At 42.3% G+C, this 484,705-nt stretch overlaps 149 protein-coding genes across 149 annotated transcripts; 79 read left to right on the top strand and 70 right to left on the bottom strand.

Moving 5' to 3' along the window:
* Positions 1-1,346: 1,346 nt before the first annotated feature.
* EAE97_001072 (uncharacterized protein) lies at positions 1,347-2,054 on the bottom strand (the record flags this gene model as incomplete). The annotated part of the gene is made up of 1 exon (XM_038871582.1): positions 1,347-2,054. One exon carries the CDS (start codon positions 2,052-2,054, stop codon positions 1,347-1,349), a length of 708 nt encoding a protein of 235 aa, XP_038737483.1.
* A 371-nt stretch (positions 2,055-2,425) lies between these two features.
* Positions 2,426-8,489, top strand: EAE97_001071 (uncharacterized protein). Its single transcript, XM_038871581.1, has 9 exons — positions 2,426-2,954; positions 3,064-4,120; positions 4,176-4,534; positions 4,850-5,279; positions 5,337-5,950; positions 6,116-6,246; positions 6,351-7,180; positions 7,234-7,488; positions 7,541-8,489. The coding sequence occupies exons 1-9, from the start codon at positions 2,775-2,777 to the stop codon at positions 8,245-8,247; spliced, it is 4,563 nt and encodes a 1,520-aa protein (XP_038737482.1). The 5' UTR covers positions 2,426-2,774; the 3' UTR covers positions 8,248-8,489.
* Positions 8,490-9,230: 741 nt separating this feature from the next.
* On the bottom strand, positions 9,231-10,569 carry EAE97_001070 (uncharacterized protein; the record flags this gene model as incomplete). The annotated part of the gene is made up of 4 exons (XM_038871580.1): positions 9,231-9,407; positions 9,462-10,192; positions 10,374-10,402; positions 10,460-10,569. 4 exons carry the CDS (start codon positions 10,567-10,569, stop codon positions 9,231-9,233), a joined length of 1,047 nt encoding a protein of 348 aa, XP_038737481.1.
* Positions 10,570-11,362: 793 nt separating this feature from the next.
* EAE97_001069 (uncharacterized protein) lies at positions 11,363-12,892 on the bottom strand (the record flags this gene model as incomplete). The annotated part of the gene is made up of 2 exons (XM_038871579.1): positions 11,363-12,734; positions 12,784-12,892. The coding sequence occupies 2 exons, from the start codon at positions 12,890-12,892 to the stop codon at positions 11,848-11,850; spliced, it is 996 nt and encodes a 331-aa protein (XP_038737480.1). The 3' UTR covers positions 11,363-11,847.
* Positions 12,893-13,564: 672 nt separating this feature from the next.
* On the bottom strand, positions 13,565-15,870 carry EAE97_001067 (uncharacterized protein; the record flags this gene model as incomplete). The annotated part of the gene is made up of 2 exons (XM_038871577.1): positions 14,888-15,870; positions 13,565-14,836 (listed from the first exon to the last, which is right to left on the bottom strand). Exons 1-2 carry the CDS (start codon positions 15,260-15,262, stop codon positions 13,565-13,567), a joined length of 1,647 nt encoding a protein of 548 aa, XP_038737478.1. The 5' UTR covers positions 15,263-15,870.
* Positions 15,375-15,819, top strand: EAE97_001068 (uncharacterized protein; the record flags this gene model as incomplete). Its single annotated transcript, XM_038871578.1, is given in 3 exon segments — positions 15,375-15,437; positions 15,482-15,625; positions 15,643-15,819. 3 exon segments carry the CDS (start codon positions 15,375-15,377, stop codon positions 15,817-15,819), a joined length of 384 nt encoding a protein of 127 aa, XP_038737479.1.
* Positions 15,871-19,477: 3,607 nt separating the features above from the next.
* EAE97_001066 (uncharacterized protein) lies at positions 19,478-20,698 on the top strand (the record flags this gene model as incomplete). The annotated part of the gene is made up of 1 exon (XM_038871576.1): positions 19,478-20,698. The coding sequence occupies one exon, from the start codon at positions 19,478-19,480 to the stop codon at positions 20,696-20,698; it is 1,221 nt and encodes a 406-aa protein (XP_038737477.1).
* A 1,918-nt stretch (positions 20,699-22,616) lies between these two features.
* Positions 22,617-25,100, bottom strand: EAE97_001065 (uncharacterized protein; the record flags this gene model as incomplete). Its single annotated transcript, XM_038871575.1, has 3 exons — positions 22,617-23,042; positions 23,114-24,931; positions 24,990-25,100. 3 exons carry the CDS (start codon positions 25,098-25,100, stop codon positions 22,617-22,619), a joined length of 2,355 nt encoding a protein of 784 aa, XP_038737476.1.
* A 592-nt stretch (positions 25,101-25,692) lies between these two features.
* Positions 25,693-29,597, bottom strand: EAE97_001064 (uncharacterized protein). Its single transcript, XM_038871574.1, has 6 exons — positions 29,578-29,597; positions 28,249-29,523; positions 27,748-28,171; positions 27,506-27,697; positions 27,374-27,453; positions 25,693-27,324 (listed from the first exon to the last, which is right to left on the bottom strand). The coding sequence occupies exons 3-6, from the start codon at positions 27,820-27,822 to the stop codon at positions 26,436-26,438; spliced, it is 1,236 nt and encodes a 411-aa protein (XP_038737475.1). The 5' UTR covers positions 27,823-28,171; positions 28,249-29,523; positions 29,578-29,597; the 3' UTR covers positions 25,693-26,435.
* A 13,369-nt stretch (positions 29,598-42,966) lies between these two features.
* Positions 42,967-44,343, bottom strand: EAE97_001063 (uncharacterized protein; the record flags this gene model as incomplete). Its single annotated transcript, XM_038871573.1, has 2 exons — positions 42,967-44,247; positions 44,311-44,343. 2 exons carry the CDS (start codon positions 44,341-44,343, stop codon positions 42,967-42,969), a joined length of 1,314 nt encoding a protein of 437 aa, XP_038737474.1.
* A 618-nt stretch (positions 44,344-44,961) lies between these two features.
* Positions 44,962-45,660, bottom strand: EAE97_001062 (uncharacterized protein; the record flags this gene model as incomplete). Its single annotated transcript, XM_038871572.1, has 1 exon — positions 44,962-45,660. The coding sequence occupies one exon, from the start codon at positions 45,658-45,660 to the stop codon at positions 44,962-44,964; it is 699 nt and encodes a 232-aa protein (XP_038737473.1).
* A 921-nt stretch (positions 45,661-46,581) lies between these two features.
* Positions 46,582-48,291, top strand: EAE97_001061 (uncharacterized protein; the record flags this gene model as incomplete). The annotated part of the gene is made up of 4 exons (XM_038871571.1): positions 46,582-46,760; positions 46,830-47,012; positions 47,069-47,815; positions 47,866-48,291. The coding sequence occupies exons 1-4, from the start codon at positions 46,746-46,748 to the stop codon at positions 48,289-48,291; spliced, it is 1,371 nt and encodes a 456-aa protein (XP_038737472.1). The 5' UTR covers positions 46,582-46,745.
* Positions 48,292-48,416: 125 nt separating this feature from the next.
* On the bottom strand, positions 48,417-48,989 carry EAE97_001060 (uncharacterized protein; the record flags this gene model as incomplete). The annotated part of the gene is made up of 1 exon (XM_038871570.1): positions 48,417-48,989. The coding sequence occupies one exon, from the start codon at positions 48,987-48,989 to the stop codon at positions 48,417-48,419; it is 573 nt and encodes a 190-aa protein (XP_038737471.1).
* A 240-nt stretch (positions 48,990-49,229) lies between these two features.
* On the top strand, positions 49,230-49,661 carry EAE97_001059 (uncharacterized protein; the record flags this gene model as incomplete). The annotated part of the gene is made up of 2 exons (XM_038871569.1): positions 49,230-49,318; positions 49,370-49,661. 2 exons carry the CDS (start codon positions 49,230-49,232, stop codon positions 49,659-49,661), a joined length of 381 nt encoding a protein of 126 aa, XP_038737470.1.
* A 1,297-nt stretch (positions 49,662-50,958) lies between these two features.
* On the top strand, positions 50,959-51,383 carry EAE97_001058 (uncharacterized protein; the record flags this gene model as incomplete). Its single annotated transcript, XM_038871568.1, has 3 exons — positions 50,959-51,133; positions 51,183-51,278; positions 51,328-51,383. 3 exons carry the CDS (start codon positions 50,959-50,961, stop codon positions 51,381-51,383), a joined length of 327 nt encoding a protein of 108 aa, XP_038737469.1.
* A 1,363-nt stretch (positions 51,384-52,746) lies between these two features.
* EAE97_001057 (uncharacterized protein) lies at positions 52,747-54,381 on the bottom strand (the record flags this gene model as incomplete). Its single annotated transcript, XM_038871567.1, has 3 exons — positions 52,747-53,168; positions 53,234-53,762; positions 53,821-54,381. The coding sequence occupies 3 exons, from the start codon at positions 54,379-54,381 to the stop codon at positions 52,747-52,749; spliced, it is 1,512 nt and encodes a 503-aa protein (XP_038737468.1).
* Positions 54,382-55,319: 938 nt separating this feature from the next.
* Positions 55,320-56,485, top strand: EAE97_001056 (uncharacterized protein; the record flags this gene model as incomplete). The annotated part of the gene is made up of 3 exons (XM_038871566.1): positions 55,320-55,541; positions 55,594-55,853; positions 55,906-56,485. The coding sequence occupies 3 exons, from the start codon at positions 55,320-55,322 to the stop codon at positions 56,483-56,485; spliced, it is 1,062 nt and encodes a 353-aa protein (XP_038737467.1).
* Positions 56,486-57,049: 564 nt separating this feature from the next.
* Positions 57,050-59,286, top strand: EAE97_001055 (uncharacterized protein; the record flags this gene model as incomplete). Its single annotated transcript, XM_038871565.1, has 3 exons — positions 57,050-58,284; positions 58,343-59,163; positions 59,222-59,286. The coding sequence occupies 3 exons, from the start codon at positions 57,050-57,052 to the stop codon at positions 59,284-59,286; spliced, it is 2,121 nt and encodes a 706-aa protein (XP_038737466.1).
* A 3,377-nt stretch (positions 59,287-62,663) lies between these two features.
* EAE97_001054 (uncharacterized protein) lies at positions 62,664-64,888 on the top strand (the record flags this gene model as incomplete). The annotated part of the gene is made up of 2 exons (XM_038871564.1): positions 62,664-63,246; positions 63,510-64,888. The coding sequence occupies 2 exons, from the start codon at positions 62,664-62,666 to the stop codon at positions 64,886-64,888; spliced, it is 1,962 nt and encodes a 653-aa protein (XP_038737465.1).
* A 1,740-nt stretch (positions 64,889-66,628) lies between these two features.
* On the top strand, positions 66,629-70,726 carry EAE97_001053 (uncharacterized protein). Its single transcript, XM_038871563.1, has 3 exons — positions 66,629-67,300; positions 67,374-70,046; positions 70,112-70,726. Exons 1-3 carry the CDS (start codon positions 66,980-66,982, stop codon positions 70,208-70,210), a joined length of 3,093 nt encoding a protein of 1,030 aa, XP_038737464.1. The 5' UTR covers positions 66,629-66,979; the 3' UTR covers positions 70,211-70,726.
* Positions 70,727-71,410: 684 nt separating this feature from the next.
* On the bottom strand, positions 71,411-73,108 carry EAE97_001052 (uncharacterized protein; the record flags this gene model as incomplete). The annotated part of the gene is made up of 4 exons (XM_038871562.1): positions 71,411-71,631; positions 71,683-72,601; positions 72,692-73,001; positions 73,065-73,108. The coding sequence occupies 4 exons, from the start codon at positions 73,106-73,108 to the stop codon at positions 71,411-71,413; spliced, it is 1,494 nt and encodes a 497-aa protein (XP_038737463.1).
* Positions 73,109-73,976: 868 nt separating this feature from the next.
* Positions 73,977-76,825, top strand: EAE97_001051 (uncharacterized protein; the record flags this gene model as incomplete). Its single annotated transcript, XM_038871561.1, has 2 exons — positions 73,977-74,410; positions 74,458-76,825. The coding sequence occupies exon 2, from the start codon at positions 75,098-75,100 to the stop codon at positions 76,823-76,825; it is 1,728 nt and encodes a 575-aa protein (XP_038737462.1). The 5' UTR covers positions 73,977-74,410; positions 74,458-75,097.
* A 677-nt stretch (positions 76,826-77,502) lies between these two features.
* On the bottom strand, positions 77,503-82,085 carry EAE97_001050 (uncharacterized protein; the record flags this gene model as incomplete). The annotated part of the gene is made up of 6 exons (XM_038871560.1): positions 77,503-78,627; positions 78,746-79,167; positions 79,233-79,779; positions 79,860-80,309; positions 80,569-81,587; positions 81,638-82,085. The coding sequence occupies 6 exons, from the start codon at positions 82,083-82,085 to the stop codon at positions 77,503-77,505; spliced, it is 4,011 nt and encodes a 1,336-aa protein (XP_038737461.1).
* Positions 82,086-83,099: 1,014 nt separating this feature from the next.
* On the top strand, positions 83,100-85,558 carry EAE97_001049 (uncharacterized protein; the record flags this gene model as incomplete). Its single annotated transcript, XM_038871559.1, has 2 exons — positions 83,100-85,274; positions 85,358-85,558. The coding sequence occupies 2 exons, from the start codon at positions 83,100-83,102 to the stop codon at positions 85,556-85,558; spliced, it is 2,376 nt and encodes a 791-aa protein (XP_038737460.1).
* A 719-nt stretch (positions 85,559-86,277) lies between these two features.
* On the top strand, positions 86,278-87,553 carry EAE97_001048 (uncharacterized protein; the record flags this gene model as incomplete). Its single annotated transcript, XM_038871558.1, has 3 exons — positions 86,278-86,341; positions 86,512-86,811; positions 86,901-87,553. 3 exons carry the CDS (start codon positions 86,278-86,280, stop codon positions 87,551-87,553), a joined length of 1,017 nt encoding a protein of 338 aa, XP_038737459.1.
* Positions 87,554-88,040: 487 nt separating this feature from the next.
* Positions 88,041-89,436, bottom strand: EAE97_001047 (uncharacterized protein; the record flags this gene model as incomplete). Its single annotated transcript, XM_038871557.1, has 2 exons — positions 88,041-88,953; positions 89,279-89,436. 2 exons carry the CDS (start codon positions 89,434-89,436, stop codon positions 88,041-88,043), a joined length of 1,071 nt encoding a protein of 356 aa, XP_038737458.1.
* Positions 89,437-90,112: 676 nt separating this feature from the next.
* On the top strand, positions 90,113-90,989 carry EAE97_001046 (uncharacterized protein; the record flags this gene model as incomplete). Its single annotated transcript, XM_038871556.1, has 4 exons — positions 90,113-90,150; positions 90,230-90,288; positions 90,357-90,467; positions 90,556-90,989. The coding sequence occupies 4 exons, from the start codon at positions 90,113-90,115 to the stop codon at positions 90,741-90,743; spliced, it is 396 nt and encodes a 131-aa protein (XP_038737457.1). The 3' UTR covers positions 90,744-90,989.
* A 1,908-nt stretch (positions 90,990-92,897) lies between these two features.
* On the top strand, positions 92,898-95,319 carry EAE97_001044 (uncharacterized protein; the record flags this gene model as incomplete). Its single annotated transcript, XM_038871554.1, has 7 exons — positions 92,898-93,132; positions 93,182-93,407; positions 93,454-93,656; positions 93,705-93,804; positions 93,873-94,401; positions 94,478-94,550; positions 94,655-95,319. 7 exons carry the CDS (start codon positions 92,898-92,900, stop codon positions 95,212-95,214), a joined length of 1,926 nt encoding a protein of 641 aa, XP_038737455.1. The 3' UTR covers positions 95,215-95,319.
* On the bottom strand, positions 94,599-95,162 carry EAE97_001045 (uncharacterized protein; the record flags this gene model as incomplete). The annotated part of the gene is made up of 1 exon (XM_038871555.1): positions 94,599-95,162. One exon carries the CDS (start codon positions 95,160-95,162, stop codon positions 94,599-94,601), a length of 564 nt encoding a protein of 187 aa, XP_038737456.1.
* Positions 95,320-97,271: 1,952 nt separating the features above from the next.
* EAE97_001043 (uncharacterized protein) lies at positions 97,272-97,862 on the top strand (the record flags this gene model as incomplete). The annotated part of the gene is made up of 1 exon (XM_038871553.1): positions 97,272-97,862. One exon carries the CDS (start codon positions 97,272-97,274, stop codon positions 97,860-97,862), a length of 591 nt encoding a protein of 196 aa, XP_038737454.1.
* An 806-nt stretch (positions 97,863-98,668) lies between these two features.
* Positions 98,669-100,212, bottom strand: EAE97_001042 (uncharacterized protein). Its single transcript, XM_038871552.1, has 4 exons — positions 100,016-100,212; positions 99,379-99,942; positions 99,051-99,183; positions 98,669-98,999 (listed from the first exon to the last, which is right to left on the bottom strand). Exons 2-4 carry the CDS (start codon positions 99,614-99,616, stop codon positions 98,804-98,806), a joined length of 567 nt encoding a protein of 188 aa, XP_038737453.1. The 5' UTR covers positions 99,617-99,942; positions 100,016-100,212; the 3' UTR covers positions 98,669-98,803.
* Positions 100,213-103,319: 3,107 nt separating this feature from the next.
* On the top strand, positions 103,320-105,122 carry EAE97_001041 (uncharacterized protein). The gene is made up of 3 exons (XM_038871551.1): positions 103,320-104,198; positions 104,310-104,573; positions 104,642-105,122. The coding sequence occupies exons 1-3, from the start codon at positions 103,829-103,831 to the stop codon at positions 104,899-104,901; spliced, it is 894 nt and encodes a 297-aa protein (XP_038737452.1). The 5' UTR covers positions 103,320-103,828; the 3' UTR covers positions 104,902-105,122.
* A 747-nt stretch (positions 105,123-105,869) lies between these two features.
* On the bottom strand, positions 105,870-107,943 carry EAE97_001040 (uncharacterized protein; the record flags this gene model as incomplete). The annotated part of the gene is made up of 3 exons (XM_038871550.1): positions 105,870-107,618; positions 107,672-107,828; positions 107,888-107,943. 3 exons carry the CDS (start codon positions 107,941-107,943, stop codon positions 105,870-105,872), a joined length of 1,962 nt encoding a protein of 653 aa, XP_038737451.1.
* A 7,819-nt stretch (positions 107,944-115,762) lies between these two features.
* On the bottom strand, positions 115,763-120,841 carry EAE97_001039 (uncharacterized protein). Its single transcript, XM_038871549.1, has 5 exons — positions 117,801-120,841; positions 117,672-117,728; positions 117,387-117,602; positions 117,000-117,118; positions 115,763-116,937 (listed from the first exon to the last, which is right to left on the bottom strand). The coding sequence occupies exons 1-4, from the start codon at positions 120,686-120,688 to the stop codon at positions 117,022-117,024; spliced, it is 3,258 nt and encodes a 1,085-aa protein (XP_038737450.1). The 5' UTR covers positions 120,689-120,841; the 3' UTR covers positions 115,763-116,937; positions 117,000-117,021.
* Positions 120,842-121,228: 387 nt separating this feature from the next.
* Positions 121,229-123,269, top strand: EAE97_001038 (uncharacterized protein). The gene is made up of 5 exons (XM_038871548.1): positions 121,229-121,620; positions 121,823-121,954; positions 122,008-122,637; positions 122,692-122,901; positions 122,958-123,269. The coding sequence occupies exons 1-5, from the start codon at positions 121,426-121,428 to the stop codon at positions 123,168-123,170; spliced, it is 1,380 nt and encodes a 459-aa protein (XP_038737449.1). The 5' UTR covers positions 121,229-121,425; the 3' UTR covers positions 123,171-123,269.
* EAE97_001037 (uncharacterized protein) lies at positions 123,270-124,861 on the bottom strand (the record flags this gene model as incomplete). The annotated part of the gene is made up of 2 exons (XM_038871547.1): positions 123,270-124,743; positions 124,807-124,861. 2 exons carry the CDS (start codon positions 124,859-124,861, stop codon positions 123,395-123,397), a joined length of 1,404 nt encoding a protein of 467 aa, XP_038737448.1. The 3' UTR covers positions 123,270-123,394.
* A 632-nt stretch (positions 124,862-125,493) lies between these two features.
* Positions 125,494-126,828, top strand: EAE97_001036 (uncharacterized protein; the record flags this gene model as incomplete). Its single annotated transcript, XM_038871546.1, has 1 exon — positions 125,494-126,828. One exon carries the CDS (start codon positions 125,494-125,496, stop codon positions 126,826-126,828), a length of 1,335 nt encoding a protein of 444 aa, XP_038737447.1.
* A 1,449-nt stretch (positions 126,829-128,277) lies between these two features.
* On the top strand, positions 128,278-129,327 carry EAE97_001035 (uncharacterized protein; the record flags this gene model as incomplete). The annotated part of the gene is made up of 1 exon (XM_038871545.1): positions 128,278-129,327. The coding sequence occupies one exon, from the start codon at positions 128,278-128,280 to the stop codon at positions 129,325-129,327; it is 1,050 nt and encodes a 349-aa protein (XP_038737446.1).
* A 154-nt stretch (positions 129,328-129,481) lies between these two features.
* Positions 129,482-130,752, bottom strand: EAE97_001034 (uncharacterized protein; the record flags this gene model as incomplete). Its single annotated transcript, XM_038871544.1, has 6 exons — positions 129,482-129,612; positions 129,663-129,749; positions 129,799-129,888; positions 129,946-130,072; positions 130,161-130,603; positions 130,668-130,752. The coding sequence occupies 6 exons, from the start codon at positions 130,750-130,752 to the stop codon at positions 129,482-129,484; spliced, it is 963 nt and encodes a 320-aa protein (XP_038737445.1).
* A 1,143-nt stretch (positions 130,753-131,895) lies between these two features.
* Positions 131,896-134,518, bottom strand: EAE97_001033 (uncharacterized protein; the record flags this gene model as incomplete). Its single annotated transcript, XM_038871543.1, has 6 exons — positions 131,896-132,743; positions 132,804-132,909; positions 132,961-133,275; positions 133,325-133,486; positions 134,213-134,329; positions 134,405-134,518. The coding sequence occupies 6 exons, from the start codon at positions 134,516-134,518 to the stop codon at positions 131,896-131,898; spliced, it is 1,662 nt and encodes a 553-aa protein (XP_038737444.1).
* Positions 134,519-135,738: 1,220 nt separating this feature from the next.
* Positions 135,739-137,043, top strand: EAE97_001032 (uncharacterized protein; the record flags this gene model as incomplete). Its single annotated transcript, XM_038871542.1, has 3 exons — positions 135,739-135,814; positions 135,878-136,294; positions 136,343-137,043. 3 exons carry the CDS (start codon positions 135,739-135,741, stop codon positions 136,990-136,992), a joined length of 1,143 nt encoding a protein of 380 aa, XP_038737443.1. The 3' UTR covers positions 136,993-137,043.
* Positions 137,044-140,081: 3,038 nt separating this feature from the next.
* Positions 140,082-140,564, bottom strand: EAE97_001031 (uncharacterized protein; the record flags this gene model as incomplete). Its single annotated transcript, XM_038871541.1, has 1 exon — positions 140,082-140,564. One exon carries the CDS (start codon positions 140,562-140,564, stop codon positions 140,082-140,084), a length of 483 nt encoding a protein of 160 aa, XP_038737442.1.
* A 5,901-nt stretch (positions 140,565-146,465) lies between these two features.
* On the top strand, positions 146,466-146,791 carry EAE97_001030 (uncharacterized protein; the record flags this gene model as incomplete). The annotated part of the gene is made up of 2 exons (XM_038871540.1): positions 146,466-146,610; positions 146,634-146,791. 2 exons carry the CDS (start codon positions 146,466-146,468, stop codon positions 146,789-146,791), a joined length of 303 nt encoding a protein of 100 aa, XP_038737441.1.
* Positions 146,792-147,292: 501 nt separating this feature from the next.
* EAE97_001029 (uncharacterized protein) lies at positions 147,293-147,711 on the top strand (the record flags this gene model as incomplete). The annotated part of the gene is made up of 2 exons (XM_038871539.1): positions 147,293-147,326; positions 147,381-147,711. The coding sequence occupies 2 exons, from the start codon at positions 147,293-147,295 to the stop codon at positions 147,545-147,547; spliced, it is 201 nt and encodes a 66-aa protein (XP_038737440.1). The 3' UTR covers positions 147,548-147,711.
* A 2,066-nt stretch (positions 147,712-149,777) lies between these two features.
* On the top strand, positions 149,778-151,073 carry EAE97_001028 (uncharacterized protein; the record flags this gene model as incomplete). Its single annotated transcript, XM_038871538.1, has 1 exon — positions 149,778-151,073. One exon carries the CDS (start codon positions 149,778-149,780, stop codon positions 151,071-151,073), a length of 1,296 nt encoding a protein of 431 aa, XP_038737439.1.
* Positions 151,074-151,338: 265 nt separating this feature from the next.
* On the bottom strand, positions 151,339-152,159 carry EAE97_001027 (uncharacterized protein; the record flags this gene model as incomplete). The annotated part of the gene is made up of 3 exons (XM_038871537.1): positions 151,339-151,722; positions 151,783-152,019; positions 152,070-152,159. The coding sequence occupies 3 exons, from the start codon at positions 152,157-152,159 to the stop codon at positions 151,339-151,341; spliced, it is 711 nt and encodes a 236-aa protein (XP_038737438.1).
* A 433-nt stretch (positions 152,160-152,592) lies between these two features.
* On the top strand, positions 152,593-154,932 carry EAE97_001026 (uncharacterized protein; the record flags this gene model as incomplete). Its single annotated transcript, XM_038871536.1, has 1 exon — positions 152,593-154,932. The coding sequence occupies one exon, from the start codon at positions 152,593-152,595 to the stop codon at positions 154,930-154,932; it is 2,340 nt and encodes a 779-aa protein (XP_038737437.1).
* A 976-nt stretch (positions 154,933-155,908) lies between these two features.
* EAE97_001025 (uncharacterized protein) lies at positions 155,909-158,697 on the top strand (the record flags this gene model as incomplete). Its single annotated transcript, XM_038871535.1, has 4 exons — positions 155,909-156,304; positions 156,399-156,713; positions 156,770-158,508; positions 158,568-158,697. 4 exons carry the CDS (start codon positions 155,909-155,911, stop codon positions 158,695-158,697), a joined length of 2,580 nt encoding a protein of 859 aa, XP_038737436.1.
* Positions 158,698-160,184: 1,487 nt separating this feature from the next.
* EAE97_001024 (uncharacterized protein) lies at positions 160,185-161,483 on the top strand (the record flags this gene model as incomplete). Its single annotated transcript, XM_038871534.1, has 2 exons — positions 160,185-160,481; positions 160,569-161,483. The coding sequence occupies 2 exons, from the start codon at positions 160,185-160,187 to the stop codon at positions 161,481-161,483; spliced, it is 1,212 nt and encodes a 403-aa protein (XP_038737435.1).
* A 4,445-nt stretch (positions 161,484-165,928) lies between these two features.
* Positions 165,929-166,540, top strand: EAE97_001023 (uncharacterized protein; the record flags this gene model as incomplete). Its single annotated transcript, XM_038871533.1, has 1 exon — positions 165,929-166,540. The coding sequence occupies one exon, from the start codon at positions 165,929-165,931 to the stop codon at positions 166,538-166,540; it is 612 nt and encodes a 203-aa protein (XP_038737434.1).
* A 1,794-nt stretch (positions 166,541-168,334) lies between these two features.
* Positions 168,335-169,279, bottom strand: EAE97_001022 (uncharacterized protein; the record flags this gene model as incomplete). Its single annotated transcript, XM_038871532.1, has 1 exon — positions 168,335-169,279. One exon carries the CDS (start codon positions 169,277-169,279, stop codon positions 168,335-168,337), a length of 945 nt encoding a protein of 314 aa, XP_038737433.1.
* Positions 169,280-172,271: 2,992 nt separating this feature from the next.
* EAE97_001021 (uncharacterized protein) lies at positions 172,272-173,819 on the top strand (the record flags this gene model as incomplete). The annotated part of the gene is made up of 2 exons (XM_038871531.1): positions 172,272-172,349; positions 172,593-173,819. 2 exons carry the CDS (start codon positions 172,272-172,274, stop codon positions 173,817-173,819), a joined length of 1,305 nt encoding a protein of 434 aa, XP_038737432.1.
* Positions 173,820-174,209: 390 nt separating this feature from the next.
* EAE97_001020 (uncharacterized protein) lies at positions 174,210-175,076 on the bottom strand (the record flags this gene model as incomplete). Its single annotated transcript, XM_038871530.1, has 2 exons — positions 174,858-175,076; positions 174,210-174,785 (listed from the first exon to the last, which is right to left on the bottom strand). The coding sequence occupies exons 1-2, from the start codon at positions 174,921-174,923 to the stop codon at positions 174,210-174,212; spliced, it is 642 nt and encodes a 213-aa protein (XP_038737431.1). The 5' UTR covers positions 174,924-175,076.
* A 1,626-nt stretch (positions 175,077-176,702) lies between these two features.
* EAE97_001019 (uncharacterized protein) lies at positions 176,703-180,910 on the top strand (the record flags this gene model as incomplete). Its single annotated transcript, XM_038871529.1, has 4 exons — positions 176,703-177,368; positions 177,421-178,941; positions 178,992-179,654; positions 180,299-180,910. The coding sequence occupies 4 exons, from the start codon at positions 176,703-176,705 to the stop codon at positions 180,908-180,910; spliced, it is 3,462 nt and encodes a 1,153-aa protein (XP_038737430.1).
* Positions 180,911-181,884: 974 nt separating this feature from the next.
* On the top strand, positions 181,885-183,640 carry EAE97_001018 (uncharacterized protein; the record flags this gene model as incomplete). Its single annotated transcript, XM_038871528.1, has 2 exons — positions 181,885-182,718; positions 182,777-183,640. The coding sequence occupies 2 exons, from the start codon at positions 181,885-181,887 to the stop codon at positions 183,638-183,640; spliced, it is 1,698 nt and encodes a 565-aa protein (XP_038737429.1).
* A 2,169-nt stretch (positions 183,641-185,809) lies between these two features.
* EAE97_001017 (uncharacterized protein) lies at positions 185,810-188,795 on the top strand (the record flags this gene model as incomplete). Its single annotated transcript, XM_038871527.1, has 2 exons — positions 185,810-186,244; positions 186,321-188,795. 2 exons carry the CDS (start codon positions 185,810-185,812, stop codon positions 188,793-188,795), a joined length of 2,910 nt encoding a protein of 969 aa, XP_038737428.1.
* Positions 188,796-189,503: 708 nt separating this feature from the next.
* EAE97_001016 (uncharacterized protein) lies at positions 189,504-191,496 on the bottom strand (the record flags this gene model as incomplete). The annotated part of the gene is made up of 3 exons (XM_038871526.1): positions 189,504-189,683; positions 189,762-190,465; positions 190,530-191,496. 3 exons carry the CDS (start codon positions 191,494-191,496, stop codon positions 189,504-189,506), a joined length of 1,851 nt encoding a protein of 616 aa, XP_038737427.1.
* A 1,010-nt stretch (positions 191,497-192,506) lies between these two features.
* EAE97_001015 (uncharacterized protein) lies at positions 192,507-193,858 on the bottom strand. Its single transcript, XM_038871525.1, has 2 exons — positions 193,424-193,858; positions 192,507-193,280 (listed from the first exon to the last, which is right to left on the bottom strand). Exons 1-2 carry the CDS (start codon positions 193,747-193,749, stop codon positions 192,917-192,919), a joined length of 690 nt encoding a protein of 229 aa, XP_038737426.1. The 5' UTR covers positions 193,750-193,858; the 3' UTR covers positions 192,507-192,916.
* A 553-nt stretch (positions 193,859-194,411) lies between these two features.
* EAE97_001014 (uncharacterized protein) lies at positions 194,412-195,055 on the top strand (the record flags this gene model as incomplete). Its single annotated transcript, XM_038871524.1, has 2 exons — positions 194,412-194,907; positions 194,961-195,055. The coding sequence occupies 2 exons, from the start codon at positions 194,412-194,414 to the stop codon at positions 195,053-195,055; spliced, it is 591 nt and encodes a 196-aa protein (XP_038737425.1).
* A 1,776-nt stretch (positions 195,056-196,831) lies between these two features.
* EAE97_001013 (uncharacterized protein) lies at positions 196,832-198,832 on the top strand (the record flags this gene model as incomplete). Its single annotated transcript, XM_038871523.1, has 3 exons — positions 196,832-197,003; positions 197,104-197,624; positions 197,684-198,832. 3 exons carry the CDS (start codon positions 196,832-196,834, stop codon positions 198,701-198,703), a joined length of 1,713 nt encoding a protein of 570 aa, XP_038737424.1. The 3' UTR covers positions 198,704-198,832.
* A 605-nt stretch (positions 198,833-199,437) lies between these two features.
* On the top strand, positions 199,438-200,761 carry EAE97_001012 (uncharacterized protein; the record flags this gene model as incomplete). Its single annotated transcript, XM_038871522.1, has 8 exons — positions 199,438-199,451; positions 199,512-199,601; positions 199,673-199,804; positions 199,866-199,910; positions 199,988-200,166; positions 200,233-200,321; positions 200,380-200,484; positions 200,540-200,761. 8 exons carry the CDS (start codon positions 199,438-199,440, stop codon positions 200,759-200,761), a joined length of 876 nt encoding a protein of 291 aa, XP_038737423.1.
* A 141-nt stretch (positions 200,762-200,902) lies between these two features.
* EAE97_001011 (uncharacterized protein) lies at positions 200,903-201,628 on the bottom strand (the record flags this gene model as incomplete). Its single annotated transcript, XM_038871521.1, has 1 exon — positions 200,903-201,628. One exon carries the CDS (start codon positions 201,626-201,628, stop codon positions 200,903-200,905), a length of 726 nt encoding a protein of 241 aa, XP_038737422.1.
* A 405-nt stretch (positions 201,629-202,033) lies between these two features.
* EAE97_001010 (uncharacterized protein) lies at positions 202,034-203,793 on the top strand (the record flags this gene model as incomplete). The annotated part of the gene is made up of 2 exons (XM_038871520.1): positions 202,034-203,044; positions 203,353-203,793. The coding sequence occupies 2 exons, from the start codon at positions 202,034-202,036 to the stop codon at positions 203,791-203,793; spliced, it is 1,452 nt and encodes a 483-aa protein (XP_038737421.1).
* A 1,079-nt stretch (positions 203,794-204,872) lies between these two features.
* Positions 204,873-206,369, top strand: EAE97_001009 (uncharacterized protein; the record flags this gene model as incomplete). The annotated part of the gene is made up of 1 exon (XM_038871519.1): positions 204,873-206,369. The coding sequence occupies one exon, from the start codon at positions 204,873-204,875 to the stop codon at positions 206,367-206,369; it is 1,497 nt and encodes a 498-aa protein (XP_038737420.1).
* Positions 206,370-206,428: 59 nt separating this feature from the next.
* EAE97_001008 (uncharacterized protein) lies at positions 206,429-208,514 on the bottom strand. Its single transcript, XM_038871518.1, has 2 exons — positions 207,017-208,514; positions 206,429-206,960 (listed from the first exon to the last, which is right to left on the bottom strand). The coding sequence occupies exons 1-2, from the start codon at positions 208,136-208,138 to the stop codon at positions 206,538-206,540; spliced, it is 1,545 nt and encodes a 514-aa protein (XP_038737419.1). The 5' UTR covers positions 208,139-208,514; the 3' UTR covers positions 206,429-206,537.
* A 500-nt stretch (positions 208,515-209,014) lies between these two features.
* EAE97_001007 (uncharacterized protein) lies at positions 209,015-210,944 on the top strand (the record flags this gene model as incomplete). The annotated part of the gene is made up of 3 exons (XM_038871517.1): positions 209,015-209,428; positions 209,512-210,059; positions 210,122-210,944. 3 exons carry the CDS (start codon positions 209,015-209,017, stop codon positions 210,942-210,944), a joined length of 1,785 nt encoding a protein of 594 aa, XP_038737418.1.
* Positions 210,945-212,597: 1,653 nt separating this feature from the next.
* EAE97_001006 (uncharacterized protein) lies at positions 212,598-213,990 on the bottom strand. The gene is made up of 3 exons (XM_038871516.1): positions 213,871-213,990; positions 213,602-213,820; positions 212,598-213,547 (listed from the first exon to the last, which is right to left on the bottom strand). The coding sequence occupies exons 1-3, from the start codon at positions 213,902-213,904 to the stop codon at positions 212,682-212,684; spliced, it is 1,119 nt and encodes a 372-aa protein (XP_038737417.1). The 5' UTR covers positions 213,905-213,990; the 3' UTR covers positions 212,598-212,681.
* Positions 213,991-214,563: 573 nt separating this feature from the next.
* Positions 214,564-215,307, top strand: EAE97_001005 (uncharacterized protein; the record flags this gene model as incomplete). The annotated part of the gene is made up of 1 exon (XM_038871515.1): positions 214,564-215,307. The coding sequence occupies one exon, from the start codon at positions 214,564-214,566 to the stop codon at positions 215,305-215,307; it is 744 nt and encodes a 247-aa protein (XP_038737416.1).
* Positions 215,308-215,879: 572 nt separating this feature from the next.
* Positions 215,880-216,576, top strand: EAE97_001004 (uncharacterized protein; the record flags this gene model as incomplete). Its single annotated transcript, XM_038871514.1, has 2 exons — positions 215,880-216,192; positions 216,269-216,576. The coding sequence occupies exons 1-2, from the start codon at positions 216,081-216,083 to the stop codon at positions 216,574-216,576; spliced, it is 420 nt and encodes a 139-aa protein (XP_038737415.1). The 5' UTR covers positions 215,880-216,080.
* A 164-nt stretch (positions 216,577-216,740) lies between these two features.
* Positions 216,741-218,264, top strand: EAE97_001003 (uncharacterized protein; the record flags this gene model as incomplete). The annotated part of the gene is made up of 3 exons (XM_038871513.1): positions 216,741-217,305; positions 217,385-217,620; positions 217,694-218,264. 3 exons carry the CDS (start codon positions 216,741-216,743, stop codon positions 218,231-218,233), a joined length of 1,341 nt encoding a protein of 446 aa, XP_038737414.1. The 3' UTR covers positions 218,234-218,264.
* A 1,070-nt stretch (positions 218,265-219,334) lies between these two features.
* On the top strand, positions 219,335-219,730 carry EAE97_001002 (uncharacterized protein; the record flags this gene model as incomplete). Its single annotated transcript, XM_038871512.1, has 1 exon — positions 219,335-219,730. One exon carries the CDS (start codon positions 219,335-219,337, stop codon positions 219,728-219,730), a length of 396 nt encoding a protein of 131 aa, XP_038737413.1.
* Positions 219,731-220,382: 652 nt separating this feature from the next.
* On the bottom strand, positions 220,383-220,844 carry EAE97_001001 (uncharacterized protein; the record flags this gene model as incomplete). The annotated part of the gene is made up of 1 exon (XM_038871511.1): positions 220,383-220,844. The coding sequence occupies one exon, from the start codon at positions 220,842-220,844 to the stop codon at positions 220,383-220,385; it is 462 nt and encodes a 153-aa protein (XP_038737412.1).
* A 1,723-nt stretch (positions 220,845-222,567) lies between these two features.
* EAE97_001000 (uncharacterized protein) lies at positions 222,568-223,193 on the top strand (the record flags this gene model as incomplete). The annotated part of the gene is made up of 2 exons (XM_038871510.1): positions 222,568-222,741; positions 222,795-223,193. 2 exons carry the CDS (start codon positions 222,568-222,570, stop codon positions 223,191-223,193), a joined length of 573 nt encoding a protein of 190 aa, XP_038737411.1.
* A 2,109-nt stretch (positions 223,194-225,302) lies between these two features.
* EAE97_000999 (uncharacterized protein) lies at positions 225,303-226,295 on the top strand (the record flags this gene model as incomplete). The annotated part of the gene is made up of 1 exon (XM_038871509.1): positions 225,303-226,295. One exon carries the CDS (start codon positions 225,303-225,305, stop codon positions 226,293-226,295), a length of 993 nt encoding a protein of 330 aa, XP_038737410.1.
* A 677-nt stretch (positions 226,296-226,972) lies between these two features.
* On the bottom strand, positions 226,973-228,629 carry EAE97_000998 (uncharacterized protein; the record flags this gene model as incomplete). The annotated part of the gene is made up of 5 exons (XM_038871508.1): positions 226,973-227,025; positions 227,086-228,118; positions 228,171-228,248; positions 228,300-228,425; positions 228,477-228,629. 5 exons carry the CDS (start codon positions 228,627-228,629, stop codon positions 226,973-226,975), a joined length of 1,443 nt encoding a protein of 480 aa, XP_038737409.1.
* Positions 228,630-228,893: 264 nt separating this feature from the next.
* EAE97_000997 (uncharacterized protein) lies at positions 228,894-229,576 on the top strand (the record flags this gene model as incomplete). Its single annotated transcript, XM_038871507.1, has 3 exons — positions 228,894-229,101; positions 229,154-229,171; positions 229,224-229,576. The coding sequence occupies 3 exons, from the start codon at positions 228,894-228,896 to the stop codon at positions 229,574-229,576; spliced, it is 579 nt and encodes a 192-aa protein (XP_038737408.1).
* Positions 229,577-230,637: 1,061 nt separating this feature from the next.
* Positions 230,638-233,167, top strand: EAE97_000995 (uncharacterized protein). The gene is made up of 2 exons (XM_038871505.1): positions 230,638-230,713; positions 230,762-233,167. Exons 1-2 carry the CDS (start codon positions 230,699-230,701, stop codon positions 231,518-231,520), a joined length of 774 nt encoding a protein of 257 aa, XP_038737406.1. The 5' UTR covers positions 230,638-230,698; the 3' UTR covers positions 231,521-233,167.
* On the bottom strand, positions 231,880-232,738 carry EAE97_000996 (uncharacterized protein; the record flags this gene model as incomplete). The annotated part of the gene is made up of 2 exons (XM_038871506.1): positions 231,880-232,419; positions 232,544-232,738. 2 exons carry the CDS (start codon positions 232,736-232,738, stop codon positions 231,880-231,882), a joined length of 735 nt encoding a protein of 244 aa, XP_038737407.1.
* Positions 233,168-234,288: 1,121 nt separating the features above from the next.
* Positions 234,289-234,928, top strand: EAE97_000994 (uncharacterized protein; the record flags this gene model as incomplete). Its single annotated transcript, XM_038871504.1, has 2 exons — positions 234,289-234,810; positions 234,887-234,928. 2 exons carry the CDS (start codon positions 234,289-234,291, stop codon positions 234,926-234,928), a joined length of 564 nt encoding a protein of 187 aa, XP_038737405.1.
* Positions 234,929-235,344: 416 nt separating this feature from the next.
* Positions 235,345-236,253, top strand: EAE97_000993 (uncharacterized protein; the record flags this gene model as incomplete). Its single annotated transcript, XM_038871503.1, has 1 exon — positions 235,345-236,253. One exon carries the CDS (start codon positions 235,345-235,347, stop codon positions 236,251-236,253), a length of 909 nt encoding a protein of 302 aa, XP_038737404.1.
* A 1,221-nt stretch (positions 236,254-237,474) lies between these two features.
* EAE97_000992 (uncharacterized protein) lies at positions 237,475-239,873 on the bottom strand (the record flags this gene model as incomplete). Its single annotated transcript, XM_038871502.1, has 2 exons — positions 237,475-239,360; positions 239,408-239,873. 2 exons carry the CDS (start codon positions 239,871-239,873, stop codon positions 237,475-237,477), a joined length of 2,352 nt encoding a protein of 783 aa, XP_038737403.1.
* Positions 239,874-242,993: 3,120 nt separating this feature from the next.
* On the top strand, positions 242,994-246,501 carry EAE97_000991 (uncharacterized protein; the record flags this gene model as incomplete). The annotated part of the gene is made up of 3 exons (XM_038871501.1): positions 242,994-243,109; positions 243,172-243,365; positions 243,428-246,501. The coding sequence occupies 3 exons, from the start codon at positions 242,994-242,996 to the stop codon at positions 246,499-246,501; spliced, it is 3,384 nt and encodes a 1,127-aa protein (XP_038737402.1).
* A 1,271-nt stretch (positions 246,502-247,772) lies between these two features.
* Positions 247,773-249,686, top strand: EAE97_000990 (uncharacterized protein; the record flags this gene model as incomplete). Its single annotated transcript, XM_038871500.1, has 1 exon — positions 247,773-249,686. One exon carries the CDS (start codon positions 247,773-247,775, stop codon positions 249,684-249,686), a length of 1,914 nt encoding a protein of 637 aa, XP_038737401.1.
* Positions 249,687-251,707: 2,021 nt separating this feature from the next.
* Positions 251,708-252,863, bottom strand: EAE97_000989 (uncharacterized protein; the record flags this gene model as incomplete). Its single annotated transcript, XM_038871499.1, has 3 exons — positions 251,708-252,206; positions 252,261-252,477; positions 252,542-252,863. The coding sequence occupies 3 exons, from the start codon at positions 252,861-252,863 to the stop codon at positions 251,708-251,710; spliced, it is 1,038 nt and encodes a 345-aa protein (XP_038737400.1).
* A 907-nt stretch (positions 252,864-253,770) lies between these two features.
* EAE97_000988 (uncharacterized protein) lies at positions 253,771-255,972 on the top strand. The gene is made up of 3 exons (XM_038871498.1): positions 253,771-254,332; positions 254,494-255,120; positions 255,329-255,972. Exons 1-3 carry the CDS (start codon positions 254,309-254,311, stop codon positions 255,734-255,736), a joined length of 1,059 nt encoding a protein of 352 aa, XP_038737399.1. The 5' UTR covers positions 253,771-254,308; the 3' UTR covers positions 255,737-255,972.
* A 370-nt stretch (positions 255,973-256,342) lies between these two features.
* On the bottom strand, positions 256,343-261,850 carry EAE97_000987 (uncharacterized protein; the record flags this gene model as incomplete). Its single annotated transcript, XM_038871497.1, has 6 exons — positions 256,343-256,850; positions 256,920-257,053; positions 257,120-257,394; positions 257,481-260,774; positions 260,917-261,131; positions 261,206-261,850. The coding sequence occupies 6 exons, from the start codon at positions 261,848-261,850 to the stop codon at positions 256,737-256,739; spliced, it is 4,677 nt and encodes a 1,558-aa protein (XP_038737398.1). The 3' UTR covers positions 256,343-256,736.
* A 1,181-nt stretch (positions 261,851-263,031) lies between these two features.
* Positions 263,032-266,249, top strand: EAE97_000986 (uncharacterized protein; the record flags this gene model as incomplete). The annotated part of the gene is made up of 4 exons (XM_038871496.1): positions 263,032-263,387; positions 263,472-263,591; positions 263,716-264,884; positions 265,091-266,249. Exons 3-4 carry the CDS (start codon positions 264,073-264,075, stop codon positions 266,247-266,249), a joined length of 1,971 nt encoding a protein of 656 aa, XP_038737397.1. The 5' UTR covers positions 263,032-263,387; positions 263,472-263,591; positions 263,716-264,072.
* Positions 266,250-268,363: 2,114 nt separating this feature from the next.
* On the top strand, positions 268,364-271,447 carry EAE97_000985 (uncharacterized protein; the record flags this gene model as incomplete). Its single annotated transcript, XM_038871495.1, has 2 exons — positions 268,364-268,456; positions 268,514-271,447. The coding sequence occupies 2 exons, from the start codon at positions 268,364-268,366 to the stop codon at positions 271,445-271,447; spliced, it is 3,027 nt and encodes a 1,008-aa protein (XP_038737396.1).
* A 1,121-nt stretch (positions 271,448-272,568) lies between these two features.
* EAE97_000984 (uncharacterized protein) lies at positions 272,569-276,409 on the top strand (the record flags this gene model as incomplete). The annotated part of the gene is made up of 4 exons (XM_038871494.1): positions 272,569-272,595; positions 272,847-273,434; positions 273,491-275,504; positions 275,628-276,409. 4 exons carry the CDS (start codon positions 272,569-272,571, stop codon positions 276,407-276,409), a joined length of 3,411 nt encoding a protein of 1,136 aa, XP_038737395.1.
* Positions 276,410-277,033: 624 nt separating this feature from the next.
* On the bottom strand, positions 277,034-278,877 carry EAE97_000983 (uncharacterized protein; the record flags this gene model as incomplete). Its single annotated transcript, XM_038871493.1, has 4 exons — positions 277,034-277,242; positions 277,297-277,622; positions 277,717-278,778; positions 278,831-278,877. The coding sequence occupies 4 exons, from the start codon at positions 278,875-278,877 to the stop codon at positions 277,034-277,036; spliced, it is 1,644 nt and encodes a 547-aa protein (XP_038737394.1).
* A 1,285-nt stretch (positions 278,878-280,162) lies between these two features.
* Positions 280,163-281,784, top strand: EAE97_000982 (uncharacterized protein; the record flags this gene model as incomplete). The annotated part of the gene is made up of 5 exons (XM_038871492.1): positions 280,163-280,248; positions 280,328-280,426; positions 280,667-280,756; positions 280,820-280,897; positions 280,962-281,784. The coding sequence occupies 5 exons, from the start codon at positions 280,163-280,165 to the stop codon at positions 281,782-281,784; spliced, it is 1,176 nt and encodes a 391-aa protein (XP_038737393.1).
* On the bottom strand, positions 281,151-283,727 carry EAE97_000981 (uncharacterized protein; the record flags this gene model as incomplete). The annotated part of the gene is made up of 4 exons (XM_038871491.1): positions 281,151-282,007; positions 282,096-282,325; positions 282,375-283,348; positions 283,403-283,727. 3 exons carry the CDS (start codon positions 283,725-283,727, stop codon positions 282,116-282,118), a joined length of 1,509 nt encoding a protein of 502 aa, XP_038737392.1. The 3' UTR covers positions 281,151-282,007; positions 282,096-282,115.
* Positions 283,728-283,928: 201 nt separating this feature from the next.
* On the top strand, positions 283,929-285,346 carry EAE97_000980 (uncharacterized protein; the record flags this gene model as incomplete). The annotated part of the gene is made up of 2 exons (XM_038871490.1): positions 283,929-284,735; positions 284,789-285,346. The coding sequence occupies 2 exons, from the start codon at positions 283,929-283,931 to the stop codon at positions 285,344-285,346; spliced, it is 1,365 nt and encodes a 454-aa protein (XP_038737391.1).
* Positions 285,347-288,480: 3,134 nt separating this feature from the next.
* Positions 288,481-289,208, bottom strand: EAE97_000979 (uncharacterized protein; the record flags this gene model as incomplete). The annotated part of the gene is made up of 2 exons (XM_038871489.1): positions 288,481-288,930; positions 288,978-289,208. 2 exons carry the CDS (start codon positions 289,206-289,208, stop codon positions 288,481-288,483), a joined length of 681 nt encoding a protein of 226 aa, XP_038737390.1.
* Positions 289,209-291,002: 1,794 nt separating this feature from the next.
* On the bottom strand, positions 291,003-292,045 carry EAE97_000978 (uncharacterized protein; the record flags this gene model as incomplete). The annotated part of the gene is made up of 5 exons (XM_038871488.1): positions 291,003-291,135; positions 291,214-291,602; positions 291,626-291,739; positions 291,789-291,839; positions 291,965-292,045. The coding sequence occupies 5 exons, from the start codon at positions 292,043-292,045 to the stop codon at positions 291,003-291,005; spliced, it is 768 nt and encodes a 255-aa protein (XP_038737389.1).
* A 24-nt stretch (positions 292,046-292,069) lies between these two features.
* On the bottom strand, positions 292,070-293,041 carry EAE97_000977 (uncharacterized protein; the record flags this gene model as incomplete). The annotated part of the gene is made up of 2 exons (XM_038871487.1): positions 292,681-293,041; positions 292,070-292,627 (listed from the first exon to the last, which is right to left on the bottom strand). Exons 1-2 carry the CDS (start codon positions 292,942-292,944, stop codon positions 292,070-292,072), a joined length of 822 nt encoding a protein of 273 aa, XP_038737388.1. The 5' UTR covers positions 292,945-293,041.
* Positions 293,042-294,071: 1,030 nt separating this feature from the next.
* EAE97_000976 (uncharacterized protein) lies at positions 294,072-294,749 on the bottom strand (the record flags this gene model as incomplete). The annotated part of the gene is made up of 1 exon (XM_038871486.1): positions 294,072-294,749. The coding sequence occupies one exon, from the start codon at positions 294,747-294,749 to the stop codon at positions 294,072-294,074; it is 678 nt and encodes a 225-aa protein (XP_038737387.1).
* Positions 294,750-295,592: 843 nt separating this feature from the next.
* Positions 295,593-296,168, bottom strand: EAE97_000975 (uncharacterized protein; the record flags this gene model as incomplete). Its single annotated transcript, XM_038871485.1, has 2 exons — positions 295,593-295,958; positions 296,016-296,168. 2 exons carry the CDS (start codon positions 296,166-296,168, stop codon positions 295,593-295,595), a joined length of 519 nt encoding a protein of 172 aa, XP_038737386.1.
* Positions 296,169-296,911: 743 nt separating this feature from the next.
* Positions 296,912-299,732, bottom strand: EAE97_000974 (uncharacterized protein; the record flags this gene model as incomplete). The annotated part of the gene is made up of 3 exons (XM_038871484.1): positions 296,912-298,998; positions 299,048-299,263; positions 299,312-299,732. 3 exons carry the CDS (start codon positions 299,730-299,732, stop codon positions 296,912-296,914), a joined length of 2,724 nt encoding a protein of 907 aa, XP_038737385.1.
* Positions 299,733-300,640: 908 nt separating this feature from the next.
* EAE97_000973 (uncharacterized protein) lies at positions 300,641-303,420 on the bottom strand (the record flags this gene model as incomplete). Its single annotated transcript, XM_038871483.1, has 3 exons — positions 300,641-302,140; positions 302,344-303,132; positions 303,193-303,420. 3 exons carry the CDS (start codon positions 303,418-303,420, stop codon positions 300,641-300,643), a joined length of 2,517 nt encoding a protein of 838 aa, XP_038737384.1.
* Positions 303,421-304,121: 701 nt separating this feature from the next.
* EAE97_000972 (uncharacterized protein) lies at positions 304,122-304,812 on the top strand (the record flags this gene model as incomplete). The annotated part of the gene is made up of 7 exons (XM_038871482.1): positions 304,122-304,161; positions 304,251-304,273; positions 304,329-304,362; positions 304,439-304,473; positions 304,529-304,555; positions 304,620-304,689; positions 304,748-304,812. 7 exons carry the CDS (start codon positions 304,122-304,124, stop codon positions 304,810-304,812), a joined length of 294 nt encoding a protein of 97 aa, XP_038737383.1.
* A 1,848-nt stretch (positions 304,813-306,660) lies between these two features.
* On the bottom strand, positions 306,661-309,365 carry EAE97_000971 (uncharacterized protein). Its single transcript, XM_038871481.1, has 3 exons — positions 308,808-309,365; positions 308,341-308,648; positions 306,661-308,289 (listed from the first exon to the last, which is right to left on the bottom strand). The coding sequence occupies exons 1-3, from the start codon at positions 308,988-308,990 to the stop codon at positions 306,816-306,818; spliced, it is 1,965 nt and encodes a 654-aa protein (XP_038737382.1). The 5' UTR covers positions 308,991-309,365; the 3' UTR covers positions 306,661-306,815.
* Positions 309,366-324,321: 14,956 nt separating this feature from the next.
* On the top strand, positions 324,322-325,863 carry EAE97_000970 (uncharacterized protein). The gene is made up of 4 exons (XM_038871480.1): positions 324,322-324,733; positions 324,803-324,904; positions 324,969-325,161; positions 325,363-325,863. The coding sequence occupies exons 1-4, from the start codon at positions 324,592-324,594 to the stop codon at positions 325,541-325,543; spliced, it is 618 nt and encodes a 205-aa protein (XP_038737381.1). The 5' UTR covers positions 324,322-324,591; the 3' UTR covers positions 325,544-325,863.
* An 893-nt stretch (positions 325,864-326,756) lies between these two features.
* EAE97_000969 (uncharacterized protein) lies at positions 326,757-327,896 on the top strand (the record flags this gene model as incomplete). Its single annotated transcript, XM_038871479.1, has 2 exons — positions 326,757-327,516; positions 327,613-327,896. 2 exons carry the CDS (start codon positions 326,757-326,759, stop codon positions 327,894-327,896), a joined length of 1,044 nt encoding a protein of 347 aa, XP_038737380.1.
* A 1,867-nt stretch (positions 327,897-329,763) lies between these two features.
* On the top strand, positions 329,764-330,686 carry EAE97_000968 (uncharacterized protein; the record flags this gene model as incomplete). Its single annotated transcript, XM_038871478.1, has 3 exons — positions 329,764-330,388; positions 330,435-330,607; positions 330,657-330,686. The coding sequence occupies 3 exons, from the start codon at positions 329,764-329,766 to the stop codon at positions 330,684-330,686; spliced, it is 828 nt and encodes a 275-aa protein (XP_038737379.1).
* Positions 330,687-331,578: 892 nt separating this feature from the next.
* Positions 331,579-332,244, top strand: EAE97_000967 (uncharacterized protein; the record flags this gene model as incomplete). The annotated part of the gene is made up of 4 exons (XM_038871477.1): positions 331,579-331,621; positions 331,703-331,759; positions 331,847-332,065; positions 332,177-332,244. The coding sequence occupies 4 exons, from the start codon at positions 331,579-331,581 to the stop codon at positions 332,242-332,244; spliced, it is 387 nt and encodes a 128-aa protein (XP_038737378.1).
* Positions 332,245-336,673: 4,429 nt separating this feature from the next.
* EAE97_000966 (uncharacterized protein) lies at positions 336,674-338,930 on the bottom strand (the record flags this gene model as incomplete). The annotated part of the gene is made up of 5 exons (XM_038871476.1): positions 336,674-337,775; positions 337,857-338,101; positions 338,189-338,242; positions 338,324-338,769; positions 338,888-338,930. 5 exons carry the CDS (start codon positions 338,928-338,930, stop codon positions 336,674-336,676), a joined length of 1,890 nt encoding a protein of 629 aa, XP_038737377.1.
* Positions 338,931-342,885: 3,955 nt separating this feature from the next.
* On the bottom strand, positions 342,886-343,074 carry EAE97_000965 (uncharacterized protein; the record flags this gene model as incomplete). Its single annotated transcript, XM_038871475.1, has 1 exon — positions 342,886-343,074. One exon carries the CDS (start codon positions 343,072-343,074, stop codon positions 342,886-342,888), a length of 189 nt encoding a protein of 62 aa, XP_038737376.1.
* Positions 343,075-346,119: 3,045 nt separating this feature from the next.
* Positions 346,120-347,767, bottom strand: EAE97_000964 (uncharacterized protein; the record flags this gene model as incomplete). The annotated part of the gene is made up of 2 exons (XM_038871474.1): positions 346,120-347,120; positions 347,176-347,767. 2 exons carry the CDS (start codon positions 347,765-347,767, stop codon positions 346,120-346,122), a joined length of 1,593 nt encoding a protein of 530 aa, XP_038737375.1.
* A 660-nt stretch (positions 347,768-348,427) lies between these two features.
* Positions 348,428-351,388, top strand: EAE97_000963 (uncharacterized protein; the record flags this gene model as incomplete). The annotated part of the gene is made up of 4 exons (XM_038871473.1): positions 348,428-348,598; positions 348,664-349,134; positions 349,244-350,618; positions 350,682-351,388. 4 exons carry the CDS (start codon positions 348,428-348,430, stop codon positions 351,386-351,388), a joined length of 2,724 nt encoding a protein of 907 aa, XP_038737374.1.
* Positions 351,389-352,876: 1,488 nt separating this feature from the next.
* On the bottom strand, positions 352,877-355,024 carry EAE97_000962 (uncharacterized protein; the record flags this gene model as incomplete). Its single annotated transcript, XM_038871472.1, has 3 exons — positions 352,877-353,484; positions 353,577-354,932; positions 355,018-355,024. The coding sequence occupies 3 exons, from the start codon at positions 355,022-355,024 to the stop codon at positions 352,877-352,879; spliced, it is 1,971 nt and encodes a 656-aa protein (XP_038737373.1).
* An 803-nt stretch (positions 355,025-355,827) lies between these two features.
* On the bottom strand, positions 355,828-358,570 carry EAE97_000961 (uncharacterized protein). The gene is made up of 8 exons (XM_038871471.1): positions 357,970-358,570; positions 357,824-357,833; positions 357,710-357,733; positions 357,497-357,641; positions 357,136-357,441; positions 356,960-357,087; positions 356,624-356,900; positions 355,828-356,467 (listed from the first exon to the last, which is right to left on the bottom strand). Exons 1-8 carry the CDS (start codon positions 358,121-358,123, stop codon positions 356,375-356,377), a joined length of 1,137 nt encoding a protein of 378 aa, XP_038737372.1. The 5' UTR covers positions 358,124-358,570; the 3' UTR covers positions 355,828-356,374.
* A 4,287-nt stretch (positions 358,571-362,857) lies between these two features.
* EAE97_000960 (uncharacterized protein) lies at positions 362,858-365,277 on the top strand. The gene is made up of 5 exons (XM_038871470.1): positions 362,858-363,102; positions 363,153-363,265; positions 363,316-363,396; positions 363,450-363,735; positions 363,783-365,277. The coding sequence occupies exons 1-5, from the start codon at positions 363,025-363,027 to the stop codon at positions 364,767-364,769; spliced, it is 1,545 nt and encodes a 514-aa protein (XP_038737371.1). The 5' UTR covers positions 362,858-363,024; the 3' UTR covers positions 364,770-365,277.
* Positions 365,278-366,278: 1,001 nt separating this feature from the next.
* EAE97_000959 (uncharacterized protein) lies at positions 366,279-368,010 on the top strand (the record flags this gene model as incomplete). Its single annotated transcript, XM_038871469.1, has 2 exons — positions 366,279-366,737; positions 366,874-368,010. 2 exons carry the CDS (start codon positions 366,279-366,281, stop codon positions 368,008-368,010), a joined length of 1,596 nt encoding a protein of 531 aa, XP_038737370.1.
* A 2,481-nt stretch (positions 368,011-370,491) lies between these two features.
* EAE97_000958 (uncharacterized protein) lies at positions 370,492-371,543 on the top strand. The gene is made up of 2 exons (XM_038871468.1): positions 370,492-370,861; positions 370,957-371,543. The coding sequence occupies exons 1-2, from the start codon at positions 370,772-370,774 to the stop codon at positions 371,050-371,052; spliced, it is 186 nt and encodes a 61-aa protein (XP_038737369.1). The 5' UTR covers positions 370,492-370,771; the 3' UTR covers positions 371,053-371,543.
* A 905-nt stretch (positions 371,544-372,448) lies between these two features.
* EAE97_000957 (uncharacterized protein) lies at positions 372,449-372,991 on the top strand (the record flags this gene model as incomplete). The annotated part of the gene is made up of 1 exon (XM_038871467.1): positions 372,449-372,991. One exon carries the CDS (start codon positions 372,449-372,451, stop codon positions 372,989-372,991), a length of 543 nt encoding a protein of 180 aa, XP_038737368.1.
* Positions 372,992-373,238: 247 nt separating this feature from the next.
* Positions 373,239-374,286, bottom strand: EAE97_000956 (uncharacterized protein; the record flags this gene model as incomplete). The annotated part of the gene is made up of 4 exons (XM_038871466.1): positions 373,239-373,395; positions 373,554-373,716; positions 373,808-373,913; positions 374,182-374,286. The coding sequence occupies 4 exons, from the start codon at positions 374,284-374,286 to the stop codon at positions 373,239-373,241; spliced, it is 531 nt and encodes a 176-aa protein (XP_038737367.1).
* Positions 374,287-374,877: 591 nt separating this feature from the next.
* On the top strand, positions 374,878-375,723 carry EAE97_000955 (uncharacterized protein; the record flags this gene model as incomplete). The annotated part of the gene is made up of 1 exon (XM_038871465.1): positions 374,878-375,723. One exon carries the CDS (start codon positions 374,878-374,880, stop codon positions 375,721-375,723), a length of 846 nt encoding a protein of 281 aa, XP_038737366.1.
* An 827-nt stretch (positions 375,724-376,550) lies between these two features.
* Positions 376,551-377,503, top strand: EAE97_000954 (uncharacterized protein). The gene is made up of 3 exons (XM_038871464.1): positions 376,551-376,710; positions 376,769-376,824; positions 376,880-377,503. Exons 1-3 carry the CDS (start codon positions 376,680-376,682, stop codon positions 377,171-377,173), a joined length of 381 nt encoding a protein of 126 aa, XP_038737365.1. The 5' UTR covers positions 376,551-376,679; the 3' UTR covers positions 377,174-377,503.
* Positions 377,504-378,657: 1,154 nt separating this feature from the next.
* Positions 378,658-380,890, top strand: EAE97_000953 (uncharacterized protein; the record flags this gene model as incomplete). Its single annotated transcript, XM_038871463.1, has 4 exons — positions 378,658-378,738; positions 378,799-379,068; positions 379,118-379,271; positions 379,320-380,890. The coding sequence occupies 4 exons, from the start codon at positions 378,658-378,660 to the stop codon at positions 380,888-380,890; spliced, it is 2,076 nt and encodes a 691-aa protein (XP_038737364.1).
* Positions 380,891-381,430: 540 nt separating this feature from the next.
* On the bottom strand, positions 381,431-387,708 carry EAE97_000952 (uncharacterized protein; the record flags this gene model as incomplete). The annotated part of the gene is made up of 6 exons (XM_038871462.1): positions 381,431-381,660; positions 383,191-383,626; positions 383,734-385,019; positions 385,079-386,143; positions 386,610-387,467; positions 387,516-387,708. The coding sequence occupies 6 exons, from the start codon at positions 387,706-387,708 to the stop codon at positions 381,431-381,433; spliced, it is 4,068 nt and encodes a 1,355-aa protein (XP_038737363.1).
* An 892-nt stretch (positions 387,709-388,600) lies between these two features.
* Positions 388,601-394,403, bottom strand: EAE97_000951 (uncharacterized protein). Its single transcript, XM_038871461.1, has 9 exons — positions 394,214-394,403; positions 393,401-394,086; positions 393,217-393,317; positions 392,505-393,126; positions 392,022-392,444; positions 391,529-391,945; positions 390,979-391,419; positions 389,670-390,929; positions 388,601-389,619 (listed from the first exon to the last, which is right to left on the bottom strand). Exons 2-9 carry the CDS (start codon positions 394,028-394,030, stop codon positions 388,999-389,001), a joined length of 4,515 nt encoding a protein of 1,504 aa, XP_038737362.1. The 5' UTR covers positions 394,031-394,086; positions 394,214-394,403; the 3' UTR covers positions 388,601-388,998.
* Positions 394,404-394,696: 293 nt separating this feature from the next.
* EAE97_000950 (uncharacterized protein) lies at positions 394,697-395,573 on the bottom strand. The gene is made up of 2 exons (XM_038871460.1): positions 394,991-395,573; positions 394,697-394,939 (listed from the first exon to the last, which is right to left on the bottom strand). Exons 1-2 carry the CDS (start codon positions 395,507-395,509, stop codon positions 394,847-394,849), a joined length of 612 nt encoding a protein of 203 aa, XP_038737361.1. The 5' UTR covers positions 395,510-395,573; the 3' UTR covers positions 394,697-394,846.
* A 1,238-nt stretch (positions 395,574-396,811) lies between these two features.
* EAE97_000949 (uncharacterized protein) lies at positions 396,812-398,993 on the top strand (the record flags this gene model as incomplete). Its single annotated transcript, XM_038871459.1, has 5 exons — positions 396,812-396,845; positions 396,902-396,970; positions 397,106-397,129; positions 397,180-397,393; positions 397,445-398,993. 5 exons carry the CDS (start codon positions 396,812-396,814, stop codon positions 398,991-398,993), a joined length of 1,890 nt encoding a protein of 629 aa, XP_038737360.1.
* A 5,258-nt stretch (positions 398,994-404,251) lies between these two features.
* On the top strand, positions 404,252-406,184 carry EAE97_000948 (uncharacterized protein; the record flags this gene model as incomplete). The annotated part of the gene is made up of 5 exons (XM_038871458.1): positions 404,252-404,367; positions 404,430-404,705; positions 404,763-405,261; positions 405,312-405,328; positions 405,407-406,184. 5 exons carry the CDS (start codon positions 404,252-404,254, stop codon positions 406,182-406,184), a joined length of 1,686 nt encoding a protein of 561 aa, XP_038737359.1.
* A 781-nt stretch (positions 406,185-406,965) lies between these two features.
* Positions 406,966-409,000, bottom strand: EAE97_000947 (uncharacterized protein; the record flags this gene model as incomplete). Its single annotated transcript, XM_038871457.1, has 3 exons — positions 406,966-407,649; positions 407,746-408,417; positions 408,581-409,000. The coding sequence occupies 3 exons, from the start codon at positions 408,998-409,000 to the stop codon at positions 406,966-406,968; spliced, it is 1,776 nt and encodes a 591-aa protein (XP_038737358.1).
* A 1,361-nt stretch (positions 409,001-410,361) lies between these two features.
* On the top strand, positions 410,362-412,265 carry EAE97_000946 (uncharacterized protein). Its single transcript, XM_038871456.1, has 3 exons — positions 410,362-411,020; positions 411,108-411,404; positions 411,463-412,265. The coding sequence occupies exons 1-3, from the start codon at positions 410,761-410,763 to the stop codon at positions 411,749-411,751; spliced, it is 846 nt and encodes a 281-aa protein (XP_038737357.1). The 5' UTR covers positions 410,362-410,760; the 3' UTR covers positions 411,752-412,265.
* Positions 412,266-414,881: 2,616 nt separating this feature from the next.
* On the bottom strand, positions 414,882-418,030 carry EAE97_000945 (uncharacterized protein; the record flags this gene model as incomplete). Its single annotated transcript, XM_038871455.1, has 5 exons — positions 414,882-415,949; positions 416,023-416,653; positions 416,716-416,875; positions 416,936-417,133; positions 417,188-418,030. 5 exons carry the CDS (start codon positions 418,028-418,030, stop codon positions 415,394-415,396), a joined length of 2,388 nt encoding a protein of 795 aa, XP_038737356.1. The 3' UTR covers positions 414,882-415,393.
* Positions 418,031-425,491: 7,461 nt separating this feature from the next.
* On the top strand, positions 425,492-428,001 carry EAE97_000944 (uncharacterized protein). The gene is made up of 3 exons (XM_038871454.1): positions 425,492-425,959; positions 426,116-426,314; positions 426,374-428,001. The coding sequence occupies exons 1-3, from the start codon at positions 425,694-425,696 to the stop codon at positions 427,637-427,639; spliced, it is 1,731 nt and encodes a 576-aa protein (XP_038737355.1). The 5' UTR covers positions 425,492-425,693; the 3' UTR covers positions 427,640-428,001.
* A 5,346-nt stretch (positions 428,002-433,347) lies between these two features.
* On the top strand, positions 433,348-433,995 carry EAE97_000943 (uncharacterized protein; the record flags this gene model as incomplete). The annotated part of the gene is made up of 1 exon (XM_038871453.1): positions 433,348-433,995. The coding sequence occupies one exon, from the start codon at positions 433,348-433,350 to the stop codon at positions 433,993-433,995; it is 648 nt and encodes a 215-aa protein (XP_038737354.1).
* Positions 433,996-434,503: 508 nt separating this feature from the next.
* EAE97_000942 (uncharacterized protein) lies at positions 434,504-436,324 on the bottom strand (the record flags this gene model as incomplete). Its single annotated transcript, XM_038871452.1, has 5 exons — positions 434,504-435,115; positions 435,178-435,312; positions 435,397-435,604; positions 435,657-435,735; positions 435,787-436,324. The coding sequence occupies 5 exons, from the start codon at positions 436,322-436,324 to the stop codon at positions 434,504-434,506; spliced, it is 1,572 nt and encodes a 523-aa protein (XP_038737353.1).
* Positions 436,325-438,269: 1,945 nt separating this feature from the next.
* Positions 438,270-439,355, bottom strand: EAE97_000941 (uncharacterized protein; the record flags this gene model as incomplete). The annotated part of the gene is made up of 4 exons (XM_038871451.1): positions 438,270-438,616; positions 438,676-438,699; positions 438,817-439,118; positions 439,180-439,355. 4 exons carry the CDS (start codon positions 439,353-439,355, stop codon positions 438,270-438,272), a joined length of 849 nt encoding a protein of 282 aa, XP_038737352.1.
* Positions 439,356-442,444: 3,089 nt separating this feature from the next.
* Positions 442,445-443,298, bottom strand: EAE97_000940 (uncharacterized protein; the record flags this gene model as incomplete). The annotated part of the gene is made up of 2 exons (XM_038871450.1): positions 442,445-442,997; positions 443,060-443,298. The coding sequence occupies 2 exons, from the start codon at positions 443,296-443,298 to the stop codon at positions 442,445-442,447; spliced, it is 792 nt and encodes a 263-aa protein (XP_038737351.1).
* Positions 443,299-444,659: 1,361 nt separating this feature from the next.
* EAE97_000939 (uncharacterized protein) lies at positions 444,660-446,113 on the top strand (the record flags this gene model as incomplete). The annotated part of the gene is made up of 2 exons (XM_038871449.1): positions 444,660-445,215; positions 445,350-446,113. The coding sequence occupies 2 exons, from the start codon at positions 444,660-444,662 to the stop codon at positions 446,111-446,113; spliced, it is 1,320 nt and encodes a 439-aa protein (XP_038737350.1).
* Positions 446,114-446,610: 497 nt separating this feature from the next.
* Positions 446,611-448,350, bottom strand: EAE97_000938 (uncharacterized protein; the record flags this gene model as incomplete). Its single annotated transcript, XM_038871448.1, has 1 exon — positions 446,611-448,350. The coding sequence occupies one exon, from the start codon at positions 448,348-448,350 to the stop codon at positions 446,611-446,613; it is 1,740 nt and encodes a 579-aa protein (XP_038737349.1).
* Positions 448,351-448,638: 288 nt separating this feature from the next.
* On the top strand, positions 448,639-449,895 carry EAE97_000937 (uncharacterized protein; the record flags this gene model as incomplete). Its single annotated transcript, XM_038871447.1, has 1 exon — positions 448,639-449,895. The coding sequence occupies one exon, from the start codon at positions 448,639-448,641 to the stop codon at positions 449,893-449,895; it is 1,257 nt and encodes a 418-aa protein (XP_038737348.1).
* Positions 449,896-450,537: 642 nt separating this feature from the next.
* EAE97_000936 (uncharacterized protein) lies at positions 450,538-451,443 on the bottom strand (the record flags this gene model as incomplete). The annotated part of the gene is made up of 1 exon (XM_038871446.1): positions 450,538-451,443. The coding sequence occupies one exon, from the start codon at positions 451,441-451,443 to the stop codon at positions 450,538-450,540; it is 906 nt and encodes a 301-aa protein (XP_038737347.1).
* A 542-nt stretch (positions 451,444-451,985) lies between these two features.
* On the top strand, positions 451,986-452,357 carry EAE97_000935 (uncharacterized protein; the record flags this gene model as incomplete). Its single annotated transcript, XM_038871445.1, has 1 exon — positions 451,986-452,357. One exon carries the CDS (start codon positions 451,986-451,988, stop codon positions 452,355-452,357), a length of 372 nt encoding a protein of 123 aa, XP_038737346.1.
* A 323-nt stretch (positions 452,358-452,680) lies between these two features.
* On the bottom strand, positions 452,681-453,962 carry EAE97_000934 (uncharacterized protein; the record flags this gene model as incomplete). The annotated part of the gene is made up of 5 exons (XM_038871444.1): positions 452,681-453,015; positions 453,072-453,139; positions 453,187-453,304; positions 453,361-453,739; positions 453,792-453,962. 5 exons carry the CDS (start codon positions 453,960-453,962, stop codon positions 452,681-452,683), a joined length of 1,071 nt encoding a protein of 356 aa, XP_038737345.1.
* A 1,718-nt stretch (positions 453,963-455,680) lies between these two features.
* EAE97_000933 (uncharacterized protein) lies at positions 455,681-457,064 on the bottom strand (the record flags this gene model as incomplete). Its single annotated transcript, XM_038871443.1, has 5 exons — positions 455,681-455,994; positions 456,049-456,488; positions 456,557-456,680; positions 456,732-456,858; positions 456,924-457,064. 5 exons carry the CDS (start codon positions 457,062-457,064, stop codon positions 455,681-455,683), a joined length of 1,146 nt encoding a protein of 381 aa, XP_038737344.1.
* A 1,562-nt stretch (positions 457,065-458,626) lies between these two features.
* On the bottom strand, positions 458,627-459,432 carry EAE97_000932 (uncharacterized protein; the record flags this gene model as incomplete). The annotated part of the gene is made up of 2 exons (XM_038871442.1): positions 459,191-459,432; positions 458,627-459,142 (listed from the first exon to the last, which is right to left on the bottom strand). The coding sequence occupies exons 1-2, from the start codon at positions 459,230-459,232 to the stop codon at positions 458,627-458,629; spliced, it is 558 nt and encodes a 185-aa protein (XP_038737343.1). The 5' UTR covers positions 459,233-459,432.
* A 104-nt stretch (positions 459,433-459,536) lies between these two features.
* Positions 459,537-460,374, top strand: EAE97_000931 (uncharacterized protein; the record flags this gene model as incomplete). The annotated part of the gene is made up of 3 exons (XM_038871441.1): positions 459,537-459,666; positions 459,735-460,000; positions 460,078-460,374. The coding sequence occupies 3 exons, from the start codon at positions 459,537-459,539 to the stop codon at positions 460,372-460,374; spliced, it is 693 nt and encodes a 230-aa protein (XP_038737342.1).
* Positions 460,375-461,491: 1,117 nt separating this feature from the next.
* EAE97_000930 (uncharacterized protein) lies at positions 461,492-461,844 on the bottom strand (the record flags this gene model as incomplete). The annotated part of the gene is made up of 2 exons (XM_038871440.1): positions 461,492-461,530; positions 461,596-461,844. The coding sequence occupies 2 exons, from the start codon at positions 461,842-461,844 to the stop codon at positions 461,492-461,494; spliced, it is 288 nt and encodes a 95-aa protein (XP_038737341.1).
* A 2,730-nt stretch (positions 461,845-464,574) lies between these two features.
* EAE97_000929 (uncharacterized protein) lies at positions 464,575-464,766 on the bottom strand (the record flags this gene model as incomplete). The annotated part of the gene is made up of 1 exon (XM_038871439.1): positions 464,575-464,766. One exon carries the CDS (start codon positions 464,764-464,766, stop codon positions 464,575-464,577), a length of 192 nt encoding a protein of 63 aa, XP_038737340.1.
* A 1,834-nt stretch (positions 464,767-466,600) lies between these two features.
* On the bottom strand, positions 466,601-467,515 carry EAE97_000928 (uncharacterized protein; the record flags this gene model as incomplete). Its single annotated transcript, XM_038871438.1, has 1 exon — positions 466,601-467,515. One exon carries the CDS (start codon positions 467,513-467,515, stop codon positions 466,601-466,603), a length of 915 nt encoding a protein of 304 aa, XP_038737339.1.
* Positions 467,516-468,352: 837 nt separating this feature from the next.
* On the top strand, positions 468,353-470,129 carry EAE97_000927 (uncharacterized protein; the record flags this gene model as incomplete). The annotated part of the gene is made up of 2 exons (XM_038871437.1): positions 468,353-469,477; positions 469,527-470,129. The coding sequence occupies 2 exons, from the start codon at positions 468,353-468,355 to the stop codon at positions 470,127-470,129; spliced, it is 1,728 nt and encodes a 575-aa protein (XP_038737338.1).
* A 1,510-nt stretch (positions 470,130-471,639) lies between these two features.
* Positions 471,640-475,473, bottom strand: EAE97_000926 (uncharacterized protein; the record flags this gene model as incomplete). Its single annotated transcript, XM_038871436.1, has 3 exons — positions 471,640-472,708; positions 473,088-475,128; positions 475,413-475,473. The coding sequence occupies 3 exons, from the start codon at positions 475,471-475,473 to the stop codon at positions 471,640-471,642; spliced, it is 3,171 nt and encodes a 1,056-aa protein (XP_038737337.1).
* A 1,482-nt stretch (positions 475,474-476,955) lies between these two features.
* EAE97_000925 (uncharacterized protein) lies at positions 476,956-478,372 on the bottom strand (the record flags this gene model as incomplete). Its single annotated transcript, XM_038871435.1, has 3 exons — positions 476,956-477,918; positions 477,976-478,187; positions 478,240-478,372. The coding sequence occupies 3 exons, from the start codon at positions 478,370-478,372 to the stop codon at positions 476,956-476,958; spliced, it is 1,308 nt and encodes a 435-aa protein (XP_038737336.1).
* A 3,112-nt stretch (positions 478,373-481,484) lies between these two features.
* On the bottom strand, positions 481,485-482,685 carry EAE97_000924 (uncharacterized protein; the record flags this gene model as incomplete). The annotated part of the gene is made up of 2 exons (XM_038871434.1): positions 481,485-481,882; positions 482,196-482,685. 2 exons carry the CDS (start codon positions 482,683-482,685, stop codon positions 481,485-481,487), a joined length of 888 nt encoding a protein of 295 aa, XP_038737335.1.
* Positions 482,686-484,705: the final 2,020 nt, after the last annotated feature.

Below are 484,705 nucleotides of genomic sequence, written 5' to 3'. Positions count from 1 at the left end.
GTCAGTAGTGTCAAAATGCCGGCGATACATCACGAATCAGTTCACCGAACTCGTCAAATTTTTCTACTTTCAAAGGACATCGTCGTATACAGACCTCAGCTACACTCCTAGACGTTCTTTAATGCATTGCGCCGTAAGGACACTTACAATTCTGATCACTTGTTCTGAGATGAGATGACGCACACATCCATTACCACATCGACTATTTGACTCGGGACCCATAAACGACTAAACGACGTCGTTGTGCAAATGCTTGTTAGTATCCAATTTGAGGTGCCACTATTCGCTCAATCAGTATGGAGAACGAGAAAAACATCAGACGAGAACATATCAAAGAGCCTTGCTGTGCCAAAGAGGCACAGATTGGTATACATTTGCCTTCGCTCCTGCGCGAAATGAACGACCATTTGCTAGATGAGTATGGGATTGGCCAGCTTGAGTGAATCGATTTGTATTGGCTTAGTAACATTGCTTCTTATGGTTTCCAGGTATTCCCGAGATCTCTGACGCGAGTCCCGGCCGCTGGGTTAGTTCAATCTAGAGTTTAAACAATTGCTGACCTCCAATACGTTCTTTCTAATGATTGCAAGTGGGTTGTGCGTACATAATCTATGGGATCAACTATCGGCGTGGGTTGTACAAGTAAGACTATCTAGCGAGATAGTAATCTGGAGGAAAGATCCTCCGGCCTTGCAGGAAGTTTCCCAGCACAGCCGGGCCCTTGCGTCATCCACAACCATTGTATCAACCAATACACCTCCATTTATCGTACACAAAAGAGAAAGAATTCTGAATACTTGAAGTCGGAGGGCAAATTTCACTGACGATGTGGCACCGGGCATATTTAGCGCAATTGCTACAATGGGAGGGGTACGAGGGAGGGAGCACGAGCGAGCTTACGAGGGCTGCGTCCGGGGAATCATGAAATAAGAAACCATGTATGCCGATCCCGTAAAAGAATCGCGAGATCTCCGAGAAACCTTGATCAAGGTTAGCATACAAAAGAATGTCGAGGGAAATCTGTAGCAATTGAGGTATTTCGGCTAAACGCGGACGGGAATGGCGTTAAGTTGACGTCTACGCCGCGAAACTGTAATCTCACGTGGCCCTAGTGCCGACCTCATCCGTGTACACCACCAATCGCAGTTCAAGGATTTTGAGTTGAAATATAACTTCAATATGTTTGGGTTGATCTGCAGCCTTGCGAGTGATATCTTCTAGAAGGCCATGACCTGTGGATGAAGATCCCAGAACTATCACAGCAGAGCCACCTCCTCCTCGTGAATCCATACACAGCCTCTAATATAATCTTACATGAACGACAAGATTGGTGATTTACTCAATGTTTATCTGGCTGCACGTTTCTCCTCTCCTCTCCTCTTTGCTCGAACTTCGGCCTGTCTCCTTTCGCCTCCATCAATCTTGTGGCCTCTACGATCTTCCCACAATCCTTCTTTAACGACAATCTTCGCCGCTTGCCCTCCTTTGGAAGGTTGTACATGAGGTCCAATAATAGTGTGTGCTCCTTTAATACGTAAACCCTGAACTGGCACCATCTGCCCCGCGAGACTATCCTCTGCACTGCTTCCTGTGGGTATATTGACCACTATTTTTTGTTGTCCCGGTGAGGATGTTGCGGTAGCTGTACTATGTCTCGGGTCTGATGACGGCACTTCAACTACACGCAACTGTGCAATTCCATTTTCGATGTGTTGTAGATCTCCACCAATACCATATTGCCCTTTTCTAAATTTCTCGCGCCAGCGTAGGAGGTAGCGTCGACTCCGTGGAGGCTCAACGCCCAGCTCTCGTAGTTGATCAGAGGTCAATGTAAACAATGCTTTCCATGAAGGAATTTTCGATGCATGCTGGCTCAAATTTCGTCCGATGAGTGTGAGAAACGTTTGAGCATCCGGTACAAATGGTGTGGGACGGGGTACAGGCGGTGCCTTCATGCGATAATGTAGGCTTCGTACTTGATTGCAAGTGGTTGCATCCGCAAAAGGGAGAAGAAAGGAAGGAATTGGTCGTAGCTGGTAAGGCTTAAGGATCATGATGGGCAGATTCTATAGAGGAAGTCAATACGGCTATGTTTCGCACAGCAGGACTAATCGTCCAGAAAGTGGAACTGAGGATTCATTGAACGTACAGCAGGAATGATATACCTATATCGAAAAGGATTCCCGCAGGTCAAAGTGTAGATACCGAAGGGTGCATAGATTTGATGTCAACTTATGGCGTCAATGTAAGTCAACTTGTGTCAACCGTTAAAAGGCTGTACCTCTGTAAATGGCCTACCTCACAATTCGATTTTAACCTTGGCGTTTATTCGAAAAATTAAAGATCATGTGATGTGCTCGGATTAAAGTACTCCCGATAGTAGTATGGAGACCGAGAATATGGATGTCGTAGATGGGCGGGTGGCTCGAACATCTTCTCTTATCTGTTATCACAGTGCATGCTCGCGACTGTAAGTGCATACCTCTTACGTTCGTACAGACGGACAGTCTCTCTCGCGCAAGGCAGTCAATCACCAGTCTGTCAACCACTACAGTCACATAAAAGAATTCAACCATCTGTCTTTCATCTTTCATCATCCAACATTCTGTCAGAACAACAAAACAACCATTATTGCCAATCTATCAAACACACCTATCTTTATACCTGTTGAACGCGGTAAAAGTAAACTTTCTCATATGTGCATGGAAGCCTATGTGCGGCCTAGAAGTGTACAGGTCGTTTAGTGTGAAAGCCTGATTCAGAAGTTTGATATAATGGCCCCCAGCAAACCTGAGTGGAAAAAGGGTTTCGCAATCACTCCTGATGACTCCATCATTGCACAGGAATCACAAAGAACGAATGATGCAAAAGATAACGTTCCTTTTGAGAAGGCTCCGTATGTTTTTGTTGCCGATATTGCGGATGCATTGATCAATTATCTTGCCACAGATCAGGTAACTGTTATGGTTTACTATTTGTGTTTCATGGATCACATTCGAATTTCTTGGCAGCAGAACTTTGAAGCTTCTCGTGATTTTTAGAAGTACTAACTCCATGCTATAGAACACGTCAGAGGAACCCCTAAGGAAACGTCAGAAACTAACAACAGAAACGAAATTAGAATCATCGAACGATGATGTTTTTCAGGATTACATCACAGTCAAACAAGCTTCGCTGGAAGTCAGATGTCTTCGATCAAAGTTGTCGTTAGACTTCACCACCTTGAATAGGCAGAAGATTCGTTTTACTAGCCACTGGGGCCGCCCGGGTAGCAACCCCGAGCCATCTAGTATCGTCCTTCGAGATGAAAATCATAACTCTCTGCTTACCATACCATTATCACTTGAAAACACGTCGATGAGCATTCAAAATTCCTTCGATGACGTACTCATTTGTCTGATGGTTGATCGAGACTCCAAAAAGCGTTCTCAACAATCAAGTAAGCTGTGGACAGAGGCCGGAATAAGTGTGTACAAAATGGGTGACTCAGATTATATTCGGATTGATTTCACTATCAAGTGGGAGGTTACAACTAATCGAAAATCGATCCAGCCTAGAAAGACGGATGCTTTGTTGAAGGTATTAAACACTTACTTTCCCAATCCAAATAGCCCAAGCTTGGAACCGCTCTCTGCGCAAGACTTTTATCAATCTGCACACTCACCTGATCCAGATGATGAAATTGCTGCATCGATCGAAACACCGGGATTGGAATCAACCCTCTATCCGTTTCAGAAGCGGGCCGTTCAATGGATGCTTCGTAGGGAAGGTTCTGAGTGGTCTCGCGTGGCTGGATGTATTGAAAGAACTCAGTCCAAGGCAATAGGCCAAATACCGCCTTCGTTCTTCGCCGCAACAGATGTACAAGGGCGTTCTTGTTATGTTAGTCATTTATTTGCAATAGTCACCTTCGATCTTGCTCCATTCTTTTGGATGGATCAAGATATCAAAGGCGGCATTCTTGCAGAAGAGATGGGACTGGGTAAGACTGTAGAAATGATTGCCCTGATAACACTTCACACCCGTCGTGATCAAGACCCGTCTGTTATCGATGCTTCTTCTGGAGACACTTTGCACACAACACATGCCACTCTAATAATATCACCGCCTTCGATTTCAAGTAAGTTTTGAATCAATTTCGAGTGCCAATGATATTATTTATTGATTATGTATAGAACAATGGATCGGTGAGATAAAGGCCCATGCGCCAAGTCTCAAGGTTACGTATTATGAAGGTATCAAGAGCCGGGCACTTGAATATGAAACCACAATGATAGATCTTGCCACCTCTGACATAGTCATTACCACGTACTCTATACTTGCATCAGAGATCCACTTCACCAGTCTCAATCCGGAGAGGACGACGCTGCGCAGCAAGTCAAAATATCAGAGGCCTAAGTCACCTTTAATGAAGTTTTCGTGGTGGCGTGTATGTCTCGATGAAGCGCAAATGGTTGAAAGTGGTGTTAGTAAAGCCGCAACCGTCGCAAGGATGATACCTCGAATCAATGCCTGGGCAATCACAGGCACTCCAGTATGTATTCTGAACCTTTCATATCTTTTTGTCTATTCAAATGTGGAACTTATCCGGACTACTGTCCACAGTTTATTGTTCAGAGTAGTTTGGAGTTTCAAGTGCTATGAAACATTCATTGCATCCTGTTTGGTAAGCAATGTGTGACTTGCTTGATACCTGTATATATACTGCCTTTCCGGTGGATTCATTGTATCGCATTGGCTCTGCATATGACAGAGCTCTTTGATCATGAAGAAATAATGAAGGGTTGTAGTGGAGATTGGAGCACTTCTTATTTATCGACCGAGCTGAAATATATTGACTCCAATTTAGGTCAGGAAAAACATCAATGACTTACTAGGATTACTCATTTTCTTGAAATATGAGCTCTTGGTCCCGGTGTGGCGATCGCTTATATACTCCAAGCAAGATTTTCACAAGCTTTTCGAGGCTATTAGTTTGCGTCACTCAAAGCAAAATGTTCGCGGAGAGCTTGTATTACCCAAACAACACCGCTTCGTAATTACTATTTCTCTCGACCCAATTGAAGAGCAGTTTTACAAAGAGATGTTTGGCAAGATGTGTCAAGAATCTGGACTGGACACCGAGGGCGAGCCTCTCATAGATGGCTGGGACCCAAAAGACTATGCTGAAATTATGAGACGATGGCTTGTACGATTGAGGCAGGCTACGAATGCACTTCCTCCCAAACGAGCCACGAAGCGAAAGAAAATCGGAGATGAACCAATGGTTCAAACTGCGAGTAAGTCGGATCTCCTACTACGAGGTGCTCCATGGCACAGACTAATATCATGATCAGGTAGGGCCCTTGAACTTATGTTTTCCCAAACAGATGCTGCTATTCGAGCAAATTCACGATCACTTCTTCTTTCCCAATTAAAGAGGGGCCAATTATACGAAGACTCCCCTCGTGTTCAGGAAGCTCTGGCTATCTGGAAAGAATGCGTCACGCTCTCTTCCACGTTTGTAGATCAAGCTCGGGATGAACTATCCGCTGAGATATTGTCGGAGAAGGCAAGACTGGCATTTCATTCAGACAGTAGTTCAGATGCGATAATAGCAGAAACTCAAAAGACCACTACTCCGAACAAAGTTCAGAGCATTGAAGGAAATGGTGAGAGATATCTTGAGGGACAAGATGGGTGCGAATCTCTTTCATCGCCCTTGACACGCTCTAACACGCCCTCATACAGATCAGATCCTGCTTCAAGCGTAGTGATGAGTCGAGCACGGCTGAGAGCCGCCTTGGAGCTTCATCACATGGGTTTATTCTTCCTATCGAATGCTTACTATCAAATAAAATCAAACGAGGAAATGACAGTAGTTGATTCCGCCGAGTTTGAGAACCTCGATACGCTTGAGAGGAAGGGTTACGAAGAGGCTAAGGAGTTACGACGCGAGATACTACAAGATGTACGTTCTGTATTGCACTAGTACACACTTTCACTGCTATGAAATATAGCTCTAACTATTTCACACTTTTGATTCCTTGAATCTATCGCGAAGAATGGATTGCACAATTCAGATTAAATGCTTGTTGTCCTACAGCGTGAAGATATCTGGGCTAACACATCATAGGCCTTCAAGAGAACAGATAACATGATGACCGCAATTAGGAAAGATACAGAATCTAGTACAGCTGTCCAGTTGCCTCAGTTTGTGCCTAGTACTCTCAGAGGGGGTCCCGAAAGTCGCCAGATTATGGAAGGGTAAGTTGTGGATTTTTGTATCTCTATTCAATTTATCTTCTCGGATACACTTTCTCATATCTTTACGCCTCATACCTACATATTAACTAACTATCAATGGCTAGATTCGAAAATCTTGGAACTAATTTGGATAGACAAGCACAACAAATTAACGAATGGCGAAACCACCTCATCCAGATCTTGTTGAGTCCATTAGTCGACAACGATGATGAAGGCATTGCCATCAGTGGGGACGAGTATGAAAATTCTATAAAAGTACAGGAAGAAGTCGTGGTATATGTTCAAGCATTGCGGACAATGATTGCCGATAGACAGGCATCGTTGTCCGGCGTCCAAAATTTTCTAATCAACGAAGAAGCTAAAACGGCTTTCCGGGAGGCAAAACATGGCAAAGGTCCTTTCCCAGAAAAGCTACTTGAGCTCGTTAACATAAGGGACCTATTTCTGCACAAGGGCATTAGTGTGAGGGGGATTTTATCTGAGCTCCGGGCGCTTATATCTAAGCTCAAGACAAATAATTCCCAAAATGAACTTTCGATCGTTGAAGCTCAACTGAAATTGGCTCACAACTATCTCATAGATCAAACAAAAGCGGCCGCAAATCTAGAGAAGGAGATCGGGCTGTTCACAAAATGCATGAATCTTCGAGTTGAGTACTACAAACAACTACAAGCAATTTCAAATCAGGTGGCCCCATATACAGGCCCCAATAATGATGGTGTCAACCAATCTTTTCTACGAAAGGAGCATGCACTCACTCAAACTATAGCTTCGCTGAGAGCCAAGAGAAGGTATCTGGTTCATTTGAAAGAGGAGGTCGAAAATCCCAAAGATAAGCGAACGTGTGTCGTTTGCAGAGAGGGATTTGAGCTTGGAGTTTTGACCGTCTGCGGTCATCAATACTGTTCTGATTGCGCCAAAGAATGGTGGAAATGTAAGAACGCAATAATCTCCAAGTGCCGCATACATATTACTGACCTATTGAAGTATCTCATAGATGCCCCATCTGTAAAGAGATGCTAATTTATGAAGAGCTTCACCATATTAGCTACAAGCCACATGAGCCAACACTGACCGCAGAAACTGATGGCATTCGAGAACCGTTGAAGGAACGATCAGTCAACTCGAATTCCCCTCAAAAATCTGCGATCTATTCAGAAGTCAGCAAAGCTACTCTCTCCGCCATCAAAAGCATTAATTTACAAGATAACAACTCATTTGGCACCAAAATCGATACTCTTGGTATGTGAATTTTGATCTCACTGAACGAATGCCACTAACAATCTTCCAAAAGCCCGACACATTCTTTACCTTAGAGAATCAGACCCTGGCTCGAAGTCAATCGTCTTTTCTCAGTTTACCGAATTCCTACCGGTTTTGGCTAGCGCATTTGATGCATTTCGCATTGGTCATTCATCTATTGATAGACCCAATGGGGTTGAAAAATTCAAAAACGATCCTGGCATAGAAGTTTTCCTCTTACATTCTCGAGCACATAGCGCTGGATTGACTTTAGTCAATGCCAATAATATATTCTTTTGCGAACCGTTATTAAACACGGCAATCGCACTCCAAGGAGAGTCTAGAGTTCATAGAATAGGACAAAAGTTTGAGACCAATATTTGGGTAATGGTCATGGGTAACACTGTTGATCAGTCAATCTACGAGCTATCTGTCAAGAGAAGATTGGAGCACTTAGGCCATGCAACCATATCAAAAAAGGGCAAAGGGAGAGCGGTTACTGATGAGGAATTAGTAGCACAGGCTCTGGAAGAGGCCAATAGTCTAGAGATGCAGCAATCAGCGCCCAGGAATCTTCTTTTTAAGGGGCATGATGGTGAAGCCATTTCGGAAAACGATATTTGGACCTGCTTATTTGGCGGGAGAACAAAGCGTAGAACAGTAGATCTTATTAGTGGTGTTCCTACTGATGTTTTGGTGAGTATAGAAAAATTGAATGGGGCTAGTACGATAAATTGTCCGATAGCGAATGATGCATAGCTAGAAAGAAGGAATATTCAGTATAGTACGGTATACACCATGGTGGAAAATTCTTGACATGAATTAGAGATGGATGATTAAGACCAAGTCTAGGGATATGCTTTGAGCTATAACACATGTTTTTATTTTTATTTAGCCACAAAACTCATTACAAGGAAATAGCTATAAATAGCTTGCATGATTCTCGGTCATCGAGTCACTAGTAAAGGAGTATACAGTTAGTGCCAACTACTATCAGCTAAACCGCCTTTAACACCAAAACTCATCATTTAAAATTACAGCTTTTTTTATAATTTATAGTATAATATAAAAATTTCTTTATATCGATTAATTTATTTTTTATAAAGATATAATAAAAATAAAACGAATTATTTTTAAGATTTTTATTGATAAAGTTATATAAATAGAAAGTTCAAGTATTTTTGAAATGATTAAATTTATTAATAAAATAAATGAAAATCAAATAACTTTTTTAATATTTTAATTCAATCTTATAAATTTTGATGTTAGAAATCTTTTAGATTTTTGAAATATTAAAAATATCAATTTTTATTATATAAATTTTATAAAAACAGAATTTCAATAAATTTAAATTATTATTTATAAAGATTTTTGAATTTGAAAAATAGCAAAATGTCGATTTTTGATATGAAAATGAATTTCGGCTGATGGTAGTTGACTAGTACTGTAACAAATAATCACTTAATCTATCGATACCAAGGGTCAAAGAAGCTTGAAAGATTGAAATTAGACAGTCCAACAATTCTAAGAATGTTTTGTTGCAAGTCATGTTACTTGCTCTATCACAAGAAATATGTCACTTATACCATGAGAAATTAAGACACTCCCTATTTTCAGAGCGTCAAATAATACTGGAAATGCAAAAATTCGCTACCCATGATAGAGTAGCAAAGATCCCTCTAAACCAAACGCTGCATTATGACTCCGCTCCTCGATCTATAATGAAAGTGTTCCCCAAGCTTTCATACACCAAATCTCTCTCTATATTCCCCCAAAATCTTCAGTGAAATATTACTTCCTCCACAAACCACAATCACCACATTCTTTCCCTCCATGGTCTCTCCATCTTCCTCCAATATTTTTTTCAGTACGCCATTGATAGCCACTGCTACACTGACACCACACGCACTCTCAACCAACTGCGTCACAATCAGTAAAAGGAACTCAGAAACCCATGAATTAATAAAACTCACAATTCTTTCCTCATCCGCCATCCACACCATACCACTCACACTCTCCGCATCTCCCAAAACTACACTCCTCACGTTCTTTCTATACTTTAGTCCCCACTCCAGAGACTTCGCCGCTACTTGCGTCGCACCCAGCGACGTAGCAATACTATCGATACCGTCTAACCTGACCAATTCTTCCCTCTTCATCGCCGCGTGGAAACTCGCCGTTCCCGTCGTCTCCACACCTATAACTTTCGTTTCACTAGGAGATTCCAATCTTCCTCTATCCTCCAATCCTTTCATGATGCCATTAAATAATCCTCCTCCCCCAATGCTGCAGATCACCGCGTCCAAACTGTGGATGCCTAGTCCCCGAACCTCCTCTTCAATCTCAGTAATCACAGTACTGTGTCCATCCCAGATATCGGGGTGGTCAAACGGTGGCACGTATACACCATTAGCATCGTTGGCTAGTAGTTCTTCGCGTAGATATCTATCGGCTTCGCTCCAGTGGTTTCCGGTCTGGATAACTTCGGCTTTGAGTAGTTTTATCTTGGAGATCATGTGTGAGGATGTGGTTATGGGAACGACGATGGTACAGGGACGGTTGAGAGAGAATGCTGCGTGGGCGCAGGCGAGACCGGCATTGCCGCCTGAGGAACAGTAGAAGTGGACGGGGCTGTGGGGATTGGGGGGGAGGGAACGCATGAGAAGATTCCCTATGCCGCGGGATTTGAAGGAGCCAGATGGTTCTGGACTGTGTTAGTTATTTTGATAGATAAGATTGAGATGTGATGGAATAGCACAGAAATGGTGAACTGTGAAAGGAGAAACATGGTAACAAAGGAGAAAGAAAAGGATCGGAACATGTCGCAAAGGCGAAAGATGAGCTGCGCAACATTCGACAAGGGAAACGAAAGTATGTATACATACGTAAATTCTCAAGTTTAAGCCACACATTACTATCTCCGTATCAGTTTACGCTTCCAACAAAAGCCGAAAACATTCTGGAAACTCACCATCCAGCATGTCTTGACAAGGCAGCCGATCTAACCAATGGTGTCTTAATCCAAGGTTTCGATATATGTCCCTCTCCCATTCCATTTGTGATTGGAGTTGTTGAACCCATTTTGTATAGTATGATATTTATTTCCGTATTCGAATTGTATTTGGAATCTCTTTTTGAACGAATATGTTGGTAGAAGAACTATCTTATCACCTCAAATCTCAAATCTCAAATGTTCCAACCAAATGTTTGTTTGAAGGGAGTGTGCATCGCCAACCCTAAGTACTCACATCAAGAAATCATATCCATGCTAGCTCATTCCTCTCGCATCCAACGCAAACCAATCCATTTCCACGCAAATCTACTCAACCCATCCATCTCGAAGCATCCGCAGAAGCACGGAGATCGCAAAAGATGGAACAGATTTCCTATGTAGGAAGTTTCGTATCAATATCGGGAACTTTCGCTTCCAGCAACAACATACATGTCGAGCCAAAGGCGTGCGTGTGTGCATGCATGCATGATAACCCCAGCACTTGATAACACCCTCCCTCCTCCTTACTGAAACAACCCAGGATCCCTCTGGCTCCTTACGCATGCCTTCGATTCGGCACTGCAGACGATCCAGCCGACGAAAGGGGAATCCGACGATAAGCGGGGATGCGCTATCTCGCTAAGACAAGTTATAGGGTAATGGCCTTTGCTCAGAAAGATACACGTGGATACTTATAGGGTAATCCAGGGGAAGCTATAGGGTAATCATGATACGCGCACGAAGTTATAGGGTAATTGGAATGATAAGGGAAGCTCGGGACGGTATGCGACTTAAAGTTATAGGGTAATGTGGAGATACTTATAGGGTAATGGTTTTATGCAGAGCGCAGGTGTCGCAAATGCGGGGTGAGCTATTTTCGAGCTATTGTCCCTTTTGGTTTGGTGATCTGATATTTTATATTGATGATGTATGTGACGAACGAAGGGTTTTGACATGTTTGGGTGATTGGGAGTGAGGTTTTCTAGGTAGTGGAACCGACTATCCATGGGTTTGGAAATTTGACTTTATCTTTTTATCGCCTGCGGTGATGTTACGGACGAGTCAGGAATGTGGAAAGGAACACGATGATTTTGTTTGGAGGGGTCACAGAAATGTCACTATTGGCATGTGGCACGGTGAATGAATCGCTCACGTCGTGTGATGGAATTTCGGAATGATCATCAGAAGGTGATGTATTCACCACAAGACAATTGTACGTTCATGCAAGCTTCATTCAACAGAAGGGAGCAACTTGGTATATGCTCATCTCAAACAACAACACAAGCGAAAACGAGGCAGACATACGCTCACGCTCTCCGCCCCAACGCCGTTCCATAACCAGTCATTTGTCTCGTCCTATACTCAGTCTATCCCTTCATCTCCTTGAATGAATTTCTCCTCCAATCCCAATAATTCTTTCGAATCTTATCATACTTATCACCCAGTAATTCGAGCGCTTTGTCGGCCTTCTCCCATTCTCCCTTCTCTGCCCAGACATCCGCCAGAAAGTCCAATGCATGACTACTCCTTATATCTTCCCGCTTTCCGTCTGCATCTCCAAGCTTAACAAAATCCCCCGCAAACTCCTCCAAGCTCTCACTCTTCACACCCCCTTTTCTCAAAACCCCCCTCAAATAGTTCCAAGAACTCTGATTCTGCGGTGCTTCATATGTCGCCGATTTCGCATATTCAATTTCTCTATCCACTATCTCCTTTGGGATCTTGCCATCAAACTCATTCGCTTTCAATCCCTTGGTCGAGTATTTGGGGTCCGAGAAAACTAGGAAAAATCGATATGACCAAGCACTATTATTGCGTACATCTCTCTTTATTAGATCCTCTACACTCTTTAGTTCCACCTCGTTAAACATATCCAGTTTCAATACCAAATATTGTCTATAACTCCAAACATGATAATTTTTTGCATCTTCGTCAAACATTTGTGTTAAGAAATCTCGCTCCGAATCTGCAAGCACGTTGAGCGACGAAGGAGAGGATGAAATTGAGGGGTAGAGGTGATCGATGAGAAGTTGTCGATGGTGCCAAATTTGATAATTTTTCTGATTTTCCAGCGCAATTTGGTTTACAAATGCGAGTTCGTCGGCGACAGAGGAAGACAGTGCAAAGAGAGTTGTGGCGCGGTAGAGCCAGACTGTATAATGAGCTGCGTTAAGGGTAATGATGTGTTCAGTAAGTTCGAGAACGCGAGGTGAGTATTCTTTGCTTGCCATTACAGCGCGAAGGTATCCCATTGCTAGACAGATCATGAGTCTTGTAGAAAGAATGAAGGATGGCAATCTTACCCTCTGCGTATTCATCCGTGTATGCAATTTGTGCTAAAGCGCCCTCGCCATCATCTTGTGCTATTGGTACCACATCAGCCCAGATAGGATCCTTCTCGTATATTCCCATTCTGCCGCTTTGGTATCACGAATCGATTGCCAATACCCTCGGTCGTATGTCGTTATTCTGTCGTGGTCTTACGGCTATCCGAATGAAATATCTCTCTTCCTCAAGCACTTGTGCTAATGTGCTTCCTACTTTGAAAACCCGCTTGCGCAAACTTCGCAATACTTAATTTTGCAAAGCCGTTGACCAAATGCAATTCAAATACCTCCGTATTTCATTACACGAGTATCCTATGAGTCTTCGAGAGCTCTGCTTTCGTGAGGGTCACGGTGAAAGGTGTGAACTGGGGGGTCAAATTAAGAGAGGCCTGAAAAGGCCAATGTGAGTTAAATACCTGTGCAGACCCGGAACCTAAAAACTTGAAATGCTAGAGGCTAGAATTGGGTCAAGTAATCCTTGCTCTCACAATATGCTCTTTGTTACGAGGTCGAAAACGAAGACTCAATTGCCCATCTGAAAGGCTTCCAAAAGATGAGCTCGGCTAGCGTCAGCCTTGTGCGGGAAAGGTGTGAGGCTGAAGAAAGAAACGTTAAACAATGTGAGGAACAATGTTTTGATTCTTTTGATCATTATATGTGTTTTCTTTTCATTATTGTCTACCGGTCCGTCGCATTATAGAATAACATGTTAACATAATTTACAGCGAAAAGAAGTAATCGTGCTGTTGCCGGCATTCTAATCTTCAACCCTCCAAAACTTCCATGCTTCCCTATCACCACTTTGTCCATGAACTCCAACCAATTCCTCAACTCCTTCTATACCTTCAGCGTTGAGAAATTTCTCTTGGTCGATTTCATCCCCCCCAAAATCATCATCTTCTCCATTCTTGATCACTGCGGGCCACAAAACACCCACTCCATCACAACCTAATGTAGTCTCAAATTTTTTGTAACCTTCAGTCTTCAATGTTTCCTCCAAGCGTGCCATTCTCTCATGTGTAGTATCCGGCTTTAGCAGTGTAATAGAGCACCCTCCCCCTCCAGCACCGGTAAGCTTAGTCCAGCCAATTCCTTCATGGTCGACAAGTTCCCGGATGCGTTCCAGGCGAGGGTGAGATACTCCCAAAGAAACTAGAAGTCCATGGTTAACTGTCATCAATTTTCCCAGGCTCTCAACGCACTCGAGATTCTCGCTATCATATTCTGGATCTGAAATCATAGCCGCAGCTGATTGACCGACCATATCAATAGCATTCAATATCGAATCTACGATAGCTGGGTGCTTCTGCTTCAACAACCCCACTTTAGCAACCTCATGAGCTGTAGATTTTGCTTGCTGTGTGTCTACAAGCAGTAGAGGGAGTTCTGGGAAATTCCTTAACGGCTTTACAGTAGGTCCATCGGGAAATTTTTGATAGATGACAGCCTTTCCTTGCGTTGAAACTGTATTATCGACCCCAGATGGATTTCCATGTATGCACATTTCTCCCACAAATGCCCAACGGTTGATTCTCTCAAGTTGTAAGCTTGCCTCATTGGATGGTTGATCCGGATGTGGTCCAGATAATGTGCGAATCTGCAACAAAAGTGCGGACGAAAGACAGACAGATATCGAGGCACTACTACCAAGACCTGCACCAATTGGAATTGTTGAGCGAAGTGTATATAAACAGCCCGGAAATGATTGTGAACCGAGTGATAAGAATATGTATAAAAATGACGAGGCAGAGCTCTGGTGTATCTTTCGTATGGCGGGTGATTCCTCAGGGGAAATGTTCTCTAGATGTGGCTTCATCGCTGCAACCAATTCTGGATCTAAAGATGTGACCTCATCATAATAGTGCTTCTTCTTCGACGGATGCGAAAAGGTATCCCACGGCAGGTCATCGATATTCCATGTGTGTGAGAGATTGATGTCGGGAAAACGGAGGGAAATTGTGCGCTTCGATTTTGAGAGGGATGTAACTAGGAGATATGATCGAAGTGAAATTGCAGCAGCAATCGCAGGCTATCTCTAATGTTAGTTTTCAGATCGCATAGCTAGAGCAATGGCACCCACCTTTCCGTGCACGACGGCGTGCTCTCCAAACACAATGACCTTTCCTGGAGCCGATACCATAAACGGTGGCATCATAGGAGAAGACTGTTTCCTAGTCAAAGGAGTCTTCCTTTTTGCAGTACTCGAGCCATTGCTCAAACCATTGATAGTCGCTTTCTCCATATTCTCGCTGATTGTAGCAACTCGGTCGTTCTCGGTGTAGGTGCTGTCGCGCGCAGGTATATGAAAAGTGGGTGAGGTCGAGGGACTTTGAGTGCTTTCAGAACTCGAGGGTGTAATTATAAGAAGTGATTTTGTAGTTGTACTCGAGCTTGATCGCGAATGTTGCTTTGTTTTGACGGGTTCACCGGAGGACTTCTTTGTAGTGCCTGTCATTGCATGAAAATCAGGTCCCACACACAAACACAATCAGGTCCCGGAGGAAATATGTGTTGAATAGGTAATGATGTTTTATTTGAACTGATTCAAGATCAAGATCAAGATCAAGATGCAATGCGGCGCGACAATGATTCACTTGTACAACAATAACAAGGGAAGAGACAAATCAATTGTAAGACTTACCTACATATAATATAATACTATAGTACAGCAAAGTACGAAGGAGAAGATGAAGATGCAGATGAAGATCCAAGTTGGGGGCCAGTCAGCGAAAGGTCCATTATTGAACGGGACCTACTTCTGGATCGATTGAAATCTAAGGCCAAGGTTACTCTTCTACCCATGAGCCAAGCCAGGGAGGTAATTTATTATTCTAGAAAAGAGAGAAACTGATCTGGGGAGGGGACAAAGGAGACATGGGTTCACTTAAGGGTCGCTCGTGTCATTGCGGAATCCAAGCATCGAGAAACTGTACTATCGACAGATTACCAGTACTAAAACGTTGTCAACCAATAGGATTCAATAAGATCCAAACTTCGACCATTATAAGATGATTTCCCCTGAAAAGCTGGAATTGGTGGCTGTGCATATCAATTTAAGTCATTTGCTCCCTTGACCCATAGTATTTGAGCAATTACTCATCAATATCTATCTATCTATCTATCATGGTGTGTTTTTATTAAATGCCGGGCTGAAATTTAAGCGAATTTCTATACCAAAACAATACTTTATTTTATAATCTTATAAATATATAATAATTAGAATAACGTGGTTTAACACCGAGTGCACTATATCACCGAATGCACCACTTTTACCTCAATTTGCATTCTTCAACTTTAATACACAATTTATTAATCATTTATTATACAATCAAATAAAAAAGAAGCTCAAATACTTTTAACTATTAAAACTATTCAAAAAAATAAAAAACTCAGTATTTGAAAAACTATTAAATTATATAATATAATGTATATAACATTTCTTTATAAAATAAATAGTTTACCCCCTTATATAAAAATTCGAGTAAATAGTTATAAAATAACTGATTTAAAAAAAAAGATATTTATTTAATATATAATTAATATAAATAATAAAGGATTTTTATTTAAATTAAATAATATAAAAAATATAGCGAATTATATTTTTCAATTGTAAAGAGCAAAGAAGATTAGAAAGTTCTGGGCTTATTGATTTGTAAAGCATTATATAAGATTAAAGACACATTTTAATCATATTTATAACTTTTAAAAAGCTCTTTGCAAAAATTCTAAGTTTATTGAAAACTGGTTTCATATAATTTCAAATATGTAGACAAAATATAATATTTTCAATTACAATTTCTATAATTTCGATAAAATTAGTTTTATAATGGGCATAATATATCCTAAAATAATTGTAACTAATACTAAACGAAATAACAAAAGAAAAGCAATATAACCAGGCAATCGAGAATAAGCAATAATAATTATATATAACAATAATAAAAGGAATATTATACCTCTATTTCTGATAATTTAAGAATAAATATATTTTTCTAATTAATATATCGAAATTGATTTTCCTATGGATTGAGTTATTAAATTTATATTTAATAAATAAACAAATAATAAAATAAAATTAAAATAATTGAAATACTTCAATAAATATATAAGAAATCGAATTAAAAGCAAATATAGAATATTAGTACTAAATAGGTATAAAAATTACAAATTAATACCATTCCAGAATTATTACAAGAAGAATAATATTAAATATATGTATTTACCATCACATTTAAGTTATTTAATTTAATCTTTTGATATTAAATATTTTAATATCTTAAAACAAGAATATAATATTCAAATTAAGGGGTTTATAAAAGTATATATTTATTATATCTTAAAAATCAAATTCTTTATAATTTTAAAACTATATATCAACAATCAATTACAAATTAGAATATAAGAACTGAATTCTAAAGAATAGGATTAGTTTTATTTAATCCTAAAATTGTATTTTTTAAATTGAATATTTGAATTCATATATTTATTTTCTCTTTTTTTGATTTAGATTTCTGGATTTTTCAAATATCTCAGAATCCTATAAAAATTCTTTTTCAATTAATATTAGTTAAATCTCGAATAATTTATTATTAATCAAGTTCTTTTATACCTATATTCGAGATTATATTAGTTTTAGTTAAAAATACAAAAAGATTAGTTTATAAGAATATACTTTTGAATATAGAAATTTGTATACTTTGAAAAACAAATGAGATATTAACTAAATATTGATGTACAAAAAAAACTTAATTACATTAAAAAGAAATATTTATTAAACAAAAAACTTTTAATGTATTATTTTAATAAAAGATTAATATTCAGATTCAATACAATAAATATTAAAATAAGGGAAATTCTAATAAAAAAGTATTTTTTAATTAATACTATAATAAATATAAAAAACTAGGTTATAATTCAAGAATTTGTTAAAATAATATAATAGATCCTAGATTATTAGATTTTTAATAATTTCAATTAATTGATTTAATTATTATTGAATAATATAAATTAGAAAGCGCAAATTGAGGTAAAAGTGGTGCATTCGGTGATATGGTGCACTCGGTGTTAAACCACGTTATTCATTATAAAAAATTTAAATCTAAAGAAAACATAAAATTTTGATTAATGATTCTTTTTATATAAAAGAAATTAAAATTTGAAATATGTTTACTAATATATTAGAGAAAGGATTTTTACTTCAAAAATAATTATAATTTAATAAGTGTTAAATATTCAATAGAGATTTTAGTTTGATTAGAAGAATTTAGAAGAAATATAAAGTTATAGTTATAAAAATTTATATTAAAATCTATCAATATACAGAATTTTATGTATATAATACTATTAATTAATTTAATATTGAATTTTGAAAATAAATAAGTTTTGGTATAGAAAAGTGCTTTGTATACAAATCTGACATTCAATGAAAACAAGCCCTGATATCTATCGACCTATCTATTTGTCATATCTACCCACCTGTTGTACGCGAAATATATAACTGTATATGTCTCCTATATTCCAATATCGTTTCAAGAACCTCCTTCAAACATCTAGTAGAGGACCGTATTGCTCAGCTACTATATGTTCCAGAGCGAAGCGAAGAAGCCTCCACGGCAGTGGTCAAGCGGAGCGTCATCTATGTTTCATCTAGAGAGTTAGACATGAACATCTACATTTGTATATATATTCGTTCGTTTTTCTATGAATTGGTCAATATTTCATTAGCACTCGTAGATAGTTGATTATGGTGTACACTTAAATTGCTACATGAGATCAAGATGATCATTGCATAGCTCTCTAGCACATGTTCAAAAGTACATATATTCACTATGCTATCTCGTCTATATCGGTAACCACAATCTGAATTTGCCCCTTTATACTTCTCGTCCATCAATAAAAGCGTGTTTATATACGGGAATCTACATCTGGAATAAGTCTGGGACATGAAATCAGAGATACTGTGATTCTTCTATGTCTTGATTACTTCGTAGTCCTTACCTGAATGGTAGGGCCATACCACTTCGTTGATTAGATGAAATGGAAATGTGATGGTTTCATCGCGCCTTCCCCATAAGACGATACAATATCAGGTAACCACCGTCCCTACCTACTTTACTAGTAAGCCATGGTTCTTTCTTTTTCAGTCCGATTATTTGCGGAATTACCAGAAATATTTGCAACCATCTTGTTCGTTTTCCTCCTTGGCCTATTTCTAAATAAACACACTCAATGGGCTGGTCCAATTTTCACTTTCACTATTACTCCAAGCGTCTCGAGTTCATCTTCTACAAAGTCTTTCCATTTCCTGGAGTCGGCAGAATCATCCTCCTTTCATCCTTTACAGGCCTGACAGATAGATTCTACTCCAGCTTTTAACAAAGCCAGTCTATGGCTACCATTGCTTTTGATCTACTCCTTTTGATATTGTCGGCAGTTTCAGGCAGTCGTTTCGACCTGTCTATTTTTGACACCTTACTGACATTCGAATTGTGAGAGCGATTCACTTCTCACAGTTCAATCCTGTGACTTTTTTAACACTAGTCATCGAGATCATTCACTCAAAAAGTTACCCCAGTGTCTTCTTTAAATTATCGTCCAATTAAATTCTATACTTCCGCTACAATTGGGCAACTTAACGAACCGAGCGACTATCAGAATTCCACTGTCAAACATGCCAAACCCCTCAGGTGAGGGACCCAAGCAAAAGGTCTCGAATTCACGCAAAAGGCCAGCTCCCAAAGATCGTGATGAGAATGGTAAAATCATCGGTAGTACGACTTCTAAAGCATCGCGCAAACGTCGCTGTGCCCGAATCACCATGGCATCACTCCAAATTGACGATGAGAATGATGATCTGAGCCAGTTCACACCCAGTTTCGACGCTAATTCTCATTCGTGTAATACTTGGGGTATCCCCTCCTCGGCGATGATTGTAGCCCCCAAGCGCAAGCGTAAATTTGCCACTTCCAAGCAACGACCAGGACTCGGCCGTAATCATGCAGCACGCGGTGCAGGTCTCTTCAACCGCTACCCAGAACTGTGCAGTCGTGAAACTACACCCGAACCAGTGGAAATGAATAGTCCAACTCGCTCTCCATTCCTGCGCTATCCTTTGGAAGTCCGTGAGCGAATCTATGGGTATTTTCTTCGTTCCCCAAACTCGATCCTCGTCAATTATGATTGGGAAGCTGTCGAACGTTGTCCCGATTTTGTAGTCAAAAAGATATTGTTCATATGCAAACAGATCAGTGCAGAGGCTCTCTCATTTCTCTGTAAAAACAATACCTTCCATGCACTGCTCCGAGAGAACTTGTCACGACTACCTTCTTGGAGCATCCCAAGGATTAAAGCCACATATCTAAATTTGGTAAAAAATGTTGTTCTCGAATGTCCGAAAGATAACTGGAATATGCACTGGTTTTACAAGGCAGTTGAAAGCATTGAAACCTTGGTAATGGCGAAGCCAGTACTGAAAACTTTCACCATCGTGTTGACACCGCGGCAGGTTGGCATCACTTCGACAGCTTTGGGATTTGAACATGCTCCTATAACTTTTGCGGATTTTCTATGGGAGGATGGGGAGGTAATGAATGCTATCATGAAGCTGAGCTGCAAGAAATTAAGGATTGTTCTGAAGAAAGGTGATGGGAGGAGACTTACTCTAGAGGTAGATACTCATGGCGGAGTACTTGCGACAGTGAATGATCAGGAGGGTTGGTTTAAGGAAGATAAGGTATACCAGCTATCGAGACTTTCTTTGCAAAATTGTGTGAGAAAAGAACTGGCTGAATTGAAAGATAAGTTTGAGCAGATTTTTCATGACGAGGAGAAAGCTATCGAGAAGGGATGGTGCAGGGTGATGGATTCAGGCGAAAGATTAGTCAACAATTAGCGTGGGCTATTTGAAGGAGCAGTGGGTGACTGGCGCTCTCAACCTCGATTTGACTCCGAAGGTTCTCCTTCATGAAAAACATCCTGATCGCTTACCCTACATCCTTGGAGAGATCTTCCTTACTAGATGCTGCAGGATGGCAGTGCCCAATATTTCTCGAGGAAAGGTAGATCGTTCTTTTTCTTCGACATTCTCATGCAGGTAGGCGCTATCTTCTTCCTGCTTTCATTGCTCGTTCTCCTCTCTATCTTATCATATGATGTTTAATACATGCAGGAAAGTCTTTGGATTATCTATCAAAAATTCAGCAACTCTTCCGTGGAGAGATGGCTGATCCACCATCAACAGTTTATCATTTGCAGCTCGCCTAATTTCATATTTCTACATTTACCGCATTAATCTTCCCAGAGGATAGTTTTTGTTGAGCGATATTAGCTATCGTTTATTTCTCGAACTCACATGCATTTGTTCATCTTCACGCAAAGTATCTTAGTAAACGGAACTTGCAAAGTTTTGCTAGTATCTCGGAATAGCCGAAGAACTGAAGGATTCGGGGTGGTTTCCAGGATCCTGCTGGGGAAGAGGGTTTGTTTATTATTTTTCCCTTTAGTACAGAATTCATATCAATTTTACCGGTATAAGAATGCGTGTATGTTGAATTGTAGAGCTCGATTGTTCTTCCAGGAAAGCAATATTTGATTGGCGACGGTAATATAGTCTGAGGGCGTCAATAATTCGTTTAATATGTGACAAGCATTCACGTCGTAACAGATTGAGAATAATCCTCAACGTCGCAACATCTCTCATATTAAACCACCTGAATTTTGTATATACTTCCATCTCTCAATTTGGTTCTTGCAAAGTGGAGAGAGAGAGAGAGAGCCCAAGCACACTGGGACGAAATCAACAGGAGAACAAAGCTGGATACTCAGTCACACCAAGACCAGAACAGATACGAATACAAAAAGTAGAATCTATAACATCATCATAGATTCTAGGCGATGAGATGAGAATACTTGAAGACGACTATATAGAAATCCACATATAACAATGATTATTATCTAGCTTCCGAAGAAGAAAAGTCTACCCACCAACTTATGAGTAGGTAGGCAATATTGTTGTGATCCAAAGAAGTAATTTAATTTGTATGATAATGATCAAAAACAAAAATTAATAAGAAACCCCAATTGAAAATCTAAAAGATCTCTCTCTACAAATCCAATCAATTCTTTCGCAATCCCAACATTGCATTGCTTGGCTACCTGAGTACTATAACCACGCAGAAATATATTCATCTGCGCTTTCGTAGTCACCTAATCTAATTTAATCTAAGCTAATCTAAGCTAGCTAGCCTTCAATCTTTGATCTAGTCTATGTCTTAAACGTATTAGACCAGGACTGAAAAAAGTATGATGACAAATTTGGTGAGATAGATCGGCTATAATGAGAACATTTGTATGTGAATATCATGGATGACTATTTATACGAATGACGAGCGATAACTATAGGCGGAATGACCAGGGAATGGCATAATTTCAAATTAGCTGCTGTGCTATTGTGTTCTGTTCGTGTGCATTTTGGTCTGGGGATGCGTGGGGATGCAAAACTACAGACTGGGAAAATACTTCAGAGATAGTATTCGGAACATCCGTTCACCCTTTGAGCTACCAAGCCCACATAGTTATACAAATCATCTCAAAATATAAAAAAGGTGAAATTTCTAGCGCTAATGATCACTATCGTAAGGCAGAGACATGATTCCCATTCTCTTTGCCAATAACAAGGCAATAATGCTGTGATCCTCCGGACCATGAGACCACCTCCCATGCTTAATCGTGCAAATAATCGTTACAACACATGAATATGTGTATCCACCACCACCGAAACGCCGTCCCGATGAGTTGAGTGAATCATTCCTTTAATGTGCAAGAGCACCACCACCTGGTGGTCCCTTCGGTCCCTTATCCTCGGGACTTTGGCTTCCGGGAATTGGTGCAAGTGAAGTACCCATACTTTCAGGTACTTTTATGCTTCCCGAAGGAGAAATTGCCCTGCCCACCAATTTCTCTCCCTTAACAACTTTGAAGGCTTCTTCTCTATCTAACGTCTCGTAGTCCACTAAAGCCTTTGCCAAGAGATCCAGTTCTTTACGCTTGGATTCGATGAGCTTGACAGCACGAAGACGAGCCTCCTCAATGACGCGTCTAACTTCAGACTCGACAAGCAGCTTGGTTCCTGCGGAGAGATGCTCGTAGTTTGTCATCAAGTCTACATTACCGAGCTCGGGTGACATTCCAAATCTAGTGACCATATTATATGCGAGGCTTGTGGCGGTTTGGAGATCCTGTTCACAAAATTAGTATTCTTCCGCTTCCTCAGAACCTTTAATATTAGTGACTAGTTGGGAAGACCTACGCTAGAAACTCCACTAGTGACCTTTGTAGGGCCATATTTGATTTCTTCTGCCACTTTACCTCCCATGCAGACGTCAAGCCTGCTCTCATACTCATCCAAAGTCATTGAGTACTTATCCATTGCTGGTAAATGGAAAGTTATACCAAGAGCACTGCCTCGGGGCATAATCGTAACCTTGTGCAAGGGATCTGTTCCGGGGGTAAACATGAGAACGAGGGCATGCCCTGCTTCATGATAGGCTGTCATCTCCTTTTCCTTCTGAGAAATGACCATGCTCCTTTTTTCTGCACCCATCATTATTTTGTCCTTTGCCCATTCGAAATCCAACATAGATACCGCTTTTGCTTTCGCTCTACTGGCATGCACAGCAGCTTGGTTGATGACGTTCTCAAGTTCCGCGCCAGAAAAGCCTGGGGTACCAGAAGCAAGTGTTTCAATGTTGACATCAGGAGAAGCAATGATCTTTTGCATGTGATGCTTCAAGATCGCCAATCGACCACGCACATCTGGTAGCCCAACGACGACATTTCGATCAAATCTTCCAGGTCGTGTAAGAGCCTTATCTAGCAGTTCGGGGAAATTAGTAGCAGCCAAAATGATAACGCCATTGTTTTGTGCAAATCCATCTAGTTCAGTAAGCAGCTGATTGAGTGTTTGCTTGGAGTACGCGGCATCCCGAGCATTTCGTTTGCCTCCTATAGCATCCAGTTCATCAATGAATATGATGGCTGGTGATTTGCCTTTCGCAGCAGTGAAAAGTTCTCGAACTCGCTTTGCACCAACGCCAACATATATCTCGTCGAACTCACTACCAGACATGAAGAAAAATGGAACGCCGGCCTCGCCAGCAACCGCACGGGCCAATAAAGTTTTACCAGTTCCAGGAGGGCCAACGAGCAGAACACCCTTCGGAAGTTTTCCACCGAGCGTGGAGAACTTCTCCGGATTCTTCAAGAAATCTACGAGTTCTTGGAGTTCATCCTTTGCTTCGTCACAACCATGTACATCCGTAAACCTGACGTTTTGGTGTTCAGCCTTGGCCTCGTTATCGGTTTTCGCCCCTCCTGGTCTTCTGGCAACGATCGAATTGAAGCCTTCAATCATCATAGCAACAACGACCAGACTGATGTACGTGAAAAGTGCAAAGTAGAGAGCGAATTTGACCCATTTGAAAATAGTGTTTCCCATCGTTTCATCAACAACAACGTGCATAGGAGAGTTTTTGTCGCCAGAACCAGATGCTTGGCCGCGAGATATAGCAATATTACCTCCTCGAGAAGTAGCAGCGACTGCTTGACCAATAGCCTGTAGTTGCGCGTTGCCGATATTTCCCGCTTGTCCGGAAGGATTTGCCATGCCGCTGTCCATTTGTCCCAACATACCTAGAGCCCTATGATATGCACCTTCACAAGCAGAATTTGATGCGAAATGACCAGTTTGATACCTGTCGGCAATGATGGCTGGCATATTTGCCTTCAATAGCGCTTGGTAGAGAGCGTTCTGAGCCGTGGCACTAGTAGGATTCTTGTTTGCAGTTTCTTCCAAGTGAGAGAGTAAATTGTGTGATGGGCTACCACCGAAGAGAGATCTTCGCTGGAATTCAAAGGGTTTGGTAAATGGCATGGACTGCTCTGGTCGTGGAGACGAAGACGTGGATATTTGACGGCAATGAGCCATGGCAAGAATAGATGAAGATAGGATCGTTGAATTCGCAGTAGAGATACGTTTTGAAGCCGAGATAAATGCATTTCGAAGGCCTGGAGACATTGGGTCCATTCGTGCGCTGGAAGGTAGTACAGGAATCGATCTAGTCGAAAGCTGCGACAGCATTAGTTAGGCCATTTTTGAAAGAGATAAGATTTTTATTCCTACGAACCATTCGCACCGATGGAAGTGTCATCTTCGCAAATTGGGTTTCCGGTGCCTTCCGAACCAGAAGCCTTAAAGATGTAGCCATCGTGGAAAACCCATGAGTTGGTGTTGCCATGACTGGCAGAACCAAATAGAATTAGATTATGAACACCTCCTATCAACCACCACCAAGTGAATCCTTTTAACTATTTCTCCTTGCAAAACTGGTTGACTGTATCAATATTTCGTCTGCGAAGTCTAAGAAATGAAGTTTTGTTGAGCCTCGATCTCGAGGACGTCTTGATTGTTGATGCCAAACTGGAACACTGAAGGCAAACTTGTAAATCACTTCCGGTAGTGCATCATGGAAGAAAGCTGATACCGCCGCTTATTAATTCACTAAGCTTCTTTTGTATTAGCGCTACCTGCTGCCCACCAATCTAGATCTTGTTCCACTACTACCACGTGTTTATCCAAATAGCACCTTCAAACTACCTACCTAGTAGTATGTAACAATTTACTAAGGGGGAGAGGGGGGGGGTCTAGAATATATGTTACGGATACCTATCGCTTACTATCTAGACCTCGCTCCAGGAAATGTATCAGGGACAATGTTCAAGGAAAGTGAGAGTACAAGAAGTTCGAAGTCAAGGACTCATACAACCCGCCGAACATTAACCTACATGAACCTAATAAAGTCCTGAAAGATTTCTCGCCCGGTTCAAATAGTTGCTAGTGGAGTTCCTTGTCTTGGATACACCCGATTCAAGCCTTGTCTTTAATCACCAGCAAGATAGAAGTAAACCGAGTCACGATGTCCAGATGTAGATGATATTATACTATTCATTTAGCTATTCACTACTACTATAAATACACATAAGGCTTTCCATTCCAAATTGAATACCATATCCAATCCGATTCCTATGTCCAAACCCAATAAACATTTAAATAAGTATTGATACAGATGGCAAACCCGGCCTTGATCACCAGCCTCTAGGCTTAAAAAGCACGGTACGCTTCCAGATGCGCGAGTATATAACATAAAGGAAATGACCTCGTTGAACTCGTGGCGCCATAATATCACCTCCTCATTATATACCCTCTCTCCATCTTCCTCCCCTCCCGGCCAATATTAGATCCAGCTTCATCTGTACGCAAAACCGGACGGAAACTACTATAAAACAAGAAAAGTAATGAAACAAAGAAAAAGTATGTGAAAATGCCGCGACAAGCTAATTATTCCGAAAAGGAGGGCTGGAATGTCTGGCTGACGGATGGGATGCATTCGTGAATGTCGTTAATGTACTAGGTATATCGCGGATAGACTCGGAGAAGTGAAAACTTTTTTGTTGGTGAAACGGAACAAACTGCAGTCCTGTGTGCCTCAGTCCTTGGGTATACGACGTCTTATAATGATACAATCGCTAAAGAGAGTTTCGAAACGAGCGTGTGATTTGACTGTACAGTGTTGTTACAAATTCTCAATGCGAGCACTGGGCATTTGTAATGATGGATCATCAAATGTCTCGAGCTTATGCCATGGATCGCTGAAGACAGTGACCTGGGGATACATTGGCACGTGGCTGATCACTTCAGGTTGTTGGTAAGGAGTGCTCTCATACCACTGGCCATGCTCGGGAGGTTGTGGATATTGGTGTTGCAATTGATGCTGCACTTGTGCGACTGGTGATGGAATCGATTGAGGTGTTGGTACGTGCTGCTGGTAATGAATCATTGACTGTGGTTCAGTTGGCGACTGGCCGTGAATAGCGTATGTAGGAACGTGAACCGAATGCTGAGTGTGTGTATAGTAAGGTTCTTGGGAGACTGGGCTGGCGCGGGAGTGAGAAGAGTAACTACCGGGGCTGCTTTGTAGTATCTCCTGAGGGTGTCTCTCCATGGAATGTCGAGGAATATGGTACGTTTGGATTGGAGCAGGATTGGTGTTCAATGTTGCGACTCCTGGGTTGTTCTGCTCGGGAACATAGTAAGAAGCGTGCTGAAGACTAGGCTGTCTTTGCATAACGTGATGGTGCTGATCTGGAATAGGACCGTATGCCTGAGGACCTCCCGACAGGCTGTGTCTGTGGGCATACGCTTGTGGCATGGGGTAACCATCAATCTGTTGATGTTGTCCAAAATCCGCGAATGAGTGCGCTCTATGCATCTGATGTGCATGTGGAACACCTGGGACTGTTAAGTGTTGAGGCCACTGAATCTGACTAGAGTGATGTTGAGGAGTGGTTGGCGATTCTCCGCTATCAGAATCAGATGTCTCGCCGTCATCAAGCTCTGATGAATGGATGCCACGCTGATGCGAACGTCTTTGATGCTTGACCATGGTAGTCTTTCTGCAAAAGCTATTGCATGTTAGTGCTGATCAAACTACAATTTCTCTGTAGCACAAACCTCTTCAAGCAGCCATCGTGTGCGCATTTGTAAGGTCTCTTGCCTGTGTGAATACGTCTATGACGGGCAAGACTAGATGACTATGTAATAACATTAGTAATAGTCTCATCAACCTCTCTTTGCATCTCTTACATCAGAAAATCGTTTGCCACAGCCAATGTGTTGACATTGATGAGGCTTTTCACCAGTATGTGTACGGATGTGTACGGTCAAGGCACTTCTTTGAATGAAGCTTTTCCCGCATCCTGGAGTTACGCATGAGTAAGGTCTCTCATTTGTATGTATGCGATAGTGACGCTGAAGGTCAGATTTTCTGTTAAAGCTCTACGTTGACTGTCAGCTGATGTTGTTTGAATTGCATTGGTAAGTCGTACCTTGGTGCAAGTTTTCCAATCGCATTGAAAGGGGCGTGCGTTTTGCTCGTTTTCGACTAGCTCCATGACGTCCATTATGTATCCCTAGATTCTAACTGTCGAAGCTGGAGTATTAAGTCTCGAGAGAAAGCTGTTCGGTTGTGCGTCCGATATTGTGGAGGCCTGATCGGGTAATGGACTGAGAGTTTGATATTCAAGAAAAGCGGGTGTTGTGATTTGGTTGCTTGATATGCAAGTGATGTCGATTAGGAACCCAATGGGAGAATCTGATAAGATACAGAGCGTCCAGCGCAATAGCGTTGAGCGAGGGTGATAATTGGCGATCTGACTTGGAGAAGGCCCTGGCAAGAAGGTATTATAAAAGGAAAGATACGATGGATCTCGTGAACTGTGTACAAGAATAGCACGAAACTTTCAAGGAGATCTGAGGAAGTCAGAGAATTGAAGACTGGATGAGTTTGAAGAAGTATCAATGTGAGCAGGAGGAGTCCATATACATACTTTTTTTGGATGCGGGATATGGACTGGAGCTTGTTAATCATCCACCCAAACACGGAATGGTGGGGCGCACGAGCAATAGAGGGAAACTGTGAACGTGGTAAGGAGGCTAAGGTTGAGGTTCCTGGATCTAGCTCTAGCCTGTGCTGTGTCGGGTCATGCGAGTGGCTGGACAAGGTGTGAAAAATAAGGGTTCTCGGCAGGTAGACTTGACTAACTGTTGAAAATATGGTCTGGTTGTTTCGACGTCAAAGTGTCTCTGAAGTGGTGTGGATATGTTAAAGTTGCGAAACAAGGACCATTCTTGAAGTAGAATCGTCGGGAAATCAAAGGCGGCCGAGATCGACAGCTTTAGTTTTCTGGGGGAGTTGAGAAGGATGATGGTTGTAAGAGTGAGTCTTGAATGTGGATTCAGAAGAAAGATGCAAGATATGAATATCCAGCTTTTTGTAGTGGGAAGATGCTTGATGGTTCAAAGCTTTTAAGATAGAGAATCTAGAGATAGCATGGTGCCTTGATAAGATATGAGATGCTTTATAGCTCGAAGGCAAGATTCCGTTCAAGATATTAGACTTTTTTTCTGACTCGTACGGCTTGTATCTGCAATACAGTGGACAGTGAATGAATGGAATTCTCGTGAGTAAATACCCTTTTCCCCACGAAGAAGAAAGTGCAAGGTAACGAGGGACCCCAGTAGGATATGCGAGGATGATATTGTATACCAGGTAGGCAGGCAATCAACATTAACCAACAATGAGGTAGGGCAGTCAGGGCCTCCCTCGATTTCCAATTGTCAATGAAGCAATCCAAGGAGGATGGCAATATGGGTACAGTACATATGAATGAATGGATCAATAGGTATGCAAGGAAAGCAGTGGATGCAATATCGATCTCAAGAGACAAGTGAGATTTTCACATCCGAATGAATTATCCTTGACTCTTGAGATGATAGTTGACCCTCTTCCCTCTTTTGTCTAATGATAATCCGATCGGTAGTCGAATGAGTTGGTGATTAATGTGGAATTGGAGAATTTAAGTTATAATAATAAGTTGATGGAAGTGGAGTCCAATCGCCATTTTTGCTTTCTCTCTTATATGATAGTAAATCCTAGAATGAACGGTTTTGTCGTCTTTTTTCCTTTTCTTGTTGCTTTTTTTCTGCTTCCCATTCCTTATGGCTTGTTGTATGTAAACTTCTTCCTTTCTTTCGTTTTTCCTCTTCGTTCGATACAAATCGTCTCCATCTCTCTGAGTAACAGATAGAAAAGTGGAAGTAACCTGCATTCCGTAAGTACCTACGTATTCTAGTCGTGGTGTTTGTTTTGGGCTTACTGATACAGCGAATTGTAAAGGAATTAAAGGCAGACTATTCTCCTTTGAGGCGAAGATTTAGATATTAGCCGTTCACTAGTAAACCATTCCGTCCTGCAGTCTGCAGTCTGCAGCAGGTCTGCATCAGAATCCATACATGTGGCTCTCGAGTAGTATCATATCATTGGACTGATGAAGGACTGGCTGGGACCAGGAGGCTTCTTTTTGAAGTTGGAGATATAGGGAAAAGAACAAGGTTGGTTGTTCGACAAGGATAAATAGTGGGATTTTCAGGTCCCTTTTCCGCTTTTCGCTTTCTGCCGCACTTTCTTCTAGGCCAACTAGTACCTAAGTAGTACAAGTGTCCAAGTAGCTAGTACTCTACAAAGTTATATCAGTCTTTTTATATTACTCTGTGATAACTAGCCTCTGAAGCTGTCGCGTTATACAATTTATATTCTTCGGTTTATTCGCTTCTGTTATACATACAAGGTTAGAGATTTATATATAGTAGTTTACTGTATATGTACCTATCATATACCTGATATCTTAAAAGGAAGTTCAGTTGACGATAACTGGATATCTGGTAGCATTATATCAAGGTTTTAGCGTCGGACAAATTTTCTGGAATGGTATGAGAAAAGAGAGACCTGAGTAGTCAATTAGTTACGCTTTACGATTCATATGTACCTACCTTCTACACCCATACTACCTCGGAGACATTGTCGAATACTCCATAAATATGACATAACTCAATCGAAAATCGGATGTATAACAAGAAGATTTAGGTTATATCATGGAAACTTTAGGAATTACAAATGGATTTCTGAGTCTTGCATGTATCTCAATGTAGCTGTAGTCGATGAGAGAGAAAGATTTTGCTGTGTGTCAACTGGAAGTAGCAGTAGCTATTATGAAGGCTTGCTTGTCAGCTCGTCCATGTAGATAGTTCTAGCCACAGCTTTCTCTGATAGACAAAAATAAGTATTTCGTACTTCGTCTTTTGGAAATTGTTTATGGACGAAGCTCCGAAAGGGGAAGCAGGAGACCTTGTCGGTTGTAGTCACCCATAGTCTTTCCCATGCAAGGATATTTCGCCCAAGATAGCTCATCAACCGCATGCATGGGTTTGACTAGCATAAAGTGTGGTGGAGTCGTCACGTTACAGTGAAAACAAAATTTATCAAGGGGAAACCATGATTCTCCATCATACCGGATCTCGCAACAGCCCAGACTATCCAGTAAGAGGTATTCCAGTGCGCCTCGATATGTCCTGCTAAGCCCCAAGGTAATTTCATGGCTAGATGTCGTTCCACCGATGATGTTGAAATGACTCTCGTTGTATTGTCGAATTCTTGAAAGGATTGCAAATACTTGAATACCGACCGATGTTTGACCGGGCAATTTAGCACTTATCGATTAATGACGCCTATTGACATTAGACTTAGAGGGGATTAACTTCACTCTATTGACTCGAGTCTTTAAAATTCACGTTACTTCGAAACCATGAGACGTCGATGGAAGTCACAGGATTAAGGACACAAACTCCTAATTCCCCGAACAATTCAATTCGGATGCCAGCTTTCTCGGGACAATTTTGTCATACTATCTATCTCCAATAATAATGATGAAATTGGGTTCCCTTTTCGGCCGTGGAAGAGGTATAAGAGAACTGTTATATATCCAAATTCAGACAGAAATATCAATTGATACTACGAAAAGGTACTAGAATCAAATGTTGTTGATAGTTAACATGAGCTAGAACCCAGACACTACCTTGTAATTTCAACGAGATACTCTACTAGCATACCATAGCTGTACGGAGTATTGTCTTTTTGATATTCCTTCCTTGAAGCGAATGCGAATCGTGATTGATGACCTAACCCACGAACAACGATGTAAATAGAGTAGAAGCGTTCGAACAATCCGACTAATTCTTTAACCTCCAAAATTTAAATATACAGACGCACTACATTCAGTGGCATCTAAAGTTTATCGTTGATAAGATTGTAGTGTTGCTCTCAAGAGAAGAAATCCATTCGATAATGAAATCATGACTGATTTGAGTTATTGGAAATTTGCGGTGGCAGATATCCTGGTTGAACTCATTCTTGATTGGGATTTTCGAAGGACATTTTGAACCATTCGGCATCGTTCAATCTCCCTTGTCTCACTGATGCGTGCCGTCCACACGACTTCATAAAACCTTGTTCCCTCGCGATTACAGGGAATAATGTGAGAGGTAGTAAAAATAGTGTCCGGATAATGGACTACGAGTAGAGTTAGCACCAAAAGCTTAGAAAAAACAGTTTAGTTTTCGTTTTAGTTTTGGAAAAAAAATCAAAAATTTATATAAGAGTAGCTAATGAACAATTCGTTTAGGCCTGATATTGTACGAATTACAGAAGGAAGTATAGAGGAGATATAGTCTTGGAACTCCTGAGATGCAGCCAGTAGTAATACAAACATCAAAGATAAGAGTCTGTGGACACAATTATACAATTAGGCGAATGAAATTTCGTTTACCACAAGATATCTAGACAAAGTGAATTTCTAAGTTGCTGCATCTACCTAGGTATTTGAGGAGACAATTCTCCAATTACTGAAATTTATACTTCAATGTCGACCTCTTGACTGAAACCAAGTGAATTGATCACACATATAAATAACATTTGAAAATTCTCCTATTCGCCCAACTCTCTGCGACGCTGCAGGAACGATTGCATTATCCACAATGAAACAAATATAACCACTAGTTGTGACCTTAATATCAATCACCAGCATAAATCACATGCCAGGTGCTCAACTGCTTATTATTTCTTGATGATCTCAAAGGTCATCTCTTGAAACTTTTGGTCTATGGTCCTAATAGAGCTAACTCTGTGATGTACTTGAGCATCTTTCATAAGATTGTTACTTCTTGAGAGTACAAACGAAGGGATGTTAATTCCGACTCATAACTTACTTCACCATACCTCACCGGTAGATTAACAATAGAATTCATAGTATCTACTACCTGGTCATACCATGTACAGAATTCTGAAACATACATTATATATATATATGCTCCGTACAGTGTATATGTTCGTATATGAGCGAATTCATTTTTTCCAAGGCAAATGCGGGGCAAGCACACTCCGTAGATTTACGACCTTTACTAAATCAACCGGCTGGAATGGGATTTTCACAAGCATAACATTCTATATCCTATCTATAGACAACGGTTCTGATACTGGAAATGGATAAGGGGTTTAAGTACAGGGATTCTGCCAGGGCATACATGAAACGACTTTCGAAACCCTCAGACTACCTTACACATCGGCATGTATCCTAATGCGGCATCGCTGTACTAATTTGTATTCCAAATTGAGTCTCTGCGCCCCCAACTATCTTGGAATTGTCATTAAAAAACGTCGTAGTAATGATGCTTCTGGATAGTACCTGAGACGATGAGATTCACGGGAAGCGACGAATCTTCCTGCTCCGCCATGAGGCGACGTGAAATGCTTCATTCCCTGGGAGACGGCTTGTGTTTCCTCGGCGGTATTAAATGTAGACTTGACAGAAGGCATACCTTTCATGTTTCTAAACTCGTGAGCCCTTGTTGGATGTCTTACGAATTTATCCTGACTTCAATCATTTAACAAGATTTACAAACTGATGTACGCTTTCGATTAAGAAAATCTTGGTACCCCCATTCGAAACGAGCGATACAACGTCGTCTTAACCGAAAGCCTCTGGATGTTTGTCTACCTAGGCAGTTGATAAGCAACGGTCATCTGAATGTTCTAGCTTTGAGGCTGTCCGCACCGTCGCTGCAAGTCTGCAAAACCACAGGCCAAGTGTTCATGAAATCAAACGTGGCTTTTTGGTTGATACGGAGAAATCTTCAAACACAGGTCAAACGCCGGTCACAAAATCACATTAGCAGTATCAACTACTTAGGAGGCAACAATTACATCCACAACTAGCTGTGGTAGCAACAATTGCGCTACCTGAAATCAATAAATCACGCTATAATCCTACAATACCTATATAACGTGATGGAATTGTACCGCGGAAATGAACATTATTTTCCTGACTCATTTCATCAACGCTCTAAATGCCTTGGAAGAATGCAAGTATCACCAATTCATTGCATGATTTAGTTTGTATTTCGTAGAGCAACCTCTCGAAGAATCGCGGCATTTACCACTCGCCAGGCACACCGGATGTTGAAAGGCATAATACGCTTGTTAATCACGCCACAATAAATGATCGCGAAGCTGCCAGCTTTATTCGGTAAATCCACTGCCGGATCTGCTCTCTCTTTTGTTTTTTCAATGGAGAGAAATTGCAACTCCATTTCCATTTTCAGACTAACACAACGATGCACTTAATCACATTAAGGATTTGCAAAACAATACTTCGGTAGGTCATACGAGATTTGGGGATCTTCACAAAACACCACACCGATACCTAGTCGATATTTGTTTTAGCCTCAATATTTCAATTCGTTTCTGTTAGCTTTACGGCCAATTTCTAATGCAACTATTAACATTTTCGGCTTAGTCTGAGTTATTCTTCTTCATTCTATGCATACATGGAAACAGAGTGCATCATCTTCAAGTATCCCCGTTATGCACATGCACAAGAACCCAGTTCTTTCATGGCAAAAGGAAGCTCGTACTTATCATATCACTGCGTGAATGATCCATAGGCCATTGAAATCTGAGAAATGCTATGCAGAGTATTACTGCCGTGGTGCAACTACAAAGTACATCCATATGCTGGCATCATTATTAATACAGTGGAGAAGCACATGATAGCTACCGTGTGCTGATCAAGAACGTGCGTAGCATGAGTCCAGTCAACAAAACCCAGGGGGAGTAGGAGACTAATAATGAAATTGGCAATTGAGAGCATGGCGGGGCATGTATCTCCATGAATCTCAATATCATAGTAATGTCTTATAAATACTGTAAGATAGGCCTTGACAATTCTTACATGAGCGATTCGAGTCAATCAATGCTGAGTGACTCTCTCGCTTATGCTTAATATGATTAGCATTGCGAAACAACCACCAAGTGCCGTGACTTAGATCAAATGCCGGACAATACGACCCGAACTAATCCTTCAAATCCTTCCCGCCACGAGATTAGACTTGAAAGTAATAAACAGTCATGATCTCAAATGCCTAATGACTGGTGGGGCAATCAAATTTCCTCAAATCACTCATCACATCTTGTGATACGCTTTGAAGCATCGAGTAATCTCGACTCAATGATGTGTGTAATTTCCTATACTCACAGCTCAATATTATCAAACCGGGAGTCGAGAGGGACATATCCGGGGAAGGCTTATTGTGTGTGACCAAGAGAGAATGAACGGTCACTTACCAAGTTAGTACCTGCGGGGTACCGACTCGTCATTCAACGTATCATTGTCGTTGCTTTTTCCTTAAAGATAAGGGCAAAACGCGGGAAAATTCCGAACAAAAGAAGTATCAAATAATGTTTGCTTTTGCTTCATTATCAAACAGCTGTAGTATTCCTTCGTTTTCGCATCGCCAATACACCAATTCCCCATATGCGTTTGCTCTTTCGCCAATTAGATAGATTCATTATAGGAACCAGACAAACTGGCGGGGTGCGTAATCATCAGCATTAATAGCTGTAAAATCTTCAACTCGAATACTGTAGCTTTTGTATCCACTTTCAGGTTTTCAACCCTTTCAAACCCTTCCTCTCCCTTAGACTGAGCATTTAGCCGACCAACATCTAATCCCATCCCCGAACCCTGTTTTATCTCTGCATCTTTCATCCCACCTTCACAAGTCTGCAGTGCTTTTGGAACGTCTTTGAGTTACAGTATAGTGTCTCCAATTACTGCATTTCGATATCGCGTCTCACACCGCTGAATTATGCCTGTCACTAGTCAATTTCCCATTGAGCATTTTTCAATGATGCCTGATTGTAGCTTCTCTAGTTGGTCGCCCAAGGTCTCTTCAGGCGAAAAGTCTGATGCTGTACACATCCTAATGCATTGACGCCGCAATTACACGGATTGGAGCACATGCATCCTTCCCGTACCTGAGAACCAACCCTCGGTAGCGAATCTTGTACAACACGGCCCGGCACGGGTCAAGAATAAATCGTTTTCCGCTTAATGCGCTTCTCCTTTTATCCATTTGTCTCGTTGCAACAGACCTGGTAGTGAGACATCCTGTCACTCGCATATTGTGCTGATGCAACTGCAAGTAACCCCGCATGCAAAAGGGGTGAATTATGAACAAAGTTCATTTTATCAGATCGCTTGTCAATGCCTCCAATTTCATATAAGTGGATTCACAATCTCGTAACTTGAATTGCATATCAAGATCAACGATTACCTGGGTGGCTATGGCTGGCTGATCAGCCCTTTCTACAACGGGAAGCAAGTGCTTGGACGCTCACAACGTGATTATATTCATCACATGATTATCTGTTAGAAGTATCTTTTCGATATCACAAATGTCTCATAAAGATATCCACTTTTGGTTATCGCCATGTCTTTTCAACAGGCAAGTCCAAGCGTACATGATCGCCTTTACTTGTCAACTCTGTGAACTGTACCTTGCATCTCTCCAATTCTTGTACATCGTCTGTGCCAAGATTTGAGTCTTCATACATATGCAGGCAGATTGCAGTAATCCTCCATTATTGTCTTCCAATATCTTACACAATTCATGCACTTAAGACGTCACAGAGAATGCAATTCAAGCTTCCGTTTTTCTCTTCAATTTTCTACACACACGCGCTTTGTCACTTCACATGAGCAGCTTATAATACGGGTCGTTATGAATCCACTTCCGATATCTTTTCCATCTCTAACCATCTTTGTTGTCAATCATGGATCACAACTGAGAAAAGGTTCTAGCTTCTTAAACTAATCATAAACCCGACCCAGTATAATCACACTTCTAAACATGATATCGCCTCTTCTGCCTTGATTGTGACTAGTCTGACTACCACACTTGGGTATTCATTTTGTCACAATCGTCTAACTGCAAAAAGACTGCAACCTACATTGAACACACAGACGTTTAAGATCTTGTAGACTCTACAAACATCTGGATGTACAGTTCACAGAGGTCCTGGAGAGTGTGAGTGACTCAATATTAGTGCCACTGCACTGACATACGATGAAGTGAGCCGTCCTTCATGTCCCTTTAATTTCCACTACATGTACCTTTTCACACATTACAAGCCTAAAATAGCAATACTCTCACTAATTTAGGTCTTTGACCACGCTGACTATACCAGATATCTGCATAATCATCGGCTTCAATTGCGAAATACGATCATCAGCCACTTCAGAATCCAGGCGCGCCTCGATTCCCAAGCCCCTGGTGTCTCCGCAACGCTGTATTTGTGATGAACCTGTACGCACGTTTTTTTCTTCCCCTTTACGGCGTGAACTGCAGCAACCACGTCTATCAATAGCAGTTTGAAGACCCTGTAACAACTGCCCTGCATTGCATTACATATTACATTGCGTCGATCATACATAGATATCCTCCGAAGATCCGAAAGCGTGGCGGTCATGGAGACATCCCAACGTCGACGGGAAAACATCGTTAGATTGTTGGACAGTGAAATATACCTTGAAACATGGAGTTGATATAAATCGTCAAACTCCAATAACAATCACTCAAGGTATCCTATATTCTATCCTGCTTATTATTTGCTTGTTTAGATGCGAACCCCACAGGAGCTACATGGCCTGTCCCGAGTAACTGGGAAAGTTCGTGGAAAAGTTAATATCAATCCTTAACAATGATCCTCACCCCGCGATCCAGCCAGGGCCAACTTCCGCCACCATGATACGTGGAAAGCGCATTTCATGCGATGCTCTCCTCTACCAGCTATCCATGTTCAATCTTGAGCTCTGAAAGCATCTGTGAAGTTTCTTCGCTTCAAGGTCCGATTGTCAGAGTTTGATTGGTTCAGTTGTGACAGTTTCTCAGTCGTTTGCAAGCTAACTTGCTTGTACTCCGCCACCTCTGTCAAGTTATCAACACAGCATTGGCTCTTAAGCTTTCCGCGTATACTGGTAAGCTTTTCTCGGGAGGGGTCGGACAGATATCCTGAAGCTACTATTGTGCCTCACTAGACATACATCGGATTTAGAGCAGGCTGAAAAAGACTTTTATTCCGTCCTGTCAATGACTCGAACATCAAGGCCTAATTTCCCCTCCACCTTCTCACCTGAGTTACCTTGTGTGTATTGGTGACAGCCACATTACACTCACCAACGCCCTATGTTTTATCATATAATTTCCACGCAAATCATTGAGTCATTAGCGCTAATAGTTTGTATAAATCCTCGGGTGTACGAATCCGCTTCCACCCAACCACTATTCCCGGTTTACAACGATACTGCATAAAGTAAAATATTCCGAAAGCCAAGAGGCAATCCCCCAGGTAAGGTTACCATAACCGTAAAAAGCAATTAAACTTTCCTTAAATTCTACGATTGGCACTCCGCAATCTGTACACAGACATGATTAGTACACACCTGACATTAGATCATTGATTGCCAGCTATCCTCGTGGCCCGAGGCTTTGCCGGATGGAAACTGCCCCGTTTGCTTTCAGCCTTCTTTCCATAGCACCTTCTAAACTGCAGGCTATCACCAATCCGGCACTGGTATCAATTAGATGGAAAGATTGCCACACTCAATTTAACGCTACACGAGGTCGTTCCTGGCTGTCGTTCCAGATCTCTTCTCACGATCATGAAGTCCGCCAATCCTCATCTTACTCTCATCTAACTCCAGTGTAACATTTCAAGCTTCTCGCTACTCAGTGCCAATGACGATGGTGATGACCACCAAAGTTTCAACAAACACCTCTAGCTATTCAATTCTTGTTTATACCCACTCCGAGATCACGATCCACTACTGTTACTAGGTTTCCATTAGTGTGGCATTACCCGGTAAACCCTAGAAGATCACCATATCGATCCCTGTCGCTGATCAATACCTAATCCTTAAGAAAACCATGATCTTTCCAGGCTCGTCTATACCTTACCAGCATCAACTGTTATTCAATCCACACCATACCAATTCCTTGCTAGGTGGGTATTTTTCACTCTCAACCAGAGTGGACGTAGTCAGACTTTCGCCTCTAGTCTGTATACGCACTGTCTGGAAGATCTCGGATTGTTTACTCTCAGAAGTAACTTTACTGTTAATCTTACGATTCGTGCCGCATTCCAGTCACTGGGTTAGAGCGATCCCGAAATATGCAGGCTCTAAGTGATGGACATTATATCCCACTGGCATATAGCTTTCCAAGTTCCAAGCTACAGATGTGCATGCACTCCGTACTGTACGTACAGTAGCGACAGTAAGTAACTTCTAGAATCATGCACTATCGACGAAGCATGAAACTCAAATCTTCACTGGTCAAAACGACATCATTGTATCAACAAACAGGTAAGTCACAAGAGTTTATCGGCATCATCGAAACTCTTTTCGGTTGACGAAACTTCTGTTTTCTGTCAATCGATGCCATGAAGCAAACCCATAGAACATACTAGTCCATATCCTTCTTTGATACGAGTCTAGAATAGCGGAACTAGACGGCTCACTTCCTTCTGTCTTTCCGATTGGGAGATAGCGATTCAACCATTGGATCAGTGACTTCGTACAGGGAGTCGTGTATCTTGTGCGACAGCCAGCCACTGAATGCCACATCTTCCCGAGGCATTGTGCGAAGTGAGGAGAAAGATACCAGGACCTGATACTTGCTTCGATACCTACCCCGGTACGGACATTGCTCTCAATACGATGTTTGCACTTCAAGTTTTGTCATTCGTTGTTCACATCATTTTTTCGCCATTGGGGTATCCATTTTCTTCTGTGCGCGCGGCGAAGCCCAAGGTACAAGCTGAACCGTGACCAGAATACCTTAAATCAAGTCTTGAATTCAAGGTCTGTAAAGATATCAAATTAAAGGGACGGGTCTACTCCACCTATAGCCGGCGATACGTTGTGAGAACTATGTGAGAAATCCGTAGACAGTTTTCGGCCGATTTGCAATTTTTGGCAGAGATTTCCACAGTGGACCCTTAAACACACAGACTGTATGGGCCACGAGGTCATTCGAGTGAGTGCTCGAGTGCCTTTTCGCGGAGATGTTTCCTGTGTGGGAGATGGATATGTTCACGGCAATTTCATATCGATAGCTATCTTCAGTTGTTATTTCTCTATGGATCTCCGGTATGTGCGGAGTTTTTGCCTTCAGAGTTTGCAATCCACATGGCATTCAAATCATCATGTCTCGCTAAGAATTTCCTCTCGTTGACACCATACCAATTTGCCGGCCAAGTATCTTGTCACCGGAGTTTACCTGCAAAAAGAACTAGTCACAATAACTCCGTGAGGCTTATTGACAAGTCTCGGAGACCGAAACTCCGAGCATAAATCCGCTATATTATTTGGAATCTACTTCAAGAGTTTATGTATACTGTTAGTAATGGACGAAATTCACCCACGTAGCTAGGAGCTGCTATCACCAGGTCACCGAGCGACGAGCTATAGAGACTACCAGCAAAAGTTTTCCGAAAGTTTTCCGAAAGCTTGATGCTTTTTTCCCGTGGTTGGACTACTTGATCCTCATGTTACTATCTTTTTCACCCTGATCAGTATTTTTCTTGCACATTTGCGTATTCCTTTACGAAGATGGTAGGAGTATGGTTAGTGCTATACCAAGCCGCTGCCTGTCCCTTACATGGTGTTCCACGCTGCGACTTGCTGGACTATTGTAACTCCAAGATGTCGAACTGTCTCGAAAGGCTCTTGGATGGTGAGTCTCTTTGAATTTATCACATTCACTCTTCGGCAGAGAAGTCTCACACAGTAATCCAATATGGAGCTACTCATTGGATCTTGAAAATTTAAACAATCCCAAATTTGCTTTGAAAAGAAAATACATATGGCTCCGGTACCACGGCCAAGATTGTCTTGGTGTTACGGTACATGCCTATAATATCGGTAGCATCGGTACATATTCCAAGCTGTCGCAAGTCGTGTAACCCGTGTAATCCGTTTGAAAAAGTAAAACATCGTCGTGTTTCTCCGAAACCCCTGCAAAGCTGGATGTTACCTTGTGAGCCGAGAAAAGCCACCGTCACCGTGGCTTCTTTATTATTTCAAGTATTGCTGTATCGCGAATAAATGGGCTGGAACATTGTATCTCGGGGGGTCTGCTGGGAATTTAATTGGTTGTGGTGGTGATTTGCATAGAATAATTTACGACATATCAGAGGAAGACTAGAACGATGATTGGATATCAAACTTCTAACGTCGAGTAGAACATAGTTCTGATACGTAACTATGCATAGCTGCTTGATAATCAATTCGGTCTATCATTAATGATGAATATTGAAGAATTCAATTAGGGATTAACGTCCCGACAAATGTGTGAAGTCGTAAATGTATGAATCAAAAAGTTCCTCGTCTACTACGGCTGAAATGTACATTTAACGGTGACATGAGAATAGAAGACGCAAGATCATCCATCTTCCGACCAGGGTTTCGATCCATTTATGTGATAATGACCACATATCGCCATGAAAAAAAGCCTGCGCATTAACCCCGCGTATTGCACTACAAGCTTACGGCAAAGCCAATTCTAACAAACCACTGGGGTCGTCTTTGAAATTTCCGACCATCTGGACCAACTCTTGCAACTCGTTCGCGGTACATTCGTGGGGGGCCGGAAAAGAAATCTGGCCGTCAGATCGCTATCATTTTTTATTTTTTCATCTCTACATCTGCATCTCCATCTGCATTGGCATCTGCATCTGCAGGCACACGCAGCATCATACGCATAAGTGGGTGCCTTCCTCAAGTAGATAATCTTGCGAGTTTCTCTCCCTCTAAATGCTGACTGCCTTTGCCATTCTCGTCGTGACGCATTGTCAGATAACTTTCTTTTTTCTTCTTTCAAAAGTATCGTTAGGGATTGTACCGGTGGAGCCTGTCAGATGACGGGGGGTGGGTTAGGGGTGTGGTGAGTTGGGTTGCAGGTAATTAATCCTAGAGAGGGAGGGCTTATATCGAACATCACCAATTGTTGGAATTGGAATTTTTTATTTGGTATTTGGAACGCGCTCGAAAGAATTGGTAGGAGTTGAGTTTCATGTTTGTTTATTGGGAGATTTATGATTCTTGAAACTCGAGATATAGATTGCAGTAGGCATTTGAGTATTCAAGTGAATCTCACGAGTGATATTCGTAGTGCTCTCCTCTCCTCGCCCCCGAAAGGTTGTTTCTGGGCATTCTGTGTTGCTGTGTTGATTGGAAAGTTGTATCCCCACCAATCCACAAGAATTTTTGCTTTTTTACAGCAGGGAAGAAATCTTTTTTTCGAGTTGAATATTCTATTATTGTTTTCAATTGCTCAGTCCCATGCATCTTTTTTATTTGACATGGGCTTCCTTTTGGGAATCGTTGCGCTTCTTTTCCTTTCTATTGAGTAAGAAATGAAAGGAAAAGAGAGGGTTGAGTATATAGGAATGGGAATTTTTGTCTTATTATACTGAGGGAATGAATAATAATTACAGCAGTCCTTCGAATCTTTCATCTTTTTTATTCTTCGAATCTCAATGATAATCACAATCGGTGACCACGAAATATCTTTGTATATTCATGTTGAAATTGAATCACGACTACTTGCTACTTGTACTTCCCTTCCCTTTCGATCATGTTCTCATATATCATTGGCATTTTACTACTTTGATTGCAATAGCACTTCCTTAGTTGTGTGTGCTATTCGTGGGACTTTTAGTCTTGTATCATACATTTGTTCAATATCCAGTGTATCATTACAGCAAGAGTAGCTACGGGCTGGGTGAAATGGCATGGAAGGGGTCACTATTGTTTGGTTTATAATATGGATCCCGGGAATATAATTCTATAGTTACCATTTGAAGAGAGATATATATGTTCTGAGGACATTGGATGAGATTGTAATAGTATAAGATATTGTACATCGCAGCTTAAGGGATCTTCATAGAGATGCTGTGAGATGACATGCGATTTAATCTGGATCATTTACACACCAAGGATTGGTCAAATCAAGATCCCAATGGATAATGTCAATCCCGAATACCTATGTACAGGTCAATGAATCGCTTAGAGTACCTATGGAGGTAGAGGTAGGCGATCTTGAAGAGGTCGTTTGTATACCACTAGCAGAGTAACATCAATGATGATAATTCATTATGGCTACCGGGAAACTAAATCATTGAATAACTTGACACCTCGATCTCAAATGGTAGAGTAAAAGCTTCATCGAAGCTTCATCTGCTTCTCTCATGATCAATGATCTGATACCCGCCAAATCAACGATCAAGTATCCTGCAAAATTCAAAATAATTATTAAGAACCTGAAATCATATTTAGCACAGCGGACTTTGCTCTTTTCATCGCCGGACTGTCGTCGTATACCTCCCGACTTCTCTTACCGTTCTTTCCATGCCCTTTCTTAGTCAACTCACCAAAACACTTCTGCTCATACGAAGTACCACTTCGCGCCTCGGTCTCTCCTGAACCCTCATTCTTTATCACAATTTCATGATCACCACCATCCTCAAACTGATCATCTCCACGCGGAAACACTCGCGGATATCCCGTCCCCTCTTCTCCATCATCCCAATAAAACTCACCCAGCGCTTGCCAACTCACCACTTCCCCCACCTCCACTCCCTCCACCAACCCCATCCACGGCGCCTTTCTCCTCCTCCCACCCATTCTCTCCCTCCTCGCCTCATCCACCATCTCTGCTTCCAACCACGTCACCGGATTCGGCGCGTACAAAAACTTCCACTCCTCGGTAAATTGTTCATACTTTGCAAACCTCGCCAGAAAATCATCGACCGTCCATCCCCCCTGTGTTTTGAGCGCTTCACGACCGCTCTGCCAGTAAATCGCACCTACTTGTTCCATGCCCGCGAGAACATACGCCGCCTTTTTGAACATCGGATAGGAAACATGGTTTCGGAAGCGTTGGATAAATGTCTGGAAATAATCTAACAATTTCGTTTCGTGAATTGCATCGAGATATGGATCAGCAAAATCGGTGTGATGAATACTAAAATCCCAAGTCGGAGGTGCGGTGAGGGAAACGCAGGGGGAGCTTGGATCCGGAAGATTGGAAACGAGATGTCGATCGAGAGGAAGTGTTCTCAGAGCTGCTATGTTGTCGGGTCCGAATCGAAGATCGGATATGTATGTTAGGGCTTCTTTGACGGTTTTCTCGTGGGTGAAGGGACCGCGGAAGGTTTTTTCGTCGGGTCCGTCTTTGTTCCAGGAGGGGGAGTGGATCATTTGATAATAGCGTGCAGAGCGATTCATACATTCGATTATGTTGAGACGTTGACGAGAACAGAGCTTATCGCCGTCATTGAAGGAGAGGAGCGGACAGATGTAGAGGGGTTCGACGAGAGTACCGTCCCCGTGTACGTATTGGAGAGAGGCGATGTTGGAGGAATAGATAGCGTAGATAGGTTTTGTGGGGTGACGGGAGGGGACACCGATGAGAATGGAGATGAAGGGCATGGCGAGGAGTGCGCTAGGAGTGATGCGATTAGGGATAGCGTCGAAGGGGGAGGTTAGAATTAGATCTTTGGAGCGAGTTTGCTTGGAAGATGATCTGGGGCGCTAGGGATGCAGGGTTAGTAAATGATGAGATTACCCTGCATTATGGAGGATCGATCTACATACTCTTTCCATGAAGTTATTGCTGCTTGATGCCATTTTATATAGAAACCGATCTGTTTCTAAGATATAGTTGATTCTTGTAAATAGGCCCATTCATGTGTGACTGTAGATCAGGATTTTCAGATGGGAAGACTTGAACTCTTGTAAAAGTAATTAATATTTGCTGTGATTATTGGGAGGCTAATCACTGTAAGTCAGAGCAGTTTTGAGGAGAGAAGAATGTCTCTTAAGGGGCATCATGTGTTGGTACCAAAGTGGATATAAAGGTGAATGGTAAACTTGGATGACATTACGAGATGTTGGGGGTAGACTTGATTGAGGGGGGAAAGAACTGCCTAGATAGGTAGACAAGCATCTGTCGAAGTTTGGATGGTGAATTTAGAAAATAGAGTATAGCAAATGTTGTTTCTGCCGTCTGAGTTCTGTCAAAGATAGAGAAGACATTTCAAGGTTACTTGTGATAAGCAGAGTATATGGTCATTGTCGCAGTACTCGATAAGTACAAGAATTTGGGGGCATTTATAGATGATATGAATATTACTATAGTCTAGTTCAAAATCTATAGTCGTGCAAAAAGTGAACGTTTCCCGGACAATACTCAACTAAAACTCCTTCAACACTAAACATGACCCAGGACCGATTCCTTCTGAAGTTCTATTCCATAAAGGTAACGTGTTTGGTAGATTCATCCCTCGTTGGCCTCAGCCCGTTGGCCCTGAAATCCGGATCTTCGTATCCGATCGATACCGCTACCAAGATCTCTAGATTATCAGTAATCCCGCATTCCCTCCTCACCAACTCTGGATATCCTGTCTGACAAATCTGCACACAAGAGCCCACTCCTCTCTCCGTAAGCGCCAATAACCAACTCTGTAACCACATACCAACACTGACTCTATCTGCATTCGTCAGGGTTTTATCGATACATACTATCGCCCCTACTGGTGCATCAAAGAATCGATAATTGCGGAGGACAGCTGCATTGCGAGCTTTAGAGTCGGATCGTGGAATACCCATCCCTTCGCCATAGAGTTGGCGGCCAACTTCAGAGCGGTAGTGGGTATATCCGACAGGAAGTGGTGGGATATTGGGAGTGGATTCCGATGCAGCAGTGTATAACTTAGTTCTGAGATTCTCCAGCGATTCGCTCGTGAGAACGAAAACGAGATGGGGTTGGATGTTTGAATTTGAGGGGGCGAAGCGAGCGAGGTCGAGAGTGGATTGTAAGATGGATTTTGGGACTGGAGTCGGAAGAAAAGCACGGCTTGAGTGCCGTGCAATGAGGGATTCTCTCAACGTCATCTCAAAGTAGGGTGGGTCTCCATTGGTTTTTGTTTCAATTGCGTGAGGCATGATGATATCTGAATGACTCTGATTGACTAGCCAAGTAGTTTTTGAGCCGAAGTGAACCTTTCTTGACTTCTGATAAGTATGTGTATTATGCTTTTGATGTTCTTATGGAAGATTATCATGATCTCTAAATTCACATATTTGAGTGACCCGCTACCCTTTTATATGTCTTTCTCCCTGTGCTTCCACGGAATTGTCAAAAGCTTCAAATAATCCGACTGCCATCCTATGGCAATGGAACGTTCAATACACCACGAATGCTTAGACATTATGCATACTATGTAGTACAATTACATAGTTTTCTGCATGTCCGCGAAGATTGACCAATGGAAAAGCCGTGACTCACAAATACACACTTGGGTGGCTGCCATCCATCGGCTTCTAAATCTTCTCCTTTGCCGCTGCCTTGAAGCACGAGTTCATGATTGTTCCTGACATCGGTGCTTAGCGGTCAATTATTTTCCGACTCAAAGTAAGGCTATTGAACACAGAAGAGAATATATCGGCCCCTTACTCTGGTTCTTTGCATGGCACGTTGTGTACTTCATCCAAACGCTCTCATGACTATGCTCGAGAACGTCTCCCTCGGGTAATGACGGGAAAGAATGAGATCATATCTTGAAGAGTATTTGGTCGGTGTAATAAAAACATGACCTGAAATTGCATTGGAGCTCTCCATGCAGGTGTTTGAAAGTATAGATTGATTGCTAATAGAGCATATTTGCGGATCAATGAAGATGTTGAATAAATGCTGTATAACGGCGAGAATTTCTGGAATATTTCAAAGCATCACATAACCATGATTAATCAGACTTCTGATATTTGAAAAAATTCATTGAGTGAATTGAATGTATTGATAAAAGACTTGGTAAGATGTTTAGAGTAGGTAGGTCGTTTCGAATGAAACGTTGTCAAAAACAAACAGCAGGTCAGGTGTGAGATGGGAGCCTTAGAAGGCGTTGGTAGTAATCCTTCAATTCTAGCTTCTTAACAACAAGACCACTCTTTTATTTTCACTTAGAGGTATCAACTTACAATCCATTTCCATATTGGACACGTATTCTATTCAATTCAATATTGGTTTAAACATGGATTTCCTTCAGGTAGAACTCTCCCAAATTGTTTTTCAGTTGAAAGTATCTTGATCAAAAATACTAACTATGTCATTCCAGCGCCTTGCGCGTTCCCTCGATAGGCCACTATTCCCATGGAAGAAGCTCATCGTTGGCTTCTCTCTCGCACAATACCTATTCGAAGGGTTTCTCTCTCTCCGTCAATATCAAGTCTTAAAGCAAACACGTCCACCCAAGGTTCTCTCCAATGAAGTCTCGCAAGAAGTTTTCGACAAAAGCCAGGTATGTTATTTTCAGCCTTACCGTCTCCCCACTACCACTCGCTGACTTCCAAAAAGGCATATGGACGCGCAAAAGCACAATTCGGTTTCGTTGCAGGACTCTATGGACAAATTCAAAACACGGCATTCATCTATTTCGACATTCTTCCCAAACTTTGGGACTTCACTGGATCCTGGCTTCTACGACTTGCACCCGCTCGGTTCACCGGCGAGATTTCTCACTCAATCGTTTTCGTCCTTACTTTTATTGTAATTCAACAGTTTATTTCTCTCCCAACTTCAATCTACCAGACCTTTGTGTTGGAGGAGAAGTTTGGTTTCAATAAGCAGACGCCTAAACTCTTCGTTACGGACATGTTAAAGGGACAGATGTTGGCATTTACATTGACTCCACCGATCCTCGCTGGCTTTCTCACGATCATACAAAAAACTGGTCATCAATTCTTCTACTACTTGTGGTTGTTTGGTGCTGGACTCCAGGTTTTCATGATTACAGTCTACCCGATCACGATCTTGCCCTTGTTCAACAAGCTCTCGCCCCTCGAACCTGGAGAATTGAAAGATGGCGTCGAGGCTTTGGCCAAACGCTTGAACTTCCCTCTTCACGAATTGCATGTTATCGACGGCAGCAAGCGCAGTGCTCATAGTAATGCTTATTTCTTCGGTCTACCATGGAAGAAGCATATCGTCATTTATGATACTCTGATCGAGAAGAGCGATACACAAGAGATTGTAGCTGTACTTGCCCATGAACTTGGTCACTGGAGCCGGGGACACACTACAAAGCTCTTTGGAATCTCTCAGGTAAGCTGATTTCTGTTGGTTATTACGGGATTTTCATTAATTATTTACAGGCCCATTTTTTCTACATCTTCTCCCTGTTCTCCGTCTTCATTAACAACCACTCTTTGTACCAATCATTTGGTTTCCATAACGAGTTCCCAATCATAATAGGGTTCATCTTGTTCTCTGATGCACTTGCCCCTATGGACACAGTCATCAAGCTGTTGATGAATATCCTCAGCAGAAAGTACGAGTTTGAAGCAGATGACTTCGCACAAGGACTTGGATACCAGGCTGAGCTAGCTCGTTCGTTGATAAAATTGCAGATCCAGAACTTGAGTACTATGGATGCGGACTGGATGTATGCAAGCTACCATTTCTCCCATCCAATATTGTCGGAGAGATTAGGTGCTTTGGGATGGAAGTCGAGCGGTCCAGTTGCACCAGCGGCTGCAAAGGATGAGAAGACCGCACAGGCTAGTGGCAGAGAATTGTAGATGTACAGCATTCTATATTACGAGGAAACCTCTGAATAGATGTACGGTATAGACTGAATAAAAAGATTTCCGTTAACCTCGCTAAAACGCATCGAAAATTCGTGACTTGTAGTTCGTCGTGCTCATTATGCTGCGGATTGCTTCTTCGCTTCCTTCGCCTTCAGCTCTGCCTTGTGTCTTGCCTTCTTTTCGGCCTTTCGTGTTTCTTTTTCCTTCCTGATCCATGCTTTGGGTTGACTCAATCCTGGAATTGCCTTTGCACTTGGCTCAATCTCAAGATCACTATCAACTTCCGCGTTATTCACCTTTTGGACCCTAGCTCCAACATCTCCCTCCTCGATACTCTGCTCCCTCTCAAATTCTTCCTTATCCTGCCACCCATCTACATCCATCTTGTCGCCCTCGCTTGCATCTTCCAAACCCTGCGCAATCTCAACTGGGTTTTCATCCTCCATTTCTAATGTTGGCGCAAGCCATTCTCCGCGCAGACCAGCTTCAACACGTTGAAGATTGTGGATCGTAACGCTGGAGTGACTGCTCCCGATAGTAGGACCCGTAGGCTCGAGTTTGGCGTTTGGGAGAAGGTATGGTGTGCTGGATGTGAGTGAGAGATAATCTTGAAGGTATTTGAGAGCCATTGTTTGGTTGACAGGGATCGAAGGGATTGACTTGTGGGGTGGAAAGGCCGACGCAGACATGTTGATTGAGTCTTGAATATAATTAGATATGGTCGGAGTTGTAAAGATGAAAAAAATGTACGATAAATGCCAGAGAAATCGATTTTCGAAGTATGCAAACAAGAAGTTTGATGGAAGCCCCGAGATTTTTTGCGACTGAGGCGGAAAAATGTCCGCTAGCGTGGTTTTTTTGATTTTGATAGTGCATGGGGATAACCTCGAATTCTGGTCCGGGTTAAGATATTCACAAATTGTAGCAAAATGTTGTGTCTACGCTGCTCTTATGGTCTTAGGGCTACTCCAATTATAACAAGGGCGCTTTCACAATCCAATGCTATCGTTGCGAAGAGGTAGATATTTGTCAATTCACACAGCCGTGTCTTACACTAACAACTTTGTAGAACATTTACTTCAATCACGCCCCTCCGACCTACGTTATCCCCCTCCGCATTCAAACCTTCAACGTCTGTAGTTATTCCTTCAGAAGCAGCACCTCTAGATCTCCTTCCTAAGATCTCAGCACATCCCGCTTTGAGTACAACACAATTACGCTGTGGGCCAAGAAACACGTTCAGTCCGAGTCACTTTGTTAGGAAGAGGAGACATGGATTTTTGAGTAGAATTAGGACGAGGAAGGGGAGGGCGACGCTGCAGAGGAGGAAGTCGAAGAGACGAAGTACTTTGAGTCATTAGAATAAGGGTGTTGGTGGTTGGAATACCAAGGAATATAGCCAACAATGAGAAAGCGGGGCAATATTAAGGCAGCTGTTTAGGAAGCTAAGGATGATGAGGGCAATGATGATTTGTATGATCGTATCGCGGCAAATTGATGGAGCTAATGCTACTATGGCGGCTGTGCCCCTGGATTCCCACCTACATCAAGTGTAAGATATTGAAGATATGTATGTTTAAATCAGGCTACCTACCAATTGGGCGTGGGGACCTGGTGGCTCAAGTTATGAAAGATTCCTTCGTAAAGCAATGTATGGGATGTTCGAATCGAAAGACGGCAATAATTCGAATGGTGCGGTGAAATCCACAAACATGAAACCTCATAGAAAAGGGATCTTTTGCGCAACTGACATTCAGATGGTATATTTTGCACATTTCAATATGCTGTTTTGGGGTTTGCAAGTGTGGCCTACATTCAACAAAGCCTTTTACATTGACTGTCTGGCTTCCAAACATATTTCTGGAGCCGAGCTTCACCAGCTTGTTCGCGCGTGCCTGCCTAAATTGGGTTGAGGCCGGGAGTTTACGAGCTTCTATGGCGCCTGGTCGAGTAGCCGACGGCCGACCATCTCTGTTTGCCTGTTTAAAATAATGTATTGATGTATGGTACGGTACGGGGAGGTCATGGGCGTCAGCGTGGTTCGCTCACTATGGGCGTTACCTGCAGTTTCTCTGTTATGCCAGATGTTGGGTAATTGTCCATTCTCAGTATGTTGATACTGAGTTGAGAATATCATACGCCCGTAGATTTGAGCTTCTTTACCGATTCTTTCTGAGTTATTGTACTGAGATGTCTTGGGCGAATGTTTAAGATTTCAGTTGTGAAGCTTCGACATGTTGACTATTCGACTTGGCTGTCTTCCGTTGACCCCTCACATTATTCACAATTGCTTTTTGCTGTCAGCCTGAATTTATGAGCCCCGACTTAATATCATTACAACCTCGATATTGCCAAATTGGATCCGCTTTTGGTATGGCTTCGAAAAATCCTGCTGTGGGATTTGGGTCGAGGTGTCACTGGCCTGCCTCTACTATGTCTACTCGGTAATATGGCTCACGATATACCAACAATGCGAGCGACGAGTCTGGCTCAATTGCATATAAATATGGCTTGGTGAGTGCATAGCTTGTAATCTCAATCTCATCAACTTCACTTACATCTTCATCATCCCCATCACTCTATTGATCTTCTTCTACCAAACTCGCACAGAACATCGAATACTGGAATACTGAAATATCGAAATATTCAATTCTAAAAATGTCTTCCACCAACAACAACAACGGCAAAGGCAAAGGCACTTTCCCCAAGGAAGGTTTACCTATCACCTTTAAACAAGGTAGTCATTCACGTAGATCCGCCGATTTAGTGGCAGGCCATCCAAAAACGACGGGCAGCTCTACAAAAACTTCTCAGGCCAGCTCTTCAAAACCTTGTAAGATAGATACTTGATTCCTACTTATACGGTTACTAATGCCAAACAGCGGTTCAGATAAGAGACGACTCCGAATCTAATTCTGATAGGAGGGAGGAAGCCAGAAGGGGTGCTTACAAGGACCTCACAGGGCGTTATCCAAGCAGTAAGACCTACACTTGATTCCTACTTATACACTTACTAACGCCAAACAGGCTCCGATTCTGATAAGAAAGAGAAGGAGAAGGGGAAGGCGAAGGCGAAGAAATAATTGAAGATAGTGAAAGGCGAGCAGAAGGGAATCAATTTCCTGGAGGCGCTGCACTGACGAGAAGGTCGACGGACAGGACGGAGTCAAAGCCGGAGATAGGTAGAGAGCTGGATAATCAGAGAAAAAGAACAAAAAAATGGGTTTGAAAGGAGTCGCTGGCGTTATTTGCATCATTATATAGAATAGGTATCCAATAGACATTCAGGGTTTTCGCTAGTTGTACATTTTCTTGTCGACCTTCCTTGAGGTATTACGTGCTGGCACTGAGACGAACAGAAGTTCAACGCTACATGAAAACCTTGTGTGCTTGCGTGAAATCGAAGGATGTTGTCAAGTGATGATGTGTCCAAACATTATTGCATATCAATCTACCTAAATAGTGGCAAATTTTCTCGCTCTTCCTGCTCTAAATTAACAAATCCATACCCAAAATTTGTTGATCTTCTACATTGAAATTGTCTCTTTTTTCAATCCATGTAGAATTGAATACGCTCAGAATCGTCTGCTTCAAACACTTCCAACTCAATCATCCCTCGTTTCTTCCCAATTGCCCAATTGCCCAATCTCCCCCAAGATTTCAAACACTCAACTCACTCATCACACTCCCAAGCTCTCCCTCAAAACGCCAAAAGTCCTCCTAAGAATACGACAAGACCCCCCATCGCAATGGGCGACATATTTTCACCCGCGTTAACGAAACTGGTTCCCGTAGCGAATCCCCCGGAGTCTGTGATTGTGGGTACCATTCTGGTGCTTGTTGGTGCTCTGCGTGTGCTGGTACTATTGTGACTGTTTTGATCATTAGTTTGATGTTGAAGACATTTGGGAGGAAATATGAGGTGTGAAAGGGGTGGGAAGAAAGTGGAAAAATTACAACGTCCCGTTGGTACGGGCGCTGGTCATTGGACGGCCGGAGGGAGCTTGTGCTTGGACTTGAAGGGACAATATAAGGAGGATAGCGAGGGTAGCGAGTGAGAGGAGTGATTGGTTGGTCCGATGCATCTTCAAGGTGATGTTTGATTTGTTTAATGAAATCAGGCGTGGGTAGATTAGACTGTAAGATGGGTTTACTTTGTCGAAAAAAATCACTCGCAAATTCTAGTTCACTTATTATATACGTGAATTATAAACGTCAGATCACCCCAGACTACCTGCCAAAATTCCATTCTAGGAGCTTTATAAACATTCCTATTTCTAGAGCATCAATAAAGTGCAACGTTATCACTCAAATATGCGGCAAGATATCTTAATGTATTTTGAGGGTAGTTTTACATTCCAATCAAAACACTCCGCGCCAAACCCCAGGATGAAACGTCTGAAGAATCTTCAACAAAATCCACCCAATTTGAAAGAAAATATACTGTCATGCTGGTACACACACAACTTTACACCCATTCGCATTACTTGCTGTCAACTTCCGCTGACCCGCCCAATCTCTTGAATCTCGACTTTCTATTCTCTTGTACAGCTGTGCAAATTTTGCTAGCATATATGACGCCTCTACCAATGCCTTGTTCTGGCCCACACAAGCACGAGGCCCTCCTCCAAAGGGCATGTATTCCCAAGGACTAGGTTTGATAGAGTACCATCTATCTGGATCGAACGATTCAATGTTAGGACCAAACACGGACTCAATACGATGTAGACCGTAGAAATTTGCCCAAAGCTTCGTGCCTTTAGGTACGTAGATCAGGGAGTTGCCATCTTTACCTCCCCCTTTTGGTAGAGTTGTATCTGTCAATGAGATACGAGCAAGTTCTGGGAAAATTGGAAAAAGGCGAAGTGCTACGAATGATTAGTTTGGCCACGCAATGGTATGCCGGTAGTAAAGAAATCTTAGGTTGTCTTACATTCGTTAATGACATTGTGAAGAAAGCTCAAACCGCGTAACTTATCGTACAGATGCTGAGATTCTTCTAGATCCAATGACTGAACTTCATACCGTAGTCTATCATATACTTTTGGGTTACGTGAAAGAAGAAATAGTGTGTTGCTGAGAAGAACAGGAGTTGTGTCCTGAACAGCCATCATCCCCTGTAAAGCATTGTCGCGAATCTCAATGCGATCATCAGTTTCTTTGATTAGACCTTGAAGAAGGCTTCTTGGATTTGATCCATTGAAATGGGAGCCGGAAGCTTCATTTTCTGCACTTATCTCCGTTTCGATGAGCGAGTCAAGATATGATTGAACTTCCTTATACGCCTCGTATTTCATTGACTTTGGGATGAGAAACTGCAAGGGACCCAGCATAAATGAAAGTCCCATACCAATGAAAGATTTTTGGAAAGCTTTCAGAAAAGCAGCCAACTCGTCCGATCTTCCATCGGCGCCGGGTCTAGGAGTCACCCCTAGAATAAACTTCATGGAAGTGCCAACGAACTGAAGCCATAGTCAGAATCTTGCCGTTGCCACACAAGTTTTCATCGTTTGTACCTACGAGACTTGCCAGGGGAGTTTGTAAATCGATTGTTGTATGACCATCTTGTGGAATGGCTTGGAAGAAGGCCTTAGTCAACGCTATGAACGGACTTAAATCTGATATATTCGCTTTACTGAACGTAGGTCGAAGAAGAACTCTAGCTTTTTGCCATTCCTCATCATCGGTGGTGATAAATCCACGTCCACAGAAAGGTCCCATCACAGGAAGCCTGTAAGGTTGGTAACCCCAGTCAGAATTGTTGGTAGACCAAGCATTTTGAAGATTCTCAGAATCAATAGTCCTTATGTCTGAAGTACCCAAGTTGTTCAACCAGATTGTTTTACCGTATTTTATATGAAGATTTGACATAAAAGGAATGCCTTGATATTTTAAAGACTGTCCAATTTCTTGTAGCTTTAGGTCAAGTCCAAAGAACGGATCGATGTGGGGGTAGGTGACAGGATGCTCGCAACCATGCTGATGGTTCAATGTCTTGAATTTATTGGCTCGCCTTATCACAACGACATATAACAGTATGGACAAGAGTCCCGTGAGAATGAGCGAACTAGTCTCGAGCATGCTGAGAAAGAAGTCGTGTGAAGTTTTCAAAGAGTGACAACAGGATATTATTGAGTGAGTGAATGAAGCTTTCGCATGGTACCTGTGGGAAAGGCAAGAAGATATAGAAAATGCAAGTGGAGAAGAAACCAACTGTTCACCAACAGCAATGTAACAGATCTAAAGCATGATAGCTTGGTGTGTCAGAAACAGAGTGATCATATGGTTGATAGTTGGCTCTGGAATATGAAAAGGAGTATTGCTTCATACGTTGCAGTCATCGATACGCCTAGCGAAGAAGAACAATATATCTCTCGCCCAAAGTCTAGTGACACAATCAAGCCGGCCTGGTAAGCACTACAACTAGCTTTTGCCATTATTCCCATGATGTGTAGATTTGCCTCCTAGCGTTGCATTGTATGCAGTGAAATCTCGAACAGGAGGTACTAGCTAGGTAGGTAGCTTTTAGCCGTCCCAAGTTCCGATAATAAAACCTGATAATGCGAAATCAGATTCTGTTTTGGAGATACCGGTGACCTTTATCATATATATGTGAAGGAAACCAAATTTTGGGATACCTACCTAGCTAGGTAGGTATTCGTGAGGAAGCAATATTGCTATTTATTAATTTTACCCAATTGGCCCGAGGGCCCGTACCGAGCGTAAGAGGACTCGTTCGAGACTCGGAAAAGAAACATCGCCGCTACTTCGAGTAGAATTACGAACTATTAATCATTGTACCGGTAACCACCCAGTATCCCCGCAAACTATAAGGATACGTCAGCGTTTAAAGATTCATTTACTTCAACATAGCGAATTCAGACTTCCCACCGAAATTTAAGAAAAGGGCATTTTTTCTCTTGAATCCATACTTCAATATCTAGCTCAAATCCTCATCAATCCCTTGTCATACAGCTTTAGGTTCCATCCACTGTGCTGCATCCCTTCATATATCAAGCATGTCTTCGAGGCATGTCTCGCAGCTCCGGAAATGGATGCTAGCCTCGCCGCCCATCGAATGGGGCATTGATAAGCTGAGAGAGTTACTCATTGGCGCATTGCGACAAGGTCCTATTCCTCAGCATGTGGCATTTGTGATGGATGGGAACAGACGATTTGCGCGAAGTCACAAGATAGAAACAGTTGAGGGGCACAATCTGGGATTTGAGGCTCTAGCAAGGGTTTGTTTTCTAGCAAAAAGTGTTGTTGTGCTCCCGCTAATACGATTTATAGATATTAGAAGTCTGCTATAAGTCCGGAGTGAAAGTGGTAACCGTTTACGCCTTCAGTATAGAGAACTTCAAACGCTCGAAATACGAGGTAGATGCTCTCATGGAAATGGCAAAAGTTAAGCTGGTACAATTGGCGCAACACGGAGACCTTCTGGACAGGTACGGAGCCAGCGTTCGAGTTCTTGGCCAGAGGAATTTGGTCAAAGATGATGTTTTGGAGGCCATCGATAGAGCTGTGGACATGACAAAGAACAACGGAGAGTAAGTTGGGCTATGTCAACGCTGCTGAGTCTAATTTACTAATACCATTTAGTTGCGCACTCAATATTTGCTTTCCATATACATCTCGAGATGAAATCACAACCGCAATCAAGACTACTGTAGAAAACTACTCAAAACCAACACATACGCAACAGCGACCTTTTTCGCAGACTCGAATAACCCAAAAGCTCAAGTCAAGAAATGTCGATTCTACCTCAAAGTCCGCTCTAAGAGCAAGCTCTCCTACTCCGTCAAACATATCCGAACCAGACGAATCTGTATCATCCTCCACAACCCTAAATCCTGAACCGTCACCAATAAGCAGCCCCGAAGCTGGAGTGTTCCCCGATCCCGAATCAATATATATAGACACGCTTGAAGAAAATCTATTCACTGCTGGGGATCCTCCTTTAGATCTCTTGATCCGAACGAGTGGAGTTAATAGATTAAGCGACTTCATGTTATGGCAATGCCATGAGGACACAGAGATAGTTTTCCTGGACTGTTTGTGGCCTGAATTTGATTTGTGGCAGTTTCTACCTGTCTTGGTAGAATGGCAATGGAAACAGAAGCATGTTGAAGAAAAGGCGCAAAGTAAAGGAATCAAGGCATCACATATCAAAAATCGTTAGATATCCATGGAATTTTGGGGCGGGCAATGGCATTATAGAAGGGATTCGGGAGTTGGGATGATATTTTATAGCGATTATTTTACCATGACATTCATCATTTTCAATGTTGGTAGCAAGATGATTGTCGAGCATATCCTTTCGAAAGTAGTGGGATATATCTAGAGGTTCTACAGATTAATAAGGGTATTCAATTGTCTTTTCGTATTATTCACATTACAATGATATCAAAAAATAAATTCACTTGAGCTCGGCAGTTTAAGCTTGAAAGCCTGCAGGCCACCGTAATTAGCTCAATCTGGGCGGTGAATTAATTCTGCCCACACATTTACCCTAGCAAGACCGGAGTGATCACCCACCCAGATCTTCTGCTACTCTACAAAGTTAGCATACGTCTTAACAATCTCAAATGCTGAGACGACTTGCTCGAATCTAATGTCAGTTCCCAATGGGCTTCGAAAGTTAAAAATTACACTCGGAATCTCTTTGAATCCAATTTGCGCGTGTCGCACAACTTCCTCCTCGATTTCCTCATCTTGGCCATAGAAAATTACGTCGATACACACGATGAAATCCACAAAAGCACCTCCTTCGGACCCCTCTTCGAGCCGCAGAGCTCAGCCTCTACGGCAAACACGAAATAATCCACCTAGATCCTCTATCTCTGGCTCTCGTCCTTTGGGATCAAGATGTTCGATTGGCGGCGGTGATGGAGTACCAAATGCGGATCAGACAGTCGAAATATTCCCTGCAATAACCCAGTTCGCAGACGCTATATCTGCATTGCCAAAGGAACTCGTGCGACACTTTACATTACTGAAAGAAGTTGATGCGAAAGTATTTGGGCCAGAAGAAGAGCTTGCAAGACTCGTCGACATTGCGCTCAACACCCCACCACCGACAACACTCAATTATCCTTCCAACTCAAGATCAGCATCTACAAATGGGCTTCGTGGTTCATCCAATTTAAATGGTTCGTTAACAAATGGCAACGGCGGCCCCGCGAACACGTTGACGGAGATGCAAGGGGAATCGTTCGTTCCCGTCAATCCAGCGTATGCTATTTATCATGCTCCTAATATGCCTAGAAGACGGCAATTCCAAGCATGTGCTAGTTATATGCAGAATATGTTGGTTTCTCTTGATGAGAAAAACCATGTCATCTCGACGGCTGGCGAAGCACTTAATAAACAACTCGCGCGTCTGGATCAATGCTTCCCACACATCGAGAACGAAGTGAGCGAAGAAGCACGACACGGCAGTACTACACATTGGGCATATCCCGAGAACAGAACATCTAAGGTGAATCCTGTTGGTAATTCCAGAAGGGATGCCCCTCCCGTCAATAATACGAGTGCTGCGGCCCAACAAGTGGCAGAAGAACACGCTGCGAGGAGTGATTCTAGGAAGCAAGCATTGCTTGCAAGAAAAGGAGCCAAAACTCAGCATGCAGACTCAGATTTTGACGATACTCACGAGGGAAGAAAAGCAGATTCGAACAAAAGACCACACGGGAATAGCAAAGCTCGGAAAGCTGCTACTGCTACTGCCGAGACACCAACGAATGTGGGACTTGGGATAACGAATGGAAATGGTACAAATGGGAATCCTCCGAAAAGGCGAAAGGTTGAGAAAACTGCTAATGCCGGTCCATCAACGGAACGTGCTTTGAATGGCGTTTTTGGTATCAATGGATCTGCTTCAAAGGGCAAGGCAGCGAGTCCCAGAGCAACTCCAGCACCAGATGGAACTAAAAAGCCGGCCAGAGCTAGAGTGGCACCGAATGGACAAGCAAGGAAGAGGTATGTCGCTTGCTCCCAATCGGAGAGCAAAGAATTCCGCTAACCAATGATTAATTAGGAACAATACGACAACTTCTGCAATGTCGCCCTCATTAGCATCCTCCCCAATTCGAACTACATTTCCTGATATTAGACCTCCGGGACGAGCATCCCCTGCTCCTGTAAATGGTGGAAGACCGGCTTCAGCAAGGGCTCGACAGAATTCAGTACAATCACTTGCGGATACAACACGACAAACTCAATCTTCAGCTTCGAACAAGCTAAACGGAAATACGCCTGGCACGCCTGACCTGGCAGCAGCAGCAAGTGTAACCGGGAAAACTGTCCCAGAAGTAAAGGCAACAATGAAAGAGGCCGGTACAAATGGCAAGGGAGAGCATCTCCTTGAGGATGCTCAACCACAAAATCCAGAAGTCTTAGGTGGCATAGTAGTAGGGAACAGCAGAGAGAGTATGAAACGTGAGGAGACTGTAGAATCAAATGGAGATTCTATGCAGGGAATCCAATCAACAACAGTAACAACAAAGAGTGGCAGAGCAAGTAAACCTTCAACGCCGGCAATGCCTTCTTTCGTCGAACCGCCTCGTTCAAGATCATCGCGCAGCATTCCAGACACCACATCTACAGCCAAAAGAAGTCATAAGAAAGGTGCAGGTGCAGCCGCTCAACTTATTGCCCAACAAAATCTGGAGCCTGACGATACGACAAGCAGTGCGCAAGGCGACGACGAAGACATTGAAATAGACGCAGATGAGCCTACCTACTGTTACTGCAATGGTGTTAGTTACGGGGAGATGGTAGCCTGTGATAATGGTAGTTGCCAGAAGGAGTGGTTCCATCTCGAATGTGTGGGCCTCAAAATTGCACCTAGGGGCAATGGTACGTTCTTTCCTCCACACTTGATAGCCCAGAGGAACCAGTCACTAACATGGTATAGCAAAATGGTACTGTGATGATTGTAAAGAAAAAATGAAGAACAAGCGATTCAACAACGGACGATAAGTAACGCCGGTCATATTATAGCAGGACAACGGAGTTTTTAGTACGTTTTTGATACCTGGATGGCTCATTCATTGTAACGTTATGGCGCATAAAGGCCCCTTGGAGTATGGATATATGGGAATTAACCTTGGTCTGGGGGCTATTACATAGAAACGACGTTTGTTTATAATGTATATGATGGGAAACACTGCCATAGATGCAATGAAAGCCCACTACTCTTGTTTAATTTGAGCAAATGGAAGTGTGTTCATCGATTCAAGTTGTGAGGCTCCAGATATCGAGGTATTGGCGAGGCGAATGAAATGTGCAAGCGCCGCCTGACGGACGGCGACTCGATCTCTCACTGTACCAGGTAGTTTAGCGAAAAGGATATTGATTGGTCCACGTGATGGAGAAAAGTATTGAAACATGGCTTCGCATGGAAAGTTCGGATCGAAAGTTATCTGGGTGCGGTCGACTTTTTTGGGGTCAATGTGGAGTGCATTAGGGGGGAAAAAGTGGTAAGGATTTCTGTACATGGTAAGAGCTGCCTGCCGCAAGTAGACTTACCCCGTACTTCTCCCCCCTGTGCTTGTACCACCCGACTATAGAGTAAGTTTAGACTTGCTCGTGCGCCAATGGGATCTTCACCGATTGTCTTTTCTATCCATAGTATATTCGGGTCTAAACCTCAAAGGTTGGACCCCTTTCTTTCGATATACCGTGGTGCGAGTAACGTGGCCAAGAAACTGGGGTGACTCCACTCGTAAAAGGTTAGAGGACCAATATCCATGGGTGTTGTACTCCGTCACTGTACTGCAGCTAGCCGTACTGAGGAGATGGAGGTACTCTGTAGATAGGTAGCTAATAAGTAACAGAATCTGACGCAACGTAATCATCAATTGTAATGTAAGTACCTGCCTAGGTAGTAGATGAACTCGTAACGAAATCTAGACCCGGAGTTTGGTTTGTGTATTAATTTTTTCACCCCCAGATCATTCATTGGATTTGGCATTGATCCATTTGATTTGACTTGCTTTGATTTGATTGATGGTTTGATGGCTTGACTAATTGACTGATTGTCGGATTATCCTTATGTAACCGAATTCGGGCGTTTCTAAGCGATCCATCCAAATCATTGGTATGTAGCTGTTGTCAAGATTCCACTGCTCTATTCATGATGGGTAATGTGAATCAAATCTGTCTGCACATCCCACGCAAAATGACATAGGAAATACGTTATGCTGCACTCCTGCTGCCATCTTCCTAGTTTCATACAGGATGCTCCGTACATGATACATGTCGTTTACTCTCATCGAATACCATCATTCCATTACATTATAAGAACCCCTTCACCAGATATCTTTGAATTCTTCATGGGAGAATTGAATTCTGAAGACGTAATAGTTGCATCCTTGCCAAGCCTCATCATCTCACCTTCTCCGCTGCCAGACCTCTTTCATGCTTTTGTTTCGTAGAATGGAGCGGTTCTTCTGCTCGGATACCAGACTATTGGGAAAATAATACATCACATGTCCCATTCATGGTTTTCAATTCGGAACCAAAACGAGCACACCAGCAGATAATCATACCTGCCTACCTAGTAGGTCTACTACTTTACAAATTACAAGATAAGCTGCGTGCTCGGTGCGTTACGCATTCCTTGACAAAGAAATATTATTCTTAGCGTCTCAGATTGGGATCTTTCATGGATTATTATGCCATATCCCATGCCACTTGCGAGTTAGTTACTACGGGTAGCCTGTAGGTGTGAACAATGAATGAAATATCAAGCAAGGATTATCAACACGTTTCGTCTCCTCTCTCTCTCTCTCCCCCTCTCCATTTTCCTCCGAGAGCTGGCGAAAAAGACCCTCATACTCACGAGTCACAAACCTAATAAAGTGGTGATGATGTAGGTATCCAGCCTCTTAGGATTCTTTTTGTTTGCATTACTCAAGCGATTCATGGATTGGAGAATCACCTGAGCATTGAGAAGTGGCATTGGGCGGCAACTTAGCTACCAGTAGATTTGCATTCCCTTGATCTTGTTGCGGATCTACGGGATAGATGATAGATACGATATTGGTCTGTAGATGTTATACCATGCTATCCATTCTACACCACTCTCTACCTAGATCTATCTATTGCTCATAAGGTTTGGATTCTAAACAGATATTATGATGGGAATGATTCATTCAACTATATGTGCCTCAGGCTGTCATGTCACTGTTTGTTGGATCGATAGTTATCTGATAATATCTGATAATGTCGATATTTGATATATCGTAGGAATACCTGGCATTGAAAGAATTAATAATTCAATCATCACCAACCAACACATTGATTGTTCCACTTCTTCTTCTTCTTCTTCTTCTTCTTCATCTTCTTCTTCTTCCATCTACCCTCACTAGTGACTAGACCATCCTTTTAAGTAAAGTTTTCCCTTCCAAATCACATCAATCAAATCAATGCAAAGCAATAACCGTGCCTACCCAGGTACACAGACATAGACAGCTACCGTACGGATCATCCCTCCTTCATCTTCGCCTTACCAAAGCATAAATTTCCAACCATTCAATCACCAACATGAGACTACTCTACCGGTATCGTTTCGCTGATACCGTATCTCCATCTCCATCTCCATTCTCTTCTACCCTGACGAGCCTGATAAAAGGCTTTAACAACGCCACTCAAAGCACGCACCGACCTAAGCACCTAGGTAACCTTAGCATCTAATAAGCATCTAAGCATCTAAGCACCTAATAAGCATCTAAGCATCTAAGCACCTAAGCATCTAAGCACCTAATAAGCACTTAAGCACCTGCACCTGCACCTGCACCTGCACATATGCAACACACCACCAACCATACACCAATCCAACACCATCCATCCATATAAAAACACAACTCAAAAAAGTCAAGGCAACATTTATTTTTTTGATATTCCTTACAAAATCATCATCCATTTTCTTGTCATTGATTGATTGAACAATCCCTTTCACCTACTGGTAGTCACACTTGAAAAATCTTTCAACGTGTGTCATAAAGAACCCCTCTATTTTCCCCCGCATATTATTAAAATTGTGCTTGGGAATTCTCTTACGAGATAGACAATCCGTGACTAAGAGATTTTCTTCCTCTCACTTTTTTTTCTTCCTTTGATCAACCTCTGTACAGTGCGAGTGCAACCACATTTTTCTTTAATATTTATTAAGAAAAGAAAAAAAAGAAATAGGAAAAAAAGAAAGAATCATAGGACTTGCTGGCTTGTCTATTATTCACCGTCTATTTGTCTCCCTCATTGATCTAATCCCAACCACCTGGATTCAAAATCACATATTCTTGTAAAAGATTCCCCTCACCTCCAGGTCGCGTGCAGCATACATCCCATCCAATATGGCCGTGGCAAATTCAAACGTACCACTGCCAACCAGGCCGATGAAATCAGCTCCTAGTTTAATATCTCGCAAGCATTCAATAACACCTCCAACGTCTGATCGTGGAGACAGGACCAGCTTTTCAAGTGTAAAAGAAAATACTTCGGGAGTTCCTCAATCTTTCACGGATTCCAAGGTTAGCTCTTACCTGAAATACGAAGTCGACAGTAACGAGAACGAAAACGAGAACGAAATCGCCATTGACGATACAAGCAGCGGCGGCTCTAGAACTCCCCCAGAAGCTGTTGAGCCCGAAATGCAAACGTTGTGGTCCACAAACCCTCACAGCACTCTTCATGGACTCGTTTGCCCGTGCGATGGCTTCCGAGGCTGGAAGCAAATTGCAGTACGTGGTAAGATTGCAAGTAAGAGCTACAGTGATTTACGGAACATGAAAATGGGTTGGGGATGGGACAGTGACTATGAGCCAAAGGCCAATCTTGAGCCGGAATTGAAGCCAGAGGCACCGCTGGTTGTGGAAGAAGTCGGAGTCGCTATTTCTGGAAAGTCTCCAATAGAGATGCTACCTGCGGAACTACTTGGTAAGCTACTTCCCTTTGTGATAAATTCCACCAACCGAATTACTGGATATCTATTTACAATACGAATGCGCGTGCTCGCCCAAATCGACTCCAAGGAATCGGCCCTCAGGGTACGGGTGATGATGTAGTCACATGACTCTAGTTCCTCGGGGACATCTGGGAACAGCTTTATCTACAACTCCATCATAATCCTGTGGATTGTCAGGAGCTTGAGGTTCAACGTATGCCTATGATGACTTTGGGTATAGTGCTAACGTCAACAGGCGCTATCATTGATCAGCTTGTTACCGATATTCCTCCAGGCGGAATCACACCACGCAATGTTGACTTGATGTCTCTCCTCCTTACATCGCACGCGATGCATTCGGCGACTCTAGCTTCTCTCTATACAAAGATTACCATCCCACACTCTCGAGTCTTCCGCAAATTCCTGGCTCATATCAGAGAGTACCCGGCTCTAGGCACGATCGTTCGACGATTGGACTTCTCCCACTTCAACCCAACAGGCATTGGTCTCACTGCTAGACAGCGTGCCGAGACATTGAACTTGATTCCTGCAACACTTCTCGAATGCCTGTCCCTAACTCCAAATTTACGGGAATTTTTGAGCCAAGAGCATATCGATGACGACATGGATGCAAAGGTCATTCAAAAACTCCTGTGCGAGTTGCCAAACATTCAAGCATTGGATTTCTGCGCTTGCTCTTCAGCTTCCTTCCGTGACTCCTTTACTACGGTCATCAACACTTGTGAGATTCCTGGAGTTCTGCCCATCACCAGATTGAGTTTCCACGAATGCACAAATTTGCCATCTTCAGTCTTCGAGACACTCATCCCACGGCTTCCGCAATTGACTCACCTTGATGTCGCGCATACTCGCATCACAGACGACATCCTCTTCTCCATTCCGAAGACAGCGAAGCTTACGCATTTGAATATTAGCAAGTGTTCTTACCTCTCAGGAGATAAGGTAGTCGAATTCCTCAGCACACATCCAGCTGTTCAATCGCTAGTCTACCTTAACCTAGGCTCGGATATCAAATCCCACGAAATGTTTAAACGTTCGGAGGTCACAGCTTTACTTCCAATCCTCCCCAAGACTCTTCGATCTTTGAGTCTCAAGGGCAGCGAGATGCATGAATCGCACATTCCACTCTTTCTGCCACTCACAAAGCATCTGGAGGAGCTCGGTTTGGGTCATGGCTTGGTATTGTCTGATATTCGTCGACTATTCGTACCAGACCAAGATGCCAGCATTGAAGAGCAAATTTCCTGGATTCCACACACGCTACACTACATTGATGTTTCAGATCTTTCAAAGTCTCAACTCGATCTAGGCACTTTGTTCGGTTCCAGTTGTCCAATACTCAGAAATGATACTCTACCACTTGAAGTCCTCGAGATTGGTCTAGAATGTTTCAAAGTCATGAATACTAGTTCTCTGGTGAAGCGAGCGGGTTGGTGCTTGAAAGAGGCAGGTCGAAGATACTGGTTGGTTCGAGACGATAAGACTGGGGATGGTGAAAAGGACTGTGGAGGAAGACAGTGGAAGTGGGGAGCTAATTATTGGGGAATGAGAAAAGTGCCAGTTGCTAGAGCAGAAGTGGGTGGCATGTATGGACATTATATGTTCAAGAGATAGATGTCGTCAAGGAAGAATGGTTTCTTGTTGGATCTTATCTTATTGGTCTCATGGTTTCATGTGATTTCTTTGGGCGGTTCAGGATACCATGCTTTTTTGGAGGGAGCTTCTTGGGGCGACGTCTTTTGTGAATCATTTTAGGGGAGTTTTTGTTTAGGTGACGGGCTGGCGGTTGAGCGATGGTTTGGGGTTTATCTACTCTACTCTTTATTTTGGTTTGGCTTCGGATGGTTCGCTTTTCGGAATATGCGCGTTTTAGGAGTATTACGGAACAGGATGGATTGGATATACCTATAACGTACGACAGCAGAAAAGGGCCAAAAGTAGCATTGCGTGGGATAGCATAGCGTTATTTTCGGGAGCAAAAAAATCATGAATATAATTACAATGATATCGCGGGGCTGTCTTCGGGCGATGAAAGGTTTTGGGTGATTAGATTGGATCTTGTATTCTTGTGTGATGATGTGTGACTTGACCCCGTTTTGGAGTCTAATAGACGTGTAGAAAAGTCTTGTAGGGAGCTCATCAGACCTTTTACGACAACTTCGCATACCATGTAGATACTAGCTATAACGGAAATGGTGAAAATGCCTAAAACCAAGACATAGAAATCGATGGTCTTGAAATGTCAGACTAGACATAAGCAGGTAGTACCAACAAACGGTATTACTACCAACAATTCGGTTGAAAATGTTTTCATTTGGCTAGCCAGGCCTTTGGCCTCCCTCGACAAGTGACCGAATTCAGAGTACTTACTTGCACAAGAAGACTTAAATACTACATCCTGTCCTATCTTGCTTCGGATGTGATGAAGATATGAGTATGAATTGGAAGGAGATGGTCGGATGGTCAGATGTAAATTATACGATCCTTCGCGATTCCTTCCCCCTTTTTAAGGATGGGGAGAGAGATCTAGGCATGTCGATTGAGTGATACAGTAATACGATCTCCATACTATATGGCGTAGACACTTGTCTGTACTACGGAAATCTTTCTGATCATCTCCCATCTGGGTCTGAATCAACTTGTCGGAAAATGGCATGGACGTCAAGTCAAGTCGATTCCCATTGCCAGATTTGGTTTACCATCGAGACCCCTAAATCGCGTATCTACCTAGTAGGTACTAGGTAAGCCACAAATCATTTGGTTGGTAGACCGCGTTTTGGAACCGCTTCGCCACGATCTGGAATTGCCTATTTTTGTACTTGGGAAGTGGGAAGATGCTAGGTAGGTACCTAATATGATATGATCAATCAGTCCTGCATACCTATCAGTGGTTTGCTATAAGATCAGGTTGGGTCACTTGGTAGGTACAGCATGGCATGGCCTGATAATTGTAGATGTGAGGGATGAGATTTGATTTTTGTACACCATAATCGAGGGGGTACCCAGTACCAACAAATTACTCATGATTCTTCAACATCCTGCTTCTGCATGGGAGAATCTTTTTCTCGAGAACTTTTACATTATCAATTTCTGATCTCAAGTAAGGATCGATCTTCATCTCCAATTGAGAAACAAGGGTCTTTCGCAAGGAAGAAGGATTATCTAAATAACATTAAGCTTTACAGAGGATAGTGCCCGGATACTTGGCTGATCGCTGAACGCATTAGGACAGTGACAGGGTGGATAAGACATTTTGAGTTTAGTCAGGAACCGAAAAGGGGACGTTGGATTCTTGCTTCCTACCCTATCTTGACACTTTCCTTTGCTCTCCCGTTGTTGTTATTTTTTGAGGTATGCAACGAGCTACGATTTTTTTTTTTGAAGAGACGATTAGTTTTTGATTTTTTTCTTTTCTTTCCCTTTATACCCTTTTGATTATTGGTTTTGGAGGAGAGATAACTACTTTTGGGTTGTCGCATTTCGCAAAGTTTGGTTGTGAAGAATAGAGAGAGAGAGAGAGAGAGAGAGAGAGAGGAATCGGGAACTCGAGAGGTGATAATGCGATAAAGAAGATTGGACGATACAGCTCGATATACCTTTCTCAGAGGGTTTCGCAGACGGAGAGTTCGCGACCACGAAGATTTTGGGGAGATATTGGGAAGGGAGGTTTAATTGTTAGAGGGTCCGAAGATAAGAGAGGGGAGGATGCCTAGTAGAGGGGAGAGAGAACCGCGGAAGCATAGGAGTAGGACGAGTCAGGATTTGGGTTATGGAGGGTATGATGGACAACAGGGAGATGATTATCAGGGGGGATATGGAAATGATTATGGGCAGGAGAGGACGAGGGATAAGGATAGGAAGGAGAATAGAAGATCGAGGGGCTATGATGATGGGCTCGTGAAGGAGAAGAGCGCTGCGGCTGGAAGGAGATATGATGTCCAGGCCCCTGATGCTTCGATTGTTTTGGAAGGTTACAGAGCGGATATTTTGAATGGCTTTGAGGAGCCACAAGCGCGGTACAATCCAGTGAGTTGCATATTGTTGTTGTGCGAATTATTTTCGAGGGGGAATCAGAGACTAATATTTTGTCATGGTATAGGTAAATACGGCGCATCCGCAAAGCTCTATGTTACTCAATATCAACGATCCTATACAAGTACATTTGTTAGTGGAGACAGCGTTATGGGATGCGAGGGAGTATGAAATTCTGTCTCCAGAGGAAGTCGACGACCTGAAGAAACAATGCCAGTCTCTGAACCAACGAATCCAAACCGCGCGACAGAATTTGGTGGTCCACTCGAAATATCGCGATGCGGCTCGTTCTATGACAAAATTATATCCGGACAAGAAGAAGAGTGTGGATTTGAATGATGCCAACAAACAAAAACGTGGTATATTTGGAAATAGGAATAGAAGCAATAGCGATCAGGTTCGGGAGGCTGATATAGAGCGTGCGGCCAGTGAAAAGAAATGTGAGGACTTGGCAGCCGAGTTATGGTCTCTTGAAAAGAGGTTGATTGAGCCGGAGCATCGATTACTGAAGCACACGGCGGGTATTCTTCAGATGACGCATAAAGGCCCCAAGAGAGATGCAGGGGAAGATGTTTCTCGTCAAGGTGGCATACCCCCTGGAAGTCCGGAAAGTATGTACACATATCATAATGCTAGGAACAGTCTTGAAGTGATCGAGGACGAATTTGATGAAAGGAGCTTGTACCGACAATTGGATCCTTTGGATATTTCTTTCGGTGCTTTTGGCATGAATCAGACATTGGAAACGCCGTCTACAGAAAGGTCGAAAGAGCATATGCAACTAATTACAACCACTGAGCAGAAATTGGAGGACCTCAATTCTGCTTTGAGAGAAGTAATTATTAAGGCTAATCCTGACCATGATGCAAGCCATAATCCAGTACCACTTGCCAGAACCAACGCCCAAGGAAAACCAACCCAGCCCGGAGAAACTTTACAAAGTCACCTTGATTACTTGGAGAAGGGTATCGCTACTCTTGATCTAGAGTATACTGCTTCCAAACGACAAGCGGATGAATTAAATGCTTCTATGGAAGATACTTTGGAAGAGCTGAATCGCGAGGTTAGGGGTCTTCTTTCTCCTACGCACCCAGAGTTACAGGAGCCACCAGCAATTACCGGACAACAGACTGGCTTGAGGGAGCAATTGTATTTTTTCCAGGACATTATTGCTTCAGTAGAGGAGGAGCTCACGAAAGCTGCTGAAATAGTTGCCAATCCTCTGGTCAACAAGAGTAAATCTGGAGATAGTGATCAAATGGAAGCCGTGCTCATGGGTTTGTGGGACATCATACAATCTGGAGAGGAAGAGATTCGAAAACAGAAGCAGGAGCGGAGACAAAATCGTGTAGCAAATGGTCGTGTTCCTCAGGATGATTCTGATACTGGTTCTGAGATGGGTGATCCAAATGAGCCATTTACACTTCAATCATTCTCTGCCAAGGTGCAGTGGCTGTATTCTTCGGCCACTAAATTAAAGGAGCATAAGAAGGTTCTTCAGAGACAAATCAAACAACAGCGAGAGCTAAATAACAAGTCCGATGCTCAGAAGGATGCCGAGCTTGTAAGCAAGCAAGAAGAGCTTGACAAAACTGCAGGCCTTCTCGAGAGGACAGAACGTAATGCTGCTGATCTTCAAGAACAACTCAGTAACGTCATGACTGAATTGATGAAAGCTAGGCAAGCAGATAAGATGGATACCGAGGCGCAGGCTAAGGATTCCGCTGCCCTTCGAGAATTACAAGAACGGCTTGCCGAATCCCGTCGTCTACATGAGGATGAGCTTACCAATTCTCATCGTGAAGCTTCGGAGCGAATTGCTAGTCTTACTGATGCGCATCGTGATTCACAAGAACAACTTGCAATCGCGGCTCGTGATTCGCAGGAACGAATTGCTGGCCTGGCAACTACTAATCGAAATCTCGAGGATCAGCTCACTGCTGCCAACAAAAAGATTGATGAATTGGAAAGTGAACTCCAGGAACTTAAGGATGATAACGGTATTAATAGTGCCGATGTGACAAGCAAGTTAAGTGGGCACGAAGCTAGAATTGCGGAGTTGTCAACTGCTGTAGCTGCTGCTGCCACGACTAGAGTTGCTCATGAGAATTCTCTTAGGGAAAAGGATAGGTTACTGGCAGAGAAAGAGAAGGAGGTGGAAGATATCAGTATGAAGGTTGCAGAATTGCAAACGGAAGTTGTTATTGCGAGAGCAGAGCTCGATGGTGCATACGGTTCACGAGCTCAGCGTGCTGCAGAAGTTGCTTCGAATCCAGTCATTCAGAAGGAAATCGATGCTATGACAAGCAAGAATAAGGCGTTGCAAGAACAAATGGATGCACTTCATAATAAAAATTTCATGCTTCAAGGCGAGATTGCGGAGCTCCAGGCAGCCAGGTCTCCGGGCCCAACAGCGAATAGCGCGGAGGCAGAGGCGAAGCTTAAAGAACTCAAAAAAGAGCTTGAAGAGACGATAGAAGAGTATGAAATCATGACCAAAGCGTCGATTGAATGGGAAAAGGAGAGAGAGAAGTTAGAAGCGGATATTGATAAATTGAGGGATGAGAGGGAGAACCTTGAAAGTCAGTTGAGTGATGAGAAGGTTAGGAATTTGGGGATGAGGAGTCCTGGTGATGGAAGCGTGACGCCGACTATGAATAACACGAGCACGACGGTGCTGAAGAATGAGTTCAAGAAGATGATGAGGGATTCGAGGGCGGAGGGGCTGAGGGCTTTGAGGGTGAGTTTTTGGCTTTTGCATTATTTATTGTGATTACTGGGATCGTGCTAATGAATTCATGGTAGGCTGAACAAACGGAAAGAAGAAGAATTGAGGAAGAATTGAGAGCAATCAAAAAGGCGCAGGGTCCGGGTAGATCGCGCTTGAGTCAAAGTGTGACTTGATTATCGCTAGAGGTTTTGGGGTTTGACGATTATGCCTTGGGCTCTTGATCGATTGGAGACTGGGCGAGGAAAAGCATCATGGATTCAGCACGTCAGAGCAGGGTGTAGACAGCGAAAATGGATGGATGAGTTGGCTTCGGTATACGGATTTTGAAATTAATATTGATGATGACATTTTTAGAGGAGATTTCAAGGGCATGCATTGTATTGTTAAAAGCGGATGCACAGGCGGATGGGAAAATGAAGAGGATGAGGATGGGTTGGGTGGGCATGCGTGCATTAGCATTTTTTTCGATAGCGTTAGTTCCAGGTGGTTACAATTACTATTATGCTGTGAGCGGAATGATGCACTCACTGTGTTGTTTGGCTGTATTGGTTGGAACAGTGAGTAGTGAGGATTAGGTATCAGGTAGTAGGTAGTAGGTAGTAGGTAGTAGAATTAGATGAATGGCTCCTCTTTTCTTTTATTTCTTTTTTAAGATGAAAAATAAAATAAAATATGGATATACATTTTAGGACTCGAAATCACAATCCGTATCTTGCTATTTGAGTGCTATGTATGATATCTAGTAATCTAGATGATCTTTCTTTCATATTGGTTGCTGGGTTTGAATTTTGGAAAATCGCTGGAGATAGGTACCTAGGGGGATATGGGTCGATGGTGGTGCTGGGGTTCTCCGAAAATTTAAATTTTCATTTCAAGTATCTATGTAGTCCGCGAGAAGCGAGATATTATGACCCTCCTTTTCTGAGAATGAGTTGGGATGGATGGATGTGTGTGTATATATATATATATATAGATATACATGCGGGTTTGAAATGGATGTACATACCCCCCCATCTATGTAATTTTTTGAGAGGGGGGAGTCTTGAGATAATCCAATTGCTTACCTGTTTTATGGAATCGAGAGTGAGTGCATATTTCGCAGTACCTATGTAGAGTTCAGGAGCGATTGGAATATTATTATATCTAGCTTTTATCTCATCTAGCAAATGATTTATCGTGGTCTCTCTCCCCACGGCTAGATATTTGGTTGATAGTGGATAAGATAAGATGAGACGAGGTGAGTATCTAGTAAGTAGGGTATGTGGGTAGGTAATTGATTCCCAGCTCGTAAAATGCTCTCCCTCTTTTCTACATATGCATGCATATGTTATGTTCTATCTATCTAGGTAGATACCATACCATACCATAGCTACCTACTCAACCGTGATCCTCACTACTTCCGCCTCCAGCGTCTCAGCATCTAGGAGTACGATTTCGCCTGTCTCTTCGAAACTCGGTATGGATATTAGTCTGACGATTTGGCCGTCGGGGCCCTCGATACTGGCTGTGTCGAAAGAGGGTTGGTTGCCGGCGAAGAAGATGTGTGGACACGTGCTGATTATGAAGGGGTCGGCGTCTTGGAATGGGTAGGACCCTTGGGATTGTTAGCGCAAAGCGAAAGAAGGGGGTTTAGGGTGTAACATACAAAGAGTATCTGGTGCAGTGGGAGCACAACACCTCCATCTGCACATAGCCTCCATCATTCTCAAGCGATCTTCACCCTCTACGTATTTGAATACATCATCGACATTTTGTCCACCCGTGCCCAAAACTCTCCATCCTTCTATTTCTCCCTCCCATGGATTCGTCACTGTGTCGAACCATCCAGCCTCCCTCTCTTCTCCGATAACACTCGGCGCACTACCACAGTACGCTCTAGCCTGAGGAAACATAGCCGGATGGATAGGCTGTTGCGGTAGACTTGCATTTGCCGGATCGCTAGGTCCAGGTAATAATGTAATGGGCAAACTTGGCAATAGCTCAGCTAGGAAGTTATCAAAATGTGCGGTGGGAGCGGGATTATAGGCGCTGGCATCGTAGCCGTATTTCTTTTGTGCTTTGCGTGTATTGCCCACGGTGTCGTGTGCTATGCTATCGAGATCCGAGGCAATACTGTTACCAGCTATTACTAGACGACTTATTTTAGAGACGTCGGCTTGGGAAGAGGGATCTAGACTTTCGCCTAGGAGATATTCGGTCAGAAGGGCCTTCTCGAGAGAGTTTTCGGCGCTAGTTCCAGAGAATGAGAGGCCGGAGACGAGGGCGATCTTTTTGCGCCCTGCTTTTTCTGTACCTATATCTATATCCTCTTCTTCTTTCTCCCCGGATATTTCCCATCTTGGTTCCTGCGGTGGTAAATCTGGTACTTTGATATCCACTACTTCGAAATCTCCATTGGCGTTTTCTGTCCCCATTACCGCTACTATACAGCCTGTCACCAGCAGCTCTCTATTTAGTTGTCCTCCAATTAATCGCAGTCGTCCAGATTCATCCTCGAGCATTATATCGTCTTCGCCGTCACTGGAGAGATATTTCTTTCGAGGTGGGGGTGCAGATATCCAATGCTATTCACAGAAAATAGTTAGCACTCCAAGATCATGATTTCATACTTCCCTTCTTCTCCAATTGCTCAAATGAGGAAGGGAATTCCCTACATCTTTACTTATATCTTCCAAAATATTTGGTTTCAATGGCATATTCATATAAATTGTACCTGCCACCCAGCATAATTGCCCTTGTCTAACATCCAGCACTCTCTCTACTTTCCGCACTTCCTCCCCAGAAATCTGGAACCCATCCCAAGCGGCGCTCGCAATTTCTTCAACTGGTTTCTTTAAAGAAGTTAATCTCAAGAAGTACATATCGCCATATTGCTGTTGATATTGTTTTGCTTTGGAGAGTGCAAATGTAGAGAGAGGCTTGTAGGACGAAGGTACTCGAGTCGGTGGTGAGGACTGAGAAGTGCTGTATTGAAGAAAAATTGATTTAGAACTTTACATCAACTGATTTGGTTGAACAATTACTTACGTAGGGCCATGCAGTAAACTGCCATCTTCTACAGGTACCGCCATTTTGTTGTTCTCGATACTGCTACCAATGGAACTTTTGTTTAACTACGAAGTTGGGAAACGCGCAGGGACGCGATCCGCGAATTCTCGTGTAAATTACATGCACGTGATCATAAATTATATTGACTTACAGGGTAGACAGGCAGGTTTATTATTCAAGGGACTTCTTTTCATGTTATATTTGGGAGGTAAGGATTACGCGTAATAACTTCAAGATACAGTGTTCATCCATAGCATAGCCATCAAAGAATGCGATGAGACTATCTTGGGCGACGAGTTCAATAGTTGAACTCGGTTGCGGGATTTGATGATCGAAGTGTTACACTGTGATGATGTACCACCCAATGGCGCAGCGACTGACAAGTAAATATGCTTTACCTACTCAGATTCATCAACGATGGCTTATAAAATCTAAGAACAAATAACTAAAGTTTCTTATCTTGAAAAGAAAGCTTGGTCTTACGACATGAAGAAGTTGTACACTTCCAAAATTCTTCGACATCTCAGCTTCGAACAAATCTCAAAAAGCATGGCAATGAAGTAAAAGTTTGCTGCACTCGAGATGGACTGTAAAAAGGTTGGGCCAGGATTAGTGTTTCGAGACTGAATGGCTCCCATTTCTACCAATTGACGATGGAATTGAGAAATTTTAACACCCCAATTGATTCTGCAGAATATCACGCCCTTATGAAATTCTGGTTGTACGAACAATGACAACCGAGCCTCATTGAGCATTACCAAAATGCGAAAACAATCTTGATGCAAAGACATAAGGCCAAAGCCCCTCAAAAGAAGTCTTCAAATCCATCCGCAGATTCTTGAATTCCTACAAATTCTTCCAATCTTCCAATCTTTGTTATTTTTTCGTGCCATGGCGGACGCCATCGGATTAGGCGCGTCAGTGATTGCTTTTATCGGTCTTGCTGGCCAGCTCGTGCAAGGCTGCGAATATGTCCGTCGAACAATCGATGCAATCAAGGAAGCAGATGGCGATGTCCGAGAACTCCGAAGCGAAGTGAGCTCTTTTGAGCTCATCCTTGACAGCTTTCGCAACGTTCTCCAAGATATGGAAACTTCTGGTGTTCAGTTGACAGCAAGTGGTCGAATGCATGCAGTTCGATCGGTTTTGAATACAGCGCACGAAGCTGTACAAAACCTACTAAAGTTCATTGCGACCAACAAGTTTTCCGGGAGAAAGAGGGATAAACTCAAATTCGTGTTTTTAAGAGAAACCTGCGCGAAGCACGTATCCAGAATCAATAGAGTCAAGCACGACATAGCTATAACGCAGGCTAATATGATATTGTAAGTTCCAATTAATCTACAAGAAGTCCAACTTACTGATCGGCAAGACACCTGGAAAATCAAAGGCTTTCACACGACCAAGTCATCGAGCGGGATCTTAACTCTCTAGCCTCAAATCTCGGCGATTCTTCGAAGATTGTCAGTACGATCCAGCATGGTTGGATGAAGTGCACGTAGCTGCATGCAATACAAAGGAAGCTGTTTCTGTTTTGAAGAGTGATCTTTTTACAAAAATCTATGACCTCTGTAACGTGGTCAACGCAATTTCAACATCGAAATTTACTGCTTCTGCTACAATAGTGTCCGAAACAGCCGGTTATGTCCATGAGGCGGTTCAAAATGCCAGTGCAGCAAACGAATCCATCGAAACGTTAAAAGCCACTTCAGAAGGTTTGAGATTATTGCCAATGGGCATGCCAACATTCGTGAAAAGCATATTCCGCGAAGTCTTGTTGGGGTTCCATCTTGAGACTAAACACAATCGAGATTTTGGGGGGGTTGAGTCTATACAAAGGTTTAAACCTATTCTGGGAACTGGACCTCGACGAGAAGTTGTCCAACAGCGTATCCTAGAAAAGAAATATTCCCGTGCTATTGGTATAGTGACTATGCAGTCTATCATTACAACCTTCAATGAATCAGACACTGGTGCCTCCAACATAGGATCCCTCACTGTCACTCAGACAAATGTGTACCTGTTCCCAAAATCCGGAGTTACTTCAATTAGGTATATATTGCTCTATTGTTGAGCAAGGATTCGCTATTTCGGCATTCACCCCCGAACCTGCGTTACGAGTATACAATAGAATCGACAGCAACGCTCCAATTGTCAACGCTTGCATCTCTGGTAACCTGGCAGAGGTTGGAGAGCTCTTTATAAATGGACATGCCTCACCATATGATCGTCTGTGGGCCGAGAGATCTCTTCTGGACCTAATACTGCGCCAAATTATCGAAATTTTCAAGCATCGATCTATTCCCCCGCAGCGCGGTATCGAAGGACTGCTGTCCGTCTTTGAGGAATTGGTGTACCATGGTCTGGATCCAGGAGTGCCAAGGATAAAAGAGGATAGAGCTGATCAATCGCCGCTCATGACCATAGCTACTTTGTCACCAACTTCAGAGTCAGATACTGAATCGCTGCTGCATTTAGCGCGAATCATAATCAAGAATAGTACCCGCGCTCCACTTCAAGAACATGGCTTGGAGAACTTGGATTGGCAAGTGCAAATTGATGGATCTAAACGTCCCGTTTATGACCTCTTAAAGACCCAGGAATTGTGGCCTCTAGTATGGCCAAGTGCGGATGAAGTTTGGAGTTCGTACCGCACTCATCTCGCCCGTTGCATAAAAAAAGCGGCCGACCGTGATTGTAATATATCTCGATCATGCCCAGGTATATTTAATTACCTCCACGACAATGTTCATTTGAAACAGATAATGAACCAACTGAATCTCTACGAAAACATCTTGTTATTCCAAGACTTAGTTGCCTCGATCGAAAGCTCAGATATGAATACCCAGTTCCATAGAGCTATCTGGGCGGGGTTCCTTGAATACTTTGAGGATTCAGGAGTAGATTTCGACAACCCATCATCATTTTTCACTTCCATTCTACCAGGCCACCTTCACAAGACTCAATATAACGAAAAGGTTTACTTGAATGTAATCTTCCATGCTTTGGTGGATTACGGTTTTGATGAAGATTTTGCTGCGGATTTTGTTGAGACGGATTGTTATTATTCTTTGGCCATACAGCTTCACTTCCTCGAAAAATCACTCTTCGATATTTCCTGGGAATTTTATTCTCAAATTATTTTGCCTAAATTTGAAATGAGACTTTTACAGGATTTAGCTAACGAGCAATGGTTGTCTGGTAACCGCTCAAGTATTGTACGCGCCCTCCATGATGCATATGAGTTTGCCAAAGAGTCTATTGTTGTTTCAAGCTCTTCATACTCTAAAGATGACTCTTCCGACGAATATTACCTCTCAAGTGAGGAGGACGACGAAGAAGAAGAAGAAGAAGAAGAAGAAGAAGGGGCTCCAGATTTTTGGGAAGACAAGGACATGTTTTTGGAGCTTCTCTTCGCCTTAGATAGATCTCCTATCTTATCATCAATACCAACCACAGTGATGGGAGAGGAATGCATATCGCTACTAGGATTAGTCGAAGACTTGGGTATAAATACTACACCATCCCTCACCCAAGATTTATACCACTTCTCCAACGATACAGAAAATGAATCTAAGTCACAATTCACTACTCCAACAACATCTTTACTCAACGCTTCGGACGCCCCTCTACCTCAAACCCCAAATTATAGCAATCCATTAAACGACACGACAACCGAGCTTGTCACAGAAGAGGAAACATGCGGACCACAAGTTGCACACAACTCATTCTTTACTTGACTTCTGTATAACGAAGCTGCCATTTATGTATCAAAGTTCAAGAGCAGGGCTTAAAAGGGCTAGGAATCACATATATATATAAGGCCCTTTTCACAGAATTTGCTTCCTGCAGAAAGCAAAGCGCGGGGGATCTTTGAAGTACCAAGCGGGGCATGTATTATACAAAGAGATTAATGATCATGGGATATAGAATATAGAATAGATGATACGGTATATGGGATATGGGATATGGGATATGGGATATGACTTCCCAGATTATAATAATAAATGATAAATTACAATCTCATCTTTTCGGCGATTCTATATTTGCAAATGATTCCCACGAGATCGTGATACTCTTGGTGGAATAATTTGGAGTGATTAAGGGTACTCTTGTTGCGCCGAGGTCGTTTGGGATTGCAATGATCAAGCTGTAGGTTCTAGTTATGATCCAACGAGATTGAATTGTTTTCCCGTGCATAGTAACTAATACTACAGTTTTCATCAAAATCGCAAGAGTCTGAAGTAATCTTTAACCTGTATGTATTCCTTGTTATATGTATGTCTATCGCCTATCCTTTAACCCGAAATAATGCCCACCTAACTCCGATTCCGCATGCACATATACCCAATTCAATACACCTTGCCCAACCCCTAATGCCTTTTGTATTGCCCTTCAGTATCCCATTTCCCACTCCCTACAAACTAACAGTAACCGTCATACTGTTGCTATGCACCAACAACACTGGCGGTAGGCCCCCGCACAACACCTCCAAATCCCCAAGATACCCCTCACTCGCCTCCCTACTTCCACCCGTTCCTTCAACCGGACTCGGTAAAGTAGTAAAGATAACCGCCGTCTCCTCACTCTGACTCTTAATCAATTGATTCAGAATCAGATGTTGTGCTCTACACGGTAAATCATTGAAACTAAGCGGAATAGATTGCAAAGAGTATGAAGACCGAGTGGGAGAAGGAGGATTGCGGGTAGGATTAGAAGAATTGGATGCTTCGGAAATCCGATCGAAAGAGGGAGAAGAACGATATGCGGATGGCATACGAGAAGCGGATTTTCGAGCGGTTGGTGGCGAGGGTGTTTCGGCGAACATTATGCTAGGGCCGGGGCCGTCTTCTGTGGCCACGCGGGTCATGGGAACTGGTTTTGAAGAAAATTTCGGGGTAGATGCATGTCTAGATATCGGTGGTCTCTTTCCTAGGTTGTGAGGTTGTAGGAGAGATGATGATGCTGATAAATCAGGAGCGGCGGGTGGCTTTTGGGAGTCTTTCAATGATTGCACAGAGCCAGGAAAGTCTAAAACTGGTGATGGCTGAAGACCGAATGGTTGAGGTGAACGTGGTGTTGACACGGGCGCTGAAGCTGTTGGCATCGATACATCTGATGATTTATTGAAAGTATCAATTATCGATTGTCTCGTAGATTGCGAAATCGTAGGAGGAATTGGATCCTCTGCTCCCGCTGCACGCTTGGATATGGGGGGACCACGTAAGCTATCGCCATGGCTTCTTCTTCGTGCAATTGGTTTGATCTCTCCAGCGTGGGTATCGCTGTCTGATTCGAAATCATCAAGATCTCCTTCACTCGCTGCACTTTCGTCATCAGATTCCGGCTCCTCAGTCTGAAGTTCGGAATCACTATCGGAATCTTCGCTAGCACTCCCCTGACTAGCATGTCTGCTCATAACATCGGGCTCTAATCTCTGAGATCGCATACCCATACTAACACCTAAGCCTTTCAGATTGCTCATATTCTGTCGCTTCTTTGATTTTCTTAGCAGCCGCCGGAGTCCAAGAAATCGCTTGGCCTAAGAAAAATTTCAAGATCAGGTCAGTCGTCATCAAAAAAATGAATATACAAGGATAGAAAAACTTGTGAACGATTAAAAGAACAAGAGACAAGAGGTGGATCGAACGAGTGCTTACATGTCTAAACCGTGCACCCTGTTGAAATGATGCGTCCGGCCAAGTTGGGGCAGCATGAAATATGTTCGTTATCTGAGCCAGATCTACCACGGCAGAGGTGGTAGCTCCATGATTCCCACGAAGCTTCTGTATGTCATCCCACCAGTCTTGTCCTTTAAGACATTGTTCGACCTCGTCAACTTGATTGGAGCCAGGAGCTGCACCATTGATGATGATCTCATAAGATGGAATATCTCCTGACGCCAACCAAAATACAAGAATCTCAGCTTCAATGCGCAGATTTTCGAGTAGAGATTTTACCCTGCCTCTTTCCTCTTCCACGTCGTTTTCATATTCGACAAATACAGCTACGCGAAGTTTGTATGCTTTTTTCCAAGCAGGTACAGTGTTTAGGATGACACCAAGTTGGAGTATCAAAGTGTCTATTGCTATGGTTAGCTACCTCAAAGATTTCGAAAGAAGGGAACTAAGAAATTGTGTATCCTACAAGTATCAAAATTGGTGGTCAAAACATTTTGCTTTACATCTCCTTCAGCTGCGATTTCAGCAGACATTTGGATGGGCCAAAGATCAATATACTTCTTGGTGTTCTCAGTATCTGGCAATTCCAGATCTCGAAAACCTTTGGCCACTGCAACGTTGATTTGCAATTTGAAGAGTAGATCTTCTAAGATAGTGACATAGCTTGTTACGCTCATCATGCCTTCGGTCCGGCATAAATCAGTTGGGAGCACTCCTTGCATCTTCTTCTCCCTACTGTTCTGACGCCTATAACGAGGTGGTGTCTTGAATTTCTTGACATTGCCAGATGAAGGCTCGGATGGCTCCGAAATGTCTATCAATGGCTGAGCATTTCTAAGGTCATCTAAATTGTAGAATCCCATAACTGCAATATTCGGCCGCATTCCTCCTAGTCCTGCGTTGAGAATAATATTGCGAGCACCCCATTCAAGAGCCGGAGATATGGCAATATTAACGAATGCTTTGATCTTTGAGAAATCAATATACTTGTTCCACGCTGCTTGCTGGCGACGCTACTCTCACTTATCAGTGAATGTTGCTTAAATAGTATAACTTGTTCTTATGGTATATGAAGCATTGAAGCTCTACTTACAGCTTCTGGCACGGATTGGCTGAAATCATCCGTCACAATAATATGACCAAGGATATACAGACCACCTTTCTTCATGGAGTTGCAAAATTGTATAAGCTTGTATTGTCGGCGTGGGTCATTGACAAGTAAGATAACCTGAGGGCGCCAAAACTTAACATGCTCTTGTTTAAGCTTAAGGAGGTATTTTCGAATTTGATGATAGATCAAACTTTGAGAGACGTCTCCCCAGCTCTTTGGCTCTACGGAATAATGTATAAGGAGGAATAATAGAAGGAGCATGCCCACACATCCTGTTGCATAAAGTCCGTCCACAAAAAACATTGCGACTCCTGACAATATTGCTCCTGCAAAAGCAGTCTGCCAGTTGAAGAAATGGAAACTGGGACGCCAATTAGGTGCAGAACCGATCGAAAGGAGGAAACAGGCTAGGTTCATGACCAGAAAGGTCATCTAACAATGTCAGCTAATGCTACTCATAAAACAATTATTTAGTATAAAAATGAGAGCATGGCTACCGTTGGACTCAAAATATACAAACGAACATTAAACAACTTGAGAAAGTGGGCATAAATGACAGGTGTATACATCAAAATACAACATCACACATCAGGCGAGCGCGATTGTCGATGCAAAATGCAACTGAAATCGGAGACTGAGTGTAGAGAAGGGGGTTTTGTAGTTTCGCATAATTTCGCAAAATCGTACTTACAAGATAAGTCATTGTTACAAAACTGGCGATTTGATTGAGGTCGCCAAGCATTGTTAATTGGGTGACAATGAATGTGAAAATGATGGCAAAAGTAGGTTCATCAGCTTTCTTGGTTCCCTGACTAAATATAGAAAACCCAGGTAGCAAGCTATCTCTTGATATTGCTTGAAGGAGCTTTGCACTGCCAATAATTCCCATCAGCACAGAGAATAAGCTAGTGGACACTTCTCCTGCCAGGATTAATAACCCTGACATGTTTGTCTCTTGAAGCACATTCGTGTTTCTGAGAAAAGATGAGCGAGTCACTGTGGCGGCCATGGCTACTATGACTAGAGTGTACAAGCAGAATGTTGTGATAAGGCCATACACAGTTCCTTTTGGGATGGCTTTGCTCGGAGACTTCAAGTCACCACTCATGCTTGCCCCGGCGAATATGCCACCGGTTGCAGGAAATAAGATCCCAAAAAGGTCCTGAAAAGTCTCTCGGCCATTGATCTGGCTGCCAGCGGCACCTCTAGTAAGCTGAGGTAGAAGATTCCCAGATAGTGTTTGCAGGCTAATGCCCGTATATTCAATACCTAAATTCCGACTTTCGAAAGGGCTAACGACCAATGCAGAAAGTGGGATACTCAATGTGGCGATGAATAGAATAACCAGTAGCCCATTACTGGCTCTCGCAAAGATTCCAGATCCAGCCAAGCATAACAGTGTACACAGAACGAGTACTACGGTAGACCAAAGGTAGCAATACCAGTTTGTTTCAGGCAAGATATGAGCCCAATTACCAGTGTCGGCACCGAAATTTAGCGTGATGCAGTCGATAAGACCCACGGCGTTCATTCCAGTATTGAAAACGAAGCCCAGATAAAAGACGAGTCCAATTGAGCCTCCAAATTCTGGACCCAATGAACGAGATATCAAGTAATATGCACCACCTCCGCGCACTGTCCCATTCGAGGCAATCGCAGAAAGAGAGAAGGTAGTGATAAAATTGATCACGTACGACGCGACAAGCATACCTTGGGGTCCTGTCAATGTTTGCCATGGTCTTGTGCAGTCAGAGACTTACCTAACATGCCCAATAACCCACTTTGTCCTAGAATAAATCCAAATCGCAGGAACATCAAAATGCTCAAAACATTGAGACATGTTGGCACGTACACACCGGAAAACATCCCCAACTTCTCTTGTCCACCAATTGGTCGAGGTCCCAGCCCTGATCTAGGAATCGCTGTACCATTCTTCTTCCGCTCTGCCTCATTATGCATTTGGACAGGCAATGAATTTTCTCCCATAGTACCAGCAGAGTATGGATCCTGACGCTGTTCCTCTTGAGGGTCCGGCGTTTGGTTGTTGTCATTTGCATCGCTAGAAAATGTGTGTAACACTCGATGCGTTAAGGAATTTCCATTGCCAATGTTGAATTTACTAGCAGGAGCTTCACCCTCACACTGGGTTCCATGCTTGCTGGTGCTAGATTCGCCGACGCTGTCAATTCCCTGGCCCGCATTGGGCATTCTCAATGATTGATAGTAAAACCAATGGCAATATCAATACCCCCCTCCAAATCAATGTCTTATTAATTTAAGTGAAGAAATAATGTCAGGTACATAAGTATGTATTTTCATACACTCATTAACAGATACGAGATCTAAGAGATGGTGAAGCCAAGAACAAGGATATTGCCGTTCGACGTCATGTGGCAGGACAAGGAACACAGGTGACAACAGTGAGATGATTGTTCAGGACGAGTTTCGAACAAAGGAGATTCGAGAGAGGGAGGAAGAAGAGGAACAGAGAGGAAGGAAAGAGCTGAATACTTATTAATGTTACCATTTGTACTTGTTGTGTAAGGTTATAAGGTTATAAGGTTATAAAATGGCTCATGTGAAATTCACCCGTCCATACTTTGTCATTAGATATTATTTACTTTTCCTCAGCCCATAGGAATGAGAGATCATTACCCAGATAGAGAGATATCTTGGTATAATACTGTTCCATTACTCGTACTGTTTTATCTATTCAATAGACCAATCGAAATATCATACAAAAAGCATTTCATTCTTGAATTTCAATTGGTTCGTTCTTTTCGAGGTCTTCTTACTCGCTGCACCTCTCCCGATTCGTTGGATGTTGATGTTGGATGTTTGAGATTCTCAGACAAGACAAGGGCCATTTTTTGTATCTTGCAAGATAGCCGGAGACCTTGGTGTGAGCTGAGTATGAGCATGAGATAGGCAGGTGACAACATAATAACATCGTACTCTATCAGAAATTTGTTTTGACATTCATTCTTGGTAAGTGTTCCTACGACAGCACATGAAATATTCACCGGCTCTGTTGGCATATACTGTATATCGAGGCTAACGAAATTCGCCGAAGAAGATTTCCATCTTCCCCATCCTTCATAGGTTGTCTTATACCAGGATTAATACAATACGGCCATTATCATGAGATAAGACCCAGCGAATTGCTGCTCTTCAATCATAATATATCTACAACCTTCTTCACCGACCTCATCTCATATCATCATGTCGACTCCTTCCTCTTCACGACCTCTGCCAGTTCCGATGAGTTCGTCACCATCAGCAGGCTCATTTAGAGGGCGGTCGGGAAGTCCGTCTTCGAGAGATAAATCAACAGCCCGATTAGCTTCACCAGTACCTTCCCATCACGGCACTCCACAGGTTCGACAGATACCTATTCCGAATCAGGCCGCCGCAGATCCATCTGAGAGTGTTACACCTCTCCCTCTGGCTGGCGCAGGTGGTCCAGCATCTTATGCGCCTGGTCCAGGTATCAGCGCGTTGGCTGCTGCGCTGTCGAATTCTATCGGGCAGACTCCTCCTACCTTTGGAACACCTCCCATCCGTTCATTATCACCAGCCGCTGCCGGTAAACAAATACAAAGTACAGGAGCGCATAGTAATTATGGCTCTCTTCCGCGATCGGTACAAGGAGGGCAAGGATGGGCTGGCCCGACAGCCTACGAGGACCCAGAAATTATAAAAAGACATTTAGTACAACAAGGACCTTCGCAGCTAGGGGGTGACGGTGCCGCTGATGGGATCTTTGGTCCAAGCGGACAGTCGCCATCATTCCGTGTGGGCTCTCCGGCCAGTACATCAAAACAGGCAATTGAAACTATAGCGCCTGGGCTAGATGATGATGAATTCTCGAGTCTGCGATTACAAGGTGGTGATGTTACCAGGCCCATATACAGATGGACCGAAGATGCTCACAGAGCAAGCCGATCTCAAAGAAGCAAGAGCTTTCACATCTCGCGACCAGAAGCAGAGAACGAAGTACTTGACATTGGCACAATCAAATTGCCAGGTGGATTCAGACGAAATTATCTACGTCGAGCAGCAGGCAGCCCAACTCCTGATGGCAGAGATGTAGAAGAAGGCGGGGGACTCGCGCAACGACAGCCAAAAATATTTACAAACAATTTCCTCGAGTTTCTAACCATCTACGGCCATTTTGCTGGTGAAGAATTGGAAGAAGACGATGAGGTACTCGGACCTGACGAATACTTTGGATCGGATGCTATCTCTGATGATTATGGTGAAGGTAGTGATGAGGATAGAGAGCCTATGGAGAATAGTGCTCTGCTTACCCCCGGTCGCCGAAAAAGAAAGCGCAAGGAGCGCGCACCACAAGGAAATACCACACCTTTTCAAGCTTCGTTGCTGTTGCTTAAATCTTTTGTGGGTACTGGCGTGTTGTTCCTACCTAAGGCGTATCTCAACGGCGGAATGCTCTTCAGTAACATCATCCTTCTTCTCGTCGCAGCTTTGAGTTATTACTGCTTCGTGTTGCTCGTCAACACGCGACTAAAGGTTGAGGCGTCTTTCGGAGATATGGGAGGTGTTCTCTATGGGAGATGGATGCGAACTGTCATTCTTGCATCGATTGTCATTAGTCAGATGGGATTTGTGGCTGCATATATAGTGTTCACGTCAGAGAACTTGCAAGCTTTCATAGCAGCCGTGACTAATTGCAGAGTTCACTGGGAGGTTTCATGGTTGATCTTGCTACAAATGGCTATTTTCTTGCCATTCTCTCTTTTGCGCGACATCAGCAAGCTTGGGTTTACCGCACTCATAGCAGATGCCTTTATTCTTGTTGGCTTGGTATATCTCTACTATTACGACATCTTCACAATCGTGAAACAAGGTGGTATTTCTGATATCGTCAATTTCAACCAACAAGATTGGACGTTGTTCATTGGCACCGCCATTTTCACATTCGAAGGAATTGGCTTGATCATTCCTATTCAAGAATCAATGAAGAATCCAAAGAAGTTTCCTCCTGTTCTCGGTATAGTTATGATCATCATCAGCGTAGTATTTATCTCTATGGGTGCTCTTTCTTACGCTGCATTTGGATCCCACATAGAGACAGTTGTTCTTCTGAATCTTCCACAGAACGACAAGATGGTCAATGGTGTTCAATTCCTCTATTCGTGCGCCATTCTTTTGTCAACCCCTCTACAGATCTTCCCGGCCATCAGAATCACGGAGAATGAGCTCTTTACCAAAAGTGGAAAATACAACCCTTATATTAAGTGGCAAAAGAATGTTTTCCGCTTCTTCGTCGTTGCCCTGTGCGCATCCATTGCATACGTTGGCTCTAACGATTTAGACAAATTTGTTTCAATTGTGGGAAGTTTTGCTTGTATTCCACTAGTATTCATATATCCGGTATGTCCTCTGAATTCATTGACAAATTCAAATTTAAATCACATACGTTTAGCCCCAGAATCAAGAGACTAACCTTTCATTAGCCAATGCTACATTATCGAGGTGTAGCTAAAACGCGTTTCCGCAAAGGGGCAGATATCATGCTTTGTATCTTTGGCCTGATTGTCATGGTATATACTACGGCCTTGACCATCATCAGCTGGACAAGTGGTGGTGATAAAGTTCCAAACGTTGGATATTGTGATAGAAAAGACAGGGCAGGAGGAGAATTGCCATTGTTCTAAATCGCACACACGGCTCGATCACACAAGTGGTGGGAAGACAAAGGGCTGTGCTTGTATGCATGTATAAACTGAATATATACATACATATGGATGGGGCATTCTTTTGTCATTGTTTATGGTACTAGATCTTTTGAGTTTTTTCGGATGGTATGGCTGGATTGGGTGCATAGCGTAGCATTGCACTGGAAATTGATATCTCTTAGTTTTTCTTTTCGTTCTCTTTTGTTTTTGCTTCACAGTTATAAATGTCAGGATCAGATTGTTATAATATTCAAATTGGCCTCAAGGCTTTCGTAGCATTTGATGATGGAGTGTGCTCCTCGGTTATGGATGTATCATTCACCATAAATCCCCACAAGTGAGCTCGTTTGGTTCGCATAAACAGTTAGCAAATGACTCGCAATCAATTAATTAACCTTCATTCTGATTAGCAGATTCTCAGACTGCGCCTATGGCATACTATCCAGTTGCGGCCTTTACACAAAGAGATGACTTCACAATGTCCTAGTTCTCAAATCCCTTCTCACAAAGGGTAGCGAAGAATATTAAAGGTAGCGTCTTAGGTGCTAAACAAAGGAACGATTGTGCTATGTTCAGATTGTATGTCTCTTGCGTATCCAAGAGATGTCTATGTCTTTCTAGCTCTTACCTATTGCTGTCAAAGTTATACGTATTTCCAAACTAGTTTGAGCTTTTATCTTGAACATACATAAATAGTCATGGCTGGTGCATCTCCTCCTCCTATACCTCCTATACCACTCCCAGGCCCCCCGGCGGGAACGCGTAAGTATACTTGTTCTTTTGACTGCATATCGCTCGGCCCTATTGCCAAAATTATTGCCAAAATCCAACTTTACGTTTCATCTCCCACATCATCCTCACTGACTAGTCTTTTGATTCCACCTTCCCCACAATCCCCCCCTTGAACCCCCAAAACTTACCATCCAATACAGTAATCAACGGCGCTCCAGCCAGTCGAATCACCGCCTCCATGAACACCCTCGCGCTACTCTCCATCCTCCGCAACACAACTCTGCGTCCCAACCGCAACCTGCTCGTCGGACCCCGTCGCATTATAAACGAAGAAGCATGGCTCGCAACCCAAGTCGGCACTCTCCAAGCACGTCCCTGCACTAATTGCAGAAAGGGAAATGGTCCGTTTACCGATTGTGTGGTGGCTGATGGCCATTTCAAAGAGGCGTGTACGAATTGCTATTATGGGGGGCAGGGGAGTAGGTGTTCGTTGAGACATGGTATGTTTCCATTCTTCTCTCTCTCTTTTAAATAGCCACGCAAATTGGAGAGGAAGACTCGAAGTTGAAGCTAATTTGGGAGTAATTAGAGCATCAAAACGCAGTAGCTCATCTGCAAGCAGAAGCCGAAGATGCTCCTGATATTCCGGGCATGGCGCCCGCGAATAATTTCGGTGGCCAGCTGGGTGATTTAGCTGGAGTGGCTATCGGTATTGCTCAGCAGGGTATTGGTGCTATTATTATACCCGCGCAAGGAGTGCCTCCTGCCGCGAATGTTCCCAGTGGGGGAGGAACCGGTGGCCCGAAACGTATTGCGCCGTTGTTGGTGGGACCGGTGGGTATTGGGTTGGCTGGTGCGGCTGCGGGGGCTGCGGCGCTTATAGTGGCCCCGCAAGGCGCTGGCGTATTTGGGGGGACTAACGCTTCTAGAACGCGTGCTGCTAGAGGGTTAAGTGATGCGGAGTTGGAGGCGCATAGGATTAGGTTGAGGGATGAGTTGGCGAGAGCTTCGGCTGAGTTGGATGCTGTTAGGAGAGAGCAAATTAATAGGGAGGCGTTGGGGAATGAACACGAGGAAGAGGAGGAGGAAGATGATGAAGATGAAGATGAAGATGAAGAGGAGGAGGAGGAGGAGGAGGAAGGGGAGGAAGAAGAGAATGAAGATGAAGATGACGATGAAGAAGAAGAAGTCGCCGCGCCGCCAGCCAAGAAACCGAAGCATGGAAAGAAGATTAAGAAATGAAAGAGTAAAATATTTAAGGGTTCAACGACTGAGGTTTAAACAAGAGAGGATTTGGCGTTGTTAACTTGGAGTACGAACCGTTAAGAATGACGATATCAAGTTCCATCTTTCTACCGTCTCATTCTGCTTTTTCATACACTTCCACTTTCCTCGATCTTTCTCTTCACACCCTATCCTAAGCTGCTTACCCCAGAATCTTTTGTCGCACTGTTCTTTCTCAGTTCATGGAATTATTGGAAAGTAATTTTTTTATTGCAGGTAAAAGTTTTTGGTTATATAAGGCAGTATTATTATATCCAGAAAAAACATCAGATATCTGCATCATGAGAACTGATAAATACAAAGCACCACCCTTCGAGAACTATACACTGAAAAGAAATTCGTAAAACTGCATGAGATGAGACCACATACCCAATCTCCGATTAAAATTTGAAGCTTTGATTTAGAAGATCATAGGGCATCCCAAACTTATGATATCCAAAGTGCCTCACAAACGACTTGATCCCTCTCGAATCAATTTCCTCATCCCCTCCCTCACTTCGATTACAATATCACGAGCATCCATGGTCTCTCGAACCAACCCAACGCCACTGCCAGCGTATGTGCACAATCGTCCCTTGTTCCCATAGCCTTCATCTCCTCTTTTCGCCTCGTCTTCATAAAGCTCTTTATTCTGCTCCATACTCATACCGTTCGCTTCATCCCAGTAGCTTTTGTTAACTACTCCTCTTCCATTATATTCTTCAGGCCAGCCTGCTGTTCCCCTCAATCTATCATAAAGGGTTGTTCTCGTGGTTGATACACCACCATCTTCTGCTGCCAATACTGCATTTCGGTAACCCGTCGGTATCACTGCCTCAGAAGAAGCCAAAAATCGTGTACCCATGCATATCCCACTAGCACCCAACATAAATGAAGCTGCTGCTCCACGTGACTCGACTATGCCACCAGCAGCAATGAGAGGTATGTGTGAATATGCGTTTGAACGTAATGCAGATGTGCATTCAGGAAGTAGGGAAACGATCGAGGAAGAATGAGCGAGACCGTGACCACCAGCATCAGAACCTTGAATAACGAGTACATCAGGGTCACAAGAGTGAGCAGCTGTCAGGGCGGAAGAGACGGTGCCGACTTGGATCCAAATCTTAGTAAGATTGCCTGTGAGCTTCCGGATTGAATCTGTCCACTCCTGCAAATCCGAGCTAGTGTGCGGCGCGAACAACCATACCGCTGCAGGGGGGTATGGAAGGGGAGCGAGAATTGACAGGACGTGCTCGAGATCACAACCCCAGACTATAAACCCGATTCCAATAGGAAGAGTATCTCGATAGCTTCCGGGAATAGGATTATCTGAGAGAGAATCTTGTATCTCTCTGATTTCGTCCGAAAGGGTGGTGAGACTGGATGGTTTCTGGTATTAGTTTGGGCATACTTGAATTTGTGCATAACGTAACTCAAAGCGAGATAGAAAAGAGTCCGAGTTGTAATGAATAAGAACATATTGCGATGAACAATCACTGGATAGTGTACTCTCCCAACGCTCGATGGTCAAGTGTCTCAACTGTCTATCAGTGGCATAAAAGTGGAGTATGATAGACACAGTACATGATCCAGATAGCTCTCCTCTAGTGAGCCCATCTCGTCTATACTTATTATGAGATCTTCTCTGGAAAAAGCAGTGATTTGCGCTGAGAAGCGAATATAAAGAAAAAGGAACTAGCTCACTCGTGACCAGCAGCAAGGAAACCGAGACCACCAGCTCTAGATACAGCTAAAGCCAAAGCAGGCTTTGATATTAAGCGCATAGGAGCAGATGATATAAGCGGATAAGTTGTCCATGGGTAGTCCTTACGGAGCGTTTGTTTGTGGTTAGAATGTGACATGATTCGATATGATCCAGATTCCTGTAGCTCGTAGATGCGAAGTAACTGGAATCAATGCAATTTTCGATGTCTGAGGATGATACGAAGAAGCTGGAGAGCCTTGAAGATGGAAAACAGGGGATATCTATTTGGATTCCATGTACAGCGCGATAACAAAATAAGGACTATGCTGAAGGTATCCTTTGAAACGTGTTGTATAATTTTAAAACAAATATGAAGTGATAAAAAACACTCATAAATACTTTATTTTGCAAAAGAAAAGAAAAATGATGCGGTCGGTCGATGGGCTAGATTGTTGACTTCACAAATGAAGAGGAGGCTGAAAGAGGCTGGTGTGAGCCTCGGCCGCTTCTATGATGTCCCGCTATACCCAATTTGTGTTAGCCTTTCGGCAGTCTTGGCATTATCTTTGTCACCAGCTTCACAAGTCTATATCTTCACTGACACTGCCAAACTTACAACAACGCTGCTTCTTACTGGTCCTGTCATAGCTCCTTCCATTCTTTCTTGGATAACGTATCATACCTTACACCAATTGAAATATCAGCTTTAATCTTCAGACGAGCACATTATACTTGAAATACATTGTAAGTTCCTTCCTATTTGTAGCAAAATCCACAATGTCAAAAGAGGCACAAAGAGGAAATGATCAAAAAGAACAATTACTAAAGCAATTATGGCCGCCTTAGGAAACATGTCTAACGCGCCTGAGAGGTATATCTTATCTCACAGCTTTCATAGCTATATGCGCCCCGCGCGACGATGAAGGATGGAAGCTAATCATACACAATAGATTCGAGTTATTCATTCTTGGAGATGGCGAGAAGAAGTGTACTGAGGAAGCTGATACGCGTAAGTTGTAGATTAATTGCGCAAATGGGCTCTTCTACAGCAGATTATGCTAATGAACTATTATCCAGGCACCCCCAACTCCTCGATTTTTACCTTCAATAAAGAAGACCACACTCTCGCCAACATGTTGCGTGCTCATTTATTGAAAGATCCGCATATTATATTTTCTGGTTATAAGAGTATGCCTACCACACTACTAGCCCAGTTCCATTATACCAATGGCTGGCCAGGCTTTTTGGAGATTCTGTACTAATTGGAGGCGCATAGTTCCTCATCCCCTCTTTTCCAAATTCGAACTCCGAATCCAAACTGATGGTGAGATAACTCCCAAGGAGGCTCTTGTCGCCTGTTGCCGTAACTTGGTATCCGAACTTGAGGTTTTCAGCCGCGAATTTACAAAGGAGTTTGAGTTACGAAAGATGGTCAGCGGTGACGTCGCAGCTGCCGACAAATAATTCATTACATAAATGGATCACTATCTGGAATCAGGGATTGAGGCGTTTTCGGCAGAGGAAGGGAGGTAGTATGGCGCAAAATGGTATGGGGTTTTGAGGTTCCATCATGATTTTGGTTGGTTACATGGAGCTACACAGTGGATATCTAATTCCTCAGGGAGGAATCCCCGCCAATTTGTTTGCATTGACATTTAAGTATTTCAGCAATCGCAAGAGATATGTTTCCTACACTGGATCGTCTGTGAGTTAGTAGTCTATGAGGTGAAATAAGTGCGCGCTTCGTGCTTGAAGAGGGAGCCGGTGCGGCGTCGTCAAAGATAACCATTTAAGCTGAAACAGAGAAAAGAGAGGTGATGGATCCGTGGCTCTGCAGGCACACACATATGTGCAGCTTTCCAATACAACTACTGCTGGTCATGGCTAATAGGTGCAACGACAAAGGTCTATCTTCCTGACATAGTCCTTACCTGCTATTCATGAATCTGAGTCAAATATTGAAGGTGGGTACTACTCTATCCGTCAAGTATACTCGCAGACACCAGTGGAAACTCGTCTATCCGATTCAATTCAGTGGACGCATATCTGAGAATTTCGCCTGGAGCTCAATTTCTTTTTGGAACCAAATGGTCTTGGATATAGGAACAAAAATGCGGGAAGGTGCAATCAGGTATAAGTACGAATCCGTTACCACGAGTATCCAGGTATTTTCATACATGCACAAGCACATCTAGGATCTAGGTATCAAAACCGTCAAGAATGATGAGAAAAATTATGTACTACTGAATGGCAATGGCTGTATCGCAAATCATGGAATGTATCTACATTGTGGAATGCACCAATGCACGTAATTATTTCCTTCGAGATATGTTGATACAGTTGCGACGTGATCCAACAGGGGATCTAATTCGAACCTTTCAACATATTTCAAATTGCATTCCATCTAAAAAGGGTAAATATCATTCATGCTGGTTTGTTTCCTCTCTTTCGACATTCGAATCCCCTCGCCCTCAATTAAGAAGACACACGGAAAACGAACTTCCTATTAAGGATTTGCTTCCTCTACAGAGCCTCACACTCAGTTAAGAATGCTGGCAACACACCACTGTTTTGAAGTCAAGGTGGAGGTCGTGGCTGGCTCTGATACTTTTTGATGAAGAAGAAAAGAAAATTGTTGCGCAAAATTCGAATATTTGTAGCCGCAATGGTGATCTGCGCTAATTACTAAGCGAAAAGCAGAGTTAGCTTTCTAGTCTAAGCCCATTTGAGGAAAGTGAGAAGACACAGCACGTGACGACGCGATTATTCCAACAGATTGATCCAGATTTCATTCCACGGATGGGCGGCTACGTAACATATCAAGATTTTCTCTTTGCATTCCGATCTTTGTTTCAGTGCGCCATGAGCAGGAATCTCTTTAATGTGGTCTTTTGTGAGCGGAGGAAGTACAAATTCCATTTCACACCTTACTTGCTCAGACCTCATCTCAACCAGTGTTGAGCACTTGTGCATCCCAGCAAGTCGGTAGACCCTTTAAAGAATTCCTCGACCATAACATCTGTGATTATGATTGTCATGCTAAGCGTTTGGGAAGATGTTTTTCCGTGAAATGGTTGCTATGAGCATGAATTGGTGATTATCATTCCACCTCGCAATAAAGGATATCGAAATAAGGTGTGAATTTTTGGTGGAAAATTTGTTCATTTTCCTGTATTTAGAGAGTTGCGGCTCTCAATTTGGATCATTGCCGATGGGAAGGATATATAAAGACTTCACTTGGAGTGAGCTACCTAGTGAGCGAGGATGCTTCTGGGGTGTTCAGATGCTTCTTAAATCCTTCCTACTTCTACGCCACATTCAAAAGTGATCATTCCTCACTACTGGAAAGGGATTCTGGTCTTATGCATTCTTCTGCGTATATTTCGTATGTGCCATTACTGCACACATGGTACGAAGGGCTTTTTTAAATCACTGCGATATCTTAATTCCGAAGATCAATGTCTTGAGTTGGCTTTCAGATCCTGGTGTTGAACTCAGGTATGAGGCTTTTCAATGCGGGGAATGTCAAGAGCGTGGAACACTTTTAAGAAAATACATATAGCCGAGGACATCGCCACTTTTTGGCGATAAGGCTCTCTTTGAGTTGTAGGTTTAACAATGTTCGCCATGATTACATGGTTGCTTCTTTTGGCAGTGGCGGTAGCGGCCTTCCTTGATGTTGAAGATGATTTCGAAAACAATGCAACTGCCAAAGTCTTACCAAACCGGATGGTTGATGATGGAGTTTTCCAGCTAGGAGTGACTAAAGTTGCGGGAGTTCCAAATGTTCGAAAACGACAATCCAAGTCAAATTTGGCCAACCCTTACATTGGAGATATTTATATGATCACCGGTATGCCATTTCAAGTGTAGCCTCAATGATGCTGTCTAATCATAAGTAGTACAGATTGGATATCCTCCGCAGTCTATAACCCTCAGTATCGATACAGGGAGCAGTGATGTTTGGGTGAATCCACAGTGCGCTACCTCGGGGTGGGCGTCATTTTGCTCCAGTTACCCTCAGTACGATCCTACGAAATCTACCTCTTTCGTACCGTTGAGTCAAGCTTTGAATATAGCATATGGTATCGGTGCAGTCACTGGAGCTTATGCCACAGACAATTTTATGTTGGTAAATATTCCGGTTGCCTAGGTGCTTATTGACAAAATTTAGGATGGGATCAGGTCCGACCCTTAAAAAACTCCAATTTGGTGTTGCATCAGGCAGTAATCGAATGTTTACGGGTATAATGGGTGTATCCTGGGGGCTTGGTCTTGGAACTGGTTATTACAATATTATTGATCAACTTGCCTTGCAAGGTCTGACAAAAACTCGTGCATTTGCTATAGACTTGGGCAATGTCGATACAGCTTCAGGTATGACCTCCAGTTTTCCATGAGTATACTAGCTGACTCATTCTATAGGCTCCATTATCTTTGGCGGTCTCGATACAAAAAAGTACTATGGCTCACTGATAAAAAATCCAATTATACCATTTTATCAAAGTCCTGATGGGTATCCAAGGTAATTGCCTTTTTTTTTAACTTTTGTCCTGCATATTGAATGGTCTTACTGAACAGTATTGAAATTAGATATTGGATCAATATGACGTACTTTGGTATTACATTTCCAGGCCAACTACCAACGAATTTGACATCTCCCGGTTATGCGAAACCCGTCATTATTGACTCCGGAAGTACATTGAGTTATTTACCACCTTCACTTGTCAACGCCATGCTCCCTTATTTTCCAGGATGGGTCAGTAAAGGAGGTGGCCTCTACACTATTCCTTGTAGCTTCAAAAATATCGCAGGGACGATGGATTTTGGATTCGCAGGGCAAATTATTCGGATCCAATTAGCTCAGTTCATATGGTTTAATGGTGCTACATGCTATGGGCCCATTGCCAATGCTGCCGAAAAGACGGATGTGATTTTAGGAGATACCTTCATGAGAGGTGCTTATGTGGTGTTTGATCAGGACAACGCAAATGTTCATATTGCGCAGGCTGCGAGTTGCGGATCAAATGTTATTCCAATTACTTCGGGTACCGATGGAGTTCCTTCAATGACAGGAGGTTGCCCGAGTCCAGCATTTTCTTATGGAACATCATCTTACACGGTCGGTTGCTGTCTCAATCTTTCACAATAATATATTGATATCAAAGCTTTGAATAAAAATGCTAATATGAAAAAAGGTCTATCCAACTCCTTCAGTGGGAATCTTGTCTTCTTCACCCAGATCTTCTTCATCAACTCTTTCTTCAAGAAGTAAGTAATCAATTTGACTTTGCGCTCTCAATCAGGATGGCAGACAGTTTACAATACAGCATTTCCTCCACCTTTATGAGCTAACACTAACTCGAACTTTTCAGGTTCCACAACCTCGTCTGCCTCCCTTCCTGCATTGATAATTACTTCAACGACGTCCCCTCTCGCCACTTCAACAACTAGAACTTCTACAACTTCATCATCTACGTCGACGGTTAGATTATCTACCTCCCCATCCCCCTCTTTATTCTCTACATCAACAGGTAGAGTTTCTACCCTTCCAATTTCCTCTTCATCGAGAACCACTTCAGTCAACTCTTCCCCCACAATATTTACAACGAGATCCTCTACCCTTTTATCCTCTTCTTCGTCTTCTACGTCAACAGCTAGAACTTCCACCGCCCTGTTATTGATAAGCACTTCGACGAGCTCTTCCCTCGCATTAGTAATAACGAAATCTTCGACCCCTTCGACTTCTACATCGACTACTAAATCTTCTTCATCGTCGCGGATACCTGCTCTGATTGGCTCTACGACTTCGTCCACGACATCCACCAGACCTTCTTCGCTTTCTTCCTCTCGAGTTTCATCTTCATCTATATCCTGTGGCATAGGTTGTGGACCGACGACCACTGTTTATATTACCGTTACGAAGTCGGTCTAACAATGAGGCCAGTGTTCAATTTATTTCATTTCAGTTCTGGATTGGATATGTAAGGATGGCCAGGTATAATGCATCATGAATAGATTCGTTGTGATGCGATTGGGCGGGTTGGACTCGGTTTCATTTAGGGGTCTGCATTATGTGGTTTATTGTATGGTGAGACACTGGACAGTCTACAGTATACGAGGGCAGCTGTCCAGGGGAAGATAACTAGCCCGCTTATGCCCAAACGTAATGGAATTTTTGGCGAGTAGATATTCGCTCTAAAGCTAGTGGGTTTGGACCTTTTGATGGTTATAGAGGGCAAAAGAACTTAGAATTATCTTTTCCATCTATGTAATTTTTAGTCTATCAATATCAGTGTGCAATTGTTACTGTTCATCTAATTCGTTGCAGTGAGGTGAGCAACGTTCCATTGTTCCTCGTGAGATTAGTAAACGAAGGGTCTCAGTCCAGCCTCACATTGTCTCGATTATACCGAAGATGAGCTCGAACGCTTCTTGTGATCCGGAAACTCCATGAGATGAAAGAAGACTGAAGAATGTATCCCGATTAGTAGGTAGTCAAGATCGGTTTGTAAGCCTACTTCAATTGCCACAAAGCGGCCACTTCACACAAGAACGAGTATTGATGGTGATTTAGAATCAAAATACGAGTAAGATGCATATTGAGATTCTAGAACAGAATAGGACACAAAAGCCACGCAAGTCCAATACTTCTCTTATTTTGGAATTTCATGTACGCCTGGAATTGGGTGCGTGAAAACGCTGTAAGAATTAACTCTTTTCTGGAATTCCATGACCATGTAACAGCGATAAATGCGATAAATGCGACTACCAACTGTTAATGTTATGCTCACTAAAGCTAACATACATGATTGCATTCGAACAATAGTTGGTACAATCTTCGCTCTCGTGGATAATGACAATAAAAGATACTATCCATTCCGTCACATCTCGTTCCTTCGATGTTGCTGGATGACAACAAATGGTAATGAAGCTTTCGCTAACTACCTAGTACCTATATGGACTTATATCCCCATTATAACAAGTTGAATTTGTAGTATAGCCGCTACCTCCAGTACTTTGTTTCTCAAAATTTTTGCTATTCCAATCTTTTACATTTGGACAATCGCAAGATGGCTGTATGTTCTCAATAAGTTTCTCTATGCATTGATGAAGATATCGATCAATTGTTTTTAGTATCAAATATATCCCAAGTTGAATTTGACAACATTTCATGTGCGTTTGTTCGAATTTAAGTTTGCCACGGGGGTCGTAAGCCTGTGGAGATTACCTTTAAATTAGGCCATGGTCACTATTTGACTACCGAACTTTCCTATCCTATATGTTGCTGCACCCCCAAACGTTTTTCAACTCATTTGGAACTGTGGAAACCTATCAACAGTCAATACTCGACGCAAACTACAATGACATCTCACAAGATCGCCAGCTCTATTTTTGTCCATATCTATTACGCCTCGTCAGGGTTTATCTAATATACAAACTGAGACGTTCACAACCAAATCCATCACTCGGTACCGGTACTTCAACCGTTTTAGCGGTAAAGAAACTGATGAAACGCTGGCTTCAAATTACACCCAATCCATACCATCTCCCTTTAAGGAATCTTGGCAATCGATCAAAGTGGATATCATTTCATGTTCCTGGCTCAGAAAAAAAGCTGATAGCCGTGCTCGCCTTGATAACGAATATCAGAGTGGCTCGGAATGGTTAGATGAAGTGGAGGCTGTGGAGCTAATCGTTGAAAGGGATATAAATTTGGAAGAAGCTTAAGCTTGGATCTCCATATGATGATGAATTGCAATGAAATTGGATCTTAGTGGATCATCATGAATTGGTTCGATTGGTTCTGGACTTTCAAATGTTTAGGACTGAAGATCGGATGAAAAAGACCTTTCCATCCCTTTCTTTGCTTGATTTCAACTGAAGCTTGTTTGGTTGGGTTTGTGTGCTGTTCATCCTATCTTCATTTTCTTCTCTATTGATACAACCACAACTTACCTGACCTGATTCTTTTCCCTCCCTACCTTTCCAATGGTTCACGCACGCACTTTTTCCCGCCAGCTTGGCAGTACGCTCCCTACGCACAACCAACCTCAAATCCCACCTCAAATTATCATCTCCGATTCAGAAGACCCACACAAGCCTATATACTACAAGACTACGCACTGGAAGAACTCCTTTCTAAATTCCGTTCAATCTTCGCACATCAAGACTAGCACCTCTTTCCGAAGTCTTCTGACGAGAATCAAAAAGTTACCTTCCAGATCCAAAATACTACTTGGTCTCGTCTGCCTTCTTTCCTTGGTATCAATTATCGGGGCGCTAGGCGGCGTACGTCTAGATCTTTTGAAGGGAGGAGAGCGATCTCCATATCCGCGGACACATTACGCGACGCATAATAAGGGCCCAAAGTTTGATCACAATAGGGATAAGGGAGTGAAAAGGGAAGAAGCTCCACCAATACCGGTACAAGCTATAGGACTCACGCCGAAAAAGGTGACACCTGTAGTTCATGAAGAGGGAAAGAAAGTTAAGAGGGATGGAATATCAACTACAGGACTTACGCCAAGGAAACTTATGCCCAGGCAATTTGGGATTGCAGCAGATGCAATGTTAATGTGATAGTGCGGCGTTGAACGATGAGCTGTAAGTTATCTTTTGGTCAATAGGGAGAGGGAGGGATTTGAATGCGAAATGAAGCTTGTAGGATTATTGCTAACATCTGAGAAAACAGTGCTGTGACCTATGCCACAAGTGTTTGCCAAATGCTAGTAACTTTGAATCGAAATTTTCGGCAAGCGGATGTGGTAAAGACTGGATGAGGAGTATATCGGAGTTTGAAAGGAAGGAAGTCATATACCAGGATTGAAGGAAATATTAGAAGAAAGAGCCTTTGGATACGAAATAATGATGGAGTAGAATTTAGAGAGTATTTGTCGTCAAGATAGAATTTCAAACAATATAAACCCACTTAGTCTAAGGCTCTCGAAGTTTGACCATATGAATCGTGATTTTTTTATTTCCATTCAACTGGGAAATAGGAGCAAGGATTTAGAGGAATTTCGCGGGAGGATGAAATCTTTCCTACTCGCTGAAAAGTTTCCCATACTGTGTCGTCTAATATCGCTGTTGTATAAACCTCGTTGCCATGCCTTGGGGTCGTCAATCTCGTCTATGCATCATTCGACCTACTATATCTGACGAGATTATGCTAGGATTTGGTGATATTGTATCGTCGTTGCTGGGAATACATATGGGGAATTACTCGATTCGCTTCTATCGAGCCCGGACGAGATCAGGTAAAAGTTGCTGATTCTTAATTCTGACTGACCTCGGAAGCTTGACTTGACGATTCGCTCTTGGATCCAAAGCACGTGAGAGAAAGCATGATGCATTCCAATGCATGTAAAAGTATTATATTAAAATTACGAATCGGCTGATATCGTTTGCCACCATGAATTTAGTTGCATCCCGTCATCCCTCCTATTCTATCTCACAACACCAGCTTCGTTGCCCTTTACGCACACATTGCTGCTTCCTCTAGTCTCATATCCATGCGTCATCTAAGGTCTCTCAACGGCAAGATCATCTCCAACTCCTCCGCCAACCAAGACCATCTGTCTATTCTGTACTCTCCATGAACTTGGAGTTTCATCGAAGGATTTGGTGTCAACGAAATCATCTTCGAATTTGAACCATGCGGAGAAAACATGTGTTTGTGTCCCTTCCGTGTTGGTGTCGAAGTGGTTGAATGTGATGCTGTTGAATTTGTCAGTGGCAAGATACATCAGAAAGAAGGGCAATACATACTAGGTTGTAACGTGAGCCTCGCTACAGTTTGCCTGGTTGATCAAGATAGCACTACTTGTCAACTGATGAACACCATTTGCAACGTGGTCTAAGCCCTTTTTCTCGTTGGTGATAATGTCTTCTCTTCCGATCCCTTTGAATAATTGTTAGCTCTTTTGTCAATTCTTCCTCTGTTCATATGCTTCTATGCCCCCCAAAAATCATGGCTATCTCTTTCTATAATCTTATCTTGTCCACCATGAACAATATTCGATGAGAAGAAAGAAGCCCCAAATTTTGCTTTCGAGGGGATTTGAAAGCTCTGCGTGAAAACAAGAAAATAACATACAAAGTTCGGCTCCTAAACCAGTGAAGTTCGCAATAGCATCTTCCGTGTATACAAATTCTAAGGCAGTCCAGTTCTTCGAATCGAGGATAAAGGTCTCGAAAGCGAGTGTGTAACGGATTTGCTCAATGGGCGAGTAAACGTATTGTGCTGATTTAGGGTTGTACGAGGAAGCGAATGGAGACCAGGACAAGGCTCCTGGGAGGAGAGCGAGGGTGAGAAGAACTGCTGGAATCTGCATGGTGATGGTTTTTGATATTAATTGAAAATTGAGAGGATGTTAATGAAGTGAGTGTTGATGGAATGAATGTTGATGAAGTGAAGAATTGAGATGGAGGTGAGGACGAAGGATTAAGTACCCACGAGATACAAATGCTGAATCCATAATTTCCGGAAAGTTTCCCAAGTATCGAATTCTCGTGAACTGTAGCACAGATGGATGTGCAACTCCTGCACCTTCCCGGGACAATCGAGCTCGTTGGCCATTCAGCTACAAGCCACTATCTAAAATAGACTCGAGAACCTTCCTGCGCCAACTAACGTTAGATGAATTTTGTTTCATCGTGACTATTGCTTTTCGTTCAGCATGCTTTTCCCTGAGCATTCGACTTTGCAGCTCCCGCCTTCGCTTTGAACTCACATCAGCACTTGGTGCATCGGCATTTCGCCTGTACCTGAGTCTAAAGGCCTGTGAGTCGGCTCGTCCCGACTAGTCAAATGTGATAAGCATGACTAGAGCAGCTAAAGAAGCTTATTTGGGGAGATCCGACTTGGCACCAATTCACACCGTACTACGCTAAAGTAAGGAACAATTGACTTCCTTATAAGGTTTCTCCTGGAGCCATCTTCTTTTTGGTCACATGATCTGAAAATTGGGTTGCAAGGTAATGAGAGAGTCCAAGGGAATCTTCATTCGTACTGGTGCATTGGTTTTGGGTTCCGTTCTCTCTCCGACGGAATTCTTCAAGCTTCAAAAAGGACTTTCAAATATTGGCGTGAGTGGAGATGAATTCACACTTGAAGATAAATCGAGTATAGATTTATTCACATTGTTTCAAACCCAAGCGATGCATTGATCAAAGGTCAGAATGCTACACTTGAGCCACACCGTGGACATTACATTTGAGGCTAACGATATTCCAATCTGGCTTCAACACCTAGGCACATTAAAGTTAAATGTTTCCCCTTGTTGCATGTGTTGATTGTCAAGCCTCCGAAAGCTGTTGCTCTACACCGTGGCATGGACAATGCATTTAGTGATTTGGTCTTGGAATGGCTAGCTTGCTTTTGTCAGACATTCATTGCTTTTGATGGACGATCCTATTGACCACTATATTTTCACTCGTAGCCAATCCACGAGTCATTTGCTCGTACCAAAAAAAATCATTTTCTATATGTTTAATTGGGTTCGAATATGACTTACAGGAAGAAAAAGAAAGAGTAATGTCAAATCTCCGACAGCAATAACGTCGATGCAGGCTTAATTAATTGCATCAACTATCATTGCCGCTGCTCTCTTTCTTTTTATAGAATCTAGTGATTCGTAGTATAAGCGCTATCAGTGTCGGTTACCATATCTCGAACTATAGATTTTCTCAAAGTAGGCAGAAGATTGGAAAGTTTCTTGATCGCTTCATTTCCGGAAATTGTTGCATCTTTTGCCAGAGATAGGTTGATGGCTGTGGATTGTTCCATGTCCAGTCAGTCAAAACCGGAGACTTTTCACTGGTGGATGAAACTGTCTGTCTTCTTCACAACATTTGAAATTTCCTGTGCGAAACAAGAGCTTGTGATACAGCAAAGATTTTCCGAGGAAATGCACCAAATTCAAAATCAATAAGGATAGCATGCCTATAAATTCTTACTACCAATATCTTGAACGATGCTGAACCTCTGATATGGTGTTAGTCATGAGTTACTGTAGTCCATTCTATTCGTAAGACTGATACATCAAAACAGAACCAAAGATTACCAAAGCTCCGCCACTGGGTCGAACACAGTGTCATTATTTGCGAAACCTACTCGAGAATCATGCCGTTTTACGAATCTACATGTAAAAATACCAAGCTATACAGTAGCCTAGCATTGATAGAAGAGCCCCGTTGAGAAAAGTGGCTGTCACTCGAGGATAGTGAAGGGCGGTAGTCTACCTCCAGCTTCCAAAGGCGGATCACACTATTGAGAGTCAATCATCTGCCACAATATCAGATTATATGGACGTTACTCACTATTGTGAATTGAAATTGCGATGTATTTTAGTATGTGGGTACCTATCATCGTTGATGTCTGCGACATCTATGATTAAACAAGCGATTGTCTTAGAGAGACAGACGAATTCGCAGAAGCTGAGGACTTGAAAAGTGGAATGCACCGGTTTTGGGATGAGCCAAGGGGTTATGAATTTGATCTCTCTTCAATGAAAGGATGGTAAACTTGGGATACAAAAAATAGGATGAAAGGTAATCATACCATAGGCTGAAGGACAGTGCCTCACTACGCCCCAGACATCATCAGGAGTCTACGCCTATGCAAAAGGCTCAGATGTCACATATGAGTCATATCAATGCTCGTATCATTTCCCTCGTTGACATATGTGTCAAGCGACCTGTATGGAAAGCGTACCAGCGCTTGAGTTTCCCCTCCCCTTCTCTCCCAAACAAAGGAGAAGCAGAATAATGGTTTCTAAAGGCTACATAGAAAGTTTGAAGATTCTTTGAAAGTTGAGAGAATTTAGTCTTTTCGCCTAGGCCATAGGATGGAAAGAGGGGAGGGGGAGAAAGGAATTTTCTTGCGCTTCAGCTTCCGTAAAAGCACATATACAGCAATTCTCCTGCAAAGAATCACCAGTCAGTCTGCACTGGAAACTATAGTACTCACTAGATATTTCTATCCCAATCCCTAATCATGTTAGGTAGGAGCAGTGCCATAGAAGACACTACCCACCTCAAAGACAATGTCATGTACTATATGAATCCTCTTGATGTCAAACATACCGTAGATTTTGCATCTCAGAATGTAAGTGCAAACAATTTAATATTTACGCTAGCAAGCTTCCACAGACCAAGGGAGAATGATTGCTAAGTTTCCTAGTGCATTGGATACAACCACATCGGAAACTTTGGATCTCTGACATGAAATAAGTCCTCGAGGATACTTGACTGCACATTCCTCGCTACCAAAGCTATTGAGAATTGTTGCGGAGACAATAGCGAATGTGAGTATGAGTCAAGTATACTATGTATTGATTCGACTTCATGAACGCTAGTTGTGGGTAGGCAGGATGAGAAATTAGATTCTCCATCTATGAATATCTCGAGGTTATCGATTATCGATATCCAAAGGGAAACGGCATAACCTTGATGCATTTGTAATGTCTGGGCATTCCAGAACGACCTTGTTGTTGTGGAAGTAAATGTTGGAATTACTTTGCTAGCAAATGTGATATTATCCGGAAGAGTCTTCCTACACAAACACGATCTCAAAATCCACCACCATACGCCTCAACAACACTTTCTATCTTCCACCCCCCCCCCCCCCCCCAAAAAAAACACCATCCCGAAATCTTTCCCTCCTCCCATCCACTCTCCAATCCATCATTCCCGCAGCAAACCCAAAATTCTCAGATACCCTATCGTCAGATCAACCCACCCAACAAACTCACAAACAAAAACAAAAACAAAATGGATCCGCAGACCAACTGTTGCAACCTCCACCGTAATATTTTAGTCTGGTACTCTGAAAACGCACTATTGTATTATCGATATGTACGTGCCGCGCACGCTGCTACTTGTATTGTTTGTTGGATAGCTATGCAGAGAAATATGTGGAGTCGTATGATCTGATGGCTACCTACCTAGTTAACGTGTATTTCGTTCGTGTAAAGTTCATGATGAGATTAGGATGCATAGAGATCGAGTTGGATCACGTCTGAGAATCAAAATGTATTTCTGGTATCTTTTGGTGAGGTGTCTATGTAGTACTCAAGACGTAATGTGATGATATGATATCATCATGATAGATAGATGCGGATAGGAGAACATTCAGCTCTTTCGATCACACATACACTCTGTCTCCCCTCTAAATATTCATGTTGGATGCCTCCATTTCCATTCCCACACCCATTCAAACCTACCCATCTATCGCATCAACCACATAAGCTAACCCATCTCCAACCCAAACCATTCCCCCCGTCTCTCTCCAAACAGTTGTTCCCCCTCCACATCAAACCAACTCGATGCCAAAAATCCAACAACCGCACTACTGCTTCATTACACATAGAGACATGAGCGCCGCAAACTGTTCCCTTGCGATATAAAAGCACTGTTCTCAATCTCGTGCACATTATCTTCTCTCTGTAGATTCTCCTTGCCACATTTTTCTTCATCCCTTTCAACCATTCTCCTATATATCCCATCCTTTCCCCTCTCGCCTCTCCACCACACATAACCTCAGCATGACATCCAAAACTACCAGCGGCTATGCCGTCATCACCGGAGTACGTACCTACCAACCCATCAAACACCCCTTCTTCCCCTCACCAACCCCTCCTGCCCTCCACTCCCACCCTCTCCAGGCCGGCGGCAGCATCGGCAAAAACACTTGTATCTCTTTCGCCGAATCCGGCGCCTCCGGTATCCTCCTCGCAGACCTCTCTCTCTCCTCCGCTCAAACCGCCGCGCAAAAATGTAAATCCTACGCGTCCAACCCAGCCTGTCGCATCCTCTCTATACACCTTGACGTGACAGACGAGGAAAGCGTGCAGAAGATGGTTGATACAGCTATCCAGGAATTCGGCCGTATAGATTATTACGTGCACAGCGCTGGTGTATGTCTCATCCTCATTTTCGATTCCATTCCCATTCCCTTCACCCCCATAGAACCCCACTCCCACTCCCCCTCCACACTAACACTAACACCCCCCCTCCCCCCACCAGATCGGCACCAGCACACCCTCCCCCTCTCCGAATTCGACCACATCCTCAACACCAACACGCGCAGCACGCTCCTCTGCAACCGCGCCATCGCTCGCGCCATGCTCCTGCAAGAACCGGTCTCCCACCAAGGCCGCTACACCGAGCGCTCGCTGGGCCGCGGGTGCATCGTGAATCTCGGGTCCGCAAATTCCGTCGTCGCGTTTCCCGGGAAAACAGCCTACACCACTGCGAAACATGCCGTGGTTGGGATCACGAAATCCGGAAGTATGTGAACCTATCTTTACATAAGTCTCAATACATTTCACAACCGAACAAAACTAACCCCCAAACAGCAGTCGACTACGCCCCCCGCGGCATCCGCATCAACGCCATCTGTCCGACCTGGGTAGCCGGCCCCATGAACACGCACGAAGCAGCTCGCAACCCGCACTTCGAGCACATGGTGCAAGCCGTCGTGCCGCTGAAGCGCGTGGCGCAGCCCGACGAGGTAGCCGACGCCATTCATTTTCTGTGCAGTCCCGCTGCGACATATATCACGGGCGCAACGTTGATTATCGATGCGGGGTCGGGCTTGACGGTGCGTTTGTTTTAGTGGCTAGGTGTTTGGATTGATAGATGAGAGTTGTGTGCTCGAGTGTCCATTTGGAGGAGGGCGTCTGCATGTACAGCTGGGTTGGAAGGCTCGGATTGATGAAAATAGATTTTCTTGGTATTTAGGCCGCTAAAGGAGGACAATATGAATGTCGACATGGGACAATTTCGCACAATCAATGAAAGATTGTTTGACATCGTAGCCTAATGAGGGAGATACTGCATCCCATCAGAATCAACAAGAATATCAATCAATGTAGTATAAAAAGAAAAGAAGTACAGCATCTCATCACTATTTTTTTTTAATCAATTGTCTTCTCATTTATCTCCCTACCTATATCGTAATCTCGACTATCTTACTTTTCTACAACCAATTCTTACATTCCCGTCCCTCACCCAACTACGGAAGCTCCAATTTAACTACTTCATCACAAGCCACCCTTTGTTCTCTAAGCACAACCCCTACCTAAAACCGACAAACAAACAAAAAAGACAATCCACCACGCAAAGAATGCCCCCTCCACAAATTCGAAGGGTATTTACAAAGGAATAGAATGCTAACTCTGCCATCCAGTGCCATCTCACATGATCGAAGTCAGAAGTCAAACCTCGCATCATAGATATAAGCAATTTCTGAAAGCCTTTGGAATGAAACAATGGATGGCGGTTGCAGTAAGAATGCATGAATAGAAAATGATAAAATCTTCTCATGGGTAAATAAGTAAAAACGGCCCCCAAAAAACAAAAAAAAACAAAAAAAAGTGTATCACAGAAGAAAAAAAGAAGAAACGCCGTTCCCAAAATATAATGCAATAGGCCATTTTCAAGAAATTTGAGACGAGTTCTGTTCCGCCCACAAGAAAGACATTATCTTTTTTTATAGATTTCCCACAACCAAATACCCGTGTTCGTGAAGTTCATATCCATAGCAATTCATGCTCCAAACCCTTCCCATGAAGGGGGCCAAAGTTATCCTTCATGCTTCGCTCTTTTTTGATCTCCACTTTCTAGGTGTTCATCTTGATCAGGGGTCTTTCGTTTACCGCCCCTTTCACCATTATCGTCTCTTAGAAAACTTGGACCTGTGCCCACAACAGGAGTTGCAAAGTTTAGCGGACTAGGTAATGTGTTCGAGTCACCACCTCTACCGTAATCCCAACTGGGATTCCCAAAGAATGACGAAGGACTAGGGAGGAATTCGTTGTTCATGAATCGCGATGGAAGAGCTGAGACCGGTGTCACGTTTTCTATTATACTGTTGTTCGAGTTGCTGTTATTCCCGCTTGCATTGGATCCTTGAGAAGGTTGTGTAACAGGATGCGGTCTTGCAAAAGGATTAGGTGGCCCCGATGCGCCGGCTGACAATAGAGCCGAGGCGGAAGGCGAAGGTGGTGGTAGTACCATTCCGCCATGATCACCGCCATTGCGACGCGCCTGAGGATTGGCGGCACTCGCAGATCTTGGGGAAGAGAGATCTTCCGCAGTGGCAGATCCACCGTTGTCCGATGCCTCTTCCGGAATCTGCACTTTCAATACAGGCCTCTTACCACCACCAACACTCAACTGAGCACTGTTCGTACGAGATGGTGGCGTGAACCCATCTGGTAAGGATGACATGGATATTTTCCGATTTTTGTTATGCGTTTGTGATCTCTGAGGTGGCGAGGGTGGCTTTATACGATTTACTGTAACATCTACGGATTGGGATCGATCAGTGGGTTCTTCCTTTACGGTATCAGTATTGGAAGTTGAGCTTGCCCAGTGCTGGGACAGGATCGATCGGCTCTCATCAATTGGCGTGAAAATACTTCTAGATTTTCCAGCTAAACGCTTGACCGGGTCTGGCATCTGCGATTGTGATTGTGTTTGCTGCTGTTCTGGTGATGGTTGAGGCGGCTGCGGTTGCGGTGGAGGTTGCGGCATTTGTTGTTGCGGCGGTTGTGGAGGAGAAGTAGTTGCGCGTGAGGATGCAGGCCTTTCCTGTGGTGGGAATGGTGGCGGTCCCGAAGACCTTCTTTGCTCCTCCACGTATAGCTGCTGTACCTGCTGTGGGTGAGGATGTTGAGGCAGTTGCTGTGGATGCTGTTGTGGATGTAGCTGTTGAGGATGCTGTTGAGGATGCTGCTGGGGATGTTGATGGGGATGTTGCTGAGGATGTTGTGGATGCTGTTGCATATGCTGTTGAGGGTGTTGAGAGAGGTGTTGCGGGTGCTGCTGCGGTGCAAAGTGTGTGTATTGTGATCCCGGACTTTGATGTGGATGAGGAATCCCTTGCGGGGGGCCTTGTATGTGCTGCGGAAGCCCATGCGCGTGTGGTGGCAGACCAGGTGTCATTTGGGGGTTGTAAGGTGATGGATTTGGCGCATACACGAACTGTCCGTTGGTAGGAGGGCCATGAGGATGCTGCGGTACAAGGGAGCTTTGTCTTCGTGGAGCATTTCTAGATGATGGACGGGATCCCATTCCAGGTTGTGGCGTATGTTGCCGTTGTTGCTGTTGAAGATGTGGAAAGACACCATTTGGAATTGGAGGCGAGGCAGATGGAGTATGATGGCGGATGTGTTGATATGGTTGGTGTTGAAATTGAGGAGGCATCATTGGTTCAACTGATCCGTGATGGGAAGGCGGAGATCCATCATCGTCATCGTCGTCATCATCCATCCCCTTTCCTTTGCCCGAATAGTCGGCAGGCCCTTTGTGTTCGTTGGCTCCTCCATACTACATTTAATGTCAGTTTGTAACCCTTGCGCCAGACGCGGTAGAACACGTACGTATTGATATCTTGTCATAAACTCTCCAATATCACCACTAGAATATTCGTATAATTTCTTATTGCTGCCAAATATTATAACCGCGACATCGACGTTACAGAGAACGGAAAGCTCATGCGCCTTCTTGAACAAACCCCCTTTGCGCTTCAAAAAGGTCCTGGAAGAAGGGTGTTAGCATTTTGCGCCGCGGATCATATTCGCACAAAGAGAACATACACTGAACGATTCCTATCATCCTTGATAGCCTTGATCTCAATCTTTCTTCTCCCCATTGCGGCAGAGGCGCGCCGTTCTTGTGGTACGAAATTCGATTGCGTGAATTGGTCCAGCTTAAGACGTGTAGTTGAGACGACCTATTCGAAGTAAAACTCGCAGATTGTAAAAGTCGCGTAGGATCGTGGTCATCAATGAATGATATTGAGGGGATAAAGGAAGCGAAATTTAATGTGAATTTTTGAATACAATAGCAGCAAATTGAGCGGCACAAATGAATACAGTAATCGATTGTGTGAATAGCGGCGGAGTAATATGTCTGACGTGGGATGCGTCTTTAGATGTACTTTGGTCGTGGTCGTTAAATGTCGATATATAAAACTGTGACAAAAAAGTAGATGTCGAGCTGATGAAGGGGCTCGTCAATAAGGTTGCGACCGAGTTGTTCCCTTTGACAAGACAGACAGACGTATGTATGTATGTGACGAGAAAAAAGATGCGTTAACAAGTTGATGTGATTTGATATGATTTGATCTGATTTGATGGTAACTTTTCTTGCTTTTGCTCCAGGCAATTGAAGAAGCGCGAAGAAAACTCGAAACACCCGCACGCAAATAGTGATACAGCCCGTGAAGAAAAGACACCTCTTTGAACCAAAAAACTGGACAAGCTTGATTTGAGAGAAAGATATCTTCTTGAAGAGAGGAGGAGTTGGATCAATGATATAGGTCTGGGTCAAGCGTCTTCAAAGAAATGCCCAAGTCAAAGTAGGAGATGAGGTTACTCTTTAATTTTTTTCTCGAGAATCCTTTTGAAGTACAACTGATAGATAGGACTGATAAAGTATATCGCGATGAGATACTAAATATAGATATTTTTGGATCGTGATATAATAAATGATGGAAGGGGGGAGGGGGGGAAGGGGGGAAAGGGAAAAATGTATGAAGGGTGCAGGTGGTAGGTACCAAAAAGATCAAAATCTGAAAGGAGAGAGAAAAGGGAAAAAGGGAATTTTCTTCTTAAACCTTGTCTTTTAATTTTTGGGATTAATGGATTAATGGATAATGGATAATGGATAATGGATGATTCTTTTCATTCTATTGAAAATATTGAGATTTATTGACTAAACTGCAATAGGAAGAATATAATTCATATAATCCATATAATCCATCCGTCTACATAAGTGATCGTATTTTCTTAATACGTATCCGCAGACGTAGAACAGGAGATAGACAAGGGGCTTGGTTGAAGTCATTGTTAGTATTCTTTTCTTTCCTTTCTTGTGTTGCTTTTGATTTTGCTCATCTTGGTAAAGATTGATTCGTCCTTTGACCTATTAGGTAGGTACGATATATCTGTAGTCGAGTAGATTCTGGATAGATAAGGCGGGCTTGGTAGAGTAGATTCTCTGACAGGTAGGTGTTGATCATGATGCCTGCTTGCCCTTTGCGTTGGTTAATCAGCTGGTAGTGGTAGTAGATAATTGAATAAGTAGTTGACCAAGTGGTTGAATGAAAGAATTGATGTCTAATATCTAGTGTCTAATGTCTGATGTATATAGATATAGCTACAGATACAAGTTAGAAAAGAGGACTCGAGATAATCATACTAGAGTCTAAGATGTCAATGTAGGAATGGCATTGCATTCATTGTATTGTATTGATATCTCATTCAGTAAAACCTGCCCACATACATAATCCTGTACCTATCCAAAGTAGACATCTTCGTTGTCATTTCCTGCTACCTCTTCTCTGTACGGTATTACTAGGTAGGTATTACTCGTAGAAGCGTGAGAATTGATTCATCAATGGCCCGCTCACTCATACTAGGTCTCTTGGGAGCTCCCAATTGGTTCTAATTCGTAATGAATTAATGAATCCCCATACATCTGATGCACTACGGTACTCACGCACAACTTACCATCACTCAAACGAGTTACAGGGTGCGATGTTTGGGCGGGCGCGGAAATTACCTCCCGCGGTAGTTGGATTCGAATGAGTTGGGTTGATACACTTGGATGTCGAGATTTGGTTATCAATGCTCAAGACCTTCCCGGTCAATGAGGGGAGGGGTTCGATCTACTCTACATCATTGAGGGTATTGATGATATTTGATGCTTGAAAACTGATAGTTATTACCTACATGTGCATGCGGTACACGTAGGTACCATACACTCACTACTCGCGATCGATAAGCTTCAACTTCTATACCCTTTTCTACCCTCTGTGAACTTCCCAAAACCGTTTTCATGCAAGATTCGGAGATAGTAGGTACCATTCATCTATATCTAGATCTATACCTACATCTATAACACACAATCCAGAGACAGCAGCACACTACGACCGAAGAGGCAATTCATCACGCATTTCCTAGCCGAGTATGTGAATATAATCTTACAATTCAATTCCAATCCGATCCTTGAAACTCATATTACCTATTTACCCAGCACATTCAAAGACAAATCCATCCATCCATACTGCAGTATACTTGGTGACCTTAGATATGAAAAGCCTCATTCAACTTCGAACCGAGATACCGTCTGCTTCCATGTGCAACCATGATGATACCAACGACTGACCCGCAAGGATACTTACTTACCTTTGTAGGCACGGTACTCAACCTCGCAGTCGTTTGTCCTTTCAAGCTAAGCTCAAGCCTCCTTTCACCCTGTCGATATGAATTGTGCACTGTGCAGCAGGAAGATGACCAGGGAGCTCTCGGTCGCCTTTCCATACGTTGCTCTCCTATGATCACTCCTCTCTCAAGTCCTTCCTAAGCGCCCGAGAAGCATGTGTAAAATACGATGTTTCCCAAATTCCAGGCTGGTCATGAGTGGCCGAGCAAGCACAGCTTTGCATCATCTTTAAATCCCGACTGGTTGAACAAGCCCTAAACGATGTCTTGAACCTTGAAGATGTATCCAGGATTCACATGCTGACACATTGGAAACATAAGATCAATCAGCTTTTTCCATGTAAAAAGGGTGCCAAGAGATGAAGGGAAGGTACAACCACAGAGGAGAATGTCCATAAATAGATCCTAATGCAGCTCATTTAATCTCATAAAGAATCTGGGCAAATTAACTTGCTTGAGGGAATATTACTGGCCTTTTTCTTCCCAAAGATAGCCAATCAGGAGCCAGAATGAGAGGAAACCAGCGTGATCACTTGAATACATGCATCTGTTTGCTTGGTGTTGCATCAGGTCGGTGCATTTCAACTGACTACTAGGTACGGAACATTAAGTACCTAGTAATATTGATGTGCCTTCATGTGCCTTGTGAATCTGGTTGTGTTTATGGTAATTGGCTCCCACTTCATCTATTCCCCTTCATGGTGAAAAGCGAAAAGAGAGAAACATCCACAATAACCAATATTATGTGAAGGTCCCGGCATATCAACCATCCACCTGGCATTTGCGTGTCCCGTGCATATCGTAGATACTCCGTACATACATTCGTGCGGAGAACCCTAATCGGGCGGTTTCTATTCTTGTATTCATCTCGGGAACGCAGGTACTGCAGCTTAAGCTTGCGCTGCTTGCTGCTCACTGCTCACTGCTCACTGCTCACTGCTCACTATCTACTACTTGCTACTCGCTACTCGCTACTCGCTTGCATTGTCAGTTGCACGTGTGTAATATTCTATTTGATCCTTCTATTGTCATCGACATGGATGCATGAATGCAACGTTTGTAACATCTTCAAGGCGTGAGTAGTCAGTTCAATCTTCGCTTCACCATAGCTTCAGATTGCTTTGGATCATCAGAACTTCATTCAACAGTTGGCCAATTCAATGATCCTATTCGTAAACTACAAATTGTAAATTGTCACGGCCATCCTACTAGATTGAGGATTTGTACCGATTACCCTTGTCCACTTCCTCCCCCTCTCGCCGTACATTAAAAATATTGAAATGTGGGATCTGTATGGAGACGATAAATCGAACCACCGAATTTCCAGTTTCTTTGATTTGCTTATCGGTCAATCTCCAATGCCTATCATTTTCTAACACCAAAATGACCACCTCAGGCTACCTATCGAGAGCTTCCAAGCGATGTTTGCCGTAGGATGAAGTCTTACGTGCATTTGCCAGTGAGAGATCATCTCTGCAAGGTACCTCATCTCATATCATAACTTCCTTCTCTCGTTCGTCAGAGTCGGTAGATGATTATGGAGACAACCTGTTGTAATCAATGACAATCATCAACGGGAACTACAATTCAAAAATGGGGGACGATCATACCTACCCACCTGACAAGCAACTTCAAAGGAAAGTTTAATCATCAGAAGACAGCGAACGCCATGGCCAGATCCAACATAGGAATATATTAGAGGAATATATTAATCCGTATATTAATCTTTCTCGGGGTCGGAACATACCCATCTCGTAGTACTGCAGATCCTGTTACGTCCAAGCTATTACCTCCATGATCCATCATAACATATCAACACAACTTTGGAAAATCCTGTCATGTCACATTACATCGGTGGAATGGATCATGGAACTCCCCCAGAAAGGTCTCCATTATACATTTCCTGACCGAGAATCCCGGATAACGATGACATTCCATCTCTGTAGGAGGATTAAAATGGCGACCTTTAGATGTAATCCATATAGGAACGGACAATTTCCGTCTCATCTAGTTCGAACAGCTAAGGATCCAACGATAATGATTAGACAGGATTGATTGATCACTGATATCACCACATTACATATAGATGAGGTTGAAGATAAACTTACATATTATGATATTACCTCTTACCTACCTAGTCATTAATATGCATCATATGATTTTCCAAATTTATGGAACATGAACGCAACCTTACGTACCTAACTAGTACACACCACCCACCTACCTAATTATATTGGGACAAATTCCTCAAACGACTATTTCCATATATTCTTTAAATTTCTACTTGCTTCCTTTTTCTTACTATGTCGTTTCATTTTTTATCATCTCACCACTTGAGTACGAGAGACGACCGGGAGATCGAAATTCTGTTCATCTTCAATGGAGAATGGATGCACTGTACTGTACTGCACGGCACGGCAGACGGCTCGTTGTACAAATTGGGGAAATACACAACAAGCCATCCGGTCAGCGAGGGTTAATGCAAGATATTCTAAATATATCACAAACCATGTCCACTTCCAAAAGCCAAAACAATCGATGATTACCTGACCCCAACCACACACAAACATGCGCGCCTATTCTACCCACTGACTGGACCATTGCTTGCTTCCCATCAAAGCTAAGACTCACAACTCAGAAATGGCTGAGTATATCATGTTTTTGGTTCAATATAATGGCAGTGCAAAGATCAAATCAGACATCAATATCTCACAGCCATGTAATGTAGTACAATGTAAGTAAACATGCTGACTGCTATTCTATTTCGACATCCTACTCCGGAAGACTGCACTCGACGAAGCCAGCGTGGTCAGAAAGGGTCAGAAAATAGAACCAAACGGGTCGCACCTCGCGCATATCTGGATCTTCCGCGCGCCAACATACACGGATCACTTACATGTCCGACAACAGCCTTGAATCTGCGGAGCCGCCTCGTCGTCTATTCTTTTCTGTCGATGCTATCACAATCGAGTGGCCGCATGCTGCATACATACGCACGGCGCAAAGTCTAGACCGTGATCGTTCATTAGATTTGCTGGGTCTGAAGAGCTTCAGTCTCGGCATCTACAAAGATCGTATGAACTCAAAAGCTTCTAACCTTATCAAGTACCGTTTGATGGGTAGGTGGAGTTCTTACTATGCGTCTATACATCTATTTTGATCTCGTATTCTCTTGCAAAGTTATCGCTTTGCCTATCTTGTTAGATCAAGATCACATATTGCTATATACTATCTAAACCTCTCATCTGTTCCTCAGGGTGCAACTGGATCTATAGCCAGGGTGATGACACCCGCAAATAGACATCCATGGTCAATCTGTTCAGTTGGCCAGCAACCAGGAAACTCTACTTTAGAATAGCATGTTGTTTCTTGCGCTTGCCCGGTGGCCGAGAAAATGTGTGTCGATGCCTCCATGCATCCCTTTGGCTTCCAATTATCGACTGGGTATTTACATCAATACTGGCGGAGAGTACCACAAAACCGGTGAATAACATTGTATATTTCCTATTTTCCGTTTCTTTTATTGCGCTTAGCTTCTCATGATCAAGGGTCGCGAAACCTTTATCCAGCCATCACTCCATATGAAGTACTGTTATACTTCCCTTTGATTCCTTTGTATCAATCTCGGCAAAAGGAGTTACTATTTGCGATTTTGAAACTCTTGTTCCTTCCTTGCCCACTGCAAGGTGGTAGATATCTCCCCCCTCAAACCAATTTGATACGCCTCTCATGCAGACTACTTCTTCTCCCATCCGGCATCAATTTATGGCCCCTTCCATACTTTCTTACGGGAACTAAAATCTGATGTAAGGGCCCGACCATCTCTATTTTCCTCTTTTGTTTCATGTTTTTGTTTTTCGCAATTTGCACTTCTCTGTTTTCTCATTCGATCATCTCCTACTTCGTTTCGTGTCATGTCCTTTGAGTATTAACGTTTTTGCGAACGAACTCAATCTTACTCCTGAGTTGTTTGATTATGAGACTGATCAGCCCACGCGAAGATGTGGAGTAGCATTTGTGGATCGTCTTGTTGCGCTCAAATTACTGGAGCCTTCAAGTTATACCCTAGATGATACGAGAAGATGTGACAACCTCACTGCCTACCTTTTCAGTGAGGAAGCCCTTATCTCAAGAGCAAAGCATCATCCACACTTTTTATGGCATCTTCTCGAAACCGTGTATTGATATTGGTCTAGTCCATACATTCTTTACCTTCTATCGTCTGAGCTAAGAACTTGACTTTAACTTTGCCTTTTCGTTATTGACTTTGCTCTAGGATAATGTCCGTTTGACGTCGTCAGAATCAACTTTTCCACGCCACATACCGCGTCACTCGGTTTCTGTAGTTCTACCAACATGTAAATTGCATTTGTTTTGATGGGTGTCATCTGGTCTCGTTTGCTCTTCTTGCCGCTAGACCAGTGTATGTCACTGCAGTCTCATCATTTCATGTCTTCAAAGACTTACTCTATTCTTACAAATCGCCTCCAAATATTTTGTACGCAGATTAATCCTTCTCTCCCCCAACCCTATCATCCAACACACCATCCGTCGCTACAAAATGCCCAGAGCCAACCCGCATTCCTTCAACATCATCTTCCTAATAATCGTTCCGTGTTCCAACTAACCTACACCCAATCCCCCTTTGACCACAACCACAACCACGCTCCCGACCCCAACATCTAGACTCCCACCCAACCAATCTTCACATACTATAAGCAACCATCTATTACCTACCCGTGCAATCAACACACAACTAAGTCTAGCACTCCTCTTCCCTCACATTACACATCATACCATCTCACCACACCACCACACCACAACACAACACAACACAACCAAACCCTTCCCCGCCCATCCACTCAAAATTTCCTCTCCTCCTACCTACAAAAGTATCAAACAGCTTATCTTATCTCATAAAAGATACAAAACACACACACACACAGATTTTTTCTTCCTCTTCCTCTTCCTCTTTCTCTTCCTAACGATCCACACATATCCTCGGGATACTGCACCTGCGGCGTGCAAGCGTAGGTAGATATCTACAACATTAGAGCGCAGCACTACCTTTAGATTCTGTAGACTGCAAGCGAGGCTCAACGCAGAAGAGTGAAGAGTGCCGGGCCGGGCAGTCGTGTAATGAGCGGAACGGGCTTGGATACGTGTATAAAGTAGAAGTGTTGCCATCTCAAAAATTATGAATAAAAAAATATATACAAATCTGTAATCATTCCGAGCATTTTTCTCTTCCAACCAACTACATGTGAATACCACGATTTTGTTACGAAAGTTTACACTGACTATCCATGACCTGACACAAATTACAATATTGCATAGGTAGGTAGTTCAAGAATGTACCAAATCGCACGTGGAAACTATAAAGTCACCATCAATTTTTTGAATTCTGGTGGTATCTATCTAAGATAAAGTAGCGTAACCATCTTCCTATTTTAATATGTGCAGCTCTCCCCTGCCTAACATACCATTATGCCCTCATGCCGCGTGAACTACGACCAGAATACTGGCACAAACAGTATCATTCGCAGAATCAAGATGCGTAGGGCAAGTCTCGAGAAAAGCATAAAATTTTGTCCCTCCATCCCTATTAATCGTATAAACCAAATCCTCGTCAAATGTTACCTCCCATGTTGTACCGCGCTATGCAGGCCCGATCCATTTAACCACCATTTTGGAAACTCCATACTCCCTGCCATAACCTAGCCTGAGTAGACGCCAACCATTACCTGTTCGTGAGAGTAAACCACCGATATGTTAAAAGAACCCAACCGATGTTCCTCCTGCGGTTACAAGAAAGAGAAATTCAGTTAGGAAAGAAAGAAAGAAAGAAATATAAAACCACCCTCGGCCTCTAATGCACATCGTATTGTGGATCGTATGCCATCCGGATTTGTACAATTAACCGCCCTCGATCCACCCAACGGTTCCAATAGTCCTATCAAGTAAACTTGGATGTCCCTTGTTGGACGGAGTAAGTTCTGCTAGTTGAGTGGCAGTGGCAACGGCAATGGTGTGAACGGTCTTCGGACCAATATCGTACGAAAAATATCAACAAGAGACTCTATGCCTCGCATTCTCTTCTCTCGCCAAGAAATTCCAGAATCAGCCCAGACTTAGCAACAAGGCTAGATCTTTCTGTCGGATCCTCCACCATGTTTTCCGTTCAAGGTTTTCGAGTGGGTATGTTGAGGTAGAGACCCATTTTCATTTGATCTGTAATCGTCCATGTAATTGTTTCAATTTGTCAAGAGGATCTCTTCGGGTTCCTTCAAAATTTCAAAATCAACCCCAACCCTTGCAATAAGTCGTCAAAGGGAATAATCAGAGTAAACCAATGTAGATGCGGCAAATAGGAAAGCTTGCGCGATGCTCCTCGTGAGAATTTTCCGTATATTGAGGGCCTAAGGTGGTACGATGCGTAAATAGAAAGCGGAGGCGTTGAGAACATCGATCTTCTGCTCACCAACGCAATTTTGTTCCACGAGCTAACCAAAAGCTGGTGGTGCTTGAATAGCACCAAATCCACCATGATTGGGTGCACCGTCTTCGGGTTTCATAGTACCATTCAAAAGGGGACAGAGTCTGAGGGTTAGGAAAAATAATATGTCAGCAAATGATGATATTTCGGTGAAAAGGGCACAAAATTGAGCAAAATAGGAAAAGGAGATGTAAAGGGGTCCTTGGATACTTCCACTCATCTGGGAAACAGAGCGGGAAACGGTTCGTCTCAGTCGGCTCCTTGAGCAAGAAAACAGAGCGGCCTCAGTGTGAGCACTTCCTAACTGGAGCCTGTGATAGAACCTATGTTGGAAAGAGAAAGGGGCTGATTGATTGGCATTGGGGGCAGTACTTTTTGTTCGTCTTGATGTGACCCGTCTGACCACAATTTGCACACTTCCTCGTAGTACCAGTTGGCTTTTCAATGCTGGAAACGGGAGTTCCGGATGGGCCAGGAGAACCAGGGTTAAGAAGCTGTTGGCTAGCCATAGATTGTTTGGACTTCTGCTTTTCGCGGGCGTGGCGACGATCCTTGTTGCGCTCGAGACGGTCGAGTTCCTTTTGGACTCTGTAAATAAATGTTAATTATGGCCTATTGGTATTGATGGAAGTTTCATATGGGCAAGGGAGTACCTACTGCATCTGTGTAGCTCTGTCAAGATCTGCATCACCCGAAGGAGTGATGGCATAAACACTGAAAGCACGCCGTTAGCTATCGTCTTCAAAAAGAAGCGCAAAAGAAATAGAACAGGTTAGTGGGCATTACTCTGAATTGGCAGCCTCCATGACCTTTTTGCGCTTGATATATTCCTTCCAAACGCGCATATCTTTGACCGTTTCGACCCGCTCTTCGGTTTGTCCATAATTGCCCACTTTGACCTTGCGAGTAATACGCATGAATTTCCCCGAGGGATTGTCCGTGTTACTGACTCTGCTGACTTGGCTAAAATTATCATCGCCAGCTGCAGGGGTGGCCATGGAATGTGGAGTGGGTGCCACGCGAAATCGTTCGTCTTCGTCAACTTCTTCCAATTCGTTCGAGATGTGTTCGTTGGTATCTGACAAAGTCGACTTTTGCTTCTCCCAAATATCACGAATAGCGTTGTTGTAGAGCTCTTCTTGCTTCTTGACATTATAGGTATGCCCGCCGTTTGCCTTTCTCTCTGCGGCTATAGCAGCTGCGGATGTCGCATTTGGACCTTGAACGGCGCCAATGTAACCTCCCTTCATGGAGGTTTGTATCATACTGATTGCAAGCCCACATCCAGACGGGTCACCATCACCATGAAGTTCAAGCATTGCCTTGCCTGAAGTTGCGTCCAAGAAAGCTTTACTAGTGTTCCAAGGGGTAAGCTTGAAATCGATAGGTCGGTCGACGAATGCTTCATCGCCTTCCTCTTTTTCTGTCAATTCTGAAAGACCAGCATCTGCGAGATTTCTACATCCAACGTGCATCGCATCAATCATGCAGCAGTCCTCTGGTTTGACCAAGGATCGCAAAGCAGCTTCATCGGGAATGATAGTACCTTCCTCAGGACGCCAAACTTTTTCATTCTTATCATAGACCAGAATCTCCTTCAATTTTGCTCTGTTCTGCATGTCATTTGTATCGGGAATGTGAGCAGTAAGCTCGGCTATTTTCAGAGACTTGGTGTTACTACGTCTGATTTTTCTGAATGCAATCATCTTAACCCGATTCTTGGTGGCATTTGTAACAGTCCTCGAGTGCGGGGTTGGTACTTTGATGGACGGAAATTGTTGGCCTGCAACAAATAGATTATCTATATTGCGAAGGTGCCATGTTGTACCATGAACTCCCGTAGTACTGCGCACACAGAGGAAGTCGGTGTTTTTAGGTTGGTGCTTGAATATTGGAGCGCGATACATTTCATTGTGCAGAGCTCGAACGGTTTCGCCCGGATCCACGAAACCGAAATTTGCGAACGGAGACTTATCCTCTGACAGGAGAATAGTAGTGTCGCCAATCTTGTCCTCTGGAGAGGGTCTATCCTGGTCTTCGGCATCCTTACGTCGGTAATAGTTGATGATTTTGTTACCCATGCCGAAATTTGAAAGAACTATAGGCTGTTCTTCGGAATATTCAATCAAAGTAGCAGTGGAGTAGAAGTCACCTAGTGTAAGGTCTTTTGATTCTTTGAAGACTTCTGCAATAGACATCGTTCTAGCTTCCTTCTTCTTTCGCATGCCTGGTTTGTCGAATGTGACGGGCTGATTGAGCCATTTGTTGAATCTGAGGGTCGGTCGATGTAAGGCTCTGGCCTCCTTGGTGTATAGTTTGACCTTGTAATATGGCCATTGAAGACGTAATGCAGGCAGACTGTGCTCAACGGTAAGGTTTCCAATAGCTGCTCTGACCTTGCTTTGATGATTCTCCTTGAGAGCATCGTAAGCTTCGTCGTTTGAAATATTAAAGCGCTCCCTTAGTTTCGTAGAAATGAAGTTGTTTCCTCCCCTGAAGTTTCCACCTAGACGTTGACGTTTATTAGCCACCGAGGTGAATTTGAGCTCTTCTATAAGGAGGTTCGGATCGTTAAGATCTAAGAAAGGGCGCTTGGCCGATATCGCAACAGCCTTCTGCAGATTGTCGAAAGACGGGACAGCAAATTGAGGGATATTAAAATAGTTCTTCTCTTCTGCCTTTGGCTTGTTCTTGCCTGAATACATGAATTCAAGCCAAGCATCATCGTCTCCCTGGGCAACTGGGGATTTCGGTTGAGCCTCTATAGATATCGCATTTATCTTAGAATCCCAGTCATCACAAATCATCTGAAGATCCGCCCAAGTCACCCCGCCAAGTTTCTCGTCCTCCGCCGGTTCTTCGAAATCGAAAGTTTCCTCATTCTCTGCCTCATCAGCAGATTCTTCAATGATAGCAACAAGCCCTTTAGCTTCCGCTTCGGCCACGCGTTTGCGCTTATCGCCTGTCGCTGTTCCTATATTGCTGCGGAAAGATTTTTCTTGGTCGGGAGCGAGATCTAGGCTAACTTTTGTAGGATTCAAGGGTTTAGGTTGCTTCAGCGGTACTTTTGGGACAAAATGTGCGAGCTTTGGAGGTAAAAGTTCATTGAAGTTCAATATTACGCCAGGTTCGAGACTTGGAAATAACTGCTTGGCCAAATCTGATTCGGATTCTGCAGGAGCCGGAATCGATAGATCTTGGTTGTTCAACCTAGCTTGATTGTAACCTGGAAAATTGAGCTCCAGTAAATCTTCTTCTTCAGCAGGCGCATCAGGCAATTCCTCAACTGTAGTCTCTGCAGCTTGTGATTCTCCATCTTGCATTTCAATATTTTCGTCAAACCCGAAGGGCGAAGAATCTCTTCCTTCTCCAAATAGATCGTCGGTATCATGGCTCGTGCCAGCATCGTCGGTCAAGGCGGGTAAATCGACAGCGCTTCGTAGAGAAGCTTCCTCCTCCTCTGGTAGATCGTCATCGCTGATATCCTCGAAATCCTGCGCATCATCTGCCTTCTCGCCCAGGTCCAAAGGTTCATCGCCAAAATTAATCTCGCCATTCTCACCACTCGCCCTCAACACACTTTCTAGAGCCTTTGCGTCTTGTTCGTCCTGGCGCTTCCAATCTATCTCAGTAAACTGAGTAAACTCCTTGGGTTCGGATTCGGATTCGGCCATCTTTGCGATTTGGCTGATCACTCCCAAGAGTGATGTTGTGCTGGAATGGTCGTGATCATACAAGTATTGTTTGCGCAAAAGGAATCGATGTTGAAAAGGTTATTCCTTAGGTAGCGTGAGAGTTCTGTGAGAAAGGTTGTTGTAAAAAAGTTGTCGAAGCTCACCAAAGTCACTAATTATACAGTAGTTAAGATGGAAATGGATTTCGAATGATATCTCGGAATTGCACAGTTGGCGTGTAAGGTTATCTATAATACAGTACCTATAGATAAGCAGCCAATCACGAGACCATATTCACTCTGCGGGGAAACGAGGCTATAGGTACTAGGCAGGTAGGGGTAGATTTATTATTGATGAAACAACGGTTGAAGGAATTTGGAGTTACAATATAACATAGATATCATCCAAACAATACTTCACGATGCTAGAACATTCTGATTGTGTTATGAAATATCGTATGAAGAGAAGAAGGGATTAATAATAGTACTGATGAATAGATTGATATCTCCGACCCAGGAACTCGACGAAATACATTCTTTATCGTTATGCATGATGCATGGCATCATATCCTATCACCACACAAACTCTCTATCCGCTCATATGCCCCACTACAAACCAAGTGACATCTAAAGAAATGTCTGAATCATAATTCTTTGATAGATGTCTTGACAAGCCATTATAGGACTCGCCATAGTTCTACCTTCTATTCACATCTTTCATTTCTATTCTATTCAATCATGGACTCTACATCTCGCATCCCGTCTGCTTCGAAAGAAGAACTTGTGAAGGAATATGTGGGCAAATCACTACATGATGTACCTTGTCCTGCAGTTGTACTTGATATATCGAAATTGAGGAAGAACTGTACCGATATGCTTGAGACTGTAGACTCCTTAAAGTGCGGTTGGAGAGCCCATATCAAAACCCATAAGGTACAAGTTCTTTCGGGAGTTCTTGCCCCTCATAAACCCCCGTCTTCTTGTCCATCTTATCTTATTTCATATCAGTAGTACTGAGCTTACCTTGAGGGTGGTGTCTGGTTGACATATCTTCCCACTGTTTCGAATACGAAGCAATACATGAACTGGAACTGTTATAATGCTTTGTCAATATTCATACTAACCAATATGCAAGACAACGGAATTGACAAGATTGCAAGTTGGAGATGGACCTGGACCAGCCAACATCGTCGTTTCAACGGTTGTAGAGGCGGAGAATATCGTCCCTCTACTCCTCGAGTACAAAAGTGAGGGAAGGCATGTCAATGTGAGTTGGTCATTGTTTTATCTATAATCGGATTCTATATTTACAAAGACTAGATACTTTATAGCTTTCCCCTTACTTCAGGCGTAGTCGACCGATTATCAAAAGTTTCTACAGCTCTTGGTCCCAATGGTATATCTCTCATGATCGACCACCCATCGCAACTTCGCTCTGTCGCTGCCATCCATGAGAAAACGAACATACCGCCTCTCGTGTTCATTAAAATAGACATGGGAGGCCACCGAGCTGGTGTAATCCCCGGCACAGAAACGTGCTCTCAATTAATTTCCTCTGTCATGAATCTCGCCAAGCGTAATATATGCATTTTTCACGGACTATATTCTCATGCTGGACACTCCTATTCCTCGAACTCGCAAACTGCAGCTCTTGACTATCTTCGCCAAGAATTTGAAGCCCTCCTCATTACATCTGAAGATGTTCATTCGGTAGCTGCTACCAAAATTCCTCTCGTGCTTTCTGTAGGGGCTACTCCAACTTCTAGTGCTATTCGTAATCTTCTCTTATCATCAGCTTCTTCCGAGGAATTAAACGAGATCTCTGCTCTGAAGGCTACCATGGAAGCCATTCGTGATGTGGGCTGTGAGATTGAAATACATGCTGGAGTGTACCCAATGCTCGACATGCAACAGTTAGCTACCCATGCATTGCCAGAAGATGTACTTAGTGTAAGACCATTCCACTCTCAGATATGTTGTTACCATGTACTGACACACACAAAGTGGTCTTCCGTAGCCATCACAATCCTCGCAGAAATCGCTTCACTCTACCCCCCACGGGGCACATCTGATTCCCCCGAAGCCCTTATCACGGCTGGCTCCCTTGCTATTGGTCGTGAACCTTGCAAGGCATATCCTGGCTGGGGCATTCTCTCGCCGTGGAACCGCACTTCTTTTGCCTTGCCAAACACGGGTCCTGAAGGTTATTCTGGTGTAAGTATACCCTTTTCACTAAACAGCAAAGCAGCCGACAACTAAAATGATCATAGTGGCAAGTTTCGCGAATCTCGCAAGAACACGGAATACTTACTAACCCAGGAAAAAACGACTCGGAACTCTCCATTGGCCAAAAAGTTCGCATCTGGCCTAATCACGCATGTATTGCTGGGGCAGGATATGGATGGTATCTAATTGTAGACGAGAGTCGAACGGGAAAAGAAGAAGAGATTATTGATGTTTGGGTAAGATGGCGAGGATGGTAGAGCGAAATTCTGAAGCGCAGTCTTAGAAGAGGAGATTTAGCTTTGTCATGAATCTCATTGTGCACATATTCTAGAATCGAAGGTATTATATCTTAATCTCAGCACGCACTGGAAACTCCTCCAACGCCAGCCCAATTCCCACCTTCCACTTTCATTTCATACCACCATAGATCTAAAGCATAACTTTTGGCTTTCTGCAATAACTGTGGGAATAAGAAGTAAGTTCATTTGCACCTTTTCTCCACAATACTGGCACCAAATTCCTCGTATTCCTTTCTTGAGATCCACATTTGATGGAAGGTTCCCAAACTTCCCAAGATACTACCTCCAATCCACGAACCAAATCTTCTCTCTTGTGTAAGACCTGCAGCTTGTAACTTGATTCTAGCACCCGGGTATAAAAGTGATAATTCGTTATTCAAACGATCTGTGAATCCGTTAAGTAGTGTGCTCCCACCTGTGACGATAATGTTCTGCAACAAATGCGACCGTAGATCCATATCAACCGCTGCAATAGAAGCTTTGATCATCTCGGGGAGGGTTTGGGCTTTTGTGGGAGCAGATTCGTTGTCTACAGGTAGCGCAGCCTTTTCATCCCACATGCCTTCCGTAACATTGAATCGCTCTACACCCCACATCTGATTCGAACCATCTGGCATCTCGAATACCCGGCCCGGTTGCTGTTTCGCATAATCCACGTTTGTGGTTAAAGTTCCGGGTCCGGTAGGAGCATTTAGACGATTTGGTCCGCTCCAAACTTGCACAACCGATTCTTTGAATTCTGTTAAAACACGTTCTTCTTCTAAAGCGCGGAAACTGGGCGTAGGCGGAATTTTGAAGTTGCGGTAGGTAGCCTGGGCTGGGGCACCTGCGTCAACGGGGGTTTTGGATGAGATCATGAAATGCGGAGTGAGCTCGACTTTGGGTTCTACGGTGTTGAACATGGCGCGGATTTGGGAGGATACCCAGTTGCCAGCGAGAGGGGATCTCTGCACTGATTTCTTGAGTACAAGTCCATCGTGTACGGCTATAACTGATGCATTTGATGCTCCAACATCGACCACCAACGCTGTAGCCTTGCCGCCTCCAAACGCTGCGAGAACGCTGTTTCGCGCGAGCCAAAAGGCAGGGCTTCCCCAAGATTCCATAGCTACTTCAATAGCCTTCTCTCGAGATTTGGCTGTATTCCATGCAGTCTCCGTCATTAACAGTGGGTGTTCTTCCAAGGGTTTTTCGTGCGCATCCACATCCATATCAACCTCCATCTCCTCTGGTCGATCATTTAGTCCGTTGGTTCTAGGATCCGCCTGCTTGAAGCTCGTAAGTCGCGAAGTAATAGCATATTTCCATAACTGTTCCGCAGTATCCCAGTCTTCAACAATTCCATCCTTGTTCATTGGATTGCGGATTTCGAGGTTCGCGCTGGGGTTGTGAATCGCATTGTCGCCATAAAATGGTTCTCCATCGCGAACACCATAATGTGAGTTGATGAATGATTTGGGGGTATCTTCTCCTGCAAAGCCGGCGCGTATACTTGAGTATCCCGGGTCAATGACAATGGCTGATACTTCATCTAATTGGTTATGTTAGTAAGATACTCATGGACCTTTGAGGTGGCTGGCAAAAAAGTATTTACCTCCTCCATAAACGTCAGTGGGCTGCATTGATGAATTCATTGTTTGTGATGCCATGACGATAAGAGAATATTGAGAACGGAAGGTTGAGGCAATCGAGTTTCAGATGATAGGAACCAAAATAATAAGTAGGCTGATAAGTTGTCGCGTCGTCGATCTTGTAAATAAATGCGCTCGAATTCGTGAAAGTTACAGTTTAGGACTAGGCAACTTTAAGCGATGAAAGCTTTGGAATACGGAAGGTGGAAGCGATAGGCACCCGGTGAAAATGAGCCTTTTTACACTCCTGACCCGAAGTTTTTAGAGGAGTATCGAAATGAACTGTCAAGATACACTTTTGTTTGAATTCCTTAGACTCTGGCTGATTTCACGACCTTGTCCTTTGCTGTTTAAATTTGTGATGGTGGTACTAATTTATGCCTCTTGCATGTGACTCGGAGCAGGAACAACATAATCCGAAACGCTTGGTGTCAGCATTTGCTTTTCATCAGACTTATCTCACCCCTTTCTTCGTGTCATTTGGAATCCTGTTGTATTTTTAGCCAAGAAGTATGTATTTTCCGTGATTTCAAAGTCTACTTGGGAAGATTTCCAGCCCGCTATCTTTCCACAAACTCTCATCCTCAACACAGTACACACAACACTCGCAATTCTTTCACATACACTTAACTGTGTATCCATCAAGGCCCATGATGCAATCTTTTGATGATCTTAGAGCGGGGAAGTACAAAGGAACAAAACGGTTGAAGTTATCATGTGGTCTCACGGAGTTCCCTCGAGAGATCTTGGACCTCTACGATACGCTCGAGATTCTTGATCTATCTAATAACCCTCTCTCGACACTTCCCAAAGAGATTCACCGACTTCATAAACTCAAGGTTGCTTTCTTTTCCGACTGCAATTTTATCAGTTTCCCCAAAGAATTGGCCCAGTGCCGTTCCCTAGAAATGGTTGCCTTCAAAAACAATGGAATGACTACGATCTCCGAAGAAGTCTTTCCCCGCAAGCTACGGTGGCTGATCCTTACCAATAACAAGATTGAATGTCTACCACATAGTATTGGAAACTGTCATAGACTCCAAAAATGCATGCTGGCGGGAAATAGCTTGACGTCTCTCCCTGACGAGATGTCTCATTGTCGGAAGTTGGGCTTACTGAGACTGTCGGCCAACAAGATCACTCGTTTACCGCCTTGGTTGTTCAGTCTTCCCGAATTATCATTTCTTTCGTTCTCTGGGAACCCTTGCACCCCATCAAATGAAGACAATCCAACGCTAAATGACATTTCGTGGTCAGACTTGAAGATCGATCACCTTTTGGGAGAAGGAGCTTCGGGTATAATTTCAAAAGGCGTGTGGAAATCGTCTACCGCCGAAAAGAATGTTGCTGTCAAGTTATTCAAAGGCGAGGTGACCAGTGATGGCGTACCAGCAGACGAAATGAATGCATGCATCACCGCAGGTCGTCATCCGAATCTCATTGATCCAATAGGCAAGATTAATGGCCATCCAGAAAAAAGAGGATTGGTACTTGAGCTCATTCCTCCTCACTACACAAACTTGGGCCTTCCACCAACTCTTGATAGTTGTACACGCGACGCTTTTCGTCCAGAAACTGTCTTCTCTATCGAGAAATGTCGCGCAATTCTAATCTCGATCGCATCCGCGAGTAAGCATCTCCATGAAAGAGGAATCACCCATGGAGATTTGTATGCGCATAATATTTTGATCGATGACTCCGGTCATGCTCTTCTTGGAGACTTCGGCGCTGCGACAATATACCAAAAGGGTTACAAACATTCAGAGGCAATCGAAAAGATGGAAGTCTTCGCCTTTGGTCATTTAATTGAAGATATGTTAGGTTTGGTGGCGCGAAAAGTCGTTGCTGTGGAAAATCTCAGTCTTTGGGATGAGAAAGAGGGGTGTGTGATTGAGGATTTGAACCAGTTGCATTACAAGTGTACCAACCCTATTGTTATGGATAGACCATTGTTTTCTGAGATTTGTATGGAGTTACGCGCCTGATTAGATATATAGTATGTTGATTATTTGACGACTCTATTTGACTTTCAAAATTATCCATATCTCAGTATTAAGATCAGATAGAAGGATGATAGAATATAGATAGAATAGACAGGAAAGTATGCCCAAGATTTCATATCTTCACATTTCATTTCTGTTTAATCATTGGTCACTTTTCGCTTCTATTTGCCTTTTCACAATTGCACTAGCTGCACAATCTACTTCATTCGCCTAACAAAGATATCTGCAAATATGGCATCACTTCTCGTCAAATGGTGGTATTGACAAAGCGACAATCTAGCTTAGCAGTTAGACACGACAACTCGAGGTGCGCGCGGTATCTTTGTGGGGAGCATTTGATCCCTTCGGAGTCAGGGATACAGCGAAATAGGTCAACAGAGATGTAGCGCGCCTGGTGCACCGGGCGCATGAACTCTTTTGCTAACTAGGATTGTTTCTTTCTCCTAAGGATTTTGCTAAACCTGTCATGGCGCTTCAATGTATGCCGTTGTGTGGGGTACTTGGTCGTTTTGTATAATTTGGCGTCTGAGTATTATCATTTTTTGGATTGCTTTCTTTTGATAGAGTGAGAAAGTGGGTCTTGTGTTCGGACAGAGAAGGCGGTGGGTTCTTACACTCTGTTGTAATCGCAGTGCGGAGTGAATATAGCTTGAGACGAGAATATACTGAGATGTGGTAGCAAGCCTTGGAATTTCTGTCATGCTTCATTCAATGCTTATACAAACTCACTCTTGATATTGGTATGTCGGGTTTCGGTTATGGAAGGGGCTCAAACTATGATTTGTCACAGGTATCAAATATAAGCTGTATTGTGAGGGTACTAAAAAGTCGAAGCGAATAATGTGACAGAAACCGCGGAGGCTACATTTGCGACTGATGACTGCACGTGCCACAATGTCGCTGAAATCGCAAAGAATGGCAGTCTTCTTGTATCAATTCTTTCTCATTACCAGTGGTAGTGAACTCAATCAATTAATCAGAGTTGAGCGGAAGATCTAGACTTCCAACGTTGTTTGGCCGGTGTTAGGAGATAAGATATCGGATCACGACTATTTGGGATCGTATGGTTCCATCCAATCAAATCACCCTACCTACCATGGCAGATGACCCACTCTAGGGAATACGATATGAGGTTAGCTTTCGCCTGACGAATATGAATGAGTACGAAAAGCGATTAGCCTAAATTCTAAACATCCTCAACAAGACGATATAACGGCGAATATCAATGAATGTTAGCTGATGTTGAGCATATTGACATCTCCGTTTCCTTGGATTTCATTAATTCCTTCGGGTTTCAAATTGCGATGACTCCGAACTTCCGAAGTGAGGTAAGTATAAAAGCAAAGATATGGCCTTCTCTTTATCCCACAGTTACATCGTCCTCAGTCAACTATATTCCAGAAAGATCGTTTGAATATCTCTCATATCATAATGTCCTCAATAACAACAAATCCACAGCATCTTGCTGCTATCATTCCTGAGAAAGGTGGTCCTTTTGAATTGGTTCATAGGCCCACCCCAATTCCCGGTCTCAAAGAACTTCTCATAGAGGTCCACTCAATTGCGTGTAACCCGATCGACCATTATATGCGCGATCACGGGTTTTCTTGTGCTACCTACCCCGCAATTCCCGGATCCGATATCTCTGGTATCGTTGTTTCTGCCGACCAATCTGTGCCAGCTGCTGCACCGAAAGTGGGAACACGAGTAACCGCTTTTGCACCCGCATTTTTCACAAAAGGCGATCCAGATCATGGCGCATTTCAGAAGAAAGTTCTTGTGCCAGCTTCAAGTGTATGCCCGTTACCTGACGCAATAAGCTTCAACGAGGGAGCAATTCTTCCAATGGCTGTGCAAACTGCGATGGCTGCTTGGTATTCCGTTGGCTTGGCGCGTGATACGAAATTCACATCTTCAGATAAGAAAGGAGCTTTAGTATGGGGTGGAAGCAGCAGCGTTGGAGGGGCGGGTGTACAGCAAGCCGCGACCATGGGATATGTGGTATATGCAACTGCTAGCCCATACAATCATGAGTATGTCAAGAAACTCGGTGCCTCGAAAGTGTTTGATTACAAAGACACTGCTGTTGTAGAAAACATTGTGAAGTCTGCAAAAGAAGATGGGATCATAATTGATTTAGCATATGATGCTGCTGGTGCATTACAACCCATCTTGGACATCCTGAAAGCTACGAAGGGTGATAATGTGGCCAATTTAGCATCAGCAATACCATTGAGACCCCAGCCACCAACTGTGGAGGGAATAAACATCAAATTTGTTGCTGCGCCAACAGATGATGCCGAAAGAGTTGAATGGTCACAATGGCTCTATTGGACTTGGCTAAAGGAAAAACTGCAGACGGGAAAGTTTGTACCCAGCCCGATCATCAAAGTAGTAGATGGGGGATTGGAGTCCGCAAACAAGGCATTGGATGAGTTGAAAGGAGGGGTCAGTGGCGTGAAATTAGTGTTGGAAGTATAATGATTCTTGTGCTGCAGTTAGGACCGCTCCCATCTTTTGTTGAAATCGACCAACATTGAAAAGCTTCACATGCTTCTTGCTGACTGTTTTCCCTCATTTGCTACTGAATTGTGCTCGTCGACCCTTTCAATCTTCTTCAATAGTGGTGATTTTTCTAGATATCGAATTTTTCTCCGACAAGTTGTTCGCTCAGTTTCCATAGTCTTTCGGCATCTTGTTCGCTAGTTGCGTAGCTCCTAGTCTCTGAATATACTTTTTCGTCAACAATAAATGCCGGAGATAATGCTAGATTTTATAATCAGCAAGTTCGTCGATAATTGAAGACTGAAATGCACCTTTAAATGCAGGATCCAGTGCGGCACGAACGACTGCCCCAGCTGCTTCTTGTCTTGTTGCCATTTTCTGAGGGTGGAAAAGATTGCCTGTTTTCTGATATGAGTTCCTGGAATAGATGCTGGTAAAGCTACTTACCCTCATCCCTCTTTGTGGCGAGCTTGCATGCCTCTGCAAGTAGTTCTTCATCAATGCTAGAGTTTTCGAGAATTTTTGTTTCGAAAGTGACTTCAATGTTATCAATACAGCTTTCTTGCACAACACCCTACACAGTAAGCAACTCACTTCCCGGGTGCACGACTAATGTTGAGACACCTTTATTGGCCAGTCTTTTTCCTAGAGCGATGTTCCAGAGAAGCATCGCAGTCTTCGACTGTCCAAATGCCTTCCAAGCATTGTAAGTTCGCTCTCCCTATGACCGAGGTCCGTTAACCGACGGTTTTCGCAATGGGAAAAGAAATAGGTCGACATGCCTTGAAGTTAAGATCATCAAGGTTCACCTCGCCCAGCTCATACCCCAAACTCCCCACATTAACAATTACTGCATCTTCTTCTTTCGCCGCGATAATCTGATCCATCAACAAGTTGGTCAATAGGAAATGACCCAAGTAATTTGCAGCAAATTGGCCCTCAACACCCTGTTTGGAGGTTGTATAATTTCGTACGCCCATAACTCCAGCATTATTGATGACAACATGTATTCTCTCAATCTCCAGTTTCTGGATAGCATCTGCTGCTGCGCGGATAGATTCATTATCAAGTAAGTTTAATGGGATCCAGACAACATTAATATTGGGGTTCATGCGTCGAATGAGGAACATGACGGAGAGAATTTTTGTTTTTTGGCGACTAGCAAGAATTATCATTGAAGGGTTTGAAGATGATGCAATGGAGAGGGCAATTTCTGCTCCGATCCCTTCTTCACTGGGACCGGTAATGAGAACTATATGGTGTTTTTAGAGTAAAATCAGACATAGGCGAGATTAGGGAAAACGTGAAGTGCATACAGGTTTTGCCATCAGCGTGCTTGGAAAATCGTTTGACCATCTCAACGGCATAAGTGCTCTTGTTCTGGGTTTCGCTTGAAGCCATAATTAAATAGTTAAGGCGATTGTTTAAGTCTTCCTGACAATGTTCGCTTTGGATTTTCAAGCGGGTTTGAAAGTCGAATTTGGGCTGAGAGAAAACGTCGGTGAAGACGATTTTGCTCAAAGGGTGCGAGATCAATATATATAGCCAGCCAATCTTCTGTCATGACGACTGCTTATCGCAACGGTGTGGAAATTACCAAGTACTTCCCCTTGGTCCCAAGCAATGTACTGCGCCCTTCAGTACATTTCCGTCTCGGCCAGCTTGGTATATCGCTCTTTAAATCAGACTACTTTACGGAAAGATAAGCTTCTAAACTAATTCATCACCCCGAGTGGTCGAAATCTACGTAGGACCCTTCAATCTTTCAAATAAGTAAGACCAACCAAGAGCGTATTTCCGCGTTTATAAATTGTGCACTTCTTCACTGTAGTTATGACGAGTCTGACAAGACTTTTAGCTTCTATGACCCGAGAAGCTTCTACCACAATCATCTGAATTGCAATTTGATTCGCTATAATTTATCTTCAGGGTACCGATAAATGCACCGACAACTCAACAAGTGGACAAGTGGACCTTCTGCGAGTTGTGTAAGCCCTACTACTAGCGTAACAGCTGACCGGAAATTCTAGTTTGAATGACTCGAGCCATAAACGGGTTGCAGGATTATAAGATTCCAGTTCAAAGTTTCTATGCTTCTAGGTCGGCCAAGTCCGAGTTCCAAACTGCCGGTAGGGCTAACAGTTATCCGGAACTCGAGCCCTTTGTTAAGTGGTTGAAGGCTGATGTAAAATACATAAATTGGCTATGTCCAATGAGCTGTTGTCAAATTATCCTATATCGCGTGGGGTTCTACTGCGGTCTACATAGCACTGGAACTCGTGGGTCAGAGAAAAGATTTGTGATTTATCTAACTATTTTATATTTGTCTCTCGCGCGAATTTTATCTTCGCATTGAACAAGATATTACATTCTGTCTCCTCCCATATTGAATATCATTGAGTTCACCCACGGACAGATACCCACGGTTTCTCCACCATGATTCCTCCATAGCCCTATCTGGGAGAAATCACAATTCTGGCAGTGCAATATATGCCAAAGGCATTCCAACCACTAAATGCTCTGCTTGCATATTCTTTGCTCCATTTAAGTACGAAGAATCTGCTCTGGTGTCATCTCATCAAGACCAAGCAATTTAAGCCAACTATTCAACTCCTTCATGAGATCATCTTTATCCGTATAAACAGGTATATTCTGAGCCTCCAGGTCTTCCTCGAATGAGTTTCGATGGAATGTAGCAATCCTGGTATTGGGGCCACCCATTTGCCTGGAGTAGTGGACGAGCTGCGAACGCCAATGATAGATAAATTTGCGCATTGTGAGGACGATCTTGCTAACCTTGGATCGTGAGTGTTCTCCAATGTAGGCGATAACTATGAGGAAATGCAGAACTTTGATGCGTTCTTCCGGTAATGGTGCCGGGCATGCAGCTGGATCGATCAGGTAGTAGACGGTGAGAAGAAGTCTCAAGGACCCTTTGTAATCTTGAGTTTTGGTGCGGGAGTCTAGATCAAATTGACCGCTGAATAGACTCATATATGCTCTTCTTAGACCAGGGCAATCGTGGCCGAACCCATAGGTTTTTAGATCAGCAATGATCCTGTGATCGATCGATAGTTGTTCTTTGAGTTTCTCCTTGTCAACTTTAGGCTTGTAATTGTCAACGTGAATTGAAAGCATGCGCTCTCGAAGATCACCTGTCGGTCCTAGATCTCCTCGAATACATAAAGCACACTTGCAATCAAGCTTTTCTTTTCTCATAAAATCAAGACGACGGGCTTCGTAGTCATTCCAAGAACTGAAACGACGGGTAATCTCAGTGTTGGCAGGGATCGCACGATTGGCTTGTAGAATGTATGTCTTTCCATCAAAGTACTCGCGAGTGTTGGCATTGCAATCATTTCTCATGATTGTGATGAACGGCTCGTAGCAATCTAGAAACATGTTTGTTAATATGCCTTTTTCTTTAATACAATAGAATGAGCTTTACTTACAACCACAAGGAATGCTCGTTGGAGAACTGGTGTCCCAATAACTTATATCATGCCTATTGAACTGGCATATGAATGGCTGGTACATCGGAATAATTTGATGAATAGCCTGTTAATGTAATTAGCAATACTGTGTAAAATAATTGAACTTGCAACTTACAAAGCAGAGAATATGGAAGATTGAATCTTCGTGTACGGGTGAATTTGCGAGAAGTTTCATATTGAGACTCAGATTTCTGTAGGAAGTCTCCATGGAAGGCCCAAAGTCATACAAATTCCCTACCGGCGCTGTGAAAAATTCCCTCATTATTTCTTTTGTAAGAAGATTTGCTTTGGCCATACACAAGAAACGGAGAACAAAGCGGAAATCCGTGCGCTCAATGAAGGACTCTGCTAAGGGCTCTTCGGATAAAAAGTCTACGAAATTAATACATTCATGCTTATGATGGTGTTCAAATGCTTCCCTCTGGCATCTCTGTTTTGTGTTAGCTTTTCGAAAATATAACAATAATTGTTAATCTTACCTCGTCACAGTAGTGGTACACCCCACAGCTTCCACATTGGTCGAATGGAATAGCTGTCTCGATATATCTTTCTACAGTACTGACAGTCCCTAATCCACGCTCCACGCTCTGGTATGCAAAGCAGTTATCGCATGTTTTTAATCTCGTGTTGATTTGTTCGACCTATAAGTATTAGTACATTGTTGAAGCATTCCGGTTCAATGGGGTGCTGTGAGGTGAGTGAAGTATTAGGAATGTAGGTATCTAGACTCATAAATTGCTGAGTGAATGAACAACATCCCTCCATTGACTCCTTCAAAGTGATAAAAACCGTTAGAGCTTTTCGTAGAGGAACTCAAAGTCATTGACGCTTTTCTTTCAATGAACTGAGGTACAAGTCTCTCAGTAGATCAATTTATCACTCTGAAAGACAATAAATGGCTATCTAGAGCTATAGGTAAAAGTGTCTTTCCAGATATCAGAAATAAATGTGTGGTGTGGCCCTGAGGTTTTGAAGAAAAGAAACGATCTTCAAGATCATTGAAACCCACAGACAAAAAAACTGGGATTATGTAGATTTAAATGAATGTATTTTGGAAAGCTTTACAACCAGTCGGCAAGTACAAGGTAAATTGACGCTGATCATGCCGTTTGAAGACAGTTAGGTGTCAGACCAGAGATGCCAGAAATTCTTGAAAATATCTGCAGAAATTGGCATGCAGTCAAACATAAGGTGTTTGTTCAATAGCTGGGTAGGTACCAAACTTTGTAACTTGCGGTTTGTGGAATTGTAAGTGGTACAGATATCTGGTTGATCTGATTGAAAATTCGTCTAATTTCAAAGGGAAAATGTACCAAGACACGATTGTGAACGAACGAGGGAGTAAAGAGGAACATGGGACCACCTACAATGGCGAACAAAGGCTTTTCGATTGTAAACAAGATATCTCCAGGAGATACATCCTTATCAATATAAAGACCTTTGTTTTTGGGATCGATGAAAGAGGGGCGGACAGATATTGGAACCTAAGAATTAAATATCAGTTCAATTCAATCAAAATTCAATCTATAGTCCATCATGTAGGCGGAATAAATACTTACGGTACAATTGATACGATCAGGGATGGAAGCTTCAGCAAGAGTGTAAGGGGAAGGTCTAGGTAGACCATCGATAATATCAGGATCAACGACCAGAGAGGATTGTTTTGTAGCCATGATTGTGGTACCTGGTGGTTGTGTGAAAGTTTGTGGAGAAAAGAAGGAGAAAGAAAATAGGTCGTAAGAAGATTTTAAGACTGAGGTAACCAAAGCTGAGGTGAATTTAAACTTCAGTCAATTGAATCATTATGTGCTCTGGCATTTTGACAATTCACTGGGACTTATGTAGGTAAGGGAATTAGGCAAAGGAGGCAGCAAACTGCTACGTGGTAGATGGTCTTCGGGACATAGCAGTATGATATGCGCCTTTTTATTACTTCAAGATTCCAACCTGCATGCATAATGTTTTCTAAATACCTTTGCCGTATAACTGAACCCCATATTTTTCCAAACGCATTATGTGTACTCCAATATATCATCCAGAGAACCTTATTGACACTAGTTCAGAAAGACGCTGACACACAAACATCACGAAGCATACATTCAACCATTTCGTAAGAAAGAGCAAAAATCAACCTTTACTTGGGATAAGTTCAAATGACTTTGCGCGTAATTTTGCACTGGAGCATAACCTATTGTACACTGAAAATCAAGAGTTCAAAGCAGATTCTTTGTGACTCCTATTGAGCCAGCCCCTGGAATAGCCGAAGGCTCACTTGATCACAACTAGGTAATCAAAGACAACAAAGAATATCTAACGCAATGTCGACTATTTAAAAGTTGAAGGCTGAGATTCAAAGAGCTGTATGACATTTTTGATTCTGGAGCGCAGAACTACAGGTGTAATCATCGGTTCAAGTGCTCAAGAGCAGATTTACCAAAATTTAATAGAGTGCAGACAGAGTGTTGAAAAGGCTTTCATTTGTTGATGTGCATCGAGTGGTGACTGATGGAGTGGAGAATTAACAGTGACAGCGATCATTTGATGTCACTGACACTATCCCCAGATTTCGGTTACACCCGAGAGTATAAAATGCGAAAGACAACCAATAGAATATCATTAATAAGAGAGCCCATGTCAATTAGTCAGGAACGTAGATGTGCACAGACAAGCTTGATCTCGTCCGTGCTTTTAATCCCTTGCCTCAATTATCCATTTCAATATGCTCGTTGAAATTTATCAATTACAAAGTTTCCATAAGAAACTCTTCATTCATTGATTTCTTGACGACTCGCTATTCCGAATCCTTCAAGGTTAACTTATTTGGTTCAACATCGATTTCAGTGAAGATTTAGTCGTGATTAAATAATACCTAGGTAGGTAGGAAAAGGACATAATGCGAGTGTCACTTCTCGCGATAATGATGGGCCTTCTATATGGAATTATAGAAGCCTCCCCAGCTCGTAGAGCAGGTAAGTAGATATTGGATGCCTTCTATTTAAATAGGATTTTCATATTGACTTATTCTTCCACAGAATCTGATACAGTAAACTCCAGCGATCATTCCTCAACTGGATCTCCTACTTCCACCGCAATAGATGCATCTGCCACAAACAAAGAAATTCCAGCAGGAGAAACTGCAGCCTCAATTACAGATGAAGAATTGAGCCCATGGGTCACCGTCGATGCCAGTGGAGATGCGTCAACAGTTACACCCATTCTTACGACAATCAATAGTAAAGTCACTACAAGTGATGCTGCTCCAGCACAATTGATTGCTACCAGTACTTCCTCTTTTTCTGAAGCGTCAACGATATCTACATCCAGTGAAGCGTTACCTACACCAACAGGTGGTGGAGCCTTTGAGATCTGCCACAATCTCAAAGGGAAGTTTGCACCGTTTTGTAAGCCAGATAACGGATCTAGTGTATATGTCGACGAGACATATTATGGTTAGTACTTTTATCTTATTCTATCGGATAATTGCTGATATGTGGCAGTCACTTGGGATGCTCGGTACTTCGCTGGGTCGAATGTTTCGGTTTTCATACAGGCGAACTATGTTAATGCTTCAGGCGGAGGGGTACAGGCTTTTCAATCGGTGCCCACAAGTAATAATCTTGGTTTCATTGCTTGGGAGATAGATAAGAGCTGGTTAAAGGGCATGAAGTTCAACAACGTAACTTTATTTGTCACACCCACCCAGAAAACGGATATCATTTCCGTTCAAGGTCCAACAATCATGGTGACTACTTCTCCTGCGCCTGAGCCATATCGTCAATCTCCAAGCAAAGCTCCACATGGCGCTTCTCTCTATATTGCCCTTCCAACAGTCCTCGCTTTTATTGTTCTAGTGATTGGCGGAACGTGGTATTGCAATCGAAAGCATCGCACCATTGGGATGGGTAGTGTAATGGGTCGACGCAAGGAATATGGAACTGGTTCAAGAAGACAAAGAATGGGACTAGGGAAGAAGAAAGATCAAGCAATTATGTTGAGAAACCAGGAGTTAACAGCCGGTGGCCAGTACAGGGATATTCCACCATCAAGAGTAGATGACCCAACTATGCATTATCGCGATGAAACGGGTTGGGATAATGATGAGAGTCTTAAAGATGAGACTAGACGACAAGCTGGATCAAGACTCTAATATTCAGAATAACCCCCAGGTGTGTATGATTACGGAAACAGTCGTGGGACATGGAAGGGAAAATTGTCTATGGCATAGAATTCTCATGGTGATTGACTCTGAAAAGTTCGGGCTTGGAGTTGTTGATAATAAACTAGTAGAATATTAACAATCTTTAGCTTCAGTGTCTAGGTCTTTGGCATTAAATATTCTCTGAAAATCCGAGCTCTTGAATCAATGAAGTTTGTGTGAGCGGCAAGTCAATTCCAATCCTCATTTATGATAAGGGTAAAGAGCATTTGCGGTGATTGGGAGATATACTCAAAAAATATATATCTGAATAATTTTTGGGCGTCTTGAAAGCTTTCAAAACTTAAGCAATCTCGAAAGTTCAAACCCCCTCATTTATAGGACTAGATCTCAGGTTATTTGATATAATAGTCGCGCCGTATTGTTTCATAGGTGTTAGGATCTTGGAAAAGATATTGTGCTTCGGGAATATCTGAAATGAACGTGTTTTTTTCTCTGTTATCCAGAGAGAGGGGCCACCTTTCTTTTCAAAGTACATTTTTGCACCGTGGTCATGAGGAATCTGTTTTCCATACCCTATTCATAGGGCAATCCTTTTTTAGCAGCTGCTGGTAGTCCAGGAACGATCTGGGTAAATTGAACCCATTTCAGATGAGGCAAGGTGGAGAGGAGTTCGTGAGCTGCTTTGTTTTCTAGAGCTTTTTGGTCCTAAGAATTGATATCCAGATGCGAGATTTAGGACGGAAAGTCTTAATCGAATAGCTGTCCAGAATAACCATATCACTACTCTTTCATGTACTTAGTTTATGTTTTCGGAGGTCAGATTACCTGCTTAGAATGAGAGAGGTTATGAATCCTCGTGAAGTTCCCTTGAAAGGGATGATTCGAAAAGATAACAATTGATAGATGTAGTCCAGCGGCACGTCTTATACAGAGTTATTGAGGTTTTTGGTTTTGTAAGGTCTACATCTTCTCCCGACCTACGTAGACTTTTCAACTCGGATGAAAGAAGACAAAAAGACGTGGCGAGGTCTCGCATGTTATTCAGTGGCTCACAAATTCTCAAGTATATCTCTGGCACAGAATCAGTTAAACTCAGTATGATATATCGCAAGTCATCATTTCGATATTCTAAATATTTCCAGACTCCGTCGCACAAGATCATATTACATCCTCTTTCATTCAAACCATCATCACACTCTTGATCCTCATTACATTTCCATCGTCAATAATCCATGCATCCACCTTCCCCATTGACTCACAGTCTACCTGCATCTCCGCAAACCAAACGACAAAAAGCAAGGCTGCGCATGCACCTCATCAATCAATCAACCCACTTCCCTCCCGCATATGGCGTCTGTCCGTCACTCCACTTTCCTCGGAAAGACACATTTGCATATACATGCATGAAATATGTATGCACATCGGTATCCGATATGTGAGCTAATGTGGTGTGGATGCAGTGATACGTATATGTAGCGAAGCTGCTGTTGTGCTTCGTGTTACTGGATATGTGGATGGAAAATTTGTTAAGGGAAGTGGAGGGGTAGGATGAGGAGGGATGTCTGTGTCAGGAGGAGATATTAGGTGCGGAAGATTTTGGAAAGAGAAGAGGGAATGTGGATTTGGTGTGTGTATCTACACTGTGCAGGACTTTTGTGTATGCTAAGGGCTGGGGATGGTATGTTGGTGATGCTATACTCGATCACTGGATGTTGGGGAAGAATGAAGAGGTATTTGATGAGCGCATCTTCAACTTCGATAATAGTAGATAGATAGATATAACAATATGATGATGATGGAATTTCAACTCTCGCCATTATTTCTACGTTTGATACAATTCTATCTTTCCAAATCTATCCGCTTCGCTCCACTACTCCTCCTGCTCTGTTTGTCACTGCACACATATCATAAAACTTCGATCAAATCCAGATTGGATCAGACCAGCATAATACAAATTCTCAATGCAATCTTCTCCATGTGTTCGTTCATTCCACAATACTCCCACAACCCTAGCCATAATCTCCGTCATACCTTCAACTCATGATGCTGCGGTGAGAAGAAATAGATGGGCATCACATGCATCTATCTAGTCTTTCCAACTACGATATTCTACTGTTATGGCATATCATAAACTTTTCACTTAGATCATATATCTTGATCATTGCAGTGTCCTCGTTATTTCGATCTAGTAAACTCTACATCTCATCACAAAAATACGACAACTCTTCATAAATGATGATACTAAATTGTTTGTTGAAGAAAGAATTCTAGTCGATGAATGGTGGGAAAGGCACAAAGATACCAACACTTGTTGTGTGTGACGTAAGGTAAGAGTGATCTACCGGCTGTGGGCCTGTGGCAGTGATGCAACGCTGATGTGAGCTCAGAAAATAAAATGTTGGTAAGATAGCTCGTCTACCTCGTTTACCTCGTACAAGAATAGCAGAATGCTGACGCAACGATACACAACAACGGTACAGTGAGTTCACGTGATGTAGTTATCTGCGTCTTGAATGCATTTTATTTCCGTGCAATGAGATTTCTCAAACTTGTCAGAATTCAGGTTTAGAATTTTTGGGTCGAGGCCCGAACATTATCAATGTATTGAACTTTGAATTGATACCTAAAGTTTTCATGTGGCCGTTACTACCTTGCGATCCTGATTTTCCTTTCCCAAGAATGATGAAACAAACTACGTAGGTAAATGGCCAAATAGGAAAGAAAGCGAGAAAACGAAAATGTGGAATGCATGAAAAGATTTCGTGATTCATGACTCATGACCAATACTCCTTTGGGACGAGAATGATACTTTCCAACAAGTCCTTTGTGCGTGCAAATTTCCATCCCATCGCGTGGTTAATCAAGCCTTCCTCAGTTATCAACCTATGTATTCTCAAATCCCGAACTCGCCGACCAAAATAAACATATCTCATATCTCACATCTCATACTCAATTTCCCAATATCTTAGGCTCATCTGCACGCTCGCAATGATATCACATCAAGCGTGTGATCAAAATTGCCATGATAACCGTGAACCATGACCCTACTCACATCATCCACAATCACAGAACGCCATCTACTCCACCACCTCTTCACTCCAATCACCCAAACCTGCCTCGCCAAAATGAACCGGTCCCAACTTCAAGAAACGCCTTGAACTCATCCCCTTTAGTCCACCCACACTAGAAATTGTGCTATTGCTCGCCTCACTACTCATGCTCTCACTCCTCGCCGCCTTTCCCAATTCCTGCTCAATGCTGCCCAAGTTCTTGGCACGACCATCCTCATCACTGACTCCTTTCTCACCGAGCTCCTCACCCCCAATTGTACCACGCGTCTGATCTCCCAGCTGACGCGGCGTCAAAGCAGCAGAGACTTTGGCCGACTGAGCCACGGGATAACCAGCCGAAGTCTTCGGAGCCAGATACAGAAAAGAATGCGAATCCTGACTCGCCTCCTCAGCGGCGGGAACAAAGTTTTCCTGTCCGCTCATGGCGAGAGCCTGGATTTCAGAAGCAGGCATGGAAGCTCCTGCATTTGTTGGGACTTGGGTGGTCATTTTCTGGGTGCGGATTTGGTAATGTGACTGAATGAGTTTAGATAAATTGAATACGAGAACGTTCCTAGATGCTTGGCTAGGTATGCTATTTCACTTTGCTGTGTCCCGGAAGATTTGTGAGGTAATTTTGGAGGAAGGATTGCGGGAGAAGTTGTATGGAACGTGTGACGGGAAGGATGTTGTACGAGCGAGATGGGGTCGCAGTAGAGGTCTAAGGAAGGAGGTGGATAGGATTTTGGGGTTTGGTGTGGATGAGATGAGATGAACTTTCAAGGGGGAATTGAAAAGATTAAGTTTTGAGAGCAAGAAGAGAAAATATTCTAGAAAAGAATGACAAAATGTCACCTTTCTTTTATGGTGTGATTTCCACTAACTACTGAGCCTTCTGCCGCGGTTGAAACAACTCGAAAGATATCAACGCCGAATAATGCAGGATTAACGCACGTGCAAGAAAGATTGGTCGGCTGATAAATAATGCAGTAATTGCGTAATCAATGGTAAGAAGTATGATTGCAAATCATACTTTGTCTTATTGAAGCAGATTGAAAACATCATCATTCATGCAAATATATGAAGATATATATTGAGAGTGTAGCTACGACGACGACGAAGCTAATTGCCTAAACGGGAAATGGATGTTGTGAAGTCACGAAAACAAATATGCTCTTCCAAGCTCTCTCTTCGCTCAATTTGCGACTGTAGGCTTGTTCACATTCTGTTGATTGGATAAACCCCGCCGTCAAGAATAAAGGTCGGAATGGCAGAAAGAGGGGACCCCACACAACATCAGGGGTATCCGAGCTTGAGATAATGCCGAGGTTAAACCATTGATAATTGTAGATTCGCAACTTTCAATACTTAGGTATGCGAACAAATACACAATAGGACATTCATTCTGAGGTGCAAAGTGGATATGAACTTCATTGGGTACATCCTCAGTGACATGGTCTCCTGAGATCTTCGTGGGCGGGAATAGTAATCACAACGAGCAGGTGGAAGAGGACATAAACCGATGATATCCTTCTACCACGTCTAGTCACTGAACAATCTATGTGCTTGATCTCTAAATCAACCAATCCACAATTGACATGATGTGAAAGAAAGGAACAGATTTGGTTGATGGATGAAATGACAAGGGGTAAAAGACTTGCCATAAAGCTAGGAAAAATTGTGAGGTATTAATGGCGAGCAAGGCGCTCAACAGTCTTCGAAAACTTGCCAATATCACACGCGGCTCGTACAATGCTATAGATGGCTTAACGCTGAGGCTATGATGTGAAAGAGGCGAGTATTCTCCTATCTTTGAAGAGAATGCACAATTGTTCATGGGAAAGTGAAGTGTGACTCCCAAACTGCCAACACGAAAACCAACGATGAACGAGTGTGCCAGTTGAAAATGACTAATTGGAAGTCTCGTAAAACGCAAGAAAAGGAAGGATGCAAGCAGGAATTTGCCTAAACCAATATCTCAATTCCACTTGTTGCCAGACTTCATCCAGAATGCGAGAAGATCTTCTCTCCTTTCTCTGGCGGAGATACGCAGCACCAACAAGAAACCAACAAGGCCCTCTTATTCTCTCCTATGGGCTCAGCCTCAATTACGAGACGTCGGCACATAGTTCATGAAGATGAACCAGCACCAGGAGTTATTGAACCATGGAATTGGAATATATTTAATCACGTGATGTGAAGCTGACCATAGACTGAAGGCAGGCGGGCCTCAATTTGGGCCTCGAGAATTGTGATGGTGTGCTGATTCGATGTGTTGCAAGACTCACTTATGCAAGAGCGGATTACCTTCTATTAATGATGAAACGGCTGAGAAAGCTAAATGCATTGCGGTTTTGCTATACAGTCAGAAGGCATACATGCATGCTTCAATACGACGTATTGTTCATCAGCAGTAGTGTCCATTTTTTTTTTGGACAAACCAATTCTCGGAAAAGTACGAGTAGAGTAATGTTTGATAGCTAGAATTCCCCTGCGTTACCTCTCGCCTCCTCTTGACGATGAATATGATCCGTCTTACTATGCACCACGCCCAGAATGTGATTGTGATTTGATTGTGAACGTTCTAGATGGTGAAGCTCCGCTATGATATCTTTCTTCAAGTTTATGTTATCTCCGTGATTGCAGGGCATAGCATAAACGGGAGTTATGGTGTCCCGGTGGACTTCGGATGTATGCACTCGTGTTACGCGACATGTAGCTATGAGCATATCTCATTCTGAAAGCATCATTATTGGTGGATTCCAAAGGACTATTAAACAGGAATGAAATCATTTTTATTTTCTTTCCCAATGAATATACGATCCGATTCCGAAATCTCATCAGATCCGAAAGGGATCAAGGTTCCTATGGAGCAAACCAGAGAAGAATGTGGATGCCAATGGTGACTAAAGAGATCTTGTCGATCTAAGCCCTTGTGCGAGTTCTTGACTATATCATTAAATCATGCCAGAAAGACGATTGCACATTCTTTTGTCTTTCGTCTTTTGTATTTGTCTCTCCGGTATTCACAGGACTCTCATTTTATGATGTGTAGTAGTGAGTGAGTCGTAGTGGTAGTGACAGTGGTAGGTGCGTTGTCTACTCTCTTGTGGTAGTTTTTCGGAGTTCGGAGGTAAGTGGGACGTTTTAAATCGAATACTATTTAGCCTAGGGTGTGTTAGACAAGGGAACCTAGTTAAAGTAAAGTGTCTACTCCTCTAGTGTCTACGAAGTAGTGTTTTGTCTAGTGTCTAGCAACAATATCAATTGATCAGTATTGGCGTTTCATATTGTCGGTTCTCTTCTCTTCGGCTCCGGAACCCTTCTGAATGTCTCGAGTGGCCCATCTAGGATAGTTGATATTTAGTTAGGCACATTGCAATACGGAAGAAAACCTCCCTCCGTGCCCGTCATTAAGAAGTGACTTCATATTGAAAGAAATTCCTTGCTCAGCTTCTTGTACTACCATCACTTGACGCGGTCTTGCTTACGAGGAAAGTACAAGGATATTGGGCAGTCATTCCCCTTCTTCAATTTCATACTTACCACCCTTGTTTTCCTCAGACGATACATCAGTAATCATTCCACTGGCGTCTATTAATCGCCTCCAATTCGCTGTGCCGCTAACAAACGGACGTCACACATGAGTTCCTGAAAATTTCGAAATTATCCGGTGTCTATCACATTGCTTATCGAAGATGGACACTGGTTGATCAGGTCATCACCCTATAGCTAATGTAATTTCAGCCAGGCAACCTGTAGGTAGCAAGCCAAGGGGAATTTCAAAAATTGGAACTCGAATGGCTCAATCGAGTCAAGATCCTGTATGTCTCCTTTCGCAGAATTAGTCAACCATCTCCCGTATTTGACAGCGGACACGGCTGTGGGTATCCGTCGTCAAAATAACATGACGTCGGAACCCTGCAGAACGAATGGACTTGTGGCCCCTTGTGACTTGACAGAGTATCGCGAGAGGCTAAAGTGCTGTGATGAACCACGCATATTAAGTTTGAAGCCGTTGGAATCCTTTACATCCCCCATTGTGGAGTCAAGAAATGCCTTAGTACAGCTCGGGAGGCCGATGAGCGGGCCGATACCGACTGAAGACTGCGATATGACCTGCTTCAGAATATTGAATATACATTCCTGTTCCTGTAGGTAGATTTGCTTGCATTGACCGAACTCTGGCCCGTAATTTGATGGCCCGTACCTACATACAATCGTTACACAATAGCCATCTTCGAGAAAGCCGAGATCCTTCTTAGATGCGGTGAACTTCTTCAAACATCAATGATAGAAACAATTAGTACTCCAAACCATCGTCATTCATCCATTCATCATCTTTTGGCTGCAGAAAACTCGAGTCCTGCCGGCGATCTGTGTCTGGTGCCCCGGAGCAGGCCGTCCAGAAGATTGCCCAATCCAGTCGCGAAACCTTCCTTCGACAGCTACAAGTGCCGTATTGTGATCAATTTCAGGGATAAGTTTTTAGATGAGAGATGGAAAAGGAGAAGGTAGAGACGTTGCCGCGAAAGTGCATGACATAGTGGCGTTTCTGCCAACAATCGTAGAATTCAATCAATCACGCATGTAAAAGTCCGGCCACCTGCCGATGTGAAATGATTCAGCCGTAGGGCAGAGTTGTACTAATTGAATGAGTACGAACGGCGAGCTGATGAATATGTTGGTGATCAGTCCTCGAGGGGCCAATTGTAACCAAGATCGCGGCAACTCAACGTTGGTGAACGTTGGACTGACCCTAGCGATGCAAGCTAGGGAGGAATAGAAATTATGCATAATTGCGGCTGTTGGGTAGAATGTTAAATTGTAAGAGACGTGTGAGAGAAGAAGAGGATACCGATTAAGATTACTATATAAAGAAAATTGTTTGAATTGTTTGAATTGTTGTAGATTCTGAATTCTTTTTGGACCGCCGAGTCCCCGAGTCTGTCAGCAAACAGGGTCGACGGTTGAAGGTGGACCATAAGAGAAAACAAGGTCCCAGGCGCTCCCGCAATTGAGTTTTCTCTGGGTTTAGAGGTTGGACTTATCACCTAGTACCTTTGTTTAGCTTCATTGGTTGAATACATCTGATGCAATTTGTTAACCCAGCCCTACAGCAAGGTGATCCCTTTGTCGATTCCCGTTGTCGCGAAAAGCGAGAAAAAGCTTCGAGAAGCCTTACGTACTTGAGTACTGTATAAAAGTCTTGCTGTGCCATTTCCTGGATTAATGGAAACTCGTGAACCAAATGCTCTAAGGGTGTGATATATTTCTATTTTGGAACAAGAAAGTTGGGTTGATACGATTTCAAAGGTAGAGAAGCCTCTTTTCACAATGTCCGCTTGACACATCCACATGGCACCCCCGTAGAATATGATTCATCTAAGGGTTCAAAGCGTCTAAAACCGAGAGATCTATAGGTGCTACGTGAGGTACTAAGGTAGTAAAAAGCCTAAGCCTGCCATTAGCATCGTAGTGTATGCTGTGAGCCGCAGTCTCTAATCGGATCTAAGCCGTTTAATTGGAGCATAGTTGTACAAAGACTAATGTTGCGACCCCATGTAGGAAATGGCACTCTTACTGTGGCTTTGGTCTTTTTTTCCTCTTTTGGCGGATAGTCAATTTGGCTTGTAGTTTGTGATTTGACCTGGTCTATAGTTTGGTCTGGTTTTAATTGCCGTGGTCATACTCGAAACAATTTAATCAGGATGATAGTATTTACTAAGTGCTAGATATAATTACTGGTGAATTTTAGTCGAAAATGAAGGGGGAAAAAACGTCAAGCCCCCGTTAAACGACACTACCTAAGCCTAATATAATAGCGAGAGCACTGACTGATGTGATTACATATATGATGAATTGATCTGTCAACTCCAAACCCCCAAATTCGTAAAACCCCCAACTTATCTTATTTTGTTTACTAGATTACTAGATTACAATATCATGCAATGGCATGATTTAGCTCACTAGATGTATTCTTTCTTCCAGTTATCTATCCCCACGCGCAGCTTCATTCAGCCATGATCTAAAATCAAGCGTGTGTATTGTGTAATCACTGTAATGTACCGTACTTGGCTCAAAATAGGTGCAGCAATTATGTTTCTTTTGCCCTTGCCCTCTAGTCTCTGCTCTAGCCTCTAGCCTTTGGCCTCTACTTTCTAGCCTCTAATCAATCTAGTCTCTAGATCTACATTTGCTACTGAAGATGGTTAAGGGTAATTTAGTTGCAGGTCCCATTATTTGGTCCTTGTAACTTTTGCAAACCTTGCAGGTCCTTGCTGCCTCGGGTGGATCATCCATTTTGTAATTTTCAATAATCAGAACGCTTGACTTGTCCGCAACTGCATCGATCCTCCTTTCGCCGTACCTGCAATCTAGGATTGGCCATGTGAGCTTGCGCTTTTAGCTATGGCGCCCTACCGATACCATGTCAGCGATGGAATTGATACCTGCCCGCCCTACCACTACTCTCGCTGTGTTCCTCAAATCCTCTACCCAACCGTTTGCGCGGCGGATGACGGCTATTTTCTTGTTGGTATTCACGGAAAGCCTGGTATGATACCTCTATGGCTACAGCTCGATCTGCCAATTCCAACTACATCAAACCCCTTGCGGAAAGAACTACCAACAAGAAGGCACACCAGCTCGTCGGCAGGCATCCCCCCCCCTCTCAGACTGACTTCGTGTTGACATCCTGCGATGGATGGCAAAGCAAACAACATTTTCCAAATTGAATGACAGGCAGTACCGTTCACTCGGAATGGTACGACGGTGTATAAAGCAAGCTGCCGTCGCCCATGATTTTAGAGGTTCAACAGCTCCATCATCACTTCTAAGTTCACTACCACACAAATAGTCTACCATCTACAATATATTTATCTGCCAGCTTTCCTCATATAAGAAGTTCCTCAGCAAATACATCATCTCACGCACATTCGCCATCGCCCAAGTAAGTACCAAACTTTACTTGTGCTTCACTTTTTTCTTAGGATAAAGAATTTCTAGCACTTATCCTTGCCATTGATATCCAATGCTAATTCCGGTGCGTCTTAATAGGTCAATTCGAAATTTCCATTACAAGCTCACGATACTTTCCCGAACAATCACCGCCAAAATGTGCACTCACTATGTCGTCTACAAAAGCTGCAACAGACACTTCGACACCAAGATAGTCAAATGTGCTGCTTGCAAAGCGAGTGGAAATTGCCCAAGTGGACCAAAAATTGAGACATCCAATGCTGGAGAACCATGTACAAGTGGCTGTCCCTCGTAAGTAAGTGCGACTCCAACATTCCTGCTTAGTCATCTACTGATTAAGATCAGAGAATATGCCTCCTCGAACCTTTAAACCGTATTCGAAGGCGGCACCTCGGAATTCTCCAATCGTCTCCGACGGGACTAGTCGAGTGGAGCTGGATATTTTGTGGGCATCCGTGCAGATGAAGGGGTTTGGAGCTAGAGGCGAATTTAGAACAGGGTCAGAATTCTAAGGTGCAAAGATTGGTCGTGAATCACTGCTGTAATCATACAAGCATACCTGGGAGTTCATGGGACAATATCTCATTGTGTTGTTACTTTTGGGGGGTTTTCGTTCTGCTGTGGTAGATTTTAGTCGACACTTTTTTTCCTAATTACAATCGTCTTTCTTTGAATCATATTGAATGTAGCAACATGCATGTGAAGAGTGCACAAGTGAGGTCAATTTTACCAAACATGTCAGCCAATACAGTTTTGAACAATTCAATTGTTCCACTGCCTCTTCACCAAAGTACGACCTCATATCCAATTCTCTTTTCTTCCGAACTTCTGCCAATCAAACGTGTGGCAAAAAAGATCATGTACGCTAGCGATGGAGTAAAACTTGAGTGAGGTTGAACAATTTGCCGTGCGGCTTTCTTTGTGTAACTACAGGCCCCCTGAGAGAGCGCGACACCCGCCGTCTTCGACTGACTGATAGTCTTATCAGTCGTATTGCGGCTAATATCCCGCAAGTAACGGGCAACGAATGTGACATGGGCAATCACCGATCGATAAGAAAGGGGAAGAAGCGCGGTTGAAATTCCAGGTCCAGGGATGCAAATCCTTGCATTTTACATGCAGCTATATTCAATCATGTGATAAGGCTGGTCAGAAATCAGGCAATTGCCAGTGGAGGCCTAATCCTAGTTTTCTTTTGGACCGGATATTTCCCTTTTTAGTGCTGACAATGCGGAGAGCAACCACATCTGCGATGTCGCTATCAATGGACCTCGAGAAATTGACAGTTATCGGTCGTGTCCTTCCATTCACAGATTAGCAAGTGAAGATAAGTATGTCATAGCGCGTCTACCGCCTAAAACAGAGTGGATTGGTAAAGGAGAATTCTTTTGAGTAGAGATTCTATACCACTCACACCCGTAGTGATGATGGCCAGAACTCAGCTATCAGCCAAGTTGTGGAGCTGTGATACCATCGGGAGCAGAAGAGCGGCACGTACTTACGAGGAACAAAACTCAATATGATAAGAATATAAGGTGTTACATGCGAATTGAGGAAAGTACCCATCTTCCTATATGCAACATCGTGGCATTTTGAGATGACCTTCTCAAGATAGATAGAACATGATGAGTCGAAAATTCGAAATAAGCAGAAGGCCTCCTTGATGCCTAGCCTTCGAGGCCCAGGGGCATCAGACGAAATTTTTACATGTAATATTGTAATGTGATGAATTGTGCAGGGTAAGGTTATCCTTGCTTAAATGTGAGCTCAAGGTATGCCCGCTTATGCCGTCAAAAAGCTTTACAAGGAAAAAAAAAGCGCCGGCTAATTAGACGCAGACTGGCGCGCCAAATAAATCACACGACAGAGAAGCTGAAGATAACTGCATACAAACTAATGCAGGTATATTACTCCATACGTTCTGGTGAAAACCTGATACCAAACCAAGAGTCCATAGACAGATGTCATTCTGAAACTCTTATGTGATAGTTTATTGTCTTGCGTTTCAAGCAACGTCATCCATATGGCATTACAAGTTGGATGCTGGGAGCTGCTGCTGTGAAGGGTTTGCGGACGACCCGGACTGGTTCAAATACTAGTTATTCTGATTTCAGGTTTTGCACCCGAAAGGATTTGGAATTTCAACGATGTACATAGTATTGTGCTGTAACCAGGAACCAGAAACAAGATAAATGATGGAGCTATCTTTTATTAAAATTTCGAGTGATGTAGATCATGACCAGGATTTCCCTTGATCTATTTTCCACCAGCTCGTATATTGATATTTATGGAGTAGTCGAATAATAAAATTATCCGCGGATGCAATAATAAGTGAGAGGAATGAAGCATAGTTAAAAATTCGAAAGATCGAAAGAGGAAGCCGGAAGTGCGGAGTTACTAAGCATTGGTGAGTAGCAACGGATTGCCGCTATAGTAGTCGAATGCTGCTGCTTTAATAGCTTCCCCATCTAGATGTCAATTGCCTGCCAATTATCATCCTCGTCTACAAAGCACAAAATACATGTAGGGCATGAACAACAGTGTCAAATAATACCACTTCAACAAATAGAAGGTAACAATAGTTCTTCTCTTTTCTTTCTTCTCTCCGTCAAATCAGCAAAGGGAATGTCTGTTATTTGAAGCCGACAAAAACATCAATTCAATTGCGTCATCTCCATAATCAACATTGTTGACTGATTGATTGATCGATCATATTGGAAGAAGAAGAAATTTCATTGCCAAATGTCTATCGACCTGAATTGGGAGACATTGACTACCGGGCCAGATGGGATTGCCCTCGCAGAAAGGATCCGAGAATTTGTACATACTAAGTTCCAGACCGTGACTTTGCCCCGCTTCATCAAGGGTGTTAAAGTACACACATTTGAATTTGGCTCAATTGCTCCAGAGGTCGAACTAAAAGATATTTGCGATCCATTACCTGATTTCTACGAAGATATCGATGACGACTATGTAGAAGATGACGAAGACGAAGAGAACTCTGGGAACTCTCAAACTGATGGGGAGAATGAAGTCGCCAAGACTTTGCGAGAAAGAAGGAGGATGGACCGCGTAGAGAGGACGGCAAATGGTTCATCACATACTTCGACCCCTCCTGCATATATTGACACACGATATCCTGGACTGCGATCAATGCAAGCTTCTGGTGACACCGGAAGTCCCTTTTTAGGTGTTAGCACACCTGGTATTCCAGGTGGAACATCAAATTTGAGTTATTTCCATTCTCAATTAGCCAGTGGATTATCTGGTACTCAAACCCCACTAGCCGCGGTTGCCGGTGCACATCTACCTCAAGGATGGCCGGACCGACCTAGCCCATCTCTACACCTATCTGCGCTCCGTAATCAATCTCATACGCCTTTATCTCATACGGCGAGTGAAAGGTCCATGACTCCTCCGCAAATTGCGGATCTGAATCAGCAATCGCTACGCGAGAAGGCCAGTGTATCCACTCTCGCTGCTTCGTCTTCAACAACTAGACCAGCAACTCAAGACGGCGTCCCCGAAGAAACGATACCAGAGGAACACGTTGACGACAACGAAGAGCCAACTTCACCACCACGAAGATTTCGAGAGCCCAAGGTGGAAGATCTTCAGACTGTATTCCGAGTCCGATACTCTGGAAATATCCGACTTTCACTCACGGTAGATATCTTGCTTGACTACCCTATGCCAAGCTTCGTGGGCATTCCCGTGAAATTGAACATCACGGGGCTATCGTTTGACGGGGTTGCTGTTCTAGCATACATCCGCAAGAGAGCTCATTTCTGTTTCCTTTCGCCTGAAGATGCATATGCTGCTATTGGTGCAGATGAGAAAGACGCAGATGCTTCGGCTGGCATGAAAATGGGAGCTCTTTTGCACGAGATCAAGGTTGAGAGCGAAATTGGGCAAAGGGAGAATGGCAAGCAAGTACTCAAGAATGTGGGCAAGGTAGAAAAGTTTGTTCTTGAGCAAGTCAGACGCATCTTCGAGGATGAATTTGTGTACCCTAGTTTCTGGACATTTCTGGTATAACCTTTCAAGGGGAATCAAATGATATTCACCAACAACTTTGCTAATCCAAGATTATCAATCATCAACTCGATCCTCCAAGCAGGTTGGAAATCAGCACAGCTCAATGTGAGAATTTACAAAACCTAAGATTAAATCAAGTCGGCTTGCGAATTATATGATGAGAGGAATCCAGAGCCCCTCGTCCAGTCGAGCCCCTATTCACAAATAGATATCGCTTGGTAATTAGCCTTTACACCGATGACTCCTGTGACAACCTGGCAGACTGCTAAGCTAAGGTCGCCTTGAATCCTTGATATGCCGAATTCATGTCCAATTCCAATTCTCGCGCTTTGTCCTCACTGACCTCCTCCGTTGCTCTCATTTGATTCAAAGCAATGAGCCACTGAACAATCTTCCCCCTGCCCTCAAAGTCTTTGTCCGTAACCTTGTTTACACTTTGTATGACATCTGACAGTAGCGGATGTAGTTGATCCTTCGCCAATAATCCCAATTTCAGTGCATCCAAAAATGTTATGAAATCCTGTGTCGCTTCGAGAATTAACGTTCCGTTAGTACCGCTGTTGTTTGAAGTGGAGGCGTTATGTGATGGTGCAGTAACGGTGCTAGGTAATCCAATTCGGAGTCTTTCCGTGGCTCTTGGGACATCTATCTGTAATGAGTCGCACTCAGTTATCACGTATTGAAAATCGAAGTTCCGGAATATACACACATCCCATTCATTCTTGAAGGTCTCTAAATCCACAAACTCCCTAGCTACACTTTCGTCTGCTAATATAGCTTTGTATTGCTTCAACAATCGGTCGCAAGTCTCAGTGTAATCTGATTCTGGAATCGCATCCTTAAGATAAGCTCTTTCGAGTTGATCTAAAGTGATTATGATACTGAACACTTCTGCAAGTGAGTCTTGAAGGTCGCGCTCTGCTCTAGACTCGGCGAGCTTCACTTCCTAAATTTTGGAATGAGCTGGGGCATTCTCAAACATAGAGAGATATTTACCTCATCCAAATTTATGGTTGCGGATAATGCTGTGTTCGGTATATAACTATGAGGTGTAGGCGCATACGCCGGTTGTCTGTTTTGATACATATTGTTTATGGCGTTCGATTAATGTCTTCGATGAGCTTGGGGGGTATATCGCAGGTTGTTGGTGGGGGAAAGCTTAGGCTGTCGCAATCGCGTCTGCTGTGTAACGAGTAACATTTTGTAGGCATGAAAGCCCTGAATTAATGTATAAGGCAAGTTTCGTATGTGGATGCCCGTCAAGATATTATTATCGACGTTGAATTCTATCAAGAAGCTAATATATCAAAGGGTTCAAGGTATTTTGGATAACTGCTTTGCTGCGAGAAAGATTACCTTGGTTGTAATTGATTAATTGAAGGTTCCTAGTAGAAGCTGTGGAACTCTCACCGCTTTTGATATGCTATATCGGTACTAGCTTATCGCCGTAAAGATTTCCATCTCAAAAAAATCTTAGAATTTATTTTGCAACTTTATTATCAAAAACTCCAATTCAACCATGGCGAAAAGTACTAAAAAGTCCACTCGTAAATTCGAGAAGAATCATCTCAAGGATACATTGGAAAAGCGTAAAGATGGCGCAAAGTATAAGCAAAGACAACAAATGAAAGCAAAGCGAACGGCTCGAAATGCTAAGGATGCCGAATTCTTGGGAGGAAAAGAGGACGGGGAGGAAGGTTCAAAGCCTAAACCATCTGCGAAAGAGGATGCATTCGGAAAGATGAGCGTCGACGATTTCTTTCAAGGTGGTTTTGAAGTTCCAGCCAAGCTTGAGAAAAAGTCGAAAGCAAAGAAGGGAGCAGAGAAGTTAGGAAAGAGGAAGAGGACCGAACCTGAGGAAGAGGAAGAAGAAGAGGAAGAATCATCCGATGATTCAATTGGAGAGGCGCCAGTAATGAGTGACAGTGAAGATGGCGATGATGACAATGACGAAGGAATGACTGGTATGAGCAAGAGTGCCATGGATGCGCTCGCTGAGAAAGACCCGGAATTTTATAAATATCTCAAAGAGAACGACCCAGAAGCCTTGGATTTCGAGGACGATGCAGACTTTGCCGAAGTTGACGAGTTAAGTGGTGAAGAAGATGAACAACCAAAAAAGAAGAAACAAAAGAAGTCGAAAAAGGCAAAGAAAGAGGAGGTCGTAGAGGTAGAGGAGGAGGAAGAGACGCAAGAAGAAGAAGCTGAAGAGGAAGATGCCTCTGAAGTCACTAAAGCAATGGTCACAAAGTGGGCCAAAGCAATGTCTGAACAGAAGTCTCTACGGGCCATGCGACAAGCTGTTCTAGCTTTTAGAGCAGCTGCGCACGTCAATGAAGACGATGGAAAGGAATACAAATACTCGATAACGAATCCTGAAGTCTATCACGAGCTCTTGCTTGCTGCCTTGAAGCAAGTTCCCGAGGTTCTCAATCATCATCTTCCGGTCAAGGAGAGTGCTGCTGGCAAAGTCCGAGTATCAACGGATTCGAAAAAGTTCAAGACGCTATCGCCCCTCTTGCGATCTCACATCACTTCTGTTCAACATCTCCTCGCTTCGCTATCTGATGCCTCTACCCTTAAACTTACACTTTCCTCGGTCATACCACTTCTTCCGTATCTCTTATCTTTCAAAAAGGTTCTCAAGAATGTCGTTAAGACCGTGGTAGACATTTGGTCCGATGCTTCGAGCACAGAAGCAACCCGAATCACTGCTTTCTTGGTTATTCGACGTCTCGCAATAATCGGTGATGCTGGATTACGGGAAGCCGTTATGAAGACAGTATACCAAGGTCTGCTCAAGGGAAGCCGAAATACCACTATTCATACTATTCAGGGTATAAATCTCATGAAGAACTCCGCCGCTGAATTATGGGGAATCGATCAAGGTGTTGGATATACAACCGGTTTCACATTTATCCGTCAACTAGCAATTCATTTGCGAAGCAGCATCACAAACAACCAAAAGGAATCATACAAGCAAGTCTACAATTGGCAATATGTCCATTCTCTTGATTTCTGGTCGACTGTACTGGCTGAGCATTGCAATTCCCTGAAGGAGGCTGAAACAGGAAAAGAGTCTCAACTTCGACCACTCATTTACCCAACTGTTCAAGTCACCCTTGGAGCTATGCGTCTTATTCCAACTTCCACTTATTTCCCACTCCGATTCCACTTAATCCGTTCGTTACTTCGACTCTCTCGAGCCACTGGAACATACATTCCTTTAGCATCTGTATTACTAGAGGTCCTTAACTCCGCAGAAATGAAGAAGCCCCCAAAGCCAAGCACATCTAAATTCTTCGACTTCGCATCCAATTTCAAGGCTCAAAAGTCCTATCTTCGTACACGAGTTTACCAAGATGGTATTGGAGAGCAGGTGGCTGAATTACTTGCCGAGTTTTTTGTCCTCTGGTCTACTAGCATCGCACTTCCAGAACTAACATTACCGGTTGTCGTAATGTTAAAGCGATGGCTCAAAGATGCTTCGAACAAGAGCTCCGGGAACAAGAACAGCAAAGTAAACTCCATGTTTGTACTTCTCATTCAAAAATTGGAAGCAAACTCGAAATGGATCGAGGGAAAGAGAGCTAAGGTTGAGTTCGCACCCAACGATCGAGCCGGAGTAGATGGCTTCTTGAAAGGATTCGAATGGGAAAAGACTCCACTGGGAGCATTTGTTGTTGGACAAAGAAAGCAGAGAGAGGAGAAGGCGAAGATGTTGGAAGAAGGCAGAAGGGAAGAAGACAGAAAGAGAAAGTTGGAACGAGAGCAGGAAAAGGAAATGGGAGGTAGTGACGATGATTCTGAGGTGGATGAAGAAGAAGACTCCGAGGCCGGCTTTGATGATGAAGAGTAAACCTTGGTACTTGTTATTGTTGTTATTTTCGGAAAAGTGTTGGGAATATCTATCTCGGGAGTTTTGGTGGCCAAAGATTGCATACCTCTATGAAGGGTATGTTGTATGACCAGCATTAGATGTGAAGCTATAGCCTAGTCTTGAAATGAATTCGTATTAATGCAACTGGCCATGGCCAACGATTTCTTATCTGCGATCAGTCTATGCAGAGCACTTGGTGATTGAATGTTGTAAGCAATTATGAAGTGTGTCCAGACTACACGAGTAAGTGAGGCCTTGATTGTTGCGTTGATTTGTGCAGGTTTCTGAAACCAATACTGGAATTGCAGGTATCTAGGCACTTTTCCATCTCCATCGCTTAAGATGGATAGCCAATCAACTCTCGCGTGCGAATTTCATGATTTATGATTGGTCAATGCGAGAACAAACACTAAAGCTTCCAACGACCCTTTTAATGCTTTGCTTTTATGCACATGTTTACTTGGTACGGACTACCTCCAATCAATTTTCTAAACATAGGAGTAGGGGATCCAATTCAATTCCCCAAGGTTTTCACTAAACGACCAGATGATCATAGATCATAGTGGAAGCCGTTCAAGTACGAAAATCCCCGGAATCATTGCCTCTTTCACTGAAAGAGGTAGCCTATGAGACGCGGACCCCGAAGGCTATCTTCATACTAACTTAATGGGACCCTTGATGCAATTTGCTATGCAGGAACTTCAGTTTGATAGTCGCCCATGTGGTAGCTCGATAGGTTGATCAGCTTCTTGAGCAACTTGGGTTAAATGGAGCACCGTTATTGCTTCATCGGGTAATGAGGGGTACTGATGCTGATGATCATGGAAGATCGATTATGCGAGATATTTTACATACTCTTACCCCTCATCTTCCTGTTTTCGCTCCTGTTGTCATTATCGATCCTTACTATCAACTACGTACAAGATCTCTTTGCCCAAAGTAATGAGAGACTACCATGGCTTCTCTTACCCTTAACATTTTAAGAGAGCCTCAGAATCAAATCTTCACCACAGTTGTGATTTTATTCTTCTTCATTGCTGTCATTTTCTTCGCAAGAAATGCTTCTCTTTACCCCAAGAACTCGACACAAGATGAAGAAAATCCTAGTGCTTTAAAATCCTTCTTGAAATTTTTCTATGCGTCGTTTCTTAAACCGCATAATGGGGATGGTACCGAAAATGGTCAACAAGATGCACTGGAAAGTTTCTACAAGGCACAGGCGGGAGTGTATGATGCGACAAGGAAGAGGTTGTTGAGGGGGAGAAAAGATATGCTGGCGTTGGTGGCGGCGCAATTGGTCAATAAGGCGAGTAGGGAACGTACTCATGATACGAAACGCATTTGGGTTGATGTAAGTTTTTTCTTAGCTTAGGAAATGCCAAAGATGGTCTTCTTTCAAAACCACGCCCTTGTGAGATATACAAAATGCTAATAATCACGAGTAGATTGGCGGTGGCACTGGATGGAATATCGAAGCGATGTCTGAATATGTCTCGGTTCCAGAGTTCTTCTCTAGCGTTTATCTTGTTGATTTTTCTCCCAGTCTTTGTGAAGTTGCACGGAAAAGATTCAAGCGACTTGGCTGGAAAAATGTCAAGGTTGTATGTCAGGATGCTCGCACATTTCGTCTAGAAGACCATGAAGATATTGATCTTGAAATTACCAATCTCTCGCGGTCGCCTACTTCGAATTATTTCTCGGATTCGAATGCTGTTGGTGGTGCGGATCTCATTACTTTGTCCTACAGCTTATCTATGATAGTGAGTGTTCGATACTTACATTGAGATAGGATTTTCCAGTGGCTAACCGTTTATAGCCTGACTTTTATTCTGTCATCGACTCTCTTGCCAACCTACTCGCTCCCTCGGGAATGGTTGGTGTTGTAGACTTCTACGTCCAATCGATTGTGGACCTTAGCTGTAGAAACTACACTGGCGGCGTGATAAATCGACATGTGAACTGGTTAGGGAGACTTTTCTGGCGAGCATGGTTCGATGTCGATCGTGTGAATCTAGAGGCTGGTCGTAGAGATTACCTCGAATATCGATTTGGAACTGTTCTCAGCGCAGACTCAAGAAACAACTTATTAGGATTTATTCCATACTACATATGGATTGGATGTCAAAAGAAGCCTGCATCCTCAATAGCAGCTCCAAATTACCCACATGAAATGGTTGAACGTCTCGACGCCGCAGTAACAGAATCTCCGTACCTGTCTCCTATCAACCATACAAAAAGGCTATCCCGCACTGTGGATGGATCAACACTACCAGAGATTCGATCTAAAGCGTTCGAAGCAGCCATCGTCAATCTCTCAGCAAATCTGCCACTCCCTTCTTTCTTCTACCAGAATCATCACTGGCGAATTCACTACGATGATCAGCTCAAAAAACACACCCAATTTGGACAAGAATATATCTACGCCTTTACTTGGGAAGATACCCGAGTGGACGAACGTCTCCTCAACATCACTCGCGACGATGTTATCCTAGCAATAACAAGCGCAGGTGACAATATCCTCTCTTACGCCCTCAAATCTCCTCGTCGTATCCATGCTATTGATTTAAACCCCAACCAAAACCATCTTCTCGAATTGAAAGTTGCTTCCTTCGCCGCCCTCCCCTATTCCGATTTTTGGAAACTGTTCGGTCTTGGGAGGCATCCCCAGTTCCGAGAACTACTTCTTACACGTCTCTCGCCTCACATGTCTTCCAGAGCTTTTCAATATTGGTTGACCCATGCTCACGTCTTCACCACCAGCTCTCGCGGTCTCTATGAAACCGGTGGCTCCCGCCATGCCATCCGCATCATCCGTCTCCTATCCCAAACCCTCGGTTTTAGTAACGAAATCAAAACTTTGCTCGCCTCCAAGACCCTCAACGAACAGCGAGAAGTTTGGAACACAAAAATCCGACCTATAATTATGAGCCGGATTTTCTCCTACCTCGTCGTATCTCAAGAAACCTTTCTCTGGAAAGCCCTTGGAGTTCCAAAGAATCAGCTTCATATGTTGGAAGCGGATTACATAGCTTCTGAATCCGTGGCGCGAAATTCTTCGCCTCTAGAACATTCGGAGACTGATTTGAAGAAGAGTAAGGGAAGTGCGGTGTGGGAATACATGATTCAGACTCTAGATCCAGTGATTGAAAATTCGTTGATAGGGGAGGATAATCCATATTACTTGGTTTGTCTTCAAGGTTCTTATACTCAGAGATGTCACCCTGATTATCTACGTCCGAAATCGCATCAAAAGTTATCTCGTCATGATGCATTTGACGGGTTGAGAATTCATACGGATGAAATTGATGAAGTGATTCAAAGAATCACGCCCGGCACGCTTACTATTGCAGTGGTTATGGATAGTATGGATTGGTTTGATCCGGGAGCTGAGGCTGCGGAGAAGCAGATCAGGAAGTTGAACCGGGCACTCAAGATGGGAGGAAGAGTATTATTGAGAAGCGCAGCACTGACGCCATGGTACATTTCCACGTTTGAAAGACTGGGATTCGTAGGCAAGAGAGTAGGTGCCAGGATTGGAGGGGCATGCATTGATCGGTTAGTTTCTCGACTTCGTGTTTCTGATCTTATCTACAATGTGCTAACTCAATCAATAGTGTCAATATGTATGCGTCATGCTACTTGTTGACCAAAGTGGAAGATCTGGAGTCATTGACTCCAGCAGCAAGTCCTTCGAGAATTTCGGGTAGACAAGGGTCCATGGAGTTGGAGAAACTTGAGATCTGACGGCTGGATGCTATCAGATGGCACTTTCCGGCTGCGAAACTTTTGCATGGCAACAGATGGAAGAGGCTTTTTGGTTTGAGGAAGTCTCGAAGTGTTTCCTTTATGTATTGAGATTGACTGCAAAAAGTTTAAGAAGTTCTATTATAGCAAGTTATACCTTTGTTTTCACTTTTAGATGAATATCCCTATAAAGTAATATTTATGAACGCAGATTTTGACAGGCTACATGTGACCTAAAGTCTAGATTGGTTTCGTTTCAAGAACCTTGTTCCGATAATCATTTATATGGAATTGGAACTTCTGTAGGAACAAATGGATATTAGCTCAGTTACTGACAATCCAGCCGTTATATTACAGATTATACAAGATGCATGTGAGAAAATATACTCTACATAACGACCCCCAGACCCGCAAGGTAATAGTCCACCTCTCTGATATACTACCTAGGTAACCATCAAGACCCAGCAGATATTATCCATACCTACCGGAGTACCTCAAGCAATCCGCTAGTGTAATATATACTGGTATATTAAACCCCCTTCAGATCAAAACCAGCCATCTTACCCAAGTACTACTCGAAAGCCTATAACTATATCCATATCCAGTATTTCCAACGCCCAAATTATCTACAAAAAACAAAACAAATACCCAACGGGCAAGTTCCTACGCCCAATGACGTATCCATTCCACTCATCCCAACTCGCGAGCTCCCGTTGCCGAATGATCTAGTGCTCGGATGCAAGACGGGTGGGATATAGTATAGTGCCCGGGGTGGCGGATATTGAAAGCTCACGGGTATTTTAGTTGGATTCCAAATACTTGCGGTATCGGTACTTGGGGTCTGATAGTTGAGAGGATGGATAGATAGATGGATGGATGGACGGAATGATAAAAAAGTAAAGTAAAGTTATTCTTTTGAGTGGTGAGCTAGCTATGTAGTGACTGATCAGTGATTATATCAATTCACGCACGACACGATTCAACAATCGAACATATGGGAAACACAAAAAACGATTGAAATCCCATCTCAGATTGACAAGCCAGTGGCACCGAGTTGAGTTCAACGCTAGGGAGTTGATAGTTTGGAAACTCTAAAGTATAAACACCCAACTAGTAATTTGATACGAGGAGAAAGGCATCTAGCGAGCAATGAATAGCTGGGGAAAAAGAGCTATTCCTCGGGTCGTGCTCACGAATTGCAAATATTCACATTTGCGTTGTCGATCCCATCGCGGGGTTTCTGGGTCTTGCGTGAAAAGGGTTGGGGAAATGGAATTTCGTATACGGGTATTTGTAATAGTGATATCTGGGAAGGGAGCGCTGCTTATGATGGAGGTCAATGTGATATAAGTATCTAGATAGTATATATTCATCCCTATATTCCAATTCTAAGCATCCTCGTCCTATTCTTCTCTTTCTCTATCTCTTCCTTCTATACTCTGTCCTTACAAATCACATAGATTCTTGAGTCCGCAAAATCTCACAGAATGAAACCCCACGCGTCTCTCATTGGTACTTTGTCGTTTCTCGCGGCGACAGCCACGGCAAAAACATGCATCAATGCCACGGTGCCCGTTACGATATCTGCTCGTCAAGCAGTATTCGATATCGAGGTTCCAACAACCAATCTCACTACTCCCGATTTCTTCCTCAATATAACACAGCAGGGAAGAAACTTCACGGATATAGCTTTGTCAGGATATCAGACGACGACTGGGACTTATAATATCAGTACTATGTATTGTAAACCCGATGCGGATAATTCGAGTAATCCAACAATACAGGTATGCTTTCTTTTTCTTGGGTTTCGTTTGATGTATTGTGCATATCAGGTGGGAGCGTGTAGGAATCCAAACTAACTCTCCATATAGGTCCTAACCCACGGTATCGGCTTCGATAAAACCTACTGGGACCTCCCTTACAACAACTTCAACTACTCCTACATCGACATAGCCACCACCAACTACTCCTACCACACTCTATCATTCGACCGTCTCGGTACCGGTGCTTCCTCGCACGGCGAACCCCTCAATGAAATTCAATCCTACATCGAAGTAGCCGCCACCGCGGCCCTCACAACCATGCTTCGCAACGGTACATTTCCATCCGCAATGAACACGTCCTATAGCCGAATCGTGCACATTGGTCATTCATTCGGAAGCGCCCAAACATACGCTTTAGCAAACATGTATCCCAATATCACCGACGGAATCGTATTGACTGGATTCACGATGAACAGTTCCTTCGTATCCTTATTCGCGGCGGGAGGAAACTTCCAACAAGCGCAGGAAAACCAACCGTCTCGATTTTTTAATTTTACTGCCAACATAGGGACTACGGATATCTCATTGTCGTCGCCCGAAGCCGTGCCAGCAGGGTACATGGTTTCATCCAACGCGGCCGCAAACAAATATCTATTCCTCAAGCCCAACTATTACGATCCATCGATCCTCACCTATGCCGAAAGCACAAAGCAGACGGTTACACAAGGAGAACTTCTTACATTGGGATCCTTACCTATGACTAACAATTATGCGGGGCCGGTTATGGTCATAGATGGGGATGCGGATTTACCTTATTGTGGATCGGATTGTTTGGCTACCGGAGGGGTTGCGGATTCTTTGGCTGCGATGGTGAAGGATTGTTTCCCGAATGTTGGCGAGAGTGATTTCGAGGCGTATATACAGCCCAATACTGGACATGGCATTAATTTGCATTATAATGCGACGGGAGCATATGGAGTGTGGTTGGATTGGTTGGGAGAAAAGGGATTGGCGGGTTCGTAAGGGACTATGGTAGGCGGAAGGAAGATATTGAAAGGAGATAATGACTTTGAGAAGGGTGCAATATTTGAGAGCGTTGTAATATAGACGATCGAGATGCCAGGACCAAAGGACTGTTGGAAGTCTTGAGGATGAAAAGCAATCCGGGCATTGAATGCTAGTTAATTCATGAATTACCATAAAGAAAAAAATGGCCATAGAGTATATTTGTGAGTAATTATATTGATTGTGATGTGCAAACAAGCCTTCAGCAAGCAGCACAATGAGGGTTATGGATAGAAAGATACATGTATATTTGCATACTCGCATTGATTTATTGAATTGAAATAGTAGATATCCATCGAAGCTTCAGATCCATTGCTGAATGGCAGTGAAAGCAAGAAACAGTGATGAAAAGAAAAGCAGAGAGTTTCTATTCTACCTCGAAGATGTCCACTTGTCTGAGTACTACGGTCCACAGACTGACAGTGTAGGCAAGCTCTTGGCTATCTGTATCAGGGCGACCTAATCGTCAATTCAAGAACTACAAGATTGCGTTTAGCAGATGGCAAAAACGTGATGCTCTTGGCAAAGAATAAACAGAAAGCATAAGAAGAAGAAAAAAGTATAAATCAATATAGCAACTACCTTTCTCCGAGGCTCTTTCAATTCCGCCACCAACTTATCTTCCCCACGCTGCTATACCCCCATCTTTTCGATTACTTCCTTTTCCTCAACTAAGCTGGAAAAATCATTCTAATTCAAATGATACCACCTGACACTCTTCCAACCCCTCTCGAGAATCAAAAGATCCTCACGTCCATGCACATGACCTAATCCCATTTTCAGAACGCACAGGAGATTTCCACTGGGAATTTTCCGACACACATACAGGGTAGCAAGAGCACTACGGTAGCATATCAAATTAAATCGAGAGATCGAATCCAAAATCGAATCAAGTCAAAAAGGAAAGGAAAGAATCAACAGTCTAAAATTCAAGCTATATTCCAAGAAACTTTTTAGCTGCTGGGAAAAAGGCTTAATGACGCTTGATTGATGGGGGAGCTTGGTACGCGGAATGCCAAGCGTCTATGTCTAGAACAATGGTGGCTTCACGGGCTTTTCTAGACGGTCCGTTCGTCCCTATCTTGGTTTTCTTTTTGAACCTGTGAGGTATTGATCTAGGTAGATAAAATTGAGTATAGCACCCTCGTGGCAAGTGCCGTCGCTAGTAATTTCGATAAGGGGAGTCATGTTAGATGAAGACTAGAAGAAGAGTTTGTTGATCAATTAGATGATTTTTTTTTTCTCGGGTCTAATGATTCGAAGAATTGAACAGCGCATCTGTTGTGATGGGGAGTGCTACAGATACCCAGTATCACGCACAAGCAAACATCGCAATAATATCGGCAACTCCGCGCATCAGCTCGAGATTATTTATTTATTTGTTTGAGTTTGTCTTGGTTCGTTAGGTAACCTGGGTTTGTTCGTCAATTCATATGCGAGAGATAGCGGACGGGAGGATGTGAGAAGAATTGGAAAAGCTAATAGCTTTCTTTCATGCATGATGCATGGAATAGATTTTACGCACAGCACCCCTTCTGAAAAAGGTGACCCCGCGGATTAGATTGTAGAGAGTAGAGAGAGAGAGAGTGGGTGAGGAAGCGAGGGAATTGCTTGGTATATGGTGTTTATGTTCTGATTGGACAATGTCATTCCTGGGAGCTAAACGGGTGAGATAGGAAGGTGGGGATTTGATGGATGAGTATTTGCTATTGGGTGATCGTTGAGTTTTTGCCATCAAGTTGATGTTGGTTCGCGGCGTGGAAGGCTAATTTATTAGTTTGGAGTATGCGTATCGGTGCTTTGTCGATTTTCGGAAGATGGGATATGGGATATGGGAAATGGGTGAGGGATGCAGTTTGTTGAGAGAGATATTGGAAGGATTCAAGAAGGGAAATTTGGGACGTACGATATTTCATAGCTGTTGTCGACGCTCATACAGTACTTCCTGACATAGGTATCTCTTCCCTATCTACTCGGGTCCATATTATCTTCCTGTCTAGTATATGATATGATATGGATATGGTGTGTTTGAGTCTGTGCTTTGGGGCATTGCAGTGCAGATACCCATTATTGTACTCGAGTATTGTGGGCAAAGAAGTATGTAGTCCACCCAGTGAGACTGTCATATGGCCAAATTCATGATTTTTATACGAATAGATATTGTATAGCCACCATGCTACGATATGTACACCACGCGTCAAGACCCAAGATGGCGATAAGAAGATAGAAGTGAATCGGGTGTTAGACACGCCATTAGATCTTGTATTGAAGTGATAAGCACTTTATGCAATACAAACTCGATCGGATAGATTTAATGAAGGGTATAGTGGCGAAGGAGCTAACATCATAGAAAGGCCCTGAGAATATTGCATGTGGCTCTGATGCATTCATCCTATCCAATTCTCTATCTCGTCTCTGATCCTGCATCGGAAGTGATACCAAATTCAATATCTGTACCGGAAGCTTGCTTATATTAGGTATGCACTAGGTGTGTAACGCTGAGGCGTACAGAATAACCTTAACAAGCGCATACGACTCTTATTTTGGGTACGAAGTGTGCAGAGGCATGCCTACCTACCTATCTACGCATAGGTACATACGGGAAAATCCCTCCTCCACGAGAAACCCATCCTGTTGTCATTTGTCTACACTGCAGAAACAAAACGTTCAATAAACTAGTCGTACTCGCAGTCGTACTACTCACCTCGTACATACAAGTAGCAGAACAAGTGGATATGAGATATTGACAGCAGCATCATCGCCATTACCGCAGCGATACTCCTGAGCCGTGATCCTATTATCCCGCAGTAAACCCAATAGTTCTATATGTTGATTGAAGAAGATCAAATCTCAAGCACTATATCGAAATCAAGGGCTCTTCGCATATCGATTTATCAAACGCAACGAGCGTATCTGATTCCTATCCAAGCTTGTCTAGAATGAAGTTAGTGTTCCGCGCTGTGCAAGGATTTATTAGGGGTAAAAGGTGGGTTTTGGCGGGTCTTGGTGCAACTATTTTGCTGAGAAGAGATTAGTTTTCCGGATCCTAGTATCAAAAATCTAGGAACAGGAAGGGATCAGCTGCTCTGAGAGCGAAATTACTTTGAATAGTGAAAAGAAGAGGAAAGTTTGGTGTTTCAATAGACTTGAGAATGGACGAATGAATGGACATCATGACTGAGTATTGACGAGACTACTAGACACTGACTATGAAAATTTGGATTAATTTAGTGAACGAGTAATGCCGGCATGAAGGTCTGAGGAGTGGGAAGTTGGAAGTTGGTGATTAGATGATGTGGGCTTGGAGAACTGATAGACAGACGGGTAGACTGGGTAGCCTGAGTAGACTGGATCGATGGAGCGTGAAGATTGTTTGAACTTTTGGAGTGGAGGAATGAGATAGAGTGGCACTGTGGTACTAGTTATGGATACTAATGGTTAAGCCAAGGTCAGACCAAACCCGACCAGACCAGACCTGACCAGGTTATGAGGAGAAATACCTGTTCATATTCATATTCATACTGCTTTCTTGCTTGCTTGCTTGCTTGCCTGCTACTCCGTACATTAGCCTACCTACTTGCTGGTACCGTACTGGCACTTATTCTTATTATCTTTTTCTTTTCCCCAACTGTCCCTAGTCGATTAGACAATACGTATACGGAGTAGACACTAGCTAGCTACAGTACTAGGTAGTGTAGTCAGTATCTATCGCGCAACCACAAAAAAATACCTTCATTCATATCTAATCCCTCTCCCCTCCTTTTTTATGGCTATTTGACTCGATTCGACTCGACTCTATTCTTTTCATCTTCTTGGATATTTTTAATTCAAAATCCATTCGACCCTTATTACGGTAATTGTTCTTGTTATATACAATTTAAAAAAAAACAAGTATCACTTCGATCCTTAATTGTTTGTTTGTTATCGTCCTCCCTCAATCGGATTCTTCAAAGTTGCTACGACTACTGTACGATTAGGTTCTGAGCAACACCCGAGAGGAATCATACGCCTAAAATCTTCAATCATTCATTCAAATCATCCATCCAACTGAATCATATTTGACAACCAACCTTTTCAAAAGGAATTTGATTGAATCAATTGTCACAGATTCCATACGATAAGAGATTCAAAATCATTTATTGGTCTTGTGTTAGAGAATAAAAGCTTCTTCAAAACAACAATTCGAAGATCTTTCAAAAATAGAAAGTCGGTCGTTCTTACCTCGTTTCGAAAAGAGTACGCTAGCATCACGGATTGGAGCTTCTACGAACCTACCTACTATCTAAAGTAACCTCCCAAGCACCTTTATCAATCATTCCTCTGCTCGAGCATCGATATACCAATATATCTCGAGCCAAAGAACCTTCTTAAATTAAAAGAAAGGACATTAAATCAAACTCATCATGTCCTCTCCTGTGGATGAGAAATCGACTCTTGTCGACACGAACGTTCTTACCATCAATCGACCTACTCCATCCCGCACACAATCCAATCAATCCGTTCTCAGCACAATCGAAGATGTCGACTCTACCCATTCTTTAAGTCCAACTCACACTCGCTACGAGAAAAGCAGTCTGTCTCAAGAAACATCTCCATTCTCTCCATTCTACAACCCAAACCCTACAAGATATTCGCTCGAAGCACAAAAATCCTCGTCGAAGCATAATATAGCGATGTACGATACAGATGTCGAAGCTTGTCTCACACCACAACAAACAACGAAGAGTGGAACATTGTTGACGAAGGCGAAGACGGGTGCGACGCAGGAATGTACGGTATGGCCTGGTCAACAACAAATGAAGAGGAAGAAGAAGGCTATGAAGCAACACAGACTGAGCGCTGGTATCTGCGGTTGCATGGCTGGTTTCGATCGAAAGACGAGAATCTGGATTAAGGTCCTGATTGCTTTGGTGGTCGTTGCTCTTGCCGTCGGTGTTGGAGTCGGTATCTCTAGAGCTGTTGGAGGAGGAGTCTGGAAGAATTCGCAGAGCACGAACACTGCTATTCCCAGCTAATTGGAATGAATTGGCCAATAGATAAGTGTACAAGGTATGTTCGACTCTGTCAAATCGATGCCAATCGATGTCAATCGATGACATATTTGATGCTAATTGTGTCTAGACATGATCTCCGTCTATATCAGCGTACAGCACATCCTCTGCTACTGCATCCTCGACCCACTATACACAAATACCTCGCAGCATGAGACTCGCAGATCTCTTGGCCTTTCAATTCGATTGATCACCCAATCCTAAATTAAGTCGCCTTGTACATACACTATTTCGATGTCGGTCTTTCAATCACATCATCGTTCTTGGGCGTTCGCGGAGCATCTTTTCTCTTAGTTTCTTATTTCTTTCCTAGCGCAGGGTGAAATAAGCATAAAGCACCAACACCTTTTCAACGCTTTGTTTTTTCGTTACGACATATTGCATATGACATAGATACATGATGTGCATATGTTATGTGATCCATGGCGTGGAGACACTCTTTCTCTTTTCTAATCATCGGTCGTGTCTAAAGTTCGAGGGAGGCAGGGCGATGGAAAATTTTGCTCGATTTCTGATTTCTCTTGCTGTGCATAGATGATATGAAGCGACGATTGTGGTGGTAGTGGTATGGGGATGAGAATGTTCATACATTGCATACATACATATCGTACGTGGATAGATGAGGACAAAACCTGTATTTGGAGTATTGGAGCGAAATGGATGAATGGACGGGATGGAGTGAAATATGGGAAATGCTAATGATATGAACACCAACTACTTGATGAACCCTTTACATCTTTCGTGACTGTTGACGTGAAATTGAGTTGATTGATTCCAGTAACTTTGTCTTCAACAAAACGTTCCGTTTCGTATAGCACAAATGCAAGAAGCATGAACAAAGAGAATGAATAAATCAAATGAATAAATAAATAAAACTAATCACATCGAAAATACTACAAGAGAGATGGGCACAGCAGCCGTTTATCAATCAATATATCTCAATCGGAGATGGAAGGAAATATCGGCATCTTGGTAAGCCAGCCCATTTGCACCACACATACACCAAGAATCAAAAGATGCATCTGAGTGGAGTTTTGAGGTCATTTTTTCTCTTCAGAGCGGAATATGGAAATTTGGCGGATTTCCGAATCCGAATGGATGGTTGGTTGGGGTGATGGGTGGGTGATTGGATGGGATGATTGGGTGGATGGATGATTGGGGTTGGGGTGGATTATGTAATGCGAGATTGTGTGCATGGATTGGGATTGGGATTGGGATTGAGGTTGGGAATTGTGAGGGAGGGAGAGAGGAGGAAACTTGGAAGGGGGGGGTATGGGTATCGTGTGGGATGGGGAGAGAGGAGTTTTTGTTTGTTTGCTTGTTTGTTTTGTTTTGGTTTTAGGGTAGGTGAAAGATATATATATATATGTTTTGATTGGGTTGTGAGCTGTGAGTTTGATGATGGATAATAGATGGTAGATGATTAGTTTGTTGGTTGGCTGGGTAGTTTGGAAGTTGGTGGCTGGTTTGGTATTTTTGGAGGTTTGTAATGGAGGGGAAGGGAAGGGAGTAAAGGGGAATTTGATATCTGGGGTTATGGATTTCTGGGTTTCTGGGGGGATTGAGAGTTCATGTTTCTCAATTGCTTTACCTTACGTTAGGATTTTTGATCTACTTTGTAACTTTTTAGAATAGTGACTTGTTATAGTAATGGTATTAAATACTCGATGTATTTGTGGTTGAATAATGGCTGTATTTGTTATTTCATGATATAAAGATCGTTGTTACCCTTCTGACCCCTCCCTCAATGACCTATGTCTAAAGTTCGAAGTCTAGTATCTCTACCTTCTCCTGTTCCTCCTCCTCCTCAACATCATCTTCTACATCCACGATTTCAATCTCAAATTCGAGCTCATACTCGATGCCATCATCATTATCATCATCCACTCCCTCCTCTACAAATTCAATTTCGAATTCAACCTCATACTCAATCTCCTCCTCGATTTCAAACTCAACCTCAAATTCAATCACCTCCTCTTCAATATCTTCCTCTTCCTCTTCCACATGTCCCAATCTCCCCTCCAACTCCTCACACTTATCCCATCCCTCAACAATCCAAACCATTCCTCCATCACTTCTCATCTCTCTCCAGTCCTCTCTACTAACCCCCATCTGCCACGTTCTCAGAATCCCCTCTTCACACGTTCCTAGTCCTCCATTGATTTCCGCATCGCCTCTATTATCCTCACATCCTTCGGCGTGTAGAATCCAGGGTTCCATGATCTCTATTTCCATTTCTTCTTCCGTCTTCTCGTTTTTACCATGACACTTCTTCTTTCGATTCTTCTTCTTGAGTTCCTCGTTTGCATGGCCCGGGGACGCGAAGATGTGTTTTTGTTTATCTTTCTCAATACTGTTAATCTCAACAGGGAAATATACCCAGAATCTTTCACTTCCATCGCCTCCTACACCATCACATCCACACCCGGAACTGAAATCGTACACATATCCCCAGTCATCAACGATATTTGGATGGAGGGCAACGGGCTCATCAATCCCTTCGCAGAAACCGGGGAGTTTTGCAGAAGCGTGCGGTTCGAGGGCACCGGACGTGTAGGGGGTTAGGAAAGTAGCAGAGTAGGAGATGCATTTTTCGGGTGATGTGAGTGGGGCCTGGGAGGGTGAATGTGCGAGGACAGAGACGCGAGGGTGAAGAAGGGCGAGGAGAGGAAGGTAATGGATGAAGTTGGTGAGGGTGTGCATTTTGAATAAGACGGGAGATGTGTGTGGATTATTGTGTATATTTGGATTTGCTTCTAGAACCAGTGACTTAAAGCAGATAACACAAATGGAAGAGACAGAAAAAAGGAACTCGGAGAGAAATAATAAGAAGTCGAGCTTTCCCTTGAAACCAGCTTCAACATTAGCTTTGAAGAAAATGGAGCAGTCAAGGAATGACGCAAATATATGCATTCATTTACCAACAGATCAGCTGTCTGAAACCTTGCCCTGCAAAGGTCTGCCTTGATCTTCGACTCCAATATGAGTCCATACATACACAATAAAGGCCATTTCAGACCGTCTCAGCCATCGTCCTTCGACCAGAAACGGCCACCATATATACTCATAAATAAGTGATCTACAAAGACTTCAAACTTGTGGCGAACGATGGGGTGTCAGTCGTCCTACAGCTAAGCGCTGGACGTATCTCAGGTCGCTTAATCCCTCGATTGAATGTTTGTTGTGCGCTTAGTTTGATTGGCGCCAACATTACGCATACCTTACAACGTACTGGATCCTTCACTTGAATCAATGCATACTCGATCTGTAAATAACTTTTTTCCGCAGAATAGATTACTTTGTGTAAAAGGAATACGCAAGAACGAGAATCGCCTGCGAACAGTCGTTCTCAATTAACCGCTTCCCTGCGTCTCCTCCTCTTCCAAATTCCTCGCATAAAATCAAACGAGGATTAAAGAAAAGTCGTCCTTTAGTTATTGAGACTGGTGTAAGATTACATAATTCTGTAATGCCATGTATACACCTACTACGCTATATGAAAATAATAAGACTGTTTCAAGAGAATTCTCAACTGCGTTCGATTAGAGTGTATATGGACATCCGTGATATTCTGACAGGTGGTCATGTACGGGTGGATCCATTATTCAGGCATGACCCGCGCTCAGAACGTACTTTAGATTCCACACTCTTCAGAATGAAATCACGGAAAGAAACGAACGAAAGTAAATTGAGTCTTTGTAGAAAATCTTGAATATCGACACCCACTCTCCACACGATTTAAGAAGAGTCTACAGTCTGGTTATGAGTTTCACTACTGGGGTAGTTATTGAGCATTGTCGGGGCGGAATGAATTGAGATGCTAGATCTCCAACCTCAAGGCACATTCGGAGCACTTGCTTAATGATGGACCTATCTAGCTCTTCTTGCCCAATATTCGCGACCGAAAATGAAATATGCGTCTAAACAAAAATATTTGAAAATAACCACTAGATATGTTGTTTGGATGTACAGCCGCTAGGTGCCAAAACATACGTTATGATGAGAACAGAAATGGTATGTGCGGCAAGAGTAGACTCAAGTCAAAATTTCTTTTGACAAGAGCGAAACAAATTAAGTGGTAGGTATGTAAGGAAAGTGCAGCAGAGAGTAATAGGGTCGCCTAAGTTATCCTCCTAGTGATCTCTCGGTTCAACTATGGAAAATATTGACTCCTGTTCATAATGGGTTGGTCAGTAAGGTGATTTCTGACGAAACCATGAGCAAACTATACCGATAATGTTAGGAGATTTCAATCAGCAAAGTATTTCGCAAAGAAATGAAATTAGTCGATGGCAGTAACAAGTGCGTAGAAAAAAGCCAGTGCTTTGGAAATTGAAGATTTCAAGAATTCTGGGACACTGCTGCTGACTCCAGAGCGACTTCATGAGACTGACTGCCATGATTTCTGATTCCTGAATCCTGAATCCTGGATGAAAATGGAATACCTACACAATCAAATGATGAAGTCACGCGCTCATTTCTACACGTCATTTTGCCGCCAATTGAGGCTGATAGCTGATACCCACATAGTCATGATGGGGTACAGTGAGTAGTACTGTAACAGCTAAATGGACAAACCGGAAAACCTTGGGATTGGAAAGGGAAAGGGACAAAAAACCCCGAGTTTTGAATCTATCCAGACGAGCCAGACTCCAGAGTGAAAATGTATGACCGAACTTATGGCGACCTGATAGGCTAATTCCTATATATAAACTCTGCATAGCTGCCGGGCTTTTGCAATATTCTCCGTTTGGCTGCGTTACGAAGTACGAAGGTAGACAGGCAGGAGGCAGGGATGACACAGCCCGAGAATAGTCACCCACCAGAAAACTTGCGATATCGATATCGTATATATCGTATATTCGTAACCATCATCGTGCGGCAGGAAGAAGAGAATTGGCAGTCGAGGATCGAGAAGACTTTTTGTTTGAGTTAGCGAAATCAGGTCATACCGAGATCAAAGTTTGGCCTCGAGTAAATTAATTCGCATTCCTATTACAATCTACAAGTGTCAAATTAAAGAATGAATGAATTGTATCCGAGAGGTTTCAGTCACGACATGCATTCATTACTCGAGTAGAGACCCATGTTAGGTAGTAGAAGGGTAGGAGGGTAGGAGGGTAGGAGGGTAGGAGGGTAGGAGGATAGGCTCGTAGGTAATATGGGGGACCCGATTTATATGATGATATAATCTCGATAATCTCCGATTTCCTAAAATACAATATACAATATACAATACCTTCCTAGCGACCTTCCTAGCTATCTACCTAGTACTTTCACACATACATATTAACACCTACCTAGTACTTCGTACATACAAAATCCAGATGAGCGATCCAATTATTTATTCAGCCTCGTACTTGCCGGTCCAATGACCAATGGAATTCCCTAATGTTCACCTCGGTAGTACAAGATAAAATTGACAAGGTTTTGGGGTGGCTCGTGTCGTCTTCACTCATTCATTCATTCATTCCCTACCTAGTACCTACCCATTTCTGGATTCCAGTCTAAACATTTTTATTCCTCTGACCTTTCTCGTACTCGACCTCCCTACCAATACGACGCTTTAAATAGTAACTCATATTTGGTATTGCTAAGAGGCTTCGCACCGCATCTTTCACTCTCGATAGTTACATTTCTCTTCGCTTTCTTGCATTTTGGTGTTTTGTTCAGAGATCTGAAAGAATTGGGCATGATGGATGTGATCCGTCCACGAAGACCACATCACAAGAGTCGAACCGGATGTCTTCAATGCAAATCAAGAAAGGTCAAGGTACGTATGCTTTTCTTGCTTTCGTTTCGAGCGAATTCATTTCCATATATTGCAGGTCTGCATATATCATTGCTGCACCAATAGAACATCCTAGTCTCTGTCATGAAAAGCTCTCTGGTAGACACAATCTTCTCAATGGGGTTCTCGGCGTTGCACCCACATTGCTCATTACATGTTTTTTCTCCAATTTTCCCCAAATTAATTTTTTTTTTTAAGGATTCAGCTGACCGACATATTAAAAAGTGTGATGAGAAAAAACCATCATGTCAGAAATGTCAAAGTTATGGCTCAGGTTCAGAATGCTCTTATTTGCGTACACATCCCATGAAGAGTCTTCATAGTCACGAGATTCAGTGTAGTACGATGATGCGACAAGGCTCAAAGTCAAAATCACCAGCGTCTGATCTCTCACCTTCAAGAGTTGAATTGAGTCCTAGATCGGTTGTTTCGCCTGCTCCATCTCTGCCCGCTTCAAATTATTCCTTTTCTATCCTTGATATGGAACTACTTCATTATTACACCATGTATGGCGTTTCAGATTTCGTCGACTTTGCTACTGGCCAAGAACTCTATAGAACAACTGTTGTCGAACTAGCTTTTCAGTTTCCATTTCTCATGCATGAAATTCTTGCTTTGGCCGCCTTGCAATTATCATATGCTCGGCCCCTCAAAGCTGCTTACTATCACGGAGCATCAACTACTCACCTGACTGCCGCTCTCCAACTATTTCAATCTGCGATTTCGGATCTCACGGCCGAAAACTTTCAAGCATGTTTCGCCTTCACGACCATCATGTTTACATTTGCCTGGACATCACAAGATTCCAATCTGCCCAATCGTCTGTTCTTTGGACCCGATTGTGCCGAAAATGAAAGTACATTCCCTCACTCGCAATGGGTGAAGCTTTACCGAGGTTCCAATTTCATACTCAAGAGTACTTGGGAGAATCTGTCTCGCGGTCCGTTCAAAGTGCTATTCGACCCTTGGATTGATTTTCAACGAGATTATATCCCACCCCTCGACCCAGTCGACGATTCCCATGTCTCTTCGCTAGCAAGCGCGTGGTCTAGTACTTCTGCATGCGACCTTTCGCTCGAAGAGCGACAACATTTGGATCATGGACTCGATATGTTGAAACGAGTTTTTGGACTCCTGAGAGCACCTAATGCACCTTCACCCCTGAGTGTGGTTATGAGTTGGTTTTCTTCCATCACCGATGAGATGGAGGCGATGCTGTCTAGGAGAGTGAAAGAAGCGTTATTAATCGTGGCATGTTATTGTGTGTGTATACATCGTGTATCACATGTATCGTGGATGAGTGGGAAGGGGAAGAATTTGTTGCAGACTACTTTGGATGAGTTGGGGCCTGGATGGGAGCAATGGACGGCGTGGCCTATAGAAGTTGTTTTGGGGAGGGAATGGAGGGGTGGAAAGACGATGAGTGTGGATTTTATCAGTGGCGCATCATGAGGAGTTTTTGGAATTACGTGCATGCATTTGAGAATTGGCGTTGGAGATACCAGTTGGAAGGCTTTTGTTGCATTAATCAGGCGTACTTTGGTAAATCAGCGGGCATGCATGGGTGTGACTAGTTAAGTGTTGATTGGATAGTTTGTGTTTATATCGAATAATACCCCCCATACTTGCTTAAGAATCCGTGGTGTACTCCTCAAACTTTCCTTATTAACGCCGCAGAATAAATATGGAGAATTCCAATGCCGATAAACCCAACAACTCTCGCTACAATCACTGCAACATGATCGTGAAATAACGAAGCTGTGATAGCAACCTTCGCTCTACTTACTTCGAAACCTTCAAATAATATTCATGTGTCCTCCTCCCCTTCCTTATTGACCAACCTCAAGTAGCAGCTTCCTTAACCTCACCCACCTTTTGTGGCGGCTCATCAATAAAACTCGGCACCTCATCTACCATAAAACTCGGTGTCCCCTCCGCCATGCCCCCCAAACCCTCCAGCTCCGCCTCCTCCCCCAGCGCCTCCAACTCCGCATCCAGCTCCGCCTCATCCACCTCCTCAGGTAAATCATAACTCCTACTAATACTCTCCTGAATCTCATTTCCCACCTCCATCAAATCCGCCATCTCATCCTGCATCCTCTCAATCTTATCGATATCAATCTTGCCATATTGTTTTTTCAGGGCCGCATTCGTCGACTTGAGTGTCGACACGGTCGTCATGACGTTTTGCAGATTATCTTGCATCATGGCTGCGCTTTCCATGTTGTAGGATTGCTGCTGAAGTTGGTCGCGCTGGCCTTCGTACATTTTGCGGCGTTGCAAAACTTTGAGTGCTTTCTGTTTGATGGCGGTTTTGCCCGGGCCGTCGCGCATCTTGGAGAGCTTGGTTTGGTACGAGGTGAGTTCGGCGTTTATGGAGGCGAGTTTGACGTCGAGGGAGGAGATGCGTTCGTCGACCTAGTAGAGGGGAGGTTAGTCGGGGTATGGCATGGAGAATGAGGATGAGGGGAGAGGGAAAGGTCAATGTACATTTGAAATCGCAGAACTGAGGGTTGGTTTGGGGGTTGAAGACTTTGCGCCGAATAATCTGTTCATCTTGATGGTATGGTGAGAATGTGTTGAAGTTTTTCAAATTTGTGTTTTGCAATGAATATTGTGCAGGAATTAGATGTCTCAATTATGAATTATGATTGATTAGGTAGGAAGGTAGTCTTGAAGGTCCAGGCTGCTGTAGTGTGATGATTGATTTGCTTGTTCGGAAACATGCTGGTTATTCGTCATTGGTATCAAATCTGAGCCGGGGTTTGTTCTCGGTTAATTGGCCATTTATCTTTATCGGGTCATCACGTGGCATTTAGCTGGGATTTAATCTCATCATTCATATCCTTTCCATCTTTTCATCATTTCCCTATCAGACATATGCAAGACACGTTGTCAGTTGGTTACTTGGGGTGAATCAAGTCGAAGGAAGGTGTAGTACATAGCCATGTATAGGTATGAAGTGGTATATGGATTGCGAGATAATGAATCGCTATATTTATCTATACACAAACTCCATACTCCATACATACCCAGTATTCACCATAGATCGATCACACACACATATGAGTGAGGGGCTTGAATCAACAACCTACCGGTACCTACTCCCTACTCCCTACTCCCTACCCAGGTCGCTATTGGTTTTCCCTATCTCATGATTCTCATCTCTTGTAAAATGAGTCGGACTTCTTGGTGATCATAGCAGAAAGGTCCCTGATACCACCTAATTTCAAAAGGCTCGAGCAAGGCAAGGCAGAAAAAGTAATCACATCAACTTGTACCCACTCAACTAACTTCCCTATCTTCCCAAACTTCAACGAACTTTTACGCCCAGAAGTGGAAAATTGATCAAGTAAGAAAAAAGACAAGACCACAAAGAGACCCAAACCACTTTGAACCCCACCATCGACCTGCCTTGCCTCCTTGCCCTCTAGGACAGACCAAGATTTTCTGATTTTTTAACAATAAGAGAGAGAGAGCGAGAGTACCTACTTGATCAACAAATTCCTATTTGTGCTTCCATTCAAAAAAATACCTTTCTTGTTTCTTGTTCTTGAGATACCCTTTTTATTTAGAAAATTGTCAGTCTATTGGTTGGTTGAGTTTATCCGTCAAGATATCTCTTGAATCCATCCTCTAGTCAAGATTGGCGATATCCATCCAGCCCAAAACCTCTTGACAATTTACCTCGCAATACATAAACAGATCCTTTCCACAACAGCAACAATTGATCCTACTCTTTTGGCCTCTTGCTTAGTCAAATGGGAGGAGGAGCTTAGTTGAGGAGAAGATCACTTCACAATTCACATTGTACAAATAAAGTACAATTGATATTGAAATACAGAATACAGAAAAATATATGCCGTAAGTTCTCTTTTTACCATTATTTACATTATTCACAGCAACTACAATGAATGGCTTGCGGAAGCGCAGGGCTGAGAGAGTCGCGCGCCCAAATTAAGGCACCATTCACCGACTAGCCACACAATCCTCTCCTCTATTCTTCAATTTGCGGATGGTACATGATTATCCACTTCTAAAGCATTATCACTGACCTCACATCTTTATTTATAGTCATATTTACGATCATTGAATCTTTACGAAACACGATACGATACGATACGACATTACAGATAAAAAGTGCGTATCTGCAGGCGGGAACCATTTCCATACAACCACCTTTTTTTCCCTTGTGGGGAGCAGTACATCATACCTGCGGCTCTTCAGCGATTGATTCGCATGATTAATCTCAAGATACGAACATAAAAACAATACCCAGATCTTGTTCTACCACCATTCCCTTGGTGGCAGACGAGCCCTGTTACATAATTCATCATGTTCTGGCGATTCGGCGGATATGCCAACATTTCTACTATCGATACTCTGCTCGACAAAGAAGATGTTACCCTAGAGCAATTGTTGGATGAGAGCGATCTCATACAAGAACTAAAACAACACAACTCAAAGTTGATCGAATACTTACGGGAAGATAAAATTCTAGCAAGGCTCCTGGAATATGTTGTGGCTCCTAAATCGGGGACTATCGCATCAGAAGACGCTGGGGCAGAATCGACGGAAAAGTCAGGCTCACCAAACTCAAAGGGCAAAACTCGATCATTCTCACTTTCTCGCCAGTCCTTTGAAGATGCCGACGAAGAAAAAGAAAAGAAACGGACCCGCTATGCTTACGTCGCAGCCGAAGTCCTATCCTCAGACAACTGGTCAATCTGTGAGGCTTTGATGGAGAATCAGCCTCTGTTGCGCAAGTTTTGGGAGTTCTTGAAACTTCCTGCGCCTTTGGATCCTTTACAAGCCAGTTATTTCACAAAAGTCAATGAGGCTCTTTTAGATAAAAAGACTGAGGAAATGCTTGATTTGCTCAAGTCAATAGACGGCACAGTTAAGAGCATGCTTCAGCATGTAGATTCTCCTATGATTATGGATCTTCTTTTGAAAATAATTAGTTTGGAGAAAGCGGAGGGAGGTGCAGGAATTGTTGATGTATGTTCCCAATCTCTCCAATTTTACTTATATCTGCTAATTCTTGAACTAGTGGCTGCATTCGCAAGACTTGATGCCAATTCTTCTATCTTTTCTATCCTCCGAACACAGCTGGGCCACACAAACTTCGGCCGGTGACTTTCTCAAGGCGATCATCACTATTTCAGCAAATGCATCACAAAACGAGCAGTCATGCATAGGGCCAAATGAGCTCACTCGCCAACTTGTCTCTCAGCAATGCATTGAAAAGTTGATCTCCGACATGCTTAAGGGTGGAAATCCGTTGACTGTTGGAGTTGGCATCGTTATTGAAGTTATTCGAAAGAACAACTCCGATTATGATCCAGAGGTTGGAGCTGAGGCAAATGCAGTACCATCCAGCCGCGATCCTATATATCTCGGAACCCTCTTACGCATGTTTGCCAAACATGTCCCCGACTTTATGGAACTCATCCTCAGTCCCAATCATACTGTTGGAGGAGGCGATGGCCCTGTAACAATTCAAAGAAAAGAGCTGAGTGCTGCTTTTGGTGGAAAAATTGAGCCTCTCGGATTTGACAGATTTAAGACTTGCGAGCTCATGGCTGAACTTTTGCACTGCAGCAACATGGGCTTGCTGAATGAAGTCGGCAGTGAAGAATTTGTCAAGGCGCGCGATGTGGAGAGAGAACGATTGAAGGCCGAGGGTAAATTGAACCCATCGCCAAATGCCCTAATGTCCGAAGATGACCTTACGATGAAATCCTCAACACAAACACGACTAGGTTCCCCAGATGGTTCTAGGAAACTGGAGGTTCAAAATGCCTCCGATGATGATGGATTTGAAGAAGTTACGCATGCAACAGAACTTGGCGATGACGCCAAGGACGATTTTGATGAGAAACATGAACACGAAGAATCTTTACTTACTTCCACCCAGCCGTCTGTTTCTTTCCTTGACAAGGATGACGAGGAATTCGTTGATGAACCTTTAAGCTCGCCAAGACTACAACCGCTGTCCGATGAGCATACGTTACAAGAACCAGAGATGACTGTCCTTCCTCTTTCTCCAACCAAGGAACTTTCTCAACAAGTTGGCTCTTTAGGCTTTACTGACGAGGATACAACTATGACCTCCCCTCCTCCCTCCATCGACGCTACTATTCTCGATGATACTGAAGACTCTTCTGATGGTTCCCACAAACATACCCCCGCTTCCTCAGAGGGCTCCCCTGAAAGCCAGAGCGTAGCTTTGGAACCACCTACTGAATCTTCAGTGCCCACAGAAGAAGTTCCTCATGCTGCAGAGGTCATTCCACTTCCAGAAGATACCCCCGCACCTTTGTTCTCCAAGAAAGCAGGATCAACAGAAGCGACTAACGATACATCAGCCGCCGTTCCTGGGGATGGTAACATGAGTCTTGACAGCATCGATACTACTATGCGCGATGCTGGCGAAGGTAACAATTCCGTACTGATGGGTAACACGGGGGAGCCTTCTCAAGACCAAACTGTAGAGACTGCAGGTGCTCCTGTAGTTGGAGATTATCTCAAAATGCAATTTGTTGAACATAAAGTTGTACCAACTATCTTAGTAAGTTTTCACCACACATCATATTTGAGTACCTGAATTAATTAGTGTAGGATTTCTTCTTTCGATTTCCTTGGAACAACTTCTTACATAATGTCGTATATGACGTTGTACAACAAGTATTTAATGGACCCATGGATCGTGGATACAATCGATCACTTGCAATCGACCTCTTCGAGACTGGAGACATCACAATGAGAATCGTTGATGGGCAAAAGAAGAGTGACGAGGCACAAGAAAAGAATAAGATGCGACTTGGTTACATGGGCCATCTTACACTCATCGCCGAAGAGGTTGTTAAATTTACAGAGCGACATCCTCCCGAGCTCCTATCGGACTCTGTGTTGGAGAGGGTCATGAACGGTAATTGGATCCCATATGTGGAGGTCACTCTGGCAGAAACTCGGGAACGGGATAATGCAATTCTCGGGGGAGTCAGACCAGATATGGCAGTTGGCCCACGACAAGCAGTCATGAATGCGGTAAACGCAGCCAATAATTTTGGAAACGCATCGTCTGCTCTCGCCGACGCAGGCCTTAATGGGTCGACAGGTCTCGACAGCATTGAACTTGCTAACAACAATGGGAATGGCAACAACTTCATCACTGGGGGTACATTACTGAGCGGCTTTGGAAGTTCTAGTGATGAAGAAGATGATGAAATGGAAGAAGATAATGACGAGGAAGGAAAGAATAGTGGTGGTACATCGGCAGAAGTGGGTCATTCTGTTCCTCCATCAGCCCCCAATCTTGATAAATTTGACGACCTGGACGTTGATTATGAATATTTGGAGCAACTCGATCGTGAATCACCTCTGTTTCCTCAAGAGAAGGACGAGGATTTTGATCAGGGTAGTTCTTAATCAGTAAAAAACACATGTTGTCTTCCTTTCTTCCTGTACAGTACGACTTTTCTGGCTCGCTCTTTATTCCCAAACAACATTACAAGTGGCGTTTTTAGATCTTTGGGGCTTGTTGTTTCTGGCTTCAGAAATTTAGAAGACATTAATGTTGGTATGAAATGAGGAGTATTGTTGGAGTTTTCTCTTTCCTTAAATCAAGAGAAAGAGATTCAATTTTTTGAGATATAATCCTTTTACCTCCTTTTCTGATATGGTTGGTGGTGGTGACAGCTGTGATGTCGATCTGGTGTTGTAATCAGTGATTAGTGTCCGCAAATCTTTTTTTAACGATGCTCCCTAGTGGGTGGGCCAACTATCTACTCTCATCTGGACCCGTCATTTATTTGCTATTTACCCAATTGCTTTTATCCGCCGCTTAGTTTTCCCCCTTTGGAATATGCATTAATTCTCAAATGAACATATCGTACCAAAATATATGCTAATGTGATTACATCTAGTTCTCTCGCTATATCACCACACCCTCAACTACAACATCTACCTCGGATCTCTCACCTCCTTCAGCACCACCGCCACCTCCACCCCCCCTCAATATCCCACCAAGCCGCGCTAGAAGACAATTGGCTGCGAGATTGGCGCTGCATAGCAAGCAGAAATTGGCGAATGGGGAGAAAGTTGAAGGCGAGGAGAAGGAATCAAAGGGAGTCAACCCCTTTCAGGTAGAGGGCGAAGATGATGAGGACGAGGAGGGAAGCAGTGATGACGACGAAGGTGGGTTTGGTAGAAGTGGGTTTGAGGATAGTTTTGACAATGATGATGGGGTGGGGGTTAGTATCACAAGGGAAGCGAAGAGGAGAACGAGTTTGGAGGATGAGGATGAGTATGATGGTAGGGCTGGTGGGATTGGAGGAGTCGGGGCTGACGATGATGAGGTTGTGCATGTGGGAATGGTAGAGGAGGCGGGTGAAGGTGAAATTGAGAGTGGAAGTGGAAGCGGGGGTGCGAGTAAAGGTCTAAAGGAAGACACGAGGTTAAAAGCCGAGGAAGTGGATGATGGAGAGTTAGTGCATGTTCAGCATGCGGAGATGCAGGAAGAAAGTAAGAAAGAGTAGACTCCGTCGAATTGGATTGATTAAATGGACGGATGCGGTGCATGGATGGGCGGATATCTGATGAAGGCATGAGTGGATGAAATATGTGTACGATATTATGCGAGACTACGATCAGTAAGGGTTGCGGAGGTGGCATTATCCAGCAAGTTTCTCCTTTGCTATAATTGATTTGGGTGAGATGATGAGATCAGATGATATGGACTGAAAGGGCTTAGGATAGGGACATTTGATAAATGGGAAATGAAGGACGGAGGATGAGAGAAGTGTATAGATAGTTATTTGTATGCATGATTGATCACGTTTTGCAAAATTGAGTGCGAGGTTTGGAAGAGAAATGTTGATAAGTTAATGGCAGCATGATGAGGTAGTCCTACTAATAACACCGCTAATTATCGAGTCTCTTGGAACTCGGGTTTCTTATCTTATCGCCGTCAGACTAAAATCTACAGGGTAAGGTTAACGTGATTTATCATCCAGTGGACTATATCATCGAGTGGGCCATCATTTTTACATACAAAATTCGTTTATATATAACCATACACTTTCTTTATTTATTGATAGAATTTTTTAAAAATTAAAACTATGAAATTTAATTATATAAATATTACAAAAATCTCATTATTTATTAGAAATTCAAATTAATATAAGAATTATTATTAGGAATATTTTTTTGTAATAAAAATCGTGACAATTTTCACTTTTTTTAATATAAAATGAAAATATTTATATAAAAACTAGATTTTTAGAAAACTAATCTTTTATTATTATTTAATCTTTTTTTCTTTTTCTAAAATAATGATTAGTTATTAAAATACGAATATTCAAAAAGCCTTAATTTTGATGTATTTTGAAGTGGCCCACTCGATGATATGGTCCACTCGATGATAAACCACGTTACCTATAGTGTTGATATTATAAACATCGTATGCCACCATGAATTCACCTTCATACAGTTTCTTTCTATACTTTTCTACATGCACCGCTTAGTATCACAATCTACATTTAAATGTGCTCTCTGTCTGCGAGCTATAAAGCAGCAAAATGCAGTGTCAAACTTGCATAATAATGCTTCTCGACAATTCTCACAAGCGTCGCCACTCCGAGGCGAAGATGCTGGCAAAGTAAGGAAAGATTCGGAGGATCAAGCTTCGATTGAAGCTCAGATATTGAAGCAGGCCTCCAATAATGATTCGGAAAAGAAAGGAGCGGAAAAGGAGCTAGGGGCAATGTCAAGGCGTCTCTTGGAAGCTACTGAAGATGCTCTGTTAGAAGGTGGTCGAGCCGGACGAAAAGCTGTGGAAGAGGCGGGCTTCTCCGAAGAACTGAAGGCAAGATTACTTGAAAGAGTAGAAGCTTCAAAGTTCAAATCGGAGAATGTCTCTGCTTTCACGGAAGCAAGCTTCGCATCAAATATTGGTCGTGGGTCCCGGGATATTGCCACAGGGCAAGCATGGACCGGGCAAGAAGCATCTGAGGATACGGTTCTGCGGATGTTGGATGATGCTAGGAAACCACTGAGTCCTGGTTTACGAGGGCCAGGAAAGATTCCATCACCAATTGTGGATTTGAGATTGACGAAACAGCCTAAACAGAGACCTGGCGAAAGGTTAGCAAATGCGAGGGATAAAACGTCAATCTATACCATTTCTAAGGATAGCCAAATGAGCGAGCGAGAGAGGGAGGAGTTTAGAAAGGAGCTTAAAGAAAGATTCTCGCCTGGTGCAAGACCGATGCCGAATTCAATCAGAGGTTTGGCTGCTTTGGCCAATGAGAGAATTGAAGATGCCATTGCTCGTGGTCAGTTTAAGGTGAGTCTAAGATTCGTGACTACCTTGAGATGTTATAGTACTAATCTCTTATTCGCAGAATATTCCTAGGGGAAAGGCAATAGAGAGAGATGCAAGAGCCGATAATCCATTTATTGATACAACCGAATACATCATGAACAAGATGATACAGCGACAAGATATTGTGCCACCATGGATAGAGAAACAACAAGAGCTCGTCAAAACTGCAAACGTTTTCAGGACCAGATTACGGAATGATTGGAAACGACATGCTGCAAGAACGATTGCGAGTCGAGGTGGTACCTTGCAGGAGCAAATGAGAACTGCAGAGATATATGCACAATCTGAAGCTGTCCATAACCCGAAGAAGCGAGCAGTGGAGCAGATATCTGTTCCTACAAATACTACAGACGATCCAGTTATGGTGAAAATCGTACAAGAAGTTCCGTCTTCGTCTACTGGAGATCCAGTCATTCAAATTCTTGCGGAAACAAAAGAGGATGAGATTGACATTGGAAAAATTAGCCCTCTTGAGATGAACAGGCAGCCGGCTTCTGAACAAACATCTGCAGCACTCCCTCCACCATTTCGAATACCATCCTGGGAGGAATCCGAACAATCATATCTCAAGTTGGCCATTACTGATCTGAATAGTAAAACGAGATCTTACAATCTCATGGCACCAGATCTTGCGAAGAAGCCGTACTTTTCACTAGAACGTGAACTGCAATCATGCTATGCAGATGTTGCACCCCAACTAGCTGCAGCTATCAAGGAAAGAGCGACTAGGCCAGCCAAGGAGCTGGTTGAAAAGATTGGACATCGTCCTGGTGGTATTATGGAACGATTCGGGTCGGACAAAGTTAATGTCTATGATTCTAAGAGACCCTTATATGGTTTCAAGGAATTCTGGAATGATTTGTTTGGAGAGAAACAGCCATAAGTGTAACTTCCATTCATGATTCTGCAACGAGAGCATCTTCCATGTTGGGAGATACAATACCTGGAATTGGAAGGAGTGGTGGATGGGGTCCTTATAAGACGGCTGTTTACATACACCTCATATTACTTCAGAAGCTCTATGCATCATACACACATCACAGCTTCAGACAGTTCCAGACCATGCTACAAATCCAATTACATAAATTTTCTCAAGCTCCGTCAAAACTTCATTTTCGAATGTCGGTATGGAATCAAACAGAAAGGTCTGGGCAGTCACCACACCCGTCATCACAGCGGTCGCCAGCTCTTCGATGGGCGTTAGTTTACTGCTGAATCGCCAACCCCCAAAAGTTTTACAAATATGCCCAGGTCTTTTAGGACGTTGGAAGCGCTGGAACCAACTCCCGAATGCCCCTGTAGTCGTTGGACGTTCACAGACCAGAAAGCCAACAGAACCTCCTGGACAGCCAGCATATTCAGGGATCGCGATGAAACCCAGCCGGCTCTCATGGACCCCTGCGGATGATCAAATCCTGCTTAAATTACGCAAACTTGGAATAAGTTCCCAGACTATACAAGAGGTACACTTTCCGCGGCGGACAGTGAGAGCTTGTTCTTCTCGCTTCCTCTCTCCGACCTTTCGAACGCAATTTCCTGGTACAAATTGGGATAAATGGTCACGGAAGCATGGATCAGTGGTCAGGTAACTGGGAATAGCGCCACATATAACTCCCGACATTCGGCAAATCGCATTATGAAGATGAAATTTCAATTGAGCAGTTTTGGAAGCCTGAGGAATGGCTACTCATCGATGTGTTTTCTGATCCCAAACAGCTTTTTATAGTTAATAAATTCATCTAATTGGCTCCACTATGTCGCCACCCGAGACATAACATTTAAATGCAAAACTTGACCAATGAAATACTAATCCCAGGTAAGAAAGGTACAAGATGCGGGTTGATCCGTGGTCGCCGATTAGAGTTCGAAACTAAACTGCGCTTAACGTATGCACAGATCCTTTGATATGCGTATCATACTATTATTGAGGTGCCGCGTACGTACGTAAGAATGGTAATTGGGACAGCGGGTCTCCAGCGGGTACGTTTACCAGAGTCCAGACGGGTTCCATCGTTGACTCTGAAGTTGTAGCGGGAGCGAAGACTTTCTACGTTGTGTAGAAGGGAAAAAGGGGGTGGGAGAGGTTGCATCTGTTCAATGCAGGGTGAAAGCTAGAAGGAAAAAGAAGAACTGGAAAATGTGAAATCTGATATTTGATAGGTGCTGATAGTTTCTTGACCTCGGACGAGAGAAGGTAGGACGGCTCGGTATAGTATGAAAAAGAAAAAAAGATAAGATAGAGAGGCACAAAGTCCGTTTGTTGGTGAACCGCATAGCCATATGTCATTTGAGAACCTTATTTCTATAAATTAATAAGTTATTCATGCAAGCTAAGGTGCTTGTCTCTTTACTTCTCTTCTTTCTCCGTTCTTCTTTCCCCTTTTCTTAATTCGCTCTGGGTAGAAAATAATACCAGTTGGGTGAGAAACGTAGTACAGAATAGAAAGTCATCGACCTGGAAACGCTTTGTAGGTACCCAAGTATTTATTGCATTCCATCAAACAAATGCAACAACAACACGAAATTACACTAGGTACATTCAAGCTTCCACCATTGTCAATCATTTTGGGGGAGGTTTTAATATACATCAACATTAGCTGGTTTTGCAGTCACAATTTTTTGATCAGAATTCTCAGCTTCACAGTGCCTTGCAGCTGCATATGCATAGATCTTCCTGTACCCAGCAGATATTGATGTGAGGAAGACCCATCGTCCTGGATGGTAACAAACGAGAATACACTCAGTACAACCATAGTACAACCACAGTCCACAAATGATCCAGTATCATATCACACACTCACTTTCTGGGGTCGTCTGAAGTTGAGATTTCATTTTTGACTTATCTACTCGTTCCGTCTTTCTAAATTTACAGCTTTAGTACGGCCTTCCTTACTTTAATATACAACGAATACGGCATTAACCCTTCTGTCCAGCCAATCAGAAACGTTCAATCAGAGACAAAAGTCTATATAACATTCGCTTCTCAAGAAAAACAAAACCAAACCACTGCAGCTGAAAATAGCATCACAACAAAAGTAACCATCTTCCAATCATGGAAGATGGCAGTCAAGGATCTCGAAGAAGTCGCATATCTTCAACTACGACTCGCATGCCACTTTACCATGATTCCGCGACCAATTGTTCAAGCAGCAATACGAGAACAAATATGGTAGCGCCTACTATTTCGTCGCAGAGTACGAATAGTTCGAGTGCGCATTTGCCTTTAGGGCCAGGGAGAACGAGTGTGCAATCGGGTGGTGCGGCTTTCTTGCAAGAAAGGTTGAGGGAGAGGAAGGGTAGGGATAGAAGATTGAGTGGGGACTTTAGTGGGAATGGCATGATGGCCAGAGAAGTTCAAAGTTCGCCGATTCATAGGAGTAGTGGTGTGGGTGGGGTTATGCGGGAGAGGGAAGAGAGGAGACCAAGTTCGAGTGGAGTCGGTCAGCCGCCGGGAAAGAAGGCGATGGGGGTTAAGCAAATGGAAGAGGTGAGGATGACATTATAATCAGTCGACGTTATGCTTTGGAGATATGAGTGCTAATTCATTTTTAACTTGATTACAGACAGTGTCAACCTTACACAAACAGAATTTCGATCTTAAATTGGAGCTTTTTCATCGGCGACAGAGGCAAGAAATACTGGAATCAGAAGCGGAACAGTTGAAGAGCCAGATCAAACAGCAGTCGGAGGTGCAAGAAATCAATGACGCATTACTCAAAGAGCTGGAGAAACGAGACCAGGCAGTTGAAGAAGCTGTTGGTCTCATTTGCGAACTGGAAGCCAAAGTTGAGAGGTTACTACAGGAGCGAGAAGATGTAAGGAATTACGAGATACGATACGGAAATGACTTCTACGATCACAGCAGCGCGAACGAAATGCCAAGCTCCCCCCCGATCTTCGACAGAGACACATCAAGTACTCCTAGAGTCAGGAATACTACGGTAGGAATTGCCAGAATGCCCTCTTTTTTATCTGAGCGGAGCGAAGGTGTAGAAGCTTTGAGAAGCTTATATCTTCCTAGTAGTAATAGTTTTAGCGATATTGCTCTTCCAAAGTTGCCAGAGGAGGGCAGTGCAAGTGGAATGACCAGTCCTTCTTTAAGTGTTCTGAGTGAGAGTTCATTCTTGAGTATCTACGGAGAGAAGTCACCGCTTGCAGTGAATGAAGAAGACTACGATTCTCCGTTTCCAAAACCACATCGTCGAACGAGTTCTTCAGTCGAAAAGTGGATTGACGAACGTCCAGCTTCCACTATGCCTATGAGAGTACCCTCACCTTCATCTCAAACTGGTGGTCAAAGAAGTCGATTCTTGTCAATGAACTATGTTGCTGCCTCTCCGCTACAACGTCTTGAAAAACTTAGGAGTAATCTGGAGAAGCAATACAACAATAGCACAAGTATGCGACTCAAAATTCGATCCGACAAACGAAACAGTGTCCAGGAAAGACATCAATTTCAAGAGGATAATAGTCAGCTCACGATCAATGGGAATAGTTATGAGGCAACCCAGAAGTTACCACCCACACCAGATACTGTTAGTACCGGTACCTTAAGAAGTCACAAGGAGTCTGACGAAACTCTAAATCAAAGACATCAAGCAACTGAAGATGAGGTGACATTTCTTCATAGTACATCAACATTCTCGGTACCTCCTGCTACTTACAATCCATACCAATCAACTACATCCATGCGACCACGTAGTGCTGGAGAAACCGTAACAAGTCGGCGCGAAGGTCATGGCTGGGATACAGAAACACTGGAAACAGATGATGTGGATACTTTCACCAATTATAGTACCGATAGTGTCGCTGAAAGTTCCAAGATGCATCCTCCAACTCGCCAACCTCGGGGAGGAGATCAAACACCGGAATTCTTTTCATTTAACACCACGTCTCGCGAACGCGATTCTATAAGAGCTTGGGGTGGTGACGGTATATATAATGATCATCCTGCAACACGTGTTCCAACTGGTGCAAATTCACGTTCTCGTGATTCGAATAACGCAGCACAACGATACGAAATGCTACGAACGGTATCGCAAGCTGAGTCTCATCCTAAGAGTGATGATACTGTTATAACCGTTGATTCGGATCACAGATCACACTCTAGAATTGAGGAACATCGAGAGAGACGTGCCAGGGAACTGGAAAGATCTTCTACGCCTTTAGATGAAAAGACACCCAAGCCACCTGCTCCAGATCGAAGGTCTTCACTCGCGGCTGCTACGTCAAAATTGAGGAAGCATGCCCCATCTTCTATCAACACGAGTCATGATTCTAACACCAAGATGCCACTTGCTCCTGTATCGATGAGTATCCCAAGTACGCCTTGTAGAGAAGGTTCTAAGGAGAAAGAAGGTGGCAAAGAAAAGGATTTCAGGCGACTACTTCCTACGAGACTCTTCTTTAGCAGATCAGATACTGCGCCAGTCATTAATATTTCACAATCGAGTTCAAGATCGAGTTCTAGTTCCAACTCTAATCTAGAACGTAGGACGAAATATCAGACTATGCCTGCTTCGAGACATGGATACAGATATAGTAGTCGATCGGCACTGGGTGACTATCAACTGGATGGTAGTGAGGAGACTGGTAACAGAGTTGAGAAAAGCACTTATCATGAAGAAGATGAAGTCGGGCTTGAAAAAGAAAGAAGTGCTACTCCGCCACCTATTTCAAGGAATAGAAACCTTTCGGCGCAACTTCAACGAGAGCTGCTGGGTAGACCGAGGAGTGCGTGTGCAGTTGTTAGGGAGAGGGGAGAATTCGGAGAAGATGGTGCGAATGATGGGGATGAATTATCGAGAGAGGTCATCTCTAGTGCGGGTGATGAGAGTAAGGGTATTAAATCGGGCATCGGTAAAGAAAGACGTGAGAATTACCACGTGAATATGGCCGAAGAGAGCAATAAGGAAAACGACGCAACCAAAGATAAAGACAACAATAGTGGTGCTACAACGGACCATGGAAGAAAATGGTTTGGTCTTTCGCACAAACTCGTTCTCGGACGATCGGCAAGCGTTTCAAAGGGGCGTTAATTTCTTGATGATTCCTCGGTTGGGGATAAGGGGTTATACTTTCTTTACTTACTTTCTTTACTTACTTTCTTTACTTTCATTTTGCGATTGGGACTAGGATTAATTTTCGGGCGCATGAATGATTTTTACGAAAGGGAATTCGTGGATTCTGGGGAAACTAAAGGCGTGGAATACTCATGGCGCGCTTTTGTATACCATACATACCCTTTTCATAAATACTGGATGGATGAAAGTTTGGGAACCGGATAGCTCTTACCGATAATAACAGCGAGGATAATGATAATTGTTATCGAAGAGTTGGGAAGAAGCGCTTTACGGTTGTGATGGTGATTTATGTGATATTTTTGATGATGCTAGGTAAGTTTGGTGATCGTGTATGATTATGTGTTTGTTCTAAAATTATGAAGTGATTTGATCGATACAAGCTACGTCAAGGTTGTTGAATGGTTTGTATTTAGTATTATGTATAGTTCCTACTGCTGAAAACATGTGTTATTGAGTAGAAACTACATGATAAGCGTAAATCTAGCTTTACCTTTGATGATTCTTGAATAAATCTAACAATACCCAGGTAGGTACATTTCGGAGATTTTATTGATCATTCTCTATTTCCAAAATCCATTCACCCACCTATCCTTCTAGATCTTTTGTTACTTTCGAGATCCGCCCGGATATCCAAATCTATCTACATCATTTCTCACCCCCTCTCTACATATTAGACCCAATCATCAAAGCCACCAAATCCGAATCTTTCGGCAACTCTGGATAATCCATTGGAATAATCCCATATCGTTTCTTGATTCCCCAATCAAAGTTTAGGCGGAGCGTCGGATTCATACCTTGGACAAATGCACCGATGAGTTTACTATGCGCGCCTACTGCTATCCACTAAAGATTGAGTCAGTGATCTCACATAGCAAGAGAAGAGAAAATCGAAAATTCGAAAATTCGAAAAAAAAAACATACATGACTCTCCGCCACCTCACCCTTCCGCACCGGATCCCCCACCGCCGACATAAAATTCACAAACCACTCATCTCTCGCCCCCTCTCTCGCTTTCTCCAACATCCGCACCACGTATTCATATTTACTCTCGACCAGCCCCTTGAGCGGAATAATATCAGAGTATTCCCATTTATCCTGCAGATGGATCGTCACATCGCTTTCTGTTCGGAGCGTGAAATCGGGATTGTTGTCTAACCAGCCGCTGAGATCTAAGCCCATTTTTTCTTCTACGGAGAGATGCGGAGCGCAGTCGTAGCGGCGCAGTAATACTGCTTTTCCCCGCGCGTCGCCGAGGGTCTCGGGTTTGTTTGTCGTGAGCCAGCGAGGTTTTCCGGATGGGTAGGGCGGGATGGATGTGATGTGTTTTGCGACAGCGCTGTAGAATACCTCGGGAGGTTCTTTGTTCGATGTGTCGTCGTTTTTTATCGAGATTAATATGGTTTCTTGACTGTGTTGAGAGAGGAAATCGAAGACTTCCTGCATGACAAAATCGAATTTGAGATAGAAAGGTAGGTTGATGGGGATGCCGCCGTGGTACATGTAGAGTTGACCATCTTCGGTGTGGACGCGCACGCGCAGATCGAGAAAGCGGATGCCGGCTGTGAGTTGGGAGGCTATGGAGAGGTATTGCGTGCGCACGAAGGGGATGTTGGATTCTGCGCAGCCTGGGGAGGGGGGAGGATTGTTAGGAGGGGTGTCAATTGGCAAGAGAGAGGAGAGAAATCTTACTATCGTGGGTTCCTGGGATAGTCATATCCGATAACAAAGTATCATCTGGGATTTCCGCCATCCAAGAGCTTAGCGAGTAATCGAGCAATGATCGAGAATACCACAATAACTCCCTACTCTCATCATTGGAATTGAATATACAATTTATCCTTCCATTCAGCACCGCCAACTGTGGAGGGTCAAACGAAGTCTGTCCCGCGATCGCTTCTTGCGGATGCCACATCCCATCTTTATACTCGCTCATGTAAATCACATGTGAAGTATCTCCGGGGCCATTTTCCTGGAAAGCCAAAAACGCACTGTCACCATAAGAGGTAGCCGAAACACCCTGTGCTGCTTTTCCTTCACTCACATCATCACAACTATTCCACACATCTTCCGGCAACGAATATTTGAATCCGAGAATCACACGATCCTCCTCCGTCGAAGAACACAGCGCGTGCAAATCTCCATTCAACACAAACACCGCGGGGATCCCAGATACTTTACTAATCCCGCTTACTTCCTGGGGATAATTCCATTCTGGCTGGGCCTCAGAACCCAGCATCCATGTCGAGTAATACAAATAGGAATTCTGGGTATACGCCAACACCAAATTGTTATGGTGACTAATCAGCGCCGGTGTAGTATTCGTCCAGAGCCCTATTTGCTTATCCAGAAGAGTAGGAGACGCCCAGGATTTCTCCACATCGTCATATTCATAGTGAGCGATTTCTCCATCTGATCTGACGATTACGGCATGCAGACGACCGAGAAGCTCGGCCATCACTGGGATTCCTTGATCGGGAAATCGGAGACGCGTCTGGAAGGTGTCATTGTCGCCGGTGGCATAGTAGAGATCGCCGGATGGGTCGCTCCAGAGACACCAGAGTGAGCCGCGGTGCGTGGCGATGGCTGGGACGGCGGATGTGTGTCCATTGGGGGTGTCTTGGACGAAACTGGATTGGCCTCTTGAGATCCAGGCCATGATGATGGGGTTTACGTGAATCTTATTTATATAGGAGTGTATGCGGTAGTGTATTTTTTCAAAGTTATCCCCAAGTGCTTCAAGATAATATCTATATAATATCAGAAAATTCCTGTCAATAAGAAATAGGAGATACATACATACAAACCAGCGGTGTCCAAAATAAATCCAATTTATATTACATAAATCCTCAACCATCCAAAAAAACCAACACAAAAACTCTAGACAAACAGAAGTGCGTATAATTCGAGTATATAGAACCCTTAAGCGAAAAAAGAGTGAAGGTGCACAGAAATTTTCACATCGAGGAGCGATGCCAAGCTTTTATATCTCATCCGCCGGACGATTCGAGGACTCGTGTACTTCGTTAGCGCTTGCATCAGCCCGTAGGACTGTTTCAACTGCGGGGGCTGGGCTCGGGAAAGCTCCATTTTTACAAGGTTGTTTGGGCTGGACGGTGAGATGAGAAGCTAAATTGTGGAAATCCACTTTGGACGCATGGATTGGGTACCACGTGATGATGGTACGTGGGTATCTTGTGTGAGATGTTGAATCGATTTAAAGGCTGGGAAGAGCTTTACTGTGATGAGTTGAGGGAAGGGTACTATGACCATTGAGAAGAGAAGTATTTCGGTGGCTTTGTGTTGGAGAAAAGCAAGTTCAATCATTAACTCAAGCCGATGAATTCAGAGCCGAAAAGTAATGAAGTATACTTCTGAATACTCTCTCACTATCTATGCCCGCAAGTTTCCAATCAGTTTCCATATTTCTCGAATTACTGAGCCGTTGATACCCTGCATCTTCCCTTCTACATCATGTAATCTTGGGTTGGAATCATAGAAGCTGCATACAAGAAAGCGTCCTTACTGAGGCTCTCTTCCTAAACAAACATGCCGATCAATACCCTTCGTTTTGTGCCTTCATTTCCAAGTTAAACTCTTCCCATCTCCTCTACTCGCTTTCCGTCAAGTCATCATCTCACACGGGTAAAACAATACCAACATTCAACTGGATTCGCTTCGATTCAGACTGCAAAACTATTGCTTTGCCTTCATAATATTGAGATATCTTTTATGTGACAGACACCTATCAGTAGTACATGAGCCCCTCCAAACTTAGCACCGCATTCTTCTCACCAGATCTAAGGAGATATGGGAAATCTGAAAATGCTGAGTATGAGACGAAACTCGTTGACAGCTCTAAATTTGGACAATCATATTATTATGCATCCACTAGAATATCTCATCACAACATTGTGATTCAATTTATACCGAAATCAAAGGTATCTCCGCAGCCAGATGAAGCCCAGAACATCCATCATGAATCATATACTAGACCCCCGTTCAAAGAAAAAGAAGAAAATCTAGGGCATCCTAACATCAAATGGTGTCTTTCCAAATGTTTCCCGTATTGTAGCTCACTATAACCAAGCCCAACTTCCAGTAACTCTGCCCTCTGCTTCCAATGCCAACTTTTCGAAACCTGTTATGCTTAAGTCTAAATCCTCGGCTTTACATCCAACACATCTATCAACAACCGTTACGTCAATAGTATTGTTTCCGCTTCCCGATTCTTTCTGTCGAGTGATTCTGATCTTTTTCCCACAGAGAGGATTGGCATTGGGGTTGGAACTCGTTGAAGCGGCATCAAAGATGATGTGGGACACGGCGCAAATAGATTCAGATGATGAGGATGTAATGCCACATGCGCCGAGACCAGGTGCATAGTATGTAAGATCTCCTGTGAATATACCACCATTTGATGGAAGAGGTAATGCTTTCGACCTTAATTGATAGATTAGTACGTGATTCTGACCAATTGAATAGCAGAGTTGAGTTGGAAGGAGTATATTGTTGTGAGAAGGATTCATGCACAAAAAGAAAAACGATGAGCCATCGATATGTAATGAATTGCTAAATACACATACGATGAATGCTTCAAGCCGAGACCAAGTCCCAGTCCCAAGATCAATGCAAGTAATAATACAATTGCTCCTATAATCAACAAAAGCACCTTGCGACTCCGTCCAAGATATGTGCGATGCGCAGGCAATACATTATTGAATCGCTCAGTCAATGTAGGTTTTCCAAAGGTTCCTGTCGCGACAGCATTTCCCGATGAATCCGAAGATCCCTCTTTCGTGGTAGGAAGAGTTGATGATTCCGGTTTCGAAAAGATATTATATTTGCTGAGGAAGGATTGTTTGGGTGTTGGAGTCTCCCATTCTGGAGTCTCGTGGATCGTGGATGCCATTATAAATTATTATTTTATCTCGATTTTCAAAGAGAGACTAGATGCGCATTATGATATTATTGGAATAATAAGTGGTATGTCCAAAGAGATAGAATTATGGAGTAGAAAGTGGGATGGATGGATGGATGGATGGATGGATGTATCGAGACAAATTGGCTTATGAAAGATTAGAGATTAGAGAAGGAAAGGGTGGAGAAGAGCTAATAACCGTTTGGTACATGCACCCTGTAAATTTGGGGAAATACAGTGTACAGTAGTGCCAAGTTTTCCTTAGTTTCAGGGACTATCGGGCTATGATTGGCTGTCCGCAATCCAAATCTAGGCTTTAAATTTAGTAAATTGGGTCCATGCTTGACTCAAAATCGAAAGTCTTTTTTGTCTTCTACATTTCGGTACCTTACATATATCTATTACCACCATTGGACAACACCAACAACACCCTTCAGACCATTTGAAACATTGACTGAGTGGTCAAAATCAAGCCACGTGGTGTTCGACTGCATATAGAGTATATATCAATAGATTTGACTCGTCAGTACGGGCCGTAGTACCCCGCAGTATGCCATGTCACCTTTCAATGTTGTGTGTGCCTTGTGGTCTGACTTTATTTACTTGAAATTTCAACATCATCTCTCATTTCTCATCATCATACAACAGTAATAATGTCTGACAACATTTCAACAATCTACGCGAGAGCAGTGGCAGACGCCCAAAGAGCAGTTCAATATGTACTCGAGAATGCTCCAGGAGCATATGAAAGAGGGAAAGATGCTGCCGTGATTGTTGCTGCTAAGGTTCAACCTGCTCTCAACTCTGCCATGGAGAAAACACCAGTCCTCATGGAAAGATCCAGAATAGCGGCAGAGCAGTTGTATCAGGATGCTCCCAGGCATCTAAACACCGCGAAGGGTGTGGCAGGACAGTTATATCAGGATGCTCCGAGACATTTAAACACCGCAAAGAAAGCGGGTATAAATGCTCTTGAGAATCCTAGACATTCTGCAACAACAGTGTTAGCCACTTTGGGGCCTGTCGTTCGCAAGCACCCATATGTCAGCGTTTTTGGAGCCTGGGCAGCACTGGCTGTGGCATTCGGGCCCCTCTGGCCTATTCGTGCTCTATTAAAAGTATTTGGATTTGGTAAAGGTGTCACTCCTGGTAAGCAGATCTTGATCGGTTATATGCCGACGCAATCACTGACAGAGTTGTAGGATCGAATGCGGCATCTTGGCAATCGCGACAAGGAAACGTGCAACGCAATTCATGGTTTTCTTTATTTCAATCCTACGGAGATAAATTAAGTTAAGCTTAGGCCTTCAATTCAAAAAGGAATTGCATGCTTATAAAAAGCTGAAGAGTTGATTGTGAAATCAAATGAAAAGATTTATATTGCATCTGTCCTATGTTCCTCGTCGTTGATTCTCCCGTTTTGGAGAACTTATAGATAAATTCAGTTGATTCTTGATTGCTTGAATATCCTCTCTGCGGGTATTATTGCTCTTTCCATTCTTCTCTGACGGTTTGTATTTTGGAAGCGCCCTGGCCCTTGAAAACTGTGTTTTCAGGTGCTTTTAACTAAATTTCTTATCTAAGAACCAAACTCCTTCATGGATTATGTTATTTGTAATATTGCTTTCCAAGCCATGTCTCGGAAGCCTTGAGATTCTTTTATAGTCTCTTCAACTCAAGTACTATCTCTGTTCATGTATCCGTCCAGACAGCTCAAATATTGAACAGGATTTACGCACAAACAATTGTGCCGGGTAGGTTACTTGTAATCAACAACGAAGACGCAAGCGAAAATCCAAGGCAATCAAATGATCTCAAGACAGTGTGGAAATAATAAGGATAAATTTGATCGCGAATGAACTTATAGTTGGCAATTACTAGAAATGGAAAGAAGGAAGGAAGCGATCTTTTCAACTACAAAGGATACACTTTAATAAATTTATAGAAACAGTACGTTCTGCAGTGCTCAAAAGTAGATATTGGAATTGTACGTGCGTACTGTTTTTATACCGTGGATCAATTCATGTCAAGTGACAAACAGAACTGCACTACAGAACGACTTTATCCTCAAAAATCGAGATTTATTAGGAGTCTAACTGTCGGAGCTCCATGAGTGATATGGACTTGGCATTATTTTAGATCACGAAAAATAATCGGAGTACATGTTACTTTGATATCCTGTGCATTCCGAGATTTCTTTAAACTTTTGAACGATCGAAGGTCATTGAACTAGCAAAAACCTGATTGTCTTGCTGTTTGACTTTTTTTTTGAGGACCCATTATTGCTGGCTCAAATCATACGATCTTCATGGTAAAGACTGCATCGCTGATATGGCTAGGTCATTGATCAGTGAGAAAGAAGAATGAACGAGGATATGCATAGGTTTTGTCGGCAAAAAACGCTGCTGCAAGCAGGAGAAGAAGAAGTGAGTGTAATTTATTAGGAGCACCAATGAGATAGTCCGAATTCAAGTGGGTTTTTGAATTTTAGATGGATGTGACGGCCAATTAGTTGATATAGTGAAATGCCAAACAAGAACGACTTAAGTGATAAGGGGGTTTTTAATCTAGTCAAACCTTTCTTGATCACACAGTTTCATTGTCAAGGGAAATCTCGGTCTAGTAACGAGGCTCATCATCATGATAGTTTTCTCATTGAGAGGTTTCCCTCCTGTTCTTTCGTTGTCAAATTAGCTTCAATGTCTAGTGGGTACCCGTTTTCACTTCAGCTTGATCATCGCAAACTTTTCACATCTCAATACAAAGTCCAAATATTAGTTACACTATCACGACTATGCAGCTAGATTCAATTATGGTTTTATCAATTGGCGCTCACTTCCCCCCTTAATCAGAATAATAACTTCTTTGTGTTGCCTTTATGATCATTTGCTTCCTTTGGTTCTTTCAACGCTTCGACAAAGTGCCGGAAACAGATGACTTCAAAGCATGGCTTTGTTCCTTCCTCTCTTCACATATCATGGTAGGTAGGATATTTCGTTCGATTCAACGGGGTTTTGAAAACTACTTTTTCTCGAATAACAACATCTCGAATCTTTTGGATATCAAAATACAAATGGCAGCCGTACCCACACAGGAAGGTAATGCGCCAGGTGCGGGGGCTGTAATTGTAGATGTGAATGTGGATGTGGGCCTAGACACAGATAGCTCTGACGAGGGGGTTTGGCAAGACGTAGGCATAAGTTCTTTAACAGGACAATCAGACTCCATGGCAGTTAGGGTGATACGTAAGTATTAATCTTTTCAAAACGTCTTTCAATTTTATCTGATGCCCTTATTTTGCAAAGAAAAATGGTACGAACGCTAATCAAATTTTAATGTTGATAGGCGCATTTCGTGCGAACACAATCCGTCAAAATAAATGGCAGAAACACAATCCACACAACTTGACAGGAGATAATATAGAAATTGACGCATGTATTGCCAGTGGATCATTCGGACTTGTCTTTCGCGTCGAGAACAAAGATACCCGTAGTGAGGGACAGCCCGGCATCAAATATGCTATTAAAATTTCCAAACTTCGATTAGAGTCGGAGGCTAACCTTGACTACAACATGGGCTCAGATCGCAGTCCCAATCTTACACGAACCAGTGAAGCTTCTGTTGTTGACCAGAAGCAAATGAAAGCATTGAGCTTAACCTCCAAACGTGGAAGGGAGATAACAACATTCCTTCAATATATCAAATCAGGGCACCCTAATGTCATGAACATGGCTGGTTGGGCTGAATTTGACATCTTGGGAAACTCTTTTTCTTTGATTGTTCTGGAGATTTGCGATCTTGGCACTCTTCTCGACATGGTATGTGAATTTCGAGAGAGGGACGAATACATGCCCGAAGCATTTATAGTGAGTTTGATACCATTCTATCTTTGTCGAGCCGAGATATAACTAATCTCAATCCTTAGTGGCACACTTTCGAACAACTGTTTAGCGGACTTGCATTTCTCCATGGCGAGCATCCCGATTACATAACAAAACCAGAATTTGCGGGACGTACAGAAACAACTGTCGCACGTGACGTTAAATCAAACAATGTCTTCATCCAATCAGTTCCTCCAAATTCTCCCCCGAACACATATCCGACTATCAAATTGGGAGATTTTGGCGAGTCCCTACATCTACCCAGACACGGTACTCGCGATTTTAATTACGGAAATAGTACTTGTGACCCGCCAGACACCAAGATGAGTGCAAAGTATGATGTGTGGTCCGTAGGCGCCATGATATATATGATGGCCAGGAGGGGGCGTTACCCAAACAAAGGGTGCTCCCTGATAAACTCGGAGGGAAAGGTCATTAAGTTTCATCGCGCAAAACCAGCAGAAAGAGAACTCCTACGTCGTGCGCTAAATCAAGAATCGAGGTTTGAGCCTATAAATGAGCATTTGACTTTACGGTTAGAAACCGAGATCAGATGGGCCATGACACTTAACCGAGAAGATCGACCGACTGCTGTAGAAGTATATCTCAAGGTACAACAGCTCAACGACGCGAGGAAGAAATTCATGTATAGGGAATTGCCACCTTGGGCCCCAAAATTGGAATTGCAGCGAGAGTACAAACCTCTCGAATTGGTAAAGATGAATTGGATGATTGACGACGCGGAGGAGAGAGACTTTCTATTCAAATACTCAGGAGGACTTACGGTGCAGAGGACAGAGAGAGCAAGGAATAGGGTGCGGAGAAGTCTTGCTGAGCACCACGCGATGGTTCAGAGAAGGAAGAATGAGAAACAACGCGAAATTGATTTGAGAACTGGTGCGCGTGACCACGCGGAGCTAGATCGGGCAAGGAGGAGCGTAATTGAGCAAGAGGAAATCGGCAAGGTCAAGAACGAGAGAAAGGAATATGGGGGTTGGTTGAGGTCCGGGCATAAGAGGAGAAGATTAGAATATCATAGAGGTAGGGCGCATTGGGTTGATTGAGGGTAGGAACATTTGGAGGAAGGACCATAAATTGTATATGTTAAAGAGGGAGAGTGGATGTAGTAACGAGGGGTTTATTGAGGGGGTTATGCTAGAACTTTCAAGGTGACGCAATTGTATTTATCTAGTCTAATTCTGTCAAATCTATTCGCAAGGATATCATTATCAATATTTTTATATTTTATTTTACATCACGTTCAGATTGCCTGCTACATCAAATTTTGATAGTTTGAAATTCCAAAGATGCTCGAACGAACGGTTCATGTTGATGAACTATATCTCATAAGAATATATTAGGAAATCTAATTGAGTGTCTTTCCTGCCGTGTTATACAAAGATAATGGTGGGGATTTTTCTTCGAAAGATTGGCTGAATAAGCTATGACCTGGTTCATTTTTAGGGTTTAGCTAGATTCAAATTTATTTTCCTAAATATTGACAAGGTATCTTGATACATGTTTTTCAGTATTGGTGTCAATGTAGGTAGATAGCACCTTAGATTTACAGCTTTTCCATTTCCAAAAAACTTCCCTTCGAATGAGTAGTAGAATAAGCCTCAGAGAAAGAGGCCCGTGGTACATGTGAACATGACGCACCCAGTGACCGTTCTCAGCTGCTTTCTATTCTGAGACCTCGCTTGGCTAACTCTGTATGTTTTATGCACATACATCCTTTTAGCTCTTCAACCTCCATGCCATATCGACAAGATTCGCACATCAACCTGGAAAACCAACCATGGCTAATTCAAAGTAAGTAGATATTTAAGCACATACCCTTTGTCATATTGACCCAGCTCACCAATCTGTTAGATATGAATATGTCAAAGCCTTTGAGCAGCCTGATCTGCTCATCCCAAATACATGGATCGTAGTGCGTATTGATGGTCGGGGATTTCATAAGTATGTTTTACCTTTCCTGCTCCACGAGCTACTCTACTGCTTGATCATGTAGCGGAAACTGAAATTCATAGATTTTCGGACAAATATGCCTTTGAGAAGCCGAATGATCGGAGAGCGCTGGATTTGATGAATGCGGCTGCGAAGGCTGTCATGATGGAATTGCCCGATATTGTGATTGCCTATGGCATTAGTGACGAGTATAGGTTTGTTTTTAATTTTATGGTGGCTTTCAATCGAGAGTTCTTGCTAAAGAAGCAATCATAGTTTCGTCTTCCATAAATCATGTGCGCTTTTTGAGAGACGCTCGAGGTATGACTCTTTTCCCTTCAACCCTTTGTTTGAGGAACTTCTTGCCTGAAAACAAAATGTTAATCAAAAATTTATAGTAAGCTGGTCACGACAATAGTATCAACTTTCACAGCATACTATGTCCATTTCTGGTCGACCTATTTCCCGGACCCGGGAATGCAACTCACGGCACCGTTACCTAGTTTTGATGGTAGAGCTGTGCAATACCCTAGTGTTCAGAATTTGAGGGATTATATGAGTTGGAGACAAGTCGATTGTATGCATTTTCTTCATATTTTACTTCCTGTCTCTGTTTTCTCCGGGTTGGTACTGATGAGTGAAGGTCACATTAACAATCTTTACAATACCACTTTTTGGACATTGATCCAGAAAGGAGGGTTTGATGCAAAAGGTGCGGAGAAGGAACTTGCTGTGAGTTTCAATGTTCTCAGATCACTAGTTTCCATACTTAACGTCAGGTGAATTTTAGGGATCTTTGGCTGCGGACAAAAATGAGATTTTGTTCTCGAGGTTTGGAATCAATTATAACAATGAACCTGAAATCTACAAAAAGGGGAGCGTGGTTTTCCGAGATGTAAGTCAGAGTCTTCACCCTAATTTACTTTGACGAAAAATTGACTTGATCATAGTATGAGTTAGTGGAACCGGGAGTGTCAGAAGCAATCGATGAGGATTCAGCAAAGACAATCGAGCAGAAGGAACTGTCAAAGACACAAGAAGAAAAGGACAGGAAGAGAAGAGCAAAGGCAAGAATCACGGTGCAACACGTAGATGTTATTAAAGACGAATTTTGGCAGAGGAGACCATGGCTTTTATCCAATAAGCCTGGAAAGATACCCAAAGAGATATAGTTCGAGGTTTAGAATTCCACAAATCTAATTGAGATACCATATATTATCTAGAACGCCAGGGTCACTGTCGTGATCACAAAACTCCGTGCCCCAAAACGCCTTTTGCTATGCCGACTTGTAGAATATACAGGGCAAAACCATTTATTTATTCTTCCGCGACTTCTTCTTTTTGGCGCTTTCTGACGTTGATGATGTATCTGATGATTCCTTCTCTGATCGTCGTAACAATTTCTTTTGTCGCTTCTGTTCCTTCCGTTCTCGCCGTTCCTCCTTGGTTTCTGTCTTTTCCGAGTCTGTTGAGCTGGCGCTTGCTGCTTTGGCTTCCTTTCCTCCCTCCATCTTTTTGGTTTCTTTAGCGGCGGATTTCCTCGCTCGTTCCGCCCTCTTCTTTTCCTTCCTTGCCCTCCTTTCTTCCTTATTTTCTTTTCTTTCTTCTCCCTTCCTTTTCTTATCCTTGTCCTTTCCCTTCCCGCTTTTCTCTTCCTTGACAATTATCTCCATAGCCTTCTTCTCCTTCTCTTTGTCCTCCATCGTCCCCCCGACCGTCTCCCCCCTCACAAAAAAGCTATACAATCCTCCCTTTCCCCCAACCCATTTACTTCCACCCTTAACCACCATTTCCAAGCCCCCTCCCTCCTGAACCTTGACCTGTCCCTCCTTACTCGTATCCAATCCCTTCAGCGAAGCATCAAAAGCATTCAACCACCACATATCAGCCGTCTTGTGCATTTTCTTCCCCACTCCCAAAAGATTGTCTTTTTTCGAAACGAGCAATGGTCGCGAGAGTCCAATAGTGTCGGAGCTGTGGTGGAGAGAGTGACCGGTTCCGCGCCAACCCTGAGAGGTGAGAAGAGCGTGGGCGTTCATTTTGAGGTTGTGTGATCGTTAACGCGAATGTGAGGGAGTGTTAGGGGTTGCTGAAGTGGGCAGTTGATGGAGGAATGCTTTGAGACTTGTGATGAAGAGATATATTTTCTTATCGCAACTCAAAAATTAATCTTAGCGTTATCGCTTCAATTTTTGGTGGAATCCATGTAAGGTTAGTGTGGCGAGTGTGGCTAGAGCGTAGCAGTTGTGGCGGGGCGGGAAAGTGTGGCTGGCTTCCAAGCCAGGTGTGCCTTGATTTTTGTTCGTCGAATCCTTGGGAGAGTATTTTCTCTCCAAAATCATGTTGTGCCTCTCAGAAAAGAGAATCTTTCCATTTTTCCTCTCAAAAGTATAACATAACCATTTTTCAATTATATCGAATACCGCAATCGTCACGTATTGATAATGCCGTTCCTCCCATACGAGGAGCCTGGAATTGAGGTTATTCTTTCATTGACCTCATTTATTCTTCTTTTAAACATCACTCGATACATCCTAGACCGACTGCTGTACTGTGGTATCGTAGGACAAATTCTCATAGGGATAATATGGGGTCTACCAGTCGGAGGGGAAGCATGGCTGACAAAGGGATACCAAGAAACCATTCAAGCATTGGGCTACCTAGGTCTGATAGGTCTCGTGTTTGAAGGAGGACTCAGTACAGACCTCAAACAGCTTCGGAAAGCTGCCTACATTTCAATATCGGTAGCTACTGTTGGTCTATTAGTGCCCATTGCATTATCTTTCCTGTTGCTTATTTTACCATTTTCCAGTAGTTCTGGGACAATGTATCCTACTCCTCTAGCAGCCTTCTCGGCTGGGGCATCATTATGTTCGACCTCTCTGGGAACGACATTCGCCATTCTCTCCTCTGCAAATATGCAGCATACGAGAGTCGGTGTGATACTCGTAGGAGCTGCGATGATGGACGACGTTGTCGGCCTTGTTATGGTGAACATTGTGACAACCCTGGGGAGTGGAGGTATGGGTGGATGGCCAATCGCAAGACCAATAGCCGCGAGTTTTGGCTTACTTCTGGGTTTTCTTGCTCTGGGCGCTTACTTACTGAAGCCGATTTGGCTCTACCTTGTCAAGTGTTCTCGGTCCGAGTCAGTGGCTAATGTTCCCACGGGAAACAAATCTGATGTCAAGGAAACAGCTCTCAAACAATTTTGGAGAATTCCTAGCCTTGGGTTTCTTCTTTCAACATTGATACTCATCGTTTTTGTCACTATTGCATCTTTCATCGATGCGTCTGTTCTTTTCGCCGCATTTATTGCCGGGGGAGTAGTTAATTACCTATGGGATGTCGGAAACCGTAGTATTGAAGAAGAACCGAGATCAAACCCAGCTCAGGTGATGTACGAAGAGTACTATAAACCAATCATGGACTTCATATTGGTTCCCTTTTTCTTTGTAAGTATTTTCAATTTACACCTTACTCTCACCATCCAGTACTGGGTATTCAAGAGTCGGGACTCCTGGTAGACAACATGAGATGTGTACTTTTGGAACCGATTTGGCATACTCGATCAGTATGGAATGGTGAATCCTTCTTGGATAATGAATCGCATCCAAATATTTATCTCATTCAGACTTCAATCGCCCGAAATTCTGGATTGAACTCTCCTCGGACATTCACATTTAGCCTATTAACGCAGACTATTGGACAAACTGCGAGCAATACTTGATTTTAAGGAACTGGACTAATCTGATCTATCTAGGCGTCTATTGGTTTCTCAATTCCAATCACAGACATGTTTAAAGCCTCCATCGTCTGGAAAGGCATTGTGTACTCCATACTCATGGTAATTGCGAAATGCCTAGTGAGCCTTGTTATGTATTTCGAGTACTTCGCAAAATCTTGGAGCAAACCAAGAGAAACTCAATCATCAGCGGCAGATTCTACCCGTCCTCCACATTTAGAAGCCTTGCTAGTGGGATTCGCCATGGTTGCCAGAGGAGAAATCGGGTTCTTGATCGCGTCCCTCTCACAAAGCTCCGGTACACTGTTGTTGAAGAATCAACAAAATACTGCCATTGTTTCCGGGGAAGCAGTTTTTCTTGTCATCGTTTGGGCTGTAGTAATTTGCACTATAGTCGGCCCAGTTGTCGTCGGCCTTCTCGTAAGGCGAATCAGGAATCAAGCATTGTATCTTCATTGAATTGAGACCCTGATCGTATGTGCTCCGAGGTTTACACCCCGAATGTCTTGGTTCAATATATTTAGAAAGCTAAAAACATTACCGGTGATAACCCGGAGATTTAAAAAGTCAAAATAATACAAATGCTTGAAGCTAAGCATGTCTCACTGGTAAGGCTGTCGATTAGATGTTGCAATTCGAGCCTTCGATCGGGAATCATTGGAGGTACCTGCAGCTGGATATATGCCGGAACGCACATCAATTAGCATTTACAGTCCTTGCATGGAATATTTTGGAAGCAATCCTGTAGGGTGTTAAAGATCTGTCTCAACTCCGCGGTCTCACTACGGGTGTATACAAATATGGATAACTTTAAATGGAATTATACTTCGGATTAATATAACATCACTAAACCGCGACTTCCTGAGAGATTTCGAGTTGAAAGTATCCACAGACAATAAAATACGATCGGCTAAAGAATCTAACGGTAGAAGATCATCGTGTTTTAGTCTTCGTATAAGATCCAAGAGTCAGGACCGCAAAAGAAGGCCCATTGACCCCTTTTATCACATGATAGAGAACTCCTGATTTGTGAAGTTATGGTACTATTGGCTAGGCAAAAGGAAACCGTCGAAAGATGTCCATCCCACGACTCACGAGTGCCTTGCCATGCCTAGTGACTGCCTAATGCCGAGGAATTCTGCTATTTTTCATATCAAGCCAGAGAATTCTTTTCTGCAATTGTCTCGGAACTCTTCTCGAAAAGAATAAAATGGGATCTAAGTATGCAAGGCTACCAAACTGATGAGGGGAATCCGTATTCCAGCCTGATCTAAGCCCCACACAATAATACAACCCGCATGATCCCTTGTCCTTGTACAGCATGCACTGTCAGACGGTTAGACGAGGTTTGCATGAAAACTTACAAGCATAGGCAAATCTTATATAAAATTTGCCTTTATTATACATACTTCCAGGCCAATGATTTCCTCCCCTGATTGGAATCTTTCGAGTTTCATTCTATCTATCTTTTGGACTGCTTAAGAGTTTCTCAAGTTCTTTTATATCCCGTACTTGAGTTACTTCAACGGTCTTCAAAGATGTCAACCTCACAGTATGGGGCTTTTTTGCCTCGACATCTCAAGGGATACCTCTGGATTAGCTTTCTTGTCGCAGTATTCATTGTTATGGGATTGAGCGAAAATAATGTTATATTTGTTAACAGATCAGCAAATTGGGATGCGACAGATGGCGGTCCATTACTACAAGATTATTCTATAAATTCGGATGTGCCATCTACAACTCCTTTAGCATCCCCACCAATGAGCGATGACAACAGCTATACAAAGCCAGCAGCAGAAGAACCAAGCAGGATCTACAGTAACACAGGTCTTGATCCGAAGGATGTCGTCATTTTGGTCAAGACTGGTGCTACGTCCATTTGGAGGAGGATGCCTATGCACATGTCGACTACATTGGGTAACAAACAACTTACTCCAAATATCGTCTACTACTCTGACATCGCGGACAACATCAATGGAAATCCGGTCATTGATTCTCTCGCAAACGTATCGGCAACTCTTAAAGCATCACCTGACTTTGAGCTCTATAACAAAGCCAAAGAAGCTCTCAACGACAATTTGTACCAAGAAAGTGCAAGTATGGAGGGAGATTCGTACTTACCGGGTGGCTGGAGACTGGACAAATACAAGTTCTTGCCTATGTTTCAACATGCTGCTATTCATCACCCTGGCAAGAAATGGTATGTGTATATGGAGGACGATAACTATTTCTTTTGGGAAACACTTTATGCATGGCTTGCGACTTTAGACCACACATCTCCTCTTTTGGTTGGGTCGCCAGCGTTTAAGATGGGCGAAGATTTTGCTCATGGTGGATCTGGATTTGCTGTTTCTGGAAAGGCTATGGCAACTTCATTTGGTGCAGAGAAGACTCTGGCTGACAAGTACGAATCGTATGCGAAGGAGCATTGCTGCGGAGATCAGGTACTTTCACATGCCATGAAAGAAATGGGCGTAGAGCGATTCAAGGAGCTGGATGGAGGTGGATGGGCTGCCTTGCAGTCCCTTCCAACATGGAGAATTGGTTTTGGTGACTGGAACTGGTGCTCACCACTCATGAATATCCATAAAGTCCATCAAGCGGATATTTCCCAATTGTTCGTTTTTGAAAACCAGTTCATGCAAGAGACGAAAGGAAAGGGACGCATACGTTATCGCGACGTTTTTAAATACTTCTTTGCTCCAAAACTAGTTGCTGCACGGTCAGAGTGGGATAATTATGCAGCAGCCAAGTCATTTTCATCGACGGAAGATTCCTGGTCGCCCGACTTAAAGGCCTTAACTGCAGCTCAGAAGAGTGAAAGACCATGGGCATCGAAAGAAAATTGCAAAAAGGCTTGTGCAGACTGGGACAAATGTTTGACCTGGAAGTATCAAGATGACAACTGCCATCTTGATCATACAGCGGCGATAGGAGCGAAGGTTAATGAGGGTGTTTACATGGAAAGTGGGTGGATGGTGGATAGAATTGGGAAGGTTCTTGAAAAGAAGGAATGTGGTGCTTTGGATTTTTAGACTTACAGGTTCCAGACCTCAAGGTTCGGCGTTTTGATGCATTTGAATAGGCGAACGATATTTTAGATATAATAATATGATCCAATCTCATAACACAAAATAAGCTATTCATAGAGCCAGTGTCTGCAACTTTAAGTCCCACAAACCCAATCAATACAATCACAACCCCTAAGGTGACGCAACCACCTCACATTTATCCTCCATTAATGTCTCGTTGATTCTCTGGATCATCCATCCACTGTTAATCACCCGTTTATCCCATGAAGCCCGTCCCTCAATTTCTCTTCCTAGGATTACCACTACATCCAAACTACAGCTCTTCTCATTTTCGTTATTGATTTCGTGCTTCCAGATACGGCAAGTGGATAATGCAACGCACGCCGCTAGACACGCTTCAGGTGAAGTATAAGCCTGCTCAAGAGCACCTTTATCTTCTACGACAGGAGCAGGTGGACTCCAAGGTGGATTGATGATCGTGGTGATATTCTCCGTAAGTTTGTGACGAGATGCGGAATTGTCCCAATCATCACGGCGGTCTTTGAGGTAAGGTGATATTGTTTTAAGGAAAATATCACGAAATATTATTGGTCGCTAGCATGTTACGTTAACATTATTTAGGGTACGACGTTCATGGGATGACAACTTACCGAATCAAGGTTATTTTGACTATGTTGCCGCTCCAATAATGCCAGTTGAACCAGATCCCTCTGGTGCAAATGATGAAACGTGAAGACTGGTTTGCACCATGAGAACTCGTCAAATCCTGTTTTCCAGGGTGTCTCGTGTCTGAATGACACTGGGCCATCTTTCCCTCTGTTTAAAAGCACATTATGATCGCGCAATACTTTGCCAAGAACCATGTCACCGCAACACTCACCTGCGGTGAATTTGGCATACTCTTGTAGAGTGGGGGTTTTAGGTCCAGTGAAAACAGACTTCATCAAAGACCTAGAGAACACGATTCCTGAACCTCCTTGCGCAAATATCGCATTGGTTTCTCCCGCGGAAGCGCCATAATATGCCGGTTCATCGTCAGCTGAGAGTGTTGCAAGCCATGGGAGAAGATTTGACCAAAAGACGAAAGTATCGTCTTCAATATAAACAGTCCATTTGAAACCAGGAAAGTTTTTCTGAGCATGCTCTAGCATGGGAAGAAACTTGTATCTGTCTAGTTTCCAGCCTGGCTTATCCCCGGGTGGGAGTTCAGGTTCGTCGCCTGGGAGCTGAGCTTGCTCTCTGTACGCATGAATGTTGGTATGTAGGTCTTGGTATATGTCGTACGCAATTGTGTCATGTATCTGCAGAGTGTCGCTCACGTTTTGCAAAACGTCCACTGTCTGGATCTCGTGAGAAAGATTCTCTTGGAGATCCGAATATATTACACTGTTTGGCAAACTTGACAATGTCGTTAACAGCTGCATAGGCATTCGACGCCATGCTGTGCTTGCACCAGTCTTGATGATTAACAAAATGTCAGATGATGACACTGACAGCTCCGAACTTGGCACTGTAGAGGCAATGTCGGGTGTAGCGCTGGGCTGAGGGTGGGGTGATATTGATGAATACACCGCCTTCTCCGCAGACTTCGTAGGCTTCACATCTGCTAGCCGTCCAGGTTCTACTACAACTTCCGTATGAGGTGGTACAGCGAACTCGCCATCGTGTAGCTTCGGATGTACATCAAGCCTCAAGTAGCCATAATAAATCGTCAGAAAACTCAATATGACAAAAATCAATGCAAGACCTCGTGGACCTCTCAGAAAAAGCATTATTCTTCAGCCGCAACATCTACCATAATTCTCATAGGAAAATATACGACGAGAGATATGTATAGATCTGATAAGTTCAACAATCCTCGGAGAAACGGTGGGCATATGCATTCAATGCTTATTATGGGCGATACGAATTATGGTAGAGGGCTTCAACATATGCGATACAAGGATGTTGACAATACGAGCCAAGAGTTTGGAAAGGTCCACATGAAACAGGGGAGGCCTGATCTACGCATTCCCACCGGTTTATGTTAAACAAAAGGGGCTTTTGTTGTTGTTAAGGTTCATTTGAAAATTTACCCTGAAGCACATCAAGGGTTTTCCCTTGGTATTCTGCACTGAGTAATCGAGCCCATCCCCACTCTTACTGTGTTAAAGTTTATCCAATTCTTTATTTAAGCTTCATGCATGATCAATCCAATGGTAATGGCCTATATGCAAGGCTACCAAATGCTACCTTGTAGATAAAAACTTCTGGAAAAGTTTTAATGACATGGGAGGCTGGCGGAAATTACCAATCCATCTTGATGCATCACACTAAGGTTTGTTGCCCTCCTGCCTACACTCATTGCCTAGTATCTGCTTCCCCGTATACGGAGCAGACGATAGAAATTGTTTCATTTTGATCGTCATCCTAAAAATACTAAGCTCTAAAGTCCCGCGACTTGACCGATTAGCCCAGTAGGGAGAGACGAGGTCAAGCCAATATGATCATCGTAAGTATAAAGACTTAGCTGCATGGGCTGCAGTAGAAAATGTTCCAGTGGCACTTTTTCCATTGTTCAAAGCTATTTTATACATTCTTTTGGTCACTCACTCGTTTGTGCTATCTATATCTATCGGATTCTATTCTTCAAGTGTGAAAGAGGGGCCATGCCTGTGGTACCTGTATTACCGACCTTGCACAGGCAAATCTTCAACAGCATCCTTTGCATCGTCACATTCTTTTTAATTTTCCGTTATTTCAGAAGATATGTCACATTTGCCCCAATTACCCTTGAAAGTATATGGCAGATCTCCCTAGCGGAGATCAATCGCAGCAAAAATGTTGAAAGAGTCAACCAATTAGAACAGAAACTTTCTTTACAAGATGCAGAGAAGGGAGTCCAGACAAGAGATGATGTGGCTGCGAAGTGTATTGCTTCTGTAGTGGGATATCGTGAGGAGGCAAATCTGTGGAGGAGATGTTTGCAGAGTTATCATAATTCCCCCGGTCTAGAGATTATGCTCATTGGAATCGATGGGGATCATGATGGAGATATGGAGATGGTTTCTGTAGCACAGGAAGTGTGTACTCCCCTCCGCCAACCCCAAAGAACGCTCAGCAGTGATCTAAAAACATTGAAAGACTAACAAATATCCCTCTGAAGGTATTTCCGGATCTTATAAAAATCCACATCGAAGAACCATATGGTCCTCTCGCTGTCCGCATTGCTCAAAACTACATCACCCGCGAACTTTACGACGAAAAGTCCTCTTCTACAAAATGGGCATCCACACCTACATCATTCGACTCTGCAGATGTCCCCGCCGCTCTTCTATCCGAAGCCCACGCCTATGCCTTCCGCACTGTATTCGAAAAAGCGCTCACAACACTCCGTGAACATAATGCTCTATCACCGTCCCGCGATTCTAAGACCAGATCCCTTCACCCAATATGTCTCTACCAACCTCACAAATGCAAAAAAGATATCATGTTTACCAATATGGTTTTCGCTTTGGCATTGGGACAGGGGAATGACATTGAATACTTGTGGACTAGCGATTCTGATACCATTGTTTATCCGGATACTTTGTACCAAACAGTCGGTTGTATGTCTGCGGATCCGTTAATTGGAGGTAGTTGCTCAGCTCTGAGCATCCATAATGATCAGGAGAGTGCGATTGCTGCTTTGGGTAGTGCAGCTTACTGGTCTGAGTAAGTATCCCATTTCTCTAATTATTTGAAAGGATTAGATTTCTAACAATAACGCACTGCAGGTTAGCTATTACACGTGGACAAACCGGAGCCGTAGACGCTGTAGACTGTCAACCTGGTCCATGTGCCGCTTTTCGTCTCATAGCCCTTGAATCTATTCTTTTACCATGGTACACACAGACTTCTCTAGGAGTCAAAACCGTCGTCAACGAAGATCGTCATCTGACCACCAACCTACTCCTTCAAAACTGGAAAGTAACCTTCAATACCTCCGCGCTCGCCTCTACCGATACCCCTACCACACTTCTCCGCTGGCTCCTTCAACAAATGCGTTGGGCCCGCGCTACTCATATCGAATGTTTCCAATACCCGCAAATCTACTCTATTCACGGTGTCATCCTTTTTGTAACAGCTATGCGTCGTTTCTACGGACCATTGATCGTTGGTGTCTTCACTATTCGTTACGTATTCACAGGATACACCGTCCATGCATTTCAATCCTGGGATTTCCTCCTCCGCGTGGCTTTATGTACATGTTACAACTTTTGGCGCAATAAATCACATGTGGCTAGTATTAAATATCTCGTTCTTTCTCAGATATTTTATCAACTGCCTCTACCGGGAATCATGTTCTGGTCTGTTGTTACAGTCTTAGAAGGAGGATGGGGAACGAGCATGAGAAGTGCGAATGAACAGAAGAAATCGAGATTCGCAGGATGGGATAACCTCTGGAGTACTACTGCAGTAGTTATCTGGATGGGCTTCGTGGGAGCGGCAGTTGCGAGATGGGTTACTTCGTATCTTGCGCCGGCTTTTATGGTGGAGGCGATGATTTTTGCAGGAGTAACGTCAGTGGGGAGTTTGTACTGGACTTTACTTGGGTAGAATTTGATATATGATTTGAATTATAAAAATAGGCGGTATGAATGGAATGGGCACATGGTAAATACTCAAAAGGCTGGTTGGATTGGGATCGGGATTAGATAGGCTATATTAATATTGGGATATCTGGAGGTTCAGGAGTAGAATATATGAGAAATCGAATAGACAAGTAGTCATGAGAAGTATCCTTCAAGGCTTCTATGAAAGCAATATAACCAGGCATTTTCAAATTGAAATTTTCTAGCAGGGCACCTGAATGTTCAAGACGATTTGCATGATTGAACTGATCTCAATGTATGAAATAACTTGAATGCTTGAAATAATGTAAATACATGAACATCCAATACAATTTTGAAAGTTGTAATGGTTAGAATGCCTAAACAGATTTGAACATTTACAAACTGTTTCGATGTTTGAGCAGACTTGAACACATACTATATTACAGCAAGTTATTTACAATAGAATTAGACGCGAAGGAAGGATTGAGACTTATATGAAAAGTGCAGGCAGTCAAGCGAGATCTCAAAGCTAGTCGTCGCCTAAAAACATCTAATCTATTCTGCTACAATACAAAATGCAACACCTTAACTAGATGTCACCTAATCCGAAAGAGACCCCTTTATGTTCATTCCCCGAAGCTATTCTCCACTCCATCTCAACGCGCCCACTATAATAATATATCCCCCACTATCACGTGCCAGAAGATCCGCCAAGAGCTGGTATTTGATGTGGGGTTGAAGTTGACTTTTTGCATTTGTTTATATCAACAAAACGAGATGCCGATTTAACAAATTTGCGAAAAACCCTTCTATGGTGTAATGGTTAGCACGTCGGATTTTGATTCCGGAGATATTGGTTCGATTCCTATTAGAAGGTTCTGTAAAGAACGTTCTCTCATTCCATACTCAGTTTAAATCTGAGATCAAAGGGTGACGCATTATTTTTTCTTTTTAAACTCTTAACTGCTTTCTACATAAAATCCCTATCCCTGATCTAATAAACATCTCTTATAACTTGAATTTCCTAAGTTGTCTTGTTGTTTAACTATTCCAGATTGTTCGAAATATCTAAATATGTTTGAATGTTCTAAATCCTTTTGAGCATTTTATCTTTCTAAAATATAACAAATATTCTGAATTATTTGAATATTCTAAATTATTTCATTCTTTCAGATTGTTCGAGATGTCAAGAATTGTTTGAATATCCCAAGTCCTCTCTCTGAGTTCTTCAACTTTCTAAAATGTTCAAATATCTTAAAAGCAATTGAATTTCTAAAAGATCTGAATTTTTTAGATTGTTTGAATGTTCTGAATTGTTTGATTATTTTAGATCGTTTGTGGTTTCTGAAATCGTTTGAATGTTCCAGATCCTTTAAATTTGTTAGGGTTCTAAAGTATTCAAATATCTCAAAATCATTTGAAGTCCTAGAAGATTTGAATGTCTTAGGTCGTTTGGATGTTCCAAATGTGCTTGTTGGCTTAAGTGTGTTCAATGTCCCTAAACGATTCAATATCTTGAACGGATTCATTATCCCAAGCAAATATAACATGACGTTGAGAGACGTTGATGATCTACATCTCGTTCATGCATTACTCATAGTTTAAACCTTGTGCCGTTGCGGATTTGCTTTCACATTGAGTTGTAGTCATGATATAAGTTCAGCATTACTAGACAATCGTCAATGTTGTATTTTTATTATATCATATTGCTAATGCTAAAAGACGCTTTTGTGTTTATTACTCATGCCTCGCTCTTGGGCAATGTAGCAACCTTTTCCTGGAATAACTTCTCTGCCTTGGCCCAGACTGGAGTATTTCTCCAGTCCTTCAAAGACAACAGACTGGGTAATAAGTCCTTGCTGAATGCCTCACTTGCCTCTCTTGGCAATAAACTTGGCAAGTGATCAATACTGATGACACTTAATCTTGGTTCCCCCTTGACTTCAACTGGAACAGTTGGCTCTGAAAATGTGGTTGCAACAGTATAGATTGGAATTGGGTTGTTGGGGTTGGTGGTATCAGCACTGACATCGCAGACGACTGACAATTTTCGGTTTGGAGTATCGAGGCTTTGCATGTCGACGAAGTTTGGAATCTTGGACATGAGGTATATGCAGTTGATGAAGATGTCACTCTCAACAATCTCTGGGAATGGCCCTCCCTTAGCGGTCTCAGCCATATCCCACTTCAACACATTCTCAGTTGGCACACCAGCTCTCAAGCATAGATCAACTGCTCCACTTCCACATCTGCCCAATGCACCGATAACCAAAACTCGTGGTGCCTTGCCAGTCTTCTCTTGTCCAGCTGCGATTGCCTTCTTAACATCCACAATTAATTCATCTTCGTTGGGGTAGCTTGATACGCTTGGGAAGGGCTCGGATGCTGGGTGGGTGAGTTGCCATGCCCAATTTTCGAGTGCCAATGCTGCACCAGCAAATCCAGCATGGTATCCAAAGGCTGCAACTCTTCTGCCTCTGTCGTCTGTTAAGAATTCGAGATCTAAGAGAGTTCCACCTCCGCGAGGGAATCGTGATAGAACGGTGTCCCAACCTCCCTGTTGTTTATAACAATGTGCGAATTGTACATGGACATGCTCAAGAGGAACTTATTGATAACTGTTAGACGCATCCATTGACATCAAATCAACCAGAAACTCACAGTCTTCGACGGGCAGTTCCTTCAATCCGATGATAATGTGATCCTTTGGTGCTTCTCTCCAAGTGTTTTCGGGCACAAGTGTAGCACCAACTTTCTCAAATTCTTCGTCATTGAATATACGCTCTGGGCTGCGCTCAACATTGATTGTGTATCCAGCATCGATGAGAGCTTTGGCGGTAGTGGGGGTAAGAGCTGATCGATGCTCAAGAGCTTTGCCCACTGATGATCGCATTAGTAGGTGGCGGAGCATTGTGCCATTGATTACTTACACTCAGAACGTAGGTGAAGAGTAGTTCCAGACATGATGAAATAATTGATTTATGATTTGAATCTTAATTGAAGTTTTCGAGTTTATTCACAACTTCAAGTTTTGCTTGGTGAGGGGGATACTTTTCTGCCCCATTGAGTCATCCAATTATCCATGTCACCGCCTCCGGGATCGCACCATCCATCAAACTTCACTTCACTGTCCCAGGCCCCATAATTTTTAGTTGAAGAGCAAACACCAAACATCATCGACGCCAAAACATGTCTCTGGAACTTGAATACCTACTGTGGGTCTTGAGTCCAGATAATGCAACAATTGTTCAATTGAGAATATTCCATGATGTTCTTAAATTCTAGGCAAAGGCTCAAGGAAATAAGATTAGCCAATCTTCATGAATAATGAATAGTATGAGGCATTGAATACTCTCTATTCAATTTAAGGAAGTCGGCGATGTATCGTTTACATGTAGTGAATTTGTGTTGCTCCCAAAAAATCTCTCTCACCATGGTAGTCTTTTATGGACGGCAAGTTTGTAGTCTGCCTGTGCAGTAGGGTGGGTAGTCAATCATTCCATTGATCAAGTTTGCTTGCCGACACAAAACCTCGTTGTTTTGTTGATTCTTGGATAGTATCAAACTTTTGTGTCTATATTATTTGACAGTACGCTCTGATATATCCTACCTATATCGCAGTCATGTCGGCCAAAGATGTACGAACTCATATCATGCTGGATCTTGAGATAGCCGCACACCCATTGAAACACAATCCTGCGATCATCCAGATCGGCGCTATAAATTTTGATATCGAAACCGGCGAGGTCTTGAAGACTTTCTTCGTAGATATTAACTTGGAATCTTGTATCGAATCCGGCTTAATCACTGATTCGGATACACTTCAGTGGCTTGAGAAAAACATTCCAGACACATTGTCTGCTAGCCAAAACAGCAAAGTAGCACTCCAAATTGCTCTTAAAAGACTCACCACCTGGCTCTCCAGTTGCCATAAGTCTAATCAAGTTAGCATCAAAACCAACTATCCAGCTGCGAGATTCGACCCGACCGACCTTCAAGTAATGATCTGGGCATATGGTAGCACACAGGATTTCCGGTGGATGGAGAGTGCCTACAAAGCAGCGGATTTGAGAAAGCCATGGATGTACTATAACGATCTCTGTGTTCGAACTTACTGCGAAGCGGCTTTCTCAATTACAGGGAGAAATATCCGACGTGAGGTGGACAAATCTTTCGTCGGCAAAAAGCACGATGCTATCGATGACTGCAAGCATCAGATACTCTACCTGACCAAGTGCCGTGACGCACTTCGAGGACTGCAAGGCTCTGCTATTGCTCCAGTCCCTTTTGGACCGATTTCGGAATCTTCAGTGAAACGACCCAGGACTGTATTGGATGACAATCGTTCCAGAATGGGTTTAGATTAGCAGCGAAGTTCTGGCGAACCAGCCAGGCCACCATCGACATCTGCAGGAAGTGATTGTGATTGAATGACACTTGGAATGAGTTCGACTTCCAATACTTCTATACGAATTTTCCAGTTGATAAAGTTCTCACAGATGCTTGTTCTTCGCCGGAATTAAGATATTACTCCTTGATGAGAAGAGTTACATATGAGTCGTTGGTATGAATCTCATCTCATGAGACTATCCATTGTCATACACTGAGTCCAAGAAATGATGGTGATTTATCATGGAGCTAGTTAGAACGATTCTAATGAAGTTATAATACATCCTTCTAGCACAAATCGTCATGTGCCATTTGAATTTGAAGCTTATCGTTGTGAGACAATTTGATTCGTCTTTCTTTCTGTGCTCCCGGTGATTTTGTCATTGTAAATAAAGTAACTCGCACCTTCCTTATTTTGCCGATTGTGCATCTCGCTATTGGTTGACATTTCACGTGGGGACACTTATTAGCCAGAGCCCCGAATTCAAATCCTGGGGACATGAGGGACGCCTTTTGAGTGGGGTAAGAAGTCAAGAAGTTCTGGAGCGTTGATTGGTAATTTCAGATTTATAATACTCAAGCAGCCAGTATTAAAGTGTGTCACTGACAGCACATGTGGTGAATATATAGTCTCGTATTTAAAACTGATCACTCGGAACGTTACTTCGTTAAACAAATACTATTTTACAAGCGAATGAATTATCCCGAGTAAAATTGAATAAATTACATTCAAATATCGCCAATAACAACCATGTCTCATTTGACTTACACCAATTATGAGGGCTACGGACAAAGAGCCAAACAGGATCTGTGGTATAGCCAGGCTGTTAGAGTTGGAGATGTTATTGAATGTTCTGGTCAAGGTGGGTGCTCGTTATTCACCAGCTTTTCTCAAGCTCCATTTTCGATCTTCATGTTTTGCTGACTCATAGAGTACAGGTGGATGGGACCGCACAACTGAAGCCATAAGCCCCGATATAGTTCTTCAGATTGAACGGGCATTTGATAATGTCGAGCGCACACTTAAAGTAGCCGGTTCAAAGGGTTGGGAAGATGTGTTTTCCATTAGATCATATCATGTGCCGGCGGATGAAAAGTCATTGGAGACAATGGTCAGGTGCTTGAAAAAGTACTGTCCAGATCATCAGCCAGTTTGGACATATCTTGGGATTTCGAGGCTCGCAAGGGAGGATATGAAAGTGGAAATTGAGGTTAGAGCTCATGTGCCCCAAGACAAGAAAGCGTGAATATTCTGTCTTTTGACTCCGCATATATCAAATTACAAAAGAGATGATTCACGCTCCGAGCTACATAATCATTCTTATATTGTGCAACTAAATTTGTTCTTGATATACAATCCTATATTTAACCAACAATTCTAAAACAATAAGGAAACAAAATAACTCATATCATGGGAACCGCCGGTAAAGCCTTCGAAGCTCTTCAAGCAGGCAGAAAAGCCATCAAGCAAGGCCGTGAATATCATGGCAAAGGACAAGAGATTCTCCAAGGGGTCCGGGACGCTCATGGTAAATTTCAGGAATTTAATAAAACAGCCCAAAGCTTCGGCATAGATTTATCTAAAGACGCATCAAACATACACAATAGCCGTGGCCAGTTCCAAAGAGGAGCCAAAGGCTACGCACGAGGTTGTTTTTGTGGATTCTGGACTATACTCAAAGCCCAAGCTAAGAAGTATATTACATATGTGCTCTCTCTATTGGTTTTTGCTTTCATCGCCCTAGGTCTTGTTTGTTTTCTCATCGCTGTGCTTTCGCATCATTCACACTTGCAACTCCTTACATTAACGACGAAGGAAATGGTGGGTAACCATGCTACGAAAGGAGGGAATGTTACAAGAGTGGAGGAGATCGTGGACTATAATATCTATCTCTTGCACTACTGTGTCACTGGTCTTACTACGGCAGCTGAGAAGACGTTTCGGATAACAAACGGCTGCCATCACGCAAGGCAAGGTATGTTGTGGTCGATACCAGTTCATTTTCTCCTATTTACATCGATCAATTTCAGCTAATATCTATCCTTTTCTGTTAGCATTGTATGACCACATACTGCCTGCCCTCAGTTCTACTATTGTACCCCCACTTCCCGGAAAGGATGTACTACGCCCCACCGCGGAGATTCATACTCTCTTCAAACACTATGCATACATATCTTTCTGCCTATACATCCTCGATATCATTCTTCTGCCTATTGTTGCAGTTGTGTTTATCTGGTGGTTCATTAGTACCCTAACGCCTTGGAATCGAACCTTCAGGCTTGTTCTCTGCGTAAGTCCACTTCTCTCTCCACGCAGCCTCCATGCTCCTTGCTAAGCAATCGCACCTAACACCAATACTACAGTTCTTCATATCCACTCTCCTCGCACCTGCAGTCCTTCAAACACTCCTCATCTACCGTGTCGTCCACATCCTCAAACACGACATCGACTTCACCAAATCCTACCTCGATATCAGTGTTAAACACGGATTCCTCTATATGATTCTCGCCCACTCCTTCTGGTGTACACTACTCTTCAACCTCATCCTTTTCCGTCTCATAGACTGGCTTCGAAACAAGAGAAAAACGAGAAAACTTGACCAGACTCAAGCTTCCTACCAGGCTCAAAATAGTCAAGACTCTTCTGATTTTCACGAGGGAAATGGTGGAGTTGAAAATACTTCATACGATACTCAATCTTTTGAGATGAAGAAAATGCCACCTCCAAAGGATTCAAAAGATATAGCAAGTATTGCACGAAAGCCAGTGGAGTTGCAGTGTGATAATGTCGACATAAGTTACGGTAATGGTGATTTGGGAGAAGGAAACCTGAGGAGTAATATTGATTTCATTCATGAAAATCGGAAGAATAACCGAGATTACATGGGGGGAAGAGGAATTTGATAATGTATAGTAATTAGACGCTAGTATCTCGACCACTGCGGCTTGACCCACATGACAGAATAGAAGTATAATAAGAATATAACAAAGCCATTTAAGGGTATTTCACCACAGATTACCTAGAATGCTGTATTGATATTTCATATGACTTCTATCATTTTGACAAATCGTTTTCTAGCCCACCAACTCTCTTCTTTTGGTGGTGTTCAATCTCATTCAATTAACAGAAGCAATTCTAAGAAACTGGTGTATTGGGCAGCACATCCGATCAGTTTGATCGGTTATGATAAAGCCAAAGTTGCATTGAGATGAGAATACTTTATTGCATGATCATGGGCGGACTAGAAAGTGGCTTCATGATTGCATATGTAAGTTATCTCTCCATTCACAGTTTTGAGACTCCGAACTTCTCATGCCGGCAAACGGATAGCTCGGTGTAGAATCAAAAGACCTCTGAGCTCATATGCAAGTGCCCCGCACCCGGTGCCTTAAAAGTATTCATGCGTATTCCAATAGATAAAGTCGTACTTTGTGTCCAATGCCAAATACTTTCCTCCATTATCTACAATGGTGCCGAGAGATAAGTGGATCATATGTGCATGCATGCATACTACGCTAGGTCTCCTGATTGCTCTTTTACAGGGGTATAAAGGAAGGCAAAGTACTTAAAGGTAGCTGTCGATGAATGAAACTTCGTGAAAACATTTACAACATCCTCATGCCAATCTGTAATTAGACACTCTTGAATAATTCACTCAGAGAAAACTATCAACCATGTTGTCAGAAGAAATTGATACACATATCATGGTTGATTGCGAACTTGCCGGGCACCCTAGCCTGATCAAACCAGCGATTACCCAGATCGGTGCCATTTTTTTCGACATTGAGATAGGAAAGGAAAAATCATGCTTTGAAGTATTCCCAAGTTTACAGTCCTGTCTTGACTATGGGCTAGTCCGAGATCATGTTACGACACGGTAGGTTGAAAGAAGTTGTCCTCGGGTACTCAAGAAGAGCCAAGAGAGCACTGTGACTCTCAAAGAGGCATTAGAGGCATTTACAGCCTGGATTGAACGCTGTGACCGCGCTACGTACGATACGATAATGAAATGTGGTGGACGATATCGGTTTGGAAACACCCTATTGTGGGCAAACGGAAGCATGCAGGACAATCGATGGCTTCATTTCGCATATGAAACTTGCGAATTGAAGCAGCCCGTGATATTCTGGCAGTACAGGTGCGCAATGACAGCAAACTATACAGCCAGCAAGACAACAAAACGAAACTTCCGCAAGGAAGCAGATCTGGACCGTCAAGGGCAAAAACACGATGCTGTACAAGACTGTCTGCATCAAATTGGATGGTTAGTAAAGGGTCTAAACGCATCAATGGGAAAGCAAGCCATTAGTATTCCTTCTTCTGTCTCTTACATCCCCTCTGGCTCTTCTGTCTCCGAAAGACCATCGAAAAAGCGAAGACTCGATTGCGAAGATGAGTGAGAGGTAACATGATTCATTTCAGAATCAAGAACTCATGCTGACAATACAATAGAAGCGGGCCCATCTCGATGACATGGGGCTCTAGAAGTCGACGAGACAAAGAAAGACTTGATCAATAGTAGGAATTATGAATGTTTTGGAATTAGCCCTGACAGGAAAAGTCTATCCGAGAGAAAGAAAGCCCAGAAATAACAAGTTTCTAGAAGGAGCTCGGTTGTCATTTCCAAAAGAATTTTCATACTTAAATTGAAGGGCGATGAAGCACACATCTACTGAAGTCTGTCTTGTATCAATACCATCAACCACGCTACACAGCAGGCGTATGAACCAACCTGACACCATGAAAACAACCTTTGTCATTTTCATCACTTGACTTTTGTTGGGCTTGGATATTCAAACAACTTGTACAGAGTACAAACGACACAACCCCATCTACAGCAAAAACAAAAATAGCGACAACACTGCTGTTCTGCATGGCAAGAATAGAATAGGCTCAAATCAGTGGAGAAGGTTAAGCCCAAGAAATTTCAACCACCGTGGTTTTACTAGCTACCACTGTTGTAACTTCTGCGATGTATTTTTTTCGTACTTGAATGCCTGCTTGATGTAGACATCCTCAGGTAGTTTACAAGTTGCTTTTTGGTATGTATTGTTACGACAACCAACGATCGAGCAGCCTGCGCACCTTTTTAAGAGACTCAGAAACCTTAGCATATGTTTCAAATTTTGCTGCATTGCCCAAAGTACTTTGAGACAGCTTTTCAACAATCTCAATGTCAACCACCTTCGCCACATCGAAAGTGTTTACCTCACTCCTTTTGTAGCCCTTCTGATTTGCCACAATTCGTTTCTCCGTTCCTTCTTCCACAAAATCGCAGTTGTAGTGCGTATGCCCAAACGCCCAGAGCCTGACACTTGAACTCGTCCAACATATCTGGTCAGAAAGATCTGTGACAAACGCAGACCTGACTTGATTGGAATCTTCAAGCTTCTTGGGATCATTGGCCGCACTAAGCATCGTTGGGCTGAAGTGTGTGAAGACCACTATCGTTCGTCGAGGCTCATCTCGTGTTATCTGCTCTATTTGAGCATTTAACCAGGTAAGATCTTCCATATGAGAAGCGTTATGAGCATCAATATCCCACTCCAATGTCTCTGAGAAATCGGAGCAGAAAAGCGACACAGATTGACATTGCTCGTCGTTGATGTGAGAGAAAAGAGTACAACCCAGAACAGTCAAACTGTCCGTAATATCACATCTCGTTCAATTGAGAAACACAAAACGGCCCATTTCCACTCCCTCCTCGCGATATTCATTCATTCTACGTTGGAAATCCAGCATAGTTGCAACGGCTGCCTTCACTTTCGTTCCGTATGCTTCGTGATTTCCTTGGACGAAGAAAACAATCTCGAATACCCGCAGCTGGTCTTTGAGAAAAGCAATAAGTTCATAATCTAAGACTTTTCCAATGTCGCCCAGGAGAGCCAAATATTTACATTCTTATTGGATTTTGAAGTGCTGATATGATGGCCTCGCGCTTGGATTCTCCAAATGGAGATTTGACATAATTTGGAACTGAACTGGAGACATCTGAGCGATACCACTCGATTGGTAGTGAGTTTTGTGCGGCTACAAAATGGCAATAATCGTTGTTAGTCAAGTTTGAAAGTATGAATCATACCCAGGCATGAAGATAGTTGTAATGAATTGTTGTCATATTGTCGAACAAAATAGTAGACGAGGTGGCATGCTCAGTAAAAGTTCAGAGCTACAAGGCGTATAATCTACAGGAACTCACAGGGCTTAAAAATAACTACAGGCCAGCACTAAAATCTTCATTGTCTCATTGGCTCAACTCACGTGCTACTTGCTACTTAGCGCATCGCTTGGTCCGTGCCACAAAGACCTTCTCTTCTCGAATGTCGCACAAGATGCAACCTCTGCGATAATCGTGACTATGTAAGCTCTAGGTAAGCAAGTCATATCGAACGAAATGTACTGTCCCATGGATATGATTTACGCTTAAAATCCCTTGTTGCTTCTTTGCCCACTTATAGGTTCAATTGCCGCGTTTCAAGCTCATGGTTTAAAGTGCTTGCGAACCCCGAACCCAGGTGAAGCGCTTATTCAGATCAGACAAGTGTCTCTCATCCAATGATGCTACTATGCTACACAATACCTTAAATCGTAGCTTGATGGCGCGTTTCTTCTTTGCGGCTCACATACCAAGACTTTAATGACTGGTCTTCAATGATTCAATCTTAAATATGGTCGCTTCAGAGACTACCGACCTTACCAACGGCCATGTCAAGCGGACTGTTTCCTATTGGCAAACTCAGCGCATGTTACTACACTTGGCCGTCTCATGAATTTATAGAGTCATGATATGATCTACAGAGCATAATTTGGAAATCTAGATCGATGGTACAAAAGTTCTGGGCTCTTGGAGTTGACAGTAAGAATGTGTAAGTATGAATATTTAAGATCTGTATTTCCTCATATGTTTGCTTCCATCATCATCTCAACAACCAGTCTTTTCATCTACTACAAAATACCTCTTTCCCTCTCACTTCTTTTCTTTGTTTGGCTAGGGTCAGAATTTAGGACGTTCTCTTCGGAACAATCACATCATTCTTTTGCTGCTAGATCAGCTTAAAACTTTCACTTCTCCACCAATTCGAGCCACCTCCGAGGACAAATAAGATATTCTCTCTTCAAATACTATCAGTGACGCAGATTCTGTTTATTCTGCTATTCAACACCTGTTTACTGGGAAGCCTCCTCCATCATTATTGTATCACTTTCATCCCGGTTTCAGATACTCTCGTCCAGCACAATGTTTTCACCAAAAGGTCAAGATTATGGCTCTTTCGGTTTTGCCTTTACCATCACTCGGGCTTTACAGGCCATTTGCCTGATTTGCATTCTTAGTATGTCTGCAAATTTTATTGCAGAGATCAATTCGGTCGACACAGCCCCACCATCAGTTATCATTGCAACTCTCAGTATTGTATGTTATCCTCATTCCCAGATTCCTTCTTAACTCTTACTAATTTCTAACAGGTTGTGATTGTGGTCGTGTTTCTTCTTATAGGCTATCTTCTCTATCTTGAGCTCCAACTCAGCTTCCTCTTGGCTACAGCATTCGATGCAGCGGCTCTTATTGCTCTCATTGTTGTTTCTGTGAAAGTCGGAACCCCACTTTCTTATCTAGATTGTCCTGCCCTCCCCAATGTTGGAGTGACTTCCGCATTCGTCGAATCAACTGTCGGGAATTTCTCCAAAGCTAATTACTACTTTTGGGTCGGTGCATCGAAGACGGCATGTTACGAAATGAAAGCCATCTGGGGATTCAGCATGGCACTTTGTGTTCTATTTTTCTTCAGTGGTATTATCAACATGTGCATATGGAAAAAGAACAAGCTGGTTGCGTCGAAGCGAGATTTGGAGTATCAAGGTTAAATCAACATATAGATAATGAGTAGCACGGTGGTGCAGATGGGAAGAGTGGATTGATGTGCAAAATGTCTACTGGAAGTCGGAAATAATGGAGACTACGATCATGATAGCGAGCAGAAAAACTGGGATAAGAGTCAGGAGGGTTGTCTAAATATAGGCACCCAAAATGAAGGCGGAAGATACTGCACCAAAACTTTCAAGATTTGGTGTTGAATCAACAGCATAGAGAATCGGCGAGGAAGGTTACGAATTAAACGAAAAAAGGAAAAAGGCGGGGTTCCTCTGGTAGCATGATGGGGAGGTAATAAGGTGGACAAAATTAGTTCTCATGGCTGGGAGGTTTTCTTCTGTTGGCATGGGATCCATTGGTTAATGGTTATTGTTTGATTTTTTGTTTTGGGTTGTAATAATCGTCAATGAGACTCTATTTAATACACATTTTTTTGGATTCTATACATAGCCCATCATGTTTCCTGCATCCTATGAGTGAAAGAATGAACGCCCAACCTACTTTCGAGTCCTAGGCCTGGCTCAATCCGGCCTCGGAATACCTATGGAAAGTAGCTCTGTCCACGGCCCACTCCGCCATTCGACCTGTCAAATCTGAGTAGTATTCCGATCTATTAGCGTCGCGGATTGAAAAAAAAAATAAGTCTTCGACCCGTCCCATGTATTTAGTCGCTGCACCATACCCGGAATCCGACCCGGCAATATATATGTCCCCAATTATGACCAAAAAAAATTCACTGAACTCATCAACGACAGCATCACCAAACGAGAATGATTCATTCGCTAAAATGGCATCGGTACTCATTGGATCCCAAATAAATTTGGAATTTCCATCGCCAAGCGAGGCAGGGTAAACAACGTGTACCACGCACGTACTACAACACAGCACAGCACAGCACAGCACAGCACATATAGAACAGGACCAAGGCTTTGGGAAAAGTCATCGGTACCAAGAAGCAAATCGTGCTATCGTCTGCACATCATCTGTTTGTGTGTGGCGGTAAGATATGCGTAATGACATGTTGGGTATTATGATTGGATGAACGCCAAAAATTGTGAGATCTTACAAGCAAACGGGACTCTGCGAATCATTTGGGGCTGTGATATGTGAGGTGCTGATCTTCAGATTGTTTTTTGGAGGAGACAGGATAGCTTATATTTTAGATGTTGCTTGGTTAGCGATCATATAAAATTAGCTAACTATACAAATGATTTTTTGGGATTAGTGTTTCATTCATGCAATGCGAATAAATAGATGCCCAGCTTTTGACAAGCTTTAATCAATTATCATTTCTTTTTTCGAACTCTTTTCGAAAGAATGTTGTCAACCAAATCCTGCTTTGAGAAAAAAGAAAAGGCATGACAAGAGGCCTGTGTTGCATGTATGTACGTAGGTACCTAGTAGTACGACGCATCAATCGCTCTTTTTGATGGAAGAGGCGTCTTCCGTTTCTAGAAACGAGGATCAAGGAAACGGATATTTATCTAGTATCTACCTCTACTCTAAACTTTGGATCTTGGGTAGCATTAAAGCTCTTGGTAAGAATTATATCATACATGCTGAAGATGACCATTTTACTCACCTGCTGATATGACTGACTGTACCTCCTCAAACGCCTTCAATCAATCGTAGATAGTTGCAACTTTGCACTCATACCAACCATAGCATATTCCATATTATCGGTACCAATAAAAACAGTACAAGGGAGATGGTACTATTTCTCGGTAGTAAGGTAGTAGCACAGTAGCACTCCATTATAGGCTAACACTTAGCCTGGCCTGGCATCCCAAAAGTCATAGATCCGCTTGGACCTAAAGTCTTACATTACGAGTCTACCACCTTGTACAAATCAGCGGGCAAAAATTGATTAATCATTTTCAGCTGTGGTCAAGATGGGCCAATTACACCTTATCTTATTTCTGGATGATATATATCCATAGTGATACCAATATGGTCTAGTAGTAAGTCAGAAGCTGGGTGGATATATACTTCTTGTTCCTACTGCGCCTCTCTTGAAGTATTGCTCTCTATCTGTATCTAAGGTATCAAGGAGGTCTATAGAGATTTACCATCTCAATCTTCATTTCCCTATCGACGCAAACATGGCTAAAACAATATTTACAACGATTACACCTCTCCCTCCTAATGTATCCCGCCAAACCGTCCTCGACACCCTACACGATCATCTCGAAATGATCGATCTCAATCCATCCCACGCCGAACGCACACCCACCAAGCCCCCTTCCTCTGCCAACCCTGAAGAATATCACTGTCAATGGTATCGCATTACCGACCGAATTGCCTATCTACCCGGCAATCTCTACACCGGTACCGTATCCTTCAACGCCTGTTTCCACGATTTGGCAAATGGACTACAAACACATTGCTATGCGCCCATGGGCTTAGACATCAAGGAAAAATGGACGATCGAAGGAAACATGCCTGGAGAACCAGCGGTTCCGAGAGAAATCGGCATTAATGCGCCGGTGGAGGGATTATACATCCGAGAAGATGTAGAGATGAAATGCAACATTCTGATGACGAGATTCGTGCGGAAAACCTTACAGGAATGTTTGAAAGCGCTGGTGGCTCGATTGGTAGTGAAAGCGCAGTTGCAAGAGGCGCATGAGAGAAATAGGAGATTGACGGTTGGAAGCGCAAGTGCATATGATAGGGAAGGTGGTACGATGACGCCGCCCTTGAGTCCTCCATTGAGGAGCCCTGGAATGGCTTCGGGGGGTAGCGTTGGTAGGAGAGGAAGTGCATATAGTGGATTGAGTGTCCCGACGAGTCCTCCATTGACCCCTTACAATCCTGAGAAATGGGCCGAGGCGGGCATGAAGGGCCACCCCGCTTTAAACCCGTACACACCGCTTCAAGTACAGCAGCAGCAACAGCAACAGCAATTATATCAGATGCATCATGATAGAAAGAGTTACGGGGGACAAGATCAGAGATGGTCGGGCATTAGTGATAAGACACAAACCTCCTTGCCTGGTCCTCCGAACTATGCGAATAAGCCTGTCAACTACACACATAAACCTACCAGGATCTCCGAAATGGAAGCGCCGCCCGGCCCGGTTGAATTGCCGTAGGTGAAGGTGAAAATGGTGTAGGAGGTATGAAGAACAAGATCTCGAGGACAATTGTCGGTAATGGATGGGAACGTTCGCTTGATATGGTTAATTTAAAAAAAAGGAGGATTATCATGAGCAGAGAGTTTATGGGGTTCGGAAGAAGGAGTTTGATACCACTTACTAGTACCGAAGTATCTGCTTCGAGGGCATACCCAGTTGTATGATCTTAATACAACTAAGACAGACACATGCATCGGACTGTCGTTTCAAGAGGTCATGAAGTTAGAAGAATCACCATGATAGGAATGGGAAAATGGGGATCGGCGGAATAAAAACTGGCCGTCTGTCTAGCGCCATGTGATAGCACGTTTTTTAACTGTACATTAATGACGATTTATGATATTGGGAGGAAAGAATCTGGGTAATTTCGAAATATTTGGAGTGTTGGTCTGTCAAATTTATCGAATTTTGGAATTATTTCGGCTCAAATATCATCCTAAAACTCAGGCATGAAAATTCCTCACGGGAAGTTACATGTGTTTGCATAATCTTGAGATTCACAATAATGACGTTTAAGTTCCCCATGTCTCAGAGGTCGGCTGTGAACAAAATGAACAAATTTTATTGAGGATCTATGTGTACAAACAAGCCCCGCATCATACACGCTCATGCCCCAAACCCCTCTAAATTCCTATCTATGATGCCATTCTGCTCATATCGTTTCTTATACGTTGGTAATCGAGGAGACCTAAACATGTCAGTAAATAATTCAAGGAAAAACAATGGAATGAGAAATCGTCAGGCATACCTTCAATCGAACCAACAGCACTAATTGCAATATCTTGATCCCACAACTTTCTTTGCGCAAAGCTCATAACATCCTTCTCGCTAATGGCTCCAATAACACGCTCAATCTCCTCTGGTCCCATACGGCGGCCAGTGGTGATGATTTGTCTTCCAATATCTTCAGCGACGGCAGTGGTGCCGTCTAAGGAAAGAAGAATGGATGCCTTGAGTTGAGCCTTGGCACGCTCAACTTCGGCTTCGGTGACGTTATATGATAGACGAGACCATTCACGGAGAGTGAAATGAACTAAATCGTCAATACGGGTAGTCTTGTCAGTGACAAGGTAGATACCCCAAAGTCCGGTATCGCTATAACTTGTTGAGAAACTCATAAAGCTGTTGGCCAAGTCGTTCTTGTGGACGAAACCACTGAGCTTGCTACCCATGTGAGGAGCGTTGCCCATAGCTTTATCCCAGTTACCGACGATAGCTTGGGTAACCAAGGCAGTAAAGTAATCATCATCTTTCCAGCTGACACCCTCAACAGCGATGGCAATGTTGGCAGTTGGGATGGTGTCGTCACGGACTCTGACCTCAGAACCAATGAATTCTGGCTTTTGCTTTTGAGCGTTGGCAATGGCGAGAGCAGCGCTGGAATGTGGTTGAGATGCAAGACCAGCAAAGTGCTTCTCAGCGAGATCAACGAGTTGCTGGTGGGGAACACCTCCGGCACCAACAAGAACCATACGATCAGCAGTGTAGTTTGTCTTAATATAGTTGGTCAAGTCCTCTCTTTGAATGGATTGGATGTTTTGAGCGGGTCCCAAAATGGTACGTCCTAAAGGTTGTCCTTGGAAAGCAGTTGCGTGTAAATGATCGAAAACGACTTCCTCCAATTGCTTATCAACCTCCTCAGATTCTCTCAAAATAACATCACGTTCTCTGTTAATCGCCGAAGGTTCGAGTTTGGAATTTTGAAGAATATCGGAGAGAATGTTGACAGTTGCTGGTACGTCAGAGTTGAAAGCCTTGGCGTAGTAAACTGTGTTTTCACGCTTCCAGAGAATTAGCAAAGTGCCCGCGCTATTCAAATGAATATAAACGTACGGAAGTGTAGGCGTTCAAATGGCCACCCATGTTCTCAATTTCCAACTCCAATTGATGCTGCGTTCGGTTGCTGGTTCCCTATTCTCATTGTAAGTCCAATTGAACTTTCCACCCGAGACTGAAGTATACCTTGAAGGCAAGATGTTCCAAGAAATGAGCAGTGCCGTTGGTCTTGTCGGTTTCTGCCCGAGAACCGGCATCGATCCATACACCAACTGTCGAAGTTTGTGCCCATGGCGAGTGTTCTGTAGCGATCTTTTCTCTTATCAGCACTTTGCCCCTCCATCATTCGTATTCAAAACTTACCGTTAGACCGTTTGAAAGAGTTGTGGTCTCTGTCTTGACGCCATTTTTTGTGACTGGAGTCGCGAATCCTCTTCTCAGTCCAGATACGACATTTGGAGCAGCGCGGGTGCGCAGTCCTTTTGTAAGGTTTAATGCTAACCGCCGAGACGCCATAGGGATATGATGTGAGGGTTGTGGTGGAAATAAAACAAATTGAAGATAACCCGATGAGTTCAAATTACTAGAATTTAGTAAACCTGAAGAGCTTAGTCGTTGATCATATTTCAACCAATCAAATTTGTTCCGGCTTTGATGACCTTACACGTGACTTGTTGCCGAGCTACCTAGTTATTCCGAACATCGTCGACCGAGCATTGAAGGACCTGAGTGATATGTCGTCGACTCTTTTACACTCAATAATTGTAATAGAAATTCACAATGGCTTCATTCCTCAAACCATCAATCATTAGGCAGACTTGCCTCGCTGCGTCGAAGCGCAATTTCTCTACAAAGATCCCCTCCAGTTTCCCCGCAATCAACAAGCCCGCTGGTCGCAGTACTTTTGTTCGAGATGCATTGCCAGGTTCAATGCGTGTAGCGGCATTCCATGCAAGTGGCAGACAAGCAATTCTACCCCCATTACCTCGTGAGCTTTCCGCTATTGATATGCCTTAATTTTATTGCTAACTACTTCACAGAATCTATCGATGGAACCTGTATGTTGATCCGCCCTCGAGCCAATCCACCATAAACTAATAATTTGTATAGCAAACGACGCAGCACCCGTACCTAAGCCATCCCCCTCCCACGGCTCCTACCATTGGACCTTCGAGCGTTTAATCGCCGTTGGTCTCGTTCCTCTCACAGTCGCTCCCTTCGTTTCCGGATCATTGAATCCAGCTACCGACGCTCTTCTTTGCGCGGCTATTCTCATTCACTCACATATTGGCTTCGAGTCGTGTATTATCGATTATTTCCCAGCAAGGAGAGTGCCAAAAACTAAAGCTCTATTTTGGTGGGGCTTGAGAGGAGCAACTGTTTTGGTTGGAGTTGGATTGTATGAATTCGAAACAAATGATGTCGGAGTTACTGAGGGTATCAAGAGAATTTGGCGCGCATAAGACGGCCGGGAGGAGTTTGTATTATTCAAGAATAAGCAGCGTACACACAGTACAATATCAAGGCTGTCCAACAAATGTCGCTTTAAGTTCTGTCAAGTGAGATCGCCATTTGCCTAGAATTTTGAGTGTATGTGCAGCAAAACACGGGTTCCCGTGGTCTTTTTTCAAGCTTGAAAAGTAACATCAAAGCAAAGTGTAATGGCAGAGAGTGATGCCAGCTTCTTAAACCTCTACCTTGCCGAATTGCTTTACTAGACTCACATTGAGTACTCACCACGCTTTGCTTTTGTTGATATACCTTTGCATACTACTCGTCATTAAGAAAGCATATCTCCAGCATAGGATACTCTGTTTTGCTACAATCTCGGAAGCCCGACCTAGAAAATGTAGAACAGGAGGCAATATCTCATACCATCCCCAGTATGTTATGCAGAGTTGATTTGTGTGTCTTGACGCGCAATTTTTGAAAGGGAAGTATGGGATCGTTGGAAGATGCGTTGGAAACTAAGTCATTTTCTTTTCCACCATGGGGGTGGTGAGACTCTCGCCATGAATCTCCTTGCTGGGGTCGCCAAAATCAACCATAGATATACTACAAGAAGCGTTTCTTTAAAAAACCATGATACCCAATCTCGCTGTGAGACGCGACTCAAACGAAGAGTAGAGAATAGAGTTCGAACAGCATGACTTAATTCAGGGTGAGCAAAATTCCAAAAAATTGAAACCATGTAATGTAAACGATCCCGTTTTCAATTCAAACCAGACGAACTGAGTTCTTCAATCAACAATGTCTTCGGATGTTAAGCAGCGGTCCCGTTTGAGGGGATGTGAAGACCTAGTGCGTTACCACTAAGCCATCTGGACTTTGTTTCTTGGTGAAGTGATAGGGATTGTTTATATTCATATAGTTAACCAAAGAGCCTCACTTTTATACCCTGTCACTTTGTACCTTTGCTACCTACAAATATTCTGTATTAGGCCTAACCCGGAAGTCCGCACTGCCTCATATAATACTGAGCCACAGTGAGAATTCAACGTCTTCCTATTTTTATCGATCAAGTTTTCAATTTGTCTTCATCACAACTATATTTTCGAAAACGCTCCTACTAGCAAGAAAGCATTATGCCACAGAATAGAGTATGCAGACTTCCCGCTGGAGAAAATAAGAAATTAATGTGACTCTAGCTCTCCCCTCTGACCTGTCTAACCCCCACTCCATTCCAACGTCTGTCTCCATTTCCCACAGAATCACTCACCACCAATAAACATATCGACTACAATTGGTATGGGTCTTTCGATCGTCACAAAATAGTTACAGAGGCGACTTCTTTCCTCTCTACCCACGCTTCTTTCTCAGCTTCATGCATATCCTCTACCTTTTTCGATTTCCTCGATATCGCTTGGAAATATTGCAATGAGTATGAAAGAATTCCAACAGAGGCCTGTTGGTTTACGATCCGTCTCACCAAACCGAGTGATGTGTTTGTGATGCCTAGGTGGCATCGAGATGCGAGAATGTTCGACTGTACCTGTCTCCATTCTCAATCGGGACACGAGGATGAGGGATCCAGCAGCGACCCTAAGAAGGAAAAGGCAATTCACAGTAAATATGCCACCACACTCCTTGGCCCTTGCACTCGACTGCTCCCAGAAACTCCTTTTGTTAGAAGTAGCATGGTCGAAGTCATGGGTCTGAGTTGTGAAGAAGAAGAAAGGATTCAACTGGCAAAGCGGTTTGAGAATGAAGAATGTGTTAGTCTGGTGGTGGGAGATATAATTCGTTTTACTTGGGGAGATGAAGATTCACCTGTTCATTCAGAGCCGGATATCAGTTGCAGTCATAGAGTCTTTCTTAGTTTGATGTTTGGCAGTGAAGAGGAGCTTAGACAAATGTGCAAGTGGCGGGATATGGAATTCAGAGAGTACAAGATTGATTCCAGATGAAAGAGTCGACGTCCCTTTTCATCTAAAGAAGATTCACTGTATCAAAACAGATTCCTGTCTTTGATACGTACAAAAGGCGATAATACAGACAGAGCCGGTAGAACTGGAGGATATGTCGAGCCTCCGTATTTGTTGACAGGTTTTAGAAAGCTCTTTTCTTGTGTATGAGAAGAAAAGAAAGATGAGACATGTAGCTTATGATAAGTTGCACATCATTGTCAAATAATGTGATTTGATTTCTTAATTGACACTTTAATTACACTATGGATCAGGAGCCGACATAATCCTCGCCGCTATTCTCAGCAATCACTACGAACTAAAATCCATACTCCTATCCAAAACTGAATACACGATTAGTTTCAGGCGAACTTTCCAGCAACACGCTTCTGTTTCTTATTCAATTGTCCGAGCATCGCAGGTCTATAATTAGAAGGAGAAGCCTCGAGAGTCTGTGTATCTTCCTGAGCTTGTCTTTTGGGCTTACGGCCTGCTTCCATCTCGGACCTGGAGATCAAGGTAGAAGCAATTTTTTGTGCGGGGCTTCTGAGTTTTCGTTTTCGGGAATTGGCGACATTAGTGCTCGGTTGAGTTTCTGGAGGTGGGGGTTGAATGATGGGAATGCCATTCTCATCTAACTCTCCTTCTTCTTCTGCATCGTGTATAAACTCCATTGCCCGTCCCATCGAATGATTGATCATAATCATTTCATCTTCACTCTGAGAACCAGGAGTCTGCAGGCCGGTCTCATGATCTTGGTCATCTGTATTCACAACCTCAGTACGCGTGTGCAAAAGTTGTATGTTAACGTTCATTTTAACTTCCAATCCTTTTGGAAGGTTTGGGAGCGAGAAATCGAATCCGGAGAGGATAGCTTTAGTCGTGAGCTGGAGGAGACCTTCCTATTTTTTTAGTCAGGAGAGTGCAGGCATAAGTAGTTCGGGCTGACGCGCAGATACAGAATATGAATTATCAGATCATAGGCAAGAAAAGAAATGTTCAATGGAGACTTTTTAAAAGACTTACCAATTCAGGCCCTCCATTTGTCTCATTCAATTTCTGTTCAATAGCAGCTAATTCCCTGGATTGATCCCTCCGACGGGCAAGACGTGATTGATTCTCAACGAAAGCAACGATTCCCTCTTTAATAGTGGGCTTTTCTATACCGGCAGCTGTGAGTTGCGCCAAAAGCTCTTTGGTGGTGAAATTGTTGAGGTCCATGCTGCTTGGCTGATAGTTTATGACACGAGTTGAGAAGGGAGAGGGAGGTTGATTGTATATTTCTTTCTTTCTTGGCTGAATGAATACATGAATTTTAGGTATTGAATATATGCTATGCTGTACTTGAGAATCAAAATTAGAAATTTTTTTGGCATTAAATAGATGGGTGAATGAGAAAGCCGTAGAATTAGCGTTCTTGTGAGTTTTCTACTATACTGTAGAGGTGAATTCGTCGGGTTAAAGAGAGCCAATGAGATGAGATAGAATGCCAAAAAAATGAATCGAGCGGAGTTATTTTCTGGAGAGTTAAAACTTTGGAGTGTAATGACCTATCTTTGTCTGGGAAGACTAGTTAGCAGCTGATGTGGTAATAGCTCTTCCTCTATATATAGAAATCAAGAACCATGGTCTTTTTAAGTAGTAGAAAGGAATATTCAACCTTGAAAGGGGTGCAGTCAAGTACGTATATGCAGTATTGATCTATGGTTTCAAAGAAGAGACATCACATTCAGAGGTGATCACTAAAATTAGGTTGCACATATATATATCTTTCTACAACAATCATACAGGATATTCTACTATAAAACTTGACATTATGAACCACGGAAACCAACGTCTTTGTTTTCTTCGGAAGAGTAGAATTGCGCCTTTATACACTCAGCGCATGATGTTCGGTTGATTTGACTTGCCATAATCCGCAGCACCTTCACATACAGCATCATAAACACTTACATTTATTTCCAACAAGGCACCAGAGTTCAGTGGTATCATCGCAACAAAGTTACTCAGTTGTTGTTTCGTAATTTTTTGAACTGTCGTGTATGATCCATCTTCCTTTGATCAGATACAAAAAACCTACTCAAATAGATTCTATCTCAGTCCAAACCTAAGCGAGAAAAGACCTAATTCAACAAGACCAAATCCATCTATCTACCATTTCAAACCACAAACTTGTGTGAATAGGCTGATTTAATCCATCAAATAGAATGATAGAGTCAAAGGTATCAATAATTGATAGTAGTATATCCACTCAACATACCCAAACTCCAATGCTCAAAGAAAGTTCGTTGACAACCCCCCTTTTCTCCTAATACCATTGGAATCCAGTAGTCCAATAAACAACAATCCAAAGTCTCAACTTTCCAACCCAAAATCAACGATTCAAAAAGTATTCACAAGTACACAATTCCATCTCAACATTGTTGATCCACAACAAAGTTCATCACCCGGCCGATGTCTAGAGTGACTAGTCTTCTCACACCCAGGTTCTCTCCAACTTTCTCAAATCAACTTCTTAACAACACCACACCACAACATCCCAGCCCACCAGCAACCTTTGAAGAAAAGTAATTCTTCTTTCTTCTAACCATACAATTACTTGACATTCTTGTAAGCGATTATTGATGAAACTCTTTCTTATCACAAGTAAAAGTTTCACACTCCTTCATACTCGTTGATTGTATTCTTACAATCAACGCTCTACACTGTAAATTACTAACGAGAAATAAATCGTAGTCCACATAATCACAAACTCTCAACACGTAATCAAAATGACAGACCCTTCCCCCTCAAAAGCCATGGACCAAGTGGAAATCGACCCCCTTTCCACCACCATCGACTCCACCGCCTCCGCAAACTCCACTCCTCCCCCAAACGTAACCGCCAGTACCGCTGCTGCAATTCCCCAATCAAGAATTGTCTTTGACGAAATGCTCGCTGCATACCAAGCCACGAGAGACGAAGACTACCACTACAACATGATTCCCATTCCCGATCTCCTCCGCCATCTCCGCGAGCGCGGTATCCAAGCGTCCTTCAGAGATGCAATGGTTCTGATGCTTCTCGTCGATGACGAGAACCGTGATTTGGTATACCAAAACTTTCATTTCACGCATGGGACTGCGAATTGTTTTGTTGCGGAACGTTCTAACCTGGTGTACGAGGAAGATTTTGGAGAAAGTGAAGTTGGAGATGCGTCACCAGGTCGGCATGTTCAGGCTGGTGATGACCAATCTGCCAATGAGGAGGTTGAGAAGCCGGATATGATGGAGGTTGAACAAGCAGAGTTTTCTGTAAGTAACATCCCATACTTGAATTAAATGAGGCGAACAGTATGAACGAATAAATTACTGATGTTTAAACACACAGTCCGACGATTCTACTCAACATGAAGCCCATAAGGAGCTTTAAATCCTCCCCCAACAGCCGTTCCATTAGCTTGAGAGAAATGCATACTCCACGAATTTTCATTTTGGATTGAGCCCATCTCTGTGGGGCCAATCGTTCGAGCAATTCGGGATTTTCGTTTGTGGCAATGGTTACTTCTCCCATACTACGGATATGGTATCGACAGTTACCTTCGGGATCTACGGGAGGAATACATTTTTCATAGGATACATACACACTTGCACAATTGAGGATAATTTATTCTAAAACAAGGAGCTCATGTACCCCAAACGTACCCCAAATGCGGGGGATCTACATGCATCTACCCTTAGCGGCCCTACTAGTCTCGCAGTTCTACTAGCCATGAATAGAGTTTCAATCCACAACATTGACCCCGTTTCTCGGATGTGGCAAAGCATATATCAAATCATGACATAAGAATGACAAGACCGTCCTCGGGAACCTCAAACCTCAAACCTCAAACCCCAAAACTCAAATCTCCCAAGCCAAGATCAAAATGCAGTGAAAACACGAAATTCCTCTTCCAAAAAATGAAGCACACTCACAACCATGATTCCAAAGCTCTCATAGTTGCTCGTTACCCCAAGAAAAATCCATATATTAATATAAAAGCAACACCAACATGGACCGGAATCTTCGATCCTTCTTTCCGGCTGCTGATCCTTCCTCGATATCTGGGGGTACAGACGGCCATCGTACCCCTTCCCTCTTCTCGCCGCATCACGAGTTTGGAGTACGAACAGGAACAGGAACAGGAACAACAGAGATGGCGGGACCAGCAACGAGAAGAACAATCCACACAATCCGAAGCGAAAAATACGAGTGAGAGCTCGAGTCCTACATTGAGTATTCGTAGTTCCTGTTCTTGTTCCTGTTCTCATTCCTGTATCTCCGAATCCTCGCATTCTGCACTTCGTACGGGTAGTTCTTCTTCCGATTCCTCATATACGTCAATTTCTTCAACGAAAATGTTCTCAACTACAAATTCTACACATACCCATACCCATACTCAAACCCACCCCCCAAATCCCAGCACACGCAACTCTCTCCATACCCCCCAACTTTCCCCAAAGAGCCTCGCAAGTCCAGCGCACTTCTCAGAAATAGAAATACAAGAGACTCCGACCCGGACTCCGATTCCCAAACCGTCGCTGGATATACTCTCCGATTCGAACACAGATTCAGATTCAGATTGCGACGATAATGACGATGATGATGAAGATTTCATCGACGAGAACGACGATTTTCAACCTGTAATAAAAGATAACACAGAGGAAGATTCAACAATCTGTGATCTCATGGAGAGAATGCGCAAGATGAGTATATGAACTTCGAAGAAGAACGACTAGAGAATTCCTCGAAAGGGGGGGAAAAAAGTAGTAAAATACATAACGAGATATTGGAATGATGTTTGCAATCCACTCGAGAGTATATCTAATAATACAATCCAAAGATCTGTATCCCTCATTCATACTCACTCATCTGCAAGATTGCAGTACATCCCGATATCCCAAGGGTTTCTATTCCTACCTACTTACAATACGCTACGACTATAATATCAACGACGAGCAAAAAATACTAGAGGATTAACAATCTAAACTCATCCTCCCATCACAGTTCCCAATCAACATACCCATACCTTGCAATACCCTCCATCATCTCCGCACAGATCCAAGCCCGCGCTGCAAAGAAGATAGGATAAATGCACCCTTGTAATACGGAGTCCCAACCTCGAACCTGACTCGATATCGAATACTCTTTTCCACATACACATACACATACACATAAACATCCCATCTCAAACACGACACAGACCAAACAATCCACGAGACGAATCGAAACGTCGCGGCCAGATACCTGCTTATCAGCGAACTGCGCAACGGCGGATGAAATAAACAGATTCGATGGGATCCTATATATCTTGGGGAAGAATATTTCGATACCCATTGAAAGGAGACGAATTTAAAGAGGAGAAAAAGAGAGAAAATGATGAGGACTTATACCTCATTCTTTTGATTAGATACTATACTATTATACCTCTTCGTCAAATGCACGGAATGAATTTATTCAATAGAACTTAATATTAATCAGAATCAATCAGTCAATCAAATCAAAATCTTAAAATAATATAAAAAAAATTCTCTCTATCCTTTCTAACCAAAAAAAGAACAAGTTAAATACTCCACGCTATGCCCTTCTCCATACATGCCCTTGTATATCCATACCGAACCCATACCATACCGTGCCTCCCATCAAAGATAACCCACATCCAAAAGAGAGGACGGAAGAAAATTAAAAGTTCCAACCCAATCCATGCTCACTCATCTAAACTCCTACAATATGCTAATATACACTTGCTATCAAAGGTATTTCATCGAAAATTCTCATCGCTACGCCGTACCTCAACACCCAAGCTCCTTTCATTCATGTCCCATGCCTTGTTTGGGTTCGTTTGCATTACATCCCGCGTCCATCCGCTAGAATCAAGTATACAGGAATGTTGAAATCCCATGTCCTTATATTATCGCCGTGATGAAATCGAGACCTTCCTAATCATCGGAATTTTCTTCTTTTAGAGCAAGATTTTTTAGTCCCGTAATGACTTCGGCATCGGTATCAATTTTCTCGGGCTGAGGGGTGAGTTGATCATCTAGTCTGACACCGCCCCCTTCGAGCGCTGAGTCCTCTTCGTAATAATCATCTTCAATTGCGTTGTCGTAGTATTCCTGATCTTGACCTTCTCCCTCTAACACCATACTTCTTCCCAAACCATCATCACCCTCTATTGACTCCATCAAAAGACTTTCATCTAGACCTTCCTCGTAGTAATTGTCTTCGTCTAAAGATTCGCGAGAGATATAACTATCATCCAAATGGTCGTTGTCTTCTTCTTCCTCTTCGTCATCCTCTTCCTCCTCATCTTCCCTTTCTTCAAGATCCTTCTCATCGCTCTCAGACCCACTGAAGTCGTCAAGTTCAAGGACAGGTTCTCGCCAATATGTGAAATCAGTGTATTCCTCTCCTCCGCTAGTGATGAGGGTGTTTACGGGTGGAAAGTAATGGTCCACAACCTCTCGCATATTCACATAGCTGTATCGTAATTTGTTGAGACTGAGCAGATCTAACGAGACTTCTGCATAGCTGTTGATCGTGAAAATACGATTGCTTGGGATACTGACAGAGCGGTATGATAATGCATCAGTGAGCCTGTTACCGAAACCTGCATAGAATGGTGTGCGATTAGGGCCGAACAAGTTCTTAATATCTCTTAGACAAGCCATTTTAAAGACTTCTGGCTTTCTAATATAAACTTCTCGCCTCAAAGCTGCAAGTGTTCTATCAGGACTCAAGATGGTTGGGCCTTTCGGTAAGCGATAATTCTCCTGTACCACACCATTGAGATATGCTCTGGTCGTATCAGCTTGACCTACCGATCGGGAGGTCAAATACATGATATTGTAACCATTGTTGATGATCTCCGTGTAGAGTTTGGCAACTCCGATATGAGTCCAATCTCTTCCGATGTAATTCAAAACATGACCTAAAGCATCTGATTTTGTGATGGTACCATCAATATCGGAAATTACAATGGGTACATCATACCTCCAGAGATACATGTTTGCCTGGCAAGTTGCTCGGTTGACAGTAAAGCTCACGGGATTTGGGCCAGACTTGAGGCCGAGAGCTTTTAATTGATCGCTAGTCAACCGCAAGGTTTTGGCATAGTTTCGATTTGGATCACCGGCAGTTCCAGTGGGTGTCTTGGGTGGTGTTTGCATTCCCAATGACTCCGAACCGGCACGTCGGTGCGTTGGAACGATCGGTGGGTGAAGGATATCACTATCTGTTTCACTACTGTATCCTAAATCCGAAGAAGTGTCGGTCGTCAATCCCGAAGCATTAATGCCTGCCATTGCCGCCCGCTGACTTGCAGCTTCTTTTGCCTCTTCACTACTATATATCCAAAGATTTCCGTTCTCATCCGCACCAATGAGAGCACCAATATCATAGTTGCCTTCCAACTCTTCTGACAAAACCTTTCGCGCGATAACCTCTGCCCGAAGAGCATCATCGTCACTACTTTTGTAGCCCGTCATATCCAACATCAAGTCACCGGTTTCGGTGACCTGACTTGCGATGTTTGAGGCTTGAAGACGATTCGACAATGCCATCGCCCTTTCTATTGCTTCGCGTGTTGGTAGAGGTGGAGGGCTGTGCGATCTTTCAGTGAAAACATCCGATTGCCCGTCGATAGCTGCAACAGTGGGTGTCATGGATCGTGTTTGTCTATCTCGTTCCGTCAAATCGCTAATGTTTGTGCGAGCCGAGGATGACAAGAATTCGTCTGTATGGCTGCGTTGAACTCCAGAATAATCTCCAGGAAGGGTTCTATCAATTGCCTGCTCGGAAGATATCGATGGTGGTGTCAAAGCACCTACTCTGGTCAGTAAAGAACATCTGAAAATGATCTTGGCAGCTTACTGAGATTACTTTGCCTCCTAGGATATAGACCTCCCGCAGATTTTGTAAAACTGTCTGATCTCAAACTTTTATGGCTCATATCCAATGCTAGGAAGTCAGGTTCCGACAGACTTGCTGGGTGCGCACCCGATGCTGGTAGTGGTGGACTGGAAACTGGCGAAACGAGAGGTGACGTCTGCATAGCTTCTGGAATATTATCACTGGTCTCGAAAACGAAGAATGCTTCCCCTCCTTCGCCCAACTTCATGGCGTAATCTTGTTTGACATCGTTGACTCTGAATTCGACCTTCTTCTCGTAGGGTCGAAGGAGAGAGAACTTCCCGAAGCGAACGTGAAATGGCGAACATGCCAATGATCCATCTTCTTGTTCCACGACTATAACATCGATGGCTCCGCTGAGAGTTGCTGGATTTATCGAATTCCAGGTTTTCGAAACCGAACCGCTGATACTTCGCACGTATTGCATTGTCGATGTATTGTAATAAAGAAAGGAATGTTGGTTGGGATGTGGTGTAGTACGGAGGCGAATGTCACCAACGAAGATTTGTAGATGCGCCCCGATTCGTGAAGTGTTGAGAAGTTAATAGCGGAACTTGGAAGAATTATATGTCGATTAGGTCATGCGTAGATTCCTTTAAACTTTGCGACTGATCAAGTGGGGTTAATCCTAGATGAATGTTTGTTGAATGGACGGTGGTAGATTATGTAAAAAGGTGCGTATACGGTAGTAAGATGGTTGAATGAAACCTTTGGCTTGGAAGAAGGTAGTATTGTTCTATTGTATTATACCTAGGCACAGCATCTACATAGGGTGAGAACTTTGGGGGGTTCAAAAAGGGAGGATGGATAACGAGTGAATGTAGTAGAAAAACGAGAGATGTGAGAGTGAGAATATGGAAGCAATAAAGAATCCTATATGGTAAAGTTGTACTTTCCGTCTGGGATGGGAAGCAAGTGAGGGAAGGGAAGCAAGTGAGAGAAGGGAAGGGAAGGGAAAAGTGTTGATGTTGATGCGGATGTTGAGGGTAATAATATGAAGGGTTGGGAATGGGAATGGCAATGCGACCAAAAGTAATAGGTGAGTGACGGACGACACGCACGGAGAAAATGGATTAAGCTCGAATAGGATGAGAATCCGGTGAAACCCCTACCAATAAGGAGAAGTGAGAATTCCCAAAGATTCTAGTCATGCAGCAGTTAAAAGTTTCGATGGATGCACAGGATCTATAGTTAAGGTTAAGCACCCAATTTCTATTTTTGAGCCGGCCGTGAACCGAGAGACATACAGGAAATGGGTACGGAGTATATATGTATATATATGTATATATATACCTGGGAATGTGAATACATATAGGGGGATACATATATAGGTAGTAGTAAAGATGTATACAGATAGATGAGTTGACATGAGCTGACATGAGATAATAAATGGGTGAGAGATTGATGAGTACATAGACCTCGGTAGGTCAGAGTTATGACTAGGTATATCTAATACTCCGGACTGGGAAAGTGTGATCGATTCTCGATGCATTTGAATGTTGGAGTAGAGCACAACACATGTGACAGGAGAATGCAATACCTATGTATGGAGTATTCACGTAACTAATTGTAACTTACAGAGGACCTAGGGAGGTAGAGGTAGAGGTAGAGTTTCCCAAGATGGATTACCCAATGATCAATTCCTACTTTCGGAATGATTGATTTAATTGCGGTCGAATGAAAAAGAAAGTCCTGGCCTAGGATGGGATGCAGAGAATAGTTTGGGGGAAGAGTTTTCTCGTATTAGCTCATTTGGTGGGAAAAGTACCCGTACCTACTTAGGTAAAGAAATGTTGTCTACGCCGTATGGAGTTGAATGCGATGCAGCATTTATGGGCAGCATTTATGGGCAGCATTTATGGATCGATGCCGATGCCGATGCCGATGCCGATGCCGATATCTGGAAATGTTGAGATGATTTTACATGTGAAAGGAGAGGGGGAGGGGGTATTGATACTTGGATATTTGATAGATAGATAGATAGATGATACTAGGAAGAAGGTAGGTAATATCTCAATAAATTCTAGTATACCTAGGTAGGCATCAGATAGGAATCTCCTTTTCTATCTTGATTGATCTTATACTACAAGTAGAGTATCCATCTGCCTACCCAGTAAATACCTAATACTCTACACAACATTGATTGACCCTCTCACTAATGACAATTGTGTGACCATCGTAAGACAAAGCTGTATCATCTCAATGCTCAACGCTCAGTGCTCACTCATACCGTCCCGTCCCGTGCAAAGCAAAGTCCCGAGTACCTATCAGCCTATGTATCAGAAGGGTGAAAATGATCATACCTCAGATACATCTTGGGTATTGTTTCCAATAATACAGAGTGCCAACCTAGATAATCATTTCCTCATTCCATTCAGACTTCACTGTTCCTTCACTCTGATCCAATTCATTTTCGCATATAGATACCACCATACTGTTTTGGGTGATGTTTCAAGTACCGAGTGATGTATGTATTATGTATATACGTTTGAATCACATTCATCAAATTCTGTCTGTCACTTGGCAGATACCTATCTAGTACTGTACTTCAAACATACCCCGCATTTAGTGGTTTTCCTCGTGGGTGGCACAAAAGACGACCACTACTAGGTACTCAATTACACGTGATTAGAATTTAATATTTGATATCTCGAGAGTCATTACCTCGTCCGCACCCATCTACGAAGGAGTATCATTCATTCAATCATCTCTATTATCCATAGGGAGCTTTATTTGATCAACCTTCAACCCAACTTTCACCCAAATAATTGCTCACGCCAATACGCAGGATTCATTTGGCTGGGAAAATCAATCTATTGTTTGGTGGCCATGAACTTCTTCTTTCACATCATATACGCGTAGAACGACGGTAGAAAATTCCTCGGAGCTATCACAACTGACTTTTTCTTACTCGGTACTATCTACATACTAGTCAGTACCTACTACCCGTGCGACCGACCTAGGTACAGACTTCAATCTCATCGAGGTGACGGCCCGCGCCCAGGCCCGTTCAAGATGTTAGCCAGGAGCCAGGAGCCAGGAGCCAGGAGCCAGGATAGATCATCATCGCCAGGATAGATCATCATCGCCAGGATAATAGCCTCAAATCTCAAAGGTCCGTTTCGGTAACTAGTGAAAAGTTTCACTTGCCCCATTCAATCTAATTGGCCGTATCTATAACGCGAGATTCATGACTAATCATGCTTATACCAACATGCATGTACACATGATCATTGGCTACGTGATGGAAATGTAAAGATGGAAAATTGAAAATCTTTATGCATAATTGCCTGAAATCTGTGGAAGTGACTGAAACCGTGGACCGTGGTAAAAAAAGCCCAAAGAAAGCAGCTTGTAGGTGAATGGTGTGAGTGCCATCGCGAAATTGTACCACACATATTTATTCAAATCCTCTCTTTCTCTTGCAACTTCCACCACCACCTTTCCCCTTGCCACCATTTCTTGACCTTCTCTTTTCCCCCGCCGTCAGTAGTTCTCAACAACCTCTTTTCTGAGTGTTTTGAGATCTGTTCGGATTCGATTCTGTATGAACGCTGTCGACTACTACACCAGCTTGATTGACTGGGTATTTAGTCATGCAAGAGTGCTCCACGAATACATGTTTTTAATTCAGTCGATAGTGACTTGTACGGCCCTATTCTGGTTCGTTGCACATCATTCAATCGAACGGCAAAAATAAGCCTTGCTAACCTATTGCACTAAAGGCTGCTGAGGAGGGCATGGGAGGTTCTTTGGACCCCTCTACCACGACTTATTAGCATTTTGGGTGTCGAAGTCCCCGACCCGCCAGAGGTTTCTCTCGCCTGCATTAAACCAGATGCCTTGACTTTACATTGGTCATCGTCGCCACCGAACAAAGGTGTGGTGCGGTATATTATCCAAGTGAATGGCGTCGATGGTGAGTTCTCTAAAACGCATCGTACCTTGAGTACCCCAGTCGCGCTAATATTCTACCATTAGTTGGCGAATCTACCCAAGGAGAAACGGTCATTATCGAAGGGCTCAAGCCAGGTAATTTTTACAATGTGAGAGTGATTGCGGTTGGCACGCAAAATTTTCAGGCCGGGAGTAGAGTTATACGGTTGAGAACTTTGGGTCGAGATGGACTCCCACGCCATGGGGTAATCAGGAATGAAGCCGATCTGTCGAATGAAGACCAACATGATGCTGGCGGAGAAAGTTTACCCACGGTTCGAGCCCACGGAGTGGCAGCCGACGGCACCAATCCTCCTGCAGCTACCGTGCAGGTTGTCGTACGAGAATCGAGCGTTTCCCATCCTAGCCAGCGAAGAAATACCGTAGGTAGAAAGCACTCACAATCAACAGCTACCGCTACCGCCGAGAACTGGTCCGCCTCGAATGCTCAACCTTTGGATGAAAGTCACGAGACGATACAAGAGTTGCAGGAACAACAAGATAGGATCCAGAAGGAGCTCGAAGATGTGATTGCGCAAGGTTTGAAGGAATCTGAGGAGATTAAAAATCAGATCCTTCTTCTATCTGAAGATAGAGATAAAAAGACAGAAATGGTCAAGGACAAGGAGGAAGCGAGCGAGACGTTGAGAAAAGAGGTCAAGAACCTGGAGGTCAAAAATCGACAAGCACAATCGCGGAAGACGGCGTTACAAAAAAGTTTACAGGCCAAACAAGTAGAGAGGAAGAAAATGCAAGATGAACAAGCACGCTGGAAGAAGGAAATAAAGTCGATGGGCGCTGAGATGGAGTCCTGGAGTCGCGAGGCAGAGGAGATACGCACGTCGACAGAGGCGAAATGTGAGGAGCTTCGTGAGAATATTCGAAACGTTCAAGATTTGATCACAAAATTTACGCGTGAAGTCGCGGAGAAAGGGTTGTTGGTCAAGAGCCTAGAAGAGGAAAGGGAGGGCCTTGGAATTGGGCTGGATGACGATCAAGCCCGTGAGTGGGAGGCTTTAGAAAGGAGAAATGATGCTCAGTGGGAGGCAGAAAGCAGAACGCAACACGCTATTGCGCAAGACTACAGTCAACGGCTGGAGCGACTTGAGAATGAACTACAAGCTGCACAGGCCAATTTCACAGCGCTTTATGCCCGGTTACCAAGCAATCCAAACGATCTCATGAATCACGCAAATTCATCGGGAGTTGATTTCGACCCGAATGGACAACACGGTAGAGCCAAATCTCGAAGACAACGCACCCGCAAGAGTCGCACGAATACGGTGTCATCTACTTCTGGCTATGCAATGGCCGAGTCCCAATATTCAAGTACTGGTATATTCAACAACTTCAACATAATGAGCTCACCCGCTTATGCGGCCGCTCCATATTTGAATCTAGCTATGAGTAATGATACTACGATGGTTTCGGCTTCGGGTCACTCGGGAGGGATGAGCGAGGCTGATATCCAATCGCTCACTGCCGGGGCACCGCTCAGTCCGACAGCAACCATGTTATTACCTTCTACGCTCTTTAACGACGATGAGCTTCAAGGTGCTGATGAGGAAGGCCCTGAATATACGTCAGAGTTGCATCATTCATATAGTCCACCACAGCGGCATAACGATGCACAATCTCCAGGGTCTAGTCGCTCTGCTAGTCTAATGTCTAGTCCCCACGCATCATCACAAAATCTCGCAAAATATGGCGTCACACACCATGATTATGCTCTCGAGACTGAGCGCACTTCGCTAGGTTCACCCTCATCAAAGTTTGGAGTAATTGGATCACCAGCACGAGCCGGCCAATCAACATCTCATAGGAATTTTGGCAGCATGTTTACTTCTCTTCGAAAGTCTGAGAAGGCCCCTCAAGATGGACTCCCTCTTGGTAGTTTGAAAGGCCAAAGTCATTCATTTCCACGTTCCACTGATGAACCGGAGACTCCCAATAGGGCTCGTCGTATAAGCTTCTCATCCGGCTGGGGGAATGTCTTTCAACGCAGCGCTACAGTTGGTGGTGACTCCTCCGAGGGTAATGCACCTGCTCCCGCTCGTCCAAATGGTCGGAGACAACTTGGGTTTAGTATGTTTGGCTTTAGAAATGAAGATACAAACCATCTACGTTCCGCTCGTGACCCTAGTAGCCCTCGTCCGACGTCCATTGCCTCTTCTGATCTGCCACGTCCATCAACGGATAGTGCACCATTCGGATGGGGTCCAGGAGCCGATGGGACTGTAAACAAAAGCCCACTTGTTACCGATTGGTCTGTGTCGGCTCCGCCAACTTGGTCCAGCAATCCATCGAGAAGGCCTAGTTTCCAACATGGTTCCTCTAGTGCACTAGCTTCTGAGATTTTGAGCGGTTCAGACGAATATTTCTATGAAGATAACATCCACTCAAGTCCACCTCCAAACCTGGGGGCTATTGGCACTCGGCCTCCTTCATCGCACAACTCAGTTCTACCTAAGCTCAACCCTAATGCGCCAAAATTTGAACTCCCTCAAACGAGTGAGCCTGTCTTTTCCCGTCTTCTGAGGAGTAAAGGTAAAGGCAAGGCTCCAGATCAGAATACCGAATCTTTTGACCCTACCTATGATACCCCTCATCCCATTACTTCTTCTCCATCTGAATCGAGAAAGTCCCGAGACTCGCCATCTATCCACACCCAAAATAGCGTGGCCGAATCAATTGATAGCTTGGATAGGACCAAAAGTAATACTGCATCTGATATTGCAGGAAGCGCGAAAGGAGAATCATCCTTTACAAAGCTCCTCCGTAAAGGTAGTTCGAGTAAATTCAGCTTAGGAGGCAAAGACTCGATTTTTGGGAGGAAAAAGGGGGGAAGTAGTACGGCTGCTTCGGATCACAATGATAGAGATGAGGGATTGGATGACCTTGGTGATGCTTTGGTAATTGGAACTGGGGGAGAAAGTGCAACTAGTAGTCCAAGGATTGGAGGATTCGAAGGAAGTGATGGAAAAGCAAAGGGCGCGACTAGAGAAAGAAAAAGCTCGACGTGGGGTAGATTCCAAAGGAAGAAGAGAGAAAGTTCGGAAATAGAGAGGAGTGAGAGAAGTGAGGCGGAGACGACAGGTACAGAAGATGAGCATGAGTGAGTATGCGCCATCGACTTAATTTCCTCAAGCGAGTGGGAATGCAGGGGTTGAGCATCGGGGGAAGGGGAGGGAGTTTACGAATGATATGGTTCTCACTATTCATACATACTCGTATACTCGTATGCTCACATACTAGGATATTCTATCCGTGAGGCATACACAGCATCTGCAAAGCGTTTGTTGATTTGTTGACTGGAAATCGTTAGCGTTGCATGCATACCTATGTAGTAAAAGCATTTTCTTTGATTTACATATAAGACTTGAGTTTTTATGGCCATGTGATTGCTGATTTCATGTGTTTTTCTCGGGAGTTTGTTTTTAGATGTGTTGATGGGGTAAGGAGAGGTGAGGTGAGGATGAGTATTGTATGTGTAGGTTTATTAGGAAGTATAGAGTGTAGAGTGTAGGTAAGCTTTATTCATCCATTTTTCCATTCATTCTTCCATTCATTCTGCCTAGGTAGTAGTAGTAGTAGTAGTAGTAGTAGTAGTAGTAGTAGTAGTAGAAGTAATGGGAGTAAAGTTCTTAGTCGACTCAGTATATGTGTATTTATCTATGTAGGTGTGTGAAGGGGGTTTTAGGAGGGATGGGCGTGAGGAAGAAGAAGAAGAAGAAGAAGAAGAAGAAGAAAATAAAAATAATAGACAACCATCTACACATCTATACCTACAACCACAAATCTTCAAAGGAGCTACTTGCTTGCTTGCTTTCTTGCTGTAGATAAATACCTAGACACCTGAATAGAAGAAGTTTTATTCAATGATTCATTCAATTATTCAACTACTCAATTACTCGATCAGTTACCGAGTCCTCAGGTATAGCAAGAGAGAAAATAAAAAATGACAAGACGAATCCCAACTAATTCCATCCACTCTGACACGTAAAAATAGCTTTCAGTGAAAAATCTACTCCAAGGTCCTTTTCATCTCAACCAACGAACTCCAATTCCAACAAAAAATAGAAATTCAAGGGAAGAACGATCAAGCCCCCTAGCTCACAAGGCAAGTACATCTACCCGTCTATTCATCTATCTATTACAGCCCTCCTCGCAGGAAAATAGTTATTGCGATTACTTACCCACCTACCTCCAGCTCTATATTCCATTTCATTCCCTAAGCCTTTCTCAACAAATAAACAGAAATACTACATCTCATCTTATCTAAACATCCCATCAATTTTTTTGGAACCATACCATAGCAGTCTCCGAAATAGCACTACACATACATAGATATACATAACCATTCATATACCCTTTCCCATACCCACCTCACATGGGCCAAGTACCTGTAACTCCCCTTCTTCCCCCCCCCTCCCCCTCCTTAACCAAACAAAAAACTAATCAACTCAAGTCAACTCAAAAGTCAAAGTCACAACAGAAATATTCCCTCTTCTCCGCATGTCGAAGACTCTTTGCAGAATTAGGTTGTTTACCTACAAGACGAGATCCTGATCCTCTTGATGAATGTTCAAACGATACCGTCTCTACGGGATACTCGTTATCGATTTGTCCTATGTCTTCGATATCGATTTTAGATGTGGGAGGGGTAGGAAACCCTTCTCTTCAAAGTATAACCGAGACAGGAAATGCAGTTCCCATAACTTCGATTCCAGATATAACCGAGATCAAAGATGCAGCTCCTACCGAAAACAACAACACCAATACTTTGAACGAGACAAGTCGAGCAGAAGGCGAAACCAACCCGCGTGAAGATCTCAGCCTTGCTCAGCCATCGAGATTGATCGAACGGAGAGATGTTCAGCTTGAAGCCCCGAATGATAGTAGCGTGTCTATCACTTCACAGGCATTACCTCCGTTGCCCCTAGTAAACTTCACTTGTAGTTTTCCTACCACGATTCCCCCGACAGTTCCCCATCCAGTTTTCACGACGGTTCCCACTATATTTCCCACTACGGTTCCAACCACAGCGGATACTCTAGTGAACACCACAGTGAACACGGAAGTTCCTACCGAAGTTCTCAGTGCAGTTGCCAATACAGTTGCCAATACAGTTCCAATTACAGTGGATACTATAGTTTCCACTACAGCAGAAAATACAGTGGACACTACACTGGACGAATCCGACCTTCCACCAGCCGACGACAAGCAGCCTTTTCTTTCCATTATAGTGGAAACTACTATAGTAGATGTATCCGATCTTTCGCTGGATGATGAAAAGTCTCTTCCCATTACAGTGGAAACTACTACAGTGGATGAATCCAACCCTTCAACAGCTGACGATAAGCAACATTTTCTTCTCATGAAAATGGAAGCTACTACAGTAGAAACTACACTGGACACTAGAGTAGACGAATCCAATCTCTCACCAACCGAAGAAGAGCAACCATCTTTCCCCTACACAACATATAACTTTACAAACTCCGGCTTAGTGGTATCTGAAATCAGTGGGACTGACGTGGAGGAGCAATATCATAACACCATGGAAATCATCGGCGAAGCTTGTGGCAAATGCCCAAAGTGTACGAGTGACAATCGTGCTCAGGATTTGATTGATACGATCATTGAGTTACAGTTCCCGGACTTGGATAGCGCCCTATTTCGTGATGGGATTCTGAGTGAATTCGGATTCGACACTTACTGGAATGAGCTCATGGTGACCAAGCTCGAGTTCAGGGAGAGGCATAAGAAGTATGAAAATTGGTACGCAAAGGTATGGGAAGATATTGAAGCGAATAACGAACTGCCACTTATTTCGAAAAATATTGAAAAAGAGTTTGCTCAATCTCAAGAATTTAGACGGATCTTGGCAGGTAAACAACACCCGAAATCTGAATGGCAAAAGATGAAATTACTCCTTTTCGTAATAAGAATGCGGAGAATTCGAAGGAAGCTGAAGGACCGCCCTCAGACGCAAGGAAAACAAGAAATGCAGACGACAGAGACCACTGCAAAAAAGAACCGCAAGACTAGAGACCAGGAGAAGAGGAGGAAACTTAGGGACCAAGAAGATAAGGTAGCGGCCAAATTACTGCATGATATACCTAAAGTGTTAAAAATGGTGACGGTAGAAAAAATGGTAAGGAATGGTATGATGGCACTGGGAAAGAGCACGCCTTTTGCAAAAGTTTGCCCTCCTGGAGAAATTTCTCCGGTGTGGGAAGGGGGAACAGTATTACTACCATTCATCAACATTCAGCTATTTGTTTCATTGATGAACTTGAGCTAGGACCCGACGGAAATACATTGGAAGAGAATTGGTAACATACATCAAGGATTAAGCCAGGGTACTGCAGAAATATTAGCATGAACTTGAAAACAGATTCTGGGGCAAGAAAAAATCTAGTTAATTCATGCATAGCGTTATTCTACCATTGATTGTACATAAAAATAGCAATTCGCTGTCACCTCCGTTGGACCAACTTCATTAAGAGTGGTTGATAGCGAGGATATATATAATCATATCAGCGTCTATCAGCATGTTCGTATGATGATCAAAACGAATCACTAGAGAAATGTGATGAACCACAAGCTAGCTCAAGTATCAGATGAGATGTGGTAGATGCCCAACATTCAGATGGGAAATGCAGTGAACGAAACGATGTCAGCAACGGTGATCTAAAAATAACTGTGGTGATGGTAACTAGTAGAGTCGATAGGCTTCTGTGGCCGTTCCTCCTCAATTTGGCACACCGGATGTATGATTAACAGACACTGGGAAATCAATACAGCAAAAATTTGCATAATGTTAAGTGTATCGTGTGTGGCCTACGAGAAAGTTCTAAACGCACAGTGCCATGCCCCTCCGTGGAAATAACCCACGTAGAAGAAATGCAGCGTGAGTGATAAAGACCGCAAGCAATGTATCGTGTGCTAGAAAATTCAGCACTCAACTTCAACATCCACTTTCCTTTGCAAAACGTGAACATGATAAGGTGTGTTCAAATATTTTGTTCAAGATGAAACGGTACCGTTACATGATAATTTTTTCGCTATGGCTTGATTGGTCGTGTGGTGGTGTTGATCAGATATAGTGGTGGTTGCAGTTGTAGCAAGACTCAGGATACAAATGGAAAGGCATATTTGTGCATTTGCGCTTCTTGCGCTTCTCCTGGTGTGTTGAAACACCCCCTCTCGTAATCATAAGCGCCGGGGTCTTTAATGCATACGGAATATCATCAATAACATTGCTGCAGTTCCTAGAGTAGCTGTAGGATTTTAAGTTTTCCATTGCAACCACATGCTCAAATCTGTTGAAAAAGAAAATCAGTTCGACAAGACCAAAGTCTACAGGTTATTCAAACCTCATTGAAACCCCACGATTAGTTTCGACATCTTGAAATAATATGACGAATTTGCAATTGTCCCTTCTCTACCTCAAACCGGCCTCGTCCCCGGATGACAGCGCAGACGGAGAGAGGATGCATATATAGCAAAGGTGATGCAATACCCTCATAAGGCGTATCGAGAAAAAAAAGAGATCAATTCCACACAATTCGACGTCTACAACAATTTAAATTATTCAAAACGCGTACAAACAGAACTTGCTGCTGTGTTCTGTAATGGTATGTCCAGTGGGGGTTCCATGAAACTATTTATCAATCGGCATCTCTGACATCAAGTAGGCTCTAAGCAGGGAGGAACACTATTCGTTGACTTCAATGAATACAAACAACAACACCCTCATTGGCGCCTTGTCCCATGATGGTGTGATTCAGATAGTTTTTGGTACTATAGCCACGGTAGTGGGAGTTTTTAGTGTGGTATTGGCATGGGTGGCATGGAGATCGCATAGGGCGCAGACTGAGCGGAATTCTTTCAACGAAGGTATGATTTTGCCTTCAATTTGACGAAATTTTGTAAAGTTATGCTGACGTATTTGATAGCTCCATCTTCTGACACATTCGAGCTTCGCCTGGTGGTCACAAATACAAACAACATAAGATAGGCTGCCCAAGAAATCATGGGTAGCAGATTCGGTGTTACTCAACTCAGTTTAGTCAAGCTATTGACAGAAAATATGAAGAATTTTGTCGACTTGGGAAGAGTGTTTATGAATACACTCGGAAATATTGGAAACTCATGTAATCAAGATCCGTACTTACTTAACCGCAGACAATACATGTCTGTGACTGATAGTACGAGTGAGACATCGACTAGAACCAGCTCGATAGACTAAATTATTTTTCAACACATCGTTTTTCCTGAATTGTCAAACAAATTGCATACCCTCTGAAGTAAAGCATTTTCTCACAACCCGAACAGGCTTTTGCCTTCCGTAATACCCACAGGAAGGGGCACGTTGGTAACAACATTACCAATCTTTGCTTTGACTTCCTCTGTCTTTACTTGAATCTGCTTTACTTTCATCAACTCCTTGGCTGTCAATCGCTCAGTAGCTTCAATAAGTTCTTGGTCCGGAGGCAATAGTGTCCACGCAATGCTAATATGAAATGCGTCTGATAAATCAGCCATATCATCGAAAACGTCTTTTTTTTGCTGTGTCTTGCCCCTGAAAGATTTGCCATGTTGAGAATGGTGAGCACCTTTTGCTACTTGTTGACCATTTACAATTGTTCTAGAATTTGCGTATAGGGGCGGTTGTCCAAATTCTTCCACAACTTTATTACTCACGTGAAGTAATTTGTTCAAGGCATTGCTTTCCGGTGTATTGACGCGGAGAACCAAAAACCATCGAGTCTTTTCATAATTTGGCACCCACGCTAATCCAGAGAAAGCCATCTCAAAACTTAAAATTGGTTAGTCACGTGTAACCCCTAATTCAAACGGACAATGGACTTACGGACGCACTCCGGAAGACTTTATGACTTGTTCGAATGCAGTCAAGAAGGTATCTTTAACCTCTCTGGAAAAGCCAATTGATCGTGAAAGACTGACATGTAAGGGAAGAGGAACCCCAAGATCATTCGATAAAAATGTTTGAATGTCGTGGGTTTTGAACGACTCAACTTTTGAGATCAAGGATGATATCAGATCAAATTCTATAGTCGAAGGATACCCTCGATTGAATTAGCGAAACGAGCTTGACAAGAAGGTTAAACCAAGGCATCTATCGGTACTCACACTCAATATAAATATGTGTTGGCCAATTACCCTCGATATGAGGAGTCACTCTTTTTCTTCCTCCATGTAAGCTTGGATCATCTCTTGTACTGTTCCTCACGGTTGAGGCATAAAGATCATGAAATTTGGAGGGCAGTGGAGGTAAATTTGACGAGGATGAAGGAATGTCTCGCTTTCGCTTTAAATTATTTGAATTGAAAGTTTTGGTGGCGACATTCTTTTCATCATCTTCACTTTTGTGTTGATTGAGTTTATTGTCATGAGGAAGGTCTTCATCTACCACATCATCTTCGTCGGACGACACATAATCGACCAGGGCCATGATATGACGATGAATTCAAACTTTGTCAGCCTTCCTTGGCTGAAGTGTGTATGTACTATGTATGATTGATTCCGAATTGAAGCACCCGACGGTTGCACTAAAAAGCAAGCAAAGTGAGACTTGAACCCAATTGACAAGTGCTGGGGTTCATTCGGAATCAAGATCAAGTTGGATTAATAACCTCCTTCGTACCTATACGATAGAGGGTTGTACCCGGCCGGGCTTCCCGTAATCCATGAGCGTCTAGATAGTCGTACTCCGTACTCACTCAAGACTCAAGAGCCAGGGGGCCCAATTGGAAATGTGAATTTGGTTGCAGACAAATGAAACAAATGAAACAAATGAATCTTCATCCATCAATTCATTCCCCAGCCCCTAGTGTCCCGCAAAAGGTAAAAGATTTTAAAGTTCGACCAAGGGAGTTGGGATTCGTGGCAGTGCGACGGTCCAGAGGGCTCAATGCTGGACAAGATGCTGGACAAGATGCTGGACAAGATGCTGGACAAGATGCTGGACAAGATGCTGGACAAGATGCTGGACAAGTTAAAAGTCTAGAACAGACCTTGACCCATTAATTAGACGTCAGCGTACGGAGTCAGTCTATTGAGGCTTTGCGGAGTTGAAAGTTGGTGTTTTGTGAATCGTTCAAAATATAAATGAGATGATAAATTGATAAAATGATAAAATAAATGATCTGCTGTTGGAAGTGGATCTAGGAGTACCTGACTAATCAATTTTTGGGTAGACTTGCTGCAGTGGTGAAGTGTGATTGGAGAGATTGGAGAGATTGGAGAGATTGGAGAGATTGGAGTGATTGGAAATGATGGGAAGTGATGGGAAGTAAAGTTTGTTTGGGTTGAGAGAGATGCATCTATCAAATACTAGGATGACCATAACTCGGCCTTATCTAGCGTTATCAAATTACATCATTGGCACCAAGGATACTCTGAAATATTGCGTACCTCTCTTATTAGCCAACTAGCAACGAGTACGAACAATGAGCTCGATGGATCATGAGTACCGCTACCATATCTTTTTTGACTTTTTCTTCTTCGTCATCTTGCTCTTCGTTGCTTAACGCATCCGGCCTTCCTTTCGATTTCTAATTATACCTTGACCCCTTGTATACCTTGGTATGAGAGAGCTAATGACCTATGTACCTACTTGCTACCCGATCACCTAGTACTCGACTAAATAGTACTTGATACTTTCCCTCAAATAGGAACAAGCCTTCTCCTTCTTCTTCTTTTCCTCTCTTCTCTTCTCTTCTCTTCTCTTACACTATCTAATAATATCACCCGAGAAGAAATCTCCTGTTGTGTCTTCACTACTACACTACTAACAAGTAAAATCACCTGGCGATTAATAAACATTCTATTCACGGCTCACTCGGATATCACCAGAATCAATCATCACACCATATTTGGTACTTAATTATCTTCAAAATGGAGAGCTCAAGTGATAAATGGGTATGTTCAGACTCTCCATCTATATCCTGATCAACGAATCAATTCGTCAATCCATCAATTCATATATATCAAGCTCCTCATCCATAAAACTCACAATATCAATCAAAACCCATCTCATCATTACAATTACAATGATCACTAATAACCTTTTCTCCAATCAGGCTCACTACCCAACACCTCCCTCCTCAGCTAGTCCCACCAAATCGTCCTTCAGCTCCAACAATCCCTATTCATCTCATCGTCAATCGGCTTTTGGCGGCTACTCCAAATCCAACAGTGGAAGTCTCCGTAACAGTCTCGAAGAACCTGTGAGCGACAATGGCAAAGGACGTCGACGAGGTAGCTCACTAGGTGAACGTTATCCTGGCGACATGTCCCACAGACCTCTCGATCAACTACGTCAAGAGACCAAAGCCGCATATCGATCGCCACATCTCCGTAAGAAGCACATTCCAGGTGCCGATACCATCGATTCTCTCGATCGTACTTCAGTCGGTGGTGCGTATCATCATGGAGGACCTTATGATGCTACATTAATGGCACGTAATACAAGTTACAAGAACTCTCCTGTCGCAGCGGTTGCAGAAACGAACGCGGAAGCTCTCAGAGCTACCCCGAGAGAAAATATTCAAGACAGTTTGGAAAGACATATTCCATTATCAGGAGTGGCTGCAATTCCCCCAGGAATGCCGGGTCCAGATGGTAGGATTATGAATTATGAAGAAGGTGCAGATTTGATGAGGGAACCCGATGCTGCTGGTGGTGCATACAAGAGATGGGAGCATGTGGTACGTTTACTTTTCTCCTGCTCTTTCCATCCTTATTTCTATTGTCATAACATGTGTATCTCATAATTGGACTCTCGAATTGCGAAGTTCAGATGAGAGGGAGTTCGTTCGCCAATTTTAATTCCATCTCCATCTCATTTTCATTTGAGGTTTCAAATGACACTCCACTCATCTACTGATCAACCCAAACTAACACCCTCACCCTTAGAACTACCTCCCCGAAGACTACAAAGGCAAAGGCGAACCCTCCTTCACCATCGAAAAAGCCCTCAAAGACCACAAACTCGCCCAAAAATCCCACCGTCGCAACATGTCCGACGGCAACTCCGCCTACGAAATGCAATCCCAACCCTCCTCATCCGCATCAGGATCGAGTCTGCGTCCCCCTCCCACAAACCGTCAAAGAAGCGCAAGCGGAGGTAACCTCACAAGCGGCGATAGCAAAAATATGACGACTACGAGCGGAAGAGCAATGGAAACGGTAGACTTCTCAAATGATGACGCGGGCGTAGGAAGCAGCCGAAGTAACAGTGCGGGAAAATCGCACAAGATGGGCGAGGGTCTCAAGAGAAGATTCGGGAGCTTGAAGAGGAGTTTGAAGGGAAGCGAGAATTAGGTAGTTTTGGATGGTAAACTTATTTCGGTTGTGGCAATGGTTAAGAGGGGGATGGTAATGGCTTTTGGTGGGAAGAAATGTCTCTGAACGTGGACATGCACATAAACATGAACATATGGGATACATGGATCGGATGAATGGAAATGATGTATTTTTAGATTTGGAGAAAAATTGTACGATATCCATTTTCTTAATGAACTCAAAGAAAGTATATATGACAACAAATGGATGATGATATGGCATGTGAAATGCCAAACAAATCCGATAGGAGTATTCGCAATTCAAAACCACAGTTTCATTTTCTTTTATCTCCCAATCAGCTATTCATCCGATAATTACCTAGGTAGATATTTCCTACCATTCCATCAATCCCCCACCCATCTACCTACGTACTACTCACCCACTACAATCACCTCAAGAGTTCAATCATTATTCTGTAAAGATATGCAATGTTATATTATTCCCGACATGCTCCGCATATAGCATATCAATATATACATCACCATCACCATCACCATCACCATCACCATCACCATCACCATCACCATCACCATCACCATCACCATCACCATCACCATCACCATCACCATCACCATCACCATCACCATCACCATCACCATCACCATCACCCTCCACCCACCTACCCGCCCACGCATTCATCCATACATGCATCCATCCATTGAGAAATTAAACACCTACTTCCATCCCGCACCATGCACTTCTTTTCCACCAATCCCATTCCCCTCATGACACTCATCCTTCCATCCAAACTCCCCCAAATAAATCAAACCCCCATATCAAACTCCATAAAACCAAAATGCACACACAGAATGCAAATATACTATTTGGGTATCCCACTTGCGCACCATCCACAAACAATTCCTAACGCCTTTATCATGCGTGTATAAACCCCCATCACTTATTCCATCCGTCTAAATCGCTTGCTGTCACTACCAAAATAGTTCTCAAAATGTAAAATTCCTTCCCAATCGACTTTCAATTACTTCGACTCTGCCTTTGACTTTGCCTGTGACTCCACTCGACTCTTAAGTACCAATGCCTCGACCTTTGGTATTAGATCTGGCATGCGAAATGGTTTAGAAACAACATCATCCTAATTCCAATTATTAGCCTCGGTTCCCAGAAAATATATCTTTATGGAAAAGGATTAAAGGGCGCATACCATTCCTGTAGCTAAAGCCGTTTCAATCTGTTCCAATCTTGCATTTGCCGTAACTGCAATTATTGGTACATGGCGAATGATCGTCCCATCAGCTTCTAATGCTCGAATCTTCTTGGTGCAAGTAAGACCATCCACTAAAAGTTGAATTGTTAGAATTCCCATTCAAAAGTCCAGGACAACAGGGAGAACTATCGACATACTTATTGGCATTTCAAGATCCATTAAAACACATGAGATACTAATTCTTTCCGCAGTGGGACTTTCATGCTTCCAAAAAGACGACCCCTCCAATTTATGCAAAGCCTCTAACCCATGATTGCTGACTTCCGTCACAAACCCGGCTCGATGTAATTGTTTTTGCAAAACGCGCTGATTAACAAGATTATCTTCAACGATAAGAATTGTAATATCTTTGTAATCAACCTTTGGACTTGGTGATATCCTAGCTATACTTGTTGAAGTTTCTCCTTTGGATCTATTTGTTAATGTAAGCAGGAAATCATCACGACGTAGAGCAGAGGTTATTTCATCCATATGGAGACGGAATAAGTTTAAACGTACTGGGTATGCACTGGCTTTTCCAACGAGCTGTTGATACTTTCTACCGGTGTAGGATCTGTGGTACGTGTAGAAGGCTTTCGATTTATGGCATTGTGACTTGGAGAAGATACAGGTGATGCTTCGGGACTGCCCTCAGCCCGGCGAGCCTTGACGTAAAACGCAAAACAACTGCCGACTCCTTTTTCTGAGGAGACTCCAATTTGCCCACCTTGAAGTTCGGTTAACTCTCTAGAGATGAATAATCCTAGGCCTGACCCGCCATATTGAACATGAGTACGTGGAGACGCTTGTGAAAATCGTTGAAATAGAATCGACACTTCTTTTTCATCAAGCCCTCTGCCTGTATCTCGAACAGCAAATTTCAGATATAAATCTTCGCCTGAACCCCATTCTGCTTCATCCATTGCCAGACCCGTAACACCTGAGCGGGGAGGAAAATACTGAACGGTGGTATCGCTGTTTGCCGGATGTTCCTTCGTTGCACCAATACTCACAATAATTGATCGTTGAGGCTGGTTTGTGGTGAATTTAATAGCATTGGTTAGGAGGTTTATTAGGACTTGTAATAGCCGTGATGGGTCAAGTTTTACCCAATCTATGTTGAGGTCAGTATATGAGTCCTGGATCTGAAATTCTATTGAGATGTCATGTTTTTCCATATCCCCTTCAAACATCTTGATGGCACGCCTGGCCACAGATATTGGTTGCGATGAGACAGGTGCTACGACTAGAAGCGCCGAGTCCAATTTAGACAAGGTCAGAATATCATCAACGATGCGTTTTTGATGCTGGGCACAGAGCGCGATAGTTTGAGCTGCATCAATGCTGCTTTCGATGAGTTCTGATATCTCCTGAGGCGCTTCCGTATTTCGCATGCTTGATTTCAGACCTTTAAGCGCAGGAGCAGTTAAAGCACTGGTAATTTCATCCGAACATTGTAGGATCGCACTCAACGGATTGCGCATTTCATGGCTAGTCATATCGATGAAATTCTCCTGTTGTCGCTTGAGCTCTATCGCCTCTTTCGTCTTCTGCTTCTGAAACTCCTCTGCCCATTTTTGATGTGATATATCCGTGATACAGCCGAAGATGCCCATCAGGTTGTTGTCTTTATCCCTAAGTGAAGTGCAATTCATGAGAGCCCATGTATCGGTCAAAGCATGCTTACTTTGCCATGGCGTTTTAAAACGGAACTCTTTCGTCACGTTTACTTTCTGTGAAACCAACTTGTTCCAGGTCGCTTGGACTCCTTCGCGATCTTCTTCTTTTATGCTGTCCATCCATGACTTTGCGCTATTATCAGATCGTGGATGCCGCGATATTTCCCACCAAGCATCATTAGAAAATGTGATTTCTCCCTGAGAATTTGCAATGAACATTCCAACGGGGGCCATTTCAGCCATGCGGGTAAATCTACTTTCACTTTCCACAGCTTCTTGGGTGCGTAGGTTGACAAGCTCCGATAATTCTTGACGATCTCGAGCAGCAATGCGCGCTGCTTTCTGACCTTTGCGGATTTCTTCCTCATAGAGAACAACCGAGGCCATTGAAGTTGCCATTTGACGAGTCATGAGCTCAACAAACAAACTATAATCGTCATCATAAGGTCTTCTTGGATTCACTCCTATGACTAAGAAACCCAATATGGACTCTCTGCTAGTGGCATGGAGTGGTATGGCAACAGCAGCTCGGCAAGGATCGCCGAATCCTACACAATCGAGATCTTTGATTAGTTCCGTTGGTAGGGTCCCTTCCTCGGTGGTAAGAAGTACAGGTCTATCAAGCCTCATGCATTCTCTCAAATATGGGGCGAGTCCATCTTGACTGAGGTGAAGATCCAATGGTGTAGCGGCTGATTGATGGCCCGAGGGTACACCAATTGTTCCCTCCAGCACACAACATGGAGCTTGTGACATGCTTCCGGAGTTCAATGATCTCTGTGAGCTCATGTCGCTGTCGACATCCTCATTAACCGAGTAGAGAAAAGCGAACGGTATGTCAAAGGGATTATACTCCAATGCTTTGATGACTTGTGCCCAAAATCCTTTAATGTTTCTCGCAGTAGCTGTCTTCTCTCCTACTTCTCGCAAAGTAAGCATTCGACGTTCCGATATCACTCTTCTCGTCTTTTCCCATGCCGGATTGTACAGCCCGACCACAGAGCCATCCTCTCCGACTAGCGGAATAATACTCCATGCAAAATAGCACTCTTCCAAGTAACCATTTCGTTTGATGAAAAGTCTATCTTCATCTTTCATAGTGGCTTGGCCAGATGATTTCGCTTTTGCAAAAACCGCTTCGATGTCACCCCATATTTCCGCCCAAGCTGTTTTGTAACTTTGTCCCATCAAGCTAGGGTGTTTTTGCCCGGCTAATAATATATACGCTTCGTTGTAGATGGCTGTATATTCAGCTCCCCAGTACATGGCCGCTGGGTGAGGACTTCCCATGATGAGATTGCACATAGCTCTCAGATCAAAACTCCAGTTTTTCATTGGTCCAAGAGGAGAGGCTGACCAATTAACATTACGAGTGAATTGAATATGTCGAGGTAGCGCTGCGGTTAGCGGAAGTCTTGTCCAATCGAATGAAGACCCATCGATGTGTGCTACTTGATTTCCAACAGCAAGTGATTCTATCGGGCTCGAACCTGGGACGACTGTAGCTACATCTCCAAAGTAATCAGACGGCTCAGGATATAGATCCGTTGAGCTTCTCAAATCTTGACCTATCACGAAACCCGGATTCGGTATAGCAGGACTGCTATTATTTGCGTTCGATGAAGTTGAGTTAGTTGTAGGAATTTGGGTTCTAACGCCATTCATTACCCGAAGACGTTTTCGTAAAGTCGAACAACTCCATGTGAACCCTCCATACAAAAATGATGGCAAGCATATATCTAAAGATTCGCTTTCTTTGCTCACAAAACTTAGCACCCATGCTTTAAACTCCGGAAATGCGTGTGTAACAATTGTAGGAGAAGATAGATCTGCAAAGCCCGCTACCATTTCCAATAATGGATTCATAGCCCGTAATGACGCATTCGCATATTCTAGTCGTAAGCGACCGCCGGGTATGTAATTTTCCTGATTAGAAACATCTATTATGAAAGTTGGTCTCTCATCTTGCTCTAAAAGTTCGATTATGCCCACTTTATGAATCAATGAGCCTTCTTGAGGATTCGCGCTCAGCTTAGGACTGGCTGCGCGCCTTTGTTGTTCTAGATTTAACGTGGGCCCGATGGATTTACCCGGAGGATTCGAGTTGTTCCCCAATATATTACCACGAGCTAGCCTTTTAGTAAAGCACCGTCAGTATCAATCCCCCGAGCCTCTGAAAACAAAATAGTGTGAAAGTGATGCTATAGTAAGCGCAAAAGATCCCAACCACTAAGTATGGGAAAAATTTAAAAAAGAGAATCTAACAGTCAACTGACTTGAGTATTGTTATACCCTTGCCATCTTTATCTAGTTTCGACATAACTGTCGTGTCTATATTTGGAGAACTTTGGGAGGAATGCGTCCTTTTGAGTTTATGAGTTGTAAATAGGGGAGATCTAGGCGATTGTAAAGTTGTAGGACAGTCGTTTGCTGCTTCATTATCTGGCTGGGGTATATGACAAGGTTTTAGTTCTGCGCGGTGTCGTTTGAACTAGATAGACGGAAAGGTTTTAGTTTCATGAATGTGCGAAATTCAAAGAAAATTATGTATTCAGGAAATCTTACGGGTGGTTCTGAGATTGTAATATCGAAGATTCTCTCTGATACATTATCCTCCTGTCTAGAGTGTTTCGAGGCTTGCAGTGACGGTGATAACAGTGACAACTGAGGGGTTGAAAATAGAGTGGCAGACGAGGCGGTCGATACTCTTCTTTGGGTCTCTATCTCTTCTGTGCCTTGCAGGTCTAGGTCTCGGTTTCTATCTCGATCTGAAGAAACAAAGGTAGGCCAAGGATTGCTATTATGCGGCGACAACGATATTGGGATGTCGACATTAATAAATTGAGGTGGAGAATTGTTATTGTTTGTTGACGTGAATTGTATACCGGTGGATTCTCGAGCATCTAATTCTTCTGTACCATGTGTTGAAATTAACCCCTGTCCCTTTGTCCGATCCAAGCCAGATGCGTAGCCATTAGCCCCACATGACGTCTGTGCCAATGTCGGTTCTAGTATTGGTATGGGGGATTGATTAATTGTGATTGTGCAGCGGCTGACACTGTTCATAAGAGGCTTGTCATTACCGACTTTGTTCACTTCTCCTTGATGCAGAAGATGTTGATGTTGATGTTGATGTTGATGTTGATGTTGATGCTGTTGACAATTCTCCTCAAATCTTGAAGCAAGGATCGTTTTTGGTTCCGAGTTCATTAGTCCTTCTTTACCTTAGTATGAAATACGATGTTTGCAATTAATGTGAAGAGGGTCCGTCTCCTTAATCCATGCATTCCATACAATCTTGGGGGAGAAAAAGGGCAGGCAGATGGGCGGACAGGCAGAGGTGGTTTGTCTCTTTCTCCAAGCTGATCCTAATAGTAGCTGATCTCAACCAAGCTCAACTAATTGACGAACTATCGTGTCAGTGTCAATAGAGTAGCCTGGAACTACCTACCTACTTATCTGACTCAAGTGAATTTATCGAAGGGTAGGTACCTACCTAGGTAATTGGCAATTGTACTATTGTATGTACTATTGTTGAAATGGTTATAAATTTGAACAGATGCTGAGTAGGCAGATGGCTAGGTACAGCAGCCGGTAGGGTAGGGTAGACAGGTATAAGGATTAAACGATAGGGGGTAAGTCAATGGCTTTTTGATACATTTGCATCCGTTGACGATAGTCTTTGTGATTTGTGGTTGACTTGGTGTGGATTATTCTCCAAAAAGTTAAAGAAAAGACAGGAAGCAGTGGTCATGGGGAATCATAGCTGAGCAATCACTAGCATAATAAATAAGTTGTACTGTTTTTCTTGTCAAGTTGCGGCTTTGTGGTCACTGGTCGAAGTTTCTTCTGCTCAGTGGTTGAAACTTGTACATCCAAAGAATGAATGAAAGAAAATGGATGGATGGATGGTTTCACGATAGAAGCAACTAAGTAGGAGGTACCAAGTACTAGGTATTTACTGTATTCCTTCTTCATACAGTACAAAATACATGACTAAAGGAAGTATTTAATATAAAAAGTGTGGCAGCATTAACAAATCCTAACAAAGCACCTAGCACCCATCACCTACCTATAGAAGAATAGCGATGACAATCCTTCCCTTCCTCAGTGCTTCGATATAATAGATGAATGATTGGTCCCGATGCTTTAAACTTTACCTATCAAAAGAATGCGGAGGGAGACAAGTACATATATTCCGTAGACTACGAGTAGATTGTACATCGTAGATTGTAGGTACTAGGTGTCTCCAGCTAGGCAATCTTACTTTTTGTGAATGCATCTCATCGAGAATGTTACTGAAGATAGATAAAAGGGGAGAAAATCAAAGGACCAGGATGCCTAAGACTCCCAGGGGGCTAGAATGAGATCGGTGATCCATCTGCAAGATTATCTAGGTACGCAAGCTGGTTGAGGTCCTGACTGAGGTGATTGATTATAAAGAGGTTCTTGTTACAATCTATCACTACAAGTCAAATCACTCTCTCAGCCACATTAGGGATCAAGATCGAAAATATCTGTTCATATTTGATTATTTCATATTGTTTGTGTTTGATCAACTCTGTTGCAGAAGATTCGAAGCTGGTAGTAAGGAGTTCAAGGTATTGGAAAACATCAGGATTGAAAAATTCCTTGAGTATGTTTCAGGAACGTTGGAAAGAGTGTCAATACCAAGGTACTACTGGCAACGACCTACCTAGGTAGGTACTGAGTATAGAGTTTCATCCATTCCGATATTTTTCTGGCGGTCCGTTTGGTTCTCAATCTTCCCTCACACCTCCTCATTGATCATTAAGTAATAGGTGCTAATAATGCTAATGCTTTATCGCAGAAAGAAGCTTTGATACCGACTACCTACCTAGGTAAAGAGCTCGGCTCCCATGCTTTCATTATTCGGACCTATGCTCCGCAGTTTTATGTTCTTTCTAGCAATCGGGTTGACTCGTTGATGGTTAGTATTTATTGCTCCTCTAATAAGGTTAAACTGCTTAATATATGACGTCGATCCTGTGCCCTGCCGCTCAAGGAACGGCTCGAAAATTGATATAACGCCCGAGACTAACATTTTGAGGCAGTGCTACCGGGGCCTAGTGATTAACCTTCCTCGCAGAGTTGCAAGTGAAGCGTTGAATTCGTCGATCTCGACGTTCTAGTTTCTTTGCACGCACCGCTGTGCAATTTAGGTGCTATCAGCGTTCCCTAACGGTCTTCTTTTCGATCGAAAATGTTCTGTCTGCTTATCAATCAATTGCAATCTGCACTGACATCTAGATGTCACAACATGTTGATACTTTATAGATATTTCCCTCTGACCCGTTTTGAAATTTAACCTTGCATGCCTTCCAGAATCCAGTAGCTCACATTCGTTGGTACATTTACAAATGCTCGCGTGCTAACAACTTTTTACCACGGGAGACACGCCGAGAGAGCCAATGCCTAATAAACTTGATCATGTTCCCACCACGAAGCAGCCCAAAACGCGGCCACCGGCTGGATTTCGCGAGAAGATATTACGGAAGCCATTGCCATGGTATAGCGGACCATATTCAGTTGGACAAATGGACATTGAAGTACCCGTGCGAGAACCAAGGACATTCTCCAATATCAAAAGACAACATAAGCATGTTTTAAATCTCGAGACGGTCCTCTTCAGTGTTTTCTACCCTTCAAGTTTTGGGTCCGGCGAAGGGGTCTCCCCAGAAGGGGAAAAGAAATGGAGTCGAGCGACATGGCTACCGAGGCCTCGGGTTGAGGTGGCAAAGGGTTATAGTAAATTTGCTGGCCTTCCCTCATGGCCTACTATGGCATTCTTCGGCATGACAACTGCCTTCACCAAACTTCCTGCTTTTCGCAATGCCAAGTTGGCAAAACATTGGCCGCCCGAAAATGCCCGAGAATCCGAATTCGGATACCAGACGAAAAATACCGCGGGAGAACCTCCACCTGGAGAACCAGAGTCACCATGTTTTCCATTGTTGATTTTTAGTCATGGCCTAGGAGGAACCAGAACTACATACAGCTCTGTCTGTGGGGAATTTGCCAGTTATGGGTTTGTGGTTGTGGCTATAGAACATCGAGATGGTTCGGGACCACGTACTTTCGTCAATTTGCCAAAGATGGGCGATAACTTTGGATCACAGAATGTAGATCATTCTGACGAGGCGAGAGAGAAAGGTTATGAGAGATTTGATTATGTTTTTCCAGAAGGAAATGCCAGAGACACTACACCTAATAATGAAAAAGGGTGAGCTAACCCAACCACATTTGATTAAGAGTCCAAAAGACTCGGTGAAAAAAATCGGGACTTTCAGAACGTATTTAAAGGTTTCGGGAAGCTTATCCAAGTGGACCGTTTTACATCCTACCACTAGCTATTCAAAAAATACAGAACGCACACTCAAAAGACCGATTGCAAACACAGATACACAATCACTAACTCACTTCTTTTAGCGTCGATGGTGAACTTCGCGCTGCCCAAATACAACTTCGCCTCGCTGAAATCGAAGAAGCCTACTATGTCATGACGCAAATTCATGATGGAAATGGAGCTCGAATCGCTGAAGCCAACCTTCGGCAAAATTCTCCTGGTCGCATCGGTGGCTCTTCCCGTGGTCTAAAAGGTGTCGACTGGCAAAGTTGGGAGAACCGTTTCCACCTCCAACAGGTCACCATGCTTGGACATTCTTTCGGCGCCGCTACTACAGTCGAAGTTCTCCGCTCCCAAGCTGAACGATTCCCATACATTTCGCAAGGGATTCTGTATGATCCTTGGGGAGGCGCAATCCAACAAGCAGATTGTGAATCAAAGCATCTCATTCACAATCCTTTACTCTGTATCAACAGCGAAGCATTTATGTATTGGCCTTCGAATTTTTCTAGAATCATGTCACTCTGCCGCGAAGCCAAATCACAAGGGACGCTGTGCTGGCTTCTCACTGTCCGTGGTAGCGTACACATCTCGCAATCAGATTTTTCGCTCCTTTATCCGAATGTTAGCAGTTTCATGCTAAAAATGACCGTCAATCCACGGAGAGCCATCGATTTAAATATTAATGCTAGTCTTGAATTTTTGAAAATGGTAATGCCAAGGAGAATAAGCGCAATGAACAGAGGCACTAACGAGGGGTTGCTGGAGGTCGAACAATTAGATGAGTTACCACATGTGCATCAGCCTAAGAAGAAATATATTGCGGGTAGATTGAGAATTCCACATGAAATGCGCATTCGATTAACACCACAGTGGATACGGATGACGAAAGGGAAGACGAAGAACTGTCACGAAAAGTGCGCTTGTAGGAATGGGAGACGGAAGCCGAAGAAAAACATCGCGACAGATCCACAAGGAAAGATCCTGCCAGGCTTAGAAGATTTAGAAATTGGAGAAGAGATCTGGATGCATGTTGCGCCGACGGCGGAAGAGCTGAGAAAGCATGGCATTGGAGGCAAAAATGGAAATCAAAGTGCGGCTAATGAGAGGGATAGAGATGAGGGGAATAGCGATGGTATGGTTCATTCTGAGGGGCCAGGGGAGGGAGCAGAACAGAAGAATGAAGGGGGTGGGCTAGCGGGCCATAGAGGAATTGAGCAGAGGATGATGGAAAGAGGGTGAGAGGTAATGGGTAGGGAGGTTTTCATTAATATCAGACTGTATGTTGTACAGACAAGTAAATATTGTAAAAATTGCAAAACAAATCGAAATAGATGTAGATCAATACACCGGTAAATGATACCGATACTGTTTTTTCTACAATACACATAACACAGTCACAATCACAGTCAATTACCTAGGTCTTCACAAACAATGCTTTGTTTCTTCACTGAAAATTCCCATCTATTTCTATTCTATACGCAATACAAACAATTCTACACCTGTAATGCCCCAACCCAACTCTCCCACAGAATCTCCCTCTGTATCCAATGAAACGTCGAAACCCCCTCAAACCCACTTCGTCATACAAAACCCTCCTATCTAAGTGCCTACTCTGCAATAAGTAAAACTCGGAACTCGGAATTGTAAAACAGATGGAAAAAAACTTGGCATAACATTCTGAGCGGGGTAGTGCAAATATGATAGTGGGTGTAAGCTTGTGGGCTACCTATGAGGCCATGAGTGTCTACTGCGTCGTAAATTGCAATATCCGATTCAACTTTTCTGCCAGCTTTCAGGGAAATCTACCCCGTGTTCGGAACGGGCCGCAGCTTGGAGTGTGTGACAGATTGTGTGCAAGGGAATGGAAACTGGGAATGATTGATGAACAATGTAAATATTTATGCTTTATGGAATAGCTGTATAGGTACCTAGGTAGGTAGATGTGGAATAGTTGTACAGATACCTAGGTATGAAATGAATCTTGGAATGAAGCAGCATAAAAATATATATGATCTGTGTGTACCTACATAAGCACAACCTGGGCAATGAGCCAAGCTGACATATACATGCTAGGTGGTGATTATGGTAGAGCTGGGAATACACCGGTACCGTACCGTACGTAAGATACATCCAGGCCTCGACACCTAGATCCTGGCGTCGATCATTTTATGCCAATTTTTTTCATGAGTCCGTAGATGGCATTCTGGGGTGGAAAAAGAAAAGGAAAAGAAAAAGGAAGGAAAAAAAAGAACTTTCGATTCCGCAGCAGACCGGTGGATCTGACTGAACCCCATGTTACTGATGGATACTTACGAAGCACTTAGGGGAAGGAGGCGAGTGAGAGATAGGTAGAGAGGGAAGGAGGCGAGTGAGGTACATAACAATGGATAATACCTCCCTAGGTATGTGCATATGCAAATCTATAATAGGTATAAATAACAAAGGGCTAACCCTTCTCCGTAAAGCGTAATTCAACCTTAAACATCCACATCGCCGACACTCATTCTCATTTGGTCCTCAGATAAACTACAGTGACAACGAAAATCATACGTGCAGCCAATATCGATTTCAGCACCTGCGCCAAGACATAACACAGACATCACACACATAACACGAGCGAAAAGTATCGATGAAAGACAAGGTTTTTTCTCAAACTGTGAGGTTCTTTCATCATTTGTTCATTTGTTAACACATGTTACCTCATTACCTGTTACCACTTCATTTTACCAATCTGTCTAGGGGTGGTGGTGGGGTGGGGAGAGAAAGAGACCAAAAGAGACCAAAAGAGACAGAAAAGAGAAAAGAGCCTGTTAAAACGTATCGATCTGGACCACCCAGAGAATCTGCAGAGTATTATTACTGGTATTTGTCAAGTGCTTTTCTTTATTTCCATCTTGTTTTCTATCCAGTGACAGTTGCGATGTGTGTTCTTGATCATATCGTATCATATCACTTCACCAACAAAACATAACATCTATCCATCACGAGGTAGCATCAGCTTTCTTTACTCTCTACGACTATTGCATCAGCAGTAGACTTTCTGTTTCGCTTTTGATTTCCATTTGATCTTGATATTCCTGCCACTATTCCGTAAATTCACTTTTACGATTATATTGTGGAACAATAGAAAGGGAAGAAGACGATTCTTCGTCAATCTCATTGCTTTATATCAATTGCTCTTCTCTACTTACTAGATACCATCACAATCACCACATCATACCCCGATACCAGCATTCACTACTCTGAGTCATTTAATGAGAGCTGCGCCGAAACGCTCAAATGTGTCAAGTACGCCATTGACCCTGTACTTTGATTGATCATCTATCACATTTCAACCCAGGTACAATCTCGAAATGAATTCCAAGGAGAAAGCGAAACATGGCCGCTCGGAAACGGTACGGAGAAACACACTTGAACGTATGCTCGAGTTAGAGAACAGGAGCAAGGTACGCAAAAGAATACCTCACATAGCCAAGTATTATTGCCTAACATACATAAATTAGCTGCAGCGCATGCAAGCCTCGACAGCAGCAGTCAGTCAACCGCTGCGCAATAGCTTTTTCCGCGAGAGGCGTCCGAGCAATTCTAATGTATACACCAACTTTCCTCCCGAACGTCCTGTCCCATTCAGACAACCAGATCGAGCAATGACTGTCCCAACATTATCCGTTGCGGTGCCTCCTGCGCAGATATTCGAAACCCCCAAAACAGCACCCAAAGCATCTAAAAAGGTGTTTGTGGTTGAGCCGGTGAAGGAAAAGTCCCCGCAGATTGTTGCAGATATAAATGCAGACGATTCTGATGCATCCTCGATATGCCGGTCGCCGGCTTGGGATGGTGGTGACGGCAAGCAAAGAAGAATGGCAAAGAAAGAAGCTCAAGACATGCGCAAGAAGGAAGAAGAGCGGCTAAGAAAAGAGAAAGAAAAGGCCGAAAGGGAGACCCGAGCCGCGGCACAAAAACAAAAGGGTCGATTGAGCAAGGCGCCTCCAACCAACAAGCGCCTAAGTAAGACGATCCCCGCAGTTCCAGTGGGTCGAGCCAACTCTGAACCTGCAGTACAAGTTGCGCCGGAAACTATACAATTGAGTCCTGATCCCGATGATGGTAGACGATCAAGGCGAACGAGTTTGGATCTTGGTCTCAAGAAACTTATGTCTTCTTTCAGATCCAGATCCAGATCCACAAGCATTTCTGCGGATGCAACGCCAAGAAATCAAACAACCTCGAGTTCTCCAACCTCGACCGGATTCATTGGAGGCTTAAAATTGCAGCAATCCAGTGAAGCGGCGGCCCAAAACGAACTCCGAGACGGGAAATCGTCAAATAGCAGACCAGCCAGTCACAATAACAAACCTAGTCAGAGTCGACCCCCCATATCACTTGAGAATTCTCGATATCGTACATTGGACCTGATGGCTCCGTCTGGAACCAGTGCACCTGCTGTCGAACTCCCAACTAAATCTCAAAGTGAGGACTCTTATAGGCCCCACACTCTGAAAGGGCCGGAAGCCAGTGAACAGCCCGCTAGTGATCTAGAACCAATCATGAATAGAAATCCTCGAGCCCGAAAACCGAACGAAAATTTGAGGTTGGATCATGTCACAGAGTCAACAGTGAATTATAAGGCCAATTATAAGCCTCAGTCGCCGCATGCTGCTCCGCCATCTCCAGGCTTTAGATTTGGCTTGGAGAAAACCTTACCATCAACCCGAAAAGTACAAGAACCTTTGTATTCTCAGACTTTTGATATATCTCCTGAAGATACCAATTCTGACAACAACGAATATTTTCCACAGCAAAAAATCCACGGCAAAGAACGAGATTTAAGCAGCTCAACTCACGATATCAAATTGGACGCCGCTCCGATACAAGAAGTTATGAGACGAACACCGTCAATTCATAATGCGACTGGACGTAGTAGGCCGGTTTCTCGAGCTAGAGAAAGTGCGGAAGTGGTGGACCATGAAGAAGATTTTCGGGCATTCATAGGCGATGAAGACACTCCTCCAGGTTTCAGGCTCACTGCGCAACCGTCCCAGAGCAGTATTCAACCAGAAGAGGGCATGTTCTCTAGGCGCGATTTGCAAGCCCCATCTTTCTATCCAAGCCCATTATCGCTCCAACCCAAAGGAGCCAAGAATGGTACAGCAAATGTAAGTCATAGATATTCGTCTGCCCCAGACTCGCCTTCTCTGCAAACCTCTCATCTGGATGAACCTCTTAAAAAGTTACGCCCGCAATCTACTTTTTCGCCACGTGCCGCTGGCTTCGATAGCAGATCTGAATTACCGAGCCAATCTGCTCGGAGAGTATCAGAACCTCAATACTTATCTCCCATCGCTTTGTCGCCTCTAGAAATCAATCCTGTGCCACAGCAGAGACTCTCTGCCCAAACGGTCAACCCAACTTCACCTCGTCGCCAGAAGGACCGAAGATCCAGCTCTAGATCTTACACAGGATCAAGTGAGGAATACCTGAGTTTCGATGAGCAGTCCAGTATCACTACCCCAACAGTTTCAAGACCACAGTCGCAGAAGGGCCCTATTGCATCTAGTCATGATACCGCATCTCGCAAGTATCACAAAGTCCAAGATTCTTGGAATCAAACTCCGATTCCGGTTAAAATCAAGGACGAAGAAGGCAATACTTATACGCTAAGTGGCCAGGCCACTTCTACTTCCCAATCTGCAAATCTTCATGCGTCTCTAGCTTCTGCAGATCCCAACACAGATGCGGGAGTTGCAGATCTTCAACGGAGACTCAGTTTGAGCAAGTCGTCATCAACTACTGCGCTGCAACATACTTTGAATTTCCTACCAGAGCTCAAACATCAACCATTGCGTCCACGACAAGGTCCTGGGAAACGACAAAGTAGTGAGGGAAAGAATGTACTTGGGAAAGGAGATGGAAATGGACACGGGCACGGTGGAAAGCCAAGACGAGAATCGGCATCTACCTCTGCTTACGCGCAATACAACGATTCCAAAAACTCACTTATGTCATCATCTGCTTTTAACGGAGGCGAATCATCAAATTCCAACAGCAATTCCAGCTCTTCCGAAAAAGACAACAGTAACGACAGCAGCCAATATCTTCGATCAGCCCGTCTCGCGATCCCACCCAGAAAAGGCCCTCGCATGTCCAACCAAATCGCAGCTTCTTCAGCACAGAGTCTTCACAGTAATGGACAGGGAGGGATTGAACCGATGGCAAAAATGTTTGTTATTTGCTGTGGATGCAATTATTTCCATGACATGCCGAGTAAACTCTACGAGTGCATGGCAAAACCGGAGGCAGTGGTTAAGGACGAGGGATTGGGAGTTAGTGGGGTGGTTAGCACGAGGGTTAGTTGTCCTTGGTGTGGTCACGGGATGAGTACGAGGTGTTGTGAGGGGTGGGCAGCGGTGGTGGTTCTGAAGGAGAGGATGCATTAGGGGGTTATGGGAGGATAAATAGGCGAAATGAGGAAATGGAGGGAGGGGAGTTAATGATTCATGTTTTATGGGAGTGAAAATTTAGCATAGGGTTGGATGGTAGACCATGGTATGGGAATAAACGAAAAACTTGGATCTATTTCAAAGTTGGGAATGGGAGATCTAGCTCGGTTGAGTTTGGACATGGAAGCAGGAAAATATTAGACGCATGGTATGGTATGAATGATATGACAGCATTGCATGGATAGATGGATATTGAGGCAAGGTGGAAGGAAATTCACATGGATAGGATCGAATGGATGATTTATTTGTCAAATGAAAGGTTAAAATGGGATACAAGATTTACGATAATGATACGCATATACGCGGGGATATAATTGGGCAATGGGTTTTGGTTTGTATGCAATTTTTGTATATGGAGGTGGATGGAGAGAGAGGAGAGGAGCTGAAGTTTCGGGGAGGAGCTGAAAGAGAGGGCGGGGCTGTTGGGGTCGGTTATGGTGGTTGTGGTTGTGTTGTGGTTGTGTTGTGGATGTAATGCGATTGTGGTTGGACTTGAGATTGGGGGACCTTGTGATATAGGAGAAGATCCGATATCTACCTAGGTAGAAGTAGAATGAATGAATGGATGGACGGATGAATCAATGACAATTTTATGAACATATTGGTAAAGGGATAAATGGATACTTTGTGATATGTGTGAAAAGTTACTATGGATACCTACCTCCCTATGTATTCGAGAGATTCGAGAGATTTAGCTAGAGTCATTTTATGTGGAAATAAGACGGGTTGATGTGTAGGTAGGTATTCAATGCAGGATTATAAATGTTAATTCGAGGACCTGAGGAACTGAGGTAGGGAATGAATAGGCAGGTAAATATCTAGGTAGGTAGGGTGTGGTGTTCGCTAATGGAATATCGAATATCGTGGGATTTCGATCATCTTTCCCCATCTTTTCCATTAAATTTTCAACAACAACAACAAATCATTCCATACCTCCTTCCAACCAAGAAATATCGAAAATGGTGGAAAAAATACGTACGACTTCTGAGGACTGCGTGCTGAGATTTTTTCCATGAACAGCAGAGCGTACACTCTACCTCCTCTAGAAACCTTACAAAATGTTGCCTGTCCGTTTCCTGTCCTCCGTGAGTAAGTTTCCCTTGTAAGATCGACTGATTCTGTGTGCTTGATTGGAGTCCTCCCCACTTTACCTGTTCAATATGGAATAGCCATGTAGGTTTGGTTACATTGAAGGTAAGCAAAAACACGTCAGCACGCATGAATCTTTATGTCTGATATTGGAACTTGGAATGAATGTCAGACGATGTTCTGTTGTTTCAATTCAGAGTTCAAAAGACTGATCGAAGTCGGTGCTGAATCAGCTGATTTTTAATAGTCGGACAAATTTGTTGATCAATCACTCAGAATGCGCTCATTGTTAAAAAAGCACTTGCACAGAAACAAATCGAGCAGGGGCGATTCGGGTGATACCTTGTCATCAGCTACGTCGTCGTTGACTAAGTTATCAGTTCAGTCCTCTACTAAGAACGAAAATTCACGAAAGTCATCAATTACATCGTCGTCAACTGCACTGCCTGTACCATTACAGATCGATGCAGAGTGTGTGCAGAAGGATGGATCTCCAAAGCACTTCTGGCATGATGCAGTTCAAATGCTGCAAGAGGACCCGAGCCATCGGGAACTTCTGGATACGTACCAAAAAATCTTACAAGCAGAATCAGGAGCGACCCTGCCTAGCGATAGCGCAGCACCAGATTACTTGTTGAAAACAATCGACCGCAGTCTTAAGCTTCTCGATGAAAAGCGTTCGAAAATCAGAATGGGAAGTGCTACCGTGGAAGTAAGGGATGCTCTCAACAAAGTCGCCAAAGCTGCACAGTATGCCCAGTCTTTTGTTGGCTCTTTGGTGTCGGGAGAGCCTCATGCGGCGATGGCCTGGGCTGGCCTGAGCTTGTTCTTGCCCGTAGGTCAGTACATATATCTCAATGATTTTCGGTCTTGATTAATGTAGTATTATAGCTTTTGATAAATGCAGCTGAGCAACCAAAAGCTCTGACTAAGGGCGTTGAGTATGTTTCCGAATTACTTTGTCGATTCTCCGTCACCGAGCGGTTGTATCAAGAGCAAATCAGAGATACCTCAGCTTTTGTCATCACAGATACTAAAAAGCTTCGGTCAAACTTTGAGAAAAGTCTTACGGAGCTTTACGCGCAGGTGCTACTGTATCAATGTCGCGCAATAAGTCAGCTGCATTCCTCGAAAGTGATGGGTATTGCGAAAGATATGTTCAAATCAGAAAATTGGGATGATTTATCCAGCGAGCTCAAAGAATATGAGACGAAGTGCAATAGATACAAAGGTGTCTTGGATGCGAAGAAAATGGAGAGAGAGTTTCGTAACTTTGAGAAATATACGAAAGGTCGAAATGAGATCGATATTTCATGGCAACACCAAACAAAAGAGACTCTCGAAAATCTCAAGCATGATCAGGATTTACGGGCCGAACAACGTCAAGTAGAACTAGAGAATGACTGCATCCGGAAATTTTATGTGTCGGCTTATGAGAAACAGATGAACCGAAATCCAGATACTGTCAAGGGTACTTGTCGTTGGCTACTTGACAACTCAAATTGGAAAAACTGGAAAAATTCCGAGTTATCTTCTTTACTTTGGGTTTCTGCTGGCCCCGGTTGCGGAAAATCAGTGGTATCGAAGATGCTAATCAAAGCGCTATCAAAGACTTCCTTGCCGGGAAAACCTCGAACCATCTGCTATTTCTTCTTCAAAGAAGGTGATACTTTGCAAAGAACGGCAGAAAACGCTTTATGTGCTATACTGCACCAAATTCTGAGTACCCCAGGAAATTCAGGGCTCGTACGGCATGCGATTCCACCCTGCAACAAGAGCGGGGTTGATATCCGTGAATCATTTGCTCAAATGTGGGAGATTCTGATGGATATTGTGCAGGACGAAGCAGCCGGCGAAATCATCTGTATCCTTGACGCACTCGATGAGTGCGAAGAGAAAGAGGGTAGCGGCCGCTACATGCTCATTGAGAAATTTCAAAAGTTCCATAATGACTACATAGAGACGACGAATTCTAGAAACACATGTTTTAAGATTCTTGTCACTAGCAGGCCTTATGTTGGCATTAAAAGAAAATTCAAGAGCTTGACAAAGAGAGATTCTACAATTAGATTATCGGGGGATGAGGAATCGGCAAAGATCATCGAGGAAATTGATCTTGTAATCGAGGAGAAGGTAAACATGCTGAAAGTTCAGTTGGAATTGGACGATGAAACAACCTCTGCGTTGAAAAAAAAGCTACGGAGCATGAAACACCGAACGTATCTCTGGCTGAGGTTGATTTTCGAATTTCTCGAGCAGCAACTCAAAACAACTAAGAATTATTTGCTTGATGTTATTGGAAAACTTCCGGGGACTGTCGATGATGCATATGAAGCTATTTTAAACCGAATTCCGAAGAATGAGTTCGAAAGAGCCAGGAGGCTTTTGAGCATCGTTGTTGTGGCAGAAAGGCCACTGCTTGTACAGGAAATGAATGTTGCTCTTGCTATCGATGAGAACCTAACTCAAGATTCCCAGGTTTCAGCACTCAATCTTGATCTAGAACCGGAGGCGATTTTTCGAGCAGCTTTGGGCAATATTTGTGGACTTTTTGTCACTGTTGACGATTCCAGTGTATATTTGATTCACCCGACAGCTCGTTCATTTTTGTTGTCTAATGGAAAGACACAAACAAACACAATCGAGGGTCCTACTTTTAGATGGAAGGAGTCTGTATATCCAGCTGAGGCTCACCTGCTATTGAGCAATATCTGTATCAATTATCTTCTTTTCTATGGTCTTGAACGAGACATATCTGTCATTCGCGAGGAATGGTTGAAATTTGATGAAAGTTATTGGGAAGAGCCGACGCCGGAACGTTATTCTCCCATTCCGGAACATTCATTGGTTATCTATGCCTCCAACAACTGGTACAAGCATCTACTACACACGAATTTGGAACAGGGTTCGCCTGTCTATGAGAATGCTTGAATGCTGTGCGACACCAATTATGGGTTTTCAAAAATTTGGGTAATGGAGATTATCTATTACGAAACTCCAGAAAATCAAAATCTCTTTGAGTCATTAGAAATCGCCGCACGCTTAGGTCTTGAATTTGTAGCCCGGCGTGCTTTGCAAAGCCCAACCCTTTCTTACCGATATACAAGGGCATTATTCTACGCTATCAAAAGGAGAGATGAGAACATTCTTCAGACTATTCTAGAGGCAAGGAAAATAGATGGCCTTGATGGTTTTGTGAGGATGGCCGTGGAAGAAGGGAGAGGCAATGATATAGACGCGCTTAGAATAGTAAGGCTGTTGGTCGAGCATGGAGCTGGAAGCCAAGGCCTTCGACCAGCTCTTATTATTGCTGCAAACAGAGATCTATATCATGTTGTTCATTTCTTTGTCGATGATTGTGGGACAGATATCCGAAGTCCTCTTGATAATGGAAATTCAATTCTATGCTCACTCAACACACTTTTTGGATATAATGAGCAAATTCTATCTTATCTGTTTGAGCGAGGCGTGGACCTCAACGGCGTACCCGGAAATTCGGACACGCCGTTAGAGGTAGCGATTCTGAAACAAAGCTTGACAATTGTCAAATTTTTGCTGGAGCATAGGGCTGATGTCAATCTGTCAGGGTCATCCGACCGCGGCTCTCCACTCTATCGAGTACTTCAAACCCCATGGTATACTTCAAAAGTAGAGGAACACGATAATCCTGACCATATATTGGAACTGTTGAATTCAAAGTGGAGCAGAGATTGTCTGATACAGATGCTTTTGACAGCTGGTGCGGAAACCAATGGGTTACCAGAAGAGTTGTTAGAGCAACTGTTAGAGTGTAACAACCGTCAGAAATAGCACGAAAAACTTGGAATATGTATTGATACTAGACTTGATCTAAAGAAGGTAGCCGAGTCCAGAGTCCAAATAACTTTGAAAAGAGACACATGTTCTGGCTCTGTCACTACTGTGTAGTATACTTAATTCGCTACTAGATATATTACACGTGGTAGTATAAAGGGATCTTGGATGTCGGCCGAATGTTCAACAACCGAGGTGTGTGCGTGGAAGCTACTCTCATTTAGTTAGGACTGGAAGTCTTAGGATGCTATTGGAACTTGGACTTGCTTGTTTTTATTTGACTTTGAATAGGTACCGAAATTTAAATATCAAATTGACTGTTGAAGTATAGCTTCTACCCAGAAAATAGGGATAGTCTTGCTTCATTTGTGCCATCAAGGTGTGGTTTCTCTTTTGAGGCTGTTTTAAGCGAAGCTGATCAAGGGGGTTTTGGAAGGAATGGAACGGAGGTCTTATAACATCGGGCAATTCGATAATTTGAAGATTTGAAAATTATGTTGAAATCAAATTAAAGTTTAGTTGACCAACTACATCCATTATCACATTTCATCTTAGCACTCTGTGCTCCCCAGTCATATCATGTGACTCCTTCACTCCCACATGTGTCTAAAAGAAAAACGATTACTGGTATAGATCCGGATGAGCAGCCTTGATAAAATCAGCACCCCTTTCAGCAACCATGTAAACAGCATTCTGGATTCGGCAATCTGGAATGACGGGGAAGACGGATGCATCAGTGATACGAAGATTCTTAACACCAAACACCCGAAGTTCGTGATCAACGACACCTTGCTCGATGGATTTCCCGAGGCGGGCAGTTCTGCATGGATCTGGAGGGTGGGGTGTTAGTTTGATGAAAAGATTTAGTCGGAGGTGCAACTTACGGAATCCAGTCTGACTTCTCTCTAAAATCATCTTATTCATAGCCTCATCGCTATTTCTGGGCATGGGCCATGGATAATCCTCCCCTATGATATCTTTCATTCCGTCGCCGTTCATTAGGATATCATCCACATATCGACATCCTTCACGCAGGGCGACGAGGTCCAAATCATTGGAGAAGAAGTTGAGGTTGATAATTGGCTGCTCAAGTGGATTGGTAGAATTGAGTTTTACATAACCATTGCGCGAGAGAGGACGGAGTAGATCAACGATAACGGTAAGCCAGGATCCCGCAGGTGGTGTAGGGATATGCCATTGGAAGGCATCGCTAAACATGGGCACGAAATCAATCTCAAAGTGTGGTTAGCCGCCTGGTCCAAAGGAGTCGATATCATTGTTGGCTTTTTTTGGCAGCGACGTACTCTTTGCTTGTCGCGAGATATTCGTCGATGCGAGGCAGACCAACGAGTTCGAGAAGACCACTACTGTATGGACCACTCTTATTCTTTCGGTAGGCGCTAATAGCACCATCGTGTTGGGGACCGGCTCGTAGGAGATGATCTTCGAGTCCTAGGCCGTCTTTGAGTCTAAAAACGTGGGGCATGATGGGGTGGTCGAGAAGATTCTTCCCAACGTGTTGTGATTCGACCTTGACGTCGATCCCATGAGGAGCAAGTTCTTCGACGGAGCCAATTCCAGATAACATGAGCAGTTTGGGAGTTTCATACACGCCAGATGAGACGATGATATCCTTTTTGGCTCGGATGGTTAGTTCGTCGGCTTCAGCTGTAATTACTACGACTCCGGTAGCGGCTCCATCTTCGATGAGAATCTGTTTGGCGTGAGTGTGGCCGAGAATAGTGATGTTTGGTTTTCCTTTGAGGAAGAGGGCAGATGTAGAGCGTACACCTTTGTAAATAGTATTCATGCAACGAGCCAATCCGTGCATTTCTCCATTGTAGATCTCGTCATTAAGGATTCCTCCCTTGCTGACCCACGCACTGGACAATGCTTTACGGAATGGCTCGAGCTCAGGCACCATATCAGAAACAGCAACATCTAGTGGACCATTACGACCATGCTTCGCCAAATCTGGATTATACAGATGGCTATCATCGTGGTAGTTGGCTGGCTTGTCGAAATACTCCTTGCATTGATCCCAAGTCCAGCTTGAACCACCATATTCCTCCCAATCGTCAAAAGTAGCTTTGCTACCTCGGATCCAGGTGTAATAATTAAGAGCACTACTACCTCCCAAGACCTTTCCACGAGTGTTGGGCGTTTCTACTCGGGTGTAATCTTCGCGGTCGATCATGGTAGTTTTGTAAGCCCAGTCATATTGGCTTCCACGGAGCTCGAAAGCGCGTGCTGGAGTCTGGATCTCGGGGATGTCTTTGTTGTGTCCGGGACCGGCTTCGATGATCAGGACTTTCACGTTAGCGTTCTCAGCCAGACGGCCGGCAACTGTGTTGCCTCCAGTTCCACTGTTTGATATGTCAATGTTGTTCTTGGGCTATATGATGGAAGCATGCTTACCCTTCAACGACAATGAAGTCGAAGTGATTATCAATTGGTACGACCATTTTTAGTGTTCAAGTTTGCAATTAGCGATGGCATTGTGAAAGATAATTGAAAATTAGAGCTATGGGATCAAAGACGTGATTAAAGTGGTGAAAGTAGATGAAGTGAGAAGTTGAAGATGGAAAGTAGTCTTGCTTTATATCTCTATAAAGCATAGAACATTCACTGTGCGAAGTATGTGAAGCCTGTGACGTCTTCTACATTTTTGACCTCGCGGACCTCTCAATTGATCATGCCCGATGCTTGCCCGCTATCTTCCGAACCAGAATATGGGGGAGAATACACGCCTAATCTCTCTTTCCCTGCATGGTAGTATGGAAAGGATTGCTGCCAAAGTAGGCTGATTATTAAGCTCCGTGGCTCTCAGAACTTAAGCGAGCTCTTGGGTTGTAAAAATCTGGAAGGATATGTATGCTCAACCCCTCATTACGACATTAAGACATTTCGGGGTTACGAGGTATAATGACAGCATAGCCAGCGACAGCGAGAGGGGTGGCAAATATGGCAAATATTGGAGTATGCTCGTTGTTGTTTGCAAAGCAATCTATCTTTGACCCTCATGCCCCCCCTCGCCTCGAAAGATGAATTGAAACATGCATGAATTCAGACGTGATGTAGTGAAATGCTATAGTGAGACTGTGGGAGTAGTAAAGTCAAAGGGCTTGGATGCCTTAACCTTGCCCATTGCATGCGCATCTCCACTCGAAGAATCTTCTCTGTCGCCGAAACCCGAATGCCATTATCCTTCTGAAAAGATTGATGTCAAGAAGTTTGACGATGGATTCAGTGCACAAGATCCAGAACTTCGGCCCTGTTCGGTATGGACGAACAGACCGTATTTGCATGCAAGCCGCGGCCATTCAACGCAAAGACTGTTGAAAGGTAGAGGAAGGGCTGGCTGCAGGCTGAGTGGAGCCTTGGTTTTTGACATGGCAAGTTTTTCAGGAGACAAGCTCGAAATATTCGTGAGAATTGACAATTCGTACCCTTTTTAGCTTGGAGAGGCCAGGAAAACATTGGGACAAGATCAATTAGCATATTAATAAATGTGAGAAAGTAGCTTGAATGTTATTTTTCTGGGGTGGGTAAGAGCGACTCTCCCTACTCCCATTCCGCATCGGGACATGTTAAGCATCAGCCTTCCCTGACTTCTGGTCTTAAAATCACCACCTCTCAAGACTCCTCTTACTGATATCAAAAGGACAATTCAAGAATGTGCCTTTGCAATTGCTTACTATAACATTATACCATCACATTAACTCTTTATTATTCAAGTATAAGCTACAAATGGACACATCAGAGTGGAGTTCGAACATTGCGGTAAGGAACAAGGAGCCTGTAGTCACAGTGAGAGAGATTCTGCAAGATTCAGAGTGAGTGGAACAATCTTCTAGAATACCCCTTGTTGTCTAAAATTCTGAAATGTAACCACTAATCGTCTCAACCGCACAGTGTCGACGACCAAATCATAGAACCATGCTCCTCCCATAGTCCTCGTAAACGCAATCATTGCGAGGTAGAGAAAAACTCGATTATTAATCCATCGATCCGGTAACTCTCCAGACAAGATAAGGGCATTGAATTTCGTTTTGACATCGTTGACACTTTCAAGAAGAAACCCAAGTAACGAGAAAGGACAAGTATCGCCAGCAAAGCGTCAATGCAATGTTAGAGGCATGGAATCAAAATTTCTACAAGCAGAGCACAATGGCAAGAGTCGAGAAATTATTTTCATGGAAAGGCAGGTGAAATTGGAAAGTGGTCGCGGATCCAAGACTGATTATCATGTAGAGAGATTGCTGCATCGAAGAAGGGCAACGAGAGATTTACTGAAACGCCCAATATTAGGAAACAACTTGAGGGCTTAATAGTGACGTTGTCGTAAGTTTCGATCATTTTTTATAGCCCAAACAACATTTTGATTAATGCTAATATGGATATTAGAGGATCAGCAGCGCCATCTGCCGGTAATAGACCAGAGCCCTCTGGTACCAATGAGACCACATCCATCAAGGCAAAGATGTAAGCTAGATACTCACTAAAGGTTTTGATCAAGACTTCAAGCTCTAAGTAGCCCTGAACTTAGGATCCCCATCGACACACTTAGTCCCGCACTAGCACATCTTAGCTCTGCGCACCACGAAAACCCCAGATCAAGTTCTATTTCTAGTAGCTCCGAATCTCTTCATTATAAATACCACAACCTCAAGAGAAACTACGAAAATATTCCACACAACATTTCCGAAGCTCAACCCCCTAAGAAACGCAGCGACAAGTACGAAACTGAGCTTAACAACATTGAACCCAACCAAAATTGCGAGCATACCAGCAACACTTTTGAATATCTCTTTCCCACAATCAAAGATAGGATCGAGCAACAAAGGTCTCAATTCGATACTGTTACTGAAAGGATCAATGAAATTTTCAACCTGATACAACAAGGCGAACGACTACTACAGAACGCCATGACTACCGAAAACGCTTCTCAATCGGAGCTTCTGGTCGACAGAATCACTCATGTGCTCGCAGAAGATCTTAGGATTGATGATTCTACCTCTGCAATCCCCAATTTTTCACCAGAGAGAGGTTTCGTCGCCCAAGTTACAAACGTGCATGTTTCAACCGACCCTTCCCAGACTTTGAAAGAACTTTGGAAATTCGCCAGATCAAACATGGGCGTAATTTTGAGTGAAAAAGAAGAAGTGTTTATCGAAAGCATTAAATCTCTCAACGCTACACAAACAAGGCTCAAGGAGGAATGGAACATGCTCAACTCAAAAGAAGACAAGAACAATTTCAAATTCATGCTTGAGATGAATTCCTCTGAGCGAGCAAAAGTTTTGCAAAGGGCTTGGGATTTGAAGAAAGAAATTGCGAACTTCTACATGTGTGCTGAGACGAGAAAATAAGTAAATCGTGACATGCGACAGAATGATGTAAAACTGGAGGTATTGGGCTGCTTTTCGCGAACATATTTATACATATGAGCTTAAGCATGTTGATGTTGGAGTAGCAAGGTTGGCGCTTCTATTGCTGGAGCATTATTATCTTCGACGCTGCAGGGAATACACCTTTTTCTTGATCTCTTTCTGTTGTTTATTATCCAATGAGGGAAGGGTGTACAGTGGCCAGCTAGAAAAGATTAGTTGTCACATATCATGAATAGAAGATCAACAATTATCAAAAATCGTGCGATGATAGGAAATTTTGTGATGTGCACATTTACTTGGCATTTTACTTTCATACAGTGGTAAGAACACTGGCATTCTTATACCACGTCAAGAGAGGATTCTCTCCGTTCTTGGTCTCCGTCTGTTCCACATAAGCCCATCGGTTCAAAAATTCTTCATGTGATAACACTTGTGTGAACTTTCCCGTGATGGCTCTGTATACATTATCCATGACAGCGAAGTCAGTAGGAAACAATATATCAAAGTATCCTTGATGCACCTATATGCCATTAGCAACGATGAAAGGGACAAGGAATATTGATGCTCACAAAAGGCGTCGTAACAGGAACTGTTCTTCTTTTATATCTTGTCTGCACAACTGGTGCATTGACTCCCTTGATCGTGTCCGGCAGCGAATGAAAATCACTTGTTACTAATCTATGCGCCGGGAAATACTTGGCCAGAATATCGAAGAACTGCATAAGTCTCGTGGGTATATACTCTGGCTGACTGAGATTCGGAGCGAATGGCATATTGTTCCTCAAAGTTTTCACTAGTCTGTTCTGCGGAAGGGGGTGTGGATATTTCCCATTGGTAGCAGCGTGTCGTACGCGAAGGAATCTAGATGCTATAGGGTCGATGGTGGGAGTGTAGAATTCGTAAAAGTCGCCAGTGTTGGATATCAAGACGGTGCCTTGGAGAGGTTCTTCGGTAACAGGGTCATATCGAATAGAGTCGTGGGCAAAGTTGTCAAAAACCTCCATGGCGAGGAAGAAGCATGGTGAGGGAACTATCTGGTTCCATTCGAAAACTGATTTGTTGATAATCTCAACTTTAGACGAGTGTCCTCGAGAATTGGCATTCCGTAATAGGTGCGACTTTTGTAGCGATGCGAGATTGCTGGATATCTCAATGATCTTGAACTTTGTGCTGGCATATACCTCGGGTTCTGTGGCACGAATATAGTCGAGTATGTTGAGCATAAGAGTACCATTTCCGGCACCCATTTCGTAGATTATGAGATCGTGGTATGGGTACTGCGATATTTTGTAATTGTTGATCAAATATCGGGCTATAGCTTCACCATAGTAGGGTCTGAAGAGCTCTGTTGGTGTATGCCATAATTGGCGAGTCTCATTAGGAGACTTGAGGTCCAACTCGTCTTCAAACTCGGTGTATCGTTGTCCCAGGAGACGGTGAAAGGCTGGTTCATCTTCGAGGGAGTTGAAGTCGAAAGGCTCGCCAGGAGTAAAGATGACGACTTGCTTGGAGAAATAACCATAAGAAGGATTGTATAAACTATCTGTGGAACGTGTCAGATAATCACACGGTATGTTAACGGCTAGATTCTGAATACCTTCAATGAAATCTCGTGTGAGCATCTTCACACGCCTTGGCCTTTCTCTCCTCCCCCTTAATTGATCTGCTGTAACCATGGGATACTTATTGAATTCCTCCATCATATCTATCGGAAAGATATCTGTTCTCTGCTGCCAATGGCTTTCATTCTTGCTTGTCTCCTTCACTCCTCTGCCCCTCCTACTGGTGGTTGACAAACATCTCAACTGCGAACCATGCCCATTCCATACTCGGGGAGATAACGAAGAATGAGATCGTAAAACCTCACAGTTCTTGTGTTGGAATAACTGCCGAAACAGTCGTGCCACAATTGGGGAGTCCATCGGCAGAAGTGTTTATATTCTTCTGTGTGTTTCTTGGGGGACCTCTGTCGCAATGTTGAGTTCTAGTTGGTCCAAGCTTCTTCCGCAAAGTTTTGCAAGGATATTGAAAGAGTTGACCTGTGAAAAATCACATCATTAACAAAAATGATTTTATTCACGACTCATGGTTGAAATAATGATGATGAGAATACCAAGGATATAATGTCTCTGAGCAACCACCCCAAGGCATATGGTTCTGCAGCAGTTGCAGTCGCATTCGTCGCAGGGGTTCTGTTGACATTGGGTTTTAAGGATTTTTATCCTGATTTGGAACGAAGATATCAAAGGCGGCGAAAGGGAACTGGGACTGGGACTGGAATCATTGCATCTGATTCATCTTCATCTGATCTAAGACCAGTTGGCTCTAACCTACCCCCACTAAGGCTAGAAGACCGTACTCGGAAATCAGTTGTCGGATTGCCGAAACCTATAATCCCAGAAGGAATAGAGGGATGTATTGGAAATACACCATTATTCAAGATCAAGAGTCTTTCCGATGCAACAGGATGCACTATTCTTGCAAAAGCGGAGTTCTTGAATGGCGGAGGAGGAAGTCCCAAAGATAGAGTAGCCTTGAATATGATTATGATGGCAGAAGAGGAAGGATTCCTGAAACCTGGCCGAGGTGACACTATTTATGAGGGCACAGTTGGATCAACTGGTATTTCACTTGCAACTTTAGCGCGTGCCAGAGGTTATAAAGCATATATATGTATGCCTAATGACCAGAGCACAGAGAAGTCGGATCTTCTGCATCATCTGGGAGCCACAGTTGAAAGAGTAACCCCAGCACCTATAACTTCTACTCAACACTTCGTCAACCTGGCAAGACGAAGAGCGAAGGAACATACGGCCTCTAAAACAGATTCTAGTAGAGGATTCTTTGCTGATCAGTTCGAGTCTCGTGCAAATTACCGGGCACATTTTCAATCTACAGGACCTGAGATTTATGCCCAGACGGGAGGTGATGTAAGCAACCAGACCTCCAGAATCTCACACACAATTTAGCTAACATTTTTTAGATTGATGCATTTGTGGCCGGTGCTGGGACAGGAGGAACCATCTCAGGTGTAGCACTCTACTTAAAACAAGAGCAACTTATGGGACAAGATCTCAAAGTAGTGCTTGCAGATCCAGAGGGAAGTGGTCTCTACAACAAAGTTAAATATGGCGTCATGTTCTCTGCAACCGAGAAAGAAGGCACAAGACGTCGACAGCAGGTTGATACTATTGTCGAAGGAATTGGAATCAATCGGTTAACAGAGAACTTCGAAGCGGGGCGAGAAATCATCGATGATGCCGTGAAGGTGACAGACTTGCAAGCACTCAAAATGGCGAGGTGGTTGGTAGAGAAAGATGGTATTTTTGTTGGGAGTAGCAGTGCTGTCAATTGCGTGGCAGCTGTAGCAACAGCGTTGAAGTTAGAGAAGGGGAGTACGGTGGTCACTATCCTTTGTGATAGCGGAACAAGGCATTTGAGTAAATTCTGGAAGAAGGTGGGGGAATTGGGCTTGGAGGAGGGGGAACATGATGACGAAGATTTGCTGGCTCACTTACGTCTTCTACCCACTAGGGAATGAATCTGTTAATGAGCTCATCAAGCCATCGCTCTTAGCGAGGAATTGTATCACAGCTGGGTTTCACGAGCTAAAAGGACATTTGTACATACTCAATTGAGGTCACGCAATCAGCCTACTTCCAATTCCATGATATAACTTTGGAACATATGATAGGCCTTTGTTGCCCAGCTTGGTTTCAAGAAACCTACTCAGTCTTTGCTACTCGCGTATAGTAAATAAGGGAACGAACGGACATAAGCCTTGGAGTGGTCACATTTGATGCAATTGCGAAGATATTTACGTCCACACGATACATCGATTGATGCTTTTGGGAACCAGCCGTATTCGCTCTAAGTCAAACTTCGATGTACATACCACACTACTCCTGCCATCCTCCCAAGAATTAGATTGATAGAAGCAAAACGGAAATACAGTGGAAAGAGCGTTCAATATGCGACCATATCAACCCATCGTTCTGCGAATTATCTCCGTTCCACCAGATCTTGAGTTCTACTCTAAACTCATATACTTAGCCACAATATTCACTTGTAAAATGCGTAAATTCAAGAAGTCGCGCTAGCTTACCGCAAGTGCTCTCCATCACTCTTCTGCGGATAATACGGCAATTGCTATTTTGCCAAGGCTATTGCATTCGTTGAGACGGTACCCGCCACCATAAACGAAGCCGGATTCAATAGCATCTCCAGGATGTTCACAACTCTCATCTTCAAAGAAGTATCCCTTTTGATCGACTTCTCCTTCTTCGATTAACTTGAATGATGAGAAGCCAAAAAAGTCCAAGCTGCAAGAATGGTCAGAGATATCTACTCTTTCCAAATAATCACTGCTGCAATCGTTGCTCGAGTACGTATCTATAACGAAGGCAACACTTGGGGCTGTCAAATTGGCAGTGATAGTCACTATAATGTTTGGTTAGCATTTGGCCATAGTAAACTTCCATGTATGACATGCAAATGAATGCTCCGTTGGAGAAGATAATGAAATACAGGAGCTAATTTGTGCAAAAAGCAAGAGTTCATGGTACTTACAGGTGGACGAGAGTGTGAATTGCATTTTGTTGGGATTTGTGAATTTGAGAACTTTGGTAAAAATTTGAGGAAAGTGAAAATTATACTGAAATTGCTGCTGGCGTAAATGTTGTTTTGAAAGCTGGATTCAAGAGGGTTTATGTACACGGATGACCCAAGGGTTGAAGCTGTCGTTGCTGTGCTGTCGCCACATCTCTGAGACTGACTCCATTGGTATATCGATTCTATGCAATCGCGGCAAGTCACACATTAACCGTATTCAATTCTTGGTCGATCTTTCTTGAATTTGACAAATCTTTTGACATGCATTACAGGTAATTTTGGTGAATATCGTCTTTGAGACAGCCCTGATCCGGGTATCACAGCCACCTTTCAAGCACGCATGTACCAGGTGCCCACGAAGGCTGGCACGAAGTCAAACATATTATTCTCCATGATATGACATGATTTGCCCTAATAAATAGATGCCGAGGCCAAATCGAAGCATCCTTTACCTCCTTGAAACGGTTTGAGGAAAGCAAAAAAAATGCCAACTGTCCCGCTTTCTTCGCCTATTACTTCTTTCGCGCCCATCATACTGCGCGGTTATATCCTGTGATCGCGAAAAAATATTTGACTACCACATCTACGTTCTTCAAGGAAACACAAAGTACTCATGTACTCTGTCGAGACATGAATCACGCCATGCTATAGGCAATGTTCTGTTCTAAAGAGCCATCTAAAACGACAATAATTCTGTTTGCAAAAATGAAGTACTCATTCACAAGGTATCAGCGGTGGCATACTCAATTGAGCAAGCCCGCAGAGGTTCAATTCAGCTGATGTCGTCTGTATTGCTTTTACTGCAGAGCTCTGACGTGGTGGCACTATTTTAACCGCGCAACGATGTCTCGCAGATCAGATGAATATTATTGGCTGAAGTTGTTGGCAGATTACCCGCGGACGATCCTGTTGCGACGATGCGGTATGGCCTTGCGGAGATCACTTAATAGAGCTCTTAAATTCTTAGACCAACACAGGGTTCTTGTACAACTTGAGTTTTCCTGTACTTGATCTAAGTATGCAATATAATGTGCCAATCTCGCAATAAAGTATTGCATCGGCTAAAACAACCTTGCCACTAATCCATAAATATCAAAAATTGTACTGCATAGGTATGAACATGGTTTTGACGCCGTCTGGCAGTACAGTAAAGTTCATGCAATATTGTCGATACCTTTTTGGGGAAGATGGATTCGTTTAAGGCTTCAAATAAACAACACTAAACTATGTAAGGAACCGTTCAATGCATAGGGAATCTCATACTAATGTATCTATTATCAAGCCAATACACAGTGTATACACGATATGCCTGTTCCATATAACACCAGCAAGAACATTTATCAGAACTATGATGGGAAGAGTGTAGCTTGAATCAAATGATCTACATATTACTTGCTTGGCTGATATAACTAAGAAGATAACCAACGAGACCCGGGAAGCATATTTCAATCTGTAAGTCTTATGAAGAAAATCTTAACAATTGCTGGATATTTTATCTAAAGGTTCCGCAGTAATACGGGGCTCGCTTGACAAGGGCTGCAACCTCGTTTAGACGGCAACTAGTACCATTTTTGTTTTGTAGTAGGTTTATTACGTTCTTCGCAGCCCAGGAGCCGAACCACCTTCCCAGATGGCCTCGATAACTGAGAATCTCGAATTTGGAACTGCCGCGATTCCTTGGAGTTTAAATCTCGAATCAGCCTTCTCAAACAACTGAGCCCATTCATCCGCATCTCGTTCTCTCCCATTGAGACATGATTCCATTGTAAAGTCGGATCCTCTATTAATACTATTAGTGACTGGTGTGCTAATTCCCAGGAAAAGACAAACCTCATTCGCCTTTCCTCCCAACTACGCAATGTAGAGAATTAGTATTCATTTGAGCAGGGAAAAGATATCACGCACAGCACTTGATGAATAAGTCGAAGAAAGGAACAGAATTTCTTTGATCGGAGATTCGCAAAATTCGGTGTGTTGGACAAGGTTAATGGGGTGACATACCTCAACCACCAACCCCTTGCTCATGATCTCCCAATTATAGTGTTTAATCAGCCCGGCTCTTTCCTATTTGCCACCAGCCTGGAAGAAGGTCATAACATCTGCAAATCGCTTTTCACGATGGGTACTTTTCTTCATGCCTTCAAAATAAGTATCAAATTGGTTTGTGGCCAGGTTGTATCCTGTTTCATTTGGCTCCTGGGAGTCCGGCCATCTTTCAATAGCATCCACCATCCGTGTGAAGGCAGGCCAAATTTCATCTGTTACAAGTCCCAACCAAGATTCTACAAGGGGTATTGTAGCAATAGCTTTGGATATTGATGTTTGTGCTGCAATCCCATCCCGTGGCTCTCGGAAAATTCGATGAGTCTTGGCTATGCGGATGATACGCCGAATATCCGCTTCAGGTATCCCGACCGTGTCAGCAATCTCAGAGAAAGATGCTTCTCCGTCGAGTGGAAAGCTTGATGCTAACTTCCATCGATATATTGCGTGAAGTATTGACAAAATCGTCATCTTGGTTGATTAGTAAGTGTTGATCTTTGAATTGAGAATTTACCAACGTTCATGGAGGTGAGGACGCCAACAGGACCCCCTATAAGACTGTTCAATTCTTCTGTTGCCTCAAAGATAATGTTCTTGGAGGCTGAAATTTCTTTGGGAATCTGAGGCGTCTCGCTATAGTTCACATCGAAGGATGGCGAGGCGATTCCATGAGACCGGAGGTACTCGTCAACAATTATTGTTTGAGTCGAAATTATCGAGGCTAGTTCCACAACCCTAGTTTGGGCCATCTTGTCTAATGTTTCTTCGTTTTTTAGAAGTAGAAGCCAGAGGTCATTTCTTAGAATTCAGCGCTGAAGACAAACTTCATGGAAAAAAACGGGAACTGCATAGAAGGGTAGGCATTTCACCTACTCTCCTGACCCCCGCCTTCGCCCCTCTCTCGCATTAAAGGATAAGGGATGGCTTTAGTGTAGTAGAGAACATAGAGCATATACTGTAAGTCTGTTGAATCCGAGCAACAAACATGAAGCAAACATAGGATAATGGGATATCATACGTATCCATGCAAGGTTATGTTTCTGGTATAACTAAAATGACTTTTGAGATATCTTCTGATTGATCCAGCTGACATGATATGCGGCAAAGCTCTCTATGTATGTAATCATGGAGCCACAAAGTTATCATATGTATACCTGCAACCTTGTAAAGAAATTGATTAATCTTGGTAAAGGTGCATTGAGTTAGGCCTTTATGGTTAAATTTCTACTCATCGACTCGAGGGTTGCCGATAGTTCTAGCATGAAAAGATGAACCTATTCAAGCAATTTCGTTTTACAAAGTCAATTTATTTACTTCCCTCTATTAGTCAACTTAAAGAGGAGAAGTGATCGGTAAATGCTAGGTATAATAGATATTCCAAAAAGGGGATATGTCCAACATTTTGTCGATACGTCGACACCGATAATACACAATGCAGATATGTAGTATTCACATTTGATCTTGCGCACTGAAGCGAAGCTTGTTTGACTCGTACCTTATTTCCATATTCGCTTCCCTACAGTTCATGACCCGTAAGCTTTTTGAAAAGAATGCCTTGCAATTAGGAAGGGATCAAAAAATATACAGGTATTCGTTTGTCTGTCGGTGTGAAAATTTAAAGCGGTAAATATCGGTCGCGCAGTTCTTTTGGGGAAGTTCCTCTATTCGATCCTGTTGGTCACACAATGGAACGGCGCAGTCACTCGAGCACGCAGAACCCCTAAAATATGTACCGCGCCTCACTAAGACTTGTAGATTTGTTTTTCAAAGCCTCTTGAATGGGATGATCTTCATTACGCGAAGTTGCGCCTCACAACTGCTGCAAACAACCGATCTTCTCAAATTCTTTTCAATTAGAAAAAACCCCTCATCTCCAACGAGAGATAAACTTCTATTGTGTAAAATGTTATCTTTAGTTGTTGAAAATGTTTGTGTAGCACAGCTACCTGCTCCGTGATTCAATCAGGACAGCTGAGCTGACCCAATCACCACAAACCTCCTCATCAGGGTAGTAGTTTGTAGGTGAACCAGCTTCTTTATTGGGGACATTTTTCCTTTGCCCCAATACTCATATGATCCAAATTTACTTAGAGGTCCGTTTTTCGACACCACTCCTTTGCACAATGCTGGATCTCGCCAACGCGAAAATACAATTTCAACTAGCCTGGGTTCGTGGAAATTTTGGCTGTTCTTGAACAGGCCGTCGACGTGTTCATTCTATATCTGGAAGACAGAGGCTCGAATAAAGCATGCGTCGCAGAAGGTGTAGCAGATGTTGAGCTGAGGAGATTGAATACAGAGAGATGGTGTCTTGGAACATTCTTTGCTATGTGCCTACTAGCTTTCTGAGTTGCAAAGCTTGTTTTACAGCGCACTCTATCTTATGTCTCTCTTCTGATACCATTGATGTCCATGTGAAACCGGCAGGCCCATCACTTTTGAGAGTATCCAGTTGCAGGCATTATTGCATTCTAGCATAACAGATGCTGATAATTATTCTTGTGCGCCTTTACTAACCCCCTGTCACACCACTTCAATGATGCCTAAATTGCTACCTTCTGGAATCCAAGCTTTTGGCTTTCCAAGACGAGGATTGGCGCTTGGAACAAAGTAGCCCAATCATCGGCATCGCGCTCGCGAGAGTTGAAGAGAGAAAGCATGATCGTATCCATATCCCTGTACTGCCGTAAGATCTACCATGAAGACTTTGCAATTACAAACGGAACAGGTAGAGAAACCGAGTTATAAACATACCTCGCAGCTTGCTCTCTAAGCAAGGGTATTGCGCCGGGCTCTGGAAGTAGATGGTCGTAGCAAATGACTCGAGCACCAGGTTTCAACTGTGGAATTAATTCTCGGAGTATCTTGATGCAATAAGCCTCCTGCCAATCATGAAAGATTTGGCTAAATAAATATACGTCGGCTTGAATGATTCGATCAGAGAAAAAATCGTGCGCGATGATTCCGATCCTGTCTTTCATGTTATCAGGTAGAGTTTTTTCGATTCCCTCAACAACTTCCGGCAATTCTTGAAGAACAACTTTTAGTTTAGAATGCATTTGTGCCAGTTCGATAGAAATGTGACCTTGTGCTCCTCCAACGTCGAAAACTTCAGTAACAGTATCGCAGGGATAGCTCTTGACCTAAAAAATGCTTTGGATGATACTGATACAGCGCTGCTAAAACATATCATAGCTTCGACCATATGACGGGACATTCCTGAACGGCTTGAGTGATATTCGAACAGACATTGGTCAGTGTTGTGGTAATGACTCCAGCCCTGGAGTAGTTAGCCTGAATGGACCATCCTTATGGATGAGAGAATTTACTGTCTTGGCAACATCTTCAGTCTCTCCATGATCTCTGATACTATCGAGCGTCTAATAGTTGTTAGTGTCTTTCGCGGAACTACAATTCTGTTCTTAGAGTCTTGTGAAAGCCCTGCCAATGGTCGATATCAAGCTTTCGGTTGAAGCTGCACAGACGGGAGTATCTGATGGCTCACAGATTGCTGTGATCGGCTCATCAACAGCTTGACGGCAGGTCGGATATCCTGGGAGCAGGAATGGATGTAATGTAAATTCATTGAGATTTTAAATTAAACGAAACATCATGGCGCCCCCCGAAATTGGTCAATAAATTGATTCGCCAGAGTTCTCCTTCTTCCAACTTCTCCGCCCGACTGACCATCCGATCCGGTAGCAGCCGCTGTATTTTCTCCCTCCAATCTCCTCCTCATTCCTTCAAACCCTTCGCTTCTCTTCTTGACCTGAACGCCCACCATCCAGCCTGGTAATCTCCATCGCGTGAGAGCTGTTGGTAGCACATCGTTTCGCCAGCAATAACCAATAATCCAGCCGACCATTGCAGATATCAGTGAGCCTGGAAATTGGGAAAGACCAAGTTGAATAGCGGGGAGATATATGTATGATTTATCCGAGAATGTAACTCCTACAAAGTTCTCCTCGGTCATAGGTGCAGAAGTAGCTGCAACTTTGTATTTGTATTGATGTGGAATAACGGCATGGTATTGGGCTAGGATAGCGAATATAAGAGCAGTTGGTCCTGCGGGTAGGTAATTTATCGTGTAGAGGGAAAGGGGTCGTAGAAGGATGAGCAAGATTGGCGATATTATCGAGGTGAAGCAGAACGATAATATCAGGAAAGACTATGATTCTATTTTCAGCAGATATTCACGGTAGATAAAAGAATGAAACTCACAGCAAATCTACGAGATCCCCATAATCTTTCCACCACTCTCATATTATAGTATGTTAACGCGCCAAAGAATACTTCTGTCGAATTAGTATAGCATAGTTGATAACTAAGCATCCGCCATAACTGATGATATCGTAGCAGATGAGGATCTGCTTGTATGTAGAAAAAATGCTTTGAATCTGTGATACTAGCGAGGAGTGAGGTTGCGACAACCCCATAGACGAGGCTTCGCGTTACTGGCACATCTGTGAAACCGGTAGAGAGCATAACGACGTTCAGATCGGAATTTCGAAGCTCCAGATAGTGTTCCACTTATATTGCTGATTGTGTCGCAATTCGGTCGTTGAAGATCGAATTCGAACAATGCACTGAACATTGAAGTGAAAGCAAATGCCAGATTGGCCTTTTCAGCCTTATGATGACGAAAGAATTAAAGTGGAGTGGCCTTATTTGCATTATCCACTTAATTATGTACAAGGGTAATTAACTTGTGGCATGTGCAATCACTAATGACACCCCTTCGCTTCCTTTGACTGCCCCCAAAGTGCCCACCTGTGATGTCCATTTCCATGTTCGAAATTTCTTACAGTTGGGCCGTAAAGTATCATTGGAAATGTATTCAGTGATTGATTCCTAGTCCAACACGTACCCTATCTTTGACCTAGATAAGTTGTGTCGATTACACAACGTCCTCACATTGAAACAAGTTCGAATCGGTCATATTAGGTGGACTTCTTGATATTTGACATTAGAGAGCCTGACTATATAACTCCAGGTAGGAGACAGCCAACTCGTATCCCACAGTTCTCTAGATTCTCAAAAAAGCTCTGCATATGATATAATCTAGTGATGGAGCTGTTGCTATTTCAGATGGCACATGTATCATCAAACACTAGATGAATTGTTCCTTAACATCATTCTCACAAGCTCGCCGTTTACAAACGTATCTATATCGAGTAAATACACATTACTTGGCAAAAATAGAAGACAGCATTCTTCAACGCAAGAAATAGTTTTATTCTATATAAGTCTGCGCATTACATATGACAAGGTCTAAATGAGCAGTCTCTGGACTCTTTTATCACTTATCACGGTGATATCAATACCATGATCTCTTGTGACTCAATAAATTGCATCGATATAACTCAAGTGATGGAATGATCTTTTGATGCGTAGCAGATATCTTTCACTCCTCGTCAAACAAAGAGTGGATCAAAACGAAAACCTCTTCCAATCCATTCTCGATTGTTACTCACTTGCTAAAATGCCCTCGGTTTCATCCTCAGTTAGATCTTCAGAATGGTTTCCTGAAGATCTGAAGTACACTGAACTTCTTGCGCATCGGTCACCGAAATTCTCCTAGTTTTTTGAGGCTGGCGCTCTCCTCAGGCGGTTTACTTTAACAAGCGGAGGGATTGTGAATGAAAGTCTTCCCGGGAGCTTGGAATCCTTCCCAATGGCGGCTTCAGAGTTTTAGGTGAGCTTCTGTCATTTGTTTGACTCTCTCTCTCTGATGAAGACGATGTTGATGAAGTTGTTAGCAGTCCAGTTGCTGATTTTGGAGCTTGTTTGCCGCCAGATACCTCGGGACGTGTATCGACGCAAACAATTCTTTTTGGCACAGAAAGTTTAACTTCAGAAGTCTTGCCGTCCAGATTCTGTGGTCGCGCAGTAAGACGATTTTCGAGTTCTGAATTTGGCGATGTAGTTGAATCACTGGCTTCAACTTGAGTACTTTTCGGTGTTTCTCCCGTCGCTGGTGATTTGTGCTTCAAATAATGGGTCACTCTCTTCCATTTGGGTTTCTCTCCTGGAAATTCATCCGACTCGTCGGCAACTACGAAAATATTTGTATCTTCACCCAGTTGATCGAGCAAGAGATACTGACAAAGTGTCTCCCAGGTCCATCGCTCTGCCATCCAATATCTCTCCGCATCTGGAATATTTTTGAGCATACTTAGATCGACCCGATCATGACTTTCAGTTAAAATATCATGTACTTGTTGTTTAACATAGCCGTAGTAGATTGCTTTGGAGAGCATCAAGTCGTAAACACTTTTGTAAACTTCCATTGTGATAGACCAATAGTCGATCTATGAGTTTGTGATTCAAAGGTTTGAATTGTTTGATATGAAAATCTGAATGGTTTTGTAGTGGGCAGAATTACATTTCAACCTCGAGTGATCAATTCACTTTTAAAAATAAGAGAGTTGATTTTAAATGTTCAGACTGGATACATGGAAGCTGGGAGGAGAGTCGTTCTGATCACAGATCTCGCTTCCTCTCATCATTCGCTTCTACCAAAGAAAAAAGAAAAAAAGAGGCAACAAGCAGAATCATAATCATGTGTTCACTAGAGGAGTACCTGTGATATGGGACTCTAATCGATCAGTTGCGGTCAACGATTCCTGGAAATCACTATAATGATGAATGAAGTACTCCATCAAGTAAAAATGATTAGAATGTAGTGGTCAAAAGATTGAACCAAGACGCAGGATTTCTCTATGAAATGATTTCAAGAAAAAAGAACACATCGATTACATGCAAGCACATGTATAGCAGATATCAGAGCAATGATATAGCGAATAAATGCCTGCTATTTCCTTAATGGGATGCTGTAACTACCTAGTAGTCTAATACCACTTTTTGAGCAGCCGACACGATACCCTGACTCTATTTTATACATACTTGAACACCGATTAGACCACGCTACAGAGTTATGACAACATCTGAATTCATGCAAAAATGTCACCTATCTCACAATTTCCACCTACAACCAAACAAGTCAAGCCTTCGATTCGTGACTTCCAACAAACCCGGTGCATCATCTTACAACCAAAATGAAACAATACTTCATCCCTTAAATGAATGCCCATTCGCATCCTATCTGCCAAATCCCCAAATCCCCAATTAACCTACTGACCAAAGAAGTCCCTCGCACGGGAAGTTCCAAAAAGTCCACCCAAAAGCACCCCCATACCCGCAATGCCCAAATAATGCCATAAACCCATCCTAGTTTTCAGAAACTCCACCCTCGATATGAGCGAAGCATTATTCGGCGCAGGGACAGAAGCTGGCATACCACGTTTCTTTTCCGACTTCAATCCAGAGACAGAAGCTGGCACATCATCTTTCTTTTCCGGCTTCAATTCCGATGCAGAAGCCGGCACATCACTCTCCTCTCTCGATTTCGGTCCCGAGGAACGACGTCCCTTCTTGGCTAACCATATCGGTTCTGGATACGGTTCTTTTCCAACTACATCATCATTTGAGCCTCTAACCTCACATCTCCATTACTTCAGACACTTACACAAATCTTCCCAAGTCCAGAGACTTACTGCCTCGGCTTCTTGTTCTAACGAAGCTCCTTGAAGACGGTTTCCTTCTTCAATGTAAACGAAAAATGTGTTCCGGATATACCTTTCGGAATAGTTGAATGGGGGGCGCGTGCCTTTGTCGCAAAGCACTTTGAGGAAGATTTGTACGTCCATTGAGAAGAGTGTTAGGATATCAATTGATACAGTTATTGATGAGTAAGTTTATGGATTGGAATATATTGAAGAGGGGTTTATGTTCGATGTTGTTGTCATAATGAGAAGATAAAGTTGTGAAAGTATATGATAGTATGAACAGCTCTGGGCTACACCTGCTGGCTGAATTGAGGGCCGTCCCTTCCCAATTGTGAGAAGCAATTTCGAGTATCTTGACCTTGAAGGTAGAATTAGAGTAGACATATATCATATTATGCAGGAATTTTTTACTATAACACAACTCGCCTCGTTGTGAATTCTCAATTGCCCACCAAGAGAGTCAATTCTACAATGTGAACTAACAATAATTACTCCTGGTAAAGGGATAGTACCAACCGAAGCGAGGTCAGCAACACCAAGCAAGGCAATGCACACCCCTTTCGAACCTCACCTCACGGCAACCTCCTGGCCTCACCAAATACGGACGAGTCCAGGAAATTACCTTAAAAAATTTATTAGTACCATGCATCAAAGAAAGCAAGTGGAAGCAAATGAATAAATGAATAAATGAATATTAAAAACTATTTGTAGATAGAAGTAAGTAAGTAAATGAATGAGTTCGAAAAAAGCTAGATCCCAAGAAAAGAGTTTCCACATTCCAACAAATCGACTCAAACCCATGCCCGCCTAAAAAAAATGCAAGTTCCAAATAAACATATTTGTTACAAAAAAATGGGACAGCACGATGCTGAGTCATTTTAGAATTAGGATTTTACCGATACGCTCTCTTCCAGATGTTCGAAACCGTATCCATTAGAATGTCCGATGTTGACTCCAACCTCAACGCCATTAATTTCGTCGTTACGCGGCCATTCCGCTTGCTCCAATTGCTCCAATTGCTCGTGCTGATAGTGCCTATGATGTAAATGATGATCCGTATACGTATCGTGACCGTGATGTTCGAAGTGTTCCTCTCTCGCAATGGTATCTTCACGCTCACTGACATCCTCTGCGGTGATTTCCTCTTCCATCTGCACCTCTACACCGGAAGCATCAACTCCAATATCTGCACCAACATCCGCACTCACATCCACAGCTTCAACACCGTTCCCGTAGTCCACTGCATTTCTCCTAGCTTGTGCCTGTGCTTCTTCTTCTGCAGTGGCCTGCTCAATCCATGGTAACAATTTTGACTCAATGTTACTTTCAACATATCCATTTCCGTTTTGTTTGCTCGGACTACTACTCATCACCACATCCGACCAAGGCATCTCGTTCGCATGTTTACCCGTCATGTTGTCCCTCCCGTCAACATTTACACCATTGACATCAATATCATCTCCATTCCATGTGCTCTGTGTTTGTTTCTCCTCTTGTGTATCATTGTTCCAAGCGTGTTTAATGGCAGGTTGAATATGTATACTTGTATCTGGCCAAGCCAACCCCTTATTTTCCTCACTTTGTTCCCAAGGGGTACTAGCCGGCACAGAATAGCTTGCCCATGCTGGATCCGCATCGAAGGATTCATTAGCGTTGACTGTATTAACAGGTATATGACCATAATAATGGCCGCTCACGTCTCCATAAGCTCCCATATTAACCCCTGCGGAATTGTTTAGAAAATTATCGATTTGATTCGTAGGATCGGCTTCGTTTACCAGTGTTGATTCACTGTCGACAGTCGCATGAGACACGAAACTAATATTCTCGTTAGACATGTCGTAATGCTGAGCAGGATATGTATAGCCCGTTGTATCGAAGGGAGATTGAAGACTAGCTGTATGCGGGGGGGTAGCAAGGCCTTGAACAAAGGAGTCAAGAAGATTAGGTTGCTGAAGATGAAGAGGTGATTCGGGCCAGGAATTATAGTGTTCGAGGTTGGGAAGATTCTGGTGAGGGTGTGGCGGTGGTGACATGCACATGTGGCGTGGTGGAGCGGGGTCGACATATCGCCAGGTGGTGTCATTTCCCTCTCCAATGCGAGCTTTATGAAATGTCCAGATAAGAATGGCTCGCCGGATAAATGGCATTCGTTCCCCGGCTGAGGACTGTAGTTCTTGATACATTGAAATTTGATCAACGTATTCCCGAATAGAGTTTGAAGGGCGACTTAATCCATTCCCACCATATGATTGTGGAAGACGTTTCTTTTCAATCTCAAAATGGAGGTTCATGAGCTGCGTGAATGTGTATGCCCAAGTCTCAGCAGGTATGGCGACTTTGATTCGGGTCTCGTTGTCAGACATTCCAAGGACAGTCATTGGCAATGCCGTGCTTTCTAGCACAGGATCTCTTACAGGGTCACCGTAAAGATCCGCGGGTTTAATCAAACTCGTCACAGACTGCCAATTAGATCCAGCAAAATCATTGCCAGGTATGGACACCTCCATGCGAGTCAACAACTCACTATTATCCGGAGCGTGAGTTTTCATGAGATCCAACGACACATCCATATGAATGATATCACAGTTCAGATCATCTGTAGAATGCAATTGTGCTAAGTGAGGGAACTTTTGTCGCCAGTGAAGGATTGATTCAAGACTTCCGCGGGGCTTCGATGACGATAAACCCGAGTATCTATGGAGTACTAGACCATCTCTTCGAAGATCTTGTTCGGTTTTCATGACCCCGTTTCGTTCATTTGGTACAGCAAATGGTGTCATGAGCAACCAAAATGCAGCAGGCTTCATTGGATGATGATTGCTGAGTATTATTTGATTAAGTGCGTCATATTGATCGTGGCGCCTACTAGGTAGCCGACCTTGCGATAGTGCTATAAGTGTAGGGTCCTTTTTAAATGAATCCTCGAAACCATTCTTAGGACCCTTATTCGGAGGAAAGAGACGTTGATCTAAGAAGCGTTAGATTGTGTTTCAGATATTCCGCTGTACACTTCTTACATAGTGCAGGATGAGGAGTCAGGAAGCCTTTCAAAACCTGAATGTGACTAGAGACCTGCTTCCTTGTACGCATCATAGTTGGATCTGGACGCTGCCCCGGAAGAAGTGTATTCTTGTATGCTATCCAAAGATATTCCTTGATGAGCTCATTCCGACCATGAGGCTTGCCCCTGAAAGAAAATTTCCGTCTTCCCATATAAGGGATGGCAAGAAGAGCTTAGAACTTGTCAGTTGTTATTTCACATTGATGATAACTCTACTAACCATCAAGAAATGCATCCTCAAGAACAACCGGCCACTTCGAATCACCTTGGGTGCTTCCATCCCGATTTGCTCGAGCTCGGTATGCTTGATACTGAGGCGAATCAACTATAGGGTTGCGGTTACTATGTCTACTGAAACGCTGTTGCCGGTTGTGCCGCTTTCGAAGTTCCAAGGTATTGCCGGCGGGCAGGCGCAGAGGCTGCGATGGCAGAGTAGGCATAGAATACATTGACCTTTCTTGGCCTCTCATGTGATGCCTCTTGTTATCATGATATGAGCTCCCCGACGCCAGGTCGTGAAGCTGAGCGTTACCTGCAGAATCCGAAAGAGGCTCTTTGAGCCTTGACAGCCCACTGGAATCGTCCAGTTGAAGCTGTTGCGATGTGTATCCTGATGGCAAAATATTACGAGGATCTTCCATCGACTAGATGGTGTGATTTAGGTTCGAGAATGCTTCGACGGGTTCAAAATTCCAGTCAGTGGAGCGTTTGCACCCAAAGTCGAGGTAGGCTGTGTAGGAAAAATGCGTATTTGCTCGACGAAGAATCAAGATTACAGTAAAAAATGTTTGGAGGAATGGCAGCGGAAAGCTTAGAATGAAGTTGCACAAGGGAATGTCAACAGATTAAGAATGAAGTAGAAGATGTCCTGATGGCTTATTAAGGAAGCGAAGTAGATTGAATGTATATGGCCAGGATGCAGGGCTGTTTCGATGGGGATCAGCCAGATCTACCTTCATTGATAGCTCAGGTAAACGTTTGCAAACGCCACAAAGCTTACAGAGCTCAAAGACCAAAATAGCCCCACCTCTGATCTCACAGACGTAAGGAAATCAGGTTGCGGGGAAAGTCACAACAACGTGAGGAATGCTTCATTTGCTCGAGCATGCAATTTCCTCAGCACCAATATTTCTAGAGCCTACGAGTATGATTGTGATGAACACTCCAAGCACAATAGCAACGGGAAGGTGGATAATCATTACATACAATGATGATAATTCTTGTTTTTGTATGGCGCCCATCGGGGGCGGAGAGAACTTGATGAGATGACGAAATCATTTCAAAAGTACCTTCAAACTTACTGCGAAAAATAATCCCTATAGTGCTGAATATCGGACCACCAATAATTAGATTTAAGTAAATAGTCTCCCTTCCATTCAATTGTGAAAGGGTTTCAATCGAGGGTTATCTGCAGGGGTGCCATTGAATTGTTCGTATATAGCTTCGGCAAGGGAGATAGACGCTTGCCATTTTTTGCGAACAATATATCCAGGGAATTTGATCTTAGTAGAATATTCGAATTATTGATAAATACCTACAATAAGTTTCCTCAATCCAGATCCGCATCGTTGCCTTCAATATTGAATTTTTTGCGACCTCCCCCGGTAAGATTTTGTAAGGCAACTTTGTTGACTTGAGATCCGACTTTCTTCTGCATTTTTTCAATCTCTTCTTCTGCGTCAACAGTTTCTTCGGAAGCGAAGTCGATTACCAGACGACGGCCAAGAAGATGGGTATCCTTGAGAGCCTCTAGTGCATTCTCCGCTTCACGAGCCGTAATGAAGTCTGCAAAAGCGAAACCACGTGTTGAGTGATCAAATTTCTTGGGCATGCGCACCGATCGGAGCTGCCCATACGTCCCAAACAGTTTTCGAATATCCGATTTGGAAGCTTCGAACGGTAAATTCTTGACAATGAGTTTTGTACGTTTGCCCGCCAACTTCTTAGCTCTGTCCTCTTTCCTTTTCTCCTCAGCAGCATCAGCTCCCTTGTGCGACGCCTTAACCAGCAACTTATGATTGTCAAGTGTGTATCCATCCATTGCTTTGATTGCCGCCTGTGCTTGGGATTTAGTTCTGAATTCGATGAAGCCAAAACCCATACTAAGCACTTGGCCAGGTTTCTTTGAATCCGTCTTTGTATTAACGCGTGCCGATAAAAAGCCATCAAGGGGCTTGAAAATTTCCGTGAGACGTTGACTGGTAGTACTGAAGTTGAGATTACGGACGAACAATGTAGTTGTATCCACATTTTCAACGCCACTATCTCTTTCGAGAAGATCAGATGTTGATAATTTAGGATCTGCTGCGTTGTCCGCATTCCTGTTGATTGTTGCCACCGGTTGAGCAGGTGGAGGTCCTGTGAAAAGGTCCTTGGGCGCCTTTTCTAGGAATAGTACAGTGTCCTTCATACGTCGATATGCAAGGCTTGCAAATGCTGCTCTTGCGTGTGTTGGCTGTGCAAATTCAACAATTGCGATCGTACCAGTCGGGGGCATGAGAACACGAATGACCTGACCAAATTCTTCGAACATCTTCCGAAGTTCTTCTAGAGTCATGCCATAGGTGAAGTTTTTGACCAAAATGGCTGTATCGCCACGCTCACGTTTCTTGAACGCATCAAGATCAACTCCGTTATTCGCAAAGTACGATTTAGTTTCTTGGATGACCGAAGTCTCAGCAATGGCTTGCTTGACTCCAGCATCTGCCGAAGTTGGGTCAAGAAGCTCGGATTTCGAGACCCCCAAACGTTCAGCCACCGATGAATTGACTGCATCCTGATTCATATACAAAGAGTTCCAATTGAATGTGCTAGAGGAAGAATCGGCCTTCTTCTTGAGAAGTCTTTGCTTCTTCAAGGGAAGCTTTGCTATCGCAAACTCGTCTAGCTTGTTATCTCGTTTAGCTGCAGCAGGTAATATGTGCAGCAACCTTCCTTGGAAAGGCTCGCCATCGACATTATGATATGCTTCAGCAGCAGCATTTGGATCTGTGTATTGTACAAGGACAAATCCTTTACTGGCACCTTTGGCGTCTACTGGTAAGTGTATCTAAAATTTGGTCAGTGAGCCCTACTAAAACAAATCAAAACAGACACGAAAATGGCTGACGATAGCTTTCAGAAAACACGAAGCATCTACTAAAATATTCGTCCAGTTCACATCACGTGCCTTTAGCATAAGCTGTCCCTATCTGGATATTCATCATAAAGCTGGAAGGAAAAGAAAACATGTCGACAAGTTTCGTTGCTTACCTCTTCTAAAGCTCCGTATTGTTCAAAGTGCTTCCGAAGATCATCCTCTGTTGCACTGTATGGTAAGTTCCGAACGAACAGTCGACCACTGGCTTTGATCATTTCAAGTGTCGTATCCAGTTCTGAAGGTGAATTCTCCGTCTGTTCTTCTACGACTTGTGCTTCGTCGGCAACCGTATCTTCAACTGCTGTATTGGGTCCTGTTTCTCCTGCAACCACCTCTTCAACATCCTTGACGTCTAAGTTTTGTGTTTTGGGAATAATATCTTCCGGATCCACTATATCTAATAGACGATTCGTATGACTCCTCAACCAATCATCATCCGTGGCTTCAACTTCATTGGAAGGTGCATCGACCATCGCCTCATCCGCTTGGTTGGCACTGTCGGCAACAATAGTTGAAGGGATCGGTGCAATAGGCGCTTTTGATTCGATGGGGTTTGCAGGAGCCTTCTTGGGCTTACTAGGTACTGACTGATATTCGTCGTCGCTTTCTCCCTCTGGCACTTCAATGGCCTGTAACTTCGTTGGCGGTTCCTCCATATCAGTATCCATGGTCCCAGCTTTCCACATATTCGCGTTCGATTTCGAGGCCGGCTGCATGACCTCCAAAAATTCCTGTAGCTTGGGATCTGCAATATCGACATCGCTTCGTTTCCGCTTGGTTCCAGCATTCAGGCTCTCAGAGACTTTTGCATCCGCATCTTGCTTCAATTGCCGCAGCTTGTTATTTTCCCGTTCTTGTTCACGTTGTGCTTTCCTCGATACAGGTAAAGATGAATCTGATATCTTTCACGATCTCAGTATAAATCTCTTCACAATTTGATGTTTTTCTCGAGGATCACTTACAGGTCTGGCAATTTCCACGCCAATCTTTGACATTCGTACGAATGATTTGTTGAAGTGTTTGACTGCCTTTGCAGCTTCTTCTGGTGTTTTGTATCCAATATAACCGATTCGTCGGTGAGAGATCAATTTTGCATCCGTAATTTCTTGCTTCGCACCGAAATGCGTTTTGAACTCATCCTCGGTGATATTTGGAGGAAGTCCCTTTATGAATATACGAGAAGAGGCCATGTTGAAACGTTGATATTGTAACTGTTTGTGTTTTTCGTAATTTATCTGCGCATTGATTTGATGTGATGGACTATGATGGCGCAAAGTTACGTTTTCGTAGGCTAAGAAATGAGAATGTTCGATTATCAAAATATTTTTTTCTTAGGAAGGATATCCGCAGCGGAGCTACTCTAGCATATTTTTCTTTAGCCTTGAGCTTAATTGAGCAGTGCCGCAAGGTGAGCCGTGCTCAACACTTGATGCAAGAAAATCCGCAACGAAATCTAGACAGAGGTACAACCAATAGGAACGACGTACTACTTGGTAGGTATTAATAAATACCTATGGCCATCATCATCAAAAAATTGAAAAGCAGCAACTTCTCTATGATTGATTCCAATAAAGTGAATTATACTTATACATCAACATTTGTCATCCAACTTTAAGATCTTAACCTACCTACGCCCTCACTATTTGTGATAACTTTATCGTGAGCCAGATCTTGTCAATAGATTGCCTAGGTAGTCTTTGGATCGCTGCAACACCTTCTCACTTGCATTGCAAAACTTCGGCTAAATTATCAGCCTTTCTCTCTTCCTCCTTTCTCCACAACTTCCGATTGTATTCTAGAAGAGACAATTCCCTATTTCGATAACTCTACAAGCATTGCAATTACACATATAGAAAATCAGATCAACACGCACAAAATCCAAATAAACAAAATGGCAGCCACTCAACAACCAGCTGAAGAGTCCCTGGCAGGTATGTATAAGTCCCGACTTTTTAAAACTTCTGTTCGGCCGCTCCGGGGAGTTTTTGGTAGTATACTAACTAACTATGATGTACTACAGCTCAAATTAAGTCGGTCGACATGGTGCGCTCTTTATACTCTCTGCGATGATATGCGACGGCTACTAACTATTCAACAGAGCGACGACATGTCAGACGAGGCTATTGAAGTTTGTATGTCTTATCCTATAGATGCAATCACAACGGGGGCGGTATGAATGTATCCATAAGATGTTAATGGAATATACAGGTCGACAAGCTATGGCTAAACATTCGGTTGAGAAGGTATGATATTGTTTGTTTCGATCCCCTTTTCATGTGCTAACATGATCTACTGCAGGATATCGCACAATACATCAAGAAAGCTGTACGTACTTAAAGCTCGCGCTATTATAGCAAACAATGAACGAGGTACTTAATTGTCAAATTAGTTCGATGAGAAACGAGGTCCAACATGGCATTGTATCGTTGGTCGAAACTTTGGATCATTTGTCACCCATGGTATTTTGCCCTTAAGCCTCAAAATAGTTGTTTCTCCTATCTGACTTTTTCGCCGCAGAAACGAAACACTTCATCTACTTCTATCTCGGCCACTGCGCGATTCTCCTCTTCAAGACCCAATAAACATTTCGATTTCGCTCACAAACGGCACGAACAGCTCTTACTTTTTTGAGAAAGGTTTCAATGTAACAATGCAGAGGATATAAAAGAGGACAATCAGTAATGAGATGAAGCGGTGTTTAGGAAAGGACGTCACAAATTGGCCCTGGAGTTTGTTTTTTCAATTGTCGGATAAGTTATGGTATCAGGAGAAATTGAATCAGATTTCTTAGCAATTGTGTGTGCAATTTGCGGTGTGGCTCTCGTTGATCGCCGAATAACCAGCCGTGAAATTCATTGTCTGCCAACCATCGATATATTTACTTTCCAAACGCCGGTGTCTTTCAAGCGCGAAGGAGAGAGTATTATCGATCGGCAGGGGCATAAAATTTCGTCAAGTATTGTTTGTGTTCTGGTCATAGAATGTCTCTCGGGATACTTCAAGCAACCGCAGCCAACTTTGATTCGAACGACACAACCCAGTTCAATTGACTCAGGCCTTCCTATCATATCCTATTTTCCGTTCCTTTGCAAACTCCAAATCCAAGATTTTGCACTTCCAATACCCCGGCTTCTACGGCCTTTCAAAGTCCATACATCCATCCATGTGACTTCTAAAATCGAGATCAAACCTCCCCTGATCGAAATAAGCGTAAGCGCCTCGTATACTTACCCATCCCAAGCAAGACCAACACGACCGTTGCAAATTCCAACCTCAGCTCCAACCAAGCTCCAACAAAAACCCCAGCTCCAAAACTCAGCTGCAACACAATACCGATACCGGTCCGTCGGTACCGGTCTATCGGTATTCGCGCTGTGCTGTGCTCGCTTGAGGATCCTGACGACAAATCTTGATGTGTACGGATGTACCTTGGTAGGTAGGTAACTTCAATACCCTGGTTTACCTGGACGCATTTGACTTCAGTACATTTATACTCAATTCAGCTGTGTGGAATTAAATACAAATATATGGAGCTACTGTGTAGCTGATTAATGTGACTAGGTACAGGAATCTACGATGTATGTTGCAATATCAGCTCATCATTCCACTTTTTTCTATTCCCTCACAGTTACATCATATCATACTATGTCTTCCATAATATCTGCACGCTTACCCACCCCCCTCCGTAATATTCCTTCCATCCCACTCTTCCTCGATGAGCGAATTCAACATTAAGTTGTATTATAAAGCAAGACTTTTTTACATCACATAAGCATTCACATGCCAACCATCATATATTATCAAATTTGATCTTTATTCTGATTTTGGCTTCTGCTATAAGAATTTGCATCCCGAAATCCACTTCTCTCTCCCCCCTATCTCTCTCTGGGGCATATGTAATTACTCCCCATAATCACCTGTATCTGTGTCTTGACCTGTATCTTGTCTTTCATCTCCATCTTCAAATGCAATCCCCATATGTGCAGTAACCGCATATCAATCATCCTCCCGTCGTTCAGCAATGTGCAATTCTCCATCCATTCATCCCCCACCCAATTCCAAACCCAGTCCTAAATGCCTATCCCCAAACTTGTATATCCACATTACGCATTCGCATCCTGAGGCATATCCATAAACCAGATGACCCAGAAACTCCTTTTGATTCAATGGAGCAAATTGACTTCCAGAGATAGAAAAAAAATGAATAAAAGAAAGAAGACGCCGAATCCATTCCGTGTCCATTCCCAAAGGGTATTTAGTTGAAGCTCCATCCACGGAGAAGTAAAAAAAAATCTCAAATTTTGTGAAAACAAGAAAGTAAAATGAAATTGAAAAGTGTTCGGTTTTGCCTGCCGTGGTAAATGCCCGTGTTACTCCATATGCAGAAAACAGATAAATTGAGAAGCCTGCCGCTTCACCTGTCGTGTATAGTGTGTGTGTGTGTGTGTGTGTGTGTGTGTGTGCAGTAAATGGATAGTATAATCGCAGTCAAAGCAGTCGTTTTGTGTTGAGAATTATCGCATGTGTAGCGATGTAATGAAAGACCGATTCAGTCATGTCAAATGAGAAGTGAAGCAGAGCCATTTCATTCTTCGATGATCCCCTCCAGAATCTGTTTCTTCAAGTCGCTCAGGCGCTCATGCATTGCGAGAAGCTTCTCTTCCTCTATAGGATTTTTAACCCTCGATGTTGCCAATTCATTATGAAGCTTGAGATAGATAGGATAAAATCTCTTGTAGTTTTCGGCCAAGTCCAATACACCAGGTCTCAAACGGCGGGTACTATCGGTGGATGAGACTGACGAGGCAACACTGGATGACTTTTGGTGGCGTTTATGAATAGGTGATCGATTGTTGCGAGTATTGGACAAAGTGTGATGATTGGGAGGAGAAGTAGATGTCGATGATCGACCACCAGAAGATGTATTTCCGAAATCCGATGCATTGGTCGGTGGCGAGGAAGCCAAAGGTGATGATTTCTGTGGGGAGTTTGCTTTGCCTTTGAAGGAATTCGAAGAAGAGGTCGTAGAATTGGAGCTTGGACGAGATGATTGACTAGCATCTGAAACTCGATGTGAATTGGTAGTATCCTTCTTGATCTTCTTACTTAAAGGTAAGCTCGAATCGCTAGAATCCATTTCTTCGTTACGACCTCGTTTGCTGTTGACATTCTCTTTCTTGACTGGGGCCTTGGTAACTTGAGGCTTCTTGATTGGAACTTCTTCTTCGTCGGATTCGACAACATATTGGGAAGAAAGAGGCTTTGCCGCTGATCCTTTTGGCTTTTCAACTTCCTTCTTCACGGCCTTCGACTTCATAGTGGCTGCTGCTGTTTTTGGAGGATTCTTAGAAAGTAATCTTTTGGCCTGAGCTTCTTTTTCGCTAAGTTTCTTGGGCTTAGTTGTTGGTGGTCCTGAAGCTGATCTGGTTGTAGTCTCAGTCTTCACCTTTGAAGCCATTTTATCGCCAAATACGTCTTCCTCGTCGTTGGATTTTAATTTCGCAGCAGCGCTATTGGTAATTGAAGCTTGCACCTTACTAAGGGACTTTCCAGTTCCTCGCTCCGATTTGGGCAAGAGCTTTTCCCACTCAGGTTCCGATAAGCCCAATCTCATCTTGTCGAAAATCTTAACCGCATTATCAATTGCTCTCTGACGCTCGGCGTCGCTTCCGTATTTGAAGTTGAATACGTCGAGCTCTTTGTAGTAATTTTTGCGGAGTTCCCATTTTCCAGTCGATGTATTGAGGTCTCCTACCTTCGCAATTGCCTGCTTGAGGTCATCTTTTGGACCAGGAATTCGGTTATTGAGTTCCTTCTCAGACATTGGTTCGAGGGCCAGTAGGTGGACTACAGGTTTCCTACTGCTCTTGGCATTCTCGGCTTGTTGCTGGGAGAGAGACTTAGTCGCGCCTAAAGCTGGACTTCCTAAGCCAGAAAGGGCGGGACTGACTGGCATCGATTTGGTTGCATCGTTTCCGAGCCCCTTGCCCAGGAACTTCGATTTGCTTGTGACCTTGGAGGCTCCTCGTTTTCCAGGGATTTGATTGATGATTTTTGTACTACTGAGGTTAGTTCCCTAGTCCACTTGCAGCAATCTAATTACTACTCACGTATTCCCATCTTTCTTCGCTTGAGCTGTGGCCATCGATTCCCTCAAATTTTCTAACGCTGTATCCTCGCCTGCAGTTGCCGAAGTGGGCTTCTTGCTCGTCTTCATGCTTTCCGCCTTGTAACGAGGTTGCGCACCTGGCCCCAATAACTTCTTGTTGGCGAGGGTAAGCTCACTGAGTACCTGTGGTTTCGACATATTGAAGTGGTCCGAGTCCGTATCGCTGGAATCCGCAGTCTGGTATACTTCGTATTGGAATGGATCGTGGTAAGTGGAAAGAATGTGAGATTTGTTGCCATATATCAGATTCTAGTTTGCAGAAAAGGAAATCAGTTAGCAATTGTTTTCTGTTCACACAATCAAGTAGATACTATTGTTATTATAGTCAAACATGAATAATTGGTGCCGTACGCTGGAGACGTTCGGCTACCAAAAATCATAGAAACCATGAGGAGCGGGATCTCTTACGGGATGTCCACCCAATGATAATTCTATTGGTTTGTTATTCTGATAACATTTGATCATGTCCTCGATCATTGCATTGCTCAAAGTCAAGCCAATAGCAGGTGTAACATTTGTGGCAGACTTGTTGGAGGGTGGATTACTCTCCAGCCTCAAGCCGGCTTGGGGAATATCTAACGATGGAGACATCTTGTGGATTTGACTGAACAACTCGGGTTGAAACAGTAAGGTGGTTTTGTTTGTATGATGATAAGATTTTGAGGTTATAAGGTGTATTCGTTCTCTCTCGTTCTGCTGGCTCTGGCCAGGGATCGCTCTTAAATGAGGTTCAGCATGAAGTCGAATCACAAGTTCATCTACCAGCGAAAAGGGTGAATGAGTATGATTTCATAGGTAATGAAAGTTGACCACTCTGAATCTTTGAACAATTCGCAATGAATGATTCGAAGTTCGATTACATATAGAATAGAATAGTAACAATTATCTGGTATGAATGAATCAACCTTACAATCAATTAGGTGATGAAGTTGGAAGAAGAGTGAAGTCGTAGGAATCTCTACGGCATGGAAGTTCGGAGAGACATGAACAGCCCTTTGTGTTGGAGAAGCTAAACTGGGTCTGGCTGGGCTGGGTTATGGGCTTGCATGGGTATTTAGAATAACTCGCCTCCACCTCAGATCATTTTTTGATTCGCTGTAAAGTGCACAAGGTGCACAAACTAAATTTACTAAGGGTGATTCGGAAAAGCGTGGATATATTTGTGTGGATGTTTGGGTTGTCTAACAATGTGAGACCCTCTTTTTTGATTTATTTGGAAAGTAAGAAAAGTATTACCCAAGTACCTAGATAAAGAGAATACTAATACTGGATCGTATTGTATGATTTCTCATATATTTAGATGGAGAAAAAAACGAAGAAAGGGCAGAGTTAGAAAGGAGAAAGGGGGGTAGAACAACAAAAAGATTATATCAATTTCCTACCGCTCTTTCATCAAGAACATGCTATTATTATCATTCATTGTTGCTGTTATCGTTATGCAAGTTCTTGCTGGCTGGCTGGCTGGTTGGCTGGCCGGCTTGCTTGCTTTCTTCTCAGGTCATTCAGTAGGTATTTAAGTCACTCTCGATAGTCAGTCATGCTTCCTCTCTACACTACCTTTCCTAGTACTTCCGTACATGATTCTCCCGTACGATTCACCGACTGGGGTTCTTGGTTGCAGCATGAACAGGGATATCATTTAGGTATGGAAAGTCATTTAGTAAGGATGCATCGTATATTGTGAATTGTACACCCAATCTTGTGCTACAGCTCATTCATTCCAAGTAATATTCTCATAGGGCGGACATCAAACCACACTCATGATTGAAGAACGCCTGTTGGTGGCAAAAACAGGGTAACACACACTGAACCATGAAACCAAACTTTATTTATATAAAGTTTTCGATAACCCTATTGAGTATTACTTTTTTCCTCTTCTGGTACAACAGAAATTACAGCATGAAGCTATCTACCCTACCTACCTATCTGCTACATGTATACCTGGGTACCTTCCAAACCACACCTTTGCAACTCAAGTCCTCCAGCTATTCAGATTGTATGTTGCTTTCACTTCGTAGTTCAAGATAATAATGCTACACTCTTGTTGTGTCTTTGCGGGTGTTTATCTCCCCTACAATATCCGTGAATCTTTGAGTCCCCTCTCATATCTTCGGGTATTATCTACATTGACCCATCTTTCTTACAAGCTCTCAACCCTCTTTTCCCGAGTCGAGTACGAACTGGATATATAGAGACGGCTTGAATATGATATACTTGTTTCAAGAAGAGCCCAGAAGAGATGAACAAGAGCTTCAGAGATCCTGCTGACTGCCACTTTTCGAAAACCGTAAGATCTTGTACCGAATTTTACGATTGCGCTTACTGTGTCAGGCCAAGAACAACGAACACAGCCTTCAGCTCTTCTTTTTTCGAGTTCCTGGGACTTATTTTAAGTTAAGGTAGCCATCTTCAAGTCTTTTGCACTGACTGCACTGCATTGCTGCCGAACTGTACCTGACTTGAACGATTCGCATTCAAGGATTCCAGATCCCTAGATCCCAATTGTCGTTGGTTTTTAACAAGGATAGTTTGGATGATTCTCTGATATTCACCTGTTGATGATTAAACCTCCGGAATATACAATAAGATTGCCTGTGTATATAACGTAATTTATTAGCATATGGGTCATATCAGCATGTAGGCCACTTTCACCTCAATTTACACTTTTCTCTTTCAATATATATTTTATTAATAATCTATAATAAATTCGAATAATTAAGAAGCTTATATATTCTTTATTATTGAAGTTATTCAAAAAGATAAAAAACTAAGTATTCAAAAGATTATTAAAATATATAATGTTTTGTATATAATATTATAGTATAGAATTGATAATTTTATTTTTTGTAACGTGTTTTATTAGTATGCGGGTTATATCAGTATGCGGGTTATTTCGAAAACCATCTAAATCAAGCTTTTTAAAATATTAATATTTTAATAACTAATTATTGTTTTCTTGAATAAAAGATCTTAGAAAAAAATTAAAGTCTAGGTTTTCTATTAATCTAATTTTTATAAAATAATTTTATTGTTTTCTAAAAAAAAAGGAAATTGTTACAATTTTCATTACAAAAAAACTATTTTTATAATAACAACTTTATAAATTCGAATTTCTTAAAATTAATTAGATTTTTAAAATTTTTATATATTCAAATATTTTATATCAAATTTTCAGAAAATTATATCTATAAATAAAGAAAGTGTATGATTACGTACAAACGAATTTTGTATGTAAAATAAGTGACTCGCATACTGATATGTATTACGAAGGTACTCGTATCGCAATATGGATTATAAGATAAACCTTAGGTCTTAGTATTAGAATCTATGAAAACAGTATTATAAGAATAGAAGAATTAAAGAATGACTAGAGATAGTAATAACCAGATAAATAATTAGTAATTAAAAGATAAATATTTATCTTTTATTACTACTTACTTTATAATAGATATGGGATATTCAGTAGTTATAGATTATTTAATAAATATAGGTTAAATAGCAATTATTATTTATCTAATAAGTATAAATTAATTAATAAATACAAATTAGATAAACAATAGCTTTATTAGAAATTATAAAATAAATATTATATAATTGAAAGCTAATCGATTTGTTGAATTGATTGATTTATTAATTGATTTTAGGAAATAAAGATTTATATAAAGGAATAGGTTTATTATAATATAAAGTTTTATGCTTAAGATAATTATTAATTTCATACTATAATTACAAGAATTACAAATAGTTATAACCTTATTGAATTTTTATTTGAAATCTAATTTAAATCATTTCAAAAGATTTCTAGACATTTTTATATAATTCTAGAGATAACTTCTGTAACACTTTGAATATCTTTTCTGCTTTAAATATTAATTCAATATTAATTATTAATATGATAGCTAATAATTCTTCTAAAGGCTAACAAATTTCAATAATCAATTTCAATAATATTGAAATAACTAATACTCCCAAGGAGATTATTATTAACAAAATATTCAAGATTATTTTATTAAATAAATATCAAAAAAATTAATAGAAACTCAACATTTTCCTATTACAATTAGAAATCTATTTTAGATTTAATCAAAACAAATTCATTAAAAATGAATTTAAGAATATATAAGTCTTATTATATCTTTAAAAAGAAATAAATAAATAAATTCAGCTATACTTATATAACTATTTTGAATATAATAATAAAAAATATATATAACTGATAAGAATTATTTTCAATAGTTTTAAAGAATTCAAAATAAAGATTTATAGAATCTTTAGAAACTTTAATAAATTAGAAATAATAATAAAAAAGATCTTTAATTTCAAATAAATAGAATTAGTATTGAAATATATTATAGAATTTCAAAGATATATAGAAACAATTAAATAGAATAATATCACTATTATAAATCATTATTATAAAAAACTCAAATCAGAAATATATTTGGAATTTGATAGAGAAAAAAGAATAATAATTTAAACAAATTAATTAAAAGTTTTATTAATATTAATAATTGTTTATATAAATATAAATAAATTTAATAATTATATAAACTTTAGATAAATTATAAGTAAGAATATTATTACAAAAATAAGAATAGATTATATTATAATTTATAAAGATATAAAAATCTTATAGAATTAAATACTATTTATTATAAAACTAGGAATAATAATGTAGAAAAAAAACAAAAACAATAAAATTATTTATACTTTAAATATAGAAAAGCAGAATATTAAGTAATAAATTATCAAAATAAGAAAATAGAAAAAAAAAAGTAATTTTAAGAATAAGTTTAATAAAAACCAATTTAATATCATTTTTGTATTATAGTTGTATGTTATTAATAAAGCAGAGTTAGCTATACTACTATTAACTTACAAAAAGAAACTTGGGGGTGAATTTGAAAAAAAAGAGTTTAAAAAAGAATTCAAAGAAAAAGAAATCAAATGCTTTTTATAAATAAATAAAGACCTATAGAAAAGAGATTTATAGATAATCTAACAAATCGATTAATAAAATTATTATATTTAGAGATTCAAAAACACTAATAAAAGAACTATTAACTATAACCTTAGTATAATAAATATTAAGGAAAATAAGACTTATAAGATTAGATATATCGATTAATACTAAATCCTCTGATTCAGAATTACTACAAATTCATCCTTTATAAAGAGAATTAATAATAAATACCTAAAATAATTAAACTAAAAAGAATTATAGAAAATCTTTTATTATTATATATTAAAAAAAAAGCTATATTTTGTTTTTATATAAAAAGATTGAAAAAGAATATTATATTTAAGTTTAAGCTATATTACTATTACTAATGATAGAAATAATAATAAAAATCTCCCAAAGGATATATCAATACACTTTATAAAAGAATTTACTTAATAATAAAATCAAATCAAAAACAAATATTATTTATTTAGAAAAAAAAAGCCTTAATAAATAATTTTAAATAACAAAATCATTTAGGAGAATAAGAGTAATCAAGAAATATTATAATTAAATACTATAGAATAAATAAAACAAATATATTATAGAATCAATATAAATAGATAATTATAATAGATTATAATAAATTCAGAAAATATAGGAAATTTTATTATATTAAAGACTATAGAATACTTAAAAGTTTTACTCCAAAAAAAACAATAATTCTATTAATTATAGCTAATTAATAATCAATTAATAGAATCTAACAAAAATGTTTTATAAAAGATATAATCAATATAAATAAATATAAACCAATATTCGAAGATTATATAGCTTAATATTATATCATTGAATTAATAATAGATTATCCTAGGAATATTATAGTTAAAGATATACAATCCTAGAATAAATTGGTTATAAAAAACAATAATATTTGATTAGTACAAAAACAATCACAAGAATATATTTAAAATGTTTGTAGAATAGGATATATATTAAGAGGAATTGAATATAAACAACTCTAATAATATAGAATATTTAATCTAAAATCCTTTATTAAAAGTAAAGACTAGTATATTTTTTCTACAAATACAAAAACTAATAATATAATAAGAAATTATAATTACAATAAAAGAATTTATAATATTAAAATAATACAGAAAATACAAATATATATTTAAGGAATTAGAGGTTTATAAGACTTTACTAAAATATAAGCTATAGAATTATAAAATAATATTAAAGAAAGATAAGATATTTGTATATATTCTAATTTATTTAATATTAATTAACAAATTAAAGATATTTAGGGAATATATTAATAATCATTTAGCTAAGGAATAAATTAGGGAATCCATATTCTGAATAATAAGTTTAATTATATAGATATCTAAAAAGAATAGTATTTAAAAATTAATTATAGATTATAAAAAGCTTAATATGTTTATAAAAAAAGATTAATATTTATTTTTATTAATTACAAAATTAAGAGATCAATTAAATAAAATTATAATATTTATTAAAATAAATCTTTGAAATAGATATTATTTAATTAGAATAAAGGAAAATAAGAAATAGAAAACCACTTTCAAAATAAGATATAGGCTATATAAATATTAAATTATATTATTCAAATTAATTAATATACTAATTATTTTTATAAGATTTATAAATAATATATTATTATAATATTTAAATACTTATTATATATACTATTTAAACAATATTTTAGTATACTTAATTAATAAGATTTAATATATTAGGGATATTAGTAATATTCTTGAAAGTTTAGTTAAGATAGATTTATTATACAAATTAAGCAAATATAAATCTTACATTATAGAAACAAAATTTCTTGGATTTATTATATCAAATCAAAGATTCAAAATAAACAAGGATAAGATTAAAATAGTATTTGAATAAAAGTAGCCAAATATAATTAAAGAAATATAATTCTTTCTAGGATTTGTTAACTTTTATTAAATATTTATTAAAGATTATTTAAGGATTATAATATTTTTAATTAATTTAATTAAAAAGGATTAAGAGAGTTTTGAATGAATAATTAAGATATAATAATTATTTGAAATATTTAAACAAATAATTGTAAAAAAAACTAATATTATTAATATTCAACTCTAAAAAGCAAATTATAATAAAAATAAACTCCTTAGATTTTGTTATAAAAATAATTTTAAATCAATTAGAATAAAATAAGAAATAGTAATTAATTATATTCTATTTTCGAAAACTATTATTAGTTGAATTAAATTATGAAATTGTTAAAAGGAATAGAAGTTACCGGTGCTAAGCACATGTAGTGATTAGTAATACGGTTACCTAAACAGGCTAGATTAGACGAATTATAGACAGGAATATTGGTCCCCTTATATAATACTATGAGAGGATTAATATATTTATATGTATAGCAATATAATCAATATAGAAACCTTTTTCACTCAATCTTTTAATAGATTATAAAACCTGGTTAATATGGCTTCTGGATATAATTGATGTAATTATTATTATAATCTAATTCGCGAAATTGAAGAATATATAATACTACCCTATAAGCAATATATGATATTATAATCATTATTACTATCAATTTATAAAGTTAAAAGAATATATAGTACTATTTACAAATAAATATATATATAGTATAAAAAAAATATATAATATTAATTATATTTATATTTACAATTTATATAAATCTATTTATATAGAAAAAAGGGAAAAAAATCTTGCAAATTCTTTATACAAATATCAAAATAAATAAAACCAAAAAGCAAACAAAAAGTATCCTGAATTTTATTTAAAAGATTTATAATTAATAATTTTAATAAATAAAAATATAATTAAAAAAAAAGAATTAGTTTTATATAATTAAATTCATATTATAAAAGTATATTAAGATTAAAGAAATTAGAATAGAAATTAATAATACTAAAGTTTTCTCAATTCTTAAAGAAAACAAAATTATAAATATTAAATTCAATTTTAATAAAAAGACCAAATATTTAAAAAAATAAAGCTAATATATTATTATATATATACAGATTATTTAATAATAATAATAAAATATTTATTAATAAATATAATATAATATGAATATTATAGAACTATTTGAAATCAAAGTATTCAAGAATTAATAATATTATAATTAATATATATTTAATAATAATTCAAACATTTATTTTTAAATTCATTAGTCATTTAGAAATAATTATTATTAAAGCCTAAAATAAACTAAAAGAATATTAATACAAATTTGATATTATCAATTCTATATTTAAAGATTTATATAGAAATAAAGCTTTATTCTTAGTTTTGATTAGAAATTTATTAAACGAATATCAAACAACAATTAATATTATGAGTATTCAGAGTATATTAGTAATGGGAAACAAGATTAAATATCTTATAATTAAAAAACTTAATATTAAAGAAATAGAATAAGCTTATATTATTAATAAAAAGTATGTGATTCTAAATCGATAAGGAAAATATAAAGGATTAAGTTTATTTGGAAAATAAAAATAAAATAATAATATAAAGCCCCCTGCTTATTATTTATATAAGTAAAAAAAATACTTTTTATATAATTATAAAGATTTTTTATTTATATAAGTTTTGATTTACAAATATTACAAAATCTAGCAATAAAGAATAATATTTAAAAAGATAATCAAAATATTATTTTCTAAGAAAAGCAATTAAGTTCATTTTATAAATAGTGAAAGTCTTTTAATTAATCTTGATTTATTAGAGAGTAAAGAAGAATCTGATAATAAAGAGTATTATATATCCAAAAAGCTTATTTGTAAGATTATCCCTTTTCATTAATATATAGATATTAATACTTCCTTATATATATCTAATCAACTTTCCCTTTTTAGAAATATCAAAAAGATAAAAAGGAAAATAATAAAAATTGATAAAAGAGTTATATATTATAATCAAATAGATATTATTATAATAGAATTGAAAAATAATAATATAATTTTATTTTCAAAAATATTATATATATTAGAATTAAAAGTCAATCTCCTTTCTAGTAAAAAGATCTATAAAACTAGATTTAAGAATAAATTCAATTTAGATTATATATATTTTCAAAAGAATAAAATAAATATTATTAAAACAAAAATGAATAAAGGAATTTATATAATCTTGAATATTATAAAAGAATATAAAAACATTATTTTATAGAATATAGAGATTATTAGTAATATTAAGTCAAATAAGATTATTTTAAACATTTCTTTAAATAAAATTAAAAAGAATTTAGAAACTTATTTATTATAGTATAAACAATTTAATCATTTTAATCTAAAGAAAATATAGAATCTCTATAAAGTTATGATATTAGAAAAACTGATTAAAGTTCCATTTAAGATCTTTGTATACAAAGTATATATACTTACTAAAATAAAGAATCTAATTCCAAAATAATTTAATTTCTATAAAACAAAAAGATTAAAGCTTATTCATTTCAATATTATTAACCTATTCCCAAAATTCTTATAAGAAAATCACTATTTCCTATTGATTATAAATAACTAAATAAAAATAAATTAAATTTTGACTTTGAAAACAAAAGATAAAGTTATATCAAAATTAAAGAAATAAAAAACTAAATTAGAATTTAATATTAATAATAAAATAATAACTATTTAAATTAATAATATATTAGAATTAATTTAAGTTATTAAAAAATAAAATTTTGGGATCCAATTAGAACTAATTATTATAATATTATTTTATTAGAATAAAATTATTAAGAGAAATATTAATATTATTAAAGCTAATATAAGAATTATACTAAAAGAGATTAAATTATTATTAGAATTTTAAAATAAAGTTATTAAATATAATATATATTATAGAAATAAAACAAATATTGAATTGATTATTAATAATAATATTATTAATTTGATTAAAGTATTTATAAAATTAATCCTAGATATTAATTATTATAGAATATAAAAAAGCAAGTATTATATATATATTAATTTAAAAACAATTTTAAAAAATCAATAATATAATAAATTATAAGATACAATTTAAATAAATATTTTTATAGAATATTTATATATAATTAATAAATATATTAAAATATATTTACTAAAGCTAGATTATATTATATAAGCAAATTGAATAATTATAAACAAATCCAAAAAAGGGGGAGATTTAAACTTAAGAATAAAAAACTTTATATTAAGATTTTAAAATACAAAAAATATTATTTTTAATAAAAAATCTAGAAATAAATTTTATAAGATATAAAAAGTATAAGAATCTTTATTTAAATCTCTATAAAATATTATTACCTTTAAATCCCTAAAAATTATAATTCTTAGTATATCCAAAATTAATAATATTCAAAAATTCAATAAAAATAGTAAAGGAAATATTATAGAGATTAATTTATTTATAAAACTAATTCTATTTCTAAAAATAAAAGAAATAGAAATATTAAATATAATATTTAAAATTAATAAATCTTTAATAGAAATTCTAATTATATTTATAAATATAGATTTCCCTAAAAAATACTTTTTTCGAAAATATAAATAAAATAATAATAAGTTAGATAAATATATTCAAAAACTAATTTAAATAATAATAATAATATTTTTAATAAATCTAATAAAAACGCTATTGAATATATTATAATCTCTATACTCTTTATATTAAGAATTGATTTAAATATTAAAACAAAAGTATTTAAAAATCTTTAAATAATTTTGAGGAATTTTATAAATAAGAATATAGCCTTCTTTACAAAATAGATCCTAGAAATCCTTATTTCTACTATATATAATTAGGTAATCTCGAATCCTAAATATAATGAAAAATAAAAATAAATTATTTAAAAAGAGATTAGTTTATTAATCAAAAATAATATTTAAGAAAAGTATATTCTATTAAAAAAAGAAAATCTTATTTTAATAAAATAAGTATTTACAATAAAGATAAAGAATAATAAAATTGAGAGATTCAAAATATAATTAATAATAAAAAGTTTTAGTTAAGTTTTTGGAAAAGATTATAATAAAATCTTTATCTCTATAATATAATTTGATATACTTTGCTTATTCTTAATAATTATTATAAAGGAAAACTTAGAATACTAATATTTTGATATAAAGAATACTTTTATAGAATCCTATCTCAAGAAGAAAATATATCTTATATTATTTTAAAAAAATTAATATATTAGATAAATGTATTTTATATATATTATAGAGTTTATATAATCTTAAACAAATTGAACAAAATTGAAATTAATTTTTAAAATCTGAATTAATTAATTAGAACTTTATTTAAAATCTTATTGATTTATATTTATATATTTATACTACTCAATAATTCAATTTATTAATTTATATTAATAATATAATCACTTTCTTAATCTCAAAAGATCAATTTAATTAATTTTTTATAATATTCTCCTTATATTTTAATATTAAGAATCTAGGGGAGATTAATAAGATTCTAGATATTAGAATTATAAAAAATCAAGCAAATAGATTACTTATATTAAATTAAAAAGAATATTTGAAAATTATATTTATAAAATTCGGAATTTCATATATTTAATATTATATTAAAAAAATACTTATTATTAATTACTTATATCTATAACCAACTATAGAAAATAATAAATTAATTAATATTATTAAATATTAATAAATTATAAATAACCTTATTTATTTAATAATATATATAAAACTAAATATCTCCTTTATATTAGATCAATTATCATAATATATAATAAAATCAGTGAAATACTATAAAATAAAAATAAAAAATTTAATATAATATCTGAAGGCTATAATTACTCAGAAACTCAAATACAAGCCTAAGGGAATATAATATCAAATCGCAAAGGAGTATAATTTATCAGTAAATATTATAAAAATCTTTATTAATGTAGATTAAATAAATAATCAATATAATTAAAAAAGTATTTCTAAGGGAATTATTATGTTTTATAGAGAGCTAATATTATAAATTAATAAAAAGCAGAATTCAATAGTAATATTGAATATTAAATCTGAATATATATTAATAATAATATTTATTAAATAAGGGAAATAATTAGCCTAAATACTTAAAGATCTTAAAAAGATAGAATATATATTTATATATAAAAATACTATTTAACTATTAAATAATAATTAAGGAATAATAACTCTAATCAAAAACTTATATTTATATAAACAATCAAAGTATATTAATATATATTATTATTTTATTAGAGATTTTATTAAAAAGGAAAAGATAATAATTAATTATATTAATATATTAGATATAATAATAAATAGAATAACTAAATTTTGATAAGAATAATATTCAAAAGATTTAAGAATATACTAGAATTGAGATTATAGAAATATAAAAGATTGAAGAAATCAAAGATAATAATTCCTATAGGGGAATATTAAAAGGAATAGAAGTTATTAATACTAAATATATATAATGATTAATAATATAGTTATTTAAATGAGCTAGATTAGATGAACTATAGATAAGTATATTAGTCCCTTTATATAATATTATGAGAGGATTAATATGCTTATACGCATAGCAATATAGTCAAAATAGAGGCCTCTTCCACCCAATCTTTTAATAGAAATATATAATAAAGAATTATTAGCAATAATCAATATATTTAGAGAATGACAAGTTTATTTGGAAGAATCAAAATATATAGTATAAATATATATAAATCACAAAAACTTAATTTATTTTATTATAATAAAGTAGTTATTGAATAATCTGTATTTGAAAGTGTAAATTGAGGTGAAAGTAGCCCATATGCTAATATGGCCTATATGCTGATAAATTACGTTAGTTTCATTTCTGGTTTGAAATCTCATAATATTCATGAAGTTGAATGAGTATTTTAATCAGTCTTATTGCATTATTCATCTCGAACATTAACGTTCTGGTGTGGAAATCTACTTTTTTCCTCTCAAGGCCCGAGTTCTTCAGAATACAAGGTTCGGCAAATCCATCTAAGACAAGGAAGGGATTGGATTCTCCCGACTCGTTCGCAATGGCTTTTTGCTTCCAGGCCTGCCTGTTATTGGACCTGCTGAACAACCGTCGCAGACAACAAGATGATTTAGATGGCGACTCCGATCCTTTATTTTACATCCACTTCATAACCTATAAATGCCGCTTCGATTTGAATGCCCCAGGTAAATTCTCTCTAGAAATGCCCGGATGGTCTTGCCCAGAAAGGTTTCAAATGGAGAACATTTGGTGTTAGTGTTACCTAGACCATTTCCGGGCACCTCGTTGGCATTTTTGAACTAACGTTACACTAAGAAACAAGTAAGGCAGTGAAAGATGCACCATCGATGCATTTGTCAACTATGAACTAGATTCAATATTTCCGTCGGGTAATTCTGGGGGCTGGATAACCTAAAGTCACTCTCTGTTAGGTTTCTGGTACCTTATCAGTCCGAACTTACGGTTACCCAACATCTCTTCTTCGTTTTTCTCATGCTTCAATGTCAAAACTTACGATGGTTGATATGATATAATCCGTCCGTTCATCAATTCATCAGTAATCATCTCTATATCCATCAGCTCCAGTCTCCAAAACTCAATTCTTCATTAGATCCCTGTCTCTCCTCCTCACCCATGGTCCCAAGCCTCGGCCCGTCATACCTTGTTCGATTTAGTAACTCTCGCGAAAGACTAAAATCCCATTCTCTCTGCAAGAGCGCGTGGAGAAAATGAATAGCTCGAGTGGTTTGGGTGGACAAATGTACGCACCAAGATATCCGTACCACCTCCAACTAACTAGGCATATTTTATTTCCTTTTAAGGGTTCATCTGGCTAGGTTTGTCACCACCAAAAGTGGGGTGCGATCAAATCTCGATTGGTGTTTATCTTCTTTCGTTGATCTAAAGGGCCAATAACTACTTTTGTACTATGACATTGGTGCTACAGAGGGTGTACAATTTATGTTGGTGGATATTTTCAGCAAATGGTTATGACTTTCTTGCTTGGGAAATTTATTGAATTTATATACTATACTTTTCACATTTTATCAGAGCATGAAACATTGCCATGATTGTATATTATTTGGATTCAGTTCGATGATTTCTGGGTTTCCGGAAAAGCAAGCCCGCGAAACCTTGCCTTAAGAGATATTAGACGACCCTTCGGGAAAAGAGGGGCTTGGAAAAGTATTAAAGTACGGCTGACGTGCCTGCGTTCCTGAATATCCGTGGCTATTTCTGGTATGACAGCTGCAGATTATTACCTGAATTTATCTTCCCTTACAGTGTATCTTCACTCGCCTCAGGATCTTCGCTTTCGTCTGGCCGGAAAACATGCCAAGTAAATCTATAAGTTCACGAATGTAAATGTGGTTGCACGGGAAGGATTGGAGGAATGAAACGAGATGAGAGACGAGACGAAACCCTTTGGAAATGAAACGAAATAAAGGATCGATCGATTTTATCTGTTTTGATGATTGCTCAGACGTTTTGGAAATCTTTCGAAATTTTGTAATCTTACCTCTTCACTTGGTCGATAGAAATCCCGACTTTTCTTTTTCGCTTAGCTACCTACGTACGAGCGATGTAGCGTTTTGCTCGACTGATCAATGAATGGTTTATGTTTTAAATTCTTTCTTTTCTTTTTCCTAATCTTTGAAGATGCGGTGGGCTGAAATGGAGTCGATCATTGCCTCGGGTGTAACAATTTTGGAGCAGCTGGATACCTGCATACAAAACATGAACAAGTAGGTACCAGTGGCTACTGCACGTCACGTTTGATTTACACCACGTGCGACGGATACGAACTTTCTGTAAGTGACCAAGTTTTGGAAGAAGAAGGAAAGAAGAAAAGAAGGCAGGAAAACTGGAACTTTCAAAATGTTATTTGGTTGATTGAGTTTTTGTTATTCGGTGGCGTGGAATTGTGGTAGCGGTAGGACCCTCTCACGATTTTTCGGTGGCATCCCCAGATATATGGAAAAGTGCGGGGAGGAGGATGAATGGATCATTCACGTAGAAAAATTGCTGTAATGATGCGTGCTAGCAGAAAGGTCGTACGGGAACACCAAAGTGCCTCATTTCTTGTGGATTGTGGATTGTCAAGTGATAATTTTTCACATTAATCGAATTATCTGCAAATAAGTTTGCAAGAGATTCGCTGTATCGGCTCCGATTCGTGATTTTTCGAGAAAAGAATTGTGAATAATGAGGAGTGATGTGCGTATGCTTGTCAAAGACTCTAGGTCAATCTGTTTGGTCTCACACATACTGATGTGGTAATAGATGTTATGGTCACGAGGAGGAATGATTGAAAAGCTATTGATATCAAGTCTGGCATGCCATCGCTCTTTCTTCCGTTGAAAGCAGTAGAGTCAAGTACGAAGAAATGGGAAGATCATGATCTTCGATACTTTGTAGTTCTTGACGAAGACATTGATAGAGGTGCAAACGTCAACTCTTCTCTTTGCCTTGGTCTCGGTAGAACTATCCTACGTTCGCTACAATACAATCCTAAATCGCATATGTACATAGCTGTATAACAACACTCTTCATTCTTGTTTTAGCTATTGCAGCATGTGCGAAGACCATTTCATGAATAATTTCTAGGTCTTTCAGATCCCCATCTAGATTGTTGTTACCATTATCTCTCTGATGGAAATGTTGCGAAGAGATGAAAATCAATTCCGAATCTCCTTTTGGATGCCAGTTAGTCTTCACTTAAATGCTTCATTCTCTTACACGTAGGATATACAATATCAATCATGAGTTGGAGCGACACCGAAGTTATAGTTGTCGTCGGCAGGCAGTTTCTCCCAGATTCAAATCAGGTGTAAATTCAGAGACGCTTCTTTCTTATGTAAGCAATGATATCATAACTCGGAGCACTCTCCCCAGCAACATCATTAATAAACTTCGACAATGAACTAATTCGGATCTCTGAACAATTAATTGGTAGTAATCACTCTTTGTATTCTCAAATTGAAACTGGAAGTTTTATTAATGTCTCGTGACTTTGATCGAATCTCTACAATCAATTGTTCCTGGTTCAATAGTGTCAGTCATTCCAGAATCACAACGTCATGGACCTGAGACTATGTGCCTTAGTGCATATACCACTCATCAACACTTCAACTCTAATAACTTCTTCTCTTTTGTTTAATAATTTTCATATCTCAATTTAATCCCATTTGTACATCAAATTTACTTGCTTGTGTAATTTGTATGCATTCTGTGTCAGTAACTCGTCGACAAATCTTCCGAAGTTCAGTCTTTCCTAATCTTAAGACATATTCTACCACTAGAGTCAAAATGGCAAATGAAGGACGATCAGATAGCTTTGGAAAAGCTCACAAATCACTCAATGGTATGTCGAGATAGCTTCAAATCACCATTCAGTAGGAAGAGACAGATTCTAATCGGAGATGAAAAATAGTATTCAACAAGCCTCTCGGTCAATTTGCGAAAGGAACTGGGTTTTATAGAAATGGACAGTGTGATGTTGGTCCAGATGATACCGGAAATCATTCAGTTGCCGGTATGTCTCCATTATCTCCCTCGCCCTTCCTTTCATCAAGAGACACAACTAATGCATCCCAAAGCGACTTTGACAGACAGCTTTCTTGATTTCTCTGCGTCCCGTGGCAACAATCTTCGCGATGCCGGCTTGACTGGAGGAAAGAAATGGTGCCTGTGTGCCAGTCGATGGAAAGAAGCAATGGAAGCAGCAAAAGGTTTCAAGGACGAAGATTTAGTACCGAAAGTGCATTTGCATGCTACCCACGAGAGAGCCTTGTAAGTCTCCTTGTTCATGCTTTTCAGCTCAATTTCGAAATCACTATTGCGGCGACATCCCCGTTCTCCCCTGCCAAGATAATTCCGCTGGGTTAATTTCAGATGGAAACGGAAAGTGTGTGGTGGGAGATCAATTATCAAATCAGGAGCGAAGGGTTAAAGGATTAAAGGACCACATGAGGATAAGCTAACAAAAAACAGAGATGCAATCTCACTAGAAGATCTGAAGAAATATGCAGCGGAGCCAGAAGCAGCTAATGCTAGCACAGTGCCCCAGAGTCGAAAAGGAAACAATTTACCAGGGGGTGTTCCAACGAAAGAGAGGACGGAGCTTGCGGGGACCGATGAAATGACTGGGAGTCGGCAGAGGGGCAACTATTAAGCTGAGGATACATATGAAGATGATGTGTGATTAGTTGGAAGGAAAAAATGTGGCAGCTGGATGATCATTGCTTGTGCGGGACTGGCTCGAATTCACAAGATGATGGGCCATTGCCGTTGAATTTCCCAGAGCGTGAGATTCCACAGTCTGTTTCGTCTCGGTAAAACATACTCTAATATTGCTCGAGTTGAGCTAGTTTTTAATGAGTGTGATGATTTTCATGGTGGTATGCAAGCAACTGTATATTTATGTGAATTCCTATTGCGCCAGAAAAGTTGTAATTATATAACAACATGACTTATCAACTGATGTGTATGCTGGTGAAGTTTATGGACAACACTCCTGATGATCAAGTGAAATGATCCGAGAACATCGGTTGAGTGGTTGACTTAGTATTAATTGGCGCGGAGAACTTTTTTCATGGACACTTACCCCTTGCCACTTAGTGAGTGTGTAGATACAAAATCTAATCTCCAATCTCATAACACTATTCACCACTCTGATCCTCTATTTGTTGTGAAGTAAATTCGCGTAAACAAGAATCTTAATAACCACAACTCATTGGTAAAACAAAGGAACAGAAGCTTAAACTGTCCACTTCTTGATTCCATGATTACTTGTGTCCCTTACTAAATTCTCAGAATTAAGAGATAGAGATAGGGAATGATATCGGTTCAGAAAACTCCATGTTTTTGACTCTGTGTGCAGGTCTGAATGATAAATGGGTTGAATGGTACGATTTTGAATGCTACCACCGCAATGTAGAGTTCCTAGCTCTGGGGGGCATTATTCGACATATCGTAGATAATTATCGTCGTTTGGGCACCAAGCTATATCTTCAAAAACTATGACATTGAAAGTTCAGTGTTCCGGCCACTGGACTGGACAGTACTTTTCCTTTTGGCTCTTTGCACCTTCAGAAATTACGTGCTTTTCTTCTTTTGTGAATGTCTTTCTTATGCATAAGATGAATTTGCGATATATGTGATTAAGTGCATGAACCGTGCAAGTCGATTTTGGTGATTCACTTCTCCTGTATCGGTTATCTGAATGTGTCTTTAAAATTCTAATGGCTGTTTGAATAATAAGATAAAGTAGCAGCCATTTGAACGCAGCATATGGGACTTATATAGTCTGCTCTTCATCCCGACAAAGACATCAAATTCATCTGGCATACTCTACAAGTTTACATGAACCCTTGGCAATACATGAAATGCCCGATACAATTACAAACTATCGCACTCAAGTTCCACAGGCAGCAGATTTCCAATCTTATCAAGACAACGTAGAAGATTCCAACAGTACCAACATGCTCCAACACGAAGAATGGGAAGGTTATGAAGAGGATGCGGGAGAAACCAACCCCTTCCACGACATGTATGAAGAAGATACTCACCCACGTCTTCACCAATTCCCATCTAGCGGCCCTCCTTCTAGAGCACCTAGTAGCAACAGCACCAACTACTCCATCAAGTCTCACTCCGACCTTGGTCGCTTACCCCCCTCTTCCCCACACTCTCCTACCCCATCCTACAAGTCTCGCGACCAACAGGCGAATACCAGTTTCGCAAAAGCAGCCACCTTCTCTCATTACCCAACAAACCACATGCTCCCCCCAGCTTCCCCCTCCCCCTCTTACAAATCTCGCGATGCAATCCTCAACATCATTTCAGCTTCCACCTCCACCACAAACTCGACAAACCGCATCATCCGCCTCCCTCCTCGTGGTGTTGCCCACTCTAACCCCGCCACCAACAGAAACTGGCTTCCAATCCTGCAATCCTTTCTCTCTTATACCTTCACCAACCCCGATATTCTCGAGGAAGCACTCGAAAACCCTAAGAATGGTGTAACCTGTGTTGGAAAAAGTATGCGAATCTGTTTGGATGGCAATGAAGGACTGGCGAAACTAGGTGAGATGGCCATTAGACTGGTGATGAGGGAACAGTTTTACTTGTTCAGTATTCCTGAAGGTATGTTTACCCTTTATTTATTTAAATTTCTCCGTGTTCTCTTCGGCAACATAGCGAGCGGTAGCCACGAATATACTAATCCGACTTCTCTAACAGTGCAAGCCTCTCAGATACTAAGCCGTACTCTCTCCCGCACCTCCCTCTCTGCTTACCCAACTATAGCGTCATGTATTCGTCCCCAGCCCAGCGTCCCAATCTCTTTCCGCAATATTATAGAGCTCGTCAAAGAAGACACGCGAGAAGATAACACCCGTGTTATTAGCAGAGCAGTCAAGGCGGTGATTGGGGCTGTGTATTTAGATGGTGGAATTGAGAGTGCGAAGAAGATAATGGAGAATTTGCAGATGGGAATCAAATTGCCACCCGGAAGTGGGAGGTAAATGCAAATGAGGAGAGATGATATGCAGATGCTCGGACGATGTAGTGGATGATATTGGTAGCTTCAGATCTTTCTTATGTTATAGTTAACCGACAGAGTTTCAATTATCTATGTCCCGATGCGAGCTCCTTGAAGTCCGAAGTTGATGGGTGCAAATCTTTCACTCGATCACATTGTCCCCAGAATCGCCAATTTGATGAACTTTCTAATTCTGCATGACATAGCGCTGCGAGTCTCTCACTATCAACTTACATCGTTCTGAGACGTGTTGATGTTGTAACACATGATGTTAGCTGTGAATTTGGTTAATTGGCCTGAAATGGCTAGCTTGGTAATGCGCCAATAGAATTAATTTATCTTGAAGGAATCAATAAAAATCTATATCAAGGGTTCATTACGCATTCAAGAATCAGCATCCCTTAGCGATTATTTAGTTAGATGTACCTAGGTACTCTTATACTCCTCTCGGCACGCTCGCAAGATTACCACCACGCTTATGTATGTATCATTTATATAAGCAGGCTGATAGCAACCACAACATCATATGATGACTAAGCAATGCTGCCTAGAACCTCAAAAACTCACCAATTCTAATTGAATTGCCTACCGATACTGAAGGAGGATCAGTGCTTAGTCATTAAGAAGAATTGCTATGCTAAATATCACGCGGTTATGAGAAGATAGACATCTCCATTCTCTACAATTACAATCGACCAATGGGCCACGTGCAGGCGTTCAGCGGGGAGCCCAGGAGGCCTCCAAGACCAACACGATAAATATATGAACAATCTCATTTTCACCCAAAGTTGAAATATAGAATTTAGAATGGTTTCTTGAGTATTCGGTCAAAATTCATACATCACAATGAACAAGAAGTGCGAACCTTGAAGATACCACAGGACCGATTAACTAACACTTGACACTTGTCGATGACTTCAGTCCAACAATTGGAACTTAAAATATTTTGCAGTAAATTCTCCAGAACGAATCGGACGACGAATGATTAACCAACGTCACAAGTGAATGGAAAGAAATGATACGACGGCGACATTAGGTCCTTTACACAACCTTCTAAAAGGCACGAGCAAGGAGCGAATGCAAAGTCATACGGTTTGTTTGATTCCGATCTGCAAAGAAGTAAACTTTATTGATTGGTATCAGTCTCTACAAGAGCACTTGCTATCTAATTGACACTAACTTCATCTTCGACAACTCAAGAGCACTTGAGCTGTGCACGGACCATTTTAAGCACTCTCATAAGGATCTGAATAAACGTCAAACGACCTTCCAAGGGGCTTACAGACTCGTGGAATATAACTCGGTGGTTTCTCGCTTCTCCGAGAAGTGTACCAGTACGGGTTTAGCGGGTAGGGTCGAGGAAATCTTCCTGCATGTGCCGCAGGGGACATCTCGCCAATCAGCTTCTAGCATAATTTTCGACTCAGCACCCATAAAAGCTGCAACCCCCTCCTCATCTTGCCCACCTTCTCTTACACTCCTTCACCTACTTACATTTCATCGAAATTCATCTCACAATCATCAGCAAAGTGATTGCACACACCTCGGACATTCAAACAATCTTCTAGAAATATTAACACGTGAGTAACACTTGGTACCCTCGCTCGGCTTGATCATCGCTTGATGATTCCATCTAGGTTCGTCAGAATACCAGCACGCTTGACACAATCCATCAACAGCTCATCACCTTGAGGTGATTCATCAAACAAACCATCTTCAATCATCAAGCTGTCATCCTTGATCATCAGAATAAAAACGATCTGGACTATAAAACGTCAGGAGATACTTCTCCCGGTATCAAGAACTTACCGACGCATCATTACTTCGACTCTACGGTGTCGCCATACAAAATGGAATGGAACACCATCCATAGAGAAGCAATGCCTATATTGGCCGAATTCTCGGAAATGGATCAAAGATCGCCTGCTCCCAGACAAAAATCTGTTCAATTCGCTCCTAGAGCCACTGACGACGAATTCAACGAATTCAAGATTAATCCAAGTGATACAAGACACAATTACAATACCACCGCCCTCAATATTACTAAGGATTCGGGGAAGAAAAAGATTCCATCGTATTCGAAATCGTTCAAGGCAGGTTCTTCCTACTATGACCTTGGCTCGACTCCAATTCAAGCATTCAATCGTCGCAAATTCCAGGACAAACCCATTGATCGACAGTACCGAATGGAATTCGGAGCTCAAAATGACACTGCTATTCCAAACCATCAATTCAAGCTTATTGCAGCCAGTACTCAACCTCAATATCGTCCCCGTGTCCCAAGTCCTCCAGTGAAGCGAGGGCCACCACCCACACCTCGGCCTATACGATTACCTACACCGGATTTCGAGGAAAATTGCAATGATCATCTTTACTTCTGTGACTGTCTTGGGTGTTATGAAGCTGAGAGGCCCCGACGTATCGTTGAGAGGGAAAGACAGGAAGCACCGGCGTATTTGAAGATGGAAAATCAATGTAAGATAACTGTGGAAACCAAGCCAACCACAACTGACCTAGGTAGATCAAGCAGCCACTGCCTACATACGTAATGCGAGACCAGCCGAAAGCCAGCGAAGACAGGACCTTGCTGTCGTATCAACGGAAGGTTTTCATGTGAGCAATTTAATACAATTGGGATACCCTCGCAATGCTACCATCACAGCTTTGGAAGCGTGCAGATACGATTTTGAAAAGGTAAATGTTTGAACCACAAATCATCGTCCTCGCTGATTCTGGATAATAGGCGGTGACTTTCTTGAGATATAATTATTGAACCCCCGTATTTGAATTTTGATTTCCTTTCTTATATCCAGTTCTTTAAAGCAAAAAGATGTTTCTGAATGGCGGTTTCGCTTCGAGAGGGCCCGTACATGGTGTACTTCGTATATTTAATTCAAATGTATATATGTATTCAATATAAGTTCGATCTCCTAGCAGTTCCAGTCGTCCTCGTGAGTAGTGGCTTGTGACTCATATGAGAGCTCTCTTTCGAGAGCAAGAAGGTTTCGCACAATAAAGCCATATCCAAAATATGCCAGGCGTATGAAGGTAGGAAGCGACAAGGTGAAGCAGATAGTAGCATAGCTTTGAAGCGATCTCTTGTGGACGATGATGCTTTTTATCTTTATTTTCTTCAAGTGAAAACGTGTTCCCTGCGGCATCGACTTCGAGTTTTCATCCCATCTGCGGACCAATATAGGCAGCGATTTTCCATCTTCGCAAGTGTGGGAATGCGCCAAAGAGGCAGTGCACCTTGGTCGACATCGACCTTTCAGATGATAGCGTTGTCCGTAATGTTATCAATCATTCGTCCGACCGGGTGTTCGTCCATTATATTAATCACCGAGAGAAACTTTCAAAGCAAAACAAGTCGCATACATTTTTCGTGGAGGTATTGATGAGTTAACTTTTTAACATGTCGTTGAAGCTGACTTTAGTCAATTAAATCGCGTTGTTCCAAATATGGTTAGGTCGCATGTGTACTTTGGGCCCGTGCGTGCCCCGCCAAAAGTTTGAAGCTTCAACCCCACCTTGTCGTCAACAAGCTTGACGGCTCCCTTCCGACCTCGCTGATAAAATACTATAAATTCTACTGTTGTACAAAAACTGTTTTGAAGAATCAACCTCGAGAAATACCTTTCGAATCTCATCAATCTAATATCAAAATGTCGGATCTTACTACAGTCTACACCAAGGACGCTGCTTTCCGTAAGCCTCTTCTGATTCCTGTGGAACTTGATTAACTTGAGAGCATCACCTCCTTTACACGCTCATCTAACAACCCTTTAGCAGCAGGACCTTACTCCCAAGCCATCAAGACCTCATCTACTATTTACTGCTCTGGACGTAAGTTTGTCTCTTATTTCAATTCCATTTCTTTTAAGAATAACATCCCATTCCACCGGGAACATTCTATTGACCTTTCTCCTGCAGAAATCCCATGCACACCCGAAGGCGAAATTCTCACCCTCGAGACCTCTAGCATCTCTGCCATGACCGAGCTCTGCATCAAGAACTTGTCTGCTGTTCTTAAGGAAGCTGGAAGCAGTATTGAGAAGGTTGTTAAAGTCAATGTGTTCTTGACTACCATGGACAACTTTGCGGAAATGAACGGAGTCTACGAGAAGCTCTTCAAGCACAAGCCTGCAAGAAGTGAGTTGATCTTTTCCCTTAATGAAGAGATAGGAGGATGGGAAGAAATAGATGAAGGCTTGAAATGACGTCTGAAGGATATGAATGAACATGCTAATGATGTTGCTCTAGGTTGTGTTGCTGTATACCAATTGCCCAAGGGCGTTCCGGTAGAGATCGAATGTATTGCATTGGCTTAAAGCTATATGTCATAAGAAGAGAAATGCCTATGAAAGCCCTAAGAATGACGACGCCGATGAATTTCTTCTGTAATCTCATGTTGAAATTATGACACTATGATCATACCACGAATTAGCTATTATAGGCCTTGCTACTACTGCCAATTAATCTTTCGTTGTTCATAATTTTAATAGTTTAAAATCTGCAGTCACAAGATATCTGGGGTTTTATCATCAAGCACTACACCCATTTGGCGTCTTTGTATGCACCATAAGTGACGTTAGCCAAGCACTATTTCATCATATTTCTGGAGAATTCAATCCTTCAAATCATTAAGGTTCTGATAGCTCAAGCCATCTGGAGAATTAGATTCCGATAAGATTTGCTTCGGCAAAATGTGAAGTCTCAACGTGAAGTCATCATGATACGGGCATTTGACTGCAGATGATTAATAGATTTTATCTTGGTCCATATACTTGAATAAACTGCGGCTCTAGGGGCCAAAATCATGATACTCCCCATCCAATGTCGGTCTGCTACAATGCTATATACTGCCAGATGCCATGATGCTCAAGTATCGCGCCATACTGAACGCGTAAGATGTGATGATTCGAGAGTCCAGATCCGTTGTGATATTATAGAGAGCATGCTAGTAGGCCACTTCAATCTATGAGTCCATGGAGTATCGGACTAAATATATTGAACAAACGTTTGGAGATGGGGAAAATCCATGTTGATACACACAACCCAATGGTGTTTCCTTGTCTCGTACACTCACTCGAATTGAGCGACTATTGGAATATCAGGGTAATGGATAGTCCTGAACAAATTGAGTCATGGAAATCCAGCATATCTACTAACAATGAGTAAATATGTACAAAGTCTTGTATAAGAGGTGGAAATAAAAATGAAACACTGTACCGTGTACACAGTGATTATATATAATCTGCTAAGTAAACCCAACAAAAAGCTTTGGAATAAAAGCAAAGTAGATCTACTACCTTTCCTGGCTTAGTGCAAGTAGATCATCTCAATCTATGCCTTGCATACTAACAGCAGCTAGCAACTAAATCCCAATACTAATCGATCACGTAGGCAATAACGATTAAATTGCCGGTCACCCAACACCACTCGACATTGCCGACCTCTATGTGCTGATACACGGCAAGGTGTCGGAAGAGTGCAAACCAGTAAATCTTAAACTTGGAATACTCAACCTCTCTATTCCCTACATTGTGAGTTGCTACTAGAACCTCCCAACATGAATAAGTTGATGATCATTTCTTGGCAGCTCCGAATGTTCCAGAAGATAATACCATTCTTGAAGACTTTGTGATATCAATAAAGTAATTCGAGTCCAATTGACTTGTAACAAAATGCCAGACACAAGTTAACATGCAGAGAAACTAACAAAGTAGTTTTCATACCTTTAGGATATGGCCGGCTTAATGGTAATCAAGTCTATTTTCAATTCAATGCAGACACTATTTTACCCTTACGAATATGATTTGTTATTTCGATAGACAATGTCTGCCTTTAGTATTTATATCTGTATAATTAGGGACTGTCGGTGGTAGCGAAACTCAGAAAGACTTTAACAATATTGGCAGCAGCTAGTCAAAAGGTTTGACAGATGGCAATAATATTAATCCACCATTCAGACATCAAGGTATACATAGTGCCAAGACAACAACAGTTTGACTTCCAGATACTATCCACTTAAAAACTAAGTCTATGTATAATAGTGCGCTTAGATATCTCACAGGCTAATCAATCAGGATTTTGGAATCCCAATTCGACATCATTCTTTTCAATCTCCTCTCTAAGTATTCCCCTGTCTTCAAGTGCCGGATTCGGATGAACTGATATGCCGCTGTCAAACAGCGAACTAGCCCTTTCTGTTGAACTCTGAATCTTTTAATTTAGGACTTTGGGATATTGTTTGCAGATCTCAAGTAAGAGAACATGATTAATCGCTGGTGTCAGAAATCTAAAGAATTAGAATGGGGTTCTAGATTTACCATTTTTGATACTTGGCTGGTGATGTGTGTTATGGAACTCTTGATGCTGTTGTCAATATTCTGTCAGTTCTAGAACTCTTGAGAATCTGAAGTCAACGCCCATCAACATCATCACCACAAGAGTTCACGATTGCCTCATCGTCGATAGTCTATCTCGGATCTCTATATCCTAGGAGTGCAGATTGAATCTTGATTCGACTTGCAATATCAATACATATCTGTTCAGCAATTCAAGACAGTTTTTGATCTCGTTGTTGGAAAGAGGAATTGAATTATGAGAGGGTATATTCTTCTAGAGTGAAGTTGAAATTTCCTTGCTGTTTTCCTCACTCATCATTATAATTCTGATGAACTTCCCTCTGTGAACCATTATATTATACATAATATCAGATAGGCATCAACTCATATCACTATCTGACGAATCCAATCAATGACCAAGTCACGTACAGAAGGTCAACTCAAGATCTCCAGCCGCGAAATCGATCCTACGGGTACTCCCCAGCACCCTTCCAAGTTCACCCCATCACTAGTCCAAGGACTAAATATCTAGCTCATACAGCAACCCCGCGATGGCTACTTGCACACTCACTCCCAAGACAATAGTGCCGCTAACATACTAGTCTGTCCATCTTAGTCTGATTCTTGCGTCATATGCTGTCAAACCAAACTCAACAACACTATATTAGTAAAGTTTCTTTTTAGCCATCAAAATCCATATATAAACTATCAAACCAACCCTCCGCAAACTCAAAAGCGCCAAGTTTGCTAACTCCACCCTCCCAAGAAAACATAGTGCACACTAGCACAACAACCACTTCAATCTACAATCTCCCTAACGACTGGCGCCTAAACCTTTCATCATATTTTACTACAACCCCACAAAGCAATAACACACTATAAAATTCCCAAAGTGAACACTAAACACTACTCCCAACCATCCCTTACCCCCCTAGCTCGCCCCAAGTAAATGTCGCACGTAACCATCTCGACCCCGCGATCAGCCCCCCTCACAGTATGCTAACCCACAAAATCACAGATCCACATATAAGGCCAACCTATCGCCTAACATCCCAACTTCAACTTCAAGCTCAACTTCCACGCCCCCACCCCCAATCCTTATCTTCCATCCAACCAACATGAAGTAAAAATAGTGCATGCATATCTTAACTCAACATCTGTGACTTAAACCCTCTTCGCCTAGAAACCTCGAAATGGATTCTGCCAGTCTAAGAGCGACCCCTAAGTGCATGAAAACCGATCTCTCATACATCATGCATCATACAATATATACCTATTCAGGCTAGCTAGCACCTTCCTCTCACCTCGCCTCCCGTAACCACATCACATCACTTCGCTTCGCTTCACCAAGCGGTCGCGTATCTATATATTATTAGTAAACGAGCGAATCGTACGTACACTACTATACTACTAAACTACTTATTTCACCCACTCTACCCACCTACCTCTATGCATCTACACTCAGCATACTCCCCATCCATCCTCTGCCGAGTCTGTCTTCCAAGAACTCATCAAACATCAAGCTTTGCCTAGCCCTGAGTCAAATCCAAATAAATCTTGAAATTATTCTGATATCCTAGCGAAGAAGGAAACTCACCCGATCTATCGAGACTAAAGTTGTGATATCATTGATATCACATATAGAATGAATAGCTAAATCGAAACCGAGCTGGTGGAATAGGTCATGACATGAAAATCTTCATCACGACATTGCACATTAGAATGACCACATAGCATAGCATCATAAAAACAAAAAGTGATTTTAATATGTAAAAGTCCATTGATCTTTGAAATCTATTTACTGGTCCAGCACCATTTATCTGCCTACCAATCCCCCAACGCAAAAGATTTATGAATGCATAACAGAGAAACCTAAAGAAAAGAATGAATTCAAGGATCTAAAGTATCATGAATAGTACTGCTGCAGACAGTACTAAACTTATTCATCTGCCTCGTGTGTTCAGTAAATCATATTGATCCTCAACTGAAGTGGCCGCATGAAATAATGAAGTGAAAAAAGAAAGTATGATCAGAGGTCCATGAACACCGCCAGTCATTAACACATTATCCCCCGGCAATTTATTTCCCATCTCCAAACGCCAATGTGAACCAACGGATGAAAGACACAAATAAATTACCCCCATATAATGAATTATATGTAGTGCTTAGCCATTGGATCATTGTCATGCTTGGTCAACTTGGGCATGATGTTGTCCGCAAAGAAAATTGACGCCAGAATTATGTAAATATGTTCGCCATATATGTTTGAGGCGGCCTCAATGCATTGTAATAAAAGGGATAGAATTGCGGTCGGGATTAAAGAGGGCTTTGAATAGCACAATTGGTCTTGGTTCCAGTAAGAAGGATCGTCAAGACTAACAAATGAATTTCGCTATTCTCAATAGTAACGCTATTGCGCAACCATTGACTCCCTCAGATTACTTGGCGGTGGTTGTTTGTGACGTCGACCAAGTAGAGTTGCTCCATCGAGATTGAGTTCGAAGGCGCCGTTCCTTGGTTTGATATCTCTCTTTGCAGATGCAGTTACCTGAGCACTGTGCTGCCCATAACCTTTAGCTGGGGCTGCGGATTTTGGATTCAACTTTGTATTTCGCAATGCATCACCGACTTGTGCAACATCTGACTGCCCAGATTTGGGTGCCTTTGAAGGCACTCCGTTCTCATCGTAGTTCTCCTCGTCGCTCTCATCGAAATCTTCATCATCGATGGGGTTGAGGGGGTTCAGGGCGGCAGTTCCTCTATAACCTTGCTTGAAATTCTTCTTTCGTTTGGCTTCCTCTTCTTGTCTGTGAACAGCATAACCGACGTCAAAGACTTCCCGTAAATTGACAGCACCGGGACTTCGGAAATCCATACGCCTGCCTGCTCCGGGAGACTCCAAGAGATCAGGGTTGAAGGCTCGCAAGCCACCACCCAATTGGCGTTGGCGTTCAACGGCTGGAGTAGCCAATGGTGGAGCATCAAGTGCTGCGTATGTAGGCTCCTCGGAACCCTTGATCCAGGGGTGTTGAAGGAATTGATCGATTGTATATCGTTTTTTGGGATCCACAGTTAATAAGTGTGAGACAAGGTCTTGTGCTGGCTTGGAAATTTCATCCCACCATGGCGAGAGGAATGTGTATTGACCCTTTGCAACCTTTTCAGTCAAAACCTGAATGCTTTCGTCGTAAAATGGTGGGAAACCGCAGAGCAAGGTATAAAGAACGCAACCTAATGCCCACATATCAACACTCTTGGAATATCGTTCGTCCTTGACAATCTCTGGCGCTGTATATCCTACGGTACCACATGGTGTCATGGTTTGAGTATCCCATACGATTTTACTCAAACCAAAATCGGCAATCTTGATCCTTCCAATACCACCTGATCCAACACCCTTGATAAATTCACCTTCATCTTCCTTGTCTTCATCTTCAGCAGATTTTGGTCTCGGGTTCTTGGTTGGAATGAACGGTATTGGCTCGAACAGAATGTTTTCTGGTTTGATGTCCCTGAAGAATGACGTCAGTATTTGTGCTGTTGAATGAACGACAAACGAAAAACGAAAGTGGGGGGTTGGGGAGTATCTTCACCTGTGGACGACACCTTTTTCTTCATGAAGATAGTGTAACGCTTCTGCAACTTGTCTAATAACATGTCTTGACAAGTCCTCACTAAAGTAAGTAAGGCGGACGATTTGATGGAATAATTCTCCGCCAGGTGCCAACTCTAAAACAAGATAATAATATTGCTTTGACTCGGAAAACTCGATGAGTTTTATAATGTTAGGATGATCTAGACCACGCATAATGGAAACTTCTTTAAGAATATTTTGTCTCTAGAAATGATTGTATGATGTTAGCAATTATTGAATATGATATACATGGAATGTTGTTGACAGGAGAGAGTAAAAATAATTCCGCACCTCCACGCCCTTGGGTTGCTTCTTGTTGAAGTTCGGATGAAGATGAGCATCTGCCTACCACACCACACATGTTGGCAAGGTTTCCAAAAAAAATCAAAGAGAGGATGATAATGAAAGATCTCAAAAGGTACTTACCTGATTGGAGTTCATCTCATATTTGCGGACAACTTTGATGGCCACCTCTCCAACTTGGCCTTCCAAGTCTCTGGCCTTGTAAACATTGCTGAATGCCCCATCACCCATCTTCTCGATAAGTGACCATCTTTCAAGTCCAGGATATCTTGGCAAACGGTTGCTATTCTCATTCGAGGCGGCCACTAGTCTTGCCAGTTCGTCCTGCCTCGTCGAGCTAGATTGTCCTGCCATTTGTTGTTGACCTGCTGCATGTGCAGCTTGATTTGCAGCTTGAGCTCCTCTATTTCTATTATCTTCGTTTGCCCCTGAATATGCATCACCTCCAGGAACTTGGTGTGCTTGATGAGCCATTACGGTGGGATCTGATTTAGCGTGATGTTGAGGGACAGCTGGAGCGGCAGGAGCAGCCTTTTTCGTCTCTTCGTTGCCCTTTGCACCTCCCTTGCCTGAATTTGGTATTAGCATATTGAGCGTTGAAGAAAAGAAGAAGGTGCCGTTGTCGTAGAAATTAGTAGAAAGAACGAGTGAAGTGTGAAAGGGTTGAAAAGGTTAAGCAAGACATACCCCGATGAAGGGCATTTTTAATGGCCTGTGAGATGGAAGACATTTTAGTAAGTAAATAATTCGGATAATTTGATAAACAAAATATCAAAATTGCGAGACTTTGAAGAGAAGGGGTGTGTAATCGGATTCAAATTCCTGTAACAAGTAAGGCAAGACAAGAGGGGGGAAAAGATATGAATGAAATTCAAGGATAAGCAAGGATCGGAAATTTTGGCGGCGTGATTGGTGATCAAGCAAGGGAGTATGTAACCAAAAAGTATAAATGGTGTGAATTTTTAATACTGTAGGCAGTGCTTTTAAATTGAATATGAGGGAACGGGTCGAAAGTGTTAAATGTAGGTAGGTAGAATAATAGGAAAGATGGGTGACAAGGTAGTAGAGTAAAAATTATATGCTCGTATGTCAATATCAATCAAACAGATGACTCTTTCTGGAATATTTTGAACTTTTTTTTTCGGTTGTATGAGAGATGCTCGTAAGGGATGAGGGATGAGGGATGAGGGATGAGGGATGATAAATGACGGCCGACTAGGGTAATGTACTTGGTTTGATGTACTTATGACGATGAATTGTCTTTTTTTCCCTTTGTTTTAGTGCTTTCCAATCAAATAAAATCTGTCAAGGAGGGTCTGTGGGCGACTTGATTGATTGGCTGTCTGATAAATAAAGTAACAAGCGATAGGGATTTAGGGATAAATAAAACAACAAAATCAATATGAATATGATATTATATTTATATCAGATATATGAGTGATGACGATGTCGAAGAGGCAGGTAAGACCTAGGTAGGTAGATTGGTGGATGGCCACCGGTAGATGAATTGGCAAGTTGCGCTGATGAGTGAATCCATTGAATGAATGAATACCAAGTAGGTGACTACACTACTACTACTACCTAGATAAAGATAAATCGACAGATAGATATAGCATTCATCTAGATAGGTCGGGTACCTAAGTAGATAATCGAGTTGGGTAGGTATCTGTCCCCATTGGGTATCGATCCATATAGATTTTAGACTTTATACATGTCTCTATATCAAGACGGTGTCGATCTAATGTCTATCCGGAGAAAGAAAAAGGTACCGATCATACCGGTAGATAAGTCTTGTCCGTCCGTCGAATTTGTATTTGTACGAGTGAGTACTCGTACTTCATTATTTATTTGAATTCCATCTACTCGTAGTCTCGTACCATCTAGTAGGTAGATACTTGAATCCTAGTACTGCAACATAATGATCATATCGGTCGACATGGCCAAGTGGAGACGCCGCCCTCCGTCCCTCTCCTAAGCCCCCTATCTAATAAATATCTATCGATTTTGGTTAGCTCTTGAGTCTTGATTAATAAATTTCGGTGCCAATTGACGTCATTACATACGTCATAAAAAAGCCTTCTTGCTTCAGGTCTCTTATCCCCCTCATAAATTACCATAGCAGTCCCATCCTGTATTTAATCTATTTCCCCAGTCCCACCTCAGCACTAGCTCCATATTTTCTCAACATCCCCTCCTCAACTAATTCATTGGTACGACATGGTACTCGTCCTGCCTACTCCACGAGTTAGCGGGATCAAGTTGCCATGGGTAAAGTAGATGCACTGGCTTTGCGTGAGGAGGGGTATTGGGCTGAAGATATGTAATGAATGCGGTAACAACTTACAAAAACCAAGTACTGTAACACACAGCATAATTCAAAGTGCATAGCTACATGCACCCCACAAGAAACTTGCAAAAGATCAATCAAGCTCGGAACTACCAATAAGAACAACGCAGTACAATTAGATGCAGGCATACAGCAATGACAGTATGTTCACGCACCATAAAGGGCACCTGGCTCATAGCGAGTTGCTACGACGGTTTGGATGGGTCTGATTTACGTGTGATCGCCGAGATTATCGATAAATGTTTCCAGGAATGCTAGTTCTCCTATTTGGCACAATCAGCCGATATCCCATCATAGTGAAACGCAATGTTGCTTGCCTGAGATGTAACTTGATTCTGTTCCTTGTTGATGGAGTTGTATATGAAAAGTAGATATATATTCGGCTTCTAGACGACTATGCATTGAGTCTGTAATACCACTCTAGGCCATTCTTGGCTGAAATGCTGATAATATGCGATGGGTATTGATGGGTTGTGGTGGTTGGTACGCGCGGCGACTGTAAGGAGAAGCTCTTTTTCAAAGCGAATTGAGAAAGGGGGGTTTGGCGCTTCACGGGAAGAATACAACAGCAAATAGTATATTTGAAAGATGGATAATTCGTGAGGATGTTGTGTGAACCTCTTGGATTCCGAGCTCTGAGTTTTGACTGCTGTTGAAAAAACATAATGAGCGGGAAAAATGCTCTATTTATAGAGATCAAATTGATATTATCACACAAATTTTTTCCAACCAACCTCCATTGCATTATTTGTCCTTTGTAGATAGTCCAATTCTAGATCACTTAGTGCTAGTGATGATCGCTTTTCCCCAGATCTTAGACGAAAGATAAGTCTACCCAGTATTTGAAGCTAGAATTTCGTAGATATATCTATTTTTAGTATCATTTCAAGATGCAAAAATATTCAACCAGATCAAGGATGGAATATACACACGTTCGAGGAAATATGTAGAACTGTATTCAACAGCAACCCAATCACATTTCCATCCACAAAGATTTGAAACGACGTCGCGTGTCAAGCTGGCATTTACAACTAAGGTTATGTGGGGAATTTGATAAAAGACGTCACTCAATACTTGTGAGTAGGTATACTTAGTAATTCCACAGATCATTAGCTTCGCACTAGCTCAAGTCTTAGCATCATACAATGAATATCAATTCTGGCAAATGTTTGAAAGACAGAAGATACCTAGTGGGGTAATAGCACGCTTGGAAAAATTCAATGCTCATGAGTTCGTCAAGTCTAGCGTGGCGGCGTCGAATTGACACCAGCAGATCGGTAATTAGAAACCATACCTAATGGTAGTCAGCAGCTACCTTCTGAGTCAAACTAAGCATTCTTCAGCAGATGAACAGATCTTAGTTCTCGTGCGTCAACAACGGTTATACGCTAGATTCTGACTCGGGAAATCACCAACGACGTCTAGACTCTGGACACGTAATTCACCTCGTAATCCATGACCTTCATAACTAACATTGTTATATCGAGTCAATATACACCAGTGATTATACTCTGGCTACCAGAATTGAGTTGATCGACCGATTTTCTTACATGATGTCTATTCGAAATTGGGCCATTTCAAATGGCTGACGTTCATCATGATAATGATTCGAAAAGTTTACGTATCACTAACATCAGTAACAAATATGACTTCGTGAATTATATCAAATCTCGGGTCCTCGGCTATTGTTTGACAGCCCTATACTTCCGCTTTGCCGGAATGTCGATAATCTTCAGGAAACCATCAAATTTCTATCTACGACTAGCTAGTAGCTAATCGTCTACTAAAGTTAGCCAGATACTAGCTTATCGAAAGATAGATCTAAGATCAGTAATCAAGGAGGAACGTCATACCTCTTTGAAGTATTTAAAGAGAAGATCCCCCCAGGATTTGGGATTTTGTGTGTCCCAATCTACTCTCTTTCATTTTTATTCGGTCTCTCCACCCGATTACTCAAGAGATTTTGTCCTCGACCAATGTCACTTCTCGATTGTTTATGATGCTGGATATACGCTCGAACCGGAGCCTTCTCGTTCTTGGGTCTAGCAACACCCCTGCTGGCGTCATAAAGCGAGGCGGACGTCGACAACGGGGCTGTGGAGATCTTCAGACCCTGTGGACACCTAAGACAGCCTAGAACCGGCAGCTCAATCAGTGTGGTTGTACAAGCCACAGATTTCAATGCATTCCCAGCATCTTATTGACACAGTATACACCAGAAAAGCCAAAGGAGATGACTTACAAAGAGATATTACTCCCATGAGCACCTAAATGAGAGATCAAACACTCCGAGGGGAATTCTAGCGAGATGTTACTTGCGGTATGATGTTAGTCGCACTTATAAAGCGACAAGGTTGACGCCGGTGTTGTCGTTGATCAGGAGTTTGATACCATCCACGAGAGGTGGCACGACAGGATCACAATAACTGGAAGCAACACTGGAACCAATACCGGAACCTGTTGGGAGTTGGATGACTAGGAACGCATGGCTAGAGCTCAACAGCAGAATCTTTGACGCTGCATGCATGGAGAAACCCCTTCATCAACTATAGCAATACAAATACATCCAAGACTACAACTAGTTGTTCCACCTGGCTCGTCAAGGAGGAGGGAGGGAATAGAACTCTTTGCAGAATACCGCCTCTTCACAGCTCACGACAATATACTCGAGCTTAAAGTCTTGCTACTGGAATGTCCTCGTTACCCTAAGTCCATACTTTGAGTCTTTGACTGAAGAGGTCACAGGTGATGAGCGCTATCAATCCCCATCTACCTACACACCACAACACAATGGAGTTCGAGATAGCAGCCGTGCTATTTTTGCCAGTTGACTCATTGACTACAGAAGACCCCAGCTATATTATTCGACTCTTCCACTTGGATGAAAAAACTCTCATGCATATTCACTTCTTTATTTAACCCAAAGCATGTTCATTTGCTTTACTTTACTACAATATACTAACAAGGGTGATAAGACTAGATGCTTTGAACGAACGTTTTCGTCTCGTTTACTCATGCTGAGTATTTAATCGGACTGAAATAAGAGGACAGGATAGCTTTCGTTGGAGGATATATCAGAGGAAACACTCAACAGATATTGAAGAAAAGAGACCCGTTGCTTCATTCATTCTTCCACTTGCTATACGAAAATAATGCTATACAAATTTGATATACTATTCTAGTTTTAATCTAGCAATAATTTGTTCCTCACTAAAGTAACCAGTGAACGGGAACTTACAAACATGCCACTAGGAATTATTAGTCCGCTCTTTAACATTCGCTAAAACTCCACGGATGACCTCTTCCATTGTGCATTGCCCTTATATGTTGTTCTCGCTTAAAGACTTCCTTACAATAGATTTCTATAGTATTATTCATCATAGCAATGAGAAATATTGTTCTCTATTCCACTTGCTCTGCAGGCTTTGATCTCCATGGCTCAAGGTATTCTTTACTCTCTCAATACTCTCAATACTCTGAAACCTCCAGTCTTTGATATTAGTTATTCGTTGTGATATATCCATTCGACTTTTCTTCCCCTCAGAACAATCCGAAAATTCTGTTATTATACCACCTTCGCTTTCACCCAATCTTGCGAGTGTGTTCGACACGATATTCTATCACCATAAAGCTAATTAATCATCCTTTCTCTTTGTTTCGAGTATTCCCGCATCGTCATTATCAAAACTCATCACGAACCATACCTCATCCCCATATCCTATACTTCCAACTCTTGGTCAGTACCTAGTCAAACAGTAATATAGTTCTCCACTTACTCTACGCTCAAACTCCAGACCTGGACTTAGGTTCAATCACATCGAGTATAATCATTCCCAAAGAACCATACGTTACAAAAAAAGATCAATATAATAATGCAATATTCGAAGCCGCTATGTAAATAACCCTCAATTTTGCTATTATGGAAACCTTTAGTACCTTTATCTTTTTATACTTACTGCTTGCGTATGCCTCTCCAATGCTATCATATCACCATCTCTACATCAATTTCATCACTCGTGCAGCTCCTCTTGACGAAATTACCTCCTCCGGCCACTTACATATGTAGAAAAGAGACCCTCCCACTGATTATCTCTTATATTACGAGTAAAATGGTCGCAAAGCTCGTAATCAATCCTTCTACTGATAATCTTACAAGTAATGATCTCAATTTCTAATCAAGACCTCGTATTTTCATCCTCACTCCCGTTATACTTCCCTCCCGGGGCCGCCAACCATAATTTATCCGTAAACCCTTCCACAAAAGCCCTGGGATTATTATTCACAAACATAAATTCAAAGAAGAAACCACTCTCATTCTATCTCCAATACGAGAAAGTGAAATGAATACATACACTACGCAAATTTCATTCCTGAATCCTCACAATATTTTCTCTCCTCCTCTTAAGGTTACCTCTTTGAATCCATGCACGTCTTCATACCCCCGCCTCCTCTCGCAACTCTCTCTTTTTCAACCCATAACTTCGATATTCAAACCCCAAGAACCCCCCCCCCCCCCCAAGAAAGTAACGAAAATCAAAGAATACCAAAAGAAGAATCCTTCATCCAAGCACAAAGAAAGAGCTATCGATCAAGGCCCCACAGATTCAGTAACCAGATGCTCACCCCCTGACATATATACATACACACACACTTCCACCACACACCTTCACTCACTCACCACCATTCCATCCCATCTCAAGTACTACCATGTACGTAGCATCCCGACCCATCACACATACATCCCCAACTATCCAGCTAATAAATTCAGCACCCCAGGCTACGAGACAGAATACTAACTAACCTTCACCCATTGTGAACATCTGGAAAAGAATCAAGAAGTGATCATTTTATAGATGTTCGAATATTCAACTTGAATCTACGATCTTCTTATTTTTGAACTACACTTATACTATGCTATGCAGTCCTTTTCCTTGGAATTGGATTATACACAGCTGACCTAGTCCAACATCCTTCCCTGGTCTCTCATCCCATCCCATCCCATCCCACAACATCAAAGCATCTCAAAATCATCTACCGAATAATTAGTCACATTCTACTGGTAACTCTACAAGCTCATTCATTTTATCTTCAGAACTCACATATGTGCTTAAATACTCATACCGCACACACGTTTCCCTATATCTACCTTCAATCGCATCCCCACTCTCAGCACCGGCCCCATGCTCTTCTCCAAGATTGTCCTACTTCTATATCGCTTAGTGTGTAAGAACTGATGGATAGATGAACAGGCAAGTACATCTTGGGATTCATTCTGTTATATCAATCATCAAATATAAATATAAATCAAACAAAGAGGACTGCAAGTATCGCACAATACAGAAATTGTAGCATTCCTCATCCGCCCATGAAAAGAAGATAATAATGTATGCATTGTTTCGTTAACGCGACCTCAAAAATCCTATCACCAAACCATCCTTAAGTACGACTACGCTGTGACGCGACGAAAGAATCAAAACGCCTCAGACAATCATATCATATCACTCGTAAGAACCGCGGATACTGCATTTCTTTCCATTCACCCCCTTTTCCTCTCTTTTGTCACTGATCCTCATCAGATCAACCCCGCTCTTGCTGCCTCCCCACCTCCATCGCCAAGTACTTCCTCCATTCTAGCCTTTCCCTTCCCAATACCACCTTCGCCAACTCCCATCCTCCTTGCCACATATCTCTGTGCGATAACACCCACACCCAAACTCAAGGTCTCCTCCACCCATTCTGCAACCCATTCACGGGGGTCCACTCCTCCACTCTCTATAATTTGTTGAATCTCCTCTGGTAATCCTGCATGCGCATTCTCTGATTCTGTACCAAAGAAACCGGATTTTTCTTTAGAGGGTGAAGATGTGGATGTTGGGGTTAAAGGAGCTGGAGCATCGAGCCATTGAATCCATTTAGCAGGAATGGCTTGCGTAAGTGTATGGAAAGTGATGCTATGGATTGGGTCTTGGAGATAAATAGCGAAGGATATCAATTCATCCGGTTTTGGTTTTTCGTCAACCACACCTCCTTCTGCCTCCTTTACTGGACCTCCTTGGAACAAATCTTCTGGTGCTTCATGAGTAATCGCTTGGACAGCCATGAAAATATCGCTGCTGCGGACGGGATTTGATTCGCTAAGATCTTCAGTAGCTCGCTGAGCGGCGAGTTCGAGCCCACCATGCGCATCAAAATATTCCTTCGAATAGGCTTCTGCGCTTACGCGGACGAGCTTCGTTCCTTCGATAAGTCCTTTAACGGAGCCAATATCACGATTGTCGGTTCCTACGCGCCACCAAGGTCCATCGCTCCATCCTGCATTACCTCCAGTATAACCAGCTTCTGATGCGCGACGTGCTGTGGATTCGTGACCACGTTGAATGACAAGCAGATCTCCTCCTTCAACTTGAGCCATCACACGAGAAAATGTAGAATAGATGAGAGGGTCGAGAGAGGGATATCCAATTAAATCATGGGTGATGTGGATTTGGAGTCGTTCGTGGGATGAAATAGGTGGTGCGAGAGTATGAAGAATGTTCGTAAAGGTTGGAAGAGCTCTAGATGTCAACTCACCACCTGCGATTCCAATTAGCACTTGTTCACTTGCCAGTTCATCAAGTCAAAATGTTACCAAAGCCTCTAAGAACTCCAACGTTTCCCTTAACTTGTTCTGCCCATCGTTTAGCTTCTTCATTTTGTTGTATTTCCTTCACTGCAGCTTGAGCGTGGTTGACCGCGGCACTAGCTGTCGCTGTTGCTGTTGCAAAGACGCTTCCCCATGACCATCCTCCACCTGCTGAAGGGGCTTCAGTAGCAGGCTGAGAAATTGGAGCTTTCTTTTCCGCTTCTTGAAGATCGCTACTAGTTGCGGAAGGAGTAAAACTAGTATGGAACGATCGAGTACTGTCAACAGATTTTCGAGGTAAAGCAGATTTCTCCTCGCTTGATCTGTCCTCACTTCTGCGAGAAGCTGGTGGAGGAGTCGCTGTATTTGAACGTTTCACTTGTTGAATTCGTGGTGTGTGTGGTCGACTTGGTTGTTGTGCTCCAAGGTTTTCAAGTTCCGCAAGTAAATCTTGTTCTGATTGAGAAGGTTGTTTTGTTTTATGTGATTTGGAAGGCCCCTTGGAAGAAGGTGCTTTAACTTGAACTTCATCAATGCCTTCCAAAAGTTCATTCAATTCATCATCAGTGGGAGCTGGCTTTGGTTTCTTTGAAGCCATGATTGGAAGTTGTGTATCAATTGGGAAGGGGGATCAGAGGATGAACAATTATGGGAAGTATTTGCTGATTATGGAATGATTTGAACCCGTCAGAAGAATGATATAATAAGTGATATTCACTTTGACTGTCATCTGTCTTCAAGCTCTATTTTGACGTTATTGATAAAGCAAATAAAGGAAGGTCTCAACATCAACATGATATGGGGCAAGGCTAACGTAACCTGGGATGGATCTGTGACTGGCTCCAGCCACAGTTGAGGCGTTTAAGCACCAAGCACCGAGCACCGCCATCTAACATTTTACGACAGCCGCAAACCCCAAATTGAATCGAAATAACCTTTTTAAAGCAGTAAAATGAGAATCTGACCGACTACGATACTTTTGAACAACAATAGCTTTATGTCTTAAAAATAGCATGTAGTTGATCATCGATATCTCTTGCTAATTCTCCTATAAAGTTTCTAAATCAATTTGTACCCCTTTCCTCAAAACATTTTGGTATACATTTTCTTCCGGTTGCATATAGACCTGCAAAACTCAAGTTTGAGACCTTGTGGACAAAAACTCGAAACTCTTTGGGTTGGAGCCAGCACAACACATCGTGTTGGTTTCATTTTCTTCGAATCAATTCGTTGAGAAAACTTTGGATTTCCCTTCAATATGGCGCGAACTAAAGTTCCTCCTATTGCGACTCAAGATTCTACTTCTCATATTGAGAAAGGAGTTGGTTCTTCCGAGTCTCAAGAAACTTCATCTAGTTCTTTTACATCATTTTCCTCAACCCCAACATGCCCCAATTGCAGTATTACATTTGCAGAACTATCAGATATGGTGAGTCTATCTTTACATAAATCCTTCTTACTTCATGTCAATCATTTGATGCTCATGAAATGTAGGACTTTCGTAGTCACGTGGCTGCATGCAGTCGGCCATCCACAGCGGAATCAGTGGGAACTATTACTACTTCAGGTAGTTCTCTATCACCACCTCCTACTTCACTTGAGAATGTATATGCTTCAGCAAAATATTTATCCAATAAGGATGGGCCGAGACCAGATTTGCATTTCGATTACAATGCAGCTCAAGAGCCTGCTATTGCCATCGCTGACGCTGACGCCGACGAAGAAGATTTCGATCCAGAAAATCATGATCGGATTCGACCATACATCGATCCAAATTCTGAATTCGACTACTATGATCAAGCCGAGGGTCATGAAGAGCACGATGTAGATATCAATGATCCAGATATTGGTCTCAAGTTCAAATATCCCAAGCTTCCCCCGGTGGAGCACTTCGAAAAATACCTGAAAAATCCTAGCGAAATGTCATATGATGAACTATACAAAAGAGCTGCGATTGTGAGCACAGTAAGTAACCGTCGCTGCTTGTTTTCCCCTAGTTTCCTCTCTGATATTACATTTAATATCGTGCTTTATATTGTGTGGGGTAGAAGAACAGGATTAACAATTCCAATAGACTGTTTTAGCTGCTTGGCAAAGGGAGTTTGATGCAATTGATGAGGAAATTTACGCATATGAATCCCAGGAGAAAGAACGACTTCAATTCGAAAAGGAGGCCGAGAAAGCCCTAGAAGAGGCAGACAGACTTGCCGAGCAATTGGACAGAGATGAACTGGTAGCTACTGCAAAACATTACGCAGTGGAATTGAAATCAAAGACTCCAGACTGGACAACTTTCATCAATAAGTATCATAAAGACGATGAATTTCGTCTACGTCTCGAAAGTCTTCGGGACCCACAATTCAGAGCCAAACTTCAAAGACAGGCTTTCGTTAGAGAACAAGAGAAGCAAAAGCTTAAGCAAAAGGAACTAAAAGAGTCAAATAAGCTAAAACTTCTCAACGAGCCACTGCCTGAGATTAAATTGACTAAAGAAGAGATAGAAGCCGAGAAAAGAAAAGCAGGACGTCTGATAGATCCCACAAAGTGGGATGACATGAAGCAAGCTGAGGTATACGGTTTTGAATATTCTTCCCATCCAAAACATATTGGTGCGCAACCAATTCCATCGGCCTCTAGAAAGCGTGGTGGTATGGGAGAAATAGATATGAGTGAAGGTAGAAGTGGTCGAGCTCAACGAATGGCTACGAGGAAAATGTACGATCTAAGTACACCAGAGGATGAATCAGACGGTTTACCAGCAAAACGACAACGCAAGGTTCGAGTTCTTGACGATGCTATTGGAGAGTTATCAAAGTCTCCTCGAAAACAAAGCCGAAGTCAAACCCCCATCAGAAGAACTTTTCCATCGGGGAAACCCATTGGAAGGCCACCAAAATCTTTGTCAAAGCTCAAGGATGTTCAGCTTGCATCTGGCGAAGATGAGACGATACTTGAAGATGAATCCATTAAAGACGAAGATATTTCTCGACATCTCCTGCCAGCCGAACAAGAGCAACTACAGCAATCGGCCGAATTACTTGTTAATCAAATCGCCGAAGAATTACCCGCTGAACCGGTTGTAAAAAAGAAGCATGCAGGTGGTAGGCCACGGAAGCATCCGCTTCCCGTTCCTGCTCCTGTGGCTGTTGTTGACGTTATGAACCCCGCAGAACAAAATACTACAGCAGTATCCGAGACCCCTGCGGCAATCGTACCTCCTATCAAGCCCAAGGCTAAAGTTATCAAACCAAAGAAGCAACCAGCCAAGTCAGCCAAATCCGGTGGCCGGGTCAAGAAGGAAGCTAATATCGAACCAAGTGCCGAAACTGAGGAAGAAAATGCAATCTTGCCAACAACCGAGCACGATGATGACTCGGATTCAGAAGCAACTGAGGCGATCAACTCAAGGCGCGACAGCTCATCATCGCAGTCAACTATCTCTTCTTATGGTAATCGTCAAATCAATTGTTCTTCCACCCATGAGCAGACCCTAATTCGTGAACCTCGAACAGCTACTAGAAATCGTGCAGCAGCATCCGTCGAAAAGTCAACTTCAATTCAAGAGTCCCCCAGGAAAGTTGTACGAGGAAAACGTAATAGTAGATCGAGCGAAACTCCTGTCGCCAATTCTCAATTACTAAAGGCACGGAAGCCGCGTGGAAAACAGGCAACGATTGAGGAGGATGAAGAAGCGGAGCCGTCACATGAACCAATCATCAAGAAAGAAGCGACTCCAACCGCACATCCGATAACCTCACCTTCATCGTCCCGAACTAAACGCAAGCGAACAGTTGAAATCAATTCTGACGCGCCAACAGCTCCGAGTGCTTCCCCTACCAAGAAGGCTCGTAAAGGTCGCCCTACCAAATCCTTATCAGCGCCCTCCGAGGGGTCTCTTATTATTTCGGCTTCATCGTCAAAAATCAAGATAAACAAGAGGGCTAAAGGACCTCTTGCAAGAATTCTTCCACCTCGTGAACCCAGTACTCGAGCTCGTCGGGCTCCAAAGGCTATTCGAAATACCGATGATGCCAACGAGGATGAAGAGGATGAAGATGAGTTGCAAATGCCAGCAACAGAATATGAAAGGTATCAAGCTTTGGCTGACCCAAGGAGTCCCATTACATTGGGAAAGAGAATTCGAAAAAGCGTCATTGATCTCAGAACAGCTATGGAAGGTGGTGATGATGAGGATGGCGATGACGAGTTTGAGGGGTGATTGGGCTTGAAACATCCCATCATTCTCATCATGATGGCCAGTCTCCCGGGTGATATGATTATCTGTGTTTGTGACATTCATTTTATCATTATCTTCAAGTTTCGAACCTTCACCGGAACCAATAGCCTCTTATCACAACTCACTCAAAATTGGCAAAACACCGGCAGCGTACGATTCTTGCTACCATTCCCAGCCGCAAAAGAACGATCCTCCTTTTTTATCGATGCCGTCGATCGAATCTATACGAACTAAAAAGGACCCGAAGCAATATTTTTCAAGGCCCTTTCCATGACGAACGACTGTCTTACACAACAAAAAGTACATAAATTGAACGAACCTCACGAGGTGCAACTGTTACATTTTCTTTCATTTTGACTTAGCATCGTGTATTCATCCTTGTCCATAATTAGTACACGAAAATCATTGGACATATTACACGGCGGCGCTCTTTTTGGGGTCCAGCGCAAAAATTGGATTTTTCCTTCATTTTATATAAGCGAAAACACGGTTGAAATAATTGCTTAATTATGGTCATTGTCTTACTGTTACAATGGCCGGTCGGAAGGGGTATCTGTATTTCCTAATGAATATATGAGTATGGACTCGGATATTGTGGGTGCATTTATATATGCATTGGAGGGTTCTCGGGGTTGGGATAAATGGGGGTTGTCCCTTTACACATATATCTTACGGTCTTGGAGTTTTGGTCCAGCGGCATTCAAATTTTCTCTTCTCTTTTTTTGTGCATGGATTATAGGAATGTATGGTGTCGGTGTATATTTCACGCCTGGAAATATAGAGATATAGCGTAACAAAAATGGAATAATTGAAAACTCGACCAGAGCTATGATTTATTGACAACAAGAATAAGATGATGTGTGCTTCTATATGCGTTGAAAGCTGGACTTGTATCCTGGGCCCTGGACGTGTGATTGTATTGTCGACGCACCCAAGAAGTAGGTATCTTACGAAGTCTACCACAAGTTAGAGCAATTGCACTTATACGTCCCAGTTCATGTCTAAAGGATATACAACGAAACTTCGCCAGCAGATTTACTACAGTGTAAGAGCGAAAAAGATTGGGTTAAACTTCTCACTTGAATTTAGTTCTTCCTGATGATTTGCTACTTGGTTCAGTCCCACTCAGTCGATCTCTTTATCTTCATTTTCATCTTCATCTTCAACAAGTTGAGTTGGAGAGAGATTTGTTTTATCAAATTGGGAGTCATTGAGGTGTCTGATCCACTCTCTGTATATATCTTCCAGTATTCGTAATTCGTGTTTGTTTTCCATTACCTATATCAATACCTATGTACCTATGAAATATGAAAATCGTTCATCTTCGTTATGTTTATTATGATATCCATACCCAGATCCTTGTGACCACAAGAAAATACCATTCATCATCAATTTCATATATCTCAGAGCCATCTCACGGCTCAAACCACATATTTATATCCAACAAAGCAACCATGCATTCCCACTCCCTCAATGCATAGCGAACGATTCGCCCGCGGCTCTCCTCCCACCAAACCCATCGGCCGTGGAATTCCTCACTCCAAACGCACTCGCCACGAAACCGACCCCTCCAAACGCGACGCAAAACCACAAGCCCGTGCTATACTGCTCGAGATTTCCCTTCCCCTTATCAATATCGACTGCCTGCACCACGGCGCTCGCGAGCGCCAATCCCACGCCGCTCCCAATCTGAAACGCGGTATTGATCATGCCGCCGCAGAGACTCTTGACGCTCACCGGGACGCTGCTCAGCAGGATGATCGTGCAGGAACAGTATACGATTGTGACGGCGGCGACAACGAGGAGAGAGGTGGGGAGGACGTGCGCCCAGAAGGATGTAGAGGTTGATGTGAGCAGGGCGGCGGGGATGGGTGAGGCCATCATCATGAGCATGCCGATGAGAAGTACGGATTTGGTGTTGTAGCGCTCGAGAATCTTGCCGACGGACATGGAGAATATGAAGCCGGTGGCGCCCATAGGGAGGAAATAGAGAGCCGTGGTGCCGGGGGAGAGACGGTTGATTTCTTGGGCTATGAGGACGATGTAGTAGAGGACTGTTTGGTAACCGCCGTAGCATACTTGAGAGTTTGTGTTAGTATGGAAAATTGCACTCCATGAAAGGTGGGAGTGAAGAGAAAGGAGAGAGAAAAAAGAAAAAATTCAACTCTACCAAATCCCGAAATCCACAACGCAGCAAAATTCTGTATTTTCCAAAGCGAAAGCGGCATAATCGGATGCGAAGCCCTCTTCTCCACATATACAAAAATCCCCAAAACAGCGACCGAGAGAATCAACAAAACGATGATGAAAGCTTTACTCCATCCATACACCCCTCCACTCGACAAAACAAATGAAAGCAGAATAAGTCCGCCAGTCGACAATCCCGCACCCAGCAGATCCAAGCTCGGTTTCTCCTGTCCCTCCAGCCTATCCTTCGGCAGAATAAACTGACCCAGTACTCCCAAACTCCCCGTCAACGCAGCAGAAACATAGAACAGATATCTCCACCCCAGACTCCCCGTCAAGAAGCCTCCAAAAATCAGTCCCGCGCAGAATCCCACCGCTCCCGAAGCCGCAAAGAACGATAACGCAATCGTACGATCTTTAGCCACAAAATACGACGAGATAATTCCCACCGCAGAAGGAACCGTCATCGCGGCTCCGATTCCCTGCAGCGCGCGGAAGATAGCAAGTTGAATAAACGACGTCGCGAAACCATTTGCAATTGTCCAGATGGAAATCCAAAGCATCCCAATGAAGAAAATAAGCTTTCGTCCAAATCGATCACTCAATACACCAGCCAGCAATAGGAACCCTCCAAAGGTTAATGTGTACGCACTAATCAACCATTGTAAATCACTTGCTTTGGCTCCGAATTCTTTTTGGATGGCGGGTAAACTGATGTTGACTCCAGTCATGAAAACGTTATCCATAAGCTGTGCTCCGCATGTTGTGAGAAGAATGAGGGCACCGCGTAGACTTTTCACACTGCCGATATCCGGGTATGAAGTTTCTGGCAGATTTCTCGATGGTTCCTCGACTTGCAGCTCGAAATAATCGCGTGGAGTGGCACTCCCGCTTCCATTTGCTAGTCCCTGGCCATTTCGGTGCGAATGCACACCCGGTGTATTAACTGCCGAAGAAGGAGAAGGCGGACGAGTTGAATATGGTGTATTGAATTCGCTGGGTAATTCTCTGATCGTACTGATAGGACCCGGTTTTGCAGCTTTGGGAAAAGAAATTGTGGTATTATCCTTTTCTTTCCCAGAATCGCCCTCTCTCGAAGATTCCCCATGCGCTTCAAGATACGCATCCTGATGACCACTGATAACACTGGCTGTCCTTGTCAAACTCTCCAGATCCTCCGCGCGCATACTATCGCGAAAAGCTAAACGTCCAGATACATTTGAGCGGCGACGAGGTTGTGATGCAATTCCTACACCGTGCGGATCTTCATATTGGGAGTTCCTTCGTTCGGGAACCGGAAGTGTGTTATGTTGGCTGGTGGATGCTTCGCCATTTGAAGCTGATATTGTGAAGACTATTAGCTCTGGAATTTTCTTGAAGGACTACAGAGATTTCTGCGTTGGTGAGGATGAAGTAGAACTTACGAGACATGGCTGGGGAAAAAACAACACCAAACTGTTGATTGATATCAAATTGACTGCGAAAGAAAGAAGTTCAAAGTTATAACGAGCACTTGGCCCTCGAAGATAAAGACAAAGATAAGTTGGGCAACAGCTCATACAATTCATCCATTTCATGTAGCAACGCACAACCCCATAATTTTGAAAAAATCAACATCATCGATAAGCCTGAAAATTCCCCGCCGAATAAGTTATGGGTACAATCACACCTTATCGACCATGAAGGGTCTTTTTTCTCCTCAATTTTTTCTGCCTAGGAAAGTTTTCCGATAGCTATCCCTGTTTCTATCAAGAACCTAGCGGACCAGCGAGTCAAGACATATGCGAGGGCTCCACATAGAAAGACAACGCGAGAACGCCTAAAATCATAGTGGGGATTTTCTACTTCACTTGATGATTTTTCTTCAAAGCTTGCATTTGCATGTGATATGGTCTGGTAATATATTAACCAGCGAGCCAGCCACTTAAAAATACATATTCTCGGAGATGATGACTACATAACAAAACGGGAAGGTATTTGCCCGCATATCCAATGTACCGAAGTGTTTGATAGCCCTTGAACTATCTGTATTCGGTTCGGTTCGGATGCCAATCTCGATGAGGGGTTCAAGCTTGCGCTTGCAGCCTTATACGTTTGCAGATCTTTCAAGGACATGCTTCAGGGCCCGCCACTACAATACAAAGAGACGGCCCAAATCCAATCCAGTCCAGTCCATACTTTCATTGCCTTTCACAAATGACAGATTTGATTCAAAAGAAAGAGGAGAGTTCTGGTACAAGGAGGATCAAAGTTTAAGAAATTATTCCAATTCTAGCGGATGTGAAATTGAACGTCTCCAACTCTTATAGTGAGATTTATTCAACTAATCATACTCAATGATATACAGCTCCTTGCGCCACCATTATATTTTCGGTCAAATACTCCGTCCTGTACAATACTTTCCCACATCTGGGAGGGGAATAGAACGCCAAATCAAATCCCGACTATATGCAAATGTCCTAGCTTTGGCGCGCCATGTTATCCATATACTGTTGCTTCTTCCCGTAATCATCTAATCCAGAACTCCGTCGCCTTTCAATTCAATGGTCCATATTTTGGTGGAACTATTGAAGAATATCATATGATGTAATGAAGAAATAGTAGCGAAGAAGTAAAATCGCTTAGCGAATTTAAAGAAGTGAAAATAAAAGGTGGTAAACTATTATTCTATAGATCCGTGAAGATTGGCTCTTCGTAGTGCCAGGAATCACGAAATCTTTCGATGGAGCTCGAATGCCGTGAAGTGACAGGCTGTATCGACCGTTTGGAAAGATAAAATGGTTAGGAGACCGGCGCGGAATCTTCGGTTTTCTTAACTTCTCCCTTCATCTTCTCCTCGTTTTTCTGTCTCGCATCGGCGGCTTTTTGTTCGTCCTGTTTACGTTTGTCTTCAGCTTTTTGTACTTGATTGGCCTTTTTCTCGGCTGCAGTAAATATCTTATTCTCTGCGGCTCGCTGAGCTGGCGAAGGTTCGGATGCATCATGGGATTGTGATTTTGGCTGTTCTTCTTTGATCGGTTGTTTACTTACGGATGGTGTGTCATCTTGTTGAGCTTCCTGTGCGGCCTTTTGCTTCGCTTTTTCCTTAGCTTCCTCTGTAGCTTTTTGTGCTTCTGCTAACTTCTTGGCTTCCTTCAACTTCTTGGCCTCTTCTAGTTTCTTTGCATTTTCAGCGGCTTGCTTCGCCTCCTCTGCTCTTTGCGCATCCGTCTTTGGTGGTGGCTGGGCTGCCTTTTGTGGTTCCATTGGCACTTGAATATCTTGCTTCACGGGGATCCATTCCATTTTATCATCGTCGAAGTGGTGGCTTAGGGTTAAGTTAGCAGAGATATTCCAGGGTTAAAATCGTGATTCCGTCAAACATACCCTTCAAATTCAGTCAAGGTCAATGACTTTTCATGATATTCTGCCTCCAAAATTTCTTTGTAGGCGAAAGGAATCTTGGCTGGAGCTCCCTCGAAGAAGGTGTCTCGTAATGGAAAGATGTAGGTATCCTATGATTATTAGCGCAATCCAGCTCGCCGTGTTCCCAAAAGAATTACCCTATATTCATGACCATCCTTGCAGCTCATCATTCCCTCCCCGGCAGGATGTGTATAATTATATCTGGCAGTTGTGATGTCAATGAACAAGCCACTCGTAGTATCGACCCATCGTGCATCAATGACATTCAAGTTGTCCGATTGCTCCCTGTTAATATAATGAGGGTTGACCTCTAGCATATAATCTCGGCCTTCCGGAATGCGCGGAGTTTTGTAGTGGAAAACAGTCATATTGTAGTAAGAGGCGAGAAAGTGCATCGAAGCTTCGGAAACTTGGACATCGGAGTCGGAATCCCATGGTAGAATCTAAAAATTTGTGAGATTTGTGAAGAAATCGGAATGTTTGCAGAGTCGTTCCTACCTTACGATTCCACCACCAGCCGAGTAAAGTACCATGCATGAGCCATGTTTCCACTCCAATATCTGAAAAAGTAGCTAGGTAGGTTTGAATGAGATTCGAAAGTGCTTGTCTGCGTTCTCTGTAGCCCAATTGCTTGTCGGCAAATCTATACGGATAATGTTAGGTCCCGTCATTGTGTATTGTAGCAAGAATCTACCCATAGAAATTACATACCGGCCATCGTAATGCGGATGGAAGCTATTAACCTCGCCATGTTAGCATTGAATTCCAAATTTACTTCGAAAACGCTTGGTTCTCGAGTTTTCATTGAATGGTAAAAATACGTACACACTCTCATCTGTTAGGAATAATTCCGTTAGCTGGGTTTCAACTAAACATAAACTCTAATGCTCATGGACCGGACAATTCGAACAGGACCGTAGTCGCAGGTTCCGCCACAACAAACTCTCTTTAGGAAGAAAACAAGAACTTACGAAAATATTTCCCGCTTGGATCACCTCTCCTTCCGCTCATGTCCTTGTGTAACTTTGTGCGCACACTGTAAAAGTCGGCATCTCGTTTTTGAATTGCCAGCGCCGACACAATGGACAAAAGTCCGGGTAAAGTGATGATCCACGAAATGCGCATTGTCGATTATCGCGATATGGTGATCAGCTTACAGAAAGCAATTTCGACAGGGTTGAACAACCGTCTTGGCGCGGCTTTTGTAAATTGCGGACGTGGGATGAAAGGATGTGCCAAGAGATGGATGATCGACTTCTCAATTGTGTAGGTATAGAATGAAGCTGCTGTTGTATGTCAAGCAAAGAGGTACAAGAGAGAGAGGGGGGGAAAGATGAAGAGAGATAGAGAGAGATAGAGAGTACCAATGCAATATGTGGAAAATGTAAAGATTGAAATGCAATGGAGAATGAAGTGAAATAGTCTTGATTCAAGGAAAATAAAAAAGGGACGTGGGGAAGCACACGATCAAGTACTCCTTTGGTACTCGTCACCCAAGACAAGGGATATATTCCAAGAAGCAATTGAGTGGAGACGGATCTTACTAGCTTTCTATAAAATGTGATCAAGCAAACAGCTTCCAGGTTACGGGAGTTATGAATGTTAAGATATTGAGAAATTAAGGCGGCGTGAGGAGGAAGCATGTATTTTTATTCAATTCGCCGCTTAGGAAGAATTAAAGTAAAGGGAAAGAAAAATATTGAGTGATTATTGGATGAATCGGAAAGTCGTCGTGGGTTCAAGCATCAGCCTCCCAAATAATGCTCCAAGATTGTATTTACTATTTACTGCACAGTACCTAGCTACCATTATCATCATTATTAGTAGATGAGGGATTTGTGGGATATGAGAAGCTGGCATCAATTATTAGCGCTTGCTTCTGTTTGAAGTGAAAAGGTTAAATCAAAATCTAGGAGCAGCAAAAGTCCTGTGCCTGATCGATTCTATCCATCTCAACTTTTCAGATACCTAGTAGGTCGTCAGACGGTGGTCAGTCAAAACAACTAATAATACTCAGTAGCTCAATGAAGATACGACAAGTCCCTATTTTATTCGTCTATTTATCTAATTTACAATATGTTGTCACTAACTACCTACGTAGTTCAATGTCATTCCTGGATTATTACATCGCAGCATCCATTTGGCTGGGATTCGACCTCAATACCTCGCAATGCAGTACCCAGAGAAAAAAGCTCAATTGGTTTTGGTGCGTAAGCAGCATGCGGTTTGCTACACATGGATTACGACGCTTTGGACCTAACTTTAATTCTCCTGCTCACATCTCTCTTTTTGAATTCCCAGAGGTTTCAGATTGATCTAGGGTGAGCATGGTTAGAATGGCGTGGTATATCGTCAATTTTATTGGCATACCAAGATAATGTATTTTGTCTATGGCGTGAGAGACGGAGAAAGAATGCAAGGCGAGGAAAAAAGAATGTTAATCATTACTGAAAAGAGTTCATACCTGGGGAAGAGCTGGGTGGATGCATCCGGTATCCGTGAAATCAACAAGGTTGAGCTCGATTAGCCGCCATCTGATGATGTTGACATGTCGGCGCTGTACTTTCAAGCCTGCAATGATAAAACCAAGACTGTCACAGAAGAGAGTTGGTTGATTGGGATATTTGCTGTGTACCATACGACTGACCCCCCTCAGCCCCTAGATCAAGGAATCCGAAGCTATTTTCATCTACCGTTTTCTTTCTCTCCCACCAAGTGCTTGGGTAAACGGGAGTTCGTCCCAGAAAGAGACACCACCAATAAATCCACATCCCTCTCCTCGAGTCGTGTGCTCAATTACCCCTTGCTAGGCCGCGTCAGCTAGAAGAAAAAGAATAAGCCAGGGAAAGCCACAAAGTTAAGCTTTTAGGCGCATCTTGGTAAAGCTTACATACGCCTTCTTTCCTAAGCCTTGCACCAATGATCTGATTCAAGGATCTTTCAATGTCTACTGTGTAGATTTTACAATGCATTTGTCCGGTTCTTGTTTGCTCAATCGCATACCGACAGATCTCATGGTCTGACAACATCACAAACAATACGACTTAGCAATCCAATCAATATCGCCAACGATAAATGAATAGGAGTAATTGGAAGGATGACAACGAAAGGCACAGGAAAATATGACATTAGCTTCAAATTTCGGCTTAGAAGGGAAGCAGCACTCGGAAACCTCGGTGCTTCGTCCTTACGAACGTCTTCATATTCCCGTCTCCCGATATTAATAGCAGCAATGGGCTTCTAGGGGCTAGAAGCAGAACCACAGAAATTAAGGCATACTTGCTCGGACTCAAAAAGTAGCTTTGAAAGCCGTTTCGGTGTGGAAAACGACCAAATATGAGATGAGAATAATTGCCACTTTCAATTATTGATCGAATAGCTACTAAGCATCAGTTAATAAGCATCAACTAACAACTCAGATGAACGAACTCCTGTCTTTCTGATCGCGAAGATAAATCGGGTCCATTCTCTTCTCCGTTCTAGACTTTCAAAGCATAATGTCTACGCGCTTAATCTACAACTCGTGGAAGCTTATATCTTAAAATAACCTTAGTGGGTCATTAGAATTATGCTTCAATGTTCGGATCCGATTATACCGTGGATTGATCTTCCTCAAATCTCTTTAGAATTGATTTGGATCCGGCTGCACTTTGTCTGATTTTGAAACCCGGCGTGGATTGATGACGCATCATTCATGATAGTGCCGCGTGATTGTATCGATAGACCACATACAAAATGAAATGCTGGGTGTCTACTCTGAAGCTGATCCGGTAATGTGGCAACAATGAATTCATATTTATGCAGGAATTGTTATATGATACAGCCCCGCAAAATCCTTGCTTGGTTTTGTGTTTTTTTGCGGAACATATATAGATATTGGTTTCCTTATGTACGTCACTTCTGGACTCCTGTCACAATACTTTTTGTACTTGCTTTGCGTTCTCTAAATTTCGAGTAGTTTCGCGATAATTTACCTTGCGTTCATAGGTTTTGGTCTATAATTTCATGTGGTTTAGACAAGTGCGTCTATCTTCCTATCAGCATATACTTACTTCAGTATTAATTTCTTCGCTTTTGATTTCCTTTGCAATGGAAGTACCGCAAATTAACTTGGAGTTCAATCATTCAATGATAAACAAGATTCACAACGTTTGCATTTGATATTGCCGATTTCACTCTTCTCATCCTGTCCCGTGCCATAGCCATTTTTGCTACAGCGTTGTGGTATGCCTTCTGTGTGGATGTACCTCGATGACGGGAGATAGCGATAACGCAGAGGCAATCAGACGAAGACGACGTCGCTGGTGAATTGTGGGAGACGAAGCAAGTGATTCGTTTGTTCATTGCCCAATCCAAATTTCTGCTGGTCCATCATGATAATGAAGTCTGTCTTCATGTTTGTGGCGAAAAGCGAAAATTGTGACCAGATCAAAAATCGTGTTCTCAGAACGCCCGCTCTACTTTTCTTTCAATTCCGACTTTCATTCGAAGTTCAAGATCCCAAGTAAGTATTTCGATCAAGCGTATGTTTGAAAGCGGTTTGCTTGTGGCCTGGAGTTGCCAGTCCGTAGCGCTTATGATTCATTGTTGAGTGTTTGCGAGCTTTTGAGTAATAGGGATATCACAAACATGGACGACATCGTTGAAATGATTCCGGTGGAAAAGGAAAATAAAGAACGGAAGATAAACTGATGATGGCGAGGATGATACTTACATACATCCCCAACACAATATGTGACGAAGTATGATAAATCCTCACCCATCTCAACCGATCTATAAATAAAAAGAGGTAGTCAATCTCGCCACACTCGTAGAACCTCCCGTGTCTGCCTTTTCACTTTCACCTTCATGCCAGTCAATAATTTCTCGTTTCAACACCTTGCTATAATATTCTGCGCTACCGGATGTCGAAAGGTCAAGCACAGCCTGCTGTCAGAGGGGGTGATCATCAAGTGTCGCTGACGATACTCGAGAAGAATAGGAGTTTGGCCCATGGCCAGGGTGATGAAATACAGTGATGGCAATATTGACGCCTCCCATGGAACGAGTGCATACACACAATGTTGCTCCCAGGTGACTTGCAGAGAATTTTTGGCCAATTTGAGATTTTCACGCAGCCAGAATAAGTTTTCCAGATACCTCTCTGGGAAACTGGTGTAGCCAGGGTAACTCTTGACTTCAGAATCAGTCTCATAGGTGTCAAGAATGGTTTAATCGCCACAGAATTCTAGATCATGCTAAGAATGACAGTGGGACAATTCTTCTACCTTTCGATCGTGAAACATTCTTGCTAGTGAGCGTGAAACTGAGTCTTGGGAGTCCAGCCATGGAGAAAGATCTGCAATTGACGATATAAAATACTGCAAATAGGGTCCAGTAAATAAATAATAAGCAAGTATCGATAGAGAGTGGCCTTTTAACACAGACAGAACGAAACAGCCAATAATTAGACAATTTGTGCATCTTCCACTCAACATTCAAGAGCGAAAGAAATTACAATCATGTCTCGAAGATCTTCATCATTTTGCTGCTTGAAAGTTGTGATTTGCAGGTATTCTTTAGAACCGCCTGTTGTTCAAAGATACCATTCATCACGAAACGAGGTTCGTCTCGATCATCTGCATCCTGATGCGAGTGCGAGACAGCGAATACGACACAGTCTTTTCCCATCCTTGCCACTACCTACAGTGCAGACAAGTCGGATTTTTGGACATCTCGGGTATTCCCCGGATAGAATTTGACCCCATTGTTTTTGTGGCTTATCATTTGTAATTGGATGAGAGTAATTGGCAAGCTGGGAACATGTATCTCGTTTTATGATTCCTAGACACAGTTGCTAGGCAAAGGTGCAGAGCAAAATGATTCCTTCTATCTTTGGCCAATAATGGCAGATTCTCTAAAGGAAGATATCGCATCGTCCATTTAAGAATAAATCCCCTAAGTGGTGCCAAAGTTATATGACAACAGAAACCTGACTTGAAACTTCAAAATCCTGCTGGAAATTTGAACTACATTGAAGAACAAAAATGGCTCCTACCATATCAACAGAAGGAGAAAGTATCATTGGGAAATTCTCCCATTTATTACTTTTCGCTGGAATTATAGTAGGTTAAACAGATCGTCTTGTCTGTATTGATGGCTAATACTTGAACAGACTACCTGTTACATCACATATAAAGTGATATATAATCTTTATTTTCATCCACTTGCAAAATTCCCTGGCCCAAGGCTAGCTGCAATAACAGATGGCTGGATGTGTTGGCATAAGTAAAATTCACAGTTTCTGTCGTTCCACGCTCAAAACTAATGAAATGCAGTACTTCTGGAAGTTACCACAAGACTATGATCAGCTTGCATCAAAAGTATGGTCCAGTTGTTAGATTTGCACCAAATGATTTGTTAGTGTACCAGATTTACATGTCAAAATGACACTTTACTAATTCGTGAACAGAGACTTCGCATCTCCTCAAGCAAATCAAGAAATTCATGGTCATGTCAAGCAAGGAAAAGCCCTGTTTCTCAAAGGGCAAGCCTATAATACTGGTTCGGAAACCAACGTTGGCATTGTTTCAGCAAGAGATCCGGCTGTTCATCGAGAAATCCGAAAATCTCTTTCTCATGCATTTAGTGCTAAAGCGCTTCGGCTACAAGAGGAAGTGGTGATACAGTATATGGACTTGTTCGTTTCTCAAATACATCAACGTAAGGACGATGAGAAGGGGCTGAACTTGTCAGAAGTAAGTTAGAACAGTCTTGTCTGTTAATCACCACTAACAGAACGCAGTGGTATAATTGGTTAACTTTTGATATCATTGGTGATCTCGCGTTTGGGGAGTCATTTGATGCAGTCAAATCTGGAGAAGGCCATCCGTGGATCAGTCTCATTCTCAGCACCGTCCATTTGATGGCTATCATGGAAATCTTTCGACGCTTCCCATTTTTCATGAACTCATTTTACAAAAAGATTGCAACAGTTTTCATGCCTAAAGGCTTGAAAAAAAAGAGCAAGGTACATTTCCAAAATTCAATGCAAAAAGCAACTCAACGGATGGAACGAGGAAACAATGACCGAGACGATTTCTTCTCGCATCTATTACGCGAAAAAGAAAATGGACCAAAGATTACTCGCGAATTCATTCTAGCGCAATCTAATACACTTATTGTAGCCGGCTCGGAAACCACCGCCACCTTCCTTATAGGAGTAGCGTACTATCTTCTTAACAGGCCCGAAACACTACGACGTCTTCAAGAAGAGATCCGCAATGCATTCACATGTTCGGAATATATCACAAGCGATTCCACAGCAGCCCTTCCATATCTTGCTGCTGTAATTGAAGAAGGTCTTCGCATCTACCCACCTGTACCAATGGGTCTCCCACGTGAGTGTCCAGGCGCTATGATCGATGGCCACTATGTTCCAAAAGGCGCAGTTGTCTACGTCTCTGGCTACGTTGCTACCCATAACGAAGAATATTTCGCCGACGCCAACGAATTCCATCCTGAGAGATATCTACCTTCTTCCCACCCATTCTATGATCTTCGATATCAAAATGATAACAAAGATGCGAGTAAACCCTTTTCTATGGGTCCCAGAGCATGTCTGGGGGTCAATCTGGCGTATATGGAAATGCGGGTTGTTTTGGCGAGATTAGCGTGGGAATTCGATTGGGAATTGAAAAGCAAGGAATTAAATTGGGAAAGGGATTCGAAATTGGTGGTGCTTTGGAAAAAACCAGAGCTCAGGGTTGGGTTTACCCCGGTAAAGAGATGACCTGGGAAGGTGTTATCTAGAGGCGTTTTGTCTTCTTTCTTTCTTTTTCTTGTACAGATACAATTCTCGTGGCAACAGTCCATAACCCTGGGGAATTTGGATAATAAGAGGGTGAATACAGATTATACTTTCTCCTGCAGCGTTCCGTCCCGAGTACCGAATCCGAGAACGAATTGAGATAACCAGAGGGAGATAGTTAGGTGCTTGCCGTCTTTGAGAACTTGGTGCTGGAAGCCATGAACTAGATATGTACGTATACATGTATACAAGCTGCTGGAAGTACGAGAACGTGTTTCGGGTTGCAAGGACAACAGGACAGTTTGGATGGAAGGTACATGAAAGTTCATTGAGGGACGATGTGTTGTTTGAATTGTGAAATTACAATTTGTGGAAGTGGCTTTATATTGGTCATGAGATGTGTTTCTTGATGAAGATATTTCAAGAAGGGTGGTTGGTGTTATGTTAGGAACATTAGATTGTCTGATAAACATCTCCAGAAACACAAACACGGCATGGAGACTGAGTAGTACAATCTAGTGTAATGGGATAATATATACATTCAATTTGTATGTGAGAATATACCTCATCCGCAAAATAGGAGCTCATCTTCAAGTCTACAACCACAGCTCATGGGGTGCTGCACATATTCGCCCTCTCATCTCACCCTGTTTGTGAGAGACGAAGAAATGATGGGACGAAATTGATGAACAGAGAAATATACGAGCACAGAGTGAGATGAGAGACCATGCAAGAGCATAAATCTATGCACTTCTACTACTCAATCCTTCTATAATTATCAGATCAAATATTCTTGCAGATATTCTCGCAAACACTTTCCAAACCACAAGTCAAAAAGAATCATCCCCGCAGCTTCGGATAAGATAGAGAGATTCCGAGACATCCCTGCCACCGATAAGCATAATTGCCCCACGCAGCTTACCGTTAGGACATTAATAATTCATGAAAATTTCAAGGGACGAAGCTAGAGCGGAGTACGCCTTTCCAATCAATTCTGGACCTTCCAAAAGAGTCATACAAATGAATAATATGATACCACATTCTTTTGACTTTTCTTTCGTTGTTTAGTTCTTCAAAAGTCCTTTTCGTTTCAATCTTGTAAGACACGAACGAACTTCTGCTGTTGTTGCTTCAATTTGTGTTCAACGGGTCTGTCTTACGGTCTCACGGTCTTATTGTTTAATGTTTTAATATGAAGTGTATGAGTTTGAGTTGCACAATATACATATAGAAAGGTAGGTCAAAACCGTTTTCCATGGATACTCTGGCGATCTGGGCCCAATTGGATGGATGTAGTGGATGGGGAATTCTAAATGAGGGTGTTACGAGATTGGTGTATCGATGGATCCAATGCTCCTCTCACGTATATGCTCTTCCTATATTATCTCTTTGCTTCCAACTGGGGTCTCTGTTCCTTCCACTCTTGCGTTATAAACCCGCGAAAGCAAAGGCAATAGAGGCGATCGCTAATTCGACAACCGCAACAATAGAATGACACCAAACGAGCAGATAGCTTCCTCGGATCCCTCCCACGATGTAGAGAAAGGTCCCTCAAGCGGACTCCCATCCCCTCACGACCCTCTCGCTCTTTCGCCCTCGATATCTCCCACGCGCGATATTACAGATCCTGCGATCTCTCGTCCTCAAAATCGTTTCTTTACTCTCACTGCACGAATTGAAAATCTTCTTGGTCTGGAAGCGCGGGGTATTCACCGTGTACTGCCCGCAGAACAAACCACCAAATCTACTCTATCTTTCCTACAGATTGTCGTGCTATGGTTTTCGATCAATACCGCGCCGCAAAATATTACTTTAGCGGGCATTGGGGCTAGTGTTTATGGGTTGGGCTTTTTGGATGCGACACTTTGTAGTGTTTTTGGGGCAGTGGTAGGAATTTTACCGGTGGCATATACGGCAGGTTGGGGACCTTGGAGTGGAAATAGAACTATGGTAGGTGGCTCCTTTATTGCGATTGATGTTCTTGTGTCTTGTGGATTGTTAAAGTTTTAAATGTGGCCATTAATTTTGCTACTGACATTGAGGTCTTTCGGCCCCTGAGGTGAAAATTGACTAACCGAGTATTTAGATATGCGCTCGATTCACAATGGGATGGTGGCCAGTAAAGATCTGTGTGATACTGAATGTGGTAATCTTATTAGGATATTCTATGATTGATGCAGTAGTAGCTGGTCAAATGTTATCTGCTGTATCACCAAATGGTAGCCTTTCAGTGGAAGTTGGAATAGTCGTTTCAGCTATCTTAACATTCTCGGTCACAACATTCGGCATCAAGATATTTCATCACTACGAGAGATTTGCCTGGATTCCTCAAACATTCGTTCTCCTGATTTTAGCAGGAACTGCAGGACCTAAATTTGACCTGCATAGTAAACCTACAGTTGAAGGCGCAACGCTTGCGGGGAACCGAATTTCATTCTTTTCGATTTGTCTTAGCGCCGCAGTCACATATGCTCCTATAGCAGCCGATTTCTTCGTCTACTGCGATCCAAAAATCGCATCTCGTTGGAAAGTTTTCGCGGCAACTCTACTCGGTCTTTCTCTCTCCTTCACACTCACTTTTGTCATAGGAGCCGGTCTCTCATCTGGTATCGCCAATAACCCTTCTTGGGAAGCGGCAGGTGCAGGTACAGGTGCTCTTATAGTAGCTGGGTTTGAAAGTCTGGGGGGATTTGGCAAATTTTGCTCCGTGATTGCTGCGTTGGGCTTAATCGCCAATATGGTACCGCCTACCTATTCTTGTGGTATTGATTTCCAAATTCTAGGCCGTTATCCGGCCATGGTTCCGAGATTCTTGTGGAATACATTTGGAGTGGTAGTATTTACCGTCTGCGCACTTGCAGGACGTAATGATCTTTCTGAGATCTTTACCAATTTCCTATCCTTGATGGGATATTGGGTTGTACTTTGGATTGTCATTACCTTGGAAGAAGAATTCATATTTAGACGTCGTAGAAATCCTACGTTTGTATGGAGTGACTGGCATAAACAAGAAAAAATGCCGCTGGGAATTGCGGCATTGGTGGCGTTTTGTATAGGATGGATTGGGGCAATTTTGTGTATGAGTCAATATTACTTTATCGGACCGCTTGCGAAGATGGTAGGAAGTGAGGGGGGTGATATGGGCAACTACGTTGGGTTTGCCTGGGCTGGGTTGGTGTACCCCGTGTTGAGATGGTGGGAGCTGAGGAAGTTCGGTAGATAGAGAGACCTTGGAAGAAGAGGGCTGAAGGACGGGCTAGATGTAGATGAACGGAATAGTTACGAAAATTATGATATATGGAAAAGTTATGGATGGAAAAGGGATACGAACACTATAGTAACGGCTTTAAAAGATTTATATACATGGGAATACGTTTTAGACAGACATATCATTGGATACGGAAAATCAAATTCTATTCGACACATGTTGCAGAATAAATGAATCTTCTGGAATACTTGAGGAATGAATCATGTTTCTTGTCAAACTAATTGATCTGAACTTTATCCCGATCGTCAGATCGTCAGATCTTCAGGGGACTTCTCCGCTATTAACGGTGTGAAGATACTTACCACGTCCTATCATCTCATGCTCGGAGCGGCAATGATGGGGAAGGTGAAACAGTCGAGTGAAATGGACACGTGGAGATTGTTTTTCGGACATGGGGATTTGGATTTGGATTTGGATTTGGATGGAGAATTGAAGAGGGGATAGTACAATGTATGCATGCATGTATGTTTCAGTATATGCAAAGGGTTGGAGTGATGTGATGTCGTCTGATGGATGGGATGAGATATTTTGGATGATCGGATGGGTTGGGATGGGATCATGTGGGGAGAGGGGGGGGAGAGGGGGGGAGAGGGGGGGAGAGGGGGGGTTGTGTTTTGATTTGATGGAAAGGTTTATTTGAATGGATGTGAAGTTTTAGAGTTCAGGGATGGGGATGGGGACTATAGGTATATTGCGAGGTGGTGTACATGCAGCTGTGTTTGTATTTGTGCATACGTAGGTAGGGAGGTATGTTCTACATGTTTTGCCTGCTAGATCATGAAGGTAATCCCAGAATTTGATGATGGGATCATTCTGAGCTCGTCTCTTTTACGCTCTGTCGAAAAAGCGACAATTAGACTAAGAATGATCTTCTTTCTCAATTGTCCAATCCCTTCTAACAGTGAAAAGGTGTTAGTTTATCGGTGCTTGACTAGTATCACATGATCCGGGTAATCTTCCCTATGTCGGTAAAATAAAAGCCGAACTTGATCTTGATTGTACGAATCTTTGCTAGAATGTTATTAGATTTGAATGGCAAATCAATCACATTTCAAACAAATATATTTGAAGGGGTTGGAAGGATGATTGGCTTTTGATTTTCTTGAAACTTAATTGAAAGTATATTTCACAGGACAACCGAGGAAGATACTCGAATTGTTGATGTGGTCAAGCCCGGTCTGATTTCCCCCTGACGTACGTAGAGACAGACAGACCCTTTATGTGTTGAACTTAGTAAATTGATCCCGAGGTGAAAAGGTCTACTCGTACACCCCTAAAGACAAAGCAAAGTCGGGATTCCAGATCCCCATACTTTACTCTATAAAGTTAACAGTGGGCTACTATTGACTTTAGTAATGTGTGTGGCGTGGGCTACGAGTCAATGTGGACATTCTCCTGTCAATCAGTCCCTGCCAACACTCAGCGACGCAGCTAGCCGGTATGCTTGGGACATACGAGAGCTGACAGTACTATTGAATTTTTCAAGACAAGACAGAAAGATACGAGAAGGTGACTATGGTGATACGAGAAATTGTGTATATGCACTAGGACAAGATGCTCGTATTTCATTCATGTATCTGTACAGTAATCAATGTATCGAGGTAGGTGGATATTCAAGCCAACCGATACCAGGATACCAATTGCACATCACTCATGTTATTATATTGCAGATGAGGTCATATCACCTTGATCAGTAAATTCAAATTATTGATTCAACGATTATTATTTTCCCTTCGACAATTCACCGCAAACAGACATCCTCAGCCACCACTCTATTTATATCATCCCAATTCATCAGCCAATCGAATCTTTTCGGCTGTGGCTTCAAACCTGCCCAGGTGAGCCAAAATTCCATGCTTCAGCCACACAAACTAACTATGCACTCGTTCGGATGTTCCGTCTGCTAAGAAAAAGCTGGTTCGTGTTCCCAGTCAGTTCACAATCCAAAGTCAAAGAAAGGCCGAAAACAGCCTGAAGAGCAGACTGACCTCACTCATTTATCCAATTGGGGTATGTACAGAGTTATATAAAGGCCTTGCATGGTGGACCCGCGCGGGAACGACAGGGTTTGACGTGGGTGGCCCGGTTACGGTCTGTCAACTACTATCTAGCATGATGTCTTGAAGATCGGGATACGATACGATGAGTGAGATAGGTAGGTGGCAGGTATAAGAATGGACGATCTCCGTTTCTGGGAGTTCCGTACATTCGATATCTTTCTTCACGGATCAAATCATATTCCATCGTTTATCTTGCAGTTCGTCTTTGACCTGCCTTATCCATTCAATTGCATTTACCGTCCCCGCTTTGCTGCAGGTCTATCTGTGAAGCCGTTTCATCTTCGTCTGAGTCCTGAGCATTTTTTTCGCGGAGGGCCAGTGCCTTTGGTTACATCTTTGTGGGGTAAAGTCTAGATTGGTAACGATTTACTTGGGAGATTATCCGTACGACTCTTTCTTTGTTTTGTTGAGAGAGGGGAAGAGTATAGATATAAGAGACATCCGCTTTGGGGGGTATTTTCGTCTTGGTCTATCTCAACTTCATTTCCAAATTCTATATCCGGATTTTGTTTCGTTCATTGCTCAACGCGATTGAAACATTTGATAGTTTGAAAACATACGGACTATCCACCTACCAAGGATATTTTTCTATAATATCTCGAACAGATATTCACATCAATCCTCTCACATACGAGTCTTTGACTTCAGACCTCAAAATGCAACTCTCGTCGGCCTTTCTCTTCGTGACAGCTGCTGTACTCAGTACCTTTTCACTCGTTACAGCCACACCAATGCCTTGCAGCGATGTAAGTTTCTCCTCATCCTTCTTATCTATTTCACAATCTCTGTCGTCATTATATATTCCCGGAATTGAGAATGCAAAACTAACATGGATAACTAGGCGACAAGAGATCTCGTTCTCAGAGGAACCTTAGATCCAAGCGCATGTTGTAGTTATGGTGTATGTAAAGGGCTCGTAAATGTCCAAGGTGGTTGAGCGAACTTTGCTTTTAATGGTTCGAAGGGAAGATGATGAAAGAAACGGGACGTCGCTATCGTCGGTTCAAGAGGCATTGAAGCACAGCCCGTTGTGGGATTGAATATTCGGGGTATCCGGTTGGCGTTCATTACACGACACCACAATCTACACAATAAGATTGTATTTTTGTTAGGTGTTCATGGCTATGATCACCTATTGGGTTACAAGGTCGCCACGAGATTAAATGCGGGCAAACGATCAATGGAGTTATGGAAATGGAATGAGGGCTCGACTTTACAGAACAAAATACTCGACAGTAGTTCGTGGGTCCAGGTTATGGATATATGGGTTTCTGGTATCAATTACCACGGGTCGTATGTAGAGTTCAATACATATGTATCATTTATAAGAAGTTTTTGAAGAAGGAATAAAAGTTTTGTGCCTCTCTCACATCCTTGATGTCGTGCGACTTTTTGTTCAGCTCTGGATATCTGTGAGTATATAAAGCCTGCCACCATCGTCAAGACCACCATCGTCAAGACCACCACCGTCAGGGCCATCAACCTTCCGTGTACTCGGGTGAGCATATATAGTAATAATGTGTTGCTAATTCGACTTTGCTGTATGATTCAGATAAACATCCATAATGTTAGTTTAACTTTGCGAACTGGCCCATTTTACAGGAAAGTAAATTTTACCTCTGAGAGTTTAGTAATCCATCTTCAATACTCTGAGCACTGAATTATCAATATTAATATCGCCAGAAAATATGCTATGCTAGATACACAACTAACACGCAAAGCTGAACTGAACTGAACTGAACTGACCTGAGCCAGCAGCTAGCATGTAGCAAAACTACTCACGACTCAATATTCCCAACGATGTAAAATATAATTATACCCAACCTGGCCGACTTTACAGAATAGACGACGCGCAAGCGAGGAAATCGGAGTCCTCTCATCTTCCCGCCATGATAATATTTACCACGAGGTTGGGGATGTTTAACTTTACCAGAAGAAATCACGTTTTCTTATCTTTCCTTTCTTTCTTCAGCAAAACAAAACTTTCTTTTTCCTTTTGTGCCTCGTACGATTTGATTGATCGATTACTCGTGGCATGGGCGTTCCAAGTACGAGGTGCGCTACTGGAATCGACTGGCCATCGGTCTAGATCTCTTCTTCTTGTCTCACATTTTGAGAGGGAAATGTTATAAAGTCGCTTTTATTTTCGGGTTTGGTGGGAATTTATTTTGTTGGGAAGTCATTGGATTTATTGTATTGTATTCTCTCTGACTGTACGACCTGAAGAGACTCCTCTCCTCTTTTCTACCCCATTAAAGCGACAATCTTCATTTCTATACACAACACACAAGCATACGATAGATATTTCACCTACCTACTCACACAAACAAACCATGGATCCTACCAATATCTCGATTCTCCTAAACAACACATCTCTCATCATAACCGGCACCTCGCTCTTCATAAATGGAACTCTAATTAATGAGAATACGTATGAACATGCATCTGCGTGTACAGTTTATAATCCCCGCAGAAGCGATACCTCGCTCACGGTGTTTATTGTGTTTATTTTCCTCGCTGGTTCGTTTCTCGGGTATGGGTTTGGGGCTGTGGAGAGGGTGGAATTGTTGTGGACGCGGAGGGCGGAGGGGAATTGGTTGGGGGAGAAATGTAAGGTGATGATGGGGGCTGAGGAGCAGAGGGAGAGGGAGGGGTGGGGTGGGGATGGGGAGCATGAGACGGGGGTTATGTTGTTAGAGAGGAGGGAGAAGAGGGTTGAGATGGTGTTGGGGGGTGGGTGTGAGAGAGATGGGTTTGTTGAGGGAGGGGATGTAGAGAGGGGATGGGGATGTGGAGTTAGCTTGGCTGCGGAGGACAATGTGGATGGTGTGATGGATGGTCCTTGGAGGGATCCCAACCTGTTTCTCTGTAGTTGAGAGAAGAATGATGAGATGAGGAGAGGAAGGATAGTAAGAAAGAGGTGATTCTGGGTAGAATGGAAACTAAGCAGCAAGGAAATTGAGGAAGACGAGTGGGATAGTTCGTGGACATAGACGAGCAACTGGGCAATTTGAAGCTTACAATCTCTTTCATATCTCATTCCATTTTTACCATCAATCCCAGCCAAATCTTATTCAGGAAACTTTGACACACCTCTTTCTCCCTCACCTATCAACTCCCAACTTAAAGCTTCGCATCACCCTTCAAAACATCCCTCAAAAATGCCAACGCCTCTTTTGCAAACGCAACCATGTTCCCCTCTCTATCACCACCCAATTCCGTACTCAAATCTTTCTTATACGTTCCTTTCTCCGTTGCGATAGCTAGGGCTACATATCCTCTTTTGGTTGTATCATGTGTTAGCATTCATCCTTGATGTATCTCTGACTTATCCACCATCCAATCGCCTATCCCCGCACCTGTCAGGGATAAAAGAATTGAAAAGAACAAGCAAGGAGAGAAGAAAATTATGAAAGCGAAAAAAGAAAAGAAACCTACGGTTGTCTGTTCCTCCCCTCTCCACTAGCACCAGGTCCTGCAGTCCCACTCTCACAAATACAATAAGTACTTCCCAATTTTCCCCTCACATTCTCGGCAATACCCGCCACGATATCTGGTGTAGGTCCACTATACGAAGCTATGGTTTCTGGGGTCCAACCGGCTTGTAGGTATATTAGTATGAGATATCCTTAGCACAAAGATACAAAAATAAAAGAAATCTCAAGAATGAAATAAACTAAACGGATAATTACCAAAAGCTATTCTCGATTCCAAAGTGTACACCGTCAGACCACCTTTAAACACCTTGCTGGCGCCGGGCGTACTGAGAATAGAAGCGGATATGATACCTCCCGCCGCCTGTTTATGTTAGATTCTTTCTCTTCTTCTTCTTTAATACACATTCTATCTCCCATCACTCTTCTACTTAAACATCCTCAATTCCTATTTCCCACTCCCCAAGCTAACTGAATCACACCCAGATATCCAAGAGAAAATAATCCAGGCCACAAAGCCAAAAACAGGACCTCCTCCCGAACCCCCCGAACAATCACATATTTCTCACTCTCACTCCTACTTCAAACCACATACCACAAACATCAAAAACGAAAGAGCAAATAAAACATACCGTCTCAGCTACACTGACAGTTTCCCCTCTCTCCTTCAATAATTTCGCAACTTCAATCACCACTTCCTTTACTTTCTGTGGCGGGAATTCTTTTGCTTCAGACATTGTGTTTGAGGATCTCTTGGGTCCGATATATTGGGGTTGAAAGGAAATGGATGCTTTATGAAATAATGATAAACGACGGAGAATCTTTGGTGAGAAGAGTTGTGATTTCATTTATGATTTACTGATTGTGTTAGAGTTTGATGTTGATTGATAATGGCTTGAGGTCCTTGTATTTCTAAGCATGACGATGAATGGCGGGGAAGGTTTACTAGCGGCGGAACTCTGCATATGAAGGAAGCAACTACGGATTTGAGTCAAATGGATATTCTTTCACGAAAGTTCATTGGAGGGTCCGTTTGTAAATGGGTAATCAATTTGTTCACAATAGTATCTAAAATTTGATAGGGTCTACAAGACTTAGGACATATGCAGATACGCACGGTAACATGCTCAGCCAATCATGGAAGTCAATTGTGTGAGATTTCATGTTGGAAACCGTTCCATACAAGTCAAACGAGAGAAATTGGCTCAAAGGCCGCCATCATCCTCCCTATTGAGTACAAGCTCACATAATCTCTACGTTTCCCTCTGAAAGCTATTGATTCACCCTGAGATCCAGCGAACACGCTTTGTCAACCTCTACGTGATAAAATGAATCGACCTACTGAACATCGGCTTCGACCTTTTGGGAGAGAGTCTAGAACTGAATCATTGTACGATGAATACCGCCGAGCTACTAATCCTTACTTCATGTATGATTCAGAGCCATTAAGAAGAGCTGCGCGTGAAAGATACGAACCCGAATTTCGACTGAGCAGAAGTTTTGATAGAGCGACTAAGAATGGAGGGCGAATATTGAGTTCAGAGAGTACAGACTCTATGTTCGACTCAAGCAGTGACTATGAAGACGCGAGGCACAAGGGTACCTTGCCTTTTGGAAAAGCCATGAAAAAATTGCGTACTGTGATCAAGGAGGCAGGAGTCATCTACTCGGGAGTTCTTAAAGAGTATGATGCCGATGTTCAAAGTGTCAAGACTTATACACCAGCAAGAATCCTGAGACAACTGTGGACTTTGAAATTGGACAGTGTATCGAGAATTCCAAAACAGACAGAAGATTTAGAACAACATGCAGGATATGGCAATTTAGATCAAGATACCAACATCAAGAAAGTGAACGATTCGGAAGATACACTGTATGAGCAACTCAATCATCAAATCGCCCAAGTTATGGAGGCCTTAAAGCAGGCACGTGTGTCGACCGTCAGGGAGAAATCGAGCGCGACTGTGTTTAAAGCATCGGAAAGATTGAAGGAAAAGATCGATACCACAGGTCGGCAGATTTTGGAGTTATTTCAGAGAGCTAGAGATGGAAGTCAAGACTGCGAAGCGCTTTTGGACGAATTGAACGGGCTGTACACTTTGCTAGAGGGCAATAAAAAATTGTATGCGAATGAGAAGGAGGGAGAAAACGTAGAGAGTTCGGTTTCGTCATAGATCGTTGCAATAGGAATTTTGATTGGTTTTGGCGGATGGCATATTCGCAAAGGTGGCATTCGTTGACTTCGAAAGAAGTCAATCAATTCTGGATTTGAAATACTAAATAACGAAACAAAGATTCGAAATCATTAGTAGTATCCAACTCACAAGGTGAAATATGATTACTGACCTAGAGAAAAAAAGGGTGAAGCGTCGTCCTCAACAGAGTAATCGGAATCGAATTGTACTCGACTTGTCATACCGGAGCAATGACAAGTTCAGCACGCCACGTATTGCACTTAAGTGTCATGCCTCAGCACACACAATCTTCGCAACGGCTCTCCCAAAGGAACAATGATACACGACTATTTTCTCTCCTCCTTTCGGAAGTGATATGTATAGAGTGACCATGCCCTGCTTTTCTGATGCCAATTGCAGACGTGAAATCACGCCGAACCCTCACGGGCAGACCTGTTCATCTTTGCCCAAAGGAAAAGGAACGAGGTAAATTGAAGAGTACTCCGAATTTCTCATATGCAAATAATTAATCGCAAGCGATCTGATAATCTTGAGTGAACTAGTTTATCTGTTTGTGGCATAGAAACGCAGCGTTGATGAGGACGACGCTTGAGGAAAAAAGGGAAAGAGATTCAATGAAAGTTTCTGAGTTTATAACTGTTATCCCAAAAAAGCTCGCTAAGAAATTCTTTAGCGTCAATCGTAGCTTTAGCGCCAATGAAAGCCCTGTCACATGCCAAGATGTACAACGGAAATATGTCATTTTGGAATCCCGACAAGATTGTGCACAGCCTCAATCAGCCTCGAATCCATAATCCTTGCTGGTGATTATATGACGCGCCTCTTTCCCATATTAGGTAGGGATTTCTACTATTCATTGTTCATCATAAATTGATCGAATTCCTGGGGAAATATTACTCTATCAACGTTAACCTCAGAAAGCGGATCCCATCAATATGTGCTTCATTTTCACCTGTGGAGAACACGGTATGAGAGCTTCCATCACCAAGAGTCTCTGATGGTTCTTTAGCTGACACTTACATAGAGTTCTCATCCCAACTTCAGGGATACGAGAATGTGTTATGCCAATGTCATAATTGTGTAGGTCTTCGATGCTGTCCCTTCCGCTCTCCCAATAACTAATTTATATCAATAGGGAAATTACTCTGCGAAAGTCATAAAGAGACATCCCTGGTTCACATTCTGCTTCATCCCAGTTCTCCCATTGAGCTTTCATGCTTACGAAGATGTTGTCTGCTCTATCTGCAATTTCGCACAACCACTTCAAAATCGACCAGACGTTCAATCCCAAATAAACGGAGGAGGACAAGTGCCATTACAGAATCAACCCCCAGGTGGTGGCGGCGGCGGCGGTGGAGGTCCTGCGAATCCTGGTTGGGGAGGAGGTCCGCCAGGTGGGAAACCACAACAACCTATGCAGTACGCATAACATACCGCTTGAGGGAGGTGGATTAGGAGACGGTCGAAGCTAGAGGGAGAGTTCGAGTTGAGGATATTTCAAGGCTGTATCAACAAATGTGCGATCCAGGACACTCAGACTGGAAAGAGGATTGGTTCGGCGGGCGCGGTACGGAGTTTTATAACGGAAATTGGAATTGGTTGATACTATTGGTGATATCTTGATCTTGGGCAAGAATTAATTTGGTCTTATATTCCTAGGAGAAATTATTAATAAGATAGTTATTTTCTATGTCCTGAAGTCTCAGGTTCCTGTAGTTGACATGTTGCTCTTCGTTTGACTTTGCGAGCTGTGGATTGATCATTGTTAATGAAAAGGAGATTGAGAAACCATCTCTTCGATATTTGAACATTCCAAAAATGAACACTAAGTAAATACTCTGGATTAGTCAAAGTCAATTATCCAGACTGATATCCAATGGCAGCTATTTGGAGTCTGCCATCTAAAGGGATGATAATCAAACTGTCTTTGGTGGGATGATTGATTCATTCTCTGATTGATTGGTGTTCTAGATGATGATTTCTGCGATTGGCACATTTATTAGAGAAGCTGTCAACGCAAACATCTGATATGGTCTAGAATCGATATGCAAGATGCAGCTATTTTTTGTATCCCGCATAGAGATGAATTTCTCCGTGGGGCCAAGAGACCCATGGTTCATCGGAACACACCGTATCTGATAAAGCAGAAGTCTGTATTAAGCATATCGAGCACCTCATCGACTCATCGACTCAATTTTCATTAGAGTATGTATACGTCTGCGGTATCGGAATACTCTAAACAATCTTCTATGGTATTCCCATTTCTTGGTTTTACTCCACTTGATGTCACTGTCCAATTATGACTTCTGCCCTTTCCCCCTGCCTTTGCATGTCTTCTCACATTTTTCCCATCAGTTCCAATTTCATTATCGATGGCTTTTGAAAATTGCCTCTTATCAATTGAAAAATAGCCAATCAAGAGTTGATATTTTGTCTATCGTACAGATCGCTTAACCCCCAATGTCCAAGCTCCCGATGATGCAGTGAGATAGCAAGGGTTTGAGGAAACTCCTAGGTAATTCTATATGTTTTATTTGATAAAATTATCGTTCTTCAACCTTATCTATTGTACAAATTTCAGATTGTGGTGGTGATCATCGCTTTCTCTCATCCAGATCTCTTATCCATTATATGGTGAGTAACTCATGCAAGGTAAAAAACACCACCAAGGTATCATGTCACCCCTTCCCTTTCAGCTCTTACTTCCGGTGACTGGTCAGTATCACAGATATCAGTATTACCCCGAAATGTAATATCCTAGTTGCATATCTCCATATACCTAGCATGATATGATATGATATGATATAATAACAGCTTTGTCCCCCCTTGTGCCACATGTGTAGATTTCCATTAACTTTGTGAAAACGACATTTCATCCATTGCATTGAGGTCGATTGTCTCTCTTCAGCCAAGATGCCTATCTCACCTCCACTCAGCTCTGGCTGGGGCTATGGAATCGTTCTTGGTTTGGGTGCTCTATTCGCATTTGGCATGGTAAGTTTTACACCAAATTGCTACAATTGAGTTCTTGACTGACTTCTTTGGATCAATTAGATCCTTGTGACATGGATTCTCAAACGATATAACCACGAATTACAAACATCGGAGATGTTTAGTACAGCTGGAAGAACAGTAAAGTCGGGATTGGTGGCATCTGCGGTTGTATCTTCATGGACCTGGGCTGCTACATTACTGCAAAGTTCTGGTGTCGCATATAAATATGGTGTTTCTGGACCTTTTTGGTATGCATCTGGAGCTACGGTTCAGATTTTGTTGTTCGCGACTATTGCCATTGAGTTGAAGAGGAGAGCACCAAATGCTCATGTAGGTTTGGCAAATCTGGCAGGTATAAAAACATACTGATGGGGTTTAGACTTTCCTTGAAGTCATTAAAGCTAGATATGGGGTACATGCTCATATCGTATTTACGGTCTTTGGCTTAATGACCAATATCCTTGTCACTGCAATGCTTTTGACAGGTGGTGCTGCTGTGGTATCCTCCTTAACAGGAATGCCTACCCCTGCTGGTAAGAGAATCATATGATATCAGATTCCCGTTTACTTACATTATATAGCTTGTTTCCTCCTACCATTGGGTGTAGTTATGTATACCATGTTCGGTGGTATTAAAGCTACTTTCCTCACTGATTGGGTTCATACCTTTATGCTCTTAATCATCATCCTAATTTTCGCATTCACCACTTACGCTACAAGTGAAGTGCTCGGATCGCCCAAAGCAGTATTCGATCTTTTACTCAAAGCAGCGGCCGATCATCCAGTCGAAGGCAATTCCGGTGGTAGTTATCTCACTATGAAATCTTCAGAAGGTGCCATCTTCTTCGTCATCAATATCGTTGGAAATTTTGGAACTGTGTTCTTGGATAATGGATACTATAACAAGGCAATTGCTGCATCCCCAGTACATGCGCTTCCAGGTTATATCATGGGTGGAATCTCTTGGTTTGCCATTCCATGGCTGTGTGCTACAACTATGGGTCTAGCAGCCATTGCTCTAGAAGGCAACCCAGTCTTTCCTACCTATCCTAATCGTATGGATCCCGCCGATGTTTCAGCAGGTCTTGTACTTCCATATGCCGCCGTTGCCATTCTCGGAAGTGGTGGTGCCGTCTGCACGCTTCTGATTGTCTTCATGGCCGTTACATCAGCATCATCTGCCGAACTCATCGCTGTCTCTTCCATCTTCACATATGATATCTATCAAACATATTTCAACCCAAAAGCAAGTGGAAAGAGATTGATTTACATGAGTCATGCTATGGTCATTGGCTTTGGTTTGTTCATGGCTGCTTTTTCAACTGGTTTATACTATGCTGGTATTTCCATGGGTTATCTCTACCTCATGATGGGTGTAATCATCTCCTCTGCTGTCATTCCCGCGACTCTAACAATCATGTGGGCTGGCCACAATCGTTGGGCTGCCGCACTTACCCCTCCTCTCGGTCTCATCTGCGCTGTTATCGCATGGCTCGTTACTGCTAAGAAAGAATGTGGCTCCCTCGACGTCGATTGCACTGGTTCTAACAACCCCATGTTAGCAGGGAATGTCACAGCTCTTCTCTCACCTCTCATTTTCACCCCACTCTTCACCTTAATTTTCGGCTGGGATAAATACGACTGGAAATCCATGGCCGCTATCCGCAGAGGCGATGACCACGATTTAGCCGATGCAGCCGATGTAGATCTCGAACTCGTACCAGGGGAAACGCGCGCCTCGGCCGCAGAAGAAGCACTCGAACAAACTAAACTTCTCCGCGCTTCAAAAATCGCAAAGGGTATGACTGTCATTCTGACTCTCGCGTTGTTGATTTTATGGCCCATGCCCATGTACGGCAGTGGCTACATCTTCTCCGAGAAATTCTTTACTGGCTGGGTTGTCGTAGGTATTATTTGGTTGATAGGTAGTACATTGACGGTGGGTGTTTATCCCGTATTCGAGGGAAGACATTCATTGGCGAGGACGGCAAAGTCAATTTATTTGGATATTACTGGAAAACAACATCCAAGTAAACATCATAGACCAGAAGCTAGGTATGTAGAGGGAGTCAAGGATGATGGGACTGAGACGCCGCCAGTCGGAGGCAGCGAAAAGGAAATCGCGGAAAAGAGTGAGGCTACGGTTCAGTAGGCATAGTTGGGATAGGTTGGGTGTTTTGTTGGAACTGGGATGGAATGGATGCTCGATGATACCATAAATATTTTCTTTTTTGCGATGTGTGTTTGCTTTTAGTCAATGGAGGTGGTAAAATGAGTGCGAGTTTATACCATTTATTAGTTAAAAGAATTGCAATTTCTATCTTCATAATACCCCAAGTCTGGGATGCAAATGTAACGCTCTTGTCTCAATATGCAGTAGCACTAGGGAACATTTTCGTTCAATCTCTCAAGATCAGTGTGTCCGATGACCTGACTTGAACTTCGCGATGTGTAGAAGTTTGGTGAATGCTTGAGAATGATTCACCAATGCATTTAATTGTTTCATGCATTCTTTCTATGGAATAGACATAATATTGATAAGCATCTTATTTTAGGAAAGAAATGAAACTATTCAAGATCTGAAATCGACTTATGAAATCCCTAAGCCATTATGTACTTGTTTGAGTGCAACTTTCCAATCTTATTGCCAGAGAGCGTGCGGTTCGTAATGAAACTGCGAAGACGTAGAAAGCTATACGTAGTTATTTTCATTGTCGGGCGCTCTTTCTTCGTGACCGTTTTTCTTCTTTGATTTCTTCTCAAGTTCCTCATTCTCTCGTCGTGCCTTGAGCTTGTTAATTAATGGCTTTACAGGACGAGCTACATCTGGCGGGTGTATGAGCATGTTCAAGCGCTCTTTGTATTTGACATCCGAGTCCTGCGTCGGTTCTGGTGATGGAGTGAGTTGAAACACCATAAATTCTATATTGTGTTAGTGAAAATTGAGTTTGCTCAGGATGTAAGGACTTGCCCCAAATTGCTGTGATAATATCGGCCAAATTGTAAGAGTTGAGGCCCCGGTTTATCGCACACCACCCATTTTTCGGTCTAATTTTTTAAAATTTAATAATAAATCAATTATATAATATAATCTTATAAAACTTGAGTATTTTATTAATGAATAGTAGTTAATTCTTGTATTTCAATTATATCTTCAATCTTGCAAATCAATTTCTTAATATATAGCCTGAAATCTAAGGGATTCATTTTATTTTAGAGAACTTGTAATTTATGTTTCAATTTCTTTATAGAAGTAAATATAAATGATAGCTTTTTTAATTCCTTTTTTATTTATTATTATATTTTTTCAATTGGATTAAGATTTGGAGAAAAGGATAGTTAATCAAAGTTTCATATATTATACTTTAATTGAATTCTATAAGTATACCTAAAATATATTTTAGAATTATTCTTTATAAATATATATTTAGATTTTAATTTATTAAATGATAAGAATATAATAGGTTTAAAAATTTGTTGTATATATACTTTGAAGGTAATATCTTTATTATCCTCAAATCTTTTTAAAAAGATTAATAAAGATTTATAATTTCAGTTAATTGTATCTTATATTATTATTAATATTCTTTTTAATTAGTATATTAATTTAATATAATTAGTACATCTCTTTTTATTAATCTATTTAGTAATCTATATTCTATTTGTTTTTTTAAATTCGAAAATCCTTTTATTTAATTATATAATTAATTTTCAATTCCCTTTTTCTAATTTAATAGTAGTAATATTATTAATTTTTATTAATAATATTTATATATAAAATCTAATCTCTTTTTTACTTGTATTCTTAAAATAAAGAATTTAGGATATATTATATATCTTTTATATCTATATTAATATAATTCCTTTCAAATTAAATATATTGAAGTCTTAATATTAAATATATTTTTAATTTATTTAAAAATCAATTTTTTTCATTTCAATCTTTAATAATTATTTTTATAATTCAATAAATCTCTTTAATAGTTATTATAAATTTTTAATAAATCTTTTTTTTCTGAGTTCTTTTGATTAAATTAGATTTAATTATACTTCTTATAATAAATTGTAATATATTTAAATTTAAAACAATCTATCTTCAGGATTTTCTATCAATTCTAGTTTGAATAACTTTAGAATATCAAGGAGTATGCTAATTTTGATAAAATATATAATTATCATTTTTGTGATTATATTCAATATCCATTTTGAATTTGAGTTGAAAATAATGAATTTTAGAATAATAATTGAATTTTTAAAATAAGGTGTGCGAAATTAGGTGGCTACTCTAAGCTCGCTTAAATGTGCGATAAGCCGGGGCCTCAACTCTTATATGATAAGTTGGAAGAGACAAGATATGATGAAGAGCGGTAGAAATATGATACCAAGTGATACGTGTATCAAAGTTAGAGCTGTTTGATGCTAGTAAGACTCGTCGGGCAGGGAGCTCAATACTAAAATAGTGAATCCAGAACAATAGAGTCCAAGTCTCAACTCTTGGAGACATTTTGCGCTTTTTATCGTGCGAATTTGCTGTACGCTCGACTCGATTATGATTTTGTTCAACTTCTTCAATGTCTTCAGGTATACTTCGTCGCTCCTTCTTGCCTTTTACTAGAAGAGACCTTTCCATTTTTCCTTGGGAATATCTGTGATATACAGAGAATAGATCATCTACGATCTTAGCTAGTTGTTTAGCGTTAAGTAAAGCGAGTACTGTGAGGAGGATAGCGACAACAGCACAAACTGCCATACTGCCAAGTACCTTCCCGTCCGGGGCACCGCTCATGCTGAAAATCCCTGTTGCAAATCCCAGAGGCAGGAAAACGACAGTAACATAAGTGAAGAACCGGATTTTTTCAGACCCTTGGAGGCTCAAGTCATTGCGAATCTTGAGTAGGTTTGATAAGTCAGTAACTGTTCTCAAATAGCTTTCATAATTAAAGATGAGGCATGACAAACACCAGATTCAGGGGGGAGTAAAAAAGCTGCTCTTACTTGGTCCTGGCTATTTTCGATAGTTTCCCTTAGAGTTTTGATACTCCTATATGCAACATGTAGGTCTATAACTCGCCTTTTTGTAGAGCCTTTGGATTTGTTGATGATACCGCGGTATTTCATCTCGTCGTTCCGCGTCCAGCGAGGTTCTTCCCCTTTTCGGTCATCCTCCCGCTTCTCCCATTTCCCGATAACTCCGATTGCAGATTCGAGCTCCTCCTCAACAACATGTAAAATGTGTTGATATCTGTTCCACAAGACACTCGAAGTAAAATAATCGTCACTACTTAAAATGGAAGATGACAAAGCGCCTTGTTTCATTCCCAACTCCTCTCTAATTGAGTAAGATATTTCTTGGGTGCATCGGACAATTTGTTGTATCATCCGATCAAAGAATTGCAGCTCAAGTACTTTTCTTTGTCTGTAGGCTTTATTATTTGATTTTATGAATAAAGGTTGGTGGCCTTCGCTTGGATTAAAGTTATTATAGCCTCGCTCTTTGTACAGACCTGGAACATTCTCTAGCAAATAACCAGTCCAATACCGATCAAAAATATCGCCATCGAAGCGGAAGCCCATGGAAGCAACAGCGATCTTCTTCTTTTGATTACTACCTGGGAACTCCTCCGCAGATGAAGTAGCTATTCCTTCAGCATGATTGGAGTCAGAATGGATGAGTGAATAGAAACTCAGATGGAACTCAGTTTCCCATGCATTTTCTATAAGAGCTGTATCTTCCAAAAAATAGCTTTCGTTTTTCACATGTCGATCAAAAAAAGAGGAGATTGACATCTGATAGATTTCAGGAGTGGCTAAGTAGCACAAAGCAGCTTGAAACTCTTGAACCAGAGGCATCCGGATCAAGCGTTTCTTGGCTTGCTCTGGAGTACGAGGTTTGCTGAGTCTTTCCCACAACTCAAGGTTGTCCTCCCTTGGATAGACTTCGTAATTTGGCTCGTCCGATCTTCCAAAAAATTTCGTCTGTTGTACATCAACAACAAAGCAGTGATTCCATCTTGCCAATAAATCAGGAGGATTTCCCTCCCAATTGTCTAGTTCCTTTCTGACGATACCATTGCCAATTTCTGAATAATTCACTCCAGCTTTTGCGGACTTGCGTGCTTCTTCTAAATCGATTTTGGTCTTTCTCGAAAATATGGAGGGATAATTGTATAGCCATTCATCATCACGGTCTACAATATTTGTTATATCAATCAAGTCATTGAAAGGTGTAGTTTTCTTCATATTAAGATTTGCCGGAGCTCTCATAGCATCCGCGACTTTTGCTGGTTGGTTTTGTTGATTTGCCGGTATCGAGACTATGTTGTATCGAAGATGCTCTCACGTCGCTGAGGCTCTGTGTGTTGAGGATTATCAAGATCGGTCATTAATTGTACAGTAGCCGAGGGGCCCGAAATTGTTGTTTCCGAAAGCTGCGTCTTATATAGACTGTGAATTCGGGAAGCGTATTGAAGAAGAATATAGGGTATCTCAAAACTAGCGTGATAATAGGAGTCTGTATATTCTTCGTCTTCGAACAAAGCCTGCTCCTTCGTGTCCTTGTCTAGCTGCCCCGGAACAAACCCGTTGGAACTAAAGCTTCCAAAAAGAACGTCGATAGATGATTGTACCAATTCAAACGACGACTTTGCATTGATTTTGTACCCATCAGTGCCCATGGTTATGGCCAAAGCATAGCGAAGTGTATCGTCCCAGCCAGATTCTTCATTATCTACATGATGTGGTTGCGAGTCAATTGTCTTTTTCAACAGCTCGATAAATTGAGTCCCTCTCCATTTCACTTGGTCGACATTATAGAAGAGCGCGGTATCTCGCGCATGAAACAAGAATCTAGATTCCCGTACAGACCTTGTCACAGCTAGCATTCTCTTTTTAGATTGGTAATTCGGATTTTGCGTCGTAAATCGTTGCACCACTTCCCGCTGTGTATTGGCGAAAGAATACTCCTTTGCCAGAGCTGACTTGGTTGGCCTCGTCGAGGCCCCAGTTGTTCGTTCCGGGATATCTCCCTCCAATGAATTGGGGGAGACCATGGATTCAGCTATCTTAAGAGCCCTAATAGCCCAGACATGATCATCTAAGCGGAAGACACCGAACTCCCCACGTCGAGATCGAGGCCATGCAAACTTGCCTCTCCCATCGAGTTCATCTAGATGCGTTATCCAATTTTTATAAACCTGCCCGACACATTGGCGAGCCAGCTGCCACTCGTTTTTGCCAGGGTCTTTACTGTAGTGTTCGGCAAATTCCCCTGCCTTGATGATTTGGAATGCTGTATCTGTAAGACTATTTCTTGGCGGCTCATTAGCGTGTCTCAGTTCCCCATTTTCCAGTATCCTTTTCCCATTAGCCATGTAGCCATGCTCAAAGAGACCATCTTCCGCCAGCTCTGCGTCATTTAACCATATCAAATGTCCTTCACATATTTTTCTTATTCTCTCTCGAAGCGATAAAACGTATGTTTCGTTAGGCGACTCGATTGATCGTAGATGGGAGTCTACTTGGAGAAGGAACAGAAACGCAAAGCTAAAAGTTCAACCATTAATCTATAGAAACCGAGTAAATTCCTTGTAAAAAGAAAACTCACAGACTTGCTGAAGTACAGATCCGATGAGCTGATAAACCCCCACACGTCAAGGCTACAACAGACGTATTATTGCTACCTTGGTACGAGGTAATGGGAATCGCGCAAACAGTGAGAAGATGTTCCAAATTCCTTTGGAAGATGAATTCAAGGTTACTATTGATCTTATCCCACGCTATAGATTCCCTGGGAGAGACTTTGGATTCTCCAACGCTGAACAGTGATATTGGACGATATTGTGTCGATTGAAACTCATTTAACAACAACCTACTGACATTTGTCTCATCCGCTGCCACCAAGAATTGTTTCCAATCTTTCGCAACCTCTGACGTTGAATATATCAACTTATATGCAACAACAAACTCTCTAGTCTGATTGCCTTTGACGGTTAAGGTCCATTCCTCGTTCGTGTCGAATTTGATGGCAACGCCGTCAATGAAAACAAACACGGTCACTCCAATAGAATAATTGAACGCTTCAGCTTCGTTAGTATAACTAGCTGGGGTATTGTCTACTAGCTCATGCAAGCATATCCAGCTATAGTTTCCTGGTCCCAAGAAGTGGTAGTTCCCCCCCATAATACCATAGAAGTGATCCCATTCCTGATACTGCAGATCCCGAATGAGCATGTCTTTCGAAAACACAACTTTCGTTGAGATTTTTTCAGTGTCAAGATTAGTGAAGCGCCACTGCTGTAAAACGACTCCATCATGCACCATCCATTGATTGACGAGTTTGGCCTTTTCGCTCTCGTATTCATACCGCGGCCACCTACAGTGTACGTATTTCCGGACCAAATCATCTTCTACTATCAGATCTGGGAAATATACACCGTACGTCATTTCATCTCGATTGTGGGCTCGGGACATGCGATCCAGTTGATTCGCTCTGCCCCAAACTAACCAGGGCTCATAGATAGATGTATGGTCTACCGAAAACATGCCAGACTTTCCCGGGCCAAGATAAGTGCTGAATTGCATGAGTTGTCCAAACGCATTTACAGTTGCTGTTGTTCCTCCATCCCCAAATGGCGAGTAGCACTCATGGTTCGGATGTGACTCCCACATACTGCATTGTTCGTCCCCTGGTTCGTAGATTGAGGGATCATGATTACCCTCAACTGGGGTGCCTTGAATCGATGTTCAGTATAGATGAGATGAATGGGATGATAACTAACGATGAGTGTATTTCCTGAATTCAGTATCTTCTGGGTCTGGCAGCTCCGTAATCCAAAATTTCTTAGGCCTAACTCTCTCGTCATCGTCATTCTCATCCTCTTCTGTGCCTTCTTTTTGCAACTTTATAGCCTCTTCATGTCCTTCTCCCCCTCCCGCTGGCAATTCCTGTGCTTCGTCCTCGCGATCCATCATAAACCAAAGCTGTAGTTTTCCAATACCAAAACACGACGACGAAAGAGAGAATGTAGCAAAGAAAGAAGCCGCAAAGTTAAGTTAGCGGCTTTCCCTTGCCCCATCCCGCCGAGCTGAAAACCCATTATTGCCGGCATAAGAATAGTTGGCGAGGGTGATTAGAATGCCACGCAGCATGGAGAGATAACAGGGTATGATTACCACGCTGACGTAGCCCGGGACATCAATTGGTTCTCAGTATGAAGATGAATTGCTGAAGTAGTCAGGTCCAATATATGCATGCACGGTGCAACACGCACCTTCCTCCGATTCAAGTAAGAGGTGCGAGGACATTCCATTAATGGTTGCATGCAGCGTTGCAATCAAAAAATGGAACAACATTATTTGCTTGCTATGGTTATCACTGTGTGCCGCATACCAAGTTTTCACACATCCTTGGTGTGAACGGGAAAATTGAGACACCAAACCACCAAAATCAAAGAATCTCCAAAAGCACCTCTATCTCGATCTCGCATTTTGAGAGTAATTCGTCTAAGAGATACAACAAGATTCATGATTTCCACCAATTACTGACTTTTAGATCTTTATATTCAAGTTCCAAAGGAAAATATTGAGTTATTGATTATTAATCCAAAGTTTGAATAACGTTAAGCAATCTGATTTTATTGTTCCGTTTATTTCGTGCACATTGAGGTACTTAAGCCTGCTCTCAACATCTCAATCAAATCACCTCAATCAGACCCCAACTTCGGAAAGAATAATACATTTTGGTCTGCGATTTTAGTCGCCCATCACGACAGTCTTTCCTGAAAATACTCTACAGCCACACTAGCGGCCTGCCTGAGCCAAGTTCCTACGATATACGATGGTAGTAAATTCAAAGAATGAAAGTAACCAGTTTATGATTCAATGCACATCTTACTCTACATTCATATCTCTCACCATCACACTATCCCTCACTCACGGATCTTTTTAGGACTTTAATTATCTATCATACAGCATATAAAACAAACCCTACCCAAGCTACCCAGTTTTTACTACCTAAAAAATAGAAGTGAGAGAGACTACTGATACCTTAGTAAGTCCAATGCCTCAGTCCCCTTGTAGAATCCATGTCAGCTTTCGCAAAATGAATCCATGACAGCCACGTGGTTGAAGAATTTCAAGCTCTTTGAGATTTACCAAAGGAACGGAAAAATAAAAAACTGAAAAGAGAATGTCGTTACGAAACCTATTCCCAAACTCCTCCCATATCCAGCCCCATCTTGAAAAAACAAATGCCCTCTGAACTTAATCAGCCATATCTACTTCGTTATCCACGGCTGCTGTGGCAGTCGTCGAAGTAGGTGCTGCTGATGTAGCTCCAGAAACGACACTGCCACTGCCAGCAGCCTGTGTTGAGGGAAGAACACCCTCATTGACCCATTTTCTAAATTCTTGATTGATCCTACTAACTTCTTCGTGGCTCTTTTCCTTCATCCATCGATTGTTCATTCCAAATTTCTCATGAAATCTTTGATTTCTCGATTCCTCAACCTTCTTCAATCTTTGTCTAGTCTCACCTTCTTCACCACCGCCTAGAGCTTTATCGGCATAAATGAAGTATTCCACGCCGGGTTCCTTGTAGATGATCTTGTAACTATTGACGCAGATTCTGAGTGTTAGATCCTCGCCCCAAACAAGAGGTTTACGTTGATTAGAACCATCTTCAGAATCCGTATCTCCTGATGGTAGATTGCGGGTAAGGAGACTCTTGCGAAGAAGTCTACGGGGCACGCCTTCGGTCGGTTCGATACGGACATAAGAAGATGTATAATACTGCCAACGCTCCTTTCGTTGCATGATATCAAGATCGAATGTGGTTTCGTCTCGATGGACCCACTGTGATGTCGCTTCATTCTTTTTGGGGTACTAATATCCTGTTAGTAGATACTTGTAAAATGGAACCATAAATTACTTACCCATCTGATCAAGAATAATTCTGAATCTTTGATGTATTTATCGGCTTGTTTCCGTAGATTAATCTCAATATTATACGATGTTTCTTTCGACTCTCTGTTGCGTAAAAATTGTTCAATGAGATCCGGAGTCTTTTCCTTGGCATCGGGAGATGAGCAGGTGGAGCCAAGGCGACAAAGAGTCTTAAGAAGATCGCTTATGGTATATATCTTCCATCCCGTCTGCAAGTAGTAACGGCGGAGGTAGTCTTGGTATTTAGTGTCATCATATTCGCCCTTGATAAATTTTTCGACAATGCTCAGGACTTTTGAGAAGCAAGACTCGCCATCTTCGATACTAGTAAAATCATCAGTCCTGTCGCTTAGCAACCCAATTTGTTTTGCAGGTTTGCCACTCTTCGCACGTTCCATTTCTGCTCTTGCAGAACTCTCTGCGTCTTTAATGTCCTTGAGTCTTTGATAAAGAGTTTGGAAAACGCTGAAGAATACAAAAATGGTTTGGTTGCAATAAAGATTGTACCAATCACGTTGAAATGGTTGATCCGCTTTCATTTCCAAGTCGTCAGATTCGAGAGGTTTTGTTCCTTGGACAGCAACCGCACCTGGAACAGCAGCCCAACGCTCGTTAGTGACTTCGGTGATAGCTCTATCATCAGCTGCTTCGTTGACTTCTTCATCCATGTTAGAATCGACATCCGGTGTAGATTCTTTACTGCCAGTAGCGCTGTCTTCCTTCTGTCCCCGTCCTCTTGTGCCATTGCGACCTTTATCAAGTACTCCTCGTCGTAGGTCTGCTTTCTTTCCATTTACTGGTCGCCTACCTCGGCCATTAGTAAGCTCAGCCGGGGCAATATCTTCGTAATCATCATCAGGAGTTCCACGATCAATGTCAGCAGTGTGAAGTGCAACAAGATCCTCGGGTAAGTCAAAGAATGTAGATACAAACTTCTCAAAGAAGTCCGAAATGCGTCGACGCTCGGAACTACTGTGTTGGCTTGCATTGCAGGTATAGACGATCATGATATGTAAAAGCTGGCAAATGACCTCTTGATCAGCAAATTGGTACGAGTACTGATATTTTGGCGTGGGGCCTCTCGAGCTTCTAAGGCGTCGCTGTTCTTCGTGTTTGGTCTTAATAGAATCCACTAAATGCTTTGCAGCAAAATGTTTTTTGTCGGCTTGCTTGACGTGAATGCCCATGTGATCAAGACTTTTCAGGTACATAACACCACCTTGTGCACCCCAAACAGGATTCCATTCACGCTGATACTTATATTAGCGATGCTACATTGCTGGGATATAGGATACTTACTCTTGTAAAGGTCCATTCTTCATCCTTCTGCTTGAGTCGTGCTAAAATTACAGGTAACACAGCGCAAGGATCTTGAATTAGATCGGTAACAACTTGTGGACCTTTCTCTGCACCGTAGATCTTTTTCAATACACGCTTGTAAATAGCTTGGTTTGGACCAGCGGTGTTGGGCATGCGGAAGTTCTGTCTCTCAGCTGGATCCATGGCAACGATCTGCTGTGCGATTGGTTCAAGAAGTTGTATTACTTTGGCGTTACATTCAATGTTGAAATCGTAATCGTGACGCTCTTCTTCGATGCGGTGAAGACCTTCCTCAAAAATGTTCTTTCGATGAGCTACGAAACCCGAATCTTCTGACGCCCATGTAGGATGTGAAGCCCAGTCGTCGTTAAGAACGGCTTGGCACATCTCATCTCGACCACTACAAGGCTTCAATCGTTCCTGTCATTGGTATTAGCAAAGGGCTCTGGCCTGACGAACATATCCACTATCTGGGAATTGATGAATGAATAATTCGAAGCTAGAAGTATAGAGGGAGAGGGAAACTTGCTCTTTTCGGTAACAAGCGATAACTTGGCCCCAAACCTCGACAATTACTCAATGCAACCCTTCCTGTCGGCGCCTTTGGGCGATTGTCGATAACCTCGTCGACTCCTTCGTAATTGACAAAGGCTTTGAACCAATTCATCAGATCCGCACTTCCACCAATAAAATTGTGAACTTTGAATACGAGGACGTTTCGATCTATCAAGTCTTGTGAGAACAGGTTACAGAGCTTCAAAAACTCATTCATAGTGGACTTATTGCCAATATATTTCTTCACGCGATCGAAGAAAGCCAATTCTTCAGAACTCGCGGCAGACATCGATGCGGGAGGAAGTGGTTCGGGTACGATCGGTGTCAAGGTCGGAGATACCGCAGCTGCATCAGCAGCTTGTGGTTTACTGTTATGATGGGTTTTCGATCGCTATCAAATCAAAGTATTAAGTAAATGTCTCAATAAATAATGGGTTTTTAATAAAATAGCTTGAAGCCTAAATTACCTTGTTGGGTTGTTGTTGGCCAGCGCCGCGAACAGAGCCTTCTCCTCCATTACCCATTTGCGAATTGGTTCCTTGAGTGAGAGGCTTGCGCTTTTTTTCTGTTTTGCCATTAGTAGATACAGGGATGGGAAAGTTTCCCATAATTGGGAGTTTGGGATCTCCTGTAGGACCTCTATTTCCAAGTTGAGCACTCTGAGAAGAATCTGGCATTGCCGTTGCTTCCTCTGCCGCCTCCTTAGCAGCTTTTGCTTGTGCAGCTGATTCTGGAAGAAATTGTTTGAAATCTTCAAGAAGATCTGGCGCCGTACCAAACAAGGTAGTTACCTGACTGTAAACGTCCTGAATAGGTTTAGACTCGCGTTGGTACGTTTGGAGAATTTCGAGAAACTGTTTATAGATTTCAGGTTTGTCTTGGAAACGGTTCTAGAGTAAGTGATCAGTATATTTTCGAAAACAATTGGTAGAATGATTATCAGTTCATACCTTGATTTTGTTAACATAGCTTATTGCATGATTAAACTCAACCGGGCCACGCTTTTCCATGCCCGCTTGCGCACTGGAACCGTTCAGATTACCAGAGCTACCGCCCGGCGTTGGGGTTTGCGTGTTTCTCGGTGGTTGACCTAAAGTTGCACTGACAGCGTTAGTCAACTGAGAAACACCTCGCTGTTGTTGTTGATGAGCTGCGGCCGCGGCTGCCGCGGCTGCCGCTTGCGCTTGCGTTTGTGCGTCGTATGGTACAATTTGCGCTTGATTGTGACCATAAGGAACCGCAGCATTCTGGTGAGGTGGGCTAAACACGGCTTCTGGACTTTCGATGCTATGCTGGGGTTGTTGCTGCCAATTTCCTGGGCGTTGAGGATTGTAAAAGCCGTTCGCGCCGCTGCCGTGGCTGACTACGGTTTCGCCAAGTACACGACCAGCTCCAGGAATCGATTGAACAGTCGTTCCCATTGGAGTCGTGACTCTAATTGTATTTGGATTGTTGTCGGCACCGCACTCAATTCTATATCCAGGTGGTAGAAATGTATTGAAGCCTTGAATTAAATTTGGATGGCCTGCAAATAGTTCGGAAACCCGATTGATAACACCCGGAGTATCGATGCTAAAGGTGAACTAAGAGTTAGAATATGGATAGGACATGCTGTCGCAACAAAACCTAATGTGCAAGGCTGATAAAGTAAATATAGCTTACGCTTGACTTTTGAAGTCTTTCATGATATCAAGAAACCGATTATAAACGTCAGGTTGATCTGAAAACTGAACTTTGACTTGGTCGAGATAACTAAGAGCATCCTACAAGGAATTAGACTTGCGTAATAGCTTGGGCATACCCAAACACCCATGGGCAACAAAGACAATTTTCGCTGGAAACTTACATTGAGAATTGGCTGTTGGCCAACTTGTGTCAGACTAGCTGGCCCAGGCATTTGATGACCAGGTGTAACAGGTGTGAATGGCATCAACCTCGCGGCTGCTACTTCTTGTTGAGTCGTCTCTCGTGGAACTAGTTGTGGCCTGCCAAAGCCAACATCTGGTACTCCAAGTGGCACATTTGACTGGGGGCCACCTGAACCACGGCTGAAGATAGGTTCGGAGCCAAATATGGATTGCTGGAGGGGTTGCTGCGCAGAGTTTTGAGCATGATGTTGCAAAGTGCGTGCTGCATCATTATGAAGCGGTCCTCCAAAGGCGTTCACAGGTCCGCTTGGAGCTCCTAATGGGGTACCATGGGTAGCAAGAATCCCTCCTGGACTATGCATTGCTGTAGTTGTCCGGTTCGCAACAGGTTGATGCAAGGGAATGCTGCCGGTGTTGCTCTGATGAGGAGGTGCGGGTTGATATTGTTGTTCTCTGTGTTGCCGATCTCTTTCTTGCCTCTCAAGTTCACGCTCGCGCTGCGCCGTGATTTCTTCCTGCTTATGCTGTAAAGCACGTTGTCTGAGTTGTTCTTCCATATCTCGATCTCGATCGAAATTTGGAGGTCCGTTATGTGGTTGATTATTCATAACGTTTTGTTTCTAGTTGGCTGATATGATTCTCGATTGATTCCTCGATAAGCTAACTTTGGAAAGTATTAGATGTTAGCTCATTCATAAACGAGGAGTTTTGAAATCTCATATCACTAGCTCTAATTCTGATCATGAATGCGAAGTGAATATTGACTCAACGATGAACGAAGAGGTACTGACCAAGTAGCTTGCAAGTACGCGCAAGGCTTTATGCTCCGGCGCAATGGAGTAAAAACCACTAATGCCGTTCCATAGAAGTGAATCTAATTTCCAGTATGATTCCGAGATATATCTCTATTGCAATAACTAACTATCCCTCTAAATTCATCAATCAAAACGAATAGCAAGCGAGATGTCGACACTGAGTTATGAGAATTTCCAAATGATCGCAATGATGATTTCCCTTAGCGTGCCGGCGATTACCGCTAATGCTTCAAGGCTGAGTAAAACTAGGTAGGGAAGGCGAGGCTGTCAATTGTTAATCAGGCAGGCCCACTGATATTTGACATATCATTTGTATTCACTGAAGCACATTCCATTTTCAATGTCATTGCAAGATCAAGCTATTATGGAGACACTGTTGATTGATTCGATATTGCAATGTTTTTTGATAATTTTCAGGGTGAAAATGATGTAATCATCACCATGTAACGCACGTGGACATTTCGAAGACAAAATATTTATTATTATTAATATCATGATATGCGACGTCAAGGGCAAAACCCCCTATATGTGTGCCCAGTCGAATTTACTAACACTTTGATTCCCAAGTCCAAGTAAAGCCAATCTCTGCAAGTAATGCCCAAGCAGTTTCTATGCATAATTTCTCACATTCTTCAATATCCAGACTTGCCCGTTGTGGACGTCACCTGCCATGCTTGAGACCTCAATATTTCCAGGTTGCAACTACGAAAGAGGTCAGTAAGCACAGGTAACATATTTCAAAATCAAACTCACTCGTTTCACTCCGTCTTTATTCTCCCACCAGACCTCATCTCCAACTAAAGTCTTAACTTTCTCCCCTTCCTTCCATGGACTCGCAGGAATGATGTGAGCTTCCACAAATCTTCGCAGATTCTTATGCGCCCTCTCTTCTCCATCTTCACCCTCATATGCATTGGCTCCAAGTTTGTCATAATCTTCTGGGTCTTCCCATGGTTTTCGAGGTAGAGCCATTATTGCAGAATTGACTGGGGCAAGAATGGTTGTATTTTGGCCACCATCAGCAAATCGCTGACTTATAGGGGCTATATCTCTTGTAAATCCAGCGAATATATTGATGCTTCGATCTCTGCCTAGAACATCTGATAGAATGATTGTATCACCTCCACCGATGGGATCAGAAGACGGTTCTGAGTTAGGAGGCATCGAGGGACCAAGATTGTTGTCTGACAGAAGTCCTTGAATATCTTTACCTGAAATCGTAGCAGCAAAGAATATTGTCAGAAGAAATGACATTGAGGACGTGTATTTCATCCTTATTGTTGTTATTGTTATTTATGGATTTCGTTATTTGGCCCAAATCTTGATATCTTGATATAGAAATGCGGGATGACGAATTAACATTGATCGTCTCCGCCCACTTCATCAGCCCACATCAGCTAGCAGAATAAACACGTGATCAGGTACATTTCTTTGAATTCAACCTATATCACACAGCAGCAGATGGATATATAGCTACTCTCATCAACTTGTATCACCGGAGTTCACAAAAGCCAGTAAAGCCTAATAAGTGATTAACAAAGTAGCTTTGAAAGTAAGGCCCTAGTTCTTTGAAACCTCAAGATGCAAGAATGTCCAGACCACACCGATTTTCTACAAGATAGCCTAACTCGCCTAGACAGATTTGAAAGGAACATCTGAAGTATATAGAGCTCTCGAGACGATCTTAGAAAAGTTACGATTAGCTAAGTTTATGGTTAACACCAAGTACGCATATCTAGGTACATCGATTGAGTTGGAACTGTCAAGTAAAGTAAATAACAACCAGCACCTCTTTAACTGTACCCCTTCAATAGTGAATGCATTTACTCGGCTCAGTCAGCTACTCGGGTATCCTCAAACCTAGCACCATCCAACTTCATTCACATGTAAATAATCTTTCAATCAAATTCTGTCGATATTCCTGCTGAAAGGAATAAAATAACCTGAGATCAAATCATCTGATGCATTGGAAACCTGGAGTAACCTTAACATTGAATTTGTGGGGCTTAGCTCTTACCGGCTTTCACATGCTCGATACCCGCCTCTTCTCTTTGTATTATTGTAATCTGACTCGTGATATCGTTACAGACCGATTTCAAACAATGTCTAAGTATCCGAGTGTCACCAACCTTATGAGAACGAATATGTCTATCCAAACTTCCTAAAACCATGTTGCTGTTTTCATTTTTGACTGCGGACTTTACATTAGACAACTTCCAGCTCAAACTATATTGAACCCCATTAAATTATTGTATCAACATCGTTTCCGGAAATTTTGACCGTTCAAACCCCATAAATTTTCTCCAGTTTCGTATGCTGACATAAACATTCGAGAGAATTTGAGCGAATCAGGAACTTACTTTTCTTGCTTAGCACCTTAGCTCCAAGCTAAAACTTGGACCCGTAATGCCTCGGCACCCATTCCAGCGGAGAGACGAGAGCGCTATTACATTTAACACAAAACCCCCAACAACCCATTCTCTAAGATTCCTTCCATTATTTATCCTCTAAACTCTCTTTCTCAAGACATTTATCACCCTCTCATCACCTTCTCTACATACAATTCTAATTAAAATGGCGCCTAGAGTAATTGTCGTTGGCGGTGGTCGTATGTTTGATTACCTTTGTCCTTTGAAAGTGTACTGAAGCTAATGTTGACTGTAGTTTCTGGCTTGAGTGCTGCACATACTATTTACCTGGCCGGTGGCAACGTCGTTGTTCTAGATAAACAAGGCAAGTTGAACTCGCGATAGTGTTTAGTACACTTCACGTCACTTTCGACCAAAGATCGGTCTGAATTGCTGAGACACACTTTGCGCCACTCTCTCTCGCGTTGATCATCAAACACATGCTAACTGCTACATGAAGCCTTCTTTGGTGGAAACTCGACAAGTAAGTAGAAAAATTCTTGATTTGCAGATAATTTGCTAATGTATAAACAGAGGCTACCTCCGGTATCAATGGAGCACTTACTCGAACTCAAGTCGACCAAAAGATTCAAGACAGTGTAAAGCAATTCTACGATGACACACTGAAATCGGCAAGAGATAAGGCAAGGCCGGACTTGATCAAGGTCTTGACATACAAGTCTGCTGCCGCCGTTGAGTGGCTTCAAGATGTATTCGGATTAGATTTGACTCTCGTATCACGACTAGGGTAAGCAAAGACTTGCACATCAACTGTTCAAACATTTACTAACTGACTCAGTGGTCACTCACATCCAAGAACTCACCGTGGACACGATGCGAAATTCCCTGGTATGGCCATCACATATGCTTTAATGCAAAGGCTAGAGGAACTCGCTGAAGCAGAACCCGAACGTGTACAAATCATCAAAAAGGCACGAGTTACAGGACTGAAGAAGGAAGGAAACAAGATTACCGGTGTCAATTATGAATTCGGTGGAGAACCTTCATTTGTTGAAGGACCAGTCGTTTTGGCCACTGGTGGATACGCAGCAGATTTCACAGAAACATCTCTACTCAAGAAGCACAGACCTGATACTTATGACTTGGCATCTACCAACGGTGTACACGCTACTGGTGATGGTCAAAAGATGGTCATGGCTATTGGTGGTAATGGAATCGATATGGACAAAGTTCAGGTACATCCAACTGGTCTTGTTGACCCTAAGGATCCTGGATCTAAGTGGAAGTTCTTGGCCGCTGAGGCTCTTCGTGGAGAGGGAGGTCTTCTCTTGAATGGTGATGGTGATCGTTTCTGTGACGAACTTGGCCACAGAGATTACGTCTCCGGTGAGATGTGGAAAGAAAAGGACAAGGGAAAATTCCCAGTTCGTCTCATTCTCAACTCCAAGGCATCAAATGTTCTTGACTTCCACACCCGTCATTACTCTGGTCGTGGTCTCATGAAGAAGATGACTGGTAAGGAATTGGCAAAGGAGATTGGTTGTACACCAGATCATCTTCAAGGAACCTTTAAAAAATACAACAAAATCGCCGAAGGCAAAGAGAAGGATCCATATGGCAAGAAGTTTTTCCACAATGGACCAGTTGATATTGATGATGACTTCCACGTTGCTGTTATGGAGCCAGTTCTTCATTTCACCATGGGTGGTATCGAGATTAACGCAGATGCACAAATTCTTAACCAAGAAGGCAAACCATTTGAAGGTCTTTATGCCTGTGGTGAATTGGCAGGAGGTGTTCATGGTGCCAATCGTCTCGGTGGATCATCTTTACTTGGTTGTGTTGTCTACGGACGTGTGGCAGGTGATTCCGCTAGCAATTACCTTTTCCAAAATGCTCTCAAGGGTAACCTTGGCCCTGCATCACGTCTTGGTCAAATTTCCCTTCACATTGATCCATCGCAACCTGGCAAGATCTCCGTTGAATGGGATAGCCAATCTTCTGGTAGTGGCGACAAAGTAGCTCAACAATCCCAAACATCAGCCGGTCCAGTCATGAAAAATGGTGCAGACTCATCTGATCCAGGGAAAGTTAGCAAGCCAACTAAACCATCCGAATTCAAAATTCCAGAAAAAGAATTCACAATGGAAGAAGTAGCCAAACATAACAAGAAAGAAGATTTATGGGTTGTGGTTAAGGGTGTCGTTATGGATGTATCGGATTGGTTAGATGAACATCCAGGTGGACCACAAGCTCTTATGAACTTCATGGGTAGAGATGCTACTGAAGAATTTGAGATGCTTCATGATGATGAAGTCATTCCAAAGTATGCTGCTAGTCAAGTTATTGGAAGAGTCAAGGGTGTCACACCTACTTTGGAACTATGAGTTCCATTGATAAGACTTGAGACTTGAGAGAATGACTTGTTATGGGATGTATTACGGTGAATGGAGATATGGGGTTTCGGCTTAGGTTTTGGCTTGATGATGGGATGGATCATTATTCTCGTTTAAGAAATTGTATTGTATTGATATAAGACAAGATGAGATGAGATGATATTTCTAATTTAACTGGATAGTTTATATTTCTGTTGAGTATTTGTGTATTGTAATCCTGTGATTGGTTTCTTTTGAATCATCCCGTGATCTTAATACTTCACCCACTCTTGATTGACCTTGTAAAGAAACCAGTAAGTAATCCCCCCCAATTAAACATTCGCATTTATAACGAAAGCCCGAGATAGATCCACTTGAATGTAGGTATGTATGAACACATGCTAATCATGTGTTAATTACTAGGTAGGTAGGTAAGATCTAAAGGACCGATTAGCTAGAGGTATGGGGTTGGAAGTGGGAAGTGGAAGTGGAAAGTGGGTTGGTGTATGGATTTTGGATTGTGGATTGTGAAGTGGCATGGAGAAATATGTACCCCGGATTATGTACGCCGCGATTTTGGGGATGGGGGATTTGGAAGGTGGATGGAAGTTGAGAAGGGGAGTTATGGGGATGGGAGATGTATGATGTAATGAGAGAGAGGTTTTCAAAGTGGTGTGGGAATGGAAGGGGATGGGAAGGGATGGGGTGGAAAGGTATGGGAAGGTGAGGATTTATAGGTGGGTTGGGATTGGATTGGCGTTTAAGTGTGTGATGAATACTAGGTAGATGGTATGGTATTGGTGTTTATATGTATAGTGAACGCATTCTGGATAGATGGTGATGGAATTATTGGTTGATCTGGAGGTTGGAGGTTGGAGGTTGGAGGTTGGAGGTTGGGAATTTGGAATTTGGAATTTGGGAATCTGATGAGATGAGATTTGATGTGTTGTATGAGCGATCTGCGAGATGGAGAGGTGTGAATTGGGAAGGGTGTTCTCTGTAGGAATGTATGGGTTGATGTGTGGAGAGAGAGAGAGAGTGTGTGTGTGTGTGTGTGAAAACTGGACTTTGCAAGTTAAGTATAGGTAGGTAGGTAGGTAGATATCATGGATTTTTGAGTATTAGATACGGATATGAGTTTAGATATCTTCAAGAGATGTAGCATGTACAGTGGATCTCTGAGATGGCCATAGGAGTTCAGATTACAGAGGAGAATATTGTTACAAGTTGATGATGCTTGGGAAGTGAAAAGTGAAGAGTGGAAATTAGTAGGGATGAACAGATGATATGATGATATGATGGATGAAGAGAGGAGATGTAAATCTTCCTTACATTGTTCTCCTAGGTATCTTATATGACGTTTAACTACTCGATAGCTCATAGCTTGTGATTTGTAGTCTATGATTTGTTTGTGACTGTGATGTGAGTGCACATCCATTCACTTCTTATTGATATACATACCTACCTATTGAATGTCATATCATGCATAATGCATGAAAAAAAAGAGAGAGAATATTATTGGGGTTTGTGATGGTATATGTGAATTGGAATTGGAATTGGAAGTGGAAGTGGTGTTGGTATTGATGTTGGTGGTCTTGGTATTGGGAGGGGTAATGAGATCCAGAGGGATGGGATGCGGGAAGGAGTGTAATTGGGGGGTTGGAGGAGGTGAGGTAATGGGGATGGGGATGGTGATGGGGATGGGGATGAGAATTAGGATGGAGATATGGAAATGGAGATATGGAAATGGAGATGGAGATATGGAAATTGTGTTTTGGCTTTGGCTTTGGCTTTCTTTCCCGTGTATGATAGATGTGATGGGGGTTGATAGAGGAAATACATAATGGAGATGGTTGTAATAGGTGGTTTGAATACATGTCTACATGTACACACGTATATAATCACTATAGAATCGTCTAATGCCAAAAGATTCCAAGGGAGTAGATACAAACGCCAAGCTCAGTTTCATATTGCCCCGAGTCGGTAGTCGAGAACCCGTTGATATGAATGCTTCGGCTTTATTAGAGTATATGCAGCAACAAGTAAAGTAAAGTGAAATGAAAAGATATAAATATAAATATCAACCCAGCTCACCTGCACCGGTAAATACCCAGAATTCCCCTACAATGCAACAATATACACTTTGTTTTATTTTATTTTATTTTATTTTATTTTATTTAAGAAGAAGCAGACATCAATCACAATACAACAGCTAATAAAAACATCACATATGGATATCCATAACGTGATTTATCATCGAGTGGACCATATGATCGAGTGGGCCACTTCAAAATACACTAAAATTAAGGCTTTTTGAATATTCGTATTTTAATAATTAATTATTATTTTAGAAAAAGAAAAAAAGATTAAATAATAATAAAAGATTAGTTTTCTAAAAAATCTAGTTTTTATATAAATATTTTCATTTTATATTAAAAAAGTGAAAATTGTTATGATTTTTTGTTACAAAAAAAATATTCCTAATAATAATTCTTATATTAATTCAAATTTCTAATAAATAATAGATTTTTGTAGTATTTATATAATTAAATTTATAGTTTTAATTTTAAAAAATTCTATTAATAAATAAAGAAAATGCATGATTATATACAGACAAATTTTGTATGTAAAAATGATGGCCCACTCGATGATATAGTCCACTCGATGATAAATCACGTTATCTCAAGCAAACATTCAAAAGAGGAAACTCCTCATCCCCATCCCAATCCAGATCCCCACCAAACTTGTTTCCATAACTCAAGTTACACTACAGTTTTCGGAGATGTATGCATGCATGTGTACGATAGTAAGTATGCATCTATCCATTCATACATCATCGTATTGAGACATGTATCCACGCCAAGTGTGAAAGGTAGGAATGCAATAGGATGGAGTGGATGTTTTTGTCTGGGTATATATCTATCTCCTGTCTATCTTGGGCTTTGATTTTGTGTACAACGTACCTGGTATGCAGAGGAGGAGTAGAAAGCCGTCTTACTACATATGTTTATATATGTGTGTATGGTCTTGGTGTTTTGAGGTATGCTAGTTGGGCTGAGCTGATGGTTTTGTATGTGTAGGTGTGTTACCTGGATGAGAGATTTGGGAGGGAGAGGATAGGAGTTTAGTTTTTGTGTATTTTCTCCTCTTGAGAAGTCTAGATGAGGTACTAGAAGAATATGATTATATGATGGTTGATTCGTTAAAATAGTGAGGTGAGGAGAGGTAAAAGGATTGATGGGAATTGAGATAACTTTACTAGAAGGTTACTAGGTCATCCATCATACAACCATGTAAAAAGTTCAAAATTAGAAGATATTCTTAACAAGGTCTACCTATTCATCGAAAATCAGGAGTCGAATATTGAAGATGAGAATGAGAGTAGTCTATTTAGAAGGACAGATTTTACCATGATAGATATATGTATATATATTCTTATATATGTCTAGATACACTTTCTTACTTCTCTTGTATGAAATTTGATTGGGTAAACTTGGAAATACCAATACTAGATACCTATACCATAGTCACCGGATCCGAGAAACCGATGAGAGAAAAAGAACATGGACATCCAGTCATCACATCTAGACCAATCGTTGGCAATTCCTTTATATTTTCTCTTGAATGTCACTACTAGGTATGTACTTGAGTGTATTGTGTGCTTCTGGGTAAGCTCGAGGTAAGGTACCTACCTACCTAGTACTCACAAATCTTTGAATACATCGAGATACGTACTTATTGGTAAACCTTGCTATGCCGAGTCCCGAGTCCCGAGTCCCGACCTTCCTTAAGAGTGGTATTGTATTATATCTAAGGACTCTTTAACCTTTTGATTGTTAAATACTGGGTAAATACTAGGTAAATACTAGGTAAATACTAGGTAAATAGATAATACAAATAATAAATGCTGTACTCAGTATTACCTTTCTAATTGTTTTCATGGTAATACTCGATAATAAGTATACCGAGTACTCTAGGTGTCTATCAATGTCAGTGTCAGTGTCAGTATCAGTATTCGCATCGGTATTAGTATTAGTATTAGCATCAGTTTCATTTCTTCTTTTGTTCTTATTTTACTTCTCTTCTCATCCCTTCACTCATAACACACTAGTAATATACTCTAATACCGGTACCCTCTCGATCTTCACCCTTCACTCTTCTCAAGGCGACCCTTTTCTCCGCACTTTTAACTTTTCATCTGTGACTTGTGGCTCTGATTTCAGTTCCAATTCAATTCCAATTCAATTCCAATTCCACTCCCACTTCGATCTTGAATTCTACGCCACATTGATACATACATGTATTATACTCATAACTCAAATACCTACTAGTACTCACTCTTCGTGAAATGAATACACTCCCCCTAGCACGTACCTCGATAACTTACCCAATAAATTCGAAATTCTTTTGAAGCCTGAATTGTGACAGGTGAAAAAGAAAGATGGAAAGAATAAAAGAGAGTAACCCATCTCTTTCTAGGGTGGCACACACTTGGAAACTCTTTTGCACTGAGCATTAGTACCTAGTACCTACCTACTAGGTACCCACTCACACTCACTCTGTACATGCATCACCTACCACCACCCACCACCCACCACCCACCACCACCCACCATCCACCATCATCCACCTATCACACTTCATTCAGCTTTCCCATCTCTCGTGAAAAAAAAAAAGAGGAGCTAAAAGCGCTATTTCTTTCCGTAAAAGGCTGGGCTGGGGTCACACTCATTTCTTTCCCCCCTCCCCCCCCGTTCACTTTCTCCCCCCCAAATCAAATCATAATCCCAGTCATCCCAGTCTTTCCAGTCATTCGATTCCTTCCATAACTTCCCCAAGAAAAAGACGATTCCCTTTTCCCCACACCCTAAATTCTAGGTCGAACATCCATCCATCTTCATTCATTGTCAGCAAGCAGCAGTCTTTCAAAGCCGATCCGACCCATTCATTCTATTCACCTTGCCATACCATACCATACCATACCATACCACCACCACCTCCTCCTCCTCCTCCCGCCTTCTATCTCGTGCGCGCGCTGCCTCTCAATTACTATTCTCGATCCTTCAACCACGTGCTGCATTATACTGGACAAGGGAATGCTTCTCAGCTTTGCTTTTTGCAGGAGATTCTTCATCGTCCAATGGGCATGCCAATTTCTATCCACGAAAACCCGGTGATCATTAACGATCTCGACTCACATCAAACCCATCCTCACATCCTCCAACGTTCATTAATTCACCACGCCAACCGGTCGACCAATTCTATTACACTATGGTAATCGCCATGACCTGGCACAAGCCCGATAACGTCGCCGGCTCATCGGCGCCGGCTATCATGATAGGGTTATTCGTCGCGACAGGAGGTCTCTTGTTTGGTTATGATACGGGGTGAGTAACTGGCACGGGAAACAATTCAAGACTCGATGAAAAGCTGATAGATGGGATTAAAGTACAATATCGGGAGTGGTGGCAATGCGTGCCTTTCGCGAACAATTCTCAACGGGTTACGTTGATCCTTCCGACAATGAATTATCCATCACGCCGAGTCAATCCGCTCAAATCGTTGCAATCTTGAGTGCTGGAACATTCTTCGGAGCATTACTTGCTGCGCCCATGGGCGATAAAATTGGTCGACGGATATCTCTCATCATTTCTGTCGGTATATTCTGTATTGGGGTGGCACTTCAGACTGCTGCAATGCAGATTCCGATGCTTATTGCTGGAAGGTATATTGCATGATTTTGAATATAGAATACAAACAGACAAGACTGACCCTTCTATAGATTCTTTGCGGGTCTAGGCGTTGGAATTATTTCTGTTCTCGTTCCTCTGTATCAATCAGAGATGTCACCGAAATGGATTCGCGGAACTCTTGTATGCACATATCAACTTGCCATCACTTGTGGGCTTCTTCTCGCCGCCGTCGTCAACATATTTACCCAAAGTATTGATGGGCCAAAAGCTTTTCGAATTCCTCTTGCAATACAATTCGTTTGGGCAGGCATTCTCTTCCTCGGCCTTGCTTTATTACCCGAAACACCTCGCTATCTCATCAAACGTGGTCAACATCAGGCAGCTGCTTCATCTTTAAGTCGCCTTCGTCGCCTTGACATAACGCATCCTGCTTTGATAGAAGAATTGGCGGAGATTGAAGCGAACCATGAATATGAGTTGAGTTTAGGTTCTTCATCATATAAAGATATTTTCCTCGGCTCGCCGCATTTAGGTCGTCGACTTCTAACCGGTTGCGTTCTACAAATGCTTCAGCAGTTGACTGGTTGTGTAAGTACATTCCTTCCAATAGTGAATTAAATTACTAATAATCTGAATAGAACTTTATCTTCTACTAGTGAGTATTATTAACGTTACTCTTTGTAGTATCGCATGCTTTCATTGAAATAATGCAGTGACTGACTAGCTACTATAGTGGTACGACTTTCTTCAAGAATGTCGGAATTTCGTCACCTTACGTAATTCAACTTATTTCAAACATAGTCAATACTGTCTCAACCATTCCTGGAATGTTTCTAGTCGAATCACTAGGTCGTCGTCGTCTTCTTATGCTAGGTGCAGCAGGAATGGCAGTTTGTCATTTCTTGATTGCATCGGTTGGAACTGCAGCACACGAAGAAGCGAGAGCAGTGAATTTAGTAATTATTGTATTTGTTTGCCTATTCATCTTCTTTTTTGCTTCATCTTGGGGACCAGTCGTTTGGGTCGTCACATCAGAAATCTTCCCATTGAAGGTTCGAGCCAAGTCCATGTCGATCTCCACCGCTTCGAATTGGCTTCTCAATTTCGCCATCGCTTACAGCGTTCCATATATGACCAGCAGCGGACCTGGTTATGCAAATCTTCAAGCAAAGATATTCTTTCTTTGGGCTTGCTTTTGTGTAATCGCGTTTGCATTCGTATGGGGGATGGTATACGAAACAAGCAAAATCAGTCTTGAGCAGATTGACGAGTTATATGAACGAGTCGACCATGCTTGGCATAGTAATAACTTTGAACCTAGCTGGAGTTTTCAAGAAATGCGAGATGAAGGCGCATCTGCAAGTGGAATCCAACTACAGCTACAACTTGCTGATCAAGAAGAACCGAGGAGACGGACAGGTACAAGTGCAAGTGCAACGGGAAGTGAAGGTACCATGTCTGAGGAAGATAAAATCGTTGCGGGATTAGGAGACGTGGATTTGAGTTATTAGTGAATTTTCGAGAGCTATTCAAGGCTATGGGTATTTTAAGTACAGTATTATATTATGTTTCAAGCGACGGAGTTTATTGCTGTTGGAGTTTTATGGTATGGAATGGAATGGAATGGATGGATGGATGGTAGGATGCTTTGCCTATGGAATGCGTATGAATTGCGTATGGTGTAGGGTGGGAAATGAAATATGGTTGGCCTTTGGGGTTGGGTTGGGAATTGTGATTGGGGATCTTTCTGGACGAACGGGTCTACAGTATCTACCGCGGGCGAAATTTGGGGAATGTTCAAGAATGGGGATGGGATGGGGTTTATACCAAATGCAATGTAAATGAGCATATGTTGCCCAATAGCGATGTAGGGCGATATATATGATATATCGGATAAGAACTAGCTGGCTACTTGAGCCAGATCAGATATTATCTGAACTGGATCGATATGGGTTGGTCTAGCATGGGATGGGGGGTTTTTCGTGCGCATATATGAAAATGATTTGATACTTGTGGGTGTGTATGAAATGATAATTCTTTTTTATATGAAAATTAAAATGATGATGTTTAATTGTTAGTGCTTGCTTATATGTGTCTAGGTTTGTGTCGATTTGAATGAGCAGTCAAGATGAGGAAAGAAGTCTTATATTAGGGGTTATTGCTAAAATAACGAATGAAAGAACGATCAATATCTAGATATACAAATCCCCATCCATCCACATTTACATCTCCTGCTTCTCCTTCTCTTCCTACGTCCACTTTTCCCCTTTCTCCATTCTTCGAAGAGTCCACTTACGAAACCGGCAGTGTTCCAAATAAGTCTCGCGTCTTGCGAAGGGCTTCCATAGGATTACGATGCGGTTTAGATTCAGAGGACGGGGTGGACTGGGACTTGGGTTTGGGCTTGGATGTGGAATTGGGATTGGGATTGGGAGGGGGGTGGGAGGTGGTGCTAGAGGTGCTAGAGGTGCTAGAGGTGCTGGATCGTGAGGGTGGAGGAGGAGGAGGCACGGAATGGAGACGAGGAGATGGGTGTTTGTGGTGGGGATTGGTGGGGGCGGGGGTGGGGGGTTGGGAGGAAGCTCTTTTTAATTCGTGTGGAGGTTTGGAGGTGGAGGTGGAGGTGGAGGTGGAGGTGGATCGGGATCGGAATTCTAAATTTTCGGGATTGGTTCTTCTTTGGGAGGAGTCTCGGGGGGTTCTGGTTCTGGTTCTGGTTCTGGCAGGGAGGGATTGCGATCTTGAGGGATGAGATGAGGAAGAGGAAGAGGAGGATAATGCTAATTCCCTCAAACAATACTTACGACGTTTTGAACGCGCGAGATCTTGTCGGCCGCGCTCGTAGAGCTCCGAGATGTCGATGGAGTGGTTGTCGTTGTTGGGGGGATTGTTTTTGTTGCCTCGCTTTTTCGAGGGGGGGATGCTGGTATTGATTGTGTGGAAGATTTGGGCCAGGAAGGTGGAGAGGGTGAATTGCTGGGGTGGGTGGGGGGTGTTAGTTGGTGGGGTGGGGAGGGGAGGGGAGGGGAGGGGAGGGGGAAGGGAAGAAAGGAAAAGAAGAAAAAAACATACCGGACCACCCTTCTCCTTCGATCTCTCATACAAATCCTCGTATTCCCGCAACAAAACTCCATCTTCCAAGATGGTGATATTTTCCCTCCACCATATGCATGGGATGGCGGGTTGGTTAATATCGACTTCGTATTCTTCCCAGCGTTTGGAAAAGTGCGATCGATTGATGCTGGCGGCAAAGTGGGGACTGGGGGTTTGGGAACCTTTGGGGAGGGGGTGCAGATGTACTGTGGGAGGTGGAGGAAGGGATGAGTTGTGGGGGGGAGGAGAGAAGCTGAGATATTTGCCGTGGGCATGCAGAATGTTGTTTTTGGTGGTGAGGGAGCCGTGGGTCCAGGAGAAGAGGATGGGGTCTTGGGGTTGGGTTTGGTTTTGGGTTTGGGGGGAGGAAGAGGAGGGATGCGGATTGGGGATCAGGTAGAGACCGGATTTGTTGGGGCCAGAGTGGTTGGTTAGTTTTAGGAGGGTGAGGGTTTCGTTCCAGATCCAGGATTCTTGGGAGCTGCTGGGTGGGGGTTTGGTGACTTGGAGGTGGATTTTGAAATTGGGGTTGGCACTGGAAGACAGGGGGGTTTCTGGGGGGTTTTGGGGTTGGGATCTGGATTTCTTGGTCTTGTGGGCTTTGAGATTGAGACTCTCGAGCCAGAGGAGGAAGAGTGGTGGGAGAAATAACTATTGTTGATGGGATTATGTTAGTAGGTGGGTGAGGAAACTTTGAGTGCGTATCTTCCCAAAGGGATGGTACAAGTTGAATCGTCTATAGATATCATAACATCATCATCATCATCATCGTAAAATCCCATCATACAGCAACACATAACAACGCAAAACATACCTCATCAACCGGAATCTCCTGTCTCCTCACCCTCTCCCCAAACTCCCTCAACAATCTCCTCATCCCAATACTCTCCTTCACGACCCCAAACTCCTTGACCCGCTTCGTCACCATCGCTTCGCCATTATCCGAATCGGGACAGCGCTCCCATATCTGCGGTGGAGCATCTAATTCCCGGATCTCGAAATCGTAGAGTTCGCGTCGGGAATTTTTTGAGTGGGAGGGCGGGGAGGAGGGGGAGGAAAGTCGTGATTCGAGAATCTTTTGTTCGTGGAATGGGATAATGTACCAGTTTGTCCGTGTTTGGAGGTAAATGCACCATGGTGTGGAAATGCCGCGTTTGGAGAGGTTTTGATGCAGCGTTTGCGTGTAGTAGAGGGTGCAGGTGGGGATTTCGGGGGGTGGAGGGGGGGGTGACATTTCTTGGAGGGGGGGGGGGGGGAATTGAGATTTTGGTGTGTGGAAGAGAAGGAATGAGGAATTTGGAGAGGTAGGGGGGGGTTTTATATGGATATGTGGAAAGGTAAATCTAACTACCAACATCTCATCGCGGTCATACGGTCATAAGGTCATAAGGTCATAAGGTCGTGAGTTTGGATGTTGGGGCTCGAGACCTGGACGGGGCCGCGCTGGTGTATGGCCATCCTGTCTTTGAGAAAGGATGTTGAGGTCTACGGTTGGGAATTTTACGAGAGTTTGTGGTTGTGTTTGGAGATTGTTTTTGTGTGTTTTTTGCTTGGTGATAGTCGGATTTCATGGGAGTGGGAATTGGGAATTGGGGGGTTTGTGGAATGTTAGAAGTGTTGGATTTATGGGATTTTTACGGGATAGTGCTGTGGGATTGAGGTAGACGAGGTAGATGGGAATATGTAGAGGGAGGATGAGGTAGGGAGAGATCTTCATCGTAGATTTGCTTATGTGGATTAGCTGTAAAGATTGAGTCTGAGACTTCACCCTTTCGCTAATATCACCATGCTGTAATCTGTAATTCGAATAGATAGGTAGAGAAGGAGGAAGTTAGGACAAGTAGATTTTTAGCCGAGGTGAAATTTGATCGTCTCCTTTGCGGTGCTTGGGAAGAGCTGCATTATATCTCTGCTGGCTACTCGTCAGCTTACCTAGATACATGATGGATAGATATTCTTCGAGTACTTGATAAGAATGAAGCGATGGAATCAGGATCAGGGTGTCCAATAGTCCGGGCTGCAATCCACAATGGAGATTATCAAATCCCTAAACTATTTGGAACAATCGACTTATCTGAGATATTGGAATTGATTGGAAGATGGAACTAATTCCAATGTTCTAATTGCTTTTAGATGTTCAAATCTTATATCGTTAAACTGTACTTTGGACTATTAGATACTCAGTGATGGATTACATACGCCATACACTATTTCCTTTTCTTGAACTACAGATGTGAATCAAATGCACCAATTATAACCAACTAAATACCCAAAACGGATATCTAATTCCAAAAAGCCTTATTGTTATAGTGCATCCGGCATTGCTCTCGATCCGTCGTAAGATTTTCAATAAAATCACTCTAAAGATAAGATTTCCAGCCCGTGCACTCCAACTAGCTCCGGGTATTTAGTTCACATCCACGCAGGGTATCAACACCCGTGACCACTCAAATCATCTCATCCCCAAGCGCCATCGATATCATTTTCGTACCATTTCCTAATTCTCTCTAGTTCTTACTCTGCACCCTCAGAAAGCTTCATCCCCGCACCTTCATTGGCTCTATCCTCAATACCTCACTCAACCTTTCACATCGACATGCAGGCTCAGCGCTTAAATCAGCTCTTCGTGATGATTCCTCATTGGAAGATGGAATTCTTTTCACCCCTCCTTCACACCTCCCTTGTGCACCCATCTCAAATGTGCCTTTCCGTTATATTAATAAATCATGGATGGCCAGCCGTTCGTAAGCTCGTTAATGAAGATTTCTATCCTCTGGGAACTTGAAGAGACGACGTTCTGATTTCTCCATCTTTCGATGCCTGTTCGATATCGACGGTGTATAATATAATTACATTATTTGATCGCTGGCGATTGACTCATATATCATTACGCACATATTGAACGAAGTATCTCCATCTCTCCAGCTTATTCTCGCATCACGATAACCCGAAGTCTTACCTCCCGATCCATTCGCGATATTCAATACATTCATCATGGTTTTCGGATGTTTTTCTTCACCTATCATGAAGCGGAAATGGAAGTTTCCCAAGGTTATTATCTGGCTTAATGTAATCGAACTCGCGGGCACCGTCGCAGCACTCGTCATGTTCGGTATCGCAGATCCAGATTTATATCGAACGAGAATGTGGCAAATTGGTTACGATAATGGATTTAATAGTAGCCCGGATGAGATTTTGTATGCCTATGCAAATTATCGTCCGCTGCCAAAGATTGCTTTTGTTTGGAGTCAGGCGTGAGTTTTATTTCTTTCGTCGGAGGATATTTAAGATGAGAGAGTATGTTGAGAAGAATACAAGCTGATGTCGTACTTTTTGAATAGATTACAAAATTTCAATATTGGAATCTCGGTTCTTTCTATGTTCATCCAGCTTTGCAAAGTGGTCATGTTCATTATGCACATTTGGTATCCTCTTCTCTCGACTGTTATAAATGGACTTCTCACAGTCTGTTGGATTGTCAGTATATACGGACAAGCCGGACCAGATCATACGGATCCAAAACATCCAAGTAATGTGGCTTGGTATGTTGCGAAGAGTTGTTCATATGCTGCACCTAGTGGAAATGAACATTATTGTCAAATGGCAAAGGGAACTTTTGCTGTTACGGTATTTATGATGTATGTCATAAGATTTTGAATTATATAATCTATGAATCCAAAACTTACAAATCAACAGGGTTGTCTATCTCGCAAACACAATTCTCGGTATTCACTCTCTAATTCCTTCACGCCTCGAACGTTCAGTCAATGCACTCGATCTCGAAGATAATATCGAAACATCTACCAAAGCGGGCAAGAGAGTAAAGACGACAGATTCTCCGGATTCTGAGAGACAATGGGAAATGCAGAATATGCAACAAAGTATGGATTATTCCAAACAACCTTTTACACCAAGAACTTTGGCTTTCAAATCTTTGGATAGACAATTACCTTTGAGGGCTACTTCGGCACCGAGATTTGCGTAAGTTTTGTTGTGGATTTAGGCAGGGAGTTGGTGATTTGATTTTATTGGGGGTGGGGTGATTTTTTACAATTGTCTAATTGAAAGGCATCATGTGGGAAGCAAATAAGACTACAATTTCGGGACGAATTTGTTTCATGAATTGGACCGGCCAGAAAATGGACCGGCGAGAAGGAAGCACAAGCAAGAATCGGTACGGAGGAGCGAACGTCGATTGAGATACCATGGGAATGAGAAGGAATTTGTACAATGTGTTTCAATGTTCACGAGATACTGGGGTTTTGTTTTTTGCTTCTATGTTTATATCATTTGGGTAGTTTGATAGGTAGTATCCTACCATTGTTCAGGTTATGGGATTTCTGATTCAATATTTAAAGGATCGCCGTGTGGCAGTTTTGAGGAGTGTGAATTGTGATTGCGAACTGAATCATGAAAGTTTGAAGGATGATGAAAATTGATGGTTATGGTGTAATGAGGGTATAAGGATATATTGAAGAATTATTTCAATAGGTAAGTACCTCGAGAAACGGGTGAATGGATCGTGAAATATTTCAATTACATAATCTGGCCAATACCATTGATGGATCCCAAATATTTCAAACTAGTGACTGTGGTCGACCAATGTAATCGCTGGATCCTAAATATTTCGAAATATTTCGATTATGTAAGGATAAGAAGCCAATTGGAGGAGTGGATTTGAAATATTGCGACACACCACCATGATCAATCAATCACCCTTTACCTATTGCTAGGAGCCTAGGTAGGTAAGTACTTCAATTGTAATTGAGGTGGTTGATGATGTGAGGTAGGTAGGCAGGGAGGTATGGATTTTTTGAAGAGGGGGGAAAAGAATTGTTTTGTGGTGAGTATGGAATTATGGGAGGGGTGAGGAGGGAGTGGAGGTGAGGAGGAAGAGGAAGAGGAATGAGTAAGGAGAATGAATGAGCGAGTAGGTGGGTAGGTGAGATGAAGATGGAGAGGAAGGAGGAGGGCTAAAATTGAGGAGGGATAATAAAGATGAAGGAGTGGTAAAATGTAAGGGGGAAGAAGAAAAGTAGGAGAATGAGGAACGGGGAATGGAGAATGAAGGGTGAAAAGAGAAAGGGGAATTATATCTCGAAAATTTATTGTGGGATGGTTGGTGGTTTGTGATAGGACAGTGGTTCGAGTTTTAAATCGAGGTCTTGATGGATGGCAAGAGATGTTTGTATGATGGTTTATGTTAGAAGGGTGGGGAGATGGTGGAGATGGTGGCGGTGATGGAGATGAAGGGTAGGTTGTTCAATTATCCGGGGTCTTGGATACCTATCCTAAGTGAGAGATGGGTATGGATTGGAATCGTAGAAGTGAGGTTTTATGGAGGATTTCAAGGATTGAGATAGGTGGATGGAGATGGGGGAGAGCGTTAGGGCGGATTAGGCTGATGATCTGATGTAAATTATTGGAGTTGGGGGAATGGGGTGGAGTGGCTAGATCTTCATTCGAGTGTTTGTTTCTCTTATTCATATAGTGGGTGTATGTCGTGAAGAATTGAAGATTGATGGTTAATAGGAGTCATTGTAGTTAGTACGAGGGTGTATCTGAAAATGCGAGGTTGGTTGAGATGATGGGTATGGTTTATACAGCTTGGATTGAGCTTTAGTGGTAGAGATAACAGGGACAAGACGGGGGATTTTGTTTGAGTAAGAAACAGAGGAGGTAGAAATGAAAAGATCTAGGTAATGGGGAGGAAATCGGCGGGGGGAGGGGGAAAGGAGGGGGTTTGGAAAAGAGCAGACAGGATAGTGGAGAACTCGGGGATTTGAGGAAAGTAGAGGAATGACGAGGTGAGAATGATAGGAGAGATGGATGAGAAAGTGGAAGTGAAAATGAAAGTGGAAGTTAAAGAGAAAATGGAATATACAATGAAGAGGGGGGGATGAGGGGGACGGATAAGTAGAATTGGATTCATGATGAAAATGAGAAATTTACTTGGATGGGAATACTGTGGGGGTATGGAGGAGGAGGTTTGAGTTAGAGATGATGATGATGATGATGATGATGATGATGAAGTTAACCAGAACCAAAGCAAGAGCGTGAGAGTTCACGAGATTCGGGATGAATGGAATGAAATGGAATGTTATGTTACTAGATATGTAAGTAGAAGGATGCAAGAAGATACAATATCTCGATATGAGTAGCATTGTGGATTTACCTTATGTCGTGTCGAGCTCTCGAATGTGTTGGATCGAAGGGAAGGGTCTTGGACTGTAGATGTGTGATCTCTTTTTGAAGTTTTTTTGCTATATGATTATAGTGCGGATGGGGTGGGTAGGTAGGTAGGTCGTCAACACCTAAAGTTCATAATGTATTGCATTCCGTATAAGTATTATATTACAACATATCACAACACATCAACAAACAAACAAAATCCATTTTAACCATCTTGTAAAATTGAATTCAATTTTGTTCAATGCATCGCAACGCAGCATATGCATCTATTAAGGTAGAGAAACAAATCAGAAAGAAACAAACCTGAAAAGAGTCCATCTCGAAGAGTGGAATCAAGAAGAAGTGAAAACTATCTAGCCCCCTCCCCCATCATCCAGAAATCCAGAATTTCAATAAATAAATAAGTAAGTAAGAGAAATGAAGTAAGCAAGTTTAAACCCCTCTCTATGCAACATGTTGGAATCCCGAATTTTCCACACGCAACGAATAGAAAATAGAAAGTAGAAAGTCGAGAAGTAGAAGAGTGGGACAAATGACAATAACTTAATACCAGCAATTTTGCTCTCTTTCTCTCTACTTCCATTCCCAATCCCTAAACTCCGACACACCCAGCAAAGCATCAAAAAAGAAAAGAGGAAACTAAATCAAACCAACGCCAATAACTTAAAATCAGCAAGCAAGTAAATTTCAACTCTTTTCCTATGCTCCAAACTCCATCCATGTGTGTGTGTTTGTGTAACTATCTATGCATCTATTTTTCAAAAATAAAATAGAGTAAATGAGAGTGAAATAAATAGAATGAAAATGAAATGAAATGAAAATCTGACCAAGGAAATAAATGATTGGATAGATGTAGATCTTCGCTCCTCCACGGATTGAGATCTGTGCTGTGGTGTGGATATCTCATTAGAAGGGAAATGTATTATGATGTATCGTATCCCACCGTATCGTATCGTATCGTATTGCACAACGCATCTCTTTTTTCCCCAAAAAAGGAAGGAAGAGAAATGAAGAGAAAAAGATGAACAAAGAAAAAAGTATCAGTGTGTAAATGCCTTCAGCTAGCGAGAAGAGCTTGCTTTAGCTATCTAGGTAGGTTGTGTAGGTATCGTTGTTGATCATGTTTCAGAAGTGGTTTTGTCGAAATCGATATCCGTGTTGTTGAAGTCTAGTCGAGGAGTTCATCGAGGATAATATCGTAATTCCCTTCTTCTATGTCATGAATCGAAAACTCTTTTGTTCAACCTGAGGATTGGATGATCGGAGCAAGGTTGAAAGATCTACCTAGGTATGCTTGTTGGATGTAGGATATGTGTGTCATTTAGTATCCGAAGTGCATCATTGATGAATGATGAAATCGATGAGATCAAAGCCCAGCCGACAAAGCAAAGCAATAAACCCAACACCACCAATACCATCAAAGACCAAAAGCCGATTACCAATGACCTCTAAAGGTAGCCGGTACACCATGTCCATTAATCCGATCTACGCGGAAAGAATCCCACTCGCTATGTTTTCTTCCACTCTCAATCCACAACTTATCCTGGACCGTCGCCGCACGAATTCCATACGCGCCTCTTCTTCCCAACGCCTGACTACTAATTGGTCTCTGCACCTCATCGATTTCATGAAAGATGTCATGAGCCTCATCAAGTCTTCTCTTGTCATGTAGATTTCGAGCTAAACCTCTGATTCTGCTGCCCTGAGGTGTACTCTTGAAAGCGTCGAGAAATTTGCCTATATCGTTGGTATTCCATTTTCCTGGATGTCTGGGATCATTGGAGGTGCGTTCCCAACACCACGCTTTGATGATGGTCAACTTTTCTAATTTGTAGTGGTCGTTTTCCTGGTTTAGGTATTGGAATAATTTGCAGGCTTGACAGACTGGTTGGTCGATCGGATCGAGTTTGTAGTTTCGGATCATCTGGTAGGAGAACCAGACTCCGGGGAGGAGATGTCCGCATTGACAACACAAGAAACCTTCTTCCATCCTAGAGAAGGGTGCTGTTAGTTTGATGATATATGAATGATGGGGATATCCAAAGAAAGAGAGTGATAACATACCATTTCACACCTTCGGTTTTATTTGCAATACCTCTTCCTTTCAACGCCTCGTGATATTTCTCAACCCTGCCACCAAAATCTCCATATGCAACATGGGCGATAACATGATCGACTGTTACGTTATCATCCATCAGGATCTTGAGGGTTTCCTCTACCAACATACAAGGCGACTTATCCAACCATTGTCTGAACATCGTATGTTTAGAAACAAAATCGATACCCTGAGCTCTTGCCTGACGAAGAAGACTGTGAACTTCCTGCCAGATTGCAATCCGAATATCAGCAACATGCATACCAGGATCATCCCAAGTAACACCATATGAATACTCTCCCCCTAATCTTCTCTCTCCTTTATGATCACCTGCTTGATGGAAAGGATGAGGACCAACATGGTATACTGGATAAAAATCTAAATCGACTTGGTGTTCGCAACCTCGAAGACGGTCTCGCGTGATGATATCAAGGAGTTCGATACCATCGCCGAGATGAATCAATTCACAGTTGTAAACACCGAGAGTTTTGAGTTTGCGTATTTCGGGAATGACCAAGGCGAGAATGTGGGTGGTGAGGAAGGGAATGTGATGTAATTGGATGTTTTGAAGAAATTCACTGAAGTTATGCATAGCCATACCTGATGAGGGTATATTAGTAATTTGATCCGATTTGAACAAGCGAGGGAAGAAAAGAACTTACACATCTTATTCAAGTTCTTGATTTGGGTAACATAATTGATAGGATCTGTATCCCTAGTAGGTGTGACCACAACAACTGAAGATGCTCTACCATCGAATTCATTGCCCTCTATCGGTGCATCGCAGCCTTCAAAACAACCTCCAGTCATATCCCAAATGCCCTGTAAGTATCAGTCAGCCATGTACCTAGTGCATCAACTATAATATAAACTAAAACTCACAGTAATAGCCATCGCAACTTCCCATGATCTCTGACTAGTTCGACAGAGGGCAGAAGCATTGCTATGGTTTTCCCAAATGAATCTGAGAAGAATGACATCGATACCTTCTATTTGAAGTACTCTGATCAATGTACTTTGCGCTTGATTATGTTTTGGATGCTTGAACACATTTTCTCTCCAGTTGAAAACAAATGGTCCCTAAAGTACATAGTTAGAATAGAATCATTATAAATAATGCGTAAGAAATCATACCAATGAAGCCACCCTCTTAAATCTATCTTTTTCACCCGTGAAAGGCCAGTTGACTAAATTGGGAAAAGGCTCTGGTTCTGTGGCTACAGGTCCATCGTCCCAGGCATTTGCTGCAATAGCATCTTTCTCAGAAAGTACCGTAGGTTGAAGACCCCAGTCAAGGTTTGCCACAGCATCGTTGGGATTCTCTTGTTCGGGAGGAGTTGGAAATGCAACATTAGTTGGTACTGTAGCCCAAGGACTCTTAGTAGCTGGTGGACTTGTCACCTTAGCAGAAACTGCAACATCTGGATTTGGAGGAGCCGCCGGTGTGAGGATTGTAATCGCTCTCTTTTTAGTGCACCATGGAACTTCAACTGATTTGAGTGCAGGATTGATGGCATATGCAGGGAGCGTAGACCATTTTGCATTTTCGGGTACAGTAGACCATGCAGCTGGATCCGGATCAGAAGAAGCCTGGAAATTGGCGGTCCCAGGAAGAGGAGGATGTTCCCAAATGGATCCTCTGGCAGGTACAGAATTATTGGTGTAATATCTCAAAACGAATGTATCTGAAAAGGAACGCTGAGCAAATGCAGTTTCAATGGGATTGTCAATTGTCTCTGCAGGATTTTTCTTGGCAGTGTTTGCAGATTTACCACCAGCTTGTGTTTTTTGATGATCCAGAGAAGGCCAGATCCATGTATTTGTTTCATTGGGAACTTTAGGAACTTCAGGGACGAATTTCACTGGGGCTTGCTTCCAGATTGCTCCTTTCTTCGAAGTAGGTGTTGCACATGTAGTCCATTTACCACTATGTTGACCCTCATTGGCCTTGGCTTTAGGTTTATTTTTGTTACCCATAATAAATGGTGTATCAAAGGTCTAGCAAAAGTTAGAATAAAACTTCCCCTACTGGATAATGGTGCTGGTGCTGGTGGCCGAAGATAAAAACCAGGGGAAGGGCAGTATAGCACATGACGAATCTTGGGAAATGATCAATGTGACCGAAAGAAAATAAGGGGCAGCGTTTTCGAAGGACAAACACGCTTCACCAAAAACTTACAGGTATTTAACTGTTCAATCTATGCAATGCAAGTAATTCTTGAATCGACAAGCAAGAAATACTTAAAATATCAAGCAAATGTGATAAGACCAGTCGAAGTTATGAACAAAAATGGTGCCTGCTTTGTTCGGCACAGCCTGAAAAACGTATAAGCATCAAATCTACAGTGGAGAAAATCCTCTAAAAGGTGAAGTGCGGGGTAATGATGGAGAATGGGATGATGATGAAAACGATTCGAGGATGAAAATCGTGAACAAGCTATAAAACTAGGGGCTTTGGAAGAAGGTGCGACTTTCTGGATGGAAAGAGGAAGGGCATATGTTTGGAGATGGGTCTGTGGGGGTACATGTAAAAGATACTTACAGATATCTATGTACTTCGAAATTCCCTTTCAAGAAACAACAGTGTCACTTGTGAAGAAGATAGTTTTAATTCTTTATGAATCAAAATGACAAGCCTTATCCGAGGTCTGCCAAAGAGATAGAGGTCAAGGGAATTAAGAGAGATGTCTCAAAATTGGAGGTAAAAGAGGGTGCACGTCTTGAAGCTATCAAGAAAAGGAGATAGTAAACGTAAGAGTGCAAAGAAGTAATAGCCAAGTAAACTTGCAAAGATCAAGAAGCTATCAAGTAAGACGTGGATGAAAGTTAAGGGTTCGGGTCGGGTTCGAGATGGAAGGATAGAAGGATGGGAGATAGAGGTAGAAAGAAGAGGATGGATAGAAGGCTCAGAAGAAGATAAGGGTCCAGGTCAAGAAGAGTCAAATAGCATGCTTCAAACCATCGGGGTCATTCGGACGTGAACCCCGGGGTTATCTATTTATGGAACAAGAGAAAGCGGGGTTGAATGGTAAGATATCCACTGTGCAACGACGAGGTGGATATTTGCAGTGAATGATATTGACTGTGAATCATATTTGAGGAATTAGTGAATGCTAGATCAGGCAGCGACGATTACAATAATCTTGTGTTGCAGTTTAAGAGAGAAGTAAAGAATATCCAAATATGTTTATCATGTATTGGTTCACTGACAGAGAGCCAAGCAGATTTTGATGACTACTCCTCAAAGTGTTTATGCCCATCATAGAAATCCATTGTCATCTCACATGAACTTAGGGGAGCACTTTAAGTATACAATACAGTATCATGTAGTGTATTTCAAGGCTTGGAAAACATGTATTTCCTGCTAGCTTGATTTGAGTCCTCAATTCCAGAACAAGACATTTCATTTGACTTCAAGACCCTTCACTGAAATTGCCGTTTTCTCCCGAAGTTTTGATCTAGATCAAGTAGTATTTTCACGTCAGCCACATGGAAAAGTTAGACAAGAAGATTCGCCAGATGTTCAGAAGTGACATCAGCATCTCCCTTCCCCTTTCAATACTAGGTAGGTACTGCAAATTCTTTCCCCTATAAGATCCTGACTTTTCAAAGAATCAAGAACTATGAATCTTGTTTCAATACAAACGAGATGTGCTCTCATAATATCCATCTCGAGATAGAAGGGTTGACTTGAACATCATCTTCAGGATAATGATGGCCATGGAGCCTCCCATAAATACCAACTGCTTGAACCGTGAAAAGGTTTGACTGCGTACGGAAGTGAATGTGACAAGCAAAAGTAACTCACACAACATGGACACTTGAGAGGTAATCTTAACAAAAAAACATGCTTCATATAACAAGTAACAGTCAAACAAACTCCAAAGAAACACCCCAGACCAGTGAAGAGCATTAAATATCAAGGAAATCAATACAGCAACCTTCTAATCACCACCAGCAACTTCAGTCCACAAAGAACCCCATTCCAAACAGTCCAAAAACAAAAGAACATCAATTCATCCATAGCAACACCACACTAAAAATAAGCCTGACAAGAATGCTCACTCGTACAACTCTTTAACAGTAACCAGCAGAGGAGATCTCATCTTGATTCATATCAAGGATATGAAAATGAATCCAAGTTGTGCAACTTTCAAAAATGTCATGGAGTATGTATGTATGGTCTTATCAACATCGAACGAGAGTTCTGAAAATATCATGAAATAAGGGCAGTGTTGACAGAGACAGTAATCAATATGTGAATTATCTTGATACAAACATCTCCCTTGTTAAAGAATTCCACAACTGGATTTCAAAGCAATTACAACGTAGATGGCAGCAAGAGCAATAGCAATAGCAAGAGCAACAGCAACAGCAAATTCAAAAATAAATTGATCTCACCAGCATCAAAAAAAAAACCCAAAAACACAAACTCAAGCAAAAATAAACCTCACCATCCCAAACCATCAAATCCTCCTCCTCCAATCAACCCCCATTCCTATATTCGCAGTACATGAGTGGTGAGTAATCACCTGTCTACCCAGCAACCTACCTTTTCCCATCGCCATTTCCCATTCGTCGGGGATCACATCGCGCAAAGCGAAGGCAAGCGACCAAAAGTGATGGAAGTGCGATGATGCAACACTTTGCCAGAAACTCTCGGCATTGCGTTTTTACATGGATCACCCATCCCATTTCCCTCAAACCACATGTGTGGTTGACATTCAACCTATCAAGAATTTTGGAAGCGCGCCAGGGGTGTGCACACCGCGTGTTGAAGATACCTCCTACCGTACTGTGAATCAAACTTCCTTGACACAACCTTGATAAACGTTTTTGGTCATTCGCGAGTGCGAGGTTTGCGGGATGCGGATCGAGAGGTTATTAGTTTAGTTGGGTGTACTTGGATGGGTTGGAACTTGGAAAGAGGAGGATTGAATGATGTTGATTCATATCTGAGTCATGTTACCCCTCGGTGTACATCTGGGGTGTTGCGATTGGATAAGGCCCCCGCCTAGGAGAATATCAAAAGCGACCCCTCCTTGAGGAAAAGTGGCAAGGCATTCCTAGATTGTTGAAGGAGGAGATTCTTGGATCTTGTGGTGTGGTGTGGTGTGGTGTGGTGTGGTGTGGTGTGGATGTAGAAAATGGATTTTCCGATACCCCAGGTGAGAGATGGCAAAAGATCGAGGCCAAGGTGAAAGGAAATGGGGCGGTGGGCGGAATAAGGTTGGTTGGTGGATGTGGGAGGAGATAAAACCTTATCGTCGTGTGACTGACTCTTGAGATGGAATCATGTGAGATTTTGGAGAGGAATAGGATGTTTGTTATGTGATTGATTGTTAGTTCCTAGAATGTATAGTACCTGAGTAGTATTTGGAGGAAGTCAATTGAGTCTTTCTTTGAGGTATACTGGATGATTAGCTTTATGATACCTATACGCATCAAGGTTGTCGTTAGAGTCAATGTAGTAGTAGCTTTCTCTTCCTGTTATTCTTTCACAGGTAACAATAGATTGATCTCGATATACAACCCTTCCTTTCACCTCTATTCTATTCCTCCATACCTACCGATTTATTGTGTAGTCGGTACCTCCCCCATCAACAAAACAAAACAACAACAAGTCGATGGATCCCTTCCCTTTCGATGATCAGACGACATTTCCAAGATCTTATGTACCTAAGTATGTACCACACATGTGCACACATGTCGGTAAATGAGAGAGAATATCTTAGCAAACTCATGCTGATGCTCCACAGCAAAGTTCCACATGAACTTTAGTTCATGATGTGGGCACCAACCAACACTATAATTTTACGGTAGCTCAATGAGTAGTGAAACCCTTCCGAAATGGTCTTGGACGGACCAATAGTTATATGTTAGTGGTATGTAGGGAAATTGGGGTTTGAGGGTTGTCAAAATTTACGAGTGCTAGGGACAGTAGACTACAGTAGGGGAAAGTTTGGATGATGTCTAAGGGTATATTTTGAGGGTTTATTTTGAGTCTGAGGGTCTACATTCTAGAAAATAGAAGGAGAGAGAGAGAGAAAGAGAGAGAGAGAGAGAGAGAGAGAGAGAGAGAGAGAGAGAGAGAGAGAGAGAGAGAGAGAGAGAGAGAGAGAGAATAGAGTGAAAGCAAGAAGAAGAGATCATTTGACTTATTCCTGTAAACCAATCAAGGCATGATTTTGAGAAGGTTTTAATGCATTTGAGTTGCATGAAATCCTATGTCATACTTTCTACTCTATATACCTAATGAATGATCATGATGCTTCCTCCCGAGTCCCTAGGTAGATGGATATACATGGAATCCCAGTAAACTCAATCATCAATGACCCATATGCAGATACATATATACCTACTTCAATGTTATCACGAATCACCAAGACTCTCCTCAAAACCAAAAGAGGGACAGACATCAAAGATCAAAGTCAAAATCAAAGTCAAAAATCAAAAATAGTTCTGGAGATGGATAAACCGACACCTTTCAAAACTTTCACACTTGTTGTTCACATGGTCAGAACGGTCAGAACGCCAACCGCCAACCGCCAACGCCCTCGCCTTCCAAGCTTAGAGCACAAAAATAACAATGCTTCCTCCTATTTGTTGTGCTCCATTCTTTCTTTCCATTTCCCATATTTTTTTCTCATGGCCCCCTGGTACCGTTTGAGCGTTTGTCGTGCAATGACCCTCTCTTCCTCTCCAGTGTCTCTTCTCCCCCCCTATTCATATTCATATGTGACTCTGTATATCAGAGAAGGCTGTATGTATATTGCCAAAATGGTTAATGGTACTCTGTTGCAGTAGGCACCTATGTTGTCATACGCATATATATAGAGAGAGAGGATATGCGACTTTCCCTCGGAAAGTAATATTCCTTGTGTACATTATTATCCCATGAGGTTGAAAAATCGAAACATCATCAAAGCATTTTTTTTTGGGTGAGTGGACGGTCAAATCAAATATTCATCCCTGACCATGGTTAGGAGATAAGAAAAGCTTTGATGGTTAGAATTGGTCTGTGTTGAATATATTCAATGATTTTCAAGAATCAATCATCAATCAACATTCGAACCCCATTTTTAATTTGGGATATGTTCAGCATTTTTTTCTCCCTTTGATATGGATATGGATGTGAAGGAAAAGGATAGGTTGTGGGAAAAGGAGTGGCGGGTGCGTGTTTCGCACAGGAATATGAGTGCTGCCATGCGAGTCCATTCAAGTTGTCAAGAGATAGAGAAGCTTCCCGCTCCTAGCATATCATTCATATCTATCGATCCATTCTACATTGTCCTGCATGCATGTTATGTTGCATACTGATGATACGTATGAATGGATTGGATTGGATTGCCACTAGAGCCACACATCCAACACAACATCGGCATTCAAGTAAGACTAAAGCAAGATCGCCCTACCTATTGATCATGCGAGCATCAGTCCCCTGTGAAAAAAACGTATGCGCCGATACGGCTTGCCTTAAAAGGGTAGAAAATTGTAAGTTTTTGATCGAGTGATGGGATGATATAAAAATGATTTGTTATGGCGTGTTTACGATAGAGAGGAATGTTTGGATGTTTGATATATGATATATGATATATGATGTATGATTCGATGCTTACAATATACCATCTAGAAATTCGGGAGGTAGATAGCGATGATGAAACTGGAGAAGAAATTTTAAGATTTTAAGATTTTGACAGGTTGTAAAGGTTCGTGTAACATGGAAGGAAATGAATGGTCTTCCTGGTATTTTCTGGTGGTGGAAGATTTGGGGGGATATTATGTTGTCCACTATTTGAGTTGTCGATGAAACTCTTTATGCGCCGGTATAACATATGTATATATTACATCTACACCACACACCACGCCATTGCACATGCTTCGTACATGATCGATGAATGGATTGAATGGTGGAGTGGTATTGAAAAATGCCCAGTGATTAATGAACGTGCCGTTAAAGTTTCGAAGGATACGGAATATAAAACATCGAAATTGATAGATTTATCGTATTCTGGATTCGAGATGATGGATCGGTAGGTCGGTAGGGGGTGGCATGGAACATTTGATAGAAGATACGGGTATTCATAATCAGGAGAGGGGAGTGGGATGAGTGGCAGTCAGTTTTCAATATAATATGTTTTCTATGGAGTCAGTGTGGTCATCGGAAAGTTAATTGATTCATCTGGACACCATGCCATCCATCACTCCATGGGAATCATTGTTCCCATTTGTTCGTTCATTTGAAGGTTTGAGGGATGGAAGATCAAGTGGAATCCACATCAAAAGTTCCAGACCCATTTTATATAGCCGGGTCTAATCCAAGAGGATCAAATAAGGGATGAGAGTATTGAGAGAGGGAGGGAGAGGGGGGCACGAGAGAGAGGAAGAGGGAGAGAGGGATAGAAGATAGAGAGAGAGAGAAAGGAGGGGAATTAGAAATGAGAAGATTTGAGAAGGAGAAGGAGGAGGAGAAGGTAAGAAAATGGGTATGATATCTACATTGGATTGAAGATTACGTAGAAGTAATGAAACATACCTACCTAGGTACTTGGTTGTACTGAGACTGACGGACTGACAGACAAACTGACTGATTAGATGACTGTATTGGAGATGACATACGCATCAAGTACTCCTTTTACTAATAAATCCTTTTGGAAGAATGAAACTAAGATTAAATGGCAATGGCAGGAGGAGGTAAATATGACATCGATGATAGATGGACCTCATCAGGACTATCTATACATAAGTGTCTCTACTGAATCTACCTACCTAGGTACCCAGGTAGTATGTATCCAAATAAATTCTATTACATAATTGATGACTCATGAATGAGTGAGTCTTGTCGAGTAGGTAGAGTCCAGTATCCTAATAATAGTCAGATAGATATATGGTGTGAATCATTTATTATGTTTCTATTCTTGTCGATAGCTAGTTCATAGATAGGTAGGTAGGTAGGTAGGTAGGTAGGTAAACCTCTTTTGACCAGATTTGAATATCACACTTCACTCCTCACTCACTTACCCTTATTATTCCCTTAGTCCTGACTCATCCATCACATACTGAGATATTCACGCTTCACGCTTCACTCACTCATTCACTCCATACAGACAGACCTCCTACCCAATCTGCGGTTGATGATAATACGGTACTTCATTTCTTTCATGTTCATAGTCTACTTTTTTTGGTGGATCCTTATTAGCCCTTCGCGCCTTAAAGTGGCCCCAGGTGGTCCCTGCACTCTTCAATAAACCCACTCCACCCTCAGATAGTCTCTTCTAGCCTATAGCCTTAAAGTAGTTACCGTGCCTACCTCCTACCTCATTTCGCTAGTCCGCTAGCTTTAACGCCCTTGCAAAGTCATGGTACCTAAGTATTAAAATGGTATTAAAGTAATAAAAGTAAATCTGCCCATAACCATATTAGAAGGAAAAAAATTTCTCTTTTCTCTTCACTTCCCTTCCTTCTTTCCTCACACTTTGTCACCTTATTTATCTTAATAAACCTTCTTGCCACATCTTCTTGTATTTCAAAGAATTTCCTCTTTGTTTACTTCATACCGTCAAGTTCTCCTTATCATCTATCTATCTATCATAATAATAAAAGGGATATTTGATTCATTTGATTCGCTTCTCATTTCAAAATGTCGGATATTCAAAAGCCTGTCGTCGAGGAGCCAGTCGTTGCTGCTCCCGCCCCAGTAACCACCACTACTGAAGCTCCAGTTGTTGAGCCAGTCGTCGAGCCAGTCGTCGAGGAACCAGTTGCTGCAACTGAACCAGTCACCGAAACTCCAGCAGTTGTTGAGGAGCCAACTACAGAGGCTGTTACTGAGGCTGCACCAGCTGCTAAGGAGGTTACACCTGTTGAGGAGGGAATCTTGGGTTACAAGGGTCCAGGTTTACTCAAGTAAGTTATCACTCACCAAAAATATGATTTTTATGTTCATTCTAGAAGAGGCGCATTTGATTCTCCATCGTCTGCGCCTACTTCTAAAGGTTTTAAGATGACGTCTAATTCGACCAATATGTTTCATGAATGAAAACTAACATATTCCCTTTACAGGAGCTTCATTTTCCAAAAGAAGCATTTCTGGTTCGGATCTGAGCCAGTTGAACACAAAAACCTTTCTAGTTACCTCCGTGGTGAGAAGCCAGATGTCGGCAACCACAATGCTGCTTGGTCATCCCACACTGGAAAGGGTCTCTTGTTCTTCAGCAAGAAGTCCAGCGACAAGGCCAGCCCAGCTGGCATCTTGAACTTGGTAAGTCGATCATTCTAGCTTCATTTCCGATGAAATCCCTCTGACATGTGTTCCTACAGTCCGAAGCTTCTGATGTCTCCGAAGATGGCACTGTCGACTTCTTCTTTACCATCCACGGCCACAAGCACACCTTCCAAGCTGCCAACCTCGCCGAACGTGATAACTGGGTTGCTACCTTGAAGGTCAAGGTCGCAGAGGCTAAGGAAATCGCCGAATCTGTCAAGGAGAGTGAGACTTACAAGACCAGCCACGCTGCCTTGGTCAAGCCATTCTCTGGTGCCGCCACCCCAAAGAAGGAGGCAAAGGAAGAGAAGAAAGAAGAAAAGGCTGAAATCAAGGCCGAGAAGAAGGAAGAAAAGGCAGAGGCAAAGGAGGCCAAGGAAGAACAAAAAGAGGAGCAAGCTGAAGCCAAGGCTGAGGCAAAGGAAGAGAAGAAGGAGGAGAAGGCTGAACTCAAGGTTGAGAAGAAGGATCGCAAGAGCCGTTCTGCTTCTCGCAAGGGTGATAAGCGTACTTCCATCTTCGGTGCTATCCCAGGTTTCGGAAAGAAGGAAGAGAAGACCGAGGCAGCAAAGGATGAAGTTGTTGCTTCTCCATCTACTGAGGAACCAGTCGTCGCTACTGATGCTTCCACCGCTCCAGTTGTTGAGGCGCCAGTTGCTACTGAAGTTCCAGCCACAACTGAAGAAGCTGCTATTGCCCCAGCTGTTGAGGAGCCTGTTGCCGCCGCTGCCCCAGTTGAGAGGCCAGTTCCAACCAAGCGTAACAGTATCTTTGGTACTCTTCAATCTAGATTCTCTCACAAGAAGCCTGAGCCTGAAGCTGTCTCACCAGTCATTGCTCCAAAGGATGAAGAGCCAGTTTCTGAGAACGCCCCAGTTATCCCAGCTGTTGATACCGCTGAGCCATTGAACACCAATGTTGAGGCTGCTCCAGCACCAGTTGAGACCGCCGAGGTACCAATCACCAATGGTGAGACCCCCAAGGCTGCTGAAACTCCAATCACCAAGGCCGATAAGCGCAAGAGCTCCCTTCCATGGTTGAACAAGAAGGATAAGTCTGCTGCCACCAGTGATGAGGAGACTGAGAAGCCAAAGTCACCTTTTGCCAAGCTCCGTGCTACCGTCAAGTCCAAGTCATCTCCAAAGGCTGACAAGACCGCTGAGAAGCCACTTGAGCCAACTGCCGAGACTAAGGCTGAGGATAAGATCGCCGAAGAGACCACTGCCACTGAAGCTGCCCCAGCTGTTACTGAGCCAGTTGTCTCTGAGCCAGTTGTTGCTGCTCCATCTAGCACCACTCCTCAAGTTTCTGCTACCGCATGAAGCAACTCACATCATTAAAGTTGCATAGCATCTTCGTAATGATTTCTTATTGTTGTCGTCGGGAAAACGGATCTCCTTGAAATACCCCCAAGATTGATTGATACCACTCTCATTTTTGCAGTACTTTTTGTCCATCTTCATTTTCTTACGCGTCTGTTATGTTTTGGTCTGCCTGCGCTTGCGATTTCTGCTGCGTATTGATACCCCCTATACCCAGACTGTCTTTTCGCAATCTGCCACTAGGGCAAACCAACTTCAACCTTAATACTTAATACAAAGTTTCTTGATGTCTTATGAATATTTTATTTTTATGTGGATTATTTGAATGTGAATTTTGTGAATGTTGAAAGTAATTTTTTTTGGTAAGAAATTCTCAATCAAGTCTTGTTGTACGTTGGTACAAGGTTACAATATTTAGTTGACTCCACCACTATCTGCGGGCACTACGAAGACACTTACAGTAGTGGTTGGGTCCGTCGTGAGGTTAATTTTCAGGGTATCGAAGTTTGGTAATTTTGGTGGGGATGGGGCTGGATGTTGACTAACTATCTAACCATGTGGGGGGTTTGGTTAGCAACATCGCAGCCACAGCGGTGTTTGTTTAGTTTCCGGATTTCCGGAATTTTCTTGGTGAGTTGAGATGGGGAGGAGAGGATGTCTGGAGGTTTGGATGGATAGATGGGGAAATGGATAGATGGATGGGGAGATGGATAGATGGATGGGATAGAATTCATAAATAAGAGTGATAAGAGTGATAAGAGTGATAAGGTAGGTTTGAGAGGAGATGGGTTTAGAGAGGGAGGTTGTTGGTTCTTGGGGGGTATGTATGGATGGATGGGGTTGATGTGATTGATAGGTATGGTATGGTATGGTAAAGAGAGGAGAGGGGAGAAGTGGGTTGATTGGAGTGGTGTGATTGGGTGTGTGGAGGAATTATATGGGAATGAGAGTGAGAGTGGGATTTAAGGGAAGATAGAAGATTTATGATTTTGAGAATGAGGAAGAGGGTGAGGATGAGGATGTGGGTGTGAATGTGGATGGGAGTCGTTTGGGAGATTCGGAATTGGGATGGGAATTGGGATGGGAATTGGAATTTTTGGAGGGGAGAGAGGGAGAGGGAGGAGGGGTTGGTGTTGGTGTGTGAGATGGAGTAGGAGGGGGAGGGGAGGGGAGGGGAGTGAGAAGGAGAGGAGGAGGAGGGGATGGGATGGAGTGATATGGATGGTGAAAAAAGAATGGGGTAATGAGTGATGAGTACTGGGTGGTAGATACGGGTAGGGCTAGAGTTGCTGGGTTCGAGAATGTTGATGGTATTCAACATATTCACAATATTGATTTTAGTACGGGAGTGAGAAGTTGGGCTACAGAGTGTGTGTGATGTTGTCGCGTGAAACAAAGTACGTAGTAAAGATCAATAAATTATGGTCTTCACTTGAAGGTATTCCAGGTACGAATATTTTCGATATAGTCAAGGGACGGGAAAGGTGTGTTTGCTTCTCAAGATGATTAGTTTGTAGAGAAAGAGAAGACTTGAGGGCTTCGTCGCTCGGATGAAAGAGGTGGGGGGATATGTTGGGACGGGACTGAAGTAGAAAATTATTGATTCCCCTGTTTCTGACAAAATTTGTGGGTATGTAAGTCTTACTTAGTTCTTGCATTTTTCTCGTTGAGTACCGCATGTTTAGCGGGATATGAGGGATTTGTGATTTGTTCTGGTTGCGGCTTATGTGTATATGTATATGTCGGATGAGCCCCGAAGTTGAGCGGAATAGCTGGAGGTTTATAATCCTGCTAGATGAATAAGGAAGCGTAAGACGATGGATGATAGGGTGTGTAGAGTGTACACTCGAACGAGATGCTGGGGTTTAAGCAGATGGAGGGAAAGAATGGGTTAGGTAAGATTTAGCATTGAGAATTAGGAAGCAAATACGATGACAGCGGAAATAAGAGTTCGTGTATGGAAAATGAAAGACGGTATGATGGATTTTCGGCGAGAGAAAGGAGGGGAAGGGTTAAGTAACTTTTTTTTTTTTATAGAGGATTAGGGTGTATAGAATATCACATTCCTTTTTGCCGAGTAAGATGAATAACAAGCTGAAGTTTTGCTCCTGTGGGATTTGCTGTGTTCTGGAACTTGTCTGCTTCTTCAAGAGTGTTGAAGATGGTTAATTTATACCTAAAGTTTATGTTCAGATTTGTTGGAGAACTAGAGTTATCACCCGGGTTTTCTTCTCTAATTGTGAAAGTCATGTGTCTTATTTGCAAATAGGTTATATAAGAGGTTAAGCTGAGGAGGAATTTCTTGTGTAGTAGAAGTACTGCAAAGAGGAAATTGGGATATCAAGGGTTCGTGCAAGAAGGAGAGTATGGTATGTAGTATATAGTACATAGCTTATATCAATGTATAGGGGATGATTGATGATATATGTAGTTTATATCTGCCAGCGGGCAAAAACTTGAGTGATACCAACCTGATTTTTGGGTAAAGAGACAGCAATAGTCTGGGTTTTAATGATGGGCAAGACGTTGGTAATAAGTAGGCCTACATATCCTTGATGACAATAAGAATTCAGTATAGCTCAGAGCACTGATCTCTACTATATAGTCAAGTCCATGAATATAACACAGGAAGCTTGGATACTCCCCTCTTCTAGGTCCTTGCCTCCCAACGCTTGCACGCCAGTGTATTTTGTAGAACTATTCTCTTAACGACCCGGCCTCTTAAATACCTGCCAGTTTCTTAGGAAAACAATGTCCAGCACACTCCACCTGTTTCTTGCCTCCTATTGGGATATAGATTATTCACTCTAAGTCCTGATCAAGCAGATGCTGTGCAACTTTCACGCTATATAAGAACTCGAATTGTACTCATCATTAATCCATACACTTGCCCGTCAAAAATCGTTTGCAGGGAAGGAGATTTTCTCTTCGGTATGATCGTGAGGTGATATAGCATCTAGCTTTATTTGCATATCATATCGTTACAGTATCAGAAACCTTCTAGGAAACAAGAACTTCGTTTGATCTACTCAATTGTTGTCACTACAATCATCGAGTATCATGGACAAACATAAATACACATGTCACTTTCAACTGACAGCAAAAACGAGAATGAAAACGACGATGAAACTGTCAAATGACTTGCACATTTAAGCGAATATGGACATGGAAAACTTATCTTAGTAGGTATACCTCCAACGAACGCACGATTTAATCACTGGTAGCTTTCATCCCGTGAAAAGTACCTTTTTTTTTGACGATGACTTCTTTTTACTCCTTCTCATATGATTTCAAGGTCTTTATATAGCTACTCCTTCAAACTTTGGGAATCTTACAATTCACTTACTTGCTTCTATACCTACCTCCTCCTACCTACTAGTACATTCTCCATCTTTGATCAACCAGCCAATCAAATGAACTCAGATACATCCATGTATTTAAACTCCCCCCCGCGTCAGAAAATCCAAGACATCCAGGCATGTTACTTTTGAAACAATACCGGCTCATGTGTCTCGAAGACTCACGATATCTGATTCTCCATCATTTTGTGCTTATAGTTTATAATTTGTAGAAATCCGACAACCTTTGATCTGGATCGATAGAGAGAACAGAAATAGAAATGGGAATGCGAATGTAATAATGCTCTTATATAATTTGACAATAGGTATCAGTATAACTTACGTATAGAAACTGGAATGAGAGAAAGCGATATCACAAAATAATAACAACGATATCCTCTATCAACAATAACAATCAAGGATCGCAATATCTCCATTCCCGTCTCGAATATCCCTACAAATGAAACAATATGAGGTGAAGCCTTTGTGAATCAATATCCAAATCCCCAGCGCAATGAGTATTTGATGATCCATACCCCTCTCGTCGTTGCTGAAGACATAATCTCTGCGTTGAATGAAGAATGAATATACTGCAATAATTGCGTTTATATACCCGGGAAGGTAGATATGTAGGTAGGTAGGTATCTATAGATACTTACCTTAGATCTCATGAGTGAACATCCCAATCCGCAAATCTGGGCATAATGAATGAATGAATGAATAGACTTCCGGATTAACACAGCTGTATAGCAGGAACAAAGAGAAAGGATTACTTCTTCTCGCATATACATAGGAAGTTTGTATTCACTGGGAGCAAATAAAACTCTTCAATTCCAGGAACACCAATTAACTATGCCAGTATAAAACCCTCCTTTCCACTCGAAATGTTTACCCTCCATACAATCTATCTATTACCGAGCACCGATGAAGAGAGATAGACAAGGGGCTGTGATTCACGGATTAAGTGAGACGAGGGAATTTTTCCACGGCATTTGGGATTATGATACTAGGGACTTGCGGGAGTTTTCTTTTTCGTCTCTCTGTCTGTTGAGTGTTGTCATTTATGGATGGTCGCGCGTGATTGAAGTTTAATCATCGTATAAAAGATAACGACAAAGTCGAGCTGATAAAATTGAAAGGATATTTGTTGGTTGTGTAGGTTATGACTGTGTATTAGTATCTTACGACAATTGATCAATTTGCGCTTCCCATTATAAATGAGACCACTCTAATATGAGTATACTTCGACCCCATATATCATTTACTAAATAGCGGGTAGGTAGGTAGCTAAAGAAACACACTATATAGGTATAGAATGTGGAATGGATTCATTGTGCTTATGTATGCTAGCTTAGTATTAGTTGTCAAGATATAGGTATACATCTCTCTCTTGATTCCTTGGTCTTAATACAATAACTAGTTGTTACAATGTAAGTCGTCGTATATCTATGATGTAAAACATTATATGTACTTATTTTATACTTACTTGTACTTCTGAGTATGTCGTATGTAACCTTCAAGTGTAAGGCTGGGTTGAACAAACGAAGGAGAGTCCCAGAAACCGAACATTTGCAAATATCTCTTAGTGGCAGCGATAAGCCACGAAGAACTAATTACCTATTGCTTAGCTGGTAGTTGGGTAGTATTATGTGGTCAAGAATATTAGTACTCTATCCTTTACTTCCACTTTTTGAACATGGAAACTGGACAGCCACCATGTTTTATCCAATATTGACACTGTCATATTCATGTCAACGGCTTTCAAACTAAAAAAGGAGATGGCTCTAGATGTTGCTGTCGTCACCCCACAGCTAAAGTGGCCCGTGATAAGCTTCATCCCAGTATCACATCACCCCTCCAGACTAGAAATACCTAGGTATTCTATGAATAACATGATAATATTTGTATTTAGTCTGCATCTAGTACAATTAACACGCATACACATAATCTTATCATACCCTACTACTCGTACTTAGTGCAATCCAAGTCGAAGTAGACATCATCTAGTCCGCCGCTGTGCCTTGCGTGTTCAACTTACCCCATAGTAAGATTACATACCACCATACCTACCCATGAACAAAACAAAACCAAAACCAAAAAAAATCTTGTTTCCCACGAGCCCGCCAACACGCAACAACCAGGATTAAATCTCGCCAAAAGAGTGTACCCAGCAAGCAAGATCCTGAATCTGGACCTCGATGACATCACACCATCTTATTTTCCTGCTTCTTCCAATCTTTTTTAATGTATGAAGTCCCACCCAGCCTCGTTGCTGGTTTTCCCATTCCCCAATTCCACTTAATCCACCTTGAAGAAAACCAACTATAAAGACCTTCTCAAAGCAATTTTTTTCATTTGTTTACTTTTCTGATGTCCTTTATTCTCGAACCCTCATCCGAAGCCTATCGCGAACGCAAAGCCAAGAAATCGCGCTCGCAGCCTCAAGCTCCAAACCAACAACTCCAGAGCCAATCTCCACCAGCTCCACCCCAAAACATGTCGATGCAACAACAACAAAATGGCGGGCAGCTAGCCCACAACTTCCAGCAAAACTTCCAACAAGCAAAACAGCCCGAAACCAGCAAACCTCGATACAAGGGAGGAAACTACGGTCCGGGCACCATATCGCAGCGAATTGAAAAAGCCATGTACGAACTGGAGCATCAAACCTGGCGCTGTCGTCTCGACAAGCCTTCCGCGCTGCTCGAATACATTGATCCCAAAGCCGTGTTTGCGTCTCCCGAGTACGGAATCCTGACCAACGATTCCGAGCCGACGTTGAAGGAAACGCTCGAGGATGACGATATGCGGACGTGGAATTCCTACGAGATTAAGGATATGAAGATTGTGGAGGTGAGCATGATGGCCGCCACCGTCGTGTATGATGTGACGGCGAGTATCACGGATGAGAAGGGTTATTCAAAGGGCATTTACAAGGCCTATTGTACGAGTTGTTGGAAGCAGGAGGCTAGTGCGGATTGGAAGTTGTGTACTTATACCGAGGCGCCGCATCCTTAGGGGAGGGTCAGCCGGGGCTTGCTTGGATGAATGGAATAAGTAAAAGGGGCGATTAATTATGATGTTATGTTATGTCTTGGTGGATGGATGTGCATGGTGTCTGATGGATGAGGCGCGGGTTGGCATGGCACGGGCATGTTTGGTGTTTGGATAGGTAGGATGATATAGGAGTTTTAATGGATATTTCGTCATCAATATTGTCTATTTTTTCAATGATTCACCAATTGTCCCATCCATATCAGGTGTATGAGCATTCACTGATACATCCTTTTCTCGCACACGCTGGACTTGTATTCAGTACTTTGGATTATAGCGTCCAAAAAGACAGAACAAATAATTCATGGGATAATGTCGCCAGTATGAGATCTCACTACAGCATCTCAATATATCAAAGCAGAACACCGTTATCCTATTCAAACACACCAACATATGACAACATTCCTCATCCAAAAATCCCAAGCATTCAAAATCCCCCTCTCCCACTGCCCCCTCATCTCTACACAGCCCTCTAAAAAGTCCCCCAATAATGCTTATCATAATCCCCCTGCGGCTTCCACAACGGCGCAGGCGTATACACCGGAATCGGCACCGCGATACCATACCCCGTTGTCGGCACCGCCCAACTTGGCCACGTGGGTGTCGCCCATCCCGTCGGCGCACTAGTAATCGTATACGCACTGGTATACGTTTTTGTTTTTGGATTTTCTCCCGCGCCCAAACTGACAAGACCATCGTTAGTGCCATAGACATTATCGCCCTGGCCGAAAATGTTAGAAATGTGGTTCACACTTGTGCTTCCGCTTTCGGTCCAGACGGTGACGTCTTTGATGGTGACGTTTGTGGCGGGGATGTAGTCGGAGGCGAGGAGGTAGAGCGCGGGACGTTGAGCGCCGTTTTGGATGGAGCCGGTAAAGTTGCGGAAGGTGATGTTGGTTAAGGCGACGGCGCCGCTATCGGGGAGGTAGGTTTGTTGCCAGTATTGGTTGAGGTTTATTCCGTAGAGAGATGCTTTGGAACGGAAGTTTTCCCAGAGGATATTGGAGACATAGCCGGAGCCACCGGGGTAGGTCTTGATGAAGACGATTTCGTTACCGCCGAGAACGGATATGTTGCGTGCGTGCTTGGTGGAAGGGTTAGCTTTAAGAGTAAGAGAGGCGAGGAAAGAGAAGGGGGGATGCGAACAATGTTTGATATCTCGGCCGAAACATTTAAACTCCCAATCGAAATTCCCGAGCCAACTTGGTTACAAACCAAATTCTCCACCAGTGCATGATGGGAGGGACTTTTGACAGATACGCATTCATCTCTATTTGTTACCTATCATCACCAACGTCAGTTTCTGTTTTCCTTAATCCAAACCCCGTGGTAGTCTGGAAGAATTTTAAGATCTAGAAACCATACCTCGTTATCATGAACCCAATAGTTCGTTCCAATAGCATCAATTCCATCATAAGAACCCAGATTAGCTCCGCGGATAGTCAGGTGATATACTTCAATATTCTCGCCAAAATCAAAGATGAAGTGGAATTTGGGACTATCAATTAAAAGTAGATCATGAACTGTAGCATTTATCGGAGAAATGAGACGGAGCATTCGAGGTCGATTAGTGCTGTGGAGTTGTTAGATAGACACAATCTTTTGAAGAGAAAGGGATAACTTACTTTCCATTAATACGGTACAAATAACCTTGGCCTTGAATTGCTCCAAGACCATTAGCGGAGTAGAGTTCGAAATCAACGGCTAAGTTTGTTTAGTTGAGAAGAATCGAAAGTGAAGGAGTGATTGTCTCACCATTAACAATAACGATTAAGTTCTCCAAGAACTCTCCGTCACCCTCCCCATTAATAGTACTATTCGATACCTCAACGTCCGTAATCCCATCATCCAGAATTTGCTTCGGCAATACATACCTATTCAACTTCTCTACACCTGCAAATCCCTCTAGAATCCTTGCGCGAGGTACAACATATGGTACAACATAAGTCGAATCCGTCGAATTGGGGTAATAAGTCGCGGTAATAAGACCATCAAGTTGAAAAGCCCAATTAGCTGCATTACTCAAGATAATGCTAGTTTTGAGCGTGTAGTTTCCCGCAGGTACAATTAAACGACTACCAGCATGTTTTTGAACACAAGAGGTAAATGCGTTAGTAATTGGGATAGAGACATCGTCGGTGAGGGGATTGAAGGTTGGATATAGGGTGCGAATGTTGCACTCAATAGTTTTTTTGGAAAGAGGTGTGGTTGCGCCAACTGGACCAGTGAGTTGAGCTTGTGAAAATAGACCCAAGTGGAGGAACAAGAGTAGGGATGCTTTGATCGAAAGCATCTTGAATACCTGATACCTTTTTGAAAACGATACTATAATACATGTAACTACAATCTTTTTATGCTCGCTCACGACAATATCGTCAAACAGACGTACATTTCACGAATTCTGTCGCAATCGCAGAACCCATAACGACTTTAGATCTGCAAATTTGATGGAAGAGATTATGCACCAAACATATATCTTCAATAAGCTTTTTAATGTATTGAACCCTAGATTCGAAAGGCAGGTGGGGTTGCACCCTGTGAACGTCATGATCAAGGGGTATGGTGCATTTTGGGTGACATTCGGTAACTCGGCCGAGTTATGACCGTGAGTCAGCACCTCCTTCCCTATTTCAAGTCTTTGACATGCAAAGGTATATTGAGGTGGTATTTTGTTATGGGTTGTGTTTGGGTCGAGTGTGTTTCATAGGTTACTTGGATTTGCCAAGCTTATTTTCACTGCACCTTCTCCTCATCACTCCGAAGTCCAGTTCCTGAGCTACTCATTCTCTTATCAGTATAATTTGCATAAATAATCTTGGCTACGCTCAATAAAGTCACAAAGCTATTGCCTATAGAATGGTCTCCGATATCAATACCGTCTGTAAAACGTCGAAAATATGGCCCTGAAAAATCCAAATTTAGCATCAGTCTCTCCAGAAATCGCTCCCCGACGTCGGAAATTTGAAGCTGCTTGCATAATTCGGAGTGGATGTTTCTTTGTCTCACTGACACTTGTATACTGAGCTTTTCATACATGAGTAGACGCAGGTCGTTTACTTCGCAGGGAGAGCCAAAACCAAAGTTTGGGAAAAGTAGGGGTTTCCCTTCGACCACTGGCCTCTCCATGGCTAATTCAGGTACTTCTCAGCTTGACATAAAGCGCTGGTACCCTATAAAGAAGATAATCAAGGTAGCAAGTTCCTAATAAGGTGGTAATATGTACTGAAATTAGTTAGCTAACGACTGCTTGATGTTCAAACACGAATTTACTGTGCGGGTTAATCAATCTCAGCCAAGAGCTGTAGCGGTGACGACATTGCGCCATGGACTGATCAGAATGGATATGGCGAGAAGTGTTAGTGATGTAGAATGATATCCCGTGCTACATCATGGCGCTACTGAACCAAGAGAAGAGAAAAATATCGCAACGCAAATTTAGGCGCGACACTTAAATTTTCTGGCTTCATTGCCATCATCTGCTGCGTGAATTCAGATAGTTCATTGCAAACCGTCGGGCAGTGAGAGCCAAGGCGTTGCGCAAAAAATGGATGTGATCCAGAGTTGTAGGAGAAAAAAGTCTGTACTTTGCTCGCAAAGATTATATATGCGTTCAATAACCGATGCAAATGGAATGATTCACTTAGAGGTCATATCCTAAGCTCAAACATAAAAAATGTGGTATACAATTTCCCCATAGCGTAGTCGAGCAACATATGGAACTCGTTTGCCCCTAGAATCTCGACTATTGGAAGAAATACAAAAAGCAGATAGGCTCTTAACTAATCATTTTCGGTGCCCAAGAGGAAACGGAGATGCCGTTTAAACCCAATAAATTTCAAAGCTCACACAGAAAAGCTTCATAAAGTTTTATAATCAGGGGCTAGCCCTTCTTCACGAATGACAGGTCTTCGACTTGGGCTCGATGGAGTCTTTAACCTCGAACACTCCCGTTCTCCACTTGAAGACAATGCAATTATTCCCGTGGAAAAGCCTCAGCACTGAGTTTATCAACGTGCACGATTTTCAATTAATCTATAACTAGAATCCGTACTAGAATCTGAAAGTTTGCTTTAGAAATTCGGAATTAAATCGCACAGTAGAAAATAAGGAATACTATGGGAATCGGATGCCAAAAAGCCTTTCTTTACTCAGCAGAACAACAAACTGTACTCGATGATCTTATAAGTAGAACCTACTCGAAGAATATACCCTCAGCAATCTTTGACAGGAGTCTCAGTTCATTCTTCCTGAATCCGAGAATGTTTCTTTTCTCTGTCGTTGACGCCAAGCCATAGCATATCCGGGCGACTATAGTGGCCACCAACATCTATGAATGCTTTGTACTTGAGTATATCATCTAGATCTAAATCCGCATATATTATACCCTCTTCAGCATCTGGTATGTCGACAGAGAGTTTTCGACCATCCGGACCAAAAATTGCCGAACTGCCTCCCCCCGGGGTGTTCATTAGAGCGCCGGCGCTTGTGTCCATTCTATCAATGCCATTTTGAGTCAAAACAGCTGTTGTGTGAAGAACGAATGTTTGAGATTCGATTGCGTATGTTTGAGATAAATTATGGGTGCCTGTTGCGTTGACGTAAGCATAGAGTAGGCTCTATTGTGACATTGAATGTACAACGAACCTTCTTTAGACATGGACCATAATCCTGGACCTCCGTCATGTTCGAAAACGGGGGGCCACGCAGCCACATGAAAATGTTCCTTCTGGAGTATTGTGTTGTACTTTAATAATGGTTGAGCATGCTCCCATCATGCCGACGCACCAATCCTACCAATACCTGGAACTTCTGCTACATTTTTCAAGCAATTGCCGGATGCATCTCCAAATACAGTTCTCTCCATATGAGTAGGCTTCAATTTTCTTCTTGCCATTGTAATTTCGCCATCATTCCTTATGATTGCCTGAGAAATGTATAGAGAATTGTTGTCATTTTCCGAGAATCCAAGTGACACAATGATATTGTATTTAGCTGCATAAGCACAAATTTGTGCCATCTGAGAAGATTTGATTTTCAACGAGTTTTTGATGTAAATTGTAGACAATTCGAAATCAATAAGGCGGGACCTGAAATTTGTTGGTGTTATTTCGGCGCTCGATTGACAGGATATTATATCGATATACATACCAGATCCAAGCTGGGTACCCAGGTATCCAGCATTCGGGAAAAGTAATGAGCTTTGCTCCATTCGTAGCTGCTTCCACTATAAGGCGACAGGTCTTCTCCACAGCCTTCTCAAGATCCAACCATTCCGGTTCTGCTTGTGTTACTACAACTTTCGTGATCCCTTTTAAGTGTCCCATTTTGTTCTATTTGTTCGATGGATTTAATGAGGGACAAGCTTTCCAGATGCGATCAACTTATACCCAAAACTTGGGCGGGGTCGCCCCCCGGAATGATACACTTCCATGACTTTGTAAGATAGACGATATGTTACAAATCTGAATGCATCAATGATGGGGGATGATAGTAGTCTTATCGCACGTAGCGGGATAGGAATGACTACTCCATTCCCGCGGAACTGTAAGCAGTGAGAAACTCTCGCCGGCTCGTGGTGACTCTCCGGGCTTTGAACCGGGCTCTGAAAATAAGTTTGAAGGGGGATTCGGGTGATAAGAGAAGGGATCCACCGTAGTGATCTGTATTGTTGAGCTGTACGTTCCAGAAAATTGATTTGTTGACGAATTTTCAAGGTGGTTCCTATGTGAATGGAAACCTGGCAGTCAAATGAGTGCGATTTGTAGAAGCAGAGAGCCATAGCTGATACGAAGAATATCCTTACGAGTGCGACGGAGGGAGTGTATTTGTAATTAGCAGAAATTGACCATCTCGTCGAATGCCATGTAGAAATTCTTTATTGTCTGTTGAATGAGTGATGCTGTTAGCACTAAATTTCTGGTACTTGCAGCACTAGAGCCGCAACCTAGCACAGACACTAAGCTTTGTTTCCCCATATTGTCTCCTTCATCAAACCTTGTAATACTTACTCATGTCAACCTTGCCAACGACGACAACGACCCAAAAGTTGGAAAGAATAAATACCCAGCCATTGGTTCCTTCTGCAGAAATACACGATGCAGGTTTGTAGTTTGCCAGATCATATTTCGATGGTTATTACAATCACAAACAGTTTTCAAGTGAATAAAAAGACTCAGCTGGGTTTTGTCAATTGAATGTTTCAATAACCATCAAATCTGTTTGATACAACTTCTATTGATTGTATAGAATCGTGGGAATTTATATGATATAGTTTCGATGGCAATCATCACTCCAGGTCAGTCCACAGTGGATCTGGCAAGTACCCTGTCATGTTCAACTTTGCTTGACGCCAATGTGCTCACTTTTCTTAATTCTTGTTCGGCAATATCAAGACCACGCTGGACAACATTCATTCTCACAACCTGAGTTCCTCCGATATTTATATGTGATTTTCTAATTTGCCTGGCAACAAGATCTGTAATGGCCAGCTTGTCTGATAGATCGAACTAATAAGCCTGCGCTCTTTCTGCCCTTCTGTTTCTTCCCACTTCTCCGGGACTTGGAATTTACCACAAATATAATCTTGACAACAAGTCATTTTCCTTCCCTTTTATAGGGAATATCAACATTACTTCGACTCTACCATTTGCCATACAATAACGAAGTTACCACGATTGCTTGAGTCCCGACAACAAAAGGTGCCCCCTCCTCTTTCGCTAGCTACCGACCCTCTGTTTGGCTTTGATAGCACTGAGCTTTAAGGTGCCTACGGATTTTCTCGACTCAACCTCAATCCCCAGACTTTGTCACACGAGCAGGTGTTTTCTTCTTTCCAACGATCGTCGCAATCGAACTACAGAGCGTGCGATCCAGAAAGTGCACAGAATCAACGCGAGGTTGGGGTATAGAACCAGAAGAACCAAAGGTTATGAGTCCATTAGGACTCTGTCTGTTACCGCATACACATGAGGAATAATGTATATGAAGAATACTGGTAGTAAGAGCAGCGTCTCGATATCATCCGGCATCATCACGGGCTTCATCGACTTGCTTAATGTCCCACAACAATCCTTGTGCTCGGAATCAAAACCTCGGATGCTCTCGAGAATTCACCACAATTAATGATAATGCCTCGAAGCGCAAGATCGCTCAAGTTGATGTATGATCAGTTCATCTCGCTGATTTGCAACTCGACCCTTGCCTATTGTGTAGCAGGTATGGATATCATAGTTAACTTCAGCTATGCATACTACGTTCTGACTCGTTCCATATCACCATGAACATGGGGTTCATTGAAAAATGAGGATGAAGACAAAGATGAAGGATACTTTATTGAAATCTACAGTGCGTACTTCGCAACTAAACATCAACGTTATCGAACACCTCTAAACTAATTTGGAACCAGTAAATGGGAACTGCTAAACCTATGAACATCTGCGTGCCTCGCTAGACACTTTCAGAATTATAGTATCATTAGGAATGATATCTAAAAGTACCATAAGAGATAATAATCGATTTTCAATTCCACACAATCTCCTTGGACATGGTCGTAGCTTGCAGACCAGATATCCCTCAAGTTGAGACGAAGATACAGCACAAGTTCAAGATACCACGTTTTTTACTGTCACATTGAGATATTTCGTGTTATGAAATGCCCATTACTTCTTTATCTTTGCTATAAGCAAAGTTTCCGCTACACTCTCAAGTGGGAGCAGAAACCCTTGTAAACCAACTATCCCGTTTCTGGAAACAAAAGCATGAGCGCTGCATCTTGAGCCGCTTGAAAACGAAAGCAAGACCTCTGTTGATATTTCGAATTTTCCTTTGAATATGCCTTTCGGTTGAAGAATGCTTTGGTCCTCCCAAGCTCTATGCTATCCTGGTTACTTTAGTGTGCCGATTGGCTCTCACTGACACCGACTGGCGAACTTAATTCGCTTTCTTGGTACTGGTGATAGTATGCGGTTCCAAACACTTCAAAAATGTTTGGCGGGCTTTGTTGGACAAATGATCTAGTTCTTTATCACTAGTTCTCCCATCTTTAGTCTTGAGTACCCGCGCCCTGACATCGAACTCATCATTGACTTTCAGTTCTTTGATTGCCTTCACAACATCGTTAGCCACATAGCGCATGTTTTGGTGGAAGTAGAGCATTTCGTCTTTTGGCAAAGATAAAAACAGTAGCAATGTCTTGACGCATTGAAAATGCTCTGTGATAAATTTACAGAGAAGTAAAAATCGACAGAGTTCACAGTGGTCCGAGAACGCCTCATCCACAGTGTGGTCTTGGTCATGCCAAAAGGTGCTCAAGTGTAAGCATATGTGTTTCACTTCTGCGTGGTTGTCCTTAGTGGTGCATCGTCGAATTTGTAGCTACAACGCGGTTAGTTTGGAGTTTGAATTACGGGGTGGATCAAAATACATTTTTCTGTTTCTTGGACCCATTTAAATCAATGGTGCCAAAATGTAGACGCTCACCGAAGTCAATAACAACGTTATCCCAGAAGAAGTCGACAATTTCCTTCCAGAGATTGATGTATTCATCATGTGCAACGTTCATCTTTTGTATCGCTTTGCCCTTTCCTTTCCCGCCCATAGTCAGGCTGTTACTGCTTGCTTCGTCTAGTTGTAGTGCATATTCGACTTTTTCTAGAAGCCATATTAATTTCTGAATACCCCGGTATTCGTTCGGCTTGAAGAAATCGAGCATTCCCTCTGACTGCTCCCAATCTTTCTCATTTGTCCAGTCCTCAAGATCATCTTCTGTGAGACCTAAAACCTCGTCGGACACGTAATGAATAGGAGAAAGAGCGCGGTGTGCGGCTGAAACTCTTCTGGAAATACTAAATCGTCTTCCGTTACGAGAGAGGCGCGCATATTCGGCATCTGGAGACCAAGCGAATATCAAAAGTTTGTAAATCCTGTTTCGTACTCCGACAGGGAGCATCTTAAATAACTTCCAGAAACTGCTGAATGTTAGTCCACAATCTTTGATATCAATGGCGCAGAATATTTGATCTATACTTACTCAAGTGAAGTTGGGCCATCTATAAGAAAATCGCCTATTGGTTTTACAGCCTTGAATTTGGAAGTGATTTTTGGTTCTTGTTTAAGACCAGGTTCTTGATAGAATTCGTCTTCAAACGACAGGTACGGAATCGACCTTGATGGAACTGGCTTGTTTGCACTACGAGGCCGGTCGTCTGATATGTAGCAATTTGAGAATGCTACTTCAAAAATTGGGACGTGAGTGTTCTTACGAGACATCGTGGCTGTTCGTTACTATATTCATGAAGAGTGATCAGTGGGAGGTTTGATAAATGAAGGAGGTGATAAACAGTTATGGGATATTGACAAGTGCTTACCAGAAGACTCAAAGTGAAGGTTGATGAGGAGGAAAGTTATAAGATCTTTTCAAGTGGTAGATTCTTGCGGCTGTTGTTGAAAGTGAGTGAAAGTATGAAGAGACAGAAGGATTGCCGATTAAAGGCAGATCTCTAAAATTTAGCAAGAAATCTATGAGATATTGCGTGAAAAGGCAGTGAGAATTAGTATTCGCGTTTTGAGTTGATCTGTAATTAGCTATTAGTGAAAAGAAATTCCTTGTAGTAGAAGAGAGAGCTATAATGTAAAAAAGGGTTCACAACAAGAGTTCACAACTAAATCAGTAATCAGAAGTAATTTGTTATGTGTTCGCAAGTGTTATATTTATGAAGGGACCTTGTTGTAGTAGTGGATGTGGATTACTTTGTCTGTTTGAATTTATGTCCAGTACAGCCTCAATTAAAGATTCACCACGATCAATGCTACCCCTCAAAATAATGCCTCCTAAGCCCGAGCCCGTGGTTTGGCCGAAATGAGTTCAAATTTCCATGGTTGGAGATATATATATAAAGACTACGCCTGGACAAGAACAATTCACTTCTTGTAAGTACTCAGAACCAACCTACTTCTATGCCCTTCAACAATATACCAATCAGGACAAGAAGTCATTCTTACATTAGTGGTCAATCTTTGACTGTTGCTCATACATTTAATCCTTTTCCAAACAGAAACATACTACTTGGAGTATTTCGTCAACTCCACCTTTCTCTTCTACATTTAAAGAACAAGGAAACTCTTCCAAATTGACGTCTACAAAGACTTGCAACTATCTTCATTTGCATACTTGCACAACGCAACCTATCTTGAGTACTTTGTTTAGCACAACTGCGACTTTTCGGCTCCAATAACTTCCTCTCTGCGAGTATTGGACAAAACCATCCAATGCAAACTACTATTCTTGGCTGTTCTTTCTCGCCTGATAATATCCCGCTAGATATCGGTTCTCTTCGTCAGGTTTAACGACACCCTCTGCATACAATAAAAAGACAATACTCAAATCAGCGTCCATCTTCCCGCCTCTTCAGATCAGCTTTATTTAGCTAGGTGCTTATTTCAAAAGGATCATCAGGGCCAGCATACATACGCGGCTCAGAGTTACTCACCCTCTCGACAAACCTGAGATAGCCACATACTCTCGGCTACAATCAAGATTTCCGTCTTGCCACTCTTGCAGACAGCTAAGGAAGATCTGCCCTCTAGACAAATATCCTCCCTCATCACTTTTAACGAGGAAGCTCAATACAATGGAGAAAAGATCTAATTCAAGGAACGACGATGATCGTACTAGAGATGGACCAGCTGACGAGACTCAAGGTACTTGTTCATCTGCGTGTCAAGAGCCGACAACCTCGTATCGAAATCGTATAGATGCGGATCAATCCAAGACGCTCTCCGAAACCAGCAGTCACGATAAAGTGCCTAGTATAACCACTGGACTTCCCACTATTTCTGACCATATCCCAGACCCATACATCCTGTCTCAAACCTCTACTCGCCAACCTAAGTTGCCTTCTAAAATTCCAAGCACTTCAAATGGCTCAATCCAAAATCGCTTGCTATTAACTAGCATCCAACCTCTTGCGAACTTGGCGACTTTCTCATTGTTTTCAAAGTTTCCCTTTAAGATACGACGAATGATATGGAAAAAGACTTTGCCTAGCCCAAGGATTATTCTGATACGGTCTATTCTGAGCAAGTGGCCCCTTCGAAATACCATCAGACCTCTAAGAAATTATAATACATATAAATCTAATTACGCTATGCCAAATGCAATGCTAGCGTGTAAGGAAGCTTTAGACGGTAATGTCCCTTTCTATTTCTACATTTATAACACAGATTGCTCAAGAAATGCATCATTGTCGAGAACCTGCGTGCAATGGAACTTGGCTCTTCCAAATCTTAAGCTTGCTCACAGTTGCTAATCTCTTGTACAGTGATCTTAGAAGAGTCTCAATTGGTGCGAAAAGAATTTATCTGTAAAGATATTCCAGGACCATGCCTGCAGAGCAAGATTGTTTTGAATTTCGAAACCGATTCGATATACCTTGAGACGGACGACGAACTAGCGAACTCAGCTATTCACTATGCGAGAAGATGGCGTCCCATTGCAATATTTTTGGATATCTGGTTTGATTTTCGGTTTTGGACAAAAATCTCGCATCTCATCCTCTCAATTCCTGAGGCGTACAAAGACAGATACAATAGCGATGACTTTCGAAAATATCTCAGGAACATATTTGCGTTTATTGAAGGACTGATCCGCGTAACTTTCGTCCTTGCAGACAAGACAGAGCATTTACCATACGCACAGAGAGATCTTGCATTAGAGTACCCAATGGATATTGACTACGCTCTGAATTTATACGCAAAGCACCCCCGGGAAGTGTCGCGCGAGGAATCATCGAGGCTTGGGGATTGGCACAAAGAATATTCTGCAAGCTTTGTCGATTTTGATATGGATGCTCTGAGAGAACATCCATACCGGAATGATTGGACTTCTGCTAGGAGGCCGGTAATTATTCCTGGAGATGCAGTTGTCGATTTTAAAATTATAGTTGAAAGGGAGAAGTCTGAAGAGTTGGCGAGAAGAAAGGAAAGATATAATGCAGTGAAGAGACAAATTGCTGAAGAAGAAGATATATCATGGCATGATGTTTGCTATGAGGGGCCTGCTAGGGAAAACCAGATGATGTTATGATTCAGTTGATCGTCATGGGCTTTAAGTTTTTGGGAGCAAGGCTAGTTAGCTGGTTTGTTTCTGTTAATCACGTTTCATTTCATCTATCATATCAATGGCAATTCCATAATACTTCAATTTATCCCATGTAGTAACTTCATCATGTATGACTAGAGGTGTTGAAGAATAGCCCACGCAATAATGCCATGTCATTCAACATTGATTGATACCCAAAAGGTCTAAACACCAAACTGAAATGAACAAATCTTATTCAGTACATCTTAAATCTGTGTTAACCATGATTCATAGCACAGAATTCGAACAATAAACCAATCTCCATTATGTTTCACACTCATCAAGCGAGGTAGGTCGAATAAGAAATCATGTTTAAAAAAAGCTATCTAGTCTTACATTGGTATAGCAATGAAGTTGGTATTTGCAACTTATATTTCATATCAAAATAACCTTTTATTACCTAATTATTGAACGGAATAAACCCCCTGAAAAGTCCTCCCTGTCTATCTCGAAATTCTCTCCTCGCCCTCTCCCACCCCAAAGTCCTTCAAGAACCTACCCCAAACAGCCCCCTTCCCACTCTCTCCCACCGCCACACTCCATAAGACTCTCGCAGCACCATCTTCCCATCCAATTGGACATCCATCCCACCCACCATTCCTCTTTCTGTTCTCAATAACTTCTTTGGCCGCGCTCAAATACCCAGGATCCACACTATTCATGGCTACTTTTCTATCTCGCCACGCTGCTGCTGCTTCCGTTTCCGTAAGCATATTGAGTGCGGCTTTCGCGAGATTTGTGTGGACGTGATATCCATTTTTGTGACGGTTAGCGGGCGTAGGTTCAAATACTCCCTCGCGAGCTGAGACGTTGATGATGTGGGCTAGTGGCTTGGCGGGTCGACCATTACTTGTGGGATGTGGACGGGGAGTACCTATGAGAGGAAGAAGTTCGCGGATCAGGATTAGAGGGACGAATGTATTGACTGAATGCGCGGAAATGACGTCTTCATAAGGTATTTCGTATAAGCTTTGAACCCAAGACGTCTTGGGTTCTTCCATCATTGTTGAGATCGAAGTATTGTTTTCTGTCCGACCGGTTACTCCGGCTTCCTCGGTGGATATCTCGTTGAGACGCTTTTGTTCTGTGTCAAACGCTAGAAGGTTTAAGCTCTGAACACCTCCTCTGAGTCGAGCATTATAGTTGGTATCAAGAATTAGATTGTCATGGTTATTATCCTCAAGTCGTAGCTGATCTTCCAATTCAATGGCTCGTCTTTCTTCTTTCACCGAGTCTGTCCAAGTTTGAGCTGCATTGTTTATAAGAATGTCAAGTCTTGGTGCGTTATCTCTACTCCAATCTCCCAGTATCTGCTTAATCCCAGAGACCAGATGAAAGACGTCGTTCGCTGCTCTGAAGTCGGCTCCTACGATTCTCAACCGCTTGACCCATTTTCCTGAGTCGCTTTCCGCTAAATATCTCACTGCTGCATCTCGTGGGTATCTAGACGATACTATTACTTGAGCGCCGCATCTGAGCAGTCGCAATGCGGTATAAAAGCCCAGGTTGATTCGACCTCCTGTTACCAATGCCGTTTTACCATCCAGATTCAGAGCTTCAGGCAGTGAAAGATTGCTTGATGCGAGATTGAAATCTCCGCAGGGTTTACAAAGAGCGAGATATTGAGGGTGAGGGCTCGTGATAAGAAAGTGACAGAGATAGCATTTTCTTTCTTTCCTTTTCCCTCTTGTTACTTTTTCGCTTGCCGTGGAAAATGGGCTCTGCAGACGCTGGTTTAGTACCTGCACTACATTGTTCAATGGTGTTTTTCCATCAATACGAATGCCATCCTGACTCTTGACATAGAAACCAAGTACTCTAAGTGTAGTCTCAACATCTTCTACCGAAGGTGGATTCTCAGCAGCACCTCCTAGAGCATCAGGAAGACTTCCATGCCTAGATTGAGGGCTCATTTGATGTAGGTAGGCTTGAATTCCCTGTATTATGCCAGTATACGAAGCTGATCCTATCGAATATAAGTACCGAGCCGGCGCATTTTTAGGATACAGCTCTTTTGCTATTTTTTCACCCAAGGGAGATTCGACGTGAGGAAGGTAGAGGGCCAAAAGACTAGGAAGCCCCTGTGTTTGGCATAACTCTTGATCCTGTCGAAGTTGTTGGGCTATTGAAGAAGGGGTGTGGTTCTTGATAAAGTCCTGGCATGATTCTTCGGTATTCAACATAGCTACCAGAATAATTCACAGTGAGATATTTTGTGACTACTTTTTTTGTCTCATCCTTTGAATTACTCATCGAGCCCTCAAGGTGGTGGGGTTTAAGCTTATTTGCGGCGTAGATGATGGGCCATTTCAGCAGTTTAGCGGGCCAAGCCCACTAATGCACCATCGTGCTGAGCCCTGTAAGTCATTCGAATTCTGCACAAAGAACAACAAAACCACAGTATTGCCCTCAAATATAGTAGTTCTATCTCAAGCCGATAAAATTCTTCCAACGTCCAAGTTCGTTACACAATGGACTCCAACATTTGGTCGATTCCATGGCCACGCGAACTTCCGGTAGTGGTTCGGTGCTTGCAAAAGTTACCGCGAGAAATAGTTCATCAAGTTTTGAGCGATTTACCAGTCATCAAGATGCTATCCATTCTCTCTTGGAAGTTACCATACCTCAATGAATGCGTTCTTTCTCATAGAGTCTATGGTCGATTATTCACTTCACAAAGCGAAATTTCGCATGCTTTGAACTATTACCCACTCTACCGCGAGATATGCTGGTTTTATCGCTGGCCTCCTGCAGATGCAGACTCTGTGTTTGCGAAATTAGGCCAGACACTCTTGAGTAACCTGATAACCGTGAATCACCTGGTCTTTCAAATGAAACGCATGATCAAAGTTGGCTTGAACTTAAACAATCATGATTTCGATCTTCTCGTCAAGTATGGAGGGCCTTGTCCACGCATTACAGACATCAGGTTTGATGGCAATGAATCTTTGTCCAGTTTGAAATATTGCTGGGACTATTGGAATTGGATCAAGCATGCCAAGCTGAAGCTCAACAAACGGAAATCCGACCAAATAGAATTCTCAGCATATTTGATTGAGACATATCCACGAATTCTGAAGAGACCACTTGATCCATCGCAGGGGGCTCCTCGACCCAACGCTACTCATACTGTGGTTATGCTTGAGAGAAAAGCGATGAAAACTCTTAAGAACAGAAGTTTATCCCATTATTGGGATAGTAATCAAGGCTTTCACAACCCGGGCAGATATGTGATTGAACTAGTACCATATGATCGATACCTTCGGCTATTACTTGACACAGTAGACAAGTATCCACTAGATGTCAAAGTCACTGGTCTTGAAGAAACTCTAGCCAAGGTCTCGTTACATAATGGCGGCCAGGAAACGAACCCAGAAGATACCGAGTTGGCTATTATTTCTAAAAGAAATTCTATTGATTTCAGATACCCAGAAAACATTGCTGCTAGTTTAAGGGTAGTATTGAAAGGCTTGATGTATATATACACAGAGCCGCCATTGACCATACCTCGCATTCAATGGGAATCACTTAGAGATGAAAATTCTTCAGAGAAGTGGCCAAGATTCTTCGTTGACAAAGGAAGCTCCGAACACCGACACTTCCAATATCCATGTGCAAACAAGAAAATAAAACCTTACGACGAAAGAGAGTATGAATGGCTAGCAGCTTTTGTCGAAGTAGTCACGTGGATAGAATTGAATATTGGACCGGTAAAGGAAGATTTCTAGATATTCACTGATTGGGAATCTATATATTGCTAATGGCAGTCAGTCTAGTGATAAATCTGCTTGGAAAAAGTCTTAATTATGGTTTTGGAAAGGTATTCTAATTAGAATGTCAGATTCATTGAACAACAACCATGAAAGGACATCGTCACAGGCGAGAGCAGATAAAAATTAGACATGTGCTGCCTATCATCTTGTCTAATTTCGAAGTTGAATGTTCACCGCGTCATACTGTCCCACTAAGCACATGTGCGAAGCAAAACCAGATAGATTGGTATTGTTGATCGGATTGATTTGATTTGATGTGATCTAGGAGTTATTAAGCTCACTATGTAAGAAGTGTTTCTATTCTACCATCCGAGACAACATTCAAAAATTGCCGACTCTGTTGGAAAGTAAAGCCGACCTGCAAATTGCTGGTAGAATGATTGGTAGACACTATGGCGATGTTGAGGTCTTTTTTAGAGCTACCGTAGCATTGGTTCCCAGGGAAAAGATTTCTTTCGCGTTCGTTCTGTATCTTATAGTTCCAAAGTTCTTGTCCTCTTCTCGTATTCGATGAGATTTTTCGATGGCATCAAACTCCACCCAAAGCCTCCCTGAGTTTTATCATTGAGAGACTGAATTTAAAGGTAGCATCGGCCGTTATAAGGCGGATGACGGAGTCTGAACCGATATCTCGAATTTTACCACAGGCGTTGGACAAGCAGGGTTCTTTTCGTTCTCCTTTTGAAGTGCACTCTGCATTTCTTCGATACAAACGTTCTGTTCCTTCCTACAACCAAATGCTCCCCAGATATTTCGAGGAATATCTGTTGTAGGTTTGAGGATGAATTCCTTTAGATTCGGCATCAACGTGACCGCACGGTGGCCCAAGAATTCTAATCCATCGTGACGATTCCAATGTGAATACTTGACGGTTCTAAGTTCATTGAATAGGTTACACATCCAAGTTCCAATTGAACGTCCAGAATTAATATCATAGTAATACAGAAGGTTATTATTAAGTCGCCAATAATTTCTCTGAAACTTCATGCTACTGCAGTCAAAGATGTCTTTATCGGGATTGACGAAGAAAGTTCGAAACAAGCAAACTTGAGCGGAATCCAAATTACCAAAATGTAGACGTATTTTCTTGTAATATTTTTCAGCCTCTTGACGGCTTTCGTGGTTGACAAACAAGACTGGTGGTGTTGGAGCACCCAAATCGAAAGATATATCCGTTGGATGAGTAGTTATTTCGAGTAGACGCTCCTGCGAACAAGCTAGACCCCATATCACCAGCCTTAATTCGATGGCGAGCCGAGGAAATGGTTCGAATGTACAAGATGCTTCTCTTGATATCGTGTCCGAGCGGGTGGTCTCACTTTCAGGGAAAGATTCGAGTGTGCTAGCTCCTTGTTGTATATCGGTCGCAGGAGTTGTCTTGCACACGTTGGTGCACGAATCAGATCTATTGGTTTCTTGTTGTAAATTGCAAATGGCCAACTTTTCAACACCGGAAATTGAGCTATTGAATGCCCCATCCGTCATTCCATCGATATTGGACATCGTATTCGGTAAGATCTTTTCAAGTAAGCTACTGCTAAGGTTGGAGATGAAGATATGATACCTGAAAGGGAGACAGATGTCGAAAAAAAGGAGATGGTGAGAATGCTGTTGTATTCGTTTTGGGATTTAAGCTGAGGTTGATGAAGCAGGTAAAGAGATGGGCCAAGAGTTCGGTTACCTGAGAGATACAAGCTAATGAAGTTATTCACTTGAACTGACGATAGTATTCACCTGAGTCTTGGATTTTACATACTCGTATAGATTACAATATGACCATCATAACAGGCTCGTTACAAATTGCCTAGCTGATTCTAGAAGGCACTTTCGTATGGAACACACCTGGGCAAGACATGGAATATTGCAACAGAACAATGAAATTCTGAACACACTCTAGATTTTGAAACATTGCATCTACATTCTTTCATCAATCCAGACTATTTAGATAGCAAAATCCCTATTACCAAGATGATACAACCAACATCCCACACAATCACTTTCGAAGCATCGCACTGTAAGCCTGCAGCTACCCCGTAATTTCGAAGATGCCGTACCTAGGACTCACGTCTATCGATCCATTCGGAATACTTTCCACTAGCCAAAAGTCTACACCACTACCTTCTCATGCCCATGACTCACCTCGCGAAACATCTCAACAAATTTGGAGTTTGAAAGAATGGATTTTCTATCCATTCACTGTTTTCAACAACCGAGAGGAGTTCGACGAAAAAATCAGAGAAATACTCGTGCAAGGGTCCATGGTGACCATCTGTGAAATCTGGACTGATGCTAGACTATTGACTAGAATGTCTGCTTTACAAAGTTTGTCAAGTCTCGGAGAAAGCAAAAGTGCTTTGAAGAATTGGCTGGGACCTGAGAGACGGAGAGTGCAACGATGTAAAAAGAAGACAGAATGATGCTTGTAGTAGAACAATCTTTGAAACATTAACTTCTTTGAAGATGCCCAATATGTGAGACTGTTTCAAGTGATGATATTTCGGTGAAATATTAAATAATAAACATAACCCATCCACTCTGGATGGCTTCCGAAAAAGCGCTGGTATCTTTCAAAACAATGGTATCTTAGCCCAACCCCACCCGCATTAAATACGCCAACACCTGGCGTACGCCGTGAACTCCGTTCTCAATAGTAACGCCAATAATCAAAATAAACAGGTGATAATACAATCGAGAATGCAATTCGTAACGCTATTTTCTTTCGTGTGCTACATCTCCACATCTATGCCATAGAATCCTCTGTACGGATCCTCATACTGTGGATTTCTATGTCTGTTGTCCGCTGTATATATTTATCACCATGCATAGGTTGTGGATAAACATGATCAGTCGAACTGTTCGTATCCAAGCTTTGTTTCATATAAGACATTCGACTTTTCCTTCGGGTTGGCAATGAGCTGAGATGACTGTTGTAACTGTTGTCGGGACTGCCGTATGATCCAGGATTCTTGCCGCTGACAAATCGATCCCAGTATGGTTTGAGTGGAGGAATACTTCCACAAACGATAATAACGAAAAGTTCCGAACCGCTCCATACGAGCAAATCGTAAGTTTTCCCTAGTTGCTGTTAGTGCTTTGTTGTGTTACTGCCGACATGTATTTGGTAAGCTTACAAGTAAGATCGGAGTGGGCGTTAAGTGATCCCAAAAATGTTGTCTTAACGATACAGCAAACAGCAGCACTGGTATTGTTAGTGCTTATTCTCTCGAATGAGGGAGAGTAACTTACATAAGTCCAAGGCCCAAAAGTATGGTCAAGTTGACACGCTTCTTCATATCCATGTTGAGATTCATGATGACACTAGCAGGTACAAGGGCGAGTACAATATCTGCGAGGCAATTCTCAGCTAATACACCTCGTTAGTAAGTCTCATTTCGTCAACATAGACATTGTAATACGAACCTGCAGTAAACATGGCGAACCGAGATTGAACACTAGGATCCCAGCACGTGTGTGGAATACTAGAGTCCCATAATGCTTCAGGCGGGCTGCATTGCACGTAGGTGAAGATACAATCTAGTCCGTTGATGAGAGCCGTGAGCGCCATAGCTCCATAGACAAGCCATTTGCGCCAAGCGGTCGTATCACCACTCATGATTCGAAGAACAAGAAATCCCACTGCAGCTTTGCCAGTGATGAAGGCGAAGACAATGACCACTTGGATTATGTAGTTGAACTTTGCGGCTTTCATTGTTTGCTCCAAGTTGAGGTAATATAGATGTCGAAATCCTCCAAGTTTCCATTCGTATGTCATGAGACCGCCATATGTTATAAAAAGACACTATCATGAAGTTAGAACAATATCATATGAATCTTGAAAGAGATAGACGTACCAAAGTAACAAGCATGACCCAATCATCCCTCCCAAGACCTTTGATCATGATTCTGGCATAAAATCTTGCCATGACAATCACGAAAGCAAACGCAATCTGGGTCAAGACGATTATAGAAGCCGTTATTCCCCTGTCAACGTCTCCACCTGCTGGTACTTCGGTGCCGTGCATATTGATGAACTTGATGTATAGGCTGATATAAACTCGATATGAAGCAATTGAGCGTCAAACAGCAGATCAAACAAACTTAATCAAAAGCAAACCCAACGATCATGATTCATGTTCGATGCTATTGGGATAGATGATCTATTAAGCTACTTGAGCATCTTTCTTGGTTGAACCCCCGCAATGATATCGATATCCTATCGTAAGCACTGCCATGACCTACAGCCGATCCACTTTTGTACTGGCGTCGCATGGCGACAAGGGTATAAGAAAATCATTTGAAGGATTTTCGCACAATCACTTTCACTGATAAATTCCATTCCTGGAGCCTAGAACCGCGGCAACAAGCGAATTGAAAGGGGGGGTTGCAATTGCTGTGCTGGCAAAACAGATACACGACGTGCCATGTCTACTAACTCTCTGCAGGCGTTGTTCTTCGCGCTGTTCTCTCTTGGAGGGAAAAATACAAACTTACTGCTTAGACTCGGGCCCATGATACAATTGACTTTGTACTGGAATATTCCGTGCGCCTCAGCTCAGCCGTTGTTACATTGTCAATAAGACTGAAATGCGCACGATTGATTTGATAGGTGATTGCTCGTAAATCTACGTAAAGGAGCTACAAAAGCAAGTATAGATAATGTGTGACTGAAAGTCCGAAAGAAGAAGCCGAAGCCGAAGAGTGATATCAAGCACGGGGATTGTCCTGTGTTTAGTATCCTAGATTCCTTCCAAAGTCCTGATCGGATTACGTACTCGAGCAGAAAAATATATTCCCAGAAATTTAGTGACCGTCGTAACGCTGTGGAAATTATTTCTCACTGTCAGAGCTCGATCTGACTGTTCAATACTTTGTAAATGCTGCAGTATCACTGGCAATTGCACAAGATTGTGAAAAGATCTTGTTAGGGCTTTGCTCCATGTCCATAGAAAGCATGAAATTCCGACAATAATGTAACCCTAAAATAGAACTTGTACAACTCAGCCAACGTCGTGTGAAAATCCCCTGTTGCCATGCATCGCTTCTGCCTACCCATGCAGCAGGGCTCCCTGATAAGGACCAAATCAAGATTCAAACGTGGGGGCTTCCCAGTATCCAAATTGACCAGAATATCATAGATGGGAGCTTTCGCATATAGCGCGGCTTTTAGATAGTATCACATCACACTGTGGAATATATAACCTCGCGGGCGCTACAACTTTAGATCACCGAGAAGCCCGTGGTCAGTGCTTACTGCCACTTACCGTATTCGTTACTACCCATCAATTGGAATTCGTGCATGGAAGCTTGGACGTGGGCCACCGTTAGAACATGACAGGCCAGGTGAGCCAGGGTCGTGGTAAAGGTTGCGAATACCCCGCTTAGCAGATGCCAGATTGTTCAAGAAGTCTGATAACCAGATTCCTGGGACATGTAATAGTTATTGCCATGCACATTATGAATGTCTTAGATGGTACACGTTGACTAGCGATAATAGCACATTGTCAGTCTTTAGCGCACGAACGATAAGTGGAGACGTATTGAGTGAAATTCGCGGAGATAATATATCTACTAGACTATTGTGAAGATTTTGGACGAATGCAATCTCAAAATTAATAAAGAGTCAATTGCAAATTGCAATGGACTCCGCTTAGGTAATTTGAGGCCTAGCCATATTCTCATCACACCTTTAATTATTAACCCTGGATCTGGACCATGCTTTACGAACCCGAGAGCCTCGGAATCAGACTGGAACCGCCACGATTATGCTATCTCCGAGAGAAGCGGTGTATTTGACGATTTTCTTTGCTTCAAGACCAACAGATGCTAAAAGTGCATGCCATTCTCCTTCGGTTCGCTCAGTTGATGCGAGGACAGTCATCATCACCAAGTCAATCTGGGCTGCATGCCAGTGAGCGCCCGTCTCGGGGATAACCATCTCGTCAATTAAAATGGCCGAATCTGGACCCATTGCATCTTTCAAATGCTTCAAAATGATACTACACTTCTCATCGGGGTAGTCGTGAAGGATGTTGCGCATATAGTAGTATTTTGCACCTGAAATGCTAGTCAGTATGCAACCACAGTTCCACTAGTAGGATTGTACCAGACCTATGACTGTTTGAGGCGTGAAAAAGTCATGAACTTCGAGTTCCACATCCTTCATTGGAAGTGCATTCTTAATAGAATGATCAAGCTCCTGTAAAATCACGCGACCAGGGACGCTTGGCTTCTCCATTCTCAACTCCAAACACTTATGTCCAAAACCACCGCCGACATCAACAAAGACAGGCTCCTTAGGATTCCAGTCCCTGGTCTCCTCTTCGATTGGGTACTTGGAGAGCCAGGTTGGCATCTCGCCACGTTGACCTACCATAAAATCGGCAAAGTAGTTGATTAGTCTAGGCTGTTCTTGAATCCAGTAGAAGTACGGGACTTCAGTTTTGAAGGCGATCTGAGCAGGTGCACAAGTGTTATCTGTGATGTTCCGATATTTTCTCTCAGCCAAATAGTCAGGCGTAGCTTGCAGTGTAGGGCCAAGTGAATGAAAGCTGTGATTTTCATAGTCAGCGATGGATGTACCACAAAGTCTTCGAGACCGTGAGAAGGGATCACTGACTAGTGGCCAATACCACCTTTGTAGCCCTTTTGAGCCAAAGCTTCGGTGACCTTGCTGGCTTCAAAAGTGTTTTTGCCAGTCTCTCGAACCATCCGTACAGAAGCAAGATATCGGAGTAAGCGAACTAGTTATACCGTGAGAGGGTGTCAAATTTGAAGCTGAGGATCGAACTCACCTAAGAAGGCTGGATCTGACTCGGTCTCTTTTGCTAGCTGCTCAACAGTCATTGGTTCCTTCTTCGCCACCATGATCTCAAAGAGCTTCATATCACAACCAATCTGAGCGCCTGTCAATTGAAATTGCTAACACAATCTGAGTTAGCAGAAGTCACGTTTATTGTCGTGATGCGAATCAAAATAGCACATACCAGATACATGATACGCTGCATAGAGTCCCATGGAGTTTCCAATTCAATAGAAAGATCTCTAAGATCGTCGATCATCTTCTTTCGTCCTGCTTCATCGGAATTTGCAGTGGCGGCCTTCACGTGAGTGATAAGATCATCCATTTTGATGTTATATTACGGTTGAAGTTGAAGTTGTTTTAGGTTTGGTCATGTAGTAAAGAGTTTTGTTGGGAAGAATATTTGCAAACCGTTGTATTAGGAGGTTGTTGATGGGGAGTTTTTATAAGCACACGGAGATTAAAAAGTCATAAGCCAGCCCACTGCTCCTTCTTCAGAATATAAGTGAATGTTATCTGAAAACAAAGCATAACTGACGCTCACTTAATATGCAGCCAGTGAATGTTTGACCGCAGGACCTGCCTCAGTACGGCTTTTCCGATCAACGAGGTATCAGAGGAGATGGCGCAGCGAGTTTATTTGATAGAATTATTCAAGTTGAAGCCACCGCCATTAGTTCACTGCACATAATTTTGTAATACATCATTTGAAACTCTTCTTCTTTGCTACCACGTTTGATTAGTCTCCTCATACTATAATACAAGAGCTTGCACCACAATCACAACGCCCATAGCAATTCCAAATAAGCGGATCATCTATCTAGATACTGCCAAGCGTGTTGGTGATTTTTAATTCAAACTGGCGTGATTTACCGCCATCAAATTTGTAAGCAAGGTTCTGGATTCGACATGGCCTTTTGAATTCATTCAAAGGTTCAGATGTACACAACATATACGATGCCCAAACTTCAGGATTGCATGATTATTGGTGCTCGCATCAGTGAGTAAGGGCTTTAGCTGAATGAGTAAGCTGCAGGAGACCCATGTCGCACGTGAGTTACACAAAATTTTAGCCTCCAGGGAGGTAGACATATTTGGCTTTTCGATATTACTACGTTGTAAGTTACCCCGGAATAGGATTCCTCATTGAAACTCTGTTCTCGTGGTTCGAGCTTGGTACCGGGGTTTTAGGTAACAATGCGCTGAGATTCCCAGGACGAGCAAATCTCCCCCAGGATCGGTTGCGAATACAGCGGCAACCTTCGATGTACGACGAATATGAGGTCAATCACCACATGGGGGATGTGCAAGCATGGTACGCATATACTCTGAGGAGGATCTGTACCTGCACAACCAGTGCCTCACGGACGGCAAGTAGTAACTCAATGAATGGGACGCAATCGTCCAACCGAGCAATTGTGAATAACCGATTGCGCATTTTTAGACAGTAGTTGTGAATGTTGTCTTTGTATTCTCATCTTTGGCCTGACTTGACAAGGCCTGTACACCAGGATCAACAACAGAATCCCTTCTAACTTATAATACTATCCAACATTCTTGCGTCTGATGGATTTGAGTCGTACCATTCGTTGGGCGGGGCAGCCATCTTCGATCTCACAAAAAATGTAAAAAAGTTTTATCAGTTCGCTCGGTCGTAATCGTAAAATCGATCAATTTCAGATCATTAATGAATTCAAAAAGAACTAATCACTCCCATGATTTATGATTTCCGTCAAATCAATCATGTATTGGGTATCGCAAATAGCCAAAGCTTCCCGCCCACATAACGCCGTAGTGTTTTGCCGCGGGTGTTCATCTCTCCGTGGCAGATGAATCGGATTGATGAACCCACCATCGTTTGCTCGACGGCATTTTTCTCGCTTTGAACTACCCCTTTTTCACCTCGCCCATCCATTTTCCCATTGCCTTGGATCCCTCGTGTGCTGCCTTAAATAATCCGCGTTCCGCCTCGTCCAAACCCCTCAAGAACTCCACGCCTTCTCCTCCGCCTCTGCCATTGCTCTGTCCTACACTTCCACTTCCAGCATGATCGCTGATTTCGCCAGCTCTTGCCCTCCAACTCTCCATCAATACATCGCAAACCTCTTCCTCCTCAAATAACTCCAAGACTCGCACGCCCAATCCATAGAAATTCTGTGCCAAATTGCGTAAGTCGACACTCTTAGGGTCGGCTTTCAATGCATTGAGAACGCGCGGCGCAAGACAAGCAGGTAGATCAAGGGTAACGAGAGACTTTTGGGAAGATGGAGAGGAAGAAACGGCAAGTAATTCGGCGAGCCATAGAGGAAGATCGACGCGTGTGTGTTTCTTCAGAGGGGTAGCAGCGTTGTTGTCGAGATATCCTAAAGAGGGAACATCAAGCTCAAATGTGCATGGGATTTTCTGACATATATTAATACAATGAATCTGATTGGAAGGAGGGGTAAATACTTGAGCGTCGGTGAGGATCGCGTCAATATCGTAGTAGGACATTTTTAAAAGCCACAGATCTGCGGCGAGTAGCTTAGACTTCACCGAATCTGCATAATATTATAACTTCTAGTACCTATTCAAAGGTATCTTAAGTGAAAGAGTACGCGATGATGAACTTTGATATCGGCTCCGTGCCATTATTTGCGCTCTCATCGCTTATGTAATCGGGCAATGACATAATGACGTTGGAGCTCCAAATATTTACTTCCGGAGCTTCCCCTCTTTGAAAGACTTCCGATTGACATCTGAAAGCCACATCAATAATTGAAACAACACCAACTTCAAGCGTTCAAATAGATTCAAAATGTCTACCACACTTCTTCGCACATCTACTGCAGCTCGTGCTGCTCTTAGAGCCAGCTCTTCCAAACGAGCTGCCTCAATGGCAAGCACAAGCTTCATTCGTGGAAAGGTTACTCTTCCAGATCTTCCATGTCAGTTTCTTCCATATCTAGATTAAACAGCTCCAATATCTCATTACATATCCTAACTTTGATTACAGACGACTATGGTGCTCTCGAACCCTCGATCTCCGGCAAGATCATGGAGCTTCATCACAAGAACCATCATCAAACCTACGTTAACAGCTTCAACGCTGCGAGCGAGCAAGTCGAGGCCGCTACATCCAAGGGAGATATTGCTGCTGCCATCGCATTACAACCCCTCATCAACTTCCACGGAGGTGGACATGTGAACCATAGTTTGTTCTGGGAGAACTTGGCACCAAGCAAGAATGGTGGTGGTGGAGAGCCCACAGGTGCTTTGAAGGTATGAATGGATATTCGCCATGGAAATTTGTACCTTTATTGGAGTCGAAGAGTATCGGCTAACAAGAGTTTCTACAGACTGCCATTGAGACCAGCTACAACGATTTTTCATCTTTCAAGACAAAATTCAACGCAGCTTTGGCAGGCATCCAAGGAAGTGGATGGGCGTGGTTAGTCAAGGACAACGAGACTGGCCAAGTCCAAATTAGAACATATGCAAACCAGGATCCAGTCGTTGGCAAGTACACTCCATTATTGGGTATTGATGCCTGGGAGCATGCCTACTATCTTCAATATCAAAACAGAAAGGCAGAGTACTTCAGTGCTATTTGGGATGTAATCAACTGGAAGACTGTGGAAAGCAGATTGAAGTGAAGTAGAGACGAGGGGGCCAAAAATTAGATACCTATGTAGTCGTTAAGCGTAAAATGAATGTATGCTCAGTTTAAATATTGTATTGCAGCATTTCTTGGAATCTAAGAGAGTGTTCATCCATAAATACACGTATTCACAGGCACATGGTGATTCATAATTAAGGTTGCAATGCTGTTAATGTTTTCATGAAACATCCTTCCTTTATGACCTATTACGCCGTGATAACTCTCTACCCTTTCCAGCGGGTATCACAATGGCAAACAATCATGATCTATCATACATAGCTTCGAAGACAATATTTCGAAATCCAGGTACCAGATGTCATCTTTCCAAACATGCCTCATAACTCTTCACGTAATACCTTTCCTCCATTCACACTCCTCCAACTGTATGCCTTCAACTCCTAAGGCAGAAGGCAAGTGTATGAAGATACTTAACCGATATTCGAAGTTAACATCCGAAGTTCTTGTGAGTGTAACGCGATGCTCTCGCTTGTGAGCGATTAGAGTTGGTGCTATTGGTGAAAGAAATGCAACGAGGGCCGGTGAGTGTCGAGGCGATCAATCGGTGTTCGACATATCTCTTCTGCTAAACCAGAATGCCTGTCTTGCTCTTTTATCTTCGATGGTATTTGCAAAAGGTACGACGGTTCCAAGAAATTGTCCTACGAATGCGTTGATTTGATGTCGGCTATCTCAAGCTCATCGGGCAGATAACGATTGATGATGGGATCTCAATTGGAGTTTCTTCCAGCGTGCTTTCCAGAAAGGCGAGCCAACTAGTCATTCTCATTCATAACATGAATCCAAAACTTTCTCTGAATCCAAGAAGATTTCTTTCACTGCCCCAAGCGGAGCTAGAAAGCCCTCATGCACCCCAATCACGAATGTGAATGCCAATATTTGCCTCCTCGAGGATTCGAGTTGTATCCGAAAAGCTGCAATCTATCTGCATTTCATGAGAATCTCTTCAGTAAATAAGATAGATATTGAAGCAACATCGTAAAATTCTTTTGCGTCCATCGTGTTCTATTTCGAGTAGAAAGTTGTTGTAGCGGGGAAGATTTCACAGCATTCTTTAAAACGATGAAGCTTGTAGCTGTTACTGTAAAATCAATCTACTCCTTCTGGCGACTTCTTCCGCGTTCTGTAGATCTCTACATAAATGTTAGCCTGGGCTTGTGAAGAATCCGATGAACCTCAGAAGAGGGAGAAAACTGACGTCATGTGATTTGTAATCATGTGAGTAATTGGTCACATGTTCTTCTGCCATATATCGATTCTCTTCATACAACATATTCAATGGTGTCCCGTCGAAAGTCAAATCGGAATCGTCGATACTATATGGTAGCCTCCATGCTTCAGCTTGAAGATCGAACTTGGTGTTTTCATCATCGAATGCTGTAACGTTTGTGATCAAGAAGTATTGTTTGACTTCAGCAGATGTATTGCTTGCATCGTTGCCCGACATGATGAATTATTAAAGATGTAAAGTAAGTCTCGGGTTTTGGTATTGACCTGGGTAAACTTATTTGCAGTAGGCAGTAGATATAAGTTAGGGATAAGGCTGGTATGGTTTTTTTTTCTTTAGTTGGAGATGTGTTGGCAGTGTTGAGTTGTTGATTCAAATGTGCAACATTAGACATCAACAGCAAGATAGTTAGAATGCGGCAATACCCAACACTTATATATATACATATCATACATATCATACATACAAAACTAGGTATCCGATGATGCCTCTCATATCGGGGAGTTCACCGGACTCTTACTCGCCGGATCGAGAAGGCCAGATGATAATCTTTAAAGTTTAGGTCCGACCGAAAATCTAGGCAATTCCCCGACACAACCTGGATTTTTCAATGTGGGTGTGACCTGACTTGGAAATAATCATGGAGATGCGTTTACTCAAAAGCTAAATTGGTGGAATATCATGTTCCTGACTTGTCACGACGCGCTGTCGGTTCAGGTTCTGGTAGAGGCTTAGAGGTTGTGCGACGGAAAAGCACCGCCGAAGGTTAGAACATGACTCGGCTTAGTAAAACCACCAGCAGCACACCAGGAAACGTTTGGATACTTTGTTCGAAGCACAAACCAAACAACATCAAGACACCATGTGATGATAAGAATCCGAGAGGCCTACCTGATACTCAAAGACATGATTCTCGGATCACACCTCCGAATCAATTAACCGACCTGCCTCGAAGTTGGGAAACAGGGGACTCAGCAGAGACAGCTGATATTGTGACAATACATTGTGACCTTCAGACCACCTTCTCTAACCGCAAAAGCCGCTGAAGTCGAAATACAAATCATTAATTTGTACGGAGAAGTCAATATGTACTCCGCCACTATATTCAACTCGGCAACAGATACATCAACAAAGTCTCCATCGGGTCAAATCAACTTCCTTGCTACCCCTCCTCGCCCTCCATTCGGGCAATAAAACCTCATCGCTTACCCCGCCGCAATATATCGATCTTTTCTTTCTGGGGAAGTTGAATCAATTTCAGCTGCCAATAATACATAGCCTCTGACAATATCCGATGGTGGTCAGCCTCATGAAGTATACGATACATTAGACATATATCCCGCAGATCGCGCGAGATCAGGTTAGTATAACACTCCCATCAACTATCGAAATTTGTGTCGTGAAACATACGGCTTTTGAAACGGCGATTCATTAATGTCAGGGTGGTCTCTCATTGCCTAAGATCAAACTTTTTCACGCATTATCGTTACTATTTCTCTGTTTGGTAGAGTCAAATTCCTCCTTGGGGAAGTCCCTTCGGTCCGTCTCATTATAGCTCGGCCAAGTATAGAAACAACCAATCAACAGAAGTCTCGCAAGAACAGCGCCTCTTCACATGCACCCCATAGATCGATTTGATTATATTTCCGAACCTTGTTCCTGCGCTCACACTCTACATGCTTATCGTTGCATTTGCTTGCTCATCTGCATTCTGATTGCGTACATCATTCTTGTGGCAAGACGACATCTTCATGGTTGCAAAATCTTATCATCATATTACAAACGCAAGCGATCACCGTTTGCCATGATATGTTTCCTTATCTGGAGACGTCATGGGCGTGGCGTCGAGTAACGAACATACATGATTCAAACTTCCTTCTTCCCCACTCACGCGATAACGATTACAATGATGATGTTGTGAAGAAAGCAAATGTACGATGCTTGTCCATGGTTCTTCTTAGTATCATAGCAAGTTGTACATGAATTATGCATATAGGGCTGAGCTAGATTTCAGGTTTAGGCTTTGAGTTCCGCGGCTTTACCGCATACATCATCTGACTTTCTTGTTTCACTGTTGCTCACGTTCAAGCAATCAAATGTTTGGAATCATTTTCTGACGTTGACTCCGCTTTTCAGAAATTATCACACCACACTGTGTCACTGCGAATTCATAACTCTTACTTTAGATTCACATGACAATGTTGGTTACTAGCCACAAAAAGTGACAACTACGTCATTGTGTTTCTTTACAGCTTTTTTGTCACGAACGAGGAGAGCTCGAGTCGAAGATTCTAGAAATGATACTTAGCTTCAAGATTCAGAACGGTAAATCTGTTGGATGATCTCCATGGCGTTTTTTTCTAAATTTCATACAGCATTGTTGATAGGAAGAATACTTTTTGGTAAACGAAACCTCATGTAGACCTAGATGGCTAACCGTGTTGAAAGCTTGGGGAAAGCCTCTACTAATTCAATAGAATACACTTACCCTGACTCAGAGCCTTGAAACATGCTTGGCGTCTGCTTTTCCTTCTGGGCCAATCAAATTCTACTTCCCGCGTTTATTTCGCAATGGTTCCTGCGTGCTTAACATCAAGCAGGTGGTACATTCAAACCTCTCTATCAGGAATTTGAATCGCTTCGCAATTGTCTGTGTCTCTCAGATAGTGTACGCTCGGCGAAGTTATGCTAAGGAAATTCGATAGCTACATTAAATGGAAATCGGCATTATAAATATTCAATCGTACCTTTCAACCCCCTATTAATTTCTTTTCTTATTTATAGATTATATAGAGTATAACTCTGGAAATTCTAATTCTTAAAACTTCCAATCGGAACCACTCATTAGTATGTCCCTGTCTATCTTAAAGTCTTCTGCCTCCGTTTAAAGTTTTACCCTCCATTTAGAGTTTTCTCCCCTTCCTTTAGCCTTTTTCCGACTCGTCACTATCAATGATCGTCACCACCTGTATTTTGAAAATCACAGTACAAAGTGTCTAGAAAAATCGAGATAGCTGAAAGCTTTGAAGATAGAATGCCACCCTGCATAATACGAGCTGCACTTTCGTAGACGATGTTGATCTTGGTATGAGTTTCAGATGGCATGATCAGTATCTCCCGCCTGGTAGAGTCATTAGACATTGTTGTTGATCTGTACGGGAGGGCCATGTATGCAGAAGGCTCGATTTTTAACATCCTGACCCGCGGATGAGCTCTGAGCGTGCGTGTCGTTTAGATCTTGGAAGATATCTTGATTTTCAGAGCGTTAAGTGAAGATGGCTGATGGTTGGTGAGACAGCGCTGATTTGTACTGTGTTAACTATGAATGTGGAAGATGGGGAGATGTTGAACATTCGATATTGAAGACTCGCGGGGGGGGAGGGACTGCCTGAATTGCGAATGCCTGTATAAAGACAAAGATTATGAATGAATAGAATAGAATACCTCTCTGCAACCCTTTTATCTTCTCCCAAAAGAAGTACAAAGAGTTAAGAAGAACAATGATGAAGTGTGCAAACCATTGATATTCGTTCCCCGTGCATGATCCCCACGATCTACCTCTGCACAATTTCGATCTCGGAACAACGTGACCTGGCTACCATCACCTTGTTCTCGGTACTACTCTCACCATTCGCCTTCTTAATCGTTCTCTCGAATCCCACTACGTCCCTCCACTTGATCAAAATGTAAACTCCCATCCAAATGAACAACATGATGTCCAGTGTCTATGCCGGCTGAACACAGTCCAAAATTTCATATTGGAGCTCCTTTACAGTATCAAAGGAACCGGAGTCAACGCACTTAAGGCAGCTATGGAGGACCAGCATCAACGAGATCTTTCTTCTTAACACAAAGCCCCATGAACCATTGCATCTGAATACATGACCACCAGCATGAAGATATGGTTGCCATGTTGCCGTGTGAAAACAAGAAAAATAATCCGTTTACATTGCCTTGATACACAATGAAGATAATGACGCTTTCTGAGGAAAATGATTGATTCTTGGGTTGAAACTTCGGACAGCCAGTCAAGATGATGAAATTGTCAACGCTTCCCATTCCACCATCCTCGCATATCAGTGCCACCAGTAACAGAAAATTGACTCTTCTGATACGAGTAAACCACTTTCACCCCCTATCATTGTTTCTCTACCAGCCAATCCGGCACTGACGAAAACATCACTTCTTACCACCACTCAACTCAAAAATCCGCCGATTCCGAAGCATTTTAAGCCAACAGCATCGCACGTATCACGACACAATTTTTTAATTTTCAATTTGTGAAAAAAGGACTGTCAACAACAACATAAACAATATTCCACAAGTGGCTGAAATTCGGAAGTTTTTGTTCAAAAGAGAAGATATCAGCGCAATGATGGCCTAGCTGAGAAGCACAGTATTGCCCCGATATCGAGTATCAAGCTCGTCATAGCTTAAAGCCACAGGGTACCTTTATGTATACCACTAGGCTACTAATTTTGGTAGTGATAAAAATGAGGGAAATACCCTAGCATCATTTGCGCCATTAAGCAACAGGAGAGATGAGCAGTATGATGTATCCATATGTCAGTTGTATGAGGTATTTGACATAAGACAATTGAGATATGCAACATATTGATAATTTGTTTCAACTAGTAGTGGTCGTTGTATTGGAATGGGTTAGTAGTTGACGTGAAGTCAAAGTGGTTATCGTTAGTGGCCGGAGATTCCGGCACAGGGAAGAAGAAAAAAGATCTGTCATGATAGTAAAGATTCTTGAACAAGTGGCATTGAGTAAGTGTACATACAAAATGAATAGGAGTTACATGCCTGCGTGCCATTCCTAAATTCCATGTCCTAATCGCTCGTCAATATTTACAGATTGTTCCACGCCATTTCCATTAAAGACTAATCGGCTATAATGTCATCGTTCGCTTGTTACTGTCTTCATTTCGCTCATGTTGCGACCCCGTGCTGTCAGACGATATGATATAACTCAGGCCAAGGCCACAATAGCCTCCACTCCCGCCGGAATAACTCTCGCTCTTCCAACTCCATGAACAAGCACAGCATCTAACCAAATTCTTTCTTTAACTTCTCCGGGCTTCTCTACTCCCCAACCCCTCTCAGGACCCCACCCCACAACTTTCTTATGTCTTTCTACTACCTCTCGTAATCCATTCATCATATCTCCAGTCCTCTGCACACCAGGGAATGCATCAAATTCAACAGTTTGTATTCCCTTTACATCCCTAAATATTCCTTCTAATAGTTCCTGGCAAAATCCTTCATAAAATCCATCGCCCGCTCTGAACCCTTTGAATATAGCGTCGGAGGGGTCGCATTCCACAAATATTTTTAGAACACGAACGGATGTGCAATCAGAAAGTCCAAGTAGAGGTGATACAATCCAACCTCTGGGAGGACTATTCCAGCCTGGACCTAGTCGAAGTTCAAGTGTAGTGATGGAATTGCGATATTGGGCTGGCAGACGCGCGAGTAATGGTTTCTTTGTCTTGAAATAGCGACCTGGATGGACAGGGAAGATACGGAAAGTATAGGTTGAGAAGAAGTGGTGCGATGATTCATTGTAAATTTGTTTGCAGACAGAGAATAGAGAGAGGAGTTTTTGACGATGAATGATGGAAAATGTTGTAGGGTCGAGGTCGATAATTGAGGGGAAAGGGGCGAATATGAGGGCATAAATCTTAGTTCGTAGTTCGGAGGGCAGAGAGAGAAACGGAAATGGTTGTTTAAGTTTGCGAGCGGCGAGAGTGATATCTTCAGCATCAGATGGGTACGCCGAGGGGTAGGTGGATGAATTTGGTGTTGTGGAACCAGATACGGGCACGCTTGCCATTGCGCGGCGATTCCGTAGTGTCAAAGTATGATGTCTCATAGACGGCGCCATATTTATTGTTATTGTTATTGTTCAAGTAGGAGTAAAGAGGTAGGATAACCAATTGAGAGATTGTAGTTGTCGTGGATATACTGTAGAGTTTTGGATGTTAGGTTTGTTGAGTTTGAGATGAATGATGGAACCAAGTGGAGAGAATCGCGTGCTAGGAAGGAAATACTGATTCAAAATCACAAGTAAAAGGTAAATCGCGCGGTATCTCAAATGATGAATGATGGAATAATATTTAAAATTTCAATTATACACAAGAGGAATCCTTCCATCGGGACTTGTGCCGAGTATATTCGGATAGATTATGAGGGGGGCCGGAAACACCCTCAACATATGAGTGTTTCAATGAGATATGGAATGTTAGGACACCACGGGACTGAAGTTGTAATTGAGTAGCCGGTGCTCTTTCAAGCACCGGCTTAACATCCAATTCTTGAAAGTGTCATATTCGTTCTCCTCAGATTGTTCAACTCTTCGTCCACGGTTATTGTAGGCGCGATGAGTATAATTTCTGTCCACTGAGTGTCAACTTTAAGGAAAAAAGAAAAAAGAAAATCAGAATCCCAAAATCAATTGATGCTTTTATGGTGGGGAGCTTGTTGCCAATTGAAGCTAGTATTAATTGGTACTAGCTTTAAGAATTCCCGCCCGCATCATTGTAGAAAATTGTATTTTGTTGCTTGTAAGGGAAAACTCAAGGAATCAGGTTATTTTATTGGGCCAAAGGAATCTTTGAAGTTTCTCTTTACTGACAAGAACTTCAATAATATTCAATGCGATTTCGCATATAGTCTTTTCTTTATTAAAGTAAGCTGTGTATATTGATTCTTTTCCTTCATAATGTTGTCAAGAGCTATCGGAAGGTCGTTGCAAACGCCAGCTCTTAGAAATAGTTCGACGAATTTCCGAATAACCTCATCAACGTCATGGACTCGGTCGATGGCGAACAATCGCCGCCAGCCTAGAAAGCCTACAGATTATAATAGACCTTCGGGTACGCCAACACCATCCGGTCCAGCTGGGGCACAAGCTGCTTTTACTTCACCAAAATCAGGACTGAGTAGTGATAAATCTGGTAACCCAGACTTCTCCAAGGCGCAGGATGAAGTGAGTAAGGGGGCTTCGCCACAGAGGAATACCGTACCTCAATCAGAGGGAGGAGGTGCCGGCGTACCAAACCCAGATGCAAGGAAAGGTGAAAGTCCAGACTTCTCTGGCAAGCAAGATGAATTTGAGACAATCGCTGTCGACCCCGCACAAGTTGAATTCGAAAATAAGCCTCTACCAGATCTCACCCAAGGTATTCCTTCAACTTTGGATTTCGAATTAGCAAACAGAAAGTCGAAGGCATCGCCATTGAACCTTACAGAAGCGGCAGATCCTGAAGAAGATCCTAGTGGTGGGGGTAAAGGTCGCGGGGAATTGCCAGCATCAGCATATGTTTCTTCCTCGGAAAGAAAGAGAAACCAAATGGCCAACTACATGTACCTTGCATTCTTCATATCTGCGATCACTGGTACGGTATACATGGGAAGGAATTGGGAGACGGAGGAAGAAGAAAGACTACATTCGGAAACTGCTCCATCTGGATGGTCACTTACCGGCATGTGGAATCGTGTGAGGGCCCGAACAGGAGATCAACTTGGTCACTACACCGAGCCAGCTTTTACCAAGTTACTCCCCGATCCAAGTCCCATGTTTGAGCGCCCTTATACTTTAGTTTTAAGTATGGAGGATCTTTTAATTCACAGTGAATGGACCAGAGAACATGGTTGGCGACTGGCAAAAAGACCTGGTGTGGATTATTTCTTGAGATATCTAAGTCAATATTACGAATTGGTCATCTTCACCACTCAACCATCTACTTTAGCAGAGCCAGTTATTCGAAAATTTGATCCATATCATATCGTTACTTGGCCACTTTTCCGGGAGGCAACACTTTATGAAAACGGAGAATATATTAAGGTAAAGTTTTCGTGTCATCTTTCTCACGACTCTTACTAATTCGATATAGGATCTTTCATACCTCAACCGAGATCTCTCAAAGGTCATATTAATCGATACCAAAGCACACCACGCAAAGAAGCAACCAGAAAACGCAATAATCCTTAAGCCATGGCTCGGTGACGTCCAGGATAAAGAACTTGTTTCTTTAATTCCTTTCCTTGAATATATCCCTACAATGCAATACGCCGATGTGCGCAAAGCCTTGAAATCATTTGAAGGAACACATATTCCTACTGAATTTGCCAAACGTGAGGCAATTGCGAGAAAGAAGTTCCAAGAACAACTTGCAGAAGAAAGAAAGAAGCATGGAAAGAGAGGGGGTGGTGTGGGACTACTAGGAAGTGCTTTGGGTATCAAGCCAGGTGGAATGATGGTGACAGATCCTAACGAACAGAGTCTAGCGGACGCGCTTGCTCAAGGGAAAATGTTGCAAGATTTAGCGAGAGAAAGGGGACAAAAGAACTACGAGGCATTTGATAAGGAAATTCGCGAGAATGGAGCAAAATGGTTGAAGGAAGAAGCCGAGATGGAGGAGAGGGCCAAAGAAGAGGGACTAAAGGCCATGAAGAGTGGAATGACAGGTGGTTGGTGGGGAAGTTCTTCGTCGTAATGGTTGATGAATTAAAGAATTAAAACGGGACGAGTGTATATTTTATATGTATCATGAATGAGGCGTCAAAAGGAATGAAGGACCGACGGCCTCGAATCTCACCTCTGCAAATGCGGCCGAGATTGGATTGTGGTGTCTCAGTTATGCTTGAGTTGGATGGGTTATTCAATGTAGGATCGGCGATCACGACTCGAATGTTATGATGCATTTAGGTAGCGTAGCACGGAAGCTCAATCTGTACCTGTATCTGTATGTACTATAAATGTCTGAATATTCCCACAGATCTTTTGCTTCGTGGTTTACGTTGACGAATTTGTGAAGCTCGATGCTTATTATCGGACGGGCTTCTGCATCACTCCGAAGTTACTAAGTATAAAAATGATGCGTGATTCAATCTCTCTCACAGGATGTGGGGCATCTAGTTTCTTTGCCCGTTCCTCTCGACTCTAGTATTGTTTCCCCCCTAAAGTTGAATGTGTCTAAAAGCGAGGACTTGGAGTTGATTAAGATTGTCGATTTAGTGATATTCAAGTTGTGAGGGTAGGTATGCTCGAGATAACTCAACCTTCGCAAATTGGCTCGAGACTCGGATTGCATTTTCCTGACCATGATCCAATGGATGCGTGTTGCTATCATGGCAACACTATTTTAAAGTCTCAAGTCATCACTAGGTCCCCAGGTACCTTTCAATAGAGTTGCGAGGGGTATTTATTAACAGGCAATGACAACTATAACTTCATGTTGCCTGCTAGTCTATTTCAGAAACGGGGTAGTCGGCCATGAGTTAAGTAGTACATAGGAACGAACTGGAATAGAATGAAGTATGCGAAAACCCAGACCATGGTATCTATAGATTAGAGATGATGATTAGCAATCTTGGTGGATTTGTTAATAGCAAGGTATTTCTCCATCTGTCTAATTTCCTTTCAAAAGGGAATATGAGCTATTCTTGAGTTCTTGGTTAGGTATCTAGGTATGTATGTGAAAAGTAATGCATTCATGCATATGTTTATGAAGTTGGCTTCTGGGTGTAATATCAAGATAGTCATAATGACTAGTATCATGGTATTTCTCTTCTTCTCATGATCTCCTATACTTCGGACTTCGTACCCTTTGTGATGTGTTGTTCTTTTTTTTTTTTAAGATCGAGATGGAGACTCATTGTTTAGGTGTTTCTCAGATGTACTGTTTGAGAAGATCAACGCATGCTACGTATTTTCATAGAGTAAAGATGGAAAGTATTTCTTATTCTGTGCTGCTGTTGTATTCTTCATGAATTTCATTGCGAGAAGAAAATCATCTTAATGTCTAGTTTTTCCACGCGCTTGTAACATAAGCATGTGTGTAGGTATGAGATATCAAGTATTGAAAACTAGCCTCATAAGAACTTAAAAGCAAGTAACTCGCAAACGCCTCTCCTCCCCTTAAAACCAATCTCTCATTTCACGTAATCCACAACTCATCTCTGCATCATCCCTCTCGAATTCCTCAATTCCACTCTTCCATATCGCTAAGCATCTCCATTAAAACTCATCCGATTCCCAATCGCTTTCGCACGCAAACTATCTCTCAATGCTTCGCCGGATCGTGATCGCATATGCGAATGTGAATGTGAATGACTCCCCATATTCGTACTCGTAACCCCCAATCCCACACTCGGACTCGTATTCGCATGGCTCGTTTGCATACTCTTTCTTTCTCTTCGCTTCTTCCCCATTCCTCCCATGTTTTCCCTGCTCATCTCCTGCTTGACTCTCTCCGCTTCACTTATTTTTCTGCTCACTCCCAAACCGATCCCAGAACTAGAATTAGAACTAGAACGACCACCTAATCTCTTCATCTCATCCGGTACATCCTGCCATCTCAAAACAACTCTACATCTTCCCCGACCCATACACCTCTTCACCCTCTCCCAGCGAATCCTATCCCGTGTAATTCCTCTGTAGAATTCACACCACCAAATCCCCTCATTGGGAGACACCTCCTCGCTCACATCCACTCCACTCACATCCACCATCATATCACCATACGTATGTAATTCCTCACCCGTCACTCCCGCAGCCCTTGCATACTTCCTTACTTCCCGCCGGAGCAGTACCAGATTGCGGGATATCTGGGGCGGAAACTCGAGATAAGGATCACTGGGATCGTAGGGACGGGGCACTTCGATGGAGAGAAAATCCGCAGTGGGCGCAGTGTTCGGAAAGGGAGTTTCGGGCTGGGGAAAGAGTGCTCGGGTGGAAAATTCGAAGATGGGTGTTCCTTGGAAGGAGAAATCGTAGTCTTGACGTTTGGCGATCTTTTTGGTGGGGAGCCCGTGTTGGCTGTGGGCGAAGGTGGATTCGAGGAGAGAAGGAGGAATCGTAGTGTCGGGTTGGATGGGGTAGGTTGTTATGTTTGAGATGGGGACGGCGATGCAGAGCCAGGTTGTGGGGGTTGGGGAGGGGAAGTTGGGAGGCGTGGTGGTGGAGGTGGAGGTGGAGGTGGAGTGGAGGGCTGGGGAGGGTGATGTGGCGGTCACGAGGGGGCGTTGAATGAAGATTGAGAGCCAGGGATGGAGGGTACCGGTTATATCGGGTCTGTGGAGAGGCGTTAGTTATAGTAAGAAGGTATTTTTGTTGTTGTTTTCATTCGGATGACAGATAGGAAAGGGGAGGGGTAATAAGGTGAGGAAAAGGAATGACAGCAAAAAGACCGCATGAAAGTTCAAAGAAGGGTATAGTAGAAAAGGATTACAATTGACAAGAAGAAATCAAAGGACAGCAACTTCGCCATCCCATCTTCCCCAAGCCAAGAGTCAAGAGTCAAAATTCAAGTTACACAACCGCAACAAAAGCTCCACCATCGCCGCACTGCAGCACTCCTCGTCACCTCACTTCCAATTCTCCAAAACAACAACAAAATCAACAATCCAAACTTCGAAACCAAAAGCTCCAAAAAAGAAAGAAAAAAACTTACAAACCCAACTCCACAACATCAACCCTCTCACAACTCGAAATCCCATCGACACCAAAATGCACCAACAATTGGTTTCTAAAATCGCCCGTTCGTACATCCGGTGTGAAATCATGAAACGATATACTTCTGCATTCTCTCTTCACCGAACCGGTCATGGAAGCGCGGGAGAGAAGATATTCGCGGAGTCCTTCACCGGTGTAGGGATTGACTGAGGGAGGGAAGAAGGGTGTTTGTGTTTGTGCTAGGGATTCGTGGGGCGGATTGGGAGTGGTTTTTGGTGGTTTTGCTTGCTGATGGTGAGAAGAAAAATGATGAGTAGATGGGGTGCGAGAGGAAGAGCGAAGAGTGTTGAAGGAATCGTGGATATCTTGTAGGTATTGTGCCGTGGTATTTGTATTATGTGCTTCGTTTGCGTTTGCGTTCGTGTTCATATCCCTATCCGTACTTATATTTTCCCGACTATTTCCAATATCCTCTCCGCTCATAACACCCTCATCTCTCGCAAGATCCTCCCCATTTCCACTTTCATCTCTAGCTCCAGTTCCCCCCTTAACTTCCTCTCTCCCCTCCAAATCCCTCAATCCCAAATCCACCAACGTCCCATCCCTCCCCACAACCAAATTACTCGCATCGTGCTTTCCCGTCCCCATCAGCAAATCAAACGGTAAATCGTTTCTCACACCCACCACCGCCTGGAGTCTTCGACTCGCAGCTCGAACAAACGGCGCGCGACCATCTTGATGTTTGTTCAATATATGAGTCGCATTTCTTTGATTCACAGCTGCGTGATTAACGTGAGGAATTTGTGGATGGGGTCCCTGTGCAATATATTGAGCAGTGAGGTGATCGAGAATAGGTGAGTGAGGCTCTAAACGACATGGGACGGATGGAGAAGGTAGATCGGCAGGAAATACGGTGGTTTCGGAGGTGGATGTTGATGAGTGTGGTAGTTGAGTTGAGGTTGAGGAAATAGTGTGATATGAGTATGAAGATGCGCGCGAAGGTTCCATATTTTCTTGTTCTGACTGCGAATCATATTGTGCAGTTCCCAATTCAACTTCGTTGGAATCAACGGATTGAGGTGTATCGGCTGGTGAAGTGATTGGAGAACATGATGATGCTCTAGGCGTGTCCATTTCTCCTTGATGCCATTCGGCATATGCTTGTTCCATCTTTCTTTTTGTTCCGATGGAAGGTGGAGTGGTTGGATTATTTCGATCAATAGGATTGTGATGGTACTTCCACTGAGGTAAAGGTAAAGGTAAAGGTAAAGGTAAAGGTGAAGAAGCACGTGCGCGCGCTGGTGACGAAGAGCGATTTGGTGTAGAATTAAAATCAGATTCGCTATCGTCGGTATCGAGGGTACTATCGGAGTCTGAAGGCGTAGCGAAGCGATCACTCAGATCGGTCATGGATTTTCTCGGGTTATAAACGTAACCTGCTTTTTTTGCCGTAAGGGTGAAATCCCAACGACCCGTTGCTGAAATTGATTTTGTGACGGTCTCGGCAACAAGTTTCGGAATCGGGGATGGTGGTGTAAGTGCTCTTCTCTTTGAGCTTGGTGTATCAGAGAAATCGGATTCGGATTGGGGATCGAAAGGTGAAGCGAGCGGACTAGCTACAACCGGTTCTGCAATCGATGATGAGACGGTTACTGGAGAAGCTACCGTTGTAACCTCCTCTTCTCTATCACTCGGTGTATCCGCAGGCTCAAAATCTGAATCCTCGTCGTCTGCGTCTGTTGCCTTTTCTTCAAAATCAATATGGCTGGTAAAGCCGTACTTCGCCTTCTTTCCTGGTCTCTCGTCTGCAGTGCCTTCTGCTGGTCTCTTACCAGGCCAAACACCAGAATCCGCTGAATGTAAAGAAGTAGGAGAATCTTTCATCAATGATGGAAGAAGTGATGGTGCGGAAGATGGTTTTGATGGGAAGGAAGTGCAGGAGTTGTGGAGGTTAAGGCGGTGGAGGATATGAGGTGGGAGAGGGAATTTTCTTCCAGAATTTCCAACTGGTTTCTTTGGAGTGAATGGTTCTTGTTTCTCTGGAAAGAATGTAATTGTCAGTAAAGTTTTACATAAGGAGAAGTTATAGACAAGAAAGAAGAGAGTCTAGTTCTTCCAAGCTTGGTCGAAAGGAGGACATTAAAGTGCCATCTTTCTCACCACTATAGACCGGATACTCCAGAATGTTGGTTGAGAAGGAAAATGTACCATCATTATACTTGTTGTCATGGAAGAGAACCACTAGATTATCGCTCCCAAAGAAACACCATCACCATCTCCATCATCTCTACCAACTCGCTAGGGACACGATAAGGGGACTTACCAATATTTGCTTTGCCAAATTTCCAATGTGGTCTAAGACCAGGAGATAGAAACAAAACCATTTTCGCCACAGTTCAATTGAAAATTGCAATTCGAATGGTGTTGTTATTTTTATCGTTGCTGCAAGAAAGAAAAAAATCACCAGAAATCCTATTCACAATTTTTTCAACTCAAGATATCATCAATCATCCACACCTTCTATTCTGCGCATTCAATATCTCAACCAATCGAAAGATCACACGCCTGTAAAATTCCCAGCCTCCTAGATTGAAAATCTAACGATGTTGAATTTTCTATCCTTCAAGGTGAACAAAACGAATTATTGGCTCCTCATTATTTCCTCCCTCGGAAATCTCTCGCTTAATTTTTTATAATAAATGCAGCAATTCAATCGCAAGCAAAAGTGAATATCAAGAATGAGATATTCCAATGCTGTGGGGACAGAAATGAGAGTGCATGATGATAGTTGGATAAATGCAGATGACAGAGATCAGAAGATAAAGCTGGGGCTGAGCTAAATACTAAGGAGTCTTCGCTGTTTACAGTCAGATACTATGGGAGAGATATCTTTCAACCACAACACCACTATGCTGTACTTTCCTTAGGAAATAAAAACAAAAAAGCAGAAACATCAAATTAGTGAATATGATCAATAAATTCATCCAAGTTACAAGATTTTCCTTGAATCTTTGGATCTTCAATCGAGAAATCCAGGAATCATCTCTTTCTCCTCATAGATGCCCAAGCATACCTAAACAACCCCTTTCTCAAACTTCGATATCCCATCTAGTCATACACTCAACACCGAATGAATTCTTATACTAATAAGAGATGAAAAGACAATTGTACACGGTGAATGAATGACCCTACATCGTCTCATCCACACTTCCATACTTCTACCGTCTTATCTTACACTCACCTTCCCACCTTCTTCACACCTTCACATACCCTCCCCATCCATTCCATTCCATCTGGACACTATCCCACAATAAAATTGCACAGCAACCACCTACAATTCCCATTCACCCATCCATCTGTTCAAAGACGTTAATCTTGTAATCTTGCATCCAGCACAAAGACCCTTCAAGATACGTGCACACTATCCTTGCATTCCCTTATAATATACAACTTGCTCCTGACTTGTTCCTCACTTGTCAACAAACACTTGTCAACAAACACTCGTCGACATCACATATCCCAATACATTCACATCCTTCACAATCTGTCAATAAATAAACTCTTGTCTTTTAATTTCATTATTAAGTATCTATTAAAGTTGATCTAAAATAACAGATATTGATCAACTCATTCATGCTTTTTATATGCACAGGATATAATAACCTGCATATCCCATATCAGAAGAAGAAAGTAACCCTATTGCGTCCATAATGACACAATGCAAATCCAACGCCGCGCTTTCATTTATCATAACGCGCATATGTACCGAATTAGTGTGAAAGGATTTCCTCCACGTATCATAATCGTTTATACATATCAAGCCATCAAGGCCGAGAAAAGAAGATTTTTTGAAGGGTATCGAGAATCTATAGCCAGTACATGAAACCGAACATAACTGCGGCCAATCCTACACTCATGCCAGTAATTTCTTTACCGCCGGATGCGCTACCCTTTGTTGAGGTTGCAGATGCAGCTGATCCAGTTGCGCTTCCGGTAGAGGATGCTGATCCAGAAGTTGTTGTGGCAGTGCCAGTTGCTTCTTTCTGGCCAATAGATGGCAATTTCACATCACCATCGACCAACCAGCCTCCGGAGGTTGATGCAGGGCAAGCAGGTGGTGTAAGAGTTGGGGAATAAGCAGAGCTTGCAACACCAGTTGGAGTCAAAGTTGCCCACTGACTTTGGAGATTGGCGAAATCTGGAGAAACAGGGGTTGGAGTTCCGCCGCGAGAAAATCCACCTGCAACATTTGTTGCGACAGCAGTAGCTGCAACGGTTGGTCCATAACTGATCAGTCCATAATCGTTGGCCTCTTCGATCCATTCGTAAATAATTGCGCCAGACCATTGATCGTCCATCTCCGAACCGAGAATTGCTGCTTGATCCTGGAATGTTCTGGGTTTCACTGTGTTGCATCCGGTCTCTGAGAAGAAAATAGGAATATTATAACCCTCGGCGTAAGTATTGAGGGTCTTGTAACCAGAAGTAGAGAAATCACTATCGCCGCACCATTCGTATGCATTCAACCCGAAGAAATCGATAGTCTCGGAAGTGTTGGTGCCGCAAGCAAGATAATTTTGAAGCATAGGACGTAATTCCGCAATATCCGCCGCAGAGTAGCCAACGGGAATTTCACGATATCCTTTCGAATTTCTGTATGCCTTCATATCCCTAGCAGCGGCTTTGATAAATGGTGCCGCCAAAGATTGGTTGTTCATAGCAATAACCTCGTTTCCCACAAAGAATCCAAGGGTGTTATCGAATTTGGCGAACGCATCCATTACTTTACTAAATGCGGTATATTGACTTTCGTTCCAGGTAGCATCAGTCTGTCAAAGAGGTCAGTCATGTGTTTTTTCTTTTCCAGATAATGCTGTATAACATACTGGAGTAATTGCAGTATTGAAAGTATCCAAATCCAAGAAAAGGTAGACACCGGCATCTGCGAAAGCACTCATACACCCAGAGTGATCTCCAGAAGGGTCAACGTGGTAAACGCGAATGGCGTTTGCGCCCAAGGTTTTCATCAAAGAGGCATCCAGTTGGCATTGATTAGTGTCGATTAAAGGATCAGCTTCGGTCAACTGGTATGCGACGCCTAGAAATATTGTCAGCCAAGGATCCAAGAATAAGATACATACAAACCTTACCTTTGATAAAGAATTGATCGCCATCACTTGTAAAGAATTTCGAGCCGGTTACAGAGATTGTAGCAATGGCGTTAACGGTAGTGATAGCTAGACTGGCAATCAAGCCAGCTCTGGCAACGGACTTTGAAAACATGATGCAAATAGTAGATATTATTGTATGTACAAAGATCGAAATGGCGAGTGGTAAAAGAACGAAAGTCAACGCGACGTTGAAATTGGGGATATTGCGGACCAGGTAGTTGAAGGAAAGATTGTAGGCTGGTCAAATGTGGATATGGAAGCTGAAAGGAGGGAGGTAAATAGCAACTGATGGAGAAGCTTCTTTTCTTTAGATGGATTGCATCCACAACAGGTTCCAAGGTTTCTCTGGCTCTTCTCCGTCTCCCTGCTAATGTTTAGGTTGAGATGGTAACGACCGACTAGTTTGGGGTGCGGGATGAAGATTGAGGTGGAGATCCAAACGTTGACTGAGTCTCAAATCGAAATGGGGGGATTTCGGAGTGTAGAAAGAAGTCTAGATCGTTCCTGCGTTTTATGAAAAGAACCACAATTATGTAGTAAGGAGGTGGAGGTGGAGGTGGAGCGAGTGAGCGATAATGAGGCACAAGTATGAGTACTGAGTAGTATGTACTGAGTAGTATGTACTGAGTAAGTACGGTTTGGTTATCGGCAAGAGTATATTTGTCGTATATGAGAACGAGAGTCAATAGTCAATAGTCAATAGTCAACAATAAAGTAGGATAAACAACAACCAAAGGAGGAAAGCGACAGGATGAGGATAACAATCCACGAAAGTTGGTTATAATTTATGAAAGATAGATAACCTTGGTTGAAGGAAGCTAGGTTGCTTGAAGACTTGATTGAGCCTTGAGGTGATATTGGGAATTGTACCGGTATGCAAGAGCAAGGAGGAAGATTGTGAATCCATCATCTTGGAGTTTAGCTTCGGTCATATTTTTTTTCTCTTTGGCACGGCGCACATACACCGAATTAAGGAAAAATCAAGGTTTGGGTCAAATCCCATGTTTATTTGAACCAATCATCAATTAATATGATGATTAAATAATTTCCATGTGTTTATTTCTTCCTCTCTTCGTTCTGTGATTGGTCAATCAATATGTAAACATTATTTCATTGTGCAGTTATTACCCAGCTACGGTATCTAGTGATTACCTACCTGGTGATTCCCTAGTCATTCCAAGGTTATCCAGGCAGGTAGGAATCCACTCCTCTGCATCACATTTGCATTAAGATGAACGGCGCAGGAAATTGAAAAAGCTTCAATTCCCCCTTGTGAACTTTTGACCAAGTATGTCTGTACAATGTAGACTGTATGTAGTCTTACTCGTGCTTACTTCGTAGGTAGAAAGGCTCGAGAGTCGAGAGAGGCTGACTTGAGGCATTTCCTTGGAAGACTCTTATCGTAGCGTATCTAGCTTACATAATCCGATATCGATCGACCATTTAATTGGTCACATGGTGAATAGAAAGGAGGTTTTGATGGATAACCCATCTACATAATCTGGGATCTATCACAAGAATGGTTTAGCCTGTTTTGATGTTTCATTACTTACCTAGGTAGCGTGAAGTGCTCTCTCTCTCTCTCTCTCTCACCAAGATCAACCTGGGAAACCTGGGAAGGGGAAGCGTCTGTTAATCGTTTGCACAGTGCACTCACTCACAAATTTCACAACTTTTACAACTCCAAATGATGGATCATTGGGATGAAACCAAGACCTGAGTAGATGTTGTCGAACTTCATCAAGCACATACCTATATTGGTTTGAAATTGAGATGAAACTCATCAAGCTGCTACTACTGTACTACAGACTATACAGCAATAACTCTTTAACTCTATGCTATCCATCCAACTCGTTCCAAAGTTTTCTTCGTCTCATGTTCCCCGACAATTATCATCACGTTTGTTGGGGGTTTGACTCTCGGCCAACTGATCCCTCAGGAATACTAATCCTCGACAGAGTCAGCCCAATCTTCATGTTTAAGCGCTGTTTTCACGTGGTCAACTCCCGCCATTTTTTCATTTCATTTGCTTTCATTCGGCCAACACTCCTCTTGATTTCGGGCGCTATTATAGTGCATCCATCTACGCGGAAACTGAAATGGGCGTCTCAAGCCATTTTAGCTGCGGCTCTCTAGTTGCTACGCTATGCAAAAGAGTCTCGCAGCGCTATATCGAACGCTAGAAGATGACCGGAAAAATGATTGTTAGTGAATCGTTGTTCATTGCGCGTGTGGCGCTGGATTTTGCCCCCAATTTTTAAATTTTTAACGTCGTTTAGAACAAGCTGCAGAGTTTCTTGTGGCGGTACCTCTATTCCAAATTATGTAGACTACCCACATTCATTGAAGATCATATTTCTAATAGGCAAAACTCATGTTGAATTTCACATGTACCCTGTACGGTATACCCGAGCAAATTCTTGAGGATTAGGATCATCATTTCTCTAACTTGGCATTTGTAAGTTACATTCTTTGTGGTAGACATCCAAAGTGGATGGGCTTCTCTGGATGATGCGATAGATGTGATGCCAGATTACACATTTTACACAATTATTGCTGTATGATAATTAACGATTCATTAATGGCTTTCAAAAATTCAGTTTGGTACGCCGGTCCAGTACCGTCAATATTGTACCGAAGACTCACACCTGGAACCAAAGCTATGAGCCCAATTGAGTGGTTACAGATTTTCATATACGACCTGGCAATCTACCACGATCTAGCTGTGTCCAATTTCATAATTCAAACATGAAAATGACCGGTCGGGCTCAAATCTAATAAGACAAACATGTCGTCGAAGCGATACACAAGATTCACCACAGCTTATTAGGGTTGTCAGATATCTAGTGACTATCTCACTTCTGACTATAGTTGCTGCAGGAACACAATTCATTAAGAAATCTTCGCTACCTACAGTGTACAATGCCTATTCATGTTTAGTAGTCTGGATCAGCAATTTTGTTCTCCATTTTTTATTGGAACGTCTCTAAATCCGATGACCATCGCGATTTTGTAGTATACTCGTTTCGTAAATCATTCAGCTATGTAGTTCTAATTGAATCTACGTCTATTTTTTCTAGCGTTATATCGTTGTTTACATGTCTCTGCCAAAGAGGGCAATTTTGTTGGAGTGTCTATTGTAGGGCGTTATGATGTTATAGTTGCGGAAAATTCCTCATTTACTTCTCCCTCAAGTGTTCGTCCATAATTTTACATGCATCGCTTTATTCAATGATCTTAGCATTCTCCCTCTTTCCGTTTTCTTTCTCCTTCACATTTCTCTCTCTGCTCCATCTCAAGCTTCCCACTCCCACCTTCTCTCCCCTCAACCAACCCTCTCTCTGAGCCTTCTCCCATATTTCGTCGTCCCCATTACTCTTCAAGTTTTCTAACAACACGCTTAATGCTTTCCATTTCCCTTCGTGGATCGCCTCCACCCGATCCGTAATCCCTTCATCTACAAATCCACACTTTTCAAAAACTCTTTTACTCGCTTTGTTGAACTCTAAATATTCACCCGTCACAAAATTCGAATTCATATATGGGATGAAAAGTTCCGAAATGAGGGTTTGTAGAACAGCAGGCATAATGGTGCGGCCGTGGTGAGAGGGGAGGAGCCAGACTGGAGACAAGGTTAGTGGGGTCGGGGAAGTCGTGGAAGAGGAGTAGGAGTAAGAATCGTGAAGGACCTATGGAATCGATATGACTGGACAACAATTTTCGCTTGAAGGTAGATCCCAGTGAGAAGACTTTGGTACTACCAAATAGACCACACCAGCGGCATGGGATTATGAGTCGAGCAGTATTTCTCGCCGTAGACTTATAAAATCCTAATTCATAGGCTAGCTTGCATGATTATCACCATCAAGCATAACCACCTGTCCTTTCCATAGAGTTCGCTTCAAAAAGAAAGGACAAAAAAAGCATCAACACACAACCAATCTCCCACTCAATTCCTGGATCTCCCGTCTTTCTATCCGCATTCTCTCTCGCCAAAATTTTCCTCTCTTCCTCATCTGCCGTCGTCACAAAGCCCCTCCTCCTAATATTTATCTGCCCAATAAACTCCTCTATCCTCTCTCCCTTCTCCCCCACCCTCACTTCCCTAATACTTGGGAATGGAATGGCACCCACCCATTTCTGCACCGGTGACCCATCTTCCTGCGCACTCTTCGCATCCCATAGTTCCGCAGCGGCAACCCGAGAATTCTTATCTAGCACCTCGTTAAAGAAAGAATCGAAATCTTCCTGTGTGTAGGGAAACGGGGGACCAGTCAGATGAAGATAGACGGCGGGATCGGTAAAGGCGATGATGGAGGTTTTTGCATCGGAGGTGCGAGGACGTGTGAGGATTAGATTTTGGTGGAGGGGATTGGGGGAGTTGAGTGTGAGAGTGGGGAAGAGGGGATCGTGATGGATGGGCATTTTTAGGGGTTTTGATGGTAAAAATGAATGAAATAATAGAAGAAGATTTATTCGAGGGATCAAACTTACGAAAAAAGAAATGATAAATAAAGAGGCCAGAATTTAAATATATATAAAATTATATACGTACATACGTGAAGGAATAAAACGTGATCTTACGGTAAGAGTCACATTTGTAACTAACGGTGGATGGTGTGATTGGTGGGGAGCTGCGTGGGTGGAGGTGCGCTGACAAAACTTACATGATGTGATGTGCCAAGTGTTCAGGGTCCACTGCTGTGTGTAGGTAATTTTTCTGGTGCTTTGTTTATATGTCACTCGCTTGTGGGTGGGTGAGTAATGAGAGATTGAATAGGACGGTGAGAGGTTGGGGTTTGTGGGGAGAGTCTGGGTGAGGGAATTAAGGTATATAAAAGATGTATTACAGGAATAGTGATTTGTAAATTTGTAAATTTGTGCTTGGGAAAACGATATGGAGGAGAGATATGGAGATGGCTGTTTTGTGATTGTGTGGATTGTATCATTGTATGTATGAAGTAAATAGAGATGATTATTGATATGTCTGGCAACCAACTGGCTAGTGTGTGATATGTGGTGTGTGGTATGAAGAGGTTGTAATATATACTTAGGTATGATGTTCTAGGATATTGCTGGTATGGTATTCTAGACAAGCTGTATCTTATTTTGGGGGAGAGGGGTTGGGCTGGGAGGTTGATCGAATTATTTGTGTATTATTGTTGTGCTTTTAGTTTTTGGTGACATGCTTGAGTGGTATATATACTTTCTTCCTGCTTTCTGCTCACTATCATTGAGATTTTCCTTCCTGGGATAGATATAAAGATATTGGAAGGATTCCTACCATGTAGTTCTTCGTATTTTTTTGTCTCGTTGAATGATACCTACTGTCGCATATCCTCCTCGGCTCTTGTTCGAGTCTTTGCAAGAGTTATCTTATTCTCCTTGCAGGAGTTTATAATTCTTTGACGGAATTCGATGCATGCTATACCTATCGTCTGAATGTATACATATATTCGAGCCAGAGCTGAATCTTCAATCTACGGACTTGTACATCAGATTACGAGTTTTCTCGCTCTGAATTTCTGTATTTCTAGCGAAGAACATTGGATGGGAAGAATATCATGACTAAGTAATTGATTCTGTGATTGATTAGGAAGGATCGCTATGAACGTATCTGGACCCTTGGGCTAGGTGAGGCTAAGTCTGATGATTATCAGGGTGCTGTGATGAGATGCTTTTGAGTTCGGATAGATGGATAGATAGTGGGATGGAGTCTTGAGGAGTTGTCAGAATGATTGTGAATCAATTGGGATCTTTATGATACAAGGTGACTCAGATAATCACGCCGGTTTGGCTTCTGAATATTCATTTGAATCCCTACTAGTGGGTGATTGGTATTTATTCGGAACAAGAACGTGTAGTGAGATTTATTCTCCCAGATAGAAACTAAAGTGCTATCTGTGGTATTTCATTGAAAATGATATGCTTTTACGGTAGGTAGATGCTCTGCTCCCGAGAACTTTTGAGAGGGAGGATAGAGTCGAGATATTTGGATTTGATTTCTTTAAAAACGGTGTGTTCATTATGAAACAAAGCAAAGGGATGAAGAACACCAAAATAAAGTAGTAGTTATGGAAGTAGCATCCGATGAGTATAAGATGAAGATTCTCAAGCTGTGAGTAGTGGACTCACCACCAGGCAAGTACTCATGCGACTCTTTCTTAGTGGTGTAAATGGTACTTAGTTGAACTGGAATGATGTAACACGCGAAATTCTGATATCGATTATAAATAGCAAATCAAAAACGTTTGACATAATGGAACATTGAAATGATAAGTCTCGCTGAACTATCTACAATCTATCAACATGTGTGAAAGGAAGTACAGAAAACAGATATTTTGTTTCAAGAGCGGCGATCAGGGTTCGAAAGCTTTCTCGAATGCTGCCTAGGTAGATGAATGATGTACATCTTGTCTCTTCTATCTTTGTATCTTGTCTAGGC

Source organism: Botrytis byssoidea (genome assembly GCF_014898295.1).
Source record: "Botrytis byssoidea strain MUCL 94 chromosome Unknown BBYS_002, whole genome shotgun sequence".
Classification (NCBI taxonomy): Eukaryota; Fungi; Ascomycota; class Leotiomycetes; order Helotiales; family Sclerotiniaceae; genus Botrytis; species Botrytis byssoidea.
The sequence above is the reverse complement of the archived record's forward strand: the minus strand, read 5'-3'. Positions and strand labels throughout refer to the sequence as shown.

Excerpts from the sequence above, each read along its gene's own strand:
- EAE97_001071 (XM_038871581.1), top strand. The coding sequence starts at position 2,775 with ATGGCCCCCAGCAAACCTGAGTGGAAAAAGGGTTTCGCAATCACTCCT. Across the intron at positions 4,535-4,849 it reads GGGCAATCACAGGCACTCCA|GTCAGGAAAAACATCAATGA; the intron begins GTATGTATTCTG and ends ACTCCAATTTAG. Across the intron at positions 6,247-6,350 it reads AGTCGCCAGATTATGGAAGG|ATTCGAAAATCTTGGAACTA; the intron begins GTAAGTTGTGGA and ends ATCAATGGCTAG.
- EAE97_001064 (XM_038871574.1), bottom strand. The coding sequence starts at position 27,822 with ATGGACGTCATGGAGCTAGTCGAAAACGAGCAAAACGCACGCCCCTTT. Across the intron at positions 27,454-27,505 it reads GTGGCAAACGATTTTCTGAT|TCATCTAGTCTTGCCCGTCA; the intron begins GTAAGAGATGCA and ends GTTATTACATAG. Across the intron at positions 27,325-27,373 it reads CACGATGGCTGCTTGAAGAG|CTTTTGCAGAAAGACTACCA; the intron begins GTTTGTGCTACA and ends AACATGCAATAG.
- EAE97_001053 (XM_038871563.1), top strand. The coding sequence starts at position 66,980 with ATGCCTAGTAGAGGGGAGAGAGAACCGCGGAAGCATAGGAGTAGGACG. Across the intron at positions 67,301-67,373 it reads CACAAGCGCGGTACAATCCA|GTAAATACGGCGCATCCGCA; the intron begins GTGAGTTGCATA and ends GTCATGGTATAG. Across the intron at positions 70,047-70,111 it reads AGGGGCTGAGGGCTTTGAGG|GCTGAACAAACGGAAAGAAG; the intron begins GTGAGTTTTTGG and ends AATTCATGGTAG.
- EAE97_001042 (XM_038871552.1), bottom strand. The coding sequence starts at position 99,616 with ATGCAGATTCCAGCAGTTCTTCTCACCCTCGCTCTCCTCCCAGGAGCC. Across the intron at positions 99,184-99,378 it reads TGGTTTAGGAGCCGAACTTT|GGATCGGAAGAGAAGACATT; the intron begins GTATGTTATTTT and ends AATTATTCAAAG. Across the intron at positions 99,000-99,050 it reads GAGGCTCACGTTACAACCTA|CATCACATTCAACCACTTCG; the intron begins GTATGTATTGCC and ends CAAATTCAACAG.
- EAE97_001041 (XM_038871551.1), top strand. The coding sequence starts at position 103,829 with ATGACATCCAAAACTACCAGCGGCTATGCCGTCATCACCGGAGTACGT. Across the intron at positions 104,199-104,309 it reads TTATTACGTGCACAGCGCTG|ATCGGCACCAGCACACCCTC; the intron begins GTGTATGTCTCA and ends TCCCCCCACCAG. Across the intron at positions 104,574-104,641 it reads TGGGATCACGAAATCCGGAA|CAGTCGACTACGCCCCCCGC; the intron begins GTATGTGAACCT and ends ACCCCCAAACAG.
- EAE97_001039 (XM_038871549.1), bottom strand. The coding sequence starts at position 120,688 with ATGGCCGAATCCGAATCCGAACCCAAGGAGTTTACTCAGTTTACTGAG. Across the intron at positions 117,729-117,800 it reads ATGGAGGCTGCCAATTCAGA|TGTTTATGCCATCACTCCTT; the intron begins GTAATGCCCACT and ends GCGTGCTTTCAG. Across the intron at positions 117,603-117,671 it reads GACAGAGCTACACAGATGCA|AGTCCAAAAGGAACTCGACC; the intron begins GTAGGTACTCCC and ends ATTTATTTACAG.
- EAE97_001038 (XM_038871548.1), top strand. The coding sequence starts at position 121,426 with ATGGACTCTACATCTCGCATCCCGTCTGCTTCGAAAGAAGAACTTGTG. Across the intron at positions 121,621-121,822 it reads CCCATATCAAAACCCATAAG|ACAACGGAATTGACAAGATT; the intron begins GTACAAGTTCTT and ends CCAATATGCAAG. Across the intron at positions 122,638-122,691 it reads TGCCAGAAGATGTACTTAGT|TGGTCTTCCGTAGCCATCAC; the intron begins GTAAGACCATTC and ends ACACACACAAAG.
- EAE97_001015 (XM_038871525.1), bottom strand. The coding sequence starts at position 193,749 with ATGGCATCCACGATCCACGAGACTCCAGAATGGGAGACTCCAACACCC. Across the intron at positions 193,281-193,423 it reads CTCGGCTTGAAGCATTCATC|GTCGAAAGCATTACCTCTTC; the intron begins GTATGTGTATTT and ends CTATCAATTAAG.
- EAE97_001008 (XM_038871518.1), bottom strand. The coding sequence starts at position 208,138 with ATGCTTTTTCTGAGAGGTCCACGAGGTCTTGCATTGATTTTTGTCATA. Across the intron at positions 206,961-207,016 it reads GTCAAAATAACCTTGATTCG|CGACCAATAATATTTCGTGA; the intron begins GTAAGTTGTCAT and ends GTAACATGCTAG.
- EAE97_001006 (XM_038871516.1), bottom strand. The coding sequence starts at position 213,904 with ATGTCTGGAACTACTCTTCACCTACGTTCTGAGT. Across the intron at positions 213,821-213,870 it reads TCTTCACCTACGTTCTGAGT|TGGGCAAAGCTCTTGAGCAT; the intron begins GTAAGTAATCAA and ends TGCGATCATCAG. Across the intron at positions 213,548-213,601 it reads GGAACTGCCCGTCGAAGACT|TTCCTCTTGAGCATGTCCAT; the intron begins GTGAGTTTCTGG and ends GTTATCAATAAG.
- EAE97_000988 (XM_038871498.1), top strand. The coding sequence starts at position 254,309 with ATGGAGAGCTCAAGTGATAAATGG. Across the intron at positions 254,333-254,493 it reads AGAGCTCAAGTGATAAATGG|GCTCACTACCCAACACCTCC; the intron begins GTATGTTCAGAC and ends TTCTCCAATCAG. Across the intron at positions 255,121-255,328 it reads ACAAGAGATGGGAGCATGTG|AACTACCTCCCCGAAGACTA; the intron begins GTACGTTTACTT and ends CCTCACCCTTAG.
- EAE97_000971 (XM_038871481.1), bottom strand. The coding sequence starts at position 308,990 with ATGTCTCCATCGTTAGATATTCCCCAAGCCGGCTTGAGGCTGGAGAGT. Across the intron at positions 308,649-308,807 it reads TATCATTGGGTGGACATCCC|AATCTGATATATGGCAACAA; the intron begins GTAAGAGATCCC and ends TCTGCAAACTAG. Across the intron at positions 308,290-308,340 it reads GCGAAGAAAGATGGGAATAC|TACAAAAATCATCAATCAAA; the intron begins GTGAGTAGTAAT and ends TAACCTCAGTAG.
- EAE97_000970 (XM_038871480.1), top strand. The coding sequence starts at position 324,592 with ATGCATTCTGTGTCAGTAACTCGTCGACAAATCTTCCGAAGTTCAGTC. Across the intron at positions 324,734-324,802 it reads AGCTCACAAATCACTCAATG|TATTCAACAAGCCTCTCGGT; the intron begins GTATGTCGAGAT and ends GATGAAAAATAG. Across the intron at positions 324,905-324,968 it reads CGGAAATCATTCAGTTGCCG|CGACTTTGACAGACAGCTTT; the intron begins GTATGTCTCCAT and ends TGCATCCCAAAG.
- EAE97_000961 (XM_038871471.1), bottom strand. The coding sequence starts at position 358,123 with ATGCGCATTTCGTGGATCATCACTTTACCCGGACTTTTGTCCATTGTG. Across the intron at positions 357,642-357,709 it reads CATCCGCATTACGATGGCCG|ATTTGCCGACAAGCAATTGG; the intron begins GTATGTAATTTC and ends TTATCCGTATAG. Across the intron at positions 356,901-356,959 it reads ACCTTGACTGAATTTGAAGG|CCACCACTTCGACGATGATA; the intron begins GTATGTTTGACG and ends CTTAACCCTAAG.
- EAE97_000960 (XM_038871470.1), top strand. The coding sequence starts at position 363,025 with ATGGCTCCTACCATATCAACAGAAGGAGAAAGTATCATTGGGAAATTC. Across the intron at positions 363,103-363,152 it reads TACTTTTCGCTGGAATTATA|ACTACCTGTTACATCACATA; the intron begins GTAGGTTAAACA and ends ATACTTGAACAG. Across the intron at positions 363,736-363,782 it reads AGGGGCTGAACTTGTCAGAA|TGGTATAATTGGTTAACTTT; the intron begins GTAAGTTAGAAC and ends AACAGAACGCAG.
- EAE97_000958 (XM_038871468.1), top strand. The coding sequence starts at position 370,772 with ATGCAACTCTCGTCGGCCTTTCTCTTCGTGACAGCTGCTGTACTCAGT. Across the intron at positions 370,862-370,956 it reads CACCAATGCCTTGCAGCGAT|GCGACAAGAGATCTCGTTCT; the intron begins GTAAGTTTCTCC and ends ATGGATAACTAG.
- EAE97_000954 (XM_038871464.1), top strand. The coding sequence starts at position 376,680 with ATGTGCTTCATTTTCACCTGTGGAGAACACG. Across the intron at positions 376,711-376,768 it reads TTTCACCTGTGGAGAACACG|AGTTCTCATCCCAACTTCAG; the intron begins GTATGAGAGCTT and ends ACACTTACATAG. Across the intron at positions 376,825-376,879 it reads TATGCCAATGTCATAATTGT|GGAAATTACTCTGCGAAAGT; the intron begins GTAGGTCTTCGA and ends TTATATCAATAG.
- EAE97_000951 (XM_038871461.1), bottom strand. The coding sequence starts at position 394,030 with ATGAATAATCAACCACATAACGGACCTCCAAATTTCGATCGAGATCGA. Across the intron at positions 391,420-391,528 it reads ATCGCTTGTTACCGAAAAGA|GAACGATTGAAGCCTTGTAG; the intron begins GCAAGTTTCCCT and ends TACCAATGACAG. Across the intron at positions 390,930-390,978 it reads AAGAATGGACCTTTACAAGA|CGTGAATGGAATCCTGTTTG; the intron begins GTAAGTATCCTA and ends TATAAGTATCAG.
- EAE97_000950 (XM_038871460.1), bottom strand. The coding sequence starts at position 395,509 with ATGAAATACACGTCCTCAATGTCATTTCTTCTGACAATATTCTTTGCT. Across the intron at positions 394,940-394,990 it reads ATAAAGACGGAGTGAAACGA|TTGCAACCTGGAAATATTGA; the intron begins GTGAGTTTGATT and ends CCTCTTTCGTAG.
- EAE97_000946 (XM_038871456.1), top strand. The coding sequence starts at position 410,761 with ATGGTTTTCGGATGTTTTTCTTCACCTATCATGAAGCGGAAATGGAAG. Across the intron at positions 411,021-411,107 it reads GCTTTTGTTTGGAGTCAGGC|ATTACAAAATTTCAATATTG; the intron begins GTGAGTTTTATT and ends CTTTTTGAATAG. Across the intron at positions 411,405-411,462 it reads GCTGTTACGGTATTTATGAT|GGTTGTCTATCTCGCAAACA; the intron begins GTATGTCATAAG and ends ACAAATCAACAG.
- EAE97_000944 (XM_038871454.1), top strand. The coding sequence starts at position 425,694 with ATGTCGGATATTCAAAAGCCTGTCGTCGAGGAGCCAGTCGTTGCTGCT. Across the intron at positions 425,960-426,115 it reads AAGGGTCCAGGTTTACTCAA|GAGCTTCATTTTCCAAAAGA; the intron begins GTAAGTTATCAC and ends TTCCCTTTACAG. Across the intron at positions 426,315-426,373 it reads CAGCTGGCATCTTGAACTTG|TCCGAAGCTTCTGATGTCTC; the intron begins GTAAGTCGATCA and ends GTGTTCCTACAG.